General features: G+C 41.1%; 10 protein-coding genes and 7 long non-coding RNA genes across 28 annotated transcripts in view; 9 read left to right on the top strand and 8 right to left on the bottom strand.

Annotated features, from left to right (window-relative positions):
- Positions 1–2,196, top strand: part of LOC143135190 (uncharacterized) — a 4,746-nt gene extending 2,550 nt beyond the window's left edge. Inside the window, exons 2-3 of the long non-coding RNA XR_012988847.1 lie at positions 207–339; positions 654–2,196. This is a non-coding gene — a long non-coding RNA (uncharacterized LOC143135190). The remainder of the gene's footprint in view (positions 1–206; positions 340–653) is intronic.
- srsf7b (serine and arginine rich splicing factor 7b) overlaps positions 1–70,356 on the top strand; it is a 91,249-nt gene extending 20,893 nt beyond the window's left edge. Inside the window, exons 3-7 of one of the 3 annotated variants that reach the window (XM_076295900.1) lie at positions 21,121–21,297; positions 22,359–22,439; positions 28,874–28,921; positions 65,934–65,988; positions 70,169–70,356. In XM_076295900.1, coding sequence (XP_076152015.1) covers positions 21,121–21,297; positions 22,359–22,439; positions 28,874–28,921; positions 65,934–65,988; positions 70,169–70,219 — 412 coding nt within the window. In that variant the 3' untranslated portion in view covers positions 70,220–70,356. Of the gene's footprint in view, positions 1–21,120; positions 21,298–21,549; positions 22,014–22,358; positions 22,911–28,873; positions 28,922–42,923; positions 44,186–65,933; positions 65,989–70,168 lie in introns of those variants that run through there. The other 2 variants (XM_076295904.1, XR_012988828.1) reach the window with 2 other exon arrangements.
- Positions 70,357–93,578: 23,222 nt separating this feature from the next.
- Positions 93,579–165,986, top strand: hnrnpll (heterogeneous nuclear ribonucleoprotein L like). The gene is made up of 13 exons (XM_076295883.1): positions 93,579–94,077; positions 131,550–131,668; positions 132,834–133,071; positions 133,563–133,650; positions 134,358–134,452; positions 134,608–134,680; positions 135,605–135,676; positions 138,562–138,776; positions 140,481–140,602; positions 146,704–146,905; positions 161,665–161,722; positions 163,529–163,627; positions 164,170–165,986. Exons 1-13 carry the CDS (start codon positions 93,865–93,867, stop codon positions 164,223–164,225), a joined length of 1,650 nt encoding a protein of 549 aa, XP_076151998.1. The 5' UTR covers positions 93,579–93,864; the 3' UTR covers positions 164,226–165,986.
- Positions 105,535–105,991, bottom strand: LOC143116612 (uncharacterized). Of its 2 annotated transcripts, XR_012985880.1 has the most exons (3): positions 105,932–105,991; positions 105,692–105,841; positions 105,535–105,611 (listed from the first exon to the last, which is right to left on the bottom strand). It is a non-coding gene; the product is annotated as an uncharacterized LOC143116612 (long non-coding RNA). The 2 variants fall into 2 exon arrangements; XR_012985879.1 differs by lacking the exon at positions 105,932–105,991 and having other exon boundaries at positions 105,692–105,915.
- On the bottom strand, positions 112,809–113,243 carry LOC143116606 (uncharacterized). 2 transcript variants are annotated; one of them, XR_012985878.1, is made up of 3 exons: positions 113,206–113,243; positions 112,966–113,115; positions 112,809–112,885 (listed from the first exon to the last, which is right to left on the bottom strand). It is a non-coding gene; the product is annotated as an uncharacterized LOC143116606 (long non-coding RNA). The 2 variants fall into 2 exon arrangements; XR_012985877.1 differs by lacking the exon at positions 113,206–113,243 and having other exon boundaries at positions 112,966–113,189.
- Positions 165,987–169,870: 3,884 nt separating the features above from the next.
- LOC143119669 (paraneoplastic antigen Ma3-like) lies at positions 169,871–170,935 on the top strand. Its single transcript, XM_076281291.1, has one exon. It carries the CDS (start codon positions 169,871–169,873, stop codon positions 170,933–170,935), a length of 1,065 nt encoding a protein of 354 aa, XP_076137406.1.
- A 6,413-nt stretch (positions 170,936–177,348) lies between these two features.
- On the top strand, positions 177,349–179,903 carry LOC143135150 (uncharacterized). Of its 2 annotated transcripts, none has more exons than XR_012988820.1 (2): positions 177,349–177,416; positions 178,080–179,903. It is a non-coding gene; the product is annotated as an uncharacterized LOC143135150 (long non-coding RNA). The 2 variants fall into 2 exon arrangements; XR_012988817.1 differs by having other exon boundaries at positions 177,349–177,664.
- Positions 179,904–198,580: 18,677 nt separating this feature from the next.
- LOC143135122 (atlastin-2) lies at positions 198,581–239,754 on the top strand. 3 transcript variants are annotated; one of them, XM_076295861.1, is made up of 14 exons: positions 198,581–198,676; positions 203,252–203,535; positions 205,756–205,890; positions 206,068–206,172; positions 211,462–211,512; positions 218,186–218,242; positions 220,045–220,137; positions 220,222–220,360; positions 221,555–221,682; positions 221,768–221,824; positions 222,247–222,318; positions 225,199–225,630; positions 238,374–238,486; positions 238,885–239,754. In XM_076295861.1, exons 1-13 carry the CDS (start codon positions 198,601–198,603, stop codon positions 238,482–238,484), a joined length of 1,740 nt encoding a protein of 579 aa, XP_076151976.1. In that variant the 5' UTR covers positions 198,581–198,600; the 3' UTR covers positions 238,485–238,486; positions 238,885–239,754. The 3 variants fall into 3 exon arrangements, with proteins under 3 accessions (XP_076151976.1, XP_076151971.1, XP_076151961.1); XM_076295856.1 differs by having other exon boundaries at positions 238,374–239,754; XM_076295846.1 differs by having other exon boundaries at positions 225,199–239,754.
- A 1,630-nt stretch (positions 239,755–241,384) lies between these two features.
- LOC143135112 (lysyl oxidase homolog 4) lies at positions 241,385–291,188 on the bottom strand. The gene is made up of 14 exons (XM_076295836.1): positions 290,914–291,188; positions 289,819–290,459; positions 289,282–289,496; positions 285,574–285,612; positions 285,168–285,378; positions 284,406–284,586; positions 283,274–283,428; positions 282,868–283,035; positions 281,753–281,906; positions 280,351–280,594; positions 280,023–280,138; positions 278,013–278,149; positions 243,563–243,674; positions 241,385–243,365 (listed from the first exon to the last, which is right to left on the bottom strand). Exons 1-14 carry the CDS (start codon positions 291,176–291,178, stop codon positions 243,295–243,297), a joined length of 2,709 nt encoding a protein of 902 aa, XP_076151951.1. The 5' UTR covers positions 291,179–291,188; the 3' UTR covers positions 241,385–243,294.
- Positions 291,189–295,541: 4,353 nt separating this feature from the next.
- Positions 295,542–303,739, bottom strand: LOC143135103 (mitogen-activated protein kinase kinase kinase kinase 3-like). Its single transcript, XM_076295824.1, has 7 exons — positions 303,598–303,739; positions 301,960–302,131; positions 300,000–300,068; positions 299,778–299,870; positions 299,272–299,342; positions 297,898–297,953; positions 295,542–296,933 (listed from the first exon to the last, which is right to left on the bottom strand). Exons 1-7 carry the CDS (start codon positions 303,619–303,621, stop codon positions 296,846–296,848), a joined length of 573 nt encoding a protein of 190 aa, XP_076151939.1. The 5' UTR covers positions 303,622–303,739; the 3' UTR covers positions 295,542–296,845.
- Positions 303,730–406,651, bottom strand: LOC143135078 (mitogen-activated protein kinase kinase kinase kinase 3-like). 4 transcript variants are annotated; one of them, XM_076295807.1, is made up of 26 exons: positions 406,445–406,651; positions 402,088–402,145; positions 396,797–396,887; positions 396,421–396,485; positions 395,494–395,549; positions 395,247–395,294; positions 395,022–395,064; positions 394,667–394,739; positions 393,956–394,087; positions 389,888–389,950; positions 389,573–389,654; positions 388,820–388,936; positions 386,024–386,102; positions 385,747–385,805; positions 385,323–385,385; positions 381,484–381,542; positions 380,845–380,952; positions 317,681–317,732; positions 316,657–316,855; positions 308,242–308,351; positions 308,055–308,096; positions 305,797–305,881; positions 304,872–304,951; positions 304,235–304,295; positions 304,003–304,105; positions 303,730–303,922 (listed from the first exon to the last, which is right to left on the bottom strand). In XM_076295807.1, the coding sequence occupies exons 1-26, from the start codon at positions 406,538–406,540 to the stop codon at positions 303,847–303,849; spliced, it is 2,100 nt and encodes a 699-aa protein (XP_076151922.1). In that variant the 5' UTR covers positions 406,541–406,651; the 3' UTR covers positions 303,730–303,846. The 4 variants fall into 4 exon arrangements, with proteins under 4 accessions (XP_076151922.1, XP_076151924.1, XP_076151926.1 ...); XM_076295809.1 differs by having other exon boundaries at positions 303,732–303,922; positions 316,657–316,822; XM_076295811.1 differs by lacking the exons at positions 396,797–396,887; positions 402,088–402,145; positions 406,445–406,651 and adding an exon at positions 396,082–396,320 and having other exon boundaries at positions 303,733–303,922; positions 396,421–396,477.
- Positions 406,652–411,897: 5,246 nt separating this feature from the next.
- Positions 411,898–418,617, top strand: tmem178a (transmembrane protein 178a). The gene is made up of 4 exons (XM_076295798.1): positions 411,898–412,657; positions 414,058–414,171; positions 414,598–414,735; positions 417,229–418,617. The coding sequence occupies exons 1-4, from the start codon at positions 412,246–412,248 to the stop codon at positions 417,468–417,470; spliced, it is 906 nt and encodes a 301-aa protein (XP_076151913.1). The 5' UTR covers positions 411,898–412,245; the 3' UTR covers positions 417,471–418,617.
- A 22,143-nt stretch (positions 418,618–440,760) lies between these two features.
- On the bottom strand, positions 440,761–467,054 carry slc8a1a (solute carrier family 8 member 1a). 2 transcript variants are annotated; one of them, XM_076295774.1, is made up of 10 exons: positions 467,022–467,054; positions 462,294–464,146; positions 450,625–450,731; positions 449,163–449,183; positions 448,906–448,923; positions 447,537–447,605; positions 446,793–446,920; positions 445,146–445,245; positions 442,235–442,513; positions 440,761–442,035 (listed from the first exon to the last, which is right to left on the bottom strand). In XM_076295774.1, the coding sequence occupies exons 2-10, from the start codon at positions 464,090–464,092 to the stop codon at positions 441,659–441,661; spliced, it is 2,898 nt and encodes a 965-aa protein (XP_076151889.1). In that variant the 5' UTR covers positions 464,093–464,146; positions 467,022–467,054; the 3' UTR covers positions 440,761–441,658. The 2 variants fall into 2 exon arrangements, with proteins under 2 accessions (XP_076151889.1, XP_076151895.1); XM_076295780.1 differs by lacking the exon at positions 462,294–464,146 and having other exon boundaries at positions 467,022–467,046.
- Positions 467,055–485,372: 18,318 nt separating this feature from the next.
- Positions 485,373–489,668, bottom strand: LOC143116600 (uncharacterized). The gene is made up of 4 exons (XR_012985876.1): positions 487,819–489,668; positions 487,088–487,156; positions 485,974–486,051; positions 485,373–485,454 (listed from the first exon to the last, which is right to left on the bottom strand). It is a non-coding gene; the product is annotated as an uncharacterized LOC143116600 (long non-coding RNA).
- Positions 489,669–493,327: 3,659 nt separating this feature from the next.
- On the bottom strand, positions 493,328–496,129 carry LOC143135056 (myelin and lymphocyte protein-like). Its single transcript, XM_076295789.1, has 5 exons — positions 496,004–496,129; positions 494,987–495,154; positions 493,953–494,093; positions 493,779–493,856; positions 493,328–493,635 (listed from the first exon to the last, which is right to left on the bottom strand). Exons 1-4 carry the CDS (start codon positions 496,091–496,093, stop codon positions 493,782–493,784), a joined length of 474 nt encoding a protein of 157 aa, XP_076151904.1. The 5' UTR covers positions 496,094–496,129; the 3' UTR covers positions 493,328–493,635; positions 493,779–493,781.
- Positions 496,130–514,027: 17,898 nt separating this feature from the next.
- On the top strand, positions 514,028–515,482 carry LOC143116595 (uncharacterized). Its single transcript, XR_012985875.1, has 3 exons — positions 514,028–514,207; positions 514,283–514,338; positions 514,416–515,482. It is a non-coding gene; the product is annotated as an uncharacterized LOC143116595 (long non-coding RNA).
- Positions 515,483–517,015: 1,533 nt separating this feature from the next.
- On the top strand, positions 517,016–518,466 carry LOC143116589 (uncharacterized). Its single transcript, XR_012985872.1, has 3 exons — positions 517,016–517,194; positions 517,270–517,325; positions 517,403–518,466. It is a non-coding gene; the product is annotated as an uncharacterized LOC143116589 (long non-coding RNA).
- Positions 518,467–576,716: the final 58,250 nt, after the last annotated feature.

Raw genomic sequence — 576,716 nt, 5'->3', positions numbered from 1 at the left:
TTCAATCACAACTAAAACAATAATCATGTGTTACCAAGCTGGACCTAAATTGATTCCGAGTCTGAACTATCTGAGCTAGATGAAGTTATTATGTTAGGAATGTGGTAAGTTCAATTCACAGTTAATAGAAAATGAAATTGGTTCATGCATAACACTGCTTTTGAAATTGTATCCTTAAAATTATTATCTTTTATGATTCCTTTTAGGAGTATTTGTGATGCACACCACACTACTCTGTGAAGTGCTCCTGACCTTCAGGAGGAACAAGGATCAACTGGAGGTCAACCTGGGAAGAGGATACTTGAAGCTGTTGCTGCCACTGAATAGCGCAACCCTGTTGTAAGAATTTTGCTTTCAAACTCATCTTTCATATACCTTGTTCACTTTCAGCAGCTTAAACACGTTTTAGATTAAAACTTCTTATTCCACTGCTTGGCTGGATTTCCCATTGTCCTACGTAATTCAGAATGACCATTAAAATTGTTATTTGAACACGTATGAGGTAGATCCAATTTTTTATTTTTTGAACCGATCACACTTGTATATTAATCACTGGGGGGGGGGGGTATACCATGTCTCATTTTTTTTTTTAGTGGTTAGGATGGCCAAATGTATATTTACTTTCCATTATTTTTTATTTATGCTCCATACAGAAAGGACTCGAGCTAGAAGTCAAGTGTGCCGATCTTGGCAGACCTGTGCCACTGTGAGGTGTTGAGTGCGTCTTGGGAGAGCTGACATCTCTTCACAGCAAGAACATTGATTGGTGCAGAGCTGAAGCATCACACATAAAGGAGCACACAATCACCTTTAGAGGTTTACCTCTGGTCACTCCATAGACTTCTGAAAATAACATGGGGACACTGGTCCTGGTGTTAAGATGTTATGTAAACTCCCATGATTTCATTTCGTCTTTGGAAATGTAGTCGCCGACTGCAATTGCTTGAAAATCGCATGGTGTAAGCTCACCATAAGGCTTTTAAGGATAAATCATGAAAAAATATTTTCGAAAGTGCTCTGTAGAAGGGCCCCAAGATGCATACTTGGAATACTAATTTTCTGTTATGCCCATCAGACAATGAATCTTAAATGTGGTAGTGCTCTATCCACCCTTTCATGTAGGTACCTAGATGGTGTAGTGCCAGTCCTCTATTTGTGTTCTCTACATGAGTGGCAATCCTCAGAAACATTGTATGTGAGTTTGTGTTGCCTGGACAAACCTGAAAAGTGTCTTATAGGCCTTAACCAGCCCTAAAAAGAGCTGTGTGTGGTAATCATCCAGGCTTAGAAAACACTGGCTAGAGCAGTGATCCTCACAATTTTTTTCACGAGCCACTTTGGCAGTGCAAAATCAAAAGGAGAGACACTTTTACGACAACATACTAAGTCACCTTTGCAAATGTGCATTTCTACATATAAATTGGACATCCCACAAAAAAGAAATAACACAGCCAATACATTTTCATTTAAGACCAGATTTACTTTAATACTGGGATGAGCGGAAGCTGGCATGCATGTCCTTGACTTTCTTCATGCTGTATTTTTAGTATTAGTAGTAGCATGTTTGACAATGCCCTCTTTAGGAGGCACCATTAAGGCTTAATAACTTCCTTTCACCTTCATTACTGTATTTGGGTGAAGGGGGAAGTATAATTTAGATGTTTGTGTTTTTGTAGTGCAGTATTCTATGTTTATTAATCACATTTCAAAAAATGTATTGACTGTTACCACATACAGTGGGTCCCATTTAGAAGTGGCCACTTCATTCGTGCTTTCCGTGAGTCATGCACCTGCGTGAAATTATTACAACGTATCGCCACAAGGTGGCAGTTTAAGTCTGCTGTAGCATTTGTAAACAGGGCAGCGGATTGCATTCAAAGGCGTTGCAGTGGCAGTGAGATACTGTAAGCAGAATGAAACTTAAGATCACCTTGTGGAAGTCATACAGTAGACTAGGCTAAATCAGAGCCTACTTTTGTTTTTATCAAGCTGGGGCCAGAGGTGATGGCCTTTGGCGAACAGTTTAGGCAGGTTTAGGCCTACTCAAAATGAGTAAAACCAAATTTGCCGAAATCTTGCCAAAGCTACCATGCGAGCCACCAATTATTGCTTGACGACCAACTGTACTGTAGATTGATTTACTGATTGTGTTTGTTAGATACATTGATCATGTATGTACATCTCCCCCCCCCCCCCCCCCCCATTTACTACTGCTATGAGAATGTTCACATGGCCATGCTGATCAAAATCATTGTCATTTTACAAATTCGTAAGAATTTGTCCTGAAACTCCCCAGATTAATGTTGAGCTTGTTTTAAATGGTCTGTTTATTTGTCTATTATTTTGTTTTCATAAATGAAACCATATTGCTAGTTTTGGAATTACAGCATGTCTCAGTGGGGCAGCCATGGCCTACTGGTTAGCACTTCGGACCTGTAACCGGAGGGTTGTTTGAGCAAGGCACCTAACCCCTTACTGCTCCCCGAGCGCCGCTGTTGCAGGCAGCTCACTGCGCCGGGATTAGTGTGTGCTTCACCTCACTGTGTGTACACTGTGTGCTGTGTCTGTTTCACTAATTCACAGATTGGGCTAAATGCAGAGACCAAATTTCCCTCATGGGATCAAAAGAGTATACTTATACTATACCATAAGGTGTCAAGCAGTGTTTAACAAATGTTTGATTAATGTGTAGTAATGTTTTTTTTGTAAAAACTGTAAAATAATAAAATGTGTTTGAGTTATTGGTTTGCTCTGTAAATATTGTCAAAAGCATCTATGAAAAACCATGACCTTTAGGCTACTTGCATACACTTACAAGCAACTATACAAAATGGTAGGAACCTCTAAAACTCTCGAAATTTAGATTGTTTGTATGGTGATAATGGCTGTTTTGTAAGAATTAAAATCACTGGATACTTTGCTATAGCCTGCACAATTGAATTTGCCATGTTAAACTGGTATAGCATTCAGGATGTGTGCTTATATCCATTCAGACTTGCTAGGATGTGTTACATCAAATCGTTAGCTATGTGCGAAGTGCTGCTGTGATGTCAAATGACAGCCTTTTGAAGGTAATATGGTGATCAGCCAGCACATAATATTTCTACACCTAGCAGATGACGAAGGCTATACTGGAATAAAGCGTATTTTAGACATACAGATTTCCAGCCGATGTAGAACTAAAATGCATCTTGACGGTGAAATAGCGCCGACGTTTGTAAGATCAAAATAAGACGTTCTAAATGGAACGTGATCGATCTCCAGGAGATGTAGAACTATATTACACACATTGACAGTGAGATGCCGCCGCTGTTTGTAAGATCAAAATAAGACGTTCTAAATGGAACGCGATGTAATTAAGCTGATCTTTTCCAGACGTCTTGGAGACGTATGTGTGCTGACTGGGGTGCTGCTAAATATTTTTCATTTTACACCTTCAGTGTTTTCCATACGTTGACTAATATGTGGCTGGGCACCACGAAATCAAAACCGGCCACCACACATTGATGTTATGTTTTAGTCCTACTATTTAAATTAAAGATAAAATAATTTCATGGAGCTGCACTTTTTACTCACACAGCCTTTCCTCGCCCCGCCCGCTCTCTCTCGTAACGAGCCCGCTGCTCCTCCTCTGCATGTGCATTTAACAAATGATTCACGATTGTTGAAGGATTGTTGTTGCCACATAGAAGCACTGCATAGAACACAGTGGGCTAAATTGCTATTAAATCCGCTTAGCATCGTGACCATGCTGCGCAAATTTGTTCAAAACTGCAGCATTAAAGTTAAGGTAAACTCTGCTAAGGTCTTATCACAACATAGTACATTGAGGAGACTAAACTAAGTTAAGTTACAATATGCAATCAAGCAGTATTTCAAAGCTAACGTTAGAATACTTTTTGGATGTCAAGTTTAGCATGCTTACTTGCAGCTGCTTGTATTCGTTACTCAGGCTCATTTTATTGACTCTGAATATTTGCAAAATCCCGATGTAAATGGAAGTGTAAAGTGTTTTCCAAGACTCAAAAGTGCTTGTCCAAAGGAGAAGTACGAAACGTTATTTGAACTAACTACGTTATGAATTGCATCCACACATCAGCAGCCTTCTGTGTTAATGTTAATTGCAAGGATTCCCACACAAACTGAGTTGGACATTCTACTGTCTGCTATTCCAATGGATGCATGCCCATTATTAATCCTTGGCGATTTTAATATTCATTTGGATAACTCGTCTGCAATTGACTTCCTGTCCTTACTCTCCTCATTTAATATCACACGTGTCCACAGTCCTCCTACTCACAAGGCTGGTAAAGATCTTGATTTAATTCTGGTACGTAACTGTAATACAGACAACGTTTTGGTTAATCCATTACATGTATCGGATCATCACTTTATCAGATTCTCTGTGCGTCTCCTGGATAACCCAGCAGCTCCTCCTCCGATAATTTCGTTCCGGCGTAATCTCAGAAGCCTCTCAAGTGACCATTTTGCAACATTAGTAACATCTGCTTTACCTACTCCTAGCTCATTCTTGACACTTGAGGTTAATGACGCTACAGAGACTCTCTGCTCTACACTGGCATCTTGTCTGAATGCAGCATGTCCTCTTTCCTCAAGACCTACTCGTTCTAAACCTCGCCATCCATGGCTGACGAACAGTATAGTCTCAGTACGAAAGGAACTTAGAGCTGCTGAGAGGAAATGGCGTAAATCCAGAGATGGAAATGATCTTAGTAACTACCAGTCTTTGCTGTCATCCTTTTCATCCACTGTTACACTTGCAAAAAAGGCATTCTATCAAAGCAAGATTGAGAGCGCCACTGACAGTAGACAACTTTTTTCTACTTTCAAATCTCTCCTCAATCCTCCACCACCACCATCAACTACTTCACTGTCAGCAAATGACTTTGCAACATTTTTCACTGAAAAAGTTGCTAAAATAAGTGCTCAGTTTGATGCTCCTATAAGGAGGGCTTTGCCTTGTGTTAGTATGACCCCATCATTTGACTCTTTCTCTCCTCTTGATGAGGAAGCAGTCTCTCAATTGCTTCAGCGATGTCGTCCAACAACATGCCCATTAGATCCTGTCCCGTCCACTCTTCTACAGTCTATCTCACCCGCTGTTCTACCAGCAGTCACACATGTATTTAATGCTTCTCTCAGTTCTGGAATAGTTCCTTATTCTTTTAAACAGGCTAGGGTTACACCTCTGCTAAAGAAAAGTACACTTAATCCAACTGAGGTGAAGAACTACAGACCTGTCTCCCTTCTTCCTTTCTTGTCAAAGGTTTTGGAGAAAGTGGTCTTCAAGCAAGTTTGTGACTTTCTTCATCAGAATAATCTACTAGACCCTATGCAGTCTGGTTTCAAGAGTGGTCATTCTACTGAAACTGCTCTTCTGTCTGTGACTGAAGCATTGAGAGTAGCTAAGTCCTCTGCTCAGTCATCAGTATTAATTCTACTAGATTTATCTGCAGCCTTTGATACTGTTAACCATGACATTCTCCTATCTATACTATCTGAACTGGGAATTTCTGGAAAAGCTCTTGACTGGTTTGAATCTTACCTTAAAGCGCATTCTTTCAACGTGTCTTGGCAGGGACAGGTATCTAAGTCTCATGCCCTCACCACAGGTGTGCCTCAGGGATCAGTATTAGGACCCTTGCTTTTCTCTATTTACACCACTTCCTTAGGTGATACCATTCGCTCCCATGGATTTGACTATCACTGTTATGCAGACGACAGTCAACTTTACCTGTCTTTCCCACCTGATGACTCTAGTGTTTCCCACCGGATTTCTGCATGCCTTAAGGATATTTCAGCCTGGATGAAAGATCGGCACCTTCAGCTTAATCTCTCAAAAACAGAGTTTTTGGTGTTTCCAGCTAAAACAGCTATTCCCCAACAGATTAACATCCAGCTTGACTCAACTTCACTGACCCCAACTAGATCGGCACGAAACTTGGGCGTTGTAATTGATGACCGACTTAACTTCTCTGAGCATATAGCTTCTATTGCAAAATCATGCCGGTTTATGCTTTACAACATTAGGAAGATCAGACCTTATCTGACACAAGATTCCACACAACTTCTTGTTCAGACCATGGTCATCTCTAAGCTGGACTATTGTAATTCACTATTAGCTGGCTTACCCGCTTGTGTAACAAGATCATTACAGCTGATTCAAAATGCTGGAGCACGCCTGGTCTTCAATCAGCCAAAGAGGACACATGTAACTCCTCTCCTAGTTACTCTCCATTGGCTCCCTATAGTAGCCAGAATTAAATTTAAATCTCTCACTTTGGCCTATAGGACACTAACTAGATCTGCTCCTAGTTATTTTAATTCAATAATCAAGCCTAACATGCCCAACCGCCCACTGCGGTCTTCTGGTGAGCGTATGTTGTGTCGACCAGTCATAAAAACTGGGTCTAATTCCAGACTCTTTTCTTCAGTGGTTCCATGTTGGTGGAATGAACTGCCCAGTGCTCTCCGTTCCTGTGGTAGTTTTGGGTCGTTTAAGAGGGGTCTAAAGACATTCCTATTCAACATATACTTAGTTGTTTAAGCGCTTATGTGTTATGGTTTATATAATGTTGTTTTTATTTTAATTGGGCTGTTAATTAATTTGACATTATTGTTTATTATTGATATTCTCCTTAATGTAGTCTTAGCATGTTATTGTTTTTATATTATTGATTGAATTGACATTATTGTTTTATTATTGCCTTTCCCCTTTTTTACATTGCTTTTTTTATTAGGCTATTGATTGAATTGATATTATTGTGTACTACAACTATTCTCCTTACTATATTTGACCTAGATTTTAATCTGTTCCCTGTTCATTTTTAAATATTATTATGTTGTTTTGTATTTATATGTCGCTTTGGACAAAGGCGTCTGCTAAATCCATAACCATAACCATAACCATAACAAACGTCTTAAAATGACAGGCACTCAATTAGACATACTGAACTTTATTGAATGCTACCTCTGACTAAGAATGCATTACTTTGCACTTGTATAGTCTTTTATTTTGGAATCTTAAGAACAATAAACATATATTGCAATGTTAAAGAATTCATATATGTAAATAAACATGTATAAGTTGCTATTAGTGAATTAATTGGGAGATAATCGAATCGAAATCGAATCGGACTGAAAAAATGAATCGTTAGATTAATCGATGCATCGAAAAAATAATCGCTAGATTAATCGTTTAAAAAAGAATCGTTTATCCCAGCCCTACCTACATTGTTTCGATTTAACTCATAAAAGAGCTGCTCTTAATATTTTATATTGTTGGTTGGTTTAATATTGTTGCCAATGAAAAGTCGTTGTCCTACACCATGGGTCTGTTCGAAACGGGAAAACTACTGCCTTTTAAGATATCTACAGCGGGGAAAATAAGTATTGAACACGTCAACATTTTTTTCAGTAAGTATACTTCCAGTGAGGCTATTCGCATGGAATTTTCACCAGACATTAGTATTAACTTAGGTAATCCACACATATATAAAAATCCAAACATTAATGTCTAAAAGTAGAGTTATGAGTAAAAAAGTGGAATGGCACAGGGAAAAAGTATTGAACACACTAAGAAAAAGCAGTACACAAAGGCAAGGAATGGCAAGGAACAAACTGGAATCTATAAGTATTTAGAGAAATTATCCCTCCTATCTGTGCAAATTGATATAAACTGGGTTAGTACATACTGGTGGGCTATAAAAAGGTTTTTTGTTACCAAGGTGTCACACAAGAAACATTTCATGATGGGCAAAAGCAAAGAGCCCTCCCAAGACCTTTGCAACCTTATTGTTGCAAAACATATCAATGGAACTGGTTACAGATGCACTTCAAAACTTCTGAATCATCCAGCAAGCAGTATTGGAGCCATTATCTGCAAGTGGAAGGAACATCAATGCATCAACTGGCCATGCACAGGATCTCCTTGCAAGATTTCTGACCAGGAAGTCAGAAGGATAGTCAGAAGTGTAGCCGAAGATCCAAAGACTACTCAGAGAAAGCTCCAGAAAGACTTGGAGGCAGCAGGTACAATTTTTACAGAGAAAATCATAGGTAATGCACTCCACCACCATGGCCTCTATGCACGCTCATCCCGCATGACTCTTTTGCTGAAGAAAAACATGTCAAACCTCGTTGAAAGTTTGCTACACAACATTTGGACAATCCTATGCAATACTGAGAGAATGTATTCTGGTCTGGTGAGAGCAAAACTGAACTTTTCGGATGTTATACTACACACCATATTTGGAGGAGAAATTGCACTGTGCATCACCCTAAAAATACCATACCAACAATGAGGTTTGGAGGTGGTGGCATCATGGTGTGGGCTGTTTTTCATCTCATGGTACTGGCAGACTTCATACAGTTGAAGGAATGATGAATGGAGTCATTTTGTTCCAGGAGAAACTTTACATCCACCAGGATGATGAGGATGAGACATGGCTAGACCTTCCAGCAGGACAATGATCCAAACCATTCAGCAAAGGAAACTCTCAATTGGTTTCAGAGAAAGGAAATCAAGGCCCTGACTTCAATCCAATTGAACAGTTTTGGAAGTTAAGGATTCACAAGAGGGACCCCTGGAATCTTCAATATTAAAGGACTATCTGTTTAAAAGAATGGGCCAAAATCACACCAGAATACAGTGACTGATTAGTTTTCGTCATACAGGAAATGCCTTGAAGCTGTCATTACGAAAAAAGGCTTTTCCACAAAGTATTTAAGAAATTTCAGCAGGCGTGTTCAATACTTTTTTCCTGTGTCATTCCACTTTATTACACATAACTCTACCTATGGACTTTAATGTTTGGATTTTTTTATATGGGTGGATTATCTGAGTTAATAGTAATATCTGGTGAAAATGTCATGCAAATAGCCTCATTGGAAGTATACTTACTGAAAAAAATGTTGACGTGTTCAATACTTATTTTCCCCGCTGTAACTAGGAAGCGAGGCAGCAAGTTTTAAAAAAACAAAAAAACGCTGAATTCACCGATGTGGAAGTATTTTGTTGTTCATTAAAGTCAATTAACACTAACTTACTCAACTTAGCAAGTGAATAGATGATCTAGTTTCAGTCGAAAATTACCTTACATTGTGCATATTCCATGAACACTAACCTTGGGTCTCTTCGGAGTGTGCTGAAACAATGATAATTCACACAATTATCATTCTGTGTTGTTTCATTTCACTATGTTCACGCCTATGTTTAAAGATGCCCTGCCACACGTATTTCATTACTTTGTGGCAATGTCTGAAGTTCTGCCATGGACATTTTTTGTGGAAAACATGCCTTGGTTACCTTGTTTCAAGCCATCCTAGCGATGGTAGCCTGCTCCAGGCTTCAACAGCAACCTTTTTGCAAAGCCTGTGGCATTTCTACAAAAAATAAACTGAAGCCATTTGATCCTCACGTCTGGGTTCTTGGGCAAAATGCATTGTTGAAGTTCTATTTGTGCATAGCGCACAAGTCCGTTGACATTCAGCCATCCTTGCATAGGCCTACGAAAACTGTCACAGAGCTAAATGAATTTTGTGGGCACGGTCTCAACTGGGCGAGCTCATGAATAGTAATGAGCTCATCAATTTCACGTCAATCTGAAGAGGTTTTGCAAATGGCCTAATTTCTCCGCTTATTTCTTTTCATTGGCTAGAGCTGACAGAGGAGTTAGCTGTTCATTTTCACATTCACGACATAGCACAAACACATATGGACCTAACATGTTTAAAAAAAAATACAAGTAAAAATGGTTATGTGTGGCAGGGCACCTTTAATGTTTGTTCTGTTTACAACTTTGCCATTGGAACTGTTTTAAAATAAAATGTGGTTTCAAAATAAAAGCCCCCGAAACAGAATAGGAAAAAGCCAAGGGTAGTCAACACCACCGCAGGTATGGTCAGTTACCACCGTCGCACGCATGATTGGGGTGCCAGTCACACAAGGACACAGCAGGGTGGTCCATTCCAAAAAAAACCTGAGGTGGTTGAAGTTCCACACTGCACCATACCTAACTATGGAAGGCACTAAAGAGGTATGTTTTAAGTCTAGACTTAAAAATAGGGATGGTGTCTGCTAATCAAATAGAGGGAGGGAGATTATTCCAGAGGAGGGGTGCGTGGTAGCAAAAAGCTCTGCCTCCTACTGTAGTTTTTGAGATAATCACTACAAAGAATAATCACTTCTATCTCTCTCTCTCTCTCACAATCTGTCTCTAAGCCTGTGTTCTCTTTGTTCTTTGTGTTTAATAATGTTGTTCTCCACACTGTTTTTTGAGTGTGAGGGCTCATACCACATTTTGATTTTGTTATTTGTTATGTAGGATGGCTAATTAAACATGCCTGGAATGCGTCAATAGTGTTACTTTTTTATGATGGGGGTATGTGAGCCGAGTCAGGATGTAGAGGGTGGTCCGCGGGGAAAAAAGTTTGGGAACCGCTGGTCTAGCAGATAAACTGAAGATAAAGACTCCAAAAGGGTATGGCAGGGACTACAGATGATCACTGGGTACAAGACTAAACAGACAGCTCAAGATGTAGACCCCCAGCTCCCAGATAGGCTTAATGAATTTTACTGCAGATTTGATTGCCCTCGACTTGACACAGCCCCTGCATTTAGGACATTTTCAAAATTTGATGTCTTGTCTGTGTCCTTTTTGCAACTAAATATGAGATTTGCAGATTGTCACATTTTACACAGCGTCTAACTTTTTCTGTTTTGGGGTTGTAGGAATGTCAACAACAATCTAGCCGTTTTAGCAACTTTTATGCGGGTACCCGGCCCGTTGCAAGACTCCAGCTCAATGCCAACAACAGAGCGAGCTTACCTTACCAGCCTGTTCAGTCACCCAGCAAATACACAACAACCCCCTCTTCCCCCCCAACGCACATACACACCATTACACCCATCCCCCCACACACACACCAAACCCACACACCAATCCCCCCCATACACACACACACCATTTCATCACACACAAAACATACCCCCTCCCCACACACACACACAGGTACACCCCCTCCCGAACACACCCCATTACAACCCCCCCCGCCCCACACACACACACACACTCACACACACCATTTCATGTAGTTTCTTGACCGTCAACGTTGACCAACAGGCCCTTTCCAGTCGGGAAAAATGCATTCAGTACTTGGCAATATCGTGGAAAATAAGAATGTGTATGTCGTGTGCAAATTGTATAAAAAGTAATCTTAAAGTAATCAGATTACGTTATATGTTTTGATTACAAAAATTGCCATGTGATCTGTAGTCAGTAATGGATTACATTTCGAAGTAATCTGACCCAACCCTGTACAAATACCAGTGTAAAATAAGACAGCAACTTTTCTAAGCATACTATAACATACTATATATTGGGTCATTCCACGCCAACTCAGCCACCCATGTACATGACACCTATCAGATTTTGCTGAAAAGCGGTGAAAATAAGCCTTATGTTACCAAACAAAGGAATCTGAAGTTTCAGGTCAACATCTCAAACGGTTTGCCCATGGCGTCCATTTGAATTTCGGGTGCCACGGCCCTAATTGACATATTGGAATTTCACATTTTATCTTTTGGCATTTTTGGAAGGCCATAGCGTCTGTTCTAATAGTGGTAGAAAGCTGAAAACTGGTGTGGTAGTTCATTGTAGCCTGTACTACACAATTCTGGAGGCAGAATCAACATTCCTTACTGTTTGGGTGAGAGGTGGGTCACCAAAGTCCTAAAAAATGTTGACGGCATGTGTGATTTTTCACTTTTTGGGTGGCTGTAGCACCACGATTAATGATCATATTTATTCTAAACAGGATTATTTGTTATATTTGGGAACTTTGCTCTTGCCAAAATGAATTTGAGGGTTATGGTACCAGTGGTGGGGGGTTTATGGGGGTCCAAAAAACCCCTCCGGCAGAGGTGACTTTTTTGGAACCCCATATTTGGACCCCCAAATGACCATGTGGGCACTTGATGATCCTAATGGGATTTATACCAGATAAAGATACATATTTGTTCTTTCTTTTAATGAAATAAAACTTCTGACTATGAAGCTCCATAATATTGATTTTATTCTTCTTCTTTTCCGAAGTCTGGAATGTAGAATTTAGTGATGATAAAGCATGAAAACAGTGGAAATAACTTAGTATTATGCTAAGTGATGGCAAACAATTACATTTTAAGACTAAGACTTAAAGATTAACCCCTTATCCCCCATGAAAGACACCCGCCATCAAACTTTTAAAGAGCTAAATAACAAGAATGTTACATAACACTACAAATAGAAGGGAGTTTGTCCTTGCCCCTGTCACTCTTCAAATAAAATGTAATTGAAAATTAAATTGAATATTGTCTTTAACCATTATCCAAGAAGTTGTGGAAGCAGTGACATAATTTTGTCATGGTCCTTTTGGTGAAGTTTGTATTGGCGAGCACTGCGTCCATAGATGTCTGGCACACTGACACAACAAATGATATGTTGGAATGGCACCCAACAGGGGATCTGTCTTTGGTCCGATGGCCATGTGAGGATGTTGTTGACACGCTTCATGAATTTCACAAAAACGTCACCATGTTCATCTGAACGTTCAACAATGTTTCCAATGAACCAGTCATCATCATAGATACAGGCAATGTATTTCCCTGGCTGGAAAATTGAGTTTTGTGGCCGATCTGACTGCGAGTGTTCTGCCTCTGGGTGTTCTGTATCGAAGTGTTCTGAATCCGATTGTTGTCCTGCATCGACATCTGTGAATATTGTATCCTGTGATATTCTTTTCATCCGTATCTTATTCTTGAAAATTGGTATAAAGCAGTGATGCGATCGTGTTCCACTGATCGTTTTGGCTGAGGCGTAACGTCTCTCCAATTCGTACGTTTCCTCGTGTTTTTTAATATCTTCTGCACTAACAAAGAAGAATGTAATGTTCTTAATGTTTTCTTTTGCCCATTCAAACATCTCCATTGGTGTCAGAATATGGTTTGCATCAGTGGCCTGCAGACTTGCTCGTGCTGCAAGTCGCTTGACAGTTCCGCCAATTCCATCACATGGGCTTTTCCCATGCGATGTTGCAAAAAAATGCCATTCCGCAGGGATGTCAAAATCCTGCATGTGATGGCAAAGGTTGGAGAAGTTCTTAAAATTTTTATATTGAGATGCTGCTCCATCGCTAAAATAAATCACTTTTTGCAAATTCGGGATCACCTGTCTAAGATGAGGCAGCAAACGTGAGAGAAAAGAATGAACAGCAGTTGTGTCATGCTTGAGGCAGTCCGAAATTACAGACAGGCTGAGACACTGCAATCCCTTTGCATCTTTATAGTAGACAGCGAACGGATGAAGGGTTGCCTGGCTGTTATCCCAGTGATGACCTTGCACCGCATCTTGGACAATAAAATTGTAATTTTCTGCAAAATCCAAGAGAATAATTGCTGTATCTGATGCAAGGTCATCCTTCAACGATCTCAGAAAAGAAGCTTGTGCTTTCATAATAAAATGATGGTGTCTCAAATGATCAAATGCTGAACACACTACTTCTATAAATTCCTGGATTGAATTTTGTACAGACACTAAAGTTGTCCTATCAGTGTGCACCCACTGTTTGTAGGAGACGACATCATCAACATCAAAGTCATTTTGCTGAAATAGGTCATTCAAGTAAGCTTCTAACCCTTCCTTTCCTGGACATGAATCACAAAGATGGATCATGCAATCCCTGTCATCTGTACGGCAGACCAATTGCTCCTTATAATCTCCTTGAATTGGAATTGCATTGACGAGTAATTTAACGTTTTGATGCAACTCGCATACACAAACAGAATGCATCCCTGAACTGCTCACTGGCAGACACCATTTTGGCCGAAGTTCACAGAACTTAGAGAAACTATTTTTTTCATTTGCATGTTCCTTAAAAGCTAAGTAGAGTTCTCTAAGGTTGACGAGGAGAAGCCTGTTTTGCATTTGAACTTTTTCTCCATTCACCTTTATGGATACGAAATCCTTTTTCCCAGGGCACATCCTTGAATAGTCATCAGATTGATAAAAGTTAAGAACATGGTTAACCAGTTCTTTTGAAAGCTCATGGCCCTTTCTCACTTGGGCTTCCGATAGGATTCCTTTTTCCTCCCTCATTATTTTAGCTTGTGCAGCCACCCACCTGGTGACACCAAATTCCTCTGCAGCCCGGCGAACACTCCAACTTTCAGGAGCTAATGTAACAAGTTTTGTTCTTTCTCGTCGGGTAGCAGTCACACATTTTTCTTTAATCAGCAATTTGAGTGTCTCCCATTCTTTACATCTATCACACTCCTTGGTTTCTGATTCAGATAAACTTGAGATGGGTACATCCAACACAAGTGCAACTTTAGCTTTTGCAGCTGAGTGAATGTCTTGCAATTTACGTTTTCCGTATCCAATTCGCCTCTCTACAGCTACAGGTTTTACAGGAGAACAACCTAGAGTCAAACAACTTGAATCCAGGGCTTGCTGGTTCATGACCTTGCATTCAAATTCCTCATCCTTTGTGATTGATGTTGTTGGTTCATTAGCCTCCATCTTCTGCAACATGTTATTGCAATTGTTGCAAATCTTCTGCCCAGGCTTTGCTTTTAAGCTTGTCGCCTTGGCTTCATCTACTACCCTCAGGTTATCTGAAAGACAGAAAGGTATTGATAAGTCTTTGGAAAATACCATTGTTCAACATGAAACAGGCAAATGATGAGAAGGAAATCTGTATATTTTAAAAAGTAAGTACTTACTTTTGCGTAATGTTTTGTGCTGGTGATATGGGTCACAGCAAGCTTTCTGCAAACTTTCATACCTGGTCAGGAAAGCCTTTTCATGGTGAAAACATATGGTATCCCCATTTTTAAGTGGAACACCACTTCGCCACTCCAGCAGTCTTTTTGCATCATGAGACACACTTTCTATAAGCAGAGTCTCTTTTTTTCTGCAATAAGTGCTCTTATGACAAATGTCATTGAGAAAAATACCAACAGTGCATTGGTCCGATTCTGCCATCTTCATACACAACTATTCATCTGCACATACAGACTTGGACTGACTTCTTTCAGTCTAGAAGATCTACTAAAAGTCTAAATTGAATCTGTTAACAAGTGGCTTGTTTCAAATACAGGTGTGAAAAATGACCAAAACGGCTTGGAGTCTGATTGCTGGAACCACTTAAGGTGGTTTAAGACAAAGCCATTCTGTGGATACAAGTGTCTTAAACCACCTTTGCATGTGTCACAGGCAGGTCTCTTTAATGGGGGATAAGGGGTTAATGTTTAACTCTTAGACTTAATATTTAATTGTTTGCCATCACTGAGCATAATACTAAGTTATTTCCACTATTTTCATGCTTTATCATCACTAAATTCTCTCTGAACTACATTCCGGACTTTGAAAAAAAATGTCCAAAATGGTGCACTTTGAAGAATAAAATTGATATTATGGAGCTTTATAGTCAAACATTTCATTTCATTAAAAGAAAGAACAAAAATGTATCTTTATCTGGTATAAATCTCATTAGGATTATCAAGTGCCCACGTGGTCATTTGGGGGTCCAAATATGGGGTTCCAAAAAAGTCACCTCTGCCGGAGAGGGTTTTTGGACCCCCATAAAACCCCCACCAGTGGTACCATAACCCTCAAATTAATTTTGGAAAGAGCAAAGTTCCCAAACATAACAAATAATCCTGTTTAGAATAAATATTATCATTAATCGTGGTGCTACGGCCACCCAAAAAGTGAAAAATCACACATGCCGTCAACATTTTTTAGGACTTTGGTGACCCACCTCTCACCTAAACAGTAAGGAATGTTGATTCTGCCAAAAGATGAAATGTGAAATTCCAATGTGTCAATTACGGCCGTGGCACCCGAAATTCAAATGGACGCCACGGGCAAACCGTTTGAGATATTGACCTGAAACTTCAGATTCCCTGCTTTGGTAACATAAGGCATATTTTCACTGCTTTTCAGCAAAATCTGAGAGGTACCATGTACATGATACCCCGATTTTGGCTGTTTTCACTTGGAATGACCCTATTCTCATTCAGGCGAAGCACTGCTACTTGGGCAGAGTTGCATGCAGCACCTGAAAAGTCTGCTTTTACTTTTACTCCATGAATTTCCCCTTGGGGATCAATAAAGTGTCTGTCTGTCTGTCTGTCTCTCTCTCTCTCTCTCTGTGCGTGCTTGGCTGAGTGAGTCACTGCACGCACACAGACGAGTAGGGTATGTATTAGAGGTGGGTGATATGGACAAAAAATAATATCTTGCTTTTTTTTGTGATTTTGACGATAACGATAATTAGTCGTTATCCTTTAAAAAAATGTTTTAAAGGTCTGAGAATAGCCTATAACCAATAACCTAACCTGTGACCTTTTAACCAAATCAACCAATGCACTTTGACACATTTCCAGTTCTGCCCCCAGCTACATTAGAGAAGATAGATTGGCCTAACAATTTCCCAAGAGAGAGTCTGAAGCTGAAGTTCCTTTCAAAAGAAATCATGTAGGCTAGCATTAGTGTTAATTTTGTCACCTATTTTTAATTTAATCCTAGTCTTAGTCATGTGACGAAATGTCCTTTTTAGTCTTTGTCGTATTTAGTCATTCAAATATCATTTTTGTTAGTCAAGTTTTAGTCGACTACAAGTCTCGTCATTTTAGTCTAGTTTTAGTCAAAAGAAAACTAAAGGTATCTTAGTCTTAGTCAGTTTTAGTCAACACATTTTAGTCTTTTTTTTATAACAAATTATTTCTGATTACCATTTGAGTCAAATAGTGTTTCACACATCTCAATTTTCCAACAATATTGTGTGTCCACAGGGCTACTCGTCTGTTATAATTACTCATTCTGATTTTTTGTCAGTCAGTATGTTTACATGCACAGGTAAGTCGAGCTACAGTTATAGCTCGGCTAGGATTTGACCATAGACAGTAAAAGATTTGACTGGACCAGTTCATGTTCAACGTAGTGCCGTTTTATGTTGTACTCTTTAGTGACAGCTACGGTGAATCCACATACCAAGCAAACGGGTTTGTCCTTGAATAATATGAACATATAATCGTTTTCCCACCTATCTTGAAAGCTCCGATTAGCAGTCTTTCGCTTCGCCATTTTTTCGTTGATAGTTTGTCTGGTTGCATGGATACATGTTTTGTTTATGAACAGAAAAGGCGGCATTAACGATGCAACGCATTTTGGGATTTGAAGTGTTATCGGTGTATGATACACTGTACAGTATGTAGCAACTTGATGGGCTGCGTTGCCCTGGGCTGCGCTCATGCGCTGAATAGAATAGCGTGCTGGGCCAGCTCTAACGCGGATGCGCTGAAGAGAATACTGTCGGGCCAGCTCAGATATGGATGCGCTGTATAAACTACGCGGCGGGCCACTTCTAATACAGATTGAATAATGACCTCGTGGGCCACAAATAAGCAGCCCGCGGGCCTGAGTTTGACATCCCTGGTGTAGACTAATTATAGGCTACTGTTGAAGTAGGTATAATCTTTTTTTTTTTTTTAGCTAGGGTTAGTTACAGCGGGGAAAATAAGTATTGAACACGTCAACATTTTTTTCAGTAAGTATACTTCCAGTTTGGCTATTCGCATGAAATTTTCACCAGACATTCGTATTAACTTAGGTAATCCACACATATATAAAAATCCAAACATTAATGTCTAAAAGTAGTGTTATGAGTAAAAAAGTGGAATGGCACAGGGAAAAAGTATTGAACACGCTAAGAAAAAGCAGTACACAAACGCAAGGAATGGCAAGGAACAAACTGGAATCTATAAGTAGTTAGAGAAATTATCCCTCCTATCTGTGCAAATTGATATAAACTGGGTTAGTACATACTGGTGGGCTATAAAAAGGTTTTTTGTTAGCAAGGTGTCACACAAGAAACATTTCATGATGGGTAAAAGCAAAGAGCTCTCCCAAGATCTTTGCAACCTTATTGTTGCCAAACATATTAATGGAACTGGTTACAGATGCACTTCAAAACTTCAGAATCATCCAGCAAGCAGTATTGGAGCCATTATTTGCAAGTGGAAGGAACATCACTACATCATCAACTGGCCATGGACAGGATCTCCTTGCATGATTTCTGAACAGGAAGTCAGAAGGATAGTCAGAAGGGATCCTGGGATACGAGAGCGAACATTTGGGGGGTTTATGTCGTTATTCTCCTTAGTTTTGTGTGCAATGTTAGCGTCTTTATTGTAACATGTTTCCCTTTTAGTTCTCCCTCGTGTGTGATCCTTTTTGTGTGGGGGGCTGCGACCTCCCCTGTATGTGTGTAGTGTGTGTCTGCTTGACCTGCCCCGTGTGTATTGTGTTCTGTGTCTTAGTCTTGGTCTGAGTCCCTGCCCTCGTTCGTGAGCCAATAAAGCTGCCATTGAACAACGTTGGTGTCGTGTGCATTAAATCGTTACATTGGTGTCAGAAGCGACTTTCGAACATGGCCTCCGCTCAGCGAGAGAAGCTGGGAGCGGGAGACCTCACCGCTGGGTGGAGGCCCACGCAAGAGGATCCAGAGAGAGCCCTTGTAAGGGCTACTAAAGAGCTTGAGGCCTTCTATCGTTACCGCTGCCGGAGGAGAGGAGCTATCGCCGAGACCTGCCTGCTTCCATGGGAGGAGATCTGGCCAGATGAAGTGGTCGCGGAGAAGATGACGCTGGCCTGGGCGCTGACTCCACGGCGAGCCGCAACGCGTGAGCAGAGCCGAGGGAGTGCGGCGAGGAAGAGGTTCCTAGACGATGGACGGTTGGCGGAGCCGCTGAGGGCAGCGAACTCACGACGGTGGGGCAGGTTTGACGGAAATGCCCTCTGAACTTTAAAAAAAAAACTTTTGGGTGTGTGTGAGAGGCACCGTGCTGTGTGGGCGCCCGTTCTAGTTGGCCTGTTGGCCGGCGCCTTTTGAAAAAGTTTGTGTGTGGAGTTCGATAACACGACCATCTCGGGGGTCGTGCCTTTGCCGAGGCCGCGAAGGAGTGGAACGGGCCGGGAACAGAGCAGTACGGCTCTGTGAGATGGCAACACGAGGAGGGACGCCGAAGACGGTAGCTGCAGCGGGAGAGCTCAGCGCGGTCCGGTTGCTGTGGAGTCGGTGCCTGTCTGTCCTGGTCGGCGACTCGACGGAGCGGAGTGGCGTTGGCGCAGCTTCATCTGGCCCCCCTCGAACCCCGGTGCTTGGTACAGTGTCGACGGTTGTAAGGCCACCTAGGGCCCCGTCTGGAGAGGAGGAGTGCCGCGGTGTCACGCCGCGGAAAGTGCAGCCTGAGGGCGGCTGCTGAGAGGGAGCTGGTGACGAGCGGGTCGGCCACGTGGCTGCTAGCACGCCCGAACTGGATTGCTAGCAGCGTGGCGCCCCGTTGAGTGAGCTCCTGCGGCGCGTGCCCCCCACGTGAGTTGGCGGTACTGTCGCACTGAACTGAGTGGCGGGCGACGCGCGCCGACGTTAGCATGTGGCTACCTCGTGGTCATTGCCGAGGACGGCAATGGCTTGTTGGGGGAGCTATGTAACGTTGGCGAAAAAGACAGTGTTAGCGTTCTCCCGCGCAGGGGATCCTGGGATACGAGAGCGAACATTTGGGGGGTTTATGTCGTTATTCTCCTTAGTTTTGTGTGCAATGTTAGCGTCTTTATTGTAACATGTTTCCCTTTTAGTTCTCCCTCGTGTGTGATCCTTTTTGTGTGGGAGGCTGCGTCCTCCCCTGTATGTGTAGTGTGTGTGCGTGCTTGACCTGCCCTGTTTGCATTGTGTTCTGTGTCTATCTGTGACCCGGCTCTCGTTCCCAGTGAATAAACCTTTTGATTGGACAACTGTGTGGTTCGCTATCAAATCGTTACAGTATTAATGTTTTACTCCGCCTCGCTAGATGGCGATATGCGCCCAAACACAACACATTCCCCAAACAGACTCTCCATCTTAGCCATAGCTAACTTGCTAGCGAACGTTCCATATTAGCTTACTTGCTAGCAAACTTTGCATCATCAGTCTAACTAGTTAAATAGTTGACATTACATGATCAACATTTTTGTATGGACATTCTGGGGGATGTTAATTTGTATGAGAGAGGCTTCAACTTCTGGGTATGTTGCATTGTGGCATAAAGCTTAGGTAGTTAGCTTGCTAACTCTGGCAGAAATCTCCAGTGTTCTTGTTCCATGTAGTTTCGTGTTGCAGCCACAGGGTTGCAGCAACAGCACGTAGACTAGCCTACAGGAAAGCTGTTGCGTATGAACTCATTCGGAATATTTTGAAAACGTAACAGCTAGATATTCTGTCTTCTCATTTTGTAGACGAAAATGAAGAGAGATTTTATCTTAGTTTTTATTTCATGCAAAACATTTTAGTCTCGTCTTTTTTCGTCAACAATAATGCATCTTAAGATAGTCTTAGTCAGTGTTTCAGGACATTACTGCCGTCTCGTCATCGTCTTGTCTTAGTCATGAAAAAAAAGGTTGTTGACGAACATATTTCCTCTTGTCTCGTCTGACGAAATTAACACTAGCTAGCATTCCAAGTTACAGAATAGAAACAAATGCGTTAGCTTATGGCTAATGAATATGAGAAATCCCTTCGATATGCTAACGGTTAGCATAATCAATAAAAGTAGATATAGTAGTAGAGCGAACTTCAGTCCATTTACATAAGGGTTACATTAGAAGAGTTATTTTTTTACTTTTTTTTTAACTGAACGAAGTAGCCGCACAAAATAAACATTATTTGTGACAACGTGGACCCACTAGCTATCATGTGACTTGCTCTGCTGCAGCCAGGGGCTTTAGTGAATGTATGCAGTTTCAATGCATGATCTTGAGTGTTTTCCCCCCTTATTTAAATACTCGATAATGTCAATTTGCACATTGTTAAAACAACAATCACAATACAGTATATATCGCCCACCCCTAGTATGTATAATCTTATCTAACTCGGTAAGATGGCGAATAAGCTAATTTCCCAAAATGTTGGCATGTTCCTTTAACAGAATGTTCTGATTTCTACTGTCTTTTCTAATCTTCTAATGCAATTCTGTATTATATTATTATGTGAATGCCTTCTCTTGTGTTTCTCAATTAGGGTAATCTGTGGCTCTAGACTGCGTGTTGAGCTTTCCACTGGGACTCCCCGCAGGTCGCACTATGATAGGCCACCAACCCGTAGGCCCTTTGATCCAAATGACCGTTGCTATGAGTGTGGTGAGAAAGGGCACTATGCTTATGATTGTCACCGTTACAGTCGTCGGCATCAAAGCAGGTAATCTCCTCCAAATTCTGGATTATTTAAAAATAACTAAACTTAACTTTATTTTGAAATTGCTCGGTTAGTTATTAATGTTGAATGATGTGAATGTACAGAGATGTTCCTATATATTTCTTTCTTGTTATTGTTAACAAGATCTGTACTTCCCCTATGTTAATACTAGTTTTTTTGCAAATATGTGTTGCTGAAATGTTTTACTCTGCAAATTACATTTTGAATGACTCATCATGGTCCAAAACCTTTCAGGTCATCGTTTGATTCAGAATGTCACAATCCTTTACGATTCAATGAGGCATCTAGCAAATCCCACTCTATTGGTTGTTTCTATGACCAGAGCCCTGTTCCGCTTGACTCCTCCCCTGAGGCACCAGCCACTGATAATGACACTTTACCCATTCAGAAAGGGCCCAAGCAAAATTGCCCTGCTCCAGACCAGCTCATCAGCCACAGTCAATTTGGTTTTCAATTTGGGTCCCTACGGTTTTGTAAGCAGAGCTACAAGACATGGTGGGCTGCAGTCCATCTTCACCTAGAAAAATCGGCATGCACCTCTATCAAGTCTCAATCAAGCAATTTGGCTGTCAGTATGATCATCGTTAGAAATCAGAAGATCTCGACTAGATGCCTGAGGTCGGCTGATAGATACTTCTAGAACGCCTAGATCTGCTAGACCTTTGGCGCAAAGAAGGGCTCCCCTGCAAACTTGCAAGGTTTATTTTAAATACCAATTAATATATCTTATTTTTTTAATCTTTACTTCATCTCAAGTCAAATATAATTATTCTGTCAAGATTATTTCTTTTTGTAGTTTGAATAGTGTTTTAAGCAGGTAGACATTTAGCGCTGTAAGTTAGCCTTGGTTGTGTGAATGCATACTATATGAGTAAATCTCTTCTGAGACCATTGCCAGTATTATTTTTAGTTGAGTATAAGGGAAGTTGATGCTTTCAGGATTAATGGATGGAATTTGAGTAGACAGCGGAAGGATAAGCCAGTGTGTGTCTGGTAAAGAGCGTGGTCTGATTTATATTTTCTTTCCTCTTCTTGGATGGAAGATCCCGATCTCGTTCTTACTCACGCTCCCATGGAAGGAGGTATTCATGTTCCCACTCAAGAAGCCGCAGTCGAGGTAGAAGGTGAGTCAAATACAACTTGTGTGCCAGATGATAACTTCCTGTGTCTTGATAAAAGGATCACGGTATAATATAGTTCCAAGTGGCAATCATCATGGTTGATGGCAAACCAAAGCTTGGATTGATCTTACTTTTAGCAGGATCACTAGATCACAGGCTAGAGTAGGTGCCCTATCTCATAAGATTCCATCATACAATTTTGACATAGAAGAGGGAGCGGGAGTGCAGTGAGCGCTGAGCGAACGTGAGTTGTCGTCTATAGATGGATAAAGAAAAAAAAAACTGTCGGGGGGCTAAAAAAAGAAAAAGAAAGAGGGGAAAAAGAGATCACATGTCAAGGGATGCGACAGCAGTTAAATAAGTGGATGGTGAAAGGCAACAGGTAGGATTTGTGAATTCTGTGCTTGGAAGCTTGCAAATATTCATGTTAACAGACTAGCTAGCGTTTGCTAACACTGGGAATGTAGCAGCCAAATGGGGGTTTACAGCTATCTAAGAATATGCAAAACCGAGGTTGCTGAGCTGAAAACTGGAAATTATAAAGTAGCATACAATATGACAATTAGGGGTGGGCGATATGGACAAAAAATAATATCTCGATATTTTTTGTGATTTTGACGATAACGATAATTAGTCGATAGCCTTTAAAAAATTGTTTTTGTTAAAGTCTGAGTTACTTTACAGCTCATTATTTATGAATAGCATCATTACAATAATAACCAATAACCTAACCTGTGACTTTTTAACCAAATCAACCAATGCATTGTCACTCTATGACACATTTCCAATTCTGCACCCACTTGTGTGTGTGGCAATGACATGGTCTAGCCAGCTACATTAGAGAAGATAAATAGGCCTAACAGTTTCCCAAGAGAAAGGGCCCGTCCCAATACCTCCCCTACCCCTAGATTTTTGCCCTAACCCTCATTTTTGCACGTGTAGGGGTAGGGTGTCCCATTACTTTAGGGAGCAAGACAGAGTGCTAGTCTGAAGCTGAAGTTCCTTTCAACCCTTTACATAGGATTCACTGTAAAACTAAGCAGACCAACAGAGTACATCTCAGTTATTTCCTTCGATGTTTTGTTTAAGAGCAATCATGTAGGCTAGCATTCCAAGTTACAGAATAGAAACTAATGTGTTAGCTTATGGCTAATGTATATGAGAAATCCCATAGAGATGCTAACGGTTAGCATAATCGGTAAACGTAGATATTTAGAGCGAACTTCAGTCCATTTACAAGAGTTACATGAGAATAGTTATTTGTTTACAACTGACTATTAAAATACTCAAAGGCTAATGTTTTCTCTCCATATAATACTGTGTAGGAAAAAACGTGACTGTCTCATCAATGCTACTTGAACAGAAGTAGCCGCATAAAATCCCAAGTAGGGTATAGTATACTCTCGTTGCACAAAATAAACATTAGGCGTGCGTGTGACAACGTTGTGACCCATTAGTGATCACATGACACTTGCTCTGCTGCAGCCAGGGGCTTCTCCCGCATACACCTCCTGTGATATGAGTCTTCAATGCGTGATTTCGAGTGTTTTTTCCCATAAGTAATTTAAATACTCGATAATGTCAATTTGCACATCGTTAAAACAACAATCACGATATTATCGCAGACGATATATATCGCCCACCCCTAATGACAATAATCTGGAAAATATAACTAATGCAATGATTCTGGTTTACCATGGAATCATGTATAGATTTGCTCCTGTTTACTTGGAGGCTTGTAAATATTCATGTTAACAGACTAGCTAGTGTTTGCTAACACTAGGAATGTAGCAGCCAAATGGGGGTTTACGGCTAGCTTAATGCAAAACCAATGTTGCTGCGCTGACAACTGGAAAATATAAGGTAGCATTTACAATAATTGACAAGAATATGGAAAACATAACTAATAACTGTGGTTTACCATGGAATCATGCATAGATTTGTTACCAAACTTGGAGGCTTAGCCTACAAATATTCATGTTAACGTTCAAGTTTATCTAGCTCTAATGGCAAGCATCAGCCCCGGATCTCACATTTAGAAGAATAATGCAAACAATGCAGAATCTATGTATAGTTTTTATTTTGATTGTGCATTAAAACCTTCCGAAATGAGTTAGTGATCAAACATGCAAAGATAATTAATACCTTTGGGTTTTTACAATCTCCATGCAGCTTTACCTTAGTCGCTATTTTACTCTCTTTTCTGTCTTTCAAACTCCACTGCCGTAAAAGTGTATTATCGGTCATTTTGTCTTCACCTATTGTGCAAAAGCCTCTTGTTATATTCATTTCACATTCTTACAACATAGCCACAACACAACACCAATACATAGCCTTGACAGAGACACAAGGGCGTCTGCAGGAACCCCCCATATATCCATGATGGCCTTGAAGTCTTGAGTTGGTGTATTAGCCTAACATCGTTTGCTGGTAACCAGCAACAAGTAGATTCCAAGTAAGTGCGTAACTAAAGTTGAACAAAAGCATTTGGTTATTTGACAGAAAAATAGTACAGAGTTCGGAAGTTATGGTAGGCCAACTTCGAGTGAATATACACACAGGAAATGATTTATCTACACGTAGCTGAGTAGGCTGATGGTGCGCACAGTGCATACGGCCATACACCTGTAGGCGCCACCAAATAAAGAAACCTCCACTAATACAATATAACGACTTATTTAGGCTATGATTACATCGGAATTGACGTCCACGGTGTTATGGATCCATTTGTCTGCAACGCAGTAGCCTACAACTCTCTTTAGAAATACAGGAACAGCTTATTGTGCTGAAGAGTGACAATGGGTTGAAGCACTGCAACCCTCTGCGTAGCGTGCGAGAATATCCCCAAATTCTCGGATGCACAATAAAACTTATTTCGGTAGGTCAGTCACTTGTGCAGCGCAGGCTTTTCCAAACTGACGGTGCTTAAAATGCAACACAACCAAGAAGCAAGGTTTTTGGTGAGGAGCAAGATGAGGACAACCTGAGGTTGAGTGTGTTTATAAAATTGAGCAGAGAATTGATCAGCTTTGAAAATATTTAACGTTGTTTCACATCACATTGAATTCATTCCAAGTAACTTACTACTACTACTACTAATAATAATAAATAGGCTATAGTAGCAACAATGAGTGGGGTCCAAAAAGTTTTAGAGCATAGGGACACTGGGTACTTGGGCATTGAGATTGTCAAATTGTCAGGGGAGGCCTTCATGCACTGTAGAACAGTTTGGGGGGGGGCGGGTTTTAAAAGTTTGAGAACCTATGTACTACAGTAGGTACCTGTACTGTGTCGGAAGTTTACGTAGGCTAGACTAAACTGTATGTTTTGTTTTCCTTGTCTCCCATGCAAGCTTCAGTCATCCTGACCAGGAGCCAATGAAACATTACACACATTCCTCTTTTTTTGAAAAAACAAAAATCCTGAACGGTATTGTTTAGAGCTGAAAATGCACCTGTACTGTATTTGACAGATGTTGGTTGCTAGTGACAAAATGTTAACTTTCAGTGTAGCACGAGCTCTTTGTAAATTAACGCACAAGATACAGTTTCAATAAAGGAGTTGCAGCTTTATTTAGTGACCAAAAACCCACTAACTTTACCTCAGTCGCCAGCCCATCTATCTTAGTTTTGCTGTCTGTTTACTTTTCGTGTGAGTGAGATGCCATAGATTTGTGGGTAATACAGTCCTCTCAGTGTGGTTTTAACAGGTTTTGGCCAAGATTTTAGAGTGATGTGGACTGCATTACCCACAAATCTGTGCGATCTCTCTCTGGGATCTTTGGTTTAAATCGGGCAACAAGTCACAGTGTTAATAAATATAGGCCTACATCCTTTGATTTCGACGCTTCTGCGCAAATTATTCATGTCACTTGTCATCCCAACACTAATATGTAGCAAAGTGTTGGCATATGATATGAGATATAGGCCCATAAGTGATTTTTTAAAAATGTGGCTGTTCATTTTCTAATGGAAAATCAAGAGTGTTGTTGCCCTTTTGAATATATGACTACTATACCTTGAATGCAACGAACAACATGACGGCATCCACAGATGAGATGAGCATAGAGCATCACAGTCCCGCCCCTCCTCCGAGAGAGCTTAGTTTCCGAAAGTACATTTCCCATTCATTTCTCCCATTGACGTTTTGGAAAAATCCGTATCTAAAGAGTTTTAGAGCATGTCTTAGGCTAATCAGCTACGGCGTAACTCATAAGTATACAACATATAATTTCGAGTGAAAAAACGAAGAGAAAGTCCAAAAAAAGTCAAAGGTACAAGACTGTGTACATATTTTTTATTTCCGAGCGAAGGAACTACTCATCCCATAAACCACCGCGCCTCACTGAAAAATGTATAAGCAGCACGAACCAGCGCGAAATCACTTCCAACCATGTTTCCAACCGGCGACAGCATGCAAACCCTTTCCTCCAAACAATGATTTTTATATAGTTAATAGCAGTTATTTCAGTAGTAATCGTGTAAATAATAGTGTTTTGGTATTGAATGTTATATTTACCATCGTGTATTTTATATCGTGTGTGTGAAACCGGTTAACGTTAACAACATTGTGCAGTGCTTCATATCTGACTGCCATCCTGATGCATGGACCGGTGCATGGTCTGCTCTTGGACCACCATATTCAGTTTATTAACTTGCTGTGAATTATTACACAAAATGTTCATTAAATGTACGAAGAAGTATTTCTAGGTTAATGATTGATGATATGGCTCGTACAGTATGAAGGCTACAGTAGCCTAGCTAATGTTAACTAGCATTACCAACCTCCCTGCAAAACTCACCACACAACTTCGTAGGTTTGATAGGTATTTTCCCTCATGCTGGCCCTTACAAAACCCACAAGCTGACCCTCGACACAACAGTCATTAATGTGACCCGATTTAAAGTGGTTTTCACCCCTTTGGACACTCTTGATTTCGTCCTTGAAACAGTGAAATATTCACGGGGGCATGGACGGTTTGCTAACCATTTTACTGCAGTGTCTAGCCGGTGGTAGCATCCAGCCTGTGCTATCAGCTAGTAGCTAGCTAGTTCAAAGGTTTAAGTACTTAATGGGGATATACAGGGCTTTTTATGCCTCGACTAAGTTGATGTTTCATATAAACAACAATTCATATTCATAGAAACAACAAGGTCACTAAAACATAATATATTTCATACCTGTGTTGCAGCATGTAGGCTAATGTTAGCAGCATTATAATGACATTCTAATGTCTGAAAGGCTAATGATTAGCCTGTCGGCTAACTGAAAAGTTAAGTGTTCAAACTAGCATTTCCAGTGTTCTATTTGATGGTGTATTGGCCCTGACTAAGTTCGTGTGATATATAAACCACAATCCTTGTTGATACAAGTACCAATGTTCGTCTAGAAAGTTTTTATTCACATTAAGAATTTCGCCATAGGCAGTAAAAAGCCATTTTTGTCAATAATTTTCGCTGATTAAGTTTCAAACTATGACCTTAACGGCCTTTCCACCAATCAGAGGCATCACTGTGGGATTGTGGGATTGTTCAGGATTGTGGGTAATGAAGTACTTATCCAAGACATTGCGAATAAAATACATTTATCTCAAAACAAGGTTAGTGCCCCGTGAACTTTTGGCGTCTAAATGAGCATACACAATCGCTTAGTACAGCCGTAGCTGGTTTTGAGTCTACCATGTGCAGTTAAGTTTTTATGGCTTATACCCGAATTGTCAATGGAGAAATTGCATTGAATTCGTACTTCCGGAAACTCCTGTGGGCGGGACTGTGATGCTCTATAGCTATCGCGCAAGTTTTATTCAAATTAGATTCACAGCTTCCCCAGGAATACTTTCTATGAGTCTCAGCCATGCAGCTGACCATGCAGAACACTTCGTTCATCTAATTGGTTGATTTGGCCCGTCGATAACCGACATAGGTGCTGATAGATAGATGGTTTATCCAATCAGCTAACCAGTATTTCCGCCCCTTCCCAAAAGTTCTCCAACGGAAAGTTCCCAGATGGACATGCAGAGCAAATGCGAAGCATCCATCTGGCGGAGTCAGGTTAATGGTGATATGCACCTTGGCTTGTGAGAGTGACACACATTTATCTGTCCATCACATGACCATATACCAAATCAAATTCAATCACATCAGTTACAAACAATAACATATAGACCTAAATGAACATTTTAACAACAGTTCTATTTGTGTGTGCACAGCTTTTTTTCCATGGCAAGGATGACCTTTGCATGGAATTGCCCCTGAGTATAATATATAAACAGAAATGAGGCTCATGAATGTTCAACACCTGTATGCTTTAGTGGTGGTATCAACTATTTTTCACTTAAAAGTGTAGTATGCGTGTGTGCAAACCTTTGTATAGAACTGTAGATTTGCTGATACTGTATTATAAGTGAATTTACATGTTCTTTTATCACTCTCACCCAGGTCTAGGTCAGGATCCCGGTCAAGGTCCAGATCTCATCCTAGAAGCAGGTACATTTTTTCTTCACCTGATAGTGAAGGCTGATTGCCAATTGTCACTGCAGGGCTCCAGACATCAAGGGATCAGTCACTTTAGGTCAAAAAGCGATATGACAACCTCATCAGGGACGTGCACAGACATTTTGCAGGGCCGGTGCTCAAGTGAAAAAAGCCATGTTCAAAGCTATGGAATTCTGTAGCCATAGTCACTTTGGTGAAAATTTAGAAATTGTATTTAATTACCATATTTATTAGTACAGTATGCATTCATGTAAAACAATGACACCCCCGAAAAACAATTTACATTTACATGTATTACAGTGCATGAAAATTCACTGTACTGTTCTTCCAAGTCTTATTATTATTCCGCTTACCGCTTTTTAATCCAGCACGAGCAAAGCATGTGTGGGGAGTGAGATGTGTGCATTTGTGCTGTCATTTTGAAACAGTCAGATGTGCACATAGGTAGCCCTTCTGCCTTAATGCACAGATATTGTAAGTTTAATTTCAAAATCCCTTGCTATTTCGTTTTGAAACCAAATCGGAACTGCTTCCATCTTCTATTAACCTAGCTCATTGTTGAACAACACTAGCCTATGCTACCCATAGACAGTAACACAACCACCACTGTCAAACGGAAAGAGTTATGTGCAATAAAGTGGAATAACACAGGAAAAAAGTATTGAACACGCCTGCTGAAATTTCTTAAATACTTTGTGGGAAAGCCTTTATTTGTAATGACAGCTTCAAGGCATTTCCTGTATGATGAAACTGATCAGTCACAGTATTCTGGTGTGCGTTTGGCCCATTCTTTTAAACAGATAGTCCTTTAATATTGAAGATTTCAGGGGTCCCTCTTGTGAATCCTGATCTTTAGTTAACTTCCAAAACTGTTCAATTAAATTGAAGTCAGGGCCTTGATTTCCTTTCTCTGAAACCAATTGAGAATTTCCTTTGCTGAATGGTTTGAATCATTGTCCTGCTGGAAGGTCTAGCCATGTCTCATCCTCATCATCCTGGTGGATGTACAGTAAAGATTCTCCCGGAACAAAATTACTCCATTCATCATTCCTTCAACTGTATTAAGTCTGCTAGTACCATAAAATGAGAAACAGCCCACACCATGATGCCACCACCTCAGAACCTCACTGTTGGTAGGGTATTTTTAGGGTGATGCACAGTACCATTTCTCCTCCAAATATGGTATGTAGTATGACATCCGAAAAGTTACAATTTTAACCAGAATACATTCTCTCAGTATTTCATAGGATTGTTCAAATGTTGTGTAGCAAACTTTCAACGAGCTTTGACATGTTTTTCTTTAGCAATAGAGTCATGCGGGATGAGCGTGCATAGAGGCCATGGCGGTGGAGTGCATTACCTATGATTTTCTCTGTAACAATTGTACCTGCTGCCTCCAAATCTTTCTGGAGCTTTCTCCAAGTGGTCCTTGGCTCTTAGGCTACACTTCTGACTATCCTTCTGACTTCCTGGTCAGAAATATTGCAAGGAGATCCTGTGCATGGCCAGTTGATGATGTAGTGATGTTCCTTCCACTTGCAAATAATGTCTCCAATACTGCTTGCTGGATGATTCTGAAGTTTTAAAGTGCATCAGTAACCATTTCCATTAATATGTTTTGCAACAATGAGGTTGCAAAGATCTTGGGAGAGCTCTTTGCTTTTACCCATCATGAAATGTTTGTTGTGTGACACCTTGCTATCAAAAAACCTTTTTATAGCCCACCAGTATGTACTAACCCAGCTTATATCAATTTAAACAGATAGGAGGGATAATTTCTCGAACTACTTATAGATTCCAGTTTGTTCTTTGCTATTCCTTCCGTTTGTGTACTGCTTTTTCTTAGCGTGTTCAATACTTTTTCCCTGTGCCATTCCACTTTTTTACTCATAACACTACTTTTAGACATTAATGTTTGGATTTTTATATATGTGTGGATTACCTAAGTTAATACTAATGTCCGGTGAAAATTTCATGCGAATAGCCTCACTGGAAGTATACTTACTGAAAAAAATGTTGACGTGTTCAATACTTATTTTCCCCGCTGTAAACTGCACTTACACTTTTTTACACACTTGCACATGGACTGTACACACACTGCACTTTATACTCTCTTGCTGTTTATTAAAAATATTTCTTGATCTTTCTTTCTTCACACTCGCACAGAAGTCATCAAAATTTCACTACATGCTTTACATTAGTATTTTTATGTATGTGACAAATAAACCTCCTTGTATCCTTGTAAATACTCAATATAAGTTAAACTGCACAATGTACATAGACTATAAACATGCCCAATATTACTACAATTTAATAATTCAACATTAGATAAATAAATGCTTACCACTGGAGTGCAGCAGCGAACTTGGCAGAGAGAGCTGAGTTTTGTTCAACAACAAACATTTTAAGTGAGTGAGTGTTCCCAGAATTCTGTGCGTGTGTGTCAATGTGAATGAATAATGTGTAATTGTTCATTTTGTTTGTATTTACGTTTACTATGTGTACTATGTGCTCACGTCGTCACAACGTAACTGTAGGTCACAGAAATGTATCAGAAAGAAGTTGTTACCACATCCAGGCGATTCACAAATGTACATAGCCACCACGTTATCCAACTACGTTGCGGCGACCTATGCGGTACGTGCTCACAATGTTGCCACAACGTAACTGTTAGCTGGGTTGTAATGTCAAGGTTCAAGGTTATATTGGGGACACTGCAACTGACCAATTTTAATATCTACTTGGAGCCTGATATTCACCGCTTGTGAATATGTACATGTGCATCTGTCCATGCACCCACAAACATGCTCACACACAGAGACACACACATATACACGAATACACACAGACATACACACACATGGATACAGACATGCACTGCACACTCCAGCTAGTAGAGACACAGGCATACACAGGCACGCACACTCCGCCACACCATAATGGATGGACTGGTAGTTAAAATGACAAGAAGTTGAAGAGTATGCCTTATTTTTTTCTGAATAGTGCAATACCCGTTCAAACACGCTATTCCTGTAGAAAAACCTGTAGCCCAATTGCATGCCCGCAGGTAGGCCTGCTTTGAAAATAGGATGATGGGAAAAAACATCATTCCAGCTAAGTATTCAATAATGAATACTGAATATTATACAACATTATAATAAATGTGCAGTAAGCAGAATGTATGCATGGCTGCATGTGATATTTGCATGGCTGCATGTGTACATTTATACATGGCCGGCTATTTTCATAAACGGACATTTCACCCTCTCCGTTTTCAAAAATAACATCATGCACACCTGTCAGTTTTCAGAGAAGTTTCCCCGTGTATATATGCGGTCAAGAGTAGTGTTAATTTCGTCAGACGAGACAAGAGGAAATATGTTCGTCAACAACCTTTTTTTTCATGACTAAGACAAGACGATGACGAGACGGCAGTAATGTCCTGAAACACTGACTAAGACTATCTTAAGATGCATTATTGTTGACGAAAAAAGACGAGACTAAAATGTTTTGCATGAAATAAAAACTAAGATAAAATCTCTCTTAATTTTCGTCTACAAAATGAGAAGACAGAATATCTAGCTGTTACGTTTTCAAAATATTCCGAATGAGTTCATACGCAACAGCTTTCCTGTAGGCTAGTCTACGTGCTGTTGCTGCAACCCTGTGGCTGCAACACGAAACTACATGGAACAAGAACACTGGAGATTTCTGCCAGAGTTAGCAAGCTAACTACCTAAGCTTTATGCCACAATGCAACATACCCAGAAGTTGAAGCTTCTCTCATACAAATTAACATCCCCAGAATGTCCATACAAAAATGTTCATCATGTAATGTCAACTATTTAACTAGTTAGACTGATGATGCAAAGTTTGCTAGCAAGTAAGCTAATATGGAACGTTCGCTAGCAAGTTAGCTATGGCTAAGATGGAGAGTCTGTTTGGGGAATGTGTTGTGTTTGGGCGCATATCGCCATCTAGCGAGGCGGAGTAAAACATTAATACTTTGGTCTACGACAGTGTTTCTCAAACTTTTTCAGTTTCAGGACCACTTACAGCGGGGAAAATAAGTATTGAACACGTCAACATTTTTTTCAGTAAGTATACTTCTAATGGGGCTATTTACATAAAATTTTCACCAGACATTAGTATTAACTCAGATAATCCACCCATATAAAAAAATCCAAACATTAAAGTCCATAGGTCGAGTTATGTGCAATAAAGTGGAATGACACAGGAAAAAAGTATTGAACACGCCTGCTGAAATTTCTTAAATACTTTGTGGAAAAGCCTTTATTCGTAATGACAGCTTCAAGGCATTTCCTGTATGATGAAACTAATCAGTCACAGTATTCTGGTGTGAGTTTAGCCCATTCTTTTAAACAGATAGTCCTTTAATATTCAAGATTTCAGGGGTCCCTCTTGTGAATCCTGATCTTTAGTTAACTTCCAAAACTGTTCAATTGAATTGAAGTCAGGGCCTTGATTTCCTTTCTCTGAAACCAACTGAGAGTTTCCTTTGCTGAATGGTTTGAATCATTGTCCTGCTGGAAGGTCTAGCCATGTCTCATCCTCATCATCCTGGTGGATGTAAAGATTCTCCCAGAACAAAATGACTCCATTCATCATTCCTTCAACTGTATGAAGTCTGCTAGTACCATGAGATGAAAAATTGATGATGTAGTGATGTTCCTTCCACTTGCAAATAATGGCTCCAATACTGCTTGCTGGATGATTCTGAAGTTTTGAAGTGCATCTGTAACCAGTTCCATTAATATGTTTGGCAACAATAAGGTTGCAAAGATCTTGGGAGAGCTCTTTGCTTTTACCCATCATGAAATGTTTCTTGTGTGACACCTTGCTAACAAAAAACCTTTTTATAGCCCACCAGTATGTACTAACCCAGTTTATATCAATTTGCACAGATAGGAGGGATAATTTCTCTAACTACTTATAGATTCCAGTTTGTTCCTTGCCATTCCTTGCGTTTGTGTACTGCTTTTTCTTAGCGTGTTCAATACTTTTTCCCTGTGCCATTCCACTTTTTTACTCATAACACTACTTTTAGACATTAATGTTTGGATTTTTATATATGTGTGGATTACCTAAGTTAATACTAATGTCTGGTGAAAATTTCATGCGAATAGCCAAACTGGAAGTATACTTACTGAAAAAAATGTTGACGTGTTCAATACTTATTTTCCCCGCTGTAACTAACCCTAGCTAAAAAAAAAAAAAAGATTATACCTACTTCAACAGTAGCCTATAATTAGTCTACACCAGGGATGTCAAACTCAGGCCCGCGGGCTGCTTATTTGTGGCCCGCGAGGTCATTATTCAATCTGTATTAGAAGTGGCCCGCCGCGTAGTTTATACAGCGCATCCATATCTGAGCTGGCCCGACAGTATTCTCTTCAGCGCATCCGCGTTAGAGCTGGCCCAGCACGCTATTCTATTCAGCGCATGAGCGCAGCCCAGGGCAACGCAGCCCATCAAGTTGCTACATACTGTACAGTGTATCATACACCGATAACACTTCAAATCCCAAAATGCGTTGCATCGTTAATGCCGCCTTTTCTGTTCATAAACAAAACATGTATCCATGCAACCAGACAAACTATCAACGAAAAAATGGCGAAGCGAAAGACTGCTAATCGGAGCTTTCAAGATAGGTGGGAAAACGATTATATGTTCATATTATTCAAGGACAAACCCGTTTGCTTGGTATGTGGATTCACCGTAGCTGTCACTAAAGAGTACAACATAAAACGGCACTACGTTGAACGTGAACTGGTCCAGTCAAATCTTTTACTGTCTATGGTCAAATCCTAGCCGAGCTATAACTGTAGCTCGACTTACCTGTGCATGTAAACATACTGACTGACAAAAAATCAGAATGAGTAATTATAACAGACGAGTAGCCCTGTGGACACACAATATTGTTGGAAAATTGAGATGTGTGAAACACTATTTGACTCAAATGGTAATCAGAAATAATTTGTTATAAAAAAAAGACTAAAATGTGTTGACTAAAACTGACTAAGACTAAGATACCTTTAGTTTTCTTTTGACTAAAACTAGACTAAAATGACGAGACTTGTAGTCGACTAAAACTTGACTAACAAAAATGATATTTGAATGACTAAATACGACAAAGACTAAAAAGGACATTTCGTCACATGACTAAGACTAGGATTAAATTAAAAATAGGTGACAAAATTAACACTAGTCAAGAGCATGCCAAACCTGTCGGTGGCAGTGTAAGGAGAAGCTCAATCCCACGTTAGCCAGTCAGAATCCCGAAATTAGCAACAACAGAAACAAATCACTTCCTATTTCTCTTTTGAATTATATTTGCCAATGCAAACAGGCCTAAAGCGTTTGCACAAACGTAAAAATGTGTACCACCTTAACCCTTAAGAACGTACCGTCACACTGGTGTGACGGCCGTTAACTATCCGTAAAAGCGTACCGTCACACTTTTGTGTTTGGAATGTTGCTACATAAGTATTCTAATTGCTGCTTAACAATGGGCTACCACCCATGGCTTACATGGGCTTGTACATTCTCAAAGTCAAGGATGGTCTCTCGCAAATCACTTTGCCACTACCATTTTGTTATGTCCACATTTTGCAGATTTAGTTTATATTATGATTGTGTGGTCGGGCTATACATGAAAAAATCCACGGAAGTGGCAAGTATTGGGAAGACGTTTACTTACAGGAGGCTACAAATGTTGCTAGCTTCACTGCCATTTATTGCCATATTTCTGAATGTCAGTCATTACACCAAGCACAATAAAACAAGCAAAATTAGTGATTTTTTAAAATGAAATGATGTTATTCAGTGTTTAGTCAAATCTCATGGCCACTGATGGGATGAAAATCAAAATGACCGCGAAATGTACGGAATGCTGGAAACAAACATCGTTCATTCACGAGCTATGTAGCTTTGAGTAACGTACGGCTCAGGAAACATACATGTAGTTTGCTACATTCATGACATTAAAACTTGCACAAGAAATGCGCATACATCTTTATCTTGTCCTATTATAAATCACAGCTTTATTTGCGCAATAGCGCATCCATCAAGTCCGTCAATGCAAAACATTACAGCGACCGGCATCTCAAAGTTCATTCATTCAGAAAACTATCATAGTATTTACAGACGCTATACAATTTCATCGATAATATTAGTCATGGCACATTTGAAAAGGCGTCAGCTTACTGATGAAGAGATCAGGGTTATTTTTACATCTAATGACGACTCTGATGTGGACATTGAACATCCGTCTGAGGTAAGAGCAGAGATATTTGCGTGTCCTGTTATCCTCGTGACAATTGTAACACGTTGTCAGCGCGACTTCATCTGCGTAATCAGGTGCATGCATGCAACACATGTGATCACATGATGAAAGCATGTGTGTGTGTGGTACTTTGCAATATTGACGTTAAATAAAACAGATCAGGCTATGCCAACACTGCATAGATTGTAGGCCACCTAATTATGGAGTCAAAATAGGGTCTTTAATATTGAGAGCTTGTGAAAAGATGTTCACATGTGTAATAAAGTTTTGCAGCTGTGCAAAAGGAGTTCTGCATGTGAAAAGAAATTTCGTACCTGTAGAAATATTTTGTACATGTGTGAAAAAATGATGTACCTTGTACTTGTGTGAAAGAAATGTGTATCTGTAGAAATGTTTTGTACATATGTGGGGGGAAAATGCGGATCTGTAAAAATATTTTGTACACGTGTGGAAAAAATATGTACCTGCACAAATACTTTGTACGTGTGTGAATCTCCTACGCAATGCTTTCCTGCGCAACACTGAAAGTACGAGTGTGAAACTGAGATACAAGCTTACGGACTTTTGACCCTAATTTTACTGCCTTTCTGAAGAGCCAATCAACACATTGCTTACTGCCAACCAATCAGCGTTCCCCACCGACCACCTAGATTTTGGTGCTAAACAGATAGGCTTCATATCGAAGAGTATACTCAGAGCCCGTCTATAATGTCTTATTAGAAATTCTCTGGTATACTCTTTGATTGGGGTTGCAAAATTATAACTTAATTAAGAGTGACGTGGTAGCTCAATTTATACTGTGATCGCAAAAAGGGTTGAAGCGGAGCCGTAATGTTAACGTTAGCTATCCCATCCACTTTTTAGACTGTAACGTTAGCTTCTAGCTAGCAGTAATGTTGACGAAATAGTTGAATTATTCATTCCATTTCCGAAAGGGTGATTCAGTGGTGTCATTCATGATTAAAAACAGTAATACTGTACACACATTTATGTTTATCTGCTATTATTATTTTATATGAGAACACGTTTATTTTATCACCCTTTGCAAGCCTATAATAATAGCCTAGTGGATGGCAAAAAGACGAATCAGATGAATGGGTTGTAATGGGACATCCACAGCTAGGAGATTATAGTGAGTGAGATTATAGTAATGCCCTTCCAGGACTGTTGGTTTGTTGTTTGGAATACAACATCCCATTTTCTTACATAGTTTTGTTTTCTTTGTGTTTGGGGAGTATTTTAACCACACGGTTATCTCGTCAGTTTATGAAGCACAGCAGCGGTTGCTATAGCAACCATAGACTGAACAGGACGGTAGACTACCAAGCAAGCAAGCGCTTAGGCAAAGTCTATGGCAAGATCTGAATGTAAATGGATAAACCCGTTCAAGCCTTTTCTTTATTTCCTATTTCTTTCAATTCTTTAACTTAAGACATGTAAGAATTAAGCCTACTTATTCGCTGGGCAACGTACAAACTGACGAGTTACATTAGCCCTAGCACTATGAGCTACGATAAACGTCAGCTAGGATAGCTATGTCAGCTATCATACAGTTATTATTTCATGTTCTGGTATGATATTCTTAACGTTTTGACTATGTTACAACTGATAAAAGCATGACAAATAAAGTAACCAAATCGCTTTGCAATATTTTAGTCCAGAAATACTTATGGGTGTTCATTTACAGTAATGTTACGACCTATCTGCCCTTGCTGTTACCACCAGTTTTAATAACAAATCTAGATCTGTGGGTTAGCGGCAAAATCTGGGTGGTCGGTGGGGAACGCTGATTGGTTGGCAGTAAGCAATGTGTTGATTGGCTCTTCAGAAAGGCAGTAAAATTAGGGTCAAAAGTCCGTAAGCTTGTATCTCAGTTTCACACTCGTACTTTCAGTGTTGCGCAGGAAAGCATCGCGTAGGAGAACACAAGTACAAAGTATTTGTGCAGGTACATATTTTTTCCACACGTGTACAAAATATTTTTACAGATCCGCATTTTCCCCCCACATATGTACAAAACATTTCTACAGATACACATTTCTTTCACACAAGTACGTAATATTTCTACAGGTACATCATTTTTTCACACATGTACAAAATATTTCTACAGGTACGCAATTTCTTTTCACATGCAGAACTCCTTTTGCACAGCTGCAAAACTTTATTACACATGTGAACATCTTTTCACAAGCTCTCAATATTAAAGACCCTATTTTGACTCCATACCTAATAATGACTATAGAATGTCAGTGTAGAACGCTAGTGACGCAGCCCAAAAAACTCACCCAGTGGAGTACGTTGGTTTAAATAAAACCTACGTTCTTAAGGGTTAATAGCATCCATAATCAGTAGCCAAACAAACTGTAAACATAGGGCACTCACATGACGTTAAGCATTTTCTGGCGCGTAATGTGACGTTTGAGAACCTAAAACCCCGTTTCTCCCAGTTGACACGACAACACATAACCGGCGTTATCATAAATCTCCACTTTGGCCGGAGTTTTTAGAAATAATCGTTTTCTGTGATAAAAACGGGGTTTTCGTGTAAATGAGAGGCCAAACCGCAGGGAAATATCTGCGTCTTCCCTTCGTGTAAACGGGGCCTTAGCTGTTTTGAGTTAAGGCTATGTTTAGACTATCGAATGACTTGATGATAGAGACAAACCATTTTGTGAAATGATGCATCATCATTATGAAATTTGCAACGATGTGACTCAAAAACAATGTCTGGTAGCCTATTTGCAACATCACTCTGTAGTCTCTGGTAGTATATTGACATCATGCTCTGTCTACCACTCACTGTCTGTAGGCTAGCTGGTCATGCTTTGCATGTGTGGCATTCTGAAACGTCCTTAAGTTCAGGACCATTATCGCTTGGTTCAATTTGGGACCTAGCAGTCGGAATTGACCATAGACTGTATATACAGTCTATGGAATTGACCATCGCAAAAGCCACGCCCCCTTAGTTATTGTTGCTCTGCCCGTCAAACTAAAAGTTACAGCCCAAGAGGCTCTTTTTGAGAACGACGGACCTGATTTCATTTAGAATCCATCGAAAGACTCCAGTATGACATGGAGACACATGTATAAAAATTCATATCTAGCTTTGTTGGGTGATAAACTTATCGGGAGACTGGTGTGATTCACTGATATTAATATTAGCTGTGCTAGATAGACTTGCATGCATGTTACAAGGACACTGGCTGGGCCATGTCATGTAATGGACATGGTACTGTGAAAAACGGAAAACATAGCCTACATTGCAGAACATCTCAACTTTATTAATTTATGATGAATAAATGTTACACTACTGTGCACAGCCCCATGCTTTTCTGACGTGACGATGCTAACACGTTAGCAGCGGTTAGCTAACTATGCTAACATTAGTTATCTACAAGTCTCCTCCAAGTGATAATCATATTATACACAATGTTGAGAACAATTAACATCCTTGTTTATCTTACTTACATTAAATATATGCTAAATGGACTATATATTTTTTTATAATTTTTCTCCTTTTTTTGAGGTTTTTTTTCTTCTATTTGTTTTATCTGACCTTGGGTGTCCTGAAAGGCATTTTAAATCAAATGTATTATTATTATTATTATTATTATTATTATTACATTGAGTTGACTGTGTGGCTTAATCCACAGATGTAGTAGAGCACTGTTTCGGATGGTTTGCTAAGGAGTTTGCTTAAAGGGATATTCCACCATTTGGGGAATTACACTCATTTTCCACCTCCCCTTGAGTGAAACAATTGATTTTTACCTTTCTCCAGTTCATCCAGCCGTTCTCTGAGTCTGACGATACCACTTTTAGCCCCAGCCTAGCATAGAATATTGAATCGGATTAGACCATTAGCATCTCGCCTGCTAGCATCACATTTAAAAGTGACTAAGATTTCCGGTAATTTTCCTATTTAAAACTCAAGTTAGAAAGTGTAATAAGACCAACAGAAAATGAAATGTGCCGATTTTCTAGGCTGATTTGACATGGAACTATACTCTCATTCCAGCGTAATAATCAAAGAACACCATGGGCGCAGCAGCACAATGATATCATGCAGTACCTGAAAATAGTCCCCGTAGGCTAACTTCCAGCAACAAGGTTGAGCTGCAGCAGACAAATTGGCTAGTGACTGGATTATTACGCCAAATTGGCAAAAGCCAATGTGTCTTTTACTGATATATTTAATGATATCTTTTGCATTTCTTATACAAACGTCAAACTTGGCAATGCACATACTTGTGCCTATAGCAAGACAAGACCTGCCAAGTTTGAAATCAATCAGATGAACGTTTATAGAGATATGCGAATGACAGACAAACAGACAGACAAACGTTCCTGTAATCAATAGATAGATAGATAGATAGGCCTAGTAATAGATAGATAGATAGATACTTTATTGATCCCCAGGGGAAATTCAAGAAATTTCATTTGATAATTGTCACCACCATGCTGCAGTCATACTATGTGTCGCAATTAGGGGTGTCACAATTGTCCAAATCCTCGATTTGATTTAATTTTCGATTTTAAAGTCACGTTTCGATTCAATTTTCAATCTTTTTTTAATATTACTATTAATACATTCTTATGTTATTTCCTTTTTGTTGGCCTTTTCCTATTCTGTTTCAGGGGCTTTAATTTTGAAACCGTTCCAACCATGAGGTTGTAAACAGAACAAACATTAAACAGAGACATGAACATAGTGAAATGAAACAGCAAAAAATTATAATTTGATTGTTTCAGCAATCTCCGAAGAGACCCAAGGTTAGTGTTCATGGTATATGTATTTTAAGCCTTAAAGTAATTTTGGACTGTAACTAGATCATCTTTTCACTAAGTTGATTAGTCAAGTCAAATTTATTTCATCCATAAGAATGGAAATTACAGTGTTTACGCCCACTGTCATGCTCACATAAAAATAAATAAAAACAAGATAAAAAAACATAAAAATAACACTGCAAAATAATAAGTTATTGTCGATTCTACCTTTGACTTCGAAGTTCGAAAGTGAGATGTAATTTCGATCGATTTCGTGTCTGTGATACCCCTAGCCGCAATGCATAGCATTCAGTTTATTTTCAGATTTTGAGTATTAATGAAGCGCTTTTGAAGATGTTCAATTTTCAATTTCTTTATTAAGGGATAACAAGGGATGAGACATCTCATTTTCGAGGGGGTCCCAAAAACACCAAACACATATATTACACACATGCATACTGTACATCCACACCAAAGCTCTTCATCACTACAAGCTACAAAGCAGTCCAACCTCTCTAACCTAATAGATTTATGTTGGTAAAAAACAGAAATTAAATTTGTAATACATTAAAAATAAAATAAATAAAATACAAATAAAGGACACAGGAGAAAACCACAATTGAAAACGTTTTTTTTTTTTTTTTTTTTTTTTTAAATAAGTCAACCACCATGAAAGCATGTGCATTGGTCACATGATTGTGATTGCAAAAAGTTTAATAGGGATGACTTAAAAAGTGGAAAAGATGAAATAGATCTCAATGAGCTGGGTAGACTATTCCAGTCAGGAGCTTTAAATTTGAAGGCACGCCTCCCTATTTCTTTAGATATACTTGGAACAGAAAAAAACAAATGATCAAGATGTCTAAGCCCATAAGTAGACCTATATGGATTTAAATAATTTTGTAAATAAGATGGATAATTAAAGAAAAAGCATTTAATAAACTGAAGTCAGTGTAGTTGCCGTCTGGCCTTAGGTGATAAGAGATTCAGTTGCTGATACATGTGACAATGGTGGGTAAGGTATGGACATCTCAACACAAATCGACAGAGGCTGTTGAAGACAACATTTAAAGATTTCAGATGTGATTCTGTTGTATTCATATACACAATGTCTGCATAGTCAAGGATGGGAAATAAAAGCTGTGTTACAATTCGTAATCTGATCTGTTGAGTGAAACAATTTATAGAGCGATACAAGAGTCTAAGGTTGAAATTAATTTTCTTCACAACAGAGTCAATATGTGACTTGAAGGAGAGATTTGCGTCAAGCAGTAGGCCCAAATATTTAAATTCTTCCACATTCTCCATAAGTGTATCATCCACAAGAGCCTTATTGACAGAGTGTGATCTTGATTGTAACGGGTTGACCTATTGTTGTTAGTAGCTCAGACATTAATCAGATCAAGGAAAACAAGCACTTGGCTCAGACAGGTGTCTGCTTCAAACCCACTTTCTGGCCAAAATGAAATGTGTACATATTTATTTGGTGTACAAAGTCATATTTCTAGGTTTTTACTGAGTAATATTTTGGTAATGGACATGCATTATTATACATTATGGAATGTATTGATGGCAAAATTATAAAAACAATATTTTAGTCAATTTAGAGTCTGCCCCCTCTCTTTCAAATCACTATATCTTTGAATCAACTTTTCCAACAAAGGACTCATTCTATCCTGACACGCCCCATTTTCAAAAAAGAATGTTTGACACAAAAATGTAGATGTTGGGAAAATTATGGCCACTGAGAAAAGCCTACTTCTGTTCAAAAATTAGGAAATATCATTCCAAACAAATGTCACTTTGGTTTCCTTACCCAGGCGGAAGCTTAGGAAAAAAATGTTTGTTTTTAATTTGAATTGAGTTGAATTGAGCACATCGACATGTTCACACCCTCCTCTTTCTGTTTGTTTGTTCTAGCCACTCTGATTCCCGGAGTGAAGGTGGGAGCCCAGAGTGAGATGATTGATCCAATGTTTTTCACAACTCTTTAGCCATGCTCTACTGCCATAGTGGATATGTAGGCTATTTAGTTAGCAATTATCAGTTTTGCAGTTTGAATAATGCCCATGAAAACATGAAAACTCATTAGAATAGGGTGATTGTAGCAACATGACACTGCTGTATGCAATACTTATGGTGTGGATACCTTGGACTTTGAGAAGTTTTGTTAACTGTATCAAAATAACTTAGCTCTGTGATGATTTTGTCAACCATACAGTAATTTGTGTGTGTGTGTGTGTGTGTGTGTGTGTGTGTGTGTGTGTGTTACTTAATATATTCATAGTAAACACAAATTAAGATAACTGACACAATAGATTAATACATGATTTGTATTTATTTCTTTTGGGGGTCCAGTTATGAATAATCTGTTTACTTGATCCATCACACCCATCTGTTCCTAACTTGTTCATAAATAATAAATCAGTGAATTTATACTTAACATGTACCAAAGTGCTTACAAAGCCTTTCCCCCTGAACTCAAGACAAAGCACTTAGGCAATAGTGGCAAGGAAGGAAATTGTTTTTAAATGAAGAATCCTTAATCAGAACCCATCTCAAAGATGGCAACAGGGAAGCAGAGTAGAAAGAGAGAAGAAGAAGCAGATGGAGTCAGTGGCAGATAACGTAATTCACAAATCAGTCAGGGGGAAGCGTATCAGAATACAGTAACTGAGGTAAACTGTATGATACATACAAGACTGCCCATGGGTGAAAAATGCAGTGAGTACATTCAAAGTATCAATTGTACAAAACAGAGCAGGAGCAACAGAAGTTACTATTATAATGATAAGTCGTGTTATGAAACAAGGAATGAAGTCATTGCTGTGTCAAAGGGTCATAAAAGTCTACCATGCAATGATGTAAAACAATAAAAGGTGTTCAATGAACATGTGTCTTTTTCAAAGGTGAATACTTTTATAGGCACTGTACATAAGAAGAGTTGAAAATTAAGGGCCGAAGTTGACTTCTGCAAGCTGATCGAAAATCTGTAGCTTTATCCCACTGTATTGATACTCTAATGGCCATTTTCCACTATGGGGTAAAACCCCGGTGTCTGGAGTAAAGCCTTGGACTTTTTATGATTGAGGCCGGACCGGGACCGCGGCCTCAGGTAGGCCCTGGAGTAGGGCAGGGCCGAATCGGGATTGAACCGAGGACTTTTGGAATGGAATACGGTAGCTTTTTTAGGGTTGCCTAGCAACATAAGTGACTTTGCTTATTTTTGTGAAGAAAAACGATCTACATAAAAAAAAATATATATTATAAATTGCTAAATAATTAAAGGACTCAAATATTGAGCGGAAGTTTATACGCGGTTGTGAGGTATCTGAAACAATAGTTAATAACACAGATTGAAATCATACATTGTGCCAATATATTTGTTTTTAATCATCAACAAACACCACTAACCACTCGGTGAGTTGCACAGTTTTGAAAACGAATGAAACGAGTCAAAAAGTCGAGACAGGACCCATCGTCAACATTTCTGTGTCCACCACTCTAGTTCTTCCAAAACAAACCAGAAAAGGGACTCAAAGTGCTAAATACCGGAATTATCCTTTAAGGATACAGGTTCTTACAATGTTATGACTTGTTTAAATGTTAATTAACCGACTTACTGAGTAAATGAAGGTGTTTTGAGATAGGTCTCCCCCATGTATGAACCCTTTAAAAGTAAGGATGTAAAGATTCTCAATGTACTGGGTACCCCTTCATCTTTTTCGACGTGCATGGTACCCAGCACATTGAAGACTGATGAAGAGTCATGTGGCATGGTGCAACAAAGTTACATAGTGTAATGGTTGCTAGGTTACGGGGACGCTGGCGAGACACGCCGCTCCGTCTGGCATCATGTTTTTGTTTGTATTTATGTAATGTTCTGTTAATTTTTTGTATTTATTTTTCTAGTTAAATGTAATTACTCTTTATTTATGTTATTTTCGATCGTTTTTGTGTTATTCTTAGTCCTTTTTTCTGATTAACAAACTCTGCTGACACCATCAACGTCAAGTTAACGTTAAACAGCTTCCATTGGGCTGATGAGCGCCTTGGCTAGCCTGCCTTATGCCTCATCCATCCGTGACGCTGCACATCCAATGTCTGGAGGGATTGCTCAGCAAGGGTGCCTAACGTCAATCTGCAAGAGATCTGCAGCTGCCACGACCACCGAGCTGCGGCTGACATGCGAGCTGCCATGCTACTGTAGCATCTACCGGTGCCTGGAGTCTGGATTGAGTGCTAAGAAACTCTGATGACACCGTCAACCATGAAACAACAAACAACAAACGGTCACTGTCTAGGACCACCGAGCTGATAATCAGCAGGGTCGCCCATCACAAATTCGGACTGTCTTGTCCTTCCACTGCTCTCCAGACTGCCAGTGTCCAATTCTCCGGGTTGGTCAGTTATAAAGAACTTTGTTGGTGTTGCATTGTGAAGACACAGCTGTGCGCAGTTTTCACGCGGGTCAACTTTGCCCTTGGACATTTTCAGCCGGTTGGAAATTGGACTAATTATTTTTTTTTTATTATTTTTTATTTTTTATTTTTTTTATTTATTTATTAATTTGTTTGTTGTATGTCTTGGTGTCACGGGTACGCTGGCGACTACGCCGCTCCGCCCGGCATCTATTGTCTTTGTTAGTCTGTGTCAATGACAATGTCTTATATGTGGAGCGCTTTGGGTTGCAGTCTGTGCATGTTAAATGTGCTATACAAATAAATCTGACTTGACTTGACTTGACTAATGCCAGGCGTTCCAGGCATGCATCAGCTGTGAGAAAGAGGCAATATGTCAGTGTATCATCTTTTTCAGGTAAAAAATAACATACCATTGCTTAAATAGCTTCATTAGCTCCAGGCAATATGTCATCCTGATGTGATTGCTGTTTCAGAGGGCTATGTGGGTTGGACAAGTCAGAGACAGAGGGTTACTGCCACAGACTCTTACCTCTGGCAGGAAATAATGACCTCTGGAGGGAGATAACCCATTATCTATATGGCGTATGATCTTCCAAAGATCTTTCTACTTTAAGATTTATTAGTCAAATTCTTGTGGTGCTTTGACTAGAGCTCATTGGAAGATTATATCACACATCTGTAATCATAGTAAATTGTCTGGTGTAACAACCACCTGTTGAGAATGTGAGGGGAACATTCCATTTCAACACAGTTAAAAGACAGTAATAAAAGAGTGTGAATAAGAATTGAATGCAACTTATGTATATTTGTCTTCTAGTGTGTTTTCTAGTGCCACTTTCTAGTGCACGTCACAGAAACTTAAAAAGCTTGAAAGCTTAGTGAGTCTTCTGACCTAAGCTATATCAGGTTTTCAAGTTGCTCTGCAGTGTGTCTGATGTACTCTCATTAACATTAATTAAACATTCATTTTAATAAATATTTCATTTCTGAAGTTGAGTTAACCTAGCATAGGTTGTAAGTAATATGTAAGTGATTCCATGTTATTAAACTGTCTCTGACATGGATGTGGTCTTACACGCGTGCACACACTCCTCTTTGCTTAGCTGAGTGACCTCCCTATGGAGATCAATAGCTTGTTTTTTCTGTCTGGATGAGCAGTGGAAACAATAGATTCCTGGGTGTTTTTTTGGCTTTACAGCAGAGGCAGGAACAGATAGAATCTATTAGTTGTTTTTCTTCTCTAATATAGGGGACGTGAATGCCTGTGTTTTTCTGTATTTAGGCAAACCCTCCTGCTCTCCACTTAACCTACACAAACATTTTTGATATAAGAATATAGCGATATCTTTAAACCATGCTGATTGAGGTGTGTTATTCCATAAATTGGGACAATAGAATCCTAATATGTAGATTTTGAATTTAGTTTTTGAGCCCAGGTTTTGAGAGTGATATCAGTGTGGAAACGAATTGTTCTGCCAGGTGGGTTAGGTTATGCCTGGGTGGCAAATTAAATATTCGGTTACATTTTACTTGACAGTATCGACACTGTCATGAACATGTCATAAACAAGTCATAAATGTTTATGACATAACGCTTCTGTTATTAAGTGTATTCGTTTTTTGTCATAACAAGTTAGGGTTAAGAGTAGGGTTAGAGGTTAGGATTAGGGTTAGGGTTCATGTGTCATGACAGTGTCATGTCATTCTTATGTCGACACTGTCAAGTAAAGTGTTACCAACTATTCTGTGTGGATTTTTGATATGTGTGTGGCGACATACAGCGGGGAAAATAAGTATTGAACACGTCAACATTTTTTTCAGTAAGTATACTTCTAATGGGGCTATTTACATAAAATTTTCACCAGACATTAGTATTAACTCAGATAATCCACCCATATAAAAAAATCCAAACATTAAAGTCCATAGGTCGAGTTATGTGCAATAAAGTGGAATGACACAGGAAAAAAGTATTGAACACGCCTGCTGAAATTTCTTAAATACTTTGTGGAAAAGCCTTTATTTGTAATGACAGCTTCAAGGCATTTCCTGTATGATGAAACTAATCAGTCACAGTATTCTGGTGTGAGTTTAGCCCATTCTTTTAAACAGATAGTCCTTTAATATTCAAGATTTCAGGGGTCCCTCTTGTGAATCCTGATCTTTAGTTAACTTCCAAAACTGTTCAATTGAATTGAAGTCAGGGCCTTGATTTCCTTTCTCTGAAACCAATTGAGAGTTTCCTTTGCTGAATGGTTTGAATCATTGTCCTGCTGGAAGGTCTAGCCATGTCTCATCCTCATCATCCTGGTGGATGTAAAGATTCTCCCAGAACAAAATGACTCCATTCATCATTCCTTCAACTGTATGAAGTCTGCTAGTACCATGAGATGAAAAACAGCCCACACCATGATGCCACCACCTCCAAACCTCACTGTTGGTAGGGTATTTTTAGGGTGATGCACAGTGCCATTTCTCCTCCAAATATGGTGTGTAGTATGACATCCGAAAAGTTACATTTTTAACCAGAATACATTCTCTCAGATTGTTCAAATGTTGTGTAGCAAACTTTCAACGAGCTTCGACATGTTTTTCTTCAGCAATAGAATCATGCTGGATGAGCGTGCATAGAGGCCATGGCGGTGGAGTGCATTACCTATGATTTTCTCTGTAACAATTGTACCTGCTGCCTCCAAATCTTTCTGGAGCTTTCTCAGAGTGGTCCTTGGCTCTTGGGCTACTCTTCTGAAAATCCTTCTGACTTCCTGTTCAGAAATCATGCAAGGAGATCCTGTCCATGGCCAGTTGATGATGTAGTGATGTTCCTTCCACTTGCAAATAATGACTCCAATACTGCTTGCTGGATGATTCTGAAGTTTTGAAGTGCATCTGTAACCAGTTCCATTAATATGTTTGGCAACAATAAGGTTGCAAAGATCTTGGGAGAGCTCTTTGCTTTTACCCATCATGAAATGTTTCTTGTGTGACACCTTGCTAACAAAAAACCTTTTTATAGCCCACCAGTATGTACTAACCCAGTTTATATCAATTTGCACAGATAGGAGGGATAATTTCTCTAACTACTTATAGATTCCAGTTTGTTCCTTGCCATTCCTTGCGTTTGTGTACTGCTTTTTCTTAGCGTGTTCAATACTTTTTCCCTGTGCCATTCCACTTTTTTACTCATAACACTACTTTTAGACATTAATGTTTGGATTTTTATATATGTGTGGATTACCTAAGTTAATACTAATGTCTGGTGAAAATTTCATGCGAATAGCCAAACTGGAAGTATACTTACTGAAAAAAATGTTGACGTGTTCAATACTTATTTTCCCCGCTGTATATATACTTACTTATACTTAAACTGCTCACCTAACCTGAGATGTCATCAAGCCTGGCAGCTTTGTAGATGTTGACTAAGCTTCTATGCATAAAGGATTTGCGCACGTCAGCCTTTGCAATCATCAGAGCATTTAAGGTTTTAGTGGTAGTAGGGGCTCTCTCTGGGAGGCTGGTATTTAACCTCAAAACAGGAGTAGAAACTGTTTAGCTCATCCAGGAGTGATGGGAAGAAGGCAGCAATGTTACCTCTACAGTTGGATCTGTCTTTAAAATCTGAAATGGTCTGTCCCTGCCACATGCTTCATGTGTTACTTCCTCTCAGCTGTGACTTGATCATCTGTCTATATTTGGCCGCTCTGATTGTTCTGCAGTGATCATAATGGGCTACCTTCTCCATAGAGTTAAGAGTCAATATACATACAGTATTATTACAGACAATACACAATTTACAAACAATATACAGATTTTATAAGGTATACCTTAACAAACCAATGCATATGATCATGTGTGATCTCATGGGTGCGCTGAACACCCTTGTGTGATCAAGTGCTTTGAATACAGGATACTCCACCACTGTGTAGGCGTTGGGACGTCCATTCCAGGATATCAGATAAGAGCATTGATGTGCCACAGTCAAAGGGAAAAAGGACAGCCATTAACCCAGCCCGCACTCCCCCTCCATCCCAATTATTCAAGCCCTTCGGGAAACCAAAACAGTTGGAGTTCACTGCTGGGCACATTGTGTAACTAACTAAAAGGTACATAGGCCACAGAAGCTGTATCCACGTCAGCTTCCCTAAAGCTGATGATATCATTTGTATTGAGCCTTTTTCAGACAACAGATTTGTTCAGTTTACCTTTGCAGTGCTTTAAAGATCCTGGAGAACAAGAATACATGTGTTCTAAGAGTGTTACATCACAGTAAACAATGTCATCTCCTAGCCAAATCTGAATGTATACAAAATATCAAGTATTTTAAAAAAATTAGGTTTCCAAATTGTGAAAAAATAACCATTAAGACCAGGGATTAGAAATGGTTCAAAGAATGGAAACAAACACAATTTTTGGTTGAACGTAACCGAAAATGGGAACAAAACCAATTTCACTTGTTCTGGAGTAAAAATGCTATTTTCAATTTTAGATGACGATAATGAGAAGATTATCGTTCCGATTAACCTTTCTTTGAATATTATTCAAGTCTATAGGCTTGAAAAATCTGCCCACACAGTGTTCCCCAGACAGCTTATAGGATGATTTAGTCAGATTTTATGAATCCTCGGTGTTTCCCCTAGGCTAGACCTACAGTATTAGTTGATAAAAATAATTTTCATATCCAACACTATCTAACTGCCTTTTCCAAGTATGTGGCCTAAATTACTGAAACATTGTGTGAAATAACATTGGCTACCAGAGACACTAGGGAAATATCTAGGCCTGTCTGTCATGCAGTAGGCTATTACAGGGCTTAAAGCAAGGACATTTTCTGTGCCTGAAGTTAGGCTATCAGACATTTTTGAAGATCTAATATTATATAGGCTAATTGCCTACTTTCAAATCTTGCCCCTCACAGTGTATTTTAACAGTTTGATATAACAGCCTTGATATCGAATGTGTTTTGATTTAAGCTTTAATGCTGTTGGGTAAAAAAGCCTATAGTAATGAACCACTGGCAATGTAATTTTTAAAGGGATGTTATTAACTGTTCTTCTGTAATGTTCTAATTGGTTACCATTTAGAGGAGAGGCCTCGGAACACTGGAACAGGAACAAAAAAATACTGTTTTTGCTCAGAACGAACCGAAATGAAAATCATTCTGTTTTCAGTCCCTGATTAAGACCTGATAAGAGGCCAATACACACTGCCAAAAAAATGTAAGTAATCGTTCAGAACAAAATGACGTAATAAAGGTTGAACATTAACCTATTGAGTACTGTATTCAAAATAATATCAAAAATCAAACCAAAAAATTTAAATCACAGAATGATCCACATTGCAGCAACTCATGAGGTGACTCAGTGGTGTGTATAGCTCCCACATGCCTGTATACTCCTCTGGAAATATTCCTGATGAGATGACTGATGTCTCCTGGGGGATCTCCTCCCAGATCTAGATTAGGGCATCAGTGAGCTCCTAAGCAGTCTGTGGCACTACTTGGTGCACAGGATGGCTAGTCATTGGCATCAATGGCTTCATTATCCAAGAACTGCCTATACATTCTGGTCACATGAGGCCGGGCATTGTCCTGCACCAGGAGGAACCCAGGGCCCACTGCAACATCGTACGGTTTGACTGTGGATTTCATCCTGGTATCTACAGTAACAGCATTCAGGTTACCATTGGCTAGCACATGGAGGTATGTGTAATCCACAAAGGGTATGCCTCCCAAGACCATCACTGACCCACCACAAACTGGTCATGCTGGATGATGTTGCAGGCAGCATAATGTTCACTTCAGTGTCTCCAGACTCTTTCACGTCTGTCATGTGCTGGAGGTCATTTTGTAGGAATCTGTCCAGCTCTCCTCATGTAACAGCCCATCTCCCAGTGTCCCCTTCATACTCTTGAAACTGTGCTGGGAGACAAAGCAAACCTTCTTGCTATCATATGTGTGGATGTCCCTCTCTTCTTCTCTCTCTCTGTCTCTCTTTCTCTTTCTCTCTCCCTCACTTTCACTCTTAACTCTATCTATTTACATTGTTTGGTCTGGCTTCTCACGTTTTGAAAATCCCCAAACTATCACTAAAACGAAGAGCATTAGGTAAATCAAGGCCATAGCCATGGGGAAGACCAAATGTGCAGGGGTCTCCATATCCTACTCCATCCCCTACTCTTGCAACTTTTGTGTATGTGTGAGTGTATGAGTATGAGTGTGTGCATAGTGTGTGTTTTTTCTTGTGCATATGTGTGCTTCTCTGTGTGTGTGTGTGTGTGTTCGCTTATGATTATATGTGTGGAGGTTATGAGGTGTGTTTATGTGTGTGTGGGGGGGGGGGGCGGGTACTGGGGTACATGTGTGTGTGTGTGTGTGTGTCTGCTTGCCTGCATGTGATTTTATGTGTGTGTGTTTATGTGTGTGCATTTGTGTGTGTGTGCGTACGTGAGTGTGTTTATGTGTGCGTGTATGTATGTGCCTGTGTGTGTGCACGCCTGTGTGTGTGTGCATGTGCGTGCGTGTGTGTGCATGAATGTTTACTGTGTGTGCATGTGTTTTTATGTGTATGTGAGTTTATGTGTGTGTGATGCGTGCATTTGTGTGTGTGTACAGTGGGCGTTGCTTTCAAATGGCCACTTCAGTCGCGCATTACGCGGTGTGAAGCTTTAGTACCACTTTCAGCCACTGTGAGTCGCTCTGCCACTGTACATCGCTCTGTCAGCCTGCCTGCCGCCCCTTCTGAAAAAGCAGGAGGCTACCATTAAACATAATTGTTGCCGAGAGGAATCCCAGCCTACGAATTCAATAACAAAATAAATCATGCATAATTAAACATTACCTCAATTTAGGCTACTTGGGTATGGCTTAAGGCTTGACTACACGGTGGTAACGAAAATCGAAATCTGCTTTTGATAGCCTACCGGTGCCGCTCCACAAAATTTGCTGTCTACATTATTGTCTGTGTTGGGGGTAACGCAACTACGCAAATCAAAACAGTGTCTTGTGTGATAATTGAGCCAGTAGAGAAATAACTGTTCAGAATTAATCTGTAGCCTTGGGTAGGCTTCTGCAGAAAACAATGTTGTTGGCGATTTAATACTATCTGGCAACGTTTTTAACAGGCTACGCAATAGAGGCTTAGACAACTATGACCCACGTTTTGGTTTCATAAATTAATTTGCCCTACTTCTTGACTGCAATGTAGTCAATTGACTGCTGGACATGTCATTTTAATTTTTCTTTACAATAAACAAATACATCTGCTTTATGCCGCAGAATTACATTCATATTTGGCTGACTTCTGCAGACGCGCAAAAAAACACTGCCACTTCCCTCCCCATATTCCACTGATCACACATCAGACATCAGGGGTGCGTTTCCCAAAAGCTAACTACGCTTAACCCAGATTCGAACTCTTGGACAGGGGACTGATAACTGCTGCGTAATGGCAGCTGTTATCATCCGGCCTTAACACACTGCGCCACAGAATTGACGGCGTGGGTGAATAGGGGATAAATAACAATAACTACACAACTGTTTCACCAGCACATTTAAATGACACGTGTTAAACGTTAATTCAAAGCAGTGGTTAATTTACAAGGTCAGTCTATATGAACCAATGAATTAACTTGATGACCCTGAGAAAAACAGATTTCACGGATTAAACTAAGGTAGTCCATTATTAAGTCTCTGTTACTGTATGTGCAGGTGTGCCCGTCACGTGCTACTAAACGTCATTAACCACCTTAGTCCAGACTACTGAAGTTTGGAAACTATCATGGTCCAAACTTACAAGTACTATGTAAGTATGACAGTTTTGGGAAACAGTCGTAACTTACATGTTGGTTAGTTGAACGATGCATCGTACCACGTTAGTAAAAAGCTAACCTCCGTAGTTGTACGGGAAACACAATTCAATTTCAATTTCAATTTATTGTGCTTATAGAGCGCCAAAACATAACACATGTATCATGGCGCTTTACAGAATGTAGGCAATCAGAGAAAGAAGGAAAGAAAGGAAGAAAAGGAAAGCAAGAGAGAGGCCCATGGGTAACAGGGGCGAGGAAAAACTCCCTAGAATTGGAGATATATATAGGAAGAAACCTCGAGCAGATCCACGACTCAAGGGCCTGACCCATCTGCCTAGGGTCAGTACATGACAGTAAGGTCTGTATACATGACAAATGCATATGATAGTCGGGTGTAGAGAATAAGACATGGTGTTAAGCACTTGAGCTGAAAGTTACAAGAGGTGGGATGATTACGTATCCGTTATGGTAATTCGTTATTCCTGATTTAGTGACAGAAAGTTCAATAGTCCAGCATTGGGATTGTCCAGGGGAAGGGAGTTTCCGAGGGGCATGTGGTGGGTTGGTGGATGGGCCAGTAATCCAGGCAGAGTTGTCATAGGCTGGTGGTGGGTCGCTAGGCTGTACGGGCCAGGAGTCCAGATAGGGGGCAGTAATAGGGCAGTCGAGGACAACCCTGTTTATTTTATTTTATGAAGCCTATAGGCTACAGTAGATCACCTGCCACATTCTCACTTGCAATAGAAAGATGCAATAGCCATTGGTCAAGTATTGAGTATAAACCAGTTAAGATAGTATGAAGTACTTTTTGTATAGGCTACTATCATAAAAATGTGTTAAAACGAATAGCAATTTGCAATTTGACAAAACACTGGATTAAATATCGTAGGCACGGGAGAAAACTTGTACATCCATTGGCCCGTGGGGAGATCCCATGCCAGTTGCCTCTCCCTTCAGTGCTATGACTCTGTTGATGACTTTGTCCAGGCCTCAGGCCCCTCCTCCTCCTGGACAATAGGCCAGAGGTGGAAAGGGTGGAAAGGTGAGTTGTGAGGGCAGGGCCGGATTAACAATTCATAGAAACACACACAATGACACAGAGCATTTCCAATTCAAAAGGGAAAGCACTGCTCATTGCAAAATGCAGAATGCAGAACCTTTAAAGGTAAACAGGCCTATAATTTGACTAAAACCGGCCTATAAAGGTACACCTGTTATCTGAGCAGTCTGTATGTCCTCATTTTGCAAATGCGAGGACGATATGAGCCTGTTGCATTTCGTTAGATGTCCGAAACACGCATAATGTTTGAAAACCACTGGCTTGTAATCACAATAATTTAACACACGACAGTTGGATACTTCATCATGTTCCCATGCCTACATTTTGGTGAGTAGCATAGAGATCGTTAAAACAATAAAGTATGGCTCTCCGTTTGGGACATCGAAAACTTATATTTTTAATAGGGTAGACTACCGTCGGAGATGCTGACTTGCAAAGGCCTCGGGATAACACGTTATCTCCACTACCCAGCCAACATGTATATCTGGGGCCCACATGGGGGCTACATGGGTACCAGGTGGGCATGGGCTAGAGGTGGGCATTTTTCAATGGGCCCATATGGGTTAGCCAAGAAGGGCCCATGTGGGCTAACCCATGTGGGCTACCCATGTAGGTCCTGGTTGGGTAAATAGTGGGAAAGCATTTATATGGGCTCGGCATGGGCAACACAACTGGGTCCCAGGAGGGATTACCACTTGGGTTAGACATTGTCAAACCTGGTCTAACCCATGTGGGCTCCCAATATGAGTCCTACTATGGTCTGTAATGGGAATCCCATATATGGGCTCAGAATGGGCAACACATATGGGCCCCATTGGTACTTAATGTTTGGGTTAGGCATGGGCAAACTGGGATAAACCCATGTGGGCTCCCTATGTTGGTGTCATGTGGGTCATTAATGGGAAATCAACAATTGGGTTCAGACTGGGAAACACATATGGGGCCCATTAGGGTTAGCTACCCGGGTTGGATATGGGCAAACCTGGACAATATCACGTGGGCAATCCATATGGGTCCCAAATGGGTAATTAATGTGAAACCAATATATGGGCTCAGAATGGGCAACACATATGAAGCCCATTAGGGTAAACCACTCGGGTTGGATATAGGCCAACCTGGACAAACCCATGTGGGCAATAAATATGGGTCCTAGATGGGTAATTCATGTGAACCTAATATATGGTCTCAGAATGGGCAACACAAATGGGGCCCAGTTGTATTTAATGTTTGGGTTAGACATGGGCAAACCTGGATAAACCCATGTGGGCTCCTTATGTTGGTGTCATGTGGGTCATTAATGGGAAATCAACAATTGGGTTCAGACTGGGAAACACATATGGGGCCCATTAGGGTTAGCCAATCGGATTGGATATTGGCAAACCTGGACAATATCACATGGGCAGTTCATTTGGGCCCTACATGGGTAAATAATGTGAAACCAATATATGGGCTTAGAATGGGAAACACATATGGAGCCCAGTCGTATTTGATGTTTGGGTTAGACATGGGCAAACCTGGATAAACCCTTGTTCGCTTCTCACGTCGGTGCTGCGTGGGTTAATAATGGGAAATCAACAATTGCGTTCAGAATGGGCAACACTTATGAGGCCAATTTGAATTTACCACCCAAGTCGGACATGGGCAAACACTTTGATTCATTTCTGCTTGGTTGAGCCTCAGATAGAAAAAAACAACATTTGGCCTAAATGCGTAGGTCATATGTGGGGCACATTGGGGCTTTCATTGAATGGGTCAGTACTTTACATGTTCTTTTTGGAAATCCAAGCATGGAGTATATGGGCAGAGTGATTTGGACTCCTTAGAGGAAATAATTATATGAAGTTCCATTGACTTGAATAGGATTTTCCAGCCCTTTATGGTGAAATATTCTTTAAACTAGATGTACCGCAGAGCGGTACAAAATATGACCGCCGCCCAGTCCAGCACATTTTTTCCACAAAAAGAAATCACGCTGAAAGGCCTATATGATTCTAACTGTCTCACTAAATTGCATTATCCACAATCAATTCTCACTGGTATCTGCTAGACAACAAGTACCAAAACATGATTAGTTCATAGATTTCACATGTAAAATTCATTTTATACAACCCCACCTCCATCTTGCCTGTTCATAATTATGAGAAATTCTTGATTGTTTGTGTTATGTTTATGTTATGTGTGTGGGTGTGTGTGTGTGTGTGTGTGTGTGTGTGTGTGTGTGTGTGTGTGTGTGTGCGTGCCTGCGTCTGTGCATGGAAGCGTACATATGTCTACTGTGTGAGTATGTGTCATACGCAGTGCCGGCCCAAGCCTTTTGGGGGCCCTAAGCAGAATTTTATTTGGGGGCCCCCTCCCACAACGCAGTCACCTGTGCTTGGCGATAATTGACAACTTGACACTATAATGTCATATTATAAATTAATACAGTGAGGTTATGTATTAATACAGCGACTGATTATGAACTACTGTCCCCCTGGACACAGATGCATAAGGACCCTCTCCCCCTACCCTGTTTGTGCAAATGTGGGTACAAACGGGTGGGTGTGGGGGGGGGGGGGGGGGGGGGGTTAGATGTGATTTCCTGTATTCTGGTGCATTTTTGGGATGGTCAGCTGGAGAAGGGCAGTACCTAAATTTGTTCAGATTCATAGCCTTTTGCTTTTTGACTTATTGGTAGTGAATTCACACAACTACTTGGGGTTCAGGGTCCCTTGACCTCTTGGGCTCGGTAGGCTCATTCAGTAATCCATCCTTGCTCACATGCCAAAAATGTTTTGGGGCTCCAATCTAGACTTCTGGCCCCATGTGCTTGGTAAACCAATGTATTAATATAGTTGTTATTTACACCAACCCTGTCACCTTTTAATCTTAGAGGGTACTAAAATCACAGATTTATTTGAAACATTCATAGTGCAACAACAAGTGAAGCACTAAGGGTGGTTTACTGAAGTTGAATTGACAAATAACAAAATACAACAGCATTTGTATTTGTTGTAAACAAGTACATCAGTTTAATGACTTGTTTTTCAACAGATTTGCTGAACAAATCCGCAAATGTGCATTAAATGAGCAATTTTCAACAACAAAATAAAAACAAAATAGACAAACATTAATAATCAAAAATAAAATGTCCCAAAAAATAGATAATTATTCCTACTTCGTTCCTGGTTTTTAGGCATCTGCAACTCTGCAGTGGACGAACCTGCAATGATTAAATAAATACATAAATAAATTTAAAAAAAAAACGATGTTAAATGTGTCGTGTCATATTAACAGGCTATGTAACCATTTGCCATCAAGAAAACCTCACCTTCTGGTAGGTAGAGTTAGGTAGAGGTAGAGATGTGCTCCAAAGGACTTCAACAGTGTCTCTGAAAAAAAAAAATATTGCATAAGTGCATAGTTGATCGAGCAGAATGAGTTTATTTTGCTATCATTACTTACACTCAAATAACAAGCAATTCCACATGTAACAATTCATATTCTATTGGCAAATGAGGCATAATCAAAAGAGTATACTTAATTGCAGTATGGTGAACGCTTGATCTACTACAGCCTAAATATTAGGGTAGCACCGCTACATCACTTGCCACTATCTTAATCAAATGTAAGTTTATTTTCATCACAGAAGTCTCCCCACCCAACATGGTATATTTTCTCAAACACTACCATCTCTCTCCAAAGATCTTAGAGCAGAGCGCACTGCTGTTCCATCTTTGCCTATGAAGCTGGAACGTTACCGATGCCCAGAGTCGCGCTAGTCAGTGGGTTGGGTTGGGACTGGGAGCCTGGGCTTAGTCTGTTGTTGCTATCAGACTTACCACTATGTCACATATTATAGAGCAGTAATAAACTATCAACACTTTCAGGTACGAAATCAGAAACAATCCCTCTGTGGTAAATTTGCCTTCAGCTACGTTTTCATGTAGCTACTGTAGTGCTAATGTCCACTTCAGTCGGCTAGCTAACTTTAATTTACGACATAATAAGCCCACCTAGAGCAAGTGTACATGCTTGAACATCCAAAACAATCCCAATATCCTTGACATCTGAAATACATCTAGATAAATATATATTAATGGGAGACATTTCTCTGTTGATGGCGGAGATTTAGCTCTGGTGATGGCTTATATTAGATCATGACAGCTAGCTAGCTACCTCAAGCACAAAACATACTGTAAATAATCATGCAAAACATACCTGTATCTTGCTCGTTTTTCTCCTCCTCTGTCATTTTCTTCGTTCTGTTTTCGGCACCAGAGAGATACGTCCTTTTTTGTGACTTGTCTTAACATTACCGTCTCTTCCGATTGTTGAACTTGATGCAGTGTCTGCACGAATTGTATATGCACCCGAGGTGTCTACTTTATGAGCGTGACTCAAAGGCTGGCAGACACAGTAGCAGTAGGCAGGCATATTGATCATGAAATCATAATTTTCTTGATTTGAATGATAATTGTTTCATTTATTCATTCATTGATGTCACTTGTTTACGTTATTTATTATGTAAAAAAAAAGAAACTCGATTGGGGGCCCCCTGGTGGCCAGGAGGCCCCAAGCAGCCGCTTAGTTCGCTTATGCCTCGGGCCGGCCCTGGTCATACGTATGATTACTGTGAATGTGTGTGTGTGTGTGTATCTGTTTGTGCACATGTGTGCACATGAACTGGGTTAACATGACCCCTGGAGGCAAATATACGGAAAAAATGGTCATCCTAGGCCCTACAGTTCTCAAGATATTCACAGAGAACTGTGTCTGGCCTACCCTCCTTTCGGGGGGTCCAGTCCAGCGGGGGGGCTACAGATAAAAACGAAAAATGACAGTTCCATGCTATCCATGTGGGGGTACATGCCCACCAAGTTTTGTGTACCCCGGTCTTTCAGTGTCCCGGGAATCCTTGTTGGTGTACGTCACTAAATGTACACATAAATTGTTTTATTGTAAGGCCCCCCATGAACGAAAGTACACAAAACTTGGCATGCATTCGGAGGGTGTCAAAATGATCCTACACTTTCAATTTCATGCAGTTTTGACCATGTCAGCCAGAGATATTGTGATGAAAACACCTAATTTTTTGCTTTTTAATTTTTAACTAGGTGGCGCTATACATGAAATAAGTGGTAATGGGATGGGTTGACATGGCCCCTTGAGATCAACATACAAAAAAAGGTGGACCTCCTAGGCCCTACGGTTCTCGAGATATTCACAGAAAACTGTCTCCGGCCACCTACAGGCCAGTTGGTGTATAGTAACATAAATTAATTTATTGTGTGGCCCCCCATGAACGGAATTCCACGAAACTTGGCGTGCATTCAGAGGGTGTCATAATGATCCTACACTTCCAATTTCGTGCAGTTTTGACTATGTTAGGTCACAGATACCTGCGATTACAACACCTCATTTTTACTTTTTTGTGTTTAACTAGGTGGCGCTATACATAAAATGAGTGGTTATGGAATGGGTTGACATGGCCCCTTGAGATCAACATACAAAAAAAAAATGGTCCTCCTAAACCTTACGGTTCTCGAGATATTCACAGAAAACTGTGTCTGCCCTACCCTCCTTTCGGGGGGTGCAGTCCAGCGGGGGGGCTACAGATCAAAACGCTTCGCGGCGGTCATAATAATGAAGGCTGAAATCCATTTTGTGTTGGAGTCCAGTTCGCCCTTTCAGGACTTATTTTCTGGATAATGACCAGAATTATGTCATTATCCCTTACTCAATACATGTAGTCAGCACAATGGGCCCATGTAGGTGTACCATTGTAGTTTAAAATGGGCATATACCCAGGCAAATTCATATGGATTGACTACAAGGGTGTTAAGTAGGACACAAATGGACAATAGTTCTGGCAATGAGCAATATGCAATGTTTAGCGTCATTGGGACAGGGTCTTTAAAAGAATTGCACAAAGGAGACTAACTATGTAATGTAGACAAAATCTGAAGTGCGCAAAGTTTACATTGAGGTTGGCTATCTGATTTTACTGGCCAATGCAGATTTTTACCTGCATTTGGCCAGTTGTGGGTGCTAATTTTAATACTTTTTTAACCCTGCATAGTGCACACTCTACAAGCAAGGGCTGACTTAATATGTGAACTGAGGGGGCTGTACTGCCACTGCACTCTTTTGATGCTGGTCTATAAACATTCAATTCATTTCATGAAAAATCTGTTGTTCAGAGAGCAATTGCCTTTCCTACTTGTGGAATGGCCTTCCATTACATGTAAGGGAAAGCAGGCTCTGTAGAAATATTTTTAATCTAGACTTAAAACATTGTGCAGTTCAGAGATTGGGGGTGCTTCAAAGGGTCTCACAGCAAGCCACACAATATTTGACACCAGGTAGGCCTTGTGCACCTCTCCATTTCCCTCTTCAACCTTGGTCTACAGAGCACCAATACAGTGTGACCATAAATACCAACGAGTTAGACTTAAAATGGTTATATCATTGAATCGAACATTCAACTGTAGTAACAGCACCTAATGCTGGAGCAATTTGAACTGCTCATTATAGCACTGCCCTGGTCTAAAACAGTGGTTCTTAACCTTTTTTGCTCTGTGACCCAAATTTAAACATAGCCTACCACTTGTGACCCTAAGACAAAGGCTGAAAGCTAATCAGGCCTAAGGTTCAGGTTATTGACTCTTGCAACCATTTCAGAATTTCACGCAACACAAATTTGAGTCCCGACCCAGAGGTTGAGAAACACTGGTCTAAAAAATGCTAATCAAAGAGGTCACATCACAGTTCAAGGAACACGCGGCCAACATCAAGACCTTTTACCTGGACCAAGCCCACCCTGTTAAAGGCCTGTCTTCCTACCCTCTGTTCAACATCATCAACTGGAAGTCTCTGTCCTGATACCCAGCTATCATACTCTCAGCGGACCCAACTACCACCTAATCTCCAACCTCCCCTTTCTTGAGCCTAAACCTGGAAAGAGCAGTGGCTGCCCAACTCCAGCACAACATGTCCAACCATGAGCTCTTTGAACCCGTCTAATCCAGTTTCAGAGCCCACCTGCTGTCATCAATATCACCATCAATGCCCTCATTGCTGATGACAAACACCATCCTCCTGTAGGGTTTAACAGTTTCCTATTTCTCTGGAGACAGGGCCTTCCAAAACAACCTATGTCACAACTGCCTCTCCATACCCGCTGTGTCCCCAAAGACCACTTAAACACATAGCCTATTATTATTATTAGCCTAAAACTACTACAACTAGCATATCTAAAAATGTAAAGTTGACCACTGATTCCATACTACATGCAGAATGCACAGAGTTCTAGCACATAGGCCTACATGTATAAACCTAGATTTTAGAAAATCTAGGTTTATAGTGTAATTAGCTTTATTTTTTATTTACTTTTCATTGACAAATGTACAGGCTGTTCACCTGTGGACTATCATAGTTATTTTATTCAATCATGTTTCGGGGTGGGCTCTACTTTAAATGTCGACATCACCCAACGTATCAGTTGACGTTATCATAGTGATATGCGCGGGAGATTAACCTGTTCTACCTTGGATCACTCCTCCTAACGTTCATCGTCGAAATTGTGATTCATTGATAAGTTGTGTAAAAAGTATTAGCTTATGTAGGCTACAACATTTTCGACTGTGTTGTGATAAATTAAATTACACAATTTGCTATTATGAACTCTTGCTAGCCTTACTAGGTCTACTTCATGAGACATCACAGCTAGTGCTACTGAACACATTCTTTTTTATTTATTGGTTATTCTACAATAACCTCAAAGCCTGAAAAGTTTGAGTTTAAATGGTAGCATAAGTATTTCGGATCTTGCATGATAATTTCTAACGTGAGGTTTTACAGCTGAGTTAGGGAAGGCAGCTTATGGCAAGCGATTTTAACATTTTCCCGCTAGACTGGATATGTATTGCAGATATCTGTAATTCAGTTTTGCCTAGTCAAAACGAACATTTTAGATATCCGCAATTGAATTCTTCCTATCCATAATTGTCATTTCAGATATCCACAAATACATTCTTCCTAGGACAAATGACGCCACATTTGCCATTCATTTCTATGGGGTTTATCATTACGGATATCTACAATTCAGTTGCAGATATCCACTATGTGAATTACGGATATCTGCAACTGAATTGTAGATATCTGTAATTCCAGTTAGAGATATCTACAATTTGATTCTGACTAGTCATAACTCCAGTTGAAGATATCTTTAATTCACTTCAATTCAAGATATCTACATGTTCCTTTTCAGATATCTTGAATTAAGTTTTGACTAGGTGAAATGACATTGTAGATATCTGTAAATGGAATTTTGACTAGTCAAAATGACGTTGTAGATATCTCAAACTGGAGTTAGGGATAGTCATAATTTGATTGTAGATATCTATTATCAAGTTATAGATATCTTGAATGAGTTTTGATTAGAGATATCTGAAATTGGAGATATCTATAACTTTAATTCTGCCTAGTCAAAATGTAATTATAGATATCTTGAATTAGAGTTTTGACTAGGCGAAATGACGTTAGAGATATCTGTATTGCTATGCAAATTAGGCCCGCATCCCACTTTAGGCGGGAGAAGAGCGTGTTGTTCAAATCATCAAATCACATAGCACCTGTTAACTAACTGTAATTAGCACTAATTAGCACCATGTCAGAGCAGCCAGGGGGCGAAGGAGTTTTTAATCGTCTTTTTAATGCTGCAGCCTATGCAAGACAGGAGCTGGCAGCAAGAATTGATGATTCAATGTTGCTTTGATTTTTTCGATTACAGCCAACACCATTATGAATGGAATTTCCTGTAGATGGTGCTGGTGCATGTAGTAGCCTAGGCCTACTAATTTATGTAGGCTACGACATTACAGCCTGCTTATTCTTCTTCCATTCATAGAAATAAGGAAATAAGCCCACTTTTTCTTCGATTATGTTGGGGAGGGGAAATTAGCTGGGCTCTAGCCTAGAAATCTAGACGGGCTCTGCTACGGAACTAAAGAGCAACGTCTTGCACAATAATTTGCACTAGTCATAATGACGTTTGAGATATCTTCACCTTTCATTCTGCCTAGTCAAAACTGAATTAAAGATATCTGCAATTGCCATTTAAGATGTGTGACGAGTTGAATGTTGTTTTCAATGACGTGATGACAGATATCTGTATTGCAGTTTTGCCTAGTCAAAACTAAATTACAGATATCTCTATCTGACGTTTCGACTAGTCGTTACAGATATCTTGAATGACAATTCCAACTATCCAAAATGTAATTGCGACTAGTCAGAAAGACGTTGTTGATATCTACAATGTTAATTCCAGATAGTCAAACTTAGCGGGTAAATGATAAAATCGCTTGCCATAGGCAGCTAGCCTAGAAATCTTGACGCACCCTAGCGGCAGCAAATTACATTTAATGTGGGTCTGGCTCGTCAGGCTAGAAGGCAGCACTTTTCATCAGATTAGATAGATGAGCTTCTAGGCTACTTGCTGCAACATTCTTCTTCTAAATAACAATTGTATGTTTGGCAGAATACACTCAAGAGCCTTCTAAATTGCATTTCGTTTCATGAGCCAGATTTAATTGAAAGCGATGGTTCGGAGTAATTTTACCCTAGGGTTCTTTGCACCATGACCCCGAGCCAAACACCCTCCCAGAACCTTTTTTCCCTTGGTCGAGCCCTGGTCGAGTAGCGCCGTCAGAAACGAATGACGTTCTGCAGTCATGATGGAACCAACTTTTATCTCGTAAATTACCCCACTAATAATGCCCTGAATGGTACGAAACTCCTGCAGTAGTACAACTACGACATTTAGTCCAATAACGAGGCATTAGAAAGTTTGTAAGTGCACCAGGAGTTTATTTAAATAAGACTTGCCTGATTATCTGCTACTTTACCGCTGCATCGACGTTTCTTCCGTGATTTGGGAAAAGCCTGTAAAAGTCCTTGCAGGAAGCGATTACATCAACGTTTTTTGGTATATCCAGATTTAAATATTTTTTTTCCGAAGTGTTTACAACTTAGTAATAACTAATAATTGTTGCAAACTGGACTACGAACAAAATATTAGTGCATTCCTGGATCTACATCCTTATGCATGCTTCCTGCCAGGACTTTTACAGGCTTTTCCCAAATCACGGAAGAAACGTCGATGCAGCGGCTACCTTGGAAAAACAATTTTGAGCCTGACTTTATCACACTATCTGCTTTTGTGTGTATGCAAATTAGAGCATTTTTAATGAGATAGGGCCTCATTTGCATATGTAAACATTAAAATATAAAAAACATGCAATACATTTTTTTCTCATCTTAACATAAGTAATCAACTCAGAAAGTTTCATGGTGATATCTATTATTTAAAATGTTTACCCCATTCACCTGTACTGCCTCGCCTAAATTGCCTATTTATGCTAATTATGCAAATTGCCCAAAGTGCAACTTTAGGCAACCAAGTTAAATTCCACCCACTAGGCCTATAGATGACATTTCTGCAATAAAACTTTAGGGTACTTAACATTTCTGGGTTTACTATTGGGCCTATGGGGATCACGACTAGACTAGAAGGCTAGCCAGAGAAATGGAGGTAACGAATGTTGTAGTCTTATCTGGCCCCCTTAAGTTTTGATAGAGAGTTGGCGGGTCTAGCAGTAACCTTTAGGCAAGGCAGGCAGAGAAGATGCATTAGTCATGTACATGGAAATATTTGTACACACTTATGCACATTCCCTCACAGCACATTCAAGACTAAACGAAAAGCAAACGAAACTACACGATTTAATGGCGCCTCTTGCTCGTCACTCTGATGAACGGTTCGCGATAAAATTTACTTTGAATTTACATGCAATTCAATCATTCACTATATCAGCCTACATTGCAGTTCTGCATCCATCTGCACACCAACAAATTATGTTGGACTAAACAGCAGACCTTATTAAATGCACATAAAAAAACTTGCTCTGTAGTGCTCAATGGTGTTCTTGAATAAAGCTGTAGCCTAACAGGCTACATTCTTCATGGTCCAGTTCAATTTATGAACTACTCATAATGAATATTAAACATATTTGCTAGGTTAGTTATCCCATCATTTTATAGGCCTATATATTATGATCCACGACTATAGCCTATTGCTAAATTCCAGATATTGACCATATCAAACTTTATCTCATACTTTAATTTTACTGCACTTGTCTCTTTCGATAATTTTAAACTGTTTTATCATTGGTCTTTGATTATGGCTTTTATTTTTGTTGTTTGACCAAATTCGGGATCAACTGTCCAAACATTTTGTATGCTATTCCTACCATGTCAAACTACTAAATTAAATCTGATCTTTGATAAAAAATGAAAACCCTAACCTAAATGTAATCATGTAAACACCTCTTGTCTGAATTTGGCCCAGATATATAAAAAAAAAAACTTGTATTGTAGTTGTATTTGAACTTGTATTGTAGTTAAAACTGCTATTTTTATTCAAACCAAAAATCTTAAATACTTTCCCTACTATTGCCCAGTACACAATTATTCATGAAAGTGTACTTCTTAATGAAAAAAAATAATGATTTTCTAGTTGATGATATAGCATGCAGTATTTGTTGAAAGAAAATGAATGTGCTGCTGAACTTCCATCTTTTGTTTCTTCTCCCCTTTCCTATAGGCTGCTGTTTAATCTCCAGATCATACTGGAAAGCGTTTTTTTCTGTCCCTCCCAAGTAAGTGTCAATTTCATTTAAGTAGCTATGTAGGATTGTCAGAGAATGTTCACATTCAAAACATTGGCAAGTGTTCCTTTTAATCGCTAGACAAGCCTCTCGTTGGTTGCCAGATTGAGATTTCAATGTGATAAGTCACCCTCAATACAGTATCTGATCTACATACAGTGCATACGGAAAGTATTCACAGCGCTACACTTTTTCTTGGAGTGTTTTGCAAATGTATAAAAAAATGAAAGACTGAAATATACCATTTACATAAGTATTCACCCCTTTTGTTATGACACTTTCCATCCTACTATCCTTGCATCCTACTTCTATCAATGGTCCTTGAGATGCTTCTACAACTTGATTCGAGTCCACCTATGCCTAAATGAATTCACTGGACATTATTAGGAGAGGCACACATCTCTTTATATACTGTAAGGCAGTGGTCCCCAAACTTTTTCTTCCGAGGGCCAGCTCACTATGCCTGGCTCCAAGAGAGGGCCAGAGACTCGGAGTATATCAGTAACCATAAATAGCTTAGCGCTGTGAACAACAGCAGTCTACCTTAGTTGAATATTCTATTACATTTAATCATAGGCTATTGCAATTTAATACCATTGTTAGCTGTGTTTATACTGTCATCATGTCATATTAGTGTAAAATTAAATAATACTAATAAAAAAACGTTTGCATTTCCAAAAGTATTAACAGGGAGTCCCAAAAGTATATTTTAATAAAATGTGTGAACTCTGAATTCTGTCTTTGCATACACAGCTCAAGTTCTCAAACTAGGAGGACTGAAATGAAAACTGAAATGACCACTATTCTAACTTTCAGTCACCTGATGAGAACTTTGTGAACTCTTTGTATAAACATTTGAACGAGTGAATAAAAAAATAGAAATAATTATCCCAGAAAGTCCCAGAAATATGACTTGAATAGAAGTTAGTTAGTTATTAACAATTAATTGATAAACTTTTAAAATACTTTGAGCACTGATGCAGTCAGCATAGGCCTCTTACATTGTTTGTAGGTAGGCCTACATTTCATTCCGTTTTCGATGACAAACGCAAAACAGCGCCAAAACAACCACCGGTGGACAAAAAGAGTATTACATGTGTACTGTTAAGACTCGCCATAGAGAATGAATGGGGGAAATTGCGGAGGTTATAGTTTGACGATGTTGTACTCCCGTGCGGGGCGGATGCTATATTCCACGGACATGTTTTGGGGGGCCACCCAAAATGAGGTGGCGGGCCGTATCCGGCCCGCGGGCCGTAGTTTGGGGACCACTGCTGTAAGGTCTCACAGTTGATGGTGTATGTCAGAGTGAAAACCAAGCCACGAGGCCGAGATAATTGTCCGTAGACCTGCGAGACAGGGTTGTGTAAAGACGCAGAAATTTTCTTGTACTCTTCCCCAGATCTGTGTCTTCATACAACCCTGTCTCACAGGTCTATGGACAATTCTCTCGACCTCGTGGCTTGGTTTTTACTCTGACATACACCATCAACTGTGAGACCTTATATAAAGAGATGGGTGCCTCTCCTAATAATGTCCAGTGAATTAATTTAGGCACAGGTAGACTCCAATCAAGTTGTAGAAGCATCTCAAGGACCATTGATAGAAGTAGGATGCACAATGAGAGCTCAATGGCAAGTGTCATAACAAAAGGTGTGAATACTTATGTAAATATAATATTTCAGTTTTTTATTTTTTATACATTTAAGAACTGTCAAGAATTTTGCAAACACAGAAGGATTACATAGAGTGGCCAGGAGATGCGAGGGAACATGGATGTGTTTTCCATTTGAGGAACGTAGGCTAATCGATTGCGGACATGTACAGACAGCCACAGACACGGAGCATATAGTAGGCCTACTTTCACTTCTAGAGTTTTCACTTTCTAGAGCAGGGGTGGTCAACCTGCGGCTCTTTGCCTCCTCTCGCTGCTCAACTGATGTTCTCATTTCTCCTTGGATTTATAGTTTTTTATTTTTTGAAATAGCCTATATTTCTGGTAAATGAAAATGCTTTTCATAAGTTGATAGTACTGGCAATAGTTAGGCTGCAATGTTTAAATTAAAATAATTTTATTGTCATGTTATGGATAGCCCATAAAGAAGCAGAAACATTTGTTTCTTTAGCCAGGTGTAATGCTACTGTTGCAATCAGGAAAACCCTGATGCTAAGAGTAAATAGAAAGAGGAACACGGACATTGAAAAGGCGGATTAATCTTTTTTGTAGGCTAGCATAACCCTTCTGGTTGATATGTCAACATAACCAAAATAAAACCGTAAAAAAAACTGTTTAACACGTTAGTTTGGTACTTGGTATGCCAGACTTAACTGATGCATAAAAGCTTCAAACCTGAACATTTCCCAAAGGCACTGACCTTTGCAAGTACAAGGTAAAGGTATGATACATAGACGTCAGTCAGAGAAGCAGACACTCGACGGAACATTTGACGGTCACATTGGCATCTTATCAGTTGTTACATCAGAGCATTTCTCATGCTAATAAGTCAGTCAGTGATGGGGAATTTGTGATGTGTGTCAAATGTCTTTGTTGCTTGCTACTCATTCCTGAAAACGATAATTTGTAGCATCTGCCAAGTGTTTCATTTTAAATGAAAAAGAAGAAGATTTAAAGTGTAGGCCTAAGTCGCTGTTGTGGTGTGGGCATCTTTTTTTGTTGTGCGGCTCTTTTGAGTTGTGTTGAAATTATTATTATTTATTTATTTTTGAATTTTTTTGACAATTGACAATGACAGTTGAAATTTTTTTTGACTCTTCATGCTGGACTGGTTGCCACCCCTGTTCTAGAGTGTGCATTCAGTACGTGAAAGATGCTTCATACCAAAATAGCGATCAAACATTATCAAATTTATCATGACATGTTGTCACAAACACTTATTCCTATTAGAAAATTAAAACCAAAATCATGTAAGTAAAGACTATGTTAAAGGGATATTCCACCATTTGGAGAATTACACTCATTTTCCACCTCCCCTTGAGTTAAACAATTGATTTTTACCTTTCTCAAGTTCATTCAGCCGTTCTCTGAGTATGTGGATACCACTTTTAGCTCCAGCCTAGCATAGATCATTGAATCGGATTAGACCATTAGCATCTCGCCTGCTAGCATCACGTTTAAAAGTGACTACGATTTCTGGTAATTTTCCTATTTAAAACGTGTCTTTTCTCAAGTTAGAACGTGTAATAAGACTAATTGAAAATGAAACGTGGCAATTTTCTAGGCTGATTTGACATGGAACTATACTCTCATTCAGGCGTAATAATCCAGTCACTAACCAATTTGTATGCTGCAGCTCAACCTTGTTGCTAGAAGTTAGCCTACGGGAACTATTTTCAGGTGCTGCATGATATCATTGTGCTGCTGCGCCCATGGTGTTCCTTGATTATTACTGAGTATAATTCCCTAAATGGTGGAATATCCCTTTAAGTGTTGTTCTCTCTCATTGATGCCTGTAATAAGGAAAATACTATTTTGGTTTGTAAAATGTATGCCCCCACCCCAAAACTCTAAATAAAAAAATGTCTTTGGACGACTTATTTGACCTTTTTCATGCAGAAAAAAAGACCCTGGATTCAATTTTCTGACTGTCAATAGCCCATGGAAAGCTAATTTGTCTCAGTAATACACCTCTTGAGGGGTGCAGGTTCGGCCTAAATGTTACAATGTATGAAGTTAAACATATTGTTCTTGAAACATGTTTATGATACTTGACAGACCTATTATACAAAGAGATGCACAAAATACAAAAAACAGATTAACATTAAATTATAATTATTATATTGTAATTGGGTCAATGATGTGTCATGTATATTGTCTTGTCCAAGTATTTCTTTCAATTTCTTTGAAGCTATTTCACTCCACATGTGTAATGCCTCAATTTAATCTACAAAACCTGTGTAATTTAAACATATTTTCAGTACATTAATATAACCCCCAAAATACCAGGTGGTCCAACCAAAAAGTACTGATTACAAACAGTAAAAATATTGACTTTGAAGCACGGCAACACTACATTTTATTAAATTATTAAATTTTATTACAATTAAACATGGAATTATGTGAAATGTATATTTGAGTATGTTGATTTCCTGTCTGATAATGACAAAGACTCATATCCAAGCATTTCATCTTAAAAATAATTTGATTTTACAGAGGCCCTCAAGAAGAACCCCCTTACCAGCACTACAAATCAGAGGAGGCTGAACGGTCATTAGGGAAATGGTTTACTGGGGCAAGGGACAGGGGAGGGCTGAGGGCAGCCAGAGTGGCGAAGTGATTTAATTCAATTCAATTTAGGCATTGCTGTTTGTAACCAGTTGTTGTTGTTGTTCTCTGTGTTGATGTTGATGTTCTCTGTGTTGTAATTTATTAAATGATTATTATTAAATGCAGAAAAAGAAAATTAGGCTGCTTTTTCTGCTGTTTGGTGGGACCTTAGAGCCATAGCCCCCTGGAAGTGACTAATATTATTTTCCAGTGAATTACAAATGGGTCTGGTTTTGGATTGGTATTTATAGTGTATGTTGTAAACATTGGGATTCTAATTATATTTTATTGTAAATGTTGGAGCCATATGACATTGAAGATGGGACCAAGATCTTGTATGCATTGCCCAGCTTTGCCCTACTTAATAACTATAATCTTGCATGCAGCCCATTTAGCCAATGTGTAGAACCTAGACAGAAAATTAAGGTGGGGCATGGATGGGTCTGGCATTTATTGCCCAGTTTGGAGCCACATAAAACCCATTGTAATCCTGCCTGAAGCCCATGTGGACAAATGGCATGGGGCCACTATAGAACCTGCGATTCATCCCTCCTATACCCCATTATTTAAATCATGTAGTACCCATGTAGAACCCAGGTAGAATTTAAGGCTGGGGCCCCAGATGGGTCCATTGTAAACCCAGTGTAATCCTGCATGGAGCCCATGTGGGCAAATGACATGGGGCCACTTTGGAACCTGCGGACAATCCCACAAAAAAACCCATATTTCAACCCATGAGGTACCCATGTAGAACCCAGGTAGAATTTAAGGCTGGGTTCCAGAAGGGTCCAGCGTATGTTGCCCAGTTGGGACCCAAATAAAACCCAGTGTAATCCTGCATGGAGCCCATGTGGGCAAATGACATGGGGCCACTTTGGAACCCGCGGACAATCCCACAAAAAAACCCATATTTCAACCCATGAGGTACCCATGTAGGACCCAGGTAGAATTTAAGGCTGGGTTCCAGAAGGGTCCAGCGTATGTTGCCCAGTTGGGACCCAAATAAAACCCAGTGTAATCCTACATGGAGCCCATGTGGGCAAATGACATGGGGCCACTATGGAACACGCGGACAATCCCATATTGGACCCATATTGGCAACACATATGGTACCCAAATGGGCCCCATATACAAATGTTGGCTGATCAAAGTGGGGAATGAAAGAAAAAGTTTGAGAACCACTGGTTTAACAAGTTACCTGCAGTCCAGAACACACAGAATATTGCAACACAAAGTTGCCTTTATAATCAACTACCATTTGTTCCAACAGCATTCAAACAAAGCCTTTATAAAAGTGAAAAAAAAATTATTCCATAAGAAGTAAAATAAAATACTGTTACTGTAGTAACTGTACCACATTATCCCAAGCTTCAAAGAGCTCCCCACGTCTGTGACAGGCAGACGTGACACCGCTAAATTCTCAGCTTGTTTATACCCCACACTGAACGCGTAAGACTGCTAGGCCCATCACTGTGGGGTGCGGTAGCCTACTCTCTGGGATTTAAGCCAAGCAATATAACCATACAAATGTTTTAAAATGAGTAATTTCGGCTTTGTCTGAACTGGCCATTGTAGGCTACGTAAAAAATAAACAAGTAGGCCTATCCCCTATACAATGATATCGGCAAATGTTTGTTTTCCAAAGTAAGAATTTCACTTCACCATGCACCTTCGACAATGAATAGCTCATTACACTTATGTTACTGTTAAACGTAGGCCTAACTGGTATCATTACAAACATTATTCTGTGTCCTAAAAACTGGCATTTTATGGCATTGTGTCATGTAAGGTCGTTGCAAAATCTAGAGAAATGTGTGAGGTGGTCAGCGGGGGACAATTGAGACACAAATTGTATTGTGTTATTACTTGAACATTCCACACTATCCACAGCTGTGGTATCGGGGGCAGGAGGATTACTGTTAGCGCAGGCTTTATATAAAATTCTTCAACAGAAGGCCTCCCTCCAATGCAGGCTTGTCCAAAATAAAGGCCTGTGGTTTGCGCAGCCTACAGTAAGTAGGTTAAATAACAGACCCGCCACAATGTGCGGTATGACGATTTTTTACGAGCAAGATGTTTTTGGTGCCCTACGCGCACTGCATGTTCTTAAATAATAATGATCATCAGTAGCCTAATATTCAACCATTATTTTGTGTAAATGGGCTATGCATTGGGTTAGACACCAGGGGCCATATTCACAAAGCCTTTTATCGTACCACTAGGAGTAGGCTACTCATAAATAGCAATAAAATATTTTAGCTAGGAGTTATTATTAAGTTATTCACAAAGCCTTTCAGACCTACTCTTAGTAAGGAAAAATGACAACTCCTGAACAGATTCTGGAGCGGAGCACTCTAGAATCTTTGACTAAGAGTGAGTGAGTCTTCGTTGCTATGGATGACGCTATTACTCATGCACGAGCTTGACTGAAGTGACCACCTTGATTGGCTGATGATTGTAATGCGGGAATGATTCCAAACACCTCCCTTACGATGATGAGTGGCAGGTGACAGGTCTGAGAATGCGTGCGCTACACAAGGACGGAAGATGATGAATAACTGAATAAAAAGGCCTAGCCTAAATGAATCAAGAGTAAGGCAAAACAAATAGCCTAGTAGCCTAATGAAACACACGGATTGATGTAGTATCTTTGTAACATTATTAAATTAATCTGTTACTATGCCTATGCCTACGTTTGCAAAAGAGAACATTTTAATTTGATTCACAATAATGTTACATTTAATTTACATGTTGACAATGAGTAGCCTAGTTTTGGTTGTTGTTGGTGGCGTTATTGCATGTTAGTTATGCCTACAATGCAAAATTGGGTAACACTTTATTTTAATGTGTCGCTGTTACAGTGTACCTACCTAATTAGGTACAGTGGTACAACCTGTGTAACAACATGTACTGTCAGGTACTATCATTGTACTTGCATTATGTATTTGTGGGTACCTACATATAGTTGTTACATTGTAATACTGAGTGCTTTTACAAAACTTTGCCAATTTGTCTAAATTTTCATCCGAGGCAAAGAGCTGACCTGAGACCTGCTGGATGGGGTAAATCTGGTCATGATAGATTTGATATACAAACCATTCTTAGCTCCAACCTGTGCTGCTACAACCTTGTTACTCTTTGATACAGTAGAATAAACCTATTAAGTGTACCAGTTAATTACTTACATGTACATATGACATGTATGTTGTGTTGTGTCTTCGATGTCTTGGAACAGGTCTACTAATTCACTACATAGTACATATATCAACTGTGTTGGTACACACTTATTGCTCTTTGATACAGTGGCTCAAACCCATTAAAATGAAGTGTACCAGTTAAGTACTTACAATTACATATTACATGTATGTTGTGTCATTGGTGTCTTGGAACATGTCTGCCATTACCCTACATACTGTAGTACATGTATCAACTGTGTTGGTACACATGTATTACTCTTTTGATACAGTGGAATAAACCCATTAAAATAAAGTGCACCAGTTAAGTACTTACATGGACATATTATATACATCCTGTCAATGATGTCATGCATCCTGTAATTGATGTGTTGAAACGTGTCTGCTGTTACACCACACAGTACATGTGAATTAGTAGACCTGCTCCAAGACATCGAAGACATAACATACATGTCATATGTATGTAAGTAATTAACTGGTACACTTAGTAGGTTTATTCCACTGTATCAAAGAGTAACAAGGTTGTAGCAGCACAGCTGTTACATGTACACTGAAGACAATGAGGCCTTGACTGGAGCTAAGAATGATTTGTTTATCAAATCTATCATGACCAGATTTACCCCATCCAGCAGGTTGGCAAAGTTTTGTAAAAGCACTCAGTATTACAATGTAACAACTATATGTAGGTACCCACAAATACATAATGCAAGTACAATGATAGTACCTGATAGTACATGTTGTTACACAGGTTGTACCACTGTACCTAATTAGGTAGGTACACTGTAACAGTGACACATTAAAATAAAGTGTTACCCAAAATTGCTTCCTCACGATTGAAAGCTCCTGTAGCCGCATAGGATTTCAAAACATGGCGAAATGCCACAAAACCGGTTTGTGAATAGGTCTGTGAGTTAGGAGTCCTCTCGACTTCTTTTAAGCTGTCACAGAGGTGGGAAGGTGGGATTTGTTGGGGGCAGGGCCGGATTTAACTGGGCACAAATGTCTGATGGCCCCCCCTGCCCCCCAGCCAACGTGAATCGGGAGGTCATTTAATAGGCCTATATCGTGAAGATTTTTCTTGCCATCTAAGGCAAGAGTGAATCTGTGAGGCCAAGCCTCACCAAGTAGCCCGTTTGTTTACAACTAACATTACATTTAATTAAACTGCTTATAGTTTATGCCGAAATAGTTTTCAACATTTTGAATATTAGTGTCGGGTGCATTAGGAAATAAGGCTCAAAATAGCCTTATGGCTGAAAGCTGCTTGGGATCCCCCCCCCCCCGTCAAGCAATATAACCATACAAACGCGCGGCCTGCACTCATTGTTTCAAAATGAGTAATTTCGGCTTTGTCGGAACTGTAGAGCTGTGGACGGCACGGCAGGGCATGCCCAATGAAAATAAATTAACGCAATGCAACACAACACAGACCCCGCTTCTCTCGCGTCAGTCACTGAAATGAACGCAACACAGAACCCGCTTCTCTCGCGGCAGTCACTGACAGTAGCCTAGAATATGCATGGGGAAAAACACTTCCCCATGACAAAGACATCGTAAAACACTGAAAGTTAATATTTTGTCACTAGCAACATACATCTGTCCTTTGCATGTATAGCTATGAACAAAACCGTTCAAGAGTTATTTAAGGGGGACGAATGAAACATCCTACAGCTTAAATTATGTAAACTTCCCACGACTTCAATATTTGACAACATATCATAAATGGTACTTCAAGTATGTGTTATTTTAGATAGATTGCTGCTGGGCTATATGTCTTGGTTCGTGTCTGTTAACAACTCATTGCCGTTCTCGCGGTTGAATCCATCCGCCCTTCTATGAAATGAAAAAGACGTAGGCTACCTGCAAGCTGGCCTATGATTTCATTGCTGAGTTTGCAGCAAAAAGCAAGAAGATGTTTTTTTTCTGAGTCAGGATATGTCAGGATTTATTTGTCCGATGGTAGCCTACAGACCAGTGTCCATAGTGCACAATGTATCAATAGTTTGAATGTCATGTGTGTTTGTGCAACATGTGTGTTTGAATGTCATGTGTGTTTGTGCAAAGACAACAACCTCCTGCTGAATGTCAGCAAGACCAAGGAGATTGTTGACAACTTTCAGAGAGGCCACAAACAACTGCCACCACTGTCCATCGACGGAGATGCTGTGGAGAGAGTGAGCAGCACAACATTTCTGGGGGTGCACATCAGCGACGACCTCTCCTGGACCACCAACACAGCATCACTGGCGAAGAAAGCCCAGCAGCGCCTCTACTTCTTGCGCAAATTGAAGAAGGCAAGTGCCACGCCTCCCGTCATGACTACATTCTATAGAGGGACCATCGAGAGCATCGTGTCCAGCAGCATCACAGTGTGGGGCGGAAGCTGCACAGATCAGAACAGGAAGAACCTCCAGCGCATCGTTAACACAGCTAAGAGGATCATTGGAGCACCACTCCCCTCCCTGCAGGACATTTACACCACCCACCTCACCCGCAAAGCATTTGTCAAGGACACAACCCACCCTGCACACGAACTGTTCAGCCTCCTGCCCTCTGGAAAGAGGTACAGGAGCCTCCGCTCCCGCACCACCAGACTTGCAATTAGTTTCATCCACCAAGCAATCAGGATGCTGAACACTCTACCCACTCTCCCATCACTGACATCCCCCCCCCACCCACCAGCCAGCCAGGTACCTAGGAACCTAAATTCTTTATTAGGGCAGGGCAGGCATATTTCTGGCTATTAAATAATTTCTAAACCAGTCTGCTAAAGTCTGTAGTGAAGTCTGTGTAGGGTTTTCCAGGCTCCATTTCTTTTTACGAGACACCCTGCTCACTTGAGACATCTGCCGGTTGTTTGGGTTGTTGCAGCGTCGTTGCAGCATCTCACTGGAAAAATACAAATTAAAGTCGCGTGATACCGCGTGATCCCGCGCGCGGACCGCAAGGGAAGCTGGCCAAATCGAAGCACTGCCCACTGTATGCGTGTGTGTGTTTTGTGTGTGTATGTGCGTGGGTGTGTGTGAGTTTGTGCGTGCCTGTGTGCGTGTGTGTAGCTGATATGGCCCCCCATGAACGGAATTCCATGAAACTTGGCATGCATTCAGAGGGTGTCACAATGATCCCACACTTCATATTTCATGCCGTTTTGAACGTCAGCCAAAGATACAGTACCTGCGATTACAACGCCTCATTTTTGCTTTTTCATTTTTAACTAGGTGGCGCTATACCTCAAATGAGTGAATACAGGATGGGTTGACATGGCCCCTTGAGACCAACATATGAAAAAGAAGTTGGTCATTCTAGGCCCTACGGTTCTCGGTATATTCTCGAGATATTCACAGAAAACTGTGTTCGGCCTACCCTCTATCGGGGGGCCCAGTACGGCAGGTGGGCAACAGATCAAAATCGAAAAACAATGGTTTTGTGTCTTCCTTGTGGGGCTACATGCCCACCAAGTTTCGTGCAGCCTGGTCTTTCAGTGTCCCGGGAATAGTTTTTATTTACTAAATTTACTGAAAGAACAAAAAACTGACTAAACCTATATGACCGCCGTGTTGCTGGCGCGATGGTCATAACGTCAGTTTTTGCTCCTTTCCACACCCCATGTCACCTTCTATCCTGATATTATAGATCTGATATTGTACACTAACATGACTTTGTGACAGGCTACATGCTTAGATACATTTCAACAGAGTCTCTAAGGGGGGGGGGGTTCTTCTTTTCAGTAGTCTGGACTGTCATTGGCTCATCACCGTTCTAAGGGTGGCGCTTAGCGACAGGTCAATTCTAGAAGGAGCCAGGAAAATAATTCACTCTCTGGGGAACAGCATTGTCTTAAAGAATTTACTCCTCAACAGGATAATAGTGATAAATAGCAGACATGTCATCTAATTACCAATTTTCTGCCTATTAAAGCTAGATAGGCCTAACACCAAATGCATAATTTGGCATGCATTGGTCTGCTCACCCCCAACTATATTTCAGCCATACTCTGAGCAACCACAGTTTGCATTTTCTCATGGAAAATAACATTTAGGGAACGTTCCCTGAAGATTTTATTAAGGTCATATTTTTGTATCGTATAGGAATTATCATCATCAGTGGAGTCTGAGGAGTAGGTCTGTCATTGTGAGAGAGAGAGATGTCGTGTGGAGGTGTCATGGGGTGTGATTGCTTGGCAACGGTAAACTTTTGTTATGTGTGTTCGACCAAAGATTCGCACAACAGGCGTATCATCATACAGAGAAATTTCTCTGCACCATGCCCCTTCTTCAGGGAAAGCATGGGAAAGATGGCTAGCAGTCACACATTATATTTAGTTATTAATAATACCAGCACATTTAATCATTTTACAAACACAATGGTTATGAAGAAATATGTAACTGACTCATGCCGAAACTATTGGAACCTAATTCGCTTGCAATAGCCCAGTGTTGAGGACAAATTTACACTTACAAGAAGTTCCAATTTAAAACTAAAACTAGCTAACTGTGGAACTTCAGTATAAAATAGTCAATTATCTCATCTTAGTTGTAGGAAATACGTTCCTATTTCACATGATAGAATTAAGGTGTGGCTTATGTTTAGTTGCTGTTATGACAGCTTGCCAAACCAAGTTAAACAGTCAGCCACAGGCAGCTTGACTGTGACTCCATTCCTGACACTCCTGTTAATAAACTGGAAAGAGCAGAAAATAGGAAAATAGGTACTTTTAACTTTATCAACTGTCTCTAGTTTGACCTCGGGTTCAATAAAGCACCAAAGATGTGTTTGGATTTGAAAGCGTCTTGAGGTTGCAACATATCATAATTTAGCTTTATTTGCTTCCCAGCATGCACTGCAAGAGCTACACTGCAAAAAATGAAATCTAACCAAGTGTTATTAATCTTATATTAAGATTAAAAAATTTGGTATTGTTTTTAGTATGAAAAGACTTACCTAGCGCCCTCTCAAAAGAACATTTTGACTTAATTTAAGAAGACTTTGACTTATTTTAAGGAGTCTTATCAAGACAAATTTGCTCAACGCACTGGCAGACAAATTTGCTTGTTTTTAGGACACATTTGCTTAACGCACTGGCAGACACATTTGCTTGTTTTCAGGGTAAGATGTCTTAAAATAAGTAAAACTTTTTTTAAATCAAGTCAAATGTTTTCACAAGAAAGCGCTAGGTAAGTCTCTTTATACTGAAAACAATACCAACTAGTTTTTTTTTATCTTGATATAAGATTAATAACACTTGGTGAGATTTTGTTAGATAAGCAGTTTTTGCAGTGTAGTCAGTTGCCTCGTTTATATGCTATTGATTTTGAAACACAATAGTTGATGTTTTGAACGATAAAATAATAGGATATGACCATTAAAAACCTGGTCTAACCTGGCATGAGAATCCAGCTCCTTAATTATTTAAATATTTTGATGGAGGACGTGAGCTATCATCAATTAATGTTTGCAGAGTCAGCTAGATGTGTGCAAGTAGGCCTATACAAACATGAACAAATAATAGCAATATGGATAATTGAAAAATAATCATCTAATTGCAAGGCAGTTGACGGTAGTCTCGCCCACGGTAAACGGTAGGCAAGTATCTCCCAAGACAGTGCATGCGCTGTAGCCAACTGGCCGAGAAGAGCTTTACCCAAACAAAACCATAATGTATGCAGAGGACATAAGAGGTTGGCTGAAATCATCAATTAAAGACGTTATTAAAAACTGTTTTACTGGCTATTTTTTCCAAACAGCAACAGTACAGTGGCCGACAGGTGCGTGGCCGATGGACTGCATATTAAGAAAACACATGCACGTTGACAAAACACATGCAAATCGACAAAACACAAGCAACTTAAGAAAACATCATCAATTTGATAACACATGCACAGAATTTAGAAAACACTACACTTTATAGAAACACGCTGCACATTCACAAAACAAAAACATTACAGAAACAGCCTGCAAATTCACAACACAAGCAACACAACGGAAGTGTTTCCCGGAGAATAGTGATGAACACATCTGGCACCTTTCATACACAGAAAACAGCTCAAAGTGCTTTACATTTAGAGCATTTAACATAATAATAGAGAAGAAAATAATAATAATAATAAGAAGAATACATTTTGAGGCTAACACAGCAGGTTGTTGCAGTAGTATACAGATGTTTAAGGAGTCTTAACCCTTAACCTTAGACTTAGTACAAATGAGCTAAAACGTAAGTGAAGCATGTCATTAAAATATTAAAACCAAAACAGTTACGTTTTAGTAGCCTGGCTCTGCCTGTCTACGTACTTCTGCTCGATTTCTTTTCCCTACAGTACACCGTCTGGAATAGCTTGATTCGCCCTCGTTTACTTCGGCTTCTGGCCGCCGAACCAACCAGCGAACAGAGGGCGTCCCTGAGAGAGATTACGTTACACAGGCATGGTGTTTCAATTACTACGTCCCCACCCCCGAAGCAGACTGCTTGGAATACATCAACGTAGGGAGCGAAAAGGCTTATGAAATGTTTGAGCTAATGTGGATAAATCTAAAAGGCACAAAATAAGGTTGGTGTGAGTTATCTGTGTGTACGTTTGATTTAAGCGACCATTCCATTTCCTGGTGTGTCCAGGTATGTCACGAACGAAGTCACAGTCAAGCTGCCTGCCTGTGGGGTTGGCAAGCTTACCTTTACATGTTATAACGTCAGCTAAACTTAAGTCATACCTTAATTCTGTCACTTGAAATACAAATGTATTCCCTAACACTAAGATGACAAGCTTGGCTAATTATACCAGTGAGGGTTAAAGCAGAGCAACCAAGGACCTTTGGTTAGCCTATAAGGAAGTTCCACAGTTAACATTAACGTTATACGTGTCCTTCACTGGGGTATTGGAAGCGAATTGTGTTAATGTAGCCTAGTTTTGGGATGAGTCAGTAGCCTACATATTTCTTCATAACCGTTGAGTTAGTAAAAGGACTCAATGTCCTGTGAATTAATAACTAGATGAAATGTGTGACTGCTATCAATGATAAGATGCAAGATTGCTTGCTAAGGGTGGGATGCAGAGAAACTTCTCTGTATGACGAAACGCCGGTTGTTAATGATTGGTTCAAAGCGGTTCAGAGAAACTCCAATGATTTTAAACCTCAAACTGTGCCCTCCCACCCGGAAATAAAATGTTTGCCTATGGATCTAGGCCAGACTCTGCAAAGTCAGAGAGTCTGGTATCCAGGCTAATGTTTTAGCTCATTTTTGCCAAACCTGCCTATCGTATTAGTCAGGGGGCCAATTCTGAAAAGGGCTTCAGTTAAGACTTTTGTGGACATGTTTTGGTACAAGCTGTCGCCCTATTTTTTTAGGTAGAAGACACCCATAGGTAAGATATTAGGGTGGTTGTCAAGCTGATTTTCTTTTCTAATTGCAATTGCAATTAATAACAATTGCCAACAATTGAATATCTCCACAACCACAAGGACCATATACATAAAAAAAAAGGTATCAAATGAAAGCTAACACTCATGGGCTGTCTGCAGAAGTGTCAGAATGGACATAATTGTAAGTGTAAGAGACAACAGAACTAGAACATGAAAAAAACATATAGGATCCCAAAACCTCTTTCAATCAGTATCTCTATCTATGGGAATGAGTCGAGCCAAGTTTAAAGCTTGTAGGGAGAGACAGTGCAATGCTGCACAAGTTATAATTCTTTAATGTAAAGAAAATGTAGAACTGTAGATGGTGGTCTATGGTGCATAATCTGTTGTGTGATTGTGTGATTCACGCATTTATAAAGTTTTGTTCAGACTGTTGACACCTGCTGTGATCATCTTCTCTGGATCTGCTGCCTCGTGCCAAATCACAGCTGTGCTGACACAACAGTGCCCCTTGTGGTGTGATGATCATGCTTGCACATAAATTGGATTATATTGCACATTTGCCCAAAATTACAGTAGGTAACATGGAAGAAAATGGAAGCTCTTTGGAAAACAAATCGGCATACCACTTTTAAGAATATAGTGTTAAAATGGACAAAAAAACATTTTCTAAGCTGACAACTTGGCTAGAACACATGTTGAAGGGTTAAATATTAATACTGGATAGGTTGTATGCTTGTACCAAAAAGTGTCCGACAAAGTTTTAATATCAGTTTTGGCCTCCTGACTAATACCCCCAATGATATGTACGAAGCGGCGGTCAAATAGGTTTAGTCAGAGTTTTTTTTTCTTCTACACTGCAAAAACTGCTTATCTAACAAAATCTAACCAAGTGTTATTAATCTTATATCAAGATAAAAAAACTAGTTGGTATTGTTTTCAGTATAAAGAGACTTACCTAGCGCTTTCTTGTGAAATCATTTGACTTAATTTAAAAAAAAATTGACTTATTTTAAGACATCTCATCTTGAAAACAAGCAAATTTGTCTGCCAGTGCGTTAAGCAAATTTGTCCTAAAAACAAGCAAATTTGTCTGCCAGTGTGTTGAGCAAATTTGTCTTGATAAGACTCCTTAAAATAAGTTAAAGTCTTCTTAAATTAAGTCAAAATGATCTTTTGAGAGGGCGCTAGGTAAGTCTTTTCATACTAAAAACAATACCAAATAGATTTTTTAATCTTAATATAAGATAATTTTTTGCAGTGTAGATCTTTTATTTATTTTATTTTTTTAATTTTTTCCTTCAGTAATTTTGTTTCAATGATTCCCGGGACACTGAAAGACCAGGCTGCACAAAACTTGGTGGGCATGTAGCCCCACAAGGATGACACGGAACCACCATGATCTTTGAATTTGCTACATCCCCATCATCTTATATTAAGATAAAAAATCTAGTTAGTATTGTTTTTAGTGAAAATATACACTTGTAAGATTATTTGACTTAAAATAAGTCAAAATCTTCTTAAATTAAGACATAAAAAGTAAAAGTAAATGTATCTGCCAATGGAGTAAGTAATTGTATCTTAGGGCTGTATTTTGGGTCACCAGCGCATGGCGTAATATTCGTTATTCACCCGCGGAAAGTTGAATTCGGTATTTTGCACGTTTATTTTTTAAGCATTGCGCCCAGGGGTGTGGCAATTAACAACCTAGGGAGGGGACTCGCGCATTGTCTAAAAATCGCTATCATACACCACCTAAACCTGGTCAGAAGTCAATGGCGAGTTGTTCATATGCTATTTTAAGAGCGCATGTCAACAGTCATATTGGCAGGTGCACGCACCATCCTTCTATCATTCATGAACGCTCACCAGCGCACGTCCATGCAAAGCATTAAATTGCACGATTACAATGGGAAACATAATTAGAATAAAGATATTAGAAATACTGTACATCTCATGATGAGTAGTTATTCACCATCATTTGCAAATTGGTAATGACGGTTAAAAGTGATTAGGGGAGAGGCGAGAGACACGTATGGAGCACAGCTGAAGACGCACTGTCACGAGATATAAGCAACTCCTCTGCAGGATAAATGTTGTTTTATTCAGTCATTTGAGCAACATTAGGGTAAGTGTTGCTTTTTCCAGCCTATGTTTTCGATGGTAACCCATTGTCAGTCAATAGTGAAAGTAACTGCATATAACTGTCTTGTCGTTGACTGACTCCTTAGTGAAGTTAGTTTCACTTTGCCAATGAGTTCAAATAATAGACGAGTGCAAATGCGTGAAGGCTATGCTAGGTTTTAGTAAAGCATGGTTTAAGAATGACTATTCCATACGGTCTCGCAAGCAGCCTCCATCAAATGCGCCGTTGAATGCCAAAATACCGATGCATTTATTTGACATATCGCGCGTTGCGCCGTTAAAGGGAATGACAGATGTCATTCTCATTGGTTTAAAATGATGTTACGCCCCAAACACACCCATATGACTGATTAAAAGACCTAGGAACACCTTGTTACGCCATGCGCTCCACTTTTGAGAACGAAACCCCTCCCAATGTGAACTGGACATCCTACTAAATTTGAATAGACTTTTGACGACTGACCATGCACTTTAGAATGTCATGATAGGGCCCTTAATTTAAAATAAGATTGAAGATTTAAGACAATTTAAGGTAAATTTACTTACTCCACTGGCAGATAAATTTACTTTTACTTTTTATGTCTTAATTTAAGATTTTGACTTGTTTTAAGTCAAATAATTTTACAAGAAAGCTCAAAGTAAGTATCTTTATACTAAAAAAATACTAACTAGATTTGTTATCTTAATATAAGATTATAACACTTGGTAAGATATAATTTAAGCAAATCTGAATAAAAGGCAAAAAAATAAGGTTGGTGTGAGAGTTATCTGTGTGTACGTTGGATTTAGGCGACCATTAGATATTCTATTTTTAGCTCTTTCCAGTTCACTAACAGAAGTGTCACAAAAGAAGTCACAGTCGAGCTGCCTGTGCCTGGGTATGACAAGCTTAACTTTACATGTCATGCAACGTCAACTAAACATAAGTCATACCTTAATTCTATCACTTGAAATATGAACATATTCCCTACAACTCAGATGAGATAATTGGCTATGTTATACCAGAGAGGATTAAAGCGGAGCAATCAAGGATCTTTGGTTATACCGAAGTTCCACAGTTAACGTTAGCTAGTTAGTAAGCTAACGGTGATTACATAGGAGGTTATGGTAACTTTAAGTGTTAAAGGACAAGTTCGGTATTTTACACTTAAAGCCCTGTTTTCAGATAGTTTATGAATAAATAGAACGTTTAAGATTGAAATTTGGACACATGCTGCTGTCCTGAGAATTGTCTTGTCCGCCTGTTACAAACGTTATGTTACAAAATGTCAACCTTACCCCAAGTTCTTCCAACTCTGTCATCCCAGGAAGTAATGTGCCGCTGTATTTCTCAGGCGAAAGAGCTTTTTGGGCGATTTCTTTCGACCTCCAGTGAAGTTCAGTAAAATGCAGACCGCAGAGACACGGTGATCAGCTTTCTGCAGATCCTCAACAGGTGTGCTCACATCCAACCCCAGAAATTCCAGCCACAACTTTAGCCTTTCTGGATCGTTGAAAGGAAGTCTGTGACAACTTTTTTTGCCAGGACAGCAGCATGTGTCCAAATTTCAATCTTAAACATTCTATTTAATCATAAACTATCTGAAAACAGGGCTTAAGTGTAAAATACCGAACTTGTCCTTTAACTACGAGCTAAATTTGTCTTCTACACTGGGGTATTGGAAGCGAATTATGTTGGTAATGTATGTTTCGGGATGAGTCAGTAACATATACATATTTCTTCATAACTGTTGAGTTAGTAATTGAATTGAGTGAATGTTCTGTAATTTAATAATTAGATGAAACATGTGACTGCTAGCTGTCTTTCCCATTTGAATCAATGATAAGATGTAAGCTTGCATGCTTGCTAGGGGCGTGCTGCAAAGAAACTTTGGTTGTTGATTGGTTCAAAGGAACTCAAATGATTTAAAACTTAAAACAAGTGTCCACCCACCAAAAAGAAGAGATTCAAGATTCAAGAATTTATTTGTGACATGCATAATTTGTGGAACAAAAAGCATTGAAAGGGGGATTGCGACTGCAACTCCCAGCTGTGCAAAGTTTAATAAGAAAAGTAAGAAGATAGAAAACAGAAGAGGGGTGGGGATTAAATAAAATAAAATGTAAAAGGTTTATGAAGAGGGGGGAATTATGCATTCATTGTCCGTATGGCTTGGGGGAAAAAACTTCTTAGTCTTTCTGTTCTGGCCTTTTGAGATCGAAGCCGCTTTCCAGAGGGCAACCATTGAAAAAATGTATGGCCAGGGTGATTTAAATGTTATGTTATGGCCAGTCCTTTAAAATCCTTTTTGCCCTTAACAGGCAGCGCCTAGTGTAGATGTCCTGAAGTCCAGGAAGTACAGTGTTGGTGATTTTCTCTGCACTCCTGATAACTCTATGCAAGGCCTTCTTATCCTGAGAGTTGCTATTTCCGTACCAGGTTGTGACATTTCCAGAAATAACAGACTCTGTTGCTGAGTAGAATGTTTTCTGCAGCTCTTTGGATATTCTGAATTTGTTCAGCTTTCTAAGATGGTACAAACGCCGTCTTGCTTTTTTCACTTGGTTGGAGATGTGCGATGTCCATGAAAGGTCCTCAGAGATGACTACTCCAAGATATTTAAAGTGGCTCACTGTCTCCACCAAGGCACCATGGATGTTCAGTGGTGTGTGATGTAGCCTCTGCTTGTCCCTTCTGAAGTCAACCACCAATTCCTTGCTTTTGGCAATGTTTAGTAGATCTAATGAGCCAGGTGTTGATGAACATATCAAATCTTTTACCAGTCTCTCAAAACATTTCATCACCACTGACATCAAGGCTATAGGTCGGTAATCATTTAAGCTGGCTGGGTGGATCTTTTTAGGCACCTAGGAACTACAGATTGGGCTAGAGACAGATTGAAGATTGTTGTTAACACTGGTGCAAGCTGGTCATCACATGATTTTAAAAACTTTCTGCTGTTCACTCCTCTAAGTGCTCTTCTCACGTCATGCTCAGAGACGGAGATTGACTGGTCTTCGGGCAGATCGCACGTAGCACCGTTGTTAAAACTGCGTAGTTGTGAGAATGTTCGTCACTGACCTCAAAGCGTGCGTAAAATAAGTTCAAGTCATTTACCAGTGTATGGTCCACATCTGCTGAGGTGGCCGATCGTCCTCTGTAGTCAGTCATCAACTTCAGTCCCTGCCAGTGTTGGTCATCTTACTTTAAAAAAGTAATTAGTTACAGTTACAAATTACTTCTGCCAAAAAGTAATTGAGTTAGTAACTCAGTTACCACACTGTAAAAGTAATTAGTTACTCAGAAAAGTAACTGACGTTAATTTTTATGTTCTATAACGCTATTACGTTCTATAACATCTTTAACGTCAAAGACATTTATGGCGAGACACTACAGGTGAATAGGGTAAAATTTTAACAAGCAGATATCACTATGAAACTTACCCAGTTGATTACTTACGTTAATATGAGGAAAAAAATGTATTACAAGTTTTCATATGCAAATTAGGCATTATCTAATTAAATATGCGCTATTTGCATACATTTTAAAGCAAGAAACCTGAGCATTGGATACAGCCATGTTCAAAATTATGTTTTCATTGTGTTCAGATAATAGATGTTGAAAAATTTACAGAGGGATTTATGAATATCTACTTTAGGGACTGTACGATATTTAGCGGGGGGGAGGGCCGGTCGCCAGACGATCGGGTAAAAATGTTCTGCCTGGCCCTCCCCCCTGGTCAATTTGTTTTTTCCAGGGGCCTCCCCCCGGCTCAAAAAAATTCTCCTAGGCCCTCCCCCCTACGTGAATCAAATAAAACTGGTCGAAAAATGACGTTTACAAGGTTAAAACGGCCAGCAAATGTCATAAGCACACATACACACACACAGGGCTACAAACCAGTGTTGCGCGGGTTTGGTCACAAGCGGCCCGCGGTCGCCCGATATTTTAATAAACCCGACCGCAACTCGGACCGCGAATATTAATTAGGACAAAATTATACCCGACCCGCGATCCGACCCGCTTATTTACAAAATGTGTGCTTTTGGTTATAGCCTGCATGCTGTAGTCCATTTCTGTAAAACAAACTAATTTATTTGCGAAACTTTATGCAGTAGAACTACACGCAGGCATGCAGGACATAATGTTTGCGCAGGAGAGAGAATGAGAATAAGAGCGCAAGCACGCACGCAACCACCAAGGATTAGAACACTAGGATAAGATTTGGCCATGGAAATACTTCTTTCGAAAATAGAAATGGGGAGGCAAGGTAGGCAAGAGAGATAACTTGCTGGTCAAAACGTTAGCGTAAGAACTGGTTTAAAATGCTGAATGAAGCACAAAGCTTTACTAAAGCACATCCACTGTTTAAAGTCACAAACACAACATACTAAGGTAACTTTTATGCATGCGCGAACCTATACATACCGGTAGATATGGCTGTGTAGTCTGTGCCATAAGATTTATTCCTGCGGGCTGCCCGTTTCGGCTGTCATACTTTTAAATGGCTTCGCAAGAAGTAGGCCTACATAGACCATAACTTGTACTACTGTCATCTTCTTTAAGAACTTTTCCCAATATTTCCCATAGCCTATATCGCTTTTCCTAAAGGGGTGTCTATTATTTTAACTCGCGTCTTCAGCTTCTTTACTGTTGACTTACTGTATTGATGCTTTACTGTATTGATGCTAGCCTTTTCGTGATATTTTAAGTAGGCCTATTTGTAGAAAATATATATTTAATTAATTTTAACTGACCCGCCCGCAAATGACCCGAATATCATTAAAATATTTGGTTTATGACTCATAACCGCGGGTGACCTGCAAGCTTACGAGGGGAGTTGTGGGAGATTCAGGTAGGGTTGCGACTTTTTGGACTCGCCCACTCTGTCAAAGAGACGTGAATCATGTTTTGGCCTACAAACCTTTTAAAATATCGAAAACGGATCATTGATCAGGGGGGAAAAATATCATTGATCAGGAAAAAAGAATTTTCCTCGGCCCTCCCCCCAGGCCAAAAAATTTCTCCTGGGCCTTCCCCTAAGGCTTAAAAAATTATCTTAGGCCCTCCCCCCCCTGACGACCGGCCCTCCCCCCCCCCCCCCCCCCGGTAAATATCGTACAGTCCCTTAGTTATCCTGTAAATCAGAATATGATGTCAATAGCCCTAAAAAAATCGATTTTTGCCATGTTTTTAGGCATAAAATGTCATGTAAGTCAGGCTAGGAATAATATATCAACAAACCCTTCAGTAAAAATCTTCGAAATATAGTTAGGCATAAGTCTAGAAAGTTTGGTGTATGTACATGCTTCTGAAGTGGAGTTTCCTTACTCAGAGTGGGAGAGGAAACTCGTTTTGAGAAAACTGCCTTGAAAGACAGCCAATGAGATTCCGTTCTCAGCCTAGACTCTTCTTTGAACTTTCGCGGTTGGTTGCTGATACAAAGGAAGTGTCCATATATGGATCACATAGCGTGATACAGGAAAAACAGAGCTTTCCAACGGTACTACACACGATATGTTTTGGGTCACAGTCGCGGGAGTGCATGCAAGGTTAGAATGCTAACTTTCGCTGAATTTAGGATAAATATACCGGCCCGAGTAGACACAATATAATGAAATAAACACCTAAATGTGTAAATCGGACTTTTTTGTTGTAGTAGTGTGATAGAATACATGCTAAGGTAACAGACTAGCTCAAAATCTCGAAATTGACCAGTGCATGAAAAAACGATGTTTTCACCTGCCGTGTCTCGCCTTAACTGATTGAAGAATAAAAACATACAGTATTTCAGAACAGTTGGTATTTATTTGAACTTAGATTGCAGCCTGCCATATGATTGCAGCCTGCGTGTTCAGAGGTAGTCATAGGTGGAAGTCAGAACGTGCAGTGAGACAGCGTGAGCATGGCATCCGCCCACCCAGCCAATCATCATCGCATTTGCAACGGCGTCATTATTATCCCCATTCGTGCTCTCTCGCCAGGCAGCTGAGCTGATAAAGCCCAAGCTTGACACCTCACGCTTCATTAAACCAAATTGTAGTAACGCGACGCTTTACATTCTCAGTAACGATAACGGCGTTGTAACTATGAGAAAAGTAATGAATTAGATTACTCCGTTATTGACAAATTAACGCCGTTAGTAACGCCGTTATACTTAAACGCCGTTACTCCCAACACTGGTCCCTGCCAGACACGCAATTTCCTAAGTGCGTCTCCACCTTCTCTCTTTACCGCTTTTTCGGCGCTTTCACTGCTTTACGCAGTTGGTAGGAGGCCACTTTGTAGGATGTCATGTCACCAGATGACAGGCCATTGTTGTTTGCAGATGTTTGTGAGTTCAAAGCCTCTCGGATAGATCTATCAACCCAAGGTTTCTGATTTGGGTACACTTTCACAGTTACCTTGGGGATAATTTCATCAGTCAGCTGCGAAATGAAACTTGTCACCACATCGGTGAACTCATCGATGTTGTCAGAGCTCATCCTGAACATGTCCCAGTCAACATCAGTCAACGCGTCTTGCAGCATGACCTCTGATTGGGTCAGTCCACCGTCTCACTTCTCTCACAGCTTGTTTATACTGTACTTCGGGAGAAGAAGGATGGCAGCGTGGTCGGACTTCCCAAACGCTGGGAGACGGGTGGCTTTGTATCCATCTTTAAATGGAGAGTAGCAGTGGTCCAGCGTGTTTTCACCCCTAGTTGGACAGGAAATGTGTTGGAAAAGGTTCGGCAGAACTAGCATGAGGTTCGCCTTGTTGAAGTCCCCCGCAACTATCAAGGCAGCATCTGGATGGACTGAAAGGTGTCTGCTTATTATGTCATGAAGAGCTGACAGAGCAGTGACTGTATCTGCCTGTGGTGGGATGTAGACGGCAATGGTGATTATAGCAGAAAACTCAGGGGGCAGGTAGAAGGGACGGCACAGAATCGCCAGAATGTTCCAGATCAGGTGAACAGGAGCGCGACATGATGGATATATTTCTTGCTCATACCTCCTCCTTTGGACTTTCCTGACTCTTCTGTCCTGTCCGCCCGAAAGACGGAGAATGTGTCATCTGGTAGAATTGCATGGTCCGGGACCTCTGAAGTGAACCAGGTCTCCGTGAAACACATTATGTTGCAGTCTCTTACATCCCTCTGGAAGCGAACTCGGGCCCTGATGTCATCAAGCATTGAACATTTGCTAGGAGCACACTAGGCAAGGATGGTCGGTCGGTATGCACTAGTCCTTAGTTTGTTTTGGACACCGACCCGTTTTCCACGATGTTTCTTTCTCCAGCATCTCCGTGAAGATTCGTTGTTTGGGTTTGAATCTCGGAGGATCTCTCTCGGCCAACTCGAAAAGTCAGGTAAAAACCCAGGAAGATGATATAAAGTGCTGCCTTCGATCTTAAGAAGTGCACTAAAGTCATACGCAAGACAGAAGAAGACACTTGGCAATGGAACTAGGCCAGACTCTTTGCCGAAGAGGAACGTAGCAAAACACAGTCAAGAGTATGGTTCACGAGGCTAATCCGCCGCTCCGGGCCCCACAAAAGGAGAGTGGGCCGTACACAGTTTTCTGTGATTATTTTGAGAACCGTAGGGCCTAAGATGACCAACTTTTATTCATATGTTGGTCTCAAGGGGCCATGTCAACCCATCCCATATCCACTCATTTGAGGTATAGCTCCACCTAGTTAAAAATGAAAGGTGTTGTAATCAAAGGTATTTCTGGCTGACATGTTCAAAACTGCACGAAATTTGAAGTGTAGGATCATTATAACACCCTCTGAATGCATGCCAATGTTTGTGGAATTCTGCTCATGGGGGGCCATACAATAAATTAATATATGCGTACATTTAGTGACTGTACACCAATCGGCCTGTAGATGGCCGGACACAGTTATATAATATAATATAATATCTCGAGAACCGTAGGGCCTAGGATGACCAAATTATTTTGGTATGCTGGTCTCAAGTACCCTGGGAATCCAGAGTTCTTGTGGAAGCATTTGCTCAGTGAGAGACTCTGGCAACAAGTAATGATGCACGTAACTTTTGCCCCTTGCATCGCGGGGAACCAATCATATCTGTGTATCTGATATAGGTATGTTATTCGTGGCCAGACCCTTAATCTTTCAGATTGTATAGTATAAGTATATAAGTATATATACTCTTTTGATCCCGTGAGGGAAATTTGGTCTCTGCATTTATCCCAATCCGTGAATTAGTGAAACACACACAGCACACAGTGTACACACAGTGAGGTGAAGCACACACTAATCCCGGCGCAGTGAGCTGCCTGCATCAACAGCGGCGCTCGGGGAGCATTGAGGGGTTAGGTGCCTTGCTCAAGGGCACTTCAGCCGTGCCTACTGGTCGGGGTTCGAACCGGCAACCCTCCGGTTACAGGTCCGAAGTGCTAACCAGTAGGCCACGGCTGGTCTGGTCCTCCAACAGATGGCAACACATCCCATATCCACTCATTTGAGGTATAGCATCATCTAGTTACAAATGAAAAGGCAAAAATTATGCATTGTAATCGCAGGTATCTTTGGCTGATGTTCAAAACGGCAAGAAATGTAGGATTATGACACCCTCTGAATACATAGCAAGTTTCGTGGAATTCTGTTCATGCATAACACATAATCTGATAATGCTGATCATAATCATAATCTGTATGTAGTTTCGGGATGAGTCAGTAACATATAACATAATAATACAAATATTATTTCTTCATAACTGTTGAGTTAGTAAAAGGACTGAATGTTCTGTAAATTAATAATTAGATGAAACGTGTGACTGCTGTCTTTCCCATTTGAATCAATGATAAGATGCAAGCTTAATATGTGGTTATAATTTTTTCCTTGATTTTTTTCTGTATGGGAAGACATAAACAATTTCACAAACAATAAAATAAAATAAACAAATAACAAATAAAACAAAAAATAATAAATCATTGGCATTGCATATTGGGGACTCAACTGGTATTTAACATCTTGAGCAATATTGTGCTCTTGAACAGTCCATCGGAAGTCAGGTGCTCTTGAACGATTTTCAGGCAGGCCGGAGCTCCGGAAGCATGGGTCAGCTGTTGTTCTCCAGGAAGCGCTTTGAAACCAGCCAGCAGATCAGCAGTTCGGCGAATCTTTAAAAGTGACAGATCCTCCATCGGTAGCATAGAAACATTCACACCTCCATCCACACTAGTCAGATGCTTGATAAGGCAGCTAGCTAGCACGACCACTCAGCAACGGGTTGGTATTAGATCCCACAGAGGCCACTAGTGTATTCAAGCCTGAGCGATTTCTCAGACACTGAAGGGGCAGCTCTGCATCAGCAACAGTCAGGCTTCAGAAAGGCAGAAACAGAGACGGTGCACACAGTTCACAGTCCAATGCAAGTCCAGCCAAGGACATGGATGTTAAGGTAGTTAATGTTACCACGATAGGTTTACACCAGGAAAGAATGCACCCACGCAAGGCAAATATGTTTAACTTAAAGAGTAGATACAAAACTAAAGCAAAAAATTACATAAAATTATTTAAATGATAAAAAATCAAACAAAAACAAATTGCCAGCCGGAGCGGCATGACTCGCCTGTGTACCCATAATCTGTGTGTGTGCGTGTGTGTAGCTGATATGCCCCCCCCCCCCCAATAATCACATACAGCTGCATCCAGCTTATATTTCAATAGATGGCTACAATATACAGTATTTAATAAATTTAAAGTACAATGATGTATCTATGCAAGTATATTTGGAACCCAACATATATTTGAATATCTTGCATGAAAATCTGCTGAATATATTTAATTATATGCAGAAAATATAAGAAAGTGGCCATAGATATATTTACCATAGATGTTATTATACTGGAATATGTTCAAGCTGCATATATGTGAATATGTTATTTTTCTGTATGGGATGGTGTCACGCACAGGTACGCTGGTGACTACGCCACTCTGTCTGGCATCTTTTTTGTTGATTAATTTGACATTATTGTTTATTATTGATATTCTCCTTAATGTAGTCTTACCATGTCATTGTTTTTATATTATTGATTGAATGGACATTGTTTTATTATTGCTTTCCTCCTCATTTTCATTGCTTATTTTATAAGGCTATTGATTGAATTGATATTGTTGTTTATTATTACTATTCTCCTTATTATATTTGACCAACATTCTGATCTGTTCCCTGTTCAATTTTAAATGTTGTTTTGTATTTGTGTGTCGCTTTTGACAAAGGCGTCTGCCAAATCCATAACCATAACCATAACCATCTTTTGTCTTGTGTGTGAGTGCTTTGGGTTGCACTCTGTGCATATAAAAGCACTATATAAATAAAAGTGACTTGACTTTACACACACGCACACAATCACACACACACACACACACACACACACACACACACATAAACACACACACGCATGCACACACAAGTACAAACGCACGGAGGAGAAGGTGCCTACTTTATCTAACACAAGAACCAATTAAAAGCAAACATCGAACTATTTGAGATTTTGACATGTTCAATACCTGCATGTTTTATCTTAGAAACTTCTGTGTTCCTTTAAAATTTTGCCAAGAGTCTGCAGCGGTTGAGCCTACGTACACCCACTGAACCAATCAACAGCAATGTTCATGGAGTCGGCTAGAGGATGTCCAATGAAATGACCTGTGACGCACGCTTAGGCTGTCAAAACCGCACTCTGAACAAACCTTGAAGGTAGGCTAAACGCGAGGGCGTACTTGTAGATGACATGTCCTGGTAGTGTGCATGATTGTGGCTGCCACCACGCTCGTGACATAGCCTGACAGCGCCCAGGAAAAACACATGTGACTTCTGTCTGCACACTGCACATCCACGTGAAGACTTGGCGTAAAACAGATAGCGAATAATAGTCTGTTCTTTGGAAATGTCACTAATCGAAGAATATGGAGACGGTGAATATGAGAGGGCCGCTAAGCGCCTTAAAACGTCGGAGGTTGAGGAAGGAGAGGACCTAGAGGAGGGAGAGGATTCAGACTCAGCATCCGCGGAGCTGCTTGGAGATGAAGAGGATGAAACGGGGCCCAGTGGGGAGCAACGCGTCCGCTGGACTCTGTCAAAATATTGCTCGGATAGAAAGGTATGTTTGTAGACTATCAGTAGTAGCCTATGGTCGACGTAGGCTTCAAGTCTGCTGAACATTATTTTAACTGTGTTCAAGATGCCCAGACGGAACGTTGCTTAAAACAAGTGTGTCGTAGGCCTCTCATCAAAAATTAAAGAACAGCATAGCCGTAATTTGGTTAACGAACGCATACAGAAGACCTCTCTCTCTGTTTTTTTTTCCTCTCACACACACACACACACACGGCCGTATAACACCAGTACAGCCTACATCATAGCCTACACGCCCACACACACACACACAAACACACACACACACCATGTACCTCAGTTCTAATTCAGATCACATTGTTCACAAGCCATACGATCTTATGGAGCCTTAAATTAAACTCGCCGCCGCTCATGACTGCGGCAAGCTTCACAGAATTGCGTCTGTCCATGTTGCAAGTCGTGGTGATCTAAAATGACACAATGAAATATCAATGAACATGCGCAGTCGGATAATTTTAGTCTCATGAGACCCGAACCTGTGGAAACATTTTAGCATTAAGCTTATTTCCAGAATTGTTACACTCCTAGAAGGCCAACGGTTCATTCATAGAATCAATACGTTTGATCAATTCAACGCAATCTAAATTCACAGCGAAAAGAAAAGTTTAACTCAATAGCATAGGCTAGGCTACTAATCTTGCGTTTGTGGATGTTGCGGCTCGACACCTGCCTGAAGGCCTAGGTGAAGCTATGCGCCGTAAAATGTGATGTCACCGTGAGAATGACAAGAAATAAAAGCCAGATCGTTTATTTTAAAAAATAGCAACTATTCACAGGTTGCATATACTGTAATCCTTTCGGATTCTTGGATGCTCATATCCTAGGCCATATTCTAACCTAATCCAGTGAAGTGAGGGTCATATACATGGCTGTTAAACATGGCTCATGACTTCCCAGGGCCAGGTCACTTTTATTGGCAAGTGGAAAGGGGAAGTGCCAGTTTTGTCTGAGGCATCTCTTTTATTACTCCATCAGTGGTGGAACAGCATCCCAGCTGGGGTGAAAATGTTTATCACCCTTGGCATCTCAATAAATGGCTGTTGCATGAGATCAAAAGAGATGTTGTGGGCGGCAGGGTTATCTTACTCTTGAGAATCTGGAGTTCATTGCCAACGGTCAGGGCACGTGGGTGAGCCTGATAACGTAGGAATCAGTTTGCATTCCTAATTTACTTCTTCTTTTTTTTGCAAAAGAGAGGCACAGAATCATTAGGCAGTAGGGTTGTAACTAACAATTATTTTCATAGTTGGTTCATCTGTCAATTATTTCATGGATGAATCAATTTGTTTTGATTAAACAGATTGTGGTGAAAACATGTCAATCAGTGCTTCTAAAACCCCAAGATTATGTCATCAAATGCCTTGTTTTGTCCATACCCCAAAGGTATTTTGTTTACAATTTGAGTACTTTTATGTATTTTCCTTAAAAATGACACAGAGATTAACAGGTTATCAAAATCAATCAAAAAAGCTTTTCGATTAATCAATTAATTGTTGCAGCATTAGGCAGTAGCATTAACTTTTATTTGTTTTCTATTTGTTTTTCACATCTCATCCTATCCTTCTGATGCTTTACCTCCTCTTTGTCTGAATTCCCACTAATATGCCAGTGTACATCTGTTTTTAGTCCATGGCATAGTGTCTTCTTGGGTTTCTGGTTTCTTTGAATTAGGTGTTTTTGGGCAATGCATGCCTTTCTCCGCTGTCTAAAACCTTCAGGTATGGCATATACAGAACAGTTATAACTTTTATAATAACTTGAAGTAAAATGGAAGCCCTGTATACTTCCATCACTGGTTTGGATCAGCAACAAAACAATACCGATGTGCTGTGTGAAGTTGCGCTGCTTGCTGTTAAAGGGAATAAAAGATGTCATTCTCATTGGTTTAAGGATGTTACACCCAAAACACACCCATGACTGATTAAGAATCAAAAGAACAACCCTTTTGCGCAATGCGTTTGATCACAAAATGTGCCATCAAATTAGTGAATGTGTACTGGCCACGCCTTTTATGTCTATAAACTTAACGCCTCTGACCATCCTTTTCTGATCACCAAATAGAGCCCTAAGGTTGCCTTCACACTTGGTCGTTTAACTGGACCGAACCCGAGTGGGATTACTCCCCCCTAACCCTGACCCAGCTGGTCTCCGTTCACATTACATTTTTGTTTGCGGACCCGGATCCGTTTGTGTCATAATCATGATTCTTCAATTCTTTTCACCAATATCGCTTGGCAACGGCACAAAAAAAGGCGACAGAATTCAACTGACATAAAAATGGAAACGCACGTCGTCCGTGTGGTCTTTTGTCATTATTTCTGTTAATCAGGCGTCAATGTCAGCAAAATAACCATAACCAATTTAACCACTTTCACTTTGTCATCAACACCTACCACCGAATGAGAGTGATGTGAGCTGCTCTGATAAGGAGATTCTTGCAGAGGCAGGCTGTAATGAAAGGATGGATTTGCAGCTTTGCTGATTGAGTTTGAGCTATGCCTATGTGTAGCCTACCTTTCCCATTCGTACAAGTAGGCTAAACAAACAAACAACCGCACCGTAGTTCTAGCGAACCGTACCCCAGACCACTGTATTCTATTGGTCCCTGGTCCACAGCTGGGTTCGGCAGACACACTATCGAAATTGATCAAATCATCGGTCCAAACAAAACTCGGGTCCAGACCCAAGGGTCCAGTGTGAATGCGCCCTAAGGCTAGTTTCACACTACCAGGCTGAAACCAATCTGATGTTGTCAAATCAGTGTGAACAGTGCAAATCACATGACATTTAACTGAAATTTAACTGATTTGGGCCGCTTCCATATGTGGTCTCAATCTAGTACAGGTCTGATGTTATATATCGGAATTCATGTGATTCTTACATGCTCGATCGACATTCATCAGAACATTTAACTGGAGTAGCCTACCAGAGAAGTTGGGAGCATGCTCACTGATGTGGGTTCTACTGTAGATCACTCGGTGGAAATGGAAGAGCTGCAAAGGTCAGTAGGACTACACTGTAGCTACATTTGTTGTTGTTTTGGTCAGTTCAGTACTGTCACCAGTTCACACTTGGGTTGGAATCTGATATTGGCCACATTTAATAAGAACTATGTGAACAGCCACAAAAACACTTGGGGAGACTGGACCCATCACTGCAATGCCCCCATCCCACCCTCAGCATAAGCATAGAAATAATGAAAAATATATTTAAAACATATTTCTTCCTCTCCACTCCTCTGCTTTTATTTCCAATAGTAGGCTTGACAGGTACACTGCAAAAAATGAATTCTAACCAAGTGTTATTGATCTTATATTAAGATTAAAAAATCCATTTGGTATTGTTTTTAGTATGAAAAGACTTACCTAGCGCCCTCTCAAAAGATCATTTTCACTTAATTTAAGAAGACTTTAACTTATTTTAAGGAGTCTTATCAAGACAATGCTTTAAGGAGTCTTATCAAGACAATGCTCAACGCACTGGCAGACAAATTTGCTTGTTTTTAGGACAAATTTGCTTAACGCACTGGCAGACAAATTTGCTTGTTTTCAAGATGAGATGTCTTAAAATAAGTCACATTTTTTTTTAAATTAAGTCAAAAGATTTCACAAGAAAGCGCTAGGTAAGTATCTTTATACTGAAAACAATACCAACTAGTTTTTTTAATCTTAATCTAAGATTAATAACACTTGGTTAGATTTTGTTAGATAAGCAGTTTTTGCAGTGTAAGATAGCCTTGTTGTGTTTCGCGGCATTGCCTAATACGGCTGCAAAGGTTTAACTATGCATTCCAGTCATTTGCAATTGTGAACAAAATCACATACTTCAAGGAAGTTCTCATCCAATTGTAGTTGCTGTAAACCAACGCGTAATCAGCTGTCCTTGGTATTCTCACAGAATTGTAGTTGCTGACAAACGTAATCATTTCCCCCTTTCTATTCCAAGTTGCCTGGTTTGCCTAACTTATTGCAACAGCCCTGAAAACGAGAGCTCTCTTGTACGCATGTGGGTTGCCTCAAGTGTTAGGCTGATAACCTGTAAACTTTTAAACTTTGAAAAGTACATGTAAATAGGTACTCAAAAAGGTCTGTGCATCAAGTACAAGTGCTGATGTATGTAAATGCAGAAGACTCTACGGATAATTCACACGTGAGGTTTGGTCATAGAAGCACAACTTTAGAGGGCTAACATAACCACATCCTGTCTTCTGTGTATGTGTTATATATTTATTTCAGTCAGTTATTATATCTGTGCTAAATGGTTTTGGCTGGGTTTAAATAGATTAAAGTGTAATCATGCACAGTTAGAAACAAGAAGCAGATAAAAAGTGCAAACAAAAACATACCTGCTTTCGTATATCAGTCACATCTGTGGGTTAGCATGTACTATTAGGGTCAGGCCATAATGCTTTGTCTGTCTAACTGTGCAAGCATGTGTCAGACAAACTTCCTCTCCTCCGTGTTGCTTGTAAGGTTTGCAACATTAAATACATTATCTATGTAAAACCTGGAATGTACAAGTATATCATACATAGTTCTGTCATCTGTTTTGATTATGTGTTGTGTGTAGCACACAAAATCACAACATATATTCAAATGTCAAATGACAGAAAACAAATAACATAGTTTTTTTCTGTCAGTGTCCGCATAGCAGATGTTTGTTCATGATTTTTTGTTCCTGGACAGTTTTTTTCATTGTGATGAGAGTAGTATTTTGCACAGAATGTGATTCCACAACCAATTAAGCAAAGTCTTGATATATGAATTAAGCATGTATCATGTTTTGTGATAGTTTTTTATTAACAATACTTTTCTGTCTGGTATGCCAACATTGTGTCAACAACATTTTAATATTTGCGACCATCACTTATTCACTTTTTGTCATAAAAAGCCTTACATTCTAAAATCTACATTTTATGGAAAAAAGGCTGTCTTTAAATGTGAAATTGTATCACTTTTAAGATTTTGAATTTTTAATGATCGAACTGAAGTCACATAAACTGAATGATAGAAATGACACATGCAATGTCCCCAAGCAGAACTCAGTTCATGAATATTAACGGATATTTATTTTTGTTTTTACAAATGTACTATTTATGCCCCCCATTTTATAATACAGGGACACAGTCAGAAAGCCACCAGCAGTCATTTCTTGACTTGAGCAATACACATTCACATTTAGCATTTTTCTTCCTTTTTCTGCCAAAAATGTGTTTAGATTTTGAAAGTCAGCCTGTGGGTTGAGAAAGATTAGGAACACTATGACGATGTTGTTGACAATGTGTTGATGTCATTGGCTTTTTAGAGCAGAGATGAGCAACAGGATGTGGGACCTACAGATGCAGATAGGGAGCCTGTAGCTGTTGCAGTTGATGTTGCAGCACTGCAAATAAAGCCTTGATCCAAAGTACTGATAGGAAGATAAATGACATGCAGAGCTGTAGTTTTCTTTATATTCCCTTCTTGCATTCTTTTGTGTTTTCTCTCCTGCATCCTTAAAGCAGGAAAACAGAAGCTTTTATTCACATTCAATTTCACATTTATGTGAAGACACAATGGTCTGTATCAATACCAATAGTTATTCAAAATGATAAACTATATTATTATAAGGAAGTAAATCTTATCTCAATTAAAGTCTCCCTATACATACATTGAAAAGCACCTTAACTCTCACATTTCTTAAATCTCGGTCATAGCTGTTGAAATGCCATTATCCTGTGTTGTGCCTGAGCTTTCCATGTCTTCAGGGTGTGCATCCAGTGTTGCAAAACCTGCAGACATCCTGTTGAATAGGGAACTTCCACTTAAACACAGTCAAGTTTCCTAAGAGTAAAAAAACAATTTCTCTGCAATATTACATCATTTGCTCATTCCCACATCACACACACTGTCACACATATACCCAAATACACATCCCCTGTACAAAAGCACATACATCCAGGCATATTGGGGCAATTGCTCTGTCGCTAGCTTAGCCACGTTTTAGAGTTTAACACGGTTTTAAATTTGCGTTGAGACGAATACGTCACTTCTTACTCCCCATTTTTATATCACCATGTCTACATTATACATTTTTCTCTATATGTCCATATTTATTTTATGCTGGTCTCTAGACGTTATTCTTGCACTGTTGCACTGTTGGACTTACTTATTTGCACCATCACCGTGACACTCACTCTCATAGAGCACCTTACAATGCACACTGAATTACAGGCTCAGTCCCTGCCCTGTCATGCTTGATCATCCTTAAGCACACTATGTTGATATTTGATCTAGTTTATATAGTATATTTAGTATTTAGTATTTTAGTATCATGTTTATCTTCTACTGTCTCTATTGTACAGTGGAGTTTTTTATATGTATATTACTTTTTCTGCTGTAAGTGCAGTGTGTGATGTCCGTATGCTACTGAGACCTTGAATTTCCCCTTGGGGATCAATAAAGTATCTATCTACTGTATCTATCTATCTATCTATCTATCTAAATGTTTTGTATCAGAGAGGGCACATGTAGGTGCATATTAGCTTAGTTTGGACACAGATGAAGTTTAATGAAAGATCAGAGCAGTTTTTTTCCCAGAAATAGACAAATATTATCCTTTCTACACAATTGGCAAGCGTGTAAGCTATTCATTTCCAACAATGTATTTGAATGTGTGAATTAAATGCTAAAATTACGTTATGTACAAAATGGACAACTGCAAGAACTGCGTTAGAGGCTAAGGTAGATGTGAAGTGTATGTTTTTCTGTTGTCATAAAAAAGACATGCAGGTTGCGCGTTCGATCTTGCAGTGCTGCAGATCTGGCTGAACGTAAGACATTGTATTGTATTGTAATGTAAGATTCAGCCAGATCTGCACAGGGCTGCAAGATTAAACGCACCCGCTGATTTCACGCTACCGAAACATGAAGCCAGGCAATTTGCTTCCTTCAGATACAGGTCTTGTTATAACCGCTCTGTACCGCTCTGTACACTTTTAAAGTTTCGGTTTGTCTAGAGACCCTCACCACACTACCACAGAAGTATAATTATATTTTGAGCATTGTCAGTGGGGTAAAATAGCGCTTATTTTTTGACGTGCTAACTGCCCCCTTAGCTTTCACCGTAAGCCCATACAGTGTTAATGCAAAAAAACAGTCTTCCTCAAAACTCCACCAATTAACATCATTTTGCGCTCAGTCAAAAGTTTTAAATTGTTAACTACTGTAAAAAGACCCTAAGTTGTTTGTACTTTGGAGTTACACTTTAAAATCAGTTGCACCATTGCAGGTAGACTAAATGTAGCCTAATATTTTGAATAGCCCATATATTTTGAACGAGTAATCAACCAGCACAGAATGGCATTGACAGTGTAACATAGCTTATATTATGCATGTATTGTATTTAACCTGCCACCTTTATTTATTTCTCCCACAGCACCAACTTTTTTGTAAGTCTTTCAGTTGCTTCTGTCTTTTCAGTGCCTTTCTTTGGACATCACACACTAATTCCACACTTACGTCTATTATTTTTTCTTTACTTTATTGTCGTGATTATCCTTCAATCGTGGTGACTGGCTGTAGGGTACGGAGCCCTTCAGGGGAAATGGGCAACTTTCTGGGGCCAAGCAGTGAAGTTGGGAAGGCATCCATTTTGTTTCTATCTTTTACTTATTATTGTTATGGGGGCAAAGCAGTGAAGCTGTGACTTTTGTGTTTCTACCTTTACTTATTATTATGCACCCTTCCTCTTCTGCGAGTCTATTGCAGCCCATAGAACTCAAAATTAAAAAAATGTAAAAAGTGGCATACTGATTTGGGACAGTTCCATAATTCTTTTCTACGATTGGATTCCTTGGTTCAAGCTGAGTGCAATGCACCATACATACATTCATGCACTGTTTGGCTCCAATTTCTGCCATATTGGATTTTTCAACATTTTGGATTTTATTGGCAATACAAAAAAACGTTTTACAGGTCGCAAATGTCCAATCTTCACCAAATTTGATATTCAGATCAAGTTTCACAAAATTTAATCAAGAGACTTTTGAAAGCATTTGCTCATCACACCCAGTTGAAATCTGCGGTGTAGCCGCCAAACAGTAAGTAAAGTCATATCGCTGCAACATTTTAATGTATCAAAACCAGCCTAACATGGATTTGGTACAGCATGATGTGGAGGCATTTGACCTCGAGGAGGTCCTGTAATTAGCAAAAATGTATTTTGCCAGATAACTGTTGATGTGTTGCCATTTAAAATGTACTAGCTGTGTACGGTAATACCGTGGAAGTAGGGTTGGGTACCGACCAAATTAGGTTGGGATTACGGAATATTGCTTAACATGAAATCAAACGGTGCCAAATTTAGGTAATTTCATGTGCATCAGGAGCGAAGTGCACCAACTGAGCTCATGTCACTGAGTGTAACATTATGTCTGCCTCAAAAGCAAAAGTTATTATGGCTAACTTTATGCACCATTTAAACCTGCACCAGGAGCGGGCATAAATTATGAATCAAAATAGTATCCCTGGTAAGAACTTAAAATAATAGTGACATTTGATGGAGTACTATGGACACCCATTGTTCTGAATCACGAGTGAGCTGAATCATTCAAAATGTTAAAACAAGACTTTAAACAGTTCAAAGCATATGTGACAGGAAAACAGCATTTAAATGGAGGCAGCCTTGGCCTACTGGTTAGCGCTTCGGACTTTCGAACCCCGACCAGTAGAAAGCATCTGAAGTGCCCTTGAGCAAGGCACCTAACCCCTCACTGCTCCCCGAGCGCCGCTGTTGTTGCAGGCAGCTCACTGCGTCGGGATTAGTGTGTGCTTCACCTCACTGTGTGCTAAGTGTGTTTCATTAATTCACGGATTTGGATAAATGCAGAGACCAAATTTCCCTCACGGAATCAAAAGAGTATATATACTTATACTTATACTTAAATGCTATTTAAATTAGGGCTGTCAATCGATTAAAAAAATGTATCTAATTAATTACATACTATCTAAATCTAAATCTTAATCTAAATTAATCGCATATATAATTTTTGCTGTGAAAGTATTTTAAATATTTAAATTCAAATGAATCATTGAATAATCAGCATTAGTGACATTAAAGTTCAAAGACTCTTTTATTATTATTTTCATTGTTCAAATAATTGCCATAATAATCTATGATATGACCTAATATGCTGAGGAAATAAATTCAAAAGTGCTTCGGGAAGAAGTTTTTTTTCACATACAGATATAACCTAGGGGACACAATGAAAATAAATTAACACTCCCCTCAATGTCAACACTTATTTCTTTGCATTGATGTGCGACTATAGAGTTGATGAACTCCAGTGATATGCAACTTCCTTGCTGCAGACATTACAGAGGACTTTATTTTCAACACTTTTTTTTTATCAACACCATCAGGCCGTTTTTTAAAAGTAAATGTTCCAATCAATGATTCAGGCAGCACGTTTTCTTCTCTCTCCTTCATTTTACAGTATAATTTTTGCTGACTAGAACGGCTCGGGGTCAAAGGTCATACGGAATCGATTAATCTGCACTAATTTTTTTAATCAGTTATTTTTTCTAAAATTAATTAATCGAAATTAATCAGTTATTTTGACAGCCCTAATTTAAATGTATTGTGGCCAGGGGCGGACTGGGACCAAAAATCGGCCCTGGCATATTTGGCCCAAGCGGCCCTCAAATCGGTGGGGCACACCTAATTAAATACAAAAGCTTTGCATTACCCTTAAATATGCATATATTTTCAACTGTCATGGAGCACTGAAAGTGATGAAGGCCTCATTGGCTATCACTCTGTCTGATCAGAGGTAGCCATGGAGCACATGATCTCCATATTCAAGTAGCCTAGGCTATTCTGCTTGAATTCAACGTATCATTTAAAATTATTCAATAGGCTACATTTAAACTATACAATGCTCAACTGACAGCAGCACCAAACAGTTAATGTTAATGTTAATGTTAATTGTCGTAGACGTTAATCACTGTAGGACAACTGAATCAACACAAAATAAACAGGGCTGTTGCCGGAAATATTTTATTCCTGTAGGCTATACTACATTGCTGGTACATTTTGGAACATTATAGCTACATTTACTAAGTATCTTTAATGTCTTCCAGTAGCCGATTGTAGTAGTAGCAATGTGTAACGCCAGACTACGCCACCCTAGGACTTGCACCCAGAGAAGTATACCTAGATTTTACTCAAATTTAGACCAAAAGCTCACAAGCTCGTTACTAACTGCAACAGAGACGTGGTTCCAATAATAAGTTATGTTTTATTAAATTCAAATTGTATGTTCTCACAACAGATAGACAAGACACTTTCACTCACACCATATAGATGACAAGGGAGGGTAGAGAGACAGTGCTGAGGCTTACCAGCAGGGGGACCAGATATCACAAGTCAAGGGAGGGGGAATCCCAAATAGAACACTCACACGTGTTTACACACACACGGCAACACAAAGGCTAAGACAGCACACCTCAAGATGCACACGTGAGTACTGCACACAGTAGGAGGACACCACCACCTGGAGGATAGGACTGTCTTCCCTGCCTTGGGGCCTCAGCACCTGGAAAAAGGAGAACAGGGGGAATGAGTAGATGGGTGAGGATTATACTCACATATGCACAAACAGACAAAAACACAACACATGCGAGCAGGTGTGGTAGGCCGACTAGAAGGATCACTGGTGATCCGCAGCAGTATACTAAAAGGCCTCCCACCAATGTGTAACACAGAAAAAGGAAAATAATAAACAAAATAGAAAACTGAACTAGTTATAGGCCAGCTACAAGGATCACTGGTGATCCACAGCAGTATAGAGAAGGCCTCCCACCAATGTTCAACACAAAGACATGAAGATAATAAACAAATACACACACAAACTAGTTATAGGCCAGCTACAAGGATCACTGGTGATCCACAGCAGTATAGAATAGAAGAAAAGGCCTCCCACCAATGTTCAACACAAAGACATGAAAATAAACAAATACAAACAAGAACTAGCTACAGGCCAGCTACAAGGATCACTGGTGATCCACAGCAGTATAGAAAAGGCCTCCCACCAACGTTCAACACGAAGACATGAAAACCCCAAAAGAAGACAGACAGGAACAAAACAACACGAGTATGAAAGCTAAAGCTAAGAGGGTCTTAACACCAGCATTTAGCAGATCTCAGCTATGCTACACAAGGCCTATACCTGTTTCTAACCCAAAAAAATAGACAGACAAACAATAGAAAAAAAAACAATAATAAACCACACACCAAACAATAAATCACACCAGCACGCTACATGCACACCGTCATACTCATTTACACACACACACACACAAACAATCAATAGACACAACAAGAGACACAACAAGAGACAAGGCACTTAGCCCATTAAAATGCGTTGTCGGCGTCTTCACGGCCAAAATAGGCGAAGCACTGGTCTTGGAGAAAAGCGTGGCAAAACAGCAGCGGTCACTAGCCCCAAACTCACGGTATCTACGAAGCATAATCAGATAACAGTTAGAGCCAGCCATAAAGCAGAAAGTGAGAAGGCAGAATCCAAGGTGGCTACCTACCAGGAAATCAGCTGTTTCCCCTTCAAATCAGACACTCAGCTGGGCACCAGCGAGTTCTTTAGTTTAGAAGATCACCTCGACAAAACGTAATGCAAGCACTCCACCGGTACAAACCACCGCACCAATTACTGCCAGCAACAGGTAGAAGTGCTACAAAGCCATACATAACAAGAATAAGTGATCACAATACTACTAATAAAACCAAGCGAGTAGGAGATAGTGTAAAAAGAGTAGACATACCGACAAGCAGGTAGACGGGACGTAGCAGGAAGTAACGAGGAACTGACGAGAAATGAGGAACCGGGGCGTTTCCACAACAAACATTGTGTTCAATTTTATACTGCGGCTATGCAAGCCCATTGGCTGTGCGTGCCTCGGTCGTTACGCAGGGCTCTGTCAATGCGTTCCACCACAATCTGCCCCCACTTTTTTTAATCGTCGTCCCGACGATGTGACAATTAAGGCCCCTCATTTGGAGTCCATGGCCAAAAGAGGGCAGAGATTGCCCTGGATGCTGCTTGGGGTAGACGGTGGACATTGGGATGCTGGCCTGCCGTGGTCCGTACGGACCGACGTAGGGCCGCACCGCTAGTGCTAGGCTCGTTGTCTACAGGGGGTGGGGATGTCACTGGCCTACCGGTGATTATGACAGAAGGTTCCTGTGTAACAGGGGCTGCCACTGGCAATTCTGCAGTTGGAGACGAAGGGTATGTAGAACCTGCACTAAGGTGGGCAGATGTGGTCACCAATGCCTCTGCAAGGGGTGATGCAGACTCTAGGGGCAGGAGCGCCAGGTCACAATCAGTCTCTCCGTCTTCCAGGACAGAAGTATCGGTGACCAATGGGCCAGTCTGAGTGGGACACGCCACTGTATTATCCCCTAAGCGTGCCTTCAAGAGACTGCGGTGTACATGTTTTACCTTACTGCGGTCAGTCACCGGCGCAATGGTATACACTCCCCCCCCCCAGCCGGAGGGGATTTGACAACCTCATACACCACTGGGCTCCACAGGTCCTGGATTTTGTGTCCACCTCTTACACTATAGTCGCGGAGATAGACCAGCTGGCCCTCCCCCAGTGGTGCATCATGGACTCGGCAATCATGAGTCTCCTTCCTCCTACGTGCCGCGGCCTGCAGACGGTCTCGAGCTCCGTCAAAAGCTATCTGCAGCCTGGTCTGATGTTCACGCACCCAGTCATGAACCGTACCTGCGATGGGCTCTTGCACAGTCCCCAACAGGAAATCAATCGGTAGGCGCGGCTCTTGCCCAAACATCAAAAAGTAGGGGGACTCTCCGGTCACTGAATGCGGGGTGGTATTATAACAGAATAGTAACTGCAGAAGGTAGGCTACCCAATCTCTCTTGCGGGACACAGGCAGGGTACGGAGTAAGTTGTGTAAAGTGCGATTAAAACGTTCGCACTGGCCATTTCCTGCCGGGTGGTATGGAGTAGTGCGGGATTTCTCAATCCCATAGAGGTGGCACAGCTGCTGGATAAGAGTTGCCTCAAAACATCGGCCTTGATCGGAATGGATACGGGCCGGGACGCCAAACTTATAAAACCACTCAGCCACAAGCACCTGGGCCACAGTAGACGCACGTTGGTCTCTGGTGGGAATGGCCAGTGAATATTTACTGAAAACATTGGTTATGACCAATACATTCTCTACACCTGATCGAGATGGTTCCAGTACAGTAAAATCCATAGCAAGCACCTCATGTGGCCGCGAGGCCAGCAGATGCCCCATAAAGCTACGTGCAGGGGGTTTAGTGTCCTTGGCAGCCTGACAGCGCTCACATTCAAGGCACCAACGGACTACATCATTGGACATACCCGGCCAATAGCACCGTCTCCTAGCCAGCTCTAGGGTGCGTTCGGTGCCCTGGTGACCATGTTCATGGTGCAACTGGGTCAAGACATCTGTTCTAAGACTGGCAGGGAGAAGAAGCTGAAAACACTCTTCCGCCCCTGCTGGACGGAATACCTTACGGTACATGACACCTTCCCTCTCCACTAACCGGTCCCACTGGCGCAGGAGGACTAATGCGGACTTAGACATGCGTCTCTGCTCATCAGGGCTAGGTCGCACTTTCTTTCTCCAATATATTAAAACCTCTTGGAATATTGGGTCAGTTTCCTGCATGGAACGCACCTCAAAGATGTTATGCCCGGGCAATGCTGTAATAGCTGCCTGGGCAACTTGGGTAACTGGCTGGGACTCCAAAGCCTGTTGTAAAGAGGCCGGCAGAACTGTGCCCTGAACAAAGTCTGCGGGTCCAAGAGGGTCTGGGGGATGTTGTCGGGAAAGAGCATCCGCATTACGATTCTGCCTTCCAGAGCGGTATTTCACCTCAAAGTCAAACGAGGCCAGCTGCGCAGCCCAACGCTGCTCCAAAGCTCCCAGTTTTGCAGAGGACAGGTGGCTCAAGGGGTTGTTATCAGTGTAAACCACACAGCGATGACCTAGCAAGTACTCCCTAAACTTTTCAGTCATGGCCCACTTGAGCGCAAGAAACTCCAACTTCATGGAGCTGTAGTTCGACATATTGCGCTCAGTGGGCCTCAGACCCCGGCTGGCATACGCAATGGGACGCACTTTCCCCCCTTGTTCTTGGGAATGGACTGCCCCCAATCCGCTATAGCTCGCATCCACCTCTAAAATAAAAGGCAAGCTGAAATCAGCATATGCGAGGACGGAAGCCGTGGTAAGTCTTTTTTTTAGTTCCTCAAAGCTTTGCTGGCATGCTTCTGACCATTGGGATGCAACGTTCTGGCCTGAACCCCGTTTGGACTTGGTACCGCCCAGCGATGCCACCAACCTATGAAGGGGGGCAGCCAACTGGGCAAACCCCTCCACAAACCGGCGGTAATAGCTGGCAAATCCCAAAAATGAACGCACCTCGGAGACAGTGGTGGGACAGCGCCAGTTGGCCACTGCCTCGATCTTTTTAGGATACGTAGCAACCCCCCGACTAGAAATGACATGGCCTAGATAACCAACCTCCTGTTTAAATAAGGCGCATTTGCTCAACTTGGCCTTAAGGCCTTCTCGCTGTAAACGCCCCAGGACAAGTTCCAAGCGTTCCAGGTGTTGAGAAACCGAAGAGGAAAATATGACAATGTCATCTAGGTACAGTAGTAATGTCTGACATTGCTGGTCCCCAAAAAGCCGCTCCATTAACCTTTGAAAGGTTGCAGGAGCATTACAGAGCCCAAATGGCATGCGAGTCCACTCAAAAAGGCCAAAAGGTGTACAAAAAGCCGTTTTGGCACGATCACCTGCATCCACGGGAACCTGGTTATACCCGCTGGCTAAATCCATGGTGGAGAACCAGCGGGCTCCTGCCAATGCATCAAGAGACTCCTCGATGCGGGGGAGGGGAAACGCATCCTTACGAGTTTTAGCGTTCAGCTGGCGGTAGTCAACACACATGCGCAGAGTACCGTCCTTCTTCCGCACCAAAACTATTGGGGAAGCATAGGGGCTACTACTCTCAGTTATAATCTGTGCTTCCAGCAATTGATTGATATGAGCCTTAGCCAACTCGTACTCAGATGGTAGAATGCGCCGGTGTCGCTGTCGGACCGGGGTATCATCGACCAGTGGGATATTATGGGAAATGAGGTTGGTGCAACCCAAGTCTCCCTCATAGGAGGCGAAAACTCCACTAAACCTATGCAGCAGGGCTCTGACCTGATTTTGATCTGACACGGGCAAGCTGGAGAGGTCTGTTTCCTCAATCTGATCACTCACAGAAGGTGCAACTGTTTGAGAAACAACAGTCGCAGTCACCGTGTTAACCTCAGTTATGCTCGCTGGCAGGCTAACCACTTGCACACAGCACAGGCTACCTAACTCAGTACGAGGGTAAAGCAGAACATCTTCAGAACTCACATTGACTACTGGTATGTAGCCAGTGCTACGAGTCACACTGGCCAAAGATGGAGAAGCCAATAAACCAGCCGGTAGTCCCTTATCAGTAGGCTCAAACAAGGCAGGCGAGTTAGAAAATTGTGCTTAACAAGTAGCTGCTACCATTACCATAGTGCCACCTGGAATCCGATAAGTGCGGTCGCCACGAACTTTGACCATCCCCGGCTTTATTGGACGACTTTCCGCATGATGACACCACTGCAAGGCTTCGACAACAGAGCTGTGGGCCTGAGAGACAGAGGGCAGGTTGAAAAGAGCAGGGCCATGCTGACCAAATAGTTCATGGTAGCATCTACTCAGTATATTCATGCCAATCACTCCTGGTGCATGGGAACCTCCCCCGTCAGGCGGATCCCTAACAACGAGCACCCCGCACTGTGGTATTGACTTCCCACAAAGCTTCACATCCAATTCTAAGAAGCCAACATAAGGGATTGCAAGTCCATTGGCTGCCCGGAGCTGCAACCATTGACAAGAGCGGAGTCTATCTGAACCCCACGGCTCAAAGTGGTTAACAAAGAAGGCTTCAGTAATCGTAGACACCATGGACCCAGTGTCTATCAAGCAGGGTACAGAAACCCCACCAATAAGTACATTCAAATATGGACAAGACGACATTAAACAAGACTTGACAAATGAAGCACTTGAGCCAGCCGGTCCCCCACCTGAACTTTGGCCCTGCAGTTCGGCGGGTGCTAGTTTTCCGTCGCCGAGCGATGGGAAGACTGTCTATTAGACCTAGAGTGTGCTGCCAAGGAGGCCTGACCATGAGGGACCCGTTCTCCCTCACAATCTTGGGCATAATGCCCAGGCTGCTGGCACCGTCGGCATATGATGGTACTGCCACGAGGCCTGTTCCGAGGCCCTTGTAGCAAGGCAACACTCTGTGAGAGCTGATTTAACTGCTCCTGTTGGCGCTTCAAAATGTCCTTTAACTCCGACAACTCAGACCCATGGGAAGAGTTGCCAGGCATATTCCTAGACCCTCCTTGCACTGCATACTGAACGCCCAGTAAAGATGGAACTGACTGGCTACGCCCCCTCGCACTTCCTGGCATTCCTTCCCGCTCCCACCTTAAAGCCTCTGCTCTGATTTCTAGCACGGTCATGGTCGGCTGGCGTCGTATGAGTTGCTTAAGTTCTCTGCGCAAGGACCCATCAATAACATGTTCAGAAAATTGATCACGCAACAAAACCTCAGCATTAACTATTCCATCAGGTGCACACTGTTTAATTCTTTCCATGAGACTCATCAAAGCTAAAGAGAACTCCAGTAATGTTTCACCATCCTGCTGCTTTCTAGAAAAGAAAGCCTCTTGCAGGGCTACGTAGGACTGGGAGCACCCATACAATTCCCGTAGGATAGTCATGATCTTTTCAGGATCATTCCTTTCAGAATTTGGGCGGTACTTAATCTCTTCTCTGGCTTCACCTTCCAGGTGGTCAAAGAGGAAAAAGGCTTGATCAATGGCAGAAAGGTGGCGAGCCCGCATACAGGCCTGCACCTCTTCGATCCATTCATCTATGCTAATCCCTGACCTACCACTAAACATTGGACACTTTCTGTCACGAGGCACAAAAACCAGTCTTTCTGTTACAGAAAGGCCAGTACTGGTAGGGCGAGGTTGATCTGTTGGTACCTGAGGTGCAGGAGTTGTTGGTTGCCGTTTCAATCTCTCATTTTCTGCTCTAAGCTGTGTTATCCGCATCTCTTAGCTCTTGTAACTCTTCCTCCATGACCGTGAAAAAGAAAAAGTTTGACTTACTGTGAAATGGTTGGGACCTGATACACTGCCAGAAGAACAAGACGGCCGAACGCACAGGTGATCAGACCAGGCCCACTGCTGTTTTGCCAGACACAGACACAGAGTTAATCAAGACGCCTGAATCAAAATAGCTCTTACACCGACAACCTAAACAAAGGAACAAACTTAGAAAATACAATCAAAATATTGTAACACACGTCTCGGTTACTTAGGAAGTATATCCTGCCGAAACTACGCCAGATTGTAGTAGTAGCAATGTGTAACGCCAGACTACGCCACCCTAGGACTTGCACCCAGAGAAGTATACCTAGATTTTACTCAAATTTAGACCAAAAGCTCACAAGCTCGTTACTAACTGCAACAGAGACGTGGTTCCAATAATAAGTTATGTTTTATTAAATACATATTGTATGTTCTCACAACAGATAGACAAGACACTTTCACTCACACCATATAGATGACAAGGGAGGGTAGAGAGACAGTGCTGAGGCTTACCAGCAGGGGGACCAGATATCACAAGTCAAGGGGGGGGGAATCCCAAATAGAACACTCACACGTGTTTACACACACACGGCAACACAAAGGCTAAGACAGCATACCTCAAGATGCACACGTGAGTACTGCACACAGTAGGAGGACACCACCACCTGGAGGATAGGACTGTCTTCCCTGCCTTGGGGCCTCAGCACCTGGAAAAAGGAGAACAGGGGGAATGAGTAGATGGGTGAGGATTATACTCACATATGCACAAACAGACAAAAACACAACACATGCGAGCAGGTGTGGTAGGCCGACTAGAAGGATCACTGGTGATCCGCAGCAGTATACTAAAAGGCCTCCCACCAATGTGTAACACAGAAAAAGGAAAATAATAAACAAAATAGAAAACTGAACTAGTTATAGGCCAGCTACAAGGATCACTGGTGATCCACAGCAGTATAGAGAAGGCCTCCCACCAATGTTCAACACAAAGACATGAAAATAAACAAATACAAACAAGAACTAGCTACAGGCCAGCTACAAGGATCACTGGTGAGCCACAGCAGTATAGAAAAGGCCTCCCACCAACGTTCAACACGAAGACATGAAAACCCCAAAAGAAGACAGACAGGAACAAAACAACACGAGTATGAAAGCTAAAGCTAAGAGGGTCTTAACACCAGCATTTAGCAGATCTCAGCTATGCTACACAAGGCCTATACCTGTTTCTAACCCCAAAAAAATAGACAGACAAACAATAGAAAAAAAAACAATAATAAACCACACACCAAACAATAAATCACACCAGCACGCTACATGCACACCGTCATACTCATTCACACACACACACACAAACAATCAATAGACACAACAAGAGACACAACAAGAGACAAGGCACTTAGCCCATTAAAATGCGTTGTCGGCGTCTTCACGGCCAAAATAGGCGAAGCACTGGTCTTGGAGAAAAGCGTGGCAAAACAGCAGCGGTCACTAGCCCCAAACTCACGGTATCTACGAAGCATAATCAGATAACAGTTAGAGCCAGCCATAAAGCAGAAAGTGAGAAGGCAGAATCCAAGGTGGCTACCTACCAGGAAATCAGCTGTTTCCCCTTCAAATCAGACACTCAGCTGGGCACCAGCGAGTTCTTTAGTTTAGAAGATCACCTCGACAAAACGTAATGCAAGCACTCCACCGGTACAAACCACCGCACCAATTACTGCCAGCAACAGGTAGAAGTGCTACAAAGCCATACATAACAAGAATAAGTGATCACAATACTACTAATAAAACCAAGCGAGTAGGAGATAGTGTAAAAAGAGTAGACATACCGACAAGCAGGTAGACGGGACGTAGCAGGAAGTAACGAGGAACTGACGAGAAATGAGGAACCGGGGCGTTTCCACAACAAACATTGTGTTCAATTTTATACTGCGGCTATGCAAGCCCATTGGCTGTGCGTGCCTCGGTCGTTACGCAGGGCTCTGTCCATGCGTTCCACCACACTATCATATAGGTTACTGTATATTAGTTGGCTTGTGCATGAATATGACTTGATGTTTTGTAGCCTACATTTCCGTCAGTCTACAGTCTTTTAGAACATCTTTACCATGATAACCTTACCCAGATAGAACCCTTTCTACTCTCTACTTTGAGAGACCAACCACCACTCATGCCATCGATGTTGAATTTTGGTAACTGGTAACGGAAACTGATCAATCTGACCAACAATTAGCCTAACATTGATTTGACATCATCAATCATTCATTTACATTTAAGTTGCGCTATTTGTTATTATAATCACAGCACGGCCTTACGTTATCATTAGCATATCATTACATTATCGCAATTAATAAGTCATCATAATCATCATCGTCAGCATGGCATGTCACACATAGCCTACCTGCTCCACCACTGAGTTCTTATATCATAGCCTCAACTAGGATCCACCACCTGCTGCTCACTGTCCCTTGCTCTGTATGGTTGCTTACATCCTCGTTCAAACTCAACGGACTTCAACATGTTGCTGACATATGCTAGCCTACTTGCAATATTGTATTTTTGAAGCTTCTACATTGGTGTTACTTTTGCACTATTGTCACTACCGGGACCCGCCGCAATTTCGTGTAGGCAACTTCGATTAACTTTTGATGCCTCACAAAATCCTGGCTCTGAGCCAAAATGCGAGGGGTGGGGCCTGACGTGAGCTTTTATTGGATCAGTCGAGTGTCAATATGGAAATGTAACCAATGGGCCACTGATTGTCCTTCCTTTGGGCCGACTGTTGGCCAAAATGATCAAATTATATATATATAGCCTATTCTATCGGCCCAAAAGGTGCGTTGGCCCACCGGGAAAATGCCCGGTATGCCAGATGGCCAGTCCGCCCATGATTGTGGCTACGATAGATGGAAGTGATGTTTTAACAGCATTAATAATATCTAGGCTATTTGCCAACTAACCTACTTGCTGTAATGTTAGATTTGTTGTGACAAACAGTTGCTATAGGGAAAGAAACCGCATGCTTTCACTCCTCTGTGCCATGCTGACTAGAAGCGGTCAGCAGGTAAGAGGGGGTCAAAAAATATATGTAAGAGCAGAGGAGTACCGTGTTCGAAAGCCCGAGAGTTCATGTATCCACAGCTGCAGAAATTAGCAGAACACCTGCAGCCACCATCGCCCTTATGAAAATTAGCCATGGTTTTACTATGATAAAATAACTGATTTTTAAAAAATAAAACGTAAAAATAAAGATTTTTCCGTTTCATGTTTTTTTGGGTAATCATGGTTTTTGGGTAACTATGATAGCCATGGTTTATCACTATGGTTGATAAAAAAAAAAGCACCATGCCCCGTGAAAAAAGCACCATGCCCCGTATGAGGATTGAACTCACAACTTTCTGATTATGATACTGACACTCTACCTACTGCGCTGACAATGCTTCAGTATGTAGAGCTCATGGTTTATCACTATAATTTTATCATGGTTTCAGAAGGTATAAACCACACTGCAAAAAGTGATATCTTACTAAGTGGATTAAGAAAATGTATTTTAAGATTTAAGACAATTTGTCTTAAATCTTCAATCTAATTTTAAATTAAAGTTAATTTTCTTAATCCATTGGTAGATATATTTACTTGTTCTTTATGTCTTAATTTAAGAAGATTTTGACTTATTTCAAGTCAAATAATCTTACAAGAAAGCTCAAAGTAAGTATATTTATACTAAAACAGTACTAACTATTTTTATCTTAATATACAATTAGCAAGATATCACTTTTTGCAGTGCATGGATTTCCTCAGAAGGTATAAACCATGGTTTTCTTCAGAAGGTATAAACCATGGTTTTCCTCAGAAGGCATAAACCATGGATTTCTTCAGAAGGCATAAACCATGGTTTTTCCTTACCCAACTTTGTAACATCATCGAGTGTTAAAAAACATAGTAGTTACACGGTTTCCATGTTAATACCATAGTAGTACCACAGTCACCATGAAGTGCGGATAGGGGAACCATGGTGGTACCAAAGCTACTATGTATAAACCATAGTAGTACTATGGTTAAGAGCACCATGATCATCATCACCATGGGGTACCATGGTAAAACCATAGTTACTGCATTAAAACCATAGGAAACCATAGTGAATTTTCGTAAGGGCGAAGTCAACGGCACTAATGGCTCTCAAGTCTCACGAATCGACTGTGTGAGACACGTACTGTATCTTTGCTTCCTCCTATGTAATGCTACAATTGGATTATTAAGTACAAGTTGATCTGAAGAAGGAATCCATTCATTTTGTAGGCTACCGTTTGCTGGTTAGCCTACACATGCAGATAACCTGATAGGCTATGCGTAGCGTTTCAACGTGGAACAATGCTCTGCATTAAAACAAGCTAAGTTCAAATTCACGTTGGCATGGAATGTTTTATTTGTCAAAGAATAATTGAACGACCAAACTCATTTAAACTAGCCTACTAGACACGCCTGTTAGAGCCTGACTGAAACTAACTTGAACAAAGACAGAACTGAGAAGGAGGGGATAATAACCTGCTGTTAAATACAAATGTTGATGGATTGCCTTTGTATTATCAATGTATTACTTGACGTGGCTAACAAGCCATATCCCCACTTGTAACGTTGAGCTGCCCGGCTTCAGTGTAGCTCGTTTGGACAGACTGTAAACTTTCTGGCAAAAAGAAGGGAGGTGGACTGGTGCTGTATATTAACAATAGATGGTGCAATCCTGGACATGTTACAGTGAAGTTATTAGCGGTTAGTCTCCGTCCATACTACATGCCGAGGGAGTTCTCGCACGCAATTGCTGTCTGTGTTTACGTTCCACCTCGAGCTCTCCCGGATGTGCGTGTGACGTCATCCACTCCACAATCGCAAGGCTTCAAACCCAACACACTGACGCCTTTTTTGTGATCTCTGGTGACTTCAATCACATAACACTGGATTCCACACTCACGAATTTCTACCAGTATGTTGACTGCCCTACAAGGAAAAACAGGACAATAGACCTCATGTATGCAAACGTGAGGGATGCATACAGTGCAAACCCCCTCCCCCCACTGGGAAAGTCAGACCACAACCTCATTCATCTCCAGCCAATGTACAAGCCCAAAGTACAGAGGCTACCAGTTGCCACACGCACCTTCAGGAAGTGGACACATGAAGCAGATGAGGCTCTGAGAGACTGCTTCGAGTGCACTGACTGGAGTGTGTTACAGAATGGAGAGGACTTAGAGGAGGTCACACAGTGCACAACTGACTACCTGAACTTCTGCATGGACATTGTTGTTCCCACCAGAACTGTACGCTGCTTTCCCAACAACAAGCCTTGGATAACCAGCGATGTCAAGACCCTTCTTAACAGGAAAAAGATGGCGTTCAGAGAGGGGGACATGGCAGAGCTGAGGCGCGTGCAAGGGGAACTCAAATTCAAGCTGAATGAAGCTAAGGAGGACTACAGAAGGAAGGTGGAACAGAAGTTGCAGGAAAACAACTTGAAGGAGACATAGGACTGCATGAAGGTTATCACTGGCCTGAAGAAGAACAGCAGCTCTGTGGAGGGGGACCTGGACAGGGCGAACCAGTTGAACCACTTCTACAACAGGTTTGACTGCCCTGCTCCAGCTCCAATGGCGGTGGTCTGTCCACCATCCCCCACCCCCACACCCCCTCAATACCAGTGCAACACTCACCTCCATCATCACAGGCTATTGTACCCCCACCATCACTGGATTTTGCACCCCTCCCCCACATGGCGATCACGAACAATGAGGTGACAACGACCTCAGTCAACAGCCATCAGACACACAGATCCCAGATGCACCCCTCCCCCTCCCCTTACACCCCTCACCATTACAACAGATCAAGTGACAGTCCAACTAAAGAAATTGCGCAGCAATAAAGCAGCAGGGCCTGACAGACTGTGTCCAAGGCTACTCAAGGCCTGTGCTGCTGAACTGGGGGAGCCACTGAAGCACATCTTCAATTTGAGCCTACGCCTTGGACAAGTTTCAACACTGTGGAAGACATCATGTCTTACCCCTGTCCCTAAGAAGCCACACCCTAGTGAGCTTAATGACTACAGACCTGTCGCTCTTACATCACATGTGATGAAGACAATGGAGCGATTGGTTTTAGGTATGCTCAGACCCTAGGTACGCCATGCACTAGACCCGTTACAGTTTGCATACCAGGAGAAAGTGGGCGTGGACGATGCCATCACTTATCTTCTACACAGGACACATTCCCACCTAGACAAGGGGAAAAGTGCTGTGAGAATCATGTTCTTTGATTTCTCAAGTGCTTTTAACACCATCCAACCCCTCAGATTGGGAGACAAGCTCTTGCAGATGGGTGTGGACGCTCACCTGGTAACCTGGATTACAGATTACCTGACCGAGCGACCACAGTTCGTCAGACTGAAGAACTGTTTCTCTGACACTGTGATCAGCAGCACCGGAGCGGCACAGGGAACTGTGCTCTCTCCAGTCCTGTTCACCCTGTACACATCTGACTTCTGCTACAACACCGAGTCATGCCACATGCAGAAGTTTTCTGATGATACTGCAATTGTGGGGTGTATCAGGAACGGGCAGGAGGAGGAGTACAGGAGCCTGGTGGAGGACTTTGTGCAATGGAGCAAACTCAATCATCTTCAACTCAACACTTCAAAGACCAAGGAGATGGTGGTGGATTTCCGCAGGTCTAAACCCACTCTGCTACCAGTCTACATTGATGGGGTCAATGTGGAGGTGGTTAGCACCTACAAGTATCTGGGTCTCCACCTGGACAATTAACTGGACTGGTCAGGCAACACTGATGCACTCTACAAGAAAGGGCAGAGCAGGCTGTACTTCCTGAGGAGGCTGCGGTCCTTCAATGTGTGCAGCAAGCTCCTCAGGATGTTCTACCAATCTGTTGTTGCCAGCGTCCTATTCTATGCAGTAGTATGTTGGGCAGGAAGCACAAGGAAGAAGGATGCGGGGCGAATTGACAGGCTGGTAAGGAAAGCTGGCTCTGTAGTGGGAGCTGAACTGGAGTGCATCACTTCACTATCTGACAAAAGGACCCTGAACAAACTGATCAAAATCTTGGACAATGAGTGTCACCCACTCCACAGCACTATTTTTAAGCAGAAGAGCCTGATCAGCTGGAGACTTCGCTCACTGCCTTGCACAACAGACAGACTGAGAAAGTCATTTGTCCCCAGGGCCATTGAACTGTTCAATGCTTCACTTAAGTGAAGAGGAGAGATAGACTTCTCTGCATAGTCTGTCTGCCTCTTCACCCCCTCCATGTTTGGATACTGTCTGTCCACTAGCCACTTTTACCACTGTCTTTCTGCCTCACTGTTTGCGTGCTATATTAGCACATTAGCACATATGCATAACCCCTCCCTCCATGCCACAGCCGAACTGTGGCCACACTTATACCTTTTCTTAAAATAGTTAAATATATATATATATATATAGACTTTACTTTATTTCTGCATTGTTGCACTGTTGGACTTACTCATTTGCACTATCACCATGACCACTATCACCATTGCACTATCACCATGACACTCATTCACACAGCACCTTACCTTACGTTACTATGCACAGAGAATCACAGGCTCAGTCCCTGCCTCAGTCATTGCAAGCGCCTCGGATTGATTAATCACCACTATGTGGATACTGTTTTTAGAATTGATTTAGATTAAGTGTTAGTTAGTATAATTTGTATTTTAGTATATTTAGCATATTCTTTATCTTCTACTGTCCTTATTGCTTAGTTGTGTTTTTATATTTTATACTTTAATTACTCTTTCTGCTGTTAAAATAATGTGTTTGTGTTGTCTGTATGCTGCTGAGACCTTGAATTTCCCCTGGGGATCAATAAAGTATCTATCTATCTATCTATCTATCTATCTATCTACTTTCTGGAACAATTGGCAAAAGCATTCACCCGTAACAGCCAATCGAAATTGGTGGCGAAGCCGCCAAACAGGAAGTGACCTTATATCCCAACCAATCTTGGGTTGTTTGACATGAAACTTACGGTGACTGCTTATAGTTATATGTCTTAAATTTCCCCTTGGGGATGAATAAAGTATCTATCTATCTCTATCTATCTGTCTGATAGTTATATGTCTTATGTGCCCCTGCAGCTACCACTTTACACATACACATAGGCACACACACTATCCACACTAATGCATATCATGTTTGCCAACCCCTTTCAACACCCTAACCCTAACCTAAATGTGAATCACAGATCATTCTACCCAATCATTAATAATACGTCCTTGTGTTTGTCAACTGTCTTGTCTAGTCCTGTCTTGTCAGGTCTGTTATCATCCTATCTCACGTCCCTCTGTTGTCAGTCTGTCACCTTGTCGCTTTTTATGTGTTAGTGTTACACTCTGTACGTGGTGCTAATCTCCCCTCCCCTTATTTGGATACAGTGTCTCACTAAAACAGGGTGGATGGTTATGGTAGGACAATAATAGTAAATGCACTGTATATAAATCTAAGTTTGAATTCAATTCATTTTTTTTCTTCAAAATTCTACACATAATACCCCATAAATACAACTTTAAAAAAAAGTTTGTTTTAGATTTGTGCAAATGTATTAAAAATAAAAAACAAAGAAATCACGTGTAGATAAGTATTCACAGTCTTTGCAATCAAGCTCAAAATTGAGCTCAGGTACATTCTGTTCCCACTTAATTGGAGTCCACCTGTGGTAAATTCAGTTGATATAGATTTGATACATTTGGAGAGGATGACAGATCTCTTCTATGCAGCTCTGGCCAATGCTATAATAGGAAGTTTCAGATTGAGATGAGGAAGTAGGTATATAAAGCTCTACATTTTACTCAGATGCTCAGTTCTGTTTTGACATGTTGTTCTCTGATTGGCAAATACTACATGATGACCACATTAGCCAGGACCCTCTACTGGTTTGCCACACTCTTGCATGATCTGACACCAGCTTAGCAGAAAAAAACTGAATAAAGCTAGGGCTCTAAAGCATGACCTCTTGGACTTGTCCGCATGTTCAGTTTCCAAGGGTTTGACTGCACTGAGAGGAGGAACGTCACAAACACATTTGAAACCTCAAAAGAAAAGTTTTAGAAGAATGCCTCTCAGCAAAGGTTGTATACATCAAGCACAATTTAATTTGATCACACTTTTCCATCTCTACATGGAAATATATGAACACTTGGTTACAAAACTTACGGCTCTCACACACAGCATCCCGTTCACTTTACATGAGCTTACGTCATCCGTTGCCGAACTGAATTGTGGGTCTGTTGCATCGTGTTGCTCCCGTCACTCCCGTTGAGAAGTTCAACTTTTGCTGCACCGACGGACAGCACTGGCCAATCAAGCCAATCGACGGACGGCACCAGCCAATCAAATTACGGTTATACCTTAAGTCATTTGCATAGCTACCGTCGGGAACACCCACTGGCATGCGTTGACGGAACGCAACTGTGTGTGGGAGCCGTTAGTTTGCTTAGCAGCTAGTTCACTTTCGAGGCATTCTATCATCATGTTTGCATAAGATGGACTTATTTAGGTTAGAGAGCTTTTTTAATGATGAAATAATGCCTATTTCAATCCTGTGTGAACTGACTTATTGTGGTATACTAAAACAAAACGATAAAATCAAGGAAGCAATGTAAAAAATAAAGGATGATAACAGTTGATATGTATACAAGAGACAGGGAAGGGGTTTGACTATGTAAGAGAAGTGGTAACAATTTCAAGAAAAGAACCAAAGAAGAGGAACTCCCTGTTCAGTCATGTCAGGCAGAAAATGGAAATGAAAGCCAGAAAGTCTGTATTAAATGTGAGAGTAGGTAAACATTCATTTTATTATATCATTATAGCCATAGTGAGGCTGTTATGGAACATTTGAACATACTGTAAGTGTGATTAGAGCAGTGGTCCCCAAACTACGGCCCGCCACCTCATTTTGGGTGGCCCCCAAATCATGTCCGTGGTATAGTATCTGGCCCGCACGGGAGTACGACATCGTCAAACTATAACCTCCGTAATTTCCACCATTCATTCTCTATGGCGGGTCTTAAACACATGTAATACTCTTTTTGTCCACTGGTGGTTGTTTTGGCGCTGTTTCGCGTTTGCCATCGAAAACGGAATGAAATGTAGGCCTACCTGCAAACATGTAAGAGGCCTATGCTGACTGCATCAGTGCTCAAAGTATTCTAAAAAGTTTATCAATTCATTGTTAATAACTAACTAACTTCTATTCAAGTCATATTTCTGGGTCTTTCTGGGAAAATTATTTCTATTTTTTATTCACTCCTTCAAATGTTCATACAAATTCACAATTCACAAAGTTCTCATCAGGTGAGTGAAAGTTAGAATGGTGGTCATTTCAGATGTTTTTCCCAGCACTTTGAGTTATTTGAATTATTTGTAGGATATTACTTGTTCACAATATGAGCTGTGTATACAAAGACACAGAGTTCAGAGTTCACACATTTTGAATAAAATATACTTTTGGGACTCCCTGCTAATACTTTTGGGAATGCTAAAAAATGTTTTTATCAGTATTATTTCATTTGAGTCACATTTTACACTGATATGGCATGATTGCAACATAAACACAGCTAACAATGGTATTCAATTGCAGTAGATTAAATGTAATGGAATATTCAACTAAGATAGACTGCTGTTGGTCACAGCACTAAGCTATTTATGGTTACTGATATACTCCGAGTCTCGGGCCCTCTCTTAGAGCCAGGCATAGTGAGCTGGCCCTCGGAAGAAAAAGTTTGGGGACCACTGGATTAGAGGCACTTTTTAGCCTGGGTGCCATTCCGAACTTAGTCCCGCCACACGGGAAGTTCGGTCTGGCATTGCTCTATTGTGGTGGAAGTATGCTTGCCCTAAATCGGGCGGACCAATCAAATCAGGCTTTACGATGATGCACAGGTGAGCAACAGCGCCTGGTCTATCACGTCATCTGAGCACGCTTAGATTAGGCTTATGTTTGAAACAAAAACGCTGTGGCTAGAAGGATACATGGCTTTTAAGACCCCATATGGAAAATTCATATTATTTAATGAGGTTGTATCACTGAAAACGATTATTTCTGAAAACTTTGGCCAAAGTTGAGATGTGGGAAAACTGGTGGTTTCACTTTCATCAAGGGAAAACAGCGCTGTTGCATTGCGACATGTTCCCTCGTTCGTTTGAAATCTCTGATTGACCACCTGTTCGAGGGATTTGCAACAGCCTTTCCCAGCTGTTTAACATGTTTGTAGCATATCAGTGTTCAACAGAATTATTTTTAAAAACGAAGGGGATATACTGTAGGAGCAGAAGGATGGTTCGTGTGTTGTCTTCCTACACCTCACGGTAAGCTATTTTGTTGCTCTGATTGGTTAGGTCTATCCAATCGAGTGCAGAGGCATTCCCCCCCTGTATCGGTTGAAACACGCCCCATAATTACTGTACGTCCCAATGGAGCAGTATCAGACTCATATTCTGACTAGAATTTGAGTATGACAACGTCAGGCTAGGCACTTTTATCTGAAATACCCAATTGAAATTATTTGAGATTCCTGACCTTTTTTTGTCATTTGGAGGTCAAATCAGCACACAGACTGAAATGCCTCATGTCACAGGGTCTGTTTTCTGCATGATCAGGCTTCATCTTTCAGCCTTTTGAGGTAAAATCAGCTGTGACCCTGATATGTAAGGGATTGTTTTTGCAAAGCATCTTTGCCATGATTTTACATACGTATTTTACAGATGATTGAATACATCCATTTGACTTCCTGACTCTTTGACTTATTTTTGGACATACAAAGAGGATACGTGTGCGTCTTACTTCTAAATTCCATGGTCATTGAAAACAAGCCATAGCATGTTTTTTGCTTTGTAATGGCCCATTGATATGTACCATGGTGTTATCATCCCTGCTGAAAAAAACAGCTAGAAATCAGCTTATGCTGGTAGCTGGTTTTAGCTGGTCTTTGCTGTTTTTTTCCAGCTGTTGCTGGTCTTTGCTGGTGTAGGCTGGTTGGGCCACCAGGTGGACATGCTGGTGTGACCATCTGAAGAAGCTGGTCTTGCTGTGACCAGCCTGTCGTGTGGGATACAGCTGGTGTAAGATGGTCATGCTGGTGACCAGCCTGCCAAGCTTGACATTGTTGGTGTAAGATGGTCATGCTGGTTTGCTAGAATGGTCAACATTAGCTGGCATGGCCAGTTAAACCAGCAATGTAGACCAGCAACACCAGGTAAAATGACCAACTTGAGGTGGTACGACATGCAAAACCAGCTGAATTAACATTGGCTGCTGAGGGTATGCTTTCGCAAGAGTTTTGCTGGTATAGCAGGTCAACCACCATAGGGTGTTCAAACAAGCTGGTTAATAAGCTGGTCAACCAGCAAACCACCTTAAGCTGGTCAGGCTGTTTTCAGCAGGGATATTAAAGGAGAAATCTGGTGATTTTTCACATACAGTAGATAGTTTCTCGAGGTCATCGAGTAATGTCGGTACGAATAAAACAAAAACAATCGGTTTTACCTAGCTCGAGTTGCTAGTTCCAGCTAAAGCAGCCAGGCAGCTACAGCGCTACACTGTGAGGGCATGTCCGTGAACTAGGGCTGTAACGATATGCGATTCGAAACCGAAATCGCGACAGATCATCCTGAACCTGTCTGCAGAACCGCGACACACCCTTTCTAGTGTTTCAAGCAGCGCTTTGCAGCTTACGCGGCCGCATGAGCAACACACATCTCCCGCTTTATTACGTTGTCCAAAAATACATAAATATATCATAATTTCATATAGTACGGTGTCTTGTGTAATTCCGCTGGATTTTCTTGTAAAAATTGATTTTTTTGCATATTTTGCTAGTATAGAGTCTAAGGAACAAGATTTTTTTTGTCTTCAAATTTTCACGATCCATTTTCACACTTAGATGACATCATCATTTATATAATGCATAATTAAGACTGGGACTACTATCACTTGGGGGTCAAATGTGAGAAAACACTGGCAAAGAGGGTATTCTGCCTAATTTTTGGGTGCTGATTCTGAATATCATATTTACTTAGCTGATTTTTTAGTTTTAAACCTGCTAATTAGCATTTGCGGCCTAAAACTGGCCTCCATAGGCAACATAGAATGGGTGAATAGGGTAAAAAATGTAACTCTTTGATATTCTTATGAAACTTTACTAGTTGATTATTTATGTAGAGACAATATTTTTTTGCATTACAAGTTTTCTGAAAATATATGTTTATGCATGTAATTTAACAATATATCATTAATTATGCGCTAATTTGCATACATTTCAATTACAGACATCTGAATATTGGATAGTTAACATTGAATGAAGTGACGTTCAGGTTTGCCTTCAGAACTTTTTCTGGATTCAGAGCCTGAAAAGAATGGCTTGTTCAGTCCTAGGTTATGCCGATTTCAGTCGTCCCTTTATCTTAGAGACGGATGCATGGATTGGAGGCAGTTCTGTCACAGGAGAAGGATGGGTTACAGCGACCAATAGCCTTTGCTAGCCGGGGCTTGCGGCCAAGTGAGAGGAACATGTCAAATTATAGTGCCATGAAACTCAAACTCCTTGCAGTCAAGTGGGCAATCACAGAAAAAAATGGCAAGTATCTCCTGGGCAACACGTTCACCATGTACACTGACAACAATCCCCTCCAATACCTGCAGTCAGCGAAACTGGGCACTCTGGATTATTGCTGGGTTTCTCAGCTTGCCCTCTTTATTTCATCAAATATCATCCTGGGACAGCTAATTGCAATGGCGATACCCTTTCTAGGCTTCCCAGAAGCCCCACTAACACTTTGCGATCTGTGTCACACGGCCTGGACGTTCCCCTGCCGCTTGCCATAGCCAACATGCAAGCCTCGAGTGCACCTATCCAAGACTCTTGGATGACAGAATCTTGTATGGTGGACACCAGGCTTGGAATTTCACCATTCCGGGGGCAAGGCCACTTGGCCTTCAGTTGGGCATATTTGGTGGGGGGCACAAAGGCCACATGTCAGGGCACCAAGGCCAAAGTTAACTATAGCCTACAGTAGTAGGCTATACAAATGATCAAAGTTGTATTTAGCCTATTCACTGCAGTAGACCTGCATCACTGTATGAAACATTACAAAAACATGAAACATGACATATTACATAGAACTGTAAATCATCTGATCATCTAATATTTACAGATATATAGGCTATATATAACATTTATTTTATATTTGGCCTGTTATGTAAGAAATCATGTATTGAACAATTTAAGCACAGCTCAGCTTTAAGAAACTCAAATAGCCTAGATGCATGCTTAGCATTTTGTGATCATTAAGGCTACTTTCACAAACTCTTAGTCAGCTGTCCTCTGATTTACCAATATCTAGGCGATATTTGTAACATTTATTTTGTATTTGGCCCTTTATGAAATCATGTGGAACAATGTAAAAGCCCAAATTTGGAGACATCCATGTATGTCGAACTTTACTGCAAATTCAAAACTGGATTACTCTGGACCGGCTAACTGTACAGGGGACTGCTTTACGCCTTTGTGTTCGGTAAGGTCTCCTGTTTATTCTGATATATGGTTTGTCATGTGTTAAAAGAAGGGTTCGTAAAGTATTCCACCGAGATGAATGGGTAGGGAGATCATGGGACGCAAAACCTTCAGTATGATTAAATTGAATTATATTATTTACTTTTCTCGCGAACCGTTCAACACAGCAATTATCGACTAACATCGTTTAAAAGCTGAGAAAAAGCTCTTTCATGTGATACTTGTGATGTCTGTGTGATGAATAGGCTACTTCGCGAGTAGTTCAACTGAAAAAGGGTGAATTTGGACGCACTTTCTTTCTTGCGCTGTCACTTTCTCCACTGCGTAAAAGACTAAATTAATTTGCGCTGTGAATGCTAAGATTATTTTGACAGGCCACAGGCTAAATAAAAATCGCTATTAGTAGGACGCAAAGCAGAATATTGAAAGAAGGGGGCACCAAGGCCACCGTGGCCTGTAAACCTCTGATTTTCAAAGGGGCCTCACGGCCAATGCAAGGGGCTACGACGGCCATGGCCGTCGCGGCCGCCGTGAAATTCCTACTCTGGTGGACACCATCCCTGGTCGAACCAAAAGAGACCTGAAAGTCCTGCAAGGGACTGATCCCTGTATTTCCAGATACCTGTGGTTTTGGTGACCGGGACGACCACATACCCGTTAAGACAAGTGGAGTGAACCAAGGGAAGTCCGCAGTTGATAAAGCAGTGGTCCCAGATACAGGAAGTGGGTGGGACCTTGTACCGAGCGATCTAGGCTCCTCCTTCTAGGGATCCAGTGCTGCAGCTTTTACTGCCAAAGGTGTTGCGAGTCGAAGTGCTCACTAGCCTACACAACAACCACGGCCATCTGGGGGTGGACAGGACCACAGATTTGATATGACAGAGGTGCTACTGGCCCCAGATGTGGCATGAGGTGCAAAAGTGGTGTTCTGAGTGTGAGCACTGTGCTTGCTAAAGCAAGACAACCCATTTCTTGGGAAATATGTTAGCCACTAAGCCTTTGTAGATAATCTCCATTGACTTTACTCTCTTGGATTGAGCATAGGACAAGAGAATGTTCTGGTTATCACAAATGTTTTCTCAAAGCTTACCCAGGCCTTTCCCACCCCTGATCAGAGAGCTTCCACCGTATCTAAGATTCTAACTGAGAGATGGTTCTATGTGTATGGCGTGCCAAGGAGAATCCACTCTGATCAGGGGCGCAGCTTTGAGGGGGAGCTGTTGAAGCACCTGTGTGACACCTACATCATAACAAAGACTAGAACCGCCACTTATCCTCCAGAGGGGAATGGTCAATGTGAACGTTTCAACAGGACACTTCATGACTTGGTCAGGACCTTACCCCCTGAAAAGAAGTGTAAATGGCCCCAGTTGCTCCCTCAGCTCGTTTCGACCCACCAGGGTCATCATCAGGCCTGATAAAGACCCTGGTGGGTCGAAATGTTGCGTTATGTTTTTAGCTCAATAAATGTAGTTCTTCTGGGAGATTGCAGTGTGCGGTCCTGACACTGTACCCATATTACCACCTGGCACTCTAGTCTTTCAAGTGGGCAGTGGTAGTGTAGTGGTTAAGGAGCTAGGCTAGCGTGCAGTAGCCTGAAAGTTGTCTGTTCAATTCCCGGCTTTCACTGTTGTGCCCTTGAGCAAGGCACTTAACCCCAAGTTGCTCCGGGGACAATGTGATCCCTTGTAATATAGCTGACATACAGTATGTAAGTGACTTTGGTCAAGTAGTGTCTGCTAAATATAATGTACATGTAAACTCTTTTGCAAGAACCATTTTCACGGTCGCCACAAAATCCAGGATACATGGGTGTCTACCAAGTATTAAATTGTGGAGTGTCTTGATGGAATTGGCACACACTATAAGATCAGGCTGTATGGGGAAAAGGGCCCCCTTAAGACGTTCCACTCATAATACTGCCGGACCGCATTCAATCCCCTTCCACCTCCCACAGTCTGTTTCACATGAGTATTTAGCAGAAGTAAATATTCTCCCCGTCCCCTTCAGGCCTTGGCAGATAGGTATGCTACAAGGATGGTGAACTTTAAAGCCAGGTGTGTACTGCATGCAGAAAGGCTGACCTGCAGCGCTGGCGCACACGCCCACCCGTGGGTGGTGATCATATACGTAGCTTCCTCTCTGGGAGAACACAGCCGGTCATTTGATATTTTTGCCGCATGGGTGTTTGTGGTTGTTGTTGTTGGAAGAACATGGCTTTATTCTTAATTCTAAGACTTCATTGCTTCTCTCAAACGCCCGGCCTGTTGGCTGTGGATAACCCGTTGCTTTTAAAGAGAGCAAATGCACATGGTTTAGTGTCTGAGCAATGTTTTCCCTTGAGTTATTTGTTTTTTGTATTAGTTCAGGCTGTGAGAGGGCCATCCGTGGTTTGTCTGTTTGTTTGTACCTTATATTCTTTTGTTTCTTAATTTTGCCTACTGTTACTCAACTACCCATGCCTATGACCCCTAGTGGTGTACTGTGTTGCCTATTTGTACTATTATAGATTATTTCCAAGACAAATTTCTCTTAAGGTAGACAATAGAATGACATGGCAGGTCAAGGAAAGCATCAAGAAAAGCAAAGATTAAGAAATCGTTTTTTGACATGGGCAACAAGGGTGGAGGTGTTTTTACACTTTTCAGACACTCAAAGTTTGAAAACTATGGATATTGTTTTAGAACCAACAACCTTTCTACATTATCTGGGGGTTTTGTGTGCAAAAAGTGGAATTAATTGTCAAAAAATTAGAAGAAAATGTGAAAATCACTTTTCGGACTAGATATAATCGCTTATTTTAAAACATACAGGAAAAAACACTAAAGATGAATCGTGAAAATTTGAAGACAAAAAAAATCTTGTTCCTTAGACTCTATATTAGCAAAATATGCAAAAAAAACAATTTTTACATGAAAATCCAGCGGGACCCTATTTTCCAAACACAGCGTACTGTACTAATACCTCTCATTACTTTCATTGTAGACTATGCGTGCAACTTTAACAAACAGTAAACCCCCTCTCCTTGCCCCGCTCTCTCTCACTCTCCCTCGCTCTCAGTGGACACGCGCGACTCGGCCTGCACAATCCAAATAAAACATTCACAATCGTGAAAGCAAGGACGCATAGAAGACGACTAGCTAAATTACTGTTAAATCCACTTAGCATCATTAGCATGCTGCACATATTTGTTTAAAAATCTTGCATTCAAGTTAACTGATCATCCCAATACCAATGTTTCCCAAAAGTGCCTGTCCCAAGAAGAACAAGTATTACCTTGAAACTTAAACACACATGGGGAAACTGAACAGTCCAATCAGTAGACTATGATAAGCTAGCCAACTATGCTACTTTGTTTACAATATTTCCAGGCTTCAACCAGACAGCTGAATTAAAGAGGTAGAGTTGTAATAGAAAAAGTAGGCCTTGGCTATAGGCTATTCTGCATAAATATCATAAATTCAGTATTCTCTCTTTTTATATCAGGATATACAGATATATTATAATATATATGATATTATAATCCTCTGGTGTTATAAGGTAGGCTTACCTGTATTGAACCGTGGGTCAAAAATCGTGATACAAACCGAATCATGAGGTTGGTGTATCGTTACAGCCCTACCGTGAACCCCCTTACATATAGGTACACATACTGTACAAGGAGACTCTTGTGAAAAAAACTCCACTGTGAAAAGGCTGTTAAAACTGCCAGAAGCCAACTTAACAACAACCTCTCTGATGGTAATTGTAAACTGCAAATATCACCCAGGCCGAAATGCTAGCAGCAAGTGTCACAAAACGTTTTTCACAAACTGTTTATGTGACTGTAGCCTTCCAACTGAAGACTGCATTTTAAAACGTATAACTAAATCAAATTCCTCCTCGTCATCTGGATCCCATCCCCAATTCCCTAGTCAAGCATGCTTGCCTGCCATAATACCTCTGATAACCTCCATCATCATATCCTCTTTGTCAGCTGGCACAGTTCCCTCTTCACTGAGAATTGCCATTATTAGACCAATTCTGAGAAAATGCAACGATTTCAATCATTGTTGTCCTATATCTAACCTGCCATTCATTTCCAAAATACTGCTGAAGGTAGTTGCATCTCAACTTTAGACCAACCTCCAAAACAATAATCTCTTTGAGCAATTTCAATCTGGTTTCCACCCCCAACACAAGCAGCCCTGGTTAAGATAACAAATGATCTCCACTGTGCAGCTGACACTGGTCTACTGTCCATCCTCATCCTTTTAGACCTCAGTGCCGCCTTCGACACAATTTCACCCCAACTATTGTTGGAGCGACTAGTGAGCATTGGAATCTGTGGTGCAGCTCTTGCATGGTTTGCTCACTATTTAGCAGACAGAACATTTTAGGTCCAGATTCAGGACCAGTGGTCAGAAAGCTCCATTCTCCACCACTGAGTCCCACAGGGTTCAGTGCTGGAGCCACTTCTGTTCATCATCTACTTCCCCTCGGTAACATCTTAAGGCATTATGGCATCCACTTTCACTCTTATGCTAATGACACACAGCTCTGTGTCCACCAAACTACTACTCTGCATCCCAATACCCTCATTGCTTGTCTCCATGACATACAGACATGGATGGCAAGCAGTTATCTGAAATCCAACAGTAAGAAAACTGAGCTGTTACTCATTGGCACATCTACGCTTGAAAAACCCTCAATATCTCTTCAATCTCCATTGGCGAGACCACCATACCTGTCTCCAAACAGAGCCTTGGAGTTATCATGACATCAAACGTTGGCAGGTGTCAGCCTTAGGACCTCCCAGAGTATTAACAGACACAGCTAGTAAGTGTTTTAAATCCAAACACATCAACAGTTACAAGCCATAAATCATTTTTTGTAATTTCAGAGCCCCCTAGAGGTCAAAGGTCACTAACTATCTTGCACATCCTAACTTTGATTTCAGAAACTTTGGTTTTGATACAGTAAAGCATTGAAGAGATATGAGTTCATTTCCTGTTTGCCACTTGCACCGCCGATTTTGATAGGCTATGATCATTCCAGAAAGTAATATGCTGGTATGGCATGTTCTGATGATGGCCTGTGCCAAATTTGGTGAAAATTTGATACAATTGGTGACAAGAGAAAGCTTTTTGGTGTTTCCGATAAAATCCAAGATGTCGGAAAATCCAATATGGTGGAAATTAATGTCATAGAGTGCATCGAAAGCGTTATGTTATGTGTAAAAAGTTATGTGTGTGAACGCATGTCCAACCTTTACCTGTTGGTGGCACTACAGCGCTCAAGGTGCTGACATGAAACTTGGTGAAATTAATTATGGGACTATCCCTAATCAGTGTGTCAAATTTCTCCAATGGACTCCAATGGCAGAGGAATAATATTAAGAAAAGGTAGAAACACAATGAGTGCCTTCGCTGCTTGGCCTGCTAAGTCATCTTTTTCCAATTAACTGGTTTTCATAGACTGGGACAATATGTATCTTATCATCACAACTTGGATTTCTCTGTAAAAATCTAATCCGAATTATCAGTGAATTGTCAGTGATTTGTTCTTGCAAGATAATAACACCCTCCTCTATTTATTCAGGATAATGGTGATAACTCACACCGCATCGCTCCATCGCCTGTAGTCCATGTGCGGGGTCTGTGTGAGTCTGTGGTGGAGGCTGATCTTGTGGAGGCCTTGGAGAAATTTGGAAATATCTGGTAAGATAAGTTATCATTGTTGTAAATGTGTTGTTGTCCAACCATAGTTTTTTTACACTTGTTTATGTATGTTGTATGTATGTACTGTATGTTGTACTGTAGGAACATGACAAAATGGGTACCCCTGTAGTGCTCAATAGGTACCCAATATGTTGAAAACTGATAACAAAAAGGGAATTGATGTTACTTTAATGGGAATTGCTTGCTTATGTTACTTTAATGTTTTTTCCCTCAACATTTGGTACACATTCTTTGCTGTTATTTGAAATATAATTGTATGTGTCTATGTATTAAACATATTATGATATTATATGTATTATATGTTTTAAAAATACATTTCAAAAATACATTTAAATGTAAAAAAGGTTACACTGCAGAAAATAAAATCTAACCAAGTGTTGTTAATCTTATATTAAGATCAAAAAATCTATTCGGTATTGTTTTTAGTATGAACAGTCTTACCTAGCGCTCTCTCAAAAGATCATTTTGACTTAATTTAAGAACACTTTGACTTATTTTAAGGAGTCTTATCAAGAAAAATTTACTCAACGCACTGGCAGACAAATTTGCTTGTTTTTAGAACAAATTTGCTTGGCGCACTGGGAGACAAATTTGCGATTTCAGGATGAGACGTCTTAAAAGAAATCAAACTCTTCCTAAATTAAGTCAAATTATTTTATGAGAAAGTGCTAAGTAAGTCTCTTTATACTGGAAACAATACAAACTTGATATTTTGATCTTGATATAAGATTAATAAGACTTGGTTAGATTTTATTAGATAAACAGTTTTGCAAACAGTAACAGATTCGTTCACCACTCACCATTCATTGTCGTAATCTCTTGGAATTGTCTGTAGGTCATGCTCCAAACTTTCATCGATGCTGCGAAAGTTTTGGATGTAACGGAATACATGCTTCATTGTTGCAACAACATTCAAATTCACCCTACATGCTGTCTGTTGTAAACAAAAACAGTAGGCTAGCAGATGTGACAGCGGCCGCATATATTCTGCGTCATACTGTATTTCGCCTCTTGCGAACTCTACAAGCTCCCACCCCTCACTCGACAACCACACGGAGATTCTGTAATGTGCGTGTATGTCACATTTTCTCATGTCACTTCGTTGTGCGGCTAATAACTTTATTAATGTTTCTTTGTCTGACAGCTACGTAATGATGATGCCATTCAAGAGGCAGGCATTGGTAGAGTTTGAAAACCTTGACAGCGCTGACCGTTGTGTGACCTATGGGGCTAAAGAAGCTGTATACATTGCCGGCCAGCAGGCCTTCTTCAACTACTCCACCAGCAAGAGGATCACAAGACCCACCAATGCAGATGACCCAAATAGTGGGAACAAAGTGTTACTACTCTCCATCCAGAATCCACTCTACCCCATCACTACAGTAAGAGTCTTTGCACATCATGTATTACATGTCCACTAAAGTTGGAGATTAATCTACTTCACACTGTTCTTCCACATAAACATCCTCCTAAACCTGTTGTACATTAGACGTCCTGAACATCTTCTAGCGCAATGTTAATCAATGAGTGGTTTGCAAGCCTCATGCAGCTTGCCAAGTTATAATTAGTAGCTCACACAGCAGCTAATAATTATATGATAACACAGACAATACTCTCTGTCAATAAAGATTAAACATTTGATTATATAATTGAATTGTACAACAACTACTGGCCTGATTTTCACGAAACTTCGTCAACATTGTCAGAAGTTAGAGATTAAAGCTAGTTACTGAGGTAAATGTAAAACCTTTCACCTCTTCACAAAGTTGTCTACACTATTTGACAAGATTCCATAGGAACATAAGCAGCGCATTGTTATGATCACTGACCACTGATTTACACTGCATTGTATTTTTCCCCCTATCTGCCTTAGGATGTTTTGTACACAGTCTGCAATCCTATTGGCAATGTGCTGCGTATAGTGATCTTCAAGCGCAACGGAATTCAGGCCATGGTGGAATATCCTTTCTGGAGTCTAACTGTACTAAATAAACAGAAGGCTCCATAACAGTTAGAGACTTTGTTTGAGTAACTCAAGAATATGAAAGTGTTGGTGGTTGTTGTGGTGATTATTTTAGATTAGATTAGATTCAACTTTATTGTCATATGTGCAGAGTACAAGTACAAAGACAGCGAAATGCATCTAACCAGAAGTGCAAAATGTATGAACAACAACAACATACATTTGTTATGTGTACAGATATGTGCAATGTAGTAGCAGCAACATTATAATAGTAAGAATAATATAGATATATGCAGTGTATTAACAGAATATAATATAAGAAAAAAGAATAAATATGGATATGGATATTCAGTATGAAAAAAATAGACAGATATGTACAGGATTTACAGCTATGTGCAGTGTAGTAACAGTACCATTGTAGTGCAGAAACAGTAACATTATAAGAGTAAGAATAAGTGTATGTGCATTTATCTGTTCATGCAAACACTTCTAGTGTTTATGGATAGCATGACCTTTGGCAGTACCTACCACAATTTCGGCTTTTTTTATTAAGAGAGTGTATATCAGAATGTTTTTTTTGTGTGTGTGTTTTGTTTGTGTTTTAGTAAACTCCAATGACCTTTTTTCAAACCCTGGGGAAATAATGCTTTGTTCAAGAATTCCAACCCTCAAACCTTCTATTCCTTGACTAGCCTCCTCTCACATTTGAGTCCATTCAGAATGCCCAGAGGGCGAAAGCCGCCCTAAATGGAGCAGACATATATGCAGGATGCTGCACTTTGAAAATTGAATATGCGCGGGTAAATCTGCAGTGCTTACACACATCCATACACACACACACTCTGGCAGCATGCATGCATACACACACACACACACACAGGTGCACTCTTCACACTCACAGTCACTCTAACACACATGCAGTGCCGCTGTGCTCTCTTTCGCCCCCTCATTGCAGCCCTCACGCCTCAATGTAATCAGAAATGATAATGACAGCTGGGACTACACAAAGCCCTTTCTCGTCAGGAGAGGTGAGAACATCTGTGCGAGTCTATGTGTGTTACTCTGTGAGTGTGTATTTCTTTGTTTATTTCATGTTATGTGGAATTCATACTAAAATGTTGCATACACGCAAACCTGAAACTTGATGCACGCAGCATTCCATGCAGCTTTTCTTTGTACATTCCAATTAACTTGAAATTAAGCGCACATGCACAAGTACTGCACTTCACCCTCTCTCCTCTGTCAATCCTACTCATTTTAATATGCTAACTACAAGGCCACTCAAGAACGCAAACCTCCACAAAGTGTTTGTGTGTGTGAGTGGGTGTGTTTATGTGTGTGCGTGCGTGCGTGCTTGCATGTCTGTGTGTGTATGCATGCCTGTGTGTGTGTGTGCATGCGTATCTGTGCTTGTGTGTGTGTGTGTGTGTGTGCAGGCATGTGTGTGCCTGTGTACGTGTGTCTTAATGCTTGTGTGTGTGTTTGTGTGTGTGCGTGCGTGCATATGTGTGCGTGTGTCTTTGTGTTTTTGTGCATACGCAAGCTTTGTATATGAGGTCCCAGGTGTCTGTGTCTGTACACCTAGGGCCTCATGTACAAAACTTGTGTACGCACAAAAATGTTGCCAACGCCATCTTTCAAGCTCATGGTCTCTGACTCTAATAACCACTGCCACTCTGCCACTCACGCCATTTTGTTGGATAAGAGGACTTCCACCTCACATTCGCTGGAAATTACGTTTTTTATTTGCTTACTATCAACCTTACTCTTTGAGGCCTTAAAAACAGCTCTCTTTTTAAATTGGCCATTTTGGATTGAGCTGTGTTGTGTCACATTAAAACCAAAGCAGTAAAACACATTTGTCATGGATTACTATGTTGTTAGCTGATTGAAAGGTGTGTTTTTGAACAATGTATTTATTTCACACTCCTCTGTTAAATGTCTGATTTCAGAACGTACCAAAGGAAGACAGCGACAGGCCATTTTAGGGGAGCATCCCTCTTCTTATGGAGATAATGGCTATGGTCAGTTCTTCTATTCACATTTTTTCTTATTTTAAAATAATAATCACCAAATAAATATATGTTGGTACCCTTTCTACAAATAAAGAAGAAGAAAAAACATTGTATGCAGTCTGACAGGTGTACACTACAGACAGTAGTGTGTCATTACATTGTGATAACGGGATATCCAAAAAGGCTGCCGACTCACTTTCAGTTTTTACAGCAATATCTTTTCAATTAGTTAAAGTAGGCAAATCTAATTTGTGAGATCAACATACAGCGATGAGAACTGGTATTTTAGTTTTTGACGCCTTGATCCAAAGTAACTTACAGATACCAATTGCAGGCGCCAGTTTCCCTGGAGCCATTAGCCACGTACTGTATGGGTCTAGCATTTTTTGAATGGGCCAGTGTTTAACACAATTTTATATAACATGGCACAGTGGCCAGAAGTGCACATATGACAGGTAACAAGTGCTATTCCTACTCCTACAAGTTACAAAAATAAACCTGTAACTTGGCCATTAGACGTTCACTCTGTGGGTATTCTATCCAACTTCCTTGGCCAAAGTGTCCTTTACACTAAGAACGATAACTAGAAAGATAACGGCAAAAAAAGCTAATATGAATGACAACGTCCACACATAAACTATAACGATAACTGCGATAAGCAGCGAATAACATTGGTCAGTGTGGAAGCTTTTATGGTTATAGTTATAGTTATTTTTCTAGTTATCGTACGTTCCTGACATGAATGGCCTTTAAGACTGTTAGATGAACATCCAAGCACAAATGACGGGAAGGAAGATCATTGGATAAACATATTTCCAAGCTTCCAGTAGGCCTTGTTCCTTTGTAAATTTGAGAATAATAATAATAAAAGAATAATAAGTTGAAGGTATTTTTTTTTTCTAAGCTAACATTTAATTTTAAATTTTAACATCTAAATGAGAATGAAATCACCATAAAAAATATATTACCTATACCAACAGGGTCACCATGACTGTGATGTACTGTAAAGTGGGTGTAAAAATAGTGGTGTTCATTCTTTTATAAAAATTAACATACTAACTTAGGAGGTTAATTTGTTTTAACCCTCATTTGAATTATTTGCAATTATCATATACAGGTTTGATGATGGGCCCATCACATTTCGGCCAAGGATTGTACACCTGCTGTCTGGTGGTATTTACGCCACTGTTAACTACAACCCCAAATCAGAAAGAGTTGGGACGTTGTGTAAAATGTGAATAAAAACAGAATGTAATAATCTGCAAATTTCCTAAACTCATATTTAGTTGCCAAATGGACACAGACAACAAATGTTGAAAATGACAAATTTGTCTATTTCATGGAAAATATATTCATTTAGAATTTGATACCAGCAACACATTTCAAAATAAGTTGGGACAGGGTAACAAAATGCTGGAAAAGTTGTGTAATGATAAAGAAAACAAAAGGAGGAATGTTTCACAACTGATTAGGGGTAACAATGATAACAATGAGGGCAACATAATTGTGTATGAAAAAGAGCATCCCAGAGAGGGGTATTCATCACTTTGTGTAAACCTGTGTGGACAAATGATGAAACAATGTAATTTTAATGCTTCTTAACATGAAATTGTGAAATATTTGGGGAATTTATCATCTACAGTACATAATATCATTAAAATATTCAGAGAATCCAGAGAAATCTTTGCAAACTAGCCATGGTCTTTTGGACCTTAGATGGCACTGCATTAAAACCAGACCTGTTTCTATAAAGAAAATCATTGCATGGGCTCAGGAAAATCTCTGATAACCATTGTCTATGAGCACAGTTTGATACTCAATTGAGAAATGCTAGTGTAAACTTTACCATGCAACAGCCAAAATTATATTTAGACATGATACATAAATACCACCAACTTATCTGGGCCTGAGCTTGTTTAAAATGGACTGAGGTAACGTGGAAAAAGGTCCTGTGGTTAGACCAATCAAAATTTGCAATTCTTTTTGGAAATCATGGACTCATCTGGGCTTAAGAGGAGAATCCAAGTATCCAACCTATCCAACTTGTTTTAGGTGCATTTGTGTAGAAGAATGGGTCTTTAAAAATAATTTTGCTACCGTTTCCTGGCTTCCGCTGACAAAATAAATAGTTCGCCACACAGATTGAAGAACTTTACAGTTTCAGGTGTTGCGTGGCAACATGTTACTAGCTGACTTTCACTTTCAATGAAATTCCATTGCAATAAGCTAACAGACTTCTTGCGGAGTGATCTGAAAGACATTAATCAGAAGCACAAAACCCATTGCCATTGACAGTGGTGATTATATACTTTGCCAGTGATTATATAGATTTAACAGACCTCCGAACGTTGGGAAGGCCCATTCATGTCAATGGAACTTTCTGCAGCACTCTGAAGAGCCGTGTAATAAAGTTAAAGCTAATTGTTGCAGCATATGCTCCTCAAACAGAGCGCTTCTGTTGAGTGCCAGAAGTAGCTTCGCTGTTGGAGGCAATTATTGCCTACAAGAGACTTTAGAAGCTCTCTGTAAGACAAAAAAATTGCATCAGCATACAGGTTGGCCCACTCTTTCCACTGAGCAAACTGCTCCAGTCACCTCAGGTCTTCTCCAGACTATTTGTTTCAGCTCTTTCCATATAGATGTTCAATAGGATTCAGAGGCTCGAAGGCCACTCCAAAATAGTTTACTATTCTTATAGCCTGGGTGAACCTAGATGAACATGTTAACAGGTTAGTCTGGGTCCACCCAAACTATTGTTCTTAGCCATTCTTGGATAGTTTTAGCTGTGTGTTTTGGATCATTATGTTGGAAGACCAATGACCTTCAATTATGCAGTGTCATGTTGACAAAGTCCCCTCTCTTGCCTCGCTCCCTCTTCCTTATTCTCATTTTAGGCTCTCACTGCCCCCTATTGCCACTGCCCACCAACACCAGATTTAAGAGAAGCTCACATGATTTGCCAGAGGTGGTCGCTTATCCTTTACCCCAGACTTCCTCCTACATGGGGCATGCCACAAGCTCAGTTGCCATGGTGAGCGGCCTTCACCCTGGGAAGATGAACTGCACCCGCATCTTCAACCTCTTCTGTCTCTATGGAAACATTGAGAAGGTGAGTGGTTATCTAGAAGAGATTAGAGCAGTAGTAGTTGCCACACGTATGACTGGCAACATCACAGCATGGTATGGTAACAGGACCTTTACAGCCAGCGCTGCAGGAGAAAGACCAAGCGGATCCTCGCTGACCCCAGTCATCCCAGCCACAGTCTCTTCACCCTCCTACCGTCTGGTAGAAGGTACAAGAGCATGCGAACTTGTACCAGCAGATATAGAGACAGTTTCTATCCACAAGCCACCAGGATGCTGAACTATCATTCTCTTCATCATACCTAATCAACCTCGCACCTCTTCGGGGTTTTTATTTATTTATTTTATCTTATTATTTATTTATTTACACACATACCCCCCCCCCCCCCCCGTTCTGCCTACACACACCATTTCAACAACCCCCCCACACACACACATGTAACCCCCCCCCGCCCCCCACCTAACCCCCATACACACACACCTTTTCCTCACCCCCCCCTTACACACAAACAGGCTTTTAGTATTTTTAGTATCGTCGATGGGTTAGACGACATCCTGCAAAAGAAGGGCCTTGGTTAGAACCTTGTAGCCAAGACCAAGTCCTTGTCATGTTAAAGTTTTGGAACCCCTGTTCTAGTTCATCATAGCTTAAAATAAAATGTACCTTTTATTTTTCATTGGATATGGCTCTCCAAAACTGATGCATGAGATGTTCTATACATATACAGTATGAATCTTTGAATAATTATTATTGTAATGGTTTTGAATTGTTTTGGTCTACAACACCACTACAAATGGCACTAGACAACCCTACACATTAGCTTATTTTATTTGCCTGGTTTAGCAACACACACATTTTCAAAGGCTAGGCTAAGGGTCCTGTGTATCTGACAAGGGGTCCTTGTCTCATTGAAGATCTGCACTAAAACATTGTGTTTCATACCGTTGGTGCCCATTTAGCTATTTTTTGTTACCTCCTCAAATAAGCCAAAGATCCACCCAAGAATGACATTCTGCAACCCCTCTGGTATTCATCCTTTTGGAGCTGTGCACCTTTAGCCTGGTTTCACCAGACTCACTGCTTTGTTTCACTTAGTGAAGAGAGTCTGGGCACTCTCCATTGGGAAATGTTTTGTAATGGGTGTAGACTTTGCGTTAACTTTGGTTAGGCTGGGAGAGTGATTTTGATCACATTGATCAGGGATTCCTAACATTACATCCTACTTTGTATAACCTTTACAAATTGATAATAAATCACATCACTAGTTATGTACATTAGTACATTAGTTATGTACAATGTACAGTACTTACATTTGATGTTCTTCCGACTTCAATTTTGTAGGCTTTGCTACTATCGTTTATCACAGCCACTTTCGATTTTTGAAACAAACATCATCCCCTCTCTTCGCTGATATATTTATAGATTATTTTTGTAATAATTTTTTTAAGGGGAGAAATTTGGAGTCAAATTATTTGGCAGACCCCTAGTTTAATGATTGGAACACCTAACACTTAAAAAAATAGCTTTATTTTTAACTATTTATGGAAGGTCGGGTTTAATGGGGTTTAATTCTTTAATCAATAAAGATCAATAAAGTATCTATCTATCTATCTATCTAATGTATTAATGGGCTTGTATTAGCTTTTTATCTGAAAATAATGACATTGTTAAAGTTTGCATACTTAAGTAAAGCACTTAGATGTTTGAGATTCCCTTTGATTCTGTCAGGTGAAGTTCATGAAGAGTGTGCCAGGCACAGCATTGGTGGAGATGGGTGATGAATATGCTGTGGACCGAGCCATCACACACCTCAACAACATCAAGGTCTTCAGCAAGAGGCTTAATGTCTGGTGAGAGGCATCTTTCTCTTGCCTTTCATCAGTGGCATATAATGTGTTTACTTGCTGTGCATTTAGGTTTGTGGCTTGGGTTGTACATAGATATTGCCTACACTGAGCAGATATTAGAAGAGATTTGAAAGCACAGCACTTTTTGAATACATTACCCTGTTAATTTTACAAAGAAATAAAATCATGAAATTCAGATCATATACATCATAATATCATTCTATCATTTTAACTCTATTTCATAGTTATATAGTGATTACCAAAGGCAGTATGGAGCAAAAACAGAGACAGCAAAGTTTTGACTTAAACAAAAAAAAACAAAAAAACATTGGAGTTCTTCCGTGTCAAATCAGATACGGTTGTTGCTGCACTGTCTCAGATTTTGTTCAGACCTGGGGCCTCATTTATAAAGCGTTCTTACGCACAGATTTGATCTTAGACCGTGCGTACGCTCAAATCCATGCCAACGCTCAGATTTATAAAAACCGTCTTTGACGTGGAAAAGTGCTTATCTCCACGTCAGGTTCAAACTTGACGTAAGACCATTTCCTTGTGGTAATGCCGGGGTACTGCAAGTAATCTGAGGTCTAAGTGCGATGCATTTTCAAAATTCCAAGACCAACGATATCATGTCTTTCTTTGCCATATGCATGATTAATATCAGAAGATTTTTAAAGACGTTTTTGGACGCAGCTTAATGTTTCATGGTTTGGCATAAAACTGCTAATGAGAACTATAGCCCACTTAAGAAAGTGAAAAGACGTAGCCTATAGCTTACTTATTTCACAATATCTAAAAAAAACCCACCAAGACCTACGATAGAATAATTGAAACATTCTTACAGGTGATCTAGTATATTTAGTGTTCTCACCAATCTAATATTGACCATCAAATGTCCAATTGCCCTCGTTTAGGAGAGGAAGGCATTCAAAAAGGCATTCGAACAGTTTGATCATGTTGGAGGTTATTGTGCAGTATTGGGAATATAGGATAGTATTTGATCATACAGTTTTGAATGTTAAAAGTGAATAAACTTTTTTTGAGAGGTGGATAAACTCTAATAAGAGGTGGGTAGGCCTAAACTCTATTTCTGAAATTTCAGAGGTGGATAAACTGCGTTTACTCGCGTTTAGCCTCCACTACATCCTAATTTGCGCTCATAGGCCTATTCCCAGCTTCGTAACAGAAAGGTAATATTTGACTGTAAGCTATACAATGTAGGCTATATATATTTTATATCATATATAGCCTACACAACCAAGGGACGGAAGTTATCCTCTGAAAGCAGGGCATCTTCATATTTAGTGTTGCATCGGAATTGCGTAAAGAGGTGCAGAGCGCGCACCTGTTTGTTTTTTTGACTGGCAGTGCCCAAGATCAGATGAGAATACGTGAGTTGAATAATGTAGGCTAAAATATAAAGGTAGGCCTAAAGCAAAGGACAATGTTTAAGCCATTGGACATTATTGAAAGAAAACGATAGCAAAGATATGCCTATCCTAAAAGAAACGTTAAGCCTACATGACATATCACGCTTATAATTTAGTCCTCTGTTTTGTAGGCTAAATCAGAGTAGGCCTAAACATAAATGCTGATTATTCACATTACTGCAAGCAAAAGGAATGAAAGCGAGCAGAGGACAATGGACATGGATGCGATCTCTTTCCAGAAAGCTTTGCTGGAAAAAACATAATTAGTTAAGCTATTCGAACTGACGCATATAGGCTAGTTAACATCAGATGGCATAGGCTAGGCCTATACAGTGTTTATATATAATTTTACATAGGCTACAGCTTTTAGGCCATTGATTTCATTAAAACATATGCTAATGATATTGATGAGGGGGTGTTTACAAGGCGGAGACCTAAAACCATCCGGCTGCGCACAAGTTGACGTTCATTTGTGATTTATAATCGGCACATCTGGAAGGGTGGTGTACGCACGTTTTTTTGTGCGTACGTTCGTTTTCTCTGAATCGCACGTACGATCATTTCAGAAATGATCTAAGATCAAATGAAGGATGGTTTTTACGCAACCCTTTTATAAATGAGGCCCCTGGGGCCTCATTTATAAAGTGTTCTTACGCACAGATTTGATCTTAGACCGTGCGTTCGCTCAAATCCATGCCAACGCTCAGGGGCCTCATTTATAAAAGTGTTGCGTAGAAATCATCCTTAATTTGATCTTAGATCATTTCTGAAATGATCGTACGTGTGATTCAGAGAAAACTAATGTACGCACAAAAAAACGTGCTTAGGCCACCCTTCCAGATGTGCCCATTATAAATCACAAATGAACGTCAACTTGTGCGCAGCAGGATGGTTTTAGGTCTCCGCCTTGTAAACACCCCCTCATCAATATCATTAGCATACAGTATGTTTTAATGAAATCAATGGCCTAAAAGCTGTAGCCAATGTAAAATGATATATTAAAAACATTAGTATAGGCCTAGCCTATGCCATCTGATGTTAACTAGCCTATATGCGTCGTTCGAATAGCTTAACTAATTATGTTTTTTTCCAGCAAAGCTTTCTGGAAAGAGATCGTATGCATCCATGTCCATTGTCCTCTGCTCGCTTTCATTCCTTTTGCTTGCAGTAATGTGAATAATCAACATTTAGTATGTTTAGGCCTACTTTGTAGAAAAAAAAATTGGGTAGGCCTACCTTATGAAGGAAAGACCTCTAGGCCTACAGCATAATCCTATACATTATGGTAGCCTACAGTAGGCTACTGTACGTTTCCAATATGACCCAGGGTAATATGCTGATTTAGCCTACAAAATAGAGGACTAAATTATAAGCGTGATATGTCATGTAGGCTTAACGTTTCTTTTAGGATAGGCTATGTTTTTGCTGAAAAAGTAGCCTAGTTCGCCGGTCATTATTAATTCATTCTGCATATCTTTGCTATCGTTTTCTTTCAATAATGTCCAATGGCTTAAACATTGTCCTTTATTGTTTGCTTTAAGCCTACCTTTATATTTTAGCCTACATTATCCAACTCACGTATTGTCATCTGATCTTGGGCACTGCCAGTCAAAAAAAGCAAACAGGTGCGAGCTCTGCACCTCTTTACGCAACTCCGACGCAACACTAAATATGAAGATGCTCTGCCTTCAGAGGATAACTTCCGTCCCTTGGTTGTGTAGGCTATATATGATATAAAATATCTATAGCCTACATTGTATAGCTTACATTCAAATATTACCTTTCTGTTACGGAGCTGGGAATAGGCCTATGAGCGCAAATTAGGATGTAGTGGAGGCTAAACGCGAGTAAACACAGTTTATCCACCTCTGACATTTCAGAAATAGAGTTTAGGCCTACCCACCTCTTATTAGAGTTTATCCACCTCTCAAAAGAGTTTATTCACTTTTAACATTCAAAACTGTATTATCCAATACTATCCTATATTCCCAATACTGCACAATAACCTCCACCATTATCAAACATGTTCAAATGCCTTTTTTTTAAATCTGATACCGCATGGCGCAGTCCACCTCACCGAGATTTCAGAATTCATAGTTCACCCACCTCTTATTTTATCACTACATCCCTGGAACAAATGTACTTTTCCTCTCCTAAACGAGGACAATTGGACATTTTATGGTCAATATTAGATTGGTGAGAATACTAAATATACTAGATCACCTGTAAGAATGTTTCAATCATTCTATCGTAGGTCTTGGTGTTTTTTTTATTATATAGATATTATGAAATAAGTAAGCTATACGTTTTTTCACTTTCTTAAGTGGGCTATAGTTCTCATTAGCAGTTTTATGCCAAACCATGAAACATTAAGCTGCGTCCAAAAACGTCTTTAAAAATCTCATGATATTGATCATATATGGCAAAGAAAGACATGAGTTTTGAAAATGCATCGCACTTAGACCTCTGATTACTTGCAGTACCCCGGCAATACCACAAGGAAATAGTCGTACGTCAAGTTTGAACCCGACGTGGAGATAAGCACTTTTCCACGTCAAAGACGGTTTTTATAAATCTGAGCGTTGGCATGGATTTGAGCGTACGCACCGTCTAAGATCAAATCTGTGCGTAAGAACGCTTTATAAATGAGGCCCCTTGTCTATATCATCAATGGGTCCTAAAACCAAGGCCTGTGAAAATATTTCTGTGCAAATCTTCTGTCTTCGTAGCTTTTTCAGACCTTGAAATTCTTTCATTTTTTCAGCTTGAAAAACATGTGCCATGTTTGGGTATTATTATCTTGACAAATATTTTCCCTAGCCTCCTCAAATTTCTAGAGTGGAAGACCAACTCATAAAAAACATGTGTAAACAATTTAAAGTCTACTAAATGTCTCCTGACTTTCGAAAGGGCCCTAGATTTTGGAAAAATGTGCATTAAGTGTGATATTGAGGGTATTTAAAAGCAGTTTTTTTCATTTGGTATCAGTCACTATTTCTTCTTCAAATACATCAGTTTATGAAAGTCTCCATATCAAATGACCATGACAATAATAAGGATAAAAGAAGGCGTGTTTGTATTTTTGTGTCATTTTCAAGCAACTGAAATGGCATGTGGGGTAGCTAGTAGGACCATAAAAATATATGTGAAAATAGCTAAGTATATGGATATTTAATGTGTAAAGTACCAATATTGTACCAAGCCCCATTCACAGAATAAATGCATGTAGTTACAGGTGTTTTGGGAACACCAAAATAAACATTTACAATAAACAATAGATTTTAGCGCCCCCTCAGGTGAAACACAGCATAGCATTTTGCTCCTTTTATAAGATATTAACTCCTTCTTTACACTACACTTACACCAGTTGAAGAAATAAATAGCTGAGAGGATCTGGCCATCCTCTGGACTCTGGCAGCTAGACGCTTAACAGTGCCACCAATGCCAACACACACTCTTACCATGGCTTGTAGCAAAAAAAATGCTGTAAAATGCAAAGAAATTGGCCTCTGCAGCTTTTAGCACTTATATGATGCAGCACAGGTGTGGTTGGTAACAACACTGGTAAGTGGTGCAGTCAGCCTGTATACCCAAATATTGTTCTGAGTCAGAGTCTGTTATTGTATGAAGGAAAAAGGGTGACAGTCCCAGCCACTACCACGACAGGACATCAATATTCACTGTATAAGAAGACGTATAAAGATACTCAAATGGCCTTTGAAAACTTATTTATTCTAGGTCAACGGTTAAAATATTATTTCTAGTACATAATTCGATATATTTGGCATCTTTTTCATTTTCAAGATATTAGGAATGTCATTCTTTTTGAAATATGGGAAGGAAAATATAGCCATTCTGTTTTAATGCCTTGTAAAAGGAGCAAAATGCTATGCTGTGTTTCACCTGAGGGGGCGCTAAAATCTATTGTTTATTGTAAATGTTCATTTTGGTGTTCCCAAAACACCTGTAACTACATGCATTTATTCTGTGAAAGGGAATTGGTACAATATTGGTACTTTACTAAGACTATGAAAACAATAGAAGTGAACACAAATATTTTACAGGTTTTAGTTATGGAATCTAAACTCCTTTTTTGTCGGTGCTGCAACCATTTTCCTGGATTTTGTCTGATTTGACACGGAATGACTCATTGTCATTAAGAAAGTAAAACTGAACCAGAGATAAAGTCTCTGTGTGTGTGTGTCACTGGCTATTAAGTTATCCAAATATTATAATATATATAGTTATAGTTACTATTATATATATTATAATATAATAGTATTTTCCCACTCAGTCAATGACCTGGCCATAGGTGACTTGTTTTTATTTTCTTGGATCAGAATTTTCACCATCCATGATCAGGCATATCAACCAGTTTTCTTTCACAATGTTTAATGTATTTAAGAACATAATCATGGGCTATAGTGGACATAGCCCCAAGACTAACATAAAGGCTAATGCTTACAGACTATCAGTGTTGGGCAGTAGTGTCACTATAAGTAGAGGTGTTATTAGCTTAACTACGCTTTTCAGTAGCATGGCAGTAGTGTTATTATTTTCTGAATTAGATATAGCTGTTCAACCTTATAGTGTGGTAGACTTCACATAAGCTTCATTTTTATAATGCCATGTCTCATTTTGCACTCTTTCCTCAACATATCATTTTCTCTACAGTGTGTCCAAGCAGCAGGCAGTCATCCCAAGCCAGGTCTTTGAACTTGAGGATGGCTCCAGCAGCTACAAGGACTTTGCTATGACTCGCAACAACAGATTCACAAGTGCTGGGCAGGCCTCTAAGAACATTATTCAGCCACCATCGTGTGTCCTCCATTTTTACAATGTACCTCCTTGTGTGACAGAGGATGAGCTACGAAGGGTATGTTACCATTCCAAAAGTTATATCGTTATGCTGTAAAAAGTGTAAGAGGATTTTGAGGTAGAATGGTGGCAGTTATAGCAGGCACAAAGCACACTAGTAAGGAAGCTTCTTTGAATGCATAGCTTTGCAAGAGACCAAATATCTCACACTGGAAGAGGAACTATGGCAAAGCTACTCAAGAGAGAAATATAGGTTGGTAAGCTAAAACGTCTTAGGGTCTGATTTAGGTAAATAAGGCAAGGCACATTTATTTATATAGCATTGATTCTTGAGAGTCTTTAAAGCATACATGGGCAACATACGGCCCGCGGGCCACATCCGGCCCGTGGGCTTTCCCTGACCGGCCCGCGTAAGGTCCGTGAAAGAACAATAGTCAAGAGCCTAGCATAGAGATAATGCACGCAAATCAATATCGTTGCTTTTATTTTGAAAGCGACTGCTATTTGTACGCCCATACATTTGTGCGTGGATGCATACGATGTAAACACCCTCACTGATGTGCTGGGGCCTGTACTACGAAGGGAGCTTAACCTACCCAGATGTAACCCAGGGTTACTTTGTTAAACCGGGGTTGACAAAACCTGGTTATCTTTAGTGGTGTTAATCGGTACTACGACGCTGATTATGAAGTTGATTTGTTGAGCCGGGGTTAACCTCATTGGAGTTTGTGCGCGTTCACATAAAAGGGGCGGGTTGCAGCGCAAATCACCACTTTCAGTGATGACGCGTTCACCTTATTTTACGGATGAGGAATGCACAATTATTTATGACAAGTTATGAGGAATTAAAACCCACTCTACGACAAAAATCAAATACGTCGGCAGTGAACAAAGCAAGCTGGCAAGGCTGTTGGCAACGTATTGCAGATCCTAAATGCCTAAAAGTAAAGTTTTATTTCCACATGTTCTTCAAATACGGAGGATTAGTAGCTTGCGGAATGTATTTAATGAGTTGAAATAATTAAATTACTTATTTTGAGTTCATAGAAATGCCTACAGATGCAACACAATTTAGAAGTGGGCATATAGATTACAGTAATAAGGATAATTGAATATTTAAGTAGCCCCATTGACTGATTTAGTGTAGGCTATGCCTAATCCTGTGAACATTTCAGATGCAACACCATTGCCAAACACACATGGCAGCAGGTGAAAATGAAACACAAACACATTATTCAGAATAGTGGTTTATATAGTCATAGCTTGCATTAATATTTCTTAATTATGAAAACATGTAGGCCTATGCTTATAGCCTTCACTTGGCCTCTGTTTTACAGCTAACAAGAAAAAGGTGTCTTTGAACACTACTGTAAGGCACCAGAGTGTTTTACAGTAGCAGAGGAGTTGGCCATCGCAAATAATAGTGGAAGGCCGATTATGGAGGGGGTTGAGGGAGGCATTCGGTCGGATTCTGGTGCTGTGGAAATGTGTAGCCTTTATGTGCAGGGTACAGTAATATGACATTCAATTCAACAAGTTTGTTAAAATGGTGATTTTTATTTATTAGGCCTACTGTAGGCTATGTCCGATTTATTTTAGGACATACAGTATTCTTGCATCACCGATTGAATACATGAATGTCCACGTACGGGCATTGCTATGAGACGTCTTCCTAGATCATCTGACAAAGATAACGAATTCCCTCGGCTGACAATCTATATGTTTAAGAGAATATCGTCCGGGTAGGCTATATATATTTTCTGGCGGTCTCTAAAACCCCTCGCCCTGCGAAGAGAGTCCCTCACGATTTGCGCTCCAATGTCGTATGGATCATCCAGGTACGCCGACATGTCTCGGGAGAAATTGTTAGTGGAGGGGTGGTACTTATAAAGGGTGTGGTTAACGGAAACCTCGGGTTAACCAAGAACATAACCTGGTCCCCGCTTCGTAGTACAGGCCCCTGGTGAATAGAATTTATGCTTCTGCGTCGACACAATGCAGTTGCCTTTAAGTCGGCGTAAACCTTTCAAAGTTTTGTGTGTCTTATATCTGCGTCGATCACCACCGCAAAGGTTGTCAGAACGAACTCCTGCTGTTTGTTGGCGATACGAAGTGTTAATTTCAAAACGTTACTGGCAGATAGATAGTTTACATTCGGATAACCTCGTCATTGTAACCAAAATATGTCTGAGTTTATTTACAAAGCTTATGTTAGCGAACTAGTATGATGCTACTACCCACAGGTTGCTTGAAGCAGCCGGCTCAACACAGGGCGAGTTGACCAATCACAGTTTTGTGCATAAAGTTAAAGCAAAAACATAGCCTACATTTTTAAAATAATTTTCTTTGTGAATGTTGATTAACTAATAACAGCCTACTATTGTCTGCTCCACATTTTCATAGTAATTCTGCATAGAGTTAATTTAATGATGGTAATGATTTAATGATGAAATATTGCTGAGTGTTGATGAAATGGTGGCACAGGCCTATGGTTGTACTGACTCCTTCACATTTTCATGGCCTAGCCTAATTATATAGATATTGTAGTACTTTTTTATATCAGTCTTTGAAAACTGAAAAAATAAATGTCAATGTCAAAAAATCGTTTTCGAGAATGAGGATTAAATACTGGACATAGATTAAATAGCCTATTGCTGTTTTTCCTTTGTCTCCCTCACATTTTCATCTGTTCTTACGAGTAGTAAACAAAACCATATGATTTACTTAATGTTATACAAGAACAGAATAGAATTGGACAGAATTGAGTTCAGACTTGAGTTCGGTATTTTGGGTCCGGCCCTCCTCAACAGTCCCAGTTTGTCATGTGGCCCCTTGGGGAAATTAGTTGCCCACCCCTGCTTTAAAGGGATATTCCACCATTTGGGGAATTATGCTCATTTTCCACCTCCCCTCGAGTTAAACAATTGATTTTTACCTTTCTCCAGTTCATCCAGCCATTCTCTGAGTCTAGCGATACCACTTTTAGCTCCAGCCTAGCATAGATCATTAAATCGGATTAGATCATTAGCATCTCGCCTCGCCTGCTAGCATCACGCTTAAAAGTGACTAAGATTTCCGGTAATTTTCCTATTTAAAACTTGTCTTTTCTCAAATTAGAAAGTGTAATTAGAGTAACAGAAAATGAAACATGCATTTCATTGTGAGCGTACCATGAGCGAGCAATGACATCACGCAGCACCTGAAAATAGTCCCCATAGGCTACTTCCAGCAACAAGTTTGAGCTGCAGCAGTTTATTGAGAGTTCAAGTTCAAGTTTATTTATATAGCACATTATCATACAAAATGTCATTCAATGTGCTTAAAAGAAACAAATAAAAATAAAAGATTAACAGTAATAATAATAGTAATAATACAATTAATACAATAAAATAATAAAATAGATCAAGGGGGAATAAGACTGAATGAATAGGAGGTAAAATAGAAATAAATAAATTAATTAATTACAAATAAACCTAAAAACTAATCAATAAATGCAGAATGAAAAAGTTCAGTTTTTAGTTTCTTTTTAAAACACTCTAGTGTTGGGAAAAATCTAATATCTATTGGAAGCGGATTCCAGCACTGTGTGGCATAATAGCTAAATGTAATTTCTCCTTGTTTGGTTTTAACCCTGGGGACTATTAATTGACAGGTTTCAGTAGATCTAAGCTCTCTACTAGGTGTATATTGGGGAAGCATTTCAGAAAAAATATTTGGGGCCAAGTCCATTCAGTGACTTATATACTAGGAGTAGAACCTTGAAATCAATTCTGAAATTAACTTGGAGCCAATGTAAAGATTTAAGAATGGGTGTAATATGATCTCTCTTTTTAGTCTTGGTTAACAGTTTAGCAGCAGCGTTTCGAATTAATTGAATCTGTCTAATGTACTTTTTGGGGAGGCCAGTTAGGGACCGTTCGTTATTTATAAATGGGGTCACCGGAGGGATTTTGAGTGCTTCAATCAAAAGTTGCATGACCCTCCCCTGCATGCAAGAAAATTTTCAACGGCCAATTGTCGATACTTTCCGCCCACGTTATAAAGCGCTATGAAAACACATCGACGTAAGCTATCGTTCTAAACTCACCCTCTGCTTTCTGATCTTACACATCACACTTCACCAAGATGGTGGCCATTTCAGTAGATTTATTCACTAACATTGTTGTGGAAACACAATAAGCATGGAAACTAAATGCACACTTCCTTCAACTGCATTAGCCTAGGCTACTTGAAATAAGTTACTCCTCTAGTAAGTATTCACATGAAATAAAACAATAAAACATTGAGACCATTCAACAAAGCACACTGGGTAATAACAAATTCAACACATGACCTTGTCAATTTGGGAGCATGCTTCACTCCTTCCTTCTCAAATGACTTGAAAAGACCGTTTGCACAATTTTACAAATAATCACAGGGACCGAAAAATACCTAACATGCCAACTTTTTCCGGGTTTAGGCCTATCATTTTAACTTTTCCCCGCTGTCTTGCTGTTTTAATATTTTCCCGTAGAATATCCCATATTACTGTAATACTCTCATAACAGTAGTCCTGCATTCTGGCCTGTCTCTGTGTTGTCCTGTTGTTACCCCTTGCCCTTCCAGAGAAACAGATGTATTCAAATCATTGTTTTGCTTGCTTGAATGCGAACTCAGAGTGATGTTAACCTACAGTAGGCCTATTTAAGTTAACGACGTGGTTGTCGTGAGAGCATGATTCATTGGCGCTTGCAGTGTTCGGCCGTAGGCTATGTCTACGTGCGCACCTGCCAGGCTAAGAGCCAAAGAAATCCCCCTGTATATTCACTCCAAGTTGGCCTACCATAACTTACCAACTCTACACTGTAGACCATAAACTGGCTATTTATATGACCAATGTATTTGTTCAACTTTATGAAGCAGAATTACGCACTGCTACTTGGAACGTAACACATTTTTGTTGGAGAGAGAATGACAGCGATGAACAAATTGCACTTGTTGCTGGTTACCAATAAATAGGGCCTACTTTATATTTTTTTGCAAACAACAAAAACAGAAAGGATGGAGCTCAGCAAAGCTAGAGATGGGCAGGAACAAGGTCAATTGGTAGAAATGCTAGTCAAAACGTTAGGAGCTGGATGTGTGGATGAATGAAGCACAAGTATGCTTTATAAGCATGCACACTGTTTAAAGTTAGGCTAGGCTACACGGTAAACTACAGGTAAACCAAAGTTAAATTTAGCTTTTTTAGGGCTGGATAAAGTTGACCAAATGGAGGCTGTTAGGCGTGAATAAAGTAGGCTACTTTGTTGCTCCAACCTTCCAACGTTAATGGGGAGGGATGTTGACATTTTCCGTATTTTTGCTGTTTTCATTAATACAAAAGATGGGTGACAAAAAAAAGTTAGGTGACCCTCCCCTCAACAAAGAATAAAAAGACATGACCCTCCCCTATTTTCCTCCGGTGGCCCCGTTTATAAATAACAAACGGTCCCTTAGGAGACTATTACAATAATCTACCCTACAGGATATGAAAGCATGAATAAGCTTTTCTAAATCCTGTCTAGAAACAAAATCTCTGATCTTAGCTATGTTTCTGAGATGCCAGAATGCTGATTTAGTCATGCTTTTGATGTGATCATTCATAGTCAGGTCCCCATCTAAGATGACTTCCAAGTTTCTTACTTGAGTCCTAGTTGTAAGTGCTTTAGATTCTAAGTAAGCACCTATTTGTGCTCTATCCTCTTTGTTACCAAATAAAATAATCTCAGTTTTGTTCTGATTAGGTTGATATTTACTTTTTCAAGGCAAAGACATAAATAGGACTCAATTCGTTTGGTGACAATGCAAGGTAGACCTGTGTGTCTACTAGAGTATAGTTCAATGTCAAATCAGCCTAGAAAATCGCCACGTTTCATTTTCCCTATTACCTTCCTTTCTAACTTGAGAAGAGAATGAGAGGGAGAGAGAGGAAGATAGAATGAAAGAGAGGGAGAAAGAGATGGAGCAGGTCAGAGCCTGGCCCGTCAAAGAAAGAGGCAGAAGAAAAGAGCCAAAGACACAAGAGCCAAGATAAAAAGAGAGTGAGCTGAGAATATTCTTCTCTTTTATCAATGACTTGGGCCACCCCCGGCTAATCAGGGTCTCTGTTATCTGAGAGGGATGGGTTTTGCCCAGGTGTATATCATACCTTTAGACTAAAGTGTAGTTCTTAGTCTACAACTATGCACAGATACATTAAATTGTAATGAAACCATGATCAGACTGCTGCCCACATTACAAGTATTAATTCAAGACCAAACATGAATGTATTATTCTCACGACACACATTTACTGTACAAGGTAACCATCAGAATAGTTGCTCTGGTGGATTTGAGTTTTGCTGTATGCTAATTAGTTTAGCTTGTCCTCCTGTGTAGTGGAGGAAAGTTCTTTGATCAAAACACAAGCAGATTCCTCCTTTGACACAAATCTTAGAGTTCAGATATTTTCCTGTGGTCCCAGGTGAACCCAGGATTGAATTAAGCTCTCAACAGGGTGTCGAGAGCGGAGGCCAAATGGCCACTCGATGCATGAAGATGTATGAGTGGGGGTGTTGAGAATCTTGGCCATGGCTCGCTAAGGGCCTGTCGCGCGATGCTGTTTTTTTTTAAACTGGTGAATTTATGTTATCGGTTAGGCATTTTAGGAGGCTGTAACCGGTAGTTTTTGTAGTTTTTCCTTAGTGGGATTTTTTGAAACTGCCGGCTAACTTTTGCCGTTTAGACGGCACAGCCAGCAATTTTATGACGACATAGCCCACCCCTCAACTCAGCCACTGCACTCGACCTGACACGCTGCTTGTCAGAACAAACCAAAGCATTTGTTTATCATATCAAAATGTTTTTTTCTTTCCCCTGTCATGATTTATGTGCACAATATATCAGCCAAGTTAGAAGCACACCGTTAGCTTAACTTAGTTAAACATTAGCTTACTACAACCTATGACTGACTCATGTTAATGTTTTCTCCAGTGGTGCTCAGACCTAATAGCCTAGAAATCTAGACGCACCCCTAGCGGCAGCAAATTACATTTGCTGCCAGGGCTGCCAGGGCTAGTCTAGCAACTCTCCGTTGGCTTGTGAGCTCCAGAAATCGATACTCAATCAGGCCAATGAAATCGTGTATAGAGTCGTTAGGTGGGCTTAACATAATGATTGATGGCAGAGTTGCAACAGTTTGGCTTGAATTCCCTGCTACTTGAAAACAAATAAGATGGATGTTGCTGTTGGCGAACAGTGTGACACGAGTTAAGCTTTTATTAAGTTGGCAAACGTTTGAACTAGCCAACTAGCTCCGCTGGTGGGAAACGCATGGGACTCATAGCGCTGCCGCTGTCCTATTGCGTGCAGAGGGAATTTGAAAGACAACTGATTATCCCGCCCCTTGGACTTAGCACTGCGAACGGTGAGTGCCCAGACCCTACATTTTAATGTGGGTCTGGCTCGTAATGGCTACAGACCTAATGCAATACATAAGAATTTGAAATTCGACATAGCAGTCACTGAAAATTAACTTTATTAGTTTAACAGTTGAATTGAAAACCGAATTGTCTGTAGTCTCCTTATTTCATGCGACTGCTTAACAAAATGTTTCAATTATGTTTTGTCTTCTACGCAAATTAAATGTGAAGCCTCTGCACAGCCCGGCGCCATCGACTGGTCTGGCACATGCACTACAGCACTTTTAGCCGCTTTCACCTCTGTTTATGCACACAAGTTTTTTCTTTACCGGTATCGTTATGGTGTGAAAGCGGTAAGAGAAAATACACCCATTGGTTTCGTGTAGAGGTAGCCTAAGACAATAGAGAGTACCCACACAGATGTAAATTGACTGCAAAGGGCATTCTTTAGAAATGTAAAAAGAGTTGGCCAAAAGGCTGGTCCTTACACAGCCCTGCAGTATTATGCCCTTTTTGGGGGACTGATGAGATGTTTACCTATGCTAATTAAAAACAACTGGCATGTCAACTTAAGAAGAATAAAGAAGAAATTGGATTCGGCATGATAAGAACGAAGCTGGAAACACTTCTGAGGTTTAAAAACACCTTTGTGAATCTGCTTAAGATATTTTGTGAGAACTTCTTATGAAGATATTGGTAACTTAAGTCTATGTGGTGACTCTAGTCCTGAGCCCCAAGGCACACTATGGTGCCCCAGAACAGTCTAATCAGGCTACACTAGGCTACCAGCAGAGCTCTAGAAGCGCAGATCAGTGTGAAGCTGAAGTCCTGAGCAGTCTCTCTGGTCAGATGCAGCAGCCAAATCGTAGATCAGTAGCTCAGTGAGGGCAAGGCAGCTACCATGGCAGTTATTGCTAGCATTGCAGCTCAGTAACAGCTCGATTAAGCTCCAGCAATGTTAGTGACAGGTCTTTCACAGTGAACAGCATCAACAGATGGGAAAAGATCTTCCCATCTTCAGTGTTGTGCCAGTTCACAGCTTTTCTGAACTAGTTCAAGTTCAGTTCATACATGCTCAAAGTGAACAGTTCACGTTCAAAGTTCACAATTTTAATTCTGAACTAGTTCAAAGTTCAGTTCATTTGACTTTTTTCGTGAGATATTCAAATAAATACTTTTTTTCACACTAGGTCCTACGAGCTAGAAATCACTATAGCCTACGTTCTTTGAAGCTGCTCATTGTAGACATTTGCTCATGACACTGCAATTGTGGGTTTCTTACCAGATGATGAAACTTGCAGCAGTACAGACAAGGTAGACCAGTCTCCGTGCCATCACTTCCACTAGCCATTTTTTTTTTAAATTGCAGCGCTTTCTCTCACTCTCGTCATTGGTCTGTCTCTCTCTCTCGCTCCTCCAGCCCTCCGCGCTCTCGTCGTTGCTATGCCTACCCCGCTCTGCTGCAATTCATCACGGGTAACGCTGTGCGGAATTCTCAGCCGGACACTACGTTGCCCGCAATGCATTGCGCACACAATGTCAAAACCATTTCTGTCTGGTGATACAAAGCGGCACCAGCGAGAATACAGGAGGGAGGAACTTTCTCTCGTTGCGTTTCAAAAGAGAAAACAGATGTCACTCAGTTTTCAATGGAAAACAAATTCCAACGTTCATTTACAGTGATGTCTGCCGTTCATGACACATAATGTGAACTAATTCACGTTCAAGTTCTTTATTAAAAAATGTGTTGCGTTCAGTTCAACGTTCACGAAAAAATGAGCGTGTTCAATGAACGCGTTCTTTTGAACTCGTTCACGCACAACACTGCCCATCTTTTACGGGAAGATGAAGTAGGGAGCATATTTCTTAACAGCTACCTGCCTGCCCTTTTCTACTCGTGCCTTGAGCAGCCAAACCGTAGATCAGTAGCTCGGTGAAGTCAAGGCAGCTACCATGGCAGTTATTGCTAGCATTGCAGCTCAGTAACAGCTCGATTAAGCTCCAGCAATGTTAGGTCTTCCACAGTGAACAGCACCACTAATTCTGTTTAAAATTATGCTTGTTAAAAAGCTTTTTGCTGGCAAACATATACTTCAAAATGACACTACAAAACAAGATAAATGTTATAGTTTATTTTTCAACATCAGCTAAATGTTTTTGGAAACAGAATGTCTATTGATCTTAATCTGCTTTTCACCGTCTCTTAAAACAACGATACCATGAGCGGATCTTGCAGGCAGGCAAAATTGAAAGGTCACGTTGATAGCCTATGACGTCACCTACCGGCAGCAGCGCAGGTAGATGAGGCCACCACCTTTACTTACTTTTAAACATTTTTTATTCTCAAATAATTTTTTCACAGGTTAATTTTTAAATGTTTATGAGTAATTTTATGAAGCATTGATAATTTAAATGGCCACTCAAAAGGGCACTTTTGGACATTCCTAGGCAAAGGGGCAGGGGCTCAGGCACCCATAGCTCCCCCCTCTGCATGTGCATGACCCTCAGTGTCAGTTGAGTGACAAAGACTCAACAGAGAAACGGACTGAAACACAGTAAGTAGCCTGGTAGCCGCGCTAAGCAAATTAATAATGTGCAGAGTGCTCCAAGTTCAAGTGCAGCCTTTGATAGGTGATTTGTTCTGACGAGTACCAACCCAACAAAACATCACTTGTTTTTGTTCCTCATTGCTTTCCTAAATAACGTACCCGTGGACTTTCCCTTAGTCTGCCTTCGAGTTTCTTATCTAGAGAATACTGTTACTTCTGCGACTGAAAGTCACATGCTCATAACTTTTAGCGTTTGTTTAGAAAAAAGTTCATACTTCATACGAGGTGATGAAGCCAGTCACACAATGTTGTGTTTCTCTGGAAATAGAAAATTATCATATAAAGACTTAATACACTTCAGACGTAAAGTTATTTGATATCAAAGTGACGCCAAAATGAATAGGGGTCAATTGAATGCTAACTCCAAGTGGCCCACGATTAGCCTTAGAGCCGTAGCTGTCAACATTGAGCATTGAAAATAAGGGAGATTTCTAGGGTTTCTCACACAAAATAAGGGAAAAATCTTTCTGTTGCTGTCCTTCTGCTAACAGCAAGAATTCAGACTACAAAACTGCTGCACTAACTAAATGAGGTATGGAGTTAGGTCTAATGTGACTTTGCTTATAGATTGGCGTCAAATCATGTTCTCACATAAACTAAATTATCTTAAATAGGCTTATATCACTTTAATGTTGCCTTAAAGCAAGCAAAACAATGCTTTTAAAACATCCGTTTCACTGGAAGGGCAAGGGGGTAGCAACAGGACAACAGTACAGAGACTGACAGGTCCGGTGGTAGGGCTAATGTTATGAGAGTATTAAAATATGGGATATTTTACAGGAAAATATTAAAATGGTAAGACAGCAGGAAAACAAGTTCAAATATGTGGGAGAGTTGACAGGTAGGCCTATGCTCAGAGCCTCTGATACGGGGTACAGTATGCTTTCTGAACCCCCTTGGTTGAAAAGTACAGTTTTGCCTGTCCATACTAACCTGACTCCGCCAGATGGATTGCTTTGCATTTGCTCCGCATAAATAATGAGCAAAAATACTGGTTAGCTGATTGGATAAACCATCTGTCTATCACCACCTATGTTGGTGATAGACGGTCCAAATCAATTCCTTCATTCCTCCCAGCTACATTGCAGACTCCTAGCTTCCTAGCTTCCCCAGGAATACTCTAATATTCGGATAAAACTTTAGCGATAGCTATGCTCATCTCATCCGTGGAAGTCGCGTCACACCTAAACCCACGTCAAAACCAACGCTGATTGGACATTCGTTTGGTGAACTGCTCCAAATTTTCTCTATCGGAGAGATGCCAGACTGATCTGCAAGTGAAAATCTGAAGCTCGCGAGATCAGGATGGTCTCACGAGGCTATGTCCACAAAGCAATCATAGGGCTGCATTTTTTTTTAAATTCCCACTCTGGAACCTGTTATTGGAAAAGTGCGTTTTCAGGTGCCTAAAATGACATTGTCATGTGGACACAAGACCAAAGTTATTAAAAACGTTATTGTTTTCACAAAAATAACAATTTCATCGTCCCTGTGTAGACGGCACCTTAGTGTCCCACTCTGCCCCTGCTAAGGGGAAATGGCAGCTATCAAAATATGTATCTAACACTGGAGGAGGATGATGGAGGAGGCTGCGTGTCAACCAAAAGCACAGTAGCCATTAATTTGTATGGGTAAAGTAGGCTAATCGTGTAAATCTATAATTTGGATCATCACAAATAAAATGCGAAACTAAACTACTGTATTTCCCTCATCAATGGGCACTACATTTTGGTATGCAGTAGAGTAAAGCACAGCAAGGTTTATTTAATAAAGATATTCTGAAATGGCCTGGACAAAATTTTTGACAAATTAAAAGACAAAGAGCTAAAGAATACTTCCAAGGTGAAATCCAAAGTCAAGGTACATCAGTATCTGATCACATCTGTCACCTTTTGGACAGCAGTGGGCATCTTGGAGAACAACACTGTTTGAAAGAAATACCTAAAAAGCCAGACTGGAACTGGTAAAAAATTATATTGTAAGTTACAATCCATCTGGATGAACAGTCCTTATAGGACTGATGAGTTGAAACTGGAACTTTGACAAGTCATATACCTCTATGTTCACAGACAAAAAGATGAAGCTTTCAAAGAAAAGAACACCATGGAGTAAGGTGTGGTTATACAGTTATGGGGCTGCTTTGCTGTGTTTAGCCTGGGGTTCCTTGAATCTGTGCAAAAAGGGAAGATAATTACCCAAAACAAAATTAAAAGCACCAAAGAATGGCTATGAATAAAAGCAGTGGACTATTCTGAAGTGGTCTTCTATGAGCCTAGGGCTGAATACATCAATGGAAAAAGCCTAAACATGTGGTCTGCAGAAGGCACCCTTTGAACCTGAGACAGCTGTAGCAGTTTATTTAGGATAAGTGGGCCAAGCTACCTGTTGTCAGGTGCAGAAGTGTAATTAAGAACCACAGAAAATGCTTGTTGGTAGTGCTTGCCTGTAAAGGCTGTGCAACACACCAACACACTACTAGGTAAAGGATATCATATTTTTTGTCCATGCCATGTTCATTTGTTTTATTATCTAAACTGTTCTGTTGATTTAAGAGTTTAAAGCAAAGTCTGATTGGCATTAAACATGAAGTAAATAGTGATGAATGCTAAGTTTTGGATTCTTTCAGAGAAAAGTTGAGGGTTCTTCCTTTTTCGTGGAAGGGTCCCAACAAATGTGTCCACAACTGTAATTGTACTCTATGTAGCACATCGTGGCAACGGTCAACGTCTGAAAAAATAGTATTACTACAGTATGTATTTTGGTTGAGTTATTTTCAGTGCCTATAGACCATACATGGGCAACATACGGCCCGCGGGCCACATACGGCCCGTGAGCTTTCCCTGACCGGCCCGCGTAAGAACAATTAGTCAAGAGCCTAGCATAGAGATAATGCATGCAAATCAATATCGTTGTTTTTATTTTGAAAGCGACTGCTATTTGTACGCCCATACATTTGTGCGTGGATGCATACGACGTAAACACCCTCACTGATGTGCTGGTGAATAGAATGTAGCCTATGCTTCTGCGTCGACACAATGCAGTTGCCTTTACGTCGGCGTAAACCTTTCAAAGTTTCGTGTCTCGTCGCTCACCACCGCAAAGGTTGTTAGAACGAACTCCTACTGCTGCTCGTTGGCGATAGGAAGTGTTACTGGCAGATAGACATTTTACAATCGGATAACCCCGTAATTGTAACCAAAATATGTCTGAGTTTATTTGCAAAGCTTATGTTAGCGAGCTAGTATGATGCTACTACCCACAGGTTGCTTGAAGCAGCCGGCTCAACACACAGAGCGAGTTGACCAATCACAGTTATGTGCATAAAGTTAAAGCAAAAACATAGCCTACATTTTTAAAATAGTTTTCTTTGTGCATGTTGATTAACTAATGACAGCCTACTATTGTCTGCTCCACATTTTTGTAGTCAAATTCTGCATATAGTTAATTTAATGATGGTAATGATTTAATGATGAAATAGGCTATTGAGTGTTGATGAAATGGTGGCACAGGCCTATCGGTTGTACTGACTCCTTCACATTTTCATGACCTAGCCTAATTATATAGATATTGTAGTACTTTTTTATATCAGTCTTTGAAAACTGAAAAAAATATCAATGTCAAAAAATCATTTTCGAGAATGAGGATTAAATACTGGACATAGATTAAATATTGCTGTTTTTCCTTTGTCTCCCTCACATTTTTATCTGTTCTTACGACTAGTAAACAAAACCATATGATTTACTTAATGTTATACAAGAACAGAATTGAATTGAACAGAATTGAGTTCAGACTTGAGTTCGGTATTTTGGGTCCGGCCCTCCTCAACAGTCCCAGTTTGTCATGTGGCCCCTTGGGGAAATTAGTTGCCCACCCCTGCTATAGACAGAGACTTTCTAATGAGGAGACACAGCACTCAAAAAATCCTCAATAGAAATGCATGGGGTTAGTTTGTAACGCCAATATGGCCGTTGTCTAAACATATCCCACCCCTTCCTCGCCAAAACGTCGACATATGACAATATGAATACATTGAGCCAATCATGTGGTGTGATGTGACTACATTGAGCCAATTATGTGCTGTGTTGTGCAGACATCGTGCCAATCATGTGTTGTGAACTCGCCGCTGGAGCACGGTTGGTGTCGTGAAGCCTTGCGCACGTGCATTTCTGCCGAATAGGATGCCCAATGAGTACTCAAAAAGCGTTGCAATGGCCGCCGAGTGGAGGGACTTGCCTAAAAGGACTTTGCTATAGACCCTAATTTGATTTACATATTTGACTTGTATGTGTATCAGAATTCTTATGTATGTCATAAGTTATAACTTACAACATACTGTTGCAAAAACTGAAAGGAACCGTATGTAAGAAATGTATTTCATTTAATCATAAAATGGCCCTGATATGTCACTAGACATTAATAAATCATACTTATATTACTAACAACAGTACTCAGGCCAGGCTATTGTCATTTAAAAAGTGAAGTTGCATCCCCCAACTGATGTTCATGTTGTCATGTTGTGTTTTGGCCTGATGCGCCACCCTCCTATCTACTAATCACGAAGTCAGTAGTGTTTCGGCATCCGGGTTGCCAGCTCTGCCAGTCAGGGGGGAGGGGATACACCGCTCTACAGTATTTTGAAAGTGATTGCCGTACCAGTTTTGGCCACAATCTTACATATGGTTCCTTTAAAGTTATCTTTTAAGTTATCTATAAAGAGAGTCAACTACAGTAGTACAGTACAGTAGATGTATTTGTATTTGTAAATGTAAAAAGTTCTTTCTTATTTAGTTATGTTCAGAACATGGTGTCCCTGGTTTCATCAAGTTCAAAGTCTTTGATGCCAAACGTAAGTTCTATTTTCTTTAATAATAATATGAATTATTTTAATAAACATACTTCATACTACTAAACACACTACTGTTACATACTGTACATTTTGTTCCCAGTTACACCCATATCAAGAGGGGATTCCAAGAGTTGCTCTGTAGTTAGGATTATCCTTAATCATATTATGTTGATCGATCTTGTATGGTAAAACTATTATGTGTATTCTACGGAGCCCCTAAAGGGACATGAGCAAAAAAATATATAAAGTTTAGTTTCATGTGCTCACACGAAACTTTCATGTGTGCACGCAAAACTTTCATGTGCACACATGAAAGTTTCAGGTACTTAGGCAAAACCTTTTCGTGTGAGCACGCAAAACTTTTGTCTGAGCACATGAAAGCCTGCTGTATATTGATGTAGCCTGGGGCATATTGGAGACAGTGGCAGCTAGAGAAATAACTACTAGTACAGGAGTTACGGTATTATAGTACTATATTTTAATCTAGGTCTTCATTATAAGGGCATTGCTGCTTTGCTTGCAAGTTGTCACCATTATATTGTTTCCATACGATATTTAAAACAAATTTTGAAGTCTTGTAATCTGGTTCTGGTGCATGGGATACACCGATTTGGATCGGGCAATTACTTTAATCTATAAACAGTTACAAACATCTGCCAACTCCACGGATATAGGTGAATGTACACAAAATGCAAGGAGAATGAATGTATTAAACATAAGGAAAGAGGATGTTCATAAGTATAAGTATATACTCTTTTGATCCCGTGAGGGAAATTTGGTCTCTGACAGACAGACAGCCATTATCCTTTCTAATCAACCGGAGCTTGTTGCTGACTGTGACAGCTGGCTGCATTCTGCACAGTAGGAGGTAGGGATGTAACGGTATGAAAATTTAACCTCACGGTTATAGTGACCAAAATTATCACGGTTTTCGGTATTATCACGGTATTTCTTTGTGTTCAATATAAGCACTGATACAAGCTGAAATAGTTTTTAAAAAAGTGTCCTGTTCACTTTTTTTCTTCATGTTTAATTGGCTATATGCTTATAGCTTAACTTACCCTACCATAACTTGGAGTTTGCTATTTCTGTTATTTGGATCCAATGAGTGAGACCAAATTAAGCGTTTGAAATAAAACTTTAGGCTACTGTATTCTCCTCCTGATAACGTGAGTGGAATGGATTTAATGTGGATGCGAACATAAAAAGACGCAGAGTGGCTACATGATACAGTGCACATTTTGCGGTGAACATGTTCCGCCTTTTAAAATCAGATGTAGCCTAATCCGAATCGTAGTTAAAACCATCAATTAGACAACAGAATCAGTAGGGTACCAGTTTTGTTTTATTGTACCAGGCCTACTGTATGTCAAAAGCAGGCTCGGATGAAGCTGGGAAGGATTAAACACACGGTTTCCACACCGCGGTAATCAACCGTGATAATTATGATATTTGAAAAGAAACCGGTAATTGTTATCATCAACATTTTTATCGCAGTTTACCATTATACCGGTAATCATTACATCCCTAGTAGGAGGATGTTCACAATGGCGCGAAATACTGTAGGTTTCAAAGCGCTCATGAAACTAAACTTTAGATGTCCCCTTAGGGGCTCCGTAATATTCAGGCTTTTGTAGTGTGTGTGTGTGTGTACACAGGCCTATACTGTATGTAATGCTCAGCTTAGTGTGTTTTACTGCAGTTAAAACAGTTCAGTTGCTGAGACTGACCCCTGTTTACTTAATGCCTGTTTGGCCTACCGGTAATAATGTTTTTTTCTACTATTCGCTTGTTTACTCTCTCCAGCCAGCTCTAAAACCATATCAGGTCTGCTTGAGTTTGACAGCAAGACAGATGCTGTGGAGGTGCTAACAGTGCTCAACCATTACCAGATCAGGATACCAAGTGAGTGTGCTAGTACTCTTAAACCAACTTTTCATTCAGGGCCTGGACTTATCATGTTTAGTCATTCACTTTTTAGTGTTATGACAAAAGTTAATTACAAGCATGAGCATTTGTAGGCACAGTAGAGATATAGTCTACTTTGATATACACCAGTTATGTCCCTTAAAGTCGTGCAAGGAATTTTGCATTAATATCCTGGAGAGTGGTTTCCTCCTCTTTTTCTGGTTGTTGTGACTACTGTCTTCTATCTTAGGTGTAAAGCCCTTGTTTTCACAACACATCTTATCCATCCAAAAGCTCCTAATATGGACACTGCTAGGCATAAAAGGCCACTGAAAAAATCTGCTTTGCCAGAAACATTTAGCCTATGATTCCTTTCATGCTGACTTACCAAACTTTTTTCCTTAACACACTGTATTTAGTCCTCATTGCCTGGCATGACATGACATGGTCTATTATTGTAATTACACTCCAAAAAAGTTGGTGTAATCCAATTTCTATGTTAACTCTCTTTGCTTGCTAATCTTTGTTTATTGTTTTAGATGGATCCAACCCTTACACTTTGAAGCTGTGTTTCTCCACTTCTTCTCATCTATAAGCCGAAGAACCAGAAAGGGACATAAGCCATGGAGTATTCATGTTAAGAAAGAAGAATGGGATAGCAGATCAAAGAACTCATGTACAAAGGAAGAGCCAAAGTGCAAAGCACTAAAATAACTATTTCTTTATTGGAAGTTGCAAACACCTATGGCCAAATCTATCAGTCTTTTGAACAACAGAAAACAATTTACTGTGTGTACACACTTTCCCACTTTTGGTTATCGCACACAATGCCCAAGTCTCTTCACAAACGTGAGTCAGATAAGCCTGAAATTTACACCCTTAACATCCACTCTTGCAGTGATCCTCATATGGGCTGAGACACATTAGATTGAACAGATTATCATGTACATCTTTCAGGTAAACCTCTCCACGGATGCTGCATACACCAATGTATGAACTGTATGTATGTATGCATACTTCATATATGATGCTTGTTGTGCATCCTGAAGGTTTATCCATGTGTGCAACGATGCATCTTGTTTTTATTAAACAGCTGTTTTTTTTAACATTATTTAAACCAAGTTAACTGGTTGATCCACTCCCATATAACTGACACGATAGCTATGTTGATAGTCCAATTAAGATAATAATAGCCCCACCGAAAAAATACATCAGAGAAAATCGTACCGTAATGACTGATATGGACTGTTTAGCCTCCTTACATCACTGTTAGTTCCTCTTAGTGTCACCTACTGCAAATCACAAATATGATGCATACGCCACCTCAACACCATGCTCAGAGGTACTGTATGTATGTTTTTCCTTGGATTATCTTTCATCAATACCGTTTTATGTGTGAAGAAATGCTTAGCATGATTTTAGTGAATGTGTTAACACAAATTTGACACAGGAGGCCCTTAAAGGTGTCTGTATTATGTCACAATTTCTCTTTACAATCCATTATTCTCTTTGAATATCATGTCCTAAACATGTCCTTTTATTCTAGCATGCCATTTGGCATCTGCATTAAGTGATTGTCCTGGTACAGGAGGAAATGGGATTAAATTCATTCATTTAGGCCTATCTGTCAACTTGGCTTTTGTTAGATTTTTTTCTGTAATTTTGTTGTCAATATGATGTCATTGGCACTGCTTGTAAGCTGTGTACTTCCTAAAAAATCAATAAATCTATATGTCAGACATGTCCTAGTTGGATCAACCTAAATGACCTTAGTGTATTTGTGCCTGCATCATTGTAGATAATCAGAATTGTTGAGGAACATAATTAAAAGATGTGAAATCTGTAAAGACTGTAATGTAGATTGTATTGTAATATATCATCAAGACAATGTGTCACAATTTATCATTTTCTTTCATGAAAGACCAACTTTGTTTTGTGTTCATTTAGTTCCGGGCCATTTTGGTGCCCTAAGCAGAGGTGTGCTCAAATTTGCAAACATAGGCGAATGTTTGCAAACAGTTTTCTGTTTGCCTTGAGTTCTCGCCAAACGTTTGCGAACACTCGCAAACAGTTTGAGGAGGTCATTCTCCGTGAACAGACAGTAGACCTGGACGTGATCTGGGCGAAGTGTTACCGTTACAATAGACTGTTTACACCAAATCAATCAAATTTATCTGTTCAGAGAAAACATATTTACCACGAACGTTCACCGCTGCTGAATTTGAACGCACCTCAGAATTGTTTTAGTTATGATTGTGATGAATGTTTAACTCTTAGTACATTATATTTAAATGATAACAAAAATGTCAATGCAAACAAATAAAGTTAAATAAAAGGCCTATAACTTACAAACTAACTGCTTCTGTGTATGTGTTTTATGGCGCTGTTTCTTAAAGGTGCAGTCAGCGATTTCGCAGGATGTCGCATTTGTTTGTGTTTATGTTTATTTAAAACAATTATTAGCATACGCTAAAAAACAATTATTAGCATACGCTTTTGTCCAAAACAACATACATTATGTTTGAACCAAGGACCAAACAAAACACGCCATAACTGTTATCGTACCACACTGTGATACAGGGTCAATATGCTCTCTGGCCCCAGTGTAAAAGTTGTCTTAGGTGGTACATCCATTGTCTGGCCTTTTTAACCTGAGCTTGGATGTGAATAGCCCATGTCAGGTCCTCAGAGATGTTTACTCCCAGATATTTAAAACCACTAACTCTCTCTACCTGTATTCCGTTAATCAAGAGAGGGGTGTAAATCTGCTGCTGCTTACTTCTGAGTAGAGGGTCTTTAAAATGAACGACCTAAACTGATTCGCCTTTCCAGTTCTTGTTCGTTCTTTCGTTCATCGCTGAATCACACTGACCTAGTGCTGCTGTGAATGCCTATGGCCCAGCTTCCTAAGGCGAGAGCCAAATCGTATGCTGTTGTCTGTATTGTTTCTAAAACGTCCTCATCGAATTAGCCAATGAGGGGCATGAAAGCATAGCAACCGGGCTAACAAATGCACTGTAAAAAGTTTAACATAAAATTTACAGCAACTTGCTGGCAGCAAATAACCAGCAAGTTGCTGTATTTCACTCTACAGTACACCTACTGTATATGAAATCACAGTACCTATGCCTGATACTGTAAATGCAAACTACAGTAGTACTACCAGTGCTGTAATGTATACAGCATTGAATTGTCTACCGTATTTTTAATCACAGTACTTATGGATCATACTGTAACTAAGTACAGTAGTAATACCAGTGCTGTAATATTATATACAGTAATTTTGGGAAATTCATATCCTGCTTTATCTACAGCCAGGATAAATTTGGCTAGGCCTAGGTATGGTTTAGGCTACACAAACTTGCATAAATAACCATTGACAACTTGTTATCAGTTTGAAAAGCAAGTACATTTATTCACTTTTTTCCGTTTAGAAATTCTCGTGTACTGCATCCTAACGTTAGACCAACGGTTGCAGTCAGCCTGATCCACCACCAGTAGCAGAGTGAAGCAGCACCTAGCAGAAATAGAAGAAAAGATAAACAGTGTTAGATAACAATTTTCAACTGAAACTGAAGGCTACTTACAAGTGAAACTTTAGAATAATCATTTATATATATACTGTATGTTTTTTCAGTTTACTGTCAAAATGCCAGGCTGAAGATGGTGTTGGCATAACTCAGTTTCGCAAGGTATCGTTATATTTAACGTTAGCCAGCTGGGTGAGCTCATTGATGATATTTGCTTGCAGCAACAGCCATTCGCGCTGTTCGTCCGAACAACGGTTAATGATAGTCAGATGTGACTTAAAGTTAACTTATATCAATATTGCTAAAGTTCGCCTATTAAACTCACAAAACCGTACATGATTACGAGGAGTTAACGTTACATAAGTCAGCTAAACCTCCACGTTAACGTTAACCAGCAACACATCATCTTCAGCCTAACATTGTGACAGTAACATACTAGGCCTAACACTAGTGAATGTTTTATATAAATTATATGAATATAATAAACTGTAACTTACTGAGAACTAAGGTAGGCCTAATATAAATGAGACTGCCATAACGTTAATGTAACCCACCCAAATATTTAAGTCAGAGTCCTTTGCCTATTTATTATAATTATATATGCATATGTCCATAGGTTAATGTATTATATTACTATTACTGTTTCCTTTTTCTCCTATTTTCCTCTCTTTTCTACCTGGCACGAGAGATACATTCTGTTCGCTATACTCACGTCACTTGTGGTATATAAGCTACTGCGCAGCCGTTGAAGTTAGTTCAACAAGAGTCAACACAGGGAGTAGGCAATAGCTCTGCTGTGCTTCGTACTGCTGTTCTTAAGATATATGATATTATTCTCCAATCTTCTCGCCAGGTAGGCATCTGAACTATTTTCCTTTCCTTTCTGTGTTTCTTAAGTTGGGTAAATCACAATGGAATAGGTTATTTGAGATAACTGGGAAAAACGGACGTTGGAGCTAACCGCTCAATGTTATCGTTATTATGCTAGCCTACCGTCTAGCTAACCACAACAGTGTTGTTATTTTATTTATGAGAAATGTCTGCAATACTTTTGTAAATAAGTTTAAGGGTAGTTTTATCATTTGTTTCAAGTTTTTCTTTTGTTTTGTTTTTGGTAGTGTAATGTTACAGTTCGTCTCTGAACATTTTGACAATGTTTAGTGTTTTCATCGTAATGAGTTCAACAAGAGTCAACACAGGGAGTAGGCAATAGCTCTGCTGTGCTTCGTACTGCTGTTCTTAAGATATATGATATTATTCTCCAATCTTCTCGCCAGGAATTGTGTCTGGGTAGCTAGATTGCTAAAGTGCCTAGTGCCCAACGACCGTCCTGTTTTTACAACTGTGCCTGTGGGGAAACCAACGGCTTGTGTCTGCGGCTCGAGCGTCTACCTCTCAACCGCCTGTACTGGAACGTCAGATATCACCAACAGCTTGTGTCAGCGGCTCGAGCTTCTACCTCTCAACCGCTTGTCCTGGACATCGCCAACGGTTTGAGTCTGTGGCTGCGACTCGAGCATCTACCTCTCAACCGCTTGTCCTAGAAGGCTCCAAAATCGAACTGTATTACACACAGGAACGCCTAGAACTTTGTTGAAAGACGGATCTACTCAGTGGCAGATCGCTGTTGAAATTCCAGCTGGTCAGCTGGACGAAATAATTCCATTCTCACATACACTGATTTAATTTAATTATATTCACATGTAGTTTATATAAGCTGTATATGTTTTGTTTTATATAATTTGTTTATTTATTTTAATGGCCATATTTATAAGTTATTTTATTTATTCTTATTAATCTATTCATTATTTACCTTATCTACCTGGATAAATTATATTTTAATATTACCTATATACATCTCTCTCTCTCTCTTAATAAATTCTATATTTTCTTACACCTTGAAACCAGATATATTATCCAATTTATTTGTTTATAATTCAATTAAATTGAAAGACCCTGTAAATTCCTCCCTCTCTGTAAAATCTACACAGGAAGGGTTACAGAAACTGGCGCCCGAACATAGGACTTATAGTAATATATTTGGTTTCACTGTTCTTTTCCCTTCTCATTGCTATATATATTTTTTTACTCTTTTCATCTCTTTTACAATCTTTATTAGCGTAGTAGCATTAATACTATGGATCTCTGTTTAGAGTATGGTTATGACCCCCTGCGTACTGTGCTACTCACAGGAGTTAAAACAGACATTACGCTTAGAGAAGTGGGGAAAGCATTTAAATTTCTTGATAGTGTTGAAAAGATTGACATGGTTAAGAATGTTTCTAATACTATCCTTTGTCAGTTTAGTTGTGACGTCACTCCAATGCTACTGGAGTCTGAGCATTCATCTGAAGGCGGTTGTTGCTGGAAGGTGGTTCAAATAGGCCAATACAGACCAGAACCGGTAAGTGGGAGCCAACCTGGTGAGGAGCTAGTGCCCCTTGTTCATGCACTCAGTGATATGACCGTCAGTTTTAGGGAACAGATTACCGAATTGGCCAACACCTATGGTGTCAATCCCTTAGTGTTAGGGCAAAGTGCAATAGGTCAAATTAAAGAGGTTTGTAACATGGGTCCCGCAACGTCTACGCCTGTTTCAGGTGCTAAACCTAGATCTCCTGATTTAGCTGTACACTTTAATTGTCCTGATGAACATGTAACTAGCTCTGCTCAGGCCACCGCTAGGGCTGACTCCTTGCTAACCATACCCATGCCTGCTGAAGCTCAACGTGTTATTGTTGAACACATTGTGAAACGTGATTCACTCACACGGGTTCCAACAGCGCGTGAGTTGCGTCCTTTTTCAGGGAATTATCCAAAACCTCCTAATGAGGTAGATTATCAGTTATGGCGTCTTCGTGTTACTCAGTTGCTTAATGATGCAAGTATTACTGAGGGGCAGCAGCGAAGGATTGTATTAGACAGTTTACTTCCACCTGCATTAACTGTAGCACTTAGGATCGGTCACAATGAAGTTCCTTCTGTTTATGTTCGAGAGCTGGACAATGCTTATGGTGATGTGAGCAAGGGTGATGAGCTATATATACAGTTCATAGAGACCCATCAAAACAGTGAGGAAAAACCATCAGACTATTTACGCCGACTCCAGAGTTTGCTTCATGAAGTCACTGAAAGAAATGGTGTAGCGAAGCAGGATGCGGATTGTCAGTTGTTAAAGCAGTTCTTACGGGGTTGTTGGGATGATCAGTTGATAGCCGCTCTACGACTGAGAGAATACAGTGATGAGTCTGCCTATGGGCCACCACCGTTCTCTGACCTCCTGTTTAAAATTAGAACTTATGAGGGTGAGACGCAGCAAAAAGAGTTACGGAGAAAGAGGCACCTGGGTAATAGTGTAGTTAGAGTGCATACAAAAACACAGTTAGCAAGTGAGCCTGTTCCGGCTGAAGGTCATAGTTTTGGTGTCTTCAATGTACCCATGCAGGAACAACTAGAAGCTAAAATAAGGCAGTTGGAGGTTGAGCTGCAGAAAGTGTCTTCTACTGGTAACAAACCTTCAAAGAGGGATAATCCTAGGCAGAGTTCTGGATTTGTGGGCCAGAGGGCCGTAGTTAACTCTCCTAGTGCATCTGCTGCCAAACAGACTAAATTAAAGAGGTTCTGTTATAACTGTGGTGAGGAATCACACCTCCTGTCTGCTTGTTCTAACCCAACAAACGCTATTCTAGTACAAACGAGACTGTGTGAGCGGTACCATGCTAACCAGGGCCTGCAGCAGTTGACCTCACAGTCGGGTGAGGCTTTAAACTTATAGGTGCTCCTGCTATGGAACGAGTAGGAGCCAAAACTCACTTAAGTTCCAGCTTGTCTAATAAGTGCGTTAATCAGTTACATCCAAAGAGAGAATACTTTTCTGAGATTCCAGATGGCTTAGTAGGAGAGTCTTGTAATGGAGTTGCTTGGTTGGATGGAGTTAAGTGTCAGTGTTTAATGGACACAGGATCACAAGTGAGCATTGTATCTCAATCTTTTTATTCTTTACAGCTTTCACACAGAGAACTACTTCCTCTTCATAATCTGCTTCATATTGAAGGGGCTGCAGGGCAAAAGGTTCCATACTTAGGTTATATTGAGGTGGAAGTGCAGTTTCCTCAGAATGCCTGTGGGACTGGCCGTCGATTCAGCACTTTGATGTTAGTGAGCCCCGACCAGCCATACAATCTCGAAGTTCCCCTACTGGTCGGGACTAATATTTTGCGTCAATTAGTACAAGATTGCAAAAAGAAAGGAGGACCACAGTTCTTAAATACCATGTCGATCCACTCCAGTTGGGCTGTGGTTTATTCAGAGTATTGTCAGAAATTTAAGCCAGACACCGAAGGTAAAGCTATGCGTGTAACTTTTAGTGGCAAGGTGTCTGTGTGTCTCAGACCTGGTGAGCTGCAGGTTTTAAAAGGCATGTGTCGTATGAAACAGAGTTGTGATAGTTCTCCAGTCCTCTTGAGTGGTGTGGAGGGGGTCTCTGCTCCAGGTGGATTGGTGGTGTATAATGAGTTGATGCAGATGAAAGACAGGTCTTCTAATGCTTTGAAGGTTACAGTTAAGAATATGTCTCAGCATGACATCACCCTGCCTCCAAAGTGTGTTATTGCTGAATGTTATTTGATTGACTGGGCAGTCCCTATTTCTTCTCCTACACACACTGGTTCCCCTCACAAGGCTCATTCGTTTCTAGTTTCCTCAAATGACACTAACAGCCAGCCTGAGTCGTTTGAACTTGACTTTGGTGATAGTCCTGTAGATACAGAATTCAAAGATCGTATTACAAAAAGAATATTTGAGGAAGTTCCTAATGCATTTTCCAAGCATGATCTTGATATTGGAAATATTCCAGGCGTCGCACATCGAATTGAGTTAGAGCCTCATGTTCCATTTAAGGAAAGAACAAGGAGAGTTTCACCTGCAGATTTCAATGATCTAAGAAGTCACTTGCATGATTTATTGGCAGCTGGTGTAATAGAAGAGTCAATTAGCCCTTATGCTTCTCCAGTGGTGTTAGTTAGAAAGAAGAATGGGGACCTTAGGATGGTGGTTGATTATCGCAAACTTAACAGCCTGACAAGTAAAGATGCATATCCATTGCCGCGCATTGAAGAGACATTTGCATTGCTGTCTGGGTCAAAGTGGTTTAGTGTCCTCGATTTGAAGAGTGGTTATTATCAGCTAGATGTGGAGCCTTCTGATAGGCCTAAAACGGCATTTACCACCCCGTTTGGTAACTGGCAGTTCAGGAAGCTTCCTCAGGGCTTAACTAATGCACCTGCAACGTTTCAGCGGACCATGGAGAAAGTGATGGAGGGGATAAACCTTCAGGAGGTGATAGCTTTTCTTGATGACCTCATAATATTTTCGCCCACTTTAGAGCAGCACGAAGAGAGGCTTATGAAAGTCCTTAAGCGCATCTCAGAGTTTGGTCTTAAGCTCTCCCCTTCTAAATGTAAGTTTTTTCAACCCTCCGTCAAATATTTAGGTCATGTCATCTCGGCCCAAGGTATTCAGCCAGATCCCGATAAAATTTCTGCCATTAGAGAGTGGCCACGTCCCCAAACTGTTCATGAACTAAGGTCTTTCTTAGGCTTTTCTGGTTATTATAGGCGTTTTGTCTATAATTATTCACGTGTGGTTAAACCCTTGAATGATTTGTTGAAGGGGGAATTTTCCACCAGGCATAAGCATTCTAAACATAGTAACCGTTCCAGGTCACCACTGTTGGGTGATCGGTGGACTGATAAATGCCAGGATGCTTTTGAGGTCATCATTGATAAACTCACGTCAGCCCCAATACTAGGTTTTGCTAACTGGCAGCTTCCTTATGTGCTCCACACTGATGCCAGCACAACAGGTTTGGGTGCAGTATTATATCAGGTGCAAGAGGGTCAGACACGAGTAGTTGCATATGCGAGCCGTGGGCTTTCCAAGAGCGAGCAGAATTACCCAGCTCATAAATTGGAATTTCTTGCACTTAAATGGGCTATAACGGATAAATTTCATGATTACATTTACGGTGCAAAATTTAAAGTTTTGACTGATAATAACCCCCTAACGTATGTATTAACTAGTGCAAAATTGGATGCCACAAGTCATAGATGGCTCGCTTCTCTGTCCCTTTATGATTTTGATATTCATTATAAGTCTGGTTTGCGCAACACTGATGCTGATGGTCTCTCTCGTCGTCCCCACTCTGCCTATCCAGATGATGATGAGTCTCAGGAGCAGGATAGAAAAATAGCCCAGCTGCTGGAACGCATTACTTTAGCTCCAGAAGAATTTCAGTTCCTTAGTGGCCATGCCATGAGTGCTTTGTGTTTGCGCTACGGTGTTCAGGTCCTTGCTGTGTCTGAGGGGGAAGAAGGTGAAGATGATTCGTTGGTAGACAATGTTGTCCCGGCGGTAGAGACCCTCCTCTGCAATGACAGTGCCATTCCTCAGGAGTTGGAATTTCCTGTGCCATGGCCAGGCCAGCCAGCCCTCCCTGGGTTGTCTGTCGAGGACTGGTGGCGTTTGCAAAGGGAGGATCAGAGTCTGTGTCGTATCATGGATATTCTGGCCAATGATGTTCAAGATGTGGATAGGTCAAAAGAACAGGGTGAGGTGTTGTTACTCTTGCGTGAGAGGTCCAAGTTATGTTTACTAGATGGTGTTCTGTATCGTAAAGTTCTTAATATCCAAGGTGAGGTGTTCTACCAGCTTGTCATACCTCAGAGCCAGAGAGGACGGGCTTTTCATGGTGTTCATGATGAAGTGGGTCATATGGGCATGGAGAGAACTATAGAGTTGGCTAGAGCTAGGTTTTATTGGCCTAAAATGATGCGGTACATTGAGTCTAAATGTAGAGTGTGTGAAAGGTGCTTGAGGCGAAAGAGCAGGGCACAGAAAGCAGCAGAACTGGTCAACATAAAGGTTAGTGGGCCTTTGGAGCTCGTTTGCATGGATTTTCTGTCATTAGAGCCTGACTCGAGGGATACTAGGAACATACTGGTCATAACGGATCATTTTACTAAGTATGCTCAGGCCTATCCAACCAGAGATCAGACAGCAAAAACAGTGGCCATGGTGTTATGGGAAAATTTTATCAGTCATTACGGGTTTCCTCGTCGGTTGCACAGCGATCAAGGGGCTAGTTTCGAGGCTGAAGTCGTGGCAGAGTTGTGTAAGTTCTCAGGCATAAATAAATCCCGCACCACCCCGTACCATCCCCGGGGCAACCCGGTAGAGAGGTTTAATCGGACTTTGCTTGATCTTCTAGGCACATTGGAGGAGAAAAAGAAAGAAGAATGGAGAAAGTATGTTAGACCACTAGTGCATGCTTATAACTGTACTAAGAATGATGCCACTGGGGAGGCTCCTTTTCTTCTTATGTTTGGTCGGCAGCCTAGGCTTCCAATTGATCTTTGTTTTGGCATTAGCCCTCGGGGCCATGACTCAAAAACACATTCCAATTATGTACGAGAATTGAAGGGTAGGCTCAAACACGCATACAATTTGGCTTCAAGAAATGCAGAGAAGCGCCAGCTCTTGAACAAGACACATTGGGATGCTAAAATTACTGCTTTGCCTTTAGAAGTCGGGGATAGAGTCCTTGTGCGTAACCTCAATCTCAGAAGGAAGCACAAAATTTCTGATAGGTGGGAATCAGACATTTATATTGTGGTTAAACAGCCAGACATGAGTATTCCTGTTTATGTTGTCACACCTGAGGGTGGAGATGGTAGAGAGAGGGTTTTACATCGCGATATGCTGCTGCCCTGTGGGTTTTTGCCTTTTAATACAGATGGCCCTGAGGAGGCTATTCTGGAGCAAAATCCTCCTGCTGCTGCTGTGGGTATGGTTGGTGAGGATGAAGTCTCTTTGGAGTGTTCGCTGGAGGTGAATACTGACAATGAAGCTCATGATGTGAGTTGTGTATCTTCCGAATTATCAACAAATTCAACTCTGTCCCCTGAGTGCGAGACCCCGTCACAAACCTCTCTGAACCCGGATGCACCCGAATTTTCATCGGGGCAATTCCAAATGGCTGACTGTGAGCCTATGTTTAGTCCAGTTTTACCACAGGGTAGGCCGCAGCGAAGACGAGTGCCCCCATCTTATCTAAGCGACTACCAGGTTGGCTCCCACGCTGGATGTAAACAACATTCTGTGAGCACTCAGTCTCATGATATAGGTTTAGTATATGACTTTCTTGTTTCACTACAGAGCCAAATCTCAGGATTATTGCAATCCCTTTTGAATTGAAATGACGAGGACGTCATATTTTAAGTGGGGGGAGGATGTAACCCACCCAAATATTTAAGTCAGAGTCCTTTGCCTATTTATTATAATTATATATGCATATGTCCATAGGTTAATGTATTATATTACTATTACTGTTTCCTTTTTCTCCTATTTTCCTCTCTTTTCTACCTGGCACGAGAGATACATTCTGTTCGCTATACTCACGTCACTTGTGGTATATAAGCTACTGCGCAGCCGTTGAAGTTAGTTCAACAAGAGTCAACACAGGGAGTAGGCAATAGCTCTGCTGTGCTTCGTACTGCTGTTCTTAAGATATATGATATTATTCTCCAATCTTCTCGCCAGGTAGGCATCTGAACTATTTTCCTTTCCTTTCTGTGTTTCTTAAGTTGGGTAAATCACAATGGAATAGGTTATTTGAGATAACTGGGAAAAACGGACGTTGGAGCTAACCGCTCAATGTTATCGTTATTATGCTAGCCTACCGTCTAGCTAACCACAACAGTGTTGTTATTTTATTTATGAGAAATGTCTGCAATACTTTTGTAAATAAGTTTAAGGGTAGTTTTATCATTTGTTTCAAGTTTTTCTTTTGTTTTGTTTTTGGTAGTGTAATGTTACAGTTCGTCTCTGAACATTTTGACAATGTTTAGTGTTTTCATCGTAATGAGTTCAACAAGAGTCAACACAGGGAGTAGGCAATAGCTCTGCTGTGCTTCGTACTGCTGTTCTTAAGATATATGATATTATTCTCCAATCTTCTCGCCAGGAATTGTGTCTGGGTAGCTAGATTGCTAAAGTGCCTAGTGCCCAACGACCGTCCTGTTTTTACAACTGTGCCTGTGGGGAAACCAACGGCTTGTGTCTGCGGCTCGAGCGTCTACCTCTCAACCGCCTGTACTGGAACGTCAGATATCACCAACAGCTTGTGTCAGCGGCTCGAGCTTCTACCTCTCAACCGCTTGTCCTGGACATCGCCAACGGTTTGAGTCTGTGGCTGCGACTCGAGCATCTACCTCTCAACCGCTTGTCCTAGAAGGCTCCAAAATCGAACTGTATTACACACAGGAACGCCTAGAACTTTGTTGAAAGACGGATCTACTCAGTGGCAGATCGCTGTTGAAATTCCAGCTGGTCAGCTGGACGAAATAATTCCATTCTCACATACACTGATTTAATTTAATTATATTCACATGTAGTTTATATAAGCTGTATATGTTTTGTTTTATATAATTTGTTTATTTATTTTAATGGCCATATTTATAAGTTATTTTATTTATTCTTATTAATCTATTCATTATTTACCTTATCTACCTGGATAAATTATATTTTAATATTACCTATATACATCTCTCTCTCTCTCTTAATAAATTCTATATTTTCTTACACCTTGAAACCAGATATATTATCCAATTTATTTGTTTATAATTCAATTAAATTGAAAGACCCTGTAAATTCCTCCCTCTCTGTAAAATCTACACAGGAAGGGTTACAGAAACGTAACATAAAACATTAGCTGCTAACGTTAATGCCACCGTCACAGCAACAGCAACTAAGTTATGATAGCTAGCCTAACGTTAGCTGCTACTTACTTAGTTGATCCAACAAGCATGGATGAGTTGTAAGTTAGACAGTACAACGTACATAGACTGTACACATGCCCGAATTTAATGTAGTACAATTTCACAATGAAACATTAACGTTACATAAATAAATGCTTGCTTACCATTAAGGTGGAGCTGCGAACTTGTCAGAGTGCTGAACACCGTTGGTCTGACTGACTGAACTGTTGCTCAAAAATGATCTCCCGCCGGACAGTTCAAACGTCGTCGCGCGGTGCACGTTTCAATCACCACGTCAAAATTTCCCAGTAAACCATAAATCCATGACTTTTCAATATCTTTTCAAAATGATTTGGATGGAAAATCAACATACTATCCAGGAGTGCGTTTCCCAAAAGCATCGTTGCTAACTACGGTAGCAACTAACATGGTTGCAACTATGTAAGTACGACACAACTGTTCCCCAAAACGATAGTGTGAACTATAGTGGTGGAACTTACATAGTACGATGCATCGTGACACTGCGTCAGTGTTTCCCAAAACCATAGTAGCAACTAACGTTCGCAACCACTATCGTAAAGTTGTGTAGTTACAACTACACCTCTCGACCTGTAGTAAGTAGTAAGAACCATAGTAGACGACGTAACCAACCCTGATGACGGAACACGCAGAGGACAGATGGATGAGAGGTAGCCATTAAACGATCCCATAACATTGCTGTGGGATACCATACCATAGCATTGCTGGAAGCTACAATTGCACATTACTGGACAACGTTATGTGGTACAGTGGAAAGTGAAGTGTTGTGGAGTTAGCCGACAACAGAGCGGCCTGTGGTGAAGTGCTATGATGACCACAATCATCTGTGTTGTTATTATTCGTGAATTTACATGTAGCCTAATGCTAATGTGTCAGCACAGATTCTTTCGAACACCCGTTAAGTTATCTGGTGATAAAGCTTTTGAATTCCAACGGTATTGTTATGTGAGGCTAGCATTGTAATTGTTATAAAAGGATAACGTTACATTGTAGTCGTATGTTAAGTGTGTTTGGATGAAGCATCTGCTAATCATACACATAGCTAACGGTATATGGACTCTACAGCCCATTATGATGTGGTGAAGTGACTGTGCTGTGGCAGAGACTGTAGCGTGTGTGCTTTATATGAGAGAGGTCAGGGGTTCAAGACTGAGTCGATGGGTGTGAGGTGAGTAGCCTATCCCTGTGGAGTGGGGTTTGTGTTGTATCTTGTCTGATCACAAGCTATGTTTAGCGGGTGTATACGTTAAACTACTCTCAGTTATTATATGATCTTGATATTTGAACATCTGAATTATGTTGGTACAATGACATTGGAGAATGCTGCTGTTGAGTAGCCTCTCGCTTGGAGAACTTTAAGACCTCTGGGACTTATGTGAGCATGCAGAGTGCTGTGGTCAGTGTCAAAATGTGACATGATTTTCACTGATTTAACTTGTCCTTCATGGCCCAGGTATGGGTAGGCCTGTCATGGGAGGCGGAAAAATGGTAAGTTGCCTTTGCTTTGTGACCTTTCAATCTGTGTATGTATTTTGATGTCATGGCTCATAGGGAACATGTGTGTGTGTGTGTGTGTGTGTGTGTGTGGGAGGGATCATGGGGAGAAAGTGATGGTGGGAAAGTTAAGTACATTTACCCCCTCACCCCCACCAAACTAAAAGAAATGTAAAAAAACATAAACAAAAGGGGAAAAAACAGGTAATGTGGCAGGGAATTGTGGGGTTTGGGTGTTTAGGGGCCAAACATATGTGCAACTAATTCCCAGTGTGCTTCCAGGCCAGCAGGAAGGTGTGCAGCAGCCACTGGAATGACCTCTTCCACCTCCTCCACTAACAGCTCCTCATCAGCCGGCAGTGGGATGTGATCCTGAAGGGCCATGTTGCAGAAGCGCCGCCACCAAAACCACACTGCACGCCTTTGCAGGATGGAGCTTCAGGCCACCAGCGGATTTGCTCACACACCTTTCCACATGCCCAGGGCCCTCTCCACAACAACGCGGGTCCGGCTATGGGCGTTGTTGTACCGCGCCTCTGCCTCGCTGTTGGGCTCCTAGATGGAGCAGTTGACATGCTTGTATTATCATAGGGGGTTGATGGAATAAAGTAGGTCTTGAAATGTCAGTGCACTCAGGGAATATAGACATGCATTTGAACAGTATATACTTTGCTACTGTCTCAGCAGCACCTACAGTAACACTGTGTGTGTGTGTGAGTGTGAGTGTGTATGTGTGTGTGTGTGTGTGTGTGTGTGTGTGTGTGTGTTGGTACAGCTGGCGCAGATCCTTCAACCATTTGAGCATTGAAACATTTGTGCTATGTGAACTGTCATTTTGTGGTTGTGATTCAACACACAACTTTATCTGTGAACTGTATCTGTGCATTTAAAATATCATGAAATACTTGTGTGTGGTAACAGTATTCAATTTTCAGTGTCACAGTGAAAACACATAACAAGGGCAACATTGGAAAAATGCTGCATAAAGGCATGAAAAACTTCCAGTGAAATGAAGGGCAATCATAAAGTAAAGTATTCATTTATATAGCGCTTTTAGAACAGAGTGAAACCCAAAGCACTTACATAACAACATGTTCAACATTGTTCATATTACATATCCATATTTATTCTGCTCTTACTGTAAGGTAACTGATAAGATACTGCACATATTTATATTTCATTTATATTACTCTAAACCACCTTCTGCAAACCAACTGTATACTACTGTCTACACTGCACTATATTTATTGTCCTGTCTATGCACCACCTGTCTATACTTTATATATCACATTGCACTTTTCTGCCTTTTTGGCACTTCTGGTTAGATGCAAACTGTATTTGGTTGTATTTGTATTTGTGCTCTGCACAATGACAATAAAGTTGAATCTAATCTAACCATGCCAATTTGCATAGAACATAATATACATGTATCCTAAGCCTAGGCTAGTAAGCATATGGTCTCCAATCAGTTAAAACTAGGACTACAGGTTCTAAACGATCATAGGAATATTTAGTGACTGAGCCTATCCAAGATTCCAACATCATCATTATTCATTTATCATTATCTAGGCTCGAACCTATGACTACAAGATCCGAAATGCAGAGGTATATCCTTTCACGCCACCTTGTCATGCTACAACAAATGAAAATATTGGCCAGTATTTAGCCTATAGGCTATTCGGTGTGTTTCATTAAATGTGTAACTTATTTGTTCACATGTGCTCGGTTGGCGATTTATGCTTCACTGATTAGGCTCATTAGTAGGCTACGTTCAATAGACTGTGACGTTTTTATTAGAATTATCATTATTATGCCTATTATTTTTAAAGCATACATAGCCTAGGGCCTATTGAAATTACTGCCTATTGTTGTAATAAGTATTATCATTATTATTATTATTATTATTATTATTAATGATATTATAACTGCTGGGCCCAGGAAACGTCATGCAATGTCAAATTTCATTCATTTTGCGTGACTTCATGCGTTCGGCTCTAACCGACAGAGTCCGACATTCTCCGAACACATCTGCAACCATTGTAGTCTGAACTATGTTGGTTGAAACCAACATGGTTCAAACTAACAAAGTACTATGTAAGTACGGCGGCTTTGGGGAACAGTCGTAACTTACATGTTGGTTAGTTGAACGATGCATCGTACCACGTTAGTAAAAAGCTAACCTCCGTAGTTGTACGGGAAACGCACCCCAGGTCCGTGTACCTTCTGTTCATTTGATTTTCAAATTCGAAACGAAAATTGAAAATCGAAAAACGACCTTATATCTGTATTTAAAAAAAACAAAATAGGACATTCCCTCGTGTTTTTGTTTTGGATATTAAACTTTGTATCCCCAAGACCGAAATCCAAAATCCGCACAACAAGAATGTGAAATCGGCACTTTCCTTAATTTTTCATTTGGCCTATCCCCGCTAGGCTGTCCTACATTGAAACCTATGACGTTTTAATTAGAGACATGTTTGTAAACAAGCTAACTTACGCAGAAATGTCAGCTACATTGTATCAACTAGGAGCAAGGGGAGTGGAAGCCGTAGAACGCAGAGCTGGGGAAAATCGGACAACAATTCACTGGCCTAGCATGAGGCACGACAATATGCATTTGGGCTCCTCTGTTGTTCTGTATGCGCGACTAGCCTATCGTTGCCTGTATTATGTTGGTATAAGGGAGAATAGTAAGGGAGGAAGAATCTAGAATGAGCTAATTGCATTGGGGCGGGGGTGTGGGGGGATGCACGTGATAAGGCCTAGGAAGCATAGGCTAGTAGCCAGCTGACCAAGGACGTATTTGGTTATGGTTATGATAATGGTATTTCGCAGATGCTTCTGTTCAAAGTGACATACAACTAATTTATATTTATATTCATATTGTAACAACTGAGGCAACAAGGTTCAAATCAGTACATTTATTGGGTCAGGAGCGGGGAACACAGACAGGTCAAAACATCAAACACACAAGGCTAGTCACTAACACATGCACAATACACGAACGGGTAGTCACACACAACACAATTACACAATACAATAGGCCTACTAAAACCGATATATCACATTCCAACATGCACATATGGCATTATGGGAGTCCGATACAACGAGTCAAACGCACCGACGTTAGATTTTTTTTTTTTTTGCAGATTAAACTGTTAAGCTAAGCCTATACCTACAAAACATAGGCAAATAAATGCATGATGTCTATTGTCTTTTCAGTGACATTTCCCCTCTTTCTTCGAAGGGTGCACGCAACCTTAATCCCACTCCCTAGCACACCTGGACATAAATTAGGCCTACATATCGATCAAAATGAGAAGCTTGGAATGTTCTGGCGATTTTTTTTCTATGTGCAGATCACTGTCCTTCAACATCACCATCTTGCTCCCTTTGATGAACATATAGGCTAGCAATTATCCATTCGGGCAGTGGCAAAAAAATGCTGTCAGCATACAGTAGCTTGTTGAGTGTGTGGTGGCCTCGTGTGCCTGGGTTTTCATTTTTAACCTGAATAATGACTAATTGAAATTACAATATTGAAATTCAAACCCTCATTGTATATTTGATTATTTTTTCCACAAAATGCTTCAATATTTGTGTTTTATTTTTCTCTGGGAAGTACTGTTTTAGGTAAAGGTCTTCAAATCCGTTTTTTGATCACTGTTTCAACCTTGAAAATCAAATGAACAGAAGGTACACGGACCAAGCTACTGCATGCTCGCAGCATTTTTTTGCCACTGCCCGAATGGATAATTGCTAGTCTATATGTTCATCAAAGGGTGCAAGATGGTGATGTTGAAGGACAGTGATCTGCACATACAAATAAAATCGCCAGAACATTCCAAGCTTATCATTTTGATCGATATAGGCCTAATTTATGTCCAGGTGTGCTAGGGAGTGGGATTAAGGTTGCGTGCACCCTTCGAAGAAAGAGGGGAAATGTCACTGAAAAGACAATAGACATCATGCATTTATTTCCCTGTGTTTTGTAGGTATAGGCTTAGCTTACAGTTTAAACTGCAAAAAAAAAAAATCTTAACGTCGGTGCGTTTGACTCGTTGTATCGGACTCCCATAATGCCATATGTGCATGTCGGAATGTGATATATCGGTTTTAGTAGGCCTATTGTATTTGCATTTACATTGTGGTGTGTTAGCATGTGTAGTCTTCCCTTGGTTGTACCTTCATGTGTGTTGTGTGTGACTACCCGTTCGTGTATTGTGCATGTGTTAGTGACCTTGTGTGTTCTATAATGATGTTTTGACCTGTCTGTGTTCCCCGCTCCTGACCCAATAAATGTACTGATTTGAACCTTGTTGCCTCGGTTGTTACAATATGAATATAAATATAAATTAGTTGTAGGCCTATGTCACTTTGAACAGAAGCATCTGCGAAATACCATTATCATAACCAAATAGCCTACGCCCTTGGTCGGCTGGCTGCTTCCTTAGGCCTTATCACGTGCACCCCCGCCCCAATGCAAGGACAGCTTATTCTCGATTCTTTCTCCATTACTATTCTTCTTTACCAACATAATACAGGCAACGACAATTCACGAAAATATGCATTTGGGCTCCTCTGTTGTTCTGTATGCGCGACTATATTCTGTATGCGCGACTAGTCGCGCATACAGAACAACAGAGGAGCCCAAATGCATATTTTCGTGAATTGTTGTCAGATTTTCCCCAGCTCTGCGTTCTAGCTTCCACTCCCCTTGCTCCTAGTTGATACAAATTTCTGCGTAAGTTAGCTTGTTTACAAACATGTCTCTAATTAAAACGTCATAGGTTTCAATGTAGGACAGCCTACGGGGATAGGCCAAATGAAAAATTGAGGAAAGTGCCGATTTCACATTCTTGTTGTGCGGATTTTGGATTTCGGTCGTGGGGATACAAAGTTTAATATCCAAAACAAAAACACGAGGGGATTTCCTATTTTGTTTTTTAAAAATACAGATATAAGGTCGTTTTTTGATTTTCAATTTTCGTTTCGAATTTGAAAATCAAATGAACAGAAGGTACACGGACCAAGCTACTGCTGCTTTGTCTAAAAGTACACATAATTATGAAGTTGCAGCTATATATTTGCCGCTTACAGTGTTGTGTTGACCGTTTGCACAAACGAGGAGCTGAGAACCTGCATTCCATGATTCACTGCGTAGACGGGCTCTGGCTCAACTACGTTGTACCAGAAATGCGACTGAACGAACGAACGATTCAGAACGAATCATCTTGGCGAACTGAACTACGCGAACTGTGTCATGAGAACGAACAATAAAATTCACCACTACTTCTGAGTCAGTTGGAGACAGTTTGCCTGACACAAGGTAATCAGCTTCTCCACCTCCTCCAAGAAGGCTCTCCTTACTGTTGGAGATGAGGCCCAGGATTACCTACAACCCGAATTCCAAAAATGTTGGGACACTTTGCAAAATGTGAATAAAAAAAGAATGCTATGATTTACAAATCATGTCAATCCTATATTTAATTGAGAATAGTTCAAAGAAAAAAATATGTTCATTTTGAATTTAATGCTAGCAACACATCTCAAAAAACTTGGGCATTTTTACTATTGTGTTGCTTCATCTCTTCATTTCACAACATCTATCTATAAATTACATGAATGATTTACTGTCTGTGTGTCTGTTATTCGCATAGCCTATCTCTTGAACCGTTAGTCCGATTGATTTCAAACTTGACGGGCACGACCCAGACAGCAAAATATATTTGGGCCAGATTTGGTCCAGATCTTCATTAGCATTTGGCGCAGATCCTCTAAACGGACCTGCCCCGGGGTCATTTCTTCCAACGGGCCAATACCGGAACAGGTTGGAATTACGGATCAGAGACAGATCTGGGCCAGAACTGGCCCAGTACAGTTAATATTGCCATGGCATTTGGTGCGGATCTGGCCCAGACTCATATTCTACATCTGGGGCTCATCTGGCCCTGGTCTGTGAGTCATATTTAAGCTACCACACAATTTGTAATTTTCAAAATAGTTTTTTATTTTAAAAAGGCAAAAGAGAACACTGTGTCCGCTAGCCTAAGCTTAGGCCTAGGCCTACAACATAACAGAAACCAATATGTGAAATATAAGGCTTATGTTGATAAACAAACTCCGCTAAACGCACTGAAATAAAATGTCATGTTAACATAGTCCGTTGCATCTAACCGGCTGATGTCCCGATGATGATGACGACGGCGCTCAGCTGTGTCGGAGGAAGATTACTGGCAGTCTGGGGAGCACTGAAAGCTCAGAACAGTTGGGCGATCCTGCAGATCAGCAGGTCGGTGGACTTTGACAGCGACAGTTTGTTGTTTCGTGAGAGTTCTTCGACGTTAGCTAGGCTACTCAATCCAGACTGCAGGGCAGGCTGCTATCATGGCAGCTCGCAGGTCAGCAGCAGTTCCTTGGTCGCGGCAGCGGCAGATCTCTCGCAGAGGCTAGTAGCTGTCCTGAGAAATATTTTCGAGCAGACGGTGAATAGCAGCGCCGTTCACGGATGGATGTCAGAGGACCAGGGCAAAAACTAGCCCAATGGACTAACTTTAAAGTTAGGCATCAACCTGCGATTCTTCCTCACTTCTCCTGTGAGACGTACAAAAAGCACACAAAGCAAAGAAACAAAGAGTAAATATTTGATTCAACATCCAAAGATTATTTTATAACAGTATAGTATGCCAACAACGCATTGCATCCCAAACCGGATAAACTGGAGGACAGCGACAATTCTTGTGGACCTTCGATAAAAAGCCTAGTGTTTACAGCCAAGTTTTTCCACTCTAAATCCATTTTAAACAGGCTTAACAAACGCTGGCCGTCTATGCAATACCTGCAGTGCTACTAGCAGCAAGGCTATCTACATTCAAAGTGGGTAACGTTAGCGCTAATGGCTACGAATTTGCAGCTAACACACAATGGACACGATATTAAGCGATTTTGGTGAATAATAAGCAAAGCTCACCAATTTAACCTTAAAGCTCATGTTCACGTAGTTGTGCATGTTTAAAAGAACCTACAAGCTAACCGTAGCTACTACCCAGCTTGTCTGGCATGTTTCAGGATGTCAGAATTTCAGAGTAAACTAAGTTTGTAAACTTTCATGTTTAATACAGGCCTAAATATTTAGCAGACTAAAATGACATCAACACCAGTTTACATTTAAAATGATACTTGTATAATGTACTTACCAATAATCACAAAGACGGTGCAGCCTGTAGTCTTCCACTCTGCATAATCACATAACGTAGAGTTGCACTTGCAGGTTTATGTGGGGGGAAAGTGTTCCGTTAGTTGTGGCGCGTCAGGTCTGCGCAGCTCCTGCGAATCTGGCCCACACCCGCCGGGCGGACTAAATTCAGTTGTGGCGCGTCTGGTCTGCGAAGCTGCCCCGGATAGGCGCCGCACCCGCTGGATGGACTGTCACAGTCAGAAGCTAAATACAAGTCTGGCGCAAAGTTGGTGCAGATCTGCATAGTGAGTGCGACTGCTGCGCGAATCTGCTGATTCAAAAACGGATCTGGCACAGATGTAAATGCTGTCTGGGGAGTAGGCCTAAGTGCAGCCATCCGTTTGACGTTGTTTGGATAAGCAATGCAAAAGATATTGTTAAATATATCGGTAAAAGAATAGAAAAGAGACAGAGAGGGTAAGCGGAGTTTTGGCAGCACTGAATCAGGGCACAGCGCAGGTCAAGATGCAAGACATTTGGATGATTATCATGTCTGACCTTAACAATATAAAGACTCCCTGTATGCAGTTTGCTTGCATAAAATGGTTTCTGCGGATTTTGCAACAACACACCAACAAAACGGGTATGCAGTGGCTATTCAAACGTAAACATGATGTGCAAAAAACTGACATTTTGAATAGCCCAGGCTACTTTGGACTTGAGAACGATAATTCCGACTGCAAGATCCCAAATTGAAACGAGCGATAGGCTAATGGTCCCAAAATCTAAGGACGTTTCAGAGTGCCACACAGCTAGACAAAGAGTGGCAGACAGAGATACATGTCACTTATGCTACGTTTTTGAGTCACATTGTTGCAAATCTCATGATGATGCATCTTTCTACAAAATGGTTTGTTTTCTATATCATTAAGTTATTCAATAGGCTAAACTTATAACCTTGCATCAAAGCTTTGGCTTATGTAATTTTGATCAGCTACTATGGAGGGGGATAGCTGTCAAAATATTCGTGTCCATAGATTTGACACACGTGCGTATTTGTCTGTAGTTGTGCATAAAATAAATATTTGTGAATTCTCGAATGAGTCCAGTCGTGCATAAAATATATTGTGTGTATTTTATCCATCAGAATACGGATGGAAAAAAAATATGAATTCAAAAATTACAAGTACGAAATCAAACTTTACAGTTGGCTTTCTTTGGTATGAGTACGACTTCGCACAAGTGACTCAACTGTCAAAATACGTCATCGCCGCATTCACAGGCATTACTTGTTGAGAAAAGAAACATAGATCGAGATCAAGACTGCGCATGCGCTGAGACGAATCCGGCGGGGACAGTGCCAGAGAATGTCTAATAAGGGCCATTACTGCGGGTTAGGCACGTCGGCGCTAACGTTTGTGATAGCTGATAGCTACCTGTGGAGTTGAACAAATCGTCTTTTCCCCCCTTCGTTTATTGTCTTACGATGTCGGGAAGAACCTGTTGTGTGTTCGGCTGTTACAACAGCAGTGGGAAAATACAGATATGGAACAAAAATATATAAGTTCCCCCGCCGTTATTACACAGCCTGCCCCTGTGTAACACCATACATAAGCACTACACAGATTCCCAGGGCGAGCTGAAGACCAAGCTGTTCGTCAGAAGTGGATTGTGAACATCAACCGAAAGGACAAACATATCACTGTAAGTTTTGTTTAACAGTATTAATCTTAAATCTTGCCAGTTGCCACAATGACTAGCATGCTGTTGTCTAGTCTTGCATGGCGATACTTTAACGCTATCTATTGGTGTGTTAAGACATGGCACCAAATATTTGACGTAGAAGCAAAACTGTAAAGTAAGTGTGTGCTAGGAACTTCGGTAGTCGCCAGAATAATTATCTCCATCAACTAAATGGCACTATTGAAAAATGATTCGCTTTAACTACTAACGTTAGGGCAGCCATGGTGGCCATCAAATCAACATGATTTGGCATTACAAACAGAAAACGTATGGAGTTCGGGGGCAGGCGACACTATGCTAGTTGCAAGATTGCTTTCCTTCTTTGGTAACGTTAGGCTAACCATGAAAACATCAGTCATTTGGAAAGATCTTAGTGCGTTTTCCTCCGATTCAGTATTGTAATAAACAGTTTTTGGGTAGCACTCACATTTAAAACTCACTTGGATATTTAATGTAGATGTTTGTTTTTGGGTTAAATTTGATGTTGTGCTGAGTTATAGTCTACATGTAAGTCAATGTCCTTTTCTCTATATTTGTATTTTATCAGGGGTCAATGTCATCTGGAAGAGCACCTCCCAAAAGATGTCTTCAGCCCTCACAAGAGGACACATGTGCTTGGAACTTGTGCACAATGGAATAAAGAACAGTTGTTGATGTATTAATTACAGTTTATTTGAACTTGACACTTAATTTATACAATACATGTATCACACATACCAATTGTTGTTATATTATTATTACTACATTTACATTACATTACATTTGGCTGACACTTTTTAGCCAAAGCGACTTGCAACATTTAAAGCTTTTAAGAGCAATTCTAACAATAAAAAAAACCCCACAATAAGTGCATCAATGAGTGCAATTGTCTGTAGTAGTGCTATGAGAGGAGATGATCTCTGAAGACCTGGATTTTCAGACATTTTTGAAGATGTCGAGGGATGTCCCTGCTCTAGTAGGAACAGGTAGTGCGTTCCACCAACGAGGGACGACAGATGAGAAAAGTTTGTATCGGCCATATGTACAAAAAGGTTCAAATATGCTACTAGGCCGAGGTCAAATAGACTGGACCAGGTCAGTCTCTGTGGAAAATATTTAGACAGGATATCAACAGTAATGGCTCAAATTTAAACTAATGATTCAAATAAAAATATAATTCTCTGTGTGGATATAAGGGCCAAAAAGGTACACTAAAAAGTAGTGGTTCAAAAGGTAGGCATAGATTAATCAATAAATCCCTGTGTGGAAGTATGTGCAAAAAAGACACTAAACAGTAGTTATTCAAAAGGTAAGAATAGATTAATGAATAAATCCCTGTGTGGAAATATGGGTAAAAAGACACACTAAACAGTAGTAATTCAAAAGGTAAGTATAGATTTATCAACAAATCCCTGTGTGGAAGTATGGACGGAGCCTCATTAGAACAAGCAACAGTTGTTCAGGGACAGCTAACTTGATGGTCCTTAGTTGTGAGTGAAGCCATAATGGCGTACAAAAATTGCCAAAAACTGTCCATGCCCAAGCCTGTGTAAATTTTGAGTCTTTGTCATCCAAATCATAGGCCTACACTGATCAGTTTGTGTCACAGTCTTTTGTTGACTTAAAACTGTAGTTGTGGTCTGCAGTATCTGGACACTGGATGCCATCTTCTTTTGGGAGGTGCCATTGAGGTTTGGGAGATGACATTGACCCCTGATAAAATACAAATAGAAAAGGACATTGACTTACATGTAGACTATAACTCAGCACAGCAACACATTTAACCCAAAAACAGTCATGAACATTTTGCACAACATCTACATCAAATATCCAAGTGAGTTTTAAATGTGAGTGCTACCCAAAACATGTCTATTACAATACTGAATCGGAGGAAAACGCAATAAGATCTTTCCAAATGACTGTTTTCATGGTTAACGTTACCAAAGAAGGAAAGCAATGTTGCAACTAGCATAATAGACCTCTCCAGAATATATCCCGCCTCCTAACTTCCGTATCCATCCAACTTCCGGGCGTGGATTGTCTATGGGAAATAACATGGCGTTTTGAAAGATCGTACCTGTCAAACTCTGTAGGTGACAAAGTAGAAAAAGCTGCTGGGCAGATTGGCCTACACACTTCTGCGATCTAGTTTCCACTGGATTTTTTGATTTTCGGTGCCGTTTAAGTAGTATAGTCTATAGTATACTACTTAAACGGCACCGACAATCAAAAAATCCAGTGGAAACTATATGGCAGAAGTGTATAGGCCAATCTGCCCACCAGCTTTTTCAACTTCGCTACCTACAGATGTTTTACCTGTATGATATTTCGAAACGCCATGTTATTTCTCATAGACAATCCACGCCCGGAAGTTGGATGGATACGGAAGTTACGGAGGCGGGACTTATTCTGGAGAGGTCAATGTCGCCTGCCCCCGAAGTCCATCATACGTTTTCTGTTTGTAATGCCAATCATGTTGATTTGATGGCCACCATGGCTGCCCTAACGTTAGTAGTTAAAGCGAATCATTTTTCAATAGTGCCATTTAGTTGATGGAGATAATTACTGTTATTTATTATTGAGATTATTTAAGATTGATACTGTTAAACAAAACTTACCGCGATGTTTGTTCGGAACAAAATCCTTTCGGTTGATGTTCACAATCCACTTCTGACAAACAGCTTGGTCTTCGGCTCGCCCTGGGAATCTGTGTAGTGCTTATGTATGGTGTTACACAGGGGCAGGCTGTGTAATAACGGCGGGGGAACTTATATATTTTTGTTCCATATCTGTATTTTCCCACTGCTGTTGTAACAGCCGAACACACAACAGGTTCTTCCCGACATCGTAAGACAATAAACAAAGGGGGGAAAAGACAATTTTGTTCAACTCCACAGGTAGCTATCAGCTATCACAAACGTTAGCGCCGACGTGCCTAACCCGCAGTAATGGCACTGCCCCATAGACAGTAAAAGAAATGGACGAACAGACTCCGTCGTTTTCAATGGGAGGGCAGGCACTGAGTCAAATAGAACGATTTTTCAGTTGGTCCCCCCAGTACTGCGCAGACTCACACTTAACTTTGTGACGTTAGCCATCGAACTGAATCTTGTAACTCATATGATAGATACACAGAAATTCTTCTCACACTTCCTTCGCCTTCAAAGTCATCAAAGTTAAACATTTATTTATGTATTATCATCCTCACCAAGTCGAGTTAGTGTTGAAGCTACCACACATCATCTTCAAAAACAGTCATGCTAAAACAAAACAAAGTTATAGCCTTGAAGCTAATCTTCTTTCCACTTTTCCGACCTACGGTCAATCCATCGAAAACCTCTGAAATGATTAGTGCCCTTTTTAAAAAAAATTAGGTTTACTTTTTTATTATTATTAGGTTCCCTCTGTGTAATGCTTTACCTTAACATACGGTCGTGTATGCTAGGTTTTGCTTATGAGTTACCGTCAGACAGTAAGGTGGACTGAGCTTCTTATCCAAACAATACGGTTATCTCCCTACGGCGCGAAAGAGAGATTACGTCAAAGCTAGCTTCCCTCCAACCGAACAAGCTAACCGTTCTTCTTACGGGTAACCATCGTTACGGACGAGGTAGTGGAGTCTGTTTTGCCTTTGTAGTGTTTATGTGGATTACACAGAAGCTACAATATCGGCACAGGATATATGTTATATGAAGTTATGGTATTTCAAAAAAATCCTACAATGAATGGACTTCTATGGGAGTTAGCAGAGAGGTGGTCCCTCCAGCCTACGTCGATTCTTCTACTTCCGGGAATTTGCCTGCCCCCTTGCACTGCCCCCGCCGGATTCGTCTCAGCGCATGCGCAGTCTTGATCTCGATCTATGTTTCTTTTCTCAACAAAGTAATGCCTGTGAATGCGGTGATGACGTATTTTGACAGTTGAGTCACTTGTGCGAAGTCGTACTCGTACCAAAGAAAGCCTAACTGTAAAGTTTGATTTCGTACTTGTAATTTTGAATTCATATTTTTTTTCCATCCGTATTCTGATGGATAAAATACACACAATATATTTTATGCACGACTGGACTCATTCGAGAATTCACAAATAATTATTTTATGCACAACTACAGACAAATACGCACGTGTATCAAATCTATGGACACGAATATTTTGACAGCTATCCCACACCATAAGCTACAGACAATGAGTGGCAGACAGAGCGTGATGTCACTTATAGGCCTACTGAGATTCGTTGAAACGGTTGTTGAATCGTTGCAAATTTCAGTTAACAATAAACATAGCATTGTTTAACTCTAAAACTCAAACCCTAACTCAAAACAGCTGTTAGGCTTATGCCATTTTGATCTGTAAATGTCACATGCAGCCATGCCTAAAATTATACTGCACATTAAATATAGGCTAATATATTATAATATTATATATAATATTAGTATTCATCAGTATTCATTATTGAATGCTTAGCTGGAATTATGTTTTTCTATCCTGAATGTCTTAACCCCGCCCACAACAATTGAGTTCGGGAAGTTCGGTCTGGACTTGTTCTGTGCAACTATGCCCGAACCAGAGCTGTTAGGAGTCACGGTTCAGACCAGAACTCCTGAACGGTTTTGTTCAGAGCTGAAATGCAACTGTGTTTTGTGGAGAAGGAGGCGGCATTTGTGGAGAAGAAGAACCCCTGTATCGGTTGAAACATGCACCATAATCACATCCCAATGGAGCATCAACTAGAACTAGAAATGTAATGCCAGAGGAATTACAGTAGTGGATGGAAAGCTGCTGGCTTAATGTTGGTGGGGAGATTCCTGGAAAAAAAACATTGAACCACTTAATCTTCATACAAACCCTTGTACCAAAAAACCTTGTGTGTCAAGGCGTTCTTGAGATATAACACTCAAGGTGTTTTTGACCTTGACATTTGACCTTTGACCTCCAACATCAATTCACTTCATCTTTGAGTCCATACAAACACTCATACGAAATTTCAGGCATGTATGTCAAGGCATTCTTGAGATATCGCACTCAGGGCCAGATGTACGTACATTTGCGAACGTAGCGTTATCAGCGTCATGGACACACTGCAGATTGTGAACGCTGTCAGACCCAAGTTTCCGTCGTATTTATCAATCGTTCAATCCTTAGTGTAAACTGCGCCTTTCTCTGCCTTTCTCCACCCATAAACGCAATTTACGAACATCCACAACTGAATGGCAGCGCCTACACACAAGCGCAGTTTTAACTGATGACAACATTAAAAAGAATCAAACGTTTAGCGATCATGAAATAATACCATACATGATAAGATGTAAACAAGCAGGGAGATAATGAAGATCAGTAGTTCTACTCAAACTACTTGTGCACATAGGCTATGGAAGATTGGTCAAATCTAGCAAGTAGGAAAGTTTAAGTGAATGACGTGAAAGTAAGACATTCGAAAGGCCAACGAAAGTTGAGGTTGCTTTTGGTAGTACAAATACTTTCACCACAAAAACTGGTGCTCTAAATAGCGATTCTGTTGTCTTTGAAAGGTTCTCTTATTGACGCATTGAACTGCAATTTGGATTAACACCTGCTTTTACAAGGCATAAGTATTTAGGCGCAGAATAGACGTGCGCTTTCAGGCGCAGTCTTTGTACATACCGCGGAATACATAATTAGGCGCTCTTTACTCTTCCCCTCCCATCTTTTTATGCTACAGTAAACTCACACTTTCCCCTGGATCCTCCCATGAATGCATATGCATGACATGACAAACGCAATCTGCCACTTTCAGCTCCAGCGACAGGCAGTTTGCGCTTTTCCATCATTTCGGCCTGTTTGTACATACCTCGCAATGATTTTACACGCACATTGTGAAACAAATACGCCTAAAGTGGGCGCAAAAGCGTTAGTACATCTGGCCCTCAGAGTATTCATGGACTTGACCTTTGACCTCTAACATCAACTCACTTCATCTTTGAGTCCATACAAACACTTGTACCAAATGTGAAGCATATGCGTCAAGCCGTTCTGGAGATATAATGCGCAAAGCATGAGATATGGCTGTGACTTTTATTTTGACACACGGGAAGCACTTAAACAGGATGTGTAGTTTTGGGGAGCGCCACATTGTATGCATTAGAAGCTGAGACAGTTGGATTCATAGGTGACACCTGTGCAAGTGTTCTGATTAGCCCGGGAACTTCTCTGGGAGCTTAACGAGCGCAGCTGGCTTTAGGCCATTATGACATCACAGCCATTCAAGTCTATGGGGGGAAAATGCAAGTACACCTCGCTGCAGCCTGCGGGAAGGCGAGGCTTGACATCAAGCCCTGCCCACATCCAACTCAGCCATGTTTTCTTTGCCTACTGTACGTCACTCCCCATACGCTTTACTACCAAGACAGCCTGGTTGGTAGCGAAGCTAATAATAGTATCTTGTTTCATATTAGATGATAGAAACTGATGATGTAGGCTAAACACAAACGAAATTTTTATGCAACAAGTGAATTTTTCATGTAGGCCTATAGTTACTGTAATTGGGTTCGTGTACTTTTTCGTTCATTTGATTTCTGGTTTTGAAACAATATGCACATTCCAAAAATTGGTAATTTTAAATATTGATGACAATGTGTTCAAACAGAAAACCAGCCATATTTAATTTCATTTAGCCCTCAAAAGTAGAATGGTGTATTGTTTCATTATCATGGACAATCAGTTTAACAGCAAGAATTCTTCATTACAACCAAATGTAGCCTACAAAGGGGCGATTTTGCTTTATTAACAACAGGTGAACCAGAAGCATGCATTGTTCAGTGGTTCTTAACTGGTCAGGCTTTGGGACCCACAATTTCCCATGTTAATTTAGTCGCGACCCATATTTTTTTTTTTTTGTGTTCAAGCCAACAGATAAGGTGAGCTAACATGGTAAGACACGCAAAGTGCCTGTAGGCCTACTTGTTTAGAACATGCTGATGTTTGGCATTACATTTGTGAAGTCTTCAGGATATTAAGATAGTACTGTAGATCTGACAAAGTAGCACTTAAAATGGGTGATTATTTATTTATTTTTTTACCCACAAGCTCCACGACCCACCCAGAATGGTTGCGCGACCCACTTTTGGGTCCCGACCCACCAGTTAAGAAACACTGGGTTAGATCAAGCTAGACATATCCTCATCTCAAATATAGGCTACTGCCCAGATAGCAAGCAGATATCAGACCACCGATAGATAGGCTAGAAGCTACTTGTCGGCAACCCGCGATGTAACGTTAGGCCACCGGCAGTCTGCCATAAATGAATAAAGAAAACCGGTGGGCCGCCGCCAACCTCTTTCCATCTGGATGGTTAACTTTGCTGGCTAGCTAGCTAGCTAGTTCGTATCTGACGAACGAGTAGATCTAGTGTGACAACGTCGTTCTTATGGAAACGTTGGTGCTGTTGCGAGTTGTTGCACTGGTTTGAATTGACAGTTTACGTGTTGAATTTCACAATAGAACGTGTTTTGCAGTAAGTTGCTTGCTGATTAGTTAATGCTGATTGCCTCCCTCTCGCCGCCAGCAATTTTAAACTGCGTGACGTAATACAAAAAACATGGCTGACTTGGATGTGGGCTGGGCTTGATGTGAAGCCCCGCCTTCCCGCAGGCTGCAGTGAGATGCTCCCTGAAAAATGAGCTTTTTAACATTTTTAATCCCCTATTTCTCAAAAGGTATAAACTTTAAAAAAAATCTGAAATAACAACTCTCTTGCCCCACTCCAGACCTTCAGAACGGTTATTTCAACATGTCTGTACGTTATTATGGAATGTTTTTTGTGCCAAAATTAAATAAATAAATGAAATATGAAATCAATAAATGAAATATGTAATAAATAATTAAAAGTTGAAATAAATAAATAAAAGATTAAATAAATAAATAAAATGTGAAATAAATAAAAGATTAAATGTAAAAACCATATATACATTGACATTGACATTTACATTCCATATGCACGGTCTTGCAATGTGCCATGAAATAAATAAATACGTCAGTCACCCATCAAGGCGGGACCTAGCCGCTGATTGGTTGCTGCCTGAAAAAAAAATCAAACTTTGTGAGCATGACTGGCTGATCAGAATAAAGTCATTGATATAAGCTAAAAGCTAGTGCTACTGCTAACAGCCATAAGCTAGGCATTTTCATTCAGAAAGATTGTGTGTTCTATGTTGCTAACTCTTGGCTGTGAGTTATCAGGACGTAAAAGCATAGCATCTAGTGCTGTCAAAAATCCTTGTCGGCTGCTGAGTTACAGTATACCCTCATATTGAGAACTAAAAAGTCTCTGGAAAGTTGTGGACACTGCTTGGGCAATGTACGTTAGCAAGCTGGCACTGACACTCACATAATAAGAGTTCACGGCATGGGCATCTCAAGCTTTATTGTTTATGTATCATATAACAAATGAGGTGAATTCAGCTCAAGTGAAGTTAACTGGGACGTCTGGGCACCCTACTATAAATAGAAGCAATAGCAAAGTCGTTTGCCATAGATAGAAGTTCGCTTTCTGTGGATGTCGATAACTAGCTAACGCTTGTGCTAACTGTTAGCGCTAGCTCTAGATGTGCACATAGCATGTCTATCAACCCTCAGACACAGCAAACAGACCCATCAAATGACAGAACGCTTTCACGCCTGATATCTTCCCAAAAGTATGAATTTAGAATGAAATCCTTGTTGTTGTATGTTTCGTGAGTTACGATACAAGTCTGAGCTATGTCCTTAGTCCAGTGTGGTTCACAGGTAGCAAGCCAGTACAGTCTGACTCAGAGCTGGATCACTTCGTGTTATTTCAGGCAGCAATCAGTGGTTAGGTCCCGCCTTGATGGCTGACTGACGTATTTATTTATTTCATGGCACGTTGCATGACCGTGCATATGGAATGTAAATGTCAATGTCAATGTATATATGGTTTTTACATTTAAACTTTTATTTATTTATTTATTTCACATTTTATTTATTTATTTAATCTTTTATTTATTTATTTCAACTTTTAATTATTTATTTCATATTTCATTTATTGATTTCATATTTCATTTATTTATTTAATTTTGTCACAAAAAACATTCCATACGTTATGCGGTTAGAGTTCATTCTTGAAAAGGTAAAAAGAAAAGGTTATAACAAGAAGAAGCCAGGAGATTTCAAGATAGTGGATTCCATCCACTATAATTTGAGTATGACGGTGTCAGGCTAATGTTTTTCCCTATCATCCTATTTTGAAAACCTGCCTGCTTTCGCTACTTTTATGGTGCACATTTGCATTTATCTTGCCATTGTTTCGACAAACTTAACCTCACTTTTTTATATAAAATACCAGGAGACACCACCCTTTGCATAAAATCTTCTTTAACATACATAAAAGATTTAAGGGATTAATTACTCTGTGATGGCCAATTTATCAGCGGAGATGATTCTTTGTTCTCCTTGATTCAATTGTCACAGTTTGAGGCAGATCATTCCTGGCATTGTCATCCTGGAATGTTCCCATGCCAAGCTATTACGGAAGCAAAAATTGCACTAAAATTGCAAGCCTATCATAACAGGCTTGTACAGTGGGCACTATTAATGACTTAATAATTTTAGCACCTGGACTCTATATGGTGCCATGCGGTTGTCATGTGAAAAATGCAGTTTGGCACTGTTTTCCTGAAATATTCTAGGCCACCCCTAAAAAAGATGTTTTCTGAATGTTATATTATTCTGTATTATGTGTGTCTTTCCAGATATGCAAACTGTCAATGCCATTGGCACTAATGCATCCCCATACCATCATTGTTGCCGTCTATTTCAATTTTTTGATTGGTCTGATCACAGGGCAGTTTTCACTTCAGCAATTTAATTTTAATTTCATTGCTTGCTATATGCCTTGGAAGTTGTAAGTCAACGTAATCTTTTGAGACCCACAATCTCAATTGAGATATGCAGTCTGGTGTCGACAAAATGACCTTCATGGAAGTGTTTTCAGATTAATTTTAAATTATTAATTTTAAACAACAACAGAACACCAGAGAGTGAACTCATCAATTTTCTCCCTACCCAGCCTGATGGATAGTCATGGATAGCATGGAAAGTCATGGCTAGCACATTGGCATCCTGGAATATTTTTCAGGATGTCTCAAAGTCCAGGATGACAACGCCAGGTATCATCTGCCTCAAAACTGTGAAAGATTGGATCAGGAAGAATGAAGAAAGTACTGACTTCCCGTCTTTCAGATATGCTGAAGAAGATTTTGTGCAGAGCTTTGCCATATGATAAAGAATCTTAGCGAAAAATTATGGAACTGAACAAAAACAAGTGAATAATGTCAAGGTAAATGCATGAATGTGCACCATAACCCTGCCAAAATACAATAATGGACTCATATAATAAGTTTCTGGGATTTCTTAAACAAAGAAAGATGGAATTCCCATAAATTCACAATTCATAAATTGATCTTCATATGCAAATTAGTTGATACATTTGCATGCAAATGCATATTAATTTTCACAAAAAATGCACAGATTGCATATCTAGACTAATCTGGTGAACTAATATCAATATTCTCTTTGATATGATGTAGGCCTACTTATAAAGAAGAACTAATTCATTGGCAATAAACATTTTGATTTTCCTAATTTGCATACTACATCTTCGATCTTCGAACTTCAGATATGCAACATTATTATGTACGTATGATTTTGTATAACCATTTGATAAAATGTGAATATGTTGAGGCCAGAAGACATGTCTAAGTACCTACATCCAACTTATGACCAGGCATACATGGCAGGCCTACTATCATATCTGCTAATACTCAAATATACAAATGACTATCTCATTATCTATCTGTGATACAACAATGAAATCGTTGTAGGTTTTGCCCTGTCTATAATGCAAAAACATTTAATGTAAACATTTGATGTAGGCCTACAGGCCTAAACCTAAGCTATGACATACTTTAAAGCCCACTCATTCACTTGTAATGGCACAGGGTCCATTAAGATTAAAAGATCCCCAGGTAAGAAATATGATCTAGATTGAACAAATCAGGCTACTAGTTCTAGACTGTGCAAAAAAATCGCCAGGCGCCAATCACAGTCCTGGACGTCTTGGACTCGAGTAGGCTACAAGGGGGAGATGCATGGGCTGTTGACGTCAGTTGGTTTTTTTCTTCATTGTTTTGAACAGGTCAAGATGGCGGAGGAGGAGAGCAGGTTGAAGCACAGGAATTACTGTGATAATAACTGCAAAAACCTTGTCTTGGACGAAGGTAGCTATTAAACTGTAAGGTAACTATTAAATGCTTGGTGCTGCTGATCTATACAATTAGGTTCAAAGTGGTTCTGAACGTTTGGGCTGATGCCTTTTTGGTATTCACCGTTTGATGCTCCGGGGATTGCTGAGTTGCTTGGTGGTGGCTAGCTAGGTCGGTCGGTATATATCTATAGCTGAAGGTAAAGCAGATTGGAATTGGTTTTGTATTTTATGATATTGTATTTTGTCAAATGTTGCGCATAATGCCATGTTATTGGGAATTTCCATGTGTGGATATTATCTTCAGTATCTTGACGGTTCTAAGCAGAGTAGGTTACAGTAGGCTACAATGTTAAGTGATGTTGATAGCTAACCAGTGGCATTCCTCAGTCGGGCAAAGCTATCTAACGTTAGCTATCTGTAACGCTAACGTTAGTAGAAAATGAATTGCTCTTCATCCGATTGATTGATGTCATGACCACGACTATTGCAACGTTTTTTGTGCAATATATGATTTTGCCACGCAGATGAATGTTACTCGTCCTCAGGATTAATTAGTGTGATATGTCTGCTTTGCATACTTATTATTTAACTGGAAAGTTAGCTCTTCATAATGTGCCGCCTTGGGCTGATATTGCTATTTTTTGTTTTGTTTTATTTTTTATTTGCTAGAAACTAGCCTACTCGTCACATTTTTGCATTTTTGAAGATATTTAACAGATGCTCTTAAATCCTGTTGTGAAAAATTCTAATAGATTAATGGCCATTTCCATTGCCTCTATGGCATTCTTTGAATTTCCTGGTAGACTGTGTTTTCTTTAGAAAACTTGACATTCTTCTGTAAGGAATATCTGTTAGCCCAGTTAAGAATAGTAGAATTATGAAGCTTGTTTTGGCTGTAACTGCTTACAGCTTGGAGTTATGACCTAACACATTGCTGTTCTGAGCACTGAACCTTGATCCCTGGTGTTGTTAATATTAGCCACGTGCAGAGTTTCAAGGACTTTGTGTTTTTAAGCCAGTTGTAAGCATACTAAATGAAGGGTATTTGTTTTTTTCTGCTATTGAAACATTTTGAGGTTTAGTGGCATGGAAGATTTCCTTAAAAAAGTTGCAGAAACTTTTTAAAAAGATCTTATAACCCTTTAAAAAAAAAGGGGGGGGGTTAAGGCCTATGCTGTGCTTACCTTGCAATAGTTGAATAATGACAGTATGTAAGATACAGTGAACTCCTACCAACTACCATATACCATACACCTACCAACTGGCTATCATGTTATATTGCAGTGTTTCATGCAGTTTAGCCTACCTATCAGAAAAGAAGGTCTCAAGGATGATTAGTGTGTGAACGCTATAATGTTAGCTGCAAGCAAAGTTACTGTATTTTTCGGACTGTAAGTCACTCCGGAGTGTAAGTCGCATCAGTCAAAAAATGTGTCATGAAGAAGAAAAAAAAACATATATAAGTCGCACCGGACTATTTAGAAATGTATTTCACAAAATCCAAGACTAAGAACAGACAGACTGTGTAACTGGACACATAGAGGCCAAAAAGATTGAGAATTCTACTGGGAATGTTAATGAAGACAAAGGAGTTACGTGGCAGGCTAGTCGATTTTGCCTTCAAAGTGGTACTCAGTAGTTCGTATGGCCCCCACATGCTTGAAGACGTTGGGTCATGCTCCTAATGAGACGTCGAACGGTGTCCTGGGGGATTTGCTTCCAGATGTGGACACGGCCATCACTGATCTCCTTGACAGTCTGTGGTGCAACCTGGCGATGTTTGATGGACTTTGATGGCAATGTGCGCACCTGTAATTGCCTTCGGGAACCGGTGGAAAAAAATGTGCGGTTGGATTATCTTGTGGCTGACAAAGAGGCTACGGAACCATCTCCGTACGTTAACTCTAGTTAAGCTCATCAGCTGACAGGGGCTCCTGTTAGCACATAAGCTTAGTTGCTGTTAAAAAATACCCAGTAGCGCTGGGATCCTAAACACTTCAACACCGGCATGTAACATGTTCAAAACTATTGCATGTTATGGGGAAGACTTGACATTTCTTGAAGCATTTGAATGAACTTGAAAGCAGAGTCCCTGACATTAGATTAGGTTGCTTGCAAATGCTGTTGTCCATGACCTGGCAGTTTTATGGCAAGCCATTTAACATACCTTATGGCAAGCCGCCTACACTGGGTAAACTTGAAAGCAGAGCTTATGTGTGCAAGCTGTTTTAACATTTAAATGTATTATGCGTAGAAGCAATGATAGTAAATGGAATATAACAGTTCAATTTCATGTTCAAATTTGTCTTATCAATAAAAAAAAGCAATTCATGCTTTAGAACATTTTGTTGCAAAAAAAGAACTGGTTCAGGCACTGTTTAGCAGGGCTCTACAGTGCGCCCATTACACTCGCACATGCGAGTAAAAATGAAGGCGTGCGAGTGCAAAAAAATATTTAGTCGCACTGGTGCGAATGACTTCTAACCATGTCAATGTTTGTCTACAAAATACACCACAACATCGAGAAACATTACTGGTGCAAACCATAGAATCATGTCGCGAATGCAGCATAAAAACTACACCTCCCATCAACGTCAGCAGTTTTGCGTTGTGACTCGCTAGTAGTCGCTTCTATCAAATCCAAGAGCGCGCAGAAAAAGCAGAAAGTTAGATTAGCCAGCCAAATGCAAAGATTGAAGAAATTAGTTATTCTATCCACTGAATTCATCGGATATAGGAGGAACAGGATGAGATTCTGAGAATGTAGTGAGAGAAGGAAAGGTAACCTAACATGCCTTTTAGCCCAGTTGACTTATTGGCTGCAATATGCAAAATATAGCTGTAGCGAACAGGCACAAAAGTAGCCTCCCGTAATACTCCCATTTTATTCAAAGGTAGAACGCTACTGACAACTCCAGGCTTCCACGCATGCTTGTTTGTTTACACCGAACACAAGCTGAAGTGCAAAACGAAAGTAGGCCTAACGTTTGCCTACTGCCCCCATCAACGCAGATATTTCAAATAAAAAATAAAAGTAGAAAAAAAAATATATCCAAGATTAGACTATGTTGGGTTTTGTGGAAGAGAAAATGGACTGTTTTAGTAGTAGTATTAGGCAGTATACAGTCAGATAGGTCACCATGGGCATATTTGGATTAGCTACAGATGGATTCACAAATAAATAAATTAGCCTGCATTTGGCAGGATACTTGATATACAGGCTAAATGCAAATATGGCAATGTATTATATTATTTTGCATTAACAAAATGTAGGAAAATAGAACAGACTGAAAATAAAGTAGCCAATGATCTTTAAAATCTTGTTTCCTGTAGTCTAAATGTTGTCAGTCATTCTTAATCTTCGCAATTGGTGCACTGGCATGTTTAACTGTTAGCTGCAGTGTAATGTTAGATTATGTGTAAGTTAAGTACAGAACTGACTGTGCGCCCAAATTTTTGTCTGTGCTCCTAATTTTTTTGACTTGGGCGCACAAGTGCTCCTGGAAATTTTTTTTAGTGTAGAGCCCTGCCGTTTAGCCAGTGGTGGATACCCAACCGTACTCACAGCACAAAGGGGAGTTGTTATAAATAGTTATGGCAGTGGGTAGGAATGATTTTCTAACGGTCCTTGTTACAGCGAAGTTGGAGCAACCTCCAGCTGAAAACACTGTTGTCTGACCAGTCAGTGTTCAGTGGATGTGAGGTGTGTTCCATAAATTGATCCTTCTTTCAACAACTAACTCTAGGGGTTCAAGTGTACTTCCAATTACAGAGCCAGCTCTTTTAATCAACGTGTTGAGTTTTTTTCGCATTTTTAAATCTGTCTGCATCACTTTGGATCCAGCATTCTGCATAGTCTCTTTCTCTGAAACGTTTGGACAGTGCGCTGTACTGCATAATCTTGATTGGAGCTATGCGTCGCATTCAATTGAATTGACTAATAGGTAAACTACGTTTTAAGGGAGTGGGGTGGTAACTTTTCCCGTGCAAAATTCAGGGGAAAAATTCCCAAAATTCGTTTTTAATGAAGGTCAGTTTTCAGTGTATCACCATCTTTGGAGATCAACAGGTCTAGAAAACATACGAACGATGGTAGAGAGGTAACATGCGGTTTTAGAAAAGAGATCTCGAAATCTTGTGAGTGAACTGATGCCTGCAAAACAATAGGTCTTCCCTTTTTAGAATAAATAAAGTATTTCTTGGAGCCCATATACAGTGTGCAGACCATGTCCTTCTCTTGCTCCCGTTGGTGAACCACACCTGAGCAAGCACACTTTGCAGTTTCTTGGAAATAATTTAATTGTATTACAGCTGCTAAAGTGATCATTCATATTTCTAGCCGAATTTGTCTGGACAAAGTTGACACGAGTTGTGATACGTTTCATGAACTGGCCCCCATTACTAACTATATGAATAGCCCTGGAATACACTAATCATCTTTCAGCTGCTGCAAATCTTTTTAGAAATAGAAATGTGTTCTCATTTTTACTTATCTTATTAACTTACTTTGGTGTCTGTTTGGATTTAAAGGCCTGAGTAGTGAATTAAATAGTCAGGACATTGTAATTATTTTTGTTTCCTTTTTCAGATGTACATGGAGTTCAGGACATGTCCATTCAGAAAGGCCTAAAAGTTCTGTGTGACGGCGATGCAATGCCCTTCGTAGAAGAACAGAAGATGGCTGAGCCGGTCCAGGTTGTGGTGGCCAACGAGGATGATCATGAGTTTGTTTTAGACGAGGTTACCCTGGAGCGGATCCTGCTGCAGGAAAACATCCGAGACCTCAACGTTGTAGTGGTGTCTGTTGCTGGAGCTTTTCGTAAGGGCAAGTCCTTCCTGTTGGATTTCATGCTCCGGTACATGTATAACCAGGTAAGTAACTTACTGTGACTTACTGAAACAACAGTAACTTACTGTGACTAACAACAGTAACTTACTGTGACTTACTGCTTTGTCAAGATGCTTGAAATGTACCATCACCATGATTCAAACATAACTTTACTTAGACATACTTTGAATGTGGAACACTTGCATTTATATTTGAGTTCGGAAAATTTTGTTTGGAGTCGCTCCATTGAGAAGTCACAATGCCCGAACCAGAGGTGTTAAGGCCAAGGTGTTTTTAGTCGACGAGTCATTTTACTATTGACTGCCTATTTAAAGGAAAATTCCAGTTTTTAGCACTTTAAGGCCCTTTTCTGGTTTGTTTTGGATGAACTAGAGTGGTGGACACCAAAATTTTGACGATTGGTCCTGTCTCGACTTTTCTGACTCGTTTTGAATCGCCTTTTCACTTCTCAGGGTGGCTGGCAATGGGCATACTGTAGTAGGCTACTCAAACATGTCCTAAAACAACCCTTAACGTTCGTTTTCAAAACTGTGCAACTCACCGAGTGGTTAGTGGTGTTCGTTGATGTTCCAAAACAAGTAGCGTAGCGAAATACAGTTTCTGTCGTCTTTTATTTGGCATTTTGTAAAATCCCATTGATTTCTGTTGGAAGACTCATTGCATGCTGCGCCACTGTCTATGCTTCAGGTTCAAATACGAATCATACATTGCGCCGATATATTTGCTTTTAATAGTCAACGAACTCCACTAACCACTCGGTGAGTTGCACAGTTTTGAAAACGAACGTTAAGGGTTGTTTTAGGACATGTTTGAGTAGCCTACTACAGTATGCCCATTGCCAGCAACCCTGAGAAGTGAAAAGGCGATTCAAAATGAGTCAGAAAAGTCGAGACAGGACCAATCGTCAAAATTTCGGTGTCCACCACTCTGGTTCATCCAAAACAAACCAGAAAAGGGCCTTAAAGTGCTAAAAAACAGAATTTTCCTTTAATTTTGGTCTCCCGCCTCAAACGGCTCACTGTAATGTTATTAACTCTTGAGAAGTACAATGACTGTCTTTGGATGTTAAACAGAAAAATAAATAAATAAATAAATAAACAGGCTACTTAGACTTTTGCAGTAATTCAATATTACACAGAGCTAAGCGGGGGGAGCTCAGCTAAGCGTAGTAGACTAGTCCAGACTCTGACTATTATGGCATTGTGGAAATTTCAATAAATGAAGTGAAGAGAGTGTCTCACATTGGTAGCGCAACGGCGTGTCGTTTATTCATTCATGCAAAAAAATTTAAAACGAACATGACGCCACCCGTGATCTCAACAATCAAGGTTCGCGTCATTAAAGAGACAGCATCCTTATAACACAGAACGAGATAATACATTGACATGTCGTGTGGAACGCATCTCAGATCGTAGCATAACTCACAACACCGAACACACTTGCCACAAGTAGAGCTGTAGCTCGACATCATAACATATCAGCACTCTGAAGTTTGCGGGAACCCTCCCATACGCAGCCCCGACATTAATTAGTTCTTGTGCCAGCTTTGGAGGTTTTCCACACCTCAGACTTTGCTTTCTTTGCCGGTGCAACTAAAACGTAAATGCCAGAGGCCAGCCTCCGTTTCACCTCCTCAGCATCCATTTTTGCATCTTTCTCGCAGCTAAATCACCTGACCGCTCATTTACCCTACCGCGCAAGGCGAAGTGCAAGCCCGAGCCCGCGTGAAATGATAGAAATTAAGCCCGAACCTGTCGTGTCATGCCTGGTTGGTAGGCTAAAATCAATGGTTACCATGGGTGAAAACTCATGAACTTTGGCACCCATATCATCCCTTACAGTGTCTATTCAGGGCCAGAGATTTTTCCCCAGGTGTGGCCCAGGGACTCCATAGCGCCCCCTTATGTCACTGAGTCTTGTGGTCAGCAAATAATTTTACCCCCACACACAAAATTTGGTAGGGATGTGGACCTCCCTAAGACGAACACAACGGGATGTGGTTCATGCCAAAAATGCAAAGTGAGTAAGTGCTTCCAATGTGTGCATTGTTGAATTCCGAAATGACTCCTATGACACCCGCCAACTGTTTCCTCTGCCCACAACTGTTTCCAAATTAAAGTTTGTTTTTGCATTTTATGTTAATATCTTTTTTGCATTTTCATGCACTGGTAATTCCGAGGAATTACATTTTCTAGTTAAAATGTGTAATACTTCTCATATCAATCCATCCTTTTTGACTATAGAAGTCAGATTTCTGGCTTGGAGGGAATGATGAGCCCCTTACAGGCTTCAGCTGGAGAGGAGGTTGTGAGCGTGAAACCACAGGCATCCTCGCATGGAGTGAAGTGTTTGTAGTGGAGAAACCTGATGGAAACAAGGTAGTAAAATTTGTGTGTTGTATGTATGGTGTTTTATGTAAGAAATGTGTAATGTAGTGTTAAATGTGTAGTGAGAATTTTTTTTGTATGACATCATTTTACAAATAATAATGACGTAACTACTCATCAGTAATTGATGCTGAGAATGGTGGATCTTGTTCCTTTTGTCTGCCATAGGTTGCTGTTTTGCTTATTGACACACAGGGAGCCTTTGACAGTCAGTCCACTATTAAGGACTGTGCTACTCTTTTCGCTTTGAGTACCATGATCAGCTCTGTTCAGGTGACTGTCATCTTGTTAATTTTGTTTTGCATTTTAAATTTCCTTCTTTCTTTCTTTAAAGGAATTATCCGGAGTAAAATACACTTTAGATCAATTTACGGATGATTGGGAGTACATACGTTGAGTTGACATCCAAATCATGTCATTCGGATGTGTTTTAAGAAAGTTCAATGTTACCGTTTTTAGTCAAAACTCGTTAGCGTGGAAGTGAGAAGGGCATATTATTTCGCCGCTACAAAACGCTATTTTTATACCTCTTCTACAGTTCCAAACAACATTACACTTACGTGGTAGTGAGTAGAGATAGAGAGTCCAGAATGAATTTCATCAAGCCAGTACCTTTCCGGAAATGTTGTCATCTTTGCTGCCATCTTTAGGGGAAAGTTCACAATTTCTTCGCCGTTTAAAAAAAACCATACAACTTCATTTCAATTTCAAAAGAAATACTGGACTATGTCTTTTTTTTTTTTTTTTAAACGGCGACGAAATTGTGAATTTCCACAGCACACTTGGCAATTGACTCCTACGGACTTTCCCCTAAAGATGGCAGCAAAGATGACAACATTTCCGGAAAGGTACTGGCTTGATGAAATTCATTCTGGACTCTATCCGACCACATAAAGACCTCGGGATACTTCGGTTTGGCCTTAGGGACCCTCTACTCACTACCACGTAAGTGTAATGTTGTTTGGAACTGTAGAAGAGGTATAAAAATAGCGTTTTGTAGCGGCGAAATAATATGCCCTTCTCACTTCCACGCTAACGAGTTTTGACTAAAAACGGTTACATCAAACTTTCTTAAAACACATCCGAATGACACGATTGGGATGTCAACTCAACGTATGTACTCCCAATCATCCGTAAATTGATCTAAAGTGCATTTTACTCCGGATAATTCCTTTAATGGACAAATTTGTGTCTTTGTATCTTTTGGTACATGGCTGAAAGATACAGATGTATTATTGCATTATTTTTTGACAACCCCTGTTAGTGCTGGGCGGTATACCGGTTCACACCGTATACCGGTGTATATTTTCGTTATGATATGAATTTTTAATATACTGCCATACCGGTGTATTTTATTACACAGCGTTTGGGAACGCTGCGCCGCGCGACAGTGTTTCAGATGGGACTTTTTTCACACGCACACATGGTGCCACTGCGAGGCATAGTGAGGGTAAACACAAAACACCTACTTTTTCCCCTGAAGTATGACCCTTAAAGCTTAATTTCTCTTTAGGTAGGGGGTTTATTTAAGGGTGTTTCAATTGTTTCTTTAGTTAAGGAACAACGTTAATGGATACTGCATTGAAAGGGATTTACCGTCACGAAAATTCTATTGAGATTGTTCAACAGCTGTAACTAGCTGGCTAGTAGGTGAGGTCGTTAGCAACCCATCGAACACAGTGAAGTTTAATGTTCTTATCATTCATCTCACCTTAAGAATATTCGCTGAAATTATCCAGATAGCAAGTAAAGCATGTTATAGACATGCACTGAGCAATACTAGCTGGCTAGTTAGAAATTATCCTGACTGTCATCAGTGCACCAAAACGAACTTTTTTGTTAATGTTTTGCCTAGCGAACCGAACCGAAGCTCATGGCAGGCTAACAAGACATCCACATCCACATGAAGTTAACGTTAGCCTACCACTAACATCATGTAAACCACACAATAACATTAAGGCATGTTTCTGATAGGCCTATTTGACAGCATACCTGTCAACACTCCCGTTTTTCCCGGGTTTCTCCCGTATTTCAAGGTCCTCTCCCAGCACCCTCCCGTTTTGTTATTTCTCCCGGAAAACTCCCGTAATTTGCATGGCCATCAAACTTCATTTTAAAATCATTGATGCATTCAGGTTGCCAGATTGTGTATGAAATACACCCTACACATACACGATCACTTAGTTTCAATTTCAACCGTTTTGTCATAGGCTATAACCTGGCAACCCAAAACCCAAATAAGGAAGCGGATGCCAACTGCGCAGCCTGAGTCTCGTCGTAAGCAAGCGGGCTAGATGAGGGCCTACTCCAGAACTAGCTGTTGTGAAATTGTTGGGAATTTAATTGATTAACACATCACATAAACTGTTATTGAGTGTTGTTGATACACTGAGCTTGTTCCCTCGGAACCAAATCTGACAGCAAGCAGCTTTGGAGTTTTGGAAGTAGGCTGCAGGCAGGCAGCTGGTGGATATAACTGGCATGTGTAAGGTAATGGTAAGGTAAAAGCAACGACCGAAATGCAGTGTTGAAACACGTGTATGAAACGTATTAAATATGCAAACACAGATCCGGTATAAACACTGACCCCCCCCCGAAAAAAAACTCCCGTTTTTGGAAAGATAAATGTTGACAGGTATGTTTCAGATGGGACTTTTTTCACACGCACATATGGTGCCACTGCGAGGCATAGTGAGGGTAAACACAAAACACCTACTTTTTCCCCTGAAGTATGACCCTTAAGGCTTAATTTCTCTTTAGGTAGGGGGTTTATTTAAGGGTGTTTCAATTGTTTCTTTAGTTAAGGAACAACGTTAATGGATACTGCATTGAAAGGGATTTACCGTCACGAAAATTCTATTGAGATTGTTCAACAGCTGTAACTAGCTGGCTAGTAGGTGAGGTCGTTAGCAACCCATCGAACACAGTGAAGTTTAATGTTCTTATCATTCATCTCACCTTAAGAATATTCGCTGAAATTATCCAGATAGCAAGTAAAGCATGTTATAGACATGCACTGAGCAATACTAGCTGGCTAGTTAGAAATTATCCTGACTGTCATCAGTGCACCAAAACGAACTTTTTTGTTAATGTTTTGCCTAGCGAACCGAACCGAAGCTCATGGCAGGCTAACAAGACAACTTCATGTGGATGTGGATAACGTTAGCCTACCACTAACATCATGTAAACCACACAATAACATTAAGGCATGTTTCTGATAGGCCTATTTGACAGCATACCTGTCAACACTCCCGTTTTTCCCGGGTTTCTCCCGTATTTCAAGGTCATCTCCCAGCACCCTCCCGTTTTGTTATTTCTCCCGGAAAACTCCCGTAATTTGCATGGCCATCAAACTTCATTTTAAAATCATTGATGCATTCAGGTTGCCAGATTGTGTATGAAATACACCCTACACATACACGATCACTTAGTTTCAATTTCAACCGTTTTGTCATAGGCTATAACCTGGCAACCCAAAACCCAAATAAGGAAGCGGATGCCAACTGCGCAGCCTGAGTCTCGTCGTAAGCAAGCGGGCTAGATGAGGGCCTACTCCAGAACTAGCTGTTGTGAAATTGTTGGGAATTTAATTGATTAACACATCACATAAACTGTTATTGAGTGTTGTTGATACACTGAACTTGTTCCCTCGGAACCAAATCTGACAGCAACCAGCTTTGGAGTTTTGGAAGTAGGCTGCAGGCAGGCAGCTGGTGGATATAACTGGCATGTGTAAGGTAATGGTAAGGTAAAAGCAACGACCGAAATGCAGTGTTGAAACACGTGTATGAAACGTATTAAATATGCAAACACAGATCCGGTATAAACACTGACCCCCCCCCCCCCCCCCCGAAAAAAAACTCCCGTTTTTGGAAAGATAAATGTTGACAGGTATGTTTCAGATGGGACTTTTTTCACACGCACATATGGTGCCACTGCGAGGCATAGTGAGGGTAAACACAAAACACCTACTTTTTCCCCTGAAGTATGACCCTTAAGGCTTAATTTCTCTTTAGGTAGGGGGTTTATTTAAGGGTGTTTCAATTGTTTCTTTAGTTAAGGAACAACGTTAATGGATACTGCATTGAAAGGGATTTACCGTCACGAAAATTCTATTGAGATTGTTCAACAGCTGTAACTAGCTGGCTAGTAGGTGATGTCGTTCGTTAGCAACCCATCGAACACAGTGAAGTTTAATGTTCTTATCATTCATCTCACCTTAAGAATATTCGCTGAAATTATCCAGATAGCAAGTAAAGCATGTTATAGACATGCACTGAGCAATACTAGCTGGCTAGTTAGAAAGCTAGTAAGCATATTAGCAGAGAGGTTTTATTTTAAATTGTATAATTTTCAAAAAAGTATAATTATTGCAAGTTGCACTACTTTTTGTATTGGTTTTATACAAGATGTTTGTGAAATTTGCACAGTAAAAGTTCTGTATTTTGACTGCAATTGTCTTTGCATTCTGATTAGATTCTTCATTAGTATCATGAGTGGCTCTTTGTAAACAGCATCATTTTCTGGGGCCATGCAAAACTGCATTAGCCTACCACTAGTGTGGAGTTATTCTACATCATGACAGTAAAATAGACCATCCTTAGTCAATGTACTGCAGCAATTCCTCTCTCAACCTGTAGAAAATGCTGTGAACATCTGATTATGCATGAAAAAAAAAAATACCGTCATATACCGTGAAACCGTAAGAATTTTTAAAAATACCGTGATATACATTTTTGGTCATACCGCCCAGCACTAACCCCTGTCCAACTCTTGTGTGATTCAGTTTAAGAGGTTTGAATTTAAATAATTTAAATATTTATTGGTTTTAAATCATTGGGATATTTATATAGTAGCTTTATTTAGGGTAAAATACAATTGTCTCCTATTTTTTGTCAACGAAAAATAAGTTTTAGTTTACAAAAATACATTTTAGTCGTATCTTGTCTTATCTCATTAACGATATTTCATGTTGATATCATCACAGTCGGTGTTGCCTTGTCTTAATCTTGTTTTAGTCATGGAAAAAAGGTCTAAAAATACTAGTGTGGACAAGTGTAACACTGTTAGCTGTCTGCCCTGTCTGTATACTACAAAGCTAGTGTGCTGAGGTATTTATAATGAAAGACTACACCTTCAAGAATTGATCTACCACTATCACCACTAGTCTGGGATGTCATTAATTTTGCTTTTTCTCTGTGTTATTTCATACCATCAACTTAACATTAACACAGACAATTACATTTTGTTAACTTTGTAAGGCATGAAAGCACAGTTCAAATACCATACATTTTGTACAATTGTCAAAATGCCATTTTCTTTGTAACATGCCCCCACTGTTTAGGTGTTTAGAGAAGTTTCCGTTTTGATAGCGTGATGGTAATACAAATGATTTTTGCACTTATCAGATATTTTGGAATACATGTGTAATTTCATTGTAGTGTTTAGTATGTTGTTAGTATGTTATTAATGAAATTAAATACTAGATGTAAATCACTTTTTGTATTGATCCTGAAGTGTGTTTTTGTTTTTAAACTTGTAATTTTGTCAATTGTCTTTCAGGTATATAATTTGTCACAAAATGTACAGGAAGATGATCTTCAGCACCTTCAGGTATAAAATACTAATGTTTCTGTTAATAATGAAAATGCTTGTTATATTTGTTGTTTGAATAGCAATATTTGAAATCACAAGGTCGATGACAATGACACTGCACAAAAGCACAACAGAAAGGGGAGAGATCAAATTTGTGTCTTCTGAGTTAATTATGTCAAGAGAACGTTATGGTTATGGGATTTGGCATAAGATAGCAGGGAGCAGATCGAGTAAGTGCAGAGACTTTTTAATGTGGAGACACAGCATCTGTTAGGTTCATCAAACTGAGCAATTATTTTAGCAACTTTTTCAGTGAAAAATGTTGCAAAGTCATCTGCTGACAGTGAAGTAGGTGTTGGCGGGGGTGGTGGATTGAGAAGAGACTTGAAAGTAGAAAAAAGCTTCTGAGTTTACGCCGGAACGAAACAGTAGGATGAGGAGCTATCCAGATCCGTTATGAGATAGAGAGGGGCGGGGCAAGGAAAGGCTGTGTGCGTGAAAAGCACAGCTCAATGAAAGAATTGTATCTAATTTAAATAGTAAAACATATTATATAATATTATTGTGTGGCGGCCACTGTAGATTTTATGGCGGCCCGCCACAGATTAGTCAATGTATGGGAAACACAGAGTACAGTTACGTAGCAGAATTATATCAAGATCCTTACCAGCCTTGTGAGTAGGAGGACTGTGGACATGTGTGATATTAAATGAGGTGAGTAGGGGACAGGAAGTCAACTGAAGACGAGTTATCCAAATGAACATTAAAGTCTCCAAGGATTAATAATGGACATGTATCCATTAGAATAGCAGACAGTAGAATGTCTAACTCATTCACAAAGCTGCCAAGTTGTCCTGGAGGGCAATAAATAACCACCAAGTATAATTTGTAGGGCTCAGTTATGATGATGGCATGATATTCAAATGAGTTGTGGTTCTGAGCAGGCAGCAACTGAGTAAACCTCCAGTCATCAGAGACAAGAAAGCCAGTCCCGCCTCCTCTACCAGATGAACGACTGGTATGCGAAAAGTCAAACTTTCGCACCCTGCACCCTGCGTCTATTACATAGGGGGAGAACCGGGACTTTTTAATGAAATGTCGCTTACAAAGACATCGTACCACACTGAAAGCTGATATTTTGTCACTAGCAACCTACATCTGTCCTCTGTCAAATACAGTTGCATTTTCAGCTCTGAACAAAACCATTCATGAGTTATTTAAGCAGAAGTTGAATGTGCGTGTTTCATTCGTCCCTCCTGGCCAGTACGAATGAAACCGGCATGAGTGGTGAAAGAAACATACAGTTTAAGCTATGTACTTCCCGCAACTTCAATATTTGACAACATATGATTATAGGTGTTATTTTGGATAGATTGCTGACGGGCTATAGGCCTACATATCTGTTAACAACTTTTTGCCGTCATCGTGAAGCACGTATCTCTCGGTTATGAAAATATATCATGCAATATGCCATTTTTTATAGTTAGAACAATATGTGTTCCATATTATATCATGTTTCTATAGTGCAACATGTTATTTCACTGTTTTTACGTGGGTTAGGGCACCACACATCCAAATAAGTGCCCTTAATGACCCACAGGCCGTCAGTGTCCATAGGTTAACATTGCAAAACTCGAAAGCTTGCCAGGCCTCCCGTGCCTAGTTACGGGTTACTAAGCCACGATTGGCCTGTGGCGGCACTCAAATTTGGCCTATTGAAAAACGTATGTGATTGATCCAGCTACAAAAGACAGCGCTGGTTAAACAAGGCGCAGGTAGTTGCTTGCTAACATGCTAACGCAAAGTAGGTGGCTGGCAGATAGATTGTACATGAGCTCAGACATAGTTTTTAGATTTAATAGTGCTTATTTCTCGCTGACTTTTATAAAATATAAGGGCACAAACCCCTAAACTTATTTGTTACAGAAATACTACCATCTATGAGTTAGCTCCACCATCCTCCATTATTTTTTCGAGTTTGCTTCTCACTGAAGTTGACTCTCAAGTGGTGTTACGTTGCTTGGCGACGGGAAACACCAAGGCTAAGATTATAATTATTTTTGTGGGCGGAGGATGAACTAACAAAAATCTAAACAAATTATAGAAAACACAATTTTGTATCTTAAATTAGTTTAGTAAATTAGATAAATTAGTTCAGTGTTTCCCATACATTGACTAATCTGTGGTGGGGCGCCACGAAATCAAAATCGGCCGCCACACATTAATATTCTATGTTTAATTTAATTTAAATTAAATATAAGATCAAATCCTTGCATTGCCATTGAGCTGCGCTTTTTACGCACGCAGCCTTTCCTTGCCCCGCCCCGCTCTCTCTCGTAGCCTGCTGCCCCTGCACGTGCATTTACCAAAATATTCACGATTGTTGTTGCCACATAGAAGCATTGCATAGAAGACGTCTGGCTAAATTGCTATTAAATCCGCTTAGCATCGTGACCATGCTGCGCAAATTTGTTCAAAACTGCTGCATTGAAGTTAACTCTGCTAAGGTCTTATCACAACATAGTAGGCTACATTGAAGAGACTAAACTAAGTTAAAGGAGAATTCCGGTGTGATTTTGACCTAAAGTGTTTTGAAACATGATACCGAGTGTGAACGTATGTCTCATAACCCATCTCGGCTTGTCCCCTGCACTCCGAAATCTGGCGCTAGTTAGCCAATGCTACCAACAAGGCGGTCAATGGTGGTGCCTCGGCATCGGCATAGCCATGCAAATAAATCACTGTTTTACACCATTTACTTTGAAAAAGCACTGGTAGTTTACTTACAAGACGATTTATACAGACAGTATCTTCACGAAGTTTAGCGTTTGCAGCCATCTTGAATTTAGTCACGATAAGTCGAGCGACGAGTAAGAATGAACAGGTATGATAAGGCAGTGGTTCTTAAACTTTTTGTCTGGCGACCCCACAAAAAAGTATGGCGAGGTCTGGCGACCCCACTTTCCCCAAACCCATTCTAAGTCCTTACTCAAATACCCCCCTCAAACGTTAACAACTAAATCAAGCAAAAACTAGAAAGCAAAGTCATTTGTTTTATTTACTCCATATGAACAAGAACCGAGAAAACCAAACAATCACGATTAAACAAGTGTAGGCTGCCGCCATATCAGATCAGAGCGCTATGTGCGTAGCGCACACACACACAAGCACGCATACACACATACACATACACATGCAGCATTAGGCCTACAACGTTACATTAATTATATTTATGCGATAACAATAACAATATTTTTTTATTTCCCTTTTCTGGTTTACTATTTTTAACAATTTCAATGGGAAGGGTGGGCATGCTTCCGTGAACATAGCAAGTTAATTCTAGGAGGAATGCTGCATACGGTGACACGGAGATTTTCCTCTACGGTGCTGAGCCGACATCTGTATTTTGAGATGTCATTTCATTTTGACAGGTTTTAAGCTCTCATTCGCCAGAACATCGCCGCAAATCACACATTGTGGGTGGTCGAGGTTATCTTTAACTTGGCAAGTGAATGCATATTTCAGAAATTCTTTCTGATAAAGCCGACGCGCCGTTTGTTTTTTATTCTCACCGGCCTGTAGACTTGTCCCATCTGAGGATCACGGAGGAGTAGACGCACTGGTAGATGGCACTTCCGAGCTTTTGTTCAATTTTTTAAGCAGCCACCTGTCCATTTTGGCTAGTAGGCTATGTCTTTTGTTTTGTTTTACTTAAAATAGCGGGAACAAGTTGAGTTTGCATAGTGGGAGCAGATAGTTACATTGTTTCTATCAGCGGACCAGTAGCCCATAGGCTGAACCAGATCTCGTTGAAAGACGAAAACATTTCTCTCTCTTCTCTTAACTGCATGTAAATAAGAAAAAGGCAGAAAAGGCCAATATTTTCCTTTGTTTCACCTAATAATAATTTCAGACTGAATACAGAAAATAATTGGCGACCCCACGGAAGTTTTTGGCGACCCCTAGTTTAAGAATCACTGTGATAAGGGATCAGATTCCAAAAATAATTCTGTGGAAATGCATGGATTACAGTTTCTTCCAGTAGCAGCAACTGGAATCCATGCATTTCCACGGAATTATTTTTGGAATCTGATCCCTTATCATACCTGTTCATTCTTACTCGTCGCTCGACTTATCGTGACTAAATTCAAGATGGCTGCAAACGCTAAACTTCGAGAAGATACTGTCTGTATAAATCTTCTTGTAAGTAAACTACCAGTGCTTTTTCAAAGTTCTCAATGTCTCGTTTTAAATGTCAGGGCCCTCGGGAAGTCTACCAATGAAGTGTGGAGATACATTGAGCCTCGTAAATGGTGTAAAACAGTGATTTATTTGCATGGCTATGCCGATGCCGAGGCACCACCATTGACCGCCTTGTTGGTAGCATCGGCTAACTAGCGCCAGATTTCGGAGTGCAGGGGACAAGCCGAGATGGGCTATGAGACATACGTTCACACTCGGTATCATGTTTCAAAACACTTTAGGTCAAAATCACACCGGAATTCTCCTTTAAGTTATGCAATCAAGCAGTATCTCAAAGCTAACGTTAGAATACTGTTTGGATGTCGAATTTAGCATGCTTAGCCTACTTACAGCTGCTTGTCAATTTCGTTGAAGGACTCATTTTATTGACTCTTGACACTGAATGTTTGCAAAATCTCGATGTAAATGGAAAAGTGTTTTCCAAAATTCAAAAGTGCTTGTCCCAAGGAGAAGTACGAACCTTTATTTTAACTATGTAGAAAACGTTATGAATTGCATCCACACATCATCAGCAGTGTTACAATTGCAAGGGTTCCCTCACGAACGTCTTAAAGTGACAGGCACTCAATTAGACCTATACACTACCAAGACGATCTTAATACCCCCCCCCCCCCCCTCGTTGTCCAAGTCAGCTACCGCCATAAATTGAATCCAATTCTGTGGGAAACACTGTAGTTGGTAACGGAACTAGTGTTGTCACGATACCGAAATTATGACTTCGATACGATACCTGCCATAAATATCACGATGATCGATACTAAGGCGAAATACTAAGATATCTGAAAAAAAAGGACTCGTACCTCCTCCAAGTGTATTGAGTCATTTGTGTTGAATTCGGTGCACTTGTGTGGTGTGCAGGTCAATTCTGGGTTCTAAACTTCTAAACTTACTACATAATTATTATTTTTTATAGTCAGTAAAATAGTAGGCCTACTTTGTGTGATTAAATCCTTTATTGTTTGTTATAGTTCATTTACATTGTGTTGTGTTTTGGCAATAAAGTAGCTTTAAATAGCCAAACTAGGCTAGATCAAGGTCAGTGTTGAAAATACTGCATGCAAATCACTGAATGCTATGCAGAGGGGCCTAATCTTTAGGCCATCTGATGTACAGTATAGGCTACCCTAGGCCTTCCCGTGTTTATGGGATTTCTTTGACAGTTGCAAAGGGAAAATGTGAGGATGGTCTTCTTTGCGCCCAGTGTATAAGTACGACGTTCCAACCACCCAGATCTTCGTCAGATAGGCCTACACCATTACCTGTTGCAATATATCTGTGTGCATTTCTACATTACATCTATTTCTTTGATAACATGATTTGCTACCACGTAACAATAAGCCGCTATTATTATTAGGACTCAACACGCTTTGGTGGTAATATATGCTGTGGGCTTTAATTAGCGCATTTCGGGTAGCCTATCCTACATCTGGGCAATAATTATTGAACAAATTGCAGTCTACATGCCATGACAAATATTACCAGTAGTACTCACCGAACGTGAAATAGATTGTTTGGTAGTGTTGGTAATGTTATTCTGGCGTGAACATTGCGCTTTCATCACGTTAGCACCCTATGATTACAGCTCGTTATGTCTCGTCAAAATGATTACAGCTCGTTATCTCGTCAAAATTCATTGATGAAGGAAGGTTCGGTTTATCCCAGAGAACCATACTCGTTTCACTTAGGCTAGACTAAAACAGAAGAGAAGAACTTGGCACTAACCATGTAGTTGTGTTTTCTATAGCATATTCGTTAACCTGTCGTTCTTTGAACTCTTTAAAAATGTTGGGATGTCTGTGAGGTGTTTAGCCAAGTTCCATGTGTAGCCTAGGCCTACTGCTTTTAAATGACTTTGAAACATATTTTACAAACGGGCCTCTGTGTACCTGATGGCTTGCCTTCACTATTCGCGATGTATCCGCAATAATTCCAGTCCAGATTTCACATCACCTTTTGTTTTATCCACAAGGCCGAGGACTGTCGGCAAAGAACTATGTTGACGTTGCTGCGCACTCACTCAGAGCTGCCTGCTTGACACGCCCACTTGCCTAGATGCGTGCAAGGAGCAGAGAGCAGCAGTTCACACAGACACAGAACGTTATTATTTTAATAAAGTATCGATTCTAAAAACGTCGGAAATCGTATCGTTTTTTGCGTGAAGGCATCGTGGTACCTTTTTAGTATCGATACACCGTGCAACACTAAACGGAACTGTTGTATGAAAGTAATATGACACTCGTGGTTGTAGAGTTAGTAAAGGATATTGCCATGGCTGTAATTGCCTTCGGCCTCGTGCCTACGGCAGAATTACAGCTGTGGCGATATCCTTTACCAACCCCACTCCCACTCGTGTCATATTGCTTAAGTATGTGTATGCTGTACTGTATAAAAAGAATAACACAAAACTTAAACTTGTTTTGTTTCACAGCTTTTTACAGAATATGGAAGACTTGCCATGGAAGAAGTCTATTTAAAACCATTTCAAGTATGATTCATGATTTTCAAGTTTTCAAACCCCTTTCAGCACAGTGTTTCACAACATCCTAACTAGTTTTGCACAGAGGTTGCACCACTACCAGCTTACCAGTAGTCAGCTAGAGGTGTGAAAAAGTCTGAGGCCATGACTTACTTATAATATGATGATTAAATGAATTATCATGAACTTAAGGTCGCTCAAAGACAGACTAATCATCATAAGCCCTTTAGCCCTTTACAAATGCGTGTTTTTGATGTCCTCATAAATAGCAACAGCTGACACCAGCAGTGATTTGACTGTTTTAGGATACAAAGAAGATGAATGGTGTACAAATGCTTATTTGATTCCTATAGAACCTTTCTAAAGAAGTGGATGGAACAGTTACAGTAACTTATCCAGTCAATAAGTGGAATGCTCAACTTAGTTGGTGAATTTGCCCTTTTCATTATTTAATAACTTCTAATAATCAAGCATGCTATGCTGAGACTGCTTATGTCTTCTGACCTAGAGAATAGAATGAGGGTGAGATATGCCTCTAATGTGCTAAGTGTGCTACATTCTCACCTGGGTGTGGATTGCCAGGGTCAGTGTTGGGAAGTAATGGAATAGGATATAACGGGATTGCATATTTAAAATACAAAATATGAGTAACTGTATATAAATACAGTTACAATTTAAATGGGTGAAATACAGTTACACTAATCAATTGATGGGATTACTTGTTATATTGTTATAACATGTAGGCCAAGGTTTTTCAAAACTCAACGTCAGATATTTTTAACCCAACTATGTAGGTTCTGAGGTATCTCTCAAGTGGTTCCTTTCTCTTCCCCCATGTGTTATAATCGATAGCCTTAAGGGAAAAGCTAATGCCTAACGTGATATTAGTTTTGCATTCAGCCAGCATGTTTTAGGACAGTATAGGTTCTCCTTATTTGAGTGTTCTGCAAAAAGGCATGTAACTCCCATTGATCTGTTCAAATTCATAACAAAATCTGTGTATACCTGTATTTGTATATTATTACACGGCTCTTCACAATGCAAGTAGAACACTCCATTGACTTGAATGGGATTTCCCAAAGTTCTAGCGGTAATTATTTTCGACTAGAGGACCTCTGAAAAAAAGAATGACTGCTGTCAATGGCAACGGAGTTTGTGCTTCTAATTCAGGTTTTTCATATCACTCCGCAACTACTGGAACTTCATTCAAAAGTGAAAAGCAGACGGTTGATCAGCTGTGTTCTAAAGAATGTTTGATTCAAGTTCAGCGTGTGTTGTTGTAAACTATTTGTTTCTCAGCAAAAGCCACGATGAACGGTAACAAATAGGCTATAGCCTAGGCTATGTAGGCTAAAGAGTCATATCGTGGGGAGTTTATTGTTTCGTTTTGGCAAGTAGCCGTGTAATAAGCGGGATCATGTATTGAACGCCGGTCATTACTTCGGGACTTATTTTCCCAATAATGACCGGCGTTCTATACATTATCCCTTACGTGTTACAACTTTACATAACCTCACATAACTGTTTCATCCACTGCTAATAAATTATAATACAATGGTGATGTAATCCAAAGTATTCAGAATATGTTACTCACTTTGAGTAATCTATCGGAATACGTTTTACATTACAAAATACATTTTAGGCCTTGTATTTTGTAGTGGGATACATTTTAAATGTAACCTTCCCAACCCTTGGCCGGGTCATATCTCTCCATCTTTCTAATGGTACACTAACAAAAACAACTATGTAATAGTTGGTAACTATCTACAATATCTTGATATGTTACAATAACACCCTTTTTCTTTCGACAGTCCCTGGTGTTCCTCATAAGAGACTGGAGTTACCCCTATGAACATGCTTATGGCCTCGAGGGAGGAAAGACATTTCTAGAGAAAAGGCTTCAGGTAGCATAATATTAAGCACCTTATTCAATTGTTGTTTTATTCAAGTTAATATGTTGAGTAAAATCTCCTCTTGATGTCTACCAGGTGAAACAAAACCAGCATGAAGAGCTGCAGAATGTCAGGAAACACATACACTCCTGCTTCTCAAACATCAGCTGCTTCCTGCTGCCTCACCCAGGCCTCAAAGTTGCCACAAACCCCAACTTTGATGGCAGACTCAATGGTAGTTCTACCCTGCCCCTGTGTTTTATAACAAATAATATGTGTCAACAATTGAAAATGGTGATTAGAAGTATAAGTATATATACTCTTTTGATCCCGTGAGGGAAATTTGGTCTCTGCATTTATCCCAATCCGTGAATTAGTGAAACACACTCAGCACACAGTGAACACACAGTGAGGTGAAGCACACACTAATCCCAGCGCAGTGAGCTGCCTGCAACAACAGCGGCGCTCGGGGAGCAGTGAGGGGTTAGGTGCCTTGCTCAAGGGCACTTCAGCCGTGCCTACTGGTCGTGGTTCGAACCGGTAACCCTCCGGTTACAAGTCCGAAGCGCTAACCAGTAGGCCACGGCTGCCCAAAAGTAGAATAGTTCAGACCACTCCATGAATGTTCTTTTACATTTTGTGGACCTTTCGAGGGAGAATCTTTTGTAAATTTATTTCTTTAAGAAATAGGCCTGATACATGCTTGCAAGTTTGTTCGCCAGCTACAGCAGCCATCTACCTAATGTTCAACTGCAGAGCGCGTGATGGAACTGTGTGTAAATGTTTCAACTTCCATTTCAATGGGGAAAAAAGCCGAGTAAAGTGCAGCACAAGCGGCAGCTTGCTACTCGGCTGCTCTTGCGCATGCTGTGGTCAAAGTTCACCGCATTGCAGCGCCCAGCAGCAAACACAACACAAATCTTTGGGCCATTTGCTCAACCCAAGGCAACCTACTGGCGAGTGCAGCACATGTTGCTTCCTATGTGTAAGCCCCCTGAGGCTTGAGCACTAATGGCTGCTGATTTTTTCTGTTGAAAATATTACAAAGTAATCTGCAGATTGTGGAGGACGAAGGATTGTTAAAAAATAGAAAAGTTTGAGCCACTGTTTATCTTTTCTTGTTAGAATGCATTGTTTGCAGCTGTCGCTGTTGGAGAAAAAGCATATAGCAGAGACTTGTAGTTATCGATTGTTGTCATCTCTGTGGATTTTTGCCATTTTCTCAGCTGTAGCAACTGTAAGGTCCATTCCTATTTTATGAATATTATCAGAAAGCCACACTGACTGGGATTAGATAGTCCAAGTGTATACTTTCATGCATATACCATGCAAATGTGTTTCTATAGAAGTGTCCTAATGTGAGGTTTTTACTGTTTTGTGGGGGCATTAGATCATGACCGCATCACTTAGTTTTCTCCATTCCCAACAGATATTGATCACGAGTTTAAAAAGGAGCTGATCAACCTTGTTCCATTACTACTGGCCCCTGAAAACCTTGTTGAGAAGGAGATCAGTGGATCCAAAGTCACTTGTAGAGATCTTGTACAATATTTTAAAGTGAGTGGTCTTTTTCCGAATTTCTTTCAGATCATGTTTGCCATCATGTTTGTCATCAATATATACATATATTTACTTTCATAAGGCTTATATGAAGATATACCAAGGAGAAGAACTGCCACATCCTAAGTCAATGTTACAGGTTGGTTTGAACATGTCTCTTATCAGTGATATTTTTGTATATTGTTTATCTGACCCACCAAGGCAAAACCAGTCGGAAGTCACAAGTTGAGGTACATGGAGAAATACATTGTGTATGCTAAAATGTACTAATGTAAATTTCAGCATCATTTGATAGTGTTGCATCCACATTTCAATAGTTTAAACTCATTTTTCAAAAATTCATAGCTTATGCATTTCAAAATGTTTTGCATCATTGGAAAGACTTTTTTTTTATTGCCTTTAATGAATTAATTTATTTTTAATCAACACAATAAGTACGTTTTGAAAAATTCACCCAATTCACGTTTTGCCCTGGAGGGTTGAATATTTTGTATTCATATTTTGGAGTTATATGGCAAGATGTTATGACAATACTTTTGTGGTGTGTCGCTTTACACATAGGCAACAGCTGAAGCAAACAATCTTGCAGCTATTGCTGGAGCCAAGGACACGTACAACAAAAATATGGAGCAGGTGAGATGGCAAAACCAGCGTTATCTGCACTGATTGTGATTATTAACTATTAGCACACCACACAGCTAGGGGCAAAAACATCTATCAACTAGTTGGCTTGTCTGTACTATGGTGAATGTCAGGATCTTTCTTAAAGAACCTTCCTGAAAGAACAAGTCACAAGTCACAAGAACAAGTCAGTTGGCCTTTTACAATGACTTTTTGTGATGGAGTAGCCCAGTGTTTCTCAAACTGTGGGCCAGTCCATGATGAAGAGACTGGTCTGTGGAGCATCAGAGTTAAATTATTCCTTGTGTTTCTGTCACCTGTTATTGTAATTTGTGGAACAACTGATCATGGAATCGTGGCCCAATAGGAAAAGTAAACAAAAGTTTCCCCGATCTTGAAATACTTGCTGATTTAGTGTCATCAAATATAGAGGCATAAATCTGGGTGAAATTGCTATAAGTGTACAATCAATGTCTGTGCATGCATGCGCGCAAGAAACTGAGCCCACTCAAGCTGCACAGATAATGTTGGCAGTGTTTCCCCTACTATGTATTCATCAGCTGCAAAAACAGTCGCCTAATTTAAAAAAAACAAAAAAACAAGTGAACTTCGGGAACAGCTGCCGTTCGTTGCTCTCCAGGTTTGATGTCAACAAATAATAGTAGGCTAACATTGAAGGCGCAGTCAGGGATTTCACAGGAAATCACATTTGTTTGAGTTTATGGTTAAGTTCTCCTATAATCCAAGATAGATTTTCTTCGAGTTGTTATGCTTTTGAGCATTTATTTTAACAAATGACATGGAAAACAAAATGCACAACAACGCCATCAAGCCTCACGGGTCGCCACGGCCTTAAAGTGACAGGCAATCAATTTCACTTGGACAGCAAAAATATAGTGTAATGACATGAAAGAGAAGTCCATATAGTTTATACATTCTAAATAGTAATAGTTTAGCTCACAGGTGAGATGAGGCCAATGATTAAGCTTTATTTTTTTGTAATTAATTGTAAATAATAATTTCTGTGTTATGCGTTGTCATTTCATTTTTGTTTCATTTAAATTTCTAATAATAATGTAAGTAATAAGTAAGGGATAATGTATAGAACGCCGGTCATTATTGGGAAACTAAGTCCCGACAGGGCGAACAGGATCTTGCTCCGCCCTGAAGGGACTTATTTTCCCAATAATGACCGGCGTTCTATACATGATCCCGCTTAGTACACGGCTACTTGCCAAAACGAAATAATAAACTTCCCACGATATGACTTTAGCCTACATAGCCTAGCCTATTTGTTACCGTTCATCGTGGCATTTGCTGAGAAACATAGTTCGCAACTACACATGTTGAACTTGAATCAAACATTCTTTAGAACACAGCTGATCAACCGTCTGCTTTTACTTTTCAATGAAGTTCCAGTTCTTGCGTAGTGATATGTAATACCTGAAGTAGAAGCACAAACTCCGTTGCCATTGACAGCGGTAATTATATGTTTGCAGCGATAATTACATGAAAATATTTTACCGTAGAACTTTGAGAAAGCCCATTCAAGTCAATGGAGCGTTCTACTTGCCTTGTGAAGAGCCGTGTAATAATTACTAATAATGTAAATCAAAAAGGTGAAAGAAAACATGAATAATCCTGTCCAGTTCAAGTACATATGTGTAACTCTCAATCTGTCAGCTTTAGCTTCCTATGATTAACAGCACCGCTGCTGGATACATTTCTAGGGGAAACACTGGTTGGTAGGCGAAAAGGTAACAATATTTAATACAACAAAGTGGATTCCTGCAACTGTGCATAAAAAGAGCATGGAGACGGGATAATGCACTGTATAGAATCGAGCATTATTAGTCAGATTTGAATATAACAAATCAAAGGTGATAATAAATGTTTAATAAATATATCCAGACCAGTTATTTATGCATATCTGCTCCGCAATGTGTTCTGACATTCAAACAGTATTTTATAAAAAGCATGTAAATATTTTCACCATGTGCCTACCAGTATGATGCTTGCATGAGGAAAACTTCCCAAAACAATGGTTGAAGTCTGCACCCATATAATTGCTGCTGTTTTGTCATGCAACCATACTTAGTAACACACTGAAGCTGTTATTATTGAATTGGCAATTTTACTTTACTGAAGCAGTCCTCTGATATGTTTTCAAAAAGTTGCTGAAACAATGTTTCCTTGGAAAACATCGACCGCTTTCTAATTATAACAACAACAACAATAGCATAATAATAATGGCAATAATAATTTTATAAAGATTTCTGGGCTTATCCTTAGGCTGGTGTGGCGGGGAGCATCTGACTGGGCCCTATCAAAGACATGTCTTCAGGTTTTATTCATATTAGTGAAGATGAAACAAATAAGTAGAAAAGCTATATACAAATGAGCAAGAAGCAAAAACAAGCTAAAATAGTATAGTTAAATCAAGAAAGAAGACAAATGAATACAAACAAAAACAGTAGAATCTACATATTAGACTAATACAAACAAACAAACACGCCACATTTTACATTACATTGACATTTAGTCATATAGCTGATGCTTTTATCCAAAGTGGCTTACAACAATCAAGATACAGTAAAGTACCGTGCAGACAAGCATGAGCAATTTTAATTTAATGGGGGCGGTTACAGGTAGCCACTGGAGCTTGATGAGCAGCGGGGTGACGTGCACTTCTGGGTTGATTTAAGACTAGGCGTGCCGCAGCGTTCTGGATAATTCTGAAAGGGTTTAATGGTGCAGACTGGGCGGCCCGTCAGAAGGGCATTACGGTAGATGCCCATGGCTTGTATCAAGAGTTTACCTGACTTAAGAGTGAAGGCAATTTTTAAGAATCTGAGCATCTTTTAATAAATGACATTCATTTATTTTTCACAGGTATGTGGTGGTGACAAGCCCTACATTGCTCCCACAGACCTGGAGCACAGGCATGCCAAGTACAAGCAGGACTCAGTGCAGCAGTTCCGGTCAGTCAAAAAAATGGGTGGGGAGGATTTCTGCCGGCGATATCAGGAGCAGCTTGAGGCTGAGCTGGATGAGGCCTATGCCAATTTCGTCAAGCACAACGATGGAAAAAACATTTTTTATGCTGCCCGTACACCAGCCACATTATTTGCAGTGATGTTTTCCATGTATGTTGCATCCATGTTGACCGGTTTTCTTGGCATAAACTCTGTAGCCACAATTTGTAATTTCATCATGGGTATAGCACTGGTGTGTCTGTGCACCTGGGCATACATCAAGTACTCTGGCGAGTTCAGAGAAGTGGGCAGCATGATTGACCAGGTGGCAGAGCTGTTGTGGGAACAGGTAAGTGTTTTAAAGATTCTTATAGCTTTCTGTTTAATCTTGACTTTCTCTCTGTCCACTCTCTTTGTCTTGATGGGTCTGACTTTGGCCAAAGTCTATCTTTGTACACGGTGGAATTATAGAGGGCTTATTTTGAGTCTAACAAACTCAAAATCATTTGTGCCTTGTCTTCCTCTTCTAGCTCTTCAGGTCAATGTCCATTGACCACGTAGGACATGCCAAGAAAGACACTAGAATTTAGAACTTTGTTATTTTTAACAGAACAAAACCCACTGACAGCCCATTTGGCTTGCACTTAATGCTGCTTTACCAAGGGAGTCAAAACATGGGTAAACCTACATTTAGGTCGACTTTTCAGAGTTTCTAGCTTTTGAAAAAGACAACCTACCATCTCCAAATGTCTAGTGTATTCCTATACTAGTGGACTACATTTCTACAGAGTCTTGAAATTGTAAGTGTGATTTAGAATATAATTTTTTCTCATTTTTGAAAAATATTTCCAGTAATGACAGACATCAGTGGTGGGTAAAACAATAATTTCAATTAGAGTAGAAATTTACAGATGAACCTACACCACTATGCCAATTTCCAACAAAAATAAGGTATTGGTTTATGCAGCAATTTTCATAGTCAATTTTCAAAGACATAGACAAGTCATAATGGAATAGGCATGCATATCTCAAAAGTGAAAAGAAATATCTGACTGACATTTTTGTATGATAATTATAAGATGTCAGTATTGTTAAATGTCTTGTTTTCACCATTTTGACAGCAACATTGTGGCTGGATGTATCAGAAAGTTAGATGCATTCAACCAAATGACGTTGCCAATGGACACTGGCCTTTAGATTGTTAACTCAATAAATTTCCCATCTTTATTCTTTTTTTCCTTCTCATCTTTGTGCTACTCAGAGGACTCCTAGAAAGGTGAGCTGTTGATGTCTGATGTCCTAGGGTTGAAGGGTTCATTCATTCATTAATTTATTCATTATTCACACAGGGCTGTATTCTCCAGTGCTTGTAAGGCTAAGTTAAGACTAAAGGATTTCAGCTCTGATTTTTATATGAGGTATGCCGTAAAGCAGTCAAATTTTGTAGTTCTTTTTGTGCTCGGGTTACTACCCGCACCCAGAAGTTCCGTAATGCCAGTAAAAGCGATACAGACCCCGTCAGGCTATGGCATACGTGTCATTCAACCTGTTGTAAGTCGATGTACCATCACAAGGGTCTTGGATATTATGAAGGTTAAAAAACTCCATAGTGTTGCTTTAAGCTGTGCTTTATATGAGTCTCTCAGAAGTAAAGATGTGGAGGTATTTATCACTCTGTGTAAACCTGTGTGTGCGCAAATGATGAAACAAAGAAGAATAATGAAGGATTTAAAGATTATCATGTACATTCCATATTATTATTAACATATTCAGAGAATCCAGAGACCTTTTTAAACTTCGGGTCCTGGGTAGGGTCCATGGGTAGACCAATCAAAATGTGCAATTCTTTTTGGAAATCATGGACTCTAAAGAGGAGAGGGACAATTCAACAATCCAATGTATCCAACTTGTTATAGTGCTCAGTTCAAAACCCAGCCTCCATTACTGTGTGTAGGTGTGTTAGAGCTTATGGCATGGGCATTTTGCACATCTGGCAAGTCACAATCAATTCTGAATTATGTACACAGGTTTTGAGCAACACATACTGTTATCCAAACCATGTCATTTCAGAGAGGATGTTGACTATTATAGGAAAACAATGCCAAAATTAATTCTGCACATATTTAAACAGTATTTCCCCAAAAAGGGAAGAGTCCAGGTGCTAAAATGGCTTGTCTGCAATCCAGTCCTGTCAAATTGGGTGCATCATGATTAAGAAGACCCCAAATGAAATCCTAAATCAGGCAGGAATGGGACCACATTTAATTTTCAAAACTCTATCAACTGGTCTCCTCAGTTCTTATACATTTACAGAATGTTGTTAAATGAAGAGCTAAAGCAACACAGTGGTAAAAATGCCCATTCCAACTTTTTTGAGACGTGTTGCTGGCATACAATTCAAAACATATTTTTTCCAAACAACATTTCTCTCCTTCAGCATATGTTGTCTTTGAACTATTCTCAGTTAAATATAGGGTCGTCATGATTTGTAAATCATCGCATTCTTTTTATTCACATATAAAGCGTCCCAAATTTTTCGGAATTCAGGTTGTACTATCAAAGGCAGTCAATGCTGTGTCAAGAGTAAGACTGGATATCTAGCATTTTAGATTCTTCCAGATATCTAGAAAGCATGCTACATATCTGGAGTAATCATTTGCAACTGACAAGGAGCTATAGCCAATGATGGTTTAAGATATAGACAGATGAAGAGCAACTGCTCAAAACCGAAGATGAAATTACAAGAAATAAAAATATACTAGCTCTCCATTGACTTAAAATGATAAGGAGATACCATCACCCATAATTGTCTGCTAAAAAGTTAAACATGAAGCGGGAAACACCACCAAAAAGAAGCTGTTTCTATAGACCCCTGAAGTTCGCCTACAAAAATGCTGTCATCTTTGCTCATATAAGGAGATCCGTTATCTTGCAATTTTTCCTATTTGAAAATAACATGGTTATTATGTTATTAAAAAGAGCATCCCAGAGGGCCTGTGATTATCACACCTTTTACACTCTCGCGGGGACGAAGAAATCTGAAATGCAGATGCTTTGCCTTACACAATTTTGTCATCTGCCTTTAAGTGGGTTCTGTAATCTTTGGTACGTTAAGACAGTGAACTTTGATTTTTGCTACCCTAGATCTAACTTGCAGTGCAACTTGCAAAAGGTAGTTAGCTTCGACCAACACCTAGATCTCCTTATTTTGGCAAAGATGGCAGCTTTGGGTGCAGGGGCAGAGTGGGGCACTAAAATCCACCGGGAAAATTCTGACGGCACCAGCCCTCCCCCTCCCAACACCCCCCCATGTCAATTTAAAATACTAATAGGCTACGTATAGGCTACATTTGGAGAAAGGAACTATGGATTGTGCTAATGCAATACAACAAGCCAATCAACCACAAACCAGGCACTTTCAATAAATGTGTAAGGAACTAGATATTTAAGTGCAGTATAAAACAGCTTTGTGGGTGGATGGAAATTTCAAGCATCATGCAAGGACATATCTGGGTATCATAACACTCCAATAGTTGCCTGTATAAATTAAAAAAATGCCTAGCTAACAGACAATGTCAACCTAATAACACAGGTAATTAAATAATTGAAAAACCAGGCACTTTGAATAGGTTTGTAGAGAACGATTAAAGTAGGCCTATATAGTTCCAACGAGTTCCACAAACCATTTATCAGCCTAAGTGGCCCATTAATTAGTCATAGGCTAGGCCTAGGCTACATATAAACATAAGACTAGCTTGTGCTAGTTTCTGCCTAGCAATATCCATGTGTATAACAGCAAGCAACCACGCAAATACGTCGACTGTCAAAAATCCTAGTAGTTTTCCTCGAACTTGATCACTTGTAGGGTCATGCCATTAGACGAGGGGCCGCTCATTTATCCCCCTACATTTCTGTAAATAGACTTGACCTGCAATCGGTTCATTGGATAAACCAGAAACACATTCCCCATTCCCAGGAGGCTTTGCTCCATTCTAGCCTAGGCCTGCGTTAATTTAAGAACAAACAAACAAATTAAATTGTCTTTTTTTTGTGACCATGAAAGTTCTGTAACGCCTGAATAAGACAAAAATGAATTAAGATAAAAATTAAGGCTAGCCTACACAAAAATTAGCATGGGAGAGATGAGTGTGCAGGGTAACCATGAATGACATAGACAGTGAGCGAGTGGTATAAATATTGGTTGGACTTCTCCAAATTGTGAAGTAGATCTCAGAGATTTTCGCGGAAAATTCTAAATGCATTTCTCATGTACGACTCACGGCCACGGTAAAAGCTCTATGGGCTGGCCCGCACCTCGGCCGGCCGACCGGGAAAACTCCCGACCGTCCCGATTGCCACTCCGCCCCTGTTTAGGTGCTTTTTGTTGGTGAACTTCAGAGATCTATTGGCAGTTTAAATACTGTTAAGATGGGTTAGGTCACACGGTAGGGAAAGCACTGACTTACAGGCGGGACTGCAGTGATGCCACTACCATTGGCTAATTAGTTAAAAGGTGCACCTGTCTTGAAAAAAGAAGGAGCTCAATTAGTTTTGGCAGGCTCTGCGAGAGCTGAGGCCTGGTGCCCCTTGTGTTGCCACCATGACCGTTTGTGGATTATTAGTTTTGGTTTTGGATTCCACCATCAAACCAAAAACAAAGCCTGAACTACAAGAAATCAATGCTTGGGCTGGCCATAGGGTTATCAGGACACTGGGCAGGTAGTATGAGGATGCTGCAGGGATGTCGACCGGTCTGTTGCTTCTGCCAAGCTGACACACACGCACACATTCATCTTGGTTAGAACTAGGGCTGGGACAACGCGTCGACGTAATCGATGATGTCGACGCAAAAAATACATCGACGCAAAATATGAGCGTCGATTCGTCAAGCATAACGTGTGCTGCTAAATATTTTTTATTTTACACCTTCAGTGTTTTCCATACGTTGACTAATCTGTGGCTGGGCACCACGAAATCAAAACCGGCCACCACACATTGATGTTCTATGTTGTAGGTCTACTATTTAAATGAAAGATTTGTTTCAAATTTTATTGAGCTGCACTTTTTACTCACACAGCCTTTCCTCGCCCCGCCCGCTCTCTCTCGTAACGAGCCCGCTGCTCCTCCTGCAAAATATTCACGATTGTTGAAGGATTGTTGTTGCCACATAGAAGCACTGCATAGAACACAGTGGGCTAAATTGCTATTAAATCCGCTTAGCATCGTGTACAAATTTGTTCAAAACTGCTGCAGTAAAGTTAAAGTAAACTCTGCTAAGGTCTTATCACAACATAGTAGCCTACATTGAGGAGACTAAACTAAGTTAAGTTACAGTATGCAATCAAGCAGTATCTCAAAGCTAACGTTAGAATACTGTTTGGATGTCAAGCTTAGCATGCTTACTTGCAGCTGCTTGTATTCGTTACTCATGCAGGGCTCATTTTATTGACTCTGAATGTTTGCAAAATCCCGATGTAAATGGAAAAGTGTTTTCCAAGACTCAAAAGTGCTTGTCCAAAGGAGAAGTACGAACCGTTATTTGAACTCGTTACGAATTGCATCCACACATCAGCAGCCTTTTAACTGTGTTAATGTTAATTGCAAGGATTCCCACAGGAACGTCTTAAAATGACATGAATTGGCACTCAATTAGACATGCACTACTGAACTTTATTAAATGCTACCTCTGACTAAGAATGCATTACTTTGCACTTGTATAGTCTTTTATTTTGGAATCTTAAGAGCAATAAACATATATTGCAATGTTAAAGAATTCATGTTTTTTCATTCAGATATGTAAATAAACATGTATAAGTTGCTATTAGTGAATTAATGGGGAGATAATCGATAATCAAATCGAATCGAAATCGAATCGGACGGAAAAAATGAATCGTTAGATTAATCGATGCATCGAAAAAATAATCGCTAGATTAATCGTTTAAAAAAGAATCGTTTATCCCAGCCCTAGTTAGAACCTACTTCCAAGAGGTGCATCACATGTAGGGCTAGCGTGCAGGGTAGCTGTTCTCCTGTGTTCTCTTTCACGTTGCGAGTTCCGGAAGGCTTTAGCTTAGTTTAAAACAGTGGTGGTAGCATAGTGGTTAAGGAGCTGGGCTAGGATGTAGTAGCCTGAAAAGTTGTGGGTTCAATTCCTGGCTTCCACCGTTGTGCCCTTGAGCAAGGCACTTAACCCCCAAGTTGCTCCTGGGACAATGACCCTTGTAATATAATTGACCTATGTAAGTCACTTTGGATAGAATCGTATGCTAAATGAATAAATGAAGAGTTCAGATGCAAAACCCTCTAAATCCGTCTGACCACTTTTCTTTTAAATGAGCATTTAAATTCAGGCTCATAGGTTTTTGCCTATAAATCGATATTTTAGACCAGGAAGAGAGTGGTATTTAGTGGGTTTAGAAGTTAAATTATTTGATTAGCGTATACTATGTGTGGAGAGCATCCCCTCACCATTTTTATCTCATTTTTGACATAGGTGGCATTAAGAGGCTTTTGCATCTGAACCCTTCAAATGTAAATGTAATACAGAAGCTGGAACTTGAACTAGGCTACAGAAATGGTGTAAAGACGATCATTTACTACTGTTTTTTTATGTTCTGCAACTAAACGGACAAGGGGCCCTATTTGACGGTCTGTTCCTATGTTCTGAAGCGTATAGTTTAAGCGCATTTCCAGTCCTCTTTTGATATTTATATCTAAAGGAATAAATTATGAGACATTTGGCGCATGGTTCCATAGGGTGGTTGTTATGTTTCTTAACCATGGGTATGTTTTAGGTGTAACATCCATTAAACCGCGGTGCAGTGGTAGTTTAGTGGTTAAGGAGCTGGGCTAGCGTGCAGTAACCTGAAAGTTGTGGATTCAACCAGCTTTTGCCACTGTGCAAGTGGCTCCGGGGACTAGTATTGTCACGATACCAAAATGTATGTTTCGATACCGATACCAAGTCAAGAATTGCCTTGGGATCTACACCATTGGTTCCCAAAAACTGGGTCGCGACCCACAGGTGGGTCGCAGGAGATTTTATTTGGGTCGTCAGCATAGCCTAGTGACAATTTATGTTGTGTAATGGGCCTAGCTTGTACCTTATATAGCTTAGGAAAGCTAACAGTTTTCTATTAGGGTCTAGATCTAGTTTGTTAACAGTCAAGGTTTTGTCATAACTCCCTCTGTGCATTTTTGCATTTAGAATAGCAACAGGGGGGCGAACACGTCGCAGAGGGGACGCCAGAGCGTGGATATCTCACTCGCAAAATGAAACAATATTGTCGGGCTCCGACCATGGACCTTGCAAAATGCAAGGGGACATGAATCAGCCTATATTTGCATGAACAATAACGGACAACAGCTCTTCAACTTGGCCTGTTAAAATCTAAAAAGTAAAATTTTAAATTGTAAAAAACATCCATAGACCAGGACATAAGGCTATGCATTGCGTCATAGGCTACAGATACCGGCAGTTTCAATTGTAGATGGGCTCTAAAATTAATAGCAGTCTCCTCACATTCCTTCTTATTTCGGACTAACGCACAACAGTGCATTAGATTAGGCTATAATTTAAATGGACATTTAAACCATCTCGCAAACTTTAGCCTACTAGGCTCCAGTATGGCGCATTATCGTTCATCTTTCGGCTAATTCGCAAAAGCCTCTTGATCTGATATTTATTCATTTCATATTCTTGCAACATAAACACAACAGCAATAAATAGGCTACAATATAACGACTTCAGTTATTTGCTGTTTACATCGGAATTGTCCACAGTGTTATGGATCCATTTGTCTGCAATGCAACATAGGCTACAACATCTATCTTTAGAAACACAGGAGCAGCTTACTATATGCTGAAGAGTGATGACTGCGTAGCATGCCAGAATATCCCCAAACTCTTGGATGTACATTAAAATGTATCTTTTCGGTAGGCTAGTCATTTCATGAGTGTAATTGAGATTGCAGAATTGTGGAAAAACTGAGGAGTCAGTACATCACCAAACCCTAATAGTAGTGGGCCAGACCTAGTAGGCGCTAGATATCTATCCAACCACTTAGATATGGCACGGTTATAGAAAAGTTTGAGAACCTGTGGCCTAAAACATCGACGTTTTGGGCAATATTGGTGGTTGCATGTTAGATCTGAACGCATTTGTGTGACCAGCAAAACTCGCATCTACACTCGTTGAGTATTTGAACTTGTAGGCGCCAACAAGTCTCTTGCGTGCTATTTAACTACAGTATGCTCCTCTGAGGATTGTCCAGTATCCCTATATGACAAAACACTATATTGCCTTTAAAGTAAGCGGTGCGACTACTTTTAACATTATACTTCATGACCAAATAAAGGTAAAAAAATGTTGATGTTTATGTGTCGTTATTTCTAAACTATAATAGCATTTCATGCTGACCTGTATTATGTTTATGTTGATGGAATTTTTCTAGGGCTGTCAAACAATATTGTTTTTTAATCGCGATTTAACACTGTGAATTTCTATAGTTAATCGCAATTAATTTCACATTTTATCACATGATTAAAAATCTATTAATTTGCATTTCTGAACTTCCCGGAAGTCCATATTAGTAATACAAAGCAATTTTTACCAGTGTATCTTGATTGGGAATCAAATGAAAGCAAAGAAAGGTACTTTATTAACTTAACTTTTAAGATGTATTTGATTATTTAAATGTTTAAATTTGCAAATATGTGCAGCAGGCCTGAGGCAACACAATGTATTCTTCAGAAATATAGCTGATATAAATTGAAATAACCTAAATGCTACAGCAGAAGTTAATGCACAAAATTATAAAGGTACAACGGAGTATTAGGGCCACACATGAAGAAAAAAAATATTTTTGCCATGATATTAAACTCGACATGTTGACGTACATACATGCATAGTTGCTGTACCCATCCCCACATGAAACTGAAATGAATAGAGCAAATCAATAATAATTAGAAAATGTAATTCCGAGGAATTACCCGTGCATGAAAATGCAACAACACATCATCAGTAGGGTAAAACTAACCGGTCTCACGACGGTCTAAACCCAGCTCTAATATAATACGAAAAAGCAGGTACTATTTCACAGCGTTTGAAGTGATTCTCCTTTCCCCCACAATGCATTGCATTACGTCACCTTGGGGAGACTACAGACCAAAGCCCACCTTGAGACCCTTGAGAGTAACGAGAGAGGAGTAGAGACGAGTAAGGGATTGTTCAGCAGTAGATAGCGCAGATTATAGATAAATAGATAGGCTATAGATAGCCTAGATATGTATATAGACAGGTAGATAGATAGCTAGATAGATCATGTCATATGCTGGTCACAGGGGAGCTCCTCGACCAGCGGCCAATATGCACTCGCTTCCCTAGTTACAGCAGCTCTCCACCACAGTTTCCATCGGGATGGCACAGCCCACACAAGCACCTGCAAAACTGCGACTTGCCCATATTATCTCCCTCTTTGGTAAGCCGTACTCTGACGATGTCAATGGCAATCAATTACGAGCAGTAGTTATCGAAAATATTCATGCTAGAAGCTAAGTAACTGGGGTGGCTCACAGGTGGGACTAAAAAGTTAGCCCAGCTAGCTATCATGATGCTTCATATTCTGATCTTCTGACTAAGTTTGCCCGGTAGCCTACTTATCTGAACTAACGACATGATCACATGACACTATCACTAGATATAAAGAAAATGTTGACTTTCATTCGGTGCTGTTCACTGACAGTAACAAAAAAAGTGTCGTTAACGTTATAAGCATAATGCATTGAACTGAATAGGTGCATTATGTAGCCTCATAATGAGGCCTCTCAAATTCAGAAAATTGCATTCAACTAAAATCGGAAGACATTGTTATCTTTGTTAGACCATAGGGTCGTTGCCATATAAATGCTGTAACGAAATTCGAAGTGTAAATATACAAACTTTATGTTGAAAGTGTAACCGTGACCGTTTCCCATAGGAATGAATGTAAAACATACCCTCCAAAACGAGACCTCCCGAAATTCAGAAAAATTACTAAATTGATATCAGGCACCGTTATTACCATTGGTAGATCATAGGGTAGCTGTGATATAAATGCTGTGACGAAATTCGAAGTGTAAATATACAAACTTTATGTTGAAAGTGTAACCTCGATGTCCATTGAAATGCATTGAAATGAATGAAGCGCATATCAAGTAGTCCCCAAAGTGACGTCATCACCGAATTGCGTAAAACAAACCCCGCTAATGCTAAAAACAACAAAAACTGGCATTTAACATCATTTGGAGACATTTTTAAAAATTCTATACATATATTGAGTGCTTTATGTACCCATTAATCAACAGTGGTGGTTAACCTGGAACACAGGCTTTAAAGTTCAAAAACTCTTATTATTATTTTCACTGTTCAAATAACGGCCATAATAATCTATGATATGACCTAATATACTGAGGAAATAAATTCAAAAGTTTTTTCTTCACATACAAGGCATTTCAGGCCACAGATATAACCTAGGGGACACAATGAAAATAAATAAACACTCCCCTCAATGTCAACACTTATTTCTTTGCATTGATGTGCGACTATAGAGTTGATGAACTCCGGTGATATGCAAATTCCTTGCTGCAGACATTGCAAAGGACTTTATTTTCAACACTTTGTTTTTATCAACACCATCAGGCCGTTTTATAAAAGTAAATGTTCCAATCAATGATCCAGGCAGCAGGTTTTCTTCTCTCTCCTTCATTTTACAGTCACTGACTAGAACGACTCGGGGTCAAAGGTCATAAGGAATCGATTAATATGCACTAATTTTTTTAATCAGTTATTTTTTCTCAAATTAATTAATCAAAATTAATCAGTTATTTTGACAGCCCTATTTAATAGTGAATAATTGTAATGATGACTTTTATTTTGAAACAGTTGTAGGCAGAGGAAACAGTTGGCGGGAGTCATAGTTGATGACAACTGAGATTTGCAATGGCTGAAAAGTTAAATAGTTGAGTAGTGTAAATGGTTACATTATTTAAGGACTTTTATTTTGAAACAGTTGTGGGCAGAGGAAACAGATGAACAGGATCTGTAGTCTTAAGAGAGTCAGATTGTATGCTTCAAGCCTGAGACAGTAGATAGTTTAAAAGTTGAATGTAGATAATGTAATGGATGTTGATAGGCAGATTGTTTAATTGATGTTGATAGATAGTTTAATGGGTGGATGAGTGAATGGTCTGAAGAGGATGAATGGATAGAAAGTTAGATGGAATGTGCCTTATCTTGTAGAATGGAGAAATATAGAGAGTTGGCACAGTTGAGCACCTGTTGATACAGGTGCAAATCAGTTTAATTAGCCCATTGTGATGTCATAGTGCCAATGCAAAGAAAATAAGCTTGTGTTTTGTTAATGTCTCAAAAAGTATTAAGTTTACAGAAACGAAAAATATATTGCCTAAATATATTGTCCTTTTCAAAACCTACGTTACAAAGTTTGAACAAAGTTTCTACGTTAAACGGTTGAAGCTGAATTGGATGCATAAAATTTTGTTTAGAAGAAGAATAATTCTTGAATTTCCCCTTGGGGATCAATAAAGTATCTATCTATCTATCTATCTATCTAATAAGAAGATGACTTTGGATAATAGAACAGTGCATTTGCACTGTAATAACTAGATGTACTGCAAAGAGGTACAAAATATGACCGCCGGTCAGTCCTGCACATTCTCTCTGCAAAAATAAATCCCGCTTGTCAATGTGTCTCCATCCCCAATTATTGTGTATGTAAATGATAGGGGTGGCACGGTTCACAAAACCCATGGTTTGGTTCGTATCACGGTTTTAGGGTGAGGGTTTTCGGTTCTGTACGGTTCTTGTTATTTTTCCTTTTAATCTTAACACTTCAGAAATACCATACTTCAGCATATGATGTATAGCTTAATTATCCACCATTTAGGCTACAGTATGAGAGTGGTTGCTAGGTTGACATTATGGCAGTTGTTGCTAGGGTAGACAGGGTGGTTGCTGTTGGTTGCTATGGTGAGGTTGACATCATGGTAGAGGTTGCTAAATTGTTGCTAGGGTAATTGAGATTGTTGCTAGGGTAGATACTGGCTCTGTTCAAAACTGTAAAAACTGCTGCCTTTTAAAGATATCTAACTGGGGAACGAGGCAGCAAGCAAGCAAACTCTTTTTGATGCCTTCTAAGATATCTTAAAATTACCCAAATAATGGTTGTTTCTGAAGGCAGCATCGATACATCCTCCATGCTCCCTACTACCCAAAATCCTTTGCAGCAATGTCTGAAACAGCTGTGAAAAGTAAACAAAGATGGCAGATGACATCGGTAATGGCTGCTGAATCTGTTGTAATGTGATTTGTTTGACATTATTTTGCTTAGATTTGTCAACGCCTAGCAAGAAATAAACACTGTACTATCCAATTATACCATTGTTGTAACCATTGATAGCGTTTGGTCTGATATGTGCCTTAATCTTGGCATCATCCAAGGATCCTAAAGGTACCTTGTTTTTTTTAAATCAGGCATACAGATCAAAAGTTTCATGTGTAAACGTCTGGTTCTAGTGCTACCAACTGGTCAAAGCTGGACAGAGACTTTCTAATGAGGAGACACAGCATGCATATCCTCCATAGAAATGCATGTGGTTAGTTTGTAGCGCCAATAGGGCAGTTGTCTAGACATATCCCTCCCATTCCTATAATGCAAGTAACCCTTACGTATGCCTCATCATTCAGTTGAATAATAACTAGAAAAATTGGACAGAAATACATAAATCCTTTCTTTCTAGGTTTTTTTTTTTTTTCAAAATTAGTGTCTGGTTCATGGTTTGTATGTTTTAATGATATTTATAAAATACATAATAAGGTTGTGACTTTCTTCTGTTTTAAATAAATCATGCTTTATTAGCCTGCCTTTATTTTGACATTAAGTGCTAATTAAACATGTAAGAGACTATGCATAACTCAAATGGACGTAAACAAACTTGCATGCTAATGGGAGAATACAGCTCATTAAGGTTGTACTAAATTGTAGCTGATGCTATGCTAACTGCTAAATGCTAACATCTGCAAACATTCTCTAGGTGCTTTCCAAAGTATTGCAGCTGGCCAGGAGTCAAATCTCATGGGGCTTCGTCTTGCCAGCGCAGAGGAAACGACTGTCCTCCAACAACAATGTCAAGAAGAAAAATTAAAGGCAACGTTTTTTGCTAGCTATAGGAACCCCCTTTTATGACTTTATATACATATTATACACACATAATACATGCACTTTTTGCTTCATTACCTATTGGTTGTAACACCATGCTGATTTGATGATCACTGTACACTGATTGAATTGAATTCCATTTTATTTGCATAGCATCATAACATATGAATACGTCTCAAGGTGCTTTACAGAGCCTAACTTGAACTTGAACAGCACATGTTGGATGCAGATCAGCACTTTGGATTTTCCCCCCCTCTAATACTCATTCTGAATTATGATTTTGTTTTCTGTGGATGGCTGTGCTTACTTTGACTGACATCTGTTGGATTTTTATGAAGACCATCTCCCCTCCACTTTTCACAACACACTATTTTTTTTCTCCATAGGAGTTGAAGCCACTTTCATTAGATGGAGCATAAATTCAAGACCGATGTAAACAAAGGCTTCACTGGGCAGGTGTGGCAGCACACAAGTCCTGCTCACCTTTTGTAGTACCAAAGTTTACATACTGATTGCTAAACCTTATTTTGTACATGCTCCACTCGCCCCACGTAGATGAAAAGGCGTTTGGATGTAATTATAATGGCAGTTGTGAACTCAGCAGTGCCATTACCTGTTCCACTATACCATCATTATTGGAGCTAAGTTGTCTTAAAGCGAGTCGACACACTACCAGTGGAAGGCTGCCCATCCACATTCAGATTTTGAGATTTGATTATTCACATTCATATTTGCTCTGTGATGTTAAACACTCAAAAGCTTAATCTGACTTGTCTTAATGTTGTGCACTGTTCAGTATACACTACAAACACGAGAACATTTATGATGGCCATTTTTTTTATTTTTTGCATTATGCACTGTTATGTATTACTATGACATGTCATCGACAATTCCATCCAATTCCACCATGACCAATACGGTGTTAAGGGTTTCCTTTCTTCTTTTTTAAAATAACTCATCACAACTGAGGTCACATGTTATGAGTTGTAAATGTATATTTATACAATTTTCTGTATTTTTTTTCATAGCTTAAAGAACAGTGGTTTTCTGTAGGTCTAATTGCAGTTTGTGTGAAGAATGCATTGTGTCTGGTGTACATTTCTGAACATTGTTTTATTTGCCTCGAGCATCAAACTATTCCACCCATGCTCACCAAGCAAATGGAATGTTTATAATTCCTGTTTTTTGTTGCATTGTACAGTTACTTCTGTAATTTATTTTTGAATACTGGAAAAAATAAAACCGCTATACATAAAGTATGCTTGATTTGGTGTTTCTGCTATAAAAATAAGAATAATGCTAAATAAGAATTCCCAATGCATTGATATTATGGAATTAACAGCTATTCTAAGGATTTTTAGCTTTATTCAATTTTTTAAAACACACTGTCACAAATAGCCTACCTCATAACATTTTAGTGATTACAGTCAGAATAATAGCAGTCATCCACAACCTTGCAATAAATATGGCAGGATTAGACATCAGCCCCTCCTTCATTGTAACTGGGTTTCCTAACTATCACACCATGGACATGCTGTTGCACACATCACAGGTATTGATTAACCCATAACATCTCTGTTCCGCATAATTTTGAATTTTTAGGAGCCCATTAGCCCGTCTCTGACAATGCATCTCACAGACTCGTCATATAACAACACTTTTGGCATTTCATAAGCTGACAGAATTTCTACCTCAGGTTTGTGGCATAGGAAATTCAGGCAGTCAGATTACACTTTTTTTCACTGCAGTTCCAATACTCGGCCATGGCTTTTTATTGATTTGTTGTGAATTATGCAAACCTCATATGCACATGTTAACAGGTTTAAAACCTAATATTCACCAATGGTCTTAAATCAGCCACATTGGATATTTTGTGACGTTTACCTTATGTTGATGCATGACTTTGAAAACTGAGATTGAGTGCAGACTTTAAGGACTGCATGCTTATTGAACAAATATGAATGAATCTGAGGTATGTTTGACTGAAGGCCACAGTAACAGTAGGCCCATGCCATGCTTAAGACTCTGTGAACTTAGATTTTCAGGTCTTATGGAAAACCAAATTCATCCCAGCCTAAATTCATGAGACATGGGGCATGGAACTGGACTGAGTTTTTGTAATCCCACATTTGCTACAACAGTCCTTTTCACACTAGTCTATCATACAACTCCATTCTATTCTTGCCTATGCTTATTTTGCATCCACTGGATCTAAGCAATTCATTTTGTAATGTAATCTTTCATACGTAATAATTTGGTCCATTGAAAAAGCTAGCATTTTGCATATTGTACAACGGCCTTTATTCCCTCTTGTGTTGGGGCAGAGGGGGCCACTGTGACTTTTCATACAGTCGTTGGGCCTCATTCATCAATATCCTCCTAAAGTGTTTTCTTACATTTGTTCTTATGAAATGTCCTATGAAAATTATATAAAATTCACAGACTTAAACCTCAGAATTGTTCAGAGCTTTGTTCTCATCATGCTGTGCCCTATTTCTTCTGAAGTTGAAAGCATGAGTTGGGTGTAAGTTAGCATACAGTAGTTAAACATCCTGTCAGTCCCCATAAAAGGGCATGAGACTGCAGGGCTGTTACACATAAATTGAAAGAGAAGTTGAGTAAACCTAATGAAAATCTTGTGAAGGTGGTGAAGCAGCTGAGAAATAGCCCTCCCATTGTCTCAGCCCAAACCCAATTTAAGTTCAACCTAAGATCTCAAAATACTTTTTTTCCTCCATCTATTCTTATCTTGCTTTATTTCTCCTTAATGTTTCCCTAGGAGAAACGTGAGATCTCAAGAGTTGAAGAGGAAGAAAATACATTTTCGAGTCATGAATTTTCCTTTGGGTTGTATCTTAGATTAATATGTTTCCTAGACTCATTAACTTTAGATATAACAAGTTTATTTCAAGTATTACTTGGAGCATAAACCATACATATACAAAAGTTACCATTTGAACAATTTTTAAATAAACGTCAATGTAACAAGAGAATACAGTTGTCAATTTCACACTGACTGGAGCCTACTCCAGAGGGCATATACATCTGTACATGACAATATATATGCAGTGGACTACACAGTTTATGGAGTATGTAGCAAAACTGCAGAAGTGACTTAAGTAGCTCAAACAGACAAAGGAGCACAATGACAGGACACATGTACCTGAATTATCATCAAATATGTATTAAACTGTACACGATTTTACAACATATTGATTTTATCCTAGTATTCACCTACTATTGGTGGAGGTATTTGTTATCACTGATACAGCTATGTAAGTCTGAAGTGGATGGCAGACAGAAGAAAACTGAAGTGATATGACAGTAGAGCTGTAGATTTCATTGGTAACATCGCGCCATGAAAAAAACACAAAATACAAGTAGATAACTAAAGCACAAAACACCAATTGCATATTTGCATACACACACACACACACACACACACAGAGAGAGACACACACAGAGACAGAGACAGTGTTGGGAAGGTTTGTATTCCACACATACGTTCCACTTACAGAATACATGCCCTAAAATGTATTTTGCAACGTATTCCGACAGATTACTGAAAGTGAGAAAGGTATTTGACTTTGGATCACATCAGCATTGTATTATACATTATTAGCGATGGATGAAACAACTTCAAATAACCTCACATAACTGTAAGACCCAAGACCCAGCTAATTTCAACTACAACCCACAACCTGTTTTACATTGAGGATGGATTGATATATGGCCTACTGTGCCAAGAAACACTTAAGGTCATTGTGTCAAAGAACGTACAACAGAAATGTTTTGTCTGCACATAGGCTAAAAGGCTACCAAATCCCAAACAAAGTATACACAGATTTTTAAAAAATAATAATTTCAACAGCACAAGGGGAGTTGCATGCAGAACACTGTCAAAAAACATTAACCTACACTGGCCTAAAACATGCTGGCTGGGTATACATGTAGGCCCAATTGGCCTACAACAAAACTCATTTTACATTCTACATTCCCTGAGAGGTTTTTCATTTAGGCTAATAATATAAACAGAGAGGGAAGGAGAAAGGTTCATATAGACGATATGGTGTGGTTAAAACACATAATATTATTTGAATTGGAAAAGCCTTGGCCTACATGTTATAAATATAAGATATAAATACAGTTACTCATATTTTGAATTTTAAATACGTAATCCTGTTACATGTATTCTGTTACTTCCCAATACTGGACAGAGAGAGAGAGAGAGAAAGAGAGAGAGAGAGACACACACACACAAACACACACGCACACAGCCCCCACACACACACTTTAAAAGCAGAAATGTAATGCAGTAAGCTTTCTAGTTGGAACCATTGTCAAAACTGTGTGTCTAAAAAGAGCTTATCAGTATACCGTGGAAGTTTTTGTACCTTGTTTTTAATAATTTTAAGCAGATGATTACAAGTTGGGAAAAGAATAAACTAAGAAAAAATGGAAAGCAGGCTTTTATTTAAAACCCTCCCTATGATTTAATAAGCTTCATAGAAATGATGATTCCCAACATGTGATGAGTTCCACCTGATTATTATTCCAAGATAAGTGTAATCTCAGAATACAGACTGATTTAGTTAATGCTCACTCTTTTTTCCACATATTTATTTTCAGTGTGCCTCTCTTTCTCATTGTCTCAGAGAGCAGGGTAATGTTTATTTATTGAACAAGTGAGTTTTTGTAATTGTTATCAATTCAAGCCTGTCTAACTTCGATCCTCTCTCCAGTTGATGCATCATTACTCCCTGTTCTGTCACCTTGTAGGCCTACACTTATGTAGTTTATAGGAAGTTGTTGGTGATCTGCTGTTGGTGCTCAAACAGGTCCTCCACTTCAGCACTGTAAGCATCCCCTGAGACGGGATGTCAGGAAGAATATCAGGCATTAAACACAACAAACAGCAGTAGAATGTAGCAGTACTACATACAAATCTATGTCTACTGACACCACCAAGTGAGTGTACATTAAAAAGAATTGTACAATGTACATGTAAACATGTAAAGTACTATGTAAACAAACATGATCCCACTGCCTCAATTTGTGACTCACCTGCATGACAGCTGTACATGAAGACCCTGGCACCATCATATCTGCATCGGCAACGCATCACATTATTCTGAAAGTCTGATTCTGCCATGTCAAGGGAGGGGTTAACTTCCACCTGTGGAGACATGCATATCAGGGTACAGGTTGGACGGCTACAACACTTTTTTTGTATTTCCTTCCGTTTCTCAGAGACTGTATTAGAAAGACAAAATTGGATGAGATAAAAGCTGCAGGTCAACACTGCAATAAGAGCACTAATTAAATATAAATAGGATATAACATTCAAATATAAAGATCAAATTAAATAATTAACATGGAAACGATACGTAAGGGATAATGGTGGTCTGTTCACAGAAATTAGGCCTAATGCACGGTCGAGGTTGTAAAATGGCCCCGACGCGAAGCGGTAAGTGCATTCATTTCTGTGAACAGACCACCGTGGAGTCCATTATCCCGCTTATTCCACTGTGGCCACTTGCGTTGTATTCATTTCTTGTTACAATTTAAACGTTTTATTCGCTAAAACTGTCTTGTTTGTAGAACTACTTTCTTCCGATACATATAAACTAATTAGGCCTACTCAACTTGCAGGACAAACTGCCGTTACTAGTTCTAAATGGATGGTTGCTACGGCCAAAGGCTAACCTGACAATAGCCAGATGAATGTCGTTCCGCTTAGCTCCGCCTAGCTTCACTCACATCCATCTGGGACCTCTTCCATTGAGAGTGATTTCTGCAACCGACTTTATGGTTCAGCCAATCAGGACGCAGGGCGGGAGTTTCATAGATGTGACATAGCGTAGAAGCGACTGTGAGACTGTTATCAGCGTCACGGGTTGGCTTCGATGTGAGTGGTTGAAGTAGCACGTCAATAGATGACGGACAAGTGGCTTATTCAATCATATGCAAGCATTTTTTGATTAGGCCCAGCCTTCTGAAGCAACACTTCAATGGATCGGTTCCAGATGGATGAGTGGAGCTAGGCGGAGCGAAAATGTCCTTTATGTATTAACCAGTGTGAATAACACACACACACACACACACACACACACACACACACACACGTTTGTCCTTTATGTATTAACCAGTGCGAATAACACACACACACACATACACACACACACGTATGTCCTTTATGTATTAACTGGTGTGAATAACACACACACACACGTATGTCCTTTATGTATTAACCAGTGTGAATAACACACACACACACACATATGTCCTTTAATTATTAACAGTGTGAATAACACACACACACACACACACAGACAAAAACACAGATTCTCTCATTCTCTCTCTCATACACACACTCACACAGATATAATTTCAAATGTAATATCTACCTTGTAACTTCTTTGCTTGGCTGTAATGCACCATTTAAATTCCAATGCATTGGTACAAACGCCACCAAGCCCCAATATAATCCTCTGTTGGCAAACAAACCAGAACTATGCCACTCAGCCGCGGGCGTACGGGCGGTGGGAATGTGTGATAGCGGGCGTACGGGCGGTGGGGATGTGTGATATCGGGCGTACGGGCGGTGGGAATGTGTGATAGCGGGCGTACAGGCGGTGGGGATGTGTGATTTTAAAAGACGTATTTCTCTCTGTATGACATCACAAAGGAGGCTCATTTAGAAGGGTCGTAAAGTAATCAGGTGCAGGTCTACCTGCATACAATCAGGCGCTCCCTAGTCCTATACATCCTGTAATTAATCGCTTTTGAACCACACTGCTCAATTCTCTTCAAGACAGTTTAGTTTTCTTGGTGTCTGCTTCGTCCAACAAACAACGATGAAACAGACGTTTTCCTACCACACCCAATTTAAGTTACAATTAATTTGTATTTTCTATTCGTATGTGAAGTCTGTTTTTAACAACTCGGCTAGACAAGTAAGCAAGCAAGCTGGCTGTCATGGATTAGCAACAAACTCGTAGCTGCTACGTCTATAGAGGAAGTTTAACTGTAGCTAGTTTGATAATATTGGTATTACGTCGAGTAAGTTCAGAACTTGATTAAGCGATAACCGAGGATTCAGTAGGTACTGTAAGTTATATTACGTTACCTAGACCTCGGGAATGTTTCTAGGGTTGTGTGCAGTGGCGGCGGTAGTGCTAAGCCTTCACATTAAAATTGTCAGCCGCCTTTCATAGCTGGCCTGACGAGAGAAATGGGCTTCTATGGCAAACAGTCACTGGCAAGTTAGCCTTCGTTTTGAACTACGTTTGTATAAGTGGTAGGTTGTGGCGTAAAATGACTTGATTGTAGGCTTAGCTGTTAGTTTGTTGTTCAGTTGAACATATTTATCTAACAACTGTCTCTTTTTTCCCCCTTCTATTTCTGTTAGGTGTCGCCTCACTCTGCTACTGGAGGATCAGGCTGACTTCAACTGCTATGGATGCTATGGATGGCAGGAAAGCACAGCACACGTACATTTCTAGATGAGGAGTGAAAAAATGCACTTGCTTAACTAATAACAAGTTGTCAATGGTTATTTATGCAAGCTTGTGTAGCCTAAACCAGACATACATAGGCCTAGCCAAATTTATCCTGGCTGTAGATAAAGCAGGATAGGAATTTTCCAATATTTTGCCAGATTAGGCTAATAGTGGTTTACTGAGGTTTAAAGCAGGGCTTTGAACCGGTTCAAGGAACGAAAACCGGGAACTTTTTGTATTTTACAGGGAACAGAAACGAAACCGGAAACGTTATTATTTATTATATATATGTTCTGGAACAGGAACACTTATTTAAAATAATGGTAACCGGTTAATACCGGTTTTATTTCGTTCCTCAAAGTTTTCGTTGCCTAATTAACTAAAAAAAAAAAAGTAATTATTTTCCTGCACACGTTACCATGACGGCTGAGGTTCACTTCCTGTGTGACATCACATCAGACATTCGCTGACTGAATGGAGAGAGAGCGGTGGATTACAAAGTATCCACTCCACATCTTAAATAAGAGGTAAATTACGATCCATCGTTAATTAAAACGCTCATTCCAAACACAATATCAATAGCTATATTTGTCGACTCCACGTTAATGATGGACTAGCGAACATTAGGCCTACTGGATGGCCTTTCCCCCTGACAGTTGGAATTTGTTGTTGCCCGAGTGGCATAACCACGTGTCTTAATAATGTCGTTACGTTTGTGTGGAAATTTTCTCTTTTAACAATAAACTACACATTTGAAATAATTGTAGGCCTATTTAATTATTATTATTATTATTAATAATATAATTATTATTATGTAATAATGGTTGTAATATTATTACATTTGGTTTAAGCTGGATGAGAAAGATGTGACATAATTCTATAGCATTAAACAGCTGACAGGAACGAAATTAACCGTTCCGGGAACAGTATTTTTTTGTTCTAACCGGTTCGGGAACGTCAATTTATTGGTGGAACTCATAACCGGAAACGTTATAAATCCGTTTCTGTTCGGAACGAACCGATTGGAAAAAAAAAATCGGTTCAAAGCCCTGGTTTAAAGGGACACCAGGCAACATTTTCGTGTTAATTAATCATCTTCGTAAGTCGGTATATGGTTAAATGACTCATTACAGGGCGAATGAAGGCTCTCGCCCGCCCCTACTGCCTGTAGGAAGAATATCCCACTTGCAAGTTCGGTGTATCCTAATAATTATTATTATTATTATTACGACCGAAGCAGGATCAGTTTACAGCACAGAGGCAAGCTAACAAAACGCTAGAGATTGTTGCAAACGTGGTAGAGCCGGCGAAGCAGCAGCGAAAACCCTTGACGGAAGACACAAAGAAAAGGAAAAGAGCTTCAGACGAGCGAGGGGGAGTTTCGTAGAGAAAAAACATCAGGCTTGCCTGGTGTCCCTTTAATATCAATTGAAATAGCCTACCATTGAAATCACATTGATCTTTAGTTTGGTTGTAATTTCAACACTGTTTCAATATTCATTTTAGTGGAAATACCATTGAAATACCATTGATCTGTAGTTAGAATTTCAACGTTGCTTCAATATTAATAATGAAGGGTGCAGAAGTGATGTAGAATCAATGTTGCAGTGCGACGTTGATTCAATGATTTTAACGTTGACAAAGTAATGTTGATTTTAACATAGATTCAATGACTAATTGTTATCTGGGTGCAGAATGAGCAATCATCAACACCAACTGAAAACCCCGTTTTGCAGGTAGCCTTTTGCATTGCATACAATTAGGCTTTCTCTGAACTACATTTTCCAAAGGCCAGCTTCGTGCTTGTGTCACAACTTCAGAACAGCTTGACGCACATGCATCAAATTTGGTGTGAACATTTGTATGGACTCAATGATGAAGTCAAATGTCAAGGTCAAACCCACCTTGAGTGTGATATGAGCCTGATATACCGTAAAACTCCAAATAATAGCCCAGGCTTTTATTTTCCCAAATCGCCAAACTGCACCGGCTAGTATTAGAGACATGCGTCTATATGAGACAGGCCTTTAATTCCCTTTACACAAAACGTTTCCTCTGCAAAGATGGAAAATATTATCGAATTAATTATTTCAAACACACTGAATGTCTACCTATATGACTAGGCTATCTTATGACAATTACGGATCATCATTCATTTAGTGTTAAGATGTTGTTCATTGAGTGAGATACATTAAGATCCAAATAGCGGGGATAGCCAGAACAGATGAAACAAGTTTTAATTAAATGTAATCTACAAAGAGATCGTATCACACTCATATTTTGTCACAGTCACTAGCAAATAGCCTATATCGGTCCTTTGTCAAATACAGTTGCATTATCAGACCTGACCAAAACCGTTCAGGAATTATTTATGCAAAAGTGGAACGTGCTTAATGTTTATTTCTCCCTCCTTTTCGGCACGAATGAAACGGCATGAGAGAGCATGAACCATATTGTTTCTCCCGTTTTGTATTTGCCAAATTTGACAACAGTCTACATTCAAATCATAGCCTACTTCCAGGCGCGGGAACATATTTTTGACCAGGGGTGCTGAATAACAAAATAATCATGGATGTCCGACGATTTCTCCCCCAGCATATGATTCGAATTTAGACAGCTAAATACGCCATTTCACCGCCGTGTATGAGTAGGTCTAAGAGTGAGAAGTTTTATAATGCCCTGGGCAGCCACATTCCACTGCAACTATGCACAGCACTTGCCACTCCGACTCATCAATAAAAACTGTGCGCACACACACCAGTCCCATAGAAGCACACTTGACTTTACATCATTAACCTATTTCAGTAGGTTATATAGCCAGAGAATGTCCGTAGACGGGCTCTGATATAGCCTAGTCTAAGGTATATTCCTTTTCTGACTTCTTTCTCTTTATCGCCATGGCATTTAGAATAAAGAATAACGTTCGCTGGCAACGTTTTGTTGCCAGCATAACAACAAGCCACCATCGGCCTATCTGCAAATTTTAAACACAAGGGATGAATTGAACGATGACGAAGTCGGACATATAGGCAAAGTTCATATTGGAAAAAAAAGTTATACAATTTGGAACTCTAGCTTTTCCCCAACGCAGTCTTTTAATGCCATCTAATCATAACGTGCGCAGTCTGCGCCATACTTAAGCCCAAATCACACCCAAGATTCGCGAGGAGATGAGCAGCAACTTGATGCAACATTCTAAAACCTTGCAACTGTGACCAGACATGTGCATGCTTTGCAACGGCTTGTAACGACGTGCAACATCTAATTCACACTGCTGTAACCTCCTTTCTGTAACGGTTTCGTGTCATTGCGAATCTTTAAACAGACAATCTGACGGGTTTTAGAAGATTAAATACAACCCGAAACTAAAAAACAGACCAGGCCTCTACTGGAGACCGGCCTTTAACCCAAACCTGTAGCCACGCCAGGCGTTTAAAAGAGACAGGCGTCTCTTAGGGACTCGGCGATTATTTGAAGTTTTACGGTAAGGTTTTTTGGTACAAGGGTTTGTATGAACTTTTTTTCAGGAATCTCCCCACCAACATTAACCCAGCAGCTTTCCATCCACTATTGTAATTCCTCTGGTATTACATTTCTAGTTTCTTTTGGTTTTGTTTGGATGTCTTTTAATTTATGCAATGTCTGTCAGTTGAAGATTTTGGCATTAGTGTGTGGGAACAAGTCATAGAATGTGTTGTCTCACTCATATCGTACTTGTGTGCAGCTCCTCAAATTGAAACATTGAATAGTTGAATATTCAAGGTCACTACAGTTGGTAACAGTTTTTTTATTCACTGTAGTACCCTTTAGAGCAGTGTTCCCCAAACTTTTTCTTCCGAGGGCCAGCTCACTATGCCTGGCTCTAAGAGAGGGCCAGAGACTCGGAGTATATTACAGTGCTTCGACTTGGCCAGCTTCCCTTTGTGAATTTGTGAATTTGTGAATTTGTATGAACATTTGAACGAGTGAATAAAAAATAGAAATCATTATCCCAGAAAGTCCCAGAAATATGACTTGAATGGAAGTTAGTTAGTTATTAACAATTAATAAACTTTTAGAATACTTTGAGCACTGATGTAGTCAGCATAGGCCTCTTACATTGTTTGCAGGTAGGCCTACATTTCATTCCGTTTTCGATGGCAAACGCGAAACAGCGCCAAAACAACCACCAGTGGACAAAAAGAGAATTACATGTGTACTGTTAAGACTCGCCATAGAGAATGAATGGGGGAAATTATTACGGAAGTTATAGTTTCACGATGTCGTACTCCCATGCGGGCCAGATGCTATATACCACGGACATGTTTTGGGGGCCACCCAAAATGAGTTGGCGGGCCGTAGTTTGGGGACCACTGCTCTAGAGGGCAAACAAATCAACATTTCTTGTGCATCCTCATAATGGTCCTGAGCTATACAGAGTTTGTTTTTGATACATTAACGCAGTGGTTCTTAAACTTTATTTTGATATAATTTGGTGGCAATCATCTTTATGAAAAAACATCCCGGAAACTCCCACTAGGAGTACCACTAGAGAGAGTCTGCGTAGTGCCATTTGAGAACCACTGTGTTAAAGCACTGCTGAGATATTACCTCACTTCCTGTCTGCCAATATTGACACTGATTTTGATTTGCTGTATAGAGCTGGTAAGTCCCGCCCTTTCCGCTATCCCTGCTGGACCTCTAGATTGAAAAATCTTTTCTGGTCCCATTTGAATTTTGCCATGAATGTGAACATATGTTGTCTGTGAATTTTTAATATAAATTTTCGTGTAAAGAATGCTACAATTGACCGGGTAGAAGTTTGATGCGGTTAAACTTTGTGTGAGAGCACTTTGTGGACTACAACTTTCCGCTAGAGCTAGACGACAGATCACTAGTTTCCCATAACAACCATCAGTTGGTCGAGATCAAAGATTGTAGAGCGGAGCAAGATAGATCAGTTACGTCATAGGCATGAAGTACGCTCTGAGCCTGACAGGGCGCCATTTTAATAAGCTCAGCGCAAAATTTCATATACAGTTCCAATTCTATGAGCCCACCTGAACAGCTGTTTTTAACGTTACCAGCTGTTTTTTTTTCTTCTCGGTAATGAACTGCAAGAACTAACAGTGTGAAAGGCCCGATTGATCTTTTTCCAAGTTTAGACTGAATAAGGAGAAGTAAATAGGCCTATTATTTAGACAGAAGTTGCTATTGCACTGGTAAATAGACCTAGATCATGTAAATTCCCATTGAGAGATAGCCTACTGATAAGCTAGCTAGCAGGCAAACTAACTTAGCTAACGTTATTTTATCACCATTTTTCTTTTTTCTACCTGTAGGCTAAGTTAACCCTTTGTTCACGGCCTGCTTAAACACAGCGCATGAAATAGGCTATATCAACCACTAATAAGGTCGAGATTTCACTCGAGCGTCTGATGTTCATAACTTAAATAAATGCAAATGGTAGGCCTATGCAAATGCAAATGATCTTGAGAGCAACGTGAGACCTGTGGTGAAAAAATTAACTTTCAGTGTTTTACGATGTCTTTGTAAATTAGGCCTATGTTTAATTAAAAAGTGTTTCTTGCGTGCGTTCATTCTCTCATTCTTCTCATTCAAAATGTTCCTGTTCTAGGCTGATCAAGTGCATGAACCCAGCATCGGTGTGCGCATCACATGAATCACAATTGAGACAATAGATTCTTGTACAACTGCAAAGCCTTATCATAGGCATGTTACATTCATGACATGAAAAATGGAACGAAATTGACAAATTAGGCAGTCGGCTAAACGTTTTAAACTTGCGCAAAACTGTACCAGCATCGGTTCGTCGCATAATCAAAACACAAATTGAAGCAACACTGACCATTGGACAATCCTACCACAAAACCTTTCCATAGGCATTCAAAGTTTATGACATAAGAAGTGGATTATGAACGCATTTCATCACACCTGACAATTAAACGGAGCTGTGGCTTTTCGCGATTTGACTGATTCTTGTTTCAGCGCAGTATTGACTTGCATGCGCGTCTTTTTAAGATGGTGAGCGTAAACGAAGGAAAGCCCTCTAATCGGACGGGCAAGACTGACAAGTAGACCGTGCCGTCCGTGGCTACGCATAGGCCTATGTCAAACATGCGTTCTCTTCGATCTCCACAAATTAAGCTACAGTTAAGCCCATAGAGTCATAGTACGTACTTCAACATATCCAACGTATTTTCCAGCCAGTAATCCATCTTGCGCGTATCGCTCTAGAATCTTTGGTCGAGATGTAGAGGGTTATTAAGATCGACTTCAAACACAGTGAACCATACAACTTTACAATCACACTGTATCATAGTGTTAATGTGTTGAGTGAAGCTAGACATGTTTCGAATATTTTTGTAACCATGTGTGTTTATTCCTGCCGTTACAAAAACTAGCATCTCAGCTAATGTTAGCGATTAGCTCACGTCACAGGCGACATGTAGTCTTTCTCGTTATGTCTTTTCCACAACTGATAGCCGAAGAATCATATAATATACTGTCAAACTCGTAACATGAAAAATTATATTAAAAATTCACAGACAACATATGTTCACATTCATGGCACAATTCAAACGGGACCAGAAAATAATTATTTTCTCACATTCACTTGCATTGACGATTTTTCAATCTAGAGGTCCACTGGGGGTTTAGCGGATGGGCGGGACTTACCAGCTCTATCGGATGAATGCTTTTGCAGATCAAAATGGCAATATACTTTTCTGAGGTTTGTGTCTGAAGAGTATCTGTGCCAAATGCCATTAAGGTTAAGCAAAAGTTGTGACCTGAGAAAATTGTTCATGTTTTTTTTTTGGTTTGTATAAAATCCAATATGGCAGAAAGGGTATTGATGTTATGGGGTGCTATGCACAAAGATTGTTAAGGCGGAGCAAGATACTTCATCAGGAGCCACTTCCGGGAAGCCGGATCGCACGAGGGGGGGGGGGGTCAAAATCCCCCTTTATGCAGAGCAGAGGCAGCGACTGCTCCATTGAAGTCTATGGGCATAGCTCAGAATTTTACCACATATGCTAAGGTCTTAGTTCTATAGAGTTAGGGATGTGCATTTCGGGCACATTTTCATGATCCTCAAACCCTTGTGAACATTTCAGGTACATTTTTAGCATTTTTGAGCATTCCAGTCTGGAGAAAATCGACTTTATATCAGGTGTGCGCCGGTTATTTATGCCGCTGCTGTTGGCGGGTTGCAACGTACGCTCATCAATACGTCATCGACACGCCTCTTTATGCAGACAAGATTCGATCCCCATTTCGCGCCCATAGACATGAACTACGACGAAGTATCTTGCTCCGCCTTAACAATCTTTGCTATGCACTCAGTACCTCCATTTCTAACATCTGTCAACATCATACAACTTTGACCTGTTGGTGGTGCTAGAGAACTCGAGGTGCATATATGAAATACTTTGCCCAACCACTGTGTAAAATTTCAAAACTATTATGGTTCTATGGAGAAGCAGAAAAAGATGAGATTAAGAGGTAGAAACACAATGGGTATCTATGCAGCTTTGCTGTTTGAGCTCCAATTAAATAATAATAATAATTATAAATATAGCCGCAAGCGGCAATGGCGGGCCCGAGCACCTGCGGGCCGCAACCCGTGACGTGTCAGAATCCAACAAAGCACCGACGTGGTGCGTTTGTGAAATGTGCATATTTGAAGCGTGTGCTATTTGTTTTTGTATTTTATGTTCTGCCACATTTACTCGCTTGGCCAGGTGGGGGCGTAATGCAATGCAGGCCCATTGGGTGTCATCATAATCATAATATATATTAACCTGAGAAATTTCAGACCATTCATTTTAAGCAAAGAACATTTCTGATACACTTTTTGGTTGGCCAGATGGTGGCGCTATGTTAGGCATGCAAATTACACATGTGAATATCATCACAATAATGATATCCAATTTTTTTGTAAACTTTCAGATCAATCACTTAAGGCATTGTCCATTTTCTGGCACATTTCCTGCTTGACCAGGTGGTGGCGCTATGCCAGGCCGGCCCATTGGGTGTCTGGATATCATCATAATTATAATATCTATTAACATTAGAAGTTTCAGACCATTTATTCAAAGCATAGAGCATTTCTGGCACATTTCCTGCTTGGCCAGAAGGTGGCGCTATGCTAGGCCTGTGAATTACGCATGTGAATATCATCACAATAATGATATCCAATATTTTATAACGTTTCAGATCAATCACTTAAGGCATTGTCCATTTCTGGCAAATTTCCTGCTTGGCCAGGTGGTGGCGCTATGCCAGGCAGGCCCATTGGGTGTCTGGATATCATCATAATCATGATATCTATTAACTTGAGAAGTTTCAGACCATTCATTCAATGCACTGTGATTTATGACACATTTCCTGTTTATGTGGTGAGATATTAAAATCATATCAAATATATTACAACATTCAAAAATCCATTCACAATTTAACATCAGCGACATCTTGGCATAATGTTTGCCAAATTTCAAATGAATCTGACACACCGTCTAGGAGGAGTATGTTCAAATTGATCATGTGACATCAGTATAATTGTCATTCTTTCTGTTGCCAGTTGGTGGCGCTATGCCAAACATGCATTATGGGCATGTGAATATTATCATTAACATGGTCTTCAATGACCTGTGAAATTTAAACATTTCAAGCCATGCATGGTGAATTATGACACATTTATTGTTTATGTGGAAGGGTATTAAAATTAATAATTTCGCCATTTCGTCAAATTACAACATATAAAAAAAAACCTTCACAATTTATAATCAGGAACATCTCGGCATCATGTATACCAACTTTGACATGAATCGGATCAACCGTCTAGGAGGAGTACGTTAAAATTGATCATGTCCACAACGCACAAAATCTCAATTACCTCACTTCCTGTGGGCGTGGCTAATGGCATGTTAATACAAAAGTTGTTTGTTTTTGGGAGTTACATACACCCACCAAATTTGGTGTGTGTATCTAAAACTATATGCCAACCACAAGTCACAGTGACATAAGGGGGCGCTATGGAGTTCCTGGGCAACGCCCGGTGCCAAGCTTTTATCCCTGTCTATTCACTGTATCACTTGATGTGTGTGCCAAATTTGATGCGTTTTCACCCATGGGAAGCACCTCTTTTGGCATCATGATTCATCACATATTTCATCACATATTAGTCTGCACAAAATCCCAAATACCTCACTTCCTGTTGGGCGTGGCTAATGCATTGTACATACGAAAGTCGTTCATCTTGGGGAGATACAGACACCTACCAAATTTGGTGTGTGTAGCTGAAAGTATATGCCCACCACGGGATCAGTCATGTAAGGGGGCGTAAGGGGGCGCTAGCGAGTCTCTGGGCCATACCCAGGGCCAAGCTTTTTTACCTAGCTGCTTTGTGTGACACCTGATGTGTGTGTCAAATTTCAAGACTTTTCAACCATGTTAACCACCTCAAAATATATGTCAACCACGGGATCAGTCACCTAAGGGGGCGCTAGCGAGTCCCTGGGCCACGCCCGGGGTCAAGCTCTTGTACCTAACTGCGTTGCGTGACACCTGAGGTGTGTGCCAAATTTCAAGAGTTTTTGACCATGTTAACTACCTCAAAAACAGGAAAGCAAAAAAGTAGAATAACAATAATAAATAATAAATATAGCCGCAAGCGGCAATGGCGGGCCCGAGCACCTGCGTGCCGCAAGCCGTGACATGTCGGAATCCAACAAAGCACCGACGTGGTTCATTTGTGAAATGTACATATTTGATGCATGTGCTATTTGTTTTTGTATTTTATTTTCTGCCACATGTACTTGCTTGGCCAGGTGGGGGCGCAATGCAAGGCAGGCCCATAGGGTGTCATCATAATCATAATATATATTAACCTGAGAAATTTCAGACCATTCATTTTAAGCAAAGAACATTTCTGATACACTTTTTGGTTGGCCAGATGGTGGCGCTATGTTAGACATGGAAATTAGACATGTGAATGTCATCACAATAATGATATCCAAAATTTGTGTAAACTTTCAGATCAATCACTTAAGGCATTGTCCATTTCTGGCACATTTCCTGCTTGACCAGGTGGTGGCGCTATGCCAGGCAGGCCCATTGGGTGTCTGAATATCATCATAATCATGATATCTATTAACCTGAGAAGTTTCAGACCATTCATTCAATGAACTGTGATTTATGACACATTTCCTCTTCATGTGGTGAGATATTAAAATCATATCAAATATATAACATATCAAAAATCCCTTCACAATTTAACATCAGCGACATCTTGGCATAATGTTTGCCAAATTTCACATGAATCTGACAAACCGTCTAGGAGCAGTATGTTAAAATTGATCATGTGACATCAGTGTAATTGTCATTCTTTCTGTTGCCAGTTGGTGGCGCTATGCCAAACATGAATTATGGGCATGTAAATATTATCATTAACATGGTCTTCAATGACCTGTGAAATGTAAAACATTTCAAGCCATGCATGGTGAATTATGACACATTTATTGCTTATGTGGAAGGGTATTAAAATTAATAATTTCGCCATTTCGTCAAATTACAACATATCAAAAAAAGGCTTCACAATTTATAATCAGGAACATCTCGGCGTCATGTATACCAACTTTGACATGAATCGGATCAACCGTCTAGGAGGAGTACGTTAAAATTGATCATGTCCACAATGCACAAAATCTCAATTACCTCACTTCCTGTGGGCGTGGCTAATGGCATGTTAATACAAAAGTTGTTTGTTTTTGGGAGTTACATACACCCACCAAATTTGGTGTGTGTATCTAAAACTATATGCCAACCACAAGTCACAGTGACATAAGGGGGCGCTATGGAGTTCCTGGGCAACGCCCGGTGCCAAGCTTTTATCCCTGTCTATTCACTGTATCACTTGATGTGTGTGCCAAATTTCATGCGTTTTCACCCATGGGAAGCACCTCCTTTGGCATCATGATTCATCACATATTTCATCACATATTAGTCTGCACAAAATCCCAAATACCTCACTTCCTGTTGGGCGTGGCTAATGCATTGTACATTCGAAAGTTGTTTATCTTGGGGAGATACAAACACCTACCAAATTTGGTGTGTGTAGCTGAAAGTATATGCCCACCACGGGATCAGTCATCTAAGGGGGCGTAAGGGGGCGCTAGCGAGTCTCTGGGCCATGCGCGGGGCCAAGCTTTTTTACCTAGCTGCTTTGTGTGACACCTGATGTGTGTGCCAAATTTCAAGACTTTTCGATTACGTTAACCACCTCAAAATATTTGCCAACCACGGGATCGATCAGTCACCTAAGGGGGCGCTAGCGAGTCCCTGGGCCACGCCCGGGGTCAAGCTCTTGTACCTAACTGCGTTGCGTGACACCTGACGTGTGTGCCAAATTTCAAGAATTTTCGACCATGTTAACTCCCTCAAAAACAGGAAAGCAAAAAAGTAGAATAACAATAATAAATAATAAATATAGCCGCAAGCGGCAATGGCGGGCCCGAGCACCTGCGGGCCGCAACCCGTGACATGTCGGAATCCAACAAAGCACCGACGTGGTGCGTTTGTGAAATGTACATATTTGATGCGTGTGCTATTTGCTTTTGTATGTTATTTTCTGCCACATTTACTCGCTTGGCCAGGTGGGGGCTTAATGCAAGGAAGGCCATTGGGTGTCATCATAATCATAATATATATTAACCTGAGAAATTTCAGACGATTTATTTTAAGCAAAGAACATTTCTGATACACTTTTTGGTTGGCCAGATGGTGGCGCTATGTTAGGCATGAAAATTACACATGTGAATATCATCACAATAATGATATCCAAAATGTTTGTAAACTTTCAGATCAATCACTTAAGGCATTGTCCATTTCTGGCACATTTACTGCTTGACCAGGTGGTGGCGCTATGCCAGGCTGGCCTATTGGGTGTCTGGATATCATCATAATCATAATATCTATTAACCTGAAAAGTTTCAGACCATTTATTCAAAGCATAGAGCATTTCTTGCACATTTCCTGCTTGGCCAGAAGGTGGCGCTATGCTAGGCCTGTGAATTATGCACGTGAATATCATCACAATAATGATATCCAATATTTTATAAAGTTTCAGATCAATCACTTAAGGCATTTTCCATTTCTGGCACATTTCCTGCTTGGCCAGGTGGTGGCGCTATGCCAGGCAGGCCCATTGGGTGTCTGGATATCATCATAATCAGGATATCTATTAACCTGAGAAGTTTCAGACCATTCATTCAAAGCATAGAGCATTTCTGGCATATTTCCTGTTTGGCCAGATGGTGGCGCTATGCTAGGCATGTGAATTATATGTGTGAATATCATCACAATAATGATATCCAATATTTTATAAAGTTTCAGACCATTCATTCAATGCACTGTGATTATATGACACATTTCCAGTTTATATGGTGAGATATTAAAATCATGACATATTACAACATATCAAAAATCCCTTCGCAATTTAACATCAGCAACATCTTGGCATAATGTTAGCCAAATTTCACATGAATCCGGCAAACTGTCTAGGAGGAGTATGTTAAAATTGATCATGTAACATCAATGTAATTGCCATTCTTTCTGTTGCCAGGTGGTGGCGCTATGCCAAATATACATTATGGGCATGTGAATATTATCATTAACATGGTCTTTAATGACCTGTGAAATTTAAAACATTTCAAGCCATGCATGGTGAATTATGACACATTTATTGTTTGTGTGGAACGTTATTAAAATTAACAATTTCGCCATTTTGTCAAATTACAACATATCAAAAAAAGGCTTCACAATTTAGAATCAGGAACATCTCGGCGTCATGTATACCAACTTTGACATAAATCGGATCAACCGTCTAGGAGGAGTACGTTAAAATTGATCATGTCCACAACGCACAAATTCTCAATTACCTCACTTCCTGTGGGCGTGGCTAATGGCATGTTAATACAAAAGTTGTTTGTTTTTGGGAGTTACATACACCCCCAAAATGTGGTGTGTGTATCTAAAACTATATGCCAACCACAAGTCACAGTGACATAAGGGGGCGCTAGCGAGTCTCTGGGCCGTACCCGGGGCCAAGCTTTTTTACCTAGCTGCTTTGTGTGACACCTGATGTGTGTGCCAAATTTCAAGACTTTTCGATTATGTTAACCACCTCAAAATATTTGCCAACCACGGGATCAGTCACCTAAGGGGGCGCTAGTGAGTCCCTGGGCCACGCCCAGGGTCAAGCTCTTGTACCTAACTGCGATTCGTGACACCTGACGTGTGTGCCAAATTTCAAGAGTTTTCGACCATATTAACCACCTCAAAAACAGGAAAGCAAAAAAGTGGAATAACAATAATAAATATAGCTGCAAGCAGCAATGTGGGGGCCAAGCAGGCAGTTCAGCAGGCCAGATTTGCCATGTAAGTCAATGCCGTTGCATCAGGCATATAGCCTTAAGCAGTCACAGCAAGTTCCATGCCATACAACCCAAGATTGGCTGAGTTACAAGGTCAAGTTTCACATCAAAACATAACTGATTTTGTGGAGCTGAACCAGGGCTGAGTGTCGCCACCCCCTCCCCCAGCCAGCCCACCGCCGCAACCGCCCCTGCCCGTCCCACCCTGCCCCACTCTTGCACGCACACTTTAGAATTAACTGGATGGAACTCGCTGTCATCAGTTTGACATCAAAAATAAAAGATTGATTGATTGCTGTGATTTCAATGCCCCCATAGAGGTCAAAGGTCACCAAATTATTTGTGCATCATCAGGATGAACCAGACGGTTCTATGGGCTACCATTGACCTCCATTGCAGAATAATGCAGCAACTACAGGCCAAAATACATTTTTGCAAATTCCAGAGCCCCCTAGAGGTCAAAGGTCACCAAATTTCTTGAGCGTCCTCCTGGTGGGTCCTGGGGACCATGTACTAAGTTTGGTTTTGATACATGAAAGCATTGCTGAGATATGAGCTCACTTCCTGTTTGGCGGCTTCGCCGCAAAATTCGATTGGCTGTTACAGGCGAACGCTTCTGTCAATTGTTCCACAAAAAAATACAGTGATAAGGCATGGTCTGAAGATGGTCTCTGCCAATTTTTGTGAGGATCAGCTGAAATTTGTGACATGCGAATACTTATTCATGTTTGTGATTAAATCCGATATGGCGGCCGAATCAATTACGATGACATCACAAGTTGGCTTCAGTCGGCCTAAGGACTTCCAACAGTATTACCAGACACCACTAGTGTGTTTTAATTCTAAGCACAACAGCAGCTACAGGCCAAAAGGCATGTTTCTTAATTACAGCGCCCCCTACAGGTCAAAGGTCACCAGATTTCTTGAGCGTCCCTTTGATTGGGTCCTAAGTCCAGTTATTTAGTTTGGTTATGATAGATGAATGGGTTGCTGAGATATGAGCTCACTTCCTGTTTGGCGGCTTCGCCGCAAATTTCGATTGGATATTATGGATGAACGGTTTTAGTTCCGGAGACAAAACACCACAACTTTTGTGAGGCTTGGTCTGAAGATCATGTATGTCAAGTTTGGTGTCGATCAGACAAAATTTGTGACCTGTGAAGTTTTAGTTTCACTTTCACTAAAATCCAATATGGCGGAAAATCCATCAAGGCGGAAAATGACGTCATAGGGTGCGTTGAACTCGGCTTGGTCCAAGGATTCCAACGATACCTCATTTTTGACAATTGGCCTTACGGGTCAAAAGTTACGTACGTGAATGCACGTCCAACTTTGGCCTGTTGGTGGCGCTAGAGTGCTCGAGGTGCCGGCATAAAACTTGGTGAAATTAATTTTTGGACTGTCCCCAATCGGTGTGCCAAATTTCACAACTTTTTACGAGACGGTTCTATGGGCTGCCATAGACTCCAATGGCGGAAGAAAGATGTTAAATAATAATAATAATAGTAAGAAATCATAGAAACACAATGGGGCTTCGCAGCTTCGCTGCTTGGCCCCCAAATATAGCCGCAAGCGGCAATGGCGGGCCCGAGCACCTGCGGGCCGCAACCCGTGACATGTCGGAATCCAAAAAGGCACTGACATGGTGCATTTGTGAAATGTACATGATACCTGTGCTATTTGTTTTTTGTATTTTATTTTCTGCCACATGTACTTGCTTGGCCAGGTGGGGGCGTAATGCAAGGCAGGCCCATTGGGTGTCATCATAATCATAATATATATTAACCGGAGAAATTTCAGACCATTCATTTTAAGCAAAGAACATTTCTGATACTCTTTTTGGTTGGCCAGATGGTGGCACTATGTTAGGCATGAAAATTACACATGTGAATATCATCACAATAATGATATCCAAAATGTTTGTAAACGTTCAGATCAATCACTTAATGCATTGTCCATTTCTGGCACATTTCCTGCCTGACCAGGTGGTGGCGCTATGCCAGGCAGGCCCATTGGGTGTCTGGATATAATCAAAATCATAATATCTATTAACCTGAAAAGTTTCAGACCATTTATTCAAAGCATAGAGCATTTCTGGCACATTTCATGCTTGGCCAGAAGGTGGCGCTATGCTAGGCCTGTGAATTATGCATGTGAATATCATCACAATAATGATATCCAATATTTTATAAAGTTTCAGATCAATCACTTAAGGCATTGTCCATTTCTGGCACATTTCCTGCTTGGCCAGGTGGTGGCGCTATGCCAGGCAGGCCCATTTGGTGTCTGGATATCATCATAATCATGATATCTATTAACCTGAGAAGTTTCAGACCATTCATTCAATGCACTGTGATTTATGACACATTTCCTGTTTATGTGGTGAGATATTAAAATCATATCAAATATATTACAACATTCAAAAATCCATTCACAATTTAACATCAGCAACATCTTGGCATAATGTTTGCCAAATTTCAAATGAATCTGACAAACCGTCTAGGAGGAGTATGTTCAAATTGTTCATGTGACATCAGTATAATTGTCATTCTTTCTGTTGCCAGTTGGTGGCGCTATGCCAAACATGCATTATGGGCATGTGAATATTATCATTAACATTGTCTTCAATGACCTGTGAAATTTAAAACATTTCAAGCCATGCATGGTGAATTATGACACATTTATTGTTTATGTGGAAGGGTATTAAAATTAATAATTTCGCCATTTCGTCAAATTACAACATATCAAAAAAAAACTTTACAATTTATAATCAGGAACATCTCGGCATCATGTATACCAACTTTGACATGAATCGGATCAACCGTCTAGGAGGAGTACGTAAAAATTGATCATGTCCACATCGCACAAATTCTCAGTTACCTCACTTCCTGTGGGCGTGGCTAATGGCATGTTAATACAAAAGTCGTTTGGTTTTGGGAGTTGCATACACCCACCAAATTTGGTGTGTGTATCTAAAACTATATGCCAACCACAAGTCACTGTGACATAAGGGGGCGCTATGGAGTTCCTGGGCAACGCCCGGTGCCAAGCTTTTATTCCTGTCTATTCACTGTACCACTTGATGTGTGTGCCAAATTTCATGCGTTTTCGACCATGTTAACCACCTCAAAATATATGCCAACCACGGGATCAGTCACCTAAGGGGGCGCTAGCGAGTCTCTGGGCCACACCCGAGGTCAAGCTCTTGTACCTAACTGCGTTGCGTGACACCTGACGTGTGTGCCAAATTTCAAGAATTTTCGACCATGTTAACCACCTCAAAAAAAGGAAAGCAAAAAAGTGGAATAACAATAATAATAATAAATATAGCCGCAAGCGGCAATGGCGGGCCCGAGCACCTGCGGGCCGCAACCCGTGACATGTCGGAATCCAACAAAGCACCGACGTGGTGCGTTTGTGAAATGTACATATTTGATGCGTGTGCTATTTGTTTTTGTATTTTATTTTCTGCCACATGTACTTGCTTGGCCAGGTGGGGGCGAAATGCAAGGCAGGCCCATTGGGTGTCATCATAATCATAATATATATTAACCTGAGAAATTTCAGACCATTCATTTTAAGCAAAGAACATTTCTGATACACTTTTTGGTTGGCCAGATGGTGGCGCTATGTTAGGCATGGAAATTACACATGTGAATATCATCACAATAATGATATCCAAATTTTTCGTAAACAGATCAATCACTTAAGGCATTGTCCATTTTCTGGCACATTTCCTGCTTGACCAGGTGGTGGCGCTATGCCAGGCAGGCTCATTGGGTGTCTGGATATCATCATAATTATAATATCTATTACCATGAGAAGTGTCAGACCATTTATTCAAAGCATAGAGCATTTCTGGCACATTTCCTGCTTGGCCAGATGGTGGCGCTATGCTAGGCCTGTGAATTACGAATGTGAATATCATCACAATAATGATGTCTGATATTTTATAAAGTTTCAGATCAATCACTTAAGGCATTGTCCATTTCTGGCACATTTCCTGCTTGGCCAGGTGGTGGCGCTATGTCAGGCAGGCCCATTGGGTGTCTGGATATCATCATAATCATGATATCTATTAACCTGAGAAGTTTCAGACCATTCATTCAATGCACTGTGATTTATGACACATTTCCTGTGTATGTGGTGAGATATTAAAATCATATCAAATATATAACTTATCAAAAATCCCTTCACAATTTAACATCAGCGACATCTTGGCATAATATTCACCAAATTTCAATTGAATCTGACAAACCGTCTAGGAAGAGTATGTTCAAATTGATCATGTGAAATCAGTATAATTGTCATTCTTTCTGTTGCCAGGTGGTGGCGCTATGCCAAACATGCATTATGGGCATGTGAATATTATCATTAACATGGTCTTTAATGACCTGTGAAATTTAAAACATTTCAAGCCATGCATGGTGAATTATGACACATTTATTGTTCATGTGGAAGGGTATTAAAATTAATAATTTCGCCATTTCGTCAAATTACAACATATCAAAAAAAGGCTTCACAATTTATAATCAGGAACATCTCGGCGTCATGTATACCAACTTTGACATGAATCGGATCAACCGTCTAGGAGGAGTACGTTAAAATTGATCATGTCCACAACGCACAAATTCTCAATTACCTCACTTCCTGTGGGCGTGGCTAATGGCATGTTAATACAAAAGTTGTTTGTTATTGGGAGTTACATACACCCACCAAATTTGGTGTGTGTATCTAAAACTATATGCCAACCACAAGTCACAGTGACATAAGGGGGCGCTATGGAGTTCCTGGGCAACGCCCGGTGCCAAGCTTTTATCCCTGTCTATTCACTGTATCACTTGATGTGTGTGCCAAATTTCATGCGTTTTCACCCATGGGAAGCACCTCCTTTGGCATCATGATTCATCACATATTTCATCACATATTAGTCTGCACAAAATCCCAAATACCTCACTTCCTGTTGGGCGTGGCTAATGCATTGTACATTCGAAAGTTGTTCATCTTGGGGAGATACAAACACCTACCAAATTTGGTGTGTGTAGCTGAAAGTATATGCCCACCACGGGATCAGTCATCTAAGGGGGCGTAAGGGGGCGCTAGCGAGTCTCTGGGCCATGCCCGGGGCCAAGCTTTTTTACCTAGCTGCTTTGTGTGACACCTGATGTGTGTGCAAAATTTCAAGACTTTTCGATTACGTTAACCACCTCAAAATATTTGCCAACCACGGGATCAGTCACCTAAGGGGGCGCTAGCGAGTCCCTGGGCCACGCCCGGGGTCACGCTCTTGTACCTAACTGCGTTGCGTGACACCTGACGTGTGTTCCAAATTTCAAGAATTTTCGACCATGTTAACTCCCTCAAAAACAGGAAAGCAAAAAAGTAGAATAACAATAATAAATAATAATAATAATAATAATAATAATAATAATAATAATCCTTACAAAAACAATAGGGCCTTGCGCCCTTCGGTGCTCGGGCCCTAATAATCCTTACAAAAACAATAGGGCCTTGCGCCCTTCGGTGCTCGGGCCCTAATAATAATAGTGAAAAATAATAATCCTTACAAAAACAATAGGGCCTTGCGCCCTTCGGTGCTCGGGCCCTAATAATACAGAATAATAATCCTCACAAAAACAATAGGGCCTTGCGCCCTTCGGTGCTCGGGCCCTAAATATAGCCGCAAGCGGCAATGGCGGGCCCGAGCACCTGCGGGCCGCAACCCGTGACATGTCGGAATCCAACAAAGCACCGACGTGGTGCATTTGTGAAATGTACATATTTGATGTGTGTGCTACTTGTTTTTGTATTTTATTTTCTGCCACATGTACTTGCTTGGCCAGGTGGGGGCGCAATGCAAGGCAGGCCCATTGGGTGTCATCATAATCATAGTATATATTAACCTGAGAAATTTCAGACCATTCATTTTAAGCAAAGAACATTTCTGATACACTTTTTGGTTGGCCAGATGGTGGCGCTATGTTAGGCATGGAAATTACACATGTGAATATCATCACAATAATGATATCCAAATTTTTTGTAAACTTTCAGATCAATCACTTAAGGCATTGTCCATTTTCTGGCACATTTCCTGCTTGACCAGGTGGTGGCGCTATGCCAGGCAGGCCCATTGGGTGTCTGGATCTCATCATAATTATAATATCTATTAACATGAGAAGTTTCAGACCATTCATTCAATGCACTGTGATTTATGACACATTTCCTGTTTATGTGGTGAGATATTAAAATCATATCAAATATATTACAACATTCAAAAATCCCTTCACAATTTAACATCAGCGACATCTTGGCATAATGTTTGCCAAATTTCAAATGAATCTGACAAACCGTCTAGGAGGAGTATGTTCAAATTGATCATGTGAAATCAGTATAATTGTCATTCTTTCTGTTGCCAGGTGGTGGCGCTATGCCAAACATGCATTATGGGCATGTGAATATTATCATTAACATGGTCTTTAATGACCTGTGAAATTTAAAACATTTCAAGCCATGCATGGTGAATTATGACACATTTATTGTTCATGTGGAAGGGTATTAAAATTAATAATTTCGCCATTTCGTCAAATTACAACATATCAAAAAAAGGCTTCACAATTTATAATCAGGAACATCTCGGCGTCATGTATACCAACTTTGACATGAATCGGATCAACCGTCTAGGAGGAGTATGTTAAAATTGATCATGCCAACAACGCACAAAATCTCAATTACCTCACTTCCTGTGGGCGTGGCTAATGGCATGTTAATACAAAAGTTGATTGTTTTTGGGAGTTACACACACCCATCAAATTTGGTGTGTGTATCTAAAACTATATGCCAACCACAAGTCACTGTGACGTAAGGGGGCGCTATGGAGTTCCTGGGCAACGCCCGGTGCCAAGCTTTTATCCCTGTCTATTCACTGTACCACTTGATGTGTGTGCTAAATTTCATGCGTTTTCGACTATGTTAACCACCTCAAAATATTTGCCAACCACGGGATCAGTCACCTAAGGGGGCGCTAGCGAGTGCCTGGGCCACGCCCGGGGTCAAGCTCTTGTACCTAACTGCGATGCATGATACCTGACGTGTGTGCCAAATTTCAATAGGTTTCGACCATGTTAACCACCTCAAAAACAGGAAAGCAAAAAAGTGGAATAACAATAATAATAATAATAATAATCCTTACAAAAACAATAGGGCCTTGCGCCCTTCGGGTGCTCGGGCCCTAATAATAATAATAATAATAATAATAATAATCCTTACAAAAACAATAGGGCCTTGCGCCCTTCGGTGCTCGGGCCCTAATAATAATAATAATCCTTACAAAAACAATAGGGCCTTGCGCCCTTTCGGTGCTCGGGCCCTAATAATATGTTTAATTTATATAGCACCTTTCTCAAACTCAAGGTCACTTTACAGGGTCAAATCAAAACAATACAAGAGTGGAGAGGGAAAAAAACTAATGTGGTAAGTCTATGCAGTGGTGGAGAAAGAGTGTTCATGAAACAGGACACACCTCGAAGGCCGTTATCCTGCTTATCACCCGGTTGCCACTGTAAAGCAAAGGAAACACGCGTTTTACCAGATCTACTTCATAGGTGTCCCGTTATTCAGAATTAAAAGCCACCCTGCCAGCCATTCAGAAAAGAGTATTTCTTCTCTCTGGGTGATGATATATGCTTAAAGGGGCAGCGTGGCCTACTGGTTAGCACTTCGGACCTGTAACCGGAGGGTTGCCGGTTTGAACCCCAACCAGTAGGCACGGCTGAAGTGCCCTTGAGCAAGGCACCTAACCCCTCACTGCTCCCCGAGCGCCGCTGTTGATGCAGGCAGCTCACTGTGCCGGGATTAGTGTGTGCTTCACCTCACTGTGTGTACACTGTGTGCTGTGTGTGTTTCACTAATTCACGGATTGGGATAAATGCAGAGACCAAATTTCCCTCACGGGATCAAAAAAGTATATATACTATACTATACTATACTAAAGCCTGAGAAACTGACAGTTGGTGCAGGTGGCCTGGCCACCTGGCCTAGGATTCTAATTGCTTAAAGCAACACCAAATAGTTTTTTGTAAAAAAACGGAGTTACAGGCGATAAACGATTTTTCGTTATTTATTTAAGGGGCTACCGGTGGAGTTTTGGGAGCATTAGTCAAAAAAGACGTGACCCTCCCTCGCCAGCAAGACATTTTTCTATGACCCATGCTGAACGCTATTTGTCAATGAGTTGAAACACACATGACATTCAAACTATTGATACATTGTGCACTATGGACACTGGTCTGTAGGCTACCATTGGACAAATAAATGACATTGACTCACCATATCCTGACTCAGAAAAAAAACATCTTCTTGATTTTGCCGCAAACTCAACAATGAAATCATAGGCCAGCTTGCAGGTAGCCTACGTCTTTTTCATTTCATAGAAGGGCGGATGGATAGCCTGACGAGCCAGACCCACATTAAAATGTAGGGTCTGGGCACTCACTGTTCGCAGTGCTCAGTCCGAGGGGCGGGATAATCAGTTGTCTTTCAAATTCCCTCTGCACGCAATAGGACAGTGGCAGCGCTATGAGTCCCATGCGTTTCCCACCAGCGGAGCTAGTTGGCTAGTTCAAACGTTTGCCAACTTAATAAAAGCTTAACTCGTGTCACACTGTTTGCCAACAGCAACATCCATCTTATTTGTTTTCAAGTAGCAGGGAATTCAAGCCAAACCGTGGCAACTCTGCCATCAATCATTATTTTAAGCCCACCTAACGACTCTATACACTATTTCATTGGCCTGATTGAGTTTCGATTTCTGGAGCTCACAAGCCAACGGAGAGTTGCTAGACTAGCCCTGGCAGCAAATGTAATTTGCTGCCGCTAGGGGCACGTCTAGATTTCTAAGCTAGCGGATGGATGAGTTCAATGAGTTGTTACCAGACATGAACCAAGACATATAGCCCAGCAGCAATCTATCTAAAATAACACATACTTGAAGTACCATTCATGATATGTTGTCAAATATTGAAGTCCTGGGAAGTTTACATAATTTAAGCTGTAGGATGTTTCATTCATCCCCCTTAAATAACTCTTGAACGGTTTTGTTCAGAGCTAGTGTAACCTGCGTTGTGTTGAACCTCTGCGATTCAGCCCTGCACACGCCCGGACTCGAACCCGCGAACAGCAGCACCTCGGATCGGGAGGCGAGCTAACAATTGAGCCAATAGCCCAGGCTACTGGCTCGCATGCCAACAGCACTCTTGAGGCGTCAGGGAGTGAGGTTTACCAACGTTCCACAAGCACAGCTAAGCTAGCTGGCATCCGTTACACTAGCTTATACATGCAACTGCTTTCGACAAAGGACAGATGTATGTTGCTAGTGACAAAATATTAACTTTCAGTGTTTTACAATGTGTTTGTCATGGGGAAGTGTTTTTCCCTATGCATTTATTCTAGGCTACTGTCAGTGACTGCCGCAAGAGAAGCAGGTTCTGTGTTGCGTTTATTTCAGTGACTGACGCGAGTGGGGGTCTGTGTTGTGTTGCGTCGCGTTAATTTATTTTCATTGGGCATGCCCTGCCGTGCCGTCCACAGCTCTTCAGTTCTGACAAAGCCAATTTGACTCATTTTGAAACAATGAGTGCAGGCCGCGCGTTTGTATGGTTATATTGCTTGACGGGGGGGGGGAGCTTTCAGCCATAAGGCTACTTTGAGAACATTTCCTAATTCACCCGACACTAATATTACAAAGATACAAAGATACTACATCAATCCGTATGTTTCATTACTCTACTAGGCTATTTGTTTTGCCTTACTCTTGATTGATTTAGGCTAGGCCTTTTTATTCAGTTATTCATCATCTTCCGTCCTTGTGTAGCGCACGCATTCTCAGACCTGTCACCTGCCACTCGTCATCGTAAGGGAGGTATTTGGAATCATTCCCGCATTACAATCATCAGCCAATGAAGGTGGTCACTTCAGTCAAGCTCGTGCATGAGTAATAACGTCATCCATAGCAACGAAGACTCACTCACTCTTAGTAAAAGATTCTAGAGCACTCCGCTCCAGAATCTGTTCAGGAGTTGTCATTTTTCCTTACTAAGAGTAGGTCTGAAAGGCTTTGTGAATAACTTAATAAGACCTCCTAGCTAAAATATTTTAATGCTATTTAGGAGTAGCCTACTCCTAGTGGTAAGATAAAAGGCTTTGTGAATATGGCCCCTGGTGTCTAACCCAATGCATAGCCCATTTACACAAAATAATGGTCGAATATTAGGCTACTGATGATCATTGTTATTTAAGAACATGCAGTGCGCGTAGGGCACCAAAAACATCTTGCTCGTAAAAAATCATCATACCGCACATTGTGGCGGGTCTGTTATTTAACCTACTTACTGTAGGCTGCGCAAACCACAGGCCTTTATTTTGGGCAAGCCTGCATTGGAGGCAGGCCTTCTGTTGAAGAATTTTATATAAAGCCTGCGCTAACAGTAATCCTCCTGCCTCCGATACCACAGCTGTGGATAGTGTGGAATGTTCAAGTAATAACACAATCCAATTTGTGTCTCAATTGTCCCCCGCCGACCACCTCACACATTTCGCTAGATTTTGCAACGACCTTACATGACACAATGCCATAAAATGCCAGTTTTTAGGACACAGAATAATGTTTGTAATGATACCAGTTAGGCCTACAGTAACATAAGTGTAATGAGCTATTCATTGTCGAAGGTGCATGGTGAAGTGAAATTCTTACTTTGGAAAACAAACATTTGCCGATATCATTGTATAGGGGATAGGCCTACTTGTTTTTTTTTTACGTAGCCTACAATGGCCAGTTCAGACAAAGCCGAAATTACTCATTTTGAAAAATTTGTATGGTTATATAGCTTGACTTAAATCCCAGAGAGTAGGCTACCTCACCCCACAGTGATGGGCCTAGCGGTCTTACGCGTTCAGTGTGGGGAATAAACAAGCTGAGAATTTAGCGGTGTCACGTCTGCCTGTCACAGACGTGGGGAGCTCTTTGAAGCTTGGGATAATGTGGTACAGTTACTACAGTAACAGTATTTTATTTTACTTCTTGTGGAATAATTGTTTTTTTCACTTTTATAAAGGCTTTGTTTGAATGCTGTTGGAACAAATAGTAGTTGATTATAAAGGCATCTGTTGCAATATTCTGTGTGTTGGACTGCAGGTAACTTGTTGAGCCAGTGGTTCTCAAACTTTTTCTTTCATTCCCCACTTTGATCAAGGGGGCAATGACTGATGATAGTGGAGATAACGTGTTATCCCGAGGCCTTTGCATGTCAGCATCTCTGACGGTAGTTTACCCTATTAAAAATATAAGTTTTCGATGTCCCAAACGGAGCCATACTTTATTGTTTTAACAATCTCTATGCTACTCACCAAAATGTAGGCATGGGAACATGATGAAGTATCCAACTGTCGTGTGTTAAATTATTGTGATTACGAGCCAGTGGTTTTCAAACATTATGCATGATTCGGACATCTAACGAAATGCAACAGGCCCATATCGTCTTCGCATTCGCAAAATGAGGACATACAGACTGCTCAGATAACAGGTGTACCTCCAGTTTTGCATGGTCAAGTTATAGGCTTGTTTACCTTTAAAGGTTCTGCATTCTGCATTTTGCAATGAGCAGTGCTTTCCCTTTTGAATTGGAAATGCTCTGTGTCATTGTGTGTGTGTGTGTGTGTGTGTGTTTCTATGAATTGTTAATCCGGCCCTGCCCCCAACAACTCACCTTTCCACCTCTCCACCTCTGGCCTATTGTCCAGGAGGAGGAGGGGCCTGAGGCCTGGACAAAGTCATCAAAGGCATGTGATCATTTTTATGATAGTATGAAGTACTTTTTGTATAGGCTACTATCTTAATTGGTTTATACTCAATACTTGACCAATGGCTATTGCATCTTTCTATTGCAAGTGAGAATGCGGCAGGTGATCTACTGTAGCCTATAGGCTTCATAAAATAAAATAAACAGGGGTGCGTTTCCCGTACAACTACGGAGGTTAGCTTTTTACTAACGTGGTACAATGCATCGTTCAACTAACCAACAGTGGCGTAACTATAGTAGGTGCAGCAAGTGCAGTCGCACCAGGGCCCGTGACCTCCCGGGGCCCGTCGCTACCCCCGCAATGCAATTGCTGGAAAATTATATACAGGTCCTTTCTGACTACCGGCGTGCCTTTGACCAGGCCAAGGCTACAGCGCAGACGCTCGCAAATAAATGGGGGGTTCAGAGTACATTTGAAAATGTTAGAGCACGGAGAGTGAAGCGTCACTTTGACGATCTATCGGAAGATGAGCGCTTAACTGATGCAGAGAAATACTTCAAAGTGCAGGTATTTAATGCAACTCTGGATATCATAATCAGTCAGCACTCCCAAAGATTTGCAAGTATGCGGGAAACTTGTCATGTGTTTGAGTCTTTACGTCCTATGACCTTTCAACTCGCAGGTGATGATAAACTGCTTGAAAAGGCAAGACGTTTGTCAGACCATTATAGCAGGGACATTGCACCGATATTCCCAACACAACTCCTCTCATTCAGGTCTTGCTTTAAAGCAGAGATTTCACAGAAGTCATCTATTTTTCAACTTGCCAAAATGCTGGTGGTAGATTATGACAGTGTAACATCCACATTATGACAGTGTAACATCCACATTCAAGTGTGTACTGCTCTCATGTTGTTTCTGACATTGCCTGTGACTGTGGCAACAGCTGAGCGATCTTTTTCCAAACTTAAACTTATTAAGACCTACCTAAGGAGCAGCATGGGGCAGGAGAGGCTCAGTGGGTTAGCTATCCTGTCCATTGAAAATACGAGAGCCAGAGCATTAAATATTGGGAACATCGTTAACGATTTTGCACAACGAAAGGCTCGTAAGATGGCCTTCTTCTAATGGCCTAATTTACGCATATTGGGGATTGTATGCATATGAATGATTTTATTTGGTTTCTGCACGGTTAAATAAGTTAGGCTACATTAAGTTTTGTTTCTGCGCTGTGCGAGTTTATAAGCAAGCAACGCTTGCAGTTTCAGCAGAGGGTTGAAGAAGCGCATTGAGCGCATTGAGTGTTCCCATAATTCCATGCGAGTTGATGTTAATGCAGTAATATTAGATTACCATGGCCTGCAGGCTGTTAATAAAATTATTTTTAATGTTTTCACATGTAATGCATCCTATGTAGTCGTGTGTTTTTTATTTATTTGAAATTGTAATATGTAACTACTAAACTACTTCGGTGCCTCAGGCCCTTTGTATAAACAATTGAAGTCACCCTTAATGTGTATTGCATGTATCAGAGCTAATTCATCCTGGGCCAAAGTATGTCAGTATGGGCCCGCATAGTGCTCTCGTACCTGGGCCCACCATTGGTTTGTTACGCCACTGCTAACCAACATGTAAATTACGACTGTTTCCCAAAACTGTCGTACTTACATAGTATTTGTAAGTTTGGACCATGATAGTTTCCAAACTTCAGTAGTCTGGACTAAGGTGGTTTATGACGTTTAGTAGCACGTGACAGGCACACCTGCACATACAGTAACAGAGACTTAATGATGGACTACCTTAGTTTAATCCGTGAAATCTGTTTTTCTCAGGGTCATCAAGTTAATTCATTGGTTCATATAGACTGACCTTGTAAATTAACCACTGCTTTGACTTAACGTTTAACACGTGTCCTTTAAATGTGCTGGTGAAACAGTTGTGTACTCTATTGTTATTTATCCCCTATTCACCCACGCCGTCAATTCTGTGGCGCAGTGCGTTAAGGCCGGCTGATGACAGCTGCCGATACGCAGCAGTTATCAGTCCCCTGTCCAAGAGTTCGAATCTGGGTTAAGCGTAGTTAGCTTTTGGGAAACGCACCCCTGATGTCTGATGTGTGATCAGTGGAATATGGGGAGAGAAGTGTCAGTGTTTTTTTGCGCGTCTGCAGAAGTCAGCCAAATATGAATGTAATTCTGCGGCATAAAGCAGATGTATTTGTTTATTGTACAGAAAAATAAAAATGACATGTCAAGCAGTCAATTGAATACATTGCAGTCAAGAAGTAGGGCGAATTAATTTACGAAACCAAAACGTGGGTCATAGTTGTCTAAGCCTCTATTGCGTAGCCTGTTAAAAACGTCGCCAGATAGTATTAAATCGGCAACAACATTGTTTTCTGCAGAAGCCTACCCAAGGCTACAAATTAATTCTGAACAGTTATTTCTCTACTGGCTCAATTATCACACAAGATACTGTTTTGATTTGCGTAGTTGCGTTACCCCCAACACTGACAATAATGTAGACAGCAAATTTCGATTTCGATTTTCGTTACCACCGTGTAGTCAAGCCTTAAGCCATACCCAAGTAGCCTACAGTAAATCGAGGTAATGTTTAATTATGCATGATTTATTTTGTTATTGAATTCGTAGGCTGGGATTCCTCCCGGCAACAATAATGTTTAATGGTAGCCTCCTGCTTTTTCAGAAGGGGCGGCAGGCAGAGCGATGTACAGTGGCAGAGCGACACACAGTGGCTGAAAGTGGTACTAAAGCTTCACGCAGCTTCACGCCTCGTAATGCGCGACTGAAGTGGCCATTTGAAAGCGACGCCCACTGTATGTATTTTAACATTCTAGAGTGTATGTATTTTAACATTCATTTTAATCATCACCCCAGCCTTTGATCATGCCAAACCTTTTGTCGACCAAACTGCTCATGACCTTTGTCAATCAAATGCTCACATGACCCATTGTAACTTAGACAATCATGAGAACCACATGAGGACACATGATGACAATTAATCATTTGATGATGAGTCCTTATGTTATATAACCGTATGTTATTTGCACACCTATGAAGTAGATCCATTTTTTTGGCCGTATCACACTTGTATATTAATTCGCCGAACTCGTTAAGTTTAAATGAACTGTCACGTTGCATCCGAGCTGTAAAATGCAGACGTTCAGAACATGGCAACATTGTAGCATATGAAGGAGGTGGCTTTTAGCTAGATGGATGACAGCAGGCTAAGTAAAATAGCGATGTTTCAAAACTAAAGTTCATCAGAATCTTGGGATACGCCCGCTTGACAACGGGAGAGATAGAACTAACGACTGGCCTTTGGCTGTAGCAAACATCCATTTAGAACTAGTAACGGCAGTTTGTCCTGCAAGTTGAGAAATTAGTTGATATGTGTCGGAAGAAATTAGTTCTACAAACAAGATAGTTTTAGCAATTAAAACGTTAAAATTGTAACAGGAAATGAACACAACGCAAGTGGCAACAGTGGAATAAGCGGGATAATGGACTCCACAGTGGTCTGTTCACAGAAATTAATGCACTTACGAGGTTTAAACGGCCCTTCGCTTCGCGTCGGGGCCGTTTTACAACCTCGACCATGCATTAACTTCTGTGAACAGACCACCGTGTCGTCCATTATCCCTTACATACACTACTGGTGAAAAGTTTGGGGTCACTTAGAAATTTCCATTCCACTCCATTATAGATAGAATACCAGCTGTTATCAGCTACATTGATTTTTTTTTTAATCAGGGAAAGGGATCTGAAGTTTTCAGATTACATTATATGCTTACATAATTGCAAAGGGGTTCTCCAATGTTTTCTCAGTTAGCCTTTTAAAATGACATCAGATTAGTAAACAGAATGCGCCTTTGGAACATTGGATGAATGGATAATAGCCATTTATTTCTACAACAGTCAAGAACCCTTTTGGAATTATAATAAAAACTAGAAATGCAATTCCAAGGAATTACCAGTGCATGAAAATGTTAAAGTTGTGATGCAAAAAATCATGTATAGTTAAAACAGATAATACAGAGATGGTTACTACGGTGATGCTAGGATAGACATGGTGGTTCTATAGCTTAATAAAAGTTGATAGTTTAAAAGTAGACTGTTTAAAAGCTGAATGCAGATAGTTTAAAAGTTGTTGATAGACAGTAGATAGTTTAAAAGTTGTTGATAGACAGCTAGTTTAATAGATAGTTTAATGATAGTTTAAAAGTAGACCGTTTAAAAGTTGAAGGTAAAAGTTTAAAAGTTGTTGACAGACTGGAAGTTGAATGAATGTTGATATTCAAATAGTTTAATGGCTGTGTATAGGTAGATATTTGATGATAACTGAAAGTTGGAATGGCTCTAATGTTTGCTAATAGTTATGCTAAGATTTTTAACTATGCTAACCATGTTACTTAGCTAACCTAGCTAATCATTTTTAGCAGTTTTGTTAAAAATGCTAACTAGCATGACAACATGTTAGCATGCTAACTATGCTAACCATGTTACTTAGCTAATCATTTTTAGCAGTTTTGCTAACTATGCTAACTAGCATGCTAACATGTTAGCATGCTAATTATGTTAACCATGTTACTTAGCTAACTTAGCTAATCATTTTTAGCAGTTTTGCTAAAAATGCTAATTAGCATGTTAACATGTTAGCATGCTAATTGTGCTAACTATGTGACTTAGCTAACTTAGCTAATCATTTTTAGCAGTTTTACTAAAAATGCTAACTAACATGTTAACATGTTAGCATGCTAATTATGCTAACCATGTGACTTAGCTAACCTAGCTAATCATTTTTAGCAGTTTTGTTAAAAATGCTAACAATGTTAGCAATGCTAACATGCTAACTTTGCTGTAACCATGCTAACTAGCTACAGTGGGTAGGAGTCATAGTTGATGAAAAGTGTTGACATAGTTGATGACAAGTTAAAAGTTGTTGATAGACAGCTAGTGAATGTATATAGTTTAAAAGTTGAATGTAGATAGTTTAAAAGTTGTTGATAGACAGCTAGTTTAATAGATAGATAGTTTAATGATAGTTTAAAAGTAGACCGTTTAAAAGTTGAATGTAAAAAGTTCAGTAGTTTAATGGGTTACATTGTTTAACAGTGGATTATTGTAGTTTTGGGCAGAGGAAACAGTTGAATAGGATGTGTAGTCTTAATTGACCCAGATTGTACGCTTAAAGCCTGAGGCTGCAGGTGGCCTGAACACCTGCCATAGGATTCTAATTGCTTAATGGCCGTATTATGATGTCATAATCGGCAATGTTAAGTCTATGGGGATTTTTTAAAAGTTTTTCTTTAATAGTTTAAAAAGTATAAAAGTTTCAAAGTTGAAAAGACATAGCAACCCGATCTGTTTGAAGACCTACGTTACAAAGTTTGAATGAAGTTTCTAAGTTAAACTGTTCAAGAGAAATTGCGTATGGAAAAAGTGGTAAGCGGAATAATAATAATAAGAAGCCTAGGAAGAACAGTACAGTGCATTTTCATGCACTGTAATAAACAATGCAACTGATCTCAGCTGGTATTCTGTTTGTAATGGAGTGGAATGGTAATTAAGTGACCCCAAACTTTATATCACAATAAGATCTCTTTTTGAAGTTGTTGTTTGGAATGATTCGAATATAAGAATTGGTGGTATAAGAAGAAGTGTTATACCACCAAATTCTGTCTTAAAATGGTAAAACGGGAACACCACATTGCGTAGTTGATTCCTAAATAACTATGCAATCAAGGATAGACATTCTGAGGTGATTGTGTGTTATGGGTTTAAATGTATGTTTCTAAAATTGGAACCCCACTATTTGACTCAAATAAATCACAGAGGCAGTGCACACATTCTCTCAGTCACTTAATCGCACACTTCTGTTGTGCAACATTTCTCATGGCAACCATGAGTGATATGCAAGGGTGTCCCACCATTAAATGTCCTCTGTACTTTTGATCTTAACAATACTCTGCATGTTTGTGATTACACCCTAGAAACTCATCTTGTGGCTAAATCACACACAGGAAATAAAGTCGCACCACTCCCTGCTAAATGAAAAATGTTATCTTGCAGTCTCAGTTTGTATCCACAAACACAGTAACTATGCTGTGACTTCTGTTTCTTTTATCTGCATCAACATCAATGGTTGTCACTAGGCTTATTATACAGTACAGTCTTTTAACTTTTTTTTACAGTCTTTTAACAGCCAATAATTAATGAATGAATAACATTTTTTGTCATTACCAGATGATCTCAATAGTGACTTATGTGGTATTTTCAGACCCATTCTTTATGATGAATTGGCAATGTTTTCCTTTCATTATCTGATAGGTCTGGAAATAGTGTAAGCACGTCCTTTTGTTTGCAACTAAATTATCTATGACTATGAGTGTGCCCTTTTTGTCAGCATATATTTTTTATACAACATTGTCATTTCTGTTGGAGCAGTGACATGGACATTGTTTATGACTCTGCAGTCTCCAAGCTAACTTTAACATCTAATTATCCTCCTGGCAACAGGATTATTTGGTTTAATGGGATCTGGTGAGCCATTTTAATTATTTCTCCATGAAGGAATTAAATCTAAACCCACTCTATGGATACAAAAAATATATTTTATGACAAACTAGGATTTACCATTACTCTCTTTAGTCTATTTATATATCTGATTCTGTTAAACATTTGCAATGCTCCTTGAAACTCAGAAACATTGCTCTTTGAAACCAAGGCAATTATTATAAGATTATAGATTAAAGATTCTAACCTGGAGTACGTAGTCTCCTGGTCTGATGTCGGTGATGTCAACCCACTGGCAATCAATGTCATGGCGGTAGGTATCCCAGCAGCCCACAGTGATCCCCTGTTCTCCCATGTTGTAGCAGGAGAAGCGCTTATGTAGGCCTGTTGTCCAACAAAACTTTCTTAATGTTTGTATACTTTTTTTTTAAACAATCAATCACATTTAAATGTGGCACATGCTATTTGCACCCAGGTGTCAATAGCCATATGTGCTATTTTTACCCAGTGGGAATAGCATTTGCGGCTATTGACACTCGGTGTACACAGCATGGCATAGCAGAGTCAGGTGTCTGTAGCCAGCAATGCTACTTAAACCTGGGTACACATATTTACATACAGTGTGTATCAGTGAATACAATGCTTTTAAAAATCTATCAATTAATCTATCTGTTATTTTGACTTTTTAATTGAAAAGCATTTATAAAAATGTCTAAAAGTCAATTAAGTACATCTCATAGTCATTCACTCTTAGCCCCATTAGGTTACATGTGATCTATCTGCCACAAGGAGTTCCTGAGTTGTAGCATATTGTGCTTTACAACTAGGACTTAAAAACTTGCTTTCACAGCTTGTTGGGCTTACCCTACACATAATCCACATGCTTATCTTCTTTCTGTGATAATAATCCATCAATGTATCAAGTTTCCCTATTTGAAATCAAGCTGGCTAAATACTTGTAAAGGTAATTGTAAGATACTTCGCAAATGTATTTATTCAAACATAATATGATACTTAAAGGAGAAATCTGGAGAATTTTAACACGGAGCTCAGTTGATCATGTTCACGGAATACTGTCGGTCGGGAAAGATGTGAAAAAAAACAGTGCTGTCTGACGCAAGTTAGTGGCTAAAGCAGCCAAAGTGCTTTCAAGCTAGCTTATAGGGGCATAAACTGTACCTGCTATCTTTGTGCCTCCTAACAGACTCAAAATGTCATGACAAGTGCTGTGCAACATCTCGCAACATTTCATAACCAAATTTGGCCGGTTAAAGAGAAGATTGTTGCGAGACTTGGCCCATATTTGGGGGGTCGCCAGACAAAAAAAGTTTAAGAACCACTGCCGTAGCCTAAATTCAATACCGAAGTCGATCTCATGCCTTTTCCCATTTCCATGGAGACCAAATGTTTATGTCCAAAATACCAATGATTCAGCATCGCAATGTTTATATATCAATATGACTGTAACAACATGGAAGCTCCAAATGATAGCTGCAACTGCATACTACTGAATGGAATATGGAGAACCAAATATGACAGGATAAATAATTAAATTGAATAGGCTTCAAAAAAGATGTACATGATCTGTATACACATGGATTGGCTTTAGGCTTCACGCTGTCACATACTTTTTACATGACCTGAATAACTGGTGGTGGCTAGATAATCTGGTTTAAAATAGAGATTATACAGTGCTTTGCAATTGATTTCAACGGTACCTCATTTTTGAAAAACGGACATACAGGTCAAAAGTTACGTGCACACACCTTCACAAACACAGACAGCCCAGCCCAGCTTTATAATTATGCAGCTGCCAGATGGCCTAGAACTCTGCCAGGTGTTTGCAATCAAGTGTCTGGCAGTTAGGGCTGTGATGTCATAATGGGTGAGCATTCCACCATTCAAGTCTATAACAAAAAAATACGCAAAAAACGACAAGGGGCAGTCACACCATTTGTATAAATGGTGTGACTGCCATTATACATCGGTTCGGGCCGGAATTTTTAAAGTTGGAGCTGTGTCGATAGCTCAAACACGCTCAAAAGAAAGCATATCTGAGGAACTGCAAGAGTGGGCTTGCATTTATTTTATTGATTATTATTATTATTCATTAAATACATGGTTATTATTGGATGTTTAATTGGTATGCTCATTTTCTAAGCTATTTTAATACTAAAACAAACTGAAATTCCACACATTATTTTGTAAAAAGTAGCACATATGTACACACAACACACATCCTGTTAAAGTAACTAACCATCAGGGCAGTAGGTGTCCTCCAGACAGAAGCTTGCCTTATGGCCCTCAGCAACCCTTGTACCATTTAGGGTCAGAAGGTCATAATGTGTAAACACTTCAATGCTGTGATAGTGCCTGAAAGTAACGGCAGAAAGACCGCCATCAGAAGTTATCAGAATCAATTAACAAAAAAGATCAGTTAACCATTTCTATTTTTTATCTTTGTTTGCTATTATGTTTGGATGGAATCCAGCAGGATGAGAGAGCCTATTTTTTAAGGGTCTGGCCCACCGAAAATGTGTTATGGTCTAGCAACTTCCACCTTAATTCTATTTATTAACTCTCACCTGTGACACTGATGCCATACCCAGGACTCTCGTGGGGCACGGGGCATGAAATCTGCACGGCCCAGGTTCATGATGCGTGAGGAGAAGCGCAGTAGTCGCCTGTGCCCATATGGCCAGTGCATTCGGGCAGCAGAGGAGGATAGACAGTTCTCCTCATGTGCGCAGGTGAGGAGGTGCAGGGGGCGATCCTCAATATATGCTGACTCTTGCACCAGCTGAGCATCAACCACCAGGTCAGGGGCAGCTATTGGACAAACAATGTACAATACATTACATATAATCAGAAGTACAGTAACTACCACCACAGCCATCAGAGGCCCAGTGGCTCTACCTTATCACTAGACAACTTTTCTGAACTACTTTTATTTCTTTAATTTTACTTAAGTATATTTAATTTAAGCATGTATGCAAATTATATTAATGACAGGGTGTTTACAATGTGGAGAACTGCATTAAACTGCACAATGTTTATTGTGATTAATAATTATTACACGGATACCTGCCAGCATTCCTGGGTTTCTCCCATATTTCAAGGTAATCTCCCGGCACCCTCTCATTTTGTTATTTCTCCCGGGAAACTCCAAGAATTTGCATGACCATCAAACTTAATCATGGATCAATTCATTTTTTCTGTTAGTCTGTCATTTCCTGGGTTGCCAAATTGTGTATGAAATACACCCTACACAGAACCTACACTACTATTGGCAACCAAAAACCCAAATAAGGAAGCGGATGCACACTGCACAGCCACTGATTCTCATAAGCAAGCGGGCTATTTGAAGAGAAGAAATGTTGTAATTAACATATCACATTATAACTGTTATTGAGTGAGTGTTGATACACAATAAGCTGTTTTGCGGAAAATAAGCAGCTTTGGAGGAGATCTACTTCATTGGAGCCCCAATGTACAGAATTTATAGCCCTCTGAATATACATATGTATACATAGAAATAGTATTTTGGGGATACGTTTTTAATAATATGCCTTGTAGTTTCTTTTAAAAGTTGGTATACCATGATTATTATGTGGGCATTTTTGTATTTTCAAATTACGAGCTACTTGTATTTTAATTAAATACATTTTTCACATCAGTATTTTGTATTTTATTTTGTTATATTTTATGAGCCAATATTTGTAGTTTGTAACAAAATAGTTTTTGATGTACACAGCACATCTGGAAGGGTGGCCTAAACACTTTTTTGTGCATACATTTGTTTTCTCTGAATCATTTGAGAAATTATCTTCAAATGTAGGATGTAGTATGTAGGTTTCTATGCAACATTTGTATACATGAGGCCCACAGTTCACTACTGTATTAATTAATGTTTCTACAGTTGTAGTTGCAACATTACTTTGTTGCTGTGTATTCTTGGCATGTCTGAATTCAGATTGAATTACTCACTCTCTGCACAGGTGACCCCAGCTGCTTTGCCACTAGGACAGTATACATGTGAATTTCTGCGACACTGCTGAAGGGACATCTCTGTGCCAATACAGTGTGTACCGCTTAAGATAATTTCCCCAGCATTTTGGTTGCCAGGCCAGTACCAAGTTTCCTAAATAAACACACACACAAAAAACACACCAACAGGAGTTAGTTTAGAGTACGGAAAGCTAAAGAGGAAATAGACCCTAGAAAGGAAATAACAGAAATGCAGTAGGTCACCCAATGAATCTCTGCTATTAGAGGCATTTAAAGAGGCATCATCATATGTTTTCCATTCTCACTCTTCATGGGTTATTTACTGAGTGGAACCCCTGTGAAAATTAGTCATTTTATGTGCATGCATAAAGCACATTGCCATTTAAGTTCAGTCCAATCTAAGCACTAACAGTTTTATTTTTAAGTTTGTTTTCACTCCAAATGTCCTGCTTTCTTTCTTTCCCTGGACTGGTTTAGCATTTTCCTGAGAAGCATGCAATTACCCTCTACATGGGAAATAACCCAAAGGAGAAAAACAAACTCTGTCAGGAAACAAACGGAGCAGAGAATTCAAAATCTGAGTTAATACACAGTGCTAAAGTAAGTCGTACAGTACCAGTAAGTACAAAAAGTTATATTGTTGTTGAACTTCCATCCACACAAATCAGTGTTATTTGCCCTGATTTTCAAGCATTCTTTTCAGCACGCTCACCCTTGGAGAAGACTCACCTGCAAATCAAGCCCATTGATAAAATCTGGAACTTATAAACATGTCTTAGGAAATAGTTCTATTCCTGACCCCTGAACTCATCATTCAGGAAGTTACTAAAAAAAATTTCTCCTTCACAGGTCTTTTTTTAGTTTAAGTTTAGAGAATTTTGCTCCTATGTCTGTGAAATCTATACAATCATTTTTATTTTTTATTTTTATGTTATATTAATTTTGTCAATGTTTGGCTGCACTTGTTTGTTATGATATTTTATAATGGCTGCGGCTTACAAATCCGAACCAAAGCTAAGGTTGTCTGAGAATGTGAGATAAATAAATAAAGGAAAATAGCTACCAGTTGGGAAGGAGGGGGCAAGCATACATACCTGATGGGCTCTAGAGGCAAAGCCATAGCCCAGCTGTCTGCACAGCACCATGGCCTCACGGATCCCCCAGTTCTCACTGCAAACAGCTCCCCAACGTTGAGTCTCACCCACTTCTATCAGAACCTCCACACGGCCCTCTGCCGGGTCCCGGCCACCAGACAACCTCACCTAGGAGACAGTGAACAGGGAGGGAATAGGGCATAGTAAAACTACTACTACTACTACAACAGTAAATAATAAATCATTCAATAATATGGTTAATGATGCATAATATAATATGTTTTACTTAAAGTTATACAGTACATGTTATTTCATAAACTTCTTTTATGGTTTCTTTAAATTGTATAATACTTCTGCATAGAAATACAAATTTATGCATGTTGAAAAAGAGAGCTGGCATTCTGACTTTGGTCTCTAGGCCCATGCTTGGGACATGACAGCGAACTGAGACATCCTGGTTGTGTTTGCAGCTCCTGAGAGGGACCTCACGATGTTGACACTGTTTGATGGAGGTTTCTTTGCCAGTGCACTGTACCATGTTCATGTGAATAGGACCGGTCCCTATAAAACACCAAAAAGCATCAACTGTATTGTAGAGATGTCTTTGTGGATTAGTAGTGTATGTACCTATACAGAACCAGGCTCTAAAATGTAGATCTACGAATACCTACAGACACATTCACATTTTATATTTAGTTGCTCTTCCCCTCAATATGTCAAATGGATCAGATCATGGAGGTAGCCATATGTGAGTGATGTGGACAGCAAGAACTGGGTGTGCAGCGGACCTCAGTGGCAAAATTATACACAAGAACACCAAAGGCACTGTTTAATAGTTGAAAATAGAACCCTCTTTAGATGGCAAGAGGAAAAAAAGTGTATGTGATGTAAAGAATCCCTGTAATTTGGTCTGAAATAGAAGATTATCTCATCATCATGGGCTTGTGTAAACGTGTCAGTTGTTGCCATGTGCTATGTTTGTTTTCTAGACAGTCATTACTCTTGTAAACACTGTTTTTCTACAGGTGGTTGAAAGATGTTGCAGATTTAAAATAAGGAAAGAATAGCCCTCTCTTGCATCTTTATTTGAGAGATATTGGTGATGTAGTCATTCCAAATTAACAAACAAGTAGCTGCATGATGAAATTAATTAGTTTGCCATAAAGGCAAAAATAAATAAGAAATGGGTCATGGATTTCATGACCATGCATGACCAGTTAACTAAATGGATACTAAAAGCCACCACGTTTTGTGACTGGCTTTCAAGGGGTCCCAAGATGAATAGTTGTGGGCACTTAAGAGGGCGTTATATAAAGCAAATCACCGTAGGACAGAATTTCGTAGGTAATAAAATAATACTTGATAAAAATGTATTCATTACAGAATACTCTGTTTGAGAGGTTTCATGAACCAAGACCTTGAAAACAATATTATTACAATTCAGATATATTATTTGTCTTTTTCTATGCAATGGACATCCTGAATGTGAGAGAAAAGTTCATTTGTGATCTTTTTTCCATATCTTGGCAAAAAATTACCTTGACCCATTTGGGCTCCTTTAAGGGCCTCCTTAGCTGTGCCAAAGCCCAACTCCCTACAGACAACGCTTGCAGCTGTGATGTCCCACATGTGGTCACACACAGTCCCCCATTTTCCCTCCCGGAGCACCTCCACTCGCCCTTCGCCCAGTCGTGGTCCTGCCTTCAGGCGCACCTCTGGCTGGGAAAATAATAGTTCAAGTGTTGGATTTGGGGTCCTACTTGTATACATAATGGATTGTTAATGGTCATTTACACATGAAGTGATACAGCCTTTTCTCACAGAAGGTAATAGATGCTTAAAGGAACAGCTTGGGAAATTAGCCGTCTACCCCAGGGTTAGTCATGATGATGCAAACCTTTTTGCAAACTTTCTTTTCTAACCCAGTCTGACACTTCCACAAGCTAGCTTAGCTTAATTCACGGGAGGTGAAGACTTCCTAACAACTCCAAAAATCTTAACATGTTGTGACTTGTGTATTTAAATAACAATGTAACAAGACATAGTGATTTTCTAAGCAGATATACTGTATAACGCCTGTTCAAGCAGTCAGTGAAGTGAAAAGTAGTTCAAAATATGAAGACTTTGGTTCCAAAACGCTTAAAACATTAAAAAGTCATGTTATTTAATTGTATATTCACTATCAATAAAATTGCAGATTTGTTGATTTGGCTGGTTGATTTGTTGATCAAATAACATTACTTGGAAAACAAAATGGAAAAACTAAAATTTGAAAAACTGAAAAACATCAAACTTGTTACCTTTGTTGCAGGTCGAGATATTGTCCTGCCAGCAGCTCGGGAAAATTGAGACCCTGGTACGCATCGTACTACTGCTGGCATGCCACCAACACAAGGCACATCATTATGAGGGACAGACAGCCGAGTCCGACAGTCAGTCACTGATGGCTCTGTACCTAGACACTGCACCTCCTCCACCCAGTAGCCCTTCTTAGTGACCATTACACTCAGTCTAGGAAAATTTTTTATAACAATACATTAATACATTAAATGTAGGGTTGAAAAAAACCTAATGACAATACATTAATACATGTAGGATTGAAAAGAGAACGAATTATTGGAGGTGGGGACTGCAGATTTGACATTATAATGCATGATTATTAAATATAAATACTAAAAATAAAATCTGCAAACCAGATTACAGTACCTCGTAGAGGGGTCTGCTATCTTAGTGTCCCACAATTTCCTGTGATAGAAAACACAAATATTGTTGAAAAAAAGATGATACGGTTAAGGTACTAATATGCAAATGAACAAAAATGTATGTAGCATGGTTAATTTAAACTATGGCTATTACTAAACTAAACTATTTTTTTTTGTTTATTTAAGAATTCACATCCCCCCTCCGAACACATAGGCACACACATTCACAGACACAATGCAGATGCAAAAAGGCTTTGTATATACAAATGTACACACACATAAACATGATCAGGATATGCTACAGAGACAAAACAAACTAAGAATGCAATGTGGTTTTGAAGTTTCACAGAAGCCACATCTAGATCTCAATGTTTTCATTGTTCAGTCAAAAGCAGCCAAACCCAAGCCTTCATCACTCCCTCTCTCTCCACACAGCCTTGCTCCCCAGTGGCCATCTGTCTGGTGTAATACACTCAGTCGCTTTGTATAGAAACGTCTGGCAAGAGAAGCACTCATGGAAAATGCTGCATACACCATTTTATAACTCCATGAGCCGAGCTAAATGCAGCTTGAAGTTACGCTGAGTTAACAGTAACAGCTGGGGGTAACCAGCTGTTTATCCTAAGGTATTACTCCACCTTAAGACAAAACTGGACGGAAACCTGTGAGTCCCTCCTATTTCAAAAATGGAATCAGGAAACGGGTAACTGGGCATTAAAGTTAAATAGACATACGGCAGTGCAGAAACCTCAAGCTTCTGTTCAGTGGTCACACCACACAAACAATGGTAAATCTAGCACAGTTGCTTGGCAAAGATAAAAATGAATCTTGAGAAAAAGGAAAAAGAAAGAAAGGCTCAATGAAAACTGTAACAGAAAATCCACTTGTCTTTTTGTAATGTACCAAGGCCATATGCACTTAGTCTGGATTTGGGATTATGGTTTATAAGACTATGTAAGGCTGATATTATAACAGCAGTCTGGAATTGTAAAAAGGAAAGCCTATCCACTCTACAGACGCTTGTGAATGAAGCAAAGGCTGAGTCACCAAAACAACCAACCACACCCCCTGCTTTTTTAAGGCAACCCCAAGGCTGTGGCGTCCACTTGAACTTCTGCCATATAGCCCAAACTTAGTTGTTTTGTCACATTTACACTACATATGCAGTGTGTTTTCCAGACACTTTAAAGACTAACAGTCTGTTAACATCAGAATAAAAATGCATAGGCATTGTGAGGAAGATAGAATGCTTAAGTTCAGTTAGACATACAAATGGACATGATCAGAGAAGTCACAAGAAACAGATGGAAAGAGGGCATGTATTGGGTGTGCTAGAACACATTGCATTTAACCTGATCTCTGGTTGCTGGCTGACACATTTGTGCACCCAACCAGGGATATAAATATATTACCCAAACATTAGTCTTCTAACTCCAAGCTTTTCTCAGCTTATTTTATGCACAAATCATTACTGAGCTATTAAATAACCACAGCACCAACTGGCTTCATAACAATGGTATCTTAAGTTCCTATCATGCAATAACAACCACAAAATGCTGATTAAACCTAGAACATGTTATCAACAGGCTCTAATCAGTACAAAGACTCAACAATAATATCTGATTCTGCCCTACACTGTGTGCAAAATAAACAACATAATGCACATTATGTCTTTTGCCAAAATTGATCATTCAATAAATACACTGATATGTATTGATTCAATAAATATGCTGGTTCGTATTTGAAAGTGAGAAATGTATCTTTAAATAAGGAAACATGCTACCCAAGGAGTATAAGGGCAAAACGTTGTTGGCAAATAGTATGACTTAAATAGATCCCATACCACATTTCTCATATTTATTCACAACATCAAATAGAAACACAAACACACACACACACCAACCTATTTACTCACACATACATCATATGCAAACACGTGTACACTATTAAAGCCCTTATTATGAAAGAAAATAAGTAAGGTTAGGCACCTGGCTTGTCCTGTGCACCTAATTCACAATCACAACGTAAACTGAAATCTCTTAAACTATAATGAATATTTTGCCTCAGTGTCTCAATAAACGTTAATACATTAATTGTATATTCACTGTCACGGCCATTAACTGTCAATAAACAGCTAATGCAAGAGATGAGCTTGGCTTTCTCCTCTCTATTATCAATGTCAGTTACACACAAGTGCAAACTATGCAAATGGAGGTCAACTACAACTTTCTTCCTCAGCTGAAGAAACCATATCCTGTCTCAAAGACAAGAGGCAAGCAGAGGTGACCTCTGTCTGGCTTTATAGAGGAAAAGCGGCTTAAATAGTGTTGGCTAACTAAATGGTAGTATTAGGTTAGCTATCTTCTCAGAAACAAGTGAATTGAAAGCAGTGGATAAACCCACCAATTGAGGCATCCTGTATATAGTGCATGAAAAGACTCTGTGGTCAGTCATTCAGACAGAGAAAGTCTGTCTCTAACTGTTTCCATTAATATATTTAGCTAAATGGTCAGACACATGGGCTGGACTCAACCAATATATTAAGGCCTTTGGTACCAAGGAAGTAACAACCTCTATTAGTAGATTTACTTTAGTGTATCAGGAAGTGTTTCCCTGTTACAAAACTCAAGAACCAGATAAAAAAAATAGAACAGGGCTTTCAGAAAAAAACAATGCTAGTGTCTCTGTAAGCGCCCCTGTTTTACCCTACATACCACAAGACATATACTTTCCATAGTACCGAGAAACCCACTGGAGTCTAAGCCCACAGCATAACGTGCATAAGGAGGTATGTCAGACAGACAGAGAATGACAGAAATGGAGGGGCAGAGAGAGACATGTAGACAGGGTAAATGCAAATTACAGACAGCAGACTGATCTCACTCTTTCTTCTAGATTCACATAATTAGGGAGGGAGAGAAAACAGTTTTGTGGGAGAGTAATGAGCTAGACTGAAGTGCACATGGCATTCAAGATCCCCAGTTCTGGAATTGTTGCTATGGTTAAGTCAACACAACCTGGTTAAATTGTTCAATGTCTGAAAGTGTGCAGTAGGTTTAATTGTAATAATGCAACCTCCACACCTCTTGGAGTTTTTACACTTACAAACATAACTCACAAACAGATGAAATACATATAAAATAAAATCACATATTGTCTCTTATTTGAGCAGATGTTAGTGCAAGCTCAAACAAGTGGATTGGAATTCACCCTTATCAATTCCCTCTTCCCCCATTATGCTACACAGGGCAAATTGTTTGATGAACAAAGTAGGTCTAAATCATTTTTCAATGATCTCCTTAGTTATAGTGACAGAAGAGCTTACATGAAATTGTGATGGCAGTGTTTTCTTAACGATTGCTTCCATACAATTGATTTATGATTAAGCCCTAACGGTGTTCTAACTCCCACATATAGTAGTGTAGAGTTGAATCTTTTATTTAGCTTTTGGGCCATGTTGTTCACATCATGTTACTGTGGTAACTACATTTACACTTGTAAAAGCTTGGTGATTTTTTTCAATAGTGATTGTTTACAGAGTTTATAAAATGAGCTATTGTACTACAATATATGTACAATATGTACTACATAATACTACACAGTTTAAGAAAAGGTTCCAAGCATGGCTGGTCTGAACAAAATCAGAGTGACTTGAAATCATGATAGTGGGTATGATGGGTATTGATGGTCTACTGACGGTTGTTGCTCTCACCTGTATGTTGGCTCATCGGGCTGTTCTGCTGCAGGAAATCCCAGCATGCCACATGCCACCTGGCTACTTCTTAAATTCCAACCCAGACTACACACATGGCGCCACCTCCCATCCAGCTTCACCTCCACCACACCCTCTGTTACTACGGTGGGTTTCCTGGTACTTGTCAGCACAGGCCGCAGGCGAGCCTCATCAAGATTCACCCTGGTGGAGCCCTAAGATAATGAAAGAGTGATGATGTACAGTACAGTAGGTCAACTCACACAATATGTTACAAAAAACAAGAGAAAAGATCCTCCAAAATGTATTCAAATGGAAGTTATTTTCTACAGGGGAAGCATTAAGACCCATTTTCAATGCAAGCTACACTTGAACAAACTTTAACAAAAATTATAATGTTATGAATATATTTCGATGTATGGCAGAGATATGGAACATTATTTGCACATTTTATCTCCATAGGCCTTCATCTGTTGTGCCAAAAGAAACAACACAACACAAACATGAATATCTAACATTTATGTTATCTGTGTTCACCTGGTTGTACTGGTCAGTGAAATCAAAGTTAAGGTTGTTCTCCTGCAAGTTGGCATGCTGGGCCATCTGCCTGGGCGCTGATTGTGGACCCTCATAGGTGGGTGTCTCTGGAGCAGGTGGTGGTCTTCGATAGGCATCTGTATTAGGAGTCTGATTTATTGTCTGTGAGGTGGGTGAACTGTGAGACCCCACTTGGAGTCCAGGGCTTGACTCGCTATCAGGTGCCTGCCTATAGGCTCCCACATTGCGCAGGCGGTTTGGTATCTGGTGGCCTTGGGGCAGTGAAGGCTCTTGGTTGCGGCGCCGATCATGATTGAAGGGGCGCAGTTGGATTTGATGGCCGTGCCTTTGATTGGGACCCTGGCGGGAGCCAGACCTATGAATTGCAATCTCATGACCCCTCCTCCGGGGGGGCTCTGGGATGTTGGAGATCTGAGGGGAGCGGGGTGACTGGAGTGAGGGGGAGGGAGGATGGACTGCAGCTTCTGAGGGCTGGATGAAAGTTCGCCCCTGCTCCGGGCTACACACAACACCTAAATCTTCAGCATGGGAACAGTCATTGATGCCCCAGCCATTTGAGTGGCAGTCTGCCAGTGAGCTCTCAGTGCCTGAGCAGAGAACGTTGTCCAACCAGATTTGGCCTAGAGTGGGCAAGAGGACAAGAAAAGGTTTGTTGCCCTTATTTCGTCCAAAACAAAGAAATGTGCAAAATGTATTTTTAAACACACAGCAGACAAGGACAAGGAAATATTTAGGTAGTCTTTTCAAGCAAACTGTTCTGTTGAATAAGTATAATCTTTGTACATGTTTAAATAGCCATATTGTCAAAAATTGTATGATGAAAGCATCTGCACATTTCACCAGCTACTGTATTATCCTCAATGAAAAAGGGACACTTGGGGAAGAGCACTAGAGGGATGTACTTGCTGTGTATTGTTTAATAGTTCAAGCAATATCTGATGCTTCTACTGTTAAGATATTTACTGTTTACCTGATGTTGCCAGACCATTCTTTCTCTCTGCCTTTCTGTCAGAGAGACCAATGCAGACATGCAGAACATATGCACACAAAACCTGTAACACTACATGTACATACCTTGTCCTTGCCCAAATTTAGCACTGTGGGCCCAGGTAAGGCCCTGCAGAAAGCCCAACTCCCGGCACACTACATTTGCCAGGTTTATGTTGACCTCATCGTCACACACTGTTCCCCACATATTGTTGTAGAACACTTCCACTCGGCCCTGGGTGGAACTGGAGCCATTGCCTGCAAGACGCACACGAAAACCTGGAGGGGCTCCATGACCATAGGGGAAGAGGAGGAGGTTCAGGGTCAGGAAATAGCCCAGCATCATCTCCATCAGTGGAGGCTAGACCTGTAATATCAGTTTAGCATTTATAAAAACCATTAGCCAAATACCTGAAAAGAACACCCTAATCACATCAACACCTTCGAGTCAAGTCCATAACTTTGCTTGATTAAGCATAATTTTCACTGCATCAGAGAATTTTGAGAGAAAAACATTGTTTGATTAATGAATTATATTTTTGCGCTAATGTACAGATGTGTAATCTTCAACAGCAAAGTAAGCGAAATACAGAAATGCGAAATGAAACTAAACGATCTCTGTTTATAAAAGGTCTGAATGTTGGGGTTACAGTTTTTGTTTGTTTTCCCCTGAGGTTTTAACTTTGTTTTGTGTAGTATTTATGAGCACTGCAAAAAGCTAAAACAGTCAAAAAGAAACACAATACCAGCATACACACTAAATATGCATTCATCTGACAGCTATGTAATTAGCAACATAGATATTTCAGCACATTCAATGTTATAAATCCAAAGCCCTTAGGGACTGTCAAGATAATTACTGGGGTTAGTAACAGCAAGCATTTAAACTGAAAAGGAAAGCAATAGAGAGAGAGAGATAGAGTAATAGAGACTCTTCAAGCCTAAATACTGTATATGAAAATATGTGTATACTGTACAATTTAAGAAAAACAACTGACAAAAAAGGCAAAGAGAGTGCTGATGGACGTGGGCATGCTGGAAACATTGTAAAAGCTACTGTGCTATTATTTAATTTGAAATGACTATTTCAGTCTACAATAACCACCAACTTTTCTTGCCAGTGGTGCTGCAAAATGGCAAAAACCTCTTCAAGACTCTCATATTGTAAAGTCTTCCTGTTTGATTTTAAGCACCAACAAATATGAGAAAAATAATGAACAGGAAAGCAAACAAAGATATGACAGTAATTGTATTAAAAAAAAAGAGTTATGACTTACCAACACTGATGCTTCTTCAATGAGTGAAATGTGTGTGTGAGTGTGAAGAAAGGGAACATTTCTCTCCTCCCTCCCTTCTTTTCTGTCCCTCCCTTTTGCCACTGTCATCAACCCTCTACATCTCTCTTGTTTTATGTAAATCTCTTTTATGTAAAAATCTTTTTTTACACAGCGCACTACTTTTTTCACCCACAAATATTAATTTAGCCTATTCTAAAATTACTATTTTTCAGCATTGTTATTGAGTATAATACTGCATCATTATTTTGTAGTTAATCCAGCAGATTTATCAGTTACACTAACTGACCAGTGGTAGTTACAGTAGATTAGATCATTAGATCAGGGAACTCCATATTGCTGGCAAAATCACACCTATCACCGGAAGCTGTCTCATTGACCTTCTCCACAACTTCAAATCATATTTGCGTAAGGCTGGTCCACGTGAGGAGGACTTACACAAGGTTGTGGTTGTGTGAATTCACTGCCTGTGCTTGATTTTTCCTTAGTTCCCTCTCCTTCTTTCTATAATTGTACAGTAGCAACCATGATGGCTTCCACACACCCAAAATTAGTGGTATGGTGAAATAAATATGCTCTACAACACAAAGTCTGAATCCACATGTTCCTCAACAAATCTTGTGCTGTCAGGATGAAAGTTTGCAAATATCATGAGTATATGACATATAGATGTAAGCTATAGTACTGGAACCAACAGTAGATGCCAATTTCTCATCTTGATAATGCTGCAGCCCTACTAGTAAGCACAGACTTCACAAACCAGTGAACATATCTGATATTTTATAAAGTCTGAGTCACTCCACTGCAGTGTACTTGCCATTACTCTAATTTCAATATAGACCAAATTAAGACATGATTCCAATAAAAGTAGTTTCTTTCCATGAAGTTATCTGTCACCCTCTATTGGTGATAATATATACTCACAAGTGCAACACCCTTGCAGTGCAGTTGCATGAAAATATCTGTCACTGGGCTCCTGTCTTATAAAGGCCTTATAATCACATTAAATATGAAGCTTTTACATGATCCAGACGTAATTTGTGTGTTTGTGCATGCGTGCATATACATATTTGTGTTTATGTGTGTGTGTGTGCATGTGCGTACGTATGCCTACATGTCTACTGTGTATGTATGTGTGTGCATGTGTCTTTATGTGTGTGTGTGTGTGCGTTTATGTGTGCGTGCCTGAGTGTGTGTGTGTGTGTGTATGCGTGTGAGTCTGTGATGCGTGCATACGTATGCCTACATGTCTACTGTGTGTGTATGTGTGTGTTTATGTGTGTGTATGTGTGTGTTGTGTGCATGTATCTTTACTCTATGTGTGTTTGTGTGTGTTCATGAGTGTTTGCGTGTGTTCATGAGTGCGTGCGTGTGTGCATGCGTAGTGTACAGTCACTAAATGTACAGTAGACATGTATTAATTTATTGTATGGTCCCCCATGAACGGTATTCCACGAACCTTGGCCTACACTTCAAATTCTGTGCAGGTTTGAACAGCCAAAGATACCTGCGATTACTAGCCTAGAAATCTAGACGCGAATTACATTTGCTGCCAGGGCTAGTCTAGCAACTCTCCGTTGGCTTGTAAGCTCCAGAAATCGAAACTTAATCAGGGCATTGAAATCGTGTATAGAGTCGTTTGGTGGGCTTAACATAATGATTGATGGCAGAGTTGCAACGGTTTGGCTTGAATTCCCTGCTACTTGAAAACAAATATCCTATTGCGTCCTATTGCGTGCAGAGGGAATTTGAAAGACAACTGATTATCCCGCCCCTCGGACTGAGCACTGCGAACGGTAAGTGCCCAGACCCTACATTTTAATGTGGGTCTGGCTCGCCAGGCTATGCGATTACAACACTTAATTTTTGCTTTTTCATTTTTAACTAGGTGGCGCTATACATCAAATTAGTGTTTATGGGATGGTTTAATATGACCCCTTGAGATCAACATACTAAAAAAATGTGGTCCTCCTAGGCCCTTTGGTTCTCAAGATATTCACAGAAAACGGTGTCCCCCCTACCCTCCTTTCGGGGTCCAGTCCTGTGGGGGGTATCGGATCAAAACGAAAAACAATGGTTCCGTGTCATCCTTGTGGGGCTACATGCCCAACAAGTTTCGTGCACCCCGACCCCAGTCTTCAGTGTCCCGGGAATCGTTGACACAAAATTACTGAAGAAAAACAAAAACCAGAAGAAAAATAACTCTAAACTAAACCTACATGACCGCCGCTTCGCTGTACGGTGGTCATAATAATTTTGGCTGTTTTTAATGTAATAAAGCCCATTATAAATCACTTGTTTTACTAAATTGTGGTCTCATTATATTAGATTGTGTGCTTGATTTAGTAAATCGTCCACACATTTTACTATATCGTGTGCACATTTTCCTAAATTAATTTTGCTCATTTTACAAAAATAGTTTTCTATAAACCAAAAATATCTTGCAATGACCCCTCCAGGGTTTTGTAGGTAAACCATTTGAACAAAACATAATTTCTGAAATGTTTTCTCTATTGTTAACGTGAGATATGTCTCCATGTAGGATGGTGTCAACCAGTGAAGTGAAAGCAGGTAATGTTTCACGATTCTCGCGAGATGTATCCGGGTCGATGACACCTGAAGTTGTGAGGCTGTTTTTTTTAATGCAGATCGCTAATCAGCTATATGCTCTTTAATGTCACGTGGGCCAGACAGAAGAGGGACACTGCTTGCTCTGTTCTGTCCTTTCCAAACTGTATTAAAATGGTATGTTTAGCTGCCAAAATTTCTAAATTATCACAGGGGACAAACCCCCGGACCTCCACTAATATCGTCTGCACCTCCTCTCAGAAAATACTTCGGTAACACTTTACTTGACGATATCGACATAAGAGTGACATGACACTGTCATGACACATAACCCTAAAACATAACCCTAACCCTAATCATAACCCTAACTCAAACTCTAACCCTAATCCGTTATGATAAAAACCGAATGACACTTAATAACAGAAGCGCTATGTCATACTGTAAACGTTTATGACTTGTTTACCCTGTAAAATACCAAAAGGACGTGTATTTTTTTGTTGGAAAACCCATATTGTAGTTCTGAAAACTACAATAAAATGTGACTTTTTCTGGCGATAAGCAAGTAAAAAAAAAAATGCAACGTTTAGCCTCATAGACTCCCAATCATTTTGCACTCGCTCACAATCGCCCTTGTGAACTTTAACCAGTTTCAATACAATGGGAGTTAATAGGAAGTGAACAGTCTCTCCATAAACGGGCTCTGCTTGTAGCTTCGCTACAAGTAGTTGAGCTACTGCCCATCACTGGAGATAATGTAAGAAATGCTATGAGACAAATCTAAGTTGAGGTGAACATAAGGACATAAGGCACAGAACAGTTTGACACCACCTGACAGCAAAGATTCAAGACCAAATTGTTATATTAAACTGGAATATTTATTATCATTGTCAACAATATTTTTTATTATTGTACCTTATTTGTTGAGTTCCTGTACCATTGTCTGGGTTATTTAAAATGCTTCATCAGTAGCCCTATATGTAGCCCATGAAAACAAGAGTAAACTCTTTATGACATTTTCTCCTTTGATTCTGTCATGGTCTGACCTAAATACAACTCCACATTCAGTCAGTGGGCATATCTTATAAGATGAGCCTGGTTAAAGGGAAACTCCAGTCAAACAACAACATAGGATATAGCTTAGCCTTTGGGGGCAGCTTAGTGGATTACTGATTGTGGCACAAACTACTGTCAATAGAGTTCGGTAATTGGCCTGTGCAGACTCTGTTCTCACAAGATGACGACAACCTGAAGAAGAGTTTATGCACTGACTGCATAGTCATTTTTCTTTACCTTCTTGCCCACAAAGACTATGCTATATGATATTCAGCTGTACATGTAAACGCATATTCCGGTCTAACACAAAACTGCAACAATTAACATCGTTTTGGTCCCAAGCAAAAATTTACATTTATCATCATCCAAAAATAGACCCTAGGTTGTTAGACCTCCATTTCCCTTTCAGTATGAAGTGTAACAGCGAGTGAAATTTTAGCTATGGCCCCATTTATATTCATTACATACAGTCATGTGCAGGATTTGTGGACACACACTTGATAACATCTAGAATTACTGTGCAAAAAAAGCAAGTTTTGAATAAAACTTTAAATCATTAACACAGCTTTGTATAAAACATGGAAAACTATAAAAAAAAGCATAAAAGTCGATGAAGGTGGGCACTTCTTAATGATTTTGTAAAACATGCACAATAAACATGTGACCTAAAAGCAAACCTTCATAATTTGATATTATACATAAATTGCACATAATATTTCTACAAATATCAGTAAACTGGATATGAATAGATATCTACATAACATATATTTATACATTTCAAATTGATGTCTATATTTAGCCTACAACAGTTAGACCTTCAGAACTTTTGTGGTCAGTATTAGTGCTATGAAAATAATAATAATAATAATAAAAGTGTAGTACTACAAAAATTTGAAACTGTACAGAAATCGTACATTTACATATGTTCTTTTTCCTTTTAAAAAAATTGTATCTTTTTTCTTTAAGTTAATTAAAGCATTATGGTGACATATTTCTACTGTTATGATGGTGGCTGTCTGACTTGTAACTTCAACACTCAACCACTAGGGCAAATATTTCAAAGATCCAAAAAGTTTGATGATCATATTCTGTATACAAGAAGCTCAATAGCTGTTCTCATGTCCTGCCAGGATGTAAAGGTTACTGTGTGCTCTAGGGTCGTCCGTTGGCCTGCTTTCCAAGACTACAACCCTGTCAAGCCACAGAGAAATTTGTTCATATACTGAGATATATCATATTTATAACATGTCAACTGCAATGAAACAAAACATTTTAAAACATCAGCCTACATTCCACACAGTTGTTTAGGTATAAAGGGCATTGTGTGAAATACAGGGGTGGGTGTGGGCAGGACCTCCTGATTGACACCTGAGACCCCCTTAACACAGATGACTCTCATTAGGCTACTGTGCTGTGCCCATCAGTGGCATGACTAGATAAACCAACAATAACCTGATAACTACCAGTAACCTGAATAAAATGAGAAGCTATATATATTTTCCTTTTACATAATTACATTTAAACTACGAGAAAGACTATGGGGATGCATATGGATGCATATGATTTGGTGACTGAAACATGTCTATATTTCACTCAGATGGGTAGAAGTGGAAATGTCAAGCTAACAGGTCATAACATTCCTCCACTGCTGGCAACTAGGATGTTTATAATACCTTGGCCTATTATTACGACTGTTAGGCGTACTCGATACCCTAAGAACAGACATCCTATTGTGAACCATTTGAGTGAACCATTCCTAAGTCTAAACGGGAATTTAGCCCATCTGATGACAGAACAAGGAGAAGGAATTTAATTTGACATGTGGGAGTTATAGGATAGGAAATTGATATTGATACTTCTGGTAAAAAGCAAAAAAGCAATCTGAAGGTGGCTAAAACCACAACCTCCTACAGTTGAGTATTTCAAAATGACATACATATTTTGTAGAAATATGTGAATGCAACTTATGTTTCCAGAAGACAAATGGAAATCTTAAGATACTGGGTTTTGTTTATCATATACACATTAAAACCCATAATTAAAGAAATGGGGAACAAATAATGTCACAATTTTAATTTGCCATGGTGGCTCAAATAAAACAGTTGCCTTACACACCAAGATACAGCAGAAAATTAAAGGTGCTTTAATCTCTCACCTGTCTGATCCAAGTAGCCTGAATATCCTTGTATTATCTGAGATCTCCTGTGTAATCTGAATGGCCGAGAGACTCAGTGTTTGTTATTAAAAGTATAGTTATTGTATTCATTTCAATACAATTCCATTGTATTACATTTATTTCCATACATTAGAAGAAGAAGAAGAAGAAGAAGAAGAAGAAGAAGAAGAAGAAGAAGAAGAAGAAGAAGAAGAAGAAGAAGAAGAAGAAGAAGAAGAAAAAGAACCACAAGATCATTAAAAATTATTTTTTATTATTATCATAATTATCTCATTGTACGTATCAATAGCTGGGTTTCCATTCCATAGGCGAATGCTAGGGGCACCCTGCATCCATAGGGGTGTCTGAAATAACGGCAATAAAAAAGGCTATTTTTTCACACCTGCTATCATTTCAAAATCTTACAAAAAAATTGGACTTTGAAATGATTACTTAAAAAACGGGCGCATCTGAACAAAGAGTGTGATGCAAATACAGACTGTGATGCAATCCTTCTTATCACTGCCTCATTCCACACATTACACGTTACCACTTAAAGTTGGAGATTCAGGTAGACCTTGCTGGAGCCTGTTGTGAGCGGTCTTTGCCTGAAAGGCAGCCAATCAGTGTGAAGCTCACTTTTTTTTCATGTGGATGCTAGATAAGCATGAGGTGGTGCTACTTGGCTGCTAAAATGAGCCTTTTTATTCCCAAGCCTAATTATTGGGTTTTAAATGGGCTTGTAAACTAGCATCTGAACATCTATTGGATGGACCAAAGTTGCATGGATGGTAAACGAGGTAAAATACTTCATTCCATCCATTCTATGTCATCTTTAAGATCACCGATTTTCAAAAATGTTACACTGTCATAAGCATGTAATCGTTATAAAGAGCTCTAAGCGATGCTGGGCAACGTCACTTCTGTTGAATTTCAAACAAAACAGAGAGCTAGCTTGCTACTTCCTCCCCCTCCCTCCCGTGGAATTGAAACTCTCCTAAACACGCTTCTCGTCTGTGATTTGCTGGAACAGTTTGTTATGTTTTCATGGACTAGGTTTGCCCAGGTTGTTTTTGTTGCCGTTCTTGGAGCCTGGGCTGAGATCGCGTTTTTTAACAGTGTATTCAGGACACAGACAGCTAACGGTTGGTTAGGTGATGTTTGCATTAAGTGACATAAAATGTTTTAGCCTAAAAAACGTGTGGCATCGCTTAGAGCACCTTTAAGATTTAAAAAGTAAGCAAAAACTCAATCTTAGCAGAGCTACCAGAAAGATGTCTGAACACTACACCATGGCATCAACTTGAAAATGACGTTAATCAATAGCATGAAACTCATGATCAGACTCAATCAAGACACTAAAGACAGACTTACCTCATTATACCTGAAGCTTCGACCTTGCATACCATGTCTCCAGAATGCTAAAACACTGTCCTGAAGACAAACTAAGGCAAAAAGAATACTTGAGATGCATAACAATTCGTTAAAAGGCATACAATTGAAGAGTCCACTTAAAATAAACATCAGGACAACTGAAAACTGTTAAAAGTATTCTATAAAAATCAAGTGAACCCAGACAAACCTGTTAATAAACTGAATTTGCTCTGCGAGTTGGTCTGGAAAGGAGCTCATTGACATCTATTTCTGAATTACTAAATAACCAGACACGTTTCTACGAAATTGAGTAAATAACTGCATTTAAAGCCTTCATTTACAAGAAAGATATGCACTTCTGAAACGATTTGATTTCACTTCTGGTTACGCTTGTGGTAGCAGTAAAATGGCAAGTTCTGCTCCTTCCCAGACGGACCTGCAGGGCAAATTTAAATTTTCTAACAGGTTCGTCTGGGTTCACCCAGGCTAGCAAACAGAGCCTTTACCTATAGACTCGATCTGGAAGTCAAATGTGAGTTCTGCTGATAGTTTCTTGCTTGATTTCAGCCTGCCTTGCAAATTCACTATTTTGATGTAGTCTGAGGGGAAATGGGTGGAGACGGAATACAATTAAATATTAATATGATAATATGATAACTAAAGCATTCATTAACATCTTTTAACTCTTAATATGGACAAATTTTTAGCATAAAACATTTTGGACTTACGATCTAGGCACACTAAGATGGTATCTCCATCCAGCTGAGTTAACTGTATTACAGAACTCTGAGGTATGTCTGAGAGGGAAAACAAATGCAAAGAATGTCAAAATAATTTAAAAAAAAGTTTTTGTGAGCATGAATAAATTGAAGGATCTTTCGTTTCACCTCTCCACATTGCATTAACAGTGTTTCTATAACTGTGTGCTACAATGATCAATACTTTTGAGTTATGGGTCCATGGATAACCTGCTTGCTAGCACATGTCAAAATACCAGATTTGTTTTTTGTTTCAGTGGCATGGGGGTATGGGTCAATAAACAACTAGGAAAATGTTTTCTGTATATATCTTGATTTTTGAAGTAACAGCCAATAATGTAATACTTTTAATGTAAAAAAGCAATTAATATCTTGCCAATAATGTAATAAAATTTCTGAACCAATAACGTAATAACTTTTTGCCAATAATGTAAAAAGTTATTACATTATTGGCTGGCTATTTTGTTATCGGTTGGGTAAAAAAACCAAAAACCTTAATGTAATTACTGCAGCCTATAATGGACAATCACCTTATTAGAGGCCAAGCACCGAAGGCACCCATAGTGTTTCTACCCTTTCTTTTTTTCTATTATAATTATTACTGGTGTTATTATTATTATAATGATGATTATGCATCTTTATTCCACTATGGGAGTCTATGGCAACCCATAGAAATGGTAGTCTGGTAAAAAGTTTAGAAATTTAGCACACTGATTCTGGACAGTCACATGATATACTAGCGTTGAGTTGCCATAGTAACTCTGGCCCATTAGGCTGTTTGGCCCCGTCATTGCTGCTTGCAGCTTTATTTTAAGTTTTATTGGATATAAAGTGTTACTCTTCCATGGCACATAGTTACTATTACCTCTTAGCTGCTTAAAGATCTGACCACCAGTGGTGTAGTCTAAGTGATACACAGGACTACGCTAGCTTGGCCACGCCTACTTAGATCTCCTTTCAGAGAGATACTAGTCTGGAACCCCATAGTTCCATCGGTCAGCAGATTACCTGTCCAATCAGTGACGAGGAATGACGCTATAGTTTCAAAATTGAAAGTGGCTTTGGTAAACCATGAGATTTTGCAACAGTCCCCTGAGCGCTGGAAATGGAAAAAAACTTTCCTCCAAAGACACCCGTGCCCCACAATCCCTGCCACCCTGAGCACTTTTCTGTCTACATGGGCAATACTACAGCCTACATTTAAAGCCAGAAACTGCTGTGTTGATCACAGTGTACCCACTACCGCTAACTAGACTACACCACTGCTGACCACACACACACACACACACACACACACACACACACACACACACAAACACGTCCTAATCTCTCTTTCTCCCTGGAAATTACAACATCTGTTTGTTTAAAAAAATGAATAATAATAATCACACTTCATGTCTTCATATCCTACTCAATCAACCACTCTTGCAACTCATGTAGGTGAATGTATGCATTTGTGAGTTTGCTTTTGCGTATATGTATGTGTGTATGTGTATGTGTGTGTGTGTGTGTGTGTGTGTGGGGGGGGGGGGGGTGTTAGGGTAATCATACACATATCCCAGAGACTGTTAGGGTCTGTGTACACATGGAATTTTATGAAGAAAATGTGTACATTCGAAGTAAATTGCAATTAACCTACGTGTCAAATGTGTGTGTGCACCTTCTCATCACAAGATATTTGCAATTGAAGCTCTAGATTTTTTGCATTGATGTCAAACACTAGGTGGCACTACACCACAAATAAGTCCTAATGTCCTGGGGCTATGCACCTCCTAGTGGCAAATTTAACATTTCAATACTTTCGCAATGGCTGCTGATTATTTCTCAAAAACTGAAAACTCTTATTTTGCGCGAGTAGAAACACTGCAGCATAGCCAAGGATCATAATACCCAGTACAAAATTGGCACATGAAAAGACTTAATACTATACCTGATTTGGTGACCCATGATAATGTGGAGTTTGGATTTACTGTCTCAAAACGAACCACCTGGTTGAATTCTGTGCCTTTGCTGACAGCCATACATATGAGTGGGTACTGGTGCTCTTGGACCACCAGCATCTCAAACACCTCCAGAGGACAGGGTAAAGGGAAGTCTATACTCTATAGAGAATAGAGTAATTACTAAATTACCCTTTCGTTACAGTGCAACAACGACAACAACAACAACAAAAAATGCATGCTGACTAGACAAGTCAAAAGAAAAAAAAATGCTCTGTAGAAAAAAATTGTAATGAAATGAAAATGAGCTAAGCCAGTTCAGTTCAGCACCCACTGCACTTGGGCAACTATAGCCTAAACCACATTAGAAGCTGTAATTTTTGTCTGGTTTTATGGGATTTTATAGAGATATAAATTGAAAACAATTGCCAAACGACATGCATGGGATTAATGCAACACTGATACATGGAATATTTATAATTTACAGAGAAATTCAGAGAGAAGACTGAAAGCAAATTTTGTTTAATTAAATGAAATTCTTTCCTCCCAGCACTCCCCTATTCTAAGCAATGGATTCCTTAGAACAAAATAGTTATATGCCTGCAGATTAAGCCACACAGTCATCTCAATATAAAGATAAACAAGAGTGCTTATATTTATTGTAATACATGCGTATAATCATGTGTATAATTATTTTGGTCAGAAAAAAATCAGTAGGTGTTAATAATAGGTGTTAATTCATATACAGTTGTGAGAATAAGTTTATGAACCCATGCTAAAGTTGACTAAAAAGAGCCCCACATCACCACATACTCTTCAGCATACTTAGAGATTGGCATGGTTTTTATTTCAGTTAGCCTAATAGCTGGTTTGATTTGCTTTGAGAGATGATCTTATGGAAAGTACCCCATGCCAATCTCTAGGTATGGTGAAGGGTATGTGATGATGTGAGGCTATTTTAATTCCAAAGGCCAACGGAACTTTATCAGGATGCATAATATCCTGGATCCATGAAATAACTGGCCTTTAAAAATAAAAATCTGCCTGCCTCTATGGGAATTTAACCTAGCGGTGTGTATACCTATGCCCCTTGTATTTTAAGGAAGAACATTTATTTATTTAAAATTGGTGTCCTTAAAGGGTTTGATTTTTCCTCATTTTTCTAATTAAGGCATTACAGTCAATTTCCAAAAGATGATTTTTTATTCCTCTTTTTAGTCAACTTTAGCATGGGTTCATAAACTTATTCTCACAACTGTACTAGGGTGAAAAACAAATATGGTCTGTAGGCAAGGTTGGCACCATATATGGTGGGGATATGATGTAAATACATAGTGCATGACAGATATATGGTCAATATTTTGGTTTGGTCTATTTTGCATATGTGGGCACGAACCCATTACAGACGATATGGTCCACATATGTCAAATGAGACTAACATGGCTGGCACATTTCAGCTTGAATATGCCTGTAAACACACCGTATGAAAACACACCAATGTAAACACACCAATGACTATACGATTTTAAATATTCCCAGACACAGAACCTTTTCATCCAGTGACAGACAGTAGGACTTGCTAAGAAATTACTGCTGTTCCACAGCCAGAATAAAAATAATAAACTGACCTTAACCAGCATGAATTTCTGCATGGATTCGACCCACTCCAAAAGAATGATACTGGACTGCAAGGCACTGCAGAGGTACTTATGACCAGTATATGGGTTTCTTACTGTGGAATGAAAAATCACTTACTGTAGTCACTGTAGACAAATTTCTCAGAATTTTTAACATGCTTCAAAATATTGAAAATAAATTAGTCTATTGCAAGCCAAGGTTTTTCATAGTCTGGTGTAAAGGTAACTGCCCAAGAAATATCACCCGAGACACTTGCCTACACAACACCTCTGGCATCCTTTTGTGTCTGGAATCTTATTGGAGACAGTGTATTTCCTGTAAACAAAATAATTGCAAGTCAAGTCTACTTTTGAGAGTAAAACAATTTCTAATTAAAATGGATATATTTAGGCTACCTGGGAATAATCTTGTCAGGAAATTTGTGAGTTGGAATGGCATGCCGAGCATGCTCAAAAAGGCCACGCAAATTGTGAGAGTACAGCTGAGGTGAGGTTTTTCCTATCAGACATAGTAACATAAATGTTTTCAGTTTAACATGAGAAATAGATGTAATATTGATATAAATGTGCGCATACCTTATATAATGTGTATGGTCATTAATAATCACAGACTACACTAAAATCTTACCAGATATTGAGAGCAAGCTGTTATTCATGACATACAGCCATGTACATCTCCGTGGAAACAACTAAGGGTGAGACATTACAATGTTTAAAACCCATGTATGATAGAGATTCAGTTGACAGTATATTAGTATAGTATAAGTATATATACTCTTTTGATCCCGTGAGGGAAATTTGGTCTCTGCATTTATCCCAATCCGTGAATTAGTGAAACAAACTCAGCACACAGTGAACACACAGTGAGGTGAAGCACACACTAATCCCGGCGCAGTGAGCTGCCTGCAACAACAGCGGCACTCGGGGAGCAGTGAGGGGTTAGGTGCCTTGCTCAAGGGCACTTCAGCCGTGCCTACTGGTCGAGGTTTGAACCGGCAACCCTCCGGTTACAAGTCCGAAGCGCTAACCAGTAGGCCACGGCTGCCAGTAGTCACCAAATCTGTCAACTGAATCACTGCTGTCTGCACTAAGCTGCTTAATGCACTGACAATCAGTGCTGCTATCACAAATGTGATTAGTCATAATCCTTGTAAATACTCACTTCTAATTTTTTTATTGTATTTGGATGTTTAGTGCCGATTGTTATACATAAGATTAAACATTTTCAATAATAGCAACCCATTAGCCATAAAATAAACACCTACCTGCTCCATTGATGTTTCATGTAATTCATTCAGGTTTAGAGTGTAAATACCCTCTTCAGCTCCAAATATAAGATGTTGATCTGAAACAGCATTAAATATCTGATTAACTGATCTGATTACAAATAATTCCATTAATGCATAACTAATTTAATATTACGTTATTTTAAAATACAATACACAACATATTGTGTAGTCTGATTTTTAAAGCAGCAGTGAGGAGTTTGATCAAATCAAAACACCATGACTTACAAACAAAGCACAAAGGTGTGTTTTGTATTTGTAAAGCATGGTGTGCATATTTGCTAATCATGGGACATTTATAAATCACAATCATTAATGCATTAATGCATTCTTTTTACTTAATTTGCTTGTGTAGTCACTTTTTATGCTTTTTAGGATCTTCTTTCTGGACCTAATTTGTATGTTGATACTGGCACCAATAAAATTCTTTGTACATGGAGAATAAAGATTCTGCTTCTGTTGGGAGTATTAACACATCATTTTGAAATTAAGTTGCTCCCAGAAAAAAACTAGCAAGCTTACTACCTAAAAGGCATATAAAAACCTTGCACAAACAAACAATAGTAAAAGTGGAACTGATTGCAGCTGGCATGTTTACTGATATTTTTGACCCAGTCAATGCTGTAGTGAAATCTTTCTTTGCATTTTCGCTGTGTGGTCCTTCCCAGACTATAGACCTATAGTACACAGCCTGACATAACCATATATTTATGGATATGAAGACGACAAATCTGTGTTCTCTTTACATATAATTATAACTATTCATCCAAGCAACTTTACATAAAACTAGAACTATTCAGTGCAGTGTCGAGTGTGAAGTTGTAAGACAAAGACAAAGAAATATAGCATGTAGATGAATGTACAGTACATTCGATGTTAAGCTCTTTATTACACATTTCAGTACCTCTAGAATCGGGGTTGATCCAGGAGGTGGCACAGTGGATTTTCAGTGGGCAACCATTAAAGACTTTAGAGAAGCAAGCTCCCATCTGCACAGAAAACACCAACAAACATGGTATATGCATACCTACATGCATAGATGCATACATCCATACATACATACATGCATACAAACAATACCAGTCATTTTTTAATTATTATTTGGAATAAAACAAAGAGTTATGTAACAAGCAAAAAAAAATTTGTAGAAAAAAAAAGTTGCAATTGAATGCCAGATAACTATGAGGGGGTGTTAGATATCTGCAATGGGCCATTTTATTCCTCAGCCTAATTATAGGGGTGTAAAATGGGCTTGTAAAATAGCATCTGAGCATGTTTGTATACCTTCTATGTTAACATCAGAGAACAAGGTACAGTAAAATGGGGCGGTTGTAGCGTAAATAAATGTAAAATACTCTAAAATACCTTAATCAACCTCATTTAACATTCAAACAAAGGTCCAGGTGCGCTGGTGGTCTGGTGTCCCAGGAATTGTTGACCAAAAATTGCAGAAAGAAATACTTTGACAAAACCTACAAATACAAATTCCATGGGCCTAAGTTGGAAAAAGAAATCTACCAGCAGAAAGCTGCGTCAAGGTGGGGACTCTGATATGGGAGGGACCTCTCCAGTGAAGTGAATTTGAATACACCAATCACATGCAACCAGCGCTGAATTCTAATCTATCCACCGGCTAATACAGTAAATGTCAACATCCCTTTATGGTAAAAATGGGACATTCTGCTGTCCTCTGTGAAAAACTGAGTAAGACAGTAGCCAAAATACCTTTAGGCAATATGACAGTGAATATCCTTAATACATCATGGCAGAGTGTCCAAAATAGTAAAGTAGTAAATGTATGTCATTGTATCATCAAAGAAATTTGCCTAATTGCTATTTGGAGGTCAGAGAGGTTTCACTTAATTATTCAAACTATGCTATCTCTAATCTCATCTTCATGCGTGACAATCATTAATTAAATAGGGCTATCTAACCAAACTGACAACAGTTCAACACAACCTAGACCGGTCTTATTATTTAGGCTACTGCTCACTGCTGCTCCTGCATTACAGGTATCTCAGGCTTGAACCACACTGCAACCTCGACCCAGCTAGAGAATAGAAGGGATGCCTATTTTTTCATACCTAAAATATAACTACGTTTATGTTTCACAACTACACCAACAATCAAATTAGCCTCCCCCACTCAACCAATGCTAACATTATGTTACTGTTAGATGTAATGTTAAGCTGGAAAAACAATACTGGAAATTTAGATGAAGGATCACCATTTGTCTGTCCTTTACTTAATTTAAAAATAGTTATCGGCCATTATTTACGTTGATACCATTAGATCGGCAAATAGCTAATATCGGCTGATAAAACAGCACACCTATATATTGGTCGGGCTCTAAAGACTCTTTTTAGACTTTAAAGACTCTACCTGCCCTGCCCCAGTGTTAGGTATTGTTTTGTCTGAGAACTTTGCTAAGCCTTTGATTTATGAGTTTGGATTCCCAGTGATTGACTGTGCTTGTTATATTGATCGTGAGTTTTGGATTACGTTTTTTGGATTTCTGTCTTTCTTGCCACACGTGTGTTACTGACCCGGATCATGTACCTTGACTGTGATTTTTGATTTAACATTGGGATACTTCTGCCTGTCTTTGCCTCTCTGTGTTACCGAACCTGGACTGTTTACCTGTACTACATTTATTGGACTTTCCCTTTTGATCTGATGATCATTACACCAAGTTAGCCCCAGACATCTGCATGTCCACATGGATCCAAGGAAACCAGCGTTTAAAAAATCTTCAATTTAGAAGGCATTTTTAAAAATATGTGTGGACAAAAGGCCCAAACGCCCCCAAAATTATCCATTTTAAAGAATATCCAGGTACATGTGCACAGGGCCTTTAAGGTATTGCTTTAACGGCTTTAACCAAATCTGTTACTAATTAACTACAGCCTGGCTCTGCCCACTTCTGCCCACTTCGCGGCCACAGTGTGCATGCGCTCCCGTTAGCGCAGGGAGATACCATTCCTATCTTGGGCCTCATTTGTGTTATGTCATAATTTTGAGGGTTTTTTTTACAGTGTAAAAATAGTAAAAATAAAGCAAACCTCTGACTGGTACTTTACATAGATGTATGTATGTGTATAGTTTAAAAATAGAAGATATGTAAAAAGCGTAGGTGCCATGTGTAATTACAAAAACACTTACATGGACTTTTGGAGTTGGAGGTAGTCCATTGCTGAGAGGTATCTATAGAAATATCAGTTACACAGAGTCAGGCTAAATCCATTAGAGACGTTTCACAGTAACATTTGAGGTGGTGTAATGAATTACAAATAACATTTAAAAATCAATCCATTCAAAGATGTGTAAAGTTGTTATACAATACCCTTACCACAACATCCTTTTTTTCTTTTCGTGCAGGATCACTTGGAGATGAAGACGGCTTCTCCTTTCCTGAGGTCTCCTTCTTTCTGCTCTCATCAGTCAAATTCACTCCATTGCCTGGGGCCAGAGAGCAACAAGTTTGAAAACTGTACTGTACTGTACTGTACTGTACTGTACTATACAACCTCACAACTGGAGGGCAGAGCAGTGCTGGGTGGTGATGAAAATTATTTTCACCTAATGATCATTGCTTTTAGTTGCTTGGACAACTAGATGGTAGGTCTGTAAACCTGTTCCTGTAGAGTTGTGTTCAAACCTAACTCACTAGCAGTTAACGCAAAAGCAACCTGAGGTTGACTCTGCAAGAAAACAGAGAGGGGATGTATAGATTTTATAGATTCTATACTATAGGAGCTGACTGGGGATGAAAGACTGACTGAAAGAGTGCCAGTAAGGGTGTGGGCAGCAGACGTTAAATTAGACAAGAGACTACTGCAAGCAGGGGCGCAGGAGATATTTTGAAAGTGAGGGGGACCAAATTGTGAACACAAACCCATAGTGAGATCAGATTTCCAGATATCGGATCACCACCTTTGGCCCACTTTCTATGGTATAAAATTCTCGCCAAAAGTTTTCTGTACCTGTACCAAAGTTTTGTGCTTGTAAGAATATTTTGTGCTCGTAAAAAATATTTGTGTACATGTAAAAATAATTTGTGCATGCAAAAATGGTTTGTACATCTTCAAATCCGTTTTGTCACTGTGTAGAATTTTTTTTTGTGAATTTGCGAACGATTTTTGCACGCACAGATTTTCCATTTGCAAGTGCGCATCTGTTTTCTACAGACATGAAACAGATCTACGGGTACGAAACGAATTTACAAGTACAAAACTTTTTTACAAATTTTCCCAAAACAGCCAATCACAGCACTGCTTACTGAACGGCCAGTCAGCCGATCAGCTCACTTCTTTAATTCTGAAACGCTGGACATCTCTGGGTACATCCATGTAAACACTACAGTCAGAAGAGGTGAAACAAGTATTGGCTGGGCTAAGCTAACGTCAAAGATACTGCTTTTATCAACTGTCTCTGCTAACGTTACGTGAAAGCACCGCACATATAACATGGGAAATACAAAGGGAGGGAGGGAAGGGAGTCAGCCTAAAGCCACCCTGAACTTTTTTGGTCATGTAGCAGTAACTGTTATGTTCTAGCTAGCTTAGGTAACAAGCTAACTTAGCTAACAAGCAAACAGCTCAACTTAACTCTATTCCTTCCCTACTATGAATCTAATATCATTAACTAGAACTAATAAACAGTATAGTTTAAAACGCGAGCACTGGATAGGTAATTAGTAGGTAACAATAGGTAATGGCAGCTAACTGGGCTAGTATTGGCTGGGCTAAGCTAACGTCAAAGATACTATCAACCGTCTCTGCTAACGTTACGTGAAAGCACCGCACATATAACGTGGGAAATACAAAGGGAGGAATGACTAGTCGGAAAACACTAACACAATAACTATACAGAACAATTATATCATTAATAATAATACTAATGATCCGAATTTTATTAGTTCTAGTTAATGATATTAGATTCATAGTAGGGAAGGAATAGAGTTAAGTTGAGCTGTTTGCTTGTTAGCTAAGATAGCTCTTCTTTTTTTAATGTGTTTCACCTCTTCTGAACTGTGGTGTTTACATGGATGTACCAAGAGCTGTATTTTCTATGTCCAGCGTTTCAGAATTAAAGAAACGAGCTGATCGGCTGACTGGCCGTTCAGTAAGCAGTGCTGTGATTGGCTGTTTTGGGAAAATTTGTAAAAAAGTTTTGTACTTGTACATTCGTTTCGTACCCGTAGATCTGTTTCACTTGCAAATGGAAAATCCGTGCGTGCAAATATCGTTCGCAAATTCACAAAAAAAAATTCTACACAGTGAGAAAACGGATTTGAAGATGTACAAACCATTTTTACATGCACAAAATATTTTTACAGATACAAATTATTTTTACATGTACACAAATCATTTTTACGAGCACAAAATATTCTTACAAGCACAAAACTTTGGTACAGGTACAGAACACTTTTGGCGAGAATTTTATACCATAACTTTCGACCATCATATTTTAAACTTGCCAGAACATTAAGATAATACCATTGATTGTTTTCAAAATATTTTTTGATAAAAATGGTGAAAACTGTGAGATGAGCACAACGCCAGATCAGCCCTCAGACCAGCTTCTTGCTATGTGCAATTCTACTTTTATTTATTTTAGATTTATTTCACACTACTTGGGCCAATGGTAGAATACTGGTCACTACTTGGGCCAATGGTAGAAAAAAGCAACATGGGATGTTGATATTTTATGAAACCATGAATGAATCATCATGCCTATGATCCAAACATAGACTACATGATCAAATAGCCTAGTAAGGCCTACTTAAATTGTCTGGTATAAACCAAATCAACTCTCCACTGTGTGTTTGCAGTTAATATTTATGCAACGTTAGAACTTAACAAGTGTTGGCTTAACAAGTTACCAGTCCAGAACACACAGAAAATTGCAACAGAAAGTTGCCTTTATAATCAACTATTTGTTCCAACAGCATTTAAACAAAGCATTTATAAAATTGAAAAAATAAAAACTGTATCACATTATCCCAAGCTTCAAAGAGCTCCCCACGTCTGTGACAGGCAGACGTGACACCGCTAAATTCTCAGCTTGTTTACACCCCACACTGAACGCGTAAGAACGCTATACTGTAGGCCCATCACTCTGGGGTGTGGTAGCCTACTCTCTGGGATTTATGCACCAAGGTAACTGAAGTATCCAATTTGTGTCTTGAAATTATGTTTGAAACTAGATGTACCGCAGAGCGGTACAAAATATGACCGCCGCCCAGTCCAGCACGTTTTCCACAAAAATAAGTCACGCTGAAAGGCATTTGGTATCTGCTAGACAACAAGTACCAAAACATGATTAGTTCATAGATTTCACATGTACTGTAATATACATTTTATACAACCCCACCCCCATCTTGCCTGTTCATAATTCTGAGAAATTCTTGAATTGTGTGCATGTGTGCGTGTACATGTTTATGTTTATGTGTGTGTGGGTGGGTGGGTGGGTGTGTGTGCGTGCGTGCATGTGCATGTGCTTGTGTGTTTGCCTGTGTGTGTGCATGCGTACTGTATATATGTCTACTGTGTGAGTATGTGTCATACGTAGGATTACTGTGAATGTATTTGTGTGCGTGTATCTGTTTATGCACATGTGTGCATATGCAATGGGTTTACATGACCCCTGGAGGCAAACATACGCAAAAATTGGTCATCCTAGGCCCTACGGTTCTCAAGATATTCACAGAAAACTGTGTCTGCCCTACCCTCCTTTCGGGGGGTCCAGTCCAGTGGGGGGGCTACAGATCAAAACGAAAAGCGATGGTTCCATGCTATCCATGTGGGGTTACATGCCCACCAAGTTTCGTGTACCCCGGTCTTTCAGTGTCCCAGGAATCCTTGTTGGTGTACGGTCACTAAATGTACACATAAATGATTTTATTGTAAGGCCCACCATGAACGAAAGTCCACGAAACTTGGCATGCATTCGGAGGGTGTCATAATGATCCTACGCTTTCAATTTCGTGCAGTTTTGACCATGTCAGCCAGAGATATTGTGATGAAAACACCTAATATTTTGCTTTTTAATTTTTAAGTAGGTGGCGCTATACATGAAATAAGTGGTAATGGGATAGGTTGACATGCCCCCTTAAGACCAACATACAAAAAAAAGGTGGACCTCCTAGGCCCTACGGTTCTCGAGATATTCACAGAAAACTGTCTCCGGCCACCTACAGGCCAGTTGGTGTATAGTAACATAAATTCATTTATTGTGTGGCCCCCCATGAACGGAATTCCACGAAACTTGGCGTGCATTCAGAGGGTGTCATAATGATCCTACACTTCCAATTTCGTGCAGTTTTGACAATGTTAGGTCACAGATACCTGCGATTACAACACCTCATTTTTACTTTTTTGTGTTTAACTAGGTGGCGCTATACATGAAATGAGTGGTTATGGAATGGGTTGACATGGCCCTTTGAGATCAACATACAAAAACAAAATGGTCCTCCTAAACCCTACGGTTCTCGAGATATTCACAGAAAACTGTGTCTGCCCTACCCTCCTTTCGGGGGGTCCAGTCCAGCGGGGGGGCTACAGATCAAAACGAAAACAGGAGGTTCCATGCTATCCATGTGGGGTTACATGCCCACCAAGTTTCCTGTACCCCGGTCTTACAGTGTCCCGGGAATCCTTGACGGAAATTTGGACATGCGAAAAAGAAAAAAAAAGAAAAGAAAAAAAAAAAAATCTGACTAAACCTATATGACCGCCGCTTCGCTGCGCGGCGGTCATAATAAATGTCTTAGAACAAAAACGTTGATAGACTTGTATTTTACAGTTAGGCTAGTGAAAACGAGTTGATAAGTAGGCTAGTTGAGTTTGTTATCAATAAACATAACAGCTAATGTCATGTTGAGCAGGAGGAGTTGAGCACTAGGCTACCATAAATCCTCAAATTATGCCCGGGATTGATTTTACTTATAGCAGGACAAATAAAGGCAGGTTCCCATATACAAGACGGGGTAACAATTGCCTACCATACCAACAATTGGCATCAGTCCACTAGAAAACATTGTTTCGATTTAAGTCAATAAAATAACACCTCTTCTTAATATTTTATTATAAGTTGTATTGTATTGTATTATGTTGGTTGGATTAAAAGCCTACGGTTGGCAAAGAAAAGTTGTTTTCCTACCATGGGTCTCCAACACACGTTCTCAAGCTCATTCTCTTGCTGCCCCTTTCAAGCTAATTGCCAGAGGCTAAAGCCTACTACATTTAAACACAATTGTTGCGACTCAAGGCATTCCAGCCTACGAATTTTATTTTAAAAAAAGTACTAAATCATGCATAATTAAACAATAACTCAATTTAGGCTACTTGGCTACGCAAAAAGGTTTCTATTACAGAACAACCCCTATTCAATGAAAGGCTGCCTTGTCTTGCAATAAAAAGCAGTGGAAATCCCGACACTTTTTCAACTGCATGAAACTTAACAGTGAACCATCAAATATCTCCCAGATTTCAGTGCCCATCAGTCCCAACATTTAGCAATATAATCAAACAGTCCAAAAGTAAATTAAATCCCAAACCAAACCGAAAATGCTTTTGATAGCCTACCGGTATGCTGCTCCAAACTAAACGCATGTCTAAATGCAGGTTAGAAATATTTTAAAAAGCCTGCCTCGAATAGCCTACCAGCCTGCCTCAAATAAAGATGACGAATGATTTATGCTAAGCAAGTAGCCTGGATTATTTTATGATTGTTAGTAGACAAACTGGCTTCAGATATCCAACAGAGTGAATATGAGATTGTGCAGTCTTACAGTACTGTAGATGGCTGTGGTTAGTAGACTTGTAGTCAAGACCGCCTAAACCGAGACCAAGACACTACCAAGACCAGAGGGCATCAAGACCGAGACCAAGACGAGACCAAGGCCAAGACAGACTGAGTCAAGACCAAGACAAAGTCGAGACGAGACCGAGACCAAGACCGAGACCAAAAAAAAAAAAAGCGAGCTAGTGTTACCAAAGTCCTTTTAGGCATGTCCCTCCACTCGGCGGCCATATTGCACCGCTTTTTGGGTACTCATCGGGCATCCTATTCAGCAGAAATGCGCGTGCGCAAGGCTTCACCACACCAACCGTGCTCCAGTGTCGAGTTCACAACACATGATTGGCACAATGTCTGCACAACACAGCACATAATTGGCTCAAAGTAGTCAACTCACACCACATGATTCGCTCAATGTATACACATGTCGACATTTTGGCGAGGAAGGGGTGGGATATGTGTAGACAACGGCCATATTGGCGTTGCAAACTAGCCCCATGCATTTCTATGGAGGATTTTTTGAGTGCTGTGTCTCCACATTAGAAAGTCTCTGGTGTTACACCATAACTTGCATCAATTGAATAAGAGCAGCATACTGGGGCAGGGTTCTCAAGTTTTGAGCTCAGCTTGGAGTGAGATTGGGGGGGGGGGTGCACTCACTCACTAATTATAAAAAAAATTGGAAAGAAGCATTAACCCTTTGAGACCTTGAATTTGTCATTGTAATCTATACATCCTATATCTTGTTTTTGTCTGGGAAAGTATAATGCATAGCCTATGTCTCTTATGTCAGCCTTATCAAGGGAAACCATTTGTTTTTTTATGTCACCAGGAAGCATGTCAGTAGAAATAACTTTTCATATTTAGGTGGGATAGATTGGAATCTTGAAATATAATAATCGTGACGCTGGGATATTCTATAGCTCACCAATTTACGAGATGTAGGCCTATGTACTGAGTGAGACAAATATTTTATTTATTAGGCTAATTGCTTTATTCACTTGAGTAGCCTATATTGTCACTGAATCATTAGACTAAGCATGTGCATGCCGAAACCGAGGACAGCAAGTTCATTATACGGTGTATGGTATGGTGGTTGGCAGGTCATTGTCTGCAGCAGTCCTGTATGTTTAGAAAAAAATGTAGGCCTATGTGTAGCATACTCGCTCAAATTGATAACACTCGTTAATAATAAGCTAATTTTCATTCATTGTTGACATGGTCCATGGAGGATCAGATGGGTGTCCCGGGACCTGATGAACACGGCGCTAAAAAGCACAAACGAGTGCGAAAGTTGCAGCCGTGACGACAGGGAAAGTGCAGGCAGCCACGAGAGTGATTGGTCGTGTAAAATGAACGTTGCTGATGTCTGGCTTACACAAAGCTATAACGACACAATCATTAGGTTTTCTTAATGACCGACAGTTTAGTTTAGTTTATAGATAAGAAATAATTTTGCCATAAAGTAGGCTAGGCCAAATGTTCGTGAAAAGGCTTGATTTACACACCCTGTAAAGTACCATAAGTAGGCTGGTTTACCAAATGACAGACAGTTGAATTTCTGAATAAAAAGAATGTTGGTGCAGTTTTGAAATCTGAAACGTGTAACCCCACACAAGCATAACGTGGTTGTAGGGAGGGGATGTGCTATTTTGGAATTTTACCCGGATACAACGAATAGCCTACTATTTTTTGATTGGATGTCGGTGGCTATTTATTTTTTTGATATTGCTGGTGAGTGGTGCGCTAGTTCTGAACCCTGCGAGAAATCCTCTCGTATCCCTGCGCCTCCTCTAATAATTATGCAGATGCCACATCCCTAGTAATATTTCTGCGTGAGAAATGCAAGGTGTGGTGTGTGAGCGTGTGAACTTGTTGAATTGCGTGTGTCTCACGCCCATTGCGTGAGACTTGAGAACCCTGCTGGGGTAAGAGGTTCAGTCCCAGTTAAAATTAAATTTAAGAAGGTATTATTTCAACTACAGACAGAACAATGCAGAGACAGAGCATGTCATGAATGTGTGTGACTGTGAGCTCACTCACTGTAAATGTTTTTGTAGACTGGGTGAGATAAACTATGTAGGCTATAGCAATTGCATGACAATGATGAGAGAGACTTTGCAAACCTTGCATTTTGCAGAATGCTTCTTTCTTGCCCCTGGACTGCAAATTTCTTTATGTTCCGTGAATGCAAATTTAATGATGGCGGAATTCGCGGACATTATTATTACTAGGTCTGACTGAGACTGACAGCTACGACGTAAACCTAACGTTTCGCGCTGGCTACACTTGCGTCTTTTGATTGGATGAGCGCCAGTTTCTTAATCACAACAAAATACATGTATGTCATTGATTGGTTGCATTTGAAAGGTTGCATTTGAAGGACGTGAAAGGCGAAATAATTTAATGTTGCATTATCGAATGTTATGTTTTGTATCATGGACATATTTGTTGCAAATCTCCCGACCACTATGTCGACCCGAGACCGCAAGACCAAGACAATGAGACCAAGACAAGACCGAGGGATCCGAGACCAAGACAAGACCAAGACCAAAGACGGTCGAGACTGTGACAAGACCGAGACCACGTAAAAGTGGTCTCGAGACCAAGACCGGTCTCGAGACATCCAACTCTAGTGGTTAGTGATGTGATGCTGTTAATGGGGAGTTTTACATAGTTAGCACAAATCCTATATGTTATCATTTATTTAGCGTCCCTATAAGGCTTTTTTTCCTTATCAAAAGTGAGGGGGACGATGGCTGTCTCTTCAGCACTGCGGGGGACATATCCCCCACGTCCCCCGTGCCTCTTGTGCCCCTGACTGCAAGGACAAAGATATGGGACGGTGTGGCTGGCCTTACAGTTAACATTTTCGTCCTGATACACTTTCAATTATGATCAAATGCATTTATTTGTCTGTTGCAATGGCAATTCACAATCTGATCCTGCTAACTCTCTTTACCTAAGCTTCTGAGTTTTTGTGGGGGCGTTTGCAGGGATAATGGCTGAGGAGGGCTACAGGCGGATGGTAGATCGGGGCTGTCCGTGGCTGGACAACACATGATAGTGTCATGGTTGCCATCATGGTCACTGGTGAGATCCACTTGAGGGGTGGAGATGCTCTTGGGCTGAGAGACGAGAGGCAAAGAGTTAGCTGCAGTCTGTGAAAAGAGATAACAGCTTGAGAGAAAGACATCTTAGTTTATTGTAGTAATAATGCCTAAATTAAACCAACTATGTAAAATCACTGGCATAAAACATCAAACACAAGTACTTAGCACCCCCTGAAAATGTTCTGTTTACTTAGATGCTTACACATATTGTCCCTTTGGGGATTTTCATTATGAACACTTATGCCATAGTATATTTCTAACTTTATACTTAGCGGGTGAGTTGATGAGCACTCAGTGAGTGCAGTGGGATGTGAAGTTCTTTGAATGTGGAATGTGGAGGACATCATTAAAATACGTTAACAGATCTTAGCAGCATTATGATTGACTACAGTGTACCTAGAGCAGTGGTTCTCAAACCTTTTGAGCTCAGGGCATACATTTTTCCCTCAATGGCAAGTCTAGATTATGTTTTGTTTTCACTCTCAGCACCATGTATGTCTGCCATCTTTTGTAATATGACACTTGGCATTTAGCATACCAGTATGATACACCCTTGTTTTTATCATTGTTACAATTGTTATTCCTATTGTTAGGACATGGACATCCCCAGGTTATCCAAACATGCATTGATAACAGCGAAAATCTTTACGACGGTTTTTATACACAGTATTTTCAATACAATACAATCATAACAAAATGTCAGCCTTTGCTTGTTAAACCAAAGCGTAGATCCCATCCACTTTCATCCTATGCTTAGCACATGCTCCACACAACAGGATCTATTTGAACTCAAACTCTAGCATGACAAGAGTGCAAATGATCATAGGAAGCTGAATAAACATTCATTTGCATTATGCTCTGTTTCATGCTTACCTGAGGAGGTGGTGGTGGGGGTACTTTAGGTCTCATAGTGAATGCTTTATTTCTGTTGGGGTAACAGCAAAATTGTTACAAATACCAGGAAATATGAAGTGCCACCAGCCTAATTGGTCTCATACCTGAGGCATGAAGATGTGATACACAGTAGGGATGCACCGCTACCCCAAATAAACTGATATTGGATATTGGTTTGGCACTGACTCAAATAGCTGGATTGGGCATCATGACAATGGGGCTTCAGGTATCATGACAATGAGGCCAATCTATTCACCCAAAATCTATGTTTTTCTATGTTTGTACTTTTACAATGTCCTCTGAGTTTGTGCTTCTGTATGTAATGTAGTGATTTCACTAATCACTTTCTCCAATGTAAAAATGTTTTGTCAAAACTGAAAAATCTATTAGATTTACAATTATGATCTATAAACATGTATACAATATCTCACACACAGATACATTCTCAAACAAACATGATCAGAAGACACATGAAAGGCTGTTGACTATTATCCTTCAGATATATCTCTTTGCCGATCTAGAAGCATTTCAATTCTTTTGCAGCAGAAAATCACTGCACCTTTAATGGCTATGAGTCAGATGAGGTAGGCCCTCAGAGAAGGGATGGGGGTTAGTAGGTTGGACTTCATAATGTGAACAATCTGGGCCTATGAACTTAACCGGGTTACACAGGGACACAACTGAAGTATTCGGTTTGTGGAGTGTAAAATAGTTTTAGAGAACTGGTCTAGTTTTTTCAAATGTGCGCAGCACTCTCTCATCTCGTGTAGTGGTGTGTTTCTAGAGGAAGCTAATTGTTGCTAAATACACTTTGTGAACGGAACGCTTCAGTTGCGCACCTGGTGTAGCCCCGTTGAAACACAAACTACAACAGAGTAATTTCTGAGAGCTCTTGGGTGACTGTATAAAATGTATATTTTGCTGAGTACTACACTTCTGTAGGTAATTAATCATTTGAAAAGGCCCACTCTATACATTTAAAATTATATTATGAATATATAATATATTTAGAATTACCATGCTCCTGAATGTTTGACAAAGACAATATTGATTGGTATCTGTTGCTATTACAGTGTAACAAACTAGCAACATAACAGAGAGATTGTTAACTTGATAAAAAAAGAAGCCCACACTGGCTGCTTTCCTGGTCATATGGAAGTATGTTGGGCACTAAACACAAGTAAAGAATATTAACGCAAATTAAATAGAAAGTGACTCATCCAGTATAAAGTAACTCTGGGGATATCTCCCGTACCAGACCAAGACATATGCACCCATCATTATTGGGGGCCAAGCAGCGAAGCTGCGCGGCAACCCATAGTGATTCTACGTATTCTTATTATTATTGGGGGCCAAGCAGCGAAGCTGCGCGGCAACCCATAGTGATTCTACGTATTCTTATTATTATTATTAGGGGTCCGAGCAGCGTAGCTGCAGGAACCCTATTGTTTCTGTACCGTTCATTTTTTGGCCAAAATTCTGTAAAAATCATACTGCAGCCTAAACCGTAACTCCAAAACTCTTGAAATTTTCAGGTATGGTTACCAGTACCCCCCTCTACCCATAACCCAAAATTTGGGGTACTGCACCCAAAGGTGGCGCTATTGAAAAAAAAAGTTAATTATGCTTATTTCTCCTTACCAGATTCACCTAGACTCAAAATTCTTTCAGAATATTAATCTCTAAACTCAGATGCATCTTTTTGGCCCTGGTCTTATGGTCTACAAATGTTTACTTTTTCCACAATTTCATGGAAAAGCCAAACATTATAAAAAGTTTCACACTCTTCAAAAATAATCGAATCTTCACCAAAATTCTCACAGACAATGTTTAGACCAAGCCTCACAAAAGTTATCGCTCAGAATTTTGATATTTTGTTCCATTTCAGAGATATAGGCCAATAAAGTTAGACCACTTAGGCCTTTTTTCCTAGATCACCTATATTCCTATAAACCGTAAGTCCTAGAAACTTGACATTTTCAAGTATTGTTACCAGTACCCCCCACTACCCATAACCCAAATTTGGGGTACTGCACCCAAAGGTGGCGCTCTTGTCAAAAACGCTTATTTCTCCTTACCAGATTCACCTAGACTCAAAATTCTTTAATCATATTAATCTCTACATTCAGATGCATCTTTTTCACCCTGGTCTTATGCTCTAAAAATGTTTACTTTTGCCACAATTTCAGAGAAAAGCCAAACATCATAAAAAGTTTCACAGGCTTCAAAAATTATCAAATCTTCACCAAAATTCTCACAGACAATGTATAGACAAAGCCTCACAAAAGTTATCAAAAGAATTTGGATACGTTGTTCCATTTCAGAGATATAGGCCAATAAAGTTCGACCACTCAGCCCATTTCTCCTATATCACCTATATTCCTATATGAGTAATTTTTTTTTCTTGGATAACAACCATACAACCATCATTAGGTGGATACCATTAACAGTGCACATTTTCAGATATGTACTCTTTTTTATAAAGCCCTTAATTCTATTGTCAAATGTATGCTAGGAATTTTCTTGATGTTGTGTGTTTGCCAACACACATTTTCACCATTTGAATGTGACTGCTCAATGTGTATGATTGTCAGTGGCTGAGTGGGATAATGCCTAGTGCTGGTGTTTGTTAGGTTGAGAGTTCGAATCCTGCTAGAGCTTTAGGCTCAAGATGCACATGCTATTGGTTATTGAAGATTCACACTATTGAACAGCACCTGAATGACATCAGACAATTAACATTCACACTCATTAGTTGCCAAGAATCAGAATGCCGACACACTCTATGACATATAGGGGAACTTCTTTGTTTACTATTTTTCCTTCATCATTATGTCTATCATATTTATATTTCATCCATTACTGTTCTTCTCTATAAATGTCTAATTGCCCCAGAATATCCAAAAGTTTTCAGGTGTACTCTTTCAGGAAAGCCCTTCATTTTATTGTCAAATGTATACTTGGAGTTTTTCTTGTGTGTTTACTAACACATATTTTCACCATTTGAATGTGACTGCTGAATGTGTATGATTGTCAGTGGCAGAGTGGGATAATGCCTAGTGCTGCTGTTTGTTAGGTTGAGAGTTCGAATCCTGCTAGAGCTTTAGGCTCAAGATGCACATGCTATTGGTTATTGAAGATTCACACTATTGAACAGCACCTGAATGACATCAGACAATTAACATTCACACTCATTAGTTGCCAAGAATCAGAATGCCGACACACTCTATGACATATAGGGGAACTTCTTTGTTTACTATTTTTCCTTCATCATTAAGTCTATCATATTTATATTTCATCCATTACTGTTCTTCTCTATAAATGTCTAATTGCCCCAGAATATCCAAAAGTTTTCAGGTGTACTCTTTCAGGAAAGCCCTTCATTTTATTGTCAAATGTATACTTGGAGTTTTTCTTGTGTGTTTACTAACACATATTTTCACCATTTGAATGTGACTGCTGAATGTGTATGATTGTCAGTGGCAGAGTGGGATAATGCCTAGTGCTGCTGTTTGTTAGGTTGAGAGTTCGAATCCTGCTAGAGCTTTAGGCTCAAGATGCACATGCTATTGGTTATTGAAGATTCACACTATAGAACAGCACCTGAATGACATCAGACAATTAACATTCACACTCATTAGTTGCCAAGAATCAGAATGCCGACACACTCTATGACATATAGGGGAACTTCTTTGTTTACTATTTTTCCTTCATCATTAAGTCTATCATATTTATATTTCATCCATTACTGTTCTTCTCTATAAATGTCTATTTGCCCCAGAATATCCAAAAGTTTTCAGGTGTACTCTTTCAGGAAAGCCCTTCATTTTATTGTCAAATGTGTACTTGGAGTTTTTCTTGTGTGTTTACCAACACACATTTTCACCATTTGAATGTGACTGCTGAATGTGTATGATTGTCAGTGGCAGAGTGGGATAATGCCTAGTGCTGGTGTTTGTTAGGTTGAGAGTTCGAATCCTGCTAGAGCTTTAGGCTCAAGATGCACATGCTATTGGTTATTGAAGATTCACACTATTGAACAGCACCTGAATGACATCAGACAATTAACATTCACACTCATTAGTTGCCAAGAATCAGAATGCCGACACACTCTATGACATATAGGGGAACTTCTTTGTTTACTATTTTTCCTTCATCATTAAGTCTATCATATTTATATTTCATCCATTACTGTTCTTCTCTATAAATGTCTATTTGCCCCAGAATATCCAAAAGTTTTCAGGTGTATTTTTTCAGGAAAGCCCTTCATTTTATTGTCAAATATATACTTGGAGTTTTTCTTGTGTGTTTACCAACACACATTTTCACCATGTGAATGTGACTACCCAATATGTAGGATTGTCAGTGGCTCAGTGGGATAATGCCTAGTGCTGGTGTTTGTTAGGTTGAGGGTTCGAATCCCCGGTAGTGCTTTAGGCTCTAGCTCGAATACTATTGGTTATTGAAGATTCACACCATTGAACAGCACCTGAATGACATCAGGCAATCAACATTCACACTCATCAGTTGCCAAGAATCAGAATGCCGAGACACTCTATGACATTCAGGGGAACTTCTTTGTTTACTATTTTTCCTTCATCATTAAGTCTATCATATTTATATTTAATCTATTAGTGTTCATCTCTACAAATGTCTAATCGCCCCTCCATGCTTGGAGTTTTTCTTGTGTGTTTACCAATACACATTTTCACCATGTGAATGTGGCTGGCCAACATGTAGGATTGACAGTGGGTCAGTGGGATAATACCTTGTACTGGTGATCCTTAGGTTGAGAGTTCAAATCCCACTTGAAGCATTAGTGGGTTGTGGATGTTAACATACTACAATAGAATGCTGTTGGGTTGTGGAGGATAACACACTATAACATTACAGCTACTTGTCAATATGGGCTTGTAGTGCAAGGCAAGTGTTACTGTGTAATTATAAGCTGTAGCCTATAATTATTTGTTATTCTTATAATATTTGTCATTTCTTATACATATTTAGTCGGCTCTTCCACTTGACAGAACAACTCTATATCGGTTAAGGATGTCACGCATGAAACAATGCTGCAGAAACACGAAAATACGACTTTGAGTTTAGTAGGCTATAATTTTCAGTTCCTGTTTATCTATTGCACAATGGGTAATATTTTAAAGGAATCATGTTGCAGTCTTGTAAATAGTGACCCTGCAAGATCCCTAGTCATTGCAAAATCATAGTCTGTGACTTAAAACTCTACTACTTGTCTTTAGATGTGAGAGGGTCTGAGACTGTAGTCTTTCAAAAATCTTTTCCAAATCTTTGCAAATCTTTCCAAAGTTTACCCGCTGGGAAACCCTGTAGCTCCGGAGCAGGGGCTCAGACCAGGATAAATTGTTTGCTCGCCCTCAGTTCGCTCTTTTGTTCATCTCAACCTAGCACTCCAGTGTGTCCTGCTCTGTGTGCGTCTTTGAGTTAACGTAAGTCATCACTTTAATCACCCTCACTATGACTTTTGTGATGTTTATCAGTTTGTAGAGTAGCTCTGCCATCATGTGTAAAGTTAAGGTCTTTGTTTGTTGGTTTGGTGTGTTGGAGTCCCATGTGAGAGATGATTAGGTGATGTTGGTTGACTTGGGATGTCAAGTATTGTTTAGTTGTACCTTTATATAGCCATATGATTTCAGTTTATTGTTCAAATATCAATTGGTTTGTTTGTGAGTTGGGATCTGTACTGATTTACCCCATTTCACTGATTACTCCATTTTCTGTTTGTTTCCTCTTTGATGCAGCACACATACAAGTAAAGAACAAAAGAACAGATGAATTGAAACTCAAATAAAGTTAACTTGTGTTGCACCGAAACCTGCCATCTCCGTGTCATCACTCCATACCATTGAGCCTTCTGAGTCACACCATTGAACAGCACCTGAATGACATCAGGCAATTAACATTCACACTCATTAGTTGCCAAGAATCAGAATGCCGACACACTCTATGACATATAGGGGAACTTCTTTGTTTACTATTTTTCCTTCATCATTAAGTCTATCATATTTATATTTCATCCATTACTGTTCTTCTCTATAAATGTCTAATTGCCCCAGAATATCCAAAAGTTTTCAGGTGTACTCTTTCAGGAAAGCCCTTCATTTTATTGTCAAATGTATACTTGGAGTTTTTCTTGTGTGTTTACCAACACACATTTTCACCATGTGAATGTGACTGCCTAATATGTCGGATTGTTAGTGGCTCAGAGGGATAATGCCTAGTGCTGGTGTTTGTTAGGTTGAGAGTTCGAATCCTGCTAGAGCTTTAGGCTCAAGATGCACATGCTATTGGTTATTGAAGAGTCACACCATTGAACAGCACCTGAATGACATCAGGCAATCAACATTAACACTCATTAGTTGCCAAGAATCAGAATGCCGACACACTCGAAGACATATAGGGGAACTTCTTTGTTTACTATTTTTCCTTCATCATTAAGTCTATCATTTTTATATTTCATCCATTACTGTTCTTCTCTACAAATGTCTAATTGTCCCAGAATTTCCAAACGTTTTCAGGTGTTCTCTTTCAGGAAAGCCCTTCATTTTATTGTCAAATGTATACTTGGAGTTTTTCTTGTGTGTTTACCAATACACATTTTCAGCATGTGAATGTGACTGGCAAAGATGTAGGATTGACAGTGGCTTAGTGGGATAATGCCTTGTACTGGTCATCCTTATGTTGAGTGTTCAAATCCCACCTGAAGCATTAGTGTTAAAATACTGTTGGGTTGTGGAGGTTAGCATACTAGAATAGAATGCTGTTGGGTTGTGGAGGTTAGCACACTATAACATTACAGCATTACAGCTACTTGTCAATATGGACTTGTAGTGCAAGGCAAGTATAACTGTATAATTATACGCTGTTTATCTTATTGACTCCGACACAGAACCCACCACCACAAATACAATTCAATTCTGTGGGAAACACTGCCTTCCATTATCAAACCCTTCATCTTATCCACAACAAATAAATAGTCCTGTAGAATCAAGTATTGTTAGAATACTGTTGGGTTGTGGAGGTTAGCACACTATAATGTTACAGCACAGGGTAATCCTAATTTTATGCATCAAATTTATTCCAATCCAACTCAAAAGTGTTGAACGACACAAAGTGAAGGTTTTATCCAGATCAAAACCAAGAATAGATTATGTGATCTAATCCAATTTCAGGATCCTTGTTTCCCTTTGAACAACCCATTTTCAAGATTTGATCCAATCCGATAGCTGAAATCCGGTAACTGAAATCCGATAACCGAAATCCGATCACGTTTCTTTTGAACAATTGTGCCCAAACAATCAAAGCATATGTAAAACTAAAAAGCTATGCCATCATGTTCGTTTTGCTCGGACCCCGTAAATCACCGCTTGCGGTTATATTTGGGGGCCAAGCAGCGAAGCTGCGCGGCAACCCTTAGTGATTCTACCTTTTCTTATTGGGGGCCAAGCAGCGAAGCTGCGCGGCAACCCATAGTGATTCTACCTTTTCTTATTAGGGGTCCGAGCAGCGTAGCTGCAGGAACCCTATTGTTTCTGTACCGTTCATTTTTTGGCCAAAATTCTGTAAAAGTCATACTGCAGCCTAAACCATAACTCCAAAACTCTTGAAATTTTCAGGTATGGTTACCAGTACCCCCCTCTACCCCATAACCCAAAATTTGGGGTACTGCACCCAAAGGTGGCGCTATTGAAAAAAAAAGTTAATTATGCTTATTTCTCCTTACCAGATTCACCTAGACTCAAAATTCTTTCAGAATATTAATCTCTAAACTCAGATGCATCTTTTTGGCCCTGGTCTTATGGTCTACAAATGTTTACTTTTTCCACAATTTCATGGAAAAGCCAAACATTATAAAAAGTTTCACACTCTTCAAAAATAATCGAATCTTCACCAAAATTCTCACAGACAATGTTTAGACCAAGCCTCACAAAAGTTATCGCTCAGAATTTTGATATTTTGTTCCATTTCAGAGATATAGGCCAATAAAGTTAGACCACTTAGGGCTTTTTTCCTAGATCACCTATATTCCTATAAACCGTAAGTCCTAGAAACTTGACATTTTCAAGTATTGTTACAAGTACCCCCCACTACCCATAACCCAAATTTGGGGTACTGCACCCAAAGGTGGCGCTCTTGTCAAAAACGCTTATTTCTCCTTACCAGATTGACCTAGACTCAAAATTCTTTCATCATATTAATCTCTACATTCAGATGCATCTTTTTCACCCTGGTCTTATGCTCTAAAAATGTTTACTTTTGCCACAATTTCAGAGAAAAGCCAAACATCATAAAAAGTTTCACAGGCTTCAAAAATTATCAAATCTTCACCAAAATTCTCACAGACAATGTTTAGACAAAGCCTCACAAAAGTTATCAAAATAATTTGGATACGTTGTTCCATTTCAGAGATATAGGCCAATAAAGTTCGACCACTCAGCCCATTTCTCCTATATCACCTATATTCCTATATGAGTAATTTTTTTTTTCTTGGATAACAACCATACAACCATCATTAGGTGGATACCATTAACAGTGCACATTTTCAGATCTGTACTCTTTTTTATAAAGCCCTTAATTCTATTGTCAAATGTATGCTAGGAATTTTCTTGATGTTGTGTGTTTGCCAACACACATTTTCACCATTTGAATGTGACTGCTCAATGTGTATGATTTTCAGTGGCTGAGTGGGATAATGCCTAGTGCTGGTGTTTGTTAGGTTGAGAGTTCGAATCCTGCTAGAGCTTTAGGCTCAAGATGCACATGCTATTGGTTATTGAAGATTCACACTATTGAACAGCACCTGAATGACATCAGACAATTAACATTCACACTCATTAGTTGCCAAGAGTCAGAATGCCGACACACTCTATAACATATAGGGGAACTTCTTTGTTTACTATTTTTCCTTCATCATTAAGTCTATCATATTTATATTTCATCCATTACTGTTCTTCTCTATAAATGTCTAATTGCCCCAGAATATCCAAAAGTTTTCAGGTGTACTCTTTCAGGAAAGCCCTTCATTTTATTGTCAAATGTATACTTGGAGTTTTTCTTGTGTGTTTACCAACACACAATTTCACCATTTGAATGTGACTGCTGAATGTGTATGATTGTCAGTGGCAGAGTGGGATAATGCCTAGTGCTGGTGTTTGTTAGATTGAGAGTTCGAATCCTGCAAGAGCTTTATGCTCAAGATGCACATGCTATTGGTTATTGAAGATTCACACCATTGAACAGCACCTGAATGACATCAGGCAATTGACATTCACACTCATTAGTTGCCAAGAATCAGAATGCCGACACACTCTATGGCATATAGGGGAACTTCTTTGTTTACTATTTTTCCTTCATCACTAAGTCTATCATATTTATATTTCATCCATTACTGTTCTTCTCTATAAATGTCTAATTGCCCCAGAATATCCAAAAGTTTTCAGGTGTACTTTTTCAGGAAAGCCCTTCATTTTATTGTCAAATGTATACTTGGAGTTTTTCTTGTGTGTTTACCAACACACATTTTCACCATGTGAATGTGACTACCCAATATGTAGGATTGTCAGTGGCTCAGTGGGATAATGCCTAGTGCTGGTGTTTGTTAGGTTGAGGGTTGAGGGTTCGAATCCCCGGTAGTGCTTTAGGCTCTAGCTCAAATACTATTGGTTATTGAAGATTCACACCATTGAACAGCACCTGAATGACATCAGGCAATCAACATACACAGTCATTAGTTGCCAAGAATCAGAATGCCGAGACACTCTGACATTTAGGGGAACTTCTTTGTTTACTATTTTTCCTTCATCATTAAGTCTATCATATTTATATTTCATCTATTAGTGTTCATCTCTACAAATGTCTAATTGCCCCTCCATGTTTGGAGTTTTTCTTGTTGTGTGTTTACCAATACACACTTTCACCATGTGAATGTGACTGGCCAACATGTAGGATTGACAGTGGCTCAGTGGGATAATGCCTTGTACTGGTGATCCTTAGGTTGAGAGTTCAAATCCCACTTGAAGCATTAGTGGGTTGTGGATGTTAGCATACTACAATAGAATGCTGTTGGGTTGTGGAGGTTAACACACTGTAACATTACAGCTACTTGTCAATATGGACTTGTAGTGCAAGGCAAGTATTACTGTATAATTATAAGCTGTAGCCTATAATTATTTGTTATTCTTATAATATTTGTTATTTCTTATACATATTTAGTCGGCTCTTCCACTTGACAGAACAACTCTATATCGGTTAAGGATGTCACGCATGAAACAATGCTGCAGAAACACGAAAATACGACTTTGAGTTTAGTAGGCTATAATTTTCAGTTCCTGTTTATCTATTGCACAATGGGTAATAATTTAAAGGAATCATGTTGCAGTCTTGTAAATAGTGACCCTGCAAGATCCCTAGTCATTGCAAAATCATAGTCTGTGACTTAAAACTCTACTACTTGTCTTTAGATGTGAGAGGGTCTGAGACTGTAGTCTTTCAAAAATCTTTTCCAAATCTTTGCAAATCTTTCCAAAGTTTACCCGCTGGGAAACCCTGTAGCTCCGGAGCAGGGGCTCAGACCAGGATAAATTGTTTGCTCGCCCTCAGTTCGCTCTTTTGTTCATCTCAACCCACCACTCCAGTGTGTCCTGCTCTGTGTGCGTCTTTGAGTTAACGTAAGTCATCACTTTAATCACCCTCACTATGACTTTTGTGATGTTTATCAGTTTGTAGAGTAGCTCTGCCATCATGTGTAAAGTTAAGGTCTTTGTTTGTTGGTTTGGTGTGTTGGAGTCCCATGTGAGAGATGATTAGGTGATGTTGGTTGACTTGGGATGTCAAGTATTGTTTAGTTGTACCTTATATAGCCATATGATTTCAGTTTATTGTTCAAATGTCAATTGGTTTGTTTGTGAGTTGGGATCTGTACTGATTTACCCCATTTCACTGATTACTCCATTTTCTGTTTGTTTCCTCTTTGATGCAGCACACATACAAGTAAAGAACAAAAGAACAGATGAATTGAAACTCAAATAAAGTTAACTTGTGTTGCACCGAAACCTGCCATCTCCGTGTCATCACTCCATACCATTGAGCCTTCTGAGTCACACCATTGAACAGCACCTGAATGACATCAGGCAATTAACATTCACACTCATTACACACTGCTGGTGTTTGTTAGGTTGAGAGTTCGAATCCTGCTAGAGCTTGAAGCTCAAGATGCACATGCTATTGGTTATTGAAGATTGACACCATTGAACAGCACCTGAATGACATCAGGCAATCAACATTCACACTCATTAGTTGCCAAGAATCAGAATGCCGACACACTCGAAGACATATAGGGGAACTTCTTTGTTTACTATTTTTCCTTCATCATTAAGTCTATCATATTTATATTTCATCCATTACTGTTCTTCTGTACAAATGTCTAATTGTCCCAGAATTTCCAAACGTTTTCAGGTGTTCTCTTTCAGGAAAGCCCTTCATTTTATTGTCAAATGTATACTTGGAGTTTTTCTTGTGTGTTTACCAATACACATTTTCACCATGTGAATGTGACTGGCAAAGATGTAGGATTGACAGTGGCTTAGTGGGATAATGCCTTGTACTGGTCATCCTTATGTTGAGAGTTCAAATCCCACCTGAAGCATTAGTGTTAAAATACTGTTGGGTTGTGGAGGTTAGCATACTAGAATAGAATGCTGTTGGGTTGTGGAGGTTAGCACACTATAACATTACAGCATTACAGCTACTTGTCAATATGGACTTGTAGTGCAAGGCAAGTATAACTGTATAATTATACGCTGTTTATCTTATTGACTCCAACACAGAACCCACCACCACAAATACAATTCAATTATGTGGGAAACACTGCCTTCCATTATCAAACCCTTCATTTTATCCACAACAAATAAAAAGTCCTGTAGAATCAAGTATTGTTAGAATACTGTTGGGTTGTGGAGGTTAGCACACTATAATGTTACAGCACAGGGTAATCCTAATTTTATGCATCAAATTTATTCCAATCCAACTCAAAAGTTTTGAACGACACAAAGTGAAGGTTTTATCCAGATCAAAACCAAGAATAGATTATGTGATCTAATCCAATTTCAGGATCCTTGTTTCCCTTTGAACAACCCATTTTCAAGATTTGATCCAATCCACATTTCTTTTGAACAATTGTGCCCAAACAATCAAAGCATATGTAAAACTAAAAAGCTATGCTATCATGTTCGTTTTGCTCGGACCCCGTAAATCACCGCTTGCGGTTATATTTGGGGGCCAAGCAGCGAAGCTGCGCGGCAACCCATAGTGATTCTACCTTTTCTTATTATTATTATTATTATTATTACACATCTTTCCGCTGCCATTGAAGTCTATGGCAGCCCATAGAACCGTACAGTAAAAAGTTGTGAAATTTGGCACATTGATTCGGGACAGTATAAAAATGAATTTGAGCAAGTTTTATGCCTGAACCACAGAGAGTCTAGCGCCACCAATGGGTCAAAGTTGACATTGCATCCATGCAATTAACTTTTGAACCGTATGCCCGATTTTGAATATCGCAATATCTTTGGAAGTCTTGGATGAGGCCGAACTCAACGCACCCCATGACGTCAATTTCCGCCATGTTGGATCTTCCGCCATATTGTATTTCATCAAAACACTTAAAAGGCATCAAAGTTCGCAACGTTTGTCCGATTTTCACGAAACTTGACGCAGATGATCTTCAGACCATGACTCATAAATGCATTGCTTTCTGGAACCAAATTCAAAATCCCGTTGCCCGTGACGACCAATCAAGTTTGGCGGCGAAGCCGCCAAACAGGAAGTGAATAATATCTCAGCAATGCTTTCACGTATCAACACCAAACTCAGTACAGGGTCTCAGTACCCAATTAGGAGGAGGCTCAATACATTTTATGACTTTTGACCTATAGGTGGCGCTATAATTAGCAAAATTACGTTTTGGCGTGTAACGGGTCATGTGTTTAGAATTAAAGCATATTAGTGATATCTGTTAATACCTTGAGAGGTCTTTAGTCCGACACATGCCAACATGTGACGTCAACATAATTGATTCGACCGCCATATTGGATTTCACCAAAAACACTTAAAAGGCATCAAAGTTCGCAAAGTTTGTCCGATTTTCACGAAACTTGACGCAGATGATCGTCAGACCATGACTCATAAACGCATTGCTTTTTGGAGACATATTCAAAACCGGTTGCCTGTGACGACCAATCAAGTTTGGCGGCGAAGCCGCCAAACAGGAAGTGAAGTGATATCTCAGCAAGGCTTTCGCGTATCAACACCAAACTCAGTACAGGGTCTCAGTACCCAATTAGGAGGAGGCTCAATAAATTTGATGACTTTTGACCTATAGGTGGCGCTATAATTAGCAAAATTATGTTTTAGCCTGTAACGGGTCATGTGTTTAGAATTAAAGCATATTAGTGATATCTGTTAATACCTTGAGAGGTCCTTAGGCCGAAACATGCCAACATGTGACGTCAACATAATTTATTCGACCGCCATATTGGATGTCATCAAAAACACTTAAAAGGCATCAAAGGTCAGAAAGTTTGTCCGATTTTCACGAAACTTGACGCAGATGATCGTCAGACCATGACTCATAAACGCATTGCTTTTTGGAGACATATTCAAAACCGGTTGCCTGAGACGACCAATCAAGTTTGGCGGCGAAGCCGCCAAACAGGAAGCGAAGTAATATCTCAGTAAAGCTTTAACGTATCAAAACCAAACTCAGTACATGGGGTCAGGACCCAATAAGGAGAAGGCTCAATAAATTTGATGACTTTTGACCTATAGGTGGCGCTATAATAAGCAAAATTACATTTTGGCCTGTAACGGGTGATGTGTTTGGAATTAAAACTTACTATTGGTGTCTGTTAATGTTAATGTTAATATACTAGTGATGTCTCTGGGAGGTCCTAAGGCTGACAGATGTGATTTTGTGATGTCAACATAATTGATCTGGCCGCCATATTGGATTTAATCAAAATCACTTAAAAGGCATCAAAGGTCACAAAGTTCATCCGATTTTCATGAAACTTGGTTCAGATGATCTTCAGACCATGACTCACAAACGCATTGCTTTTTGGACCCATATTCAAAACCCATCGCCCGTCTTGACCAATCAAGTTTGGCGGCGAAGCCGCCAAACAGGAAGTGAAGTGATCTCAGCAAGGCTTTTGCGTATCAACACCAAACTCAGTACAGGGTCTCAGGACCCAATTAGGAGGAGGCTCAATAAATTTGATGACTTTTGACCTATAGGTGGCGCTATAATCACAAGAAGTGGGCTCATATTTCAGCAATGCTTTCACATATTGAAACCAAACTTAGTATATGGACTTGGGACCTCATCCTGAGGACAGACAATAATTTTAGCAACGTTTGACCACTAGGGGTGCTATAATTTGCAACACTTTCTCGTATCGACACCAAACTTGGTACCTGGACTCGGGACCACATCCTGAATAAGGACAATACATTTAGTGACCTTTGACCACTAGGGGCGCTATAATTAGAAAAACTTTATCGTATCGACACCAAACTTGGTACATGGACTCGGGAACACATCCTGAAGACGCACAATATATTTAGTGAGCTTTGACCACTAGGGGTGCTACAATTATCAACACTTTCTTGTATCGACACCAAACTTGGTATGTGGACTTGTGACTACAACCTGACTACGCACAATAAATTTGGTGATGTTTGAGGTATGCATATGTGTGGGGGGTTATTGGGGTGTGTGGGGGAAGAAGTTTATCTGTGTATATGTGTGTGTGTGGGACAGGGGGGGTTAATTGGGTGTGTGTATAATGTAGCAACATTGGGTTGCCATGACAACTCCTGCTCAACTGCTTGGCCCCCTCATTGCTGCTTGCAGCTATATTTATGGGTCCGAGCAGCGTAGCTGCAGGAACCCTATTGTTTCTGTACCGTTCATTTTTTGGCCAAAATTCTGTAAAAGTCATACTGCAGCCTAAACCGTAACTCCAAAACTCTTGAAATTTTCAGGTATGGTTACCAGTACCCCCGTCTACCCATAACCCAAAATTTGGGGTACTGCACCCAAAGGTGGCGCTATTGAAAAAAAAAGTTAATTATGCTTATTTCTCCTTACCAGATTCACCTAGACTCAAAATTCTTTCAGAATATTAATCTCTAAACTCAGATGCATCTTTTTGGCCCTGGTCTTATGGTCTACAAATGTTTACTTTTTCCACAATTTCATGGAAAAGCCAAACATTATAAAAAGTTTCACACTCTTCAAAAATAATCGAATCTTCACCAAAATTCTCACAGACAATGTTTAGACCAAGCCTCACAAAAGTTATCGCTCAGAATTTTGATATTTTGTTCCATTTCAGAGATATAGGCCAATAAAGTTAGACCACTTAGGCCTTTTTTCCTAGATCACCTATATTCCTATAAACCGTAAGTCCTAGAAACTTGACATTTTCAAGTATTGTTACCAGTACCCCCCACTACCCATAACCCAAATTTGGGGTACTGCACCCAAAGGTGGCGCTCTTGTCAAAAACGCTTATTTCTCCTTACCAGATTCACCTAGACTCAAAATTCTTTCATCATATTAATCTCTACATTCAGATGCATCTTTTTCACCCTGGTCTTATGCTCTAAAAATGTTTACTTTTGCCACAATTTCAGAGAAAAGCCAAACATCATAAAAAGTTTCACAGGCTTCAAAAATTATCAAATCTTCACCAAAATTCTCACAGACAATGTTTAGACAAAGCCTCACAAAAGTTACCAAAAGAATTTGGATATGTTGTTCCATTTCAGAGATATAGGCTAATAAAGTTCGACCACTCAGCCCATTTCTCCTATATCACCTATATTCCTATATGAGTAATTTTTTTTCTTGGATAACAACCATACAACCATCATTAGGTGGATACCATTAACAGTGCACATTTTCAGATATGTACTCTTTTTTATAAAGCCCTTAATTCTATTGTCAAATGTATGCTAGGAATTTTCTTGATGTTGTGTGTTTGCCAACACACATTTTCACCATTTGAATGTGACTGCTCAATGTGTATGATTGTCAGTGGCTGAGTGGGATAATGCCTAGTGCTGGTGTTTGTTAGGTTGAGAGTTCGAATCCTGCTAGAGCTTTAGGCTCAAGATGCACATGCTATTGGTTATTGAAGATTCACACTATTGAACAGCACCTGAATGACATCAGACAATTAACATTCACACTCATTAGTTGCCAAGAATCAGAATGCCGACACACTCTATGACATATAGGGGAACTTCTTTGTTTACTATTTTTCCTTCATCATTAAGTCTATCATATTTATATTTCATCCATTACTGTTCTTCTCTATAAATGTCTAATTGCCCCAGAATATCCAAAAGTTTTCAGGTGTATTTTTTCAGGAAAGCCCTTCATTTTATTGTCAAATATATACTTGGAGTTTTTCTTGTGTGTTTACCAACACACATTTTCACCATGTGAATGTGACTACCCAATATGTAGGATTGTCAGTGGCTCAGTGGTATAATGCCTAGTGCTGGTGTTTGTTAGGTTGAGGGTTCGAATCCCGGGTAGTGCTTTAAGCTCTAGCTCGAATACTATTGGTTATTGAAGATTCACACCATTGAACAGCACCTGAATGACATCAGGCAATCAACATTCACACTCATTAGTTGCCAAGAATCAGAATGCCGACACACTCTATGACATATAGGGGAACTTCTTTGTTTACTATTTTTCCTTCATCATTAAGTCTATCATATTTATATTTCATCCATTACTGTTCTTCTCTATAAATGTCTAATTGCCCCAGAATATCCAAAAGTTTTCAGGTGTACTCTTTCAGGAAAGCCCTTCATTTTATTGTCAAATGTATACTTGGAGTTTTTCTTGTGTGTTTACCAACACACAATTTCACCATTTGAATGTGACTGCTGAATGTGTATGATTGTCAGTGGCAGAGTGGGATAATGCCTAGTGCCGGAGTTTGTTAGGTTGAGAGTTCGAATCCTGCTAGAGCTTTAGGCTCAAGATGCACATGCTATTGGTTATTGAAGATTCACACTATTGAACAGCACCTGAATGACATCAGACAATTAACATTCACACTCATTAGTTGCCAAGAATCAGAATGCCGACACACTCTGTGACATATAGGGGAACTTCTTTGTTTACTATTTTTCCTTCATCATTAAGTCTATCATATTTATATTTCATCCATTACTGTTCTTCTCTATAAATGTCTAATTGCCCCAGAATATCCAAAAGTTTTCAGGTGTATTTTTTCAGGAAAGCCCTTCATTTTATTGTCAAATATATACTTGGAGTTTTTCTTGTGTGTTTACCAACACACATTTTCACCATGTGAATGTGACTACCCAATATGTAGGATTGTCAGTGGCTCAGTGGGATAATGCCTAGTGCTGGTGTTTGTTAGGTTGAGGGTTCGAATCCCCGGTAGTGCTTTAGGCTCTAGCTCGAATACTATTGGTTATTGAAGATTCACACCATTGAACAGCACCTGAATGACATCAGGCAATCAACATTCACACTCATCAGTTGCCAAGAATCAGAATGCCGAGACACTCTATGACATTCAGGGGAACTTCTTTGTTTACTATTTTTCCTTCATCATTAAGTCTATCATATTTATATTTAATCTATTAGTGTTCATCTCTACAAATGTCTAATCGCCCCTCCATGCTTGGAGTTTTTCTTGTGTGTTTACCAACACACATTTTCACCATGTGAATGTGACTAACCAATATGTAGGATTGTCAGTGGCTCAGTGGTATAATGCCTAGTGCTGGTGTTTGTTAGGTTGAGGGTTCGAATCCCCGGTAGTGCTTTAAGCTCTAGCTCGAATACTATTGGTTATTGAAGATTCACACCATTGAACAGCACCTGAATGACATCAGGCAATCAACATTCACACTCATTAGTTGCCAAGAATCAGAATGCCGACACACTCTATGACATATAGGGGAACTTCTTTGTTTACTATTTTTCCTTCATCATTAAGTCTATCATATTTATATTTCATCCATTACTGTTCTTCTCTATAAATGTCTAATTGCCCCAGAATATCCAAAAGTTTTCAGGTGTACTCTTTCAGGAAAGCCCTTCATTTTATTGTCAAATGTATACTTGGAGTTTTTCTTGTGTGTTTACCAACACACATTTTCACCATTTGAATGTGACTGCTGAATGTGTATGATTGTCAGTGGCAGAGTGGGAAAATGCCTAGTGCCGGAGTTTGTTAGGTTGAGAGTTCGAATCCTGCTAGAGCTTTAGGCTCAAGATGCACATGCTATTGGTTATTGAAGATTCACACTATTGAACAGCACCTGAATGACATCAGACAATTAACATTCACACTCATTAGTTGCCAAGAATCAGAATGCCGAGACACTCTATGACATTCAGGGGAACTTCTTTGTTTACTATTTTTCCTTCATCATTAAGTCTATCATATTTATATTTCATCCATTACTGTTCTTCTCTATAAATGTCTAATTGCCCCAGAATATCCAAAAGTTTTTAGGTGTATTTTTTCAGGAAAGCCCTTCATTTTATTGTCAAATATATACTTGGAGTTTTTCTTGTGTGTTTACCAACACACATTTTCACCATGTGAATGTGACTACCCAATATGTAGGATTGTCAGTGGCTCAGTGGGATAATGCCTAGTGCTGGTGTTTGTTAGGTTGAGGGTTCGAATCCTCGGTAGTGCTTTAGGCTCTAGCTCGAATACTATTGGTTATTGAAGATTCACACCATTGAACAGCACCTGAATGACATCAGGCAATCAACATTCACACTCATCAGTTGCCAAGAATCAGAATGCCGAGACACTCTATGACATTCAGGGGAACTTCTTTGTTTACTATTTTTCCTTCATCATTAAGTCTATCATATTTATATTTAATCTATTAGTGTTCATCTCTACAAATGTCTAATCGCCCCTCCATGCTTGGAGTTTTTCTTGTGTGTTTACCAATACACATTTTCACCATGTGAATGTGACTGGCCAACATGTAGGATTGACAGTGGCTCAGTGGGATAATGCCTTGTACTGGTGAACCTTAGGTTGAGAGTTCAAATCCCACTTGAAGCATTAGTGAGTTGTGGATGTTAGCATACTACAATAGAATGCTGTTGGGTTGTGGAGGATAACGCACTATAACATTACAGCTACTTGTCAATATGGACTTATAGTGCAAGGCAAGTATTACTGTATAATTATAAGCTGTAGCCTATAATTATTTGTTATTCTTATAATATTTGTCATTTCTTATACATATTTAGTCGGCTCTTCCACTTGACAGAACAACTCTATATCGGTTAAGGATGTCACGCATGAAACAATGCTGCAGAAACATGAAAATACGACTTTGAGTTTAGTAGGCTATAATTTTCAGTTCCTGTTTATCTATTGCACAATGGGTAATAATTTAAAGGAATCATGTTGCAGTCTTGTAAATAGTGACCCTGCAAGATCCCTAGTCATTGCAAAATCATAGTCTGTGACTTAAAACTCTACTACTTGTCTTTAGATGTGAGAGGGTCTGAGACTGTAGTCTTTCAAAAATCTTTTCCAAATCTTTGCAAATCTTTCCAAAGTTTACCCGCTGGGAAACCCTGTAGCTCCGGAGCAGGGGCTCAGACCAGGATAAATTGTTTGCTCGCCCTCAGTTCGCTCTTTTGTTCATCTCAACCCAGCACTCCAGTGTGTCCTGCTCTGTGTGCGTCTTTGAGTTAACGTAAGTCATCACTTTAATCACCCTCACTATGACTTTTGTGATGTTTATCAGTTTGTAGAGTAGCTCTGCCATCATGTGTAAAGTTAAGGTCTTTGTTTGTTGGTTTGGTGTGTTGGAGTCCCATGTGAGAGATGATTAGGTGATGTTGGTTGACTTGGGATGTCAAGTATTGTTTAGTTGTACCTTATATAGCCATATGATTTCAGTTTATTGTTCAAATGTCAATTGGTTTGTTTGTGAGTTGGGATCTGTACTGATTTACCCCATTTCACTGATTACTCCATTTTCTGTTTGTTTCCTCTTTGATGCAGCACACATACAAGTAAAGAACAAAAGAACAGATGAATTGAAACTCAAATAAAGTTAACTTGTGTTGCACCGAAACCTGCCATCTCCGTGTCATCACTCCATACCATTGAGCCTTCTGAGTCACACCATTGAACAGCACCTGAATGACATCAGGCAATTAACATTCACACTCATTACACACTGCTGGTGTTTGTTAGGTTGAGAGTTCGAATCCTGTTAGAGCTTGAAGCTCAAGATGCACATGCTATTGGTTATTGAAGATTTACACCATTGAACAGCACCTGAATGACATCAGGCAATTAACATTCACACTCATTAGTTGCCAAGAATCAGAATGCCGACACACTCTATGACATAGGGGAACTTCTTTGTTTACTATTTTTCCTTCATCATTAAGTCTATCATATTTATATTTCATCCATTACTGTTCTTCTCTATAAATGTCTAATTGCCCCAGAATATCCAAAAGTTTTCAGGTGTACTCTTTCAGGAAAGCCCTTCATTTTATTGTCAAATGTATACTTGGAGTTTTTCTTGTGTGTTTACCAACACACATTTTCACCATTTGAATGTGACTGCTGAATGTGTATGATTGTCAGTGGCAGAGTGGGATAATGTCTAGTGCTGGTGTTTGTTAGGTTGAGAGTTCGAATCCTGCTAGAGCTTTAGGCTCAATATGCACATGCTATTAGTTATTGAAGAGTCACACCATTGAACAGCACCTGAATGACATCAGGCAATCAACATTCACACTCATTAGTTGCCAAGAATCAGAATGCCGACACACTCGAAGACATATAGGGGAACATCTTTGTTTACTATTTTTCCTTCATCATTAAGTCTATCATATTTATATTTCATCCATTACGGTTCTTCTCTACAAATGTCTAATTGTCCCAGAATTTCCAAACGTTTTCAGGTGTTCTCTTTCAGGAAAGCCCTTCATTTTATTGTCAAATGTATACTTGGAGTTTTTCTTGTGTGTTTACCAATACACATTTTCACCATGTGAATGTGACTGGCAAAGATGTAGGATTGACAGTGGCTTAGTGGGATAATGCCTTGTACTGGTCATCCTTATGTTGAGTGTTCAAATCCCACCTGAAGCATTAGTGTTAAAATACTGTTGGGTTGTGGAGGTTAGCATACTAGAATAGAATGCTGTTGGGTTGTGGAGGTTAGCACACTATAACATTACAGCATTACAGCTACTTGTCAATATGGACTTGTAGTGCAAGGCAAGTATAACTGTATAATTATACGCTGTTTATCTTATTGACTCCGACACAGAACCCACCACCACAAATACAATTCAATTCTGTGGGAAACACTGCCTTCCATTATCAAACCCTTCATCTTATCCACAACAAATAAATAGTCCTGTAGAATCAAGTATTGTTAGAATACTGTTGGGTTGTGGAGGTTAGCACACTATAATGTTATAGCACAGGGTAATCCTAATTTTATGCATCAAATTTATTCCAATCCAACTCAAAAGTTTTGAACGACACAAAGTGAAGGTTTTATCCAGATCAAAACCAAGAATAGATTATGTGATCTAATCCAATTTCAGAATCCTTGTTTCCCTTTGAACAACCCATTTTCAAGATTTGATCCAATCCGATAGCTGAAAACCGGTAACTGAAATCCGATAACCGAAATCCGATCACGTTTCTTTTGAACAATTGTGCCCAAACAATCAAAGCATATGTAAAACTAAAAAGCTATGCCATCATGTTCGTTTTGCTCGGACCCCGTAAATCACCGCTTGCGGTTATATTTGGGGGCCAAGCAGCGAAGCTGCGCGGCAACCCTTAGTGATTCTACCTTTTCTTATTGGGGGCCAAGCAGCGAAGCTGCGAAGGCACCCATTGTGTTTCTATGATTTCTTATTATTATTTAACATCTTTCTTCCCGAATGGGAGTCTATGGCAGCCCATAGAACCGTCTGGTAAAAAGTTGTGAAATTTGGCACACCGATTGGGGACAGTCCCATGTTTAAGTTCACCAAGTTTCATGTCAGCAGCTTGAGCACTCTAGCGCCACCAACAGGCCAAAGTTAGACATGCGTTCACGCACGTAACTTTTGACCCGTATGCCCGATTGTCAAAAATGAGGTATCGTTGGAATCCTTGGACCAAGCCGAGTTCAACGCACCCTATGACGTCATTTTCCGCCATGATGGATTTTCCGCCATATTGGATTTTAGTGAAAGTGAAACTAATCTTTCACAGGTCACAAATTTTGTCCGATCGTCACCAAACTAGACACACATGATCTTCAGGCCATGCCGCATTAACGCATTGCTTTTTGTCTTCGGAACTAAAACCGTTCGCGCGTACCAGCCAATCAAAATTTGCGGCAAAGCCGCCAAACAGGAAGTGAGCTCATATCTCAGCAACCCATAAATCTATCATAACCAAACTTAGTACATGGACTCAGTACCCAATTAGGGGGACGCTCAAGAAATCTGGTGACCTTTGACCTCTAGGGGGCGCTGTAATTAAGAAACATGCCTTTTGGCCTGTAGCTGCTGTTGTGTTTGGAATTAAAATGTACTAGTGGTGTCTGGTAATACTGTTGGAGGTCCTTAGGCCGACCCAAGCCAACTTGTGATGTCATCGTAATTGATTCGGCCGCCATATTGGATTTAATCAAAAACACGTACAAGTTTTCGCAGGTCACAAATTTCAGCGGATCCTCACCAAAATTGGCAGAGACTATCTTCAGACCATGCCCTATCAGTGTATTGCTTTCTGGAACAATTGACAGAAGCATTCGCCCGTAACAGCCAATCAAAATTGGTGGCGAAGCCGCCAAACAGGAAGTGAGGTCATATCTCAGCAACCCTGCCATGTATCATAACCAAACTTACTACATAGATTCATGACCCCATTAGGAGGACGCACAAAACATTTGGTGACCTTTGACCTGTAGGCAGTTCTGCAATTAGCAATATTGTATTTTGATCTGTAGTTGCTTGTGTTTTAGCAATCTTTTATTTTTTGATGTGAAACTGATGACAACATGTTCCATCCAGTTAATTCTAATGCGTGCGTGCAACGGCGGGGCGGGACGTGGTGGGGGGGGGATAGGAGTGATTAGGTGGGGGGGCTGGCTGGCGGAGGCGTCAGCGGCAATACTCAGCCCTGTTTCAGCCCAGAAAGAATATGTTTTGATGTGAAAGTTGTTGAAAGTGTTGATCGCGGGTGTCTGCTGAGTTCTATCTTGTCGCCGTAGCTACTCCGGCCTATTCTGCTTGGCCCCCTCATTGCTGCTTGCAGCTATATTTGGGGGCCAAGCAGCGAAGCTGCGAGGCAACCCATAGTGATTCTACGTATTCTTATTATTATTATTATTATAACGAAACGCTAATTTGCCATTAAACCATACAGTAAAAAGTTGGGATATTCGGCACATTGATTCGGTTCAGTCATATCTTTAATTTATCAAAGTTTCAAGTCTGCACTTTGAGTGCTCTAGCGCCACCAACATTTCAAATTTTTTATTACATCTATGCACATAACGTTTGAATGGTACACCACATTTTGAACATTAAGGTATATTTGGAATCCTTGGATGAGACCGAACTCAACGCAGATGTCAATTTATGGGGTAAACGTAATTGATCAGGCTGCCATATTGGATTTAATCAAAAACACCTAAAAGGCATCAAAGTTCGCAAAGTTTGTCCGATTTTCACGAAACTTGACGCAGATGATCTTCAGACTATGACTCACAAATGTTATTGCTTTTCGGAGCCATATTCAAAACCCATCGCCCGTCGTGACCAATCAAGTTTGGCGGCGAAGCCGCCAAACAGGAATTGAAGTGATCTCAGCAAGGCTTTCGCGTATCAACACCAAACTCAGTACAGGGTCTCAGGACCCAATTAGGAGGAGGCTCAATAAATTTGGTGACTTTTGACCTATAGGTGGCGCTATAATTACCAAAATTACGTTTTAGCCTGTAACGGGTCATGTGTTTGGAATTAAAGCATATTAGTGATATCTGTTAATACCTTGAGAGGTCCTTAGGCCGCCACATGCCAACATGTGACGTCAACATAAATGATCCAACCGCCATATTGGATGTCATCAAAAACACTTAAAAGGCATCAAAGGTCACAAAGTTTCTCCGATTTTCACGAAACTTGACGCAGATGATCGTCAGACCATGTCTCATAAATGCATTGCTTTCTGGAACCATATTCAAAACCTGTTGCCCGTGACAACCAATCAAGTTTGGCGGCGAAGCCGCCAAACAGGAAGTGAAGTGATATCTCAGCAATGCTTTCACATATCAAAACCAAACTAGGTATATAGGTTCAGGACTCAATCAGGAGGACACTCAAGAAATGTGGTAAATTTTGACCACTATGTGGCGCTATAATCACAGGAAGTGGGCTCATATTTCTGCAATGCTTTCACGTATCGAAACCAAACTTGGCTCATTGACTCGGGACCACATCCTGAGGACATACAATAATTTTAGCGACCTTTGACCACTAGGGGTGCTATAATTTGCAACACTTTCTCGTATCAACACCAAACTTGGTATATGGACTCGTGACTACAACCTGAGGACGCACAATAAATGTGGTGACTTTTGACCACTAGGGGTGCTATAATTATCAACACTTTCTCGTATCGACACCAAACTTGGTATGTGGACTTGTGACTACAACCTGACTATGCACAATACATTTGGTGATGTTTGAGGTATGCATATGTATGGGGGGTTATTGGGGTGTGTGGGAGAGGAAGTTTATCTTTGTATATGTGTGTGTGTGGGACGGGTGGTTAATTGGGTGTGTGTATAATGTAGCAACATTGGGTTGCCATGACAACTCCTGCTCAACTGCTTGGCCCCCACATTGCTGCTTGCAGCTATATTTGGGGGCCAAGCAGCGAAGCTGCGAGGCAACCCATAGTGATTCTACGTATTCTTATTATTATTATTATTATAACGAAACGCTAATTTGCCATTAAACCATACAGTAAAAAGTTGGGATATTCGGCACATTGATTCGGTTCAGTCATATCTTTAATTTATCAAAGTTTCAAGTCTGCACTTTGAGTGCTCTAGCGCCACCAACATTTCAAATTTTTTATTACATCTATGCACATAACGTTTGAATGGTACACCACATTTTGAACATTAAGGTATATTTGGAATCCTTGGATGAGACCGAACTCAACGCAGATGTCAATTTATGGGGTAAACGTAATTGATCAGGCTGCCATATTGGATTTAATCAAAAACACCTAAAAGGCATCAAAGTTCGCAAAGTTTGTCCGATTTTCACGAAACTTGACGCAGATGATCTTCAGACTATGACTCACAAATGTTATTGCTTTTCGGAGCCATATTCAAAACCCATCGCCCGTCGTGACCAATCAAGTTTGGCGGCGAAGCCGCCAAACAGGAATTGAAGTGATCTCAGCAAGGCTTTCGCGTATCAACACCAAACTCAGTACAGGGTCTCAGGACCCAATTAGGAGGAGGCTCAATAAATTTGGTGACTTTTGACCTATAGGTGGCGCTATAATTACCAAAATTACGTTTTAGCCTGTAACGGGTCATGTGTTTGGAATTAAAGCATATTAGTGATATCTGTTAATACCTTGAGAGGTCCTTAGGCCGCCACATGCCAACATGTGACGTCAACATAAATGATCCAACCGCCATATTGGATGTCATCAAAAACACTTAAAAGGCATCAAAGGTCACAAAGTTTCTCCGATTTTCACGAAACTTGACGCAGATGATCGTCAGACCATGTCTCATAAATGCATTGCTTTCTGGAACCATATTCAAAACCTGTTGCCCGTGACAACCAATCAAGTTTGGCGGCGAAGCCGCCAAACAGGAAGTGAAGTGATATCTCAGCAATGCTTTCACATATCAAAACCAAACTAGGTATATAGGTTCAGGACTCAATCAGGAGGACACTCAAGAAATGTGGTAAATTTTGACCACTATGTGGCGCTATAATCACAGGAAGTGGGCTCATATTTCTGCAATGCTTTCACGTATCGAAACCAAACTTGGCTCATTGACTCGGGACCACATCCTGAGGACATACAATAATTTTAGCGACCTTTGACCACTAGGGGTGCTATAATTTGCAACACTTTCTCGTATCAACACCAAACTTGGTATATGGACTCGTGACTACAACCTGAGGACGCACAATAAATGTGGTGACTTTTGACCACTAGGGGTGCTATAATTATCAACACTTTCTCGTATCGACACCAAACTTGGTATGTGGACTTGTGACTACAACCTGACTATGCACAATACATTTGGTGATGTTTGAGGTATGCATATGTATGGGGGGTTATTGGGGTGTGTGGGAGAGGAAGTTTATCTTTGTATATGTGTGTGTGTGGGACGGGTGGTTAATTGGGTGTGTGTATAATGTAGCAACATTGGGTTGCCATGACAACTCCTGCTCAACTGCTTGGCCCCCACATTGCTGCTTGCAGCTATATTTATTATTATTATTATTACACATCTTTCCGCTGTCATTGAAGTCTATGGCAGCCCATAGAACCGTACAGTAAAAAGTTGTGAAATTTGGCACATTGATTCGGGACAGTATAAAAATTAATTTGAGCAAGTTTTATGCCTGAACCACAGAGAGTCTAGCGCCACCAATGGGTCAAAGTTGACATTGCATCCATGCAATTAACTTTTGAACCGTATGCCCGATTTTGAATATCGCAATATCTTTGGAAGTCTTGGATGAGGCCGAACTCAACGCACCCCATGACGTCAATTTCCGCCATGTTGGATCTTCCGCCATATTGTATTTCATCAAAAACACTTAAAAGGCATCAAAGTTCGCAAAGTTTGTCCGATTTTCACGAAACTTGACGCAGATGATCGTCAGACCATGACTCATAAACGCATTGCTTTTTGGAGACATATTCAAAACCGGTTGCCTGTGACGACCAATCAAGTTTGGCGGCGAAGCCGCCAAACAGGAAGTGAAGTGATATCTCAGCAAGGCTTTCGCGTATCAACACCAAACTCAGTACAGGGTCTCAGTACCCAATTAGGAGGAGGCTCAATAAATTTGATGACTTTTGACCTATAGGTGGCGCTATAATTAGCAAAATTATGTTTTAGCCTGTAACGGGTCATGTGTTTAGAATTAAAGCATATTAGTGATATCTGTTAATACCTTGAGAGGTCCTTAGGCCGAAACATGCCAACATGTGACGTCAACATAATTTATTCGACCGCCATATTGGATGTCATCAAAAACACTTAAAAGGCATCAAAGATCAGAAAGTTTCTCCGATTTTCACGAAACTTGACGCAGATGATCGTCAGACCATGACTCATAAACGCATTGCTTTTTGGAGACATATTCAAAACCGGTTGCCTGAGACGACCAATCAAGTTTGGCGGCGAAGCCGCCAAACAGGAAGCGAAGTAATATCTCAGTAAAGCTTTAACGTATCAAAACCAAACTCAATACATGGGGTCAGGACCCAATAAGGAGAAGGCTCAATAAATTTGATGACTTTTGACCTATAGGTGGCGCTATAATAAGCAAAATTACATTTTGGCCTGTAACGGGTGATGTGTTTGGAATTAAAACTTACTATTGGTGTCTGTTAATGTTAATGTTAATATACTAGTGATGTCTCTGGGAGGTCCTAAGGCTGACAGATGTGATTTTGTGATGTCAACATAATTGATCTGGCCGCCATATTGGATTTAATCAAAATCACTTAAAAGGCATCAAAGGTCACAAAGTTCATCCGATTTTCATGAAACTTGGTTCAGATGATCTTCAGACCATGACTCACAAACGCATTGCTTTTTGGACCCATATTCAAAACCCATCGCCCGTCTTGACCAATCAAGTTTGGCGGCGAAGCCGCCAAACAGGAAGTGAAGTGATCTCAGCAAGGCTTTTGCGTATCAACACCAAACTCAGTACAGGGTCTCAGGACCCAATTAGGAGGAGGCTCAATAAATTTGATGACTTTTGACCTATAGGTGGCGCTATAATCACAAGAAGTGGGCTCATATTTCAGCAATGCTTTCACATATTGAAACCAAACTTAGTATATGGACTTGGGACCTCATCCTGAGGACAGACAATAATTTTAGCAACGTTTGACCACTAGGGGTGCTATAATTTGCAACACTTTCTCGTATCGACACCAAACTTGGTACCTGGACTCGGGACCACATCCTGAATAAGGACAATACATTTAGTGACCTTTGACCACTAGGGGCGCTATAATTAGAAAAACTTTATCGTATCGACACCAAACTTGGTACATGGACTCGGGAACACATCCTGAAGACGCACAATATATTTAGTGAGCTTTGACCACTAGGGGTGCTACAATTATCAACACTTTCTTGTATCGACACCAAACTTGGTATGTGGACTTGTGACTACAACCTGACTACGCACAATAAATTTGGTGATGTTTGAGGTATGCATATGTGTGGGGGGTTATTGGGGTGTGTGGGGGAAGAAGTTTATCTGTGTATATGTGTGTGTGTGGGACAGGGGGGGTTAATTGGGTGTGTGTATAATGTAGCAACATTGGGTTGCCATGACAACTCCTGCTCAACTGCTTGGCCCCCTCATTGCTGCTTGCAGCTATATTTATTATTGGGGGCCAAGCAGCGAAGCTGCGAGGCAACCCATAGTGATTCTACGTATTCTTATTATTATTATTATTATAACGAAACGCTAATTTGCCATTAAACCATACAGTAAAAAGTTGGGATATTCGGCACATTGATTCGGTTCAGTCATATCTTTAATTTATCAAAGTTTCAAGTCTGCACTTTGAGTGCTCTAGCGCCACCAACATTTCAAATTTTTTATTACATCTATGCACATAACGTTTGAATGGTACACCACATTTTGAACATTAAGGTATATTTGGAATCCTTGGATGAGACCGAACTCAACGCAGATGTCAATTTATGGGGTAAACGTAATTGATCAGGCTGCCATATTGGATTTAATCAAAAACACCTAAAAGGCATCAAAGTTCGCAAAGTTTGTCCGATTTTCACGAAACTTGACGCAGATGATCTTCAGACTATGACTCACAAATGTTATTGCTTTTCGGAGCCATATTCAAAACCCATCGCCCGTCGTGACCAATCAAGTTTGGCGGCGAAGCCGCCAAACAGGAATTGAAGTGATCTCAGCAAGGCTTTCGCGTATCAACACCAAACTCAGTACAGGGTCTCAGGACCCAATTAGGAGGAGGCTCAATAAATTTGGTGACTTTTGACCTATAGGTGGCGCTATAATTACCAAAATTACGTTTTAGCCTGTAACGGGTCATGTGTTTGGAATTAAAGCATATTAGTGATATCTGTTAATACCTTGAGAGGTCCTTAGGCCGCCACATGCCAACATGTGACGTCAACATAAATGATCCAACCGCCATATTGGATGTCATCAAAAACACTTAAAAGGCATCAAAGGTCACAAAGTTTCTCCGATTTTCACGAAACTTGACGCAGATGATCGTCAGACCATGTCTCATAAATGCATTGCTTTCTGGAACCATATTCAAAACCTGTTGCCCGTGACAACCAATCAAGTTTGGCGGCGAAGCCGCCAAACAGGAAGTGAAGTGATATCTCAGCAATGCTTTCACATATCAAAACCAAACTAGGTATATAGGTTCAGGACTCAATCAGGAGGACACTCAAGAAATGTGGTAAATTTTGACCACTATGTGGCGCTATAATCACAGGAAGTGGGCTCATATTTCTGCAATGCTTTCACGTATCGAAACCAAACTTGGCTCATTGACTCGGGACCACATCCTGAGGACATACAATAATTTTAGCGACCTTTGACCACTAGGGGTGCTATAATTTGCAACACTTTCTCGTATCAACACCAAACTTGGTATATGGACTCGTGACTACAACCTGAGGACGCACAATAAATGTGGTGACTTTTGACCACTAGGGGTGCTATAATTATCAACACTTTCTCGTATCGACACAAAACTTGGTATGTGGACTTGTGACTACAACCTGACTATGCACAATACATTTGGTGATGTTTGAGGTATGCATATGTATGGGGGGTTATTGGGGTGTGTGGGAGAGGAAGTTTATCTTTGTATATGTGTGTGTGTGGGACGGGTGGTTAATTGGGTGTGTGTATAATGTAGCAACATTGGGTTGCCATGACAACTCCTGCTCAACTGCTTGGCCCCCACATTGCTGCTTGCAGCTATATTTGGGGGCCAAGCAGCGAAGCTGCGCGGCAACCCTTAGTGATTCTACCTTTTCTTATTATTATTATTATTATTACACATCTTTCCGCTGTCATTGAAGTCTATGGCAGCCCATAGAACCGTACAGTAAAAAGTTGTGAAATTTGGCACATTGATTCGGGACAGTATAAAAATTAATTTGAGCAAGTTTTATGCCTGAACCACAGAGAGTCTAGCGCCACCAATGGGTCAAAGTTGACATTGCATCCATGCAATTAACTTTTGAACCGTATGCCCGATTTTGAATATCGCAATATCTTTGGAAGTCTTGGATGAGGCCGAACTCAACGCACCCCATGACGTCAATTTCCGCCATGTTGGATCTTCCGCCATATTGTATTTCATCAAAAACACTTAAAAGGCATCAAAGTTCGCAAAGTTTGTCCGATTTTCACGAAACTTGACGCAGATGATCGTCAGACCATGACTCATAAACGCATTGCTTTTTGGAGACATATTCAAAACCGGTTGCCTGTGACGACCAATCAAGTTTGGCGGCGAAGCCGCCAAACAGGAAGTGAAGTGATATCTCAGCAAGGCTTTCGCGTATCAACACCAAACTCAGTACAGGGTCTCAGTACCCAATTAGGAGGAGGCTCAATAAATTTGATGACTTTTGACCTATAGGTGGCGCTATAATTAGCAAAATTATGTTTTAGCCTGTAACAGGTCATGTGTTTAGAATTAAAGCATATTAGTGATATCTGTTAATACCTTGAGAGGTCCTTAGGCCGACACATGCCAACATGTGACGTCAACATAATTGATTCGACCGCCATATTGGATTTCACCAAAAACATTTAAAAGGCATCAAAGGTCACAAAGTTTCTCCGATTTTCATGAAACTTGACGCAGATGATCGTCAGACCATGACTCATAAACGCATTGCTTTTTGGAGACATATTCAAAACCGGTTGCCCGTGACAACCAATCAAGTTTGGCGGCGAAGCCGCCAAACAGGAAGTGGAGTGATATCTCAGCAAGGCTTTCGTGTATCAACACCAGACTCAGTACAGGGTCTCAGGACCCAATTAGGAGGAGGCTCAATAAATGTGATGACTTTTGACCTATAGGTGGCGCAATAATCACAAGAAGTGGGCTCATATTTCAGCAATGCTTTCACATATTGAAACCAAACTTAGTATATGGACTTGGGACCTCATCCTGAGGACAGACAATAATTTTAGCAACGTTTGACCACTAGGGGTGCTATAATTTGCAACACTTTCTCGTATTAACACCAAACTTGGTATATGGACTCGTGACTACAACCTGAGGACGCACAATAAATGTGGTGACTTTTGACCACTAGGGGTGCTATAATTATCAACACTTTCTCGTATCGACACCAAACTTGGTATGTGGACTCGTGACTACAACCTGACTATGCACAATACATTTGGTGATGTTTGAGGTATGCATATGTATGGGGGGTTATTGGGGTGTGTGGGAGAGGAAGTTTATCTTTGTATATGTGTGTGTGTGGGACGGGTGGTTAATTGGGTGTGTGTATAATGTAGCAACATTGGGTTGCCATGACAACTCCTGCTCAACTGCTTGGCCCCCACATTGCTGCTTGCAGCTATATTTATTATTATTATTATAACGAAACGCTCATTTGCCATTCAACCGTACAGTAAAAAGTTGAGAAATTCGGCACATTGATTCGGTTCAGTCATATCTTTAATTTATCAAAGTTTCAAGTCTGCACTTTGAGTGCTCTAGCGCCACCAACATTTCAAATTTTTTATTACATCTATGCACATAACGTTTGAACGGTACACCACATTTTGAACATTAAGGTATATTTGGAATCCTTGGATGAGACCGAACTCAACGCAGATGTGAATTTATGAGGTAAACGTAATTGATCAGGCTGCCATATTGGATTTAATCAAAAACACCTAAAAGGCATCAAAGTTCGCAAAGTTTGTCCGATTTTCACGAAACTTGACGCAGATGATCTTCAGACTATGACTCACAAATGTTATTGCTTTTCGGAGCCATATTCAAAACCCATCGCCCGTCGTGACCAATCAAGTTTGGCGGCGAAGCCGCCAAACAGGAATTGAAGTGATCTCAGCAAGGCTTTCGCGTATCAACACCAAACTCAGTACAGGGTCTCAGGACTCAATTAGGAGGAGGCTAAATAAATTTGATGACTTTTGACCTATAGGTGGCGCTATAATTACCAAAATTACGTTTTGGCCTGTAACGAGTCATGTGTTTGGAATTAAAGCATATTAGTGATATCTGTTAATACCTTGAGAGGTCCTTAGGCCGAAACATGCCAACATGTGACGTCAACATAATTCATTCGACCGCCATATTGGATGTCATCAAAAACACTTAAAAGGCACCAAAGGTCAGAAAGTTTCTCCGATTTTCACGAAACTTGACGCAGATGATCGTCAGACCATGACTCATAAACGCATTGCTTTTTGGAGACATATTCAAAACCGGTTGCCTGTGACGACCAATCAAGTTTGGCGGCGAAGCCGCCTAACAGGAAGCGAAGTAATATCTCAGTAAAGCTTTAACGTATCAACACCAAACTCAGTAGAGGGCCTCAGGACCCAATTAGGAGGAGGCTCAATACATTTGATGACTTTTGACCTATAGGTGGCGCTATAATTACCAAAATTACGTTTTGGCCTGTAACGAGTCATGTGTTTGGAATTAAAGCATATTAGTGATATCTGTTAATACCTTGAGAGGTCCTTAGGCCGAAACATGCCAACATGTGACGTCAACATAATTCATTCGACCGCCATATTGGATGTCATCAAAAACACTTAAAAGGCATCAAAGGTCACAAAGTTCCTCCGATTTTCACGAAACTTGACGCAGATGATCGTCAGACCATGACTCATAAACGCATTGCTTTTTGGAGACATATTCAAAACCGGTTGCCTGTGACGACCAATCACGTTTGGCGGCAAAGCCGCCAAACAGGAAGTGAAGTGATCTCAGCAAGGCTTTTGCGTATCAACACCAAACTCAGTAGAGGGCCTCAGGACCCAATTAGGAGGAGGCTCAATACATTTGATGACTTTTGACCTATAGGTGGCGCTATAATCACATGAAGTGGGCTCATATTTCAGCAATGCTTTCACATATTGAAACCAAACTTAGTATATGGACTTGGGACCTCATCCTGAGGACAGACAATAATTTTAGCAACCTTTGACCACTAGGGGTGCTATAATTTGCAACACTTTCTCGTATTAACACCAAACTTGGTATATGGACTCGTGACTACAACCTGAGGACGCACAATAAATGTGGTGACTTTTGACCACTAGGGGTGCTATAATTATCAACACTTTCTCGTATCGACACCAAACTTGGTATGTGGACTCGTGACTACAACCTGACTATGCACAATACATTTGGTGATGTTTGAGGTATGCATATGTATGGGGGGTTATTGGGGTGTGTGGGAGAGGAAGTTTATCTTTGTATATGTGTGTGTGTGGGACGGGTGGTTAATTGGGTGTGTGTATAATGTAGCAACATTGGGTTGCCATGACAACTCCTGCTCAACTGCTTGGCCCCCACATTGCTGCTTGCAGCTATATTTATTATTGGGGGCCAAGCAGCGAAGCTGCGAGGCAACCCATAGTGATTCTACGTATTCTTATTATTATTATTATTATAACGAAACGCTAATTTGCCATTAAACCATACAGTAAAAAGTTGGGATATTCGGCACATTGATTCGGTTCAGTCATATCTTTAATTTATCAAAGTTTCAAGTCTGCACTTTGAGTGCTCTAGCGCCACCAACATTTCAAATTTTTTATTACATCTATGCACATAACGTTTGAATGGTACACCACATTTTGAACATTAAGGTATATTTGGAATCCTTGGATGAGACCGAACTCAACGCAGATGTCAATTTATGGGGTAAACGTAATTGATCAGGCTGCCATATTGGATTTAATCAAAAACACCTAAAAGGCATCAAAGTTCGCAAAGTTTGTCCGATTTTCACGAAACTTGACGCAGATGATCTTCAGACTATGACTCACAAATGTTATTGCTTTTCGGAGCCATATTCAAAACCCATCGCCCGTCGTGACCAATCAAGTTTGGCGGCGAAGCCGCCAAACAGGAATTGAAGTGATCTCAGCAAGGCTTTCGCGTATCAACACCAAACTCAGTACAGGGTCTCAGGACCCAATTAGGAGGAGGCTCAATAAATTTGGTGACTTTTGACCTATAGGTGGCGCTATAATTACCAAAATTACGTTTTAGCCTGTAACGGGTCATGTGTTTGGAATTAAAGCATATTAGTGATATCTGTTAATACCTTGAGAGGTCCTTAGGCCGCCACATGCCAACATGTGACGTCAACATAAATGATCCAACCGCCATATTGGATGTCATCAAAAACACTTAAAAGGCATCAAAGGTCACAAAGTTTCTCCGATTTTCACGAAACTTGATGCAGATGATCGTCAGACCATGTCTCATAAATGCATTGCTTTCTGGAACCATATTCAAAACCTGTTGCCCGTGACAACCAATCAAGTTTGGCGGCGAAGCCGCCAAACAGGAAGTGAAGTGATATCTCAGCAATGCTTTCACATATCAAAACCAAACTAGGTATATAGGTTCAGGACTCAATCAGGAGGACACTCAAGAAATGTGGTAAATTTTGACCACTATGTGGCGCTATAATCACAGGAAGTGGGCTCATATTTCTGCAATGCTTTCACGTATCGAAACCAAACTTGGCTCATTGACTCGGGACCACATCCTGAGGACATACAATAATTTTAGCGACCTTTGACCACTAGGGGTGCTATAATTTGCAACACTTTCTCGTATCAACACCAAACTTGGTATATGGACTCGTGACTACAACCTGAGGACGCACAATAAATGTGGTGACTTTTGACCACTAGGGGTGCTATAATTATCAACACTTTCTCGTATCGACACCAAACTTGGTATGTGGACTCGTGACTACAACCTGACTATGCACAATACATTTGGTGATGTTTGAGGTATGCATATGTATGGGGGGTTATTGGGGTGTGTGGGAGAGGAAGTTTATCTTTGTATATGTGTGTGTGTGGGACGGGTGGTTAATTGGGTGTGTGTATAATGTAGCAACATTGGGTTGCCATGACAACTCCTGCTCAACTGCTTGGCCCCCACATTGCTGCTTGCAGCTATATTTATTATTATTATTATTATAACGAAACGCTCATTTGCCATTCAACCGTACAGTAAAAAGTTGAGAAATTCGGCACATTGATTCGGTTCAGTCATATCTTTAATTTATCAAAGTTTCAAGTCTGCACTTTGAGTGCTCTAGCGCCACCAACATTTCAAATTTTTTATTACATCTATGCACATAACGTTTGAACGGTACACCACATTTTGAACATTAAGGTATATTTGGAATCCTTGGATGAGACCGAACTCAACGCAGATGTGAATTTATGAGGTAAACGTAATTGATCAGGCTGCCATATTGGATTTAATCAAAAACACCTAAAAGGCATCAAAGTTCGCAAAGTTTGTCCGATTTTCACGAAACTTGACGCAGATGATCTTCAGACTATGACTCACAAATGTTATTGCTTTTCGGAGCCATATTCAAAACCCATCGCCCGTCGTGACCAATCAAGTTTGGCGGCGAAGCCGCCAAACAGGAATTGAAGTGATCTCAGCAAGGCTTTCGCGTATCAACACCAAACTCAGTACAGGGTCTCAGGACTCAATTAGGAGGAGGCTAAATAAATTTGATGACTTTTGACCTATAGGTGGCGCTATAATTACCAAAATTACGTTTTGGCCTGTAACGAGTCATGTGTTTGGAATTAAAGCATATTAGTGATATCTGTTAATACCTTGAGAGGTCCTTAGGCCGACACATGCCAACATGTGACGTCAACATAATTGATTCGACCGCCATATTTGATTTCATCAAAAACACTTAAAAGGCATCAAAGGTCATAAAGTTTGTCCGATTTTCACGAAACTTGACGCAGATGATCGTCAGACCATGACTCATAAACGCATTGCTTTTTGGAGACATATTCCAAACCGCTTGCCTGTGACGACCAATCACGTTTGGCGGCAAAGCCGCCAAACAGGAAATGAAGTGATCTCAGCAAGGCTTTTGCGTATCAACACCAAACTCAGTAGAGGGCCTCAGGACCCAATTAGGAGGGGGCTCAATACATTTGATGACTTTTGACCTATAGGTGGCGCTATAATCACATGAAGTGGGCTCATATTTCAGCAATGCTTTCACATATTGAAACCAAACTTAGTATATGGACTTGGGACCTCATCCTGAGGACAGACAATAATTTTAGCAACCTTTGACCACTAGGGGTGCTATAATTTGCAACACTTTCTCGTATTAACACCAAACTTGGTATATGGACTCGTGACTACAACCTGAGGACGCACAATAAATGTGGTGACTTTTGACCACTAGGGGTGCTATAATTATCAACACTTTCTCGTATCGACACCAAACTTGGTATGTGGACTCGTGACTACAACCTGACTATGCACAATACATTTGGTGATGTTTGAGGTATGCATATGTATGGGGGGTTATTGGGGTGTGTGGGAGAGGAAGTTTATCTTTGTATATGTGTGTGTGTGGGACGGGTGGTTAATTGGGTGTGTGTATAATGTAGCAACATTGGGTTGCCATGACAACTCCTGCTCAACTGCTTGGCCCCCACATTGCTGCTTGCAGCTATATTTGGGGGCCAAGCAGCGAAGCTGCGCGGCAACCCTTAGTGATTCTACCTTTTCTTATTATTGGGGGCCAAGCAGCGAAGCTGCGCGGCAACCCTTAGTGATTCTACCTTTTCTTATTGGGGGCCAAGCAGCGAAGCTGCGAAGCCCCATTGTGTTTCTATGATTTCTTATTATTATTATTATTTAACATCTTTCTTCCGCCATTGGAGTCTATGGCAGCCCATAGAACCGTCTCGTAAAAAGTTGTGAAATTTGGCACACCGATTGGGGACAGTCCAAAAATTAATTTCACCAAGTTTTATGCCGGCACCTCGAGCACTCTAGCGCCACCAACAGGCCAAAGTTGGACGTGCATTCACGTACGTAACTTTTGACCCGTAAGGCCAATTGTCAAAAATGAGGTATCGTTGGAATCCTTGGACCAAGCCGAGTTCAACGCACCCTATGACGTCATTTTCCGCCATGATGGATTTTCCGCCATATTGGATTTTAGTGAAAGTGAAACTAAAACTTCACAGGTCACAAATTTTGTCTGATCGACACCAAACTTGACATACATGATCTTCAGACCAAGCCTCACAAAAGTTGTGGTGTTTTGTCTCCGGAACTAAAACCGTTCATCCATAATATCCAATCGAAATTTGCGGCGAAGCCGCCAAACAGGAAGTGAGCTCATATCTCAGCAACCCATTCATCTATCATAACCAAACTAAATACCTGGACTTAGGACCCAATCAAAGGGACGCTCAAGAAATCTGGTGACCTTTGACCTGTAGGGGGCGCTGTAATTAAGAAACATGCCTTTTGGCCTGTAGCTGCTGTTGTGCTTAGAATTAAAACACACTAGTGGTGTCTGGTAATACTGTTGGAAGTCCTTAGGCCGACTGAAGCCAACTTGTGATGTCATCGTAATTGATTCGGCCGCCATATCGGATTTAATCACAAACATGAATAAGTATTCGCATGTCACAAATTTCAGCTGATCCTCACAAAAATTGGCAGAGACCATCTTCAGACCATGCCTTATCACTGTATTTTTTTGTGGAACAATTGACAGAAGCGTTCGCCTGTAACAGCCAATCGAATTTTGCGGCGAAGCCGCCAAACAGGAAGTGAGCTCATATCTCAGCAATGCTTTCATGTATCAAAACCAAACTTAGTACATGGTCCCCAGGACCCACCAGGAGTACGCTCAAGAAATTTGGTGACCTTTGACCTCTAGGGGGCTCTGGAATTTGCAAAAATGTATTTTGGCCTGTAGTTGCTGCATTATTCTGCAATGGAGGTCAATGGTAGCCCATAGAACCGTCTGGTTCATCCTGATGATGCACAAATAATTTGGTGACCTTTGACCTCTATGGGGGCATTGAAATCACAGCAATCAATCAATCTTTTATTTTTGATGTCAAACTGATGACAGCGAGTTCCATCCAGTTAATTCTAAAATGTGCGTGCAAGAGTGGGGCAGGGTGGGACGGGCAGGGGCGGTTGCGGCGGTGGGCTGGCTGGGGGAGGGGGTGGCGACACTCAGCCCTGGTTCAGCTCCACAAAATCAGTTATGTTTTGATGTGAAACTTGACCTTGTAACTCAGCCAATCTTGGGTTGTATGGCATGGAACTTGCTGTGACTGCTTAAGGCTATATGCCTGATGCAACGGCATTGACTTACATGGCAAATCTGGCCTGCTGAACTGCCTGCTTGGCCCCCACATTGCTGCTTGCAGCTATATTTGGGGGCCAAGCAGCGAAGCTGCGAGGCAACCCATAGTGATTCTACGTATTCTTATTCTTATTATTATTATAACGAAACGCTAATTTGCCATTAAACCATACAGTAAAAAGTTGGGATATTCGGCACATTGATTCGGTTCAGTCATATCTTTAATTTATCAAAGTTTCAAGTCTGCACTTTGAGTGCTCTAGCGCCACCAACATTTCAAATTTTTTATTACATCTATGCACATAACGTTTGAATGGTACACCACATTTTGAACATTAAGGTATATTTGGAATCCTTGGATGAGACCGAACTCAACGCAGATGTCAATTTATGGGGTAAACGTAATTGATCAGGCTGCCATATTGGATTTAATCAAAAACACCTAAAAGGCATCAAAGTTCGCAAAGTTTGTCCGATTTTCACGAAACTTGACGCAGATGATCTTCAGACTATGACTCACAAATGTTATTGCTTTTCGGAGCCATATTCAAAACCCGTCGCCCGTGGTGACCAATCAAGTTTGGCGGCGAAGCCGCCAAACAGGAATTGAAGTGATCTCAGCAAGGCTTTCGCGTATCAACACCAAACTCAGTACAGGGTCTCAGGACCCAATTAGGAGGAGGCTCAATAAATTTGGTGACTTTTGACCTATAGGTGGCGCTATAATTACCAAAATTACGTTTTAGCCTGTAACGGGTCATGTGTTTGGAATTAAAGCATATTAGTGATATCTGTTAATACCTTGAGAGGTCCTTAGGCCGCCACATGCCAACATGTGACGTCAACATAAATGATCCAACCGCCATAGTGGATGTCATCAAAAACACTTAAAAGGCATCAAAGGTCACAAAGTTTCTCCGATTTTCACGAAACTTGACGCAGATGATCGTCAGACCATGTCTCATAAATGCATTGCTTTCTGGAACCATATTCAAAACCTGTTGCCCGTGACAACCAATCAAGTTTGGCGGCGAAGCCGCCAAACAGGAAGTGAAGTGATATCTCAGCAATGCTTTCACATATCAAAACCAAACTAGGTATATAGGTTCAGGACTCAATCAGGAGGACACTCAAGAAATGTGGTAAATTTTGACCACTATGTGGCGCTATAATCACAGGAAGTGGGCTCATATTTCTGCAATGCTTTCACGTATCGAAACCAAACTTGGCTCATTGACTCGGGACCACATCCTGAGGACATACAATAATTTTAGCGACCTTTGACCACTAGGGGTGCTATAATTTGCAACACTTTCTCGTATCAACACCAAACTTGGTATATGGACTCGTGACTACAACCTGAGGACGCACAATAAATGTGGTGACTTTTGACCACTAGGGGTGCTATAATTATCAACACTTTCTCGTATCGACACCAAACTTGGTATGTGGACTTGTGACTACAACCTGACTATGCACAATACATTTGGTGATGTTTGAGGTATGCATATGTATGGGGGGTTATTGGGGTGTGTGGGAGAGGAAGTTTATCTTTGTATATGTGTGTGTGTGGGACGGGTGGTTAATTGGGTGTGTGTATAATGTAGCAACATTGGGTTGCCATGACAACTCCTGCTCAACTGCTTGGCCCCCACATTGCTGCTTGCAGCTATATTTGGGGGCCAAGCAGCGAAGCTGCGAGGCAACCCATAGTGATTCTACGTATTCTTATTATTATTATTATTATAACGAAACGCTAATTTGCCATTAAACCATACAGTAAAAAGTTGGGATATTCGGCACATTGATTCGGTTCAGTCATATCTTTAATTTATCAAAGTTTCAAGTCTGCACTTTGAGTGCTCTAGCGCCACCAACATTTCAAATTTTTTATTACATCTATGCACATAACGTTTGAACGGTACACCACATTTTGAACATTAAGGTATATTTGGAATCCTTGGATGAGACCGAACTCAACGCAGATGTCAATTTATGGGGTAAACGTAATTGATCAGGCTGCCATATTGGATTTAATCAAAAACACCTAAAAGGCATCAAAGTTCGCAAAGTTTGTCCGATTTTCACGAAACTTGACGCAGATGATCTTCAGACTATGACTCACAAATGTTATTGCTTTTCGGAGCCATATTCAAAACCCATCGCCCGTCGTGACCAATCAAGTTTGGCGGCGAAGCCGCCAAACAGGAATTGAAGTGATCTCAGCAAGGCTTTCGCGTATCAACACCAAACTCAGTACAGGGTCTCAGGACCCAATTAGGAGGAGGCTCAATAAATTTGGTGACTTTTGACCTATAGGTGGCGCTATAATTACCAAAATTACGTTTTAGCCTGTAACGGGTCATGTGTTTGGAATTAAAGCATATTAGTGATATCTGTTAATACCTTGAGAGGTCCTTAGGCCGCCACATGCCAACATGTGACGTCAACATAAATGATCCAACCGCCATATTGGATGTCATCAAAAACACTTAAAAGGCATCAAAGGTCACAAAGTTTCTCCGATTTTCACGAAACTTGACGCAGATGATCGTCAGACCATGTCTCATAAATGCATTGCTTTCTGGAACCATATTCAAAACCTGTTGCCCGTGACAACCAATCAAGTTTGGCGGCGAAGCCGCCAAACAGGAAGTGAAGTGATATCTCAGCAATGCTTTCACATATCAAAACCAAACTAGGTATATAGGTTCAGGACTCAATCAGGAGGACACTCAAGAAATGTGGTAAATTTTGACCACTATGTGGCGCTATAATCACAGGAAGTGGGCTCATATTTCTGCAATGCTTTCACGTATCGAAACCAAACTTGGCTCATTGACTCGGGACCACATCCTGAGGACATACAATAATTTTAGCGACCTTTGACCACTAGGGGTGCTATAATTTGCAACACTTTCTCGTATCAACACCAAACTTGGTATATGGACTCGTGACTACAACCTGAGGACGCACAATAAATGTGGTGACTTTTGACCACTAGGGGTGCTATAATTATCAACACTTTCTCGTATCGACACCAAACTTGGTATGTGGACTTGTGACTACAACCTGACTATGCACAATACATTTGGTGATGTTTGAGGTATGCATATGTATGGGGGGTTATTGGGGTGTGTGGGAGAGGAAGTTTATCTTTGTATATGTGTGTGTGTGGGACGGGTGGTTAATTGGGTGTGTGTATAATGTAGCAACATTGGGTTGCCATGACAACTCCTGCTCAACTGCTTGGCCCCCACATTGCTGCTTGCAGCTATATTTATTATTATTATTACACATCTTTCCGCTGTCATTGAAGTCTATGGCAGCCCATAGAACCGTACAGTAAAAAGTTGTGAAATTTGGCACATTGATTCGGGACAGTATAAAAATTAATTTGAGCAAGTTTTATGCCTGAACCACAGAGAGTCTAGCGCCACCAATGGGTCAAAGTTGACATTGCATCCATGCAATTAACTTTTGAACCGTATGCCCGATTTTGAATATCGCAATATCTTTGGAAGTCTTGGATGAGGCCGAACTCAACGCACCCCATGACGTCAATTTCCGCCATGTTGGATCTTCCGCCATATTGTATTTCATCAAAAACACTTAAAAGGCATCAAAGTTCGCAAAGTTTGTCCGATTTTCACGAAACTTGACGCAGATGATCGTCAGACCATGACTCATAAACGCATTGCTTTTTGGAGACATATTCAAAACCGGTTGCCTGTGACGACCAATCAAGTTTGGCGGCGAAGCCGCCAAACAGGAAGTGAAGTGATATCTCAGCAAGGCTTTCGCGTATCAACACCAAACTCAGTACAGGGTCTCAGTACCCAATTAGGAGGAGGCTCAATAAATTTGATGACTTTTGACCTATAGGTGGCGCTATAATTAGCAAAATTATGTTTTAGCCTGTAACGGGTCATGTGTTTAGAATTAAAGCATATTAGTGATATCTGTTAATACCTTGAGAGGTCCTTAGGCCGAAACATGCCAACATGTGACGTCAACATAATTTATTCGACCGCCATATTGGATGTCATCAAAAACACTTAAAAGGCATCAAAGGTCAGAAAGTTTCTCCGATTTTCACGAAACTTGACGCAGATGATCGTCAGACCATGACTCATAAACGCATTGCTTTTTGGAGACATATTCAAAACCGGTTGCCTGAGACGACCAATCAAGTTTGGCGGCGAAGCCGCCAAACAGGAAGCGAAGTAATATCTCAGTAAAGCTTTAACGTATCAAAACCAAACTCAGTACATGGGGTCAGGACCCAATAAGGAGAAGGCTCAATAAATTTGATGACTTTTGACCTATAGGTGGCGCTATAATAAGCAAAATTACATTTTGGCCTGTAACGGGTGATGTGTTTGGAATTAAAACTTACTATTGGTGTCTGTTAATGTTAATGTTAATATACTAGTGATGTCTCTGGGAGGTCCTAAGGCTGACAGATGTGATTTTGTGATGTCAACATAATTGATCTGGCCGCCATATTGGATTTAATCAAAATCACTTAAAAGGCATCAAAGGTCACAAAGTTCATCCGATTTTCATGAAACTTGGTTCAGATGATCTTCAGACCATGACTCACAAACGCATTGCTTTTTGGACCCATATTCAAAACCCATCGCCCGTCTTGACCAATCAAGTTTGGCGGCGAAGCCGCCAAACAGGAAGTGAAGTGATCTCAGCAAGGCTTTTGCGTATCAACACCAAACTCAGTACAGGGTCTCAGGACCCAATTAGGAGGAGGCTCAATAAATTTGATGACTTTTGACCTATAGGTGGCGCTATAATCACAAGAAGTGGGCTCATATTTCAGCAATGCTTTCACATATTGAAACCAAACTTAGTATATGGACTTGGGACCTCATCCTGAGGACAGACAATAATTTTAGCAACGTTTGACCACTAGGGGTGCTATAATTTGCAACACTTTCTCGTATCGACACCAAACTTGGTACCTGGACTCGGGACCACATCCTGAATAAGGACAATACATTTAGTGACCTTTGACCACTAGGGGCGCTATAATTAGAAAAACTTTATCGTATCGACACCAAACTTGGTACATGGACTCGGGAACACATCCTGAAGACGCACAATATATTTAGTGAGCTTTGACCACTAGGGGTGCTACAATTATCAACACTTTCTTGTATCGACACCAAACTTGGTATGTGGACTTGTGACTACAACCTGACTACGCACAATAAATTTGGTGATGTTTGAGGTATGCATATGTGTGGGGGGTTATTGGGGTGTGTGGGGGAAGAAGTTTATCTGTGTATATGTGTGTGTGTGGGACAGGGGGGGTTAATTGGGTGTGTGTATAATGTAGCAACATTGGGTTGCCATGACAACTCCTGCTCAACTGCTTGGCCCCCTCATTGCTGCTTGCAGCTATATTTATTATTATTATTACACATCTTTCCGCTGTCATTGAAGTCTATGGCAGCCCATAGAACCGTACAGTAAAAAGTTGTGAAATTTGGCACATTGATTCGGGACAGTATAAAAATTAATTTGAGCAAGTTTTATGCCTGAACCACAGAGAGTCTAGCGCCACCAATGGGTCAAAGTTGACATTGCATCCATGCAATTAACTTTTGAACCGTATGCCCGATTTTGAATATCGCAATATCTTTGGAAGTCTTGGATGAGGCCGAACTCAACGCACCCCATGACGTCAATTTCCGCCATGTTGGATCTTCCGCCATATTGTATTTCATCAAAAACACTTAAAAGGCATCAAAGTTCGCAAAGTTTGTCCGATTTTCACGAAACTTGACGCAGATGATCGTCAGACCATGACTCATAAACGCATTGCTTTTTGGAGACATATTCAAAACCGGTTGCCTGTGACGACCAATCAAGTTTGGCGGCGAAGCCGCCAAACAGGAAGTGAAGTGATATCTCAGCAAGGCTTTCGCGTATCAACACCAAACTCAGTACAGGGTCTCAGTACCCAATTAGGAGGAGGCTCAATAAATTTGATGACTTTTGACCTATAGGTGGCGCTATAATTAGCAAAATTATGTTTTAGCCTGTAACGGGTCATGTGTTTAGAATTAAAGCATATTAGTGATATCTGTTAATACCTTGAGAGGTCCTTAGGCCGAAACATGCCAACATGTGACGTCAACATAATTTATTCGACCGCCATATTGGATGTCATCAAAAACACTTAAAAGGCATCAAAGGTCAGAAAGTTTGTCCGATTTTCACGAAACTTGACGCAGATGATCGTCAGACCATGACTCATAAACGCATTGCTTTTTGGAGACATATTCAAAACCGGTTGCCTGAGACGACCAATCAAGTTTGGCGGCGAAGCCGCCAAACAGGAAGCGAAGTAATATCTCAGTAAAGCTTTAACGTATCAAAACCAAACTCAGTACATGGGGTCAGGACCCAATAAGGAGAAGGCTCAATAAATTTGATGACTTTTGACCTATAGGTGGCGCTATAATAAGCAAAATTACATTTTGGCCTGTAACGGGTGATGTGTTTGGAATTAAAACTTACTATTGGTGTCTGTTAATGTTAATGTTAATATACTAGTGATGTCTCTGGGAGGTCCTAAGGCTGACAGATGTGATTTTGTGATGTCAACATAATTGATCTGGCCGCCATATTGGATTTAATCAAAATCACTTAAAAGGCATCAAAGGTCACAAAGTTCATCCGATTTTCATGAAACTTGGTTCAGATGATCTTCAGACCATGACTCACAAACGCATTGCTTTTTGGACCCATATTCAAAACCCATCGCCCGTCTTGACCAATCAAGTTTGGCGGCGAAGCCGCCAAACAGGAAGTGAAGTGATCTCAGCAAGGCTTTTGCGTATCAACACCAAACTCAGTACAGGGTCTCAGGACCCAATTAGGAGGAGGCTCAATAAATTTGATGACTTTTGACCTATAGGTGGCGCTATAATCACAAGAAGTGGGCTCATATTTCAGCAATGCTTTCACATATTGAAACCAAACTTAGTATATGGACTTGGGACCTCATCCTGAGGACAGACAATAATTTTAGCAACGTTTGACCACTAGGGGTGCTATAATTTGCAACACTTTCTCGTATCGACACCAAACTTGGTACCTGGACTCGGGACCACATCCTGAATAAGGACAATACATTTAGTGACCTTTGACCACTAGGGGCGCTATAATTAGAAAAACTTTATCGTATCGACACCAAACTTGGTACATGGACTCGGGAACACATCCTGAAGACGCACAATATATTTAGTGAGCTTTGACCACTAGGGGTGCTACAATTATCAACACTTTCTTGTATCGACACCAAACTTGGTATGTGGACTTGTGACTACAACCTGACTACGCACAATAAATTTGGTGATGTTTGAGGTATGCATATGTGTGGGGGGTTATTGGGGTGTGTGGGGGAAGAAGTTTATCTGTGTATATGTGTGTGTGTGGGACAGGGGGGGTTAATTGGGTGTGTGTATAATGTAGCAACATTGGGTTGCCATGACAACTCCTGCTCAACTGCTTGGCCCCCTCATTGCTGCTTGCAGCTATATTTAGGGGTCCGAGCAGCGTAGCTGCAGGAACCCTATTGTTTCTGTACCGTTCATTTTTTGGCCAAAATTCTGTAAAAGTCATACTGCAGCCTAAACCGTAACTCCAAAACTCTTGAAATTTTCAGGTATGGTTACCAGTACCCCCGTCTACCCATAACCCAAAATTTGGGGTACTGCACCCAAAGGTGGCGCTATTGAAAAAAAAAGTTAATTATGCTTATTTCTCCTTACCAGATTCACCTAGACTCAAAATTCTTTCAGAATATTAATCTCTAAACTCAGATGCATCTTTTTGGCCCTGGTCTTATGGTCTACAAATGTTTACTTTTTCCACAATTTCATGGAAAAGCCAAACATTATAAAAAGTTTCACACTCTTCAAAAATAATCGAATCTTCACCAAAATTCTCACAGACAATGTTTAGACCAAGCCTCACAAAAGTTATCGCTCAGAATTTTGATATTTTGTTCCATTTCAGAGATATAGGCCAATAAAGTTAGACCACTTAGGCCTTTTTTCCTAGATCACCTATATTCCTATAAACCGTAAGTCCTAGAAACTTGACATTTTCAAGTATTGTTACCAGTACCCCCCACTACCCATAACCCAAATTTGGGGTACTGCACCCAAAGGTGGCGCTCTTGTCAAAAACGCTTATTTCTCCTTACCAGATTCACCTAGACTCAAAATTCTTTCATCATATTAATCTCTACATTCAGATGCATCTTTTTCACCCTGGTCTTATGCTCTAAAAATGTTTACTTTTGCCACAATTTCAGAGAAAAGCCAAACATCATAAAAAGTTTCACAGGCTTCAAAAATTATCAAATCTTCACCAAAATTCTCACAGACAATGTTTAGACAAAGCCTCACAAAAGTTACCAAAAGAATTTGGATATGTTGTTCCATTTCAGAGATATAGGCTAATAAAGTTCGACCACTCAGCCCATTTCTCCTATATCACCTATATTCCTATATGAGTAATTTTTTTTCTTGGATAACAACCATACAACCATCATTAGGTGGATACCATTAACAGTGCACATTTTCAGATATGTACTCTTTTTTATAAAGCCCTTATTCTATTGTCAAATGTATGCTAGGAATTTTCTTGATGTTGTGTGTTTGCCAACACACATTTTCACCATTTGAATGTGACTGCTCAATGTGTATGATTGTCAGTGGCTGAGTGGGATAATGCCTAGTGCTGGTGTTTGTTAGGTTGAGAGTTCGAATCCTGCTAGAGCTTTAGGCTCAAGATGCACATGCTATTGGTTATTGAAGATTCACACTATTGAACAGCACCTGAATGACATCAGACAATTAACATTCACACTCATTAGTTGCCAAGAATCAGAATGCCGACACACTCTATGACATATAGGGGAACTTCTTTGTTTACTATTTTTCCTTCATCATTAAGTCTATCATATTTATATTTCATCCATTACTGTTCTTCTCTATAAATGTCTAATTGCCCCAGAATATCCAAAAGTTTTCAGGTGTATTTTTTCAGGAAAGCCCTTCATTTTATTGTCAAATATATACTTGGAGTTTTTCTTGTGTGTTTACCAACACACATTTTCACCATGTGAATGTGACTACCCAATATGTAGGATTGTCAGTGGCTCAGTGGTATAATGCCTAGTGCTGGTGTTTGTTAGGTTGAGGGTTCGAATCCCGGGTAGTGCTTTAAGCTCTAGCTCGAATACTATTGGTTATTGAAGATTCACACCATTGAACAGCACCTGAATGACATCAGGCAATCAACATTCACACTCATTAGTTGCCAAGAATCAGAATGCCGACACACTCTATGACATATAGGGGAACTTCTTTGTTTACTATTTTTCCTTCATCATTAAGTCTATCATATTTATATTTCATCCATTACTGTTCTTCTCTATAAATGTCTAATTGCCCCAGAATATCCAAAAGTTTTCAGGTGTACTCTTTCAGGAAAGCCCTTCATTTTATTGTCAAATGTATACTTGGAGTTTTTCTTGTGTGTTTACCAACACACATTTTCACCATTTGAATGTGACTGCTGAATGTGTATGATTGTCAGTGGCAGAGTGGGATAATGCCTAGTGCCGGAGTTTGTTAGGTTGAGAGTTCGAATCCTGCTAGAGCTTTAGGCTCAAGATGCACATGCTATTGGTTATTGAAGATTCACACTATTGAACAGCACCTGAATGACATCAGACAATTAACATTCACACTCATTAGTTGCCAAGAATCAGAATGCCGACACACTCTGTGACATATAGGGGAACTTCTTTGTTTACTATTTTTCCTTCATCATTAAGTCTATCATATTTATATTTCATCCATTACTGTTCTTCTCTATAAATGTCTAATTGCCCCAGAATATCCAAAAGTTTTCAGGTGTATTTTTTCAGGAAAGCCCTTCATTTTATTGTCAAATATATACTTGGAGTTTTTCTTGTGTGTTTACCAACACACATTTTCACCATGTGAATGTGACTACCCAATATGTAGGATTGTCAGTGGCTCAGTGGGATAATGCCTAGTGCTGGTGTTTGTTAGGTTGAGGGTTCGAATCCCCGGTAGTGCTTTAGGCTCTAGCTCGAATACTATTGGTTATTGAAGATTCACACCATTGAACAGCACCTGAATGACATCAGGCAATCAACATTCACACTCATCAGTTGCCAAGAATCAGAATGCCGAGACACTCTATGACATTCAGGGGAACTTCTTTGTTTACTATTTTTCCTTCATCATTAAGTCTATCATATTTATATTTAATCTATTAGTGTTCATCTCTACAAATGTCTAATCGCCCCTCCATGCTTGGAGTTTTTCTTGTGTGTTTACCAACACACATTTTCACCATGTGAATGTGACTAACCAATATGTAGGATTGTCAGTGGCTCAGTGGTATAATGCCTAGTGCTGGTGTTTGTTAGGTTGAGGGTTCGAATCCCCGGTAGTGCTTTAAGCTCTAGCTCGAATACTATTGGTTATTGAAGATTCACACCATTGAACAGCACCTGAATGACATCAGGCAATCAACATTCACACTCATTAGTTGCCAAGAATCAGAATGCCGACACACTCTATGACATATAGGGGAACTTCTTTGTTTACTATTTTTCCTTCATCATTAAGTCTATCATATTTATATTTCATCCATTACTGTTCTTCTCTATAAATGTCTAATTGCCCCAGAATATCCAAAAGTTTTCAGGTGTACTCTTTCAGGAAAGCCCTTCATTTTATTGTCAAATGTATACTTGGAGTTTTTCTTGTGTGTTTACCAACACACATTTTCACCATTTGAATGTGACTGCTGAATGTGTATGATTGTCAGTGGCAGAGTGGGATAATGTCTAGTGCTGGTGTTTGTTAGGTTGAGAGTTCGAATCCTGCTAGAGCTTTAGGCTCAATATGCACATGCTATTAGTTATTGAAGAGTCACACCATTGAACAGCACCTGAATGACATCAGGCAATCAACATTCACACTCATTAGTTGCCAAGAATCAGAATGCCGACACACTCGAAGACATATAGGGGAACATCTTTGTTTACTATTTTTCCTTCATCATTAAGTCTATCATATTTATATTTCATCCATTACGGTTCTTCTCTACAAATGTCTAATTGTCCCAGAATTTCCAAACGTTTTCAGGTGTTCTCTTTCAGGAAAGCCCTTCATTTTATTGTCAAATGTATACTTGGAGTTTTTCTTGTGTGTTTACCAATACACATTTTCACCATGTGAATGTGACTGGCAAAGATGTAGGATTGACAGTGGCTTAGTGGGATAATGCCTTGTACTGGTCATCCTTATGTTGAGTGTTCAAATCCCACCTGAAGCATTAGTGTTAAAATACTGTTGGGTTGTGGAGGTTAGCATACTAGAATAGAATGCTGTTGGGTTGTGGAGGTTAGCACACTATAACATTACAGCATTACAGCTACTTGTCAATATGGACTTGTAGTGCAAGGCAAGTATAACTGTATAATTATACGCTGTTTATCTTATTGACTCCGACACAGAACCCACCACCACAAATACAATTCAATTCTGTGGGAAACACTGCCTTCCATTATCAAACCCTTCATCTTATCCACAACAAATAAATAGTCCTGTAGAATCAAGTATTGTTAGAATACTGTTGGGTTGTGGAGGTTAGCACACTATAATGTTATAGCACAGGGTAATCCTAATTTTATGCATCAAATTTATTCCAATCCAACTCAAAAGTTTTGAACGACACAAAGTGAAGGTTTTATCCAGATCAAAACCAAGAATAGATTATGTGATCTAATCCAATTTCAGAATCCTTGTTTCCCTTTGAACAACCCATTTTCAAGATTTGATCCAATCCGATAGCTGAAAACCGGTAACTGAAATCCGATAACCGAAATCCGATCACGTTTCTTTTGAACAATTGTGCCCAAACAATCAAAGCATATGTAAAACTAAAAAGCTATGCCATCATGTTCGTTTTGCTCGGACCCCGTAAATCACCGCTTGCGGTTATATTTGGGGGCCAAGCAGCGAAGCTGCGAGGCAACCCATAGTGATTCTACGTATTCTTATTATTATTATTATTATAACGAAACGCTAATTTGCCATTAAACCATACAGTAAAAAGTTGGGATATTCGGCACATTGATTCGGTTCAGTCATATCTTTAATTTATCAAAGTTTCAAGTCTGCACTTTGAGTGCTCTAGCGCCACCAACATTTCAAATTTTTTATTACATCTATGCACATAACGTTTGAATGGTACACCACATTTTGAACATTAAGGTATATTTGGAATCCTTGGATGAGACCGAACTCAACGCAGATGTCAATTTATGGGGTAAACGTAATTGATCAGGCTGCCATATTGGATTTAATCAAAAACACCTAAAAGGCATCAAAGTTCGCAAAGTTTGTCCGATTTTCACGAAACTTGACGCAGATGATCTTCAGACTATGACTCACAAATGTTATTGCTTTTCGGAGCCATATTCAAAACCCATCGCCCGTCGTGACCAATCAAGTTTGGCGGCGAAGCCGCCAAACAGGAATTGAAGTGATCTCAGCAAGGCTTTCGCGTATCAACACCAAACTCAGTACAGGGTCTCAGGACCCAATTAGGAGGAGGCTCAATAAATTTGGTGACTTTTGACCTATAGGTGGCGCTATAATTACCAAAATTACGTTTTAGCCTGTAACGGGTCATGTGTTTGGAATTAAAGCATATTAGTGATATCTGTTAATACCTTGAGAGGTCCTTAGGCTGCCACATGCCAACATGTGACGTCAACATAAATGATCCAACCGCCATATTGGATGTCATCAAAAACACTTAAAAGGCATCAAAGGTCACAAAGTTTCTCCGATTTTCACGAAACTTGACGCAGATGATCGTCAGACCATGTCTCATAAATGCATTGCTTTCTGGAACCATATTCAAAACCTGTTGCCCGTGACAACCAATCAAGTTTGGCGGCGAAGCCGCCAAACAGGAAGTGAAGTGATATCTCAGCAATGCTTTCACATATCAAAACCAAACTAGGTATATAGGTTCAGGACTCAATCAGGAGGACACTCAAGAAATGTGGTAAATTTTGACCACTATGTGGCGCTATAATCACAGGAAGTGGGCTCATATTTCTGCAATGCTTTCACGTATCGAAACCAAACTTGGCTCATTGACTCGGGACCACATCCTGAGGACATACAATAATTTTAGCGACCTTTGACCACTAGGGGTGCTATAATTTGCAACACTTTCTCGTATCAACACCAAACTTGGTATATGGACTCGTGACTACAACCTGAGGACGCACAATAAATGTGGTGACTTTTGACCACTAGGGGTGCTATAATTATCAACACTTTCTCGTATCGACACCAAACTTGGTATGTGGACTTGTGACTACAACCTGACTATGCACAATACATTTGGTGATGTTTGAGGTATGCATATGTATGGGGGGTTATTGGGGTGTGTGGGAGAGGAAGTTTATCTTTGTATATGTGTGTGTGTGGGACGGGTGGTTAATTGGGTGTATGTATAATGTAGCAACATTGGGTTGCCATGACAACTCCTGCTCAACTGCTTGGCCCCCACATTGCTGCTTGCAGCTATATTTGGGGGCCAAGCAGCGAAGCTGCGAAGGCACCCATTGTGTTTCTATTTGTTCTTATTGGGGGCCAAGCAGCGAAGCTGCGAAGCCCCATTGTTTTTCTATGATTTCTTATTATTATTATTATTATTATTTAACATCTTTCTTCCGCCATGGGAGTCTATGGCAGCCTATAGAACCGTCTTGTAAAAAGTTGTGAAATTTGGCACACCGATTGGGGACAGTCCCATGTTTAATTTCACCAAGTTTTATGTCAGCACCTTGAGCACTCTAGCGCCACCAACAGGCCAAAGTTGGACGTGCGTTCACGCACGTAACTTTTGACCCGTTCAGCCGATTGTCAAAAATGAGGTACCATTGGAATCCTTGGACCAGGCCGAGTTCAACGCACCCTATGACGTCATTTTCCGCCATGATGGATTTTCCGCCATATTGGATTTTAGTGAAAGTGAAACTAAAACTTCACAGGTCACAAATTTTGTCCAATCGTCACCAAACTTGACATACATGATCTTCAGACCAAGCCTAACAAAAGTTGTGGTGTTTTGTCTTCGGAACTATAAACGTTCGCGCGTAACAGCCAATCGAAGTTTGCGGCGAAGCCGCCAAACAGGAAGTGAGCTCATATCTCAGCAACCCATTCATCTATCATAACCAAACTTAGTACATGGACTCAGGACCCAATCAGGGGGACGCTCAAGAAATCTAGTGACCTTTGACCTCTAGGGGGCGCTTTAATTAAGAAACATGCCTTTTGGCCTGTAGCTGCAGTTGTGCTTAGAATTATAACTCACTAGTGGTGTCTGATAATACTGTTGGAGGTCCTTAGGCCGACACAAGCCAACTTGTGATGTCATCGTAATTTATTCGGCCGCCATATTGGATTTAATCAAAAACACGTACGAATTTTCGCAGGTCACAAATTTCAGCTGATCCTCACCAAAATTGGCAGAGAGCATCTTCAGACCATGCCTTATCAGTGTATTTTTTTCTGGAACAATTGACAGAAGCGTTCGCCTGTAACAGCCAATCGAAATTTGCGGTGAAGCCGCCAAACAGGAAGTGATTTCATATCTCAGCAACGCTTTCATGTATCAAAACCAAACTTAGTACATGTACCTGCGACCCCATCGGGAGGAAGCTCAAGAAATTTGGTGATATTTGACCTCTAGGGGGCTCCGTAATTGACAAAATTGCATTTTGGCCAGTAGTTGCTGATGCACATTATTTTGCAATGGAAGTCAATGGCAGCCCATAGAACCGTCTGGTAAAAAGTTATACAATTTTGCACACTAATTGGGGACAGTCCAATAATTCATTTCACCAAGTTTCATGCCGGCACCTCAAGCACTCTAGCGCCACCAACAGGCCAAAGTTGGACTTGTGTTCACGGACGTAACTTTTGACCTGTTGACCCGAATGGCAAAATGTGGTATCATTGGAATCCTTGGGCCAAGCCGAGTTCAACACACCCTATGACGTCAATTCTTGACCTCTATGTTTAAATCACAGCAAGTGTGATCATATCTCAGTCAATCTTTTATTTTTGATGTGAAACTGATGACAGCAAGTTCCATCTAGTTCATTCTAATGTGTGCGTGCAAGGGTGGGACGGGGTGGGATGGGCAGGGGCGGTTGCGGCGGTGGGCTGGCTGGGAGAGGGGGTGGCGACACTCAGCCCTGGTTCAGCTCCACAAAATCAGTTATGTTTTGATGTGAAACTTGACCTTGTAACTCAGCCAATCTTGGGTTGTATGGCATGGAACTTGCTGTGACTGCTTAAGGCTATATGTCTGATGCAACGGCTTTGACTTACATGGCAAATCTGGCCTGCTGAACTTTCTGCTTGGCCCCCACATTGCTGCTTGCAGCTATATTTATTGGGGGCCAAGCAGCGAAGCTGCGAGGCAACCCATAGTGATTCTACGTATTCTTATTATTATTATTATTATAACGAAACGCTAATTTGCCATTAAACCATACAGTAAAAAGTTGGGATATTCGGCACATTGATTCGGTTCAGTCATATCTTTAATTTATCAAAGTTTCAAGTCTGCACTTTGAGTGCTCTAGCGCCACCAACATTTCAAATTTTTTATTACATCTATGCACATAACGTTTGAATGGTACACCACATTTTGAACATTAAGGTATATTTGGAATCCTTGGATGAGACCGAACTCAACGCAGATGTCAATTTATGGGGTAAACGTAATTGATCAGGCTGCCATATTGGATTTAATCAAAAACACCTAAAAGGCATCAAAGTTCGCAAAGTTTGTCCGATTTTCACGAAACTTGACGCAGATGATCTTCAGACTATGACTCACAAATGTTATTGCTTTTCGGAGCCATATTCAAAACCCATCGCCCGTCGTGACCAATCAAGTTTGGCGGCGAAGCCGCCAAACAGGAATTGAAGTGATCTCAGCAAGGCTTTCGCGTATCAACACCAAACTCAGTACAGGGTCTCAGGACCCAATTAGGAGGAGGCTCAATAAATTTGGTGACTTTTGACCTATAGGTGGCGCTATAATTACCAAAATTACGTTTTAGCCTGTAACGGGTCATGTGTTTGGAATTAAAGCATATTAGTGATATCTGTTAATACCTTGAGAGGTCCTTAGGCCGCCACATGCCAACATGTGACGTCAACATAAATGATCCAACCGCCATATTGGATGTCATCAAAAACACTTAAAAGGCATCAAAGGTCACAAAGTTTCTCCGATTTTCACGAAACTTGACGCAGATGATCGTCAGACCATGTCTCATAAATGCATTGCTTTCTGGAACCATATTCAAAACCTGTTGCCCGTGACAACCAATCAAGTTTGGCGGCGAAGCCGCCAAACAGGAAGTGAAGTGATATCTCAGCAATGCTTTCACATATCAAAACCAAACTAGGTATATAGGTTCAGGACTCAATCAGGAGGACACTCAAGAAATGTGGTAAATTTTGACCACTATGTGGCGCTATAATCACAGGAAGTGGGCTCATATTTCTGCAATGCTTTCACGTATCGAAACCAAACTTGGCTCATTGACTCGGGACCACATCCTGAGGACATACAATAATTTTAGCGACCTTTGACCACTAGGGGTGCTATAATTTGCAACACTTTCTCGTATCAACACCAAACTTGGTATATGGACTCGTGACTACAACCTGAGGACGCACAATAAATGTGGTGACTTTTGACCACTAGGGGTGCTATAATTATCAACACTTTCTCGTATCGACACCAAACTTGGTATGTGGACTTGTGACTACAACCTGACTATGCACAATACATTTGGTGATGTTTGAGGTATGCATATGTATGGGGGGTTATTGGGGTGTGTGGGAGAGGACGTTTATCTTTGTATATGTGTGTGTGTGGGACGGGTGGTTAATTGGGTGTGTGTATAATGTAGCAACATTGGGTTGCCATGACAACTCCTGCTCAACTGCTTGGCCCCCACATTGCTGCTTGCAGCTATATTTGGGGGCCAAGCAGCGAAGCTGCGAGGCAACCCATAGTGATTCTACGTATTCTTATTATTATTATTATTATAACGAAACGCTAATTTGCCATTAAACCATACAGTAAAAAGTTGGGATATTCGGCACATTGATTCGGTTCAGTCATATCTTTAATTTATCAAAGTTTCAAGTCTGCACTTTGAGTGCTCTAGCGCCACCAACATTTCAAATTTTTTATTACATCTATGCACATAACGTTTGAATGGTACACCACATTTTGAACATTAAGGTATATTTGGAATCCTTGGATGAGACCGAACTCAACGCAGATGTCAATTTATGGGGTAAACGTAATTGATCAGGCTGCCATATTGGATTTAATCAAAAACACCTAAAAGGCATCAAAGTTCGCAAAGTTTGTCCGATTTTCACGAAACTTGACGCAGATGATCTTCAGACTATGACTCACAAATGTTATTGCTTTTCGGAGCCATATTCAAAACCCATCGCCCGTCGTGACCAATCAAGTTTGGCGGCGAAGCCGCCAAACAGGAATTGAAGTGATCTCAGCAAGGCTTTCGCGTATCAACACCAAACTCAGTACAGGGTCTCAGGACCCAATTAGGAGGAGGCTCAATAAATTTGGTGACTTTTGACCTATAGGTGGCGCTATAATTACCAAAATTACGTTTTAGCCTGTAACGGGTCATGTGTTTGGAATTAAAGCATATTAGTGATATATGTTAATACCTTGAGAGGTCCTTAGGCCGCCACATGCCAACATGTGACGTCAACATAAATGATCCAACCGCCATATTGGATGTCATCAAAAACACTTAAAAGGCATCAAAGGTCACAAAGTTTCTCCGATTTTCACGAAACTTGACGCAGATGATCGTCAGACCATGTCTCATAAATGCATTGCTTTCTGGAACCATATTCAAAACCTGTTGCCCGTGACAACCAATCAAGTTTGGCGGCGAAGCCGCCAAACAGGAAGTGAAGTGATATCTCAGCAATGCTTTCACATATCAAAACCAAACTAGGTATATAGGTTCAGGACTCAATCAGGAGGACACTCAAGAAATGTGGTAAATTTTGACCACTATGTGGCGCTATAATCACAGGAAGTGGGCTCATATTTCTGCAATGCTTTCACGTATCGAAACCAAACTTGGCTCATTGACTCGGGACCACATCCTGAGGACATACAATAATTTTAGCGACCTTTGACCACTAGGGGTGCTATAATTTGCAACACTTTCTCGTATCAACACCAAACTTGGTATATGGACTCGTGACTACAACCTGAGGACGCACAATAAATGTGGTGACTTTTGACCACTAGGGGTGCTATAATTATCAACACTTTCTCGTATCGACACCAAACTTGGTATGTGGACTTGTGACTACAACCTGACTATGCACAATACATTTGGTGATGTTTGAGGTATGCATATGTATGGGGGGTTATTGGGGTGTGTGGGAGAGGAAGTTTATCTTTGTATATGTGTGTGTGTGGGACGGGTGGTTAATTGGGTGTGTGTATAATGTAGCAACATTGGGTTGCCATGACAACTCCTGCTCAACTGCTTGGCCCCCACATTGCTGCTTGCAGCTATATTTATTATTATTATTATTATTATTCCGCCATTGAAGTCAATGGCAGCCCATAGAACCGTCTGGTGAAAAGTTGTGAAATTTGGCACACTGATTAGGGACAGTCCCATGATTAATGTCACCAAGTTTCATGATGGCACCTCAAGCACTCTAGCGCCACCAACAGGCCAAAGTTGGACGTGCGTTCACGCACGTAACCTTTGACCCGTATGGCCGATTGTCAAAAATGAGGTATCGCTGGAATCCTTTGACCAAGCTGAGTTCAACGCACCCTATGACGTCAATTTCCGCCATGATGGATTTTCCGCCATTTTGGATTTCATCAGAAACACTAAAAAGTCTTCACAGGTCACAAATTTTGTCCGATCGACACCAAACCTGACACACTTGATCTTCAGACCAAGCCTCACAAAAGTTATTCCTTTTCGTCTTCGGAACTCAAACCGTTCGCCCGTAACAGCCAATCGAAGTTTGCGGCGAAGCCGCCAAACAGGAAGTGAGCACATATCTCAGCAACCCATTCACCTATCATAACCAAACTTAGTACATGGACTCAGGACCCAATCAGGGGGACGCTCAAGAAATCTGGTGACCTTTGACCTCTAGGGGGCGCTGTAATTAAGAAACATGCCTTTTGGCCTGTAGCTGCAGTTGTGCTTAGAATTGAAACGCACTAGTGGTCTCTGGTAATACTGTTGGAGGTCCTTAGGCCGACCCATGTCGACTTGTGATGTCATCGTAATTGATTCGGCCGCCATATTGGATTTAATCAAAAGCAAGTATAAGTTTTCGCAGGTCACAAATTTCAGCGGATCCTCACCAAAATTGGCAAAGACCATCTTCAGACCATGCCTTATAAGTGCCTTGCTTTCTGGAACAATTGACAGTAGCATGTGGCTGTAACAGCCAACCGAAACTTGCGGCGAAGCCGCCAAACAGGAAGTGAGCTCATATTTCAGCAACCCTTGCATGTATCAAAGCCAAACTTGGTGCATGGACTCAGGACCCAATCAGGGGGACGCTCAGGGAATCTGGTGACCTTTGACCTCTAGGGGGCGCTGTAATTAAGAAACATGCCTTTTGGCCTGTAGCTGCAGTTGTGCTTAGAATTAAAACGCACTAGTGGTGTCTGGTAATACTGTTGGAGGTCCTTAGGCCGACCCATGTCGACTTGTGATGTCATCGTAATTGATCCGGCCGCCATATTGGATTTAATCAAAAGCACGTACAAGTTTTCGCAGGTCACAAATTTCAGCGGATCCTCACCAAAATGGGCAGAGACTATCTTCAGACCATAACCTATCAATATATTGCTTTCTGGAACAATTGACAAAAGCATTCGCCCGTAACAGCCAATCGAAGTTTGCGGCGAAGCCGCCAAACAGGAAGTGAGCACATATCTCAGCAACCCATTCACCTATCATAACCAAACTTAGTACATGGACTCAGGACCCAATCAGGGGGACGCTCAAGAAATCTGGTGACCTTTGACCTCTAGGGGGCGCTGTAATTAAGAAACATGCCTTTTGGCCTGTAGCTGCAGTTGTGCTTAGAATTGAAACGCACTAGTGGTCTCTGGTAATACTGTTGGAGGTCCTTAGGCCGACCCATGTCGACTTGTGATGTCATCGTAATTGATTCGGCCGCCATATTGGATTTAATCAAAAGCAAGTATAAGTTTTCGCAGGTCACAAATTTCAGCGGATCCTCACCAAAATTGGCAAAGACCATCTTCAGACCATGCCTTATAAGTGCCTTGCTTTCTGGAACAATTGACAGTAGCATGTGGCTGTAACAGCCAACCGAAACTTGCGGCGAAGCCGCCAAACAGGAAGTGAGCTCATATTTCAGCAACCCTTGCATGTATCAAAGCCAAACTTGGTGCATGGACTCAGGACCCAATCAGGGGGACGCTCAGGGAATCTGGTGACCTTTGACCTCTAGGGGGCGCTGTAATTAAGAAACATGCCTTTTGGCCTGTAGCTGCAGTTGTGCTTAGAATTAAAACGCACTAGTGGTGTCTGGTAATACTGTTGGAGGTCCTTAGGCCGACCCATGTCGACTTGTGATGTCATCGTAATTGATCCGGCCGCCATATTGGATTTAATCAAAAGCACGTACAAGTTTTCGCAGGTCACAAATTTCAGCGGATCCTCACCAAAATGGGCAGAGACTATCTTCAGACCATAACCTATCAATATATTGCTTTCTGGAACAATTGACAAAAGCATTCGCCCGTAACAGCCAATCGAAATTGGTGGCGAAGCCGCCAAACAGGAAGTGAGCTCATATCTCAGCAACCCTGCCATGTATTATATCCAAACTTACTACATATATTCATGACCCCATTAGGAGGACGCTCAAAAAAATTGGTGACCTTTGACCTGTAGGGGGTGCTGCAATTAGCAATATTGCATTTTGATGTGTAGTTGCTGATGTGTTTTATTGATGTTTTACTTTTTGATGTGAAACTGATGACAACATGTTCCATCCAGTTCATTCTTATGCGTGCGTGCATGCAAGGGCGGGGCAGGACGGGGTGGGACGGGCAGGGGTGATTAGGTGAGGGGGGCTGGCTGGCGGAGGCGGTGGCAATACTCAGCCCTGTTTCAGCCCTACAAAATCAGCTATGTTTTGATGTGACACTTGTTGAAAGTGTGGATTGCGGGTGTCTGCTGAGTTCTATCTTGTCGCCGTGGCTACTCCGGCCTATACTGCTTGGCCCCCTCATTGCTGCTTGCAGCTATATTTATTATTATTATTATTATTATAACGAAACGCTCATTTGCCATTCAACCGTACAGTAAAAAGTTGAGAAATTCGGCACATTGATTCGGTTCAGTCATATCTTTAATTTATCAAAGTTTCAAGTCTGCACTTTGAGTGCTCTAGCGCCACCAACATTTCAAATTTTTTATTACATCTATGCACATAACGTTTGAACGGTACACCACATTTTGAACATTAAGGTATATTTGGAATCCTTGGATGAGACCGAACTCAACGCAGATGTGAATTTATGAGGTAAACGTAATTGATCAGGCTGCCATATTGGATTTAATCAAAAACACCTAAAAGGCATCAAAGTTCGCAAAGTTTGTCCGATTTTCACGAAACTTGACGCAGATGATCTTCAGACTATGACTCACAAATGTTATTGCTTTTCGGAGCCATATTCAAAACCCATCGCCCGTCGTGACCAATCAAGTTTGGCGGCGAAGCCGCCAAACAGGAATTGAAGTGATCTCAGCAAGGCTTTCGCGTATCAACACCAAACTCAGTACAGGGTCTCAGGACTCAATTAGGAGGAGGCTAAATAAATTTGATGACTTTTGACCTATAGGTGGCGCTATAATTACCAAAATTACGTTTTGGCCTGTAACGAGTCATGTGTTTGGAATTAAAGCATATTAGTGATATCTGTTAATACCTTGAGAGGTCCTTAGGCCGAAACATGCCAACATGTGACGTCAACATAATTCATTCGACCGCCATATTGGATGTCATCAAAAACACTTAAAAGGCACCAAAGGTCAGAAAGTTTCTCCGATTTTCACGAAACTTGACGCAGATGATCGTCAGACCATGACTCATAAACGCATTGCTTTTTGGAGACATATTCAAAACCGGTTGCCTGTGACGACCAATCAAGTTTGGCGGCGAAGCCGCCTAACAGGAAGCGAAGTAATATCTCAGTAAAGCTTTAACGTATCAACACCAAACTCAGTAGAGGGCCTCAGGACCCAATTAGGAGGAGGCTCAATACATTTGATGACTTTTGACCTATAGGTGGCGCTATAATTACCAAAATTACGTTTTGGCCTGTAACGAGTCATGTGTTTGGAATTAAAGCATATTAGTGATATCTGTTAATACCTTGAGAGGTCCTTAGGCCGAAACATGCCAACATGTGACGTCAACATAATTCATTCGACCGCCATATTGGATGTCATCAAAAACACTTAAAAGGCATCAAAGGTCACAAAGTTCCTCCGATTTTCACGAAACTTGACGCAGATGATCGTCAGACCATGACTCATAAACGCATTGCTTTTTGGAGACATATTCAAAACCGGTTGCCTGTGACGACCAATCACGTTTGGCGGCAAAGCCGCCAAACAGGAAGTGAAGTGATCTCAGCAAGGCTTTTGCGTATCAACACCAAACTCAGTAGAGGGCCTCAGGACCCAATTAGGAGGAGGCTCAATACATTTGATGACTTTTGACCTATAGGTGGCGCTATAATCACATGAAGTGGGCTCATATTTCAGCAATGCTTTCACATATTGAAACCAAACTTAGTATATGGACTTGGGACCTCATCCTGAGGACAGACAATAATTTTAGCAACCTTTGACCACTAGGGGTGCTATAATTTGCAACACTTTCTCGTATTAACACCAAACTTGGTATATGGACTCGTGACTACAACCTGAGGACGCACAATAAATGTGGTGACTTTTGACCACTAGGGGTGCTATAATTATCAACACTTTCTCGTATCGACACCAAACTTGGTATGTGGACTCGTGACTACAACCTGACTATGCACAATACATTTGGTGATGTTTGAGGTATGCATATGTATGGGGGGTTATTGGGGTGTGTGGGAGAGGAAGTTTATCTTTGTATATGTGTGTGTGTGGGACGGGTGGTTAATTGGGTGTGTGTATAATGTAGCAACATTGGGTTGCCATGACAACTCCTGCTCAACTGCTTGGCCCCCACATTGCTGCTTGCAGCTATATTTGATATTTGATATTGCTATATCATTATTATTTTGCTGTAGGCTTACCAACTTAATTTTTTTTTTATTTTAACTATTATAATGATCATATTCTGTAAGTCGCTTTTTAAGTCGCACAAAAGCGTCTGCTAAATACAATAACCATAACATTTAATTTTTGTCATCATCGAACAAACAAACCTACAACTTCATGTTGTGACAATAAAGCATAACTTATCTTATCTTAATACTAATTTACAGAGCAAATTATAATCATGATGTGGCATACTCTGACAGTGCCAGGCAAAGATTCCTATACTTTAAGAGATAACCAAGTAAAACTCTGTGCGGAACAATAACTAGATTAATTTGTCCACCAGAGGACACTGATGACACTTTTAGGAACACAAACGATTTGCAGACTTTGAATCTCGGCTGACTGCTGCTCAGGGTTTCTGATCTGTGTAGTCATGGTAAGGTGATATTTCTACATCAATTATTTAAATCAACCAAAATATCTTCCATCACTTCTACTGTATGGCTTTATAAGCCTGAGAACATTCATGAACAACTATGTCTGGTTTTGTGACAGCCAGGCTACCATTAGTAATTTCTAATCCAGCAAGAGTGGACATTAGACACTATCTCAGAGTCAAGTCAGATTTAACTTCAGAATCTTCAGAATCCACCATATGATGGGTGAGGATAACAAAATATTTATGTTTAGCATAAAGGCATTTTGGAGGATAGGTAAGGATTATGAGGTAAATAAGAAGACGAACAAAGAATGTGAAATCTGAAAGACTTACTGTGATTGTTCTTTATCACTATTTCTACCCCAATAATCATCCTCAGGATCTTGTGTAGAATGCTCATCATGGTCTTCCCTATTGTCCTCCAAGGAGGCATTGCGGACCCTATCATAGATAAAGACAAGAAAAACTAATTTAGCACACATGTCAATACAAGAATCTAAATTAGAAATATTGTCACATGCCAGAAATTATAAATTGTTGTGGGTTGGAGTAAAGGAATTGACATAATGTTCTGTGAGCAGTTTCTCTTTGTGAAGAAACATTGTTTTGATATTTAACATATGGGGCTCAAGCAGATCAGCAGGCGAAAGTTGCCATGGAAACTTGATGTCAAGATCAAGGCATGAAAACTCTGCTAGTTTCATGTCAGTTGAAAAAAAGATTAGCTGAGATATGAGCTCACTTTCTGTTTGGCTACTTCACCACAGACTTGAATAGAGTGTGCAGTGTGAGCTTGTAATTTTTTGGTGTTAGCATTTTAATATTTCCTGGTTCCAAAGCAGATATAACCTTGAGTGGGGTAATGAATGAACAATAAAATTCACTATTCAATTCACCATTGGTCCCCCGACTAACAGGGAACGTGAACTACAGTTGGTCAGTCATACGATACTTTAGGGCAGTGTGACTTACATACTCCCTCCAAGAAAGGAACCACAAGAGGATCCATGTCCATAATCCATCTGAAGTTCCTGAGAAAGATAAGATTATATGAAATAGAAAAGTGGAACATTAAATAACCAAGTAATTTTATAATGTGGTGATATGAGAAGAAATTACATGATGAAGAAGACAGATCTAAAGTACATTTTAAAAAGGGACATTGGTATCAAAGAAGGATACATTTATCCAAATGATTAGTGAGACAGTTTCTGCACTTTATAATGGCCTATGAACACTCTAATCATGGACAGATGAGATGAGTTCACTGCTCAGTCCTCTAGCATTATAGTCAGACAATATCATAAAAGAGAATCACTGGCTACTCAGGGATGTTAAACCACATTGATTTATCTTCCCCTCCCCATTCCAAGATTAGCACAATGCAATTCCCCTAACACAGCAAAATGTCATATCACTATTCACTGGATGTGCTCATGCTGATGCCTTCCTTTTTATAGAGGAGACAGAGAAGGAAACACCTGACAGAACATCTAAAGCTTTCCAGCTCAGTGGCCATGTCTAGTTTTGGACCATTTCTCTTACTTCAACTCGTAGGCAACTCAGTCAAACCAGGGTATATGCAGGAATCATAGAGTTGAATTTACTACTTTTTACTACCTTTTTTACTACCTCCACAATATTTTTTACTACCAACACGACATCAAGCAGCAGCCCTTTTTTTTTGGGGGGGGGGGGGGGTATGCAAAGCACCACTTACTACTTGCTATAAGGTATAAATCATAAATATTAGGTACACTAATAATTTCTAATTGTGATCATTAAGTATGGTCATTGTCAATGACAATGTTTTTTTGTAGTGTCGAGGAGTTCAGTTTCAGTTGTCCTTACCTTAACCCTAGCCCTTGAGTTATCCTAACCAGCCCTTAGCCCTAATAAGGTGAATGATAACCTTGGCACAAATGACGCTAAAACACCAAACACGTGTGGTGAAAAATGAAGAACAAACACCGACTACCCCGCCCCCCCCCCCCCCACCCCCAAAAAAACAACAAAAAAAAAAAACAACTCCAGTCTAAAGATAGGCCCAGAAATCTATTTATATGGATAAAGCCATTATTATTGGTATGGTATTGTTGTTGCACATTTGACACAAAGCAGTCCGTGAAAACATGCACATCAGTGGACTGCTTTACTGATGCAAAATTGAAAACTATGATTTCATTGCATTACTCAGCATGGATGCAAGATGCTTGCATGATAAATACTTCCCAAAACAACAGTTAGGTAGGGAGGTAAGGATGCCATTTAGGAGTGTAAATCAAGTTTAATCACAATTTGATAAAATATAGATTCTTTAAGCCATTGATTTGATTCTTTTCAATACTTCAAAATGTGTAGCAATGCGATTCGATGCATTACTGGTCTGTTGTCGATAGGAAATGATAGATTTTGGTTAGTTTTCATGGATTCAAATGCCAATATTATAGGCTAAATTATAGGCCAAATACTGAACATTGACTGTGGAATCAAGTAGGTTACAGAGTTTCTTTCCCCCCCCTAAAACCTACTGTCACTAGCTAGATGCTTTCAAATTTAACAATGTTTTAAACTCATATGTTGCAGTTTTCTGTCACTGCAATAAAACTAGCCTATTTGGAATATTTTGTAGGCCTGCTGTTCCTTTTATGAGAACAATTTAACTGATCAAGTTTTCATAGGCTATTGAATGATTTAAATGTGAATGCCATAAACTTAATTCGCCATCAACTTTAGCGTGGTTCTTCACGCAGTTGTCATCTAAATGCAGTGTTTTGTAGGCTATTCAAAGAATTTCACGTTCATCACTCAGTTGTGGTGTAGGTTTGTCTTGAGTGATCGCTGTCCCTTTAAATGTCTGGGACTTTAAATAACGGGACTTTTAAACTGCATGCTGTTTTTGTTGATGCACCGTCTTTGATTCAGTTTTCTACCGTTTTAATAAATGACACGCGCACTTGCGTGGTTAAAACTAAGGAATTGTTTTCACTCGTTTTCTTGCAATTCCGTAACATTAGATACTAGGTCTAGGTAACGTTAAAAAAATGTTGTCGGTTACTATGTCAGTGACTAGTTCGAACTTTGTTACTGATGGGATAGGTGGAATTTTATTGCACGGTTCTGGATGATCACAGTCAGATGGCAGCGCTACCGTCAGCTGAACGAAAGCTTACACTAGTCAAGTCCACAGTTGTTAAAACTTCCAGCTGAAGTAGCCTAGTGTAAACTGAGAGAGTTGCCTCCTAACGGAGTGAGTGTAGCCTATATTTTTTTAGCTGCTATCAGAGTGATAGGCTAGCCTAGGCCTACATCTACCGCTCCTTTGCTACATGAACAAATATTATTAGATGAGTGACAGAAGCACCGGACACCGGACCAGCAGGCCCATATGATAAACGCTGCTCTGGTAGCCTGCGGTAGGGCCTAGATGACGTGAAAAACGCGAGAGTCACCTCACCTAAAAAACTCTTCGGATCTGCACGATTCATATAAGTCGCCCAAAGCAACGTGAAGGAGTCACCGAAAAGCGCGTTGTTTGTATCCCTGTAATATCAACTGAAGCAAAAAGGCGAAAATGTTGTTTGTTGGCGTCGCTGATAGGCTGTCAACCACGGAACTCTACAGTTTACTTCTACATCATTGCTATCGACTCCGACTCACTCAGGTCCTGTTAGCACGTATATATTTTTTAATTAGGCAAGATGCAGTTAAAACATGTAGACACAAATATTAAGCAAAAAATGTAAAATCATATATTGAGGTGGTGATGAAAAATGTACTACCAAGTCAAATTGCATTTATTACCTTTTACTACCTTTCAAGGGCCTTAATTTTGGTAGATTCTATTTACTACCTTTTACTACCTTTTACTACCGCGCGGACACCCTGCAAACTCACATGCAGCATATTCCTTTCAGTGGATCCAGATTGAAGATACATGTAACCACAATCCCTCTGATCACTTATGAAATGTCTGACTTGAACAGGGCTACAAGCACTAGCAGTAGATAGGAGATGGTGACCAGAGACGAGGAGAGGCACAGGGGTGTCTGAATTTATCACAGTAATACCTTCCGAGGCACCTAGATAGCACTACCTTTTCAAGAGAGCAGCAGAACACCTTAGCTAAATGTCTCATTCAACTTTACTTTTCACTCCCTCAATTTGACTCTGTAAATCTCTCTCTAATGTAAAAGAGGTCTTGGTGATGAGGCATAAGAATAGGGTCCTGTTGTGACCTTGTAAACATAGGCTGCCCTGCTCTCTTCTCAAGGGAGTTTGATCACTGAAAAGAGAAGGAAAGAAACGTGCCTACTTAAAGGACCATGCTCTCATGTAAAATATAGTCAGGTTATGTAAATGTAAAATATAAATCAGGTTTCTCGGCCAAGCATACTTGCGTATACAAGGAATTTCATCTCTGCATTTATCCCATCCGTAAATTAGTGAACACACAGATGTAAGGTGCCTTGCTCAAGGGCACTTCAGCCTTTCCTATTGGTCAGGGATCGAACCGGCAACCCTCCGGTTACAAGCCCGAAGCCCTAACCAGTAGGCCACGACTGCCCCTCAGTTATAGGAAAAGACTGGAAAGCAGAGGACAGTCTGAGAGATTAATGAAACATAACCTTTAGGTCTAACTCAACAATGAGTTGCTGTAGAAAAATGGAAATTATCAGAAATTAACTCCATGTCCATTAGAAATGTAAAAAGAAGAAAACATGAAGTCATAGATATTCCACAAGTAAAACACAAAAGGCAATAATTCAAAAATGCAGCAGGACACAAGAAAGACAGAGAAAAAAGCATACCAAATTAGATCTTGCAGTGTAGTAGATCTCTTCCACACAGTCCAAAAAATCATCTGGGTCAAGCTATTGCAAAAAGACCAAGAAATCACATTTCATATATTGGTACAAAATAGCAGCTGACAGGGAAAAAATCAAAGCAACAAAAAGCAAATTAACTCTACATGGGAAAAAAATGCATAGGCATTAATTAGTTGAGTAAATTCTTAAGCAAAAATTGGGTAGTGAACTGAACAGATTATGATTTCAGTTACACACACCTCGTTTGTGTACTATTTAGTCTTGCCAATATTTGTAGGGTAATTAGCTGTAAAGCAATATTAAACCCATTTATTGAGCGACACTAGAGGTACAAAGAGGTGGAAGATACAGAAGAAATGTTGGCTGATGAGACAAAAAAGAAAAAGTCACACCAGCAGTCACTCACCGGTTCATGATGAGGTTCTGTCTCCTTCCGCAATGGAGGGTCAAACTTAACTTGGCCCACTGTGGGGAGGAAACCATAAGAGTGTTTAGCTCAGATGTACGTAGAATTCTGTCTATTCCAAAAGGTAAGCTAGTCAAAGAAAACTTAATCAGTGATCAATTTTGACAGTTTAAAGAACACCTTAACAAGCAAGCCAAAAATCCTAGTGGACTGTACTTAATTATCATGGAATGGGTATAAGTGTTCTATCAGCATGATCAGTACTGCAAACACTTACAGTTAATTTCAGAGAGTGTCTTCTCCTCACGTGCATTTCTACTGATGGACTGAATCCGGTGAGGCACTGCCATTGGAGGCTGCAATTGACAAAACACGTATGCACACACACACACACAAACAAAATATCTTTCTGAACCACAAAACATATGTCATCTGACTCGTCATCGCATTACAATTCACAGGATGTTGATCTTGAAGTCTTTTCTTCAATGCTGTATAATACGGCAGGCCCTTAAGTCTTGCAAAAGGTAATGCTGCTGTGTCATCAGTAATTGACGTCACTTAAAAGTGATGCTTGAGTGAGCAGCACATCTCATTTCTCGTGCATGTCTATCCTGGATCCCTCCATCCTCCTTGCATTCTTCCTTATCTCCTTCATGTTTTATCAGAGGGAGGGGCTAGAATGTGGCATGGGGAATGAATCAAGGCAGGAAGAAAGGTAGGAACGATGGAAGGAAAGGAGAATTGACATGTACCCCTTGTGTCATTGACTGGTCTTGTAGCAACTTACTGTATCCATCAGCAGGGCACACTAACATCTGAGACTGTAAGTGGCCGAATGGATTGTCACTGCTGACGTGGCACAGACGTTTGAGCATTATGTGAAGGACACCATGCACTCTCAAGCCCAGCTACAGTGTATTTGATGTCATGAGAGATATGTTTAGCCTTATAGTCTTTTTACGACAAGGACAAGCAGATGTATAATTTGCTCTCCCTTCTTCACTACTCTCCTAGTGGACAATAAATGCATGATTTGTGTGTCAGTTTAAACAGGACCCAGTAGAGCTAAGCACACAATGTAGATCTAAGTCCAGTGGGTCTTTGAAGTTGAACAACCTGAAATACCACTCCAACTATCAGTGAAGGCAATGAGTATTTTTATCAGACATCACTTATAAAACAGCTACTGACCCAAAAGAAGTTTCACAAATTGTCAACAAGGACATAAGTGCTATACCGATACTTTGACCGTTACTTCTAATGTTACAGGAACTGACAGGCCTCTTCCTCAGGGAATAAAGCAGAGATGAAAAAGACAAAAGTCCACAAAAAGCACTTGGGCCTCATTTACAACACCTTGCTTATCAGTGGTGGCTGGTGCTAAAAAAATGTGGGGGGGGGATTAGGTGCTTACTGTTTTGCTGCCAAATACTGGCCCAGCAGCACAACTTGAATATAAATGTTGCCCTCCTTTCCTTCTGGGCTGAAAATGTCTGGTTAAAATCTGTCAAACCTGTCAAGTCTAATGTCTAGGTCTCCGTTACGATGCTAGCAAATGGGCCTCGTAACAGCAACTAGATGTACCACATAGCAAACACGTTTGCTGAAATGCAAGAAATTGAAGAGGTTTTGTTATCAAACGTTGGGGCGCTTGGCGCAAAAAGTTTCCGCTTGACAGAAATGGTCTGGAAAATGTTTAGCATCTTTTTCTTTCGTCCGCATTTCAATGATACCATTCGATTGTGCCACATATTATCCTTGGACCAGCAATGTCCTTGTCGAGGAGGCCCTAACCTTGCAGATCATAGACAGAGAAAGCATGCTCTGGGAACAGAACACAGTTGCATGTCCAGTGTAGCCATTGTTCTGTCTACACAGAAAATTACCAGTGTCTTGGTGCAACCGCACCCCCCGCACCTCCACTTCCAACGTCACTGATTCCGACAGATATGCCCGACACTTCGGCTTTTTCTCTGATGGTAGTGGGGCTAACCTGACATCTGAGGCTTCAGGCGTTGCCGATTTACCATCATCTATCGCGTCTGGCTTCTGAAAAAAGCTTTTACGCTAGTCTGCCTGGGCCTGGCCATGGTTCAACCGTCTCACTCATTTGTTCGTTGTTTAACTGACGCTTTAAGCGTGCGCTTTATTTGCATAGGCCTATGTGTGTCGTTTAATAACCTTCAAACGGTAGAGCCTGTTCCTTTAAAACATAGCTAAAGGACGTATTCTTGCTTCCAAGTAATTTTAGTAGAACTGTAATAGGGTGTTGTTATTTGATTTATCTTTACTCAATCAAAACAATTGCAATTTTATTGATATTACCTGAAATACACAATTAAATGACTTATTTTTGACTTTTGTATGTTTTTAAAAATGGAGATGCAGCGTTTTAAAACCAAACTCTTCATATTTTGCATCTGTTCTTTTTACTTTTGTCTATATAAAGCATACTGAATTGCACTATATTGATTAAAAAAAACTTCCTTTGCCTTTCCGTATTATTATTGCCATTATTTCACGGGCAAAGAGTATATATACTTATACTTATACTTATACTTATACATTTTAACATTGTAATTTGCTTTCAAAGATGTGGAAATAGATTCAAGGCAAGACACGGCAGGTGAAAACATTGTTTTTTCATGCACTGGTTAATTTCGAGATTTTGGGCTAATTTGCTACCTTAGCATGTATTCTTTCACACTACTACAACAAGAAAGGTGTATTTTAGGTGTTTATTTCATTACATTTCGTCTACTCGCGCCTGTATATTTCTCCTAAATTCACCAAAAGTTAGCCTTCTAACGTTTCATGCTCTACCGCAACCGTGTATAAACGCATATTTAATGAGATGATGCCTAATTTGCATATTTAAACATTCGAATTTCAAAAACTTGTAATACATTTTTTGTTCATATTTGTGTAAGTAATCAACTGAGGAAGTTTCATGGTGATGTCTATTATTTTAAAATGTTACCCTATTCACCTGTAGTGTCTCGCCTTAAAGAGAGAACAATCTGTCAGTTGCATGGGTTAATACTTTTCTTGTCATATGTTGTCAGCATACCTCAGGCTCAGTGTCATCATCATCAATGTCAGAGTAGGAGGCATGGTCCGGGTTGCTGACCTTGTCCAACAGCTCAATGCCAAGAGTGTGACTGAGGGGCTGTGCGATAAAAGGATGCTGAAAAAAGAAGCAGAGACAAGGATTAGGAGGTCATATGAGCACTGTCAAAATGAATGCATTTACACATTCACCTACTGTACTGTATGATTAATTTGGTAACCTCAAAAGGTACCATCCTCCAGATTGTGCCAGATTATTATACATGTGTCCTTCAGATTATTATTTTTTAATGGTAGATAGATACATGCCCAACATGGGCAAAAATGCATATTTTTCATCTTTGCCAATAGTTTCTACAAATATTAGATGCAGAGTACAGAGAGAAGAATAAATTAAACAATCGTTCTTGTTCAGTCTTATTCAACTATTTTTTTTCAATCTCTACCCTCAATAGCAGTGGTTCTTAAAGGAAAACTCCGTACTGTCGGTACGAAAACAACTAACAAAAACCGCTGCTACCTAGATCGAGTTGCTGCAGCCAACAGCTAGAGCAGCCAGGCAGCTACATGATTTACATGAAAATGCCCCCAGAGTATGGCACTGTAGCTCCCTAGAAGCTTATGTTTCTATTTGAATCCAGAAGAAATGTAAAAAGAAAATTAATGAAATTGAAATATCAATAAACAATAAATAAATATCAATAAATCCTTTATCTGCTATGAAGGAAATACTTGAAATATTCCAAATATGTACCTGCAATAACTTATCAGATGAAGGCCTCTTCTTTGGATTTTTTGTGAGCGCCATCTTCACAAAATGTTGGAAATCATTGGTCCTTAATAGTTAAAAAAGGGGCAACATAAGGATAGATATTGTTACTGTGCAGTACATTCTCAATTTGATCAAATTAAATGAAAACTATACTGTACTGGTGATGATACAATATCTGAATGAGGATAAAATGGAGATTGAGACGAATTCTTTCTGTAAGAATACTGCAGAAATCACAACTACTGCATGTTTACGTCATGACGTTAAAATAGATTAAATCAAATCATATACCATTACCATTTCATTTTGTCTTTTAATCTTGGTGGTTGGAAATTGCTTTTTGTCATGAGGAATAGGGCTCTGAAAAAAAGAAGCAGGTATATCATTACTATCAAAATACAATTTACATAAAATATGACTTGCAGGTCAGAAATATTCTTCATTACTTTTCACAAATATTTGGGTGAACTGTATCAAAAGCCTATCATCTTCCTCTGCTCCTATACAAAATCACTACAGGCTTTATTATTGTTTAAAACTTCATTTAAGATATAATACAATGTTTGCAATTATTGGGAGCAATCAGGAATTACCGTATTTTCCAGACTATAAGTTGCTCCTGAGTATAAGTCGCATTAGTCAAAAAATGCGTCATGAACAGGAAAAAAACATATATAAGTCGCACCGGACTATAAGTCGCATTTATTTAGAAATGTATTTCACAAAATCCAAAACCAAAAACAGAGACTATGTAACTGGATTATTGAGGCCAAAAAGATTAATGTTAATGAAGACGAAGGAGTGAAGGCAGCCAAGAGGAGGGCAGGAAGGTCATTGCAAAGCAAAAGATTCACTGAAAGAAAATACCATGTGGTACACCAAAATGTATCTAAAATGTGGAGAATACAATGCAATCAAGCATTTTGGGCGATGTGGAGTCACAGGCTGGCAGCAGATTAAATGCTCACAAGAGAGAAAAAGATGCAGTTTTAGACGTGACTGAAGCAAGCCAGGCGATAGGCCTATAGGCCCGACGGTAATTGTAAAGCAATTTACAAAAGATTCACTGAACAAAAATGCTGATATGATACATGAAAATTTTGCTAAAAATGTGGAGAATGCAATGCAATCAAGCATTTTGGGCGATGTGGAGTCACAAGCTGGCAGCAGATTAAATGCTCACGATAGAGAAAAAGACGGTTTTAAAAGGACGTGACCGAAGCTGAGGCAAGCCAGGCAATAGGCATATAGGCCCGACGGTAATTGTAAAGCAATTTACAAAAGATTCACTGAACAAAAATGCTTATATGGTACATGAAAATTTAGCTAAAAATGTGGAGAATGCAATGCAATCAAGCATTTTGGACGATGTGGAGAGACAAGCCGGCAGCAGATGAAATGCTCGAGAGAGAAAAATATGCGGTTTTAAAAGGACGTGCAGACCGAAGCTGCAGCAAGCAGGTGATATTTAGAAATTTATTTCACAAAATCCAAGACTAAGAACAGACAGACTATGTAACTGAACACATTGAGGCCAAAAATATTGAGAATTCTACAGGGAATCTTGAAGATGAAGGAGTGAATAGTGGCAAGAGGCAAGCCGAAGGCTGCTGACAAGTGCCCGACGCTATTGTAAAGCAATTTACAAAAGATTCACTGAACAAAAATGCTGATGTGGTACATGAAATTTTAGCTAAAAATGTGGAGAATGCAATGCAATCAAGCATTTTGGACGATATAGCGTATTGGCACAAGCTGGAAGCAGAACAAATGCTCGCCGAGAGAGCGAGAGAAAAAAAGATGCGCATTTAAAACCAGGGCCTAAATTTCAGCGCAGGATTGCGCATAAATTATTACTAAGTATTGAGCATACTAATAAAAGTCCCGCAATGCTAGCCATCATAATGCGAGAAATTCCCAAACATTTTACAGCGCTGTCTGACATCTAATAATGGAGCGGCCTGAAAGCGGACCAACTCTGACTTCAATTGAACCCCATGCAGAGACACACACACGCGCGCAGGACCACTTTGGGGGTGCCTCTCTCTCTTTGCTCTCTCTCTCTCTCTCAGCAGGATTTGTCACCGCTAAAGTCAAATTATTATAGCCTATTACGTGCTTCTACATCAACCGCTATCGACAGGAAAGGAAAACAAACGTTTAGCGATCAGGAACCGCAAACACAGAAGCATGACAGCCTATAATATAACGCGAGAGAACATGGATGTGTTCTCCATTTGAGGAACGTTATAATCGATTGCGGACGTGAACAGACAGCTACAGACACGGAGCGCATAGTAGGCCTACTTTCACTTCCTGTGCGTATTCACGTGAAAGATAATTAGTAGCAAAACAGCAATCAAATATTACATGGCAGTGTGTTTTGTTTTCAAATGTTTTCATGCATGTCCAGATAACGGGTGAGGAAACGTTTAGGGGACAGACTATCGTGAATCCTGAATTTATGGCTGGGCAAAGCACAGCACCTTTATTTGGACCATGGCTTGTAGCCTATTCGAGTCAGCTATAGGCCTTCATTTCTTGCGTTTTACTGTGAGACATAGGCCTATACTTTTCGTTTGGAGCAGCATACCGGTAGGCTATCAATGGCATTGGGTCACTATTAAGTTTCATGTATGAAAGAGTGTCGGGATGTCCATCCGCTTATTGCGAGATAAGGCATCCGCTTTCATTCATTCATTCATTCATGGAACGTGTGCTGTGCTGCAAGGGAAACCTTATTCCGTATAGCCAAAGAGGTCTTAGATAGCCTAAATTTAGTTATTTTTTAAATTATGCATGATTTACTTTTTTATAAAATTCGTAGGCTGATGCCTGGCAGCAACAATTGTGTTTAAATGTAGGTTAACCTGGGGCTGCGTGCTACTGGTAGCTTGAGAGCAAATTGTTGGAGACTCATGGTGTAGGACAATGACTTCGTTGGCAACAATATTAAACCAACCAACAACATAAATTATTAAGAAGAGCTATTTTATGAGTTAAATTGAAACAAAATTATACTGGCTTTTATTTGTCCAAATCTGAGGACCAGCTATAAATAGAATCCCGGCAGTAATTTAAGGATTTAAGTATGCACGTGTGTTTCACGACTTGTGCATTTGAGAGCGCTCTCTCAAGGCTGTAGACGATAATGTTTCATGTAGGGTTCATGTCAGTTAATATAAATTAACATTTAAAAACATGTTCAATTATATAATTTTTTTCATATATAAGTCGCACCTGACTATAAGTGCAGGACCAGCCAAACTATGAAAAAAAGTGCGACTTATAGTCCGGAAAATACGGTAAATTAAAATGTGGCATAATTTGAACATCACATCCAACAATTGCACATTATATTTCACGTATTGGCATGACGTCAATTAGGGGTATTCCCTCCATCAATGAAGCGATGTGTTTTGCATCTCAATCCAATATATTACGTAAGGAATAAAATATTGTCCACCAGTAGTCATCAGAAAATAAGTCCCGACAGGGCGAACAGGTGTGTCGGGGTCCCAGGGATAATTATCGAATTAATTTCCGATAATTACCGGCGGACAATACATTATTCTGCTTATAATGCGGCTACTTGCAAAAACGAGAAAACAAACTTCACACAATGGGCCTTTGAAAAAAAAAAAATTACCGCTTGGTGGCTTCCGCTGACAAAACGAATAGTTCGCCACACAAGAACTTGACAGTTTCAGGTGTTGCGTGGCAACGTCTTACTTACTGACTTTTACTTTCAATGAATTTCCATTGCAATAAGTGAACGGACTATTTGCGGAATGATATGAAAGACATGAATCAAAAGCACAAAACCTGCTGCCATTGACAGCGGTCATTATATACTTTGCAGCGGTAATTATAAAGTTTTAACAGACCTCTGAACGTTGGGAAGGCCCATTCATGTGAATAGAACTTTCCGGAGCACTCTGAAGACTCGTGTAATAAGTAAGGGATAATGTATAGAACGCCGGTCATTACTGGGAAAATAAGTCTTGTTCCGCCCTGAAGGGACTATGTGTTACCGTTCATCGTGGCATTTGCTGAGAAACAAATAGTTCGCATCAACACACACTGAATTTGAATCAAACATTCTTTAGAACACAACTGATCAACTGTCTGCTTTCAATTTTTTTTTTTTTTTTTTTTTTTAAGTATATTTTTTGGGCTTTTTTATGCCTTTAATCAGATAGGATAGTGGAGAATGACAGGAAGTGAGTGGGAGAGAGAGCAGGGGTGGGATCCGGAAATGACCACGGGGCAGGAATCGAACCCGAATCCTTTTTCTGAGAAAGTACAATTATTGACGTATCTAATGGCTGGGATCAGAGCTTCTGAAATGTATATTAGGCCTACCTCATAGGGTGCAAGTCAAACATGGGTGGCTGAAGCTCAGCAAGTTCAATGGCAGTTATGCCCACTGCCCAAATGTCACAAAGTTGGTTATAGCCTCCTTTCCTCTCAACTGCTGCAACTTCTGGTGCCATCCTGCACAAAATAATGTCAAGTCAAGTCAATTTATGTCATTGTGATCAGCTACAGACAAGTATGTCATATGATGATGCATCATTCCACAAAATGGTTTGTCTTCTCTATCATGTTATTTAATAGGCTAAACATACAGCCTTGACGCAAAACAGCTGTTAGGCTTATGTCATTTTGATCTGTAAAAAATGTCACATGCAGCCATGCTTAAATTCTGCTCACTGCACATTTATTATATTATAATATACTATTCAGTATTCATTATTGAATGCGAAATGATGTTTTCCCCTATCATTCTATTTTTAAAGCAGGCATACCTGCCGGCATGTAATTGGGCTACAGGTTTTCTAGAGCAATAACATGTTTGAACAGGCACTGCACTACTATATTAAAAGCTAAGGAAAAATATACATACAATTTCAAATAAAATATACAGTACTGTACTTTTACTGTAATAAAAATACAGTGTATGGAAAATAATTTCACACAAATCTGTAACAGAATAAATCTGGACCCCAAGGGTTTTCAAGATAACATTTTAAGGCCTTCTTAAATGTAGAATGGAGAATAGAAATATTTTACCAATAAGGTGTTCCAATGAAGGACTTCCTCTTAGCCAGTGTGGCTGTAATTTGTGCAGATACTCCAAAGTCAGCTGGTAAATAAAGACATATCAAAAAGATTCTGACACTTCACACACTCAGCCTTTTTACATTGTATCAAGATGTATCAAGATTTACTTGATGTATTTGTGGTCCATACAAGTCTTAAGTAATTCTTGTGATTATGTATAAGGAAGAGCTCATGTTAAAATCATACTTATCATAGTTCATACTCATTCACCACACAGCAAATCCAGTTTGATGATTAGATGCATGTTTAGTTATTCATTGCTTTTGCGTGACCATGAGAAAAAGGATACACAATGTTTTCTTACCTAATTTAACACGCCCATTGTCTGTCAACAAAATGTTGGCACCCTTTAATTAAAGGAACATATATTTATATTCACAACATTTGTTTTACTTCAAGAGAGAAAGGCCAAATATGCAATGTTACATACTGGGTCACTACTAGATTCCTTCATAGCAAGGAAAGTATTATTCTACTTTCTATTTTCCTATTCCAAATTCAAGGAGACCCGATACAGATGCCACCCTACCTTTATGTCTCTGTGCATCTTTCCTTTGTTATGTAGATAGTATAGACCCTGGATATAATACAAGAAATAAATTAAGCACACCTTTTTTCATACATATATAAAATCATTAATCACAATGCTCAATGTTCTACAAATGCATCTGTAATCTTAGTATGGGTATTGCCACCAAAAAGCCCAAATGGTGGCATCACTGCTAATGTTCATAATAACAGCACAGTGTGGATACATATTTATCGCTATGCCATACCTGTAGTGTTTCACGTGAAACATAAGCTATCTGAGATTCCGTCAGAGGCCCCGATACTACAAAAGAAGGGGTAAAGTGTATAAGTACATGTAATGATTATTATTCCAAGGAAATTAAAAATTATTAAATTAGTAATGATCATTATTCCTGACACTGAAAACAAAAACAAATCAGGACAAGGAGTTGAAAAGTTGCATAATATGTAATGCATAATGAAAGAAGCCAATGCCATCTGAACTGAACAATGACACCCAATTCTACCACCACAAAAGTACATTTCAATATTGATTACCCTGAAACAGTTCCAAAATGGTCCATGTGATTCGCAGCCATTTGATTTCCATTTTGAAAAGGGAAAACAACTCATTTCCCATTTTTGTTTTGAAATACCATAATCTTTTTTTTTTTTTTAAATGCTACAATGTGGGCCTACTGTATTAACAGTGCCTACAATGTGCACATGACATATACAAGTTCCTACTTCCTAGATACAAGTCCATAGAAGACCGGAGCATAAAGGAGCATAAAGTGTGACTGTTCTTAAAACAGTAAATCTGTGTCTATGGTGTTAATTTACTTGCTTGTTACCTTAGCAGCTATGGGAGAAGGGAGACTGCTTGGTGTTAATCAAAACTCTGAACCCTGCACCTCAGTGTTGCTGTGACAGCAGGGAGTCAGACATGTGGGAGGTACAGTGGCGCAGCTCACACCAGCATTCACACTGCTCAGTACGGAATACCAGATGCTAAAGGCAGCCTCCCATTCTTCACCCACACACTCCAGACAGCTAATGATCTTTTTAGCTCAGCGGAGACAGAGTTATGACACTGTAAGGGCACAGAGGTCTTAGCTGCAGCAAAGTAAAGGTTAGGTAACTTACAAGTTAGGTTATCCTTCTATCCTTGATTTCTGTGGTCCATATCTTACCATGGTATATGTCTTGAAGGGAGCCACCTCCACAGTACTCCATGCATATCCATAATTTATTCCTTCTGAAAAAGCAAGAAGCAAAACATACTTCACTTGGGTCTAGCTCAGAAGGGTTTAGGCAGCATATTTTTATAGGTCAAAATACACCAGGCAAGAGTCTGGGGTCACGTCATGCTGCAGCTGAGAGATACAGGTAGAATATATATATATATACACACACTTTACTTCTTAGTCATTCTCAATCACTAGTAAAGTAGCATGTGCAACATATCTGTTTTAGGACATCAATGCATAAGGATGGGAAAGAATTGGTGAAGAAGGTGGTATGGTGTGTGTGTGTGTGTGTGTGTAAGGGGGGGGGGGTCCTCCTTACCTTAGGTAACTCCCAAAATAAGCCACAATGTTAGAGTGCTTGCAGTCCTTCATCATGATAATCTCCTGCTGCACAACTGCAAAATCCTCACCTATAGCAAAACACCCAGTTTAACAAAATCCTCACATATAACACAACATCCAGTTTAACAAAAAAGCTAAGAGTATTCTATGGTAGAGGTAAAAGAAATTGAAGACGGATTAACCTGAATTAAAACGTTTTCAAATGTACACCTTAACATCAAACACGCCCTATCAACCAAATCTCCCACATCTACCACAGACCATTAGTAGCAAATGTGACCCTCCACGGCAAAACCAAATGCATGGGTCAATTGTTCAAAATTATGTTATTGTGTTTTCATGAGACCATAAAACAAGCTTTCAAATGATAAGAATATTGACCAACAAACAGAGATAAGGACATTCAAAGTGTCCTGCACTTGGCTGCAGCTGGTATTATGTACTTTTAAAAAGCTCCAAGTCCATTTTTTAATGTCGCAACCATGACTGGTTTTGATCAGTTTGTCAAGTGCAAATAAAGTGTTGCCGTGCTTTGTTGACAACGAGTCTGGCCAAACTAATCTGTGGCATAACATTATCTGTAATTTATCAGGTATAGCATTACATTTCACAAATATTCATTTAGCAAACGCTTTTCCAAAGCATGCATTTATGAATGAAATAATGGTAGACTTAACTTGATGTGTGGCTATATCTTTAAGAGGACGATATAAAGAATCAGAGAATTGTTAGAGGACGAACAATGGTAAGAGGTTTATGATCATTAAGCTGTGTTGGTCAGCTGGCAAGCAAAGTGAAACACATGCAATACATTAATTGGTTAGCCTATTTATTGCTAGGCTCTCCACTGCATTTGATTTATGACTGTCATCCTTCAGCTTACTGCTTTGGCAAAGTGGTTAGTTTAGTTCTGCACAATCCAAACCCTCAAAATTAGGGGCATTTGTATTTGTAAGCTACAATAGAACAAAACATTAAACAGTCTTGTGACATTTGAACTAAAGTCAGTGAACACCATAAATCTATATAATAATAGCGCTAAAAAAAACTAAAAGTGACAGCTAGTACGATACAGGTAGGAATACACCAGGTTTTTGTCGTGGAGTCACAAATATGCTCAACCAACACAATGAACTCAAAAAAAACATGGGAGAAGTGCTGGATAAAACAAATGATGTCCAATAGCATTTTGAACAAACATTTATTCCAAAGAAATGGTGGATGCAAAGCAAGTAATGGCATGGCATTCACCCCCTTTCCCCACATAAAGACACACCCATATCCTCAATGATCCATTGATCTGCATTTGGGTGGTGTTAAATATGCTTCCCCCAAGTAACTGTCAATACTGCCAGTGTGTTTCCATCTTTAAAAACCAACACGTTGGCACACTGTTGCCAGGTCAGCACATTTCCCAAGCCAGGGCTATCGAACAGAGCCCTTTCTGGTCTGTAGGGAAGGATGAGGCAAAACTGTAGGTCTGACAGTTTGAAAAGAAAAAAGGAAAAGGATGAAGGAGAAAAAAGGAGAGGCTAACTCTTCTCTGTGATTGGGCTGCTAAGGGGTCTAGGCCTCTAGCTGATTGGTAGAGAGGCTTGTGCTGTCAGTCCTATGGGCTTTAGACCTGACACCACTGATCGGAGCTGACCTTGATCTTCAGCTCAGGTCTCCACATCCATAAAAGTAGATGCCATTTTACATGAGAGAACGAGGGGAGGAGAGAGAGAACAAAGTGACTTTGTTGTGACTGCTTGCTTAATGATGGAAGCTGAGGTCTCATTAAAAGACTCAAACCTCCCATCCCTACCAACTTGCCTGTGTTCGTGTGTGTCGACGCTTTTCCATGCATTCTACAGTGCTGCAGATAAATATTTTAACTTATGTAATCCCTCATTAAAATGTATGTGACTTTGCAGGGGAGGACCCTGAAATCCTCCATTTACTACCACAATCAAGTACAATTATTTTCAAAACCACTTTACTGAAACATTTCTTAGTTCAATATTTCTAGATTTCCTTATTACTGATGTCTCAATTCTTTAAAAATGGCTATCACACTTTTCCTCAATCATTGTTGGGAGATCATATTGAAATCCTTAACTCCTTTTTTTGATGGATAAGGAATATTGTAGCTTATTGCTTGCCTACCCCTCTGATGCATACAGAATATCAGGTTCTGTGTGTGTGTGCTCTCTCGGGAATAGTGAGGCATTGCAGCATGGTCAGATGATCTGTGCATCCTGCTCATGCTGGCATTTGCTCTCAGATGATGCAGTGACATTTCCAAGCTCAAAGGTGACAGGCACTTCACTGTTGGGAATTGTAAGTGGACCTGCACTAACACTATGCAAGGTTAAGAAGACGCTTAACTTCAATTGGACAGATATAGAAAAACCTGCTCCAGAAAAGCTGTAATTTCTCCACAGTTCTAACAACCAATATTACACAATCATATTTATGACTTTCTGACATAGTAGGTTTAATGTTACAACTACAAAAACACATAAAGGTTTTTTTTTCCATCTCCATCCACATAGGTTGTGAACTCTGATTCCTCTCTGTGTGCTTCGAAGTGAGAGATCAGTTGGAGTTGGAGCGTCAGCAAGCTGAAGTTTACCATGCTAGTTAATGACATCAAGAGTACAATTTCATTTGCACTCAATGGAATTTGCCCTCAATGGAATACACCATATTGGGCTGCCATCTTTCCACAGCTGACCAGAGGGGACAAACCAAAACACTGGCTCTATAGAAGGCCTTATCAAACTAATACAATTAATTTAAAAATACCCAGCTGATGATACCCCAGTCTGTGTAATTCACAACGCAAAGGAATTTGTCAGTTTGACATCAAAGAAAACACTGTAGTAGAACCAATGAATGAAAGTTTGTGTGAAAAGAGCCGTTTCATAAACATTGGCTATAGTTGTCTGGATTGAAGTGGCTGGAATACCGACGTGGGCAAAAATATTTCCTATGTCACCAAATGTATTTCTCTCCTGTTCTGCATGATTTCTGCATTCCTGAATCCTGTCATCTTAATCTCATAGAACACCTATTGCATGCCTTCAATGAATGGCACCTCTCCTAAATATGAATAAACTGAAGGCTTGTAACACAAATTAGAACTTAATCTTTGGTGAAGCCCGTCTTGGGTGCCCAAATACCGTTTCCTTTCTTTAGTTTTGAACTAGGCTATAACAGGCTTCTTTCTTATTTGTACTGACAAGTATATGCAACTTGTATATATTTTCATGTCCTTTTCTTGTTGATGCTATTTCCTAATACGATAAAAAAACAAATAGTCTGATACGGCTAATGTGTATGAACACACACACACACACACACACACTTTCTCACACACCTTATACCAGCTCTTATACCATGCATTTTAAATGCCAGCTTGCTTTAGCATGCATGGCTAATACCAGTGGTTTAGCATGCATGGCTAATACACACAGCACTCTAAATGCCCTTGAGGCTTAAAAACAGCTGTATTGCAGGCTGTAAAACAGCCGATAAATCAGACCATTCCCAACCTTTCACTTGCTCCACACACCAGACAATTAAACAGAAAAAAGCACCTTCATAACTTGTTCATCAAATCTACCTTTTCCTGAGGGCAGGAGCCATGTTGTCAGAATCAGACACTGAGAGGTAAATATAGGCAGAGTGCACACTAACATGACAGATTGACCATATTGCCATGGTGTAAAATATATCATGCTATTTGGCAGCCTTCATCCACACGTATTCTTATGTATGCAAAACATACACACACAAAAGCCTGGGTATAACCACTCGGATGAAAGTGGCATTGATTTGCTCTTAAGCTCCTCTATTTCAAAAAGGTGACTAACTTTTCAGGCACATCTCGGAGGTTTGTCTCCTCAGACAGCACATTAGGTTTGTTTACAAATATAGACCTGTAAACGTAAATTCATCACAACATGCATCTAAAATATGGCACAACATGTGCACACGCACACACACACACACACACACACACACACACACACACACACACACACACACACACACACATCCACTGATACACACACATTTCATTAGCTATTCCCTATTGTCCAGCAGAACAGACAACACATGGGTTTATGTGCCTGGGATAAATAGATTCCAAGTCCGGGCAAGGTTTTTTTATATTCCTAATTGTCTGGCGAACGAGTGGACAATTTCTTAAATGACTACAAAGGAGAATACAGTTTCAGACGCTTCATTGTAGTTCCTTTTTAACTCCCAATCTCATCTGCACTGTCAAAAACATTGATCAAAAACGGAAGGAGTCACAAATGTTAGTTCCCACTATGTTTAAAACTGACAAGCTATGGTATGTAGCCAGGAAGTGAGCATCTTGCTCTTTTACTAAATTTATTTTCTTTAAAAAATAAGTCAAACTGTAATTAACAAAACCAACCAACAAACAAGCAAAAACAGGAAAGATTTAGAATGTATCTTAGCTAGTATAACAAAGATTACATCAGAATGGCTTTATCATCACGCTAATCATTAAACTTGTATTTTTATGCAATTTGGGGCAGGTTGAGTGTCCAGTGTTTCCCATACATTGACTTATTTGTGGCGGCCCACCACAATATCAACATTGACCACCACACAATGATTTTTCAGGTTGTACTAAATTGTGCTTAAATCTGGTTAGCATCATAACCACGCTGTGCCAATTTGTTAAAAACTGTTGCATTCAAGTTAATTCTGCAAACCACCCACCGCAAATGGAATTCAGTTCTCTGGGAAACACTGGTGTCTATGGTTGTGTGTCTGAGTAGATGACTCATTTAGGTGATGAATCTTCAATTACTGTATGCTCAAAAAAATTGAATTTGTTTTCTATAGGCTGCAAATCTCACATTAAGTTTTAACAGTTTATTGCTGCCAATAAAGCTGTCGCCTACCTTTTAAAGTGTTAAATTGTTGCATGATATAATCCATGGATCCATCGTGCCATCTAGTCTATACAGCTAAAAACACTACCAGAGGTTCACAATTGGAACACTGCAAAACTGAAACCACAGTATCACAACAATATATATCACAAACATTGGACAGGCCTGAGAGCCAACATAGCAGTATGCTCTAAAAACATCCCAAATAATATTCCTTAAGATTTAAGGAATCCTCAAACAACAGACCACCATGAAAAAGCTCTGCTCGGTTGCCATTCAAAATGATGTCCAACTGTTTTTCCTCATCTTAATCTCTGCTGGTTGCCCTACTATGAGAAAAAAATCTCACCAGGTTCCAGTTTAATGACTTTAATGGCAGCCAGCTCCTCAGTGTTGACATTTCGAGCCTAGAGAACAACAAAAAAGAACTTGTTAAGAACTCAAAACAACTGACCAGAAAATGATGCATGTATTTACTGTATTACAGTTAGCATGGTTTTATTAGTTATCATGGTGATCTGAGTGCAAAGGCATAAATCATAACAAATTCTAATCAGACTGTGCTCTCATTTTACATTATGCTGGACAATGTGGCCCATAAGAAATCTTAAAAGGGCATCAGAAGAAATGAAAAGAGAACAGCACCTATGCAGTTTAAAGAGGAGGGTATATGGTAGACTAATGGCCATCTGTTTGGCCTTGGCCATCTCTCTCTCTCTCTCTCTCTCTCTCTGTCTCTCTCTCTCCAAGGGAAAGGTGTTGAGTGGTGCAGAACCACAGGGAGGTGAAAGAGAGAACAGCACTGCCAGCCAAAATGAAGTGCTCAGAAGGGGAGCCACATGAAAAATAGACGACCCACAATAACAAATGCAAAGATGTCAGCAGCAATGTAGAGGACAGATAGGTTCATGCAAGGATTCACTTGGAAGAGATGTCATCAAAATGGACAGGTAGAGAGGGAAACTGAGTAGATGATTCATTTAGGTGATGAATCTTCAAATACTGTATGCTCAATAAAATTGAATTTGTTTTCTATAGGCTGCAAATCTCACATTAAGTTTTAACAGTTAAAATCAATCTCCTGCACTGTATGCAAATTAAAGCAGGTGTTCAAAGTTGTTCGGGCAATGCTACCCGAGAACATTATGCATGGAGTTGTGTAAAATGTACTAGGATTTCTTAAAATGTAGCAAACTATATTCATGTGACATGACTGTCCTTTTCTTTTGTGTATAAGGACCGGGAGAGCATGTTGTTCTTGGATAAACAAATTAGAAAAGCACATTTCTACATAGAAACTGTTCTCCTTTATGCTCCTTCCCCTGTTAACATTGGACCGCCCATAGGAATCAGAATCAATAAGATGGCGCCATAGAAATGAGTAACCTAGCGATACACATGGAAAATGCTTATCGTCATTAAATTTTATTAGGAATTTTATTAGGAATACAATGAAATACTCCTGCTCTAGCTCTCTCTGCCTTAAGTAAAATACATAAAAAGACATAGGCCTACACAATACGGCTACACGATTTGGGGAAAATATCTAATAACAATTTTTCTGACAGATATTGCGATTACGATTTGATTTGCAATATAACTTTTGAAAGTCAAGCTTCAGTTCAATATTCCAAATTTGACTTTAAGTTGGCAACTTCTTGATTGATGAACATGCCTAGTGCATGAAGAGCCAGGCACTCCTGATAGGTGAGCTTCACTGGCGGTCACACAAAATAAAATGCATAAAAGGCATAAAATGCATCCATAGCCTAAAAGTGGTTGCATAGGTCAATCAGTTCTTTCATAAATGTGGGGAACACTGTTACTCAACAAAGAAAATAGGGTTTGCCAAAGCTGCAAGGAATCCATAAATGTGTGGCTAGTCAAGATTTTTAGTCACAAGACAGGTTCAAATCATCATGCAAATCATAACATCCATACTGTAGAGTTTGGTTAGGTACAGAAAAAATGTGCTTTCTACAGATGTATGTAAAATAATAAGCGATATTATATATCCATTTCATGAACCACCACACAACACAAAAAGAAGAAAAATAGAAATCTATTACAAAAGATATTTTTAAAAATGGCTGTACATTTAAGCTTATTAATTTTTGATTTATGTCAATGATGATGATATTTAAGTAGATGTGTCTGCTGTCTAATTTTGTCTCACTTCTTTGTTTTATGCTGACATGGGGTTTAGAAACAAAAATAGCTAAATGTCTTGCTGTTCTTTAAAAATCACCACCACAAAATTACAACATTGACAACAGTGAAAATCTGAAGAGACTGACATAGTATATGTATGCATTTGCAGCCTACCCAAGTGTGAATGTGCTTGCAATCAGGCTTCAAGATGACACAGCTCAGATCTCATGCAGAAAACAGCTTATTTTAGGTAAAAGTTAATGTGATGTACAGCTGATTATACATGATCCAAGATCACCATCAGGATGTTGGGTCATAGAAGTAAACAGCTTCATGTCAAAATTGCATCATGGAGGCTGTAAACTCTGTGTGTGTGTGTGTGTGTGTGTGTGTGTGTGTGTGTGTGTGTGTGTGTGTGTGTGTGTGTGTGTGTGTGTGTGTGTGTGTGTGTGATGTGGGTGTGGGGTGAAAGAGAGGGATCGTGGGAAACCCCTACCACGCATTGATTAAGAAACATGTGGAGGTGGCAAAGGAGAGAAGCTGGGACAGAGGCCAGAGTGATGAGAGGAAGACACTGATTGTACAGGCCAGAACAGTTTAACCTTCCTCTCTACGTTCCGAATTTCACCAAATATTAAGTAGGCCTATTATTCCAGGCTTGCTACCACGTGCATTGTTGCCAGATTGGGTTCCTGCTAGGGGTGTAAGAATTCACTGATACACTGAAAAAATTGTTTGAATGTTAAAGATGCAACTGGGACTCCTGGATTGGTCTTAATGTACCATGAACCGGTAGGTGGCCCAGTTCTAAAGTTACGAATCGGTAGACTGATTATTTGCTGCTACTATAGCAAAACAGCTGCAGAAGACCTAACATAAGGTTATGCACATAACCACTGTTCCCTGAGGGAAAGCAACAACACCCGCATGTGTCTGGTTGAAGACACCTGAATTTACACCTAAAAAGTAGGTGACACTTCCGAAAAGCCTTAGCCTGCCTGTGTCTTTAGCAACGCTTGCCAATGATGACATCACTGGGGTTTATAAATAAATATGGTCAGCTTCTTACTTTATCATTAGCCACACAGTTTCAACTAAACTCTCAGAATGGTCAAAAAGCAAACACATTGCAGCAACATTTAAGTGTTTTTATGAGAAGAAAATTATTTAGAGAACACTAGCAGAAGTAATGAGCTTAATTTTATTGTCACTTGATCTGGTCTCCCATCCAGTTATTGATCAAGGACACTGCTTAGCTTTTGACTAAGACTACAGTATGAACATAGGTAACACAGTGAGTCACGGTCTGCACTTCCGATATGAAACAGCTTTGAGGTGTTGGATGTTTCAGCGTTTCACAAAGCCTCGCTTTGCCCATCCCTATATTGCAGCCTCTGGTGGTGTTCCAATTACCCCAAATCAAAATGTGGCTTATTGTCACTAAAGAACACTTGAGCAGGGCCTACACCCAAAGACACAACAGGTCCTGGGGCGCTATCAACATGTGTAACCATCAACTATACGGTTATGACAGTTGAAATTCAATCAATCAATCATATTTTACTCATAAGCTTATCGCTTTCAAGCACATTTGTAATACAAGTGCTGAACAGTAGACAAGTGCATAAAAAAAGTCTACATAGAACTAGGCCTACTAGCCTAAATCTTACAGAAGAGTAATATGCTACCCATAACAAGACCCTGAGTCCAGTGAACCTCACCATTCATCTCAGGGTTAGTTTTTCTAATAATGAATACTTTGACAAGATTTTGGGGGAAATTCTTGAAAGATTTAATTAATCTTTTAATGAATGGCCCCCATTCAAGTTTTGTTCAAAAGACTACAATCTTTCAAGAATCTCCCAAATCTTGTCAAAGTCTTCTGGTGTAAGGAGGATGGATATGGTATGGTATGACATTGTATTTAGTTTTGAGATTATTCCAGAAACGTGTCTTGTTAAAATAGCCTAGATCGTTAGGGTTTAATACTCTGGCTGCAGAATTCTGGAACGAACTTTGCTTTGTAAACCATTTCACTACTAGGCTAAACAATAACAACCTGCTGGCATTGGCTCAATAAAAGGAAGAAGCGGTAGCCTAATTGCTGACTAACTTCTTTTCTTAACCTAAGTAAACTCAAAACTCCAAGACTCATCGGGGAAGTGATATGTTCTGCAAGGGATCCCAGCTGGGATACGTCAGACACGGGATATTTTGCATCAAAATTAGTTAAGACTAATTTATATAGCCGATAATACGTGACCATCCATCCATTTAGGCTGCAACTGGCTGTCACGTTAGGCAAGCTAGAAAATTATGTCGGCTAAAGGCTACTCTGTAGTAGCACTGTGCATACTAGTGAAATCTAAATAACATATCTGTTCAAATAAGTTTGTATGCTTAAGGTAGCCTAACTTTTGCTCTGAGCAGGCAGGTCAAACAACTGTAGCTAAACGGCCATTATTACTGCTACGTGTTCTTTGCGATAGCGAACAAGTGTATGTACTGAAAAGAGCTCACATAGTCAACCATAAACAAAACATTCCCTAGCCTACCTTGTAGACATCACCGTAGGTACCGCTTCCTATCCGCTGAATTATCTCGAAATCCTCTTGGGGATTTCTACGCGAAATGTCGGGATTGGAATTCATTGAAACGTCTGAAGGCTTTTATCAACCTCAACTCCTAACTAACAAAATATCACGAATTGGGAAAAATGTATTTTAAAAAATCTGACAAACACCAAACATGGCTTCCCTTATACAGTGCGCCTGCGCAGAATGACAGCGACTGGTACAATAGGGGTTCTTGAAAAAGAAAATAATATTAAAGCAACATTGGCGAATAAATTTAGTCCAAAAGTGTGCTGAAAACACACCGGTGCACACATTGGCTTCACGTCCTGGGGGGTATTCCAAGTACGTGGTTTAGTGAGAAACCTGGTAAGTTAACTCAGAGTAAGTGGTAAACCTCCTACAACAAGAGCATAATATGCCATTGTTTTGTTAGGAGAATGAAGCAAGCTTTTCTATTAGGAGGTTTACCACCAACCCAGAAAGAAATGAGTCATTGAGATTAGGCTATGTTAAATCGTCGGCTATTCAATTCAATCAATACATTGCCTTTTGAGGAAGGAAGCATTGTTGTCGAATGTCAAAAACCCTTAAGATGCCTGCAACTCTGGACCAGGGGAGTATTCCAAGTAGCCTACATCAGTGTTTTTCAACCTTTTTTGTGCCACGGCACACTTTTGACACTTAAAATGTCCCACGACATCCTGTGTGAAGAAAAAATAAACATACCATAGCATAGCCTAAAATTTCAAATAATACACAGATATGGCCTTATTATGGCTTCTATGCAAGACCTGCTCAATAAAACAAGCGCCCTCTGTTTCATTTGTAGGTGACTATATCTAATTTAATTGTTGTTATGAACTGGATATGTGATGATTCTGTGAATACTGGATATGGGGCCTCCGTTGTACAATGCCTGCATACCACAAATAGTGCAATCATACAATCAATGAGAGCATGTGGTTATAAATTCTTTGATGCAACAGTCACATTTCTGGACCAGTGAGTGACATTTGGGTAATTTTCTGCGGCACACCTGATGATCTCTCACGGCACACTAGTGTGCCCCGGCACAGTGGTTGAAAACCACTGGCCTACATGGTTTAGTAAAAAACCTGGGTAAGTTAACTCAGTAAACCTCCTGCAACAAGAGCCCTATGGCATTGTTTTATAGGAGGATGAAGCCATACAGTTTATGGCTTATAGTAACTTATCCAGGTTTGTTACTAAACCACACACTTGGAATACCCCCTTGTGTTGCAGGACAGAGAGCCTAGAACATCTCCCAATTCAATAACAACAACAACATATAACCGCAAGCGGTAATTGTCGGGGTCAAAGCACAATGGCAAGTGCCCTTAAACTGTGTTTAGGGCCCAGAATGAAGGTGGGGGCTGTAGCACCCCCTATGGACCGAATTGTACGAAATTTGGTGGGCGTCTAGCCTAGAAATCTAGACGCACCCCTAGCGGCAGCAAATTACATTTGCTGCCAGGGCTAGTCTAGCAACTCTCAGTTGGCTTGTGAGCTCCAGAAATCGAAACTTAATCAGGGCATTGAAATCGTGTATAGAGTCGTTTGGTGGGCCTATTGCGTGCAGAGGGAATTTGAAAGACAACTGATTATCCCGCCCCTCGGACTGAGCACTTTTTAATGTGGGTCTGGCTCGCCAGGCTAGTGGGCGTCCATAGAATGTACTTAATAATTGTGTGTACCAAGTTTAAATAGGATTGGATCTTTACAAGATACAATATAGGTAATAGAATCGTTATAGGTCTCGTCCCAAAAGTGGATTGATGCGTAAATTGCAAACGTAGCGGCAAATCAAAAATTGGCAAAAGCCAACCTGTTAGGCTTGGTCTGAAGGTGATGTGTACCGAATTTCATAGGTAATTGGATCATTTGAGATAGATTAGTTTCACCTTTGAGTTTTTAAAAAAAATGATGGGGAAATGTAAATGAAGGATATGAGTGTGGCTGGGTTCATTGGATGCAGCAGATATGAAGGAACAAATGGAAAGAAGAATTCCGGTTCCAGAGAAATGAGCACAAATGTAAATAGTGACTCCTATGGACAGAATTTTTTTGTGAGATCAGGCATTTGGGGGGACCTATGGTGAAAATTTGTTGTCTGTATAACCTGCGTTGTGTGAACCTGCGTGGTTCAGCCCTGCACACACTTGGACTCAAACCCACGAATAGCAGCACCTCGGATCGGGAGTCGAGCACGCTGAAAATCGAGCTAAAACCCTAGCTGCTAGCTTTCATGCCAGCAATACTCTTGAGGCGTCGGGGAGTGAGGTTTACTAGTGTTCCACACGCACAGCTATGCTAGCTGGCATCCGTTACATCTATACCTATTACGGTTATGGCCATAACTTATTGCTGCAGACACGCAGCCGTGGCCTACTGGTTAGCACTTCGGACTTGTAACCGGAGGGTTGCTGGTTCGAACCCCGACCAGTAGGAAGCGGCTGAAGTGCCCTTGACCTAACCCCTCACTGCTCCCCGAGCGCCGCTGTTGTAGGTGTGCTTCACCTCACTGTGTGCTGAGTGTGTTTCACTAATTCACGGATTGGGAGAAATGCAGAGACCAAATTTCCCTCACGGGATCAAAAGAGTATATATGTATACTATACTATACGCAGCTTTGCTGCTTGGACCCCTAATAATAATAGGCTAATAGCCTGCATTTATTCGTATAGGACTTTTCAAGCAGCGAGAGGCGGGCTGAACAACAGTTGAGGCTAGACCTCTTCAATATGCCAAATGATGCAGGATGCAATCCGATAAATTCTTATAGGGAGAGATAGCAATCTGTGTATCACTATCATTCAAAAATGAGCTATTCCCAGCTAATACAGCTGTTCCCCAACAGATCAGCTTGGTTCACTGACCCCTGCTAAAACGGCATGTAACCTGGGTGACACAGTTAATGACTGACTAAATTTCCCTGAGCATGTAGTCTTAATCACAAATTCATGTTTATCCATATACAATATTTGGAAGCACAGACCTTACCCAACACAATATGCCACAGAACGTCCTGTGATATTCATGGTTCTATCCAAACTGGACTACTGCAATGCATCGTTAGCTGGCCTTCCTGCTTATAGTGAGACCATTAGATGATTAAAAATGCAGAGGCACTTCCGGTCTTTAAAAGGAGACACATATAATTCCTCTGTTAGTTACTCTTCATTGGCTTCCTATCAGACACAATTCAATTGAAATCCCTCACTCTGGCCTATACTGAATCTGCACCTTGCTATCTTAACCAAAGTCCTTTTAGGCAAGTCCCTCGACTCGGCGGCCATATTGCAACGTTTTTTGGGCACTTATCGGGTATCTATTTTAGCAGAAACGTGCATGCACAAGGCTTCACGACACCAACCTTACTCCAGCGGCTAGATCACAACACATGATTGGTACAATGTCTTCACAACACACCACATGATTGGCTCAATGTATTTACATGTCGACATTTTGCCGTGGAAGGGGTGGGATATGTGTAGACAACTGCCATATTGCCGTTACAAACTAACCCCATGCATTTCTATGGAGGATTTTTTGAGTGCTGTGTCTCCTCATTAGAAAGTCTCTGTCTTAACTCCATGATCCAGCTCTATGTCCTCCTGTCCACTGCAGTCCTCAGATGAGCGAGCGTCTGCTATATCGGCCTTCCATCAACTCTAGGAGGCCTCATTCAAGACTCTTCTGTGATTCCTTGTCAGCGGAATGATGTACCTAGTGCCAGTGTTGGGAGTTGGGAGTGGGACTGGGGGTAAAACCACTACTGATTATAGGGGCCCAAGGGGAGAGAGGGCCCTATATTAATATATTTTATTTCACCTGGATATTTTACCTGGATATTTTAATTTCCTAATTAAATTTCATATTGCATGTCAGATGAAATGTAAAGTTAATGTATTGGCTGAATAACTTGGTTGATTGAATGACTACAACATCTGGCCTACAAATTCATGTGTACAGAGGCCCGATCACTATTATTATTATTTATTATTTTTATTTATTAATTAATTAATTTATTTATTTTATTTTTTTTTGGGGGGGGGGGTGGCATTGAGGAACATGGGGGCCCATCAGGGGCCCAGGATCTTGTGCTACCTGGTTGGGAAGTAACTGAATACATGTATAACGGATTACATATTTAAAATACAAATTATGAGAAACTGTATTTTAAATACACTTACCATTTAAATGGGTGGTATTCAGAATACAGTTACACTGATACATTTAAAGGATTTACATTCACACATTCATTCATTACATCATTATAACACGTAGACCAAGGCTTTTAAAACTTAAATTCAAATATTTTTGTATTTGTATCTATGTATCTCTCAGGTGGCTCCTTTCTCTTTCTCTTTCCCTCTCCATTGATAGCCTAAATGTATTTTATTAATTTATGTACAGTATGATATATGCCTTTACCTTAAATGTAATATTTTGATGCCATTTTAAGTCATTTTGGTCTGCTAAGAACTTTAAACATAAAGTATAAACATTTTGAGCCAATTATATCAGTTCCCTAACCATCACCAAACATTTCATCATATTTTCATGTTTTCATACATGCTCATCGGAAAAGACTTTTAAGACTTCTGAGTCTTGGGACCGTCAGAGACTTTGAGGTAGATAAAAGCTGCCTTTTCCTTTCCTCAACTCCATAGAACTTCAGAACTGCTTGGAATGCACACTGAAAGCAAAATACAAAAGGAAGAGGCTATCTACACCAAAATCTTCTGTTAGTGAGCCCATAACAAATTAGTAAGGGTCTCCAGCAGATGATGTGCAGCTTAGACTCCTAAAATAGCCTACACAAAGGCTGGTCACTTGAGCAGAGGCCATTTCATGGACAACTTAAGGTGTGTGCATATGACTTTGGTATGATTTACTAAAACACACGTGAGTTAAAAAGTATGCTTTAAAAAATACTTGCATGCATGTCACCTCCCTGGCTACTAATTTTAGTTTTAGTTTTAAAATAAAGTGTAAAACAAATTTAGCTTAATATTCCAGAAAATACAATCACCAGGCTGCAGGCCTATCAAGGTAGTCTGTCTAATCTGTTATTCCTTTAATAGCCTACTTAATAGCTAAGGGTGTAGCCTTGGCACTGTTACAGCCTAAATGCAAATGGGAAATAAAAAACAATATTGCTTGAATTGTTGATATGAGGAATGTCCCACAATGGGCCGTGTGTTCTTCAAGTCTAACATGAGCCTCATGATATTGTGTTTATTAATTCTCATAAACATGCCCATGCCTAGGTAGTCACTTCATCATCTTAGCCTATGACACAAAGCTCGCGATGGGAGTGTTTGGCCCGTCTTGTGGACACACCCATCGCTAAGGTTGGCACAGGCGCGACAACCTTGACATTTCCTCGCACTTTTGTCGGCAAGGGGATGACTCCCATAACGAACGGTGTGGATTAAGTATAACAACTTCTCTTCTTTTAAGACGACGGTCACAGGGAGCGCGCAGGTAAACTGCAGGCTATGTTATTGCTGCTGGCACGTTCGGCGCAGCCCTATAGCTGCTAGTCAGCTGTTAGATCTGTCAAAATACACCCTCCCTACCTATGCAGCTGCAGCCGATGCTACTGTTTAGGGGGGAAATTACTAAAGACTAAATTACATGTGTAGGGGTCTGCAGAGAAAGTTAACTGGTCATGCCTAAACTAGGATAATTGATGTTCTAAGGTCATTCCGTGGACAGAAGAGCGTAAAGAACTCTGGTCTGATGTTTGAAACATGGAGAAACAACCGCTTGTAACGACGCTCAGCTTGTCCATGAGCCTTCTTTCTCTTATTTTACTGGTCACCGCTATTTTCACCGACCACTGGTATGAAACGGACACAAGGCGACACAAAGAGAACTGCGATCAGTATGGCACTGACTCCAACGATCAGAAAAACAGGGAGATGCCCATTTATCACCTGCCGTTGGTTGACAGCGGCAACCCCAGGCGCAACCTGGCTCTAATGAAACCTATTCACGTTGGGAGTCGAGAAGAGGAATTGCTCGAAAATTGGAGGGCGATTTTAGGGATGGGGATTCTGGAGACGGAGTGTGGGAGACCGCTGTTCTCCACCTTCTCTGGTCTGTGGCGCAAATGCTACTTTCAAGGCATTGACCGGGATATTGACAAACTAATATCAAAAGGTAAGATAAGAAATAGCCTTAACGGAGATAGGACTGATGAGTGCAATGTTTTCTGACTGTTGTCATTTGTCTGATTTGTGTTGTGTTCAACTGTAGGCTAAGTTGCGTCAAAAGAGAGGGCTTTTTATTCGCCACTGTAAGCCGAATCGTTTCCTGAGAAAATCGATGAAAGCGCATCTTCCTTATAGGCCTATAGGCTATAGATCGGCTGATTCATCACGTTTCTATCCTTGTGCTTGGACAAGGCTATTTATTGCAAAACCACGCAAGTGTAGGCCTTATTCTCGCTATTGTAACTCAAAGTGTCACTACAACTTATATCTAGCCTATAGTTTTATCACCTGACTCCAGCAGTGTTTACATTGGCATAGCTAACAATTACAAATGCCTAGGCTTATGATCATGTTTGAAGGGCCAATTAGTTGTATATAGATAAAACAGTATATTGCCATGCGAAACATTTAGAAGATTAATTAGACAGCCTGGACAAACAAATACAATTTAAGTCATTAATGAAAAGAGTGATGCAGGTGGATTTTTCAGCATACTGTAGCCAAGGCAAGGCACTTGACCTTCATCCTCCTGTTTTTCATTCCTGCAATAGGAGATTAAATGTGTAGTTTGGCCTATTGTGCATGTGTACCCCTAGAAATGAAACCGGTGCAGTAGTGCTAGTGGTCACTGAGCAGGGTAGACATACTTTCTTTAAGTGTAACCTTATATGTGTTTTGTAAGTTTGATATATTGCTGATAAACCTGTTTTCATCAGTGGTTCATTAAAATCATGATACAATTTGTATGTGCAAATTGTTTCACTGTAATATGACACCTGCCCATGTAAAAGCCTCAAACAACAACAACAACACTTAAAGGATTGCACACAAGCTGTCTTGTTTTCGAGAAGATATAATACAAAGACTGCATTCACTTGGCCTGATTGCTGCAGTCCCCTGTGCAGGTCTGGCTCCGGCATAGAACAGGTCCACCACTGAAGCCAATTTCTTTTCTTTTTTTTAATTCAGGCAGATAGTGACAGAAGGTCATGCAGAGGGGTGGCAGGAGTGATGCTGCAGCTATGAAAGTTATAAAGCATTCAGGCAGTATGATGTGCAGAGGCCTTCCACATTGATGGAGTTGTGTTGAGAGTGATAGCATATACAGTATGCTACACACATACATTGTGACACTGCTTATTGATAGACTGACAGTGGATGTGTTCGATAAATAAACAACAGTTAATTTGTGTCCTGCCACTTTACTGATTAAAAAAAACTGTTAGAATGATTGTAAAATAATGCTTCCTTCTTCACTTAACGTTAAATACTCTGGTAAGGTTAGGTCATTTGAGGCTCTTCACAATAACTGTAATGATTACATGAACCTGCAATCTGTCTACCTAGGTATTGCAGATCGTTGCACTACTGTAAAGTATCACTTCTCCCAGCCCATCCGGCTCAGGAACATCCCCTTGAACCTCACCAGAACCATCCAACAGGACGAGTGGCACCTCCTGCGTAAGAGCTTTTGTTTCCTGACGGTGTTTACACTATGCATAGCACTCCAACTCAGTGTCTGTGAGCTCACAGGCACACAACAAGTGTGCATTCTCTTCCCTGTCTTTACCCTTTTTTTGGAAAAATTCATTGTTTCATTTTTATGATATTCATTTTACAATTTTGCTGTGTTATTCTGGAATGATTTATAATGTAAATATTTAAACTTTTATGGCTTAATTGTTGTTTTCAACCTAAGGCATGATAAATGCGTATTTAGCATCATACAAGAGTCACTTTGGACTTCCTGTCCAAACATACAGAGCCCTGAGGCAATAGCTAGAGTAAATGTGCTACATATCTTTAATCTTCCTGCCTGTTGCCTAGTCACTGTGTGGGTGGTTGTCATGGATACAGTGTGTGTGTGTGTGTGTGTTTCATGAGCAGATCTGCGGCGAATCACAGCAGGATTCCTAGGGATGGCTGCTGCCGTACTGCTGTGCGGGAGCATCGTGGCAACGGTAGGATTCTTCTGGGAGGAGAGCCTAACCCAGCATGTCTCTGGCCTCCTCTTTCTCATGGCAGGTAAACTACTTGGATGTCCTCCACTAGCCAAACAGCCCATCTGGATGCATTGTACTTGTTTCCTATGATTTTAGTGCACATCAGATCAGCTCATCAACTGCAAAAAATGAATTCTAACCAAGTGTTATTGATCTTATATTAAGATTAAAAAATCTATTTGGTATTGTTTTTAGTATAAAAAGACTTACCTAGCGGCCTCTCAAAAGATCATTTTGACTTAATTTAAGAAGACTTTAACTTATTTTAAGGAGTCTTATCAAGACAAATTTGCTCAACGCACTGGCAGACAAATTTGCTTGTTTTAAGGACAAATTTGCTTAAGGTACTGGCAGACAAATTTGCTTGTTTTCAAGATGAGATGTCTTAAAATAAGTCAAATGTTTTTTTAAATTAAGTCAAATGATTTCACAAGAAAGAGCTAGGTAAGTCTCTTTATACTGAAAACAATACCAACTAGTTTTTTTTATCTTGATATAAGATTGGAACACTTGGTTAGATTTTGTTAGATAAGCAGTTTTTCCAGTGATAGTCTCCTGGATTTTCTATTCTTCCTGTTGGCTGCTGGGTTTCCATTAGCTGGTAATGGCCGTTTTGTTGCCTGGTAAAATGTATGAGAAACCGCCAAATATATGTCATGATGTTTGGTAATAACAACACATAAGTACGATGTAGACAAGGGCATTTGGGTTGACAGAGAAACAGCCTGATCTATCTTTTTTCACCGAAAGGGAATGACCAAAGATCCTTGATTAATCTGCTCCACTTCAACCCTCTCTGTGGTTCCATCAGGCTTTAAGTAATACTTCCATGGGTGGGATCTCTTTTATGTTCATGCCTTTATTTGCGTTTGGACTATTTGGTTATCTTCTTGGACTTTGGGACTAATATGGCACTGAGTTCTGGGGACAAATTAAAAGTTTGCTACTACCTTTTCAGTATTTTGTTGTTTTGTAAGTGTTGGTTTCTAACCCGTGCCCAAGTCAGACATGATTCAGTTTTATTACATTGATATAGGGTAATTTACTACACACTTCTTCATATGCACAGTACATTACGTACATTTTATCCTGAGGGACCCAGTGCAGTGACTATTGAACTGAACTAAATTGAGCGGGTTGTATTGAGAAAGAAAACCATGGGAGACATCATCTCATCGTTATGTGAAAAGATCTCATAATTATGATTCCGTTCCTGGATCTCATCAGGATTTCCTAATAATGTATTCAGTTTTGTTAAATGCAGGAGTCAAGTGACAAGGGGTACAAGCATCAGTGACCGTAGGCCATGAAACCCGAACAGGGCTATTTCTGTGAGCTTAACACAAAGCTGAATGGTTTTGTAAATAACCAGCAGCCACTTTCTTTAGACCTTTAGGTGCAAAAGGGAGGTTGGAGAATGGCCTGTTTTTGGACATGTCTGGATGGCTTCTTCAAGTGATGTTAATGATAGCTGTTTAAAGAGCAGGTAGAAAATGATCAAAGTGCAGGGAGTGGCTCATGATATGGGTGGTGATGTGATGAATAAGGGTGTCACGATTTCGATTTTATTTCGAAATCGATCGAAATTACATCTCAATCTCGAACTTCGAACTTAAAAGTAGAATCGACGATGCAGCCACACCCCCAATGTCACGTCCAGCATGTATGCCAAGACGCACAAACACACACGCACGTATTGAACTGCAGCGTCAACACTCCTCTAATTTTAGGCTGCAGCCAGTTAAAATATACACATCAACCTACCGAAATCAAAGGCCCTCTTGCTACTTTGAAATCACCGGTGTGGAAGTATTCATTCATTCACGTCAATTAAAACTAACTTAGCCTACTCAACTTGCAAGTGAAAAGGTGATCTAGTTACAGTCCAAAGTTACTTTCAGGCTTAAAATGCACATTGATAAGTACATATTCCATGAACACTAACCTTGGGTCTCTTCGGCGTGTGCTGAAACAATCAAATTATCATTCTGTGTTGTTTCATTTCACTATGTTCACGTCTCTGTTTTAGCTTAATGTTAGTTCTGTTTACATTACAACCTCACGGTTGGAACGGTTTCAAAATAAAAAGCGGTTTCAAAATAAAAGCCCCCTGAAACAGAAAAGGAAAAGGCCAAAACGAGTAAATAACATTTAAGTAATGCATTAATAGTAATATACAAAAAAAGGATCGAAAATCGAATCGAATCGTGACTTTAAAATCGAAAATTACATCGAATCGAGGATTTGAAGAATCGTGACACCCCTAGTGATGAATGACATTGTAAATTGAGAAAGGGTCAAAGGCAGATAATTTTCTCATTGTTACTCTGACTTTTGGAAAACATCAGAGAACCTGGAAGGTTACAGAAACCTGGTCAGCTTTTACTGAACAGTTTAAAAAAAAAGGTTTTTGGAGCTCTTATTTCTATGTTGGGATTTGTTGATATCCTGTACAGACCTTCCAAGAATATTGAGGCTTTGATCTTTACAGTATGTTTTCGCTTTATCATTTCAGGAATTTTCTGCACCATATCGCTGTGCACATACGCAGCAAGCGTGTCCTACGAACTTGCCCGAAACCCACCGTTTATCTACGGTCTACCCAGTGATGTAGACCATGGCTACAGTTGGTCAATCTTCTGTGCTTGGATCAGCCTGGGTCTTAGTGTTGCCTCTGGGTGCCTCTGCACAACATACCCCTTCCTGAGCCGCAGTAAGGCCCTTCAGTCCAAAACTGCTCGGGAATCTTCAGTATGAACAGCTGCCGGTACCCTTGAGGAACCATTCCAGCTCAGGTTCTGCTGAGCAGTGAAGATGGAATTTTGGAATACTCACAGCAACAGTTTGTTTCAATCCCTGAAATTTCATAGAAAATGTAAATTGTTTCCTGTAAGAGACTGGTATCCCAGCCTTGGCAAAGTCCATTACATAGGCTAGTATTGCTACACATTAAGGTGATAATGCAGTGCGCCAGTGTTGCAAAATGTCATCTTAGGCCTATTACAGTAATCCATGTATGCCAACACAAAGTCCTTCTAAGCACACGCATACTGTATACACACGCATTGACTTTAATTCTAAATCATGTTTATGTAAAAAGTAAACACAGTACCAATCACACACAAACATTATGAGTAGGAATACTATATATGGGACTTTTCATATGAAGCCAGGTGTTGTGGCTGAATATTAAATGGTCTTTACATATTTTGTCATGTGACACACAACAGAGAACTAATGTGGAACAGGTTTTGATATCAAGTGTTATAATTTATTGTATGCGGCAAAGTGGATTTTGTTTATGTGTTAGTATTCAGGACTTTAGTTCCACTGATTACCAAGGTCAAAAACCTTTTTCCTTGTTGAATATTAATCAGACACTCAAGGTTTGGCCTACGTGACAGCTGGAAAAGATGTATATGTAAGCTGTGTACTGTATGTATAGCATTGACTATCAATTGTTTTTATTGTTGAACAAGATCAAATGCTGCAAGACATTATTGGTGACGTGGACACATCTGGTAGATAACAAACAAAAGAATGTGATGGAAAAAAGGGTTATGGTTAAGTTCGTTAAGTATGTTGCATTTTAAAACTAGAAAAGGAAACAAAGCAAAAGAACAGAGAACTGAACTGTCTGAGAACTGTGAGTGACAGCTGTTGCTCAGGGTAACGTTGTTTAATGATGTTTATTGATCGATTGAACCTTCATTGTGGACACTTCAGCCTTTACTTAAATGTTGATCTAATCACAAAGACACTTCTCATTACTTCTGAGCTCATAGACAAAATAAAAGTATTTGAACTGTAAATATAATTAATTCAGTATCACAGTTTTCTAAATTCACACATATTGTCCTACTGGCTAGTTTGTCTAATGCACAAAATACAAAATCACATGGGTGTTGTTGCAATACAGACATCAGACATTTTACCAAGCACTTTTCCTCCATTGTATTAACTAGACAAAATGTCATCCAAAGGCTAAACAAATCTGCTATTCATGTCCTTTGCATAGCACAGGAATGGAAAAAAGCAAAGGAATAAGTGAATCTCATGCTGTGAATTTATTATGGTAAGTCAAGCAAAAATGGTTCCTTAAAGCTTTCCTAGATGTTAGCTCTGTGAAGTGAGGCTCATGCAACCTTATGCAACTTTGAGTTTGCAACAAGCTGCTCATTTAATGAGCAGACAGTCTGTCAAATACAGGAAAGGGCAACTCTAACTGGTCTCAGCCAAAATAATTGAATTGCTTGACCAGATTATTTAAATATTTTGCACCCAACATACTTAATGACCTGGTTTCATGGATTACGCATATAGTCCTGGACTAAAAGCATTTTTTAATGGGTATCTCCATTGAAGTTACAGTAGGCTATCTCTAAGTCCAGCAGGCTTGTGCAAAATTTCAGAATTTAATTGAAACTGGCTTTTAAATTTCAATTAAATTCTTGAATTTCACTTGCATTTCAATTGCGGTAGCAAACAGGAAGCAGGATTGTAATTCGAATTTTGCACAACCCTGAAGTCCAGGTGAATGTATGGGAAACCACCACATATGCAAACACATATCACAAATGTCATTGTTATTTGGAAAATGTATATTCATTTTGAATTTGATGGCAGCAACACATCTCAAAAAAGTTGGGACAACTTCACTGTTACAACTCTTCTTTTGCCAATGGAAGAGACCAGTTACTGGAGTTTTGAGAATAAATTGTTATCTCGTTCTTGCCCAATATATTACTTCAACTGCTAGACAGTCTTCACAACTGTGTTTTGCATTCCATGATGCACCCAATGTGACATATCTTGACTGTAGGCAGGCCATGTTAGCACCTGGACTCTTATGGAGCCATATTGTTGTGATATGTGCAGGATGCAGGTTGGCACTGTTTGTCGAAAAAGATGTTGTCTGGAACTGTACGCTAACAATAAGTTGGATGGTCCCTCTCCTCTTTACCCCAGAAGACGCGGAGTCCATGATTTGCATAAAAAATTACACATTTTGCCTGGTCTAACCACAGCACAGTATGCCACTTTGCTTCAGTCCATCTTAAATGAGCTTGGACCCAAGATGGTGGCATTTCTGAAACATGTCTATGGTTTCTTCTTTGCATAGTTTTTAAGCAGCATTTGTGGATGGACCATCAAACTGTATTGGTAGACAGTGGTCACTGGATGGTTTCCTGAGCCTATACAATGATTTTCTGTACAGAAGCAGGTCTGTTTTTAATGGAGTGCAATCTGAGGACCCAAAGATCACAGTCATCCAATACTGATTTTCAGCACCATCCCTTGTTTACAAAGATTTCCCTAGATTCTCTATTTTAATGGCATTGCGTACTATAATACATATTTCATCACAAATTCATGTTGAGGAACATTATTCTTACATGTTGTATTATTTGCCAACACTTTTGTTCACTTTTGAGATGCTCTTTTTCTATCCAATTATGGTGCCAGTTAACCTATTAGGTGTGAAAATGTCTTCCTTTTTTTCTTTAGCATTAAACAATTTTTCCAGCCTTTTGTTGCCCCATCCCAACTTTTTTGATGTATGTTACTGGAATCAAATTCAAAATGAGTATCATTTTGTCAGTTCAAACTTGCCAATTTCAACATTTGATTGGTCTATGTCCTTTTTGCAACTAAATATGGACTTATACAATTGGCAGATTATCACATTATCAAGTGTCCCAACTTGTATAAGGGCTCATTTGTAATAATTACCACCAGTGTTGTTGGTTAACATTTCCACATCCAATATTAATCTCCATTGACAGAATAATTTTAAGTGAAAACATGTTCCCAAAAAAAGTGAAACAATCAATTTTGGACTGTTCTTTTGGCAATACATTTGATAGGAAATCTGGTATTAAACATGTTCATTAAAGGGAGCCCATATAATGGTTATCAAAATAAACATGTTTTGTTACATTCTGTTCCTATTCATGATGTTAAAGATGCCCCCAAGTGTAGCACTGTAACTGCCTGGCTGCTCTAGGTATTGGCTGCAGCAACTCAAGGTAGCACATTTTTTTTCTTTTTTTTCTGTACTGACAGTCCTCAGTGACCTCAAAAACAGATCTGTGTGAAAAAAACAACGGAGTTCTCCTTTAAGTCCTTTAGTAATGTGCCTTGCCCTATTATAAGATCCCTTTTCTAAATGTATTGCACCCTATGCACTGTATGTAGCAAAAATTGACTTACATCTCACCATGTCAACTATTTTAAAGGTTCACAAACTTTATTGTTGAGAGTGATTTTCTTTAAGGCCTTGCGTGGCTATGTAAAACAGGCAAACGTGCAAAAACCAAAACAAAGGAAATTTATTTTAAATGGATATCCATCCAAGTAAGTTACCAGAGCCATGAAAGCCTTCTTCAATCAAAATCATATCTTCATGGAAAACCCCTTTGAACCTCTGTGAAAGCATGTCAAAAATACATGTAATTAATTTCAATATTTTATTCCTACCAAAAGAAGAGGCAACAATTACACTCACTTAATTAGATAGCCTTAATTTTTTTTTTAAAGTATATTTTTTGGGCTTTTTATGCCTTTTATGCATTCCTCTGCTTTTAAAACATCGGGGGCCGTAATATGCATGACAGGAAAACGAAAAGTCTAATTGAATGTTATTGTTGACCATCACCCATGATATTGCCAGGTAAACCATGTTACAATATGCACAGGTATTTATGAGATGTTTTATTGTTGCTAAAAGAGTGCAATAATGCAAGCTAGAATACTCAGAATAGAATACATTGCAATCTATATTCTAATGGGCACAAAAACTCTGCAGTCAGGTGTGTTAAACTGGAAATTAACATATTAGGAAAAGGTGACTGCTTGCTTTATTTTGTCAACATGTCAACTTTTAATCCTCTTATGGTTTCATTTTCACTGAAAAGGCAAGCTATGTAACCATTTCTATGCAAACAAATAATGAAACATACAAGAAGCTTTCATTACATTGTAAGAATAGAATACTGGCATTGCTCTGTTTTTTGTTGTTGTTTGTTTTTTACAGAAATTTTCAGGAACACTGCTAGGCTAAACACATTGTTTTATCAATTTCTACTGAATAACAGACTTAACAGAGTATGCTTATGACATGAATATGTTAAGTGTTTATGTTGAGATGGCTATGTTTATCATTGGTGCGACCCTTTGCTGAAAGGTAGTTTTGCCTGGAGAAAATATTTCAAGCGCCATATCCAAAGGCTTCTACTTTCAGATATTCATTACATTGAACTGATAATAAAAGAGCAAAACTGCCCAGCCTTTACAAAAACAGGCTAAGTACAGCAGGCTAAGTACAGCACCCTCCACATCTACTGGCACCCCTAAGTTGAGTAAAAAGAGGAATGAAAAATCATCTTTTGGTGCTTTATAGTTTCACAATGAAAACACAGAGGAATAATCCAACCTTCACGAGATGCAAATTTATTCTGAGAAAAAACAAAGCATCATAAATATTTTTGACAAAACACATGAGTAACAATTACTGGCCCTCTTTGACAATATTATAAATGAAATGTAACATAATCTTTCTTCAATTTAAATGCAACTTCTTCACTGCAAAAAATAAAATATGTCTGTTCTTAATCTTATATTAAGATCAAAAAATCTATTTGCTATTGTTTTTATTGTGAAAAGACTTACCCAGTGCTCTCTCAAAAGATAATTTTTACTTAATTTAATATGAGTTTGTCTGATTAAGACAAATCTGCTCAACGTACTGGCTGCCAAATTAGCTTTTTATCTTAAAATAGGTCAAACTCATATTAAATTAAATCAAATGTTTTTACGAGACAGCACTAAGCAAGTGTCTTTATACTGAAAACAATCAACTAGATTTTCAGCTTAATGTAAGATTAATAACACTTTATTAGATTTTATTAGATAAGCAGTTTTTGCATTGTTTCAGTTAATAAAAATGTGTATAAACTTTCAAGCATTCCATGACTTCCTGTTTCATTAAGGTAAAAAATAAAGTGACACAGAGGTCAGATGTCATTCTTTAACATGAGAAAGACAAGAGAATACACAATTCAAATTTGTTTGGGAAAATGTGTTGACCTCTAAGGGAATGGCTAAAACAAATATTTGCCTGAAAATGCTCTATTTACCATTGAAACAATAATTAATAGATTCCAATAAACAAGAAATGTGACAAATTTGCCTTGATAAGGACCCATGTTGCGAAAGAGTTGCGGACAAAAATACCACCTTAGGGTCACAGAGTCAACAAAAAAAACTTGAAGTGAGATTCATATTACCAGATTATTCAAAATACATGACAGGGGAAAAAAGGCCCCTCGCCATTTAATTACAAATGTAATAGTAGGGATGGAAAGAGGGGTCCACGCGCACCCCCCGGATTTTTTTATGCCACTTACATTTTTTTTAATCCTTAAAGTGTCTATTTTCAGAATTTGCCAGGTACCAAGCTGAAAAAATGGGTTAAAGGCTTCATTTTTAACCCTTTATTGCACCCGACCCAAACTCAAAAAATATTTTTAAAAAATGAGATAGAAAGTAGCATAACTTTTGAAGTAAACAAGATACAGAGACAAATAAACACATTTTCCCATACAATTCTGACCCAAGTCATTCAATGGAACAGTTATTTATTTCATTTGACAACATCTTGACTTGTTTTTTTTTAATATATGGCCAAAAAACAGGCAAAACAGGCTCATTTGGCAACTATTTTTTCATTTCAATATCAATCAGTTACAGCAACACTACTCATCTTCCTCATCATCATCACAGAAGAGATCCTCTAAGTCCATTTCTTTCATTTCCAGCTCTTCATCCTCATCATTATGCTCATACTCTCCACTTCTGACCAAAAAATGGCAAAAATGGCTCACTTGACCACATTTTATTATACTAGTTAGTCCATGAGCCAGAGGGGTTGGTCGTTACCGAAAAAGTGGCAAAGGCTACCATACCTTTTCTGAAAGCCTGGAATCTCAGCTTTTCAATGATGTATGATGGCCATCTGACAAGAGTAGCTGTTTTGAGTTATCACACATAATGTAAACTAAGGTTGAGAAAGTAATGCGTATAAATCAAGCAGTACACTGGCATAGCTGAAAATCTATATTGGACATATTGGAATATTTTATTTTGTTATGTTTGGTATCATTGTAAAGGGGAGACGACTCTGAGCTTTCATTTAAATCCTTTTGTGAACATTTTGGATAAGTACAGCCAACCATGGAGCTCTTCAAACTTTTAATCACACACATTTTCCTGCCATTTCCGCCTAAGTCATCTTTTGTCTTTTAATCCTGTGGCACCAGGGAGCATCAGAGAAACAAAATCCAAATACTCAAATACTGGCATGACCCTAAGGATTCAGAAAATGTATCATTTACCCATATTATCTGATTTGGAGGGGGTCATTTTCAGTCTTATATCAGACATTGCGAAAGTAATGCGTATAAATTAAGCAGAACACTGACATAGCTGAAAATCTAGAAACGGTATAACAAATAACAAATGAGACATGGATTCCTATGTTTTAAGGTGTGGTAAACCCAATTATGACATTGCCATTACTGTAAAAGGTCAAGGTAATGACCTTTAGGCATGGTCAATGACATTTTATGACATTTTCGCACAGATTGCATCATATTGCATATGGCGACGGAATAGCCTAGAACTTGGGTAGGCCTAGTGTTTAGTAGCCTATATAGCCAAAACTAATGTGAATCGCGGACTATCCTACAACCCAAGAAAGTAAAGGAGATTATTTGTACCTGCGTTAGCCAAATAAAGGACGGGACTGCACCCTTCACAAACCGTAAAAATTAAGTTTATTAGTTTTACAGTTGACTACAGTTGACAGTTCACTAGTCCACACAAACAATTCTGTTTTCCTTGCACTAGCCATTTTCATCATAGCCTATTCTGTCTTTGGTCAATTTCGGTAACAGAAACAGAGCCACCTATAGGCCTGGGATATGAAGTAACGTGTTGAGTCGTGTTGAGATGGATCCGTTTAGACGCAAATATTCTTGATACGGTTCCAGGGAAGACGGAGGGAAAAAAGATCGGTTTGGTATGTGTGGACTAGGCCACAGTCCCTCTTGCATGAGCAGGACAGAAACTCAAGTACTGCTTGTGGACCAATGGAGACATTGAATCAGTCTATGGAGAGCTGCAAGTCACCATCTTGGTCCACTCTAGACCAGTGTTTCCCAAACTTTTTTTCTGGGGACCCACTTTTTAAAAATGACAGACCATCGCGACCCATTTCATTTCAAATATACCCTGCAACCACCAATATTGTTTTAGGCCACAGGTTCTCCAACTTTTCTATGCCTTCCCCAACCATACATTGCTATAGGATCTAGATAGATAGATCCTGCTTTTAACACGGTTGTGTTGCATTTTGAGCACCATCAGCGTGAAAAGTTGGAAATGACTACTGAAAAGATACGTTTTAATGCGCATCCGAGAGTTTGTGGAAATTCTCGCATGTTGCGCAGTCGTCATTCGTCAGCATTTAAGCTGTTCCTGTATTTCTAAAAAAAATGTTGTAGGCTACGTTGCGTTGCAGACAAATGGGTCCATAACACTGTGGACGTCAATTCCGATGTAAACAGCAAATAACTCAAGTCGTTATATTGTATTGTTGTATTATATTATATTGTATAGTCGTTATATCAGAACAAGAGGCTTTTGCACATAGCCGGAAGAATGCGCCTTTACTTTGGAGTTAGCGAGAAAACGAGAGGAATAGTGTTTAAAATGTTCATTTAAATTGTAGCCTAATATAATGCACTGTTGTGCATTTCAAATCAGAAATAAGAATGTGAGGAGGTTGCTATTAACTTTAAAGATTGCATCTACAATCAAAACTATCTACATGCAAATTGAATGGCCTTATGTCCGGTCTGTCTGCTTTAGTTGACAACACGGTCACTAGATTTTAATCGGTAAAGTTGAGGAGCTGGTATCTGTTAATGTTCGTGCAAATAGGCGGATTCATGTTCCTTGTAGTTTGCAACTGCGAGGTACATGGCAGGCGCCCCACAAAACGGTTTCATTTTGAGAGGTAGATATCCATGCTCTGGCACCCCCTCTGCGATGCGTTCGTCCCCCAGTTTCATGTGCCAGTTTCATGAGCTTTTATGACAAAACCGTGATTGTGCTAGTTAACAAACTACATCCTAATAGAAAACTGTTCGCTTTCCTGATATCAAATGACAAATGGTATCAGTTAGGCCTATAACACAACATTAATTGTGCTGGCGACCCAAATAAAATCTCCTGCGACCCACCCGTGGGTCGCGACCCAGACTTTGGGAAACAATGCTCTAGACCAACCATGCTCAACTGGGTAAGGAACTTCAGGGTTGTTCTCAAGGCATCTTCTCCAGATAGCACCTTGATAGTTAGCTCTGAGACAGTGCTTCCTGAGAGAATCTGAGCATGGAGGTAACTGCCAGGATTCTATGCCTTTCTTTGCACAAAAAAGTGCATACCTCATTTCATTGATGAAGTGCATACCTCATTTCATGTGATTCTGGACTTGAAGCTGTACATTAACTCCTGTAAGGCTGCATACAACTCAGGTGTCATTGTCCAATCTTCCCCGAACCCTCTGAAAGGTCTCACAGAAGTTTTCATTCTTCTAAAGAAGTTTTAGGGCTGACACTTTACCACAACCTGCAAATGCACTTACAGTGTCGCAGCCTGTGTATGCGTGTAAACTAGGCAAAGCCTGACACAACTGTGAACCAAGACCATGAGCGAGTTGTGAGATGTTTAATGTAACTGCTGCGATTCTTTGTCCCTGTCTTCAGGAACAGGTCACATGTGAGTGCGTCACTGGTAGCCAGGCTTATCACCAAGACATCAGTGTCATCAGACACAAGGATGACAGATTTGTGATTAGTCCTTGAAGCACGGCACTCGTATGCTGGAGTAGCATACGGGTGTCAGCCTCTTCCTGAGTGGACGACAGGTCTGATACCTTGTGCACTCCCTGTTGGGTCAGCTTGTAACACTGATCTTTGGTTGTAGTGTACAGAACCTTTTCACCGAGTCTTGTTCTAGACTGTTCTTTGCTCCACTCTTTGAGCAAGAAGGTAGCAAGATTTGTTTTGTTGTTGTTGCTTTGTAGGAATTTCTTTCATTGCTGAACTCTGTGCCCTGCAGTGATCTGTCTGACCTCTGTGCCTGAGTCTGCACCCCTGGCCACTCTATCCATGTGTTTGATAGAAGCCTCATTATATTCATCAAAAACAATGTCAACACGGGTGCTGTGACTTGCTTCAGCTAGCACAGTGGACAAGGCGTAGTCTGCAATATCAGCAAATGTCATGCCATCACCGTTCAGCTTCTGAACAAGTGCCATGCCATCTATTACTCAGGTGGAATTGAATGGCAATGATTCAGCAACACATGGGAACTTGAGCAGTTGCTTGGCAAGTGAGGATTTGCTAGTCTTCCTCACATTGCCATCTTGTGAAGCAAGAGCCCACAGAAGTGGTCCAAGGGGATGAGATAACACCTCCTTCAGGTTGAGCTGTCTACTCTGTGCAATCAGTGCCATCTGGGCAAATATTCGATTATCAGCTTTGAGGATAACGTCTTTATTCCCAGTTTTGCATGTCTTTGCCTTTCCCTGCATTGAGGAGAACTTTTTCAGTTTCATCTTGGAGAGTGGTGCATGGAACTGCTTTGCAGGAGGATTACTCTCAACACGCTCAGCAGAGAAGGTTCTGTAGGCATTCTTGCCAATGGTGTGTGCATTCAGAAGGTCTTCAGCAACATCTGCTGATGCTGTACTTCCAGTAGACAGAGAAACAAGGGACTCACCACCTGCAAATGGATTTATTCAACTAGAATCCAACAGATCCACAGTGCTTGTAATGTAATGTGTAATGTTTGTCTTTGCCAATTCTGCTTTGTCCAAGGTCCTTGTGAGAACAGTCACTTTGTTGGAGTCCCAGGGAGCTTTTCAATATAGACAGGTAAATGCTTTTGTACTCAGCAGTAAGGTAATATCTTGAGACAGCTGCTGGGTTCAAGCTGAACCCTTTTGTGCCTCCAGCTGTCTGAGTGTCCCGATTGACAGTTTCCTCTAGGGTCTGGTCAATTGGAACCCTGCCAAATGTGTTTCTTGCACTCAGCTGGGCCGAAAAGCCACCTTTACAGAAAAACATGTACAGATCTGGTTTATCACGTTCAATATGGCTCATCTCTGAGTAGTAAGCAGTGAGTGACCTTGCATAATTCAGATTAAGTATAAGTATAAGTACATATACTCTTTTGATCCTGTGAAGGAAATTTGGTCTCTGCATTTATCCCAATCTGTGAATTAGTGAAACACACTCAGCACACAGTGAACACACAGTGATGTGAAGCACACACTAATCCCGGCGCAGTGGCACTCGGGGAGCAGTGAGGGGTTTGGTGCCTTGCTCAAAGGCACTTCAGCCGTGCCTACTGGTCGGGGATCGAACCGGCAACCCTCCGGTTACGAGTCTGAAGCGCTAACCAGTAGGCCATGGCTTATCATAGGCAAAGGTCCAGGGGATGATTGATCGAATGCTAGCCATGTGCAATGCCCAGTTTCCTTCACGTGATGCCCTCACAAGGTTTAGTACAACCTCCACCATGTCAATATATGACATCCAGAAGCTGGCCAGTGGACCTTGTTGAGACCTGAGATGCTGCAGGAATTCACAGAAGTACTGATGCAGGCGCGCCTGCAGGTGTACGTCCGTACGCACTGTGCGTACCATCAAGCTACTCAACGAGAGAAAATGTCCCTTGTGTGTACTGTATGTGTGTGTAATGTGTATTCACACCAAATTGGCCCACCATACCTTCCCAACTATGCTCAGTATCCCATTAGCTGCATGCCATCGGGCTATTTACAATTTTCTATTATGTGACTTAGTGAACACATTATGAAAATTAACGCGCACACATTTTGTTTGAGCAGGAGACAGAATATGCACGCAGGCACGCAACTAGGCTACTTGTTTTCTTTTACTCGGCTATCTATATGGTTATCAGCACACAATGTTGAGCTAATTCACTAACTCAATACTTATCATGGATATCACAAGTTTAAACAACGAAAACAGAAAGTATGGAGGCAGCAAAGCTAGAGGGATTATTCCAGATGGGCAAGAACAAGGTAGGCAATTGGTGTGCTTGTCAGAACGTTAGACTGCATTACAGCTGTTTAAAGCCAGACGTCACGGTACGCTAGAACAAAACCAGGTAACTTTCGCCTGTATAGGGCTGTATCAAATAGGTCATTTGTTGTATTATTGCACGTGTATGTTGTTATGCTATGTAGGCTACTTTTACAATGCACGGGGCTAAAACCTGGAAACGGACAAATATTGTCCACGCGTGATTTTTTTTTTGGGGGGGGGGGTGATGGGTGTGCGTACCATAGCATTAATTCCTGCAGGCACCCCTGTACTGATGGACCTTTCTGAAGACTGTACAGTCAAGTGATTATTCTACAGTGGTTGATGATATACCCTCAGAAAAGACACTCAAGTCTAGAGGCAGGATATCTAGGAGATCGTGGGCATCAGGATGGTTCTCTGTGAGCCACTGGGGAAACTAATTCCAGACTAGCCTCAGGAGGGCTTCATACATGATTCTGTACTTATGGCCATCCAAAACACCACTGACAGATCCCTCAGCCACAGCTCCAGATTCAATACATATGTCCCTTAGGCCGGAAGTGCCAAGACAATGCAAAACCTGTGCGTTTAACCCAAAAAGCGTCTCCGTGTGGACGAGGCCTGTGTCACTCCATCATGTCAGTGTGTTGCCAACAACTTGACCTGCACTAACCTATTCCATGCAAGACGGTGCAAAAACCAGAAGGATGACTTTGCTGATGAGAAACAATGAGGATTCCGACGAAGAGTTTGATTAGTGTCTAGTGTCTGGCCTTGAATGATGCAATCTGTGCGAAAATGTCATAAAATGATAGATAGATACTTTATTGATCCCCAAGGGGAAACTCAGGGGGTCTCAGTAGCATACAGACATCACACACAACATGCACTTACAGCAGAAATGGTAAATATAAGTATAAGTATAAACATATAACCAAACTCCACTGTACAATAGAGACAGTAGGAGATAAGAAAAACTAACAAAACTAAATACTAAATATACTATATAAATTAAATATATATAAAAAAAAAAAATGTCATTGACCATGCCTAAAGGTCATTACCTTGACCTTTTCAGTAATGGCAATGTCATAATTGGGTTTACCACACCTTAAAACATAGGAATCCATGTCTCATTTGTTATTTGTTATACCGTTTCTAGATTTTCAGCTATGTCAGTGTTCCTACGCATTATTTTCTCAAACGCCATGTCTGATATAAGACTGAAAATCACCCCCTCCAAATCAGATAATATGGGTAAATGATACATTTTCTGAATCCTTAGGGTCATGCCAGTATTTCAGTGTTTGGATTTTGTTTCTCTGATGCTCCCTGGTGCCACAGGATTAAAAGACAAAAGATGACTTAGGCGGAAATGGCAGGAAAATGTGTTTGATTAAAAGTTTGAAGAGCTCCATGGTTGGCTGTACTTATCCAAAATGTTCACAAAAGGATTTAAATGAAAGCTCAGAGTCTCCCCTTTACAATGATACCAAACATAACAAAATAAAATATTCCAATATGTCCAATATAGATTTTCAGCTATGTCAGTGTACTGCTTGGTTTATACTCATTACTTTCTCAACCTTAGTTTACATTATGTGTGATAACTCAAAACAGCTACTCTTGTCAGATGGCCATCATACATCATTGAAAAGCTGAGATTCCAGGCTTTCAGAAAAGGTATGGTAGCCTTTGCCACTTTTTCGGTAACGACCAACCCCTCTGGCTCACGGACTAACTAGTATAATAAAATGTGGTCAAGTGAGCCGTTTTTGCCATTTTTTGGTCAGAAGTGGAGAGTATGAGCATAATGATGAGGATGAAGAGCTGGAAATGAAAGAAATGGACTTAGAGGATCTCTTCTGTGATGATAATGAGGAAGATGAGTAGTGTTGCTGTAACTGATTGATATTGAAATGAAAAAATAGTTGCCAAATGAGCCTGTTTTGCCTGTTTTTTGGCCATATATAAAAAAAAAACAAGTCAAGATGTTGTCAAATGAAATAAATAACTGTTCCATTAAATTCCTTGGGTCAGAATTGTATGGGAAAATGTGTTTATTTGTCTCTGTATCTTGTTTACTTCAAAAGTTATGGCACTTTCTATCTCATTTTTTTTTATTTTTCGAGTTTGGGTCGGGTGCAATAAAGGGTTAAAAATGAAGCCTTTAACCCATTTTTTCAGCTTGGTACCTGGCAGATTCTGAAAATAGACACTTTAAGGATTAAAAAAATGTAAGTGGCATAAAAAAATCCGGGGGGTGCGAGTGGACACCTCTTTCCATTCCTACTATAAATGGTTGGAGTTCCAGAATACTATTGTGACTTGGAATCACCTGCAATGGTGTTCTGTAGTGAGATTAAATTCAAATGGTACTTTTTGGCAACAAACACTCATGGTGGGCTAGGCATATATAGAAGGCTGACTATACAGAAAAGAACCCCATGGCTACTGATAAGTATGATATAGGGGGTCATAAGAGAAGACCTGTTGTATTGGCAAAGGGAGGCTTTAACATCCATTAAATACAAGGGTGCCAATAATTGTGGCACATGTGTTTTTGTTAAAAATATTTATTTTGTTTATGATGCATCATCTTCATTTTGAGTTTCAGATTAATTGCCAACAGGTGATTGGACCCACCTAGTGAATAGAATGGACTATCCACTAGGTGGTTTTTGCTTTTCACCTCTCATTCAGAGACTTTATAATGAGACACAGCGCTCAAAGAATCCTCCATAGAAATGTATGGGGTTAGTAATGCCAATATGGCAGTTATCTACATATCCCGGCCTTTCCTGTAATGTAACCAACCGCATTGTTGGAAACGGCATGATTGACGTCATCTATAAAATAGCTGCCCAAAATAACTGCCCTAGGGCTATATCATACAGTCGGCGCAACCTGCCGCCAAGCACGATGCAAAGCTTGTTCTTATCTTATCCTAATTCAGAGAATAATTTTTCGCAATGCACACCAGTTCAATTAAACATTGCGTCCATGTGCGTGTCGATTAAAAACATAGGTGTGGTCAGGCACATAATCCAAAAATCGTTATCTTACACCCACTGACCAAGAAAAATCTGGTCTATAGCAAAAAGCACATAATAAAGCACAACAGTAGAGATGCCCTGTCACAAGATGTAAGCAACCCTTAGCCGACAAAACGAGTCCCAGGCAGGCAATGACTCATTTTCAGGATGAATGTCCTTAAGATTTTTATTCAGTCATTGAAACATTACTGGGACAAGTTGTGCTTTTTTCAGGCTATTTTTTTCAATTGTAACCTGAGTGTACTGTAGAACTGTTTTGTCATTGTCACGTGAATTTAGTTTCAGTTCAGTTTGCCCATAAGTTAAAATAATAATTGAGTGTAGATGCATGTAGGATATACTCTGCTAGTCACACACTAGCAAGTATTAGTGGAATTGTGCAAGCAGATTCCTTCAGACGCGCTGACTGTCAAAATACCGACCTCTTGATGTTGCGCTGCTTGCTTACTCTCATTGTCACTCTCATTGGTTTAAACTAAGGATGTTACGCCTAAAACACACCCATGATGACTGATTAAGAAACATAAGAACAACCCTTTTGAACAATGCGCTTGGCCTCTGATCACAAAATCATGCTGTTAAATGAGCAAATGTGGACCGGACATGCCTTAAATGTCTTTAAACATTATGGGCCCTATCGTGTGCCCGGCGCGAGGTAGCGCAAAGCACGTCGCAAGGCTTATTCTTATCTTATACTCAATAAAGTCAGGAAATCGCAATGCGCTGCACTTTTATTAAACCTTGCGCCCAGGGGTGTGGCAATTAACGACATAAGGTGTGGTCTGGCACATGATCCAAAAATCGCTATCTTACACCCTCTAAAAATCATTACACCACTGACCAAGAAAAAACTGGTGGCGAAAGTGGTTAGAGCCGAAGCTGTACTGTACCGTACTTTTGTCCTGTCCTCTGTCTTGCGGATGTAGCATAGTGTCTCGCGGCACCGTCTTGCGGAAGTTGCGTACTGTCTTGCGGAAGTTGGGTAGTGGTATCAAAGATTCTAGACAGATCACGAACAAAGCTATTTTTGTCTTTATTTGTTTAGTTGGAAAATACAATTTCAATGTCGGGATGTTAGGAAGACATGTGGCTTGTAGAAAATGGATTCATAACTTACAACACTGAATGTAGGGCGACGTCTGGCCAATATTATTCTGCTGTAAAACATGTTTTTGTTTATCCAGCATTGTCTTGCTTAAGTTACGTTGTGCCTTGCAGAACTGTCTTGTGTAAAGGTGTGCTAGGTGTGTAGCGCTGTCATGATGGTTGTCTCGTGGAAAGTTAGGTAAAACGCCAAATAAAAAAACACAAGTATCCGTTGTCGACCTCAGTTGCTTTGGAAATGTTTTGTTATGCCACCTAGGTCTATAGGCTACCTTCCACCTCTTTCTGTTCTATTTGTTATTAACTTGTAGCCTAGGCTACTTGAAACCAAGAAATATATAAATCACTTATTACTTACAACAAATAGCATACGTATATTAAACACTTAATGTATATTGTTGATATTCCACACGCAGCATTAGTTCAAGTTCAAGTAGTTTATCGTCACGTAGGCTACGTATAAAGGGAAATATAATTAATGAAACTCCTTGTGCCAGCAACATTTTTAAGAATAAATAATAATTGTTTAGATAATTATTATAGGCAAATGTGTAAATATTGAGGCATCTTACCAAGTCTGTTAAGTCATAGGCTTGCTTAACCAAATGTTGTAGCCATCCATGGGTAGATGATCACAAAAACAGACAACTGGACAGTTTTGGAGAACACATTTTAATTCTAAACATAAGAACAAAAAAGCTTTGTAAATCTAAATACGGAAAACCTTGCATGGTTCTAGCTCATGTTCTCTCTCAGAACAAAATACACCATAAACTTAACTTAATACCAAAAAAACAAATTTCCCTAGTACACACATATAGTAAATAATAATGAAATGAAGATAATACATTGAAATCCAATAAGACATAAAGAAATAAATAAAAAAACTAATACATTAAAAAAGAATGTATAAATACAGAACAAAACAGCAATGTTACTCCAATGCCGGATGCATGGACATGAACCTCTCAGCCAGAAACCTGCAGAAACCCTCGTGGTTCGTGACAATGTTAATGGAAACCTTCAAATGCAAACAGATTTCAAATTGGAAATAGCATGAGAATGTAGTGACAATATGCATGTTTGGTATGGTTTGGTTTATTTATTCTGGAGAAACCACACTGATCATAATATGGCATGGCTTTTATATTCACATTTCCTTGCATCATTACGTCGAGCACAAGGTCAACATCTATGATATCTTCATCACAGATTATGGCAGTCTGTATCATTTTTGCCAGTTTCCTGGACTAATTGGGGCCACAAAAGAGAAATAAATCTTATAAAACTTTTTGCATTACTAATTGTATGTTTACTTAAAATAGTTGTTATTCATATCAATCAGTTTTCTATGCAATCTAATGCTTTTCGGATGTCATCTTCAAATTCCTTATTTGACAGTTACTGTTTATAAGTTTGGAGATGTACTGTTTTGCAGCGACATGCAATGCCGACTCCACAACTGTTGCACTTTCCAGCCAGTTGGTGTAATAGATTGCCCACTATGAATCAGTGACAATAACTGAAAGACAAACAATCCAAATAGATGACTGATTTAGAAATTTAAACTAGGTAGCATTTTAACCTTTTAAGTTATTTAACACCATCATTACCACACTTATGGTGAGTTTCATCACAGTTGAATAATTTTGTATACACCTGAAACTGGTGTGTGCACAACTTCTATCAATGTAAATACAAAAAAAAAGTAAAAATAAAAATCAGGTTGTCACATTAATACCATCCAATCAGTTGAGCCAATTAGAAGCCAATTATTATGACATTATCAATCATTTGTTATTTAAAAGGTGCAAAATTGGAAATGTCCTTGTCTGAGGTATCTTGTCAAGTTACCATAGCACTGAAATATTTCACAGGTCAGAGAACATAGACAAATTTAAAGTCTAGAAAAAAAACTGTAAAACAGAAAAAAGAAAGGAAAATAGCAAACTCAAGTGTTGCAATATAAACTTGTGAATTCAAGTCCTTGTGCTGTCCTTGTGAGAGCAAAGGAGTGTGTGTAGCCTTAGCTAGTCGTGTCTTCTCAGTTGATGCCTTTGAGCACAACTTCTCAAACAGTGTTGCATTCAGACTATTTTTTATATTTTATAGTTGTTATGGGGCCTGTTAATCATTCCAGCTTGACCATGCAAGGGTGCCACAAAAAGACAGAGACAGACATTTCGTGCTTTACAGTATAGATAGTTAGATAGATGTCATCACAGTGTTTCACAGAAAGTATTTTAAAGTATTTTGAAAATACAAAAATACACAACACTGAAGTATTTTGATACAAATTACGAAGGCATTTTCATCATCTCAATAAAATACAAATTACAAAATAGTATTTTGTATTTGAAATACATATTTTAAATACATGTATTAGAAATACTGCCCATCCCTGCCCATGCCCAGCCATGGCCCAATCAGTGGAAACTGACATAAAGATTTGCTCTGCCCCAAGTGTGGCCCATACGCCGTAAAATGACTTATTGTTTTGTTATGCAAGGAAAACAAACTCACCAAGACCAAGGAGATGGTTGTTGTGGACTTCCATAAACAAGCACTTATGTTATGTTATATTGTATTTATTTATTATTCACTATAGTACTTGGTCTGCACCGAGACCTGAGTTGATATTTTGTTCTCTTCATACTCCCATGTTGTGTGAATGACAAATAAAGCGTCTATCTATCTATCTATCTATCTATCTATCTATCTATCTATCTGTCGGCCCAGGTGTGGGTGTTATTGTTTATCAAAGTGTTGGCTGAGGGTTGCCTGGGTCCCCGAGCATGCACTGGCCCACACACTAACTGATCTGACTGAGTGTTGGCTGAATGTCAGCTGTGCTTGAACATTACTTGATAACAAAACACAAATCCAGAGCTACTACTTTACAGTTTTTCTCAGTCGCTTTGGTGCTTTTTGCAGATCAGAATGAAAATTCTCATAACTATTAGTTCAACCTCCACAACATTTAGTCATTTGTGCACATCATAGTAGCAAATTCTCCTTCCTCTGAACAAATTGCAAATGCTTTTGGACATGTATCAGTTGCTTTCATACAATTCTCTGCTGTTTTTTAACATTATCATTTGCTTATGTCATGTCAGTCAAAATGAACTATACTTATGGATACTGAATAGTCGTTCCCTATAAAACTAATAGTCTTCATTTCATTGCTTGAGTCATTATATACAAAATTGTTGAACTAGTTATCAAATTCTGTCACAATGCTGTAGAATTGCAAAGAGCATACAATAAAAATGTACGTATTCAGTGTCTTGTACTCACTTACTCCCCTAACTACAGCAATGTGTAACTTTACTGTAGTTTTCAAATGGCTGTACAAGTAGTGTATAGTGCTGTCTTGAGCATGTTCAGGTAGTGTCAGAGTTCTGCCCTTTTTTTTGCATTGGAAAAAACTGAGAGAACTGTCATAATGAAAACATGACAAAGCCATTTGACTATCTTGTTCATAAACGATGGTGTCAAGACTTCTCATTTTGATGACACTGACAGTTTCATTGACATGAATACGTGGAATTGAGGAATGGACTATCCATTTTGAGCAAGTGACGTGCTTTTGCAGGTCATCCACTAGGTTTTGCAGTTTGCACTAATTGTTTTGAGAAATGCACTAACTGCTGTGCAAATGTTAATAGTGATGTGAAAATAGCACCAAAGCGACTGAGAAAAACTGTAAAGCACAAGTCATCTTTATTAAAAATTCTAACAAACAACTTTGAAAATTCAAAAATCATAAAGCAAAGAAGGATTTTTACATGTACAATTTACATCTTTTATCTAAAACAAAACAAATAAAAATGTCTAATGTCTGGGTGTTACAGGACAGTCATAGGTGTCACGGGACAGTGTCTAGGTGTCACAGGACAGTCATAGGTGTCACGGGACAGTGTCTAGGTGTCACAGGACAGTCATAGGTGTCACGGGACAGTGTCTGGGTGTCACAGGACAGTCATAGGTGTCACGGGACAGTGTCTAGGTGTCACAGGACAGTGTCTGGGTGTTACAGGACAGTCATGGGTGTTACAGGACAGTGGCTAACTGTCACGGGACAGTGTCTGGGTGTTACAGGACAGTGGCTAACTGTCCCGGGACAGTGTCTGGGTGTTACAGGACAGTCATGGGTGTCACAGGACAGTGTCTGGGTGTCTCGGGACAGTATCTGGGTGTCACGGGACAGTGTCTGGGTGTTACAGGACAGTCATGGGTGTCACAGGACAGTGGCTAACTGTCCCGGGACAGTGTCTAACTGTCTCGGGACACTACTCAGGACAGTACTAACAGGACAGGACATTTTTTGCTGTTACTGCTACTGGAGCGAAAGGCACATAAAGCACAGCTGAAGACACACTGTCACGAGATGTAAGCAGTAACTCCTCTGCAGGATAAATATCTTTAGGATTTTTATTCAGTCATTCGAATATTATTGGGGTAAGTGTTGCTTTTTCAGGCTACATTTTCGATGGTAACCCGTTGTCAGTCAATAATAGGGTTGGGCATCGAAACACGGTTCTAATATGGCACCGGTGCCGACACAAACGGTAGTAGGCTAACGGTAACGATCCACTTGCACGACACTTCATTTTGTCGTGTCGCATTCCACTCTAGTCCTATGGGTGACGTCAAGCAACTTTAACGTGCCCGCAAAGCATTCCGGGAAAGCAGCGCTGCATTTGAAAATATGTTGCGCGTCAAAAAGCTGGGCGAAGCCCATCTTTATGCAAATGAATCCGTTGAACACGAGGCGACTCTCCAATGAAAGGACGAGGTTGTAGGTCCTTTGTTCTACCACAACGGTGCCTGTGAAACTTTGGTTCCGCTTACAAGACAAATAATGTTTTAAGGATCTCTTCCACGACCACCTAGTAGTCCATAAAACAAACGAAACTAGGATTTGGATGAATATATTGACTGTTGGTGTTTCTGGTGAGGATTTGAGATTGCATTGAGTAGTTTAAATAAAACAAGATTTCCAAATGGCTTGCATAGTTTGTTTAGGCTATTAATGTGTTGTATACTGTTAAGTACATGCCTAAAATTGTGGTCCATTTGTGGAAAAACACTTAAGATACGTTAAAACGAACTGAGTATGAGCTGGTAACTGACATTTTAAACAAAACGCCCACATACGACTGAACGTGGGGAGGCAGCGTGACATCTATGTGAAACGACAAAATGAAGTGTCGTGCAAGTGGATCGGTACTGTAACGCCCCTGATCCACTAGCACGCGATGCGAACACCGCGACGCAGTGTCCCTATTCATTTCTATGAGAAGCGAATTCCGCACCCGCATAGGATTCTGGGTATGCGGTGCGACGAGTGCTGTGGCTGCGCCGCGTCAAAAAGTTCAGCAATCCCCAACTTTATGCAAATGAATCCGTTCATCGCGAGGCGAGTATCCAATAGTAGAGCAAAATGCAGGGGAGGTCCATCATCACGTAGACTAAACAAAACCTAATTTTCCGGTAGTGTGGTTACTGCCAACGTACAGAAACATGTCAGATGAGAAAAAATAATCATAGCAGTGTCTACATTTCCGTGTTAGTATGTTTGGCTAGAATCCTACAGAGACAACTTCATGATTGAAATGACCACCCAACTTGCAAACTAATTTAAAGATGTGACTTTCCCTCGGTAATTTCAAAATAGTGGAGGGAAACATTTTGTTTGGTTGTTTACTAGGCTACCTGCTCTTGGCCTGCCGTTTCCACACATCTACAAAAGGGAACGCCCATCAAAGCGTCTTCATGGAGGGTAGCGTTGCGATTTGGGGAATTCGCATCGCGTGCTAGTGGATCAGGGGCGTAACGGCTCCCACACACAGCTGCGTTCCGTCAACGCATGCCAGTGGGTGTTCCCGACGGTAGCTATGCAAATGACTTGAAGTAAAATCGTAATGTGATTGGTTGGTGCTGTCCGTAGATTGGCTTGATTGGCCGGTGCCGTCTGTCGGTGCAGCAACAGCTGAACTCCTCAACGCGAGCGGCGGGAGAAACGCGACACGACGGACCCACAATTCAGTTCGGCAACGGATCACGTGAGCCCATTTAAAGTGAATGGGATGCGTCTCCAGCAACGCGATGCACGCAGCTGTGTGTGGGAGCCGTAAAGGTTTTACTTCAAGTCATTTGCATAGCTACCGTCGGGAACACCCACTGGCATGCATTGACGGAACGCAACTGTGTGTAGGAGCCATAACTGACATTTATTTGAAATGTTATCAGCAAAGTTGTAAACTGTGAAAACTTCACGGTGTGTTAAACAACATAATGGCATGATATTAATCTTTTATGTGCATGAGGCCCATAGCCTATAGCATCACAATGAATATGAAGATCATGTTAAAAGTTAGCTGGCAAAAACATAAATATGTAGGTTACATACCTGATGTCACTGAGCTGTCAAAGAGGCTACGAAACCATCTCCGTACGTTATTGCTAATTAAACTCAGCTGACTGGTGTTAGCGCATAGCCATAGTTGCTGTTAAAATGCCTACTAGGGTAGCGCTGGGAATCTAAACACTTCAACACCGACATGTAGCCTAACATGTTCAAAACTACTGCGTGTTATGGGTTAAGACATGACATTTCTTGAAGCATTTGGGAACACACTGAATTAACTGGAAAGTAGAGTCCCTGTTAGATTAGCTTGCTTGCAAATGCCATTGTCCATGACCTGGCAGTTTTATGGCAAGCGGTTTTAACATAGGCCTACCTTATGGCAAACCGCCTACACTGGGTAAACTTGAAAGCAGAGCTTATCATTGTGTGTGCATGCATGGCAAGCTGTTTTAACATTTAAATGTATTATTCATAGGAGCAATGAGATATTGATAGTAAATTGAATATAACAGTTCAATTTCATGTTCAAATTTGTCTTATCAATAAAAAAAAAACATTTCATGCTTTAGACCATTTTAATTTAAAACATTTTAAAAACAAAGTACCGGTTCAGGCACCGTTTCGGCACCGGCACCGTTTTAAAAGTATCGATTTAGCACCGGTATCGGATAAAACCCAAACGATACCCAACCCTAGTCAATAATGAAAGTAATTAACTGTGTAGAACTGTTTTGTCATTGACTATGAGACCACAGTGAAGAAAGCTTCACTTTGCAGATGCATGTAGGCTATACTCCGCTACTCACAAACAGGTTTTAGTAAAGCAAGGTTTAGTGGAATCCCTGTTCCATACAGTCAAGTCAAGTCAAGTCAAGTCAGATTTATTTGTATAGCGCATTTAACATGCACAGAGTGCAACCCAAAGCGCTCCACATATAAGACATTGTCATTGACACAGACTAACAAAGACAATAGATGCCGGACGGAGCGGCGTAGTCGCCAGCGTACCCGTGACACCAAGACATACAAGACATACAACAAACAAATTAATAAATAAAATGAAATAAAAATAAAATTAGTCCAATTTCCAACCGGCTGAAAATGTCCATAGGCAAAGATGACCCGCGTGAAAACTGCGCACAGCTGTGTCTTCACGATGCAACACCAACAAAGTTCTTTATAACTGACCAACCCGGAGAATTCACTGGCAGTCTGGAGAGCACTGGGAGGACAAGACAGTCCGAATTTGTGATGGGCGACCCTGCTGATTGTCAGCTCGGTGGTCCTAGACAGTGACCGATTGTTGTTTCATGGTTGACGCTGTCATCAGAGGAATCTGCTTGTACAGTCTCGTGCACAAGCAGATTCCTTCAAATGCGCTGCTGACTATCAAAATACCGATACGCTGTTTGCTGTTAAAGGAAATGACAGATGTCATACTCATTGGTTTAAAGGATGTTACGCATGACTGATTAAGAAACATAAGAACAACCCTTTTGCGGCCAGAGTTTGATCATAAAATTGCACCATTACATTAGTGAATGTGGACTGGCCACATTTAATATCTATTCACTTTACGGCTCTGACCATCCATTTCTGATCGCCAAGCCACTACCAAGAAGGCCGCTGAGAGGTGGGATTTGCCTATAAGGACTTTGGTTCATTATAGTCTGAGTTTTGTTCTTTTTAAATCTCTTTCATGAGTTATGAATTGTAAGATGTAATACATAAAGGTGAATAGAAAACACAGTCTCTTGAGCAGAGTCCCACCCATCCAGGCCATGTGATGAGTAGTTTAATTAATTTACTGCAAACAATAGTCAATAACCAATTTGTTTTTAATGTTTTTTGACAAGCTATTAAATTCACTACAAAATGTCATCTAAACTGAAGCCTCCTTGTTGATGGACCCTACCCAGATACTGTATTGCATCTGTGGATAATAATAGTTGTCATATTTTCGAAACACTAGACACCCTCTATAATACTATTCTAAGCATATTACCACTACTCTACTATTTTGAGAACATCCCCCATCAAAATCTCATAAACAACATCAGTAGTAAGTAAAACAATATTTAAAATGTGAACAACAACAAAATCAAAAAGTAGGTCTATTATTAATATCAATATTACTATATTGATTATGCAATATTTTTCATATTGTCACATTGTTGTCCTGTGTCCTTATCATCCCAATCGTCATCCCTTTCTCTGCAGTGGACTGCTTCAGAAACCCTTAATGATGCAATAGGCCTCTAGAGAGGAGAAAATAATATACATAAGCCACAGGCTAAAGAAGAGGGTGGTGGTGAGTATCTTGGGTAATCGTGGGCCTCCAAGCTCCCCCCCAATTTCAGGTCGACGTCTGTACATGAGGACAGCAATGGCAACGAAGGCAAAGATGGTGAATAGTGTGACAGAGAATGCCAGTGTTCCAGGATCCACATAGAATGCTTTCCCGTTTGCTGTATGGTAAATGGCAGCAATGGACCATGCAACACCAATGCCCAGGAAGACATTGACAGCATTGCTCCCAGTGACGTTGCCAATGGAGGCATCTGCATACTGATCCTGGACTGCAGCAACTTTACTGGCAAATGTATCTGGAAGAGGAGAAAGAGATGATATTTTGTACATGCTAAATAAACATTGCTGAACTGCAAGGATACAGCCCAAATCTGTGCAACTGTAGATGGGATTTGTTGTTTTGTTGTTTTCATTGGATGTTCAGTATCCAGTAATGTAATGACATAATCTATTATCCTCTATTATTTCTGTAATATAACTGGAAACTCTTTTTACCTGGTACAGAGGTTCCTAGGGCAACAAAAACCACTGCTGTCACCGAATCTTTCAGGCCAACGGTACAGCCAAAGTGAGAGGCCAGATCACCAATGACAGCTGTGAGCACCCCGATCATGACAATGGACACAACGAAGCATGCCCAGCCATTCCAGTAATCAGTGGGCGGCACAAAGGCAAAAAGAACCTTCCAGAAGATGGTGAGGAAGTGCATGACATAGTCAAAACACGAGGGGAGTTTGCTTTCTGCACCATTGTCATCTTCATCATCATCATCCCCTAAGAATATGAAATTATGTATAAGAAAGGAAAGAGAAAAAGGAAAATTATTGGTTTTTGATATATTCATTAATTCCCTTCATAGAGGACTATGATTTAGAAAACTGATATGTTCTACTCAAGAATGTGCACATAATCCCTATACTGCCCACAGCCACTTTATGATGGCACTGACCAGCAGAAAAAACAATGTTGTAAAACCCACAGATTAGATGCTATTTTGAAAAATGAGAGTTCTCTTTCAATCGAGTTCACTCAACGTTAACCAATGGGAAGTCATCTCTGCATGACATCATGGCTCTGAATCTAATCTACGTAATCTAATCTAATCTAATCTAAGCAATCTCCCATTAATTCACTAATCCTCTTTCATCTCTTCAGTGACCATCGAGACACTCAAACCAAGCTGATTATCAAGACACTCATAGCCAAGTTGACTCAAAAGATGCAGGCGGATTTCCGTAAATGCCTGTGCCTGCCTGGTGCACAGTGTTGTGTGTAACACACTACAAAGTAGAGTGTTAAAAAGTAGCATGTTACAGTAACGTAACTACTTTTATGGGTAAAAAGTAGTGTAACACGCTACTACTGAACATTTGGTAATGAAACTTAGCTCCTTTTTCAATTCAGCGCAATGTTACATTTCCCAAGGACAGATTTGACAGCGACACTGCTTTCTCAGCTGCGCGCTTGTGCAATAGTCAGGAGCTCCACACGGTAGCCTATTACGTGACAGAGGCTGGTAGCATGAAGAGCAATCATGGCAAGCGAGAAGCCTAACTTCTGAGGGATGGAGGTATTCCCATTACTTCGAACTTGAAACTAAAGGGAGGAATGTAAGGGGTACACTGTGCCTTGGTGAGAAACTGTTGTCCACTGCCGTTAACTCAACTGCCAACCTATTGATATGATTTGCACTAGCTTTCCACCAATGTCCTCCATAGTAGAACCTTTATGTAGGCCTACACATTTAGGAACAGATATTGGGTTCCGCCCAGTCGAGCAACATAAAAGTAACGAGTAACGTACAAATTTACTTTCCATAGAGGGTACCAGTAACTAAGTAAAGTAACGGGTTACTTTTTTAAGAAGTAACAAGTAACGAGCAAACACTACTTTTTAAAAGTTTTTTACTTTTTAAAAGTAACTTCCCTACACTGCTGGTGCGATTCAGCCCTGTCCACACTGTCAGCGTTCATTGCTGGCAGAGGCATCTAGGCCTCCTCACCAACACATCAGCAGCAGGGCCCTAGGCTGCACATGCACAAGCTCCAAGACTCAACAGCCTGCATGTCCCCGTGGCTATGGTGGGAAGCACTGTCCTCCTAGCGCTCCTGGGACTCACTGCGCACGGGCATGGTTGTGACCACGGACGCCTCGCTTCACAGCTGGGGGCCTGATGTGTTAACTATACACCATGTTCCTTACGCTGAAATATTTTCGCCCTATACTGACAGTTTGTCAAGTTTTGATCAAAATGATCATGGTCACGTTGGTGGACTATGTTTCCCACAGCTCTGTCACCTGGTGAGGAGATTGCAGTTATGGACATGTATGCATCTGCTATCAATTCATGTGATATATTTACCTGGTGTGCAGATTGCTGGTGCGGGACATTCTGTTCAGAGGCCGCCCACACCAGTCAGAATGGGGCCTGAAACACCCAAGTTATGGTGAACGTATGGGTCTGCTTCAATGTGGCACAGGTGGACCTGTTCACATTGAGGGAAACTACCCACTGTGAGCTGTGGTTCCTGATTCACAACAATAATCTGTCACTTGGAACGGATGTGTTAACACTCCTTTACTTGCATACACTTTGCAATGGATGACTCTACAGTCGTCCTGCACCAGAATTCCTTCTACCAGCCTAAGATGCTGACCTCAGCCCTTAGGAGTAGAATCTGCCCACCTTCTGCCCTGACATATAGCAGGAGAAGCTATGGCACAAACTCAGTCTGGTGAGAGTGCTGTATACCTACACCGAGTGAATGCAACCCGGCAAGAACGAACAGCTGTTCATCTGCTTTGTAGCCCAGGCTACTGGTTATGGGCCATTGAAACAACATTTCTCCCACTGGTTGGTCGAGGCCATCAATGTAGTGTATGACTCCTCAGGTGTTCCTCCCCCACTCCAGAAGGAGCATGGCTGCCTCCTGGGTAGTTTGGAAAGACATATCCATAGAACAGATGTGTATGAGCACAAGTTGGGCTTCGGATGATTCCTTCACCCGCTTTTAAAACCTAAATGTTGCCAGCCTGATGGGAGCCCACTCAGGTAGCTCTCAGCGGTGCACTTGTGAGTTTCCCTCCAGTGCCAGTGGCCACTACCGCCTGGAAATGCAGTCCGCTACAATCGCGTACACAGTCAACCCACGGCCAGCTGTCCTGGGCCCCCCAAGGGACTCTTCCTGTTCTCCCTGTATACCTTTGACTTTAGGCTCAAAACAAACATGTCATCTTCAGAACAGCTATTATGCAATACCACTCCAGAAGCAAACACATAGCCCCTTTGTTTAGTGACTTTCATTGAAGATGATAATGATGACAATGATTGGTGTTTTTCTTGGATTGAATAAAGATTCATGTCATCATCAATTTAAAAGAGGCCAACAGGCTGCCCAAAACTTACCCGAGTTGACAGTAATTGCCTCTGCAAACTGCTCTCTCCAGCTGTTCGTGCCAACTATAAGGGCCAGGTTGGTTTTCTTTATCAGTTTATCTACTGTGCTCTGAGGAAACATACAGACACCCACACCCACAGAGAAGACACATAAAAAGGTTGGCACCACATAACACATTTGTTGGAAATCTAATTAGATCAGCTATGTTTACAAAGGCTGACTGGGAAATCTCCTAATAGTATGCAATTATACATCAACTATTATGTTAGTTATTTGGGTGATTCCTGTTTTGGATGTGCTTTTTGGCTTACAATTTTCTGAAAATTCAAGTTATTGTATTTGATGTTTTTAACATTTTGTCAGAACAGTGCCACACTTAGATATGAGGAATGCATGTTGGCCAAGCTCAGAGGCTGAAAATATTATATATTATATATTATAGACATGGGCTATGTTTACACGGTGACGATGAAAAGAGAAGACGCAGAAGTGGCGTCTCGTCTTCATTTTTTTTATTCGCGTTTAGACGAGCATTCTCAGGGGGAAATCTTTGTTTATATGAAGACGCAAGAGTATGTGATATTCGATTGGATATGCATTCCAGACCGCTGGGTGGTGGTGTGATAGAACCCCGGTACGTCACGCGCAGACATTCTAATTTGACAGTTTAGCCAGAGAGGTAAATCAAGGATCTTTGGTTTAGCCGTTTAGACGGAGACGCAACCCGGGTCGTCTTCAAAACTCTACACTCTGGAAGGAGTCTTCAGATTTTTGTGTCTTCAAGCCCCGATGGCGGGGTCGCCGTGTAAACAAAAGGCACTTATGATAAAATATTTTGTCGTCTTCCTTCGCAATCGTTCTCGTATAAACGGCCCCATAGTCTTACAGGGTGGAAAGTTAGCTCTAGCTCTTTGAGTAAGCAACATTTAGCTAGCACACTCAGAACTTAAATAACTATTTCTAACATGTTTTTAAAAATATTTTATATTTTTGATAAACATTTTCCATAATATACACTAACAGGGTAGAACTTTACGGGTGCCTCAAGCAGGTGTGTCATATGAAATTGAGAAAAATAAAGATGAGAGTGACTGTTAGAGCTTTCCTCAGTTTTCCAGTTGCATTCCCTTCTAAAACAACTGTTGTCTCTTCCTGCAAATGGCTATATGGATTTGTAGTATTTTTGGGAGGCAGGAAAATACAGACTAACAGAATGGAAAAAGACTGCGGGGACATATAATATATCATACTACAAAAAAACAAATATAGTTTCACCAGATTTACTTCCTTGACTAAAGGAAGTGTACCCTAGTCTATCAAAGCAATACAGAATAAGTTGACGTTTTTAGCATTTTATAATATAGAGGAAGTTGATTACATTGCATTATGGGGACCTGCTGAATTGAACGCATATACCACAGAAAAAGATGCCTGAAAGAGGTGTAAAAAACGTAATTAAAAACACCTAAACACATAATACAATTGATTTGTTATAAATATTTGTCTAATTGAATTAAAGAATAAGAGTAAGGAAATCATTGGGACATGGACATTTGATCCAAAACAGGAATAACTATAACGATAACAACAAAAAACTGTGACATTTATAAACTGTCATGTCCAGACTGTTTAGTTCTCTTGGGAAAGCATCATACCTTAAATTCATAGGACTCCTCTATGATCACTTCCAGTTTCACGTGCTCTCCTAGCATGGGCTGCCCGAGTTCTGCAATACGTCGCTCCTCTTCTTCTTTCTTGGACATGGCCATCTCATCCCTTTTCTCTGAGAAAGTGAGGAGCAGGCAGATAGACAGAGATGGATACGGTTAGAGTTGGAGAGTTCAGCAAACAAGGACATAACAAAGTTAGTAAGCCAAACACCCTTCAGGGCTAACACAAGCAAAAATGAACTGTTCGTTGTTTGTTATGTTTTTATGGGCTAAGTTTGCCCAGATTGTTTTTGTTGCCGTTTTTGGAGCCTGGGCTGTCCACAGAGATCGCATTTTTTTTACAGTGTATTCAGGACACAGACACCTAGCGGTTGGTTAGGTGAGGTTTGCAGTAGTGACATAAAATGTTTTAGCCTAAAAACGCGTGGCATCGCTTAGAGCCCCTTTAACCGCGTGGCATCGCTTAGAGCACCTTTAAGGAACATGCATTAAAGTGTATCAAAGTAGCATGCAAATAGCTAAAACGTGATAGAAGCTTCTTAGTAGACACCTTTACTCACTTTAACTTGTTATTAACTGATTTTAAATCCAAGATTAAGATAAATCTTAGATTATATCCAAAGGTATATGATTAGGAGAAGTGCCACCAGAAATCTGGCCAAACATGCAAAAAGTTAAGTGACTAATAATGAATGGACAGAAGTAGAAATAAGGGAAATAGATGTATACCTGCTATGTTGATAATGGTGGAGGGGATGTGGTTATCTCGGCCCTGCACTTTCCGGTAGATGTCCCTGCCTGATGATGTTAGAGAGACTTGGCTGAGTAGGATAAGAGGTGGATGTGCAGTTGTGTTTGTCTAATTAACTCAGTGCATTCTCTTTTTTATTTAATGGAGAGCTGATGTTTTTCATTTTGTGGAGAAATCCAGAGTGTAACTTTAGCCTGGAGACCAATCCACATGATTGAGAGGCTGTCTGTCATTTACTCTAAAATTGGGTTCCTTTACGCATTGTGTTCAAGAATATTTCACTGTCACAACAGTAAATTAATAATAGCTATTGTTGGATTCATAATGTTGCACCAGAGCACCGGAGCTGTTCTACTGGTACCTAAATCTTATGCAGCAAGCGCACATACTGTAAGTTTATGTCAAGGGCAAGAAATAGTATAATCCCCCTCTTAGCTCAAGTGCCCTTTAACTGAACAGACAGAAAAGTTAATTCCCTTTTGTATTTTATTAAGAACAAATTATCACCAGTGACTAATGCTGAGCCATACTGGTGGGAGAAGTAGATTTGGATATTAATAATGCATTGTGCAAAATATGTTTAGAACAATAAATCATGAATCATAAAGATTTTGGAAACAAATAACAAAACAACAGAACACATTATAACATCCTGTCATTTGACAAGATTGTAGAAATTCTAAAGCAGGCATGACATAATAAAAAGGGAAGGAGTGCTATGCACACATGCAGGAGGATGATGGTGTTCTTGATGTAAGCAGTGTGTGCTATGCATGACATAATGTTGCAATCAAAAATATAACTCTTTTGCACTAGCACATACCCAGACACAAGCATAGCCACACACACACACACACACATGTATTTGTGTATGTATCTCAGAACGTTGACACCTTGCTCCTTTTTCATGTTAGCTGTGTTACTATGCAACGTCAGTGAATATTCAGTAAACCATAACATCTTTCATCATACATGCAAAATATGAGGATGCTCTGTTGATGGTGAGTATCATCTTCATTTAATCATTCCCCCGAAGAATTTAACATTTGTAAACGACCAAAACAGAATGCAGTTAAACTGACCATTCAGACTACAGAGATTTGAGAGGTGGTTAATAGTTAATGAGTTATGGGCGAGTTAATGAGTAAAGGCCACCCTTGCCACTACCCACTACAAGTTTCAAAGTAAAAGTAAATTCATTAAATTCAGTATCTTACCATAAAGCGTTTTATCTATTAAAAGGCAAGATGAAATACATTAAAACTGTGACTGACGAACAAATTGTTAATTAAGCAGTTAGCTAAGTATTAATAGGATGTATAAAAATAGTTGCATGACATAGCATACCTGTCTTCACAAATCCACCTATAACCACAAAGCAAAACACAATTAGCCTACCATCAGACATACTATATCTCTGAATGCTATTATTTCTTATTATATTTCTTAAGTTCAAAACATTCTGAAGAAATTTGGCAGCTGAATTCAGCCTAGCTTGTTTTTGTTGGCGAATACCTATTGTGGTGAATACACATCACTTGCAGTAAAGTCTTAAAGAAGAAAAAGTGCTCACATATGAAATGAAGAAACAGAATATGGCTTACCACACTCATGTAGAAGCACAGCTGACCAACAGGAAGGAAATAAGACAGTAAGTATATAGGACAGCCGAAATAAGCAGCAGAAGAGAGAAAATAAGAGTAAAGCAATATGATCAGTAAAAATGACAAATCAACACTACATAGTCCACCACATACTTACTTGTTACTTATTATGGAAATTACAGTATAAATGTTCTATATAGATTTTTTTTTAGATTTTTTTATAATGACAGGTACAGGTCAAAAACAGTACATATCATGTAAAAGTGAATAAATTGTTTAATGTAAAATCATGTTAAAACAGTGCTGTGCTGCTACCACCTACTCATAGACTTTCCTAACGCACAATTTTCTGCATCACAAAGCTTCTTACTACACTAAAAAAAACAATAACCACTTTTTGTCAAAACAAAAAGACACCCTGCAAAACTTTTAAGCGCAGCAATACACCACCTAAACCAAATAAAACCAGACCAGCTACTGCCATGCCATGCCGTGCAATGACTGACTCATATAGTGTCATATAGAAGGTCTGAAAAGTCACCGGTATTTTGACTTATACAGTAAGTGTGATCCCACTGTGGACTGGCCATAGCCACTGTCACAACCACTCTGAACAGGTACACTGTCATTAGAAGAGGAATTGCGAGTATCCCTCTTGGTGATATACTGTATGTAGAATAGCAAGGGGACAGCTCAAAGAGAAAGGAGCCAAAGAAACAAGAAAGGAAAAAGCATATGGGAGTAGTGGAAGGAAGAGCAGGCCATTCAAAAGAGAGGTTCTACTTGTCTGCTCTCCCACACCTGTCCATCGCAGCTTTTTCCAGTGTGGCTCCTGAAGCTGTATGTAGAAGTTGGCCTGTTTGTTATATTCTTCATGGTCAAGTATTTTTACCGTTATGGTTTTCCTGTTGGGACAAAAAATCACACGTATGACGTATGGAATTGACTGGCTGTGGTAAGGGCCTCCCATTAAGCATATCCCTCTCATTCTCTCTCTCTCTTTCTGTCTTTCTTTCTCTCTCTCTCTCTTTCTTTCTTTCTTTCTTTCTTTCTCTGTCTCACACACACGTACACACACAACCACATACACTTTTCTGTGTCCTGGTTTCAGCCAGACAGATAGTGATGAGCTAAATCAGTCACAAAAGTGACATGATACATGATCCGGAGTCTAGACCGATGGGAACAGGAAGTTTAAAAACAGCCACATCTACCTGCAACAGCACACTGTCAACACCACATGGTCAAATGAAGATCAAACCTAACCTTACTACCCTGCACCCAATACAAATGATTTACCATATTGAAAGTATGACATAGCAGACACTGCACTATGTTTTGGAGAACTACAGTTTACAAATATCAAGTTTAACTAATGACGAAATGTCATGTCATGTCATGCGAAATCTCCAGTCTGGGTTGTCAGTCTGAACATGGGAGTGTCTAGTAAAGCACCCCCCACCTTTTCTCTCACTCATCTCCACTATCTGTGGCTCTCCAAGTTCGATGAAAAGGTTCTTGTTCTTTTCATACTCCTCATCGTCGATTATATTGATTTGAAAAGTTTTGCTAAAAGAGAGACAGAGAGAGAGAGAGAGAGAGGAAGGGAAGAAGCAGAGAGGAAGAGATGCATGAAAAAATAGCAGATGTGTGGGCATGAAATGTGGCAGGCAAAATGAAGACAAAACTGTGACAGAGTGATGAAAAGTGTGAGGCTGGTGAGAGCACCTCAAAATATAATAATAATAATAATAATAATAATAATAAATTACAGTGTCATCATATCACCATATTGTTTTTCTGCTTGGAAGTGGCAAATACAGTATTTCAAGCCACTGCCACCTGTGATGATACATATATATGAACGGAACAGGCAAAGACAAAATGTGTCCAAAGAGGCAACACGAAAAGTGTCAGGTCAGATAGATCCAATGGACCACATGCATGGAAGGCTCTTAAGCCAGCTCATTTGGGTCCGTTGGAGCGGCAGCTGTGTTGTAACGACATCTTCTGTTATATTCTGCTCCTTGCATGTTCACTCAAACACTTATAACAATAAAAATGTTGACACATGCATAAATCCTTCTACACCGTAACGTGCTGATTCACTAGGTGAAACTCCCAAACGGGTCGGCGGCTTCTACAACACACCCGGCTCCACCAGAAACAAATGAACTGGCTAAAGAGCCTTCCGTGCATAAACCGAATTGAATACAAACGTAATGTAAAGTAACTGGAAAATGAGACTAATTGAGACTAAGAAAAAATGAAAAAATTAAAACCAGGAAATTAATTGGATAAAGAACCAGGATGGAATGTTAAAAATAAATGGCAACAATGAAATATGCAAAAAGAAAACCAATCTTTTGTGCTGTATTAGGTGAAGGGTGCTTTCCCAAACAAGTCTGAATTTGGTCTAATGTTAAGACAAGCTGCCTGTTTCACTCATGTTGGAATCAAGAGCTAATTGGACATGCAAAACATATTGTTAAGTTCAGCTGTCAAGTAGTGAGACCTTTTATGTCTGTACATTTGCTAATTTAAGCTCATGTGATTTGTCTCTCTCTTGTCTGTTTTCATCTATGTTATGAGTGGCTTGAGGACAGTTCTAACCATGGCAGAGAGTAAGTACCAGTTTGAAGGGTTGAGTCAAATGTCTCTTGACATTTGACTTAAACAGCTTCAGGTGACTATTAGACTATTAAACAGCTTCAGGTGATACAAAATGCAGCAGCTAGGATTTTAACAAAAAAGAAAACTAAAAGAACTGACCACATTACTCCAACTCTTAAGTCCCTGCACTGGCTTTCAGTAAGTCACAGAATTGACTTTAAAGCACTACTGCTTGTTTATAAATCAGTGAATGGAGCAGGACCTAAATGCCTCAGACATACTTTAGCAGTACACACCTTCTCGTCCTCTCAGGTCCCAGGTGAAAAACTTGTTAGTAAAACCTACTGTTAGAATTAAACATGGTGAAGCTGCTTTTAGGTGCTCTGGAACTTTCGAACCAATCAAAAAGGCCCCAAATGTAGCCAGTTTTAAATCTAGACTTAAGACCAAACTGTTCTCAGATGTTTTCTGCTAACTGTGCTGAGTTACAAATTCTGAATCTGCCTTGAAAATTATTCTACCTTGTCTTATTACTTTTATTACTTTTTTACTACTTTTGCCTTTGTTTTTTTGCTTATTAATTATTCTTTATTTTTAAATGATTTTACCTTGTGCGTTTTATGTTTTCTTTTTATTATGATCTTTATTATTATTCTTTACTTTTTAAACTATTCTTTAACTATTGTCCTTCTATGATTTTATCAGCTATTCCTGTTTGCTTTTGTTTATGTAAAGCACGTGGAATGACCTCTGAGTATGAAATGCGCTATATAAATAAAGTTGACTTGACTTGACTTGACTTGATAGCCAGGCATTATTCAAACCGGAATGCATGTGGATACTTGCTGGACACATGTTATCTCATTACTTCAGTGCATATCTCATGTAGGCTATGTAGGCAAATGTATTGCCTTAAGCATGGTACGACTGCCTGTGTTAATATTGTTCTTGGTCTCTACTGATATACTGATGTAGAGATGCTACTAGCAGTTACTAGCTACTGTGATATATACAGCGCTGTATACTGTATATGTCAGCAATAATATGGCACAAATGAGAATTGGGTTGGTAATGGATAGCCTATACCCACGGCTAGGATTCAGCTTTTGGCTTGTGCAAGGCCAAACCACATCCATGGGTAGTCTTTTACCAACCCCATTCTTACTCCTGAAATATTGCTTTTATACAAGAATTTCTCTTCGAACTAATCAAGTTTAAACCAAGTCAAACATCAACATCAAATTGTGTTTTCTATAGTTCATGTAGATTTTTGTTTGTTCATTCTCTGCCCCAAATAATAAACTTAGCACAAAAAGTAAGGAAATTTGTGTTTGGTAGATTATTTCTCTGTGGTAACAATGCTTTTTGGCAATAAATCTTATACCGTTGGAAAGCCTATTTAGTTAGTGAAAGAAACATGCACTTGTGGGATGAGCAGCAGTGCTGAGTATGTGTAGCCTGATGAGCCAGACCCACATTAAAATGTAGGATCTGGGCACTCACGCAGTGCTCAGTCCGAGAGGCGGGATAATCGGTTGTCTTTCAAATTCCCCCTGCACGCAATAGGACAACGCTATGAGTCCCATGCATTTTCCCACCAGCGGAGCTAGTTGGCTAGTTTTTTGCCAACTTAAAAAAGCTTATCTCATGTCACACTGTTCGCCAACAGCAACATCCATCTTCTTTGTTTTCAAGTAGCAGGGAATTCAAGCCAAACCGTTGCAACTTGCAAATTAGCAATTTGATTGGCCTGATAGAAGTTTAATTTTTCGAGCTCACAAGCCAACGGAGAGTTGCTAGACTAGCCCTGGCAGCAAATGTAATTTGCTGGCTAGGGTGCGTCTACAGTAGATTTCTAGGCTAGAGTATGTGAGTTGCGCCCATGAAAAATTGCCAAATTTTCTCTGCCATTGCCAAACAGGTTATTTTGCTGTTGCTATTGACACTTGTTTTGAGCTCTCTGCCCAGACAATCCGGAACAGGAGTCCTGCTGCCATGACCTGCCCTTCACCGTCAGGCTCGTTTGTGCTGGTGTTGGCAACACGTGCACTGGAACCTCAACATGTGGAGGAACGTTATGTTTAGTGATGAGTCTAGATTCTGGACTCATGGGATGGAATGCCCACAGCAGTGTGTGAACAGGCTGGTGACTAGCATGAGGAGGAGGTGCCAGGCTGTTGTGGCTGTGTGTGGTTCTCCTACACACTACTGAGGCTCCTGTTTGTGAAATGAATGAATTGTTACATTTCCAATATGTCTTGTTTCTTCAAAAATCAATCATCCAATTCACCAAACACCAAACGAGGCAATGGCTAAATAAGCTGTTTGGCATTGGCAGAGAATATTTGGCAATTTTTTCATGGGTGCACCCACATTGCCAAAAATAATTGTTACCACAGAGAAATAATCTACCAAACACAAATTCCCTTACTTGTTGTGCTAAGTTTACTGTAGTTCCAATATAATACATAACAATAGCCTGGTGCCAAGCAACCAGGGGCGTAGCCAGGATTATTTTATAGGGGGGGCCAGCTGGGTCCAGACTTTTTATTGGGGTGGCACTTGGGAATCAAAACTACTATTTAAAAACTACTCAAAAAGTTTTGAAGATTAGGATAGCCTATTTTAATAATGGTAATAAATTGTGTAAAGCCAACACTGATACACAGGTCAGTTTGTTGTCCACTCCAAATCATTTTCCATAAGCCAATGCTATAAAAAAGTACATTATGATAATGCACCTTACTTAATCAGTCTTATTCAAATGATGTTAAAGAACAATAATAAATACTACAAATATTGTATTCAGATATTTAATCTTATACTGATGGCCAAACTATATTTCTTTCTGATATCCACTCTAAGTACTTGGCTGTAAGTAACATGGCTCTGAATTAAGAAATTAACCCTTAGAACCCTAGACTGTTTTAAGGGCTTTTCCAATACCTTTAGTTATAGGCATTTATCCTGGTCATTGTAAGTGCCATTTACACATGCTTTATTTTTTTCAGAACAGTCTAGGCTACCCAGATCTGCCACCAATTCATATTAATACTTGCATTGATTTAATTTTGATTTTTAAATAATACAAAGACAAAAAGCATATTATACCATTCTTATTATGACCGCCGCGCAGCGAAGCGGCGGTCATATAGGTTTAGTCAGATTTTTTCTTTTTTTTTTTTCTTTTTCGCATGTCCAAATTTCCGTCAATGAGTCCCGGGACACTGAAAGACCGGGGTAGACGAAACTTGGTGGGCATGTAACCCCATATGGATAGCATGGAACCATCGTTTTTCGTTTTGATCTGTAGCCCCCCCGCTGGACTGCACCCCCCGAAAGGAGGGTAGGGCAGACACAGTTTTCTGTGAATATCTCGAGAACCGTAAGGTTTAGGGGGACGATTTTTTTTTTTGTAAGTTGATCTCAAGGGGCCATGTCAACCCATTCCATAACCACTCATTTCATGTATAGCGCCACCTAGTTAAACACAAAAAAGTAAAAATGAGGTGTTGTAATCGCAGGTATCTGTGACCTAACATAGTCAAAACTGCACGAAATTGGAAGTGTAGGATCATTATGACACCATCTGAATGCACGCCAAGTTTCGTGGAATTCCGTTCATGGGGGGCCACACAATAAATTAATTTATGTTACTATACACCAACTGGCCTGTAGGTGGCCGGAGACAGTTTTCTGTGAATATCTCGAGAACCGTAGGGCCTAGGAGGTCCACCTTTTTTTTGTATGTTGATCTCAAGGGGCCATGTCAACCCATCCCATTACCACTTATTTCATGTATAGCGCCACCTAGTTAAAAATTAAAAAGCAAAAATGTAGGTGTTTTCATCACAATATCTCTGGCTGACATGGTCAAAACTGGACGAAATTGAAAGTGTAGGATCATTATGACACCCTCCGAATGCATGCCAAGTTTTGTGTACTTTCGTTCATGGGGGGCCTTACAATAAAATAATTTATGTGTACATTTAGTGACGTACACCAGCAAGGATTCCCGGGACACTGAAAGACCGGGGTACACAAAACTTGGTGGGCATGTACCCCCACATGGATAGCATGGAACCATAATTTTTCGTTTTGATCTGTAGCCCCCCCGCTGGACTGGACCCCCCGAAAGGAGGGTAGGCCAGACACAGTTCTCTGTGAATATCTTGAGAACTGTAGGGCCTAGGATGACCATTTTTTTTCCGTATATTTGCCTCCAGGGCTCATGTTAACCCATTTCATGTGCACACATGTGCACAAACAGATACACACGCACACACATACATTCACAGTAATCATACGTATGACATATACTCACACAGTAGACATATGTACGCTTCCATGCACAGGCACATACGCAGGCACACACACAAGCACGCACACACACACACACACACACACACACACACACACACACCCACACACATAACATAAACATAACACAAACAATCAAGAATTTCTCAGAATTATGAACAGGCAAGATGGAGGTGGGGTTGTATAAAATGAATTTTACATGTGAAATCTATGAACTAATCATGTTTTGGGACTTGTTGTCTAGCAGATACCAGTGAGAATTGAGTGTGGATAATGCAATTTAGTGAGACAGTTAGAATCATATAGGCCTTTCAGCGTGATTTCTTTTTGTGGAAAAAATTTGCTGGACTGGGCGGCGGTCATATTTTGTACCGCTCTGCGGTACATCTAGTTTTGAAATGTATCTCTGTCAGCTGGACATGACTTTCATGTGGTTGTGGCTAGATGGGATACAGCTAAGAATGGAAGTCACGTAACAGATAGTGAAATCTCCAGTGAAATCTCCATAGAAATAAACAGTATAACCTAACCCTAACCCTAACCCTTAGCTGTATCCCTTCTAGCCACCACCCTTGCATGTATGTGTAGGGCAGACTGTCCTGAATCTGGCAATATAAGAACCATGGTGGAGGGGGGCTTTGGGGCTGAGCAATTTACAGACATGTGGTGTGCGCCTTACAGAAATAAATGCCATTTTTTTTATTTAGTAATGAAAAATGCCCTTTCTGCGCTCCATATCTGTGACACGAACTGATCTGACCTGACTGACCCAGAGTTTGCGTGTTCTGTGTGTACACTCATGATGATTCTAAAACAACTTTTTACTGCATTGTCATGAACAAAGTGAAGGCAAAAAGGTGTTTTTTTGTCGAATAAATTGGGATGCAATGTGAGTCTCGAATTGGATGCCATGCAGGAATTTGCTGGGATCTCAAAACCGCATTAACATACTTTGCCATAGAGAAACACATGATAGCGTTGGATTATGAACCTTGCCACTACAACACACAAAAACGTGGGGTAAGTGGAGCTATATGAAGTTATTATTTTGATGTCATTTCGTCTGTTTTATAACCCAGAAGGATGTACTTGGTATCAAATGATAGCTCTGTATCTCCTCTTTCATCTGACATGCGTGGAATATCTATCCGATCACGGGTTCGTGAGTAGCCTAATTCAAACGATAGTTGGTTTTTGTACATGATGTTATTTTGCAGTCACGTTGTCTGTTTTTATAGCCCAGAAGCATCGATATACTTGGTACCAATAGATAGCCCTGTGTCTCCTCTTTCTTCTGATATGCTTGCCATATCTATGCAATCACGGGTTCGTGAGTAGCCTAATTCAAACGAGAGTAATGGGTGCGCAGGTAAACTATAAATATGAATCAATTTGATTTAATTTCATGATTTTTTTTTCATACTTGATCGCACAGGCAAGAGTTTAGTCTCGTTGGAAAGCCCCACTTCTGCTCTGTCTTGCAATTAAAGTTTCATCTCGCTGTGATGAACAGTTCTGGAGCAATGTAACAAAGAACTCAGGCAAAGCAGCCTCTGCCTGACCAGCTATGGCAAGAACCACACGCAGTCAGCAAATTATGTTTTTTATATAAAGTAGCCTAGCCTAGGCCCTATTAGCCTACTTTTATTGGAGTCATGATTTGTGCCTAATATGCTTGCATTTCACCCGAATTTTATCGAAATATTTTTGTAACAGCGTTACCGCAGGCATCCGATTATTTCTGATCAGCCCCACACGTCAATGTCAGAGCCTACCTAAGGACAGCCCAACGCAGCTCACTTGGCTATGATTCGTGACACATTCTAACATCTTATTAGCATTAATTTTCCAACTCATCATCAACTCACTTGTTGTTACTGAGGTTAAGTAGTAGTCTACTGTCAATGTTTTTAACAGATGACTTGAATTGTCCCGCTGCTGCTGCTGCTGCACTAGGCCTACTCACGATTTGATCACAACCGTGGGCTACACTTCCTGACTGGGCCAATGGTCTTAGATAGAGTGCAGTAATTGGTTCAGTCCCTGCTTTGCAAAGTGTTGGCAAAGTGCCGTCGAAAACGGCAGCAATTATTTTTTTCTTTTTTACTTTTCACTGAACGGAGCTGGGGGGGCCAGCAGGGTGGCCAAGCTTTGACCAGTGGTGGCCGTGGCCCCCCCTGGCCACCATGTAGCTCCGCCCCTGCAAGCAACATAAAATGACACTTTGCAGGCATTGAGTGAGAGAGGCTGTATGTGGACAGTCATTTGGACTCGCTTGTCCTCCCGTTCCATTTTTATTTACTCACTCAATAACTAATGTGACAGTCCGAAATAAACTGCTCTCTCGCTTTGAATGAATGGACAATTCACATTGGACAATTCAAAACAAAATGCGGAGTGATTCGGCTACATTCCTGGGATAGGCTATCCCCACTCATGAAAGCCTCTCATCCAATTAGAAATGAATGAATAGTTCAACCCTACAGTTGTATATGACATATGCTACACTGAATATTTAATAAGCTGTTAAGCTCCATGAGTAGGCCTATAAGCTCTCAAAACTCTAATAATATTTTTTATGTATATCCTCTAGGGAGATTTCAGTGTTGTGTCATCAGGGAGGCCTGTAGTCTGTCTGACGGTCCATTCATTTGGTAATGGAAAATATGTTTAAGTTTATATTACTCTGCATACTCTGGAAGTGTGCCAATAACAGAAGACAGGACCAGCAGAGAGTAAGGCAGGTAAAGAAGCAGACATCTGCTGAATTGGTATCTCAGACCGACATTTTCTTTCAACACAAGATGGTCTAACTCCTTGTATACATATTATGTGAGAAAGTGGTGGCATATTCAACTACAGTGAAACTAGTAGCATTACAGAATTAATATCAACATAAATTAAACAATTATTGACCTTTCAATAATAATAAAAGAGCCAATATAAATTCAAATCTAGCTGACCTATGTAAGAGATTTAGCTATTTTTGACAATTCATAATCATATATTAAAGAAGTTTAAATTAGACTAACAATAACTGAAATAGAAGAACTGAAACTATCATGTGTATATCATTGGTTGCATTGAGGTTGCAACCCGTATATCAGAGGGTCAAAAAGACATCACTCATTGGTAACAAATTGACATACATCAAACTACATTTCTGTAATGCTATTGTAGCCTACCCCCTTTAGGTCCTTTTCTTATAAGACCTCAGCAAAAATACAAAAGCAAAAGAGAATCTCTTTCTCTCTCAGGTCATGTGATCTAAGGGCAGTTTACCATTGAGCTATGCTGCCAATGGACCTGCAGTCTTAAAACAACTGTGTTAGAAACAACACAAGTTGTGTTATTTTCAACACATACAGGGCTAGATGTAGGCTACATACATTTGCGAACGTAGCGTTATCAGCGTCATGGACAAACCGCAGATTGCGAATGCTGTCAGGCCCAAGTTTCCATCGTATTTATTAACGGAGTGTCTATTTACACCCCTGGTACGAATAGCCTTGGCCACACAGCTGATCTATTCACACCCTGTGACATAACAACAAAAAGACGTTGCTCACGTGCACAAAAAACATGGCGGACATTCGTTTTTTTGTCAGCAGAAACTGAAGAATTCTGAAACGTTTCGGCACTAATATCTGTTCAGATTAAGTTTTAGATTGAAAAGTTGTGTTTTATTTTCATAATCTTGGTTCAGTGAACACATACAACCATCAGTTTGTTATTTAACAGAAATTTTGTGAATATGACGTTCAGCATACATTGATATTTGTACCAGACGGGGTACTACTAGAACACATTGCTGTGTGCACCGGGGTACGAATAGCATACATTGATATTTGTACCAGACAGGGCACTAATAGGACACATTGCTGTGTGCACCGGGGTATGAATAAAATTCACTTTTTATTGCACCAGGGTACGAATAGCATACACTGCTAATTGTACCAGGGGTGCAAATAGCCTTATCCATTTATTAAACTAGTGTAAACTGCGCCTTTCTCTGCCTTTCTCCGCCCATAAACACAATTTACGAACGTCCACAACTGAACGGCAGAGCCTACATACAAGCGCAGTTGAATGAAGTTAACTGACAACATTAAAAAGAATCAAACGTTTAGCGATCATGAAATAATACCATACATGATAAGATGTCAACAAGCAGGGAGATAATGAAGATAGATTATTCAAACTACTTGTGCACGTAGGCTATGGAAAATTGGTCAAATCTAGCAAGTAGGAAAGTTTAAGTGAATGACAAAAGTGAAAGTAAGACATTCGAAAGGCCAACGAAAGTTAAGGTTGCTTTTGATAGTAGCCTACTACTTACAAAACTGGTGTTCTAAATAGCGATTCTGTTGTCTTTGAAAGGTTCTCTTATTGATGCATTGAACTGCAATTGGATTAACACCTGCTTTTACAAGGTGGAAGTATTTAGGCGCAGAATAGACGCGCGCTTTCACGAGCAGTCTTTGTAGGCCTACATACAATGGAATGCATAATTAGGCGCTATTTACAGTACGCTTCCCCTCCCATCTCTTTACGCTAAACTCCCACTTTCCTCTGGATCCTCCCATGAATGCATGCATGACACGAAAAACGCAATGTGTCCCTTTTCAGTTCCCGCAACAGGCAGTTTGCAGTTTAACATCTTTGCGGCCTGTTTGTACATACCTCGCAATGATTTTACACGCACGTTGCGAAACAAATACGCCTGAAGTGGGCGCAAAAGCGTTAGTACATCTGGCCCACATTGTACACTTTTAAAATGAATAAAAGCAATGTCTTAGAAACAACGCTAACTGTGTTGTCCCTATCTGGACAGAGATGTGTTATTTTCACATTTGTTTGCAAGTGTGCATATCCAAATCATACAGGCTATGAATTTGTCTTGTAGGATTAATTTTTGCAAGGAATGCATAATTTAGAGATACTTGGACAGAAAAAAATGAATACTGTTAAAAATACATGGTATTTCACGTGACTAACTGTGTCTTGAGGCACAAAAATAAAATGGATTAATAAGCAGGATGACAATAATGTGATATTAAATATGTCTGGGAAATATGCATCTCTGAAGACCTGGTAATATTCCAACTCCATACATAGTATGTTCAAATGTATTCTTAAGTAACATGATTTATCCTTACTTACTCTAGACAATATACCAGGTGTTTATGTACAATATTTGAGGCATATAGTAAATCACATCATGTATTTACATTAACAAAACCTCATAGCATCACCTTGGACAGTGGCTGTAGACACTGAAACATTTCAAATGTACCACCTCCAGTCAATTGCATGCCGGAAATATAAACTTGTCATCTTAACAAGAGTGCTCTGTCTATATATGGAGCTGAAGCTATGATCCAGCCGGCCTGGCCTGCTTCAGTGTTCCTCGGTTTCTGGGCTCTGTCTTTGTACCTCTATTGTAATAGATCTTTCATCTTAATTCATGTGTGAAACATCTACAAGGTTCTATTTTAAGGTTCAATTATGACTGACTCCTTTCCATAGTTGTTTGTCTTTAACCAGGCAAAATGTTTATAATTCCTTTCTACTGAAACTAGACCCTGTCACCATTATCAACTGGCTCCACTACTGTTTAATTCACAGTAATCCTGGCCTAACCTAATCCTGGCCATGATAGGAGTTTGACATTTTAAATATACTATTCTGTTGTCATTTTCTGTGCTTTCAAACTACTACACATTTCAATGATACTCAAAAACACACTTAGATTCTGAAGTATGTTTATGCCTAAGCCATTTGTTTTAAGGAATATTGAAGATAACAGATTATCTGCCACCACCATCCTGTCATATCCTTATGTCACCTGTTCATGCATAAAACACGCAGCAGTACTCATTAGTATGCTCAAATTGTTGAGCAGTTGCCTTTCCAGTTCCCTTTCCTTCATGTACATATAAATCAAATGTGAATTTGATCATACAGACAAAAACAAAAACACTTAAATACCGAAATATTAAATTGATGAAAAAAATGAAAAAATATATTTTTAGCTATTCAAAAATATACATTGCCTACTATTATATTATTAGTTATCAAAACTTTTCATTAGTCATCCAAACTTTATATATATTATACAGTCATCCATTCTTAAACAAAAGACTGTAATTGGCTAAATGACAAACAAAACAAGGAAAAAATATAAAAGACACTTACACAATTTCATCATTCTGGAACTCCAGCACTCCGTGTGTATCTTCAAAATCTTCACCACCCCCTTTAGCTGTGCCCTCTATAGTTTTGTAGGGCACCACCACTACCCCACGGGCACCTGAAGTACGAACAACTTTCACCTCCATCATGCCAATGCTTTCACTAACATTAACCAGTCGCTCCTCAAATGTAAAGATTCCAGCATGGTCATCATCAAAGATTGTGACCGTAGCTGTTGAGGGCAGACCAAGGCCGGCTAATGTCTCTGTATGGTTGATGTCTGAATATGAGATTGCTTCTGAGCTTGCTGAAATCACTCGCACATTACTGAGGTGAACAAGAAAATGCTCATCTTCTTCAAAGATGTCATCATCAATGATATCAATTCGGATCTCCTTTTCTGTTTCACCTGGCCTGAAGATGACTGTACCTTCAGTGAACTGGTAGTCAGACCCAGCATTGGCTGTGCCATCTTCAGTGCAGTAGTCCACTGACACAGTACTTGTCAAGTCACCACCTCTTCGGACTAGATTAAGAGCCACTTTACCACAGTTCTCTAAACACTGATATGTGCTGGGATCAAAGAAAATCTTTGATGAGAGATCGCTGTCAGACACCACAGAGCGCATCTCATGGTGTCCAATAGCTTTTCTAGCCTGGTCAGCTGCATGCTTCTTCAGGATATTTCCTGCCCCAGTCATAAGCCTAGTGGCTTGACAGCGATAGAAAGCTCGACTCTTTTGCTGCTGACAGAGGACCTGGTAGTTTGCAAGCTCAATGAGTTGCTCCATCTCCTTTTCAGGATGTTTCTGTTTCAGCTCTTTCAGGATCCGAGCCATTTCCATCCGGACATCTTCTTCGTCCATCTCTTTCTCTTCAGCACCCATAATCCCATCCAAGTATTCCTCTGCATGTGAGTTTAACATCTGTCCATCCATCTCTATGTCTGCTTTTGACTGGAGCTCTGCCTCACCCTCTGTCTCAATGATCACGCCCTTCCGTTTGCCCAGACGATAGCGTTTGGGCACATAATGGTAACACAGGAGTCTGCGATCAGCCACCCATGCAAAGAGCACACAAATAGGGAAGAAAAAGAGTGTAAGCAAACCTTCCCACACTTGCACCACACCTGGGGAGATGACAGCGAGGATAAGGTACAGCCAGGTGTAAGCAAAGATACTCCAGAATGCAGTGACGAAAAACACCCGCAGGTGCTTGACCTTGCGGTGGTCTCCATCTGGGATGACGGACACACACAGCCCAATTATGACAAACATATTGAAGGCTGCACTACCCACAATTGTATTAGGGCCCAGCTCTCCAGCATCAAAGCCATGTCCACACACCTCAACCACAGAGAGCATGATCTCTGGTGCGGAAGATCCCAGTGCCATGAGAGTCAGGTTGGAAACAGTTTCATTCCAGATTCGCACAGTGGTGGTACAGATTTCACCATTGGGTTTCTTGAATGTGATCTCCTTTTCTTGTGAGGTGATGACTTCAATTGATGCCATGAAGCGATCTGCGATTATAGAGACACCCAGAAACATATAGCACATACCCACAAAATAAATTGTGGCACGGGCCAGCATGTCTCCAAAAGGTGGGTCTGTAGGCTCCCATACGGGAAAAACAACACCAGGCTTACATGTAAAACTGCCCCCACATCCAGTGGTCACATTGCCCTCGGACTGTCCTGAGGAGTGTGTGCTATTTAGCAATGTTGAGTGTGTCTCTGGTACAAAAAAAGAAAAACTTATCCAAAGCTGCAGAGAGATTAAGAAGGAAAGTTGTTTATCCATAGTGCTGATCAGATCTGTGTTTTGCCTTTCAGTTAAAACAGTTCTGATGGTTCCCTGTATAAATGAGAAGGATGAAACTTGATTAAAAGAGAACAGTGAAAAGTTTTGTCTGAATGTTCAAGTCTGTACATCAAAAAATTAATTATAACAGTAGTCCAAATACTATGGAAATATCTGAACCATATGAATTATAGTTATAGTTATAGTTTTTTTTATAGAAGGGAAAAAATAGACTAATTAGAAAGTTCATAAAAAGTTCAATATATCAACAGCACATCTACTTTTGGATATATTTTATTTATCAACAAATAAAATAACGGCAAACATCAAAAGTATGCCTGATGAGAAACCAGAATGAAAGCTATTCATAAACACAGACTGCTGCTTTTTTTAAAAAACAAACAAACAAAAAAAACTCGACTACGTGTAACCTACGTGTGTAGGTTATGTAAGTGTAAGTTGTAAAGATGATATCTGTGACACATATCTTATTTACTCTTATTAAATTGGACCTAAATGTTTAAATGCAACATATTTGGAAACAGATTACATTCACAGTTAGTGAATGTGTGTGTGATGTCTGTATGCTACTGAGACCTTGAATTTCCCCTTGGGGATCAATAAAGTATCTATCTATCTATCTATCTATCTATCTTCAGTCTAAAAGAGGCCAGAGATGCATATTCTAACCTTATTCAAATGCTGCATAATCTTGGGCCTCACTTTCCAAAAGTATTGAAAGTCTTGTAGAATCCATCTCACAAATCTCTGAACAATTTCAGACAATTCCCCTGAACTAAAACAATTCTATAGCTGTGATTGCTTTTGAGGACAGATACCATGGAGACAAAATGGGGCAGCTGTGGCCTACTGGTTAGTGCTTCAGGCTTGGAACCGAAGGTTTGTCGGTTTGATCTCTGACCGGTAGGTAAAATGTGCGTGGGGGAAGTGGTTGATCACAGCTCTCCAATGCCCACATCCATGGCTGAAATACCCTTGAGCATGGCACCTAACTCCTCACTGCTCCCTAAGCGCCGCTGTAGCAAGGCAGCTCACTACTCTGGGTTTGTGTGTGCTTCACCTCACTGTGTGTTCACTGTGTGCTCTGTCTGTCTCACTAATTCCCGGATGGGATAAATGCAGAGACCAAATTCCTTGTACACGCAAGTATACCTGGCCTATAAACCTGATTTACATTTTACATACAGTATGGGTGACAACAACATTACACACTACAAGAATTACACACTACAGTAAAACATTATTTATAATGTAACTTAAGTCTCACAAACTAAGGACTAAATGACGAGACAGGGCAGAATAAGGTTACAAGGTTGTAAGTACTGATGAGTGGGTCACGGTTTAAATTGGGTCATTTAAGTTTGAGTTGTAAATTGATATCATCAGCAGGCCAACTGCAGACCCTTAAAGTATTGATAACATTCCAAACCTGGGCCCTAATTTAAAAGGTGGGCAAAGTGCAGAGTGCAAAGTACGTCAACAAGCAACGTTGTCGTGTATAGATTTCCTTTTGCATGTGGGAGATATATATATATATATGTATGTGTGTGTGTGTGTGTGTGTGTGTGTGTGTGTGTGTGTGAGAGATACATGTTTCATTTCTTTAGTTTATGGTAATAATATGGTGTCACCGTTTTTGTTAGGACTACAAAAATGACGTCCCCAGAGCTTCTCAGCCTGCCCAAACAGCTCATTCTCACAGAAAAGATTATAATAATGAAAAGCACACAGAACATTTCCATGTTGGTAGAAGAGAGTTTGCATTACTACATAGAGAGAATGAGCGAATACATTTTTGAATATACACACTCACTCCCTCTTTCTCTCTCATATACACAGAACATACACACCTTGTAGCATGATCCCCCAAAAGCACTATTTTCATAATGTAATGATGAATACTTTTCTAGTTACTAAAGTGCACAAACTCCTGCACATGTTATACACCTGAGAGTGTCTCACATCTCAATATGTTATTTTGTAATTCTCAATGTAGTCACTACTCTTAAGTAACAATAATTAAAAAAGATCCATGGATGTCTCACAAATCTAATATAACGAAATTAAAATCAGGCATTTGAGGTTTAAAACATTGTTTTTGTATATAAATAGACTTTGGAGGCAAGGAAGAAGGGTATTACCTTTAAATAAGTAATTGCTGAGAAGATCTGAATACACTAATAAAATAAAGATGACATATTGATATATCACTATACAAATGATTCAGCTATACGCAGTTATGTCAGAGTGGAACAGGTTTGTCAGAGAGTGCACCCGAAAGCACCTGAAAGCACCACACATTACATTGTACCAATACAACAATAGAGTTCAATTCTTACTGTTATCTAACCAATTTTCATGTTCACTGCACACACATGGAACATTGTCAATTGCCATTATCCTATCAATGCTGTGGTTGGTTGCTTGATCATGCAATGTATGCACTGATTAGTTTAGTACAGTAGTAGGCCTTTATACTGTGACATGAATAAATTCAGATTTTATATGGTGTGATAGGGGTCAAATGGCAGTTGCATTTTTCTCAGTTGTCCCGTAGAGATGAACACTGGCATGTTTATGAATTCCAACCAACCATTTTTCAAACAAGATGCCTCATTCATCAAACTGTCTCCTGTTATTTATTGGGTAATAATAAGACTGAAATTAATGTATACATTACATTGCTGACACATATGTCTGACTTATTTGACATGGCCTTAAGTATTTCCAACGCCTGATAGCTGAAGACAAATGACATGCGCAGATATTTTCATCTGTGCTTCCTCTAGCCTACCTGCCATCTTATTGCAAGCATGTTAATAAAGTATGAATTTCCCCATATTCCCAGTTTGCTAAAATTGTGTGGAAAGGAGGGGATATAAGAAAGCACAAAGGAGAAAACACTCACCTCTGTAGTCCCTGTAGAGTAGAGATCCACTGCCTAAGGGAGAGAAGAGTACACGATAACCTCTCTAAATTTAACAGAAACACACATTGTTTCTGAAGTGCAAGGCCTTGGTGAGTGTATCTAAACATGGACAGCATAGCTGGGCTGCTGCTTATCGTCTTGCATTCTCTTGACTCCACTTCCTTACATGGTGTGCTAGAGGAGGCTGTCACTTGCTGCCTTACACCTAAAGGCCCTCCCTATCTGGTACCCCCCTCCTGTCACCATGGACACGTGAAAGATAAAGCACCAGTGATACTCCTTTGGCCTTTACCTTTCCCCCCCTCTTGTCTGCATTCTCTCAAGAGCAGGACAAGTGTCCCCCAGCCCCCCTCCAACCACTACTTCTCGGTGACTGTCCAAATTTTCCAATGCCCCTGCCATCTCCTGAGATGAGGGGCTTATTTTGTAAAGGTCACTGTAGAAGATCAGATTTTTTTAGTTTTTTGTTTGTGTGAAACAAAAAAGACCTGTTCTCTCTTGATTGTTGTTGTCTGCATGGCAATTGTGAACAGATTACCTTCCAATCTGTCAATGATATATAACTACTGTATTAAACAGAGGACCAACAGAGAAATTGTTCTTGAACCGGTTCCGTTCTTTGCACATTGGTGCTATCTAGTGAATCTGAACTGAACTGAACTGAAAATAACTGACTTTTCAGGTCCCAAAGCGATTAAATTTTGGTTGAAATGCGGTTCAACATCTGGAGAATGAACCAGAACTGAGCAGGTTTTTTGTTGGTGGAAAAGCGCAGCAGTGAATTTACCTGTAAAAGTTCAATTTCAAGTAGACATTAGATGTCTGATTTAAAGAAGCATTATGGAGCTTTGGTCAAAAACTAATGAGCAATGGTAAAATTGGTGATGTAGTGCTGTGATGGCTTTTCTCAGACAACCTCAACCACAGTATAGGCTAGTGCATAGCCAACAGCTACTGGAAAAGGCAGATGTGTTCAGATCTGTCCTTTATACATTTTCTATAAAAGTCTATTTGATTTTAAATATATAAAGAAAAAAGCATACATGACATTTTTGCATATTGCAAGAGACAAAACAAAACATCTGTAGGCCTACTGCTGCTATATAACGTGGAAAGTTATGAGAACCGTCACACTAATTAAGAACTGAACTGCAGTCAGCTGTTTTACTACCAAATGTGGAGATAAATGATAAATTGAAGAATTGAAAGATACGTGTGATTGATTTCAAGTCATTTCAATTTAACTGATATCAAATTCAAATGTCAAGGGTTAATTCTTGTGTTCAGGAATTCATATTATTATAAAGCATTTAACTTGTATTAGGCCCTTCACTCTGAGATGTCTCACTGAAAATGAAATCAATTGCAATTTCCTCACAAACCTTTAGCAATACCTCACATGACATTTCATATTATCTTTTTGTTCATGTTTCTTTAATCTAATTCAGTTGTAAAGTTGTTGTTTCTAAGCAACCGTTTCAGGCGTACGTATATGTTTTCTACAATGAATCTCTTTTCTTGCCCCCGAGAAATTGAATTACACTGTTTGAAACCGAAATAAAATGCATAATTCTGAACTGATCAAATTTTTAATAATGTTACAACACTGTTTTCATCATTAAGATTGCTGATTGGATCATAAACGGCCACAGCAATGAAGAAAAGTGAAAGTGATTGATAATGACTGACTATTATTGTGTTACATGCTCTAAATGTAAAGCACTTTGAGCTGCATTCTGTGTATGAAAGGTGCTATACAAATAAAGCTTATTATTATTATTATTATTATTATTATTATTATTATTATTATTATTATTATTATAAGAGGAATATGAGCTAAGTATTACTGTTTATGGCACCTTAACACAATGGGAGGCAAGAATGTGATGTAACACATCTTTGTAACATGTTCTTTGTATCAAAGAATAACTGACCACTGTTGTTGTGTGGTGGCAATGCACTGCATGGTCTCCAAAGTGTTGAGGACAGAGGCTGAAGCTCTCCAACTGCTATTGGTGGGAATGACAGTGATTGTGGCAGGGGATAATATAGAGACTACTTCTGTTATCTGAACCTGTCATGAGGGTGACTGTGAAGAGTACAGTGTGGAACAATATAATGTTCTGAGGTCTTGAAGTGAAGTGAGCTGGAGGGAGAAGCATCATCAGATACTCAGTCTGGTACTCAACATATGGTGATCATTTTTGGAATGGTTACAGTTTATTTTCCATTATTTCCTACATACTGGACCTTTAATCTACCTATTCAAAGTGCCTGGTTTTTCAATTATTTAATAACCTGTGTTATTAGGTTGACATTGTCTGTAGGCTAGGCCTTTTTTAAATTTATACAGGCAACTATTGGAGTGCTATGATACCCAGATATGTCCTTGCATGATGCTTGAAATTTCCATCCACCCACAAAACTGTTTTTATACTGCACTTACATACTTGCATCTAGTTCCTTACACATTTATTAAAAGGGCCTGGTTTGCAGTGTTGGGCAAGTTACTTCAAAAGCGTAATGCATTATTTATTACTTGTTTGCTGTCATCTCAAAGTAATTTGTTACATTACAATATTACTGTCTTTGAATTGTAAGGCATTACACTACGTTTACATTACTTTCACCAAAATAACAGAAAAATTTGGATTTGGTGTTCTCAATAGATCTTCATGTGTTCAATGAAGCTCATTACACTGCAGGAGGTGATGTGGTATGGCATAATGACTGAGCCAGGCTTAAGGCTAACAAAATAACAATATAATGGTTGCAGTTATGGCTCATGGGACAATGTAGGCCCCAAAGGCCAAAGGTCACTCACAACTTAATATAGTAAAATATAGCCATAGTGAAATGTATGTTGACTTTAAATGGTTCTCATCATTGCTGGTTGCCTTTCCTTCCACTTACAGTGGTGTAGACTTAATGCAAATAGTTTGAGAACTAGATGTACCGCAGAGCGGTACAAAATATGACCGCCACCCAGTCCAGCACATTTTTTCCACAAAAAGAAATCACGCTGAAAGGCCTATATGATTCTAACTGTCTCACTAAATTGCATTATCCACACTTAATTCTCACTGGTATCTGCTAGACAACAAGTACCAAAACATTATTAGTTCATAGATTTCACATGTAAAATTAATTTTATACAACCCCACCTCCATCTTGCCTGTTCATAATTCTGAGAAATTCTTGCTTGTTTGTGTTATGTTTATGTTATGTGTGTGTGTGTGTGTGTGTGTGTGTGTGTGTGTGCGTGCTTGTGTGTGTGCCTGCGTATGTGCCTGTGCATGCAAGCGTACATATGTCTACTGTGTGAGTATGTGTCATACGTATGATTACTGTGAATGTATGTGTGTGTGTATCTGTTTGTGCACATGTGTGCACATGAAATGGGTTAACATGACCCCTGGAGGCAAACATACGGAAAAAATGGTCATCCTAGTCCCTACAGTTCTCAAGATATTCACAGAGAACTGTGTCTGCCCTACCCTCCTTTCGGGGGTCCAGTCCAGCGGGGGGGGCTACAGATCAAAACGAAAAATGACGGTTCCATGCTATCCATGTGGGGTTACATGCCCACCAAGTTTTGTGTACCCCGGTCTTTCAGTGTCCCGGGAATCCTTGTTGGTGTACGTCACTAAATGTACACATACATTATTTTATTGTAAGGCCCCCCATGAACGAAAGTACACAAAACTTGGCATGCATACGGAGGGTGTCATAATGATCCTACACTTTTAATTTCGTGCAGTTTTGACCTTGTCAGCCAGAGATATTGTGATGAAAACACCTAATTTTTTGCTTTTTAATTTTTAACTAGGTGGCGCTATACATGAAATAAGTGGTAATGGGATGGGTTGACATGCCCCCTTAAGACCAACATACATAAAAAAGGTGGACCTCCTAGGCCCTACGGTTCTCGAGATATTCACAGAAAACTGTCTCCGGCCACCTACAGGCCAGTTGGTGTATAGTAACATAAATGCATTTATTGTGTGGCCCCCCATGAACGGAATTCCACGAAACTTGGCGTGCATACAGAGGGTGTCATAATGATCCTACACTTCCAATTTCGTGCAGTTTTGACTATGTTAGGTTACAGATACCTGCGATTACAACACCTCATTTTTCCTTTTTTGTGTGTAACTAGGTGGCGCTATACATGAAATGAGTGGTTATGGAATGGGTTGACATGGCCCCTTGAGATCAACATACAAAAAAAAAATGGTCCTCCTAAACCCTACGGTTCTCGAGATATTCACAGAAAACTGTGTCTGCCCTACCCTCCTTTCGGGGGTCCAGTCCAGCGGGGGGGCTACAGATCAAAATGAAAAACGATGGTTCCATGCTATCCATGTGGGGTTACATGCCCACCAAGTTTCGTGTACCCCGGTCTTTGTCTTTCAGTGTCCCGGGAATCATTGACGGAAATTTGGGCATGCGAAAAAGAAAAAAAAAAATCTGACTAAACCTATATGACCGCCGCTTCGCTGCGCGGCGGTCATAATAACTAAAATAAACATGAGTTCCTCCTCTCCCCATGACGTCACAAGGCTGGTGGTTGCGGCCGAGAGACTCTTAAGTTGGCTTCCTTCCAACCTCGGGTCCTTTACCGGAACCAGGAAGTGATGCGCCCAAACACTCGCCACTCATCTCCTTCAAGCCGCCACGGTAACTTGTGAAACAAAGGAAAATGTAAGTAACGAAATACTGAAACAAGACTGCGTGCACTCAGACCTGCAACCGTAAAACGTAACTGTACAATGTGAAATGTTAAATAAAGTATCAAGTGCTGAACGAAGATAAACGTGTTGTGGTTTAGCTTAATATTTGTAATAAATGTAGGCTATTGCTACGGAAATGAAACAAATGAAACAAAGATGCTATAAGGAATGTTATGAATGGTAGATATTATAAGTGTGAATGGACAGAAAATAACAAAAGTGACAATCAGTGTAATGGAATGTTGTCATGTATGCGTGAGTGTTAGACTGTTGGGTGTGTTTGAACTTGCCGCTTGTTGTGGCGTTCTCATGTGTGGCTGTGGATCCAGCCGTCACAGTGTGTTTCACACCAAATAAAAATATGTTCCTCTCATAACTTTTTTAAACCTGGCAAACTATAGGCGTCAGGGTTAAGAAAGCAACACCATTGGATTTTATATCAAAATTTCAAAAGGCCATGGCTTGAAAGTGGTCAGAGATAAAGTCCTACTGTAAATGTAAAAATCTTTGAATAAAACAAAAGTTTATGAAGGGGGTAAATTTACCCATCTAATTTGCCACTGGATGGAAAGCACCTCAAATTATGCACCTTTCAATAAATACTGGATGAACATATTTGAGCAGGTTTACTTTCCTTTTTTCATATTAGCCTACCCACATAACAAATTAACAGGAAAACACCTAAGATGTATACCAACACCTAAGATGTATATGGTTTCTAAACCACAAGGCCTACAATAAAGTATTCTGGTCAAATCAGTTCCTATCGCGGGTAATCTGAGTAGGCCTACCCAGAAGTTCGCATCATATTGCGGGTGACATTGTAGTTTAGAGCCCTATTTCTACTAGCCCTGCTGTCTGTACCACGTCCATTACGGACACTTATCACGATTACCACTGCAACCTCCAAGCTATGTTGGGCAGAGGGTCGAAATAAGCATGGTATGCTTAGTGGACACCGTCGTAGGCTATACACGCAGACGCACCTCCATTCAATAGACGATCGATCATAATCTCCAAAAGGATATTCTCCTTCAGATTTAGAATAGGTGAATAACATAGCCTACCAAGACTTCATCACACGTAAACGTTTTTCAACATTTGGAGTAGGCCTATTTCTGCTTAATTTCTGCTTCAATTTATGCAACACTATGGCCTGCATCTCTTCCGCGACATTACAAATGCACGTCTTTGTGTTTCTCGCGTGTAATACAAGTAGGCTATTTCCTGAAAACTTTGCGCAGCGATTTTGGGTTTGAATGAAGCTCTGGATGTCTAGCACATAGTGGAGCAGAGTACAAATGAGATTTGTCACCGTACTTGGAACTATCGTCTATTTTAATCATTATCGTTGTTTGTCACAATTAAAAAGTCTCAAGGGCCGGATTACATTATTATTTTGACATATGTCGCGGGCCGGAATTGGGCCGGATTTGGCCCGCGGGCCGGGTGTTTGAGACCCCTGCCCTATAGCTAGCCACTGCTACGCTCTGCCGCCCACTACTCTTTTTTTTTGTTATTAATTACAGATGATAAAGACGTACAATTATTGTCATTTTGTCGGATAAACACTTCTACCTCGCATTCGCTGGAGATAATTTTTTTATTTTTTTATTAATTTGATGATTTCAATTATTAAACTTTGGAGCAGGTTCGAGTATGAATGGATCCACAGATGAGTTTTCATTGTTATTAATATTGCGGGATAGGCCATTTTGTCTTCGCAGAGGTCTGCGCTCTCGAATGTCCTTCTAGTTAGCATATTAAAATGAGTGTGATTGAGGGAGGAGAGAGGGTGGAGTGTAATACCCGTGCATGTACGCTTAATTTCACGTTAATTGGGATGTACAAAGAAAAGCTGCGTGGAATGCTGCTGAAAAGTAGCGTACGCACAAAAAAATCCTGATGTATGAAACTGTGCGTACGCTACTTTTCAGGTTTGCACGTACGCAATGTTTTAGTATGAAATCCATGCAAGTCTTTGTACATGAGGCCCCTGGAGATCCTTGAGAAGTTTGTGGTCCTGCTGTATGATCGATCAAGTACAACTGTCAGTGTAGATGAGGCTAGACTTGACATGTTTGCCCGAAAGCAGAGGCCACGTGAAGCCATTCCTCCAACAAGGGCAGCTCAGCTTCAACACACTAAACGTGCTGCATATCAGGCAGGCTGCATATGGGGTCAAGCAATCCAGTGTCAGTTAGAAGCAGAGTCCTGCTAACTGGAGATGAAAAAAGCTTGGTGAACAATGGGGGGTCTTCTGGACAGCAAATGCACCAGTTGCACAAAGTTGTGAACAGCTAGCCAAGTGTGGCTGCAAATCAGAGTGCATGCTGCAAATGTGAATAAAAAAGTAAGTTTGCAGTGGGCGAGAGCCGATTTCCTGATTCTGGACCATGATGTATATGAACACCTTCCTGGATATGTTGCCCCCAATACAACACTTGCTGACTGCCAAACAGGGAGGCATTGGCTACCATTTTTAACAGTCTTTATTATGACTCGACAGGGCACAACCTCTCAAGCTCAGGCTGGAGACTCTAACCACAAGGCCTTTGAGCTGGTGAAAATGTGAATTCATGTTATTTTTTCAATCCTTCCTTTTAACTCAGTCCCAAGAGAGTACACTAATAAAGCAACACTCACTTTGAAAAATGCCTTGAATTTTTGCAATTGTCTTTTTCTAAAAGTGTGGCCGTTAGAATATTTTTGCTAACATGCATGTGTGCATCAGTGTACATACTACCGAAATGACGGCCATCTTGTAAAAGGTCTCCATCTTCAATTTTTTATTGGCCATCCAGTTTTTTCAAAAAGTGGCCTTAAGAGAATATTTGTGGCATATTTTCTGTATCACTTTTTGGAAACAGTGGCAATGAACATAGGACAGGAATGGCAGCCATCTTTAAAAATGGTGGCCATCTTGAATTTTTGAGGGACAAGCATTCTTTTCCCATTAACATTTCCTTTAGAGAGTATTTGTATCAAATTATATGCTTAGATCACTGTTTGAATAATTGATATAATAAGCATTGAATAGCAATGGCGGCCATCTTGAAAAATGGCCGCCATATTTAATTTTTGAGTGGCCAGCGCCTTTTTCCAAAATAGTGGCCCTTAGAGAGTATCTGTGCCAAATTTCATTTGCTTCTATACCAAAGTGAATGATTTTTTTACTAATCTGCTGCACTATACGATCTTTGTCTGTAAAAGCAACATTTTAGATATTCTCACTGCTTGAAATGAGAAGTATAGCCTAACCATGTTAGATCTGTTGCATGAATGGCAGAGATAACTCAAATTCCCTTTCTACAGTCATCTAAACAAGGCAATCAAATTCCAGGACCAGCATAGATTACTTTTTTAATTCTTGGATAATCTTCTCTGGTGCCAATTGAGCATTTCTCAATTTTGGATTAAAAAGCAAAGTAACTTCAGTTACTGAGAATTGTACCGAGTAAAATATTACTGAAATTGTATTACAGCAAACAGCAAAAAGCAATGCATTACTGTAATTACATTACTTTTTAAATGCATTACTCCCAACACTGCTGGTTTGTGGTTGATAGGCTTGTTGTATTGCATTAGCACTTTCTCTCCAAATGTAGCCTATACGTAGCCTATTCGTATTTTAAAATGACATATATTTTGTTTGTGCTGTAAATGTGTGTGCGTGTTTGAGGGGGGGGGGGGGGCGTGGCGGTGCCGTCAGAATTAGGGTTTAGTTAAAGGGTCAAAGTGAACTTTCCTCTGAAACTTTTACATTTGTAAGAAATGAAGGCTATTCCATGTCAGAAATTGCCAAGGAACTGAGGATCTCATACAACACTGTGCATACTCCTTTAGCAGAAGAGCTGGAGTTGAAGGCCCCTGTGCACTGAGCAAAAGGGCAAATACACTAGAGCGTCTACTTGGAGAAACAGACGCCTCACAGGTCCTGCCAGCGCCATCAAATAGTACCAACAAATCACCTGTCAATGTCAATGTCAACAGAAGAGATGACTTCAAGATGCTGGCCTACAAGGCTGAGATGTACAGCAAAACCCATATCTCAGACTTGCCAACTGAAAGAAAAGGTTAAAAAGAACAGTCAGTGAGTGGCTTAAGACTGGAAGAAAACTTTAAAATGTTTAGATCACAAAGAAGATCATTTCTGAGATGTAGACTACAACCTCCCTTTGCCAATACAACACTCATATGGCATAGGCCATTGTAAAGTTACAGGCAGCAGTGATTTGTGAGACTGAAATAAATTGCTAAAAATTTATTGTATTACCTCTTTTTTCACCTTTACCATAAGGGCCCAATAAATGTGGAGGGAATAAATTTGTATAAGTTTCTCAGATGAAAGAATGTTAACTTGGCAGCCATATGTAACATCTCAGGATTTCAGTCAAGATAAGATTCCTATCTACATGTCAAACTTCAGATCTGGGCATATATCAGATTTCACATTATGTCTGGTCAGAATGGCCTGGTCAGTAAACGTAGACAAATGATTGATTATGCCTATAAGCACTAACACATGGTCTTTTCTGGGCAGGATATCTAGTAATTTATCTTAATAATTAATGATTGGCAATCATCTCAACAATTAATAACTGATAGCCTGATTGATTGATTGTTTTGTTTGTTTGATTGAGTGTTTATGGTTAGCTATTGTTATTAGCCCTATTTTGTTAAATTATATTTTGTCTATTATTATATTAGTATTTTCTAATCATTATTATTTAATGGCTATATGATATTGTAAGTCGGACGAGATCAACTGCTAGAAACCATAAACATCTTCCCTGTTTAGTGTTAGGCTACACTAATGCCTATTTTGTGCCTAACTATAGCCAAGTCTATTAGCCTGGAGATTCCAGACCCAAATCCGAAAGATTATGGGTCTGGCCACGAATAATGTAATGGCCCAACTCGAGGGGCGGCACCAAGCATGCATTTGAAAATCTAACTGCACGCAATTGGATAACACTATACGACCAATGTTAACTGAGTGATTCCGGACTTTACGCAATTGGATAATACTACGACTGTCATCTGTTTAGCTCGCCTCTGGCCCACCTATATCAGATACACAGATGTGATTGGTTCCCCGCGATGCAAGGGGCAAAAGTAACGTGCATCATTACTCATTGAAAGAGTCTCTTGCTGAGCAAATTGATATTGTGCTCCCGCGAGAACTCTGGATTCCCAGGGTACAAGTCTATAACAGTCAAGTGAAGAAAATGTGCCGTGTAGGCCTACATGTGAAGTAGGCCTATGCTGAAGACCCAGAGGCTCTGTGAAGACCTATCTTATAGTGCCCTCTGCTGGTGTGGAAAGACTAGCCTTGTGTTCATAAGAGATTCATTTCTAAATGTTTTGGTTCGACATAGGCCTATGGCTCAAATGATCTCATCCCCGGATTAATGGCGTCAAACTCACACAGGAATGCTTGCTATCACAAGCACTGTTGACTGTGATCAAGATGACATGCAGAGATAGGGTTTTCTTCAATGCTTGAAATGCTGTCGGCTCACTGGGGGAAGATTTGGCGGTCCACTGCATTTTGCCAGGTTGCCAGGAAATGCCCCCAATATTTTGCCACTATTGGTCTTAAATCTTTTTCATTTATTCAGTTATACTTCATCCATCATTTTAATAACATTTCATGTCTTTTCTTAATATTCATGGCTTGTTTGGGGGCAGGCGTGGCCTACTGGTTAGCACTTCGGACCTGTAACCAGAGGGTTGCCGGTTCGAACCCCGACCAGTAGAAAGCGGCTGAAGTGCCCTTGAGCAAGGCACCTAACCCCCTCACTGCTCCCCGAGCGCCGCTGTTGATGCAGGCAGCTCACTGCGCCGGGATTAGTGTGTGCTTCACCTCACTGTGTGTACACTGTGTGCTGTGTGTGTTTCACTAATTCACGGATTGGGATAAAAGCAGAGACCAAATTTCCCTCACGGGATCAAAAGAGTATATATACTTATACTTATACTAAATGTTTGTTTGTTTTTATGTAATGTTTGTATATGTAATGTTCTGTTCCTTTTTTGTATTTATTTGTGTAGTTAAATATAGGGCCTAGGGCCTAGGCTATTTATTTACGTTATTAACGTTAACGTTAGTCCATTGGGAGCTTGCATGGCTAGCTTTTGCCCTGGACCACTGGGTGATGTGCCGCTCTCTTTCTCCCTCCCTCATAAACACGTCCCTGTTTCATAAGTTAGGCTACAGACTAGCTCGCCAGCCTGGAAATGCCGGGCTCTCACAACAATATTGCGCTTTTGCCATGCACCAGCACTTTGCTGTTGCACTCCGGCAAATGCATGAGCGGACTCCAGCCAGTCCTGAATCCTTGTAGCAGGGGGAACAGCAGGGGAGTCTGGGGGCCGCCCAAAAGCCAGCTCTGCCGGTGTGCGGAGCTCCCTCCCCAGCATGAGTAGTGCTTGAGTACACGCAGTAGACTCATGGACCGCTGACCGACACTCCATTAGCACCAGTGGCAGATGCTTGTCCCAGTCTTACTGATGCTCTGATGTCAGTATAGCCAGCTGCTGAACAAGCATGAGGTGAAGTCTCTCCACCAGACCATTGATTTGGGGCAGTAAATGGATGGTACGGGTCAAGTGACATCCAGAAGTGACCCTAATAGAACCCCTGTCTGAGGTGACGGAGCGTCTTGGTCACACCAAAGTGACCTGAACCTGCTGTGCCATGGATGGCTTGTAGCACGGCTGTCTTGAGGCCTGCTGGAACCACCACCTGCCAATGCTCCTCACCTGTAGCGGGCTCTTTCCATGCCCTCTGCAGCACACCATCAACCAGACGCAAAGACCCAAACTTTGACCACAGCCCCTTAGTAGCCCTGTCACCTCTTCCCACGGTGGCCTCTGCTGTGACTCCACCCACCGAAGTACAACTTGCATGTCAGGGTCCAGCTCCTGCTTCTGCCTCCATTCCGTCACTCCCACCGCTTGCAGTTCCCGTGTGTTGTGCGCCAGGCCTATGCACCACAGTAAAGTTGTAGCTCCTCCAACCACCTGGTGACCTGCACCTCCGGCTCCCTGAAAGACATTAACCACTGGAGGGCAGAATGGTCGGTCCTTACAGTGAAAGGCAAGCCGCACAGATAGTACTTAAAGTGGCGCGCGGACAGAACTACTGCCAAGAGCTTACGCCGGGTGACACAGTAGCGCCACTCAGCCTTGTTAAATGCATGGCTGAAATATGCTGCTAAAATGTAAATGTAAATACTTGCGTATACAAGGAATTTGGTCTCTGCATTTATCCCATCCGTGAATTAGTGAACACACAGAGCACACAGTGAACACACAGTGAGGTGAAGCACACACTAACCCGGAGCAGTGAGCTGCCTTGCTACACCGGCGCTCGGGGAGCAGAGAGGGGTTAGGTGCCTTGCTCAAGGGCACCTCAGCCATGGATGTGGGCATGGGAGAACAGTGCTCAACCACTTCCCCCACCCACATTTTTCCTACTGGTCGGGGATCAAACCGACAACCCTTCGGTTCCAAGCCTAACCAGTAGGCCATGGCTGCCCCACACTACTCTCTCCCCATCTGCACCCACCTGGGACAGCACTCCTCCGACACCCACCCCACTGGCATCTGTGTCGAATGTAAACGGGAGAGAGGGGCGAGCACTGGAGCATCACATAGGGCCCTGCGCAGCTGGTTGAATGCCTCCAGACATTTCTCAGTCCAGACAGAATCTCTGTCTTTCTGCAACAGCTGAAACAGATGGGCCGTGATGCATGCGAATCCCCGTGCAAAGGAGGGGGTGGACCAATCTACAGTACCACAGACTGCACTTTGTCCCTCACCGTGCTGATGCCTTGTTCTCCCACTCCGTGTCCCAGAAAAGTCACTTCCTGCCGCATAAAATGGCACTTGTCTGGGTGGAGTTTCAGGCCAACTGTCCGAATCTTCTCCAGTACACGGTGCAATGACCCCAGAGCAGCTTCGAAAGAGGCCCTCGGTGCCAGGATATCATCCAGATACACCAGGCACTCCTGGAGTGGAATGCCAGCCAGCACACAGTCCAATAGTCTGGCAAAGGAGGCAGGAGCATTGCACAAACCAAAACTAAGCACTTTAAACTGTCAGAGTCCACGTCTCATAATCATAACATATATGTATGAGTAAAAAATAGATAAATAAATAGAATAATGAAAAAAGGCAATGCTACAAGACTACATATTTTAAATTCCAAGTGAAGGAACTACGGTAACACTTGACAGTATCGATATAAGAGTGACATAACACTGTCATGAACACATGACACTGTCATGACACATTGTTAGGGTCAGGTTGAGGGATAACACACACTGATGAATGGCTGCCTGAGGACCAGCTGACTGCTGGGCGTGGCAGGCGCGATGTTTTAAAAGCCCCTAGCGGCAGCAAATTTGCTGCCAGGGCTAGTCTAGCAACTCTCCGTTGACTTGTGAGCTCCAGAAATCGAAACTTAATCAGGCATTGAAATCGTGTATAGAGTCGATTGTTGGGCTTAACACAGGGCCGTAGTCACCATAGACATTGAGGGGGACGTGTCCCTCCCAATATTCAAATATGACCAAAATGCCCCCCCCCCCAATATTCGGACATAGAAAAATAAAGAAAGAATAAAGCGCTATACTAGGCCTACAGGGAACCAACACGTATCTAAAATGTAATCAAACGTAAATAACGCACAAATTAGTGACCTATGGTTCCAGAGTAGCCTACACCCCTGAGTGGTTTGTCCTGGTGATTTTCCGTTTTTCGTTAGTGCCGTGCGCTTTTAAAAGCTTCCATTTACTGCACTCTACTGTGGTGAGGTAGGGCTGTCAACAATATCGCAAAAGCTACCGGAACAATTTTCACAAAACTTCTTGGAAAGGTGTAGCACAGGCTAAGGAAATCCCATACATGTTTGGAGCCGATCAGACTGAAAGGGAACATTTTCCATATTGTAGCCTATTCTCGCCATGATAGCGAAAGTGAAACGTTTCATTTTAAATGATGAATTTGTGCAAGCCTGTGTCATTTCTCTCACGTCTTTAATGCATTCATATGCTAGTAGTAATGCCAGAAATGACTGTGTATAGGCCTCTTAGAAATGATTGTTGCATCTTGCATATTATTTAGATGCGCACTTAATCGTGCATCCATGCAGGCAAAACGTGATCAAATGTGGCGACGTTTACAATACGTGATAGCCTAGTAGTTAATGTGAATCGCGGACAATAACCAAAGAAAGGAATTTGCAACTCCATTCACCAATTAAAGGCTGTATTAGGCCAAGTGTTCCTACATGTTGGCACAAAACGTAATTTCTGTCAGAAGCCAGTCTACAGGGCTAACGTGAGGTGAGTCAGACAGAAGAGGGGCCTGTCTTAGTAGCCTATTCCTGAATCCTGTCCCTTTCAAACTACGTTAAAATTGTGTGATTAGCCGCCAGCATAATAAAATCTAAATTAAAAGACAAAATCTTATTAGGCTCCAAACCTATGAGTCTAAGCCTTAGTTTAAAAAAATCTTCAGGTGTAAGTAATAAGTGAAGTTGCTTCTTCTCCACCCTTCTCTTTTCACAAAACTCACCGGGGGGGGGGGGGGGGGGCTTCTATTTGGGGGTCCCTCAGACCCCACCACAGATTTGGTCCCCCCAATGTTGACATCATGACTACGGCCTTGGCTTAACATAATGATTGATGGCAGAGTTGCAACGGTTTGGCTTGAATTCCCTGCTACTTGAAAACAAATATCCTATTGCGTGCAGAGGGAATTTGAAAGACAACTGATTATCCCGCCCCTCGGACTGAGCACTGCGAACGGTGAGTGCCCAGACCCTACATTTTAATGTGGGTCTGGCTCGCCAGGCTATCTGGCACCCTGACTTTAACAAAACTTGAACTCCCAAACCGAACAACCTGTGCTGGCCCGGTACATACGCTCGCCTGGGAAGTCGGTAAGCTGGTTCCTCTGGCCGTCTTTAGTAGTTACATATCAACATAATATTATAGTAAATTAGGTAAGCTGGCTTTTGGGTTGTTTTTGCGTTTGACTTTGGCATTTGCGGAATTTGCGTCTGTGGGTCGCAGGGTGAACCCTCGGTTGTAACACACATGAACTCTAACCTTAACCCTAATCCTAACCTCTAACCCTAATCCTAATCCTAACCGTAACCTTAACCTTAACCCTAACCCTAAACCTAATCCTATGTTTATGACTTGTTTATGACACATTCATGACAGAGTCATGTCACTCTTATCTCGATACTGTCAAGTAAAGTGTAACCGGAACTACTATGCCATGAGCGTGTGTTTATCAGTACCATAGCAACGCCAACTTCCACTCGGATTGTCGACGAGGCCATTGTCGTATGACGTCCCCTATACATTTGCACAGTTCAATTTATTAACGTGTCCGGATGACTAACGGATCCAATTTTTTTCGCACCGCACTCATTCGCATCGGTTCGGACCCATTCGCATGCGGTCTACGAATCTCTTCCGGTCGTTTCGCAGCCGTATCTACTGTGCTAATGTGAAGGGGGTGTTATACTCCAGTTGTCAATGGAGAAATTGTATTGAATTCTTACGTCCGGAATCAGCAGTGGGCGGGACTGTTGCAGTCTAGTAGACATGAGGTCAAGAGGGATCTTCGCAGACACCAGAGGGAGAGTGGTGGGCGGGGTTGCAGGGAATGGGTGACAGACAGCAGAGAAAGGAGCAAACATGGGCACGTCTTTTGGGAAGAAACGCAGCATATCATCAAACTATATTGCCTAGGGCTAAGCAATTTTGTCTAATTTATAACTCCTATGAAAATGAGGTGTAGGCCCACGATATATCGTCCAGCACAGTTGGACAGTAGGCCTATCGATAATAGCTTATTAAAATGTGGATGATGTAGGCTATTCCATAGGCTATGTGCATTGAACGCAGCTGATATCACCACTTAGCTGATTTGAAGAGTTGTGCTAATTAGGAACAGTTGATTTAGCTGATACAAACATGTGGTAGGAGTTTTGCTCATGTTGAGTTAGGCTACAACAGGAGGCTCAGCCAAAGATTATACATAGACGGAGCAAGCTAGTTCGTCGTAGATCATGTCTATGGGCGCGAGGTGGGGTTCGAGCCCCACCTGATAAGGTCGATTTTCTCCAGTTTCTAATGCTCAAAAATGCTAAAAATGTATCTGAAATGGTCAGAAGGGTTTGAGGATCATGAAAACATGCCCATAATTCACATTCCTAACTCTATAGAACCCAGCTATGGCTCTGAGCTATGGCCATAAAAACTTAAGTGGCTCCTGATAAAATATCTTGCTCCACCCATCTATAATCTTTGGCTCAGCTACCTGGTTGCATATTTACCATGCCTTCATATCCTGTCTTCCCTGCCAGAATAAGATCCTGTGAGATGGTGGTAAGGTGGAAACACTTTGAATTGGTTAGAAAACTACAAGCTATAAAAAATCTATCTACATATTATGAAAAATCTCATACACTCATACACAATCTGAACACTTATCACTGGTGTTTTCACTTATTATGACCGCCGTTAGCGAAGCTAGCGAAGCGGTCATATAGGGATTGTGAAAAAAAAAATTTCCGTCAATTTTGGTCAACGATACCCGGGGCACCGAAACACCGGGGCACATGAAATTTGGTGGGTATGTAGCCCCACTAGACTTTTACGGAAAAATTTCGTTTGGTCCCCGGGGGCCACTCCCCCTCCGCGCTGGGCCCCCCAAAACCCAAAAAAATGCAGTTTTTCCTAAATAACTACCTGAACCGTGGCACCGAGGATGAAGAAATTTTTATGGTATGTTGGTCTCAAGGGCCCACATCAACCTAGCCCATAATCACTCATTTGTGATTTGCACCCCCCCGGTAAAAAATGAAAATGCAATATCATTCTGCTTTAATCGCCCCTCTCTTCAGTAAAGACGTTCAGAACTGCACCAATTTTATGTGTATGATTAACCTGACATTCTCTGGGGGTATGCCAAGTTTCGTAGAATTTCATCCATGGGGCAGTCTAAAAAATTAAGTTATGTGTACATTTAGTGACTGTACACTCATTTGCCTGTAGATGGTGGTGCACACATATACACATGCACACACACACACAGGCACCCACATACTATCGGTATTAGAACGGCCGATACATAATTACAAATTCAGTAGGATTAAAAGAAAGCCAAAATAAATATTCATCATTATCATCATGGCTGCATTTCCAGTATTGGCGATAAGTAGTCGTTTGTCCACTAGATGGCGCATCGTTGCAGTGAGACGTAATTTTGTTGGAAGTTAATCTAAAGTGGGTTGGAAAGACACTACGCTTCCTACAAGGACAAGACTGTAGGCCAGTGATTCTTAAACTAGGGGTCGCCAAAAACTTCCGTGGGGTCGCCAATTATTTTCTGTATTAAGTCTGAAATTATTATTAGGTGAAACAAAGGAAAATAATATTGCCCTTTTCTGCCTTTTTCTTATTTACACGCAGTTAAGAGAAGAGAGATTTTTTTTCGTCTTTCAACGAGATCTGGTTCAGCCTATGGGCTACTGGTCCGCTGATAGAAACAATGTAACTATCTGCTCCCACTATGCAAACTCAACTTGTTCCCGCTATTTTAAGTAAAACAAAACAAAAGACATAGGTAGCCTATTAGCCAAAATGGACAGGTGGCTGCTTAAAAAATTGAACAAAAGCTCGGAAGTGCCATCTACCAGCGTCTACTCCTCCGTGATCCTCAGATGGAACAAGTCTAACGGCCGGTGAGAATAAAAAAGAACAAACGGCGCGTCGGCTTTATCAGAAAGAATTTCTGCCAGATAGCAAAATGTATTTGGCCCGGATCCGGCCCAGATCCACCTTCAGATCTGGGCCGGATCCGCAAAACGGACCCGGGCCGGTGTCTTTTGGCACAACGGGCCAATACCGTTCCGCATCCATTTTCATGATCTGGCCCAGCTCTGAACCGGATGTGTTTTTTATTTGGCGGATCCGGGCCAAATGTGCAAATTATCGTCACGATCTGGGCCAGATCCGGACCAGATAAGTGTTCGATAGTGGCGATTGCGGCCCTTATTTGGGCCAAATGTGCACTTTATCATAATGATCTGGGCCAGATCCGGACCAGATGAGTATTCGATAGTGGCGATTGCGGCCCTTATTTGGGCCAAATGTGCACTGTATCATAATGATCTGGGCCAGATCCGGACCAGATGAGTATTCGATAGTGGCGATTGCGGCCCTTCTTTGGGCCAAATGCGGGCCAGCTCATTTTACGTCTGGCACCCATTTGTACTATATAGTCAATGTCACTAACAAATCAAGGAGTTACAGTATTTGTTCAGAATTTCAAGCTTTAAAAAGTTAAGATTGTCAAATGTATAAAGGATTACTAATAAAGCTTTTTAAACAGTAACATCCAATACCCCTAGTTGAACTCAGTAGCCAGTAGTTTAATCATGTATATTGAGTGTTAAATTATCAACATCTTGGAAGAAATTATCTAAAAATCAAAACCTTGTACTAATGTATTTCAGAAAAGAAGCACAAATTCAAAATTTTACTTACTTTATTAAATTTCATTTATCACACACACTTTCCCTCTCAATTTATTACACACACATGTAGCATGCACTGGGTGGTGGGTGGATCTTGTCCTTACTGCCCCTGTTAAGACAGGAAAGGCAATCAGCACACATGACAATCCTTGGCTAATGCTTCCTGTACAAAAATGACATTACTCAGCATTATCAAGATAGTTAATGATTTGAGTTGAATTTGAGAATGAATGATTTGTGATGCAGTGTGTAATGCTTCCACTAGATTGGAAATGTAAAAATCTTGTTCGAGAAAGATGACAAGTCTTAGTCTTGGAACAAGACAATTTGAAAAATGTGAAAATGGAGGGTACAAATTAGAAGACAAAGTGCAATGTCTATTTCTATCCCTGTTCAAACAATTTAAGCAAAAAAAAAAAAAAAAACAGCGTTCCACATTCAGCTTTTTAGCGAGACAGTTATCTTTGATTATGAGTGCACCACCGGGGACTCGAATTTCCAAATGACGATTGTCCGTCATACGAACGAGAATTTTAATCCTGATAACACCTTTATGTAATATATTTTGGTTTTTGAGTTTTAAATGTCAGAAACATAGGCTAAACAGTGCTACAAGACTTACACTTACCTTACTGAAAGGCAGGATTGCAGACAGGGCACGCCGAATTCACACCAGTCACGCCACCTCAACACCTCGGTCCTGGGGCTGAAGAGACGGGGGAAGAGGGAGAAGGCATGATTCATTCGATACCCGTCTAACAATATAAAATCATTATTTTAACATACAAACCCGTATCTCACAACATAGATAGCTCGCCAACATCCCAATTTGTTCAGTTTATTTTATTAAATAACATTTTAATAGCCTCCCTTATTACAATATAATATGTTTTATTTTATATCCTTTATATTTTTCTGAATGACTGATATTTATGACAGCACACTTTATGCAGATTAGCCTATAGCCTAGGCCTACTATTTATTATTACACACAATTCAGCTGTCTGGTTGAAGCCTGCAAATGTTGTAAACAAAGTAGCATAGTTGGCTAGCTTAGCCTATCATAGTCTACTGATTGGACTGTTCAGTTTCCCCATGTGTGTTTAAGTTTCAAGATAATACTTGTTCTCCTTGGGACAGGCCCTTTTGGGAAACGTTGGTATTGAGATGATCAGTCAATGCAAGAGTTTTAAACAAATATGTGCAGCAATGATAGCTAATGATGCTAAGTGGATTTAATAGTAATTTAGCTAGTCGTCTTCTATGCGTCCTTGTTTTCACGATTGTGAATGTTTTATTTAAGTCGCGCGTGTTCATTGAGCAGGAGAGGGAGGGAGAGTGAAAGGGAGGGAGCGCGAGAGAGAGCGGGGCAAGGATAGGGGGTTAACTTCTATACTGTTTGGTAAAGTTGCACACATAGTCTACAATGAAAGCAAGGAGAGGTGTGAAATTATTATTTATTTATTTGTTTTTGGACAACGTAGGCTACCGATAAGTAAAGCGGGAGATGTGGGTTGCTTTTGCTGCCGCGTAAGCTGCAAAGCAGTGCACTAGAAAGGGTGTGTCGCGATTCTGCCTTTTCACACTGCGACACAGTATCGTGGATATGAAGGTCGCGATTTCGGGTTCGAATCGTATATCGTTACAGCCCTACTGATAACACCTTTATATAATATATTTTGGTTTTTGAGTTTTAAATATCAGAAACATAGGCTAAACAGTGTTACAAGACTTACACTTACCTTACTGAAAGGCAGGATTGCAGACAGGGCACGCCGAATTCACGCCACCTGAACGCCTAGGTTCTGGGGCTGAAGAGAAGAGACGGGGGAGGAGGAAGAAGGCATGATTCATTCGATACTTGGATACCCGTCTAACAGTATAAAATCATTATTTTAACATACAAACACGTATCTCACAACATAGATAACTCGCCAACATCCCAATTCGTTCCATTGTTAGGGACCTGAAACCAGTCTATACGGCTCTAATTTTCATGGTGGATTACGTCGAATAAATCGACTAATCGTTGCAGCACTACAAAGAATCTGTCACTGTTTGTTATAACTATATTGTAACTCTGTAAAGTGTGTTTTCCATTGCTGCTGCTTCAGTTTTCTCAACCACGATTACCACAAGTTTGAAAATGCTCCCTCCCGCTATGTAGTAAAGTTGGCGCACGCTCAGGGCGAAATATTCTAGAGTGAAGCCATGAAACACGTATCCAGCGTTCCACATTCAGCTTTTAGAGAGACCGTTATCAAAGATCCTTGATTACTATCCGCTTTAACCCTCTCTGCCGTTATCTTTGATTACGAGTGCACCACCGGGGACCGCATTTCCAAATGACGATTGTCCGTCCTACAAACGAGAATTTTAATCCCTGATAACACCTTTATGTAATATATTTTCGTTTTTGAGTTTTAAATGTCAGAAACATAGGCTAAACAGTGCTAAAAGACTTAACACTTACCTTACTGAAAGGGAGGATTGCAGACAGGGCACGCCAGTCACGCCACCTGAACGCCTCGGTCCTGGGGCTGAAGAGACGGGGGCGGAGGGAGAAGGCATGATTCATTTGATAGCTGCTACTTGGATACACGCCTAACTGTATAAAATCATTATTTTAACATACAAACACGTATCTCACTACATAGAACACATCTCAATTATTTTCTGGCTTACAGAGGATGCGGTAGCGGTTAAGGAATCAGGCTAGCATGCTAGCCTGGAAATTGTGGGTTAAAATCTCAGCCTAAGTTGCTCTAAGGGAGACTAGCCCTGAAGTAACAAGTAAATTGACCAAATTAAGTCGCTTCGGATAAAAAGCGTTGCTAAATTAATTTGTACATGGATAAAATGAACATTTCAATAACCTTTGTTTACTCCAAAAGCTAACGTTAGCTAATTGTCCAAGACCAGTTTAAAGTAAATGTCAAAAGGAGCCATTAACATTATATGAAAGCAAAAATAATGTATTTCATTCTAATATAGTTGAAGCAAATAGGCTTACCTGAAACAAATCAAACGAACTCTTCTTTTCACTAGAAGCTAGCTCTCGTGTTCACCAACCGCTTCCGTTAATGTCAAACTCAGCTCTGGCAGCGGTAAGGCAGTTGAACTCGTAGAACTAAAAATTCGCGCTTCTGTTTCACGACGGCTGGCCGTATCAGTTGTGACTGTGCTTCCCGCCCCCTGGTGTCTGATCCGGGTCAATGTCTCCATCACGACAGTAAAACAGAGGTGACAGTTACACGGATTTGCCAGTTTGAAGGCGGAGTCTGTCCGGAGTCTACTATCTGGATGCATTCACTGGCCAAGTTTAAAGATAACCTCAACCACCCACAATGTGTGATTTGCGTCGATGTTCTGGCGAATGAGATCTTAAAACCTGTCAAAATGAAACGACATCTCAAAATACAGATGTCGGCTCAGCACCGTGGAGGAAAATCTCCGTGTCGCCGTATGCAGCATTCCTCCTAGAATTAAATTGTTAAAGATAGTAAACCAGAAAAGGGAAATAAAAAATATATTGTTATTGTTATCGCCATACATATAATTAATGTAACGTTGTAGGCCTAATGCTGCATGTGTATGTGTGTGTGCGTGCTTGTGTGTGCGCGCTACGCACATAGCGCTCTGATCTGATATGGCGGCAGCCTACACTTGTTTAATCGTGATTGTTTGGTTTTCTCGGTTCTTGTTCACATGGAGTAAATAAAACAAATGACTTTGCTTTCTAGTTTTTGCTTGATTTAGTTGTTAACGTTTGAGGGGGGTATTTGAGTAAGGACTTATAATGGGTTTGGGGAAAGTGGGGTCTCTAGACCTCGCCATACTTTTTTGTGGGGTCGCCAGACAAAAAGTTTAAGAACCACTGCTGTAGGCTACAGTAGTTTACCGCAGAGAACGTCTAAGGGTATGATTTCTGCATGACATGTAATTCCCATTTCCTCTTGAAGCCGAAATAAATCTGAGAATGTTTATCGGACATGCTTGTTTTTTACTGCAGGTACGCTACGTTAATCCTATCAATAGCAGAACGTAGGTAAAATAATGTTACCATTAGCATGGTTGAGTGATGGAGGCCAATTTGATTATTGATGTATTTGTAGAAAACCATAAATGCGTTTATAGGCTACCAAGCAAATCGATAACAGCACTAATTGTATCTTTCGACTGTCATCTCATTTGCTTATGACCATAACCTAGGCTACTAACAGGAGCTAAGTGAGCTAGCTACAACACGTTCGCTACGTGATGTTTTTTTAATGGAAAATATATAGGCTACCTGAAAGATAACCTGTCTATGATGCACCCTAAACACCGGGCTGGGACATTTCTGCTCAAGGTCTCAAAAAGCATCTGAGTCAACGTTCATTCCCAAACACCCATATAGGCTAGCCTACTTCAATCCTCTATTTTAAAATGTGATTCAAGTAAGGAAGAGCATGGCTCAAAGTAAAGTAACTGAAACTACATAAATTCATCAAAGTGAATAATTTGTGTCAACTCGCCACAATGTAGATTTATTAACGCACCCGTGATGATCTACATCTCCATTTAAACCAGATGTTTTAGAGCGCACGTTGAGATGTATTCAGGGCAGGGCTGTACCTACACATATTTGTTGAACGTGCTACAAAAATAATTCTTTGCGATGGATGATTTAGTACCAACGTTACACCGGTCAGATACAGTTTTGCCTATGGCTATTCCGTGAGACTGAGGCGCTTTTTGTTTGTTCGAAGTGCGTGTTTAGGGTGTGAGAGGGGAGTCAATGTGCTTTGATTCCAGCTTGGTAGTTGTAGTCTAAGCGATTAAAAAACACGTGTGTGTGAAGTATCCAAACAATGATAACGCTTTCATTATGGCTGCTTTAGCCACAGACCTTGAGCTTCTGTACAGTGGGTTGGGTTCCATTTAGAAGTGTCCACTTCATTCGCCCTTTCCGTGATTCACAGCTACGTGAAATTAATTACTACTGATATGCAAAACTATTAACTTCTCGCCAAGAGGTGGCAGCTTGATACTGTAAGGTGTAAGCCATTGGTTCCAAAGGAGATTTTATTTGGGTCGCCAGCATAGCCTGTGACAATTTGTGTTGTGTAATAGGCCTAGCATAGGGCCTACCTTATATAGCTTATAGTTTGTTCACGGTTTTGTCATAACTCCCTCTATGCATTTTTGCATTTAGAATAGCTCTAAAACCGGGGAGCGAACACGTCACAGGGGGGGCGCCAGTGCGTGGATATCTCAATCGCAAAATTAAACAATATTTCTATCGGGCGCCTACCATGGACAAGGCTGGGTGAAAATCAAAAGATTGCGTCAAAAGATTGAGCTTAACCATGGACCTCATGGTTGCAAAATGTAAGGGAACATGAATCAGCATATTATTTGCACAAACAATAACGGACAGTAGCTCTTCAACTTTGCCCGTTAAAATGTGAACAGTCTCGCAACGCATTTCATGAAGGCCCTTTTGGACATGTCAGTTATTTGCACCACTGGGTAAAACGGCATTTTGTTTTAGACTACTGGTATTTAATTTGTGCATTGACAATAAAGCTGAATATCATTTGAACTAGATGACTAAACTTATGCATATGTAGAAGAAGAAACATTCACAAAAATCCATGACATGACCTCTCTTCTTGATAGCTGTTGAAAACTGCATGGAACTGACAGGGATTGTTTTGTTTAATAATAAATAAATAAATAAATACATTATGCTGCTACCTTCTGCTTTTCCCAAATACAATGTAGCCAGGTGTACCTTTCATCAGTCCAGTTGCAATGGATGGACTGTGATGAACTGCCCTACTTGTGATTGTTTAGAGATTTTAAAGGTTTTATAACAATGTTACAGATTTTTTGGCCCAGAAACAAATCTATTCACCTTTGCAGCGCCAGTAGGCTACTTTGTGTGCGGAATGTGTGCAAACACACATTCCAAACAAGCATACATCTAGTTAATAGCTCATCTATCTGAGTGAGGAGTTGTGCTCGTTAGAATCAGCTGTTTTAGAGAATGGTTGGAGTGTGAGCTGGGTACCTGCCCACACAGTTTGAGAGCACATTTTCATGATTTTGAAGCCTTTTTAACAAACTTGTCGAAACTTGTTTGATTGGTAATTCATGTTTTTCTGAGTGATTAATGGCACCCCTTTCTGTGACGTCACAAACACAATTTTTGGTTTACAGCGATTTTAAAAGCAAGTTTGGCCAGTTCACCCAGTCTGCTTTGACAGACGTCATGTTTTCAACTGATCTGACCTGCCCATTCTTCACACAAGCTTACATCACAGACCACTTGGAGGTGCAAAGAATATCAGATTTTTGGTTGATTTGACCATCAGTTAACTTCGAAACAGGCACCTCATACATCATAGGAGTGGTTAACATCAAAAAATCTTGACTGAAGTAATTCAGCACCTTCAACATGTTTAGTGTTCTAGACTTAGTGAACACACATGGATTGCTATAAAAATTGTTCTTTCATTACAATGAAACACAACAAAATACTTTTATAACATTTGAGCCCTACTATGAGATCGCAATGGCGAAGCAGCCTTTATTTGCACCTCCAACAGTATGGCGTACCTGGTGACCGCCCAAAAAACGCCCACAAATGCCCATATGTTTGTGTTAGAGAATTCACCTTATTCATCCAGTGGCCATTGTAAGCCAGAACGAGGCTACTGGGTGCACTTGCCATCACACCTCAGTCTAGCAGATGGTGCTAATGCACTCTGTTTGTAAACTGCCAAAAAAAAACACACACACAGAAGAAGGAGAATGGTTCACTGGCCTGCCAGACAGAGGTTAGGTCAGAGACAAGAGACAAACGGAGAGATGAGTCTTTGAAGTGCTCATTCCATTACACCAAAGATCCTTGATTACTAACATTTAGGGGAATATAGCAGGACAAACTCTTTCACTCATTCTGCTACTCATTAGGTATCACCTTATTATTATTATTTGTAATTCATATTTATTTATTATAAAAATAGATTGCGCCTGAGGGACTATCCACACGATCTGCCAGAGTCAGCTGGGAGGAAGTAGAAAAGACGGCTGGACATACCAGCTGACGTTGACGTACTGTAATGCTGTTTTAATAAACCATTGTCGCCATACATTTAAAGGGATATTCCACCATTTGGGGAAAGCAGACAAATGGTTAGTGACTGGATTATTACGCCTGAATGAGAGTATAGTTCCAAGTCAAATCAGCCTAGAAATCGCATGTTTCTTTTTCCATTAGTTTTATTACACTTTCTAACTTGAGAAGAGACAAGTTTAAATAGGAAAATTACCGGAAATCATAGTCACTTTTAAACATGATGCTAGCAGGCGAGATGCTAATGGTCTAATCCGATTCAATGATCTATGCTAGGCTGGAGCTAAAAGTGGTATCGCCAGACTCAGAGAACGGCTGGATGAACTTGAGAAAGGTAAAAATCAATTGTTCAACTTAAGGGGAGGTGGAAAATGAGTGTAATTCCCCAAATGGTGGAATATCCCTTTAACTCTCTCTCTACAGCTGTTATGGTCCCTTGATGCCACCTGGGAATATCAGGGATCGTCCCCATGATTACCTTGTTTTTCCCACTGTGAGTGTTCATGTGCTTTACCATCGGAATTTGTGAAAAACATGGATGCCACAACAAAGGTTATAGCATTATTAATATAACTGTATTTGCTTCAAGATATGATGTAAGAGGCTTGTGAAAGAATGATATGCAGCTTTTGAAAAAAACGGAAATTCCCAAGTTCACATTAAAATTGTTGGACATGAAAGTCCACAAGGGCAACAAATGAACTACAACGTGACAACAAAAGTGATGAAGAGCCCCCAACTGGGCAACTCAGTTAGCAAAATCTTCCCCCAGTTTCCAACCTCTTATTCCCACATGAAGTGAATGATGACGTTTTCACTGGGAAAAATGTTTGCATTTATCCAAGAACAACTAGGATATTTTAAGATTTTGATTTTATTTCATCCTACATGAAAAGGCAAATTTAGATAACACACAATGTTTTGGCATACATCTAAAATGTTATTTCATAAAACCTGTTACTTCAATTATATCACTTGTCTGTTTTTACAAAAATAAGGATACAATTCATGTGTTTCACATAAAACATGATATTAACTGCACCGAGGCATGCAACTGAATAAATGAAGAAATTTATACAAAATTGAATTGTGTTACAATGTAGATCTAAAAAATTTTCAGCTCAATGCTTTGACGTCCTACAGAAGTTCCTGCCAGGACAAGACCTTGAAAAGAAGAAAAAGGGGTATGAATTGTATGAAATGTGCACTGGCACCTCTAACTAACACCCACAGACACACTCTAAATCTCCCTGCTTCGACCTACTGTATACCATCATTTTAAATTAAACACACTTAAATCCACTTACTCTCTAGAAGCTCTTCCATCTAATGGCAGAGAATATGGCATGGACAAAATAGAGTAGTGTAGCAAGGTAGGCAAACACCTAGATGAGGGAAAAACAACATTGTGAACTCAATCCAAAACAGGGAAAATACAGAGAATCTCATTTATTTGGATGTGTTCGTTCGTTAAGCCTTACGGAAGATGAGATGTTCATTTTGTAGTATTTATCCTGGGTGGTATTTCTTGGAGAGATATCTCCCATGTCAATGGTCACTTTAGCCAAAGGGACAGCAGCACTGAGGTAGAGGACCGCTGCCACGAAGTGGTAGAACACGTCCTTTACCAAGAAGCAAAGGTGAAAAAGCAAAAACTTTTCAACACATTTGAACACAGAATATAAAATGTACCAGACTATAGCTAACTAGCTTAAAGCTATTATTTGCCTTACAAATACAAACAACACTTTTGTTTTGTTGTGTGCTAAAACAGTTACACAGATCATAGTGAATAGCCTGGATGGTATTCCAGAAAGGAGGAAGTAGTTAACAAACTCTGTCTCTCTGGGTTGATTTACTTTTGGTTGCAAGCAGCTGATCTGGGTTATTTCACTATGAGTTCAGCACTTGCCAAACTACTATAAAAAGCCATCATCAGTCAAGTTCAGAAATGATGAGTCACCATGAACACACATTAGAAAACTACCCCACTTCCACTCCATTTAAGAAATTCTCATATCTGCCTATGAGCAGAATGCCCACATTTTCAGAAGAATATGCAATACAGACTGCAGACACTAAATTAGCCAATGACTCTAACAGCACAAACAATTATTTGTATGGCCAGACTTTTAACAGCACAAACTGTAAGAACCTATTATTATTAATTTGCTATACCAGTTCAATGCTGTATATTCATTTCAAATAACTTTTAATAGGCTATTAGCTTACAAGGAGAAAAGTGGTGACATATTTAGCCCTCTGAATACATGATTTTTAACAAAACCTGCTCTAGAATACATCCTTGTGTATTTGAAATGATAGATGTGTTCACTCCTTTACCACATACTGTCAAACTGGACAAATTATTCCAATAAGATACATTATGTTGCTTTAAAATGAAGGTTGTACAATATTAAGTTGAAGGTACTGAAGTGCAAGCATAAAAATGTAAATGTTCTAGAATGTGTAGATGTACACTTCACAGTGATATAGTGTATAAATGTCATTTTACCGCTGCTGCCCATCCACGGCTGCTGTGGTGTGTTCCACAGATAAAGACAAACATCCAGATGAGAGTCATACAGAAACATAAAAGTGACACTGTCATCACCCATGCCTGAGGGTTATGAGGCTCAATAAATGTGGATGCCACCAGAGTCCAGACCAGACCACCAAAGACCTGAGAGAGGTTGAAAATAAGTAATACTTTATTGTCACAATGCTACATGCAATCATTCTGTAATAAACAATTATCATAAACAATTATCTAAAATTCTATTTAAAACTATTAGGCCTATTATTTTTTTGTAGTCTACGACTATGTTTAATCCATGTACGGACACCGCCCCCATGCTATTTTGTCCCTATTGTTATTTGGTCACCATCATGCCAAACTGGGCTAGCTTGTTAGGATGGTAATGCAACTAGGGGTGAGTCAATGGGAGTTGTCCATCACCCACCTGAAATCTGCCTTATAAACTGAGCTTGACTGTCCAAATTATACCAAGTACTGCCACAAAACCACCCTGTTTCTTCACAATAAATTGTACCATACATTCATAAAATATAATTTTCTGAAATAATGCCACAGAGAGCAAATTAACCCATTAGTAAATGATGGAAAGACTGGACATTTGTGTATATTTAGTACTTAATGAAAAACTCTAAATTCAGCATTTATAATATTTACAAACAGTTAATAAGTTTTTAGGCATACTCATACATGGCTTGAAAATCTAATTATCTTCCTTTCTTCAAAGCACATCTCAAGACCTTTCTGTTTAATGATCACTTCTCCTCCACACCCAACACATAGCTCCATACAGATAACTTGTCTTTGTTGTATTGTTTTGTTTGTTTGTTGTTGTGTTTCCTTGCCTTCCTACTATGTAAAGCAACCTTGGGTTTGAGAAAGGCGCTATATAAAATAAACGTATTATTATTATTATTATTATTATTATTAATTCATCATTACAATAGCACAATGTTTTGTTAACACTCTTGTCTGAAAGAATGAAGAAGAACTTACGATCTCTAGCAGATAAAACATGTCTGGTATTGATGTGAATATGGCAAAGCCAGTGGGCAAGCGCTGCCGGTAACCTGTGTCCATGTCCATGGTTAACAAAGTGAATCTCACAGTAAGTAAGGCACAGAAGTCCCTATCCTTTATAAAAAGCAAAAACTTGAAAAACAAGCTTGCCAAGCTCTGCCATCTTCATTTAAGACCCACCCAAGAACATAGCTGTCTCATGGGTGTGAAGCATACCTTGTCCAAAAATGTCTGGGGAATTTCAGGAACTTGTTTCCTTCCATCTAGAAGTTCTTGGTATCAGATCACATTAGGGCTGTGAGATATGACCAAAATACTACACACTTTCTGTCACGATTCTGGGCTTGGGTGTACTTACTTCTAATTTTGAACTCCTGTAGATAGATATGGTTTTATTCCCCTCTAAACATAGCCTACAATCTAAATAATGGCTAGTGGAAAGTGTCCCGAACCCCCCCCCAAATAAAACCCATGTTAACTAAATCTATCTATAAATTCATGATGTGACCAAAAACATGACCATTCTACCTGCCCAGAGAATTGACCTATCACAGCTTCACCTTACGGCTCCATAGAAATGTATTGAGAGTCGTATTTTTTTCCAGTTTTATGGGATTGTATAGTGATGTAAGTTGAATAAGGACAGCCAAACGACATGTACGTATGGGGTTAACGCAACACCGATACACAGAATAATGGCACTGAATTCTTAGAGGTATTTTCTGATTTCCTTTCTACTTTAACTATCCAAACAGAAAAAATACTTATATTGGGTGATTTTAATATACATATGGATAATGTGAACGATTGTCTCACAATAGCATTTCAATCCCTAATTGACCATGTCGGGTTTTGCCAAAATGTTAATTCACCCACGCACCGAGATAACCATACTATTGATCTAGTCTTGTCATACGGCATAAGCATAGAACAGTTAACAATCTTGCCACAACACCCGACCTTAACTGACCACCATCTAATTACTTTTACAATGACATTACAATATGCAGTACCTAATTTAGCTGAATACTACAGCCGCGGCCTATCTGAAAAAACTAATGCAGGCTTTCTAGACAAATTTTGCTTACGCTTGCCCCATTCCGGACTCATGTGGTATCAGAAGGCCCTTTCCTTAATCCAGCCGAGGTCGACTTGTTAACTGATAATGTGATGAACTTATTACGCTCAACCCTTGATTCAGTAGCACCACTCAATAAGAGAATAAGAAAACAAGTAAGGTGTGCTCCATGGTATACCACACAGACAAAAACCTTCAAACAAACAGCGCGTAAACTTGAACAAAAATGGCGTACCACTAAATTGGAAGTTTTTCACCAAGCATGGAAAGATAGCCTCATCACATACAAAAAAACACTCAACGAGGCTGTCAACCTACTATTTCTCGCTGATCGAAGAAAACAAAAATAATACAAAATTTCTCTTTACCACAATCTCCCGCCTGACGAAGAGCCACACCGAAGTAACTGAATATAACCCTATATGAACCCTATATGCCTAAACAGTAATGACTTCATTAACTTTTTCAATGACAAAATTGAAACAATTAGAGATAAGATTAATAACCAATCATTCTCACCAAATATTCATACTCCATTGCTGAACGGTAGCGAAAACATAATTGAATCTACTACTGTTTTACTGCTACACTGTTTTTCATGCTATATTAGCACACATGATTAATGGCTGCGGTCAGGCTTCTGCTACAATACTGAATGAATGAATGGCTATAACCCTATTACCTCAACCTGTTCTTGCACTGAAATAGTTTTTTATTTTACCTTGTCTACATTATACTTTACTCTCCTATTTGTCCATACTATTTATGCTGGTCTCTAGACCTTACTCTTGCACTGTTGCACTGTTGGACTAATGTTGGACTACTTTTTGCACCTTCACCATGACACTAACTCTCTTGAGCACCTTGCCATCCACACATAACTAAGGACTATGGTTGGACTACTGTTTGCACCTTCACCATGAAACTCACTCCCTTTAGCACCTTACCAGTCCCGGCCCTGTCACTACAAGCGTCTTATGCTTGATCACCCTCAAGCACATTGGACTTTCTTAATTTAATTTATATAGTGTATTTAGTATTTAGTTTTGTTAGTTTTCTTATCTCTCTTATCTTCTACTGTCTTTATTGTACAATGGAGTTTAGTTATATGTTTATACTTATACTTATGTTTACCATTTCTGCTGTAAGTGCATGTTGTTTGTGATGTCTGTATGCTACTGAGACCCTTGAATTTCCCCTTGGGGATCAATAAAGTATCTATCTATCTATCTATCTATCTATCTATCTATCTATCTATCTACCTATCTATCTATCGAATCACAGATGAGACGAACAATGTTGAATTCATTTACACCTATCGACATATTAGACCTCACTTCCACAATTTCCTCATCAAAATCTACAACTAGTCTACTAGATCCTATTCCTACCCATCTTCTGAAGACTGCTCTCCCTTTCTTGGATAATGCTTTTCTCCAGATTATAAATAACTCACTGCTATCAGGGCATGTACCAGTCGTTTAAGTTATCTGTTATTAAGCCATCCCTCAAAAAACCTACCCTTGACCCTAACAACCTGGCCAACTATAGGCCTATATCTAATCTCCCTTTTTTGTCAAAAATACTAGAAAAAATAGTGTCCAAACAAATTGGTGCTTTCTTGCATATGAATAAAATCCAAGAATTATATCAGTCTGGTTTCAGAGCTCATGCTGCCTTTGACACCATAGACCACGACATACTACTCCACAGGCTTGAACATTTGATTTGAGCATTAAAGACTCAGCACTTATTTTTTGATTAAAATTGTCTTGTAGTCTACAACTATGTTTAATCCATATACGGACACCGCCCCCATGCTATTTTGTCCCTATTGTTATTTGGTCACCATCTTGCCAAACTGGGCTAGCTTATAGGATGGTAATTCAACTAGGGGTGAGTCAATGGGAGTTGTCCATCACCCACCTGAAATCCGCCTTATAAACTGAGCTTGACTGTCCAAATTATACCAAGTACTGCCACATAAAACCACCCTGTTTCTTCACAATAAATTGTACCATACATTCAAAAAATATACTTTTCTGAAATAATGCAACAGAGAGCAAATTAACCCATTAGTAAATTATGGAAAGACTGGACATTTGTGTATATTTAGTACTTAATGAAAAACTCCATATTCAGCATTTATAATATTTACAAACAGTTAATACGTTTTTAGGCATACTCATACATGGCTTGAAAATCTAATTATCTTCCTTTCTTCAAAGCACATCTCAAGACCATTCTGTTTAACTCATTGAATGCCAAGCTGTTTTCGGGAGCTTTGTCCTAGAGTGCCAGCAATCTAGACCATTGTTGATGAGTTTTGTACAGCCACAGCATATTCTGTGTTATAGCTATGAACACATACAATAGCTCGATTAAAAGGTGAGACTTTAAGCTCTCGGTGGGTGCAAACCGTGTATTTCTACACGCCTCTGTTCCTGAGAAATCCCAAGCTAAACAGTGGCTAGTTTTCATCAAAATCGCTGTTTTTTTCTAGAAATGGAGATATAACGTCTTTCATGAAATATGAAGTGCTGTTACTTACTTGTGTAAACTTTCCGGGAAGTGATCAGCGAGACCTGGCGAGACTGCCACCTAGTGATAGACCCACGAAAATGGCCTGGTTTTGACCTGACATGCATGCGTCACTGATTCGACCCAAAGCGGCAACCGAGTTATGATAAAATGTCCAGATAAAATGTCCAGATTGTGCGTTTTCATGAGTTTTCGATCGTCATATATTTAATTTCCATTCATCACAGAGTTCCCAAAATCACATATAAGGTGTGTTAGAGTGTCTAGTTTCGTAATTTAAAAAAAAGCTAAAAACTTAATATTCACTTCTCCTCCACACCCAACACATAGCTCCATACAGATAACTTGTCTTTGTTGTATTGTTTTGTTTGTTTGTTGTTGTGTTGTGTCTTGCCTTCCTATTATGTAAAGTGACCTTGGGTTTGAGAAAGGCGCTATATAAAATAAACATATTATTATTATTATTATTATTATTATTATTATTATTATTAATTCATCATTACAATAGCACAATGTTTTGTTAACACTCTTGTCTGAAAGAATGAAGAAGAACTTACGATCTCTAGCAGATAAAACATGTCTGGTATTGATGTGAATATGGCAAAGCCAGTGGGAAAGCGCTGCCGGTAACCTGTGTCCATGTCCATGGTTAACAAAGTGAATCTCACAGTAAGTGCTTTCTTGCATATGAATAAAATCCAAGAATTATATCAGTCTGGTTTCAGAGCTCATGCTGCCTTTGACTAGCCTGGCGGGCCATCCTATATCATTGACATGTATAGTCTGGCATCGAATCATTCACCTCGCTTAATCCAAGGGGCGGGCAGAGAAGTGTCTTTCAAACTGCCTAGGCATGCAGTAGGCCAGCGCTACGACCATATCCGTATCCGGTCGGCAAAACGGCAAATACATCCTTCTTCGAAAGGAATGACTTAAGTGCATTGTGTTGATCTACTTTCAAAGAAAAACACAAGTCCAACTCCTCCAAAGTTGACGCCAACGCCGATTCAAACAACCGCTCTTCGTTTGCCATAGCCACCTTCCTTGTTGTTCACCGTCGCAGGATGTCGTTATCCTGTTAAGCCCGCCTTAAGACTCTCTAACGAAATAGAGCGCTGTGATTGGCCGTCATCCACGGTGTTAAGCCAATAGAAATTCCTATGGTTCGATACTAGACGTACAAGCTGAGCAAATTAATTTGCTGCCGCTAGGGTGCGTCTAGATTTCTAGGCTAGCCTTTGACACCATAGACCACGACATCTCCACAGGCTTGAACATTTGATAGGCATTAAAGACTCAGCACTCGCTTGGTTTAGATCAGCGGTTCCCTAACTTTTTTCCCCGCGGACCACCTTCTACATCCTGACTCGGCTCGCGAACCCCCACCATCCAACACATAAAAAAGTAACTCATTCTATTGACGCATTCCAGGCATCGTTGTTTAATTAGCCGCACTACATGATAACATAATAAAAATGTGCAACTGGTCTATGAGCTCTCACGTTAAAAAAACAGTGTGGAGAACCACATTAGAATAGTTAGGTAGCATCTCACTGCACGCACTGTGGCTTTGGGCAGCCTGTCTCCCAATCCACGTGAAGCCTAGGGCTATATGCCTCATCATACTTTCGTTTTCTTCGCGCAGTCTTTTCTGTCTCGTTCTTTCTTTTATCCCCCTGCGCTCCATCTCCACCTTGATTAGTCTGCCCCCCATCCCATTCCATCATTCCCTGTGTCCTGCTCTGTTTCTCTCGCTTCTCCTCTTCGATCGCTTTAATTAGGCCTTTTGGACAGTGTCCCTGTTTTTAGCCAGTTTTCCATGTTTACGCAGCCTTCTACCTAGCCTTACTTCAACGAAACTAACGCACCAGATATTCTGGCTGCCCGCAGGAAATCACGTGTAGCCTATTGTGTGTAGCTTATTTTTTAATGAAAACATACCCTATTATAGAGTTTACAAATGATTTCCTTTAATTTCACGTTTCCATATCATTATAACCCCATTAATAACTATGTATTATTTATGAATTAATTAGAGTATTAATTAATTAATAATTTTTAACTCCTTTCCGCCATTGCCCTTTTCATCTCGCGTACCCCCTAGTGGCAGCTTGTGTACCACCAGGGGTATGCGTACCACAGTTTGGGAATCCCTGGTTTAGATCAGACCTTTCTAACCGCAGACAATTTGTACAGGTTCACAATAAACCGTCTACCCAGACTATGGTAAAATATGGGGTGCCTCAAGGCTCAGTACTAGGGCCCCTGTTATTTTCTCTCTATATGCTTCCCCTAGGCTCTGAAATTAGGAAACATGGCATTAAATTTCATTCTTATGCAGACACAACTATACCTTTCCATAAAACCTGACGAATTAACTCCGACACATGTATAAGAGACATAATTTCCTGCTTTTGAACTCCGATAAAACAGAAGTCATGGTTTTAGGTCCTAAAAAGATGAGGGATATCCTCATCACAGGCTACATTTACTGATCTTCGACTATCCTCATCCACAAGTGTTAAAAATCTAGGAGTTACAATTGACCAAGACCTATCACTAAGTAATCACATAAAACAGATTTCCAAAACTTCATTTTATCATTTAAGGAACATTTCAAAGATAAGGAAGTCTTTATCCTTACAAGACGCTGAGAAATTAATCCATGCTTTTGTCACCTCAAGGATTGATTATTGCAATGCTCTATACGCTGGCTGCAGTAACACCTGTCTAAAGAGCTTACAGCTTATACAAAATGCAGCTGCTCACACACTCACTAGAACTAAAAAATATGAACATATTTCCCCTATCCTGGCATCTCTACACTGGCTGCCTGTTAAAAGTCGCATTGACTTCAAAATATTACTTCTAACATACAAAGCCATTAATGGCCAGGCACCAGAATATATTAAAGATCTCCTAGTCCCATATAACCCACCCAGACCGCTACGATCACAGAATATCGTTCTTGGCCTTCTTGTAATTCCAATAATCTCAAAACCTACAGTAGGAGGCAGAGCTTTCAGCTATCACGCACCCCTCCTCTGGAATAATCTCCCTTCCTCAATTCGACTAGTAGACACCCTCCCTATTTTTAAGTCTAGATTTAAAACATACCTCTTTACTGCCTCCCATAGTTAGGTATGGTGCGGTGTGGAACTTCACCCACCTCAGGGATTTTTGGAATGGACCACCCTGCTGAGTCCTCGTGTGACTGGCACCCCTGGTGGTCACTGACCATACCTGCACTGGTGTCGACTACCACTCACCATGCCTTAGTTATAGCATAAGTGCTGTGATTGGACTTTTCATGTGCCACGCCGTACAACCCCCCCCTCTCCTCTCTCCCCTTCTCTCACTCTCTCAACTCTCCCTCTCTTGCCTATTCTCACTATGGTATACTGTAACAATATATAGTCCCACTGATTACTTATTGACATTAACCATTTTGATTTTCAGTAATACTAACCCAATCTACATCTCTCTTTCTTCCCCCTTACTGTACCTCACTTGTGAGGTATATCATCACCAGTCAGCAACCATCCGTGTGCTTGGCCCTCCTCTCACCCATCTCACCTGAAGTCCCATCCTCGACTGCCCTATTACTGTCCCCCTATCTGGATTCCTGGCCCGTACAGCCTAGCGACCCATCACCTGCAACTCTGCCCGGATTCCTGGCCCGTCTGCCGACCCACCACATGCCCCTTGACAACTCCCTTCCCCTGGACAATTCAAACGCTGGACTATTTGAACTTTCTGTCACAAAATCAGGATTAATGCATTATCATACCGGATACATAATCATCCCACCTTTTGTAACTTTCACCTCAGGTGCTTTAAACACCATGTCCTATTCTCTACACCTGACTATCATATGCATTTGTCATGTATACAGACCTTAGTGTCCTGTATTGACCCTAGGCAGATGGGTCAGGCCCTTGAGTCGTGGATCTGCTCGAGGTTTCTTCCTATATGTATCTCCAATTCTAGGGAGTTTTTCCTCGCCACTGTTAACCATACTGCCGCACTAAGGCAGAAGGTCGTAACTTCGATTTTGGCGAAAATTAGTTTTTGTCATTATTAGGACAATAAACATACGTTTTATCATGTAGACAAACATCAAGTTTCAATTCGGTTGTTTTTTGGGAGAAATAAGATGATGTTTTTGCCGTAACTTCAAAAAGCCGAGGGGAAACTGTGGCAGAAGCCCATAACATCAGATACGGCTTTATGCCTTCCTTTCATGCTGCTACTGAACACTCGATTGAAGTTACGATGCGAAGTTATGGCAAGCTGCCTTCTGACCGACCATCAACGTGAAGTTGTATTGCCGGCTGGAGTTATGTCTAGGCTATGCATTATTCAATTAAATCACCTCAGACACACACTAACTTCAATAAAGTGTATAGGCTACAGTAGCCTACATGTTTTGCAGTGCTTGATTTTTGTTAGATTGATGGCTTTGAAACGTTACCTAGCCTAAATGCCACGATCAAGGATATGCTGGTGCGTTAAAGATAGGCTAGCTAGGCTATCAAGATTAGCCTAACTTAAAAGCCTAAACTCAACAATATATTCAGTAACAATCGCATTAGAGCATGGCTTGTAGCCTAGGATATCTTAATTCACACCACAGCCCGTAATACAAGGCTACATGTCAACTGGGAAATGTTTCTCATACTGTATGCTAGCTCTCGCCTGCAAATGATAAGTGATTGACTGAAAACGACGCGAGTTTGTTGGAGCCGCAACGACACACCTTCCACACACACACCAGCAGCAGGAATGTAGTAATTTAGAGCCTACCTTTTGTTGAAACCTGGTTAAAATCCATACCAAACAACCGACGAGAAAGCGAATCCATTAAATCTGCCACGAGTTTTTAAAACTTGCTGCCGGCTAGTCAAAACTCCCAAGTTTTTACAGGCTGTCAATTCTATCAACGCATCCTAAAGTTTAGTGTAGCTGCGGGTTGGTGGGGAAATTAAAGCTAGTCGCAAAGCAGGCAGCTTTAAATTGCAGTAATATAAAATGACCAAATAAAGGCAACCAATCTCATCCTAATCTACCTAATTTGTGTGGGAGAACTTTGTTTTATCATCTGCATTTGGTTAAGTTTCCATTCTATCCAGGAAAATGTATAGGCCTACAATCATAACTTAATCAAAGACCTACACACATCATCAAAATGTATTCCTGATTTCATGATAATAATGCAAATAGCCGACTGCAAGTAAAATCCCAAGAAATATTAATTCCTATGTTTTCACTGAAACTTTTCAGCAGACATTAAGATGCTACAATGGGATGATTCTGAAATATGTATGCTGTTCTAGGCTGGTTATAGAAATTAAGCCAATTAGTCTAGAAATTAGTGCCTCATATCCAAACAGAAATATGCTTTATATATATTAAAACATCAAAACACTCTCATTCTTAATTCTGACATCGGTCAGAAGTGACTGTCTGTGTGGTACTAGTATGAGTATGAAATACAGAAAAAAACTATGAAAAAAACTATCATTTTCATATGATGTTGATAAATGTGAAGCCACATTTTATCATTTTATCATAGTGAGTCCAATAGGGTTAATATTGCTTACATTTTAAGTGAAAGTTATCATTGTTATCATAACATTGTGCTATAAAATAGAAGTTAAGGTATTTTGCCTTAGTATGACCGATTGTCATTTAGTGGGCAATACTAAGGCAGAATACAGTAACTTCCAAAAAAGGGTCAAAGGTCAAATTTGAGTTCATTTTTTTTGTAGATAGATTAATACAGGTATACACTACAAAATGTGAAAATTACAATATTATACCTTTTACTCAATTGTCAGGACATTAAGATAACTTTAAAGGCATTTTTCTCAGTTTCACACTCTGGTGAGTTAAGGTCTTTTGCCTTAGTAGGGCAGCATGGGCCTTCTTTCTTTCTTTTCTTTTCTGTTTTTTCTCTGATTGCCTACATTATGTAAAGCGCCACGATACATGTGTAATGTTTTGGCGCTCTATAAGCACAATAAATTGAATTGAAATTGGCTTTCAATCTTGATTATGTTTTTTTGTAATTATGATAAATTAGATTAAATTATCTCCTCCCAGCTCTCTCCTATTTTAAGCAAAAGGTTACTCCTTAGCAAACCACAATGAAACAGTGCTCCAATACATCAATGGATTAAGCCAAACAGTTAACTCAATGTAAGTAAGATAAACAAGGTCGTTTATTGTTCTCAGCACTGCCAGCATTGTGTATAATATGATTGTCACTTAGAGGAGACTCGTAGATAACTAACGTTAGGATAGTTAGCTAACCGCTGCTAACGTGCTAGCATCGCCTCGTCAGAAAAGCATGGGGCTGTGCACAGTAGTTCACCATAAATTAATAAAGTTGAAGTCGCTCTGCTATGTTTCCGTTCATTTGCAGTGCCATGTTCCTTACATGACATGACCTGGTGCCCTTGTAATTAGGGGTTTGCACGGCGTGTCATCAGATCTGGACGTTGCCATATTGGAGATACTCGCCTCATTAGAAAGCATTAGGCACTGAAGTAAATCCCTAACATCGTCAAGGAAAATGGTTAATTATTGCCATGTTTTAGGTTGTACCAATAGGTCCGACTGAGAAAAACATCTGGTGTAGGTATCGACTCCCAAAAGTTATTAAAAAAACAGGTTATCGGAGGAAGGGGGGCGCTTGTGGTTGAACTTGGTACTTCGTCTCTCTCACCCAACTCATATGGATCTGCGCTGCCAATAAACCGTAATTTCTCGAAATATCGCACCTTTTCTTGTGGTCCAAGTCCTGCCTTATATGCCTTTGCATCTTAGACGGATTTTGATTAGCTTTTCTGTTGTTTAGACACGGCTACAATCACGTAAGATATCCAAAGTGCATAATACTCCATTGTACTTCATTCACAGAGTACCGCCAATATGGCCGCGCGTGCTGGGTTACCATGGTTACCGGCCAGAATGTGACGTCCGTGCATACAAGTCTATCTAGCACAGCTAGCTATTAATATCAGTGAGTCACCCAACAAACCTAGATAGGCTATTCATTTTTATACATGTGTCTCCATGTCATACGTCATACTAGAGTTGTTCAACGGATTCTAAATGAAATCAGGTCCGTGGCTCTGTAAAAGAGCCTCTTGGGTTGTAACTTTTACAAAGAGGCTTACAGCTGCCATTGAAGTTCTAGTTAACTCTGGTCTGAGGCTGTCGGACTTAGCAACAGTAACTAAGGGGGGGCGGGACTTCGCGAAAGGTCTGTAGTGCTAATAACCAACATGACTCAATTTCTGAACAGCAGCGGATACACTCAGAGGGAGTACACATCATCGCAGGGGATTTTAACAAAGCTTGTTTAAGGACTGTGCTGCCTAAATTTGTTCAACATGTTAAATGCCTCACGAGAGGAAACAACACCTTTGATCATGTTTACACAAACATTAAGCAAGCCTACAGATCCGTACCCCTCCCCCACATGTCAGACCATCTCTTTACTCCTCATCCTGGCATACACACCACTCAGGGTGCAAAGTGCAAAGCCCACCACCAGAACCATTAACACCTTGTCTGATAAAGCTCTGGCTCAGCTGCAGGACTGTTTCACCCTAACAGAGTGGAGTGTTTTTGAGCATGAGGACCTACAGACTCACACAGAGGCAGTGCTTGGTTATATCACGCACTGCATGGACACCGTCACCACAAAAAAGCGAGTCCTGATTTACCCCAACCGCAAACCTTGGACGGTTAAGGTCCAGTCACTGCTAAATGCACGTAACTCTGCTAACAAATTTGGGGACCGGCCGGGCCATGTACAGCAGTGCAAGGGCAGACCTCAAAAAGGGCATCAGAGAGGCTGAACTGGACTATGCAAACAAGCTGTCTGATCACCTCGCAGACAACAACCCAAGGCAGGTATGGAAGGGACTGAAACACATCACAAACTACAAAGGCAACGGGACAAACACAGAAATAGGCTTCTCACTAGCAGAAGAGATTAACCACTTCTTTGCTCGCTTCGAGAAAACAAATACAGCCGTGGCCTACTGGTTAGCACTTCGGACTTGTAACCGGAGAGTTGCCGGTTCGAACCCCGACCAGTAGGAACAGCTGAAGTGCCCTTGAGCAAGGCACCTAACCCCTTACTGCTCCCCGAGCGCCACTGTTGTTGCAGGCAGCTCACTGTGGGCCCAGGATTAGTGTGTGCTTCACCCACTGTGTGCTGAGTGTGTTTCACTAATTTACGGATTGGGATAAATGCAGAGACCAAATTTCCCTCACGGGATCAAAAGAGTATACATACTTATACTTACTTACAAACATCACCACCACACATACACCCTTGACCCCTCCCCCCTCAGAACTCAGCCCTCACACACTCACCCTTCAGGAACATCAAGTTTACAGGGTGTTCAGGGCAGTGAAAGGCAGAGAAAAGGCAGGCCCTGAAGAAATTCCTGGAAAGGTGCTCAAGGCCTGCACTGACCAGCTGTCTACTGTGTTCAATGAATTATTCACCCTCTCCTTGTCTCAAGCCACCGTCCCACACTGCCTGAAATCGGCAACAATAGACCCTGTCCCTAAGTCCACCACCATCAGTACTCTCAATGACTACAGACCCATTGCACTAACACCTGTGGTGGCAAAATGCTTTGAGAAGCTGATCCTAAAACACATCAAGGGCTGCCTCCTGAAAGTAATTGTGGTGACTAAATTACTTAATATTGATCTTAGACTGGCGAACTTCAGGAAAAACTCAGGAATCAGGTTTATTATGTTACAAGCTGAGAGAGAGTACAAAAAAAGGTCTATGGTCTATGTAGGCCTAGGTTGGCCTGTAGCCAACTTATCCTCTCTTCCGCTACATCCTTAGTCCCAGTCTAAAAAATCTGATCTGACAAACATTGCAGTTTAGTTACTTTTAAATGCTTTAAACAAAGAACAAAATGGCGCCAAGAACAATCCCACTTGGTTGGCTCTTCACTTGGTATCAGACACACCTACTCACACCCACTTCACACCTATGAATTCTTATCAGAATAGCATGAGGAGAGATATCTTATATATCAGAAATATCACTTATAGAATGTTCCAAACATTCTCACAATCACATCATTACAATCATTGTAATGAGACTATCAAAATGATACCAGACATGAATACATTTACATTTCATGATACATGGATACATTATATCAAGGTAGCATCCTTTGTCTTGTGTAAGTGATAGGCCTTAAACCAGCACATTAGCATTCCATTGGGGGAGGGGATGGGGTCTTTGTTTAAAACCATGAAGGGTTACATGGCTAACTAAAAGTAGTCTTGAAGTTAAATTATTATCCATTTTAACCATACATTTTTATTGCTATAAATTCCCCCTTTTCAAGTCTGAATGACTTGAAGTTTAAAATAAGATTCCATAACATGAGCCTTCTTGAACAATTTTACAAATTTTTTTTTTTTTTTTTTTTTTTTATAAAGTCCATAATCAGTCCATAATCAATGTAAGTGTGTGCGTGAGCAAGGAAAGCAGCGTTCAGCATACATCCTTTCTTGCGTTTCTCTTCCGTTGAAGAAGGGTCCTCTTATGAAACTTGAATGTGTCTGCATTGTTTTAGTGTAAGTGTATGCGAGTGCAAAGGGTGTGCATGCAGGCCGCGTTCGGCGTGCACCCTTGTGCCAGTCCAAATATGTCCACATGTATTGCGGGCAGTGAACAATGTGCCATGAGTGTCTTTGATGATGCGGGAGTGAAAGGCTGCTTTCGGCACCCCCTTTTGTTGCTTTCAGTCAGTCCAGTTTTGTTGCTTCCAGAGTCATGGCAGTTGCTTCTGCCACAGGTTCCATTGGACCTGTGGTTCCTGAGTCTCGTCCAGTCTCGTCTCATGACTGGCCTGGCCCCCACCGCTGCTGCTGGCTGTACTGGCGTGGTAGCTGAGGCTGGTTAGTGGAGCCATCTGCGATCTTGAAAGGATCTTCTTGAGATGTTTGCGTAGTGGTAGTCGAAGACAAAGGCATGTCACACCTCCCTTTGTCCCTTCTGGCATGAAAGAGATTCTGGAGAGACTGGAGAGTGATATAATATAATAATAATAATAATAATAATAATAATAATAATAATAATAATAATAATAATAATAATAATAATAAGCTTTATTTGTATAGCACCTTTCATACACAGAATGCAGCTCAAAGTGCTTTACATTTGAAGCATGTAACAAAATAATAGTCAGTCAGTCATTATCAATCACATTTCTTCATTGCTGGGGCCGTTTATGATCCACTCAGCAACATATCAAAAATATAGAAAATGACATGTCATAAGACTGGCAGCCTTAACCCTCTTACCCCCCACAAGCACGCCATATGGCAACTGTGGCAAGGAAAAACTCCCATATTCCAGGAAGAAACCTTGAGCAGAACCTGACTTAATAGGGGGAGCCCATCTGCTTCTGGCTGGCTGCGCCCTCCAATAGCAGCAGATGTAGAATAATCTGAAAAAGTAGTCTACAGGATAAGACGAGTTAACTAAAAGCTTTCCTGTACAGGAATGTTTTCAGATCTTTTTTAAAAATATTTACTGAACTCGCCTGCTTGATGTACAGAGGCAGGGTGTTCCATAGTTTGGGGGCATAATGGATAAAAGCAGCTTCTCCACTTTGTGGTTTCACAACAACTTGGGAGAGACATTAGCATGAGTGTAAACAGAGTCAAACAGTGTCTCGTGAATGCAGATTCACAAGTCAACAAAAGAATGCTAATGTATTCAGTTTCTCAATTGGAGACAGTCACACCTTCTAACATAGCAGGGCTATTTACCTCCAAACAGACATTTGCATCTATTGGCAAAGGCCAATATAAAGAAAATAAATGAACTTTTGGTTAAGTTAAGATGTTTAAAAGGAAAAAAATCCACAGACTCACGTGGGTAGGGTACCCCTGCATGTCTTTTAAAGAGATTGTGCATTAGAAGTGAGGGTCAGTAAAACAAAAGAGTAGGCATTTAAAAAATGACCATTTGAGCAATAAAACCAGTAAACTTAGATGGTATTTCAAGTCAATACCATCTATCTCCCCCTTTTTATAGTTTCTTAACTATAACAGATTGTGATCCCAATATGAATGAAGAAAAGAAAATACACCACTAAAAAAAAAAAAAAAAAAAAAAAAAAAGTCATTTCAAACATAAAGAAACTCAAGTTGTGGGTATGAATCCATTCAATTGAACATTTGCCCACATCAAACAAGGCGTAAACATGTAGCAAACATTTCCCATTGGCATACAAGCAAAAATAAAAAATATGTCTTAACATGGTAACCCCAAAAGATGTCCCTCAAATGAAAGAAAGAAAATGGTTGAAATCAACAATGGTTTCCCATTAAAACTCATCTTAGGTTCATATCTCCCCAGTGAAGTTCCTTTTGAGACCTCTGCGTAGGTCAAAGTCCGCTGATCGCGGCATTCCCCTATTTTGTAAAAATCTTTTTTACTCCTCTGGGTGTTGCAATGGATATCAATGATTCATATGATTGCCCTCAGTAAAAAAGCACAAGAAACAGGACGCAAACAGTTACAAACTCTGCTTCATAAGATGTCGCGGGCGATCGGGAAGACGCTGAGCAGAGGGCACCGTTGCGTAAAACAACGTGACTCCGCGGAAACTGCCGGACGGTGCTTCAGGCCGGAATCGAACCGGCGATGCCATTCTTAACGTGCTATGTAGGACAGCGCTGCCTTTCCCATGTGTGCTACGGAGACGATGATTAATGCAGTGCTCATTATACATGATTAGAGTCTCGTGACTGCCGGCTACTGCGTGCGTGCGTGCGTAGGTCAAAGTCCGCTGATCGCGGCATTCCCCTATTTTGTAAAATTATTTTTTACTCCTCTGGGTGTTGCAATGGATATCAATGATTCATATGATTGCCCTCAGTAAAAAAAACACAAGAAACAGGACGCAATCAGTTACAAACACTCAGGTTCTCTGCTTCATAAGATGTCGCGGGCGATCGGGAAGACGCTGAGCAGAGGGCACCGTCGCGTAAAACAACGTGAGACAGCGGAATCAGCCGGATTCGAACCGGCGATGCCATTCTTAAAGTGCTATGTAGCACAGCGCTGCCTTTCCCATGTGTGCTACGGAGACGCTGATTAATGCAGTGCTCAGTATACATGATTAGAGTCTCGTGACTGCCGGCTACTGCGTGCGTGCGTGCGTAGGTCAAAGTCCGCTGATCGCGGCATTCCCCTATTTTGTAAAATTATTTTTTACTCCTCTGGGTGTTGCAATGGATATCAATGATTCATATGATTGCCCTCAGTAAAAAAACACAAGAAACAGGACGCAAACAGTTACAAACACTCAGGTTCTCTGCTTCATAAGATGTCGCGGGCGATCGGGAAGACGCTGAGCAGAGGGCACCGTCGCGTAAAACAAAGTGAGTCGGCGGAAACTGCCGGACGGTGCTTCAGGCCGGATTCGAACCTGCGATGACAAGGCTAAAGTGCTATGTAGCACAGCGCTGCCTTTCCCATGTGTGCTATGGAGACGCTGATTAATGCAGAGCTCATTAGAGTCTCGTGACTGCCGGCTACTGTGTGCGTGCGTGCGTAGGTCAAAGTCCGCCGATCGCAGCATTCCCCTATTTTGTAAAATTATTTTTTACTCTCCTGGGTGTTGCAATGGATATCAATGATTCATATGATTGCCCTCAGTAAAAAAAACACAAGAAACAGGACGCAAACAGTTACAAATTCTGCTTCATAAGATGTCGCGGGCGATCGGGAAGACGCTGAGCAGAGGGCACCGTCGCCTAAAACATCGTGAGACCGCGGAAACAGCCAGACTGTGCTTCAGGCTGGATTCGAACCTGCGATGACATTCTTAAAGTGCTATGTAGCACAGCGCTGCCTTTCCCATGTGTGCTACGGAGACGCTGATTAATGCAGTGCTCATTATACATGATTAGAGTCTCGTGACTGCCGGCTACTGCGTGCGTGCGTGCGTAGGTCAAAGTCCGCTGATCGCGGCATTCCCCTATTTTGTAAAATAATTTTTTACTCCTCTGGGTGTTGCAATGGATATCAATGATTCATATGATTGCCCTCAGTAAAATAGCACAAGGAACAGGACGCAAACAGTTACAAACTCTGCTTCATAAGATGTAGCGGGCGATCGGGAAGACGCTGAGCAGAGGGCACCGTCGCGTAAAACAACGTGAGTCCGCGGAAAGTGCCGGACGGTGCTTCAGGCCGGATTCGAACCAGCGATGACATTCTTAAAGTGCTATGTAGCACAGCGCTGCCTTTCCCATGTGTGCTACGGAGACGCTGATTAATGCAGTGCTCATTATACATGAATAGAGTCTCGTGACTGCCGGCTACTGCGTGCGTGCGTGCGTAGGTCAAAGTCCGCTGATCGCGGCATTCCCCTATTTTGTAAAATTATTTTTTACTCCTCTGGGTGTTGCAATGGATATCAATGATTCATATGATTGCCCTCAGTAAAAAAACACAAGAAACAAGGACGCAAACAGTTACAAACACTCAGGTTCTCTGCTTCATAAGATGTCGCGGGCGATCGGGAAGACGCTGAGCAGAGGGCACCGTCGCGTAAAACAACGTGAGTCCGCGGAAACTGCCGGACGGTGCTTCAGGCCGGATTCGAACCGGCGATGCCATTGCTTAAAGTGCTATGTAGCACAGCACTGCCTTTCCCATGTGTGCTACGGAGACGCTGATTAATGCAGTGCTCATTATACATGATTAGAGTCTGGTGACTGCCGGCTACTGCGTGCGTGCGTGCGTAGGTCAAAGTCCGCTGATCGCGGCATTCCCCTATTTTGTAAAATTATTTTTTACTCCTCTGGGTGTTGCAATGGATATCAATGATTCATATGGTTGCCCTCAGTAAAAAAAACACAAGAAACAGGACGCAAACAGTTACAAACTCTGCTTCATAAGATGTCGCGGGCGATCGGGAAGACGCTGAGCAGAGGGCACCGTCGCGTAAAACATCGTGAGACCGCGGAAACAGCCGGACTGTGCTTCAGGCTGGATTCGAACCTGCGATGACATTCTTAAAGTGCTATGTAGCACAGCGCTGCCTTTCCCATGTGTGCTACGGAGACGCTGATTAATGCAGTGCTCATTATACATGATTAGAGTCTCGTGACTGCCGGCTACTGCTTGCGTGCGTGCGTAGGTCAAAGTCCGCCGATCGCGGCATTCCCCTATTTTGTAAAATTATTTTTTACTCCTCTGGGTGTTGCAATGGATATCAATGATTCATATGATTGCCCTCAGTAAAAAAGCACAAGAAACAGGACGCAAACAGTTACAAACTCTGTGTAGCAGAATGGAATATTTCCGCCCACTTAGGGCTCCCACCAAAGCCAGCAGATAATTGGCCAGCCAATTAATGGTTTTTGTACATAAGCTTGGTGACCGCCTTTCTGACTAGCTGGTTCCTGCTCACCTGATTTCCGCCACTCACGCAGCTTGCCTGTGGATTTTCCCCCTTTGTCTGCCCAACGCTTGTTGATGGTAGGTTTCGTTTCACATCGCGATGTTCTTTCATTTACTGTTGCATGTAGTAAACATAGCCTGTTTTCACTGTAGGTAGCAGCTGCTATGTCCTCAGCGTTTGTCTGGATAGTAGGAGGCAACTTCTATCTACTGGTATGTAGCCCTTCGAGTGTTCAGTCCCACTTTCTTCATCAATTTTAGCCCTAACTTTCTATTTTAATATATTACAGAGACTGTAGTTGATTGCAGCTAACAGCTGGACGGGGAACAACTACAGCTTCTGTGTGAACGCTGCTGCTTTGCCTACCGAAGTTTGCCTGTATTGGGCCTGTAACTGCCCTCACGTCTCACCAACACAAGTTCCTTATTGCTGCTAGTCTTTTATTGTTTCGCCTGTAGCGCTAGCTTACTGCTTGTACTGTTTGAGTTGCTTTAACGGCGCATATGAAGATGATCTGAACAGATATAAAGTGACCATAAAAGCTAGCCAGCTGTACTCCTAGCTGGCTAACCTGTACAAGCAAAAGGTCTGTGACGAGCGCTCTTGTTTTTGTCTGTGTCGGATGAATGAGAGTCGAGTGATTCATTTCTTTTCAGCTGTTTACCCATCCCCTGTTAGTCGTGTTTTGTCGATTTCTGTCCTGATTTGTCACTGGCAGGAGGCCCTTCTTAGGGCTGTGGATAACCAGTGCCCTGTATTTGTTACTTTATGAACTTTCTGTTATTCTGTGTATTTAGTTTTGTTGGTTTGTGTTTCACTGGCGGGAGGCCTTTTTGATAGCTGCTGAGAGTCAGTGTTCAGGTCTCAGCGATTGGTTACTGTCCTTTGTTATTTGTTTAGTTTGACTGTGGTGTTGTTAACCCTCCCTGTACAAATTTCCTTGTCCCTTCCAGGAGCTGAGTGCCTATGGTGGAGGGGCTGCTCTCTTCGGGTGCTGTGTCTTGTGCGGCGTGCCGCTTTACAACACGGGTGCTGTGTGTGAACCATTTTGTGTGCGTGTGGACACGTGCTGTGGTGTGACCTCTCTATACCTCTCCATAGGTAGGCCTCAGCTCCAGTGGACCCTGTCCTCCTCCTTCCCTTATTGTATGTCAAGTGTGAATGGGAACTGTGTTGATTGTTTTTATCTTTTGTTAATAAATTAATTTTAACGAATGAAACCACGTCTCTTGCCATCAGTCAACGAACTTGAGTGCTTTATGTCTGAATCTGGTACTCATATTTCCCTGGGTGAAATCCCCAGGGTGGCGTAGTCGCAACGTCCATGGGTTTATACCCCCTATTCGTTCCATCATGCCACATTTGGCGTAGTCGGCAGGATTTACTGTTAAAAGCAGACGTGTGTTTACATTCTTTCGTTTTTTTTTCCCCTCATATTTGTTTGGTGTTTTGTATTGTTAATTGTTATTTTGCTTGCAGTGTGTAACATGTTTAAAAAGGCAAAGCAGCAGCGGGCGACTGGATGTTTAACAATTGGGTGAGCAGTTTTATTTTTATTTTTCTCCTGATCCCGAAGGATGAAAGGCAGCTCTCGTAGGAACCAGTAACCAGTCATGAAGAGGGCAGCGTTATTACCTGTGTTTGTTAACTGTTTTTATGTTCAGGCGAGATAGGGCCTTCCTTTTACAGTTGTTTGGGGCCATGATCAGACTCAGTCCCGTCAAGGACCTCAGCTACTGGGTTTACTACCCATACATCTGCTGCTGGCGGTGGATGTGGAGGTGATCTCCCATCAAGGGACCCAGAGAGTGAGGGACCCTTCATGTGTTTTCTTTCCCTGGCAACTTTGTGGCAAGTGTAATTCTTATGAGAAGACTGTTAAACACTGGATCCATGGTGTTCATCAGTAAGTGAGGGCTGTTTAGAAATGTCTGACCCCCTTTTCCTGTGGCTTGCCTCTGCAGGCTTCAGGCAGCAGAGTCTGGCCTACTGACCACTCTGCTGGTAGTCGTCCGTCTGGCCTGTTCCACTGGCCAGGCTGTCAACCTCCTTGTGTTTGTCCTGGTAGCAGCGTTGGTATAGAGACCAAACTGCACGCCCTCCCTGTGTTTGTCCTGGTAGCAGCGTTGGTATAGAGACCAAACTGCACGCCCTCCCTGTGTTTGTCCTGGTAGCAGCGTTGGTATAGAGACCAAACTGCACGCCCTCCCTGTGTTTGTCCTGGTAGCAGCGTTGGTATAGAGACCAAACTGCACGCCCTCCCTGTGTTTGTCCTGGTAGCAGCGTTGGTATAGAGACCAAACTGCACGCCCTCCCTGTGTTTGTCTTAGTAGCAGCGTTGGTATAGAGACCAAACTGCACGCCCTCCTTGTGTTTGTCCTGGTAGCAGCGTTGGTATAGAGACCAAACTGCACGCCCTCCTTGTGTTTGTCCTGGTAGCAGCGTTGGTATAGAGACCAAACTGCACGCCCTCCCTGTGTTTGTCCTGGTAGCAGCGTTGGTATAGAGACCAAACTGCACGCCCTCCCTGTGTTTGTCCTGGTAGCAGCGTTGGTATAGAGACCAAACTGCACGCCCTCCCTGTGTTTGTCTTAGTAGCAGCGTTGGTATAGAGACCAAACTGCACGCCCTCCCTGTGTTTGTCTTGGTAGCAGCGTTGGTATAGAGACCAAACTGCACGCCCTCCCTGTGTTTGTCCTGGTAGCAGTGTAGGCCTATTAGCCAAACTGCAAGCCCTTGTGAGGCCTGGCCCATTGGCAGGGTTGGGTGCCTAAACCCACCTCTGCTCTTTTGGGTAGTAGAGTTTATGTATGCCTAGTCCAGTTAAATCCATCGTCGGGGCGACGATGCAAGAAGCCTGGGTAGAATGTAGCAGAATGGAATATTTCCGCCCACTTAGGGCTCCCACCAAAGCCAGCAGATAATTGGCCAGCCAATTAATGGTTTTTGTACATAAGCTTGGTGACCGCCTTTCTGACTAGCTGGTTCCTGCTCACCTGATTTCCGCCACTCACGCAGCTTGCCTGTGGATTTTCCCCCTTTGTCTGCCCAACGCTTGTTGATGGTAGGTTTCGTTTCACATCGCGATGTTCTTTCATTTACTGTTGCATGTAGTAAACATAGCCTGTTTTCACTGTAGGTAGCAGCTGCTATGTCCTCAGCGTTTGTCTGGATAGTAGGAGGCAACTTCTATCTACTGGTATGTAGCCCTTCGAGTGTTCAGTCCCACTTTCTTCATCAATTTTAGCCCTAACTTTCTATTTTAATATATTACAGAGACTGTAGTTGATTGCAGCTAACAGCTGGACGGGGAACAACTACAGCTTCTGTGTGAACGCTGCTGCTTTGCCTACCGAAGTTTGCCTGTATTGGGCCTGTAACTGCCCTCACGTCTCACCAACACAAGTTCCTTATTGCTGCTAGTCTTTTATTGTTTCGCCTGTAGCGCTAGCTTACTGCTTGTACTGTTTGAGTTGCTTTAACGGCGCATATGAAGATGATCTGAACAGATATAAAGTGACCATAAAAGCTAGCCAGCTGTACTCCTAGCTGGCTAACCTGTACAAGCAAAAGGTCTGTGACGAGCGCTCTTGTTTTTGTCTGTGTCGGATGAATGAGAGTCGAGTGATTCATTTCTTTTCAGCTGTTTACCCATCCCCTGTTAGTCGTGTTTTGTCGATTTCTGTCCTGATTTGTCACTGGCAGGAGGCCCTTCTTAGGGCTGTGGATAACCAGTGCCCTGTATTTGTTACTTTATGAACTTTCTGTTATTCTGTGTATTTAGTTTTGTTGGTTTGTGTTTCACTGGCGGGAGGCCTTTTTGATAGCTGCTGAGAGTCAGTGTTCAGGTCTCAGCGATTGGTTACTGTCCTTTGTTATTTGTTTAGTTTGACTGTGGTGTTGTTAACCCTCCCTGTACAAATTTCCTTGTCCCTTCCAGGAGCTGAGTGCCTATGGTGGAGGGGCTGCTCTCTTCGGGTGCTGTGTCTTGTGCGGCGTGCCGCTTTACAACACGGGTGCTGTGTGTGAACCATTTTGTGTGCGTGTGGACACGTGCTGTGGTGTGACCTCTCTATACCTCTCCATAGGTAGGCCTCAGCTCCAGTGGACCCTGTCCTCCTCCTTCCCTTATTGTATGTCAAGTGTGAATGGGAACTGTGTTGATTGTTTTTATCTTTTGTTAATAAATTAATTTTAACGAATGAAACCACGTCTCTTGCCATCAGTCAACGAACTTGAGTGCTTTATGTCTGAATCTGGTACTCATATTTCCCTGGGTGAAATCCCCAGGGTGGCGTAGTCGCAACGTCCATGGGTTTATACCCCCTATTCGTTCCATCATGCCACATCTGCTTCATAAGATGTCGCCGGCGATCGGGAAGACGCTGAGCAGAGGGCACCGTCGCGTAAAACAACGTGAGACCGCGGAAACGGCCAGACGGTGTTTCAGGCCGGATTCGAACCTGCGATGACATTCTTAAGGTGCTATGTAGCACAGCGCTGCCTTTCCCATATTTGCTACGGAGACGCTGGTTAATGCAGTGCTCATTATACATGATTAGAGTCTCGTGACTGCCGGCTACTGCGTGCGTGCGTGCGTAGGTCAAAGTCCGCTGATCGCGGCATTCCCCTATTTTGTAAAATTATTTTTTACTCCTCTGGGTGTTGCAATGGATATCAATGATTCATATGATTGCCCTCAGTAAAAAAGCACAAGAAACAGGACGCAAACAGTTACAAACTCTGCTTCATAAGATGTCGCGGGCGATCGGGAAGACGCTGAGCAAAGGGCACCGTCGCGTAAAACAACGTGAGACCGCGGAAACGGCCAGACGGTGTTTCAGGCCGGATTCGAACCTGCGATGACATTCTTAAAGTGCTATGTAGCACAGCGCTGCCTTTCCCATGTGTGCTACGGAGATGCTGATTAATGCAGTGCTCATTATACATGATTAGAGTCTCGTGACTGCCGGCTACTGCGTGCGTGCGTGCGTAGGTCAAAGTCCGCTGATCGCGGCATTCCCCTATTTTGTAAAATAATTTTTTACTCCTCTGGGTGTTGCAATGGATATCAATGATTCATATGATTGCCCTCAGTAAAATAGCACAAGGAACAGGACGCAAACAGTTACAAACTCTGCTTCATAAGATGTAGCGGGCGATCGGGAAGACACTGAGCAGAGGGCACCGTCGCGTAAAACAACGTGAGTCCGCGGAAAGTGCCGGACGGTGCTTCAGGCCGGATTCGAACCAGCGATGACATTCTTAAAGTGCTATGTAGCACAGCGCTGCCTTTCCCATGTGTGCTACGGAGACGCTGATTAATGCAGTGCTCATTATACATGAATAGAGTCTCGTGACTGCCGGCTACTGCGTGCGTGCGTGCGTAGGTCAAAGTCCGCTGATCGCGGCATTCCCCTATTTTGTAAAATTATTTTTTACTCCTCTGGGTGTTGCAATGGATATCAATGATTCATATGATTGCCCTCAGTAAAAAAACACAAGAAACAAGGACGCAAACAGTTACAAACACTCAGGTTCTCTGCTTCATAAGATGTCGCGGGCGATCGGGAAGACGCTGAGCAGAGGGCACCGTCGCATAAAATAACGTGAGTCCGCGGAAACTGCCGGACGGTGCTTCAGGCCGGATTCGAACCGGCGATGCCATTGCTTAAAGTGCTATGTAGCACAGCGCTGCCTTTCCCATGTGTGCTACGGAGACGCTGATTAATGCAGTGCTCATTATACATGATTAGAGTCTCGTGACTGCCGGCTACTGCGTGCGTGCGTGCGTAGGTCAAAGTCCGCTGATCGCGGCATTCCCCTATTTTGTAAAATTATTTTTTACTCCTCTGGGTGTTGCAATGGATATCAATGATTCATATGATTGCCCTCAGTAAAAAAAACACAAGAAACAGGACGCAAACAGTTACAAACTCTGCTTCATAAGATGTCGCGGGCGATCGGGAAGACGCTGAGCAGAGGGCACCGTCGCGTAAAACATCGTGAGACCGCGGAAACAGCCGGACTGTGCTTCAGGCTGGATTCGAACCTGCGATGACATTCTTAAAGTGCTATGTAGCACAACGCTGCCTTTCCCATGTGTGCTACGGAGACGCTGATTAATGCAGTGCTCATTATACATGATTAGAGTCTCGTGACTGCCGGCTACTGCTTGCGTGCGTGCGTAGGTCAAAGTCCGCCGATCGCGGCATTCCCCTATTTTGTAAAATTATTTTTTACTCCTCTGGGTGTTGCAATGGATATCAATGATTCATATGATTGCCCTCAGTAAAAAAGCACAAGAAACGGGACGCAAACAGTTACAAACTCTGCTTCATAAGATGTCGCCGGCGATCGGGAAGACGCTGAGCAGAGGGCACCGTCGCGTAAAACAACGTGAGACCGCGGAAACGGCCAGACGGTGTTTCAGGCCGGATTCGAACCTGCGATGACATTCTTAAGGTGCTATGTAGCACAGCGCTGCCTTTCCCATATTTGCTACGGAGACGCTGGTTAATGCAGTGCTCATTATACATGATTAGAGTCTCGTTACTGCCGGCTACTGCGTGCGTAGGTCAAAGTCCGCTGATCGCGGCATTCCCCTATTTTGTAAAAATCTTTTTTACTCCTCTGGGTGTTGCAATGGATATCAATGATTCATATGATTGCCCTCAGTAAAAAAACACAAGAAACAGGACGCAAACAGTTACAAACACTCAGGTTCTCTGCTTCATAAGATGTCGCGGGCGATCGGGAAGACGCTGAGCAGAGGGCACCGTCGCGTAAAACAACGTGAGTCCGCGGAAACTGCCGGACGGTGCTTCAGGCCGGATTCGAACCGGCGATGCCATTCTTAAAGTGCTATGTAGCACAGCGTTGCCTTTCCCATGTGTGCTACGGAGACGCTGATTAATGCAGTGCTCATTATACATGATTAGAGTCTCGTGACTGCCGGCTACTGCGTGCGTGCGTGCGTAGGTCAAAGTCCGCTGATCGCGGCATTCCCCTATTTTGTAAAATTATTTTTTACTCCTCTGGGTGTTGCAATGGATATCAATGATTCATATGATTGCCCTCAGTAAAAAAGCACAAGAAACAGGACGCAAACAGTTACAAACTCTGCTTCATAAGATGTCGCGGGCGATCGGGAAGACGCTGAGCAAAGGGCACCGTCGCGTAAAACAACGTGAGACCGCGGAAACGGCCAGACGGTGTTTCAGGCCGGATTCGAACCTGCGATGACATTCTTAAAGTGCTATGTAGCACAGCGCTGCCTTTCCCATGTGTGCTACGGAGATGCTGATTAATGCAGTGCTCATTATACATGATTAGAGTCTCGTGACTGCCGGCTACTGCGTGCGTGCGTGCGTAGGTCAAAGTCCGCTGATCGCGGCATTCCCCTATTTTGTAAAATACTTTTTTACTCCTCTGGGTGTTGCAATGGATATCAATGATTCATATGATTGCCCTCAGTAAAATAGCACAAGGAACAGGACGCAAACAGTTACAAACTCTGCTTCATAAGATGTAGCGGGCGATCGGGAAGACACTGAGCAGAGGGCACCGTCGCGTAAAACAACGTGAGTCCGCGGAAAGTGCCGGACGGTGCTTCAGGCCGGATTCGAACCAGCGATGACATTCTTAAAGTGCTATGTAGCACAGCGCTGCCTTTCCCATGTGTGCTACGGAGACGCTGATTAATGCAGTGCTCATTATACATGAATAGAGTCTCGTGACTGCCGGCTACTGCGTGCGTGCGTGCGTAGGTCAAAGTCCGCTGATCGCGGCATTCCCCTATTTTGTAAAATTCTTTTTTACTCCTCTGGGTGTTGCAATGGATATCAATGATTCATATGATTGCCCTCAGTAAAAAAACACAAGAAACAAGGACGCAAACAGTTACAAACACTCAGGTTCTCTGCTTCATAAGATGTCGCGGGCGATCGGGAAGACGCTGAGCAGAGGGCACCGTAGCGTAAAATAACGTGAGTCCGCGGAAACTGCCGGACGGTGCTTCAGGCCGGATTCGAACCGGCGATGCCATTGCTTAAAGTGCTATGTAGCACAGCGCTGCCTTTCCCATGTGTGCTACGGAGACGCTGATTAATGCAGTGCTCATTATACATGATTAGAGTCTCGTGACTGCCGGCTACTGCGTGCGTGCGTGCGTAGGTCAAAGTCCGCTGATCGCGGCATTCCCCTATTTTGTAAAATTATTTTTTACTCCTCTGGGTGTTGCAATGGATATCAATGATTCATATGATTGCCCTCAGTAAAAAAAACACAAGAAACAGGACGCAAACAGTTACAAACTCTGCTTCATAAGATGTCGCGGGCGATCGGGAAGACGCTGAGCAGAGGGCACCGTCGCGTAAAACATCGTGAGACCGCGGAAACAGCCGGACTGTGCTTCAGGCTGGATTCGAACCTGCGATGACATTCTTAAAGTGCTATGTAGCACAACGCTGCCTTTCCCATGTGTGCTACGGAGACGCTGATTAATGCAGTGCTCATTATACATGATTAGAGTCTCGTGACTGCCGGCTACTGCTTGCGTGCGTGCGTAGGTCAAAGTCCGCCGATCGCGGCATTCCCCTATTTTGTAAAATTATTTTTTACTCCTCTGGGTGTTGCAATGGATATCAATGATTCATATGATTGCCCTCAGTAAAAAAGCACAAGAAACGGGACGCAAACAGTTACAAACTCTGCTTCATAAGATGTCGCCGGCGATCGGGAAGACGCTGAGCAGAGGGCACCGTCGCGTAAAACAACGTGAGACCGCGGAAACGGCCAGACGGTGTTTCAGGCCGGATTCGAACCTGCGATGACATTCTTAAGGTGCTATGTAGCACAGCGCTGCCTTTCCCATATTTGCTACGGAGACGCTGGTTAATGCAGTGCTCATTATACATGATTAGAGTCTCGTTACTGCCGGCTACTGCGTGCGTAGGTCAAAGTCCGCTGATCGCGGCATTCCCCTATTTTGTAAAAATCTTTTTTACTCCTCTGGGTGTTGCAATGGATATCAATGATTCATATGATTGCCCTCAGTAAAAAAACACAAGAAACAGGACGCAAACAGTTACAAACACTCAGGTTCTCTGCTTCATAAGATGTCGCGGGCGATCGGGAAGACGCTGAGCAGAGGGCACCGTCGCGTAAAACAACGTGAGTCCGCGGAAACTGCCGGACGGTGCTTCAGGCCGGATTCGAACCGGCGATGCCATTGCTCAAAGTGCTATGTAGCACAGCGCTGCCTTTCCCATGTGTGCTACGGAGACACTGATTAATGCAGTGCTCATTATACATGATTAGAGTCTCGTGACTGCCGGCTACTGCGTGCGTGTGTGCGTAGGTCAAAGTCCGCTGATCGCGGCATTCCCCTATTTTGTAAAATTATTTTTTACTCCTCTGGGTGTTGCAATGGATATCAATGATTCATATGATTGCCCTCAGTAAAAAAAACACAAGAAACAGGACGCAAACAGTTACAAACTCTGCTTCATAAGATGTCGCGGGCGATCGGGAAGACGCTGAGCAGAGGGCACCTCGCGTAAAACATCGTGAGACCGCGGAAACTGCCGGACGGTGCTTCAGGCCGGATTCGAACCGGCGATGCCATTGCTTAAAGTGCTATGTAGCACAGCGCTGCCTTTCCCATGTGTGCTACGGAGACACTGATTAATGCAGTGCTCATTATACATGATTAGAGTCTCGTGACTGCCGGCTACTGCGTGCGTGCGTGCGTAGGTCAAAGTCCGCTGATCGCGGCATTCCCCTATTTTGTAAAATTATTTTTTACTCCTCTGGGTGTTGCAATGGATATCAATGATTCATATGGTTGCCCTCAGTAAAAAAAACACAAGAAACAGGACGCAAACAGTTACAAACTCTGCTTCATAAGATGTCGCGGGCGATCGGGAAGACGCTGAGCAGAGGGCACCGTCGCGTAAAACATCGTGAGACCGCGGAAACAGCCGGACTGTGCTTCAGGCTGGATTCGAACCTGCGATGACATTCTTAAAGTGCTATGTAGCACAGCGCTGCCTTTCCCATGTGTGCTACGGAGACGCTGATTAATGCAGTGCTCATTATACATGATTAGAGTCTCGTGACTGCCGGCTACTGCTTGCGTGTGTGCGTAGGTCAAAGTCCGCCGATCGCGGCATTCCCCTATTTTGTAAAATTATTTTTTACTCCTCTGGGTGTTGCAATGGATATCAATGATTCATATGATTGCCCTCAGTAAAAAAGCACAAGAAACAGGACGCAAACAGTTACAAACTCTGCTTCATAAGATGTCGCGGGCGATCGGGAAGACGCTGAGCAAAGGGCACCGTCGCGTAAAACAACGTGAGACCGCGGAAACGGCCAGACGGTGTTTCAGGCCGGATTCGAACCTGCGATGACATTCTTAAAGTGCTATGTAGCACAGCGCTGCCTTTCCCATGTGTGCTACGGAGATGCTGATTAATGCAGTGCTCATTATACATGATTAGAGTCTCGTGACTGCCAGCTACTGCGTGCGTGCGTGCGTAGGTCAAAGTCCGCTGATCGCGGCATTCCCCTATTTTGTAAAATAATTTTTTACTCCTCTGGGTGTTGCAATGGATATCAATGATTCATATGATTGCCCTCAGTAAAATAGCACAAGGAACAGGACGCAAACAGTTACAAACTCTGCTTCATAAGATGTAGCGGGCGATCGGGAAGACACTGAGCAGAGGGCACCGTCGCGTAAAACAACGTGAGTCCGCGGAAAGTGCCGGACGGTGCTTCAGGCCGGATTCGAACCAGCGATGACATTCTTAAAGTGCTACGTAGCACAGCGCTGCCTTTCCCATGTGTGCTACGGAGACGCTGATTAATGCAGTGCTCATTATACGTGAATAGAGTCTCGTGACTGCCGGCTACTGCGTGCGTGCGTGCGTAGGTCAAAGTCCGCTGATCGCGGCATTCCCCTATTTTGTAAAATTATTTTTTACTCCTCTGGGTGTTGCAATGGATATCAATGATTCATATGATTGCCCTCAGTAAAAAAACACAAGAAACAAGGACGCAAACAGTTACAAACACTCAGGTTCTCTGCTTCATAAGATGTCGCGGGCGATCGGGAAGACGCTGAGCAGAGGGCACCGTCGCGTAAAATAACGTGAGTCCGCGGAAACTGCCGGACGGTGCTTCAGGCCGGATTCGAACCGGCGATGCCATTGCTTAAAGTGCTATGTAGCACAGCGCTGCCTTTCCCATGTGTGCTACGGAGACGCTGATTAATGCAGTGCTCATTATACATGATTAGAGTCTCGTGACTGCCGGCTACTGCGTGCGTGCGTGCGTAGGTCAAAGTCCGCTGATCGCGGCATTCCCCTATTTTGTAAAATTATTTTTTACTCCTCTGGGTGTTGCAATGGATATCAATGATTCATATGATTGCCCTCAGTAAAAAAAACACAAGAAACAGGACGCAAACAGTTACAAACTCTGCTTCATAAGATGTCGCGGGCGATCGGGAAGACGCTGAGCAGAGGGCACCGTCGCGTAAAACATCGTGAGACCGCGGAAACAGCCGGACTGTGCTTCAGGCTGGATTCGAACCTGCGATGACATTCTTAAAGTGCTATGTAGCACAACGCTGCCTTTCCCATGTGTGCTACGGAGACGCTGATTAATGCAGTGCTCATTATACATGATTAGAGTCTCGTGACTGCCGGCTACTGCTTGCGTGCGTGCGTAGGTCAAAGTCCGCCGATCGCGGCATTCCCCTATTTTGTAAAATTATTTTTTACTCCTCTGGGTGTTGCAATGGATATCAATGATTCATATGATTGCCCTCAGTAAAAAAGCACAAGAAACGGGACGCAAACAGTTACAAACTCTGCTTCATAAGATGTCGCCGGCGATCGGGAAGACGCTGAGCAGAGGGCACCATCGCGTAAAACAACGTGAGACCGCGGAAACGGCCAGACGGTGTTTCAGGCCGGATTCGAACCTGCGATGACATTCTTAAGGTGCTATGTAGCACAGCGCTGCCTTTCCCATATTTGCTACGGAGACGCTGGTTAATGCAGTGCTCATTATACATGATTAGAGTCTCGTTACTGCCGGCTACTGCGTGCGTAGGTCAAAGTCCGCTGATCGCGGCATTCCCCTATTTTGTAAAAATCTTTTTTACTCCTCTGGGTGTTGCAATGGATATCAATGATTCATATGATTGCCCTCAGTAAAAAAACACAAGAAACAGGACGCAAACAGTTACAAACACTCAGGTTCTCTGCTTCATAAGATGTCGCGGGCGATCGGGAAGACGCTGAGCAGAGGGCACCGTCGCGTAAAACAACGTGAGTCCGCGGAAACTGCCGGACGGTGCTTCAGGCCGGATTCGAACCGGCGATGCCATTCTTAAAGTGCTATGTAGCACAGCGTTGCCTTTCCCATGTGTGCTACGGAGACGCTGATTAATGCAGTGCTCATTATACATGATTAGAGTCTCGTGACTGCCGGCTACTGCGTGCGTGCGTGCGTAGGTCAAAGTCCGCTGATCGCGGCATTCCCCTATTTTGTAAAATTATTTTTTACTCCTCTGGGTGTTGCAATGGATATCAATGATTCATATGATTGCCCTCAGTAAAAAAGCACAAGAAACAGGACGCAAACAGTTACAAACTCTGCTTCATAAGATGTCGCGGGCGATCGGGAAGACGCTGAGCAAAGGGCACCGTCGCGTAAAACAACGTGAGACCGCGGAAACGGCCAGACGGTGTTTCAGGCCGGATTCGAACCTGCGATGACATTCTTAAAGTGCTATGTAGCACAGCGCTGCCTTTCCCATGTGTGCTACGGAGACGCTGATTAATGCAGTGCTCATTATACATGAATAGAGTCTCGTGACTGCCGGCTACTGCGTGCGTGTGTGCGTAGGTCAAAGTCCGCTGATCGCGGCATTCCCCTATTTTGTAAAATTATTTTTTACTCCTCTGGGTGTTGCAATGGATATCAATGATTCATATGATTGCCCTCAGTAAAAAAAACACAAGAAACAGGACGCAAACAGTTACAAACTCTGCTTCATAAGATGTCGCGGGCGATCGGGAAGACGCTGAGCAGAGGGCACCGTCGCCTAAAACATCGTGAGACCGCGGAAACAGCCGGACTGTGCTTCAGGCTGGATTCGAACCTGCGATGACATTCTTAAAGTGCTATGTAGCACAGCGCTGCCTTTCCCATGTGTGCTACGGAGACGCTGATTAATGCAGTGCTCATTATACATGATTAGAGTCTCGTGACTGCCGGCTACAGCGTGCGTGCGTGCTTAGGTCAAAGTCCGCTGATCGCGGCATTCCCCTATTTTGTAAAATTATTTTTTACTCCTCTGGGTGTTGCAATGGATATCAATGATTCATATGATTGCCCTCAGTAAAATAGCACAAGGAACAGGACGCAAACAGTTACAAACTCTGCTTCATAAGATGTAGCGGGCGATCGGGAAGACGCTGAGCAGAGGGCACCGTCGCGTAAAACAACGTGAGTCCGCGGAAAGTGCCGGACGGTGCTTCAGGCCGGATTCGAACCAGCGATGACATTCTTAAAGTGCTATGTAGCACAGCGCTGCCTTTCCCATATTTGCTACGGAGACGCTGGTTAATGCAGTGCTCATTATACATGATTAGAGTCTCGTGACTGCCGGCTACTGCGTGCGTAGGTCAAAGTCCGCTGATCGCGGCATTCCCCTATTTTGTAAAAATCTTTTTTACTCCTCTGGGTGTTGCAATGGATATCAATGATTCATATGATTGCCCTCAGTAAAAAAAACACAAGAAACAGGACGCAAACAGTTACAAACACTCAGGTTCTCTGCTTCATAAGATGTCGCGGGCGATCGGGAAGACGCTGAGCAGAGGGCACCGTCGCGTAAAACAACGTGAGTCCGCGGAAACTGCCGGACGGTGCTTCAGGCCGGATTCGAACCGGCGATGCCATTCTTAAAGTGCTATGTAGCACAGCGTTGCCTTTCCCATGTGTGCTACGGAGACGCTGATTAATGCAGTGCTCATTATACATGATTAGAGTCTCGTGACTGCCGGCTACTGCGTGCGTGCGTGCGTAGGTCAAAGTCCGCTGATCGCGGCATTCCCCTATTTTGTAAAATAATTTTTTACTCCTCTGGGTGTTGCAATGGATATCAATGATTCATATGATTGCCCTCAGTAAAATAGCACAAGGAACAGGACGCAAACAGTTACAAACTCTGCTTCATGAGATGTAGCGGGCGATCGGGAAGACGCTGAGCAGAGGGCACCGTCGCGTAAAACAACGTGAGTCCGCGGAAAGTGCCGGAGGGTGCTTCAGGCCGGATTCGAACCAGCGATGACATTCTTAAAGTGCTATGTAGCACAGCGCTGCCTTTCCCATGTGTGCTACGGAGACGCTGATTAATGCAGTGCTCATTATACATGAATAGAGTCTCGTGACTGCCGGCTACTGCGTGCGTGCGTGCGTAGGTCAAAGTCCGCTGATCGCGGCATTCCCCTATTTTGTAAAATTATTTTTTACTCCTCTGGGTGTTGCAATGGATATCAATGATTCATATGATTGCCCTCAGTAAAAAAACACAAGAAACAAGGACGCAAACAGTTACAAACACTCAGGTTCTCTGCTTCATAAGATGTCGCGGGCGATCGGGAAGACGCTGAGCAGAGGGCACCGTCGCGTAAAACAACGTGAGTCCGCGGAAACTGCCGGACGGTGCTTCAGGCCGGATTCGAACCGGCGATGCCATTGCTTAAAGTGCTATGTAGCACAGCGCTGCCTTTCCCATGTGTGCTACGGAGACGCTGATTAATGCAGTGCTCATTATACATGATTAGAGTCTCGTGACTGCCAGCTACTGCGTGCGTGCGTGCGTAGGTCAAAGTCCGCTGATCGCGGCATTCCCCTATTTTGTAAAATAATTTTTTACTCCTCTGGGTGTTGCAATGGATATCAATGATTCATATGATTGCCCTCAGTAAAATAGCACAAGGAACAGGACGCAAACAGTTACAAACTCTGCTTCATAAGATGTAGCGGGCGATCGGGAAGACACTGAGCAGAGGGCACCGTCGCGTAAAACAACGTGAGTCCGCGGAAAGTGCCGGACGGTGCTTCAGGCCGGATTCGAACCAGCGATGACATTCTTAAAGTGCTACGTAGCACAGCGCTGCCTTTCCCATGTGTGCTACGGAGACGCTGATTAATGCAGTGCTCATTATACGTGAATAGAGTCTCGTGACTGCCGGCTACTGCGTGCGTGCGTGCGTAGGTCAAAGTCCGCTGATCGCGGCATTCCCCTATTTTGTAAAATTATTTTTTACTCCTCTGGGTGTTGCAATGGATATCAATGATTCATATGATTGCCCTCAGTAAAAAAACACAAGAAACAAGGACGCAAACAGATACAAACACTCAGGTTCTCTGCTTCATAAGATGTCGCGGGCGATCGGGAAGACGCTGAGCAGAGGGCACCGTCGCGTAAAATAACGTGAGTCCGCGGAAACTGCCGGACGGTGCTTCAGGCCGGATTCGAACCGGCGATGCCATTGCTTAAAGTGCTATGTAGCACAGCGCTGCCTTTCCCATGTGTGCTACGGAGACGCTGATTAATGCAGTGCTCATTATACATGATTAGAGTCTCGTGACTGCCGGCTACTGCGTGCGTGCGTGCGTAGGTCAAAGTCCGCTGATCGCGGCATTCCCCTATTTTGTAAAATTATTTTTTACTCCTCTGGGTGTTGCAATGGATATCAATGATTCATATGATTGCCCTCAGTAAAAAAAACACAAGAAACAGGACGCAAACAGTTACAAACTCTGCTTCATAAGATGTCGCGGGCGATCGGGAAGACGCTGAGCAGAGGGCACCGTCGCGTAAAACATCGTGAGACCGCGGAAACAGCCGGACTGTGCTTCAGGCTGGATTCGAACCTGCGATGACATTCTTAAAGTGCTATGTAGCACAACGCTGCCTTTCCCATGTGTGCTACGGAGACGCTGATTAATGCTGTGCTCATTATACATGATTAGAGTCTCGTGACTGCCGGCTACTGCTTGCGTGCGTGCGTAGGTCAAAGTCCGCCGATCGCGGCATTCCCCTATTTTGTAAAATTATTTTTTACTCCTCTGGGTGTTGCAATGGATATCAATGATTCATATGATTGCCCTCAGTAAAAAAGCACAAGAAACGGGACGCAAACAGTTACAAACTCTGCTTCATAAGATGTCGCCGGCGATCGGGAAGACGCTGAGCAGAGGGCACCATCGCGTAAAACAACGTGAGACCGCGGAAACGGCCAGACGGTGTTTCAGGCCGGATTCGAACCTGCGATGACATTCTTAAGGTGCTATGTAGCACAGCGCTGCCTTTCCCATATTTGCTACGGAGACGCTGGTTAATGCAGTGCTCATTATACATGATTAGAGTCTCGTTACTGCCGGCTACTGCGTGCGTAGGTCAAAGTCCGCTGATCGCGGCATTCCCCTATTTTGTAAAAATCTTTTTTACTCCTCTGGGTGTTGCAATGGATATCAATGATTCATATGATTGCCCTCAGTAAAAAAACACAAGAAACAGGACGCAAACAGTTACAAACACTCAGGTTCTCTGCTTCATAAGATGTCGCGGGCGATCGGGAAGACGCTGAGCAGAGGGCACCGTCGCGTAAAACAACGTGAGTCCGCGGAAACTGCCGGACGGTGCTTCAGGCCGGATTCGAACCGGCGATGCCATTCTTAAAGTGCTATGTAGCACAGCGTTGCCTTTCCCATGTGTGCTACGGAGACGCTGATTAATGCAGTGCTCATTATACATGATTAGAGTCTCGTGACTGCCGGCTACTGCGTGCGTGCGTGCGTAGGTCAAAGTCCGCTGATCGCGGCATTCCCCTATTTTGTAAAATTATTTTTTACTCCTCTGGGTGTTGCAATGGATATCAATGATTCATATGATTGCCCTCAGTAAAAAAGCACAAGAAACAGGACGCAAACAGTTACAAACTCTGCTTCATAAGATGTCGCGGGCGATCGGGAAGACGCTGAGCAAAGGGCACCGTCGCGTAAAACAACGTGAGACCGCGGAAACGGCCAGACGGTGTTTCAGGCCGGATTCGAACCTGCGATGACATTCTTAAAGTGCTATGTAGCACAGCGCTGCCTTTCCCATGTGTGCTACGGAGACGCTGATTAATGCAGTGCTCATTATACATGAATAGAGTCTCGTGACTGCCGGCTACTGCGTGCGTGTGTGCATAGGTCAAAGTCCGCTGATCGCGGCATTCCCCTATTTTGTAAAATTATTTTTTACTCCTCTGGGTGTTGCAATGGATATCAATGATTCATATGATTGCCCTCAGTAAAAAAACACAAGAAACAGGACGCAAACAGTTACAAACACTCAGGTTCTCTGCTTCATAAGATGTCGCGGGCGATCGGGAAGACGCTGAGCAGAGGGCACCGTCGCGTAAAACAACGTGAGTCCGCGGAAACTGCCGGACGGTGCTTCAGGCCGGATTCGAACCGGCGATGCCATTCTTAAAGTGCTATGTAGCACAGCGTTGCCTTTCCCATGTGTGCTACGGAGACGCTGATTAATGCAGTGCTCATTATACATGATTAGAGTCTCGTGACTGCCGGCTACTGCGTGCGTGCGTGCGTAGGTCAAAGTCCGCTGATCGCGGCATTCCCCTATTTTGTAAAATTATTTTTTACTCCTCTGGGTGTTGCAATGGATATCAATGATTCATATGATTGCCCTCAGTAAAAAAGCACAAGAAACAGGACGCAAACAGTTACAAACTCTGCTTCATAAGATGTCGCGGGCGATCGGGAAGACGCTGAGCAAAGGGCACCGTCGCGTAAAACAACGTGAGACCGCGGAAACGGCCAGACGGTGTTTCAGGCCGGATTCGAACCTGCGATGACATTCTTAAAGTGCTATGTAGCACAGCGCTGCCTTTCCCATGTGTGCTACGGAGACGCTGATTAATGCAGTGCTCATTATACATGAATAGAGTCTCGTGACTGCCGGCTACTGCGTGCGTGTGTGCGTAGGTCAAAGTCCGCTGATCGCGGCATTCCCCTATTTTGTAAAATTATTTTTTACTCCTCTGGGTGTTGCAATGGATATCAATGATTCATATGATTGCCCTCAGTAAAAAAAACACAAGAAACAGGACGCAAACAGTTACAAACTCTGCTTCATAAGATGTCGCGGGCGATCGATCGGGAAGACGCTGAGCAGAGGGCACCGTCGCCTAAAACATCGTGAGACCGCGGAAACAGCCGGACTGTGCTTCAGGCTGGATTCGAACCTGCGATGACATTCTTAAAGTGCTATGTAGCACAGCGCTGCCTTTCCCATGTGTGCTACGGAGACGCTGATTAACGCAGTGCTCATTATACATGATTAGAGTCTCGTGACTGCCGGCTACTGCGTGCGTGCGTGCTTAGGTCAAAGTCCGCTGATCACGGCATTCCCCTATTTTGTAAAATTATTTTTTACTCCTCTGGGTGTTGCAATGGATATCAATGATTCATATGATTGCCCTCAGTAAAATAGCACAAGGAACAGGACGCAAACAGTTACAAACTCTGCTTCATAAGATGTAGCGGGCGATCGGGAAGACGCTGAGCAGAGGGCACCGTCGCGTAAAACAACGTGAGTCCGCGGAAAGTGCCGGACGGTGCTTCAGGCCGGATTCGAACCAGCGATGACATTCTTAAAGTGCTATGTAGCACAGCGCTGCCTTTCCCATATTTGCTACGGAGACGCTGGTTAATGCAGTGCTCATTATACATGATTAGAGTCTCGTGACTGCCGGCTACTGCGTGCGTAGGTCAAAGTCCGCTGATCGCGGCATTCCCCTATTTTGTAAAAATCTTTTTTACTCCTCTGGGTGTTGCAATGGATATCAATGATTCATATGATTGCCCTCAGTAAAAAAACACAAGAAACAGGACGCAAACAGTTACAAACACTCAGGTTCTCTGCTTCATAAGATGTCGCGGGCGATCGGGAAGACGCTGAGCAGAGGGCACCGTCGCGTAAAACAACGTGAGTCCGCGGAAACTGCCGGACGGTGCTTCAGGCCGGATTCGAACCGGCGATGCCATTCTTAAAGTGCTATGTAGCACAGCGTTGCCTTTCCCATGTGTGCTACGGAGACGCTGATTAATGCAGTGCTCATTATACATGATTAGAGTCTCGTGACTGCCGGCTACTGCGTGCGTGCGTGCGTAGGTCAAAGTCCGCTGATCGCGGCATTCCCCTATTTTGTAAAATAATTTTTTACTCCTCTGGGTGTTGCAATGGATATCAATGATTCATATGATTGCCCTCAGTAAAATAGCACAAGGAACAGGACGCAAACAGTTACAAACTCTGCTTCATAAGATGTAGCGGGCGATCGGGAAGACGCTGAGCAGAGGGCACCGTCGCGTAAAACAACGTGAGTCCGCGGAAAGTGCCGGACGGTGCTTCAGGCCGGATTCGAACCAGCGATGACATTCTTAAAGTGCTATGTAGCACAGCGCTGCCTTTCCCATGTGTGCTACGGAGACGCTGATTAATGCAGTGCTCATTATACATGAATAGAGTCTCGTGACTGCCGGCTACTGCGTGCGTGCGTGCGTAGGTCAAAGTCCGCTGATCGCGGCATTCCCCTATTTTGTAAAATTATTTTTTACTCCTCTGGGTGTTGCAATGGATATCAATGATTCATATGATTGCCCTCAGTAAAAAAACACAAGAAACAAGGACGCAAACAGTTACAAACACTCAGGTTCTCTGCTTCATAAGATGTCGCGGGCGATCGGGAAGACGCTGAGCAGAGGGCACCGTCGCGTAAAACAACGTGAGTCCGCGGAAACTGCCGGACGGTGCTTCAGGCCGGATTCGAACCGGCGATGCCATTGCTTAAAGTGCTATGTAGCACAGCGCTGCCTTTCCCATGTGTGCTACGGAGACGCTGATTAATGCAGTGCTCATTATACATGATTAGAGTCTCGTGACTGCCGGCTACTGCGTGCGTGCGTGCGTAGGTCAAAGTCCGCTGATCGCGGCATTCCCCTATTTTGTAAAATTATTTTTTACTCCTCTGGGTGTTGCAATGGATATCAATGATTCATATGATTGCCCTCAGTAAAAAAAACACAAGAAACAGGACGCAAACAGTTACAAACTCTGCTTCATAAGATGTCGCGGGCGATCGGGAAGACGCTGAGCAGAGGGCACCGTCGCCTAAAACATCGTGAGACCGCGGAAACAGCCGGACTGTGCTTCAGGCTGGATTCGAACCTGCGATGACATTCTTAAAGTGCTATGTGGCACAGCGCTGCCTTTCCCATGTGTGCTACGGAGACGCTGATTAATGCAGTGCTCATTATACATGATTAGAGTCTCGTGACTGCCGGCTACTGCGTGCGTGCGTGCGTAGGTCAAAGTCCGCTGATCGCGGCATTCCCCTATTTTGTAAAATTATTTTTTACTCCTCTGGGTGTTGCAATGGATATCAATGATTCATATGATTGCCCTCAGTAAAATAGCACAAGGAACAGGACGCAAACAGTTACAAACTCTGCTTCATAAGATGTAGCGGGCGATCGGGAAGACGCTGAGCAGAGGGCACCGTTGCGTAAAACAACGTGAGTCCGCGGAAAGTGCCGGACGGTGCTTCAGGCCGGATTCGAACCAGCGATGACATTCTTAAAGTGCTATGTAGCACAGCGCTGCCTTTCCCATATTTGCTACGGAGACGCTGGTTAATGCAGTGCTCATTATACATGATTAGAGTCTCGTGACTGCCGGCTACTGCGTGCGTAGGTCAAAGTCCGCTGATCGCGGCATTCCCCTATTTTGTAAAAATCTTTTTTACTCCTCTGGGTGTTGCAATGGATATCAATGATTCATATGATTGCCCTCAGTAAAAAAACACAAGAAACAGGACGCAAACAGTTACAAACACTCAGGTTCTCTGCTTCATAAGATGTCGCGGGCGATCGGGAAGACGCTGAGCAGAGGGCACCGTCGCGTAAAACAACGTGAGTCCGCGGAAACTGCCGGACGGTGCTTCAGGCCGGATTCGAACCGGCGATGCCATTCTTAAAGTGCTATGTAGCACAGCGTTGCCTTTCCCATGTGTGCTACGGAGACGCTGATTAATGCAGTGCTCATTATACATGATTAGAGTCTCGTGACTGCCGGCTACTGCGTGCGTGCGTGCGTAGGTCAAAGTCCGCTGATCGTGGCATTCCCCTATTTTGTAAAATAATTTTTTACTCCTCTGGGTGTTGCAATGGATATCAATGATTCATATGATTGCCCTCAGTAAAAAAGCACAAGAAACAGGACGCAAACAGTTACAAACTCTGCTTCATAAGATGTCGCGGGCGATCGGGAAGACGCTGAGCAAAGGGCACCGTCGCGTAAAACAACGTGAGACCGCGGAAACGGCCAGACGGTGTTTCAGGCCGGATTCGAACCTGCGATGACATTCTTAAAGTGCTATGTAGCACAGCGCTGCCTTTCCCATGTGTGCTACGGAGACGCTGATTAATGCAGTGCTCATTATACATGAATAGAGTCTCGTGACTGCCGGCTACTGCGTGCGTGCGTGCGTAGGTCAAAGTCCGCTGATCGCGGCATTCCCCTATTTTGTAAAATTATTTTTTACTCCTCTGGGTGTTGCAATGGATATCAATGATTCATATGATTGCCCTCAGTAAAAAAAACACAAGAAACAGGACGCAAACAGTTACAAACTCTGCTTCATAAGATGTCGCGGGCGATCGGGAAGACGCTGAGCAGAGGGCACCGTCGCGTAAAACATCGTGAGACCGCGGAAACAGCCGGACTGTGCTTCAGGCTGGATTCGAACCTGCGATGACATTCTTAAAGTGCTATGTAGCACAGCGCTGCCTTTCCCATGTGTGCTACGGAGACGCTGATTAATGCAGTGCTCATTATACATGATTAGAGTCTCGTGACTGCCGGCTACTGCTTGCGTGCGTGCGTAGGTCAAAGTCCGCCGATCGCGGCATTCCCCTATTTTGTCAAATTATTTTTTACTCCTCTGGGTGTTGCAATGGATATCAATGATTCATATGATTGCCCTCAGTAAAAAAGCACAAGAAACAGGACGCAAACAGTTACAAACTCTGCTTCATAAGATGTCGCCGGCGATCGGGAAGACGCTGAGCAGAGGGCACCGTCGCGTAAAACAACGTGAGACCGCGGAAACGGCCAGACGGTGTTTCAGGCCGGATTCGAACCTGCGATGACATTCTTAAAGTGCTATGTAGCACAGCGCTGCCTTTCCCATATTTGCTACGGAAACGCTGGTTAATGCAGTGCTCATTATACATGATTAGAGTCTCGTGACTGCCGGCTACTGCGTGCGTAGGTCAAAGTCCGCTGATCGCGGCATTCCCCTATTTTGTAAAAATCTTTTTTACTCCTCTGGGTGTTGCAATGGATATCAATGATTCATATGATTGCCCTCAGTAAAAAAACACAAGAAACAGGACGCAAACAGTTACAAACACTCAGGTTCTCTGCTTCATAAGATGTCGCGGGCGATCGGGAAGACGCTGAGCAGAGGGCACCGTTGCGTAAAACAACGTGCATCCGCGGAAACTGCCGGACGGTGCTTCAGGCCGGATTCGAACCTGCGATGACATGGTTAAAGTGCTATGTAGCACAGCGCTGCCTTTCCCATGTGTGCTATGGAGACGCTGATTAATGCAGTGCTCATTATACATGATTAGAGTCTCGTGACTGCCGGCTACTGCCTGCGTGCGTGCGTAGGTCAAAGTCCGCCGATCGTGGCATTCCCCTATTTTGTAAAATTATTTTTTACTCCTCTGGGTGTTGCAATGGATATCAATGATTCATATGATTGCCCTCAGTAAAAAAGCACAAGAAACAGGACGCAAACAGTTACAAACTCTGCTTCATAAGATGTCGCCGGCGATCGGGAAGACGCTGAGCAAAGGGCACCGTCGCGTAAAACAACGTGAGACCGCGGAAACGGCCAGACGGTGTTTCAGGCCGGATTCGAACCTGCGATGACAGTCTTAAAGTGCTATGTAGCACAGCGCTGCCTTTCCCATGTGTGCTACGGAGATGCTGATTAATGCAGTGCTCATTATACATGATTAGAGTCTCGTGACTGCCGGCTACTGCGTGCGTGCGTGCGTAGGTCAAAGTCCGCTGATCGCGGCATTCCCCTATTTTGTAAAATAATTTTTTACTCCTCTGGGTGTTGCAATGGATATCAATGATTCATATGATTGCCCTCAGTAAAATAGCACAAGGAACAGGACGCAAACAGTTACAAACTCTGCTTCATAAGATGTAGCGGGCGATCGGGAAGACGCTGAGCAGAGGGCACCGTCGCGTAAAACAACGTGAGTCCGCGGAAAGTGCCGGACGGTGCTTCAGGCCGGATTCGAACCAGCGATGACATTCTTAAAGTGCTATGTAGCACAGCGCTGCCTTTCCCATGTGTGCTACGGAGACGCTGATTAATGCAGTGCTCATTATACATGAATAGAGTCTCGTGACTGCCGGCTACTGCGTGCGTGCGTGCGTAGGTCAAAGTCCGCTGATCGCGGCATTCCCCTATTTTGTAAAATTATTTTTTACTCCTCTGGGTGTTGCAATGGATATCAATGATTCATATGATTGCCCTCATTAAAAAAACACAAGAAACAGGACGCAAACAGTTACAAACACTCAGGTTCCCTGCTTCATAAGATGTCGCGGGCGATCGGGAAGACGCTGAGCAGAGGGCACCGTCGCGTAAAACAACGTGAGTCCGCGGAAACTGCCTGACGGTGCTTCAGGCCGGATTCGAACCAGCGATGCCATTCTTAAAGTGCTATGTAGCACAGCGCTGCCTTTCCCATGTGTGCTACGGAGACGCTGATTAATGCAGTGCTCATTATACATGATTAGAGTCTCGTGACTGCCGGCTACTGCGTGCGTGCATAGGTCAAAGTCCGCTGATCGCGGCATTCCCCTATTTTGTAAAATTATTTTTTACTCCTCTGGGTGTTGCAATGGATATCAATGATTCATATGATTGCCCTCAGTAAAAAAACACAAGAAACAGGACGCAATCAGTTACAAACACTCAGGTTCTCTGCTTCATAAGATGTCGCGGGGGATCGGGAAGACGCTGAGCAGAGGGCACCTTCGCGTAAAACAACGTGATTCCGCGGAAACTGCCGAACGGTGCTTCAGGCCGGATTCGAACCGGCGATGCCATTCTTAAAGTGCTATGTAGCACAGCGCTGCCTTTCCCATGTGTGCTACGGAGACGCTGATTAATGCAGTGCTCATTATACATGATTAGAGTCTCGTGACTGCCGGCTACTGCGTGCGTGCGTGCGTAGGTCAAAGTCCGCTGATCGCGGCATTCCCCTATTTTGTAAAATTATTTTTTACTCCTTTGGGTGTTGCAATGGATATCAATGGTTCATATGATTGCCCTCAGTAAAAAAGCACAAGAAACAGGACGCAAACAGTTACAAACACTCAGGTTCCCTGCTTCATAAGATGTCGCGGGCGATCGGGAAGACGCTGAGCAGAGGGCACCATCGCGTAAAACAACGTGAGACAGCGGAATCGGCTGGAAGGTGCTTCAGGCCGGATTCGAACCAGCGATGCTATTCTTAAAGTGCTATGTAGCACAGCGCTGCCTTTCCCATGTGTGCTACACGCTGATTAATGCAGTCCTCATTATACATGATTAGAGTCTCGTGACTGCCGGCTACTGCGTGCGTGCATAGGTCAAAGTCCGCTGATCGCGGCATTCCCCTATTTTGTAAAATAATTTTTTACTCCTCTGGGTGTTGCAATGGATATCAATGATTCATATGATTGCCCTCAGTAAAAAAACACAAGAAACAGGACGCAATCAGTTACAAACACTCAGGTTCTCTGCTTCATAAGATGTCGCGGGGGATCGGGAAGACGCTGAGCAGAGGGCACCTTCGCGTAAAACAACGTGATTCCGCGGAAACTGCCGAACGGTGCTTCAGGCCGGATTCGAACCGGCGATGCCATTCTTAAAGTGCTATGTAGCACAGCGCTGCCTTTCCCATGTGTGCTACGGAGACGCTGATTAATGCAGTGCTCATTATACATGATTAGAGTCTCGTGACTGCCGGCTACTGCGTGCGTGCGTGCGTAGGTCAAAGTCCGCTGATCGCGGCATTCCCCTATTTTGTAAAATTATTTTTTACTCCTTTGGGTGTTGCAATGGATATCAATGGTTCATATGATTGCCCTCAGTAAAAAAGCACAAGAAACAGGACGCAAACAGTTACAAACTCTGCTTCATAAGATGTTGCGGGCGATCGGGAAGACGCTAAGCAGAGGGCACGTAGCGTAAAACAACGCGAGACAGCAGAAACGGCCAGACGGTGTTTCAGGCCGGATTCGAACCTGCGATGACATTCTTAAAGTGCTATGTAGCACAGCGCTGCCTTTCCCATGTGTGCTACGGAGACGCTGATTAATGCAGTGCTATTTATACATGATTAGAGTCTCGTGACTGCCGGCTACTGCGTGCGTGCGTGCGTAGGTCAAAGTCCGCTGATCGCGGCATTCCCCTATTTTGTAAAATTATTTTTTACTCCTCTGGGTGTTGCAATGGATATCAATGATTCATATGATTGCCCTCATTAAAAAAACACAAGAAACAGGACGCAAACAGTTACAAACACTCAGGTTCCCTGCTTCATAAGATGTCGCGGGCGATCGGGAAGACGCTGAGCAGAGGGCACCGTCGCGTAAAACAACGTGAGTCCGCGGAAACTGCCTGACGGTGCTTCAGGCCGGATTCGAACCAGCGATGCCATTCTTAAAGTGCTATGTAGCACAGCGCTGCCTTTCCCATGTGTGCTACGGAGACGCTGATTAATGCAGTGCTCATTATACATGATTAGAGTCTCGTGACTGCCGGCTACTGCGTGCGTGCATAGGTCAAAGTCCGCTGATCGCGGCATTCCCCTATTTTGTAAAATTATTTTTTACTCCTCTGGGTGTTGCAATGGATATCAATGATTCATATGATTGCCCTCAGTAAAAAAACACAAGAAACAGGACGCAATCAGTTACAAACACTCAGGTTCTCTGCTTCATAAGATGTCGCGGGGGATCGGGAAGACGCTGAGCAGAGGGCACCTTCGCGTAAAACAACGTGATTCCGCGGAAACTGCCGAACGGTGCTTCAGGCCGGATTCGAACCGGCGATGCCATTCTTAAAGTGCTATGTAGCACAGCGCTGCCTTTCCCATGTGTGCTACGGAGACGCTGATTAATGCAGTGCTCATTATACATGATTAGAGTCTCGTGACTGCCGGCTACTGCGTGCGTGCGTGCGTAGGTCAAAGTCCGCTGATCGCGGCATTCCCCTATTTTGTAAAATTATTTTTTACTCCTTTGGGTGTTGCAATGGATATCAATGGTTCATATGATTGCCCTCAGTAAAAAAGCACAAGAAACAGGACGCAAACAGTTACAAACACTCAGGTTCCCTGCTTCATAAGATGTCGCAGGCGATCGGGAAGACGCTGAGCAGAGGGCACCGTCGCGTAAAACAACGTGAGTCCACGGAAACTGCCTGACGGTGCTTCAGGCCGGATTCGAACCAGCGATGCCATTCTTAAAGTGCTATGTAGCACAGCACTGCCTTTCCCATGTGTGCTACGGAGACGCTGATTAATGCAGTGCTCATTATACATGATTAGAGTCTCGTGACTGCCGGCTACTGCGTGCGTGCGTAGGTCAAAGTCCGCTGATCGCGGCATTCCCCTATTTTGTAAAATTATTTTTTACTCCTTTGGGTGTTGCAATGGATATCAATGGTTCATATGATTGCCCTCAGTAAAAAAGCACAAGAAACAGGACGCAAACAGTTACAAACTCTGCTTCATAAGATGTTGCGGGCGATCGGGAAGACGCTAAGCAGAGGGCACGTAGCGTAAAACAACGCGAGACAGCAGAAACGGCCAGACGGTGTTTCAGGCCGGATTCGAACCTGCGATGACATTCTTAAAGTGCTATGTAGCACAGCGCTGCCTTTCCCATGTGTGCTACGGAGACGCTGATTAATGCAGTGCTATTTATACATGATTAGAGTCTCGTGACTGCCGGCTACTGCGTGCGTGCGTAGGTCAAAGTCCGCTGATCGCGGCATTCCCCTATTTTGTAAAATTATTTTTTACTCCTCTGGGTGTTGCAATGGATATCAATGATTCATATGATTGCCCTCATTAAAAAAACACAAGAAACAGGACGCAAACAGTTACAAACACTCAGGTTCCCTGCTTCATAAGATGTCGCGGGCGATCGGGAAGACGCTGAGCAGAGGGCACCGTCGCGTAAAACAACGTGAGTCCGCGGAAACTGCCTGACGGTGCTTCTGGCCGGATTCGAACCAGCGATGCCATTCTTAAAGTGCTATGTAGCACAGCGCTGCCTTTCCCATGTGTGCTACGGAGACGCTGATTAATGCAGTGCTCATTATACATGATTAGAGTCTCGTGACTGCCGGCTACTGCGTGCGTGCATAGGTCAAAGTCCGCTGATCGCGGCATTCCCCTATTTTGTAAAATTATTTTTTACTCCTCTGGGTGTTGCAATGGATATCAATGATTCATATGATTGCCCTCAGTAAAAAAACACAAGAAACAGGACGCAATCAGTTACAAACACTCAGGTTCTCTGCTTCATAAGATGTCGCGGGGGATCGGGAAGACGCTGAGCAGAGGGCACCTTCGCGTAAAACAACGTGATTCCGCGGAAACTGCCGAACGGTGCTTCAGGCCGGATTCGAACCGGCGATGCCATTCTTAAAGTGCTATGTAGCACAGCGCTGCCTTTCCCATGTGTGCTACGGAGACGCTGATTAATGCAGTGCTCATTATACATGATTAGAGTCTCGTGACTGCCGGCTACTGCGTGCGTGCGTGCGTAGGTCAAAGTCCGCTGATCGCGGCATTCCCCTATTTTGTAAAATTATTTTTTACTCCTTTGGGTGTTGCAATGGATATCAATGGTTCATATGATTGCCCTCAGTAAAAAAGCACAAGAAACAGGACGCAAACAGTTACAAACTCTGCTTCATAAGATGTTGCGGGCGATCGGGAAGACGCTAAGCAGAGGGCACGTAGCGTAAAACAACGCGAGACAGCAGAAACGGCCAGACGGTGTTTCAGGCCGGATTCGAACCTGCGATGACATTCTTAAAGTGCTATGTAGCACAGCGCTGCCTTTCCCATGTGTGCTACGGAGACGCTGATTAATGCAGTGCTATTTATACATGATTAGAGTCTCGTGACTGCCGGCTACTGCGTGCGTGCGTGCGTAGGTCAAAGTCCGCTGATCGCGGCATTCCCCTATTTTGTAAAATTATTTTTTACTCCTCTGGGTGTTGCAATGGATATCAATGATTCATATGATTGCCCTCATTAAAAAAACACAAGAAACAGGACGCAAACAGTTACAAACACTCAGGTTCCCTGCTTCATAAGATGTCGCGGGCGATCGGGAAGACGCTGAGCAGAGGGCACCATAGCGTAAAACAACGTGAGTCCGCGGAAACTGCCGGACGGTGCTTCAGGCCGGATTCGAACCGGCGATGCCATTGCTTAAAGTGCTATGTAGCACAGCGCTGCCTTTCCCATGTGTGCTACGGAGACGCTGATTAATGCAGTGCTCATTATACATGATTAGAGTCTCGTGACTGCCGGCTACTGCGTGCGTGCGTGCGTAGGTCAAAGTCCGCTGATCGCGGCATTCCCCTATTTTGTAAAATTATTTTTTACTCCTTTGGGTGTTGCAATGGATATCAATGGTTCATATGATTGCCCTCAGTAAAAAAGCACAAGAAACAGGACGCAAACAGTTACAAACACTCAGGTTCCCTGCTTCATAAGATGTCGCGGGCGATCGGGAAGACGCTGAGCAGAGGGCACCATCGCGTAAAACAACGTGAGACAGCGGAATCGGCTGGAAGGTGCTTCAGGCCGGATTCGAACCAGCGATGCTATTCTTAAAGTGCTATGTAGCACAGCGCTGCCTTTCCCATGTGTGCTACACGCTGATTAATGCAGTCCTCATTATACATGATTAGAGTCTCGTGACTGCCGGCTACTGCGTGCGTGCATAGGTCAAAGTCCGCTGATCGCGGCATTCCCCTATTTTGTAAAATAATTTTTTACTCCTCTGGGTGTTGCAATGGATATCAATGATTCATATGATTGCCCTCAGTAAAAAAACACAAGAAACAGGACGCAATCAGTTACAAACACTCAGGTTCTCTGCTTCATAAGATGTCGCGGGGGATCGGGAAGACGCTGAGCAGAGGGCACCTTCGCGTAAAACAACGTGATTCCGCGGAAACTGCCGAACGGTGCTTCAGGCCGGATTCGAACCGGCGATGCCATTCTTAAAGTGCTATGTAGCACAGCGCTGCCTTTCCCATGTGTGCTACGGAGACGCTGATTAATGCAGTGCTCATTATACATGATTAGAGTCTCGTGACTGCCGGCTACTGCGTGCGTGCGTGCGTAGGTCAAAGTCCGCTGATCGCGGCATTCCCCTATTTTGTAAAATTATTTTTTACTCCTTTGGGTGTTGCAATGGATATCAATGGTTCATATGATTGCCCTCAGTAAAAAAGCACAAGAAACAGGACGCAAACAGTTACAAACTCTGCTTCATAAGATGTTGCGGGCGATCGGGAAGACGCTAAGCAGAGGGCACGTAGCGTAAAACAACGCGAGACAGCAGAAACGGCCAGACGGTGTTTCAGGCCGGATTCGAACCTGCGATGACATTCTTAAAGTGCTATGTAGCACAGCGCTGCCTTTCCCATGTGTGCTACGGAGACGCTGATTAATGCAGTGCTATTTATACATGATTAGAGTCTCGTGACTGCCGGCTACTGCGTGCGTGCGTGCGTAGGTCAAAGTCCGCTGATCGCGGCATTCCCCTATTTTGTAAAATTATTTTTTACTCCTCTGGGTGTTGCAATGGATATCAATGATTCATATGATTGCCCTCATTAAAAAAACACAAGAAACAGGACGCAAACAGTTACAAACACTCAGGTTCCCTGCTTCATAAGATGTCGCGGGCGATCGGGAAGACGCTGAGCAGAGGGCACCGTCGCGTAAAACAACGTGAGTCCGCGGAAACTGCCTGACGGTGCTTCAGGCCGGATTCGAACCAGCGATGCCATTCTTAAAGTGCTATGTAGCACAGCGCTGCCTTTCCCATGTGTGCTACGGAGACGCTGATTAATGCAGTGCTCATTATACATGATTAGAGTCTCGTGACTGCCGGCTACTGCGTGCGTGCATAGGTCAAAGTCCGCTGATCGCGGCATTCCCCTATTTTGTAAAATTATTTTTTACTCCTCTGGGTGTTGCAATGGATATCAATGATTCATATGATTGCCCTCAGTAAAAAAACACAAGAAACAGGACGCAATCAGTTACAAACACTCAGGTTCTCTGCTTCATAAGATGTCGCGGGGGATCGGGAAGACGCTGAGCAGAGGGCACCTTCGCGTAAAACAACGTGATTCCGCGGAAACTGCCGAACGGTGCTTCAGGCCGGATTCGAACCGGCGATGCCATTCTTAAAGTGCTATGTAGCACAGCGCTGCCTTTCCCATGTGTGCTACGGAGACGCTGATTAATGCAGTGCTCATTATACATGATTAGAGTCTCGTGACTGCCGGCTACTGCGTGCGTGCGTGCGTAGGTCAAAGTCCGCTGATCGCGGCATTCCCCTATTTTGTAAAATTATTTTTTACTCCTTTGGGTGTTGCAATGGATATCAATGGTTCATATGATTGCCCTCAGTAAAAAAGCACAAGAAACAGGACGCAAACAGTTACAAACACTCAGGTTCCCTGCTTCATAAGATGTCGCAGGCGATCGGGAAGACGCTGAGCAGAGGGCACCGTCGCGTAAAACAACGTGAGTCCACGGAAACTGCCTGACGGTGCTTCAGGCCGGATTCGAACCAGCGATGCCATTCTTAAAGTGCTATGTAGCACAGCACTGCCTTTCCCATGTGTGCTACGGAGACGCTGATTAATGCAGTGCTCATTATACATGATTAGAGTCTCGTGACTGCCGGCTACTGCGTGCGTGCGTAGGTCAAAGTCCGCTGATCGCGGCATTCCCCTATTTTGTAAAATTATTTTTTACTCCTTTGGGTGTTGCAATGGATATCAATGGTTCATATGATTGCCCTCAGTAAAAAAGCACAAGAAACAGGACGCAAACAGTTACAAACTCTGCTTCATAAGATGTTGCGGGCGATCGGGAAGACGCTAAGCAGAGGGCACGTAGCGTAAAACAACGCGAGACAGCAGAAACGGCCAGACGGTGTTTCAGGCCGGATTCGAACCTGCGATGACATTCTTAAAGTGCTATGTAGCACAGCGCTGCCTTTCCCATGTGTGCTACGGAGACGCTGATTAATGCAGTGCTATTTATACATGATTAGAGTCTCGTGACTGCCGGCTACTGCGTGCGTGCGTAGGTCAAAGTCCGCTGATCGCGGCATTCCCCTATTTTGTAAAATTATTTTTTACTCCTCTGGGTGTTGCAATGGATATCAATGATTCATATGATTGCCCTCATTAAAAAAACACAAGAAACAGGACGCAAACAGTTACAAACACTCAGGTTCCCTGCTTCATAAGATGTCGCGGGCGATCGGGAAGACGCTGAGCAGAGGGCACCGTCGCGTAAAACAACGTGAGTCCGCGGAAACTGCCTGACGGTGCTTCTGGCCGGATTCGAACCAGCGATGCCATTCTTAAAGTGCTATGTAGCACAGCGCTGCCTTTCCCATGTGTGCTACGGAGACGCTGATTAATGCAGTGCTCATTATACATGATTAGAGTCTCGTGACTGCCGGCTACTGCGTGCGTGCATAGGTCAAAGTCCGCTGATCGCGGCATTCCCCTATTTTGTAAAATTATTTTTTACTCCTCTGGGTGTTGCAATGGATATCAATGATTCATATGATTGCCCTCAGTAAAAAAACACAAGAAACAGGACGCAATCAGTTACAAACACTCAGGTTCTCTGCTTCATAAGATGTCGCGGGGGATCGGGAAGACGCTGAGCAGAGGGCACCTTCGCGTAAAACAACGTGATTCCGCGGAAACTGCCGAACGGTGCTTCAGGCCGGATTCGAACCGGCGATGCCATTCTTAAAGTGCTATGTAGCACAGCGCTGCCTTTCCCATGTGTGCTACGGAGACGCTGATTAATGCAGTGCTCATTATACATGATTAGAGTCTCGTGACTGCCGGCTACTGCGTGCGTGCGTGCGTAGGTCAAAGTCCGCTGATCGCGGCATTCCCCTATTTTGTAAAATTATTTTTTACTCCTTTGGGTGTTGCAATGGATATCAATGGTTCATATGATTGCCCTCAGTAAAAAAGCACAAGAAACAGGACGCAAACAGTTACAAACTCTGCTTCATAAGATGTTGCGGGCGATCGGGAAGACGCTAAGCAGAGGGCACGTAGCGTAAAACAACGCGAGACAGCAGAAACGGCCAGACGGTGTTTCAGGCCGGATTCGAACCTGCGATGACATTCTTAAAGTGCTATGTAGCACAGCGCTGCCTTTCCCATGTGTGCTACGGAGACGCTGATTAATGCAGTGCTATTTATACATGATTAGAGTCTCGTGACTGCCGGCTACTGCGTGCGTGCGTGCGTAGGTCAAAGTCCGCTGATCGCGGCATTCCCCTATTTTGTAAAATTATTTTTTACTCCTCTGGGTGTTGCAATGGATATCAATGATTCATATGATTGCCCTCATTAAAAAAACACAAGAAACAGGACGCAAACAGTTACAAACACTCAGGTTCCCTGCTTCATAAGATGTCGCGGGCGATCGGGAAGACGCTGAGCAGAGGGCACCATAGCGTAAAACAACGTGAGTCCGCGGAAACTGCCGGACGGTGCTTCAGGCCGGATTCGAACCGGCGATGCCATTGCTTAAAGTGCTATGTAGCACAGCGCTGCCTTTCCCATGTGTGCTACGGAGACGCTGATTAATGCAGTGCTCATTATACATGATTAGAGTCTCGTGACTGCCGGCTACTGCGTGCGTGCGTAGGTCAAAGTCCGCTGATCGCGGCATTCCCCTATTTTGTAAAATTATTTTTTACTCCTCTGGGTGTTGCAATGGATATCAATGATTCATATGATTGCCCTCAGTAAAAAAAACACAAGAAACAGGACGCAAACAGTTACAAACTCTGCTTCATAAGATGTCGCGGGCGATCGGGAAGACGCTGAGCAGAGGGCACCGTCGCGTAAAACATCGTGAGACCGCGGAAACAGCCGGACTGTGCTTCAGGCTGGATTCGAACCTGCGATGACATTCTTAAAGTGCTATGTAGCACAACGCTGCCTTTCCCATGTGTGCTACGGAGACGCTGATTAATGCAGTGCTCATTATACATGATTAGAGTCTCGTGACTGCCGGCTACTGCTTGCGTGCGTGCGTAGGTCAAAGTCCGCCGATCGCGGCATTCCCCTATTTTGTAAAATTATTTTTTACTCCTCTGGGTGTTGCAATGGATATCAATGATTCATATGATTGCCCTCAGTAAAAAAGCACAAGAAACGGGACGCAAACAGTTACAAACTCTGCTTCATAAGATGTCGCCGGCGATCGGGAAGACGCTGAGCAGAGGGCACCGTCGCGTAAAACAACGTGAGACCGCGGAAACGGCCAGACGGTGTTTCAGGCCGGATTCGAACCTGCGATGACATTCTTAAGGTGCTATGTAGCACAGCGCTGCCTTTCCCATATTTGCTACGGAGACGCTGGTTAATGCAGTGCTCATTATACATGATTAGAGTCTCGTTACTGCCGGCTACTGCGTGCGTAGGTCAAAGTCCGCTGATCGCGGCATTCCCCTATTTTGTAAAAATCTTTTTTACTCCTCTGGGTGTTGCAATGGATATCAATGATTCATATGATTGCCCTCAGTAAAAAAACACAAGAAACAGGACGCAAACAGTTACAAACACTCAGGTTCTCTGCTTCATAAGATGTCGCGGGCGATCGGGAAGACGCTGAGCAGAGGGCACCGTCGCGTAAAACAACGTGAGTCCGCGGAAACTGCCGGACGGTGCTTCAGGCCGGATTCGAACCGGCGATGCCATTGCTCAAAGTGCTATGTAGCACAGCGCTGCCTTTCCCATGTGTGCTACGGAGACACTGATTAATGCAGTGCTCATTATACATGATTAGAGTCTCGTGACTGCCGGCTACTGCGTGCGTGTGTGCGTAGGTCAAAGTCCGCTGATCGCGGCATTCCCCTATTTTGTAAAATTATTTTTTACTCCTCTGGGTGTTGCAATGGATATCAATGATTCATATGATTGCCCTCAGTAAAAAAAACACAAGAAACAGGACGCAAACAGTTACAAACTCTGCTTCATAAGATGTCGCGGGCGATCGGGAAGACGCTGAGCAGAGGGCACCTCGCGTAAAACATCGTGAGACCGCGGAAACTGCCGGACGGTGCTTCAGGCCGGATTCGAACCGGCGATGCCATTGCTTAAAGTGCTATGTAGCACAGCGCTGCCTTTCCCATGTGTGCTACGGAGACACTGATTAATGCAGTGCTCATTATACATGATTAGAGTCTCGTGACTGCCGGCTACTGCGTGCGTGCGTGCGTAGGTCAAAGTCCGCTGATCGCGGCATTCCCCTATTTTGTAAAATTATTTTTTACTCCTCTGGGTGTTGCAATGGATATCAATGATTCATATGATTGCCCTCAGTAAAAAAAACACAAGAAACAGGACGCAAACAGTTACAAACTCTGCTTCATAAGATGTCGCGGGCGATCGGGAAGACGCTGAGCAGAGGGCACCTCGCGTAAAACATCGTGAGACCGCGGAAACTGCCGGACGGTGCTTCAGGCCGGATTCGAACCGGCGATGCCATTGCTTAAAGTGCTATGTAGCACAGCGCTGCCTTTCCCATGTGTGCTACGGAGACACTGATTAATGCAGTGCTCATTATACATGATTAGAGTCTCGTGACTGCCGGCTACTGCGTGCGTGCGTGCGTAGGTCAAAGTCCGCTGATCGCGGCATTCCCCTATTTTGTAAAATTATTTTTTACTCCTCTGGGTGTTGCAATGGATATCAATGATTCATATGGTTGCCCTCAGTAAAAAAAACACAAGAAACAGGACGCAAACAGTTACAAACTCTGCTTCATAAGATGTCGCGGGCGATCGGGAAGACGCTGAGCAGAGGGCACCGTCGCGTAAAACATCGTGAGACCGCGGAAACAGCCGGACTGTGCTTCAGGCTGGATTCGAACCTGCGATGACATTCTTAAAGTGCTATGTAGCACAGCGCTGCCTTTCCCATGTGTGCTACGGAGACGCTGATTAATGCAGTGCTCATTATACATGATTAGAGTCTCGTGACTGCCGGCTACTGCTTGCGTGCGTGCGTAGGTCAAAGTCCGCCGATCGCGGCATTCCCCTATTTTGTAAAATTATTTTTTACTCCTCTGGGTGTTGCAATGGATATCAATGATTCATATGATTGCCCTCAGTAAAAAAGCACAAGAAACAGGACGCAAACAGTTACAAACTCTGCTTCATAAGATGTCGCGGGCGATCGGGAAGACGCTGAGCAAAGGGCACCGTCGCGTAAAACAACGTGAGACCGCGGAAACGGCCAGACGGTGTTTCAGGCCGGATTCGAACCTGCGATGACATTCTTAAAGTGCTATGTAGCACAGCGCTGCCTTTCCCATGTGTGCTACGGAGATGCTGATTAATGCAGTGCTCATTATACATGATTAGAGTCTCGTGACTGCCAGCTACTGCGTGCGTGCGTGCGTAGGTCAAAGTCCGCTGATCGCGGCATTCCCCTATTTTGTAAAATAATTTTTTACTCCTCTGGGTGTTGCAATGGATATCAATGATTCATATGATTGCCCTCAGTAAAATAGCACAAGGAACAGGACGCAAACAGTTACAAACTCTGCTTCATAAGATGTAGCGGGCGATCGGGAAGACACTGAGCAGAGGGCACCGTCGCGTAAAACAACGTGAGTCCGCGGAAAGTGCCGGACGGTGCTTCAGGCCGGATTCGAACCAGCGATGACATTCTTAAAGTGCTACGTAGCACAGCGCTGCCTTTCCCATGTGTGCTACGGAGACGCTGATTAATGCAGTGCTCATTATACGTGAATAGAGTCTCGTGACTGCCGGCTACTGCGTGCGTGCGTGCGTAGGTCAAAGTCCGCTGATCGCGGCATTCCCCTATTTTGTAAAATTATTTTTTACTCCTCTGGGTGTTGCAATGGATATCAATGATTCATATGATTGCCCTCAGTAAAAAAACACAAGAAACAAGGACGCAAACAGTTACAAACACTCAGGTTCTCTGCTTCATAAGATGTCGCGGGCGATCGGGAAGACGCTGAGCAGAGGGCACCGTCGCGTAAAATAACGTGAGTCCGCGGAAACTGCCGGACGGTGCTTCAGGCCGGATTCGAACCGGCGATGCCATTGCTTAAAGTGCTATGTAGCACAGCGCTGCCTTTCCCATGTGTGCTACGGAGACGCTGATTAATGCAGTGCTCATTATACATGATTAGAGTCTCGTGACTGCCGGCTACTGCGTGCGTGCGTGCGTAGGTCGAAGTCCGCTGATCGCGGCATTCCCCTATTTTGTAAAATTATTTTTTACTCCTCTGGGTGTTGCAATGGATATCAATGATTCATATGATTGCCCTCAGTAAAAAAAACACAAGAAACAGGACGCAAACAGTTACAAACTCTGCTTCATAAGATGTCGCGGGCGATCGGGAAGACGCTGAGCAGAGGGCACCGTCGCGTAAAACATCGTGAGACCGCGGAAACAGCCGGACTGTGCTTCAGGCTGGATTCGAACCTGCGATGACATTCTTAAAGTGCTATGTAGCACAACGCTGCCTTTCCCATGTGTGCTACGGAGACGATGATTAATGCAGTGCTCATTATACATGATTAGAGTCTCGTGACTGCCGGCTACTGCTTGCGTGCGTGCGTAGGTCAAAGTCCGCCGATCGCGGCATTCCCCTATTTTGTAAAATTATTTTTTACTCCTCTGGGTGTTGCAATGGATATCAATGATTCATATGATTGCCCTCAGTAAAAAAGCACAAGAAACGGGACGCAAACAGTTACAAACTCTGCTTCATAAGATGTCGCCGGCGATCGGGAAGACGCTGAGCAGAGGGCACCATCGCGTAAAACAACGTGAGACCGCGGAAACGGCCAGACGGTGTTTCAGGCCGGATTCGAACCTGCGATGACATTCTTAAGGTGCTATGTAGCACAGCGCTGCCTTTCCCATATTTGCTACGGAGACGCTGGTTAATGCAGTGCTCATTATACATGATTAGAGTCTCGTTACTGCCGGCTACTGCGTGCGTAGGTCAAAGTCCGCTGATCGCGGCATTCCCCTATTTTGTAAAAATCTTTTTTACTCCTCTGGGTGTTGCAATGGATATCAATGATTCATATGATTGCCCTCAGTAAAAAAACACAAGAAACAGGACGCAAACAGTTACAAACACTCAGGTTCTCTGCTTCATAAGATGTCGCGGGCGATCGGGAAGACGCTGAGCAGAGGGCACCGTCGCGTAAAACAACGTGAGTCCGCGGAAACTGCCGGACGGTGCTTCAGGCCGGATTCGAACCGGCGATGCCATTCTTAAAGTGCTATGTAGCACAGCGTTGCCTTTCCCATGTGTGCTACGGAGACGCTGATTAATGCAGTGCTCATTATACATGATTAGAGTCTCGTGACTGCCGGCTACTGCGTGCGTGCGTGCGTAGGTCAAAGTCCGCTGATCGCGGCATTCCCCTATTTTGTAAAATTATTTTTTACTCCTCTGGGTGTTGCAATGGATATCAATGATTCATATGATTGCCCTCAGTAAAAAAGCACAAGAAACAGGACGCAAACAGTTACAAACTCTGCTTCATAAGATGTCGCGGGCGATCGGGAAGACGCTGAGCAAAGGGCACCGTCGCGTAAAACAACGTGAGACCGCGGAAACGGCCAGACGGTGTTTCAGGCCGGATTCGAACCTGCGATGACATTCTTAAAGTGCTATGTAGCACAGCGCTGCCTTTCCCATGTGTGCTACGGAGACGCTGATTAATGCAGTGCTCATTATACATGAATAGAGTCTCGTGACTGCCGGCTACTGCGTGCGTGTGTGCGTAGGTCAAAGTCCGCTGATCGCGGCATTCCCCTATTTTGTAAAATTATTTTTTACTCCTCTGGGTGTTGCAATGGATATCAATGATTCATATGATTGCCCTCAGTAAAAAAAACACAAGAAACAGGACGCAAACAGTTACAAACTCTGCTTCATAAGATGTCGCGGGCGATCGGGAAGACGCTGAGCAGAGGGCACCGTCGCCTAAAACATCGTGAGACCGCGGAAACAGCCGGACTGTGCTTCAGGCTGGAATCGAACCTGCGATGACATTCTTAAAGTGCTATGTAGCACAGCGCTGCCTTTCCCATGTGTGCCACGGAGACGCTGATTAATGCATTGCTCATTATACATGATTAGAGTCTCGTGACTGCCGGCTACTGCGTGCGTGCGTGCTTAGGTCAAAGTCCGCTGATCGCGGCATTCCCCTATTTTGTAAAATTATTTTTTACTCCTCTGGGTGTTGCAATGGATATCAATGATTCATATGATTGCCCTCAGTAAAATAGCACAAGGAACAGGACGCAAACAGTTACAAACTCTGCTTCATAAGATGTAGCGGGCGATCGGGAAGACGCTGAGCAGAGGGCACCGTCGCGTAAAACAACGTGAGTCCGCGGAAAGTGCCGGACGGTGCTTCAGGCCGGATTCGAACCAGCGATGACATTCTTAAAGTGCTATGTAGCACAGCGCTGCCTTTCCCATATTTGCTACGGAGACGCTGGTTAATGCAGTGCTCATTATACATGATTAGAGTCTCGTGACTGCCGGCTACTGCGTGCGTAGGTCAAAGTCCGCTGATCGCGGCATTCCCCTATTTTGTAAAAATCTTTTTTACTCCTCTGGGTGTTGCAATGGATATCAATGATTCATATGATTGCCCTCAGTAAAAAAACACAAGAAACAGGACGCAAACAGTTACAAACACTCAGGTTCTCTGCTTCATAAGATGTCGCGGGCGATCGGGAAGACGCTGAGCAGAGGGCACCGTCGCGTAAAACAACGTGAGTCCGCGGAAACTGCCGGACGGTGCTTCAGGCCGGATTCGAACCGGCGATGCCATTCTTAAAGTGCTATGTAGCACAGCGTTGCCTTTCCCATGTGTGCTACGGAGACGCTGATTAATGCAGTGCTCATTATACATGATTAGAGTCTCGTGACTGCCGGCTACTGCGTGCGTGCGTGCGTAGGTCAAAGTCCGCTGATCGCGGCATTCCCCTATTTTGTAAAATAATTTTTTACTCCTCTGGGTGTTGCAATGGATATCAATGATTCATATGATTGCCCTCAGTAAAATAGCACAAGGAACAGGACGCAAACAGTTACAAACTCTGCTTCATAAGATGTAGCGGGCGATCGGGAAGACGCTGAGCAGAGGGCACCGTCGCGTAAAACAACGTGAGTCCGCGGAAAGTGCCCGAGGGTGCTTTAGGCCGGATTCGAACCAGCAATGACATTCTTAAAGTGCTATGTAGCACAGCGCTGCCTTTCCCATGTGTGCTACGGAGACGCTGATTAATGCAGTGCTCATTATACATGAATAGAGTCTCGTGACTGCCGGCTACTGCGTGCGTGCGTGCGTAGGTCAAAGTCCGCTGATCGCGGCATTCCCCTATTTTGTAAAATTATTTTTTACTCCTCTGGGTGTTGCAATGGATATCAATGATTCATATGATTGCCCTCAGTAAAAAAACACAAGAAACAAGGACGCAAACAGTTACAAACACTCAGGTTCTCTGCTTCATAAGATGTCGCGGGCGATCGGGAAGACGCTGAGCAGAGGGCACCGTCGCGTAAAACAACGTGAGTCCGCGGAAACTGCCGGACGGTGCTTCAGGCCGGATTCGAACCGGCGATGCCATTGCTTAAAGTGCTATGTAGCACAGCGCTGCCTTTCCCATGTGTGCTACGGAGACGCTGATTAATGCAGTGCTCATTATACATGATTAGAGTCTCGTGACTGCCAGCTACTGCGTGCGTGCGTGCGTAGGTCAAAGTCCGCTGATCGCGGCATTCCCCTATTTTGTAAAATAATTTTTTACTCCTCTGGGTGTTGCAATGGATATCAATGATTCATATGATTGCCCTCAGTAAAATAGCACAAGGAACAGGACGCAAACAGTTACAAACTCTGCTTCATAAGATGTAGCGGGCGATCGGGAAGACACTGAGCAGAGGGCACCGTCGCGTAAAACAACGTGAGTCCGCGGAAAGTGCCGGACGGTGCTTCAGGCCGGATTCGAACCAGCGATGACATTCTTAAAGTGCTACGTAGCACAGCGCTGCCTTTCCCATGTGTGCTACGGAGACGCTGATTAATGCAGTGCTCATTATACGTGAATAGAGTCTCGTGACTGCCGGCTACTGCGTGCGTGCGTGCGTAGGTCAAAGTCCGCTGATCGCGGCATTCCCCTATTTTGTAAAATTATTTTTTACTCCTCTGGGTGTTGCAATGGATATCAATGATTCATATGATTGCCCTCAGTAAAAAAACACAAGAAACAAGGACGCAAACAGTTACAAACACTCAGGTTCTCTGCTTCATAAGATGTCGCGGGCGATCGGGAAGACGCTGAGCAGAGGGCACCGTCGCGTAAAATAACGTGAGTCCGCGGAAACTGCCGGACGGTGCTTCAGGCCGGATTCGAACCGGCGATGCCATTGCTTAAAGTGCTATGTAGCACAGCGCTGCCTTTCCCATGTGTGCTACGGAGACGCTGATTAATGCAGTGCTCATTATACATGATTAGAGTCTCGTGACTGCCGGCTACTGCGTGCGTGCGTGCGTAGGTCAAAGTCCGCTGATCGCGGCATTCCCCTATTTTGTAAAATTATTTTTTACTCCTCTGGGTGTTGCAATGGATATCAATGATTCATATGATTGCCCTCAGTAAAAAAAACACAAGAAACAGGACGCAAACAGTTACAAACTCTGCTTCATAAGATGTCGCGGGCGATCGGGAAGACGCTGAGCAGAGGGCACCGTCGCGTAAAACATCGTGAGACCGCGGAAACAGCCGGACTGTGCTTCAGGCTGGATTCGAACCTGCGATGACATTCTTAAAGTGCTATGTAGCACAACGCTGCCTTTCCCATGTGTGCTACGGAGACGCTGATTAATGCAGTGCTCATTATACATGATTAGAGTCTCGTGACTGCCGGCTACTGCTTGCGTGCGTGCGTAGGTCAAAGTCCGCCGATCGCGGCATTCCCCTATTTTGTAAAATTATTTTTTACTCCTCTGGGTGTTGCAATGGATATCAATGATTCATATGATTGCCCTCAGTAAAAAAGCACAAGAAACGGGACGCAAACAGTTACAAACTCTGCTTCATAAGATGTCGCCGGCGATCGGGAAGACGCTGAGCAGAGGGCACCATCGCGTAAAACAACGTGAGACCGCGGAAACGGCCAGACGGTGTTTCAGGCCGGATTCGAACCTGCGATGACATTCTTAAGGTGCTATGTAGCACAGCGCTGCCTTTCCCATATTTGCTACGGAGACGCTGGTTAATGCAGTGCTCATTATACATGATTAGAGTCTCGTTACTGCCGGCTACTGCGTGCGTAGGTCAAAGTCCGCTGATCGCGGCATTCCCCTATTTTGTAAAAATCTTTTTTACTCCTCTGGGTGTTGCAATGGATATCAATGATTCATATGATTGCCCTCAGTAAAAAAACACAAGAAACAGGACGCAAACAGTTACAAACACTCAGGTTCTCTGCTTCATAAGATGTCGCGGGCGATCGGGAAGACGCTGAGCAGAGGGCACCGTCGCGTAAAACAACGTGAGTCCGCGGAAACTGCCGGACGGTGCTTCAGGCCGGATTCGAACCGGCGATGCCATTCTTAAAGTGCTATGTAGCACAGCGTTGCCTTTCCCATGTGTGCTACGGAGACGCTGATTAATGCAGTGCTCATTATACATGATTAGAGTCTCGTGACTGCCGGCTACTGCGTGCGTGCGTGCGTAGGTCAAAGTCCGCTGATCGCGGCATTCCCCTATTTTGTAAAATTATTTTTTACTCCTCTGGGTGTTGCAATGGATATCAATGATTCATATGATTGCCCTCAGTAAAAAAGCACAAGAAACAGGACGCAAACAGTTACAAACTCTGCTTCATAAGATGTCGCGGGCGATCGGGAAGACGCTGAGCAAAGGGCACCGTCGCGTAAAACAACGTGAGACCGCGGAAACGGCCAGACGGTGTTTCAGGCCGGATTCGAACCTGCGATGACATTCTTAAAGTGCTATGTAGCACAGCGCTGCCTTTCCCATGTGTGCTACGGAGACGCTGATTAATGCAGTGCTCATTATACATGAATAGAGTCTCGTGACTGCCGGCTACTGCGTGCGTGTGTGCGTAGGTCAAAGTCCGCTGATCGCGGCATTCCCCTATTTTGTAAAATTATTTTTTACTCCTCTGGGTGTTGCAATGGATATCAATGATTCATATGATTGCCCTCAGTAAAAAAAACACAAGAAACAGGACGCAAACAGTTACAAACTCTGCTTCATAAGATGTCGCGGGCGATCGGGAAGACGCTGAGCAGAGGGCACCGTCGCCTAAAACATCGTGAGACCGCGGAAACAGCCGGACTGTGCTTCAGGCTGGATTCGAACCTGCGATGACATTCTTAAAGTGCTATGTAGCACAGCGCTGCCTTTCCCATGTGTGCTACGGAGACGCTGATTAATGCAGTGCTCATTATACATGATTAGAGTCTCGTGACTGCCGGCTACTGCGTGCGTGCGTGCTTAGGTCAAAGTCCGCTGATCGCGGCATTCCCCTATTTTGTAAAATTATTTTTTACTCCTCTGGGTGTTGCAATGGATATCAATGATTCATATGATTGCCCTCAGTAAAATAGCACAAGGAACAGGACGCAAACAGTTACAAACTCTGCTTCATAAGATGTAGCGGGCGATCGGGAAGACGCTGAGCAGAGGGCACCGTCGCGTAAAACAACGTGAGTCCGCGGAAAGTGCCGGACGGTGCTTCAGGCCGGATTCGAACCAGCGATGACATTCTTAAAGTGCTATGTAGCACAGCGCTGCCTTTCCCATATTTGCTACGGAGACGCTGGTTAATGCAGTGCTCATTATACATGATTAGAGTCTCGTGACTGCCGGCTACTGCGTGCGTAGGTCAAAGTCCGCTGATCGCGGCATTCCCCTATTTTGTAAAAATCTTTTTTACTCCTCTGGGTGTTGCAATGGATATCAATGATTCATATGATTGCCCTCAGTAAAAAAACACAAGAAACAGGACGCAAACAGTTACAAACACTCAGGTTCTCTGCTTCATAAGATGTCGCGGGCGATCGGGAAGACGCTGAGCAGAGGGCACCGTCGCGTAAAACAACGTGAGTCCGCGGAAACTGCCGGACGGTGCTTCAGGCCGGATTCGAACCGGCGATGCCATTCTTAAAGTGCTATGTAGCACAGCGTTGCCTTTCCCATGTGTGCTACGGAGACGCTGATTAATGCAGTGCTCATTATACATGATTAGAGTCTCGTGACTGCCGGCTACTGCGTGCGTGCGTGCGTAGGTCAAAGTCCGCTGATCGCGGCATTCCCCTATTTTGTAAAATTATTTTTTACTCCTCTGGGTGTTGCAATGGATATCAATGATTCATATGATTGCCCTCAGTAAAAAAACACAAGAAACAAGGACGCAAACAGTTACAAACACTCAGGTTCTCTGCTTCATAAGATGTCGCGGGCGATCGGGAAGACGCTGAGCAGAGGGCACCGTCGCGTAAAATAACGTGAGTCCGCGGAAACTGCCGGACGGTGCTTCAGGCCGGATTCGAACCGGCGATGCCATTGCTTAAAGTGCTATGTAGCACAGCGCTGCCTTTCCCATGTGTGCTACGGAGACGCTGATTAATGCAGTGCTCATTATACATGATTAGAGTCTCGTGACTGCCGGCTACTGCGTGCGTGCGTGCGTAGGTCGAAGTCCGCTGATCGCGGCATTCCCCTATTTTGTAAAATTATTTTTTACTCCTCTGGGTGTTGCAATGGATATCAATGATTCATATGATTGCCCTCAGTAAAAAAAACACAAGAAACAGGACGCAAACAGTTACAAACTCTGCTTCATAAGATGTCGCGGGCGATCGGGAAGACGCTGAGCAGAGGGCACCGTCGCGTAAAACATCGTGAGACCGCGGAAACAGCCGGACTGTGCTTCAGGCTGGATTCGAACCTGCGATGACATTCTTAAAGTGCTATGTAGCACAACGCTGCCTTTCCCATGTGTGCTACGGAGACGCTGATTAATGCAGTGCTCATTATACATGATTAGAGTCTCGTGACTGCCGGCTACTGCTTGCGTGCGTGCGTAGGTCAAAGTCCGCCGATCGCGGCATTCCCCTATTTTGTAAAATTATTTTTTACTCCTCTGGGTGTTGCAATGGATATCAATGATTCATATGATTGCCCTCAGTAAAAAAGCACAAGAAACGGGACGCAAACAGTTACAAACTCTGCTTCATAAGATGTCGCCGGCGATCGGGAAGACGCTGAGCAGAGGGCACCATCGCGTAAAACAACGTGAGACCGCGGAAACGGCCAGACGGTGTTTCAGGCCGGATTCGAACCTGCGATGACATTCTTAAGGTGCTATGTAGCACAGCGCTGCCTTTCCCATATTTGCTACGGAGACGCTGGTTAATGCAGTGCTCATTATACATGATTAGAGTCTCGTTACTGCCGGCTACTGCGTGCGTAGGTCAAAGTCCGCTGATCGCGGCATTCCCCTATTTTGTAAAAATCTTTTTTACTCCTCTGGGTGTTGCAATGGATATCAATGATTCATATGATTGCCCTCAGTAAAAAAACACAAGAAACAGGACGCAAACAGTTACAAACACTCAGGTTCTCTGCTTCATAAGATGTCGCGGGCGATCGGGAAGACGCTGAGCAGAGGGCACCGTCGCGTAAAACAACGTGAGTCCGCGGAAACTGCCGGACGGTGCTTCAGGCCGGATTCGAACCGGCGATGCCATTCTTAAAGTGCTATGTAGCACAGCGTTGCCTTTCCCATGTGTGCTACGGAGACGCTGATTAATGCAGTGCTCATTATACATGATTAGAGTCTCGTGACTGCCGGCTACTGCGTGCGTGCGTGCGTAGGTCAAAGTCCGCTGATCGCGGCATTCCCCTATTTTGTAAAATTATTTTTTACTCCTCTGGGTGTTGCAATGGATATCAATGATTCATATGATTGCCCTCAGTAAAAAAGCACAAGAAACAGGACGCAAACAGTTACAAACTCTGCTTCATAAGATGTCGCGGGCGATCGGGAAGACGCTGAGCAAAGGGCACCGTCGCGTAAAACAACGTGAGACCGCGGAAACGGCCAGACGGTGTTTCAGGCCGGATTCGAACCTGCGATGACATTCTTAAAGTGCTATGTAGCACAGCGCTGCCTTTCCCATGTGTGCTACGGAGACGCTGATTAATACAGTGCTCATTATACATGAATAGAGTCTCGTGACTGCCGGCTACTGCGTGCGTGTGTGCGTAGGTCAAAGTCCGCTGATCGCGGCATTCCCCTATTTTGTAAAATTATTTTTTACTCCTCTGGGTGTTGCAATGGATATCAATGATTCATATGATTGCCCTCAGTAAAAAAAACACAAGAAACAGGACGCAAACAGTTACAAACTCTGCTTCATAAGATGTCGCGGGCGATCGGGAAGACGCTGAGCAGAGGGCACCGTCGCCTAAAACATCGTGAGACCGCGGAAACAGCCGGACTGTGCTTCAGGCTGGATTCGAACCTGCGATGACATTCTTAAAGTGCTATGTAGCACAGCGCTGCCTTTCCCATGTGTGCTACGGAGACGCTGATTAATGCAGTGCTCATTATACATGATTAGAGTCTCGTGACTGCCGGCTACTGCGTGCGTGCGTGCTTAGGTCAAAGTCCGCTGATCGCGGCATTCCCCTATTTTGTAAAATTATTTTTTACTCCTCTGGGTGTTGCAATGGATATCAATGATTCATATGATTGCCCTCAGTAAAATAGCACAAGGAACAGGACGCAAACAGTTACAAACTCTGCTTCATAAGATGTAGCGGGCGATCGGGAAGACGCTGAGCAGAGGGCACCGTCGCGTAAAACTACGTGAGTCCGCGGAAAGTGCCAGACGGTGCTTCAGGCCGGATTCGAACCAGCGATGACATTCTTAAAGTGCTATGTAGCACAGCGCTGCCTTTCCCATATTTGCTACGGAGACGCTGGTTAATGCAGTGCTCATTATACATGATTAGAGTCTCGTGACTGCCGGCTACTGCGTGCGTAGGTCAAAGTCCGCTGATCGCGGCATTCCCCTATTTTGTAAAAATCTTTTTTACTCCTCTGGGTGTTGCAATGGATATCAATGATTCATATGATTGCCCTCAGTAAAAAAACACAAGAAACAGGACGCAAACAGTTACAAACACTCAGGTTCTCTGCTTCATAAGATGTCGCGGGCGATCGGGAAGACGCTGAGCAGAGGGCACCGTCGCGTAAAACAACGTGAGTCCGCGGAAACTGCCGGACGGTGCTTCAGGCCGGATTCGAACCGGCGATGCCATTCTTAAAGTGCTATGTAGCACAGCGTTGCCTTTCCCATGTGTGCTACGGAGACGCTGATTAATGCAGTGCTCATTATACATGATTAGAGTCTCGTGACTGCCGGCTACTGCGTGCGTGCGTGCGTAGGTCAAAGTCCGCTGATCGCGGCATTCCCCTATTTTGTAAAATAATTTTTTACTCCTCTGGGTGTTGCAATGGATATCAATGATTCATATGATTGCCCTCAGTAAAATAGCACAAGGAACAGGACGCAAACAGTTACAAACTCTGCTTCATAAGATGTAGCGGGCGATCGGGAAGACGCTGAGCAGAGGGCACCGTCGCGTAAAACAACGTGAGTCCGCGGAAAGTGCCGGAGGGTGCTTCAGGCCGGATTCGAACCAGCGATGACATTCTTAAAGTGCTATGTAGCACAGCGCTGCCTTTCCCATGTGTGCTACGGAGACGCTGATTAATGCAGTGCTCATTATACATGAATAGAGTCTCGTGACTGCCGGCTACTGCGTGCGTGCGTGCGTAGGTCAAAGTCCGCTGATCGCGGCATTCCCCTATTTTGTAAAATTATTTTTTACTCCTCTGGGTGTTGCAATGGATATCAATGATTCATATGATTGCCCTCAGTAAAAAAACACAAGAAACAAGGACGCAAACAGTTACAAACACTCAGGTTCTCTGCTTCATAAGATGTCGCGGGCGATCGGGAAGACGCTGAGCAGAGGGCACCGTCGCGTAAAACAACGTGAGTCCGCGGAAACTGCCGGACGGTGCTTCAGGCCGGATTCGAACCGGCGATGCCATTGCTTAAAGTGCTATGTAGCACAGCGCTGCCTTTCCCATGTGTGCTACGGAGACGCTGATTAATGCAGTGCTCATTATACATGATTAGAGTCTCGTGACTGCCAGCTACTGCGTGCGTGCGTGCGTAGGTCAAAGTCCGCTGATCGCGGCATTCCCCTATTTTGTAAAATAATTTTTTACTCCTCTGGGTGTTGCAATGGATATCAATGATTCATATGATTGCCCTCAGTAAAATAGCACAAGGAACAGGACGCAAACAGTTACAAACTCTGCTTCATAAGATGTAGCGGGCGATCGGGAAGACACTGAGCAGAGGGCACCGTCGCGTAAAACAACGTGAGTCCGCGGAAAGTGCCGGACGGTGCTTCAGGCCGGATTCGAACCAGCGATGACATTCTTAAAGTGCTACGTAGCACAGCGCTGCCTTTCCCATGTGTGCTACGGAGACGCTGATTAATGCAGTGCTCATTATACATGATTAGAGTCTCGTGACTGCCGGCTACTGCGTGCGTGCGTGCGTAGGTCAAAGTCCGCTGATCGCGGCATTCCCCTATTTTGTAAAAATCTTTTTTACTCCTCTGGGTGTTGCAATGGATATCAATGATTCATATGATTGCCCTCAGTAAAAAAACACAAGAAACAGGACGCAAACAGTTACAAACACTCAGGTTCTCTGCTTCATAAGATGTCGCGGGCGATCGGGAAGACGCTGAGCAGAGGGCACCGTCGCGTAAAACAACGTGAGTCCGCGGAAACTGCCGGACGGTGCTTCAGGCCGGATTCGAACCGGCGATGCCATTCTTAAAGTGCTATGTAGCACAGCGTTGCCTTTCCCATGTGTGCTACGGAGACGCTGATTAATGCAGTGCTCATTATACATGATTAGAGTCTCGTGACTGCCGGCTACTGCGTGCGTGCGTGCGTAGGTCAAAGTCCGCTGATCGCGGCATTCCCCTATTTTGTAAAATTATTTTTTACTCCTCTGGGTGTTGCAATGGATATCAATGTTTCATATGATTGCCCTCAGTAAAAAAGCACAAGAAACAGGACGCAAACAGTTACAAACTCTGCTTCATAAGATGTCGCGGGCGATCGGGAAGACGCTGAGCAAAGGGCACCGTCGCGTAAAACAACGTGAGACCGCGGAAACGGCCAGACGGTGTTTCAGGCCGGATTCGAACCTGCGATGACATTCTTAAAGTGCTATGTAGCACAGCGCTGCCTTTCCCATGTGTGCTACGGAGACGCTGATTAATACAGTGCTCATTATACATGAATAGAGTCTCGTGACTGCCGGCTACTGCGTGCGTGTGTGCGTAGGTCAAAGTCCGCTGATCGCGGCATTCCCCTATTTTGTAAAATTATTTTTTACTCCTCTGGGTGTTGCAATGGATATCAATGATTCATATGATTGCCCTCAGTAAAAAAAACACAAGAAACAGGACGCAAACAGTTACAAACTCTGCTTCATAAGATGTCGCGGGCGATCGGGAAGACGCTGAGCAGAGGGCACCGTCGCCTAAAACATCGTGAGACCGCGGAAACAGCCGGACTGTGCTTCAGGCTGGATTCGAACCTGCGATGACATTCTTAAAGTGCTATGTAGCACAGCGCTGCCTTTCCCATGTGTGCTACGGAGACGCTGATTAATGCAGTGCTCATTATACATGATTAGAGTCTCGTGACTGCCGGCTACTGCGTGCGTGCCTGCTTAGGTCAAAGTCCGCTGATCGCGGCATTCCCCTATTTTGTAAAATTATTTTTTACTCCTCTGGGTGTTGCAATGGATATCAATGATTCATATGATTGCCCTCAGTAAAATAGCACAAGGAACAGGACGCAAACAGTTACAAACTCTGCTTCATAAGATGTAGCGGGCGATCGGGAAGACGCTGAGCAGAGGGCACCGTCGCGTAAAACAACGTGAGTCCGCGGAAAGTGCCAGACGGTGCTTCAGGCCGGATTCGAACCAGCGATGACATTCTTAAAGTGCTATGTAGCACAGCGCTGCCTTTCCCATATTTGCTACGGAGACGCTGGTTAATGCAGTGCTCATTATACATGATTAGAGTCTCGTGACTGCCGGCTACTGCGTGCGTAGGTCAAAGTCCGCTGATCGCGGCATTCCCCTATTTTGTAAAAATCTTTTTTACTCCTCTGGGTGTTGCAATGGATATCAATGATTCATATGATTGCCCTCAGTAAAAAAACACAAGAAACAGGACGCAAACAGTTACAAACACTCAGGTTCTCTGCTTCATAAGATGTCGCGGGCGATCGGGAAGACGCTGAGCAGAGGGCACCGTCGCGTAAAACAACGTGAGTCCGCGGAAACTGCCGGACGGTGCTTCAGGCCGGATTCGAACCGGCGATGCCATTCTTAAAGTGCTATGTAGCACAGCGTTGCCTTTCCCATGTGTGCTACGGAGACGCTGATTAATGCAGTGCTCATTATACATGATTAGAGTCTCGTGACTGCCGGCTACTGCGTGCGTGCGTGCGTAGGTCAAAGTCCGCTGATCGCGGCATTCCCCTATTTTGTAAAATAATTTTTTACTCCTCTGGGTGTTGCAATGGATATCAATGATTCATATGATTGCCCTCAGTAAAATAGCACAAGGAACAGGACGCAAACAGTTACAAACTCTGCTTCATAAGATGTAGCGGGCGATCGGGAAGACGCTGAGCAGAGGGCACCGTCGCGTAAAACAACGTGAGTCCGCGGAAAGTGCCGGAGGGTGCTTCAGGCCGGATTCGAACCAGCGATGACATTCTTAAAGTGCTATGTAGCACAGCGCTGCCTTTCCCATGTGTGCTACGGAGACGCTGATTAATGCAGTGCTCATTATACATGAATAGAGTCTCGTGACTGCCGGCTACTGCGTGCGTGCGTGCGTAGGTCAAAGTCCGCTGATCGCGGCATTCCCCTATTTTGTAAAATTATTTTTTACTCCTCTGGGTGTTGCAATGGATATCAATGATTCATATGATTGCCCTCAGTAAAAAAACACAAGAAACAAGGACGCAAACAGTTACAAACACTCAGGTTCTCTGCTTCATAAGATGTCGCGGGCGATCGGGAAGACGCTGAGCAGAGGGCACCGTCGCGTAAAACAACGTGAGTCCGCGGAAACTGCCGGACGGTGCTTCAGGCCGGATTCGAACCGGCGATGCCATTGCTTAAAGTGCTATGTAGCACAGCGCTGCCTTTCCCATGTGTGCTACGGAGACGCTGATTAATGCAGTGCTCATTATACATGATTAGAGTCTCGTGACTGCCAGCTACTGCGTGCGTGCGTGCGTAGGTCAAAGTCCGCTGATCGCGGCATTCCCCTATTTTGTAAAATAATTTTTTACTCCTCTGGGTGTTGCAATGGATATCAATGATTCATATGATTGCCCTCAGTAAAATAGCACAAGGAACAGGACGCAAACAGTTACAAACTCTGCTTCATAAGATGTAGCGGGCGATCGGGAAGACACTGAGCAGAGGGCACCGTCGCGTAAAACAACGTGAGTCCGCGGAAAGTGCCGGACGGTGCTTCAGGCCGGATTCGAACCAGCGATGACATTCTTAAAGTGCTACGTAGCACAGCGCTGCCTTTCCCATGTGTGCTACGGAGACGCTGATTAATGCAGTGCTCATTATACGTGAATAGAGTCTCGTGACTGCCGGCTACTGCGTGCGTGCGTGCGTAGGTCAAAGTCCGCTGATCGCGGCATTCCCCTATTTTGTAAAATTATTTTTTACTCCTCTGGGTGTTGCAATGGATATCAATGATTCATATGATTGCCCTCAGTAAAAAAACACAAGAAACAAGGACGCAAACAGTTACAAACACTCAGGTTCTCTGCTTCATAAGATGTCGCGGGCGATCGGGAAGACGCTGAGCAGAGGGCACCGTCGCGTAAAATAACGTGAGTCCGCGGAAACTGCCGGACGGTGCTTCAGGCCGGATTCGAACCGGCGATGCCATTGCTTAAAGTGCTATGTAGCACAGCGCTGCCTTTCCCATGTGTGCTACGGAGACGCTGATTAATGCAGTGCTCATTATACATGATTAGAGTCTCGTGACTGCCGGCTACTGCGTGCGTGCGTGCGTAGGTCAAAGTCCGCTGATCGCGGCATTCCCCTATTTTGTAAAATTATTTTTTACTCCTCTGGGTGTTGCAATGGATATCAATGATTCATATGATTGCCCTCAGTAAAAAAAACACAAGAAACAGGACGCAAACAGTTACAAACTCTGCTTCATAAGATGTCGCGGGCGATCGGGAAGACGCTGAGCAGAGGGCACCGTCGCGTAAAACATCGTGAGACCGCGGAAACAGCCGGACTGTGCTTCAGGCTGGATTCGAACCTGCGATGACATTCTTAAAGTGCTATGTAGCACAACGCTGCCTTTCCCATGTGTGCTACGGAGACGCTGATTAATGCAGTGCTCATTATACATGATTAGAGTCTCGTGACTGCCGGCTACTGCTTGCGTGCGTGCGTAGGTCAAAGTCCGCCGATCGCGGCATTCCCCTATTTTGTAAAATTATTTTTTACTCCTCTGGGTGTTGCAATGGATATCAATGATTCATATGATTGCCCTCAGTAAAAAAGCACAAGAAACGGGACGCAAACAGTTACAAACTCTGCTTCATAAGATGTCGCCGGCGATCGGGAAGACGCTGAGCAGAGGGCACCATCGCGTAAAACAACGTGAGACCGCGGAAACGGCCAGACGGTGTTTCAGGCCGGATTCGAACCTGCGATGACATTCTTAAGGTGCTATGTAGCACAGCGCTGCCTTTCCCATATTTGCTACGGAGACGCTGGTTAATGCAGTGCTCATTATACATGATTAGAGTCTCGTTACTGCCGGCTACTGCGTGCGTAGGTCAAAGTCCGCTGATCGCGGCATTCCCCTATTTTGTAAAAATCTTTTTTACTCCTCTGGGTGTTGCAATGGATATCAATGATTCATATGATTGCCCTCAGTAAAAAAACACAAGAAACAGGACGCAAACAGTTACAAACACTCAGGTTCTCTGCTTCATAAGATGTCGCGGGCGATCGGGAAGACGCTGAGCAGAGGGCACCGTCGCGTAAAACAACGTGAGTCCGCGGAAACTGCCGGACGGTGCTTCAGGCCGGATTCGAACCGGCGATGCCATTCTTAAAGTGCTATGTAGCACAGCGTTGCCTTTCCCATGTGTGCTACGGAGACGCTGATTAATGCAGTGCTCATTATACATGATTAGAGTCTCGTGACTGCCGGCTACTGCGTGCGTGCATAGGTCAAAGTCCGCTGATCGCGGCATTCCCCTATTTTGTAAAATTATTTTTTACTCCTCTGGGTGTTGCAATGGATATCAATGATTCATATGATTGCCCTCAGTAAAAAAACACAAGAAACAGGACGCAATCAGTTACAAACACTCAGGTTCTCTGCTTCATAAGATGTCGCGGGGGATCGGGAAGACGCTGAGCAGAGGGCACCTTCGCGTAAAACAACGTGATTCCGCGGAAACTGCCGAACGGTGCTTCAGGCCGGATTCGAACCGGCGATGCCATTCTTAAAGTGCTATGTAGCACAGCGCTGCCTTTCCCATGTGTGCTACGGAGACGCTGATTAATGCAGTGCTCATTATACATGATTAGAGTCTCGTGACTGCCGGCTACTGCGTGCGTGCGTGCGTAGGTCAAAGTCCGCTGATCGCGGCATTCCCCTATTTTGTAAAATTATTTTTTACTCCTTTGGGTGTTGCAATGGATATCAATGGTTCATATGATTGCCCTCAGTAAAAAAGCACAAGAAACAGGACGCAAACAGTTACAAACTCTGCTTCATAAGATGTTGCGGGCGATCGGGAAGACGCTAAGCAGAGGGCACGTAGCGTAAAACAACGCGAGACAGCAGAAACGGCCAGACGGTGTTTCAGGCCGGATTCGAACCTGCGATGACATTCTTAAAGTGCTATGTAGCACAGCGCTGCCTTTCCCATGTGTGCTACGGAGACGCTGATTAATGCAGTGCTATTTATACATGATTAGAGTCTCGTGACTGCCGGCTACTGCGTGCGTGCGTGCGTAGGTCAAAGTCCGCTGATCGCGGCATTCCCCTATTTTGTAAAATTATTTTTTACTCCTCTGGGTGTTGCAATGGATATCAATGATTCATATGATTGCCCTCATTAAAAAAACACAAGAAACAGGACGCAAACAGTTACAAACACTCAGGTTCCCTGCTTCATAAGATGTCGCGGGCGATCGGGAAGACGCTGAGCAGAGGGCACCATCGCGTAAAACAACGTGAGTCCGCGGAAACTGCCTGACGGTGCTTCAGGCCGGATTCGAACCAGCGATGCCATTCTTAAAGTGCTATGTAGCACAGCGCTGCCTTTCCCATGTGTGCTACGGAGACGCTGATTAATGCAGTGCTCATTATACATGATTAGAGTCTCGTGACTGCCGGCTACTGCGTGCGTGCATAGGTCAAAGTCCGCTGATCGCGGCATTCCCCTATTTTGTAAAATTATTTTTTACTCCTCTGGGTGTTGCAATGGATATCAATGATTCATATGATTGCCCTCAGTAAAAAAACACAAGAAACAGGACGCAATCAGTTACAAACACTCAGGTTCTCTGCTTCATAAGATGTCGCGGGGGATCGGGAAGACGCTGAGCAGAGGGCACCTTCGCGTAAAACAACGTGATTCCGCGGAAACTGCCGAACGGTGCTTCAGGCCGGATTCGAACCGGCGATGCCATTCTTAAAGTGCTATGTAGCACAGCGCTGCCTTTCCCATGTGTGCTACGGAGACGCTGATTAATGCAGTGCTCATTATACATGATTAGAGTCTCGTGACTGCCGGCTACTGCGTGCGTGCGTGCGTAGGTCAAAGTCCGCTGATCGCGGCATTCCCCTATTTTGTAAAATTATTTTTTACTCCTTTGGGTGTTGCAATGGATATCAATGGTTCATATGATTGCCCTCAGTAAAAAAGCACAAGAAACAGGACGCAAACAGTTACAAACACTCAGGTTCCCTGCTTCATAAGATGTCGCGGGCGATCGGGAAGACGCTGAGCAGAGGGCACCGTCGCGTAAAACAACGTGAGTCCGCGGAAACTGCCTGACGGTGCTTCAGGCCGGATTCGAACCAGCGATGCCATTCTTAAAGTGCTATGTAGCACAGCACTGCCTTTCCCATGTGTGCTACGGAGACGCTGATTAATGCAGTGCTCATTATACATGATTAGAGTCTCGTGACTGCCGGCTACTGCGTGCGTGCGTAGGTCAAAGTCCGCTGATCGCGGCATTCCCCTATTTTGTAAAATTATTTTTTACTCCTTTGGGTGTTGCAATGGATATCAATGGTTCATATGATTGCCCTCAGTAAAAAAGCACAAGAAACAGGACGCAAACAGTTACAAACTCTGCTTCATAAGATGTTGCGGGCGATCGGGAAGACGCTAAGCAGAGGGCACGTAGCGTAAAACAACGCGAGACAGCAGAAACGGCCAGACGGTGTTTCAGGCCGGATTCGAAACTGCGATGACATTCTTAAAGTGCTATGTAGCACAGCGCTGCCTTTCCCATGTGTGCTACGGAGACGCTGATTAATGCAGTGCTATTTATACATGATTAGAGTCTCGTGACTGCCGGCTACTGCGAGCGTGCGTGCGTAGGTCAAAGTCCGCTGATCGCGGCATTCCCCTATTTTGTAAAATTATTTTTTACTCCTCTGGGTGTTGCAATGGATATCAATGATTCATATGATTGCCCTCATTAAAAAAACACAAGAAACAGGACGCAAACAGTTACAAACACTCAGGTTCCCTGCTTCATAAGATGTCGCGGGCGATCGGGAAGACGCTGAGCAGAGGGCACCGTCGCGTAAAACAACGTGAGTCCGCGGAAACTGCCTGACGGTGCTTCAGGCCGGATTCGAACCAGCGATGCCATTCTTAAAGTGCTATGTAGCACAGCGCTGCCTTTCCCATGTGTGCTACGGAGACGCTGATTAATGCAGTGCTCATTATACATGATTAGAGTCTCGTGACTGCCGGCTACTGCGTGCGTGCATAGGTCAAAGTCCGCTGATCGCGGCATTCCCCTATTTTGTAAAATTATTTTTTACTCCTCTGGGTGTTGCAATGGATATCAATGATTCATATGATTGCCTTCAGTAAAAAAACACAAGAAACAGGACGCAATCAGTTACAAACACTCAGGTTCTCTGCTTCATAAGATGTCGCGGGGGATCGGGAAGACGCTGAGCAGAGGGCACCTTCGCGTAAAACAACGTGATTCCGCGGAAACTGCCGAACGGTGCTTCAGGCCGGATTCGAACCGGCGATGCCATTCTTAAAGTGCTATGTAGCACAGCGCTGCCTTTCCCATGTGTGCTACGGAGACGCTGATTAATGCAGTGCTCATTATACATGATTAGAGTCTCGTGACTGCCGGCTACTGCGTGCGTGCGTGCGTAGGTCAAAGTCCGCTGATCGCGGCATTCCCCTATTTTGTAAAATTATTTTTTACTCCTTTGGGTGTTGCAATGGATATCAATGGTTCATATGATTGCCCTCAGTAAAAAAGCACAAGAAACAGGACGCAAACAGTTACAAACTCTGCTTCATAAGATGTTGCGGGCGATCGGGAAGACGCTAAGCAGAGGGCACGTAGCGTAAAACAACGCGAGACAGCAGAAACGGCCAGACGGTGTTTCAGGCCGGATTCGAACCTGCGATGACATTCTTAAAGTGCTATGTAGCACAGCGCTGCCTTTCCCATGTGTGCTACGGAGACGCTGATTAATGCAGTGCTCATTATACATGATTAGAGTCTCGTGACTGCCGGCTACTGCGTGCGTGAGTGCGTAGGTCAAAGTCCGCTGATCGCGGCATTCCCCTATTTTGTAAAATAATTTTTTACTCCTCTGGGTGTTGCAATGGATATCAATGATTCATATGATTGCCCTCAGTAAAATAGCACAAGGAACAGGACGCAAACAGTTACAAACTCTGCTTCATAAGATGTAGCGGGGGATCGGGAAGACGCTGAGCAGAGGGCACCGTCGCGTAAAACAACGTGAGTCCGCGGAAAGTGCCGGACGGTGTTTCAGGCCGGATTCGAACCAGCGATGACATTCTTAAAGTGCTATGTAGCACAGCGCTGCCTTTCCCATGTGTGCTACGGAGACGCTGATTAATGCAGTGCTCATTATACATGATTAGAGTCTCATGACTGCCGGCTACTGCGTGCGTGCGTGCGTAGGTCAAAGTCCGCTGATCGCGGCGTTCCCCTATTTTGTAAAAATCTTTTTTACTCCTCTGGGTGTTGCAATGGATATCAATGATTCATATGATTGCCCTCAGTAAAAAAACACAAGAAACAGGACGCAAACAGTTACAAACACTCAGGTTCTCTGCTTCATAAGATGTCGCGGGCGATCGGGAAGACGCTGAGCAGAGGGCACCGTCGCGTAAAACAACGTGCATCCGTGGAAACTGCCGGACGGTGCTTCAGGCCGGATTCGAACCTGCGATGACATGGTTAAAGTGCTATGTAGCACAGCGCTGCCTTTCCCATGTGTGCTATGGAGACGCTGATTAATGCAGAGCTCATTAGAGTCTCGTGACTGCCGGCTACTGTGTGCGTGCGTGCGTAGGTCAAAGTCCGCCGATCGCAGCATTCCCCTATTTTGTAAAATTATGTTTTACTCTCCTGGGTGTTGCAATGGATATCAATGATTCATATGATTGCCCTCAGTAAAAAAGCACAAGAAACAGGACGCAAACAGTTACAAACTCTGCTTCATACGATGTCGCGGGCGATCGGGAAGACGCTGAGCAGAGGGCACCGTCGCGTAAAAGAACCTGAGACCGCGGAAACTGCCGGACGGTGCTTAAGGCCGGATTCGAACCGGCGATGCCATTCTTAAAGTGCTATGTAGCACAGCGCTGCCTTTCCCATGTGTGCTACGGAGACGCTGATTAATGCAGTGCTCATTATACATGATTAGAGTCTCGTGACTGCCGGCTACTGCGTGCGTGCGTAGGTCAAAGTCCGCTGATCGCGGCATTCCCCTATTTTGTAAAATTATTTTTTACTCCTCTGGGTGTTGCAATGGATATCAATGATTCATATGATTGCCCTCAGTAAAAAAACACAAGAAACAGGACGCAAACAGTTACAAACACTCAGGTTCTCTGCTTCATAAGATGTCGCGGGCGATCGGGAAGACGCTGAGCAGAGGGCACCGTCGCGTAAAACAACGTGAGTCCGCGGAAACTGCCGGACGGTGCTTCAGGCCGGATTCGAACCGGCGATGCCATTCTTAAAGTGCTATGTAGCACAGCGCTGCCTTTCCCATGTGTGCTACGGAGACGCTGATTAATGCAGTGCTCATTATACATGATTAGAGTCTCGTGACTGCCGGCTACTGCGTGCGTGCGTGCGTAGGTCAAAGTCCGCTGATCGCGGCATTCCCCTATTTTGTAAAAATCTTTTTTACTCCTCTGGGTGTTGCAATGGATATCAATGATTCATATGATTGCCCTCAGTAAAAAAGCACAAGAAACAGGACGCAAACAGTTACAAACTCTGCTTCATAAGATGTCGCCGGCGATCGGGAAGACGCTGAGCAGAGGGCACCGTCGCGTAAAAGAACCTGAGACCGCGGAAACTGCCGGACGGTGCTTAAGGCCGGATTCGAACCGGCGATGCCATTCTTAAAGTGCTATGTAGCACAGCGCTGCCTTTCCCATGTGTGCTACGGAGACGCTGATTAATGCAGTGCTCATTATACATGATTAGAGTCTCGTGACTGCCGGCTACTGCGTGCGTGCGTAGGTCAAAGTCCGCTGATCGCGGCATTCCCCTATTTTGTAAAATTATTTTTTACTCCTCTGGGTGTTGCAATGGATATCAATGATTCATATGATTGCCCTCAGTAAAAAAAAACAAGAAACAGGACGCAAACAGTTACAAACACTCAGGTTCTCTGCTTCATAAGATGTCGCGGGCGATCGGGAAGACGCTGAGCAGAGGGCACCGTCGCGTAAAACAACGTGAGTCCGCGGAAACTGCCGGACGGTGCTTCAGGCCGGATTCGAACCGGCGATGCCATTCTTAAAGTGCTATGTAGCACAGCGTTGCCTTTCCCATGTGTGCTACGGAGACGCTGATTAATGCAGTGCTCATTATACATGATTAGAGTCTCGTGACTGCCGGCTACTGCGTGCGTGCGTGCGTAGGTCAAAGTCCGCTGATCGCGGCATTCCCCTATTTTGTAAAATTATTTTTTACTCCTCTGGGTGTTGCAATGGATATCAATGATTCATATGATTGCCCTCAGTAAAAAAGCACAAGAAACAGGACGCAAACAGTTACAAACTCTGCTTCATAAGATGTCGCGGGCGATCGGGAAGACGCTGAGCAAAGGGCACCGTCGCGTAAAACAACGTGAGACCGCGGAAACGGCCAGACGGTGTTTCAGGCCGGATTCGAACCTGCGATGACATTCTTAAAGTGCTATGTAGCACAGCGCTGCCTTTCCCATGTGTGCTACGGAGATGCTGATTAATGCAGTGCTCATTATACATGATTAGAGTCTCGTGACTGCCGGCTACTGCGTGCGTGCGTGCGTAGGTCAAAGTCCGCTGATCGCGGCATTCCCCTATTTTGTAAAATTATTTTTTACTCCTCTGGGTGTTGCAATGGATATCAATGATTCATATGATTGCCCTCAGTAAAAAAGCACAAGAAACAGGACGCAAACAGTTACAAACTCTGCTTCATAAGATGTCGCGGGCGATCGGGAAGACGCTGAGCAAAGGGCACCGTCGCGTAAAACAACGTGAGACCGCGGAAACGGCCAGACGGTGTTTCAGGCCGGATTCGAACCTGCGATGACATTCTTAAAGTGCTATGTAGCACAGCGCTGCCTTTCCCATGTGTGCTACGGAGATGCTGATTAATGCAGTGCTCATTATACATGATTAGAGTCTCGTGACTGCCGGCTACTGCGTGCGTGCGTGCGTAGGTCAAAGTCCGCTGATCGCGGCATTCCCCTATTTTGTAAAATAATTTTTTACTCCTCTGGGTGTTGCAATGGATATCAATGATTCATATGATTGCCCTCAGTAAAATAGCACAAGGAACAGGACGCAAACAGTTACAAACTCTGCTTCATAAGATGTAGCGGGCGATCGGGAAGACACTGAGCAGAGGGCACCGTCGCGTAAAACAACGTGAGTCCGCGGAAAGTGCCGGACGGTGCTTCAGGCCGGATTCGAACCAGAGATGACATTCTTAAAGTGCTATGTAGCACAGCGCTGCCTTTCCCATGTGTGCTACGGAGACGCTGATTAATGCAGTGCTCATTATACATGAATAGAGTCTCGTGACTGCCGGCTACTGCGTGCGTGCGTGCGTAGGTCAAAGTCCGCTGATCGCGGCATTCCCCTATTTTGTAAAATTATTTTTTACTCCTCTGGGTGTTGCAATGGATATCAATGATTCATATGATTGCCCTCAGTAAAAAAACACAAGAAACAAGGACGCAAACAGTTACAAACACTCAGGTTCTCTGCTTCATAAGATGTCGCGGGCGATCGGGAAGACGCTGAGCAGAGGGCACCGTCGCGTAAAACAACGTGAGTCCGCGGAAACTGCCGGACGGTGCTTCAGGCCGGATTCGAACCGGCGATGCCATTGCTTAAAGTGCTATGTAGCACAGCGCTGCCTTTCCCATGTGTGCTACGGAGACGCTGATTAATGCAGTGCTCATTATACATGATTAGAGTCTCGTGACTGCCGGCTACTGCGTGCGTGCGTGCGTAGGTCAAAGTCCGCTGATCGCGGCATTCCCCTATTTTGTAAAATTATTTTTTACTCCTCTGGGTGTTGCAATGGATATCAATGATTCATATGATTGCCCTCAGTAAAAAAAACACAAGAAACAGGACGCAAACAGTTACAAACTCTGCTTCATAAGATGTCGCGGGCGATCGGGAAGACGCTGAGCAGAGGGCACCGTCGCGTAAAACATCGTGAGACCGCGGAAACAGCCGGACTGTGCTTCAGGCTGGATTCGAACCTGCGATGACATTCTTAAAGTGCTATGTAGCACAACGCTGCCTTTCCCATGTGTGCTACGGAGACGCTGATTAATGCAGTGCTCATTATACATGATTAGAGTCTCGTGACTGCCGGCTACTGCTTGCGTGCGTGCGTAGGTCAAAGTCCGCCGATCGCGGCATTCCCCTATTTTGTAAAATTATTTTTTACTCCTCTGGGTGTTGCAATGGATATCAATGATTCATATGATTGCCCTCAGTAAAAAAGCACAAGAAACGGGACGCAAACAGTTACAAACTCTGCTTCATAAGATGTCGCCGGCGATCGGGAAGACGCTGAGCAGAGGGCACCTTCGCGTAAAACAACGTGAGACCGCGGAAACGGCCAGACGGTGTTTCAGGCCGGATTCGAACCTGCGATGACATTCTTAAGGTGCTATGTAGCACAGCGCTGCCTTTCCCATATTTGCTACGGAGACGCTGGTTAATGCAGTGCTCATTATACATGATTAGAGTCTCGTTACTGCCGGCTACTGCGTGCGTAGGTCAAAGTCCGCTGATCGCGGCATTCCCCTATTTTGTAAAAATCTTTTTTACTCCTCTGGGTGTTGCAATGGATATCAATGATATATATGATTGCCCTCAGTAAAAAAACACAAGAAACAGGACGCAAACAGTTACAAACACTCAGGTTCTCTGCTTCATAAGATGTCGCGGGCGATCGGGAAGACGCTGAGCAGAGGGCACCGTCGCGTAAAACAACGTGAGTCCGCGGAAACTGCCAGACGGTGCTTCAGGCCGGATTCGAACCGGCGATGCCATTCTTAAAGTGCTATGTAGCACAGCGCTGCCTTTCCCATGTGTGCTACGGAGATGCTGATTAATGCAGTGCTCATTATACATGATTAGAGTCTCGTGACTGCCGGCTACTGCGTGCGTGCGTGCGTAGGTCAAAGTCCGCTGATCGCGGCATTCCCCTATTTTGTAAAATAATTTTTTACTCCTCTGGGTGTTGCAATGGATATCAATGATTCATATGATTGCCCTCAGTAAAATAGCACAAGGAACAGGACGCAAACAGTTACAAACTCTGCTTCATAAGATGTAGCGGGCGATCGGGAAGACGCTGAGCAGAGGGCACCGTCGCGTAAAACAACGTGAGTCCGCGGAAAGTGCCGGACGGTGCTTCAGGCCGGATTCGAACCAGCGATGACATTCTTAAAGTGCTATGTAGCACAGCGCTGCCTTTCCCATGTGTGCTACGGAGACGCTGATTAATGCAGTGCTCATTATAGATGATTAGAGTCTCGTGACTGCCGGCTACTGCGTGCGTGCGTGCGTAGGTCAAAGTCCGCTGATCGCGGCATTCCCCTATTTTGTAAAAATCTTTTTTACTCCTCTGGGTGTTGCAATGGATATCAATGATTCATATGATTGCCCTCAGTAAAAAAACACAAGAAACAGGACGCAAACAGTTACAAACACTCAGGTTCTCTGCTTCATAAGATGTCGCGGGCGATCGGGAAGACGCTGAGCAGAGGGCACCGTCGCGTAAAACAACGTGCATCCGTGGAAACTGCCGGACGGTGCTTCAGGCCGGATTCGAACCTGCGATGACATGGTTAAAGTGCTATGTAGCACAGCGCTGCCTTTCCCATGTGTGCTATGGAGACGCTGATTAATGCAGAGCTCATTAGAGTCTCGTGACTGCCGGCTACTGTGTGCGTGCGTGCGTAGGTCAAAGTCCGCCGATCGCAGCATTCCCCTATTTTGT

Source organism: Alosa pseudoharengus, unplaced genomic scaffold (assembly GCF_046254945.1).
Source record: "Alosa pseudoharengus isolate Yale_2024_CS ecotype anadromous, Long Island Sound unplaced genomic scaffold, YU_APseudo_1.1 YU_APseudo_1.1_scf_1, whole genome shotgun sequence".
Lineage (NCBI taxonomy): Eukaryota > Metazoa > Chordata > Actinopteri > Clupeiformes > Clupeidae > Alosa > Alosa pseudoharengus.
The sequence above is the reverse complement of the archived record's forward strand: the minus strand, read 5'-3'. Positions and strand labels throughout refer to the sequence as shown.

Coding starts and splice junctions, on each gene's coding strand:
- tmem178a (XM_076295798.1), top strand. CDS start 412,246: ATGGAGAAACAACCGCTTGTAACGACGCTCAGCTTGTCCATGAGCCTT. Junction 414,172..414,597: donor GGACGAGTGGCACCTCCTGC/GTAAGAGCTTTT, acceptor TTTCATGAGCAG/ATCTGCGGCGAATCACAGCA. Junction 414,736..417,228: donor CCTCCTCTTTCTCATGGCAG/GTAAACTACTTG, acceptor TTATCATTTCAG/GAATTTTCTGCACCATATCG.
- slc8a1a (XM_076295774.1), bottom strand. CDS start 464,092: ATGGATAAACAACTTTCCTTCTTAATCTCTCTGCAGCTTTGGATAAGT. Junction 445,246..446,792: donor AGGAGTCCTATGAATTTAAG/GTATGATGCTTT, acceptor ATGTTTCCTCAG/AGCACAGTAGATAAACTGAT. Junction 442,514..445,145: donor GGCAATTACTGTCAACTCGG/GTAAGTTTTGGG, acceptor TCATATTCTTAG/GGGATGATGATGATGAAGAT.
- LOC143135103 (XM_076295824.1), bottom strand. CDS start 303,621: ATGCAGAAATTCATGCTGGTTAAG. Junction 302,132..303,597: donor AGAAATTCATGCTGGTTAAG/GTCAGTTTATTA, acceptor TATTCTCTATAG/AGTATAGACTTCCCTTTACC. Junction 299,871..299,999: donor CATCTTAGTGTGCCTAGATC/GTAAGTCCAAAA, acceptor ATTTCCCCTCAG/ACTACATCAAAATAGTGAAT.
- LOC143135078 (XM_076295807.1), bottom strand. CDS start 406,540: ATGAATTCCAATCCCGACATTTCGCGTAGAAATCCCCAAGAGGATTTC. Junction 396,486..396,796: donor TATTTTGGGAGTTACCTAAG/GTAAGGAGGACC, acceptor TTGCTTTTTCAG/AAGGAATAAATTATGGATAT. Junction 386,103..388,819: donor ATGATGACACTGAGCCTGAG/GTATGCTGACAA, acceptor TGTCAATTGCAG/CCTCCAATGGCAGTGCCTCA.
- LOC143119669 (XM_076281291.1), top strand. CDS start 169,871: ATGCCTGCTGAAGCTCAACGTGTTATTGTTGAACACATTGTGAAACGT.
- hnrnpll (XM_076295883.1), top strand. CDS start 93,865: ATGTCACTAATCGAAGAATATGGAGACGGTGAATATGAGAGGGCCGCT. Junction 94,078..131,549: donor AATATTGCTCGGATAGAAAG/GTATGTTTGTAG, acceptor CTATTTATTCAG/GATAATGGTGATAACTCACA. Junction 146,906..161,664: donor CAGAGGATGAGCTACGAAGG/GTATGTTACCAT, acceptor TTTCTTATTTAG/TTATGTTCAGAACATGGTGT.
- LOC143135112 (XM_076295836.1), bottom strand. CDS start 291,178: ATGGAGATGATGCTGGGCTATTTCCTGACCCTGAACCTCCTCCTCTTC. Junction 280,139..280,350: donor GTATGGCATCAGTGTCACAG/GTGAGAGTTAAT, acceptor CGTTACTTTCAG/GCACTATCACAGCATTGAAG. Junction 243,675..278,012: donor CAGGAGACTACGTACTCCAG/GTTAGAATCTTT, acceptor ATGTCTCCACAG/GTGGAAGTTAACCCCTCCCT.
- LOC143135056 (XM_076295789.1), bottom strand. CDS start 496,093: ATGGACATGGACACAGGTTACCGGCAGCGCTTGCCCACTGGCTTTGCC. Junction 495,155..496,003: donor TGTTTTATCTGCTAGAGATC/GTAAGTTCTTCT, acceptor AACCTCTCTCAG/GTCTTTGGTGGTCTGGTCTG. Junction 494,094..494,986: donor GCCGTGGATGGGCAGCAGCG/GTAAAATGACAT, acceptor TTCTTGGTAAAG/GACGTGTTCTACCACTTCGT.
- LOC143135122 (XM_076295846.1), top strand. CDS start 198,601: ATGGCGGAGGAGGAGAGCAGGTTGAAGCACAGGAATTACTGTGATAAT. Junction 198,677..203,251: donor AAACCTTGTCTTGGACGAAG/GTAGCTATTAAA, acceptor TTCCTTTTTCAG/ATGTACATGGAGTTCAGGAC. Junction 220,138..220,221: donor TTCTAGAGAAAAGGCTTCAG/GTAGCATAATAT, acceptor GATGTCTACCAG/GTGAAACAAAACCAGCATGA.